This window comes from Schistocerca serialis, chromosome 2, assembly GCF_023864345.2.
Source record: "Schistocerca serialis cubense isolate TAMUIC-IGC-003099 chromosome 2, iqSchSeri2.2, whole genome shotgun sequence".
NCBI lineage: Eukaryota > Metazoa > Arthropoda > Insecta > Orthoptera > Acrididae > Schistocerca > Schistocerca serialis.
This window is the reverse complement of record NC_064639.1, coordinates 391,936,632-392,513,347: the sequence shown is the minus strand read 5'-3', so window position 1 is coordinate 392,513,347 and position 576,716 is coordinate 391,936,632. Positions and strand designations below refer to the sequence as shown.

Genomic DNA, 576,716 nt, shown 5'->3' with positions numbered 1-576,716 from the left:
CCTAGACTTACACACTACTTAAACTAACCTATGCTACGAACAACACAAACACCCATGCCCGAGGGAGGATTCGAACCTCCGACGGGAGTGGCCGCGCAGTAAGTTACATGGCGCCTAGTGAGAACTAGCTAGGCACACAGTTTCTAGGATGTGGAGAGCGACTGAAAGCGAATAGTGTAAATAATTTAGATATAGACTTGCCCCATACGTCTGATGAGGAGCAGCTACTGTAAAGAGACTAAAATGACCGACACTAGTTTTAAATACTATGCGATGTATTAATATTGGAAATTGACAGTTTAAGACTGCATTCTAAATGGATACCTATTGAAACAGTGTTGTGAAACTGCAAATGCATTGTTCTGTTGTCCATGCTCTCTGTTTGGTGGGAACCCTCGTGGACGAAAGTGAGAGTTACGGACATAAATGTTCTTAGCACCAAAGTAAAGAAGCATGAACCTTCAGCTGTTCACATACAAAATAGTTTAAGATTTTCACTTTGAACTGGCTGAACAACTGGATAGTGTGTAAAGAGGGAAAACTGAGGAGTATAATGAAAAAGTTTGGAGTAATAGGTATGTGTCAAATATTTTTGTATGTGTTTCTGTGATTCCTTTAACTAGCGTTAAGGACTCAAAATCTTTATCAAACAGCGGGGTTTTCACACAACTGATTATCATTAGCAGTGAATTGAACGCAGCACTGAATCATCATTTAGAAAAGGCAAATATTTTGAAAACAATATTCAAAATAATCTTTTGCAAATTATGTTGAACGTAAGAAATTTCAAAGCAGATAACGGAAACAGAATTTTTAGTTGTTATAGCAGATGAAATTAGCTCAAATGCATTCCAGGTGGCTGTTGTACACTGTTACATATTAAGCGGAAAACCAATGGAAAGGTTCTCGAGTTCCCTGTTTTTAAACTTTCCTGTCTCCTCCCAAACATGACGTAAAGGTGTTAGCTGCGAGTTTGCTAGAAAAATTTGACAAGTAAAATGTGAATGAGACTCCCCAAAAATTAATGGCACAGACCTACGACGGAGTGTCCTCTGAGGCTGGTTCCTCTGGCGAGGTACAAGCTGCTGTGAAAACAATCAACTTGAATGTGAATATATATGTAGAGTTTGCTGGGAATTCGTGCTCTCTTTTCAGACAGCGCACAGCATTGCGCAATTCATGATGAGGTGACGAGGAAGCGTTCGAATTTACAGTCTCTATACGTAAACACAGTTCATGACTGCAGAAAAAACATTAATGAGTGTATGAGTCGCATACTTGAGGGTGACTCTAAAATGTATGAAATTGCAATTTGCCTGGTTCTTAGTCATAAGAAAGTTATTTTCAGTTGTAGATCTAATTATTGGTATTAATTCTTTGGCATAAGTTATGCCATTAGTCGAAGTTCTCTTCAGCTTCAGCACAGAGATACCAATCCGTGCTCTGCACATAAGGGCATGGCTGCATTTGAAATAAATATTAGGGAGATCCGAGAAGAAACTGGCATCATCAGTGCGAATGAATATAGGGATACCTCCGCGAAGAAAAGGAAGTCGGACACACTGAGCAGAAAAGAGAAGGAAATGAGGTGTGCAATGTAATGCTGAGGCTAAAGGCCTTTTTCGTTTCCCTAGTCACCTTGTAACTTCGTCATGATTCCTTCCGGAAAAGTTCACGTTGTTCTGTTCTAAACTTTCTGAAGATACCTTAAGGGAACTGTGTTCTGTGTATACGTTTTTGCGTAAGCTGAAACTACAGTCATGACCTATCTTCTGTCTATCCACCACAAGAATTTAGGTGATGCTAGTTCTGTTGACGTGGTATCGATAGCTACGATTCCACGGTGTAGGTAAAAGTTCTTAGGTTGTCACTACGACACCGATACCGACGACAGCGCCGTCTAGCCGGCGCTGTGCAGCTCTACGAGTGCTGCTCCAGATTCTGTCCATTTGATTCCGAGTACACGACCAAGCAACATCGTTTCTATTTCATAGTGGGCGAGCCACTACCGATTTGCCCTCGTAGCTTCTAGTAGCTGTTAGCTTTGTTACATGAACGTCTCCGAACCTATGTGCTTATCTGTATGCAAAGTTAAGTAACATTATCATTTGTATGTGTTCATACACCAGTAAAAGAGCTATAACCTATACGCAGTACCGAAGCATTTAACCTTTTCCTGCTCCTACTCACTTCCTACATTCGGCCTACCGTTCAGTTTACAGGAGCCTAACTGGCGTTCTACGGATCGGAGCGTGGAATGTCAGATCCCTTAATCGGGCAGGTAGGTTAGAAAATTTAAAAAGGGAAATGGATAGGTTAAAATTAGATATTGTGGGAAATAGTGATGTTCGGTGGCAGGAGGAACAAGACTTCTGGTCAGGTGACTACAGGGTTATAAACACAAAGTCAAATAGGGGTAATGCAGGAGTAGGTTTAATAATGAATAGGAAAATAGGAATGCGGGTAAGCTACTACAAACAGCATAGTGAACGCATTATTGTGGCCAAGATAGATACGAAGCCCACACCTACTACAGTAGTACAAGTTTATATGCCAACTAGCTCTGCAGATGACGAAGAAATTGAAGAAATGTGTGATGAAATAAAAGAAATTATTCAGATAGTGAAGGGAGACGAAAATTTAATAGTCATGGGTGACTGGAATTCGAGTGTAGGAAAAGGGAGAGAAGGAAACGTAGTAGGTGAATATAGATTGGGGCTAAGAAATGAAAGAGGAAGCCGCCTGATAGAATTTTGCACAGAGCACAACTTAATCATAGCTAACACTTGGTTTAAGAATCATGATAGAAAGTTGTATACATGGAAGAACCCTGGAGATACTAAAAGGTATCAGATAGATTATATAATGGTAAGACAGAGATTTAGGAAACAGGTTTTAAATTGTAAGACATTTCCAGGGGCAGATGTGGACTCTGACCACAATCTATTGGTTATGACCTGCAGATTAAAACTGAAGAAACTGCAAAAAGGTGGGAATTTAAGGAGATGGGACCTGGATAAACTGAAAGAACCAGAGGTTGTACAGAGTTTCAGGGAGAGCATAAGGAAACAATTGAAAGGAATGGGGGAAAGGAATACAGTAGAAGAAGAATGGGTAGCTCTGAGGGATGAAGTAGTGAAGGCAGCAGACGATCAAGTAGGTAAAAAGAAGAGGGTTAGTAGAAATCCTTGGGTAACAGAAGAAATATTGAATTTAATTGATGAAAGGAGAAAATATAAAAATGCAGTAAATGAAGCAGGCAAAAAGGAGTACAAACGTCTCAAAAATGAGACCGACAGGAAGTGCAAAATGGCTAAGCAGGGATGACTAGAGGACAAATGTAAGGATGTAGAGGCTTATCTCACTAGGGGTAAGATAGATACTGCCTACAGGAAAATTAAAGAGGCCTTTGGAGATAAGAGAACCACATGTATGAACATCAAGAGCTTAGATGGAAACCCAGTTCTAAGCAAAGAAGGGAAAGCAGAAAGGTGGAAGGAGTATATAGAGGGTCTATACAAGGGCGACACACTTGAGGACAATATTATGGAAATGGAAGAGGATGTAGATGAAGATGAAATGGGAGATACGATACTGCGTGAAGAGTTTGACAGAGCACTGAAGGACCTGAGTCGAAACAAGGCCCCCGGAGTAGACAACATTCCATTGGAACTACTGACGGCCTTGGGAGAGCCAGTCCTGACAAAACTCTACCATCTGGTGAGCAAGATGTATGAAACAGGCGAAATACCCTCAGACTTCAAGAAGAATATAATAATTCCAATCCCAAAGAAAGCAGGTGTTGACAGATGTGAAAATTACCGAACAATCAGTTTAATAAGCCACAGCTGCAAAATACTAACACGAATTCTTTACAGACGAATGGAAAAACTAGTAGAAGCCGACCTCGGGGAAGATCAGTTTGGATTCCGTAGAAATACTGGAACACGTGAGGCAATACTGACCTTACGACTTATCTTAGAAGAAAGATTAAGGAAAGGCAAACCTACGTTTCTAGCATTTGTAGACTTAGAGAAAGCTTTTGACAATGTTGACTGGAATACTCTCTTTCAAAAGATGGGAGGGGTAAAATACAGCGAGCGAAAGGCTATTTACAACTTGTAGAGAAACCAGATGGCAGTTATAAGAGTTGAGGGACATGAAAGGGAAGCAGTGGTTGGGAAGGGAGTAAGACAGGGTTGTAGCCTCTCCCCGATGTTATTCAATCTCTATATTGAGCAAGCAGTAAAGGAAACAAAAGAAAAATTTGGAGTAGGTATTAAAATCCATGGAGAAGAAATAAAAACTTTGAGGTTCGCCGATGACATTGTAATTCTGTCAGAGACAGCAAAGGACTTGGAAGAGCAGGTGAACGGAATGGATAGTGTCTTGAAGGGAGGATGTAAGATGAACATCAACAAAAGCAAAACGAGGATAATGGAATGTAGTCGAGTTAAGTCGGGTGATGCTGAGGGTATTAAATTAGGAAATGAGACACTTAAAGTAGTAAAGGAGTTTTGCTATATGGGGAGCAAAATAACTGATGATGGACGAAGTAGAGAGGGTATAAAATGTATACTGGCAATGGCAAGGAATGCGTTTCTGAAGAAGAGAAATTTGTTAACATCGAGTATAGATTTAAGTGTCAGGAAGTTATTTCTGAAAGTATTTGTATGGAGTGTAGCCATGTGTGGAAGTGAAACATGGACGGTAAATAGTTTGGACAAGAAGAGAATAGAAGCTTTTGAAATGTGGTGCTACAGAAGAATGCTGAAGATTAGATGAGTAGATCACATAACTAATGAGGAAGTATTGAATAGGATTGGGGAGAAGAGAAGTTTGTGGCACAACTTGTCCAGAAGAAGGGATCGGTTGGTAGGACATGTTCTGAGGCATCAAGGGATCACCAATTTAGTATTGGAGGGCAGCGTGGAGGGTAAAAATCATAGGGGGAGACCAAGAGATGAATACACTAAGCAGATTCAGAAGGATGTAGGTTGCAGTAGGTATTGGGAGATGAAGAAGCTTGCACAGGATAGAGTATCATGAAGAGCTGCATCAAACCAGTCTCAGGACTGAAGACCACAACAACAACAATTAGCAGAAAAATCCTCAAAAGTGGAATTGTGAACATCAGTGTCTCTTTTTCCCAACAAAACTGTAGGCCGTATCCGTGGTTTTCCCCCGGCTTTGCCTCAGATCGAGACCCAATGGTGAGGCACGATAAAAAATTTCACCAGGGGACAGTAAGGAAATCCAACACCACGAGCGTTAAATAAAATAATACCGCAATCATCTGAAAATGTACACTGTCAGAAGAATATGATGAATGTACTCGTGAGAACATATTTTTTAAAGAAAAAAATCTTTATTACTTCAAGTTTTTGTGTTGGAATTTAAGCTGACGTTTACTGCTGACATGTCTGTAAATCAAATAACAACCACAATTGTACCCAAAGAAGTTCCTATATCGACATTCCGATGGAGGTGTAATGAGGGGAGGTGGCGCTACAGACTTAGGCTGTACATTGCTTTGAAGCCGGCACCGACATGTTAGAACAGCTTCTCGTTTTTAATTTCTTTCGTGTCCACACAGCAGCTGTTTCAAATAGTGTATTTAACCTGGTGCTCTCCTGGCTTTTTTTATTGATGGTCATATTAAAAGTTCGATGGATTTACGCGGCTTTTTCTTCTTAAGTTCTAGCAGCAGAGTTTATTATGTGGCATACATTGATGTATCTCAGTGACATGGAAGAAGACAAAACTATTAAGGTTCCAGATGAAACAGAGTTTAATTTTATCCTGAACTTAAACTCGTTGATTTAGTTCTGTGATATAAATTAATCACAGGTAGACAATGTTATCTAGTTTTATAGTCTTGGGCGTAGCAAACTGAAATGTTCTTTGGTTATATTTTAAAACTATGTTTTCGTAGCAAAAATGATTTAAATGCTTCCTTTCTACACCAACCAGAGATGCTAGGCTAAATAGTTAATATTGGCCGATTACTGAACAGTGTACTACCCCTTATCGTGATGTTCGCCACGTCAAAATTTCAAAAAATCGAATATCAAGTACTATCACTTCAGTGCTGTTCGCTGTCCATATTCTTTATTTGTTAATAATTTCAGTCTCTTTAACTGTCTCCGAAAATAAGGCTTCCTGTATCTTTAACAGATTTATGACGCTTGAAGAAAACTCGTGATCTTTGGAATCACAGTTGACGATACTGACAATACACTTATTGTAATAAAATAGGTGAAACACAGTTTTAATAATACTGATACATTGTTTCAATTTTCAGTTCACACCTAAACATCACATCCAAGCGATTAGTGATAACGGACCAGATTCTCACAGAACAGATCTGAACTTAGTGAGTGCGAGGGTTACACTGTATTTCTTTTTCATAACTAGTACTTAAATATTTCAGTCAAACTAATTAAAGTTTATTTTATATTAAAATAGCGGCTTGAGATAGTCAAAGCGTGGCTACAGTACCAAATATCTCAATGCCTTTGTTAGTAGCGAGGTGACAGGAAGGCATTTTCTATCGTATCTCTGGTCTTAAAGACGTATTTCATTAACTAATTTAATGAATTTGGCCTCGTTAAAATAATTTTCTTTTTGTTACATGTTCCGAATAATCCAGAAGCGAAATATGTAACGTGAGCAGGCTGCTTTCGTAGTTCAGCATTTTCCTTAATGCTGAATGACGAAACTGTTGTCTATGTTCTCTACGCGGAAATGTTGAGAACATATTTTGCTAAGTATGGACGGTTCGTAATTTTCCTTTCTCACAGCGTTCAACCAGAGGACTCTTAGGGCTGTACTGTCAGGAACTCTGAAGTCAAATTGCAAGAATAAATCCTTAACAGCGAAAGTATCTAGCGCAATTAAAATTCATATGTGTAAAAGAATATATCTCTTGAACGGGATCGCTTAAGAATGAAATTTGTTTCCTGTATGTGTTAGACTGCAATCACAACTAATAGTACACCTGTAAATGATGCAAGCTGGCATTTTTTTCTTTTTTATCAAAACACTTCCATCACAAACTAACGTTAGGGACTACTAACGTGGTGGACGTCGGCTTCAGGTCTGTGACGTCGTGACAACACCTCTTATTACACTTCCATGAACCAAAGTTCCGAATGAACAGGAATTTAAGTAATTTGCTGAACGTCACAAAAGAAAATGAAAGAAAAAATAAATAAACATTAAAAGTAATAAAGTGAATAGAATAAGAATGGTGACATACTTTTTTATTTTGCAAATCAAACCTGTCAGCGACTATAGAGCCTTTCAGCGGCAATATTCCACGGAAATTCAAACATAAGTTGACTTGTAATTGTAATCGCTGGTTGATTAATATTATAAAATGAATTGTAATCCATTACAGACCCTCATATTGTTCTTGTTCCTTTCCTGATGGAGAAGAGATAGAATGCAGGCTACTTGTGTTGCGCTATGACCATAAAATAGTTTATAATTTTAAATTCTTAATACTTCGTTATTAATTACTATCAGAGATAGTTTCACTAAAAAGTTATCATTCAGATTATAAATGTTACTTGAGAATTCCAAGTCTGGACAAAAAATAAATGTTGATAATTATTATGTGTAAAGTATCTCCGTTCCTATCTGGAGAGGCTATAAATTTATGCGGCATACGATCTAACTTATGTTGGCGATAAATAGAATCTAATCATTTCAAAGAAAACTTCATGTAATAGTTTACGATCAAAATTAATTTATTTACACCAAGCGGCCAGATAGCATGAGCGGAAATTATCGTTTATCTCTGAATTTCAATACATGACACATTGTAGATGGTTGGATGTAATTAATGAAGAGGATCCTGTATTGAACTGAGTAGGAAATACATTTATGGCACACCTTGACAAAATAAGAGACTGACTGACTGAACACATCAGGCGATGATTCATTTGGTAATGGCGGGAAGTATGGCGGTAGTAAGTAGATTCAAGTGCAAGTAAGTTGCGGTTACTAACAAGGGAACCTCCCCATCGCACCCCCCTCAGATTTAGTTATAACTTGGCACAGTGGATAGGCCTTGATAAACTGAACACAAATCAATTGAGAAAACAGGAAGAAGTTGTGTGGAACTGTGAAAAAATAAGCAAAATATACAAACTGAGTAGTCTATGGGCTACATAGGCAACATCAAGGAAGACGTGAGCTCAGAAGTGCCGTGGTCCCGTGGAAGCGTGAGCAGCTGCAGAAGGAGAGGTCCTGGGTTCAAGTCTTCCCACGAGTGAAAATTTTACTTTCTTTATTTTAGCATAGTTACTATCTGTCCGCTCGTTCATTGACGTCTCTGTACACTGTAATAAGTTTAGTGTCTGTGTTTTGCGACCGCATCGCAAAACCGTGCGATTAGTAGACGAAAGGACGTGCCTCTCCAATCGGAACCGAAAACATTTTATCGCAAGGTCATAGGTCAACCGATTCCTCCACAGGAAAACACATCTGATATACAGTATACTATACGACACTGGTGACGGCATGTGCGTCACATGACAGGAATATGTTGTCGACTCACCTAACTTGTACACTTGGCGAATGGGTAAAACGATTCTTCTACCTTGCCGATTTAGGTTTTCTTGTGGATGTCATAATCACTCCCAAAGAAGTTATGAAAACAAAAGAGTTTGTCACATAAACTGAAAATAAAAAATTAAAGTTTTCACTCGATGGAAGATTTGAACCAAGGACCATTCGTCTTGCAGCTGCTCACTTTACCACGAGACCACGGCGCTCCTGGGCTCCCAGTGTCCTTGATGTTGCTTATCTATCCATGAACTACTCAGTTTGTATATTTTGCTTATTTTTTCACGGTTCCACACAACATCTTCCTGTTTTCTCAATTGATCTGTGTTCAGTTTTTCAAGGCCTATCCACTGTGCCAACTTATAACTAAATCTGAGGGGGGTGAGATGGGGAGGTTCCCTTGTAAGGAGATGAAGAGATTTTCAAAGGACAGACTACCTGCTGGGAGGACTAGACGTAACAGATACATTTCCCTCATCATTTGGCTTTTATAGCTGATTGAATGAAAGTACTGATAGCTTGTAATGAGGCACTGCCGTACCCTTCGTGAGTACCTATTGGTCGGGCCCTGAAGGGCACAAAACTTCATCTGAAAATGAGGGAAACCAGAAATTTATTTACTTGAGGAATCAAAAATGTATATTACCCATTAACCGTACGTGGCTCTAATGGCTCTAAGCACTATGGGACTTAACATGTGAGGTTGTCAGTCCCGTAGACTTAGAACTACTTACACCTAACTAACCTAAGGACATGACACACATCCATACCCGAGGCAGAATTCGAACCTGCGACTGTAGCAGCCGCGATCGGTTCCGGACTGAAGCGCCTAGAACCGCATGGTCACAGCGGTCGGCTCAACCGTACGAACCAGGTACAATTTATCACGTGTATAATTATAGGAGTTTGTGGCTGCTGGGCTGACTTGTTACTGGATTCACTGCGAGGCACTTGGCTCATGCCAAATACTGTAGGTTACTGTCGTACGCAATGTTACGCTTGCAGAAGCAGCAGCCATCAGTGTGGTTTGTTGGCTAACCCCCTCAGCGCGAGTACGTCAGACTTCACCCGTTCTATATTCTTTTTGAAATTTAAAGGAATTCATTTATTTGAGCCACATCTGGCATTGAAATATATCAATGTTAACAGGCGGAAACTGCCAGACTTGGACTCGAACCGGACCTCCACTTAACGCTAGTGGGTGCCTTAATCTCTTCGGCTATCTGAGCATGCATCCCCTCCCACCAAAATGCCCAGCCTGTTACACATGACTAGCATATCGTCACCTACCGGACAACTCCTCAATGGCCATGTCGGATCGGCACTGGAAGAAAAATCTTACGTCTTTGTAACTTTTAAATTTTCTCGTAATCTGCTCCTTAAAGGGCTGAAAATGAGAATTTTTCACACGAACAGAAATATTTAGCTTATGTTTCGCTGCCTTAAGAGAGCTACATACTCAGAAAAGTGTATGGAAGACTGATACAACCATGTGAAACTATTGTATACGCCACAAAGAAAAACACGTAACCGGTCACGTACATCAAGCAATGTACCTGCCTACCTTTCCATTCTTAAGACCAGAGTACACGTTCTGCCCTCCATCGCGCGAGTTCGAACCACTGTCTATGGCAAGAAACGAACATTAATGTTTCGTATGAATCGTACTGGCGGGTCAGTGTAACTTGCACTAATGTTCCACTTATGTGAACTCTACAAATACACACGGGAAGAAAAATCTACCAGAACGAGAAAGAGATTACAACATCGTTCTTAGATGCCTTGCGGGTGATTTCTTTAGTTTGTCAGTGAGCTCAAATGTGTATCGGATCCGCTAGTTCAACAGCTCAAATGCTTGTCAACATAGTTTTTAGCGACTGCATTACCCGAGTTTCCGTGAAGTTTTTATCTTTATTTCTTCTTTCTGCGTTATTACTACATATCGATTACTAAATGCGGCTTTTTAACGTAAATTCTACAACAAATCAGAGATTCAATCCCGTCCATGTGCTTATCACAAAATTAGTATTATTGTCAAAGAATACTCCATGAGCTGACTACTTAGTATATCTCTGTTATACGTTCCATTAAGGCTACTCCAACAATTTACTTAAAAATAGTTTTTAAATGCCCACATCCCCAGAAAAGAGCTTGACATGCTTCTAAATTTTAAAGGTCACTTGCGGCGTCAGTGGATAGAAACCATTCACATACAGCGTTTCATTTGAAAACAAAAGAAAAATTTGACAAAACAGATGATTTACGTTAGTGTTATTGATTGGCATATCGTTTGATTCAACTACACGAATAACTCCAAACTCTTTTCCCCAAATCACTGTACAGTATATTGCTCTTCTCTTCTTCAGACACATACGTTCCTTCAGCAGAAAATACAGAGCAGCTAGAAAAAGTAGTAATAATTAAAGAAATGTACGAAATTCATCAGTTGCATAAAGTGTACACCGCACCTTTAACTCCAATTTGTTTTCTTCTGAAAAATTATTTGTATATCTGTACTCTTCAAAGCATTATTCCATGAAAGCCAGTAGTAATTACAAAACACACAAATACGTATCAGCAGGGTGAAATATTGCAACTTAACGTCTCCTTTAAACCAAAATCAACATATGCAACAGCACGTTAAGCACACTTTGTCAAGTTGTTTGTGCGGTGCTCCTCCCAGCGTGAAACATTAAGTATTTCAGAAATTAACGAATGGACGTCCGTTTTGCTAACGTAAATTGCGTTGCTGGTGAGCTCGTTGAAACAACAGCACGCATCACGTCGCAGGCAGAGCGTTTTAATGTACTCCGTCGTGCTATCTCACGCTAAGCGCTTCTCTCTCAAAACTGGCAACTACAGTAAAATAAAGGTAGTTGTTGTTTCGCTGGAGGTAAATTTCTGTCCTCCTGGAGGCAGCGGAGTGAAAACTATCATATAGACGATGCTTTATCAGGAAGCATATAACTGATTATTATCAGTATGACACAGTCTCAATCCGTTTCATTACTGTATATGTTAGTTATATCTTTTTCTTGTTAGTTACAAGTAGACAAAAGTTGTATATTTTTTATTTTCATCAGTTTCTGTCGGACAAGGTGAGTGAAACATAGTCTGTCACGGAAAGAGCTATTACATAATGTATAACATGCAGATAAGGAAATTAAAAATAAAACGAGATGACTATAAAAATTAGAGTAAAACCAGATTATCACAGCGTGTACAATAAGCACTACATTATAGTATAAGGCTCTAGATACTATTAGAAAGACACTTACAGATGAATGTGCTACAACGAATCCTTTCAACTTCTTTTCTCCTTCTCCTTGGCTGTCCAAATTATGAATCCTGCCCTAATGAATCTTCGTCCTTCGGCCAATACAAACTTGTGAATATCGCTCTGCCAGTTCGTGGTATTTTTGTATCCTCCACTCATGTGACTGGGGGCCCTTTTATGGCCACGTGCTTTCCTCAGTATCGTCGTCACGAAAACTAACTATTTTTGTTCGTCCACTGTCCTTGACGTTAATGTTTCAGACCAGTATAAAGCTACCGGGGACGTCACACGCCTACATAGTCTGGTTTTAAAATTTCTCGAAACGGCTGTCCTGCACAACACGTGACGCAAGCCAGTCTTTGGTCTATTTACCGTTGAGGGACTTTGCTCGATTTCCATTCTATTGTGTTCGCCAAAGACGCTTCCCAACGTCACAAATATTTAATATGTCAAATCTTTGAGAAGTGAATTTGTCAACTCTCAGTGCGGTACCATGATAAAGTGCATTGCCCACGACCATGTATTCGGTCTTCTCCTCGTTCATTTGTAGCACTGCTTTCCCTTGGTTATTTCTGTAAGAAGCTGTCGTGAGCTGCAAGTCCTCTTTGCTATCAGTTGTTAGAATAATTTCGTCCGGATATGTGTACCGATTTATTATGTTATTGGACAGTCTTATTCCAGACGAACTTACATTTCTGTGTTCTCTTTCCTTTCTAAAAATTAAATTAAAAAGTTTCAGAGATAATGCGTCTCCTTGTCTAAGACTAGTTCTGACTTTTCAAAATGATCTGACATTCTTGTTCTGATGTTCGCTCTGCAGAATGTTTGCTCCAATCACATCTGTACCACAGGTATTAACTTTTGTCAGAACTGAAACTCTTTCAAAACATTAGTGATTGTACCCTGTGTTTTCTGCAGTTAGCTCTTTTGAAGTCAACCAAAACTATGTAAATGTCAACGTTATGTCGTGAACCTCTCTCGGTTACCTGTCACAGCGAAAAAAACTGAAGTGGTAGTTGATCTATTCCATCTAAAACTGCTCCTGTGAGCGCTTCTGCAGTTACGAGCATTCTCATCAGTAAAAAAAGAGGTAGAATTAAGCAGCTTACATTAAGGAGTGTAATCAGTCTATAATTATCACAGACAATAGCTTCCAGTATAGCTCAGTTAACGACCATTTTCCAGCCGTTAGGCAATTTCTCATATTCCCAGAATCTTTCAGCTTCACGTCTACAAACTGGGGGTCATATTTAAAACTGTTCATTGTGTCTGGAAACCTGCTGAATATGAAACTTGTACAATTTTGTAGACTATCCTGTTCAAAATTCAAAGAAGTGTCACGTTTTTACTCAAGTGCTCATTCCTAAATGTGGTAGTTCGTTTTGAATGAATCTCTCGATCTTCTTTACGCTGTGCCATGAAACCCATGATGGAGTACGTGTATAAGGACGAAAAATTTAGATTTTCGAGACACTTGAACACTGCTGAAACCGAGGTTGCCGTCGCAGCTCCTTTCTGGATTATTAATATAATCTGTGATTCACAGCGTGAACTCAAAATATAATATCATATGAAATGTACGGTGAATGTATGCAAAGAGATATGTTTCACATTTCAGTGTCAGGGACACTGGAGATTATTCTAATCGCACCTTGTAACACCGAACATGCAGTTAAAATATCTTCTGCGCCATTCAAAATTTTTCGCTTTTTAATATCCGTTGTATAACTTGTACTGTACTTACGATTCCTAATCTGTAAGCTTTATTACAGAAACTATATTTAACATAAAATCGATATAATAGTGTATTTATTTCTGACTGTATATTTTGTATTGTGTGGTAACCGGGGACCTAGAAACGACGGAGAGGCTCCGTCCCCATCGCAGCCGCAGTGATCCACAACCCCACGACGACTACCGCAGTCCACTTCACCCCTCCGCCGCCCCAAACCGAACCCAGGTTTATTGTGCGGTTCGGCCCCCGGTGGAACCCACAGGGAACATCTCACAACAGACGAGTATAACCCCTATGTTTGCGTGGTAGAGTAATGATGGTGTACGCGTACGTGGAGAACTTGTTTGCGCAGCAATCGCCGACATAATGTAACTGAGGCGGAATAAGGGGAACCAGCCCGCATTCGCCGAGGCAGATGGAAACCCGCCTAAAAACCTCCCACAGACTGGCCTGTGCACCGGACCTCGACAGAAATCCGCCGGGCGGATTCGTGCCGGGGACAAGGCGCTCCTTCCCCCCCACAAAGCCGTGCGTGAGACCGCACGGCCAACCGGGCAGGCGACTGTATATAACTGAATGCAAATACGAGGATCACTCCAAAAGAAATGCACACTATTTTTTTTTAACACATCTTTTATTCTACATGTTTGAAAGTTTTACAGTGTGTAGATATATCCTTTAGGAACAATATTTTCATTTCTCCACATAATTTTCATCCCTCTCAACTGCCTTACGCCATCATGGAACCAGCGCCTGTGTACCCGCACGGTAAAATTCTGAACCAACCTGTTGGGGCCACTGTTTGGCAACGTGCACTAGGGAGCCATCATTTTCAAACCTTGTTCCACGAAGAGCGTCTTTCACCAAAGAGATGGTAGTCATATAGAGCCAGAGGACTGTAAGGCGGGTGCTTGAGTGTTGCCCATCCGAGTTTTGTGATCGCTTCCACGATTTTTTGACTGACATGTGGCCGTGCGTTGTCATGCAACAGGAAAACATACTGCTTTTGCCGATGTGGTCGGACTCAGTCGAGCTTGAAGTTTCTTCAGTGTCGTCACATATGCATTAGAATTTATGGTGGCTCCCCTGGGCATAATGTCCACAAGCAAGAGTCCTTCGGAATCGAGGAACACCGTAGCCATAACTTTTCCAGCAGAAGACGTGGTTTCGAATATTTTCCCTTTCGTGAATTTGCATGATGCCACTCCCTTGATTGCCTCTTCATCTCTGGTGAAAAGTGATGGAGCTATGTTCCATTACCTGTCACAATTCTTTCAAGAAATTCATCTCCACCATTCTCGTACTGTTCGAAAAGTTCGCTGCATACCGTTTTTCTTGTTTCTTTGTGAGCCACTGTCAACATCCTGGGAACCCACCTGGCACAAACCTTTTTTAACACCAACACTTTCAGTATTCTGCGAACAGTTCCTTCCCCTATCCCAACGTAGCATGACAGTTCGTTCACTGTGATGTGTCTGTCAGCAGTCACCAATTCGTTAACTCTCTGCACACTGTCTAGAGTGTGTGCAGTACGAGGCCTGCCGCTGCGAGGACAATCCTCAATATTGCTGTGCCCGCTTTCATCACGTAACCTGCTTGCCCACCGACTCACTGTACTGCGATCGACAGCAGCATCTCCATACATCTTTTTCAACCTCTTGTGGATGTTTCCCACTGTCTCGTTTTCACAGCACAGGAATTCTATGAGAGCACGTTGCTTCTGGCGAACTTCAAGTGTAGCAGCCATCTTGAGGACATGCTGTGATTGCGCCACTGACGGGAACAGGTTGAACTAAGTTTGAAAACAAGCAGGAAGGATGTATCTACACACTGTAAAACTTTCACACATGCAGAATCGAAACTGCATTTTCACAAAAATAGTGTGCATTTCTTTTGGAGGGCCCCCCGTATAATGAAAATATTGTTAAGTTCTGGGTAATAGCCAAGAGAACTTTATTTATACGTACCGACAGCAACGACGAAATGGCAGTAGCTGTGCCGTTGTTTATCTTTGCGTATGGAGAGTCTCTGTCGCGTTGCGAGCAGAGAGAAAGCAGAGGAGCTGGAGTCATGAAAGAGTGCGGAAGTGTTCAAAAAATGGTTCAAATGGCTCTGAGCACTATGGGACTTAACATCTGAGGTCATCAGTCCCCTAGAACTTAGAACTACTTAAACCTAACTCACCTAAAGACATCACACACATCCATGCCCGAGGCAGGATTCGAACCTACGACCGTAGCAGCCGCGCGGGTCCGGACTGAAGCGCCTAGAACCGCTGAGCCACGGAGGGCGCGGCAGAAGTGTTTATTGGGCGCTCCCGCAGATGCCGGATGCAGCTATGATCGCGCCAGTGTAGGCGTCCCTAGTTTATTAACCCTCGAGTATTAAGAGCACGGTAGGAGTGGACAGGCGAAGGAAGCTGCCATTCTATTGCCTGTCCCATAATTATCCGTGGCTCTGGAGGCGACTCGGGGCTCTCACCCATCAGCAACAACAGTAGCGAGAGCTGCAGCTCAGCATTGTCGTCGGCTACATTCCTCCTCTTCCGCACAGCTGCAACATAGTAAGACTGTTAAGTGAAAAATTATGAACTTACGTAGGCATTACCCAGTGAAATTTCTGTCACAAAGTATGTGTGACTTAAATAATAACATGCAGTAGTTAAAGCTTGTAGGGCACCTGTGTTGTCAGACGTTATTACCAGGTAGGTTCCCTTTCCTTTCCATGCAATTATTCAATCGTACTTAAGCAATATGGTACAATTAGTAAAAACAAACTATCAAAAGTCAACACCCATGAAAGTAAAGAGAGGAATTCCACAAGGCTCAGCGCATGGCCCTTTCCTGTTCATTGTTTACATCAATGACTTCTCAAATTATATGCAATGCAAAAATGTACTGTATGCTGATGATATGACACTAACAACAGATGGAGAAAATATGCAAGATGTCATAGAATACATAAAGTAGTAACTAAAATGAGCAGTCACTGGTGCAGAGCCTACCTTTTATCAATAAACAAATTGAAAACTGAAGTAATTTACTTCACCCTGAAACCAATTGAACAGAATACAAAAAATGTCAGGTTACTAGGCTTACAAATAGATCAAAAACCTACATTGGACAGACTCACAAATTATCTATGTGGCAAACTTGCTCGAACTCTCATTCTATTACACAAGGCGAGACAAGTTATCAGTAAAAATCTGCTAATCTCCACATAGTTTTTTTTTTCATTCAGAACTGCAATACGGGGTACTTCTTTGGGGTAACTCAGTGGGTTCAAGTACCATTTTCAAGTGGCAGAAGAAAGCAGTCAGGTGCATTTTAGGACTAGCACCAAGACAAAGTTGCAAAAATCATTTTAAAGAACTAAAGATAATGACACTACATAGTATATACATGTATAATTGTTATTATATGCTAAAGAGAATGTAAAGAACTTTAATTTAAGATCTGAAGTGCATGTTCGTAATACTCGAAATAATAGTAACATAGACCTACCATACACAACGCTGACATTAACACAAAAGATCCATAAGCACCTTAGCTTGAAATTTTATAACAAGCTCCCAAAGGCTGTGAGCGAACTACCGATGAATAACTTTAAGAAAACAATAGAAGTGTGGCTCAAATGTACGCCATATTACTCACTTGATGAGTTTTTAAACAGTGACACAAAAGAGATATGCTACATGAAACAAAAAAACTGCCATATGAATTATACCTATATGTTTGTGACAGTAATGTACCAATGAAGACTTTTTACATGTATACATAAGATGTACCATATATTTATCTTGATACAATTGTATATTTAACTATTATGATTTATTATGATTATGATTATTATTAGTAGTAGTATTATTATTATTACTATAATTATTATTACTATTGTGAATGAATAATTGTTGTACTATTAATATTACTTAAGCATGCATATCTGCTTGTCCTGCACAGGCACAATTATGTACAATAATAATTATTGTAATTAAAAAAATGTATTGAACACACTGACGATGCCAATTGTATGGAAAACATACTGTAAGGCAAATAAAGATTCTATTCTATTCTATTACCGAGTGTCGTAAGAATATGAAGATTGATTGACTATTTACCGCTAGTTTAGTGTGTTCGCTAATGACTAGTTTCAATGGAAATTATCTGCCCCAGCAACTGTTCATTCTTGTACTGCATTACAGAGGCTTAACTAGTTTATAATTTTTTAGTATTAACTTCATTCACTTAAATTAATGTAAAATTACGCTGACAAAACTAATAACTAAAGATAGAGCACAAATTAAGATTGCGCAATTTCATTTATTCTGTATTTAGGTAAGCAAGTGACTTCTGGTGGCTTGGTATGCATTTTATTGTTGTTGTATTAGAAATTAAATCAGTTGCTGATTTGCTTAAAGGGAATTCAATCCATTCTTTCTATAATGAAAGGTAAATTGCTTAACCTTTTCTAAATTTTGCATTACGTTACACTGAAGTTAATGAATGTAATTTATTTTACATAACTCAGTTTTAGTTACATTTATTTAACCTGTAACTTCATACAATTTTACTTTCAGAATTTAGTACACTATTTCAAAATAAGTAACTGCAAACTCAGTGCTTTCCGTTTCATTTATTTTCTCGTGAACTGTTGTGCTGTGGAAAAGCGTGACCACCTTCTGTTGTCACACCAGTGATTATTGCTTACATTTCTTTCCCATTACCTTTCTTAAAATTCTGCAGATTAGTTGCCCTAGCGGGCTGGCGACCAGTTAATTACCCCCTTCTTATGTAATCAGTGTTTTCTTTGTATTGTCGGTAATTTTTGTAGGAAATACTACGTGGTGCTCTTTTCCCCCTGTATGGTTCGTGAGCGACTGCAGTGTATTCCACTCATTTCAGAATTATCGTCAGTATTTAGATTATGTTTAGAATATATTCTTCCTTCAGAAGGGTCTGTTGTACACTGTCCTCCAACTAACCGGTGTTATTTTCCTTCGGTAAAGATAGCCTTACTCATTGTAAAATTTCATTAGGCATATACGATAACGGTCAGTTACATCGCAATCCAGTAGGCCGATTAGGAAGGAGGATGTTACAACACCTTTTACTTTTTGTGCGATGTGTTAATCGAAAGAACTTAAAATGTTGTAATTCGCTGGTAACATGACAAGATCGTGGTGGCAAAATTTCACCTCTACATGACTATAGTAGCGGGAGCTGCTACAAACAGGGTGTACAGATTAATAGTTACTGTTACTGTGTATGGATTTAGTATGACCCGTTATCTGACTGGGACAGTACTGGTTATTCCACTGGTTAGAAGCTCCCTAGTAGTATTGTAGGTAGGTAGTTTGGTAGGTAAGTACTACAGGTCGTCAAATGTAGGCATCGGACTGCTTGAATAGTAGCGGGGCTCACATTTTCAGATCGCATTTGTTCCTAACAAATAATATAAAGAAATAATAGAAGAAATTTAACATCTTGAGGCGTCTTAGGATGCAGTCTGGTTTGAACTAACTCAGAAAATAATCTTCTCCTAATTTCTAGTTTTGCGCAAAGGATAAACACGAATGTATTTTGAAAAGTTCCAGTACGTGTGTATTGCCTTATGTATGGATTGCATTATTATGTAATTGCCTTTAGAATTGTGGCGACTGTCTATAGATACTGGCTGAAACGGTCTGGCCAGGTTTCTCAGGTTCTGTACTACGCATATCTCTTTTATGCTGCTTAGGTGTATAATTCGTGTTCTGACAAAAATCACATAATTTTAGTACAGCGCCAATTTTTTTTGCCATGTTACTAAATACAGGACTATTCAAAAAGACGAAACAGATTTCAAACATTTTTCCTTCCAAGCTACAAAAGATAGAAACACAACTCCAACGTTCCTGGACAGAGAAAAATTTAAATTTTTATGCATTCAATGAGACCACCATTTGGTACACGACAAATATCAAAATTGTGTGTCATTTCCTATCACACACGAAGCAGCTGGTTTCTCATTATCGAATTTACAGCTTTAACAGTGCGATGTCTCAGACTTTGAAGAGTGTCAGGCACAGCGGGAATGAAAACGCTGTCCTTTACGTAACCCGGAAGATAAAAGTCACAAGGTGTGAGGTACGGAGTTCGGGAAGCTAACTGACGATGAAGTTCATCTTCTGCTCTACCTCTCCCAATCCATCTTCTTGGAATGGAGTCTTTCAGATAACGTCTGTCGTGCTTAGAGAACATAGAGATTCAGAAAAACTAATATAAGCATGAAGTGGTAAACCAAATAGTTGTCACTGATAAAACAAATGATATGCGCAGCAGATTAAAACTACGTTCACACTGATAAAAAAAATGTCAAAGATGAGCTTATCTTATTGTATGAAAAGTGAAGCTTAGAGAAAAGGCTCTTCTCACGTGCAGTAGAACTTTTATTATCACCACATCCCATACTTCGGTAAGATTTCGGAGAAAGCTGGGTCACAGTTGCGAGAGAACAACATGCAACAAGCCTGTTTTACTGCGCAGAACGTCGGCATGAAATACTGGCACAAAGGATATTCTTTTTTTTGTCGTATTCTGAGTGGTTTGATGAGGTCCACTACGAATTCTTCTTTTGTGCCAACCTCTTCATCTGGCAGTAGCACTTACAATCTATGTCCTCAATTATTTGCTAGATGTTCTCCAATCTCTGTCTTACCCTGAAGTTCTTACCCTCTACAGTTCCCTCTACTACCATCGAAGTTATTCCTTGATGTTTCAACAGATGTCCTACAATCCTGTTTGTTTTTCTTGTCAATGTATTCAACATAGTCCTTTCCTCGCCAACCCTGCGGACAACCTCCTCCTTTCTTACCAGATCACCCAATGTTCAACATTCTTCTATAGCACCGTATCTCACATCCTTCGATTCTCTTATTTTCTGGTTTCCCCACAGTACATGTTTCATTACCATACAGCGCTGTGATCCAAAAATCCTTTTCCAGAAATTTCTTCGTCAAATTAAGGTCTATGTTTGATAGTAGTAGATTTCTCTTGGCCACCAATCTCATTTTTACTGTTGATATCCGCTTTTTATGTGCTGCTTGCTCTGTCGGTCATGGTTTATATTTCTGCCTATCTGGTAGAATTCCTTAACTTCGTCTACTTCCCGATCACAATTCCCTGATGTTGATTTTCGCTGTACTTATTTTTGCTACTTCTCATTACTTTTGTCTTTCTTCGATTTACTCGCAGTCCATATTTTGTACTTAGTAGACTGACTGCTCATTCCATTCGAGAGGTCCTGTAATTCTTATTTATTTGACCTGAGGATAGCAATGTCGTCAGCCATACAAATCATTGATATACACTCCTGGAAATTGAAATAAGAACACCGTGAATTCATTGTCCCAGGAAGGGGAAACTTTATTGACACATTCCTGGGGTCAGATACATCACATGATCATACTGACAGAACCACAGGCACATAGACACAGGCAACAGAGCATGCACAATGTCGGCACTAGTACAGTGTATATCCACCTTTCGCAGCAATGCAGGCGGCTATTCTCCCATGGAGACGATCGTAGAGATGCTGGATGTAGTCCTGTGGATCGACTTGCCATGCCATTTCCACCTGGCGCCTCAGTTGGACCAGCGTTCGTGCTGGACGTGCAGACCGCGTGAGACGACGCTTCATCCAGTCCCAAACATGCTCAATGGGGGACAGATCCGGAGATCTTTCTGGCCAGGGTAGTTGACTTACACCTTCTAGAGCACGTTGGGTGGCACGGGATACATGCGGACGTGCATTGTCCTGTTGGAACAGCAAGTTCCCTTGCCGGTCTAGGAATGGTAGAACGATGGGTTCGATGACGGTTTGGATGTACCGTGCACTATTCAGTGTCCCCTCGACGATCACCAGTGGTGTACGGCCAGTGTAGGAGATCGCTCCCCACACCATGATGCCGGGTGTTGGCCCTGTGTGCCTCGGTCGTATGCAGTCCTGATTGTGGCGCTCACCTGCACGGCGCCAAACACGCATACGACCATCATTGGCATCAAGGCAGAAGCGACTCTCATCGCTGAAGACGACACGTCTCCATTCGTCCCTCCATTCACGCCTGTCGCGACACCACTGGAGGCGGGCTGCACGATGTTGGGGCGTGAGCGGAAGACGGCCTAACGGTGTGCGGGACCGTAGCCCAGCTTCATGGAGACGGTTGCGAATGGTCCTCGCCGATACCCCAAGAGCAACAGTGTCCCTAATTTGCTGGGAAGTGGCGGTGCGGTCCCCTACGGCACTGCGTAGGATCCTACGGTCTTGGCGTGCATCCGTGCGTCGCTGCGGTCCGGTCCCAGGTCGACGGGCACGTGCACCTTCCGCCGACCACTGGCGACTACATCGATGTACTGTGGAGACCTCACGCCCCACGTGTTGAGCAATTCGGCGGTACGTCCACCCGGCCTCCCACATGCCCACTATACGCCCTCGCTCAAAGTCCGTCAACTGCACATACGGTTCACGTCCACGCTGTCGCGGCATGTTACCAGTGTTATAGACTGCGATGGAGCTCCGTATGCCACGGCAAACTGGCTGACACTGACGGCGGCGGTGCACAAATGCTGCGCAGCTAGCGCCATTCGACGGCCAACACCGCGGTTCCTGGTGTGTCCGCTGTGCCGTGCGTGTGATCACTGCTTGTACAGCCCTCTCGCAGTGTCCGGAGCAAGTATGGTGGGTCTGACACACCGGTGTCAATGTGTTCTCTTTTCCATTTCCAGGAGTGTATTTCCGCCCTGACATTTAATTCCACTACTGAACCTTTCTTTTATTGCCGTCACTGCTTCTTAAATGTCTTGCACAGTAGGGGCGGAAGACTACGTCTCGTCTTACACTCTTTTTAATCTGAGCACTTCAATCTTGGTCTCCCACTCATATTGTTCCATCTTCGTTCACGTTCATATTGTATGTCACCCGCATTTCACTATAGCTTACCACTATTATTCCTAGAGTTACGGATGTCTTGCACCATTTGATAATGTCGAACTTCGACATGTCTGTATCTTTGTTTTTTTTGTGTGTCTTGTCTTGTTTCCATTATCAACCGCAACATTGGAATTGCCACTCTGATGCCTTTCTCTTTCAGAAAGCTAAACTGATCGTCATCTAACACAGCCTCAGTTTTCATTTCCATTCTTCTGTATATTATTCTTGTCTGCAACTTGGATTCGTGAGCTGTTAAGCTATTGTGCGATAACTCTCGCACTTGTCGGCTCTTGCTGTCTTCTGAATTGTGTGGATGAAGTTTTTCCGATAATCATTAGGTATATCGCCCAACTCATACATTCCACGCAGCAACGTGAATATCTTCTTTGTATCCATGTTTTTGTTTCCAACATCTACGACTGCTCTCTTCAGAGATGTCAATTCCTCTGCAACTAAACTGCCTGTTGAGCTATTCCTTCGTATCTAGAGCCTCCGAGAACTTCAAGCGTTTCTCTTTAGTACTTTAGTATCCCAGTTCCTTGCGCCTTGATTCTTCATGAATAGACTCTAAGACTTCTGACTGCTTTTAATCACCACTGAAGTGTGATTTGAATCTACATCTGCTTCTTGAAACGCTTTACAATCCAGTATTTGATTTCAGAATCTGATTCTGACCATGGTGTAATTTAATTGAAATCATCCCGTATTTCTCAGACATGTATTCTTCCTCTTCTTGTATTCGCTATTACTAGCTGAAAATTATTGCGAACTCAATTTGTCTATCTCCTCTCTCATTCCTGGTGCCAAGCCAACTTTCTCTCGTAGATCTTTCTTCTACTCCTTCACATACAGCCGCTTTCCCATCCGATATGAATATTAGATTTTCATCTCCATTTACGTTTTGAATTACCCGTTCTGTATCCTCATACACTTTCTCTATATCCTCATCCTCTGCTTGCGATGTCAGCATATATGTTTGTACTATCGTTTTCGGTGATGGTTTCCTGTTAACGCCGATGAGAATAGTTTACTGACGTCCACTATATTTGGACTGAGCCTTAGCATTTCCTTAGTCAGATTTTCTAGTTTCCCCACCACATTCAAGCTTTTGACATTACACCCCCACCCTCCAAAAACGGTGAACGTTATCCTTTCTTAGGTTATTCAGTCATTTTCTCATGGTCACCTCCACCTTGGCAGTCCTCTCCCGAAGGTCGGGAAGGGGGACTAATACGGAAACTTTTGCCAGTGGAGAGATCATCAAGCCACTTTTTCAATTACAGCTTCGTGCCCTGTGGATACGCATTATGTGTTTTCATCGCAGTGATTTCCATTATCTTCTGCACCCTCGTCCCGTTTACCATTGCTAATTCTTCCAAGTTTAGGAAAACTTTCCTACCCCAACGGCAAGAGAATGCCCTGAACGTCTGTTCGTTCCTCCGCCCTCTTTGAGGAGGCCGTCGGCAGTACGAGGGCAACATCCTATGCCAGAAGTATTCGGGCGACCTTGCTGATGATTTTTATTTTAAATCTAGGCAGTGGTGATTATTAACGAAAGACGCAACCCCTAGGCCACAGGTAACTTTATCCACTATCTTATTTGCTTCCTTCACGATTTCCTTTGTGTAATCTACTAATAGCCTTTTATTGTTTAATCATCTACTATGTGTAGTGCCAGATATATATATATATATATATATATATATATATATATATATATATATATATATATATTAACAAAATCAATGGATCCGGAACAGGGGATACCAAAGTACTAACGATTGAAGAGACACGTTTGAAGTTCTCGGACGCCATAGATTCTGAGATAAGGAATAGCTCTATAACCAGTTCAGTTGCAAACGAATGTATATCTCTGAATATTGGCAGGTGGCATACCACTTTCTCACTTTAACAACACTGTAAGTCAGATTAACGTTCATATTTTAGGTCATGATCTGGGTATTCCCAAATACTACACAGGGTCCTTCTTTTGTAGTCTGACGACGAGTTCCGTGCCAATTTAGAGCAGCGAGGTGTCCATTTCGTCTGGCGCGTCCACCGGCGTCCAAGGGATAATCATGTTGGCACCGGTGCCTTCATCTTGGCCTTCAAAGGTGACACATCAACCATAAAGTTCAAGGTGATGGTCTACTGCTGTGATGTAAAATCATTTATCCCTCCCCTAATACAGTGCTTTAAGTGCTAGAAGTTCAGCCATATGTCTTCCCGCTGTACTTCCAGCATCACCTGTTGAGATTGTGGATGTACTTCACATACCAATACTCTTTGTGCCTCTGCCTCCCATCTGCGTCAGCTGCAGAGAGTATCTTTCGCTTTGCTCACCAGATTGCAGGATTCTTCAGAAAGAAAGGGATATAATGGAGTACAAGACCCTGGACCAACTGACCTATACTGAGGCTATGAGAAAATATGGGAGGCTGCATTCTGTGCATATGATGTCAACCTACGCCACTGCTACAAGTACGGTTCTACAATCTTCCATTCTGCCTTGTACAGTTGGCTCTCAGAGCTGTCAAACTCCACCTGCCTCCTTGATGATGAGGGACACTTCCCTCTCTGTTGCTCCCGCTCAACCTACCTCAGGAGCAACACCTCCCCAACCTTTGGGGACGTCAGTCCACACTTCCCAGATGGAGAAGTGTAAGTCTTCTTTGGCTGCTCTAGCGACGAACGGATTCCTTGGATCACTCCCTTTCCAGGTTACTACCAGTGGCAAAGCTGACACTCGCCAGCGGTTGAAGCAACCACAGGTGACTGGATGCAGGGCTTCATGGTCTTCCTCAGTCCCTGAGACTGAATCAGTGAAACCCTCACAGTTGGACCAAGTTAGCGAGCAGTGAGAGGAACGTAAAATGAAAAAGACCCCCAAGAACCAAGCACTGCGGTGGCATGCACACCACCACTACCTACAAGCTCTGTGTCTGAGGATGAGGAGGAGATTCAGGCATCTGCTGAGGATCTAGATCTCATTGGCCCCTCAGACACAATGGATGTCACTCTCACAGGTACTTATCAGGTGGCAGCAGGTGACCCTTAGGCGTAGACTGCCTCATTGAATGTTTCATGCCTTCCCAGTCTCACAATCACGTAATCCTTCAGTGGAATTGCGGCGGTTTTTCCCACCATCTGGCTGATCTACAGCTGCTTTTGAGCTTCACACCTGCTTTCTGCATTTCCTTCCAGGAAACCTGCTTCCTGGCAATGCGGACACCTGCCCTCTGCAGCTATATAGGATATTACAGGAACCATAGCGACTATAATAGAGTGTCAGGTTGAGTTTGCGTCTATGTCTTGAACTCAGTATGTAGTGACCTGTGCCCCTTCAAATCCTTCTCGAAGCTCTGGCTGTTAGGATAAGGACGACATGGGAAAGAACTGTCTTCAATGTATATCTTCCTCCAGATGGTGCAGTGCCCCTGAACGTATTGGTTGCACTAATTGATCAACTTCCTAAGCCCGTCCTACTTTTGAGAGATTTTAACGGGCATAAACCCTTGTGGGGTGGCGCCATAATTACTGGCCAAGGTAGGGAGGTCGAAACTTTACTGTCACAACTCGATCTCTGCCTCTTAAATACAGTTTCCCCCATACATTTCAGTAGGGCACATGGCACATATTCATCATTGATCTCTCGGTTTTGCAATCCTGGCCTTCTCCCACCTATCCACTGGAGAGCACATGACAATCTGTGTGGTAGTGACCACTTCCCCATCTTCCTGTCACTCCCCAGGCGCTATGCCCATGGACGCTTACCCAGATGGGATTTTTAACAAGGCAGATGTCACCGCTGAATTTCCCCCACATGGTGCCATCAATGTTGTCGTTGAGCAGGTCACTACACGATCGTTTCTGCGGCGGAAAGCGCGATCCTTCGTTCTTTATGGTGTCCCCAGCTAGCGACAGTCCCTTGGAGGTACCAACAGTCGCTGAGGCAATTAAAGAGTATCGGCGAGCTCTACAACGTCATATGCGGCATAATTCCCTAGAGCACCTATTATCCTTTAAGTGGCTCTGTGCCCACGTTCGCCAGCTTATAAAACGAGGGAGTTTTGGGGGAGGTACATGTTGGCCATTGGGTACCATATGTCACCTTCCCAAGTCTGAACGAAGATCACGAAGATTACAGAGTGGGAGCTCCTCAGCGCCCTGGCCCATTGCCCTGACAGAGCTCCTGGGCTGGATCAGATCCACAGTCAGATGATTATACAGCTCTGGTCTGTTTATAAGTGACATCTCGTCTACTTCAAACGGGCCTGTGCGACGGCGTCTTGGTGCCAAACCCGATCAAAACCCACTTAATATGGATAGCTACTGGTCCATCAACCTCACCAACTTACTTTGTAACCTGCTGGAATGTATGGTGTGCCAGTATTTGGGTTGGGTCCTGGGGTCACGTGGCCTACTGGCTCCATGTCAGGGCGGCTCCCACCAGGGTCGCTGTAGCACTGATAAACTTGGGCCTTCGAGTCTGCCATCCAAATATCCTTCTCCAGACGCCAACATCTGGTTGCTATCTTTTTTGATTTACATAAAGCATACAACATGACCTCGCGACATCATATCCTTGCCACATTATATGAGTGGGGTCTCTAGGGCCCACTCCCAATTTTTATCGAAAACTTCCTGTCGCTCCATATTTTCCATGTGCAACATGGTGCCTCCCATAGTTCCCGCCGTATTCAGGAGAAGGGCGTTCTGCAAGGCTCTGTATAGAGTGTCTCTCTATTTTTAGTCTCTATTAACGGTCTAGCAGCAGCTGTACGACCGTCGGTCTCACCTTCTCTGTATGTGGATAACTCCTGCATTTCGTATTGCTTCTCCAGTACTGGTGTTGTTGAGCAGCGCCTACAGGGAGCCTTTCACAAGGAATAGCCATGGGTTCTAACCCACAGCTTCCAGTCTTCAGCCACAAAGTCGTGTTTCACGTATTTCTGTCGGCATCGTACTGTTCATCCAGAACCAGAAGTTTACCTTAATTACGATCCATTCACTGTACTGGAGACATATCGATTGTTAGGAATGGTCTTAGACGCCCAGTTGACTTGGGCATCTCACCTTCGTCAGCTTAAGCGGAAGTGCTGGCAGCAGCTCAATACCCTCCACTGCCTGAGTTACACCAACTGGAGTGCAGATCGTTCTACGCTGCTGCAGATCTACAGAGCCCTTGTTCAATCCCACTTTGACTATGGGAGTCTGGTCTACGGTTTGGCGGCGCCCTCAGAATTGCGTTTACTTGACCCAGTGCACCACTGTGGCATTCACCTAGCGACGGGAGCTTTAACAACGAGTCTGGTGACCAGTGTCCTGATGCAGGGTGGAGTCCTTCCATTGAAGGTTGGACGTGTACAACTGCTCGCCAGTTAAGTTGCACACGTTTGTAGTTCTCCTGCGCATCTGAACTACCATTTCCTTTCCCCAACCACTACGGTTCATCTCCAACATCGGCAGCCCAGGTCGGGGCTTATGATTACAGTTTGTGCCTGGCCCCTTCTATCTCAACTGGCGTCCTTCCCTTTACCACATCTCCTCGAGATCCATTCACGTACACCTCCACAGTGTACACATAGGCCACAGATTTTTCTGGGTCTTTCACATGGTCATAAGAACCCCGTTAATCCTACAGTTCTCCACTATCAATTCCTCCCGATTCCCGACATGTACCAGGGCCATGAAGTTGTTTACACCGACGGCTCGGTGGTTGATGGTCATGTAGGCTTTGCGTATGTTCATGGAGAACATATTGAACGGCACTCCTTGACAGATTGCTGCTGTGTTTTCACTGCAGAACTGGCGGCCATATCTCATGCTCTTGAGCACATCCACTCATACCCTGGCGAGTGATTTCTCCTGTGTACTGACTGCTTGAGCAGCCTACTAGTTATCGACCAGTGCTGCCCTTGCCATCCTTTGGTAACGTGTGTTCAGGAGTCCATCTATGCCCTGGAATGATCCCATCTTTTAGTGGTGTGTGGACCCCAGGACATGTTGGAATCCCAGGTAACGAACCTGAAGACAGGCTGGCCAAACAGGCTACACTGAAACCGCTTCTGGAATGGGTATCTCCGAAAGTGACTTGCGTTCTGTCTAACGCCGCAAGGTTTTTCGGTTTAAATTTTATTTGTGAGGGTGGGTTTTATCAGTTGATCTAAGTTTTAGCACATGTTCTTTGTCCCTCTGTGGCCTCCACTCTAGCGCTCTTAGGGAGGAGGTTTTAATGTGTTGTAGAGCGGATGGCTTCTCCTTTTTATTCTCATGGTCAGCCGTCAGCCATCCATGGTAGTCTGCTCTCTTGTTCTCACCTCTTCTACACGTTTCTTGGGTCTCTCTGTAGTTCTCTTGTGTGGTTTTGTCCATTTTAGTGTTTGATGCCCTTCTGTAATTCTTGTGCTTTCTCCTTTCTTCCAGCTAAGTTTTGTATGTCTCGATTATTTAACTCCCACCCTTGTGGAATTATTTTAATCGGAACGAGGGACCGATGACCTAGCAGTTTGGTCCCTCCCGACCTCTTTTAAACCAACCAACCAACCATCATACCACATATTGTCAGACAGAAGTAGGCCGGTTCACAAAACACTTTTGTTTACCTGAGACAGGTAGCAGTCCATCACAAAGGCAGTCAGTTGGCGGAAAGTGGCTGGAGGAAGCCATTTAAGAGAGACTGCTGTAAACTGAGCCTTTGTGGAAATGGTGGGATGGCCACAGGACTCCATTCATATTGAGACCATATGCATAGAGCGGCTGGTGCATGTGTTTAGTGTAGGCAAGACTGTAACTCACCTGATGTCAGGAAATCGCCAGGTTCTTTTACCGAGCTACGAAAACATACATATTTCATGGGCACGACTGTCTGGGAAACTTAACAGCCTTCTTTCAGAAACTGTAAATGGCTGGCCTGGAAAGATTATATCTCTCCATAAATGAGTGACTGTGGCACGGTCTATGTAGATTTTTTTTTGCCGAAACAAGACCACGTTTACTATGAGGACGACCTCTCTCTAGCCTAAAATCTTCTTTTTTCAGACAAAGGAGGTTTAGAGTCGCTGGTGGCTCCTCAGGGTATGTAAAGTAAAGGCTTGCTTCTCCAGCGTAGGTGCCTCGTTGCTGAGTCTTGATTGGCTACCAGGCCAACAAAACATTCAAGAGGGGAGATTCAATAGATAGAGGATAGTTTGAATGGTTTATGCAATGTGGTGACAGTCTCGTATTTGCTTATTCGGCTCCCATACTGAGGCTTAGTGGGAAGTGGTGGTCATTCTTAGCTTTCTTCCCTAGTGGGCAAGAACCGTGGTGGACTAAGAGCCAGTGGCAATTTCCAAGTGTACTGACAGTGGAACAGCTTATCATCTCGGAGACATCGTGCCTCATGAGGCTCAAATATTCGTCCTGAGTCGGCCGCCTTACGTTTGACAATTCCAGCACGCGCTATCGTGGCTGTGAGTCAAATTGGTTTGACCAGACCAGCGAACAGGTGTACCTCACACTGAAATCTGCCGGGATTGTAGGGCTCTGATAGGGACGTTCCCCTTGTTCCGATAATCAGAGCACCATACCGTGTAATTTGCAAATTTTCGTTTACACCGACAGCGCTTCATTTTCTGTTGCAGCTTGAATGAAGGTGAAAAGGTAAAATACTGCTGCATACCGCTATCTACCTTCAACAACATTTCAGTCAGATCGACATTCATATTTTAGGTCATGATCTTTCCCAGTACTCTACTTGGTATATTTGGCTTATGACTGTTTTACATGAGGATATTGTGGGCAGAATTTTGTTATGACGGCATGTGTAATCCGTAGAGAACTTGCTCCTGAGGGGCCATAGTGGAGGCGACAGAGAACAGGACGAAAGATGGATTCGCCCCCCCCCCCCTTTTTGTGATTGCTTCAGCTACTAGGTCTTGAAGGACTCTCAACAGGACATTCCCGCAACAAATGATCACTGGATTCCCAACGAAAGCATCGCCTCCGCGAGCGCTTCCCAGATAAATAAGGACAAGTGTCATTAAGCAAGGGAAGACTTGAAGCCTTCCCTCCCCGATCTGGACAACACTCTTCATCAGCAGACCTTAAGCCCTCAATCGAACCGAGTAACTGTTTTAATTCCGAAAAGGTGGTAGTTTTACTGTCAGAAATTGTGAATGTCCGGTCATCGGGCCTCATCCCTTATAATACGGTAGAAACGATCTCCGGTTCCCCAACGGTCATTTGCAGGGCTGCAACTGCGGTGCGAACACGCTCAATGTAGAGAAGCAAAATTACATTTGGCGCCTGAACACGCCAAAAAAGGGGCCCGTCCTAATTTATTGCGCACACGTGGTGGCAGCTCCCCTTCGATATTACCCTTCGCTGAAGTAGCCTGAACTTGGAGACCTTGCCCAGAAAATCATTCAGCGAATCGCAGGCTAGCGGGTACAGCTACCTAAGGATAACGGTACGAGATACCTGAAGAGCGTCGCTACGACGTTCGAACTGGACACTTAACCATGATACACGTTCCGCGTGAGCTAATTGATCGACTAAAAACTCAGATACAGCCTTCAGCAGACACATAATTGGGTTGGGCAATTTGGAAATGGTGGAGGTAACATGAGCTTTGGTTTCCTAGGGATCCCGAGGTCGAGTCCCCTGATCTAAGTTGGCCGGAACTGAAACTGCTGCTCCCTTATCAAAGACTTACTCTTCCAACCCTAAGGTACTAGTTGAAACTAACAATTTCTGAACCTGAACCTGTAACTATCAACCGTCTCCCGCCTCGTCTGACTAAGCTGGAGACCCCCAAATAGGCAAACGATTATTCGAGTGGCAAAGTTGAGCTGGTATTTTTAATAATTGTTCGGGGGTGGGTTTACTGTCTCTAAGGAAACAAAGATTTCAGTCGAGTTCCTGTAAGACAGGAGAACTGGTAGAAACTGCGACACTTACTTCGCCAATGGTGCCCGTGGTAATTTCGACTAGACTGGGGCAGACGGTGTGTAATCGTGATCGAGCCACGAGTTCAGGAATTCCCCCGCCGTCATGTTGAGGCCCAAGTCAGAACTCATACCAACAAAAGCCCTGTTCGCCATCACAGAACTGAAACCATTATAATACATTATATTGTCACCGCGCACGGACGTATACGGCAACAGTCGGCAATCTAACATTGCCTGGAGGAAGCTTCTCGCTCCATGATACCGGCGACGTTACAACTCGGCTGCACCACGTTTAGAAGGTGCATTACGTTATGTGCAGTGTGTGTGGTATCTGCCCCTGAAACTTGGAAGGGTTGTAGCTCCCAAACTAAAAGTGATAGGAATGTAATTTAACTTGATGTATGGACAGCTGGTGTTACGGATTCCAGTGCATGATAGAAATAACTATTGTTGCATTTGAAAAAAAAATTGTATCTTTTTGCTGTAACTCTTTGGAAAATAACACAATAAACTATGTTCGTAGCTCCGCAGACAGTGTAAAGTTTCTTATGGTGACCTACCGCAATAAATATTTCATTCACCTATTACTTCGTAACTTAAAGAGGCAAACACGTTTAGTGAAACACCCTATAGAGGTAAAGGTGGATAAATGGGCCCCCATTCTGTTTTTTTTATATAACACCTTTTATTTTTAGTATAATCACCTGAAATTAGCATAAAACATTTCTCTAGTATGTCCTGCAATAGTGACGACATGTTTTGGTCCAACTTTTTAATATTTAAAACAAAATTTAATTTTTTTCCTGATACTCTGCATTTTGTTGCGTCAAGAATTTGTGCTGGTAATATGGGCCCCAAGGTAGTTTGAAATAAAAAGAAACAAAAATTTGAAAAAAATAATTTTATTTTATTTTTTGTATAGTGAAAGAAAGATTCACTCTGAACATTGTTAATTAGTCTACTGGTGGGATGATTTTCACAGCCTACGCCTAGCCTATCTATAATAGTCACACACATAAGCATCTTTTTCGCATCCAGCGCATTCGTTGTGAGCCCACATCTCACAGGCTATACACTGGACCCAAGGTTCACCTTTTGTGTCCGTTGAAAAGTCCCTTCACAAAATAGACATACAGCGTCGTCAACATCAGGGACAGAAACACCAATTTTTTATTTCTTGTGCAAAGCTGGTAGGCCATGCGCCTGACGTCATTTCTGGTAAGGCCGTAGAATTTGGATTCCATTATGAGAAGATATTTAACCAGTTCGTCCTCAAGTCCCTTTGGTAAAACCGGTGGAAAGCCTTTGGAGCGTAGAACGAGGGACATAGTACACTTTAACCGCTTTTCTCAACCCCATTTTTTCTCTTTAATAGCTACAATAGCATTTGCCATATTTGCTTTTTCCCACGATTGCCGTTTCGATTTTTTTGGGGGTACAAGATGTGTTCGAGGTATCTGAAACATAAAGAGTAGCAATATTTGTAAGCGGTCCCATAAAATCTGATTGATTTTACGGGGCCCATAATACCAGCAGCAAAAGGGGCCCATATATCCACCCTCGCCATCTTGAGAAAAACGATTTTGCCTACGGTTAGTTTGGTTCGCAACCGACGTTAATTAACGTAAAACAGTATCCCAACAGCAAGCTAAATACGTACCTTACCTTAGTTTTACTAATAACTTGTTAGAAATTTGAGTTTTATTCAAGTAAACACTAACCTTTCAAACTTTTGATGACAGCGAAAAAATTCACAGCACAACTACTCACAAACCATGACAGCTACTACGTCTGCGCAATGTACAGTGAAGTTTGGCAACTAGTTTTAGTAGTTCATGTGCTCTCCGCTAGAATTCGTGGCCTGTACTTCCAAATATGTAGGGGGCCCATAATACCAGCAGGGGCCCATTTTTCCACCTTTGTCTCTATATGATGCCCTGGAACATACTACAACCAAACTAATTTCACACCCAAGCACTAATGACAAAGATCAACGAAACGCAGAACAAATTTCAATAAAATGGGAAACACCGTTCAAATACACTCAAATATATCATCCGCAAAGATAGTTCACACAGAGAGGGGGTGAACTTATTAGCTCGAGTACAGAGTGACGGAAAATCGCGGACAAACCAGTCTAACGGGAGCAAGTCGAGTACCGGACCACCTGCGCCAAAATCCCTAAACAGAAGTGTCTACGCCAAAAATAAGGTAGGACGGGCAGTTACCATAGGAAACTAACGCGATCACGACAGTCGTATGAGCAGGCGCTCACTCCCAAATCCAGTCAATCTGGCGGAACAGCGTTGAGCCCAACACTCCACACCAACACGGCCCTGTACAAGTGACCGTTCACTTGGACGAGCAACCGCCTGTCAGATCCGTAATGGCACGCTCAGCTTTCGTCACAAGTTCCTCTCACTGTCACACCGTCCGTCAACAAGCAGCCTCCAACTCTCTCTAACTAAAGAGCCGACTACAAGAAGACCGAAGCACCCCCCGGTGGCGCCACAAGAAAAGCGACTACACCAGTAAGCTAAGGTATAACAGCTCGGAAAATGAGCCTACACGGCTCAGAAGCAAGCGACAGCTTGCAATTGGCGACCCTTGGCCAAAATCTCGAATCATGGCACTTTTGTTGGATAGCGAATTATCTTGCGCAACGGGCGAATAGGCGCGTTTGTTTTGTTTTTTATTTCTCTCTCTCTCTCTTAAACTGAGACTGTTGTGCATGAGAACATTTAGACTCGGGTTTAGCGCTATGTATTGTAATTGTATCGCAGCATTTTGTAGTATGTTGTAGTCATTTTATTTCAGTGCATATATTGTTTGTGTCATTTATTTATTTATTTATTTTTGTCTGTTTCTCTCTGTCTTTTCAGAGACTTCTGCGTCACTTCTTGTCTGATGTTGTGTCGTTGCTAACAGCGCTGTGTAAGCTTTTGTGAAACAATTTGACTATGGGGATATGTACAATATTTTAGACTAGGTTTTGTTTCATGGGGTTAGGGATAAATGTGTGGAATATTTAGAAGAAGATCAGAGTAGCGTTCTGGCGCGTGATGCATTATAGACGGAAACTTGCAGAAGTATCAGTCGATTTGAATGCTTACTATGTAGTATCTTACGGCAAACAGTTTGTCGTTTCACTGCAGGAAAATGCTTTTATTTGAAACTACGTCTGCATCTGCGCAAGCACTCTGCTACTCACACTCGAGCGTTTGTCAGAGGGAGCAGGCAACCAGTTTCCAAGCAAATCTCAAACGTTTCACTGAACTACGTGTAGGAAACATCTTTCGGTATACTATGTAGGAACTACAACTTGGTTTGCGGATTTCCTAGTTCAGATCTGTAGCAATCGGCAGATGTTCGTTGCCAACTAGCCAGTGTGGACCGCACTCTCTCTGGTTTGTTTCTGAACTGTGATGTCGCTGTGTATTGTGAGCCATTTTCTAAAACGAGTGATGACACGGTTGCTGGCCCAAGGGGTTATCTCCTACTCCAATTCGTAAGAAGAAAGCCGTTTATCAGGTGGTCGTGGAACTCAATGGAGGAGGAGGAGATTAGTGTTTAACGTCCCGTCGACAACGAGTTCATTAGAGACGGAGCGCAAGCTCGGGGTGAGGGAAGGATGGTGAAGGAAATCGGCCGTGCCCTTTCAAAGGAACCATCCCGGCATTTGCCTGAAGCGATTTAGGGAAATCACGGAAAACCTAAATCAGGATGGCCGGAGACGGGATTGAACCGTCGTCCTCCCTAATGCGAGTCCAGTGTGCTAACCACTGCGCCACCTCGCTCGGTCGTGGAACTCAAAACACAGGTTTCTGTTCGCTGCACAGATTACTTACATAATGTGGAGGACGTGTGCTGGCGCAAGCTGCCGCCAACACACCGATTGGAAAGAGGTTGCGAGAAGATGAACAATATGCGCTGGATAAAGCACGCCTATCAGGAGCGTGGCCAAAGACAAAGTCGCAAGTAACGCTCCACCAACGCCGCCACGGACTGGAGGGACTAGTCAGTCACAGACAGTCAGCCCGGTCGCAGACAGTCAGTCGCAGTGGCAATTAGTTGTATTACCAACTCAGTTGCAGTTGGCATCTGTCAGTTCATGTCACCAGCTACGAGAGTGCAGTGTTTATAGCAGGACTTGTACTTCACAAGCAGTGAGGCTAATGTAGACTATTACGGAAGAGCTTGTACCACAAGAACTTGCTTGAGGATAATTATATTTTTTTAAATTTTATCCAAATTCGCAGCTTGTAACTGACTTACGACATTCGTAACCTTACATCAAACCTTTTTATGACGGGAATATGCATTTCATCTCATTCAAGAGAACAAATAACTCATGTATTAAGACGAATTACATCTGAAGATGAACCTTGCTCAAGGTCAATCCCTCCAAAACCCAGGCGATCATTGTAGGCAAAACAACCCCTTCCTTCCGCCTCCTTGATTTCTATCTCACCATCTATGGCCGTCCTATCGTCCTCACTCCCACCCGTAAGTACCTTGGCGTCACCCTCGACCGTCGCCTCTCCTGGACTCCCCATCTCCGGACAATCCAAGCCAAGGCACACTCCCGACTCCGTCTCCTCAAGCTCCTTTCCGGCTGTACGTGCGGTCTGGACCCCTCCACCATCCTCCACACCTATAAATCCCTCATCCGCCCTATCCTTTGTTACGCCCACATGGCCTGGGTCTCCGGCCCCCCTACCTTTTATAAATCCCTACAAATCCTTGAACGCCATGCTCTCCGCCTCGCCTATCGCATCCGTCTCCCCTCCTCCACGTGGATCCTGTATGATCTCATCCCCTTTCCACACCTCCTCCTTTTCCTTGAGAGGATACGGATCCTGTACACCTCCCGCAAACTCGATCCTCCTCATCTGCTTGTCTCACCCATCCTCTCCCACCCCCGCCCGCTGCTGCGCCTGTATTCCCACGTCCCACCCGGTCTCCATCTCTCCACCCTCCTTACCCTCTCCCAAGGTGGCTTCCGCCGGCTCCCTCTCCGTGATGATGTCCTCCTCCCCTCTGTCTACCCCTCCTATCAACTTTGATCCTGCCACCCCCCACTTCCGGTGTCCTTTCCATTAGGCACCCTCCCTTTCTCTTCCCTTCCCTTCTCTTTCCTTTTCCCCCGTCCCCTCCCTCCACCCCTCTTTCCCTGGGCTTCCCCTCCCCCTTCCTCCATCCCCCCATCTCCCCTGCCCATGGCATCCCTGCTCTCCCCTCCCCCTCTCCCACCCCCTGTTCCTGCTCCTCCTCTCTTGGCAGGTCCCTGGACTCGCACACGCTCACTGAACATTCGCGCGCCAGAGATCGTCGCCATCAGTGTCTCGTGTGTGTGCCTTCGTTTGTGTTTAGTGTTTGTTCGCTGTCATGCCACCACTGTTCACGTGTACCGTCACCTTCATCCGTGCTATGTACGCCGTGTCAACTGGTGTTAGTGATGTTTTTCGTCCAGCGTGAACGGCTCCATGTTTTTTGTTTTTTAGTGTCTACATTTTTTGCCCGCCGTTTTTGTCTTCTCTGTGCCACCGCTATGTTTTATTATTGTACAACTAAAGACTGAAGAGCGGCGTACTCTGCTGCTGACAGCCCGCCTTGTGTAAGGTGATCAAAATCACAATACAGGAAAAAAAAGGAGATGAACCCACAGGGTCCGAAAAGCATCGTGTACTGAATAAAACACGAAAAATTTAGACTGAAGGCGTTTTTTAATTCATACCTCGAGTGTAAAGATAAATAACTTCTTGTTTTTGTAAATGAAGGACCCTGTTGGTACATACGTGCAGTTTTGTTGCAGAAAGACGATACCCCACACCAAATAACATCCTGTCCTTGCTTCCAATGGTACAAGACTCTACAGTGGCAACGAGACGACACAAAAGTGGTGACGAGAATAAGTCAATGCAGATCCAAGTTCATCAACATGGGTGAAGATTTTGTTTGCTTCTCTTGTGGTTTAGCTTGCAGGGGTGATCATTTTGCTGATTTGTTGTTGTGCTCTTGCATGTATTTTAGAAGGGGAACTAATAAAACTTCTCTTTTCAGAGGCTTTGCTTGCTTTCTTGCTATAACGTGTTTGTGTAAACCATGGATAGCTCGCCCCCTCCACCCCCTGCAAATCCCCCTCAGCCACAGACAGCCAATATGACGTATCTAACAGGTTTTTTCCAGTTTCAGAACCAACAAACTGCTACCTTGCTGACGGCGGTACAACAACTTCTGACTACACAAGCTTCGTCGGCCGCACAATAATCGACCGACCGACCAACCAGCTAGCCAATTGCCACCGACCAGCATACCACATTTCTGGTAATTTAACGACACCGCATGGCTCGAATACCTGACACAGTTCGAAGCACATTACCAAGTTCATTGTGTTGAAGGTACTGTAAAACTACAGTACCTTTCGATTGTGGGGTCCCAAGTGTTTTTACGACTATGGGGTTTCCAGTCTTCAGGATAATACAAAAACTATTCCCAACCGCATCTCCAGACGAACTCAACTATGACCAAATAATCGCTGCATTGACCAAGTACCATGACCAGCAAGTACAAATAGCTGCTGACAGATATGTTTTTTCGCTTGCAGAAAAAGCCGAAACAGACGTACCGCCAGTGATACACAGAATGAACAGGCATGATTAGGAAGCGTAAATTTATGTGTAGTTGTGGCAACCTTTACAGTGATTTGATGGTTTGGGACGCAATACCATTCATCGTCCCAGATAGTAGAAAACGGGAACAGATCCTAAAGTACTCCGGTCAACCACTCCCCCAAGTACTGGAGGTTGAAATGGCTCTGAGCACTATGGGACTTAACATCCGAGGTCATCAGTCCCCAGTACTGGAGGTCTTAGAGCAATATGATTCGGGCGCCGTAGCAACCGATAAGTCTGACCAGGCCCCGATTTGTCGGGTCGAGTCATCCCTTGCTCGCGATCAGCCCAAGCAGCCACAACAACGAGCTCGTACACAGCCGCGCAGACAGCCACGTGGATATGCGATCAGACCTGTGAATTTAATGAAGTCAGGGCCTAGATGTTTCGCTCGCCATAAAAGACAGGACTGCCCATCACGTAAAGCAACGTGTTACACGTGTGGAAAAAACGGCCATGTCCAAACAGTTTGTATGCAACGGTACAGAAACGCCAACGTTGCCCGCTCTCAGAAATAACTGGCGTGTGCACATGCAGTGATCGCCGTGTTTTCTGAAGCTACAACAGTTTCTAACAAATGTGAGATTAAGGTTGTGCTTCCTTCTCGCCCTAGTGCTGTGCAACGACGTTTTAACAAACTATTTGTCACGTTACCAACTGCTGGCCGTTGCGTGAACTTTCAGGTAGACACAGATGCCTGTGACTTTGCTTATTCTTGACACATACGAACAGTTAGGCTCACCACATCTTTCTTAATCTAGCAAACATCTCACTGCTTACAACGGACAGGAAATACCAGCTCTTGGACAGTGTAGTTTGCCTGCCACGTACGAATCTAACGCTAGTAAGGCGAATTTTAATGTGCTGAAATCAACAGACAGTGAGAAAATACTCGGTTTAGATGCCTTTGATTTGTTTGGACTAGCATCCACGAGAACGTACTTTCCATATCGGCTTGTGATTCAAACAACAGTGTCGCTAGCTTGCTTAAAGAATTTCATGAACTAATTTCAGAAGGAACGGGAGAAGCTGATAACGTTGCAGTGCATGTTACATTGAAAGACAATGCTCAGCGTAGGTTTTTTCGGGTCCACGCCGTTATAACTTCTTTAAAAAACGAAGTAGCTAGTCAATTGAAAGAACTGTAAGATAACGGTGTAACTGCTCCCATTCAAGCTAGTCGATAAGCAGGTACTCTCATTTTGTTGCCTAAGCCTTCTGGTCGCATCCACATTTGTGTTGACTTCAAGTCTACAGCCGACCCATACACAGTAGTTGACGCATATACATTACCTTGCCCTGAGGAACTCATGGACAGGCTTGTTGCAGGACGCTACTTTCTAAGATCGATATGCGTGGTGCCTACTTGCAAATTCCGTTGGATGAAGAATCACAGAAAGTGTTTGTTGTTAATACTCACTTAGGAGTGTTCAAGTATTTGCGTTTGCCCTTCGGCAGTACTTTTGAACCCGCCATTTTTCAACGTTGCTTGGAACAGCTGACTGCAAAAGAGCCATTTTGTTCAAACTACCTTTACGATATCGTCGTCTCAAGCAGTACACCAAAGGAACACATTGCCAATTTGCTTGCTCTTTTTCGAGTGTTGTCAGGAGCAGGACTCCAGTGTCATCTCGAAAAGTGTCACTTTTTCAAACTGAACTGTAGTACTTAGGTCACGTGATAAATAGTCAGGTGTGCACCACCTTCAATATCAATTGCTTGCAATCCTGGACCTGCCTGTTCCTCGCAGTGTGTCAGAACTGCAGTCAGTAGTAGGCAAGGCGACATATTACATTCGGTTCATACCGAATGCCGCTCAGACTGCGCTCCATTGCATCGCTTGAATCGCTAAAATGTGCCTTTTGTGTGGACTAAAGAGTGTCAAAACGCATATCAAAAACTCAAAAATTGCCGTGCTTAGTGACAGATGTTCAGTGCTTTTTAACCCTGCCAAGCCGATAGTTTTGCAAGTCAACGCTTTTTCCTACGGAATCAGCACTGTGCTTTCGCACAAAATTAGTGCACAAGATCGACCTTTTGCTTTTGCCTCAGAGTTGTTAACGCAAACGCAGTGCAGATATTCTCAGACGGAGAAAGAAGCTCTCGCTATTGTGTATGGTGTGATAAAATTCCGTCACTATTTTTATGTTAGGAAGTTCTACTTAGTGATAGATCACAAGCCTTGGCAGTCCTTGTTTCAACCGTCAAAGCCGGTTTTTAGACGCATTGCTCATAAATTGCAACGATGGGCTTTGTTGCTTTCGCAGTATCAGTATAGAATTGTGTACAGACCTACAGCAAAGTGTGGCAATGCAGACGCCCGATCTCGCCTTCCGATTGGCCTAGACTCTGATTTTTGATGCATCTGCTGCATCTTGTTGCTAGACCGATGCAAAGTACTCTGAATTGGTGGAATCTTTTTCCTGGCACAACAGAAAAATTGAAAAATTGCGCAGGCCACGGAAACACACACAGATCTCAAATAATGTTGCATTACATTCGTACGTCTTGGCCTCGTTCGTTGAACAGTATCCAGAACTCAGTTGTACTCCGATATTTTGCACGTCAGCATAACCTTTCAGTTCAACAGGGTGAGATTGTAGTTCAAAATGACAGTGGACAATCGCGTGTGCTAAAGGATGTGTTGCCATTGCTCCACCAAGGGTACTGGGGAATTGTTCACACTAAAAGAGTTAGTGCGGCGGCACTGTACTTGGCAGGCCGTGGACGCCCACATTGAACAGATGACGTCACAGGATCGCTCGTGCGCAGAAATCCAATCAGCTCCGCCACAAACATTCGCAGCTTAGCCTAAGACTCAATCGCCATAGCAACTAGTGCACATACACTTTGCAGGACCATTTTGGAACACTCGTTGACTCATACTGGTCGACTCGTTTAGTAAGTTTCCACTTGTTGTGCCTATGAACTACAACACATCACATAGCACCACTCAAGCGTTGTCTTCCATATTTTGTATAGGTTTTCCAGAAGTACTTGTGTCAGGCGGCAGACCACAGTTCACTTGAAGTGAATTTGAACAGTTCTGTGAACGAAATGGCATTCTTCATCTAATAACTGCTCGTTTCAGCGTTTCCAACAGAGAAGCTGAACACTTCATACACACTTTTAAGCAACAGATGGACAAGCTTCGAACCATCCCCATGTGGGAACAGGCACTCAACTCTTTCTCGCCTCCTATCGCTCCCACCCACCAGGTGGACCATCACCGGTGGAACTTCTGCATGGCCACCGCCATCGGACGCTGCTACACTTGCTACAGCCACCACAGCCTCTGGCTAAGCCAATGGTTGGCGAGTATCGGTCTGCGCTGCGTGATCTTGTTCTTTTCAGGGTTTATGGCAGCCGTGGGCTCTGGGAAACAGACGTGATGCTGGAACGCATTGGCTCATTTACGTTTTAGATTGCAGGTGTCGATGGTTTGCACCGCCGCGAACAGAACCAACTTCACGCGTGATTCTGATGCTTTTCTTCCCCCAGATTCATGGCCACACGGGACCTCACAGCCTTTGCAGCCACCCACTGGTGCCACCAGGGCATCGTAGGAGGAGCGAATGGACGATGCGCCATCGCCCTCGCCTTCCTTCCTCGGCGACCCGATGGAGCTGTATTCACCATCGCCGTGGTCGACGTCGCCGCAGGACACGCCCTCAGGGCTGAATGTGTGCCCTGGCAGCAGTTTTCTGGAGGATGTTCCTGTTCCCTCGCAAGCCAGATGGCATGATACAGTCGGGAGTACACCGTCCTCCATGGTCACGGCTCCTGGGTCATTTTAACATCGAGCTTCCTGCCTCCCTCCCCGTTGTCGTCTGCAGCCTTCCTACACAACAACGGTGTGGCATTTTGGGAGGGGTGGAGGAATGTGCTGCCATAAGGTGTCGCCAGCACACCGGTAGGCAAAGAAGTGGCGAGAAGATCGAAAATAGGCACTGGATAAAGTGCGCCTATCAGGAGAGAGGCCAAAGACAAACTCGCAAGCAATGCGCCGCTAACGCCCTCTCCACCGCCAGTATTTAGATTGCTGCACGGACCTCAGGGCCTAATCGGTCACAGACAGTCAGCCCAGTCGCAAACACAGTCAATAGCAGTCGTAGCAGTAGGCTCCGCTACCAGCTCAGTTGCTATTCAAGTGTTGGCATCTGTTAGTTCATGTCTCCGGTTACGAGAGTGTAGTGTTTATAGTGGGACTTGTACTTCACCAACAGTGAGGTTAACATGGACTTTTTGTAGAAGAGCTTGTACCACAACAACTTGCTTAAAGATAAGTATCTTCTAGTTTTTTATGAACAAAGGACCCTGTTGGTAGATATGTGCAATATTGTTGCAGAAAGAGGATACTGGCCACTGAACAACATCCTCTCCTTGCGTCCCATGGTATAAGACTCTACGGTGGCAACGAGACGACAAAAAGGGCGTAGTTTGTTAACCTCCCCCCTCCCTTCATCCTACCTCTTCCTGCAGCATACACTATCCGCTATTCCAGATCGTTAGTCCCCACTCCAGTGATGCTTAGTTCGCCAGTAGTAAGTAAGAACCAACAAAATATTCAAAACATTGTGTCACTCGGAGGAGAAAACTATTGACGAAAATGTGGAAATATTCCATCACAGTAAATTATTCCTTATTTAACTGCCGAGCAACTTAGTGTCATCTTCTATGTATAAAAGGCAATGTCCTGACTGACTGACTGATTTATCATTGCCCACCCCAAACTGCTAAGAATAGAAACCTGAAATTTGGAGGTGTGGGTCTTTTCTGCAGGCGTCATGTAAGATGCAATTTTTCGAAATTTCAGCTCTGAGGGGGTGACATGGGAAATGTGTGTTTTTTGAAAAATGTTGCTATTAAGGGAATTTTCAAGCTAGACCAAGGATAATATGTTATTTGTTTTCCCAGTAATAAATGAGGCATTACGTGTTTAAGTATTTTTGGAAATTTAACCCTTTGGAGCTCCAATAGCTTTTTTGAAAATACATCATTATTAAATAACTATAAAGATATTTTTAAAGCTACATCTATGAACACTGGTGCTTGACTTCTCGGTTAAAAATTAAAAAAAAGTGTTTCATTGATTTCGGTAATTGGTCTCCTAAGGAGATGAACTAGGGGATGAGATGTTTTTATGAAAATATTTTATCATGAAAGCATTTTTAAAGCTAAATCTAAGAAATTTTAAATTTGGTTTCTTTGACAGAAATAAAAAACTGTATTTTACTGTTTTTGGAAATTCAACGCCTGTTGGGGTGAAACGTTAGTTGGATGTTTTCATTGGAATATTTCACTGTAGGAGCATTTTTGATGCTAAATTATCAAAGTCTGTGCCTGGCTTCCCTCTTAGAAATAAAATATACGCATATCACTGTTTATGGAAATTAAGAGGTGAAACGTTTTCGAAAATATTTTGTTGAGAAAGCGTTTTTGAAGCTAAATCTTCGAGAATCGGTTTTTGGTATCTCGGTTGGAGATGAAAAATATGTTCCTCTGTTTTTAGAAATTCGTCCCCTACGGGACTGAAAAAGGTTCAGACTAATTCATCGCCCAGCCCAAACAGCAAAGTATATAAGGTTTGAAGAGGATATGGATCTTACTTTAGGCGTTGATTAAGAAGGGACTGTTCGCAGTTCAACTACTAACGGGGTGAAATGGGGGACAAAAGGCTTTTCAAAAGTCCTGCGCCATTATGGAAATTTTGGAGCTACAACTACTAATACTGGCATTCGGTTTCTCAATCAGAAAATAAAAAATACGTCTTTCAGCATTTTCGGGAATTCAGCTACTAAGTGGGTAAAATAGTGGATGGAAATTTTTAAAAAATAATTACTAAAGAACTACTAAGGGATGTCAAGACTACGTCTGTGGCAATTGGTATTTGACTTCTCGGTTAGAAGGTTAAAAAAAAAAAAAACTTCTTTCAGTATTTCTGGAAATTCAACCCCTAAGCGAGTGCAATACGAAACGGAAATTTTTAAGAAAGTATTTCATTATATTAAAAAAATTTAAAGCTAAATTTTGAAAATTGGTTATTCACTTCTAGGTCAGAGATAAATATTTGTTAGGGGATGAAAGTTGTTATGCAAATATCTCGACAACGAATCAAGAGGCATGATTAACAAAAAATTTCGCTTCCATCTATCAGAATCGCTTTTCGGTCCGACTTACGTTCGGAAAAGACCATGATTATAGTGCCGTAATTAGCGTGAAAGACTTATAAAGTGTTGCAGTCTGTGAACAACGTACAAATTCGATTAAATAAAAAAAAAAATCTTTGGAGACCATACCGTCTACGCGTGCGAAGCGGTGGGCGCTGAGCTGGTTGTTAAGGTAATACTGGAGTGCATGCACTGCTAAATATGTCTTAAAATGGGTTATTCCACGTTGTAGCCCACAGAAAACAGATCCATGTTTAACTGGAGAAGGCCACTGTTTACGGGGAACTACAAGTAGATGACTACTCTTCCATTCACAATGATGTGTTCGTCAGAGCGCGTAAGACACTTAATTCCTCAAATGTAACAATGACTCTTATTTCGAAATGTAAGAGTTTTGGGGGGGGGGGGGGTGCATACAGGCTTCTCCCTTCTTCCACCCACAGAAATTGTAGAATTTTGGTTCTGAAATCCCGTATTGAGGTTTTTCCTTTTTTAAGTTTCTGAAATGAAAATGTTTACTAAGTAGTTCACCTTTCATAGTAAGTGACTATAAGCTGAATTCTGTGACGTAGGACGTGTGAAAATAAAAATCTTTTTCAAACATGAAAAATTAGGATTTAGTGCAATAACCATCGATTCTACAGCAAAGATACAGTTTTCAAACCACTAACATGTAACTTCGTATAATTTACCTGATGACGAAATGGGAATACAGAGTTATTTCTGGCGTTATATCCTACAAACTGTGACCATGCTTTGTAGATCGAAGTTTCACTGCCGCCTACCTCATTTGATGCAGGCGTGCTAATTTCATTTCGTTAATGTAGTTTCAGACTTTATTTGACTCAGGCTGTTACACAGCAGAGGAGAAACAAACTAACCACTGGTTTACTACTGAAATCTGCTGCGACTTTTCACCACGACGTAATTTAATTTCCGTTTCTCGATACAGTAGAAAACATTAATAAGTTTATACTGTTTTCAGAGTTTTAATTGTGTCTGCCAAGTAGGGAGTAGGCTTTCGAATTCAATTTCGTTTGTGACGATAATTAGCGCTCTATTGTAAAGCGTCCGAAAGTTTACTGCCGCATTCATTGTTAAAGAGAAAAATGCAGTCCATGGTGTCTCGGTGTAGTACATGAAAGCGAAGATTTTTGCCTGAGTATTGTTCATAAATTAACAGTTTCGTTTTTCTTTAATCTGACGTTCCGATATGCGTCGAAATACGCAATTTTGTAACACATGAATCAATATATTCCGGGTGTTCAGTGAAGGAGACCCTGATTCCTGAATTAAAACTCTCGACTCCTAAGATCGATAGACGAGCAGAACAAAAGGCACAACAATTGCGAAAGCCAAGATTTTTGCACAGAAGCTACACTAGTACTTCGAAAGGCTGCTAACAGCTGGCACTGTAATCGCTATACACAGTACCCATAAATAGTTCGCTGCATATCAGAGCGATCAGTTCCACCGTTGAAACGTGAAAGGAGGCTATTCTACTGAGAGAAGAGGTTGAAATCGTGTATTCTATTGAACAGCATGTTTCTCAGGTACTGGTGTACCGCGGATTAGAACAAAGTCCAACGGCAACAAGGCACAATTTACAAATACCAGTTAATGACCCTGAAGGGGTCCTATGCGAAAACCACAGGCAAACTTTTCGTCAAATTTTAACGGACTGTCAGCGTGGCTGATGATCTAGTGGGAATGTCGACCCCAGGCAAACTATAGCTACTCCTGAGAATGTCGCCACTGTTTCTGGAATTATTCAGCAAAATCTAAGGAGTTCCATCCGAACTGCTGCAGAGACTGGTTTGGAGCATTCTAGCACATAGAAAATACCGAGAGAGAGCCTACACATGCTTCAGTTCAAAATCCAGTGCCACCAGGCCCTAGTACGAGCTGTGCGACGGATTTTCACAATGGCTGACAGTGAAGATTTTCATGTTGGCGGCATCTGGCAGACAGATGAAAGATTATTCCATCTGAAAGGAGTCGTGATTGAGGTTCAGAACACCACAATTCGTGTGGAGCGAAACCAGTGTATTCTTCCAAAGTTACTATTTGGGCTGCGGTATGCAGCAGAGGTGTTACTGGCACTTTTTTTCACTCTAGGAACGTTACGTTTCAATCTTGGAACAAGTTCTTACCACACAGCTACAGTTAGAGGGTCGACCAGGCACTCAGTGGTTCATGCCAAACGACATCGCACCTAACAGATGTTTCGCGTTCTTCATGACTGTTTCTAGAATAGAGTAATTGCGTTGGACTACCGAAAATTTACTAGCATAGGGGTGAACTGGCCTCCATATTCGCTCAGTCTGACTCCTTGTGACTACTTACTGTGGGACACATCGAATGATATCATTGCACCGCACTGGACGAACTTCGATCTGCAATCTATGTGGCATCTGAATCAATTGCCGTGGAGACACGACGAGATGTGATGGATAGAACTGTTCGTTTGTGCCACCTGCGTGCTGCCAGTGGTTGACATTTCTAAAATACTGTGATGTGTTTGCGAAAACTGCTTGTAGAAGACGAGTTCAGTTACGCAATCTGATGCTGTACGAACTGCACAGCATACAGTGTCATCTTTTATCAGCTTTTCGAACTATTTCGAAACGTCTCTATAACTTCTGCGTAAAATTCTTACAGCATTCGCAGTAAACATGCCTTTTGTTGCACTCCTCTACAGATCGTAATTTTCGAGGTATTTATTATGAAATCGGGGACTCCTTCACTGGATACTCTTTATGTACCACATATACTCTCAAAAAACACAGACATTGCGAGAATCATGTCTATTAAAATTATGACATAGTGCTTCACAATATTCTGTAAACAGCCAGAATACAGTAGTACACACAATCATGTATACAGACTCTACGAACTAATTCATACCACATAATTTCAATAAGTACGATAAATCGTATTATGCAAATGTTCTACGAGATACGTAACTATTTGGCGAACGAATTAGCTGCTACCGTGGTGCAAACAATGTTAAGAGTATTTTAGTTCTGTATTGTTTAGACATGGGTTCCATGGATCAGTCATACGATAGTCTTTTCGCGCACGGGCCATCAATCGATACAAATTTCTTACAATAAACCGTTTTCCTGAGTACCCTTATTTTATTTTAAATATTCATGACTAGTAAATTTCACGCTCTTAGGCATTTTAGAGATACAGCACATCAAAATTTATGTAATGCTTACATAATGCTACGATCCACACAGGAATGTGAAAATGACGTGTGATGGGCCCCTAATAAAAGTTCAGCCACACGACGTGAAATTCATATAAAAGCAGATTCTAATTTTAAATTTTAATCTGTGATAACTGTGGCCGAGACTTCTACGGTTATGGTGCGCTGTTATTTTGGCCATCATCACACGCTGTTTTTCGCAGACCGCTATGTTGATCTTACTATGCTGAAAACATTAAACAATTTTTGGCTTATGTACCTCGGTTAAGCACAAGGAAGTAAAATTAGCTAATAGATAATGATGGAATAAAATGTTCGTTTGAAGTAAAAAGCAAATTGTAATCTTTGCGATGAATTTAGAAGCAGTTTAAGGTTATTTAACACACTTATTATTTAAATATGGAAGCATGCTATTAACTTAAATAATAAAAATTACATAAGACTAATCATTTTTATTTATTAGATAAAATGAAGTATGAATTTCTATGGCACTACATATATATGGGAGAATTTACGGAGCTGAAAAAACTGAAAAGAAAAAAATGGGCGCTGGGTGCAGCGTTGTTGAAATTACAAGGGAGCCGTTCGCGAAGATGCAAATCAAAATGGTGTTTGGAGATCTTGAGGTAAAATCCGAAAGATTTCTTGAATATTTATGTGACATGGAAACAATTTGAAAGTACAAAGAAAAAACTGTCGAAACAATGGGTGGCAGAGATACAGAAAGCATAAAAAGTGATGAAGACTGTGCTTTGGGCGTCACTAAATGTCATTTAGATTGACTGTTGGGAAAAGGTTAACACGATGACAGACTATTAGTACAGTGTTGATGACCTCGTTCTATAAATGTCACACTGTGTGACTTCTTGCTGCTGTTAATTTTCAAGTTAATGTCATCGATTGAAGACGTTGCCTGGACTGTGCGAAAGTACTGCACAGAGTTTGGAAGAGTTTAGTGTTCTGCGGAAGTAAGAAACCTAGAGTGGCCGCTGTACCAAATACAGCTGCATCTCTGGGGACTACGTGCAGGATTATTTAATTCATAATGCTTATACCAGCCGAGCAGGCAAAGGAACGCTCTATTTTTTCCACAATACGACATAAAGTACAGCATTCGCAAAAACAGGCAGAGATATAAGACCAAATAACATTCTTCCATCGTAAATTTACTTTTTCGGATCAAGGTAAAAAAGTTAGATACAAGGAAAAAAGCTGTGGTATGATATACTGAAGTGAATGTGTACCGAATCCATGCAATGATTACCATAAGAAATATGTAGGGCAACTGGTAGGTCATTTAGAAACAGATTTCAGTAACACCTTAACTTAAACAATGCCCCATCCGCTTTAAAAGCGCACTTAGGAGAAGAGCGCAACACCATCACAAGGCCATAAGAAAATTTAAAATTACTACCTAAAACAGAAATACGACATATTATGAATACGTTAGACGAATTCGAAATTCTTAGACATAAAAAAGAAAATACATAGTTCACGTTGAATAAGCAATTAGAATCAAAGCATCATAGAATTCTGGCTAATTTTGATTGTTTATATGATTGGGTATTAATACCTGATAATATTCTTTACTATTCTCGAAAATTCTGTACTATTCCCGCCCCTAGTTATGAGTATATGACGTCACACTGTCCTCATGGATAGCCTCCGTTCTGCCAACCAGCTAGTCTCTCTTAGTCGTCCGTGCGGGCCGCTTCTATGTCGCCCAACACCATGTCACCGTGTCGTCACACTGGCAAGACACTTCTACACTTTACCTGGTGTATTCCACACAGTAATTTGCATAGTGCCGCGACTAATCATGTTAGCAGCCGGCCGTAGTGACCGAGTGGTTCGAGACGCTACAGTCTGCAACCACACGACCGCTACGGTCGCACGTTCGAATCCTGCCTCGGGCATGGATGTGTGTGATGTCCTTAGGTTAGTTAGGTTTCAGTATTTCTAAGTTCTAGGGGACTGATGACTTAAGAAGTTAAGTCCCGTAGTGTTCAGAGCCATTTAATCCATTTTTTTGTTAGCAGCTTCAACATAGGATTAAACCGGTTGCAGATAACGTAGGTTTCGACACCCACTAAGGGCGTCTTCATCAGAATGAATTGTTGCTAAATCCTATAAAATAATACACAGAAAATCAAGTATGACAAAGAACACATTAACCATTATAACAATTTGCACAACACACCAAGGTTACTTACGTAAAATTAGATGTCTAAAAAGCAGTAGTTAGAACTGGGAGTAGCTATGCTCAAGTCAAACGAAAAACAAAACTTTATAGCCTTCACGACGTGTTAAAAAAAAATGTTCAAATGTGTGTGAAATCTTATGGGACTTAACTGCTAAGGTCATCAGTCCCTAAGCTTACGTACTACTTAACCTAAATTATCCTAAGGACAAACACACGCACCCATGCCCGAGGGAGGACTCGAGCCTCCGCCAGGATCAGCCGCACAGTCCATGACTGCAGTGCCTTTTTTTTTTTATTGGAAGACTTGAACCTAGGACCTCTCGTTCCTTAGCTGCTTTTTTTATTTTATTTTATTTTTTTATTTTTCATTTTTTGTTTTTTATTTTTTATTTTTTTTTAGGCAGGATTTTTTTTAAAAAAAGAAGGTGGGGGAGGGCGCGGAAGGCAGAGCGATCAGGGGTCACAGTGTCCCCCTCGTCCATCAAGGAATCAGGGACTGGAAGGGGAAATCTTTTGTGGGAATTATTATTTATTTATTTATTTTTATTTACTGTCTTTAATACATTCTTAATGTGGTTTTACTTTATACCACAACAAAAATAAATGTATCTAGCACCGCATCGTGCTCTGAGAAAAAGAGAACAATATCTCGGCACGTTCCTACACCGAGGCAATGTATATGGGGAAAACGAAAAAAAAGTGCTTCATACAGGATGCAAAAGGGTGTGTCGCTACTCTCCTTACGCTTCATCATCCAGGTACGTCTTCACGTATATCATGTTGTTCCACCGAGAATCGAACTTAGTCATGTCAGCTCACTCAATGGGTATCTTCTCCTACCTGTTGATGATCCAGCTGCCTGGAGGGTCGCGTAAGGCACTCCCTAAGTAATTACAAAAATACTGTCTGTATTTTGGGTTCCGTACGATCTTGCAATGACGTTCCAAAAGTCTAATACATCTTTAGGTCTATCGTAAAGTAAGTAGTGTACCGCATGCGCACGGATCCACGTGACAGCGTTGGTCTTGGCGCGCGGCAAATACTGTTGATCCGGAAATAGTAGAAACCGAGGTGTAATGTGTTCCGGAGTCACTCGTAGAAAATACGACAAAATTTGTCGCACCAAGCGCCATACGTCTTCTGCCGCGCCACATGTGAGACGGTGTTCGTCGGTGTCTGGTATCCCGCAGTCTACGCAGAGAGGCGATTCCGCCATGTTTATCTTGTGGAGGCGTGATCGGGTGATCTGTTTACCATTGACTGTGACGTACCATGTGGATCGGACGGCTGTGTCCAGTGGAATCGCGTGAATCGTCTTCCACACCACCTTCCAATTAACCTGAGGGGTTTTGGTCCCCACGAAGTATGGTGGGCGCCTCTGCTGTAGGACATGATATATATCCCGCGCCGACGCCTGTTTCGTCGGTAGTACTGCGATACGGAAATAGCTGTGTTCAATGTAAAAGTTCCCGAAGTAGTAGAAGGGTGGGGGTATGTCTTGCGTCGTCAGTGGGGGCATAATGGACGGCGGAGCTAAGGACTCCAACAGCAAACCTGTCAAACTTTCCGGGTGGTGGCGCCACAGCTTGATGTGTGAGCTGACATACAGGGCCACAGCTCTGCCGTGGACATGGACTAGACCAAGACCTCCCCTTTCTGGGGGAGGAGTCTGTGACTCATAACTGACTTTGAAGAGCATGCCTGTACTGACGTAGGCTCCGAATGCCGCTAATAGACGTCGAGCCATCAGTAACGGTACTGGGAGAACAAGCTCTATGTGTGGAAGGCGCGATGCGAGGTAAACATTAATGAAGTGTGTCCTTTGGAGAATGTCGAGGGTCCGCAGACGAAAGTTGTTGACGGAGACCACAGAGGAGCGGTTCCAGTGTCAAAGCATATAGTAACGTCGACAAGGGGCAGCCTTGACGGACGGAGCGGAAAATCGGGAGGGACTGCGAGAGACGCCCGTTAACGAGGACTTCGGATGTCGCCCCTCGGAGTAGGCGCATCACGACGGCTGTGAATTGCTGTGGGTACTGCATGTGCTGGAGAACGGACGTTAGGTACGCGTGATCCACTCGATCAAAAGCTTGGCTAAAATCTAGTGATGCCAGCGCTCCCGGGATGCGGCGTGCCCCGGCTATGGCTATTAAGTCACGGTATCGACACAGTGCTGTGTGGATGTTGTTGATATCCCCTAGGGAAGTCTGATCTGGCGAGATGACGTAAGGTGGGGTCGGTCGTAGACGGTTTGCTAATAGTCTGGGGAATATCTTCATGTCGCAGTTGACGAGTGTTAGCGGGCGGTAATCTTGTATTCTTGCCCCACCTTATGGCTTGTGAACCGGTATAATGATTCCTACTACGAAGGTCGCAGGGAGCGGCACCGCGGGAGACGTAAGCTCCCGACAGATGTATGTTAACTTGGGAGCCAGTAAATACTGGAAAGTTCTATAAAACTCCACAGGGGGCCCGTCGGGGCCAGGAGACTTATTCGCCGCTCCTTTACCGATGGCGTCGATAACTTCGTCTTCCGTAATGTCGTTCAATAATTCAGTTTGTACATCCTGTGGGACAATGCCGTAAACCAGTTGTGAGACTGCTGTCACCGTCGTCGGGTCGGAATATTGAGCAGAAGAAAGTCGTGCGTAATGGTCGAAGAAGGCTGCAGCAATATCGCGTTGTGTGGTGTGATGAAGGCCGTCCTCAGTGGTGATGGCATGTATCAGCGCCCGTCTTCGCAGTGTACGTTCTCGGATGACGTGGTACATGGTGGGTCGTTCCGTTGCGAGTCTGTCTTGTGTCCGCGCTCGGACGATCGTCCCTTCGAGGTTTCGGTGCATATGGGCTACGATCTGTGCTTTCGCACGCTGAACTCTCAGCTGTCGTTCCGGTGTGGGTGGCAAGGAGGCGCAATCGCGAAGGACGGTGAAATAAAAATCAAGGGTCTGCCGCCTCCAAGCAGCAGTCTCACGACCATACGTAATAAAGGTTCGCCGTAGGGCCGGCTTGGCGCAGGTTAACCACCAACTTATCGACGTAGGATACGTTGGGAGGCGGCGGACGCACAAACTCCACGTGTCTTCGATGGCGCGTCGACAATCCGGAGAAGCGAGATGAGCAAGGGTTAATTTCCAGGGATGTCGGCTGCGCCACACCCGTTGGCGACGAAGGGTGACGGCACATATATAGGCCTCGTGATCAGAAAAGGCTACTGGCCACACCTCCGCGTCACTCAGCGTTGCCGCGAGAGAACGGGAGACGTAAATCTTATCGATGCGACTAGACGAGTGACTCGTGAAATGGGTGTATCCCGGTCTATTTCCTCGGACATGTTCCCATGTATCTACTAGCTGCAGATAGACGATGAGTGTCCCAAGTTCGGGGCACGGTGAATGGCGTGGCATCTGATCTTTAGGTGCTTGGGTGCAATTGAAATCGCCCCCTAGTATCAAATCATCGTGCCTGCCCTGAAAAAGCGGTGCTGTTCCTTCTGCGAATAACAGCGATCGGTCACGACGGCGATTCGTTCCGGAAGGGGCGTACACATTGATAAACCGGACGCCTTGCACCGTTACGGCCATTCCTCTAGCGTCGGGGAGATATCGGACTTCGTCCGCCTCGAGGCCCTCTCTGAGGAGAATGGCGACTCCACTGCTAGTTGGCGAGGCGTGGGACACATGAGTCGTATAACCATACATACCCGGGAAATCGGCGACGAAGACTTCTTGGAGAAAGACAGTGTCAACGTCTGCTGCATTGAGCTTGTCTTGGAGCAGCGACAACTTCGTACGTGTCCGAATAGTGTTAATGTTGATGGTCGTTAAGCGATAGGTTTGTAGGTCGTCTCCTGCGGTGGGGGCTGCCGTCAGTGTCGCCGTAAATGGTGGGGCCTGTGATCTGCTGGCCGCGTCCGCGCCGGCATCTGTTGCTACTCGGGAGGGGCCGAGGTGTGGGAGGAGAGACCCCTCTCCTCATCCACCACAGCGGCCGTAGAATCGTCTTCAATGTCATCCGCCCAAGGTCCGCAAGTTAACGGTGGCTGCGGTAGAACACTTGTGGGCTGAGTGACTAAGGGTGAATCCGCAGTTGTTTCCGGTTGTGTACCAACGGCGGGCGCTGTGCTGGCCATCCGTTTGTCCGAGGGACAGGTGAGGGCGATCTTCAGTCATCCATTCTCCTCGTCGTTTCGTCGGCCGTCCGGTCGTCAACTGGAGAAGACGTCCGCTGGAGGCAATCGTCTGAGGGTGTGCGACGCCGCTTTTTATGTTTTCTCGGTGACCTTTGTTTGCGGACGTGGGTTTCTGAGTCCGAAAGAGTTTCTAGTTCCCGTATAGCATCCCTCTCAGGGAGAAAGGCAGAGGTAGGTATAACCCTAGCGTCGAGTTCCATTCTCTCGTCCAAATCTTCATGTGGAGTCGATGGGCGGCGTTCTTCAACCCCTGCGGACACCGTAATGGTGTTTCTCAATCCAGGACCGGCGACAGGTGCGCATTCTAACGCTTCCTGTCTTCCGGGGGGTTGTCGTCTGTCATGACGGTCGATCGTGTCACCTCTGCGTAATTGAGGGGGAGAGCCGTGAGCGTAGGAGGTGGTATCGTGTCATGCAATGGAAGTTGTGTAACTCGACGTTGAATACACGCCGAGCGCACATGACCCTCCTGGCCGCAACCAGAACAAGTACGAGGTTGGCCGTCGTACATTTTTCAAACAGCTCTACAATCCAGAAAATATTTTCATGAAGCCAACTTCAGCAGCACATATCTACGACATTAGATGGAAATAATCTTTCGAAACGATAAAGTGGGAATATATAATGAAAAACAAAGGAATCAAAATTCCGCGAGAAATGGATGGAAACCATCGAAAAAATTTTGTTTAGTAATTGTAATTGTTCACTGAGGATGAGGCCATCGTCCTTAGAAATATACTTTAAAATCACCAGCTATTCGAGTACATCGAACCTATGACCTTTCGTTTCTCTATATGAAATGAAAATTTCTTTGACGCGCTTCGGTTTATGTCCATGAACCATGGACCTTGGCGTTGGTGGGGAGGCTTGCGTGCCTCAGCGATACAGATAGCCGTACCGTAGGTACAACCACAACGGAGGGGTATCTGTTGAGAGGCCAGACAAACGTGTGGTTCCTGAAGAGGGGCAGCAGCCTTTTCAGTAGTTTCAGGGGCAACAGTCTGGATGATTGACTGATCTGGCCTTGTAACAATAACCAAAACGGCCTTTCTGTGCTTGTACTGCGAACGGCTGAAAGCAAGGGGAAACTACAGCCGTAATTTTTCCCGAGGGCATACAGCTTTACTGTATGATTAAATGATGATGGCGTCCTCTTGGGTAAAATATTCCGGAGGTAAAATAGTCCCCCATTCGGATCTCCGGGCGGGAACTACTCAAGAGGATGTCGTTATCAGGAGAAAGAAAACTGGCGTTCTACGGATCGGAGCGTGGAATGTCAGATCCCTTAATCGGGCAGGTAGGTTAGAAAATTTAAAAAGGGAAATGGATAGGTTAAAGTTAGATATAGTGGGAATTAGTGAAGTTCGGTGGCAGGAGGAACAAGACTTCTGGTCAGGTGGCTTCTGGTCAGGTTGCTACAGGGTTATAAACACAAAGTCAATTAGGGGTATTGCAGGAGTAGGTTTAATAATAAATAGGAAAATTGGAATGCGGGTGAGCTACTACAAACAGCACAGCGAATGCATTATTGTGGCCAAGATAGATACGAAGCCCACACCTACTACAGTAGTACAAGTTTATATGACAACTAGCTCTGCAGATGACGAAGAAATTGAAGAAATGTATGATGAAATAAAAAAAATTATTCAGATAGTGGAGGGAGACGAAAATTTAATAGTCATGGGTGACTGGAATTCGAGTGTAGGAAAATGGAGGGAAGGAAACGTAGTAAGTGAATATGGATTGGGGCTAAGAAATGAAAGAGGAAGCCGCCTGGTAAAATTTTGAACAGAGCACAACATAATCATAGCTAACACTTGGTTTAAGAATCATGAAAGAAGGTTGTATACATGAAAGAACCATGGAGATACTAAAAGGTATCAGATACATTATATAATGGAAAGACAGAGATTTAGGAACCAGTAGAAGAAGAATGGGTAGCTCTGAGGGATGAAGTAGTGAAGGCAGCAGAGGATCAAGTAGGTAAAAAGACGAGGGCTAGTAGAAATCCTTGGGTAACAGAAGAAATATTGAATTTAATTGATGAAAAGAGAAAATATAAAAATGCAGTAAATGAAGCAGGCGAAAAGGAATACAAACGTCTGAAAAATGAGATCGACAGGAAGTGCAAAATGGCTAAGCAAGGAAGGCTAGAGGACAAATGTAAGGATGTAGAGGCTTATCTCACTAGGGATAAGATAGATACTGCCTACAGGAAAATTAAAGAGACCTTTGGAGATAAGAGAACCACTTGTATGAACATCAAGAGCTCAGATGGAAACCCAGTTCTAAGCAAAGAAGGGAAAGCAGAAAGGTGGAAGGAGTATATAGAGGGTATATACAAGGGCGATGTACTTGAGGACAATATTATGGAAATGGGAGAGGATGTAGATGAAGATGAAATGGGAGATATGATACTGCGTGAAGAGTTTGACAGAGCACTGAAAGACCTGAGTTGGAACAAGGCTCCCGGTGTAGCCAAAATTCCATTAGAACTACTGACGGAGAGCCAGTCACGACAAAACTCTACCATCTGGTGAGCAAGATATATGAAATAGGTAAAATACCCTCAGACTTCAAGAAGAATATAATTCCAATCCCAAAGAAAGCAGGTTTTGACAGATGTGAAAATTACCGAACAATCAGTTTAATAAGCCACAGCTGCAAAATACTAACACGAATTCCATACAGACGAATGGAAATAGTAGTAGAAGCCGACCTGGGGGAATATCAGTTTGGATTCCGTTGAAACACTGGAACACGTGAGACAATACTGACCTTACGACTTATCTTAGAAGAAAGATTAAGGAAAGGCAAACCTACGTTTCTAGCATTTGTAGACTTAGGGTAAGCTTTTGACAATGTTGACTGGAATACTCTCTTTCACATTCTAAAGGTGGGAAGGGTAAAATACAGGGAGCGAAAGGCTATTGACAATTTGTACAGGAACCAGATGGCAGTTACAAGAGTCGAGGGACATAAAAGGGAAGCAGTGGTTGGAAAGGGAGTAAGGCAGGGTTGTAGCCTCTCCCCGATGTTATTCAATCTGTATATTGAGCAAGCAGTAAAGGAAACAGAAGAAATATTCGGAGTAGGTATTAAAATCCATGGAGACATTGTAATTCTGTCAGAGACAGCAAAGGACTTGGAAGAGCAGTTGAAGGGAATGGACAATGTCTTGAAAGGAGGACGTAAGATGAACATCAACAAAAGCAAAACGAGGATAATGGAATGTGGTCGAATTAAGTCGGATGATGCTGAGGGAATTAGGTTAGGAAATGAGACACTTAAAGTAGTAAAGGAGTTTTGCTATTTGGGGAGCAAAATAACTGATGATGGTCGAAGTAGAGAGGGTATAAAATGTAGACTGGCAATGGCACGGAAAGTGTTTCTGAAGAAGAGAAATTTGTTAACATCGAGTATAGATTTAAGAGTCAGGAAGTTGTTTCTGAAAGTATTTGTATGGAGTGTAGCCATGTATGGAAGTGAAACATGGACGATAAATAGTTTGGACAAGAAGAGAATAGAAGCTTTCGAAATGTGGTGCTACAGAAGAATGCTGAAGAATTGATGGGTAGATCACATAACTAATGAGGAAGTACTGAATAGGATTGGGGAGAAGAGAAGTTTGAGGCACAACTTGACCAGAGGAAGGGATCGGTTGGTAGGACATGTTCTGAGGCATCAAGGGATCACTAATTTAGTATTGGAGGGCAGCGTGGAGGGTAAAAATCGTAGAGGGAGACCAAGAGATGAATACACTAAGCAGATTCAGAAGGATGTAGGTTGCAGTAGGTACTGGGAGATGAAGAAGCTTGCACAGGATAGAGTAGCATGGAGAGCTGCATCAAACCAGTCTCAGGACTGAAGACCACAACAACAACAATTAGCAGAAAAATCCTCAAAAGTGGAATTGTGAACATGAGTGTCTCTTTTTCCCAACAAATATTCCTTGTATATGACACTAAAAGACTTTCCAGTTTTTCCTATATAACAAACGGGACAAGTAACTAGTATCACAGGTGATTTTATTCACGAATTGTGTGTCGGAGCATCTGTGGACTTCAGAGTCGTAATGAGAATTTTTTTGCAAGTTATTGTTCGTGGAAAAACCAATTTTGAATCAGAAGATGACGAATTTTATAAGAATAGGGCCTACAAATGGAATCTATAAAACATTTTTGAACTCGTTAATGTCAGGAATAGTATTGTAGTATTGTAGTAGTGGTTACTTTAGCGTCCTTTTTAACTTTGAAGATCTTGTCAACTAACGTGGGATCATAGCCGTTATTAACCGCAATAGTTTTTATTTTGTTCATCTCTTGATTAAGCTTGTCAGGTGACAAAGGTACACAGACTGCACAATGAATAGCTGAATGGGAAAATTCTCTCTTATGGTAATGAGGATGCACTGAACTAGCGGGCACAATTTGTTCTGTATTAGTGGCTTTTCGAAAAATATCGAAAGTAAGTCTGTCGTTATCGATAGCAATATTAAGGTCCAAGTAGCGGCTTTTCGAAAAATATCGAAAGTAAGTCTGTCGTTGTCGATAGCAATATTAAGGTCCAAGTAATTAATCTGATGGTGGTTACTTTCTAATTTACAAGTGAAGCTAATTTCTTCACGAAGACTATTAAAAGTTTCAAGCTAATGCTGAATCGCATCCCGGGAACCAGTCTATATGATCAAAATGTCATCTACGTACCAAGTGTAAGACAAAATACCAAGAACAGCAGCTGAAAAATTATTGAAGAATTTCTCTTCCAACTAGATAATGAAAAATCGGCCAAGATGCCTGCCAGTTGGTTATCCACTGCCATGTCGTCAGGCTGATGGTGTAATTTGCCACTGAAAACAAAATACGTGTATTTTACTACTATTCTTAGCAAACGAATTAGGTCAGTGATTTGCTCATTAAAAATATCTTTTTTGAACGTACGTTTTTTCAGCGATTTCAGTGGTTGTCTGAACAGGTACGTTAGTATATAGGTTCATAATGTCTAATGAAAACAATTTAGTACCTTGGTCACACTGCAGATATTTGATTTTACTGGATAGATTTTGACTATTGACTACAGAGTAATTATCTCAAAGAATATTTTTATTTCTTCGTGAAGAAACCTTGCTAACTCATGATATGCACTGTTCATACTGTTCACAGTCGGATGTACTGGAGTGTGACGTTTATGTACTTCAAACTGGGAACGCAATTCTAGGGTCGGTTGATTCATATCAATAAGTTGTTTTTTATGAAATGGTTTGAGCCAATGCGTAGCGTTGTTAACGGCTATCCTAATTTTTTTTCGTGGGGGTAGGATCCTTATCTAGCTCCGAAACATTTTTCTCCTCAAAAAATTGTGAAGTTTAAGACACATATTCCTTCTGAGTACCAATGGTCACAGCACTCCCGTTTAAGACTTCGTTATAAGCACAGTTTTCTTTCAGCTTGACATTTATATTTTTAATCCCTGTCTTATCACAATCAATTTAAAAGGAGAGTTTAACCGCATGTTTCTAAAAAATACTGCACACATCATGGGCTACTCTCGTTGGTCGAGAAGAGCGCACTTTGCTACTATCAAGGCCTATTTTAAGATTTACAATCGTATTTTCTACAACATTTTTATTTGACAGGTTACGCGTTACCGTGTATTTTAGCTATTTTTCCAACAATCAGTTTCTTCTGGCGTAATGTCTATTTTAGTTTTATTCAGAATTTTGTTCAAAAATTTATGCTCGGACCTTTGAAAACTACTACCAACAGGCTTTTTTAAAGGTAAAAAGCTCTTAAGGATAGCTAGTTCTTTCTCGTGTCTTTTTGAGATACAATTCTTCTGTAAATCTAATGCCTCGTTAACAAAATCCCAAATACCATCAATTTGAAAATTAAAATGTAACTGAAAACTCTTAATGAGCTAAAGATACAAAACCTATTTTTTTTAACTAGGCACTGAAAATTTTTGGATCCTTCATGCACCATCTGATATTAATGTATCATTTATCGTAATTTGGCAAAAGTCCATTTTCTTCACTGTGCTTTTAAAATTAATAGCCATGCCTGTGTTTAACAACTTTTTGCTCGTGTCTTTGTACTTTGACACAGCATTAGACACCTCGGCCGGTAAAATCTTACAGTTTTGAAAACGGCTGTTACTCAGCAACTGTCTACTAGTTTCAACATTGGACTAAACAGGCAACCGGTTGCACTAAGCGGAGGTACATTGAGACAGGATTCGACACATACTAGGGGTGTCTTCATTCAGAATGAAATGTTGCAAGATCGTATAAAATAATACATTGAAATTCAGGTGTGACATAAAACACGTTTACCAAGATGACAATTTTCATGACGCACAAAGCCTGCTTACACAAAATTACACTGTCAAAACCCAATAGTCAGAATTTGGAGCGGCTATACTCAAGTCAAAAGTAAAATGAAACGTTCCAGTCTTTGCCAAGTGTGCCCAGCTCCATGAAAAAATTAGCTTCACTTGTGAGTTAGAAAATAACGACCGTCACCTTAATGTGCTTTTTGTCATAGGTGGTTTTCTGTGTAGCATTTTATAGGGTTTAGCAACCGGACACCCCTAGCAAGTGTTGAAACCTAGATTAATGTACCTACCGTTTTTGTGGAACCGGTTGGCTGTTTAACCCTACGTTGAAACTAGTATATGGTTCCTGAGTGACAGCCATGTTCAAAACTGCATGTTAATAGTGACAATTTTTTTCCTCAGTCTGGTCATTCTAAAAACTTTTTTGCGTTCTCCCACTATAAAATTCGTTTTTCTTTTTAAATGCGATAAAATATTATAGTATGGCATTGTAGTCGCAAGTTTCACCTCTCAGGAATTTTTCATGAATGAATGAAGCACGTCTTTGTTACCTTTGGCTCGTCATAGTGTTGACAATATATCCTGAATTATAAATTTTCACTAGGGGCGATGTGTACGTTTATGACCTTGAGCGCTGTGAGTACATTTTAGACATTCCTTTATTAATTTTTATATCGACAAAATGTGGTGACTCTATATTTTGCTCTGTACCACGTAGGTTGCACCTCATGATGTGGACTTAGGCCGGGAATCCGCTTGTTTTTCAATACAGAACAATTTTACCACATGTTACTGGCAATAATCCTAACATCATTCTTTAAAATTTGTATGTAACATTTATCAATTCATCATCATCATACTGAAGCGCCTTTATACATCATTCTTTAGCAAACGCTGACATCATACGCTGGGAACACGGTGACATTTAGGTGTTAATATGCAGACAAACCACTGTAGGTAACTCACTGTTAGCTTTTCCACTAATCTCTGGTTTGACGATATTACTGAGCATAGCATAAAGTTTTCACGTGTTGTCTGCAGGGCGATGAATATCTGGAGATGCCCTAGTCTGTTTTGTTAAAATAGTAAAAGAATAAAATTTAATAGTAATCAAGGTTTAGCGGTTTGTCTGGACATTAGCATTTTATTAATAGGAAGATACGCAACTGAGGGTAGCAGAGACCCCTACGGACCAGACCCTGCTCTCTACGTCTCCTTCCCCACTCCTCCCGTCTTCCCCCGCAGTGACCGTAGCCCCCCCTCCTCGCAACCACTTTCCAGCCGTCCGCCTTTTCCGGCTGCTCCACCCATCGTAACAACTTCTAATCCACAGAGCCACCAGCTTGAAACACAAACAGAGCCCCGCAGTCGGCAAACACTCTAAATTACACTTCCTCCTCCGCCACTTTTCGTAATCTCTTCCGATAACCGCAGGCTCTCTGGCGCAGGCCTACCCGCGGTAATTGCGGACCACGTGTATCTTTCTCGACCGCCGTCTCGCTTAATTGCTCTTGTCCACGTTGTGGTTGTAAGAGCTTCCTCCCCCCAATACCAAACTAACAGCACATTTAGGTGCACATCGTCAGCATTATTGGACAGAGTGGCATTCTGAAAGTGTAATCCCTCCGCAGTCGGAATCTACTAATTTCAGAGCATCGTTACTGTGATATATTGGGCAAAATAATAAGGGCTGTCATTAGAACAGGTGAATTATGGGTGCTTAGAAACTTTCGGCGACCTACACTAGAACAGCTTCTATTTTCGTGATACAGCTGTCGACGTTTCTCGCTTCCCATTCTCCATTGCCTGTGGTCCATCCAGTTTCCATATCGCAGATCTCTACTCTGCATTGCTTTATCTACATCATGTTTCCGTATTCTTCTTGGTCTATCTCTTGTTCTTGTTCCAGGGGTTATCCGTGGCCTTACGCCTTTCTGCCATCTTGTATAATCCACCCTTTTAATAGCTTTATAACAAAGTTTCAGTTGTTTACATATTAGTATTTCCAACTTACAGTTTCCTCGGCATTTCTGTAATACAATCTTGATATTCCACTCCTCCTCCTCCAGCAGTCCATTTCCATTGCAAGTAGCCTCGGTTATTTTCTTTTTTCTATTTTAGAAATTTCCTAAATTTTTGAACTAGTCATTTCACTACTTTCCGCAGTTGTATGGCTATCTTTTTTTCCACAAGTCAGATTTTAACTGTCGGGTCGCCTTCCTGCACATTCCAACTTTATTTTTTTTATTCATTCTGTGCTATTTCCACAAACAGATAAGATCCCAAGATGCTGGGTGATCTTTATTAAACTCGCTATTTGATCGTAGGACAATGAAAGTGTGTGGAGACATTTGTAAGGAGGAGAAATGCTGAATAATCTACTGAAAAATACACATTTTAAGCTACACGTGGGAAGGTAACATTTGCTAATAGCTTTCCTAGTTTACTTTTCAGCTCACAGACATTGCTCATTGTCATTACCACCAGCATCCAAGACAGCTTGGAGCCGCACTAGAAATACCGTTTCACAATTGTTCGCAGCATTTTTCGAATGCTGGGGCGTGGAATGTTCAGCTGACCTGGGATAGATCATACTTTGCTTGAAGATCGCACATAGCGTCGAGCATTCTATACCATAACAACAGAAACTCCTTCAACAACTGATGGCGCAACTGGCCATCGCCCTCTCGCACGACCAATTCCCAAATCTTCAGTTAATTCGAACTTCCATATCATGTACTTCAATCCTCGTACGGAAAGATAACATCCCTGTTTTCCTTTAAAGCGTTGATATTTGCAGAGAGCAGTATCACTATTGCGGTGGCTTTCATTAAACGTTTAACGAGTAAAGCCCTGCTCACCTTGTCCAGTCCTATGTTAACTGCCTGCAACTGTAATGCACACTGGTGCTTGCGCTTCACCCCTATTTCACCATACCAATATCGGCGTATAACAGCAAGTCATAACACTACTAACAACGCAAATCCTCCAGCGCGCAGTCTCAAAATAATTCCTGTAAAATTGACTACCCATGCGATAAATAGTTTTCCGCTTACAATAGCTCAAGAAACCAAACTTCAGTTATAACCACACTGTATTTTAAAGCTTTACTTCCTTTTATCTTGCTTTTATATTCACTGAATTTTCATCCACTGCAAGATATTTCGTTTCGGCAAGAATTATTGAAAGGCCACATAGCTCACATTGTTCTCTGAGTCTATGGAACATATATTCAAAATTTTCAACATCTGTTGCAGTGATCCACACAGTCGTCCACAAAAAGTAATAAATTATACGTTCCTGTTCAACCTGAATTTCCCATTCCGCAGCATTTACGTTTCCTTTCTCGTAAAGTTTCTTGTAGACAGATTGTGAACAGAGTAGCAGCTAAAGACATCCTTATAAGAATCATTTTACGATTCTAATTTCAGCTGGAACTTGTTTACCCATCTTTGCTGAAGGAAAGCGTCCAGTATAAAATTCTATCATAGATGACATGTAAGTCTTCCAGATACCATTTTTCAACCATCAGCTTAGCTCGACCATGTCTTACGCTTCATTTCGAGCACATATGGTGGCTCTAAGCGCTATGGGACCTAAAATCTAAGGTTATCAGTCCCCTAGACTTAGAGCTACTTAAACCTAACTAACCTAAGGACATCACACACATCCATGCCCGAGGCAGGATTCGAAAGGAAAATATTTCATCAATATAGTAGCGTCCAGGTCGAAATCCAATTTGCTCATCTGTCTCTACTATCTCCTCCTCTATCCGCTTTTTAGGGCTTTACCATTTAATCTGACTACTGAAGGCACCACGTTCATCCCTCAGTAATTTTTACTTTCTCTTCAGTGACCCTCGTTATTAGTGGTAGTAAAATAATATTATGCTTCTTTCTATTTCTAATTGATTTGATCGCTTTTCTAACTGTATGAAAAACCCTTGCCATAAAATCACAAAGAAATGTGGGTGCAGCTTTTGTAAGTTGAACACTCATATTGCCTGGTCCTGAGATTTAGCAGTCTTGTCTTGTTTGACTGCACGTACTACTTCATCACGACTTATTGCTGTTACCTCGTTAGATGTCTGAAACAGCTCTCATGTTCAACTATATCTTCCCTCAAAAATTCCTCTTAATACTGCACCCAAGCATCCGCAGGTATTGTGCTGATGCCAGTCTGTTCTCCAGTCTACTTCCTCAATCCCTTGAATATTTTCCCGGCTTCGTTGCCCCTTGCATAGTCTCTAAAATTTTCTACTTCAATAAAAAATTCTTTTCGATACTCATTCTTTATTTTTTTATCTTTTGATGGGAACTGTTCCTCTTTTCGCACCATGTTCTAAGATCCTCATCCAATTTTGTGCTCACCCATTTCTGATACACTTTCTTTTTCCCCCTCAACGATCTATTAGATCGTGGCATCCCTCTCCATGAATGAAATTCTTGTCATGTACATTGTGCTGTTAATACTCTAAGACCACCTTAGCGGCCTGGTCAATAGCTTTCCTCATATTACATGCTTAGTGTTGCACAGCTTACTTGCGAATCTGAGCTTACAATGGAACACGCCAGAAATATTATCACTTTCCTAAATGGGAGAGTGATATTTGAGATCGTAAGGCAGTGACGCATTTCACATTCTGCACCTCTTATAACTCTTACATCATTTACTTTTAGACATGTATCTCGTTTATTATATCTGTGGTGTCTGTTCTGGTGTCCGAATGAACCGACAACATTTTGTTCTACAGTCGTAATGAATCAAGACACCAAAATTAAAGACATTGGTTTTCAGTTAGTATTGATTTATATCAATGGGGCAAGTCTAAAATTTATGGCAGAGCAAGATTCGAACCCAGGTCTTTTACTGTTTTTAATACATTCTTAATGTGGTGTTACTTTATACCACAACAAAAATAAATCTATCTAGCACCGCATGGTGCTCTGAGAAAAAGAAAACAATATCTCGGCACGTTCCTACACCGAGGTAATGTGTATGGGGAAAACAAAAAAAAACAAAAAAAAATGTGCTTCATACAGGATGCAGAATGGTGTGTCGCTACTCTCCTTACGCTTCATCATCCAGGTACGTCTTCACGTATATCATGTTGATCCACCGAGAATCGAACTTAGTCATGTCAGCTCACTCAATGGGTATCTTCTCCTACCTGTTGATGATCCAGCTGCCTGGAGTGTCGCGTAGGGCACCCCCTAAGTAATTAGAAAAATACTGTCTATATTTTGGGTTCCGTACGATCTTGCAATGACGTTCTTGTAGGTAGTTCCAAAAGTCTAATACATCTTTAGGTCCATCGTGAAATAAGTAGTGTACCGCATGCGCGCGGATCCACGTGACAGCGCTGGTCTTGGCGCCCGGCAAATACTGTTGATCCGGAAATAGTAGAAACCGAGGTGTAATGTGTTCCGGAGTCACTCGTAGAAAATACGACAAAATTTGTCGCATCAAGCGCCATATGTCATCTGCTGCGCCACATGTGAGACGGTGTTCGTCCGTGTCTGGTATCCCGCAGCCTACGCAGAGAGGCGATTCTGTCATATTTATCTTGTGGAGGCGTGATCGGGTGATCTGTTTACCATTGACTTTGATGTACCATGTGGATCAGACGGCTGTGTCCAGTGGAACCGCCTGAATCGTCTTCCACACCACCATCCAATTAACCTGAGGGCTTTTGGTCCCCACGATGTTTGGTGGGCGCCTCTGCTGTAGGACATGATATATATCCCGCGCCGACGCCTGTTTCGTCGGTGGTACTGCGATACGGACATAGCTGTGTTCAATGTAAAAGTTCCCGAAGTAGTAGAAGGGTGGGGGTATGTCTTGCGTCATCAGTGGGGGCATAATGGACGGCGGAGCTGAGGACTCCAACAGCAAACCTGTCAAACTTTCCGGGTGGTGGCGCCACAGCTTGATGTGTGAGCTGACATACAGGGCCACAGCTCTGCCGTGGACATGGACTAGACCAAGACCTCCCCTTTCTGGGGGAAGGGTCACTGACTCATAACTGACTTTGAAGAGCATGCCTGTACTGACGTAGGCTCCGAATGCCACAAATAGACGTCGAGCCATCAGTAACGGTATTGGGAGAACACGCGCTATGTGTGGAAGGCGCGATGCGAGGTAAACATTGACGAAGTGCGTCCTTTGGAGAATGTCGAGGGTCCGCAGACGAAGGTTGAAGATCTGGACCCGAATTTGTTGTAATAAGCAGCGGTAGTTAAGAGCCGCGGTGCGCCGTATGTCGTCGTGAAACTCTATTCCGAGACATTTGATAGTGCCACGAAGCTGTAGGGGTTCGACACACGCTGGGTCAATCCGTCTCCTATGGCCATGGCGACCGATTTGGCGACGTTGAGACAACTGCCGGAAGCCACACCGTACGTGGTAATCCATTCTAGTGCTCTGTTGACATCGTCGCGATTGCAGAACACGAGAACCAGGTCGTCTGCATATGCTGTACAGCGGAATGTGACGTCACGTGGGGTAACACCGGCGAGGCGTTGACGGAGACCACAGAGGAGCGGTTCCAGTGCCAGAGCATATAGTAACGTCGACAAGGGGCGGCCTTGACGCACGGAGCGGAAAATCGGGAGGGACTGCGAGAGACGCCCGTTAACGAGCAGTTTGGAAGTCGCCCCTCAGAGGAGGCGCATCACGACGGCTGGGAATTGCTGTGGGTACTGCATGTGCTGGAGAACGGACGTTAGGTACGCGTGATCCACTCGATCAAAAGCTTGGCTAAAATCTAGTGATGCCAGCGCTCCCGGGATGCGACGTGCCCTGGCTAGGGCTATTAAGTCACGGGATCGACACAGTGCTGTGTGGATGTTGTTGATACCCCCTGGGGAAGTCTGATCTGGCGAGATGACGTAAGGTAGGGTCGGTCGTAGACGGTTTGGTAATAGTCTGGTGAATATCTTCATGTCGCAGTTGACGAGTGTTAGCGGGCGGTAATCTTGTATTCGGGTCCCACCTTTAGGCTTGTGAACCGGTATAATGATTCCTTCTACGAAGGTCTCAGGGAGCGGCACCGCGGGGGACATAAGCTCTCGACAGATGTCTGTTAACTTGGGAGCCAGTAAATACTGGAAAGTTCTATAAAACTCCGCAGGGAGCCCGTCGGGGCCAGGAGACTTATTCGCCGCTCCTTTACCGATGGCGTCGATAACTTCGTCTTCCGTAATGTCGTTCAATAATTCAGTTTGTAAATCCTGTGAGACAATGCCGTAAACCAGTTGTGAGACTGCTGTCACCGTCATCGGGTCGGAACATTTAGCAGAATAAAGTCGTGCGTAATGGTCGAAGAAGGCTGCAGCAATATCGCGTTGTGTGGTGTGATGATGGCCGTCCTCAGTGGTGATGGCATGTATCAGCGCCCGTCTTTGCAGTGTACGTTCTCGGATGACGTGGTACATGGTGGGTCGTTCCGTTGCGAGTCTGTCTTGTGTCCGCGCTCGGACGATCGTCCCTTCGCCCGCATCTCGTGGTCGTGCGGTAGCGTTCTCGCTTCCCACGCCCGGGTTCCCGGGTTCGATTCCCGGCGGGGTCAGGGATTTTCTCTGTCTCGTGATGGCTGGGTGTTGTGTGCTGTCCTTAGGTTAGTTAGGTTTAAGTAGTTCTAAGTTCTAGGGGACTGATGACCATAGATGATAAGTCCCATAGTGCTCAGAGCCATTTGAACCATTTTGATCGTCCCTTCGAGGTGTCGGCGCATATGTGCTACTATCTGTGCTTTCGCACGCTGACCTGTCAGCTGTCGTTCCAGTGTGGGTGGCAAGAAGGCGCAGTCGCGAAGGACGGTGAAATAAAAATCAAGGGTCTGCCGCCTCCAGGCAGCAGTCTCACGACCATACATAATAAAGGTTCGCCGTAGGGCCGGCTTGGCGCAGGTTAACCAGCAACTAATCGACGTAGGATACGTTGGGAGGCGGCGGACGCACAAACTCCACGTGTCTTCGATGGCGCGTCGACAATCCGGAGAAGCGAGATGAGCAAGGTTTAATTTCCAGGGATGTCGGCTGCGCCACACCCGTTGGCGACGAAAGGTGACGGCACATATATAGGCCTCGTGATCAGAAAAGGCTACTGGCCGCACCACCGCGTCACTCAGCTTTGCCGCGAGAGAACGGGAGACGTAAATCCTGTCGACGCGACTAGACGAGTGACTCGTGAAATGGGTGTATCCCGGTCTATTTCCTCGGACATGTTCACACGTATCTACCAGTTGGAGATCGCCGATGAGTGTCCCAAGTTCGGGGTACTGTGAATGGCCGTATAATCATACATACCCGGGAAATCGGCGACGAAGACTTCTTGGAGAAAGACAATGTCAACGCCTGCTGCATTGAGCATGTCTTGGAGCAGCGACAACTTCGTACGTGTCCGAATGGTGTTAATGTTGATGGTCGTTAAGCGATAGGTCTGTAGATCGCCTCCTGCGGTGGGGGCTGCCGTCAGTGTCGCCGTAAAAGGTGGGGCCTGTGATCTCCTGGCCGCGTTCGCGCCGTCTTCTGTTGCTACTCGAGAGGGGCCAAGGTGTGGGAGGAGAGACCCCTCTCCTCATCCACCACAGCGGCCGTAGAATCGTCTTCAATGTCATCCGCCCAAGGTCCGTAAGTTAACGGTGGCTGCGGTGGAACACATGTGGGCTGAGTGACTAAGGGTGAAACCGCAGTTGTTTCCGGTTGTGTACCAACGGCGGGCGCTGTGCTGGCCATCCGTTTGTCCGAGAGAGCTGAATCGGGTTTGTCAAAATCAGACAAAGTGACAGGTGAGGGCGATCTCGTGTCATCCATTTTCCTCGTCGTTTCGTCGGCCGTCCGGTCGTCAACTGGAGAAGACGTCCGCTGGAGGCAATCGTCTGAGGGTGTGCGACGTCGCTTTTTATGGTTTCTCGGTGACCTTTGTTTGCGGACGTGGGTTTCTGAGTCCGAAAGAGTTTGTGGTTCCCGTATAGCATCCCTCTCAGGGAGAAAGGCAGAGGTCGGTACAACCCTAGCGTCGAGTTCCATTCTCTCGTCCGAATCTTCATGTGGAGTCGATGGGCGGCGTTCTTCAACCCCTACAGACACCGTAATGGTGTTAGTCAATCCAGGACCGGCGACAGGTGCGCATTCTAACGCTTCCTGTCTTCCGGGGGGGTTGTCGTCTGTCATGACGGTCGATCGTGTCACCTCTGCGTAATTGAGGGGGAGGGCTGTGAGCGTAGGAGGTGGTGTCGTGTCATGCAATGGTAGTTTTGTAACCCGACGTTGAATACACGCCGAGCGCACATGACCCTCCTGGCCGCAACCAGAACAAGTACGAGGTTGGCCGTCGTACATTATTATTGCTCGACAGCCACCTATGACTAAGTAGGACGGCACATGTTTCTTTAATTCAATTTTCATTTGTCGGACGCCGTTGAGGACTTGGTACGTCTCGAAGGTGTTCCATTTTTCAGCCACGTGGCTAATTACCGTCCCATAAGGGCGGAAAGCTGAGGTAACGACGTCCGGTGGTACTTCGAAAGGGAGTTCGAAGACTCTTAGTGTGCGTAATCCTAGTCCAGCATGGTCAACAGTAACCTCTCCGATGTGACCATCGGAGTGTTTGAACTTGAGAGTGTTCGCGCATCTGTTCAAAACTGCGTGACATAACTCGTCATCGACCATCTTGACGTAAACGACGCTACTTGTGATGGATAGGTGGATGCCGATGATGTGCTGTGTTGGTATTTGAACTTCGTCACGGATGAATCGTTCGACTTCAAAGGCTCGTGGTCGTGCGTAGTCTGGCTGGAAGCTGATCTTGATGGTAGCTTTTCTGTACGAATGAGCCATGGCGACTCAGTGTTCACGGACGCGAGTATTAGTTGCGGCGATGAAGTAAACAAACTACGCGCGCTCGCGACTCTGAGGACGGGACCGCGACTCTGCGGACGGGACGTAAACAAGACGCCCTCGCCACTCACCGGCCGAAAGCAGACTGCTGACTAGTATACCAGCCGGACACAGTACTCACCATAACCACACAGGCACTCTAAGGCGCTTCCTATGGTGTAAGTTGAGAATTTGGGTCCGACTGAAGGGGTGCTACGATAAGGCCGACCACTTTGACCAGATGGCATAGTGCTCAGCGCATCTCTTTAATAAGCAGAAGACCCGGCGCGAATCCTAGTACAGCTCAAATTTTCAACTTGCGCTATTGATATAAATCAGTGACCACTGGCAGCTAATGTCTTTAATTTCTTTGTGCCTTGAAATACCTTTGTTTCATAATTATGCAATCAAATGTAGATTTTAATCCACATTTTCACTGAATAAGTGTATATTTGTGGATGTTTCTGTATTTGAGCCATCCGCGCCCGCTTTTGAGGCATTACATGTTCACTATTTCGTCCAACAGTGAGATCATTTACTTTGGATCCTGCACGAGCATTTAGGTCACAATTGTTATCATTTCCTCAAGGCTTCTACAGCCTTTATCTACTCATCATAAAATAAAACCTTTTCTGCCACAATTGCGTCTTCACTGGAGGAGTAAACAACACATATAACAATATGGTGGTCTTTTATTTCCAGTTGGTCTTGAAGTATTCGATAATTCACTTGTTCCCTTGAAATTATTAATTGAATACAGCTCTTTTTAACGACTACTGATCACTACGAGCTCTTTCTTCTTTATTCACTCATTCCTTAATCTTACTTTTTTTTATTTCTGTTAGTTCACCAATATGTACATTTGGCTGCTTAAGTTCTTTCAACATGCCGTTTATTTTAGTCAAGATAACTTGTACATTCCATGTGCCTATGTGTTTTGTCTTTCTCCGTGCCAGATTTCGACTTCTTTTTATTCAGTCCAGTTCTGAGACTCGTTTAGAAAATCGTGCGGTTTTTAATTTTTTTCCAGATATCGGACTGCAGATCCGAAGTTCCATCCCCGAAGCTTGAGGATTAGGGCTTTTTTAAATCGTTGTTTGGATCCTCTAGACTGATTGTGTTTGTGGACTCAATGATTCAATCTGTGTTGTTTTTGCCATCCAAAAAGACCCTTCCACCAATGACACCATATCGGTGTCAATTTTCTTCGACAATGCTACCGGCATCCCTTTAGCCGCCATCTTTTTCAGCTTTCTGCAGAGCCTTCTCACCTACCGCAGCGGTATTGGGGCCCAAGAAGTTCCCGCTCTACTTCACCTCCACAGCATATTTATGATATTGTCCGTATCCCGCGAATAGTGAAGAGGATTTAGACTTTGGGAGACGTTTCGTCCGTCATACTTGCCATAAACGTAAGTTATGAACACATACTAACGAAATGATACGTGTACCTCTACCGAGAACGGCTCATCCTCAATGTAAGTTTAACAACGCGACAGGTATAGTTAGTTGTGCAAAGAAGCCAGATCCCTGTACACGCGATACAGCATGAGGTTAACCAACCACATAGTAAGAATAAACTAGTTAACTTTACTGTTTATAAAAAATGTGTGTGAATTGCTAAGGCACCAAACTGCTGTGGTCATCTGTCCCTAGACTTACACCCTACTTAAACTAACTTATGTTAAGAACAACACACACATATGCCCGAGGGAGGATTCGAAATTCCGGTGGGAGGGGCCGCGCAATCCGTGACATGACGCCTCAAACCGCCTGGCCTCTTAGCGCGATCACTGTTCATATCCATCTACTTATCTGCTTTCGTCAGTTAATTATTCTTCAGTGTTACCAAGCTGCATTTGTTCCTTATGTACTCGTTTTCTTTGTCCGGGAAGGAAAGTAATATCAATTTTTCATTCGCACTGCATACCTAATTTCCTCTTTCCCACACCGTATCGAAACATCACTATCCTAATCGTCAGGTCCACAATGCTTGGCTGCATTACGTGCTACTACATGTTCACAATTTGCTTATATGTAACTCAGAATTTAGCTTGTGTCAGGACATTTTTATAACGCCAAATGCAAGTGTTAAATAGTATTTTATATGGCAAATTCATATGGTGAATGAAAGATATTTTTATGTTATAAAAACCTGCTGTGAAATAATAGCAACAATAATTTCCTCTGCTAATTGTTTCAGTGTAGCGTCATCGTCTGCGTTACTTTGAAGCTCGAAGTGTTACATACCATTTGTCCATGACTATCATGTACCTGAAATGTTCAATTAACACAGTGCAAGGAAATACTCTACTTGGAGTATGAACCGGTATCGTCCGGCTAACTATCATAGATTTCAAATATGTATTACAGGCACACTTCAATCATAGATATGTGGGCTGTGCAAGTTTGAGCAGCAAAATCTGATAGATCGTGACGCTGCGTCTAAACAAGTCGCAGAAGAATAAACTGTAATTCAAAACGATATGGTGTTGCAGAAATGTCTTTCGTCTAACATATTGTATCTGTCAAGCATAATTTAAAGATGAGTACTTATCTTTACTAAAAAAAAGTTTACACAGTGTTGCCTACCAAACAATATTGTTCGCAGCACGTTTTTATATTTAAGGCACCACAAACAAGTTTATCTGACGTACTTCGTTGCTTAACTGCGAATTGCCGATATCAGCTTGTAGCCTTAGCGGCCTGTGTAACAACTTATTTCCCCTCATAGTTTATAGAACACTGTTGTAGGATTGTTCTTCTCCCTTCATGATTAGTCAATGTTTGTTTCCCTAACGTTCGATATTATATACTTTAATGTTTTCTGGTGTTTCACTGATGTTCTGAAATAGAGGGAAATTTTACAAAATCTCGTACAACAGATAATGCATTGAGACTGTTGACAATATCATCAGATAATTTTTTCTGAGTCGTCAGTATTCTGCCTGGTTTGATGCGGCCCGACACGAATTCCTCTCTTCATCTCAGAGTATCACTTACCAAATGTAGAGGTATTAGAAGTATGAAACCGGAATTTCGTTGCAATAATTACACGTCTGTTGTTTGAAACTGATAAGAAATATTTAATTCAAAATAATCTCCATTGCTATTTATACATTTCTCCCACCTCTTCGGCGGGCTATAAATGCCACGAAAAAAAAAGCAGTTCTTCTTTTGAAACGAAGCAGTCAGCGCCCCATTTTCGTACATCATTTCACCACGATTTGAAGCGTTGTTCAGCGAAAGCGTGTCCCAGTGTTGCAAATAGATGATAATCGGACAGAGCCAAATCTGAAGAATAAGCCCCATGCCCTAGTAATTCCCAACAGAGTGCCTCGCTCGTTTGCCTGACCTGTTTTGCTGTGTGTGACGGGGCGTTATCGTGGAGCAATATGACTCTGTATTGCCTTTTGCCGTATTCCGGTCGTTTTTCACGTAATACTCGATTTAAATCGATCGTTTGCTGTTAGTATCGATCAGTGTTAACTGTTTCACCATGTGTTAGCAGCTCATAATAGATGACACTCTTCTTATTCCACCAAGCAAAGAGGATGGTCCTCTTTCCAAGGCGATTAGGTCTTGTGGTGGATATCGATGGTTTGCCTGGATTCCCACCCTATTTACGGGCTTAGGATCCATTTTTCATTATCTGCCACTATTCGATGGAGAAACGACTTTATTTTGTATCTGGCGAGCAGCATTTCACAAGCGGTCTTTCGAGTGGATTATCGCCTTTCATCCAGTTCACTTGAAACCCGTTTTCCCACTTTCTGCACGTTTCCCATAGCTTTCAACCGGACAGAAACGGCTCTCTGCATCACATTCAATTGTTCCGCGAGTTCCTGTTGAGTTTGAGTATCATCTTCATCCAATAAAGCCTGCAATTCCTTGTCTTCGAGCTTTTTCGGTGGTTTCTTGCTCTCGTCACTTCTCACTTCAAAATCACCAACTTTGAATTTTTTGAACAACTCGAAACACTGTGTTTCCCCAAGCGCATGTTCGCTTAGAAGCTCCGACAAGTATTCGGTTCGATTCTACAACAGATTTTTTCAAATGAGAACAGAAAACCAGTGCTGTCTGCAAATCGCAGTTCGTAGGCACAGAACTCGATATGTTTACTGATTTAAAACAGATACCGGTGTTTGGAATTTGGGTTACTGTGTGTTTACAATCGTCGTCGGCCGTTACAGGAAGCAGATGGTGCTGCAAACGAGGTCTCACGAGTCCTACACCGACGGCTGGCAACATCTACAGGGAAATTCCGGTTTGATACTTCTACACCTGGTAATCCTATGTCCTCAGTTATTTGCTGGATGTATTCTAATCTCTGTCTTCCTTTAATGTTTTTGCCGTCTTCAGCTCTCTCTCTCTCACCTTGGAAGTCATTCTCTGCTTTCTTGTCCTATCATCTTGTCCCTTCGCCTTGTCATTGTTATCCATTTATTCCTTTCCTCCCCGATTTTGCACAGAACCTCCTCCTTACCTAATCAGTCCCCCTAATTTTCAATATTCGGCCGTAGCAACACAGATCCTTCGATTCTCGTCTGTTCCGGTTCTCCTAAACCCATAATTTCACTACCATACAAATATGTGCTCCAAACGTAGATTCTCAGCAAAATGGTTCAAATGGCTCTGAGCACTATGGGACTTAACATCTATGGTCATCAGTCCCCTAGAACTTAGAACTACCTAAACCTAACTAACCTAAGGACATCACACAACACCCAGTCATCACGAGGCAGAGAAAATCCCTGACCCCGCCGGGAATCGAACCCGGGAACCCGGGCGTGGGAAGCGAGAACGCTACCGCACGACCACGAGCTGCGGACAGGTTCTCAGCAATTTATTCCTCAAATTAAGGGCTATGTTTGATACCAGTAAACTTCTCTTGGCAAGAATGCCTTTTTTCCGGTGCTAATCTGCTTTTGATGTCGTCATTGCTCCGCCCGTCATTGGTTGTTATGCTACCTAGGTAGAAAAATTCTGTAACTTCAGCTACTTCGTGAGCATCAGTTCCAATGTTGTTTCTCACTGTTCTCATTTCTGTTACTACTCATTACTTTCGTCTTTCTTCGATTTACTTTCAAGACATATTATTTTCTAATTAGACTACTCATTTCATTCAACAGATCATGTAACTCTTCTTCACTTTCACTCAGGATAGCAGTGTCATTAGCGATTCGTATCATTGATATCTTCTCACCTTACGTTTTAATTCGACTCATGAACCTCTATTTTTATACCGTGATTGTTTTTTCGATGTACAGATTGAAATGTAAGGGTTGAAGGTTACACTCCTGTCTTACACTCTTTTTAATGCGAGCACTTGGTTCTTGGTCGTCCATTATTATTATTCCCTTTTGGTTCTTGTACGTATTATATATTACACGTATCTCTCTACAGCTTGCCCCTATTTTTCTCAGAATTTCGAACATCTTGCACTACTTTACATTGTCGAACGCTTTTTTCAGGTCAACAAATCCTATTACCGTGTCTTTTCTTTAGTCTTGCTTCCATTATCAACTGCAACGTCAGAATTGTCTCTATGGTGCTTTTGCCTTTCCTAAAGCCAAACCAATCATCTAATACTTCCTCAATTTTATTTTTTGTTCTTCTGTATATTATTCTAGTCAGCAACTTGGATTATGAGCTGTTAAGCTGATTGTACGATAATTCTCGCTCTTGTCATCTTTTGAAGGCTTCCGAACTGTGTGGATAATGTTATTGCGAAAATCAGATGGTACGTCGCCAGACTCATACATTATACATACATACGTGAATAGTCGTTTTGTTGCCACATCCCTCTATGATTTTAAAAGTTCTGATGGAATGTTATCTATCCCTTCTGCCTTATTTGATCTTAAGTCCTCTAAAGCTCTCATAAATTTTGATTCTAACACTGGATCTCCTATCTCGTCTAAATTGACTCGTGTTTCTTATTCTATCACATCAGACGAGAATCTTGCTCCTCGTAGGGGCCTTCAATTTACTCTTTCTATCTATCCTTTATGTCCTCTGCATTTAACAGTTTAATTAATTCCCATTGCACTGTTAAAGTTACCACTCTTGCTTTCAGTTTCACCAAAGTTGTTTTGACTTTCGTACATGATGAGTCAGTTCTTCCGACAATCATTTCTTTTTCGATTCTTGTCATTTTTGATGCAGCCACATCGTCTTAACTTTCCTGCACTTACTACTTGTTTCATTCCTCAGCGACTTGTAATTCTGTATCCTTGAATGTCCCTGATCATTTTTATACTTCTTTCTTTTATCGATTAGCTGAAATATCTCTTGTGTTACCCGTGGTTTCTTCACGGTTACTTTCTTTGTACCTATGTTTTACTTTCCAACGTCTGTGATTGTCCTTTTTAGAGATGTCCGTTGTTCTTGAACTGTACTGCTTACTGAGATATTCTTATTGCTTTATCTACAGCCTTAGAGAACTTCAAGCGTATCTCGTCATTTCTTACTACTTCTGTATCCCACTTCTTTGCTTAATGGTTTTTCCTGACTAGTCTCTTAAACTTTAGCCTACTCTTCGTCGTTGTGATCTAAGTCTGTACCTGCTCTTAAAAACCAGTATCTGGCTTCGGAATCTCTGTTAGGGCGTGATGTAATATAACTGAATGACTGAAATCTTTCCTTTTCCAAATATATCTACCCGTCTTGTGATTCTTGAAGAGAGTATTCGCTATTACTAGCTGAAATTTGTTACAGGGCTCAATTAGTCTTTCTCCTCTTTCATTCCCAAGCTCATATTTTTCGGCAACCTTTTCTTCTTCTTCTACAATTGCACTCCACTCCCCCATGACTATTAGACTTCCATCTCTCTTTAGGTACTGTATTACCCATTCAATATCTTTGCATACTTCCTCTATCTCTTCATCTGCAGCTTGCGATGTCGGCATATATACCTTAACTATCATTGTCTGTATTGGTGTGCTCTCGATTCTGATAACAGCAACCCTATCTCTGAACAGTTCACAGTAACACACTCTCTGCCCTACCTTCCTATTCGTAACGAATCTTACTCCCGTTATACCATTTCCTGCTGCTGTTGATATTACCTTATACTCATCTGACCAGAAATCCTTATCCCCTTTCACTTCGATTCACTGACCCCTATTATATCAGACTGAGACTTTGCTTTTCCATTTTCAGATCTTCCAGCTTCTGACATTCCACGTCCCGTTTCGTAGAACGTTATCCTTTGGTTGGCGATTCAGTCTTTTTTCTCATGGTAACCTCCTCATTGGCAGTTCACTCCCGGAGATCTGAAGGGGGGACTATTCTGGAATCTTTTCCCTATGAAGAGGTCATCATGAGACGTTTACAGTCACATGCCTCATGTTGTGTGTATACACGTTATGTGTCTATAAAGCATCGGTTTCCATTGCATTTTGCATTCTCTTGCCGTTGATTATTGCTGGTTCTTCCGTCGTAAGGGCAGTTTACCGCCCCAAGGACAAGAGAAAGCCCTGAACCTCTGTCCGTTCCTCCGCCCTCTTTGACAAGGCGATTGGCAGAATGAGGATCACTTCTGATGCAGGAAGTCTTCGCCGCCAATGCCGATTACTAACCAAAATCCATGCGGTGGCGTATTTCTAGCCAGGGGCCGAGAACCTCGTGAGCCAGGGTTGCATGCCTAACAACAGTCTTTATATGATAAACGTAAACAAACTCTAACCATTATAAATGATACGTTTATCTTAATTTTAAGAATGCTTTTATTTGTTAAGCAGTGTTGTTTTTGGTATTTCAGTAAATGAAAGCTAAGAAAAATAATAATCTGTAGGCTAGTGTTTTCTGTACGCAAAACTGGAAGCTAAGTTTATTAAAAAAATAGCTGGAGTGAAACGTTTTCCTAGATGCAAAACCTTATTCTTGGCAGAGTTTCAACTGCACTCAGCCTTCTAAATTTTTGAAACCCTATATCCTGCTTGTTTCTTCCAATTGAAAGTACTATTCATCTTTTTAGATGATGCATGTATGTATCAGGAAAAGAGACTGAACTTCCATCTTTAAGGGGTATCCACACACCATAATTGTCACATCTTAAAACAGCAGCAACAACAAGCTGAAAAGTGCAGTAAATATGTGAACTAACTTTCATGATGTAGGTGACACTTGGATTGACGTAATTTTTAAACATATTTTATTTCACTAAACGTGAGTTTATATGAGCGCGAACATTCAAAGTCCTTGGAGTACCGGCTTGACACAAATGGTCGATGGTGAAATACCGATGATCAACTCTGCTGAATCGTAAGAGTTCACACTCAATTATCCGATGCTCAGGATAAGCTTGGAATTTTTAATAAAACTGATAAATATCGAAGACTAACAACGATCTTACCGCACACTTGTGAATCGCTGTAAAAACTATTGTTCGACACTGACACGCCCCTACCGCATCCACAAAATCACCTGGGGCTGAGCCCGTGTAGTTTCCTGCTTTATCAGCGCCCTGGTTTCTGACATCACGAATCTGCGTCAGAATGCGTATTAACCGTACAATACAAATTGTTAAATAAAGTATCACTAGAGTTACCGGGTGCTTTGAATGCCTTCTATTAGACCTAAAAAGTAGAAGTATATGGTTAATCCTCTGTTAACTGACACATGCAACTGACTAATTTTTAATATTGTTCACCATTAAGAAAATTAAAAGTATCATATTGAAATCGCTTGGTTTCTATGTATGTATGGTGTTGTCTGTAACGCAACGAACCTAGACCGGCACTTTAAACCTCGGAATACGAAATTGTGGGGTCGCGAGGGACCTAAGAAATAAGTAAACTCCAGATAATTAAAAGTCGGTATAAATCATTTGCAGATTTTGGATCCATTTTTAGTATCTGGCTCACCGATGTACTTATTGTAGGGTTATCAGTTTTATTTTGAGGTTTTCCCCAAGCAGTAAATGGAAATTTACTACTGATTAATAATTCAGAGATAATGTACATCGCAATAGACCGATCTGTGACACTCTAAAGAACATTATTTCAGAATCTTCATTCAGATGCTTTCACATCGAGAGACCTAATTGTTTGCTGTCAGATTTAGATAGAAACTGTAACAGATTGTTCTTCTTCCTCGATGTGTAGTAAATGTAAATGAGCGTTTGGCGTCACTGACCGGGAGGCTCCTTACGGGGCAGGTCCGCCCGCCTTGGTGCAGGTCTTATTACAGTCGACGCCACATTGGGTGACCTGCGCGACGGATGGGGATGAAATGATGATGAAGACAACACAAGTCCCTGAGCGGAGAAAGTCTCCGACCCATCCGGGAATCGAACCCCGGCCCGTAGGACGGTAATCCGTCACCCTGACCACTCAGCTATCGGGGTGGACTCGAGGTGTAGTGAAACAGAGACCGTATTTCGATGGATGGAGTGAAGAAAGAAGGTGAAGCCTCCGCGGACAGAAAACATTGTCGATTCTCTCTCAGAAGGCAGTTCTTGCTTGGCTACAGTCACCCCACTCCTCAGCAGCTGCTCCTAGTCTTATATTTTGAGGTCGGAAGCTCACAAGATTTGAGGCATTCGGAAGTCATAAAACTTTCAGTTGCAGTTTGCCAACTTATTTTCAGACCAATGGCTACTTCGACGCGAATGCGACATATGTTTGGTTTTTGAGGCCTGGAGCCAGACTACAGTTCGCCTGTTCATTACTTTGAGCGGAAGATAGTTCTGTTGCTCGCATAAAAGCGTCAACTTTTTCAGTCGGCGTTTGCGACTACGTCGCGCTACAGCTATTAAACGGCAGTTCCGCCATGTGGTAAGCAGTCATCACAACCACCCCATTTCTCACCTTGATCTCTCTCTCTCTCTCTCTCTCTCTGTTTCTCTCCGCACCCGGTAGCTAAGTGGTCAGCGCGACAGAATGGCAGTCCTAAGGGCCCGGGTTCGATTCCCGGGTGGGTCGGAGATTTTCTCTGTTCAGGGACTGGGTGTTGTGTTGTCATAATCATCATTTCATCCCCATCGACGCGCAAGTCGCCGAAGTGGCGCCAAATCGAAAGACTTGCACCCTGCGAATGGTCTACCCGATGTGAGGCCCTAGTCACATGACCTCTCTCTCTGTCACTGATTAGCATGTTGGAATTCTCCCATAAGTTCCACTCTCAGCGGAATGTTATAATACAGTTGTCGTTTGAATTCGTTTGATTCCAACATTTATTAACCGGAATCTCTACATGTACATAGTGTAGTCGCTAGTGAAGGCTGCTGCATGTTTATGAATTCTATTTGAATATATCCCACGGCTAGACTTTAATCTTTTTTTATTAGTGCTAAATCCCCTGTCCGCCTTCGTCAGACATCCAATTAATGGAATCCCCTGCGGGTAGGAACGATGTGGATTGCCTTCTACTGTTGAGACTGAGTTACATCTAAATTAAATTCCTGGAAGTTTGAAAATTTTCGCCCTAAAGCGCGGAGCCAGTGCTACGACCTGGAAATTCTGTAGCCAGCAGTCTTAGGACTGGCTGCCTGGCGTGTAGACTCGTCAGTGGGGGTTCTCGTGAACTTCTACGCCAACATTCAGAGTGATGATCTCTGTCTGCATTGCCTTGTAATTTACATACTTAACTTCAGTTTTATTATCTAAAACTTTTTCTACATGAGTGTGAATATATTACAGCTTTAGAAACTGTACTACAATGCTATAGTGCTTTTAGCTTGTCAATCTGTTATGCTACACTGCTTTCAGCTTGACATTCTGTTGGGTGTCAATACATTTCTTATCGCAGCATGAATGAAAACTAATTGGATACATATACTCGTAGTATTTTGCACTTTTGCGCCTCTCTTGTGTATCGTATTGCAGGTCTGAGTAGCTGAATTATTAGCGTACACCAACAGGTATCGAACGTTTCTTTAACTGTTAAAGTCAGGACGAAAGGTACTTGCCCTGAGGGGTCATACTATTGGTGATTCTGAACAAAAAACTCCTAATAAACATTTGCCCTTTTCTTAACCGTTTCCGGGTAAACCAATGAAAACAACTAGGAATGGGAAACATGTAGCGTCGTCCCTCCTAACCATGTCAGTACGCAGTTCACTTGCGCATAGTGCAGTTGTTTCCCTCAAGTCTCAGTCCGACAGTGTTTATCGTAGTACACGGTACCACAGTGTTGTTACGTGAAAAACGAATTGTGTCTCAGTCCGACAGTGTTTATCGTAGTACACGGTACCACAGTGTTGTTACGTGAAAAACGAATTGTATTGATATATCTCTTCTCGTAGTATCTTTGCTCGAATGCTATTACTTCCCGGTGGTTGTCTGTCACAAGGGTGTTCGGGTTGCGAGTTCGGGTCGCGAGTCAGTTGGAACGCGTCTGGAGCGCAGTCCGAATCTGCCAGTCGGGGAGTTGCAATGCGGAACTAGTGCAGTCGGGTTGGAGCAGCAGTGAGGTCTGCGTCGACATGGCTCACCCGACCATTGCCGCCATGCATCACTTGAGACGGGCCCACGGTCTTGATGGATCGTTGGTCGGTCGTCCTACCGGACGACGAGTTTTGGATCGCCGATCGTTCATGAGTCGACTGTGTGTGTGTCCATCGACTCCAGATTTGTCTTCGTGTGTGTTACTGTTGGATATTGTTCAGGTCTTCGTGCAAGTGTTTGTCAGGTTGTGTGTGTGTGTAGTTGGCGTTATTTCAACTGACGACTATTTTAGATGTTCTCGTTATTCTGAGTGAATCGGGCGATTGCTGCGGACCAGGGAAATTATCTCCGTGCGGTGCAGTCAGCTGGGTCCGCTGGCTGTCCCTGCTCAGTGCCGGAGCGTGTGTGGAGCTGTCCGATCGCTACGAGCTTCGTGGTTCACCGACCCAGGACGTCAAAGTTGAGTAGTTGTTTCTACTACCCAAGCCACATCCATTCATGTTGTGTGGTGTGTTTTGGTGGTTCGCTGTTAGGGAGGTTTTCCTGTGAGCAACACCGAGTGTTTCTATTGCTGAAATTTAGCCACCATGCGGTGCAATTAACTATATTGGTTGACTAAAAATCAAGTGCACCAACAGATTCAGACAGTGTTCCGTTTGGGTGAAGTTAAGTATATTACTGTATTTGAAATTCAAGTGTACCAGTGGAATTTTATGCCTTGTGGCCGTTAGTGTTCCGGTTACCTGCCCTGGCCACTAACATAATTTCAGGCAGCGTCCTTTCTTCACCTGCTGTCGCTTTCCTACATTAGTTTTGACACCGTAATACATATTTCATCGTGATAACCACGTTCGTAACCTTTTGTGTTTGAGTTCTCATGCACCGATTGCTGGCAAGCAAGTCGTTTGGTCGGTCAGTCCGTGGATGTCCCCTGGTTGGGTTCCGACAGATCAAGTGTAGTTGGGCTCACCACCTGTCTCATCCAAGTGAACGAGGGCAGACCGACCTCCCTGGAGGCTTCTGAGTGCTGATTTCTTTATTGTCGTTCTCACCGGAGTTTAATTGTCTGTTTATAATCTATCATAGTCAATGATTTAAAAAATTCTTGCTTTTACTGGATTTTATGTATTTTTGAATTTTGGAAAATCAATTGTGGGCCTTCAGCCACTTAAACCCTTATTCTAAAAAGAACAAACATTGCGGCCTTCTGCCTTTGAAAGGTTATGGAAATTTATTTTAAAATCTCGAAAATTTTTGTGTGGGCCTTCAGCCGTCTGTCTTGTATCTTGTTTATGTTTGTCTATTCACCCTTGCCTTCAGGCTCTCAGCCTCGCTGTATATATATATATATATATATATATATATATATATATATATATATATATATATTAGTAACCTGACGTATATGCACAATTACCACATCTGAGGGCGAGAGGATCAGTGTCTTTCTGAGTCACTCCTTCCTGGACAGTATCGGTGGTGGCGTTCTATAAATTTTGTATCTTCTTAATACACAAACTTTTTTGAAGTACTTCCATCTTGTAACATTTTTAAACTACAGTACAAGAAGAAGAAATTAAATGAGCTTCATATCCTGTATATGTACAGCTTAAGACTGCGAAAACAGAACTTGTCTTAGTAACTAGGTTGCAAGTTGTTTGTAAATGGCAAGAAATAAAATAAAGTAATATAAAATACCTAAAAAAGAAAGTAATTGTCCGTTCATTTCACTGCCTCACTTTGCAAAGAAAAGCCATTGGGTACCTTAAAGTTAATTTAAATGATTTTGGTGAAACTCATCCACTAACTTAAATTTAAGATTGGAGTAAATATGAATAAAACGATTTGAGGCGTCAAAAAGACTCAGTAGAGATCGCAAGACTGTGTTACTCAACTATCACACTCATTTAAATGAGCTGGTAGAAAAAGTCAACATGTTTGGAGCTTGTAAAAGCACTCAAAGCTTAGCGTGAAAGCAAACCAGTAAGTCTGCAACAGACACTTATTAGTTCCTTCACAGGAGAACTCCATCTTCAATGAGAAACGGTTAATTGAAATTCAGCCCTATATCCCGTCCTTCCTTTGAAAGTAAAACTTCGAACTGCTCGGTAATCACGTCCCTCACAGGATTAATAGAGCTTTTATATTATGTTTTTCGTGTTTCCAAATGCGAAAAGATTGCGAAATTTAATTCACCTGTAAACTGTAACTTTAACCCCTATCTGTTAATCACTCGGAACTTTTTTATTTATTGGACTTTTCTGTACAGACCTTGCAGTAATATATGATAAAATGCTTTTCGAGTGATAGGAATTTTTTATTTTAATTCCGACTAGGTACTGTTACAAACCATCAACAAGTTATAAACAGTGGTCAACGTACCGAGCCGATAAGTGAGGCTGAAATTCTCCTTCGAACATCCAGCTTAAACCACACAGTTCTCGCTCTCACAGCCTGTACTTGAATGATCAGCAGGAATATCATGACCACGTACCTAATAGCATAGAAGCAACGAATCTGTGGCAGGTCGCTGGAGGGAGGTGGAGTCACATCTCCGTACAAAAGTCACCTATTCACGTAAATTCCGAATAGGGGACGATGAGCTCTAACACGACGTTCAGTCATATCCCAGATGTGTTTGATCGGGTTCAGGTCTGGCGAGCCGGGGGCTAGCACACCGATAATAATAATGGGCGTATGGCATTGGTGGCGGTTCGGCCGCCGCTCCACAAGTTCCTTAACGCCACTACGGCGGCTTGCGAGCGAATGAGGATGAAATGATGATGAAAGACACACAACACCCAGTCGTCTCGATGTAGAGAAAATCCCTGACCCTTCGAGAACGCTACTGCAAGACCACGAGCCGCGGATAGCACACCGACTGGAACTCACAACTCTCTTCCTCGAAAAATTCCATCGCACCCTTGGCCTTGTGACTTGGCGCTTTATCCTGACTAGAAATGCACTGCCACCTGGAAACATGATCGCCATGAGGGAGTGTACGTGGTCTACAACGAGTGTATGATACTCCTTGGTCATCCTGGTACCTTACACGAGCTCCACTGGACCCATGAATGTTCCCGCAGTACAGGAGTCAAGTAGCTGTTCCGCTGGACGACGACGAAATCGCGCCCTCCCATCCCAACGCTCTGCCATTGCGTCCAATGTCTATGGTCACGCATCCATTTAAATCGCAGTTGCCGATGTCATGGTGTTTACATTGGCACATACATGGGTCGTCGACTGCTGAGACCCATCGTTAGGAGTGTTCTTCGGTGCTCTGTGTGTTCGGACACACTTGTACTCTTGCCCTATATCAAAGTCTGAACCTAGTTCCGCCACACTTCAACATCTATTATATTTTAATTTAATTAATTTATTTATTTAAGAAATTTGTTTAAGAAAATTCTCTGATTCGTATTTATTTTTGTTATTTTTAGTTATGATTTACAGTGGTTCTATTTAGGTTTTAGCTTCAGTCTTTTAAAAGCTACCGAATATAAGCCTTTGGTTTTAAATACCACACGAGAGCTAGATATGTCCCGCAGCGTCGATCTCATTGATAATCCTCCTCGGAGCTGCTCCACGTGAAATCTCTAAAATGTTTATTTCGCTACGAAGATCGTTCGGCACAACTAGATGCTATGTTGTATGATGCGTGTGGATCGATGTGTCTAACCCTTTTACCAACGAAAAGTTTACTGCTTCTGAGATATTCTCTCGAAGAATATTGACCGTGAAAAGATGCAGACTCGCACCATCATTCCACACTGGACCTCCGATCGATCTACGTCTCGTGATATCTGAAGAATGTTTGTCAAATCTTCTATAAATTGATGAACACAGACCTTGAATGAGTATTATTTCCTTGAATTTGTTTATTGTGCCATCGACTAACTAAACATTCACAATGGAGCTTAATAGTGTCGCACAACAATAGCAAAATCTCTCCAACATAAAACATATCCGATCTCTGTAATCGTTTCACACAGAGTCTTCAAATATACATCATTCCAGAGAGATGCGTCGGTAGCTCGGAACGTCCAATTTTCGCAGGCCGTTTATACTACTCTCGGCATTAATAATTCGCCGTACTTGAGTCAAAGTTTTTCACCATTTACGATCCATTACAAACGTCTGTCTTGTTTTAGCAGTCTGCCCAGCTTACGTCGTCGCCCAAGCCCACAACGTCTAAACGTGGTTTGTGCTTGATTTTGCCACGTGTTAAGGACTCTTACCACAGCACTCCTCGAACTTCCGACAAGTTGTGCAGTTTCCGAAATGCTCTGGGCCATCGGCATCTCCCCACGATCAAATTCAGATAGACCGCACGCCTTCCGCATTTTCTGGCTGACCAGTGTATATACTTTGTTAATCTTGTTACGTAGGCGTCTGGCCGTGGTTTGAGGCATGATTCTATGTCTAATATTTAGCCTCTTCAAATACTACAAAGACGTCTTAAGTATACTTGAGAACTTAAACAAATTTGGAAAACTGAAACTACAATCGGAAATACACTGCCTGTCAAAAATGGCGAAACGCCTTGAAAGGAAGGAGGAAAAATGGTTCAAATGGCTCTGAGCACTATGGGACTTAACATCTATGGTCATCAGTCCCCTATAACTTAGAACTACTTAAACCTAACTAACCTAAGGACAGCACACAACACCCAGCCATCACGAGGCAGAGAAAATCCCTGACCCCGCCGGGAATCGAACCCGGGAACCCGGGCGTGGGAAGCGAGAACGCTACCGCAAGGAAGGAGGAAATGAAATGATACTTCACTAGGGAATATGTGAAGTTATATCAGTGATTACAATAACGGATATCGAGTCAGATTTGCAAAGAACCTAGTGGTGTCAACCCGCTCCGCCCTTGATTCATGCACTCACAGGGGAGGCTGTCGTAAGGCCATTCTATCCTTTCCTGCCCACAACTTATCAAATAAGTCCCAGTGCTCAAGACATTCCGTGTGACACGCATAAATTTAAAAATTTAAGCTACATCCCACAGCTTTTCTGACTAGTCCTTGATATCCTGGATATTGCCTCTCGGATGGAGTGACGTCCGAGCTCGTCCACACATGTTTTGTCGGTGACAGATCTGCGGATCTTGCTGTCTATGAGAGTACCTCAGCATCACTCAGAAAGTTTGTAGAGACACTTGACGTTTGCGGACGAGCATTGTCTTGTTGCAAAATGGCACCATGATACAGTCGCATGGCAGATAATTCGTGACGACACAGGATGTCCATGACTTACTGTTGTGCCATCGCATTTACCTCAATAACTACGAGCCGGGCCTGAAGTCAAATCCGATTGCTCATAACAACAAGACGCCAGTTGTAACGTCACTGTGCCGCTCTGAAACAGTGTCGCCACTATACGGCTTAGTGCAGAACCGCAATTTGGCACTGAACACAAGGCGACGCAATTCAACAGCATTCCACGCTTTCAGGCTACGATACCACAATGGAAGCCGTTTGTGTTGTGCTGTAGGTCGCACATACCAATGCATCTCTAGGTGCCCTTCCTCACTCCCTCAGGCAGTCCTGTTCATTGGCATTATCTCTTTGTGCCTTTCTGTCATTGTCTCCTTTGTCACAGCTGCAGTCCCCTTAGTTCGATCCTACTACTTTTCTCCTCTGTCACTGTCTCCCTCTTGCTCTCTCTTACTGCTAATCTACTAATTTCTCCTTCCTTCCTTGCTACTGCTGCTGTGTCTTCTCACTGTCACTCTCTCTCTGTCTTCCTCATTGTCATTGCCACATAATCCGTCTCACATTATCACCACCTCTCAGCCACTTCCATTTCCTGTTTCTCTTTATTCCCCCCTCCCTGGGACTGTCTCCTTCTCTCGTTTTTTAACACTGTTCTGCCACTGTGAACTATGTTACACTGCCACTGAGTACCTATTTTCTCACACACTGTCATTGTTTCCTTCGTTCATTTTACAACGAAACTACTGTCTACTATCGTCCAGTATTTATTAACTTTCCGTCTCCTTGCCACTTCTACAGTCCTCTCTCAGCATAAAAGAGCGCCAACATGTTTGCATACTAAATTTCTTCGGAAAACTTTTGAAGGTGAAGAGGAAGGTAGAATGAAGCAGATGGTACCGCATTTTTTAGTCAGTCTTTTAAACAGGGACACATTCACATATTTTGTTCTCCGATAGGAGGATTTTTCCGTTGGATTCCTTTTTCCCCCTGCTATAGCAGGTCATGTAACTCAAACTAAAATGAATGTATGGATCTGTAAAATTTGGTTAGTCTATTTATGTGAAATTGAAAAAACGCGAAAGTGATGTTACATTTCAGACCGGATTTCACGCGCAAAAGAATTTCCCATGTGCTTCAGTTCTACACCATAGTGTTACCAAATTATCACAGACACACTTTACAGCATAGTTCTCCGTGCTAAGTCACTTTATAGACTATATATTCTCCTCACACCGTATTTTATTGCATATTTTACATGTACAAGTAGGGTAACTTGGAAGCTCTGTATCTCAGAAACAAATTAATATATCAAAAGAATTTCTATGTTATTCTAAATCGGGATCTTAGGAATATATTGTAAAAATTTCAGCCATTAGCTGCTAATAGCCCTGTTGGAAGCTTAGGCTGGGTTTTAGTCCGCTGGTGACGGCGAAAATTTAGTAAAAACAGAAACAGTTTTCTTGGGATTTTCCGAGCGACCGCCCATGAACTGATAGTGCCTCCATAAGTTCCTTGATGGAACTTATAACCACGTCAGACGCAAAAAGAACCCACTGATTTGCTCCAGTTGCCTAAGCAGGACATGGTGTGCAATATTCTTACTTTGAACCTGCACTGTGAGATAATGACACTAAGATTATACGAATGGCCCATAGCCCTAAGACTATTCAAAACACTTGACCACACCTTCTTTATCACGGATAGAACGCGAGATATGGGCACTGGAGAACGCTGTTTATATGCCCGGCGTTTTGGAATAATTAAGTACGCATGCTGTCGCATGCATACCAATTACACCCTGTCTGAACCAAGTTTTCTTTCTTAAATCGTATTGTGGCAGTGGACCCCAATAAAAAATATTCCAAAAACAGTTATTTATGTTCTGTATTTATAAAAATATTGCAGTTACCGGTTTCCAACCGGTTCTTCTTCAGACGGTAGTTCACTTTTATTTTACATTTATTGTTGTTTAGGTTAGTTGTTGATAAAAAAACCATTGACTAATGTAAACAAATACAAAGATAAAATAAAAGTACTTTCTGAAGATGAACCTGTCGTTAGGCAACCGATACCGGCTTCATTTGTGTAAATAAAGAGCATTACTAACAGACAATGCTTTTTATTTCCTTCTTTGCAAGAATCAACTTGTAGAAACTATATTACTGTAATCTGGAACCAGTCAGTATCTTGGTATGGCACTCACGAAGGCGCGCTAAAAGGTGATGCCTCCGAATTATTAATTTGAAAATTCAGAATTTTTTAAAATAAAACTAATGTTATTAAAAGTCGTTATCATTCTTTGTCTACATATTTGTAACCCCCGTCATTAAAGGTATCCGAATTGTAGCGTATAATTTGGAGGTGGGTAGCGTAATTATGTCGGTGCGTGGGAAAAAGGATGTCGTAGTCGAGTTTCGAATTCGAAGAATTCGTCCACGTGTCGGGGACCCTCTCCTTGAGCGTGACATTGCCAGACCACACACAAGCCATGCCACATCTGCAACAATCCAACACCTCGGATTTACTGTCATCGATCAGCCGACGTACAGTCCCGACTTGGCGTCGTCCGATCATCTGTTCCCAAAGCTTAAAGAACACCTTCGATGACTTCATTTTCATAGTGGTGAAGTGGTGCAAACAGAGATGACGTTGTGGCTCCGTCAGCGAAGACAAACAGACAGTGACGGTATCAATGAACTGGTCTCTCGTTGGAAGAACTGTGTTCGTCGCCAGGGTGACTACGATGAGAAATAAGTAGACATGAAGAATAAAGATTCAGAATGTTAGTAATGTTTCTTTTATTTAAAAAAAAAACGCTTTAAGAGTTTTCCCATAAAACATTCGTAGGAATGGCTTTTCAACACGCCCTCATAGGACTCTCTTAATGAAGTATTCATTTTCTAATTTGTCTCATTATTGATGAGGTGCACAGCATAATTCTGTGATTTCAAAATAAGTTCTCAATTTCTTGCGGATACAAATCAGTTGGGTTGTCGTTTGTACTCTCCTGAAAAATTCGATGTTTGGCACATTTTAATTCCACTCTTCAGTTAGCAGCAAGTATTTAGACAGATGGTCTCCCTTTGATTTTGTGGGCTAAGTCATCACTTAGAAGGAAAGTACTGATTAAGCAAAAGCGAGCAGCAAGAAGAAAATGTCGTGTTCACCTACGGGTGACATGCAGGTACCTCTTCAAGATATGCCGTCACAGTACACATTTTCCGTGACGGAATTCGTCATAAATAATCCATCACGCTCTGAGAACAGCTGTGATACCCATACCTACAGCACTATATGGAAAAAAATGACCTTTACTACCCATTATGAAAGCTGTCATTGGCTGAGAGAGGAGTTCAGTATTCACCAGTGAAAATTATTGATATTTGCCCAATACCATAAAATGTTCTGACGGGTGTCGAAACAAGTTTTTAATACGTTTTAAAATCATTTCTCTTGGACAACTCCTTGTATTCCATTGACAAATTTATAATTAAAAATGGTAGCCAGTAAAAAAAATTAATTAAAGAACTCGTTTCGAATATTATTGCATGAATATGAATAATTCATTAACGTTAAGAGTAACCATGTATAAATATATTTATCTGCATCTACATGTTTACTCCTCAGATAACACTTAAGTGCCTGGCAAAGAGTTCGGCGAAACACCCTAACAATAATTCTTTGTTATTCCACTCTTGTACAGCGAACGGGAAAAACGAACATCTGTACCTTTCTGTGTGAACTCTAATTTCCCTTATTTTATTACGAAGTTCCTCTTTCCCATGCAGGTTGCGTCAGCAAAATATTTTCACATTCGGAGGAAAAAATTGGTGATTGAAATTTCATGATAAGATCCCACCGGAATTAGAAACGCCTTTGTTTTAATGTTTTCCACCTCAGATCCCCATCATGTCCGTTACACTCTTTCCCATATTTCTCGATAATACAAAAGGTGCTGCCGGCCGAAGTGGCCGTGCGGTTAAAGGCGCTGCAGTCTGGAACCGCAAGACCGCTACGGTCGCAGGTTCGAATCCTGCCTCGGGCATGGATGTTTGTGATGTCCTAAGGTTAGTTAGGTTTAGCTAGTTCTAAGTTCTAGGGGACTAATGACCTCAGCAGTTGAGTCCCATAGTGCTCAGAGCCATTTTTTTGAACAAAACGTGCTGCCCTTCTTAGATCTGTATGGATCCCACACGGCGCAGCATTACTCCAAAATAGCACGGACAAGCGTAGTGGAGGCAGTCTCTTTAGTTCATTTGATGCATCTTCTAGGTGTTCTGTCAGTAAAACTCAGTCTTTGGTTCGCCTTGAGCACAATATTTTCTACGTGTTCTTTCCAGTTTGTTTGTAATTGTAATTCCTACGTATTTACTTAAAATTACGGCCTTTAGGTTTGATTGATTTATCGTGTAGCAGAAGTTCAATGGATTCAGTTTAGCTCTCATGTGGATGACCTCACATTTTGGATTACTTAGGGTCAGTTACCAAATTTCGCACTATACAGATGTCTTATCTATATCGTTTTGCAGTTGGTTTTGATCTTCTGGTGACTTTACTGGATGATAAGGTACACACAAACAACCTAAGAGGGCCGCTCAGGTAGTCACCTAAATTGTTTATGTAGAGAATGAACAACAGAAGACGTATAACACTACCTTGAGGAACGCCAGAAAACGCTTCTGTTTTACTCGATGTAACCGACCTGTTCCCCTTCATTTCGGCAGAAGAATCGTTCATGTGATCTACCTAACATGTAACTATCTAACGTCAGAGTTAGTGTGCCCGGACTCTAAAGCGGAAGAGGAGGCCAGTGCCTTGCAGTGCTCTGCCTCGTGGCCCGCTCGGGCGCGCACAGTATTCCGGCGGCGGATCTTATTACGGCCGGGCCAGCGCAAGGCATCCATTCCAATGGCGCGCTAAACACCGGACCAGGCCGGCCCAGAACCCCACCTCCTTCCTCCTGCTACCCCTCCCCCAAGATGCGCAGTCCTCGGGCCGCACCCTAGACACAATCCACTGCAAGCCGCTCATCACAGGGAAAGAGAGAGAGAGCTCGTAACTGAAGAAAGCACCAGAAGCACCTCTTCCTGCCTCGTCTGTACGACAGGCGAGCCGCCTCGCAAGGAGAAATCTGGTTTCATTTACTCGCATCCCAGGCAGGTCGGCCGGCCTTTCTCCAAACGAGCTCAGTTAGTGGGTGAGAGGCGACTTGCCAATGTCCTGCTAAATGGCCGGCCACTCTGGCGCATTCCTTTCGCTCCATTCGGCTTTCTTTGAGGAGTGCCTCGTCGATGGGGAAAAAAGGGTACCTTTTTCGAACAATAAATAGTGCCTGTGATACTGCGATAGGAAGCTTTCACTGCGTTACTCATTCCCGAACGAGAAAATTAGATCACTCTTTTTACTTGGCGCCGGCCGCGGTGGTCTCGCGGTTCTAGGCGCGCAGTCAGGAACCGTGCGACTGCTACGGTCGCAGGTTCGAATCCTGCCTCGGGCATGGATGTGTGTGATGTCCTTAGGTTAGTTAGGTTTAAGTAGTTCTAAGTTCTAGGGGACTGATGACCACAGCAGTTGAGTCCCATAGTGCTCAGAGCCATTTGAACCATTTTTTACTTGGCTTTGCACAAAGTGCAGCGTAGCCTAAGTCAGTCACACATCTCTTCAGTCTTTCCCATCTATTCAGTCTTTGCTATCATAGTCTGTCCTGAGCATCACTTGGGAATCGGTGGCTTGTTATTCTTCTCCTTTAATTCGTGTGTTCGCCGTCTTTTAGTTCTATTAGGTGTACTGTACATTTAATAGAATGCAGTCCGTTTCATGGAATCATAGCAACATTTGTTGTGCAAGTCGACTGTCGCATTTTCATTTCAACATTATTCGACGTGTTCCTACCGAGGATTCAATTTTTCGCTTTCCCCTTATCTGCTCTCCAGACAACTTACTCTTATAATGATCCCGACTATACTATTTTTCTTCTCTACTAAAATCTACTGTTATCTTACCTCATTAAGCTTGCTAGAACTAAATGCCTCATATTCTTACCGCAATTTTAGCGCTATCTTCATTGAAAGATGCATTTAATAGTTTCTACAACGAAACTCTGGCTAGAAACCTGGCAGATTCTAGTCTTACGTAAGTACTCCAGCGACAAGACGCAATGAATACTCTCACTGCTTGATAAGAATGATAATTTTACTGACTACTATGGCTTCCCTAAATTCATTCATGAAAGGAGACGAAGCAGATATTCTAGAATTCGAATCAAGATCAGCCGCCCACACTTCGAAGTAGATATCGTTCATCTTGCGAAGTGGCTTAAATCGCTTAATAAAGGCGAGTCTTCCAGTCCAGTTGGAATATCAGTTAGGTTCCTTTCGGAGTATGCTGATACAATATCCCCGTACTTGGCAAGTACATACAACCGCTTGTTCGTTGAAAGATCCATGCCTAAGGACTGGAATGTTGCAGTGGTTACACCAATAGCAATGAAATAGATCTACCGACTTTTGGAATATAAATTATGAGTCACTTCGAAGAGAACGTTTCATTGACAAATAGTCAACACGGATTCAGAAAATATCGTTCTTGTCAAACACAACTAGCTCTTTATTCTCACGAAGTAATGAGTACTATCGACAGTGACCTTCAAGTTGATTCCATACTTTTACATTTCCTGAAAGCTTTGATGCAGTTCCTCACAAGCGACTTCTGGTCAAATTGTGTGACTACAGAATGTCGTCTCAGTTGCGCGAGTAGATTCGTGATTTCCTGTAAGAAAGTTCACAGTTAGTAGTAATCAACGGAAAGCCATCAGGTAAAACAGAAGTGATATCTAGCGTTCCCCAAGGAAGTGTTATCGGCCTTCTGCTGTTCCTGATGTGCAAAAATCATTTAGGAGGCCATCTGAGCAGCCCTTTTAGAATGTTTGCAGATTATTCTGTCGCTTACCGTCTTTTAAGTTCACCCGATGATCAAAACCAACTGAAAAATGATTTAGACAAAATGTCGGTATGGTCGAAAGTTGGCAAACGACTCTAAATTATGAAGAACGTGAAGTCATCCACATGAGCAGTAAAAGAAATTGGCTAAACTTTGGTTACGCAATAATCACACAGTTCTGAAGGTTCTGAATTTAACTAAATAGTTAGGGATAACAATTATGAATAACTCAAATTGGAATGATGGCATAGATGTTGTAGGGAAAGAGTGCTATGTATGGGCAGAATAGAAAATGCGACAGTTGTACTAAAGAGACTGCCCACACTACACTTGTCCGTCCCCTTTGGGAATATTGCTGTGCAGTGTGGAATCACATCCGATAGGACTGACAGAGGACATCGAAAAAGTTCAAAGAACAGCAGCTCAGTTTCTATTATCGCGAAATTGGGGAGAGAGTGCCACGAATATGACACGCGAATTGGTGCGTTTCTTTAGTTGCGACAGGATCTTCTCACGAAATTTCAATCAGCAACTCTCCTCTGAATGCGAAAGTATTTTTTTGGCGCCCTCCTACACAGGAATAAATCATCACCGTAATAAAATAAGAGGAATCAGAGATCGCACGGAATGATTTAAGTATACGTTTTCCCGCGTGTTTATCGAGAGTGCAAGGTGATTCGATGAATCCTCTACCAGGCACTTAATTGTAAGCTGCAGAGTAATAATGTAGATGTAGATTTTGATGTGGTATGTAGATTGCTGGGGAACGCATTTCGTAAGTTCCAAGTACGCAAAAAATCTGAAAAGAATGTAATGTTATCAGCTGCAATGCATGAATCGATATCTTATAATTCTGAAACTACTAGAGTTGTAGCAGATCATATAACATTCAGGAACTCTCATCTCTTAGGCCAGAATTTCACTTTATGCTCTATTCATTGCTCGTAGAACAACAAAGCGATATCCCAGTTCGTCAACATTTCTGACCATTTCACTGAAAGGGTAGCAGTGTCACTGACTGATGTTGTATTCACACAATCCTCGACTTAACATTACAAAAAGAAATCTGATGGCTTGACCTTAGGGAGCGGGAGCCATGTGATGAGACCGTCATGATCCACCCGCCTCGTAGGAAATGTGTCACTAAGCACATCCCACACAACTCCCATGTCTGAGTGTACCATGATGATGTAAGAAGCAGTTTTTCGATATTTTGCAGCGGGAACTGTTCAGTCACGTCCAAGTAAACATTTCTCGTTGCGGTTTTCTCCGCGAAGAAAAATCGGCCTACCACTCTACAGTGCATTAAGCCAGGCCAAAATCTGAGCTGTGTGGTATTACGGGTGCACTCGCGTATGTTTTACAGATTTTCGAGGCCTCAAATCCTACTGCTGTAACGATTCACAAGTCAATAGATGTTGCTTCGTCTAAAAACAGGAATTTTTTCTGGCGGTAATTGTCACCATCTGTGGAGGCCAACATGGAACAGCGGAATGTATACCGTGGAGGACGAGCGTTTGACTGCAGTACTGGGGCCATTTGCACTTTGTAGGAGCAAAGGGCGTAGCCGCTTGTGAACATGCTTCCTGCAATTCGCGTGACACATGGCGGATTGACTTCCCGTGGCTGCACTGAAATGTTACATACACGTTGGCAACAAGTGCTTCAAACGTAAGGGGATGTCCATTTCCAATGATGTTTTCGTCACCGCCTGTGTATAAAATCTTCGAACCACCTCATTGTGTTTGTTTTTGTCGATGGTGCCCTCTCACATTGACGTCAATAATTCCAGAGTACCGTTGTCACACACTTGGATTCTGCATTTTAGACCATGCATTGCACCTTCTCTTAAAGCTTAAGCGCCCAGCGACATTACTCCTTCCTTAAAATGTGTTCTTTGACTCTGTATAATAGCAAACTGAATAGGCCAGTGTTTTTACTACATCATAAATACAATACTTCTTTTCAATTTGTTCAGTTTAATTAATTCTTTGACTTTTGAAACTTGCTGGCAAATTAAAACTGTGTGCCGGACCGAGACTCGAACTCGGGTCCTTTGCCTTTCGCGGGTTAGTGCTCTACCGTCTGAGCTACCCAAGCTCGACTCACGGCGCGTCATCACAACTTTACTTCTGTCAGTATCTCGTCTCCTACCTTCTGACCTTTACAGAAGTTCTCCTGCGAACCTTGCAGAAATAACAGTCCTGAAAGGAAGGACACTGCGGAGACATGGCTTAGCCACAGTTGGGGGAATGTTTCCAGAATGAGATTTTCACTCTGCAGCGGAGTGTGCGCTGATATGAAACTTCCTGGCAGATTAAAACTGTGTTCCCGACCGAGACTCGAACTCGGGACCTTTGCCCCGTGAGGACGGGGTGTGAGTCGTGCTTGGGTAGCTCAGATGGTAGAGCATTTGCCCGCGAAAGGCAAAGGTCCCGAGTTCGAGTCTCGGTCCGGCGCACAATGTTAATCTTCCAGGAAGTTTCATGTCAGCGCACACTCCGCTGCAGAGTGAAAATCACATTCTTTGACTTTTACTTATAAGACAACGTTTATAAAATAATGAAAGGTGCATATGACAGATATTACTTCACAGTTAAATTATGGTTACAGGGTTAATCATACCAAAACCTATTAGGGACTGTGTTGTTGTGTTTCCTACGCTTCAAACGAAGGTTGTGTCCGTTACGGATTCGTCGAGGCAATTACATATTTTACAAGACACTTCTAATTCGATGTCCCGTCAGTCGCCCGTTAGTAATGGAGGAAATTATGCATGTTCGCTTGTGCCAAAGATTTTTCAACATGTCGCATACGAAGCGCTCAAGATGTTTCATGTAAGTGACACTTCGCAAATCGAGGATAATTCTAGACATACTCATTTTCCGACAGAAAATACTTTTTCGCGACCTTAGAACATGTTTACAGGAATTATAAATGAAACCAGTGGTTTTCAACTATAGTTTCTCACGTTTGTTAATTTACCCTATTTAGTAATCTATGAATATGCATTTTTTCCCGTATTCTAGTACTGTACACTGCGCAGGAATTTCTCGACATACGCACGCCATGAAACAGGTCTATACCACAGTGCGCGTAACGTTAAACGATAAGGAACCCGTTAAGGGATAGAATCCTTCCCGTCTGCAGCATATTTCGTTATTTTTCAATCCAGGTCTCATTATGTTAATATCGCAAGTCTGAGTGGCCGTCATCGGTGGCTGTGAAAAATTAGCAGCCTGCGCGAATCCAGTTTGAACGTGAAATTTAAGGTAACTGTTTACCTTCTTAAATAGACAGGTGACTTAACGTATGACCATACGACCTATTTGATTCTGTTGGAATTTTTACACTTCAAAACTTTTCTCGAAGATATATTCGCGAACTACAACTAATTTGTGTCACTAATGTACAACCTCGTGTCTCCTGTTTTCTAAAAACAATTGTGTTTTCATGTGCGGACATCTACGTACCGCATCATTTTCCTCTTTTCGGCCTGTTTTCATTTCGTTTCTTAGGTGAGACTAGTGGTGGCACTCTATGGAACGTAGTTTTCTGTAGGTTCTTGATAATGTTTTCCCCATCATCAGCGATTTAACATCACGGTCTCTGGCTCCTGTTTCTTTGACAGTGATGACACAAAGTTCGAATCTAGCGTTTACCGGATGATCAGAAACAGTGGGTGCCCTGTGGATGGTTGGCCGAATTATTGGATAGAGTATTCCGTATTGCTCCGTAGTCAATGTCTTCATGTGCGCACTGCCGTTTTCGTCGTTGTCATGGATGTTAGAAACTGAAACCCAACTGGCAAATGTGCATACGGAGTCAGCCTTGTAATTGGAGAAACTGTTAACACTTTGTCGTGTCGTTCGAATTAACGCCGTATTGAACGCGTGATTCCCCTAATAGATACCCGTCATATTAAAGACATAATCAAGTTTTATTATACGGCCAGGCAATTTTCCTACCTTCGTATGCCCCACTCAGTCCTTATGTAGCATGTATGGGATGCCTGATTGTAGCATATACTTTACACACGTGCTTTCAGTGGGTCACTTGCTTTCGTTTTTGCACGTTCCTATGTATGTGTCAGCATCGCTTAAAGAAAGTTGTTTATCGCAGAGTCAGCAGGTCTTCTAGAAATAAAGGTACCTGCTGTCTGTTGTTAATCATTTTGGACTAGAATGTGTTTAGAACATTCTCCAATGTCTTAATACACGGCACAGTTTTTCACTGAAGCGCAGATTCCGAGTTGAGTGGGGTTCGGTCTGCGGGTTTGTAACACTTGCATCAGTTATCGATACTACCTCTATTATATAACTTCCTTGACTCTAAATGTAGTAAATATACTTCCACATTAAATAATATGATGTAACCTGGAGTAATTTTCTATCTTTATGTACTATGTGCTTTTATGTACTAAATTGTTATAGGTAACTAATTGATGCTTAGGGAATGTAGGTTTGTATACGATACAAATGCTGGAGGGATGTCCCTTCGCAACGGAAATTAATTAAAATTATTGTTTACACACTAAAGTAAGCATGGCACGTTGTTGTGGAGTAATTTGTTGGCACTGTACTTAAACCGATACCAGATGTGCTCATGAGTAGTTATTTTTCTAATACATGCTAGAGTGCACTGTTGTTTTCGTGTTCATTTCCTGAACATATTTCTAATCGAAGTGAAGTTCAATACAGCGGTTAGATTGATTTGAAATTACTGCTGCGTAGCTAGGCTGGCAACGGTCATAGCTATTACTTTTCCAACAACGTAGCACACGTTCGGTTTCCACTCGAATAAAATTGTATCCTCTCAACACGTAAACCTTCAGGTGACGAATTATAATCCGATTAGTTTCCATTAACACAGGATCACAGTCAACCTTAAATTCTGTCAGAGGGGTACCATTACAGGGTGGATCTGCTAAGTTAGAAAACCCCATAGAGGTTCTGCAGGCTTTGGCTTATTTGACACTCAGTACTTTTAAACACCGTCTGTTTTTTTACAGTAACCAAACTAAAACTTCAACAAACCGAATTAAAAATGTGACCTTAAGTATTGAGCTCTGTAATAGTACAATAAATGAACTAAAATTTCTTGAGAACAATAATAAAACCATTTGAAATTCGCACCTCCACAGAAACACTAAAGTTTGGGATAATAACAAGATCATAACACAATATTTGCTATATTTACCCCAAAACACGATAAGCACAAAATGAAAAATAAACTTTAATCACAATGCACTTAATACTAACAATAAAGTCGGAATTCTAGCCATCAGACTTTATTGTCGATTGCAAATTTGAAAATTTGTGGTAAGTTCCTATGGGACCAAACTGCTGAGATCATCGATCCCTAGGGTTACACACAACTAAATCTAACTTAAACTAACATACGCTAAGGACAAGACACACACCCATGTCCGAGGGAGGGCTCGAAGCTTCTACGGGGCACGCCGCGCGAACCGTGGTAAGGTGCCCAATAAGCTTTATTGTACATGGTCATACATTTATAGTAAAACTAAATACCGTGTCTTCTATGTGCTTCCTCCGACAGCTGCTCACTACCAGCCACACTACTTCCAAGCTGCTGGAATACTATCTGCGCGGAATACTACCTGCGCAAAATCAGCAAATATAGTTCTCTGTACAAATATATGAACAATGTTGGTTACTCTCACACCGTGTTGATAACAGAAAGGGACTTACAAAACTCTCCTTTCGAAAAAAATACACTTCCACCGTGCACACAAACACATTAAATCTCCTCACACAATACTGTGAATGTGATCTTTCCATGTGGAATACGACCGGCGAAATCCTTAGAGCCAGTGTACACCGGCTTGTACTCTTTACTGTATAGTGTGCACAGCTCTCAGTCAAATGAACCTACCAACCTCCAATGTCGGTCAGCAAAGCACACAGTCAGTGCTGCTCTTTGAATACGGGAGCCTTTCTATGCCTATCTTCTGGAAAAGCCGTCCTCTCGTCTGGGAACAAAGATAACGGACCTCCTGGCCTGTTGTACCAACACTCTACGGCCACGCCTTGCGTTGACATTAGCAGAGTCAAAGTCCTGGCTAATCGACACACCAACTCTGCCGCAAACTTATAAGGGAAACTCTCCGTCGGGCTCCACTGGTATATAATGGTAAGATGGCTAACTGGATAGCCCGTCAAAAACTGAACATACATAAAACATGAAAACCGAAAGAAGGTGCACGTAACTGTGAAAAAAGAAGCAAAATAGTGAACGGTTCAAGCTCAAGATGTGCAACGCTTAGCGAATTACAAGAAAACTGGCGTCATGGGTGTGTGGTCACGGAGTTGAAAGAAAAGGGAGAGGTTTTATGTTCAAATCTCCCTCGTGAACCATTTTCCCCCCAATATTATGAAGAGTCCGTCCGCCCCCGGTAGCTGAGTGGCAGCGTGACAGAAAGTGAATCCTCAGGGTCTGGGTTCGATTCGCGGCTGGGTCGGAGATTTTCTTCACTCAGGGACTGAGTTGTCCTAATCATCATTATTTCATCTCCCTCGACGCGCAAGTCGCCGAAATGGCGGCAAATGGTTCGAATGGCTCTGAGCACTATGGGACTTAACATCTGAGGTCATCAGTCCCCTAGAACTTAGAACTACTTAAACCTAACTAACCTAAGGACATTACACACATCCATGCCCGATGCAGGACTCGAACCTGCGGTCGTAGCAGTCGCACCGTTCCAGACTGAAGCTTCTGTAACGGCCACCACGGCCGGCAAGTGGCGTCAAATCGAAAGACTTGCACCCGGCCAATGGTCTACCCGACTAGACGCCATAGTCACACGACATTTATTTATGAACAGTCCATCCGATCATAATGCGTCTGTAGGCTGAATTCAGATTTCTGTCTCTGTCGTAGTGTAACTTCTGTTTGCAACAACGAGGTGTAAGGAACGGATCTCCAGACGTACGTACCTCCTTTTTGTTCTACACATGTACCTCACACATGCTCTAACTCCTGCGTTCCGTTTCGAAAGTGTTGACTCGAATTCCTTTCTTGTAGTTCAAACCCGTTAATTTGAAGTTGTTATTACTGTGAGAGGTCTCATCATAGTCATTTACTCGTTGACGAGTATGAAACGGCTTTTGGCAGCGTTATCTGTGGGTTCTTTGGTGGCTAAATAGTCCTATTCGGGAGCCGAGATTCCCGCTGTGATGGCATACGCAGTTGGTGTTGACTCTCAAGAGCTCCTGCCTTTAAAAAGTTACGCCCGAGTTTCCGGGTTCGATTCCCGGCGGGGTCAGGGATTTTCTCTGCCTCGTGATGACTGGGTGTTGTGTGATGTCCTTAGGTTAGTTAGGTTTAAGTAGTTCTAAGTTCTAGGGGACTGATGGCCATAGATGTTAAGTCCCATAGTGTTCAGAGCCATTTGAACCATTTTTTTTTTTTAAAGTTAAGTGTTCCTTGGTGAACAATTTGTCACCATTTCGATCTATCTAGGGCTGCAGTTTCCCAATCATTTGTGTTTGTTTGACATTTTGCCATTTTGACTTGGGGACGTCATTATATCGTTTTGTTTGCCCTCCCTGATTGTGTTGGCCGTTCTTCAATGGGGAGAACATGATTTGCTTAGAGAGAGGGATGATATGACCAGCCCAGCGAAGTTGGCGTTTGACTGTTTTGGCTTCAGTGCTGGTGGAGTTGGTCTAATCTCAAATGCTGCTGTTTGTTCGCAGATTCTGCCACTTTACTTTCAGTATTCTCCTTAGGCAGCGTTGGTGGTATTTTTCTAAGGACTTTAAGTGACACCTGTGAGTGGTCCTGGTTTCACTCCTTTATAGAAGTATAGGCATGATAATGGCATTGTAGGCTATAAGCTTAGTTTTAACACTCAAATCATGGTTATCAAATGCTCTTTTCAAAAGAAAACCATATGCAGTACTTATTTTAGTCGGTGCTGAATTTCTGCATATCTGAATTTGGGGAAAGATGGCTTCCCAGGTATGGAAAATTCTCTACAATCTCTAGAGGTGTTCCTTCAACTGAGATAACTGGAGTTACTGCAGTGGAATTTGAGGCTTGCTAAATAAAATGTAAATGTCGTGTGACTAGGGCCTGCCGTCGGGTAGACCATTCGCCAGGTGCAAATCTCTCGATTAGACGCCATTTGGCCGATTTGGGCTCCGATGGGAATGAAATGATGATGATTAGGACAACACAACACCCGGTCCCTGAGGGAAGAAAATCTCCGACCCAGCCGGGAAGCGAATCCGAGCCCTTTGAATTGATAGTCTGTCATGCTAACCACTCAGCTACCGGGGGCGGACTGAGGCTTGCTGATAGAGGACTTTCTCTGTGTTATGCTCTAGACGATTTGTGTGCCAGACTGAACGCGTTTTGGGTAGTTTGTAGATCCTCCTCTGTGTTTGTCAAGATAACGTTATCATCAGCGTACTGAAGTTCGATGACAGCTGTTGTGGTTATTTTGCTTTTGGCTCGGAGTCTGCTAAGGTTGAAAAGCTTACCATCAGTCCTATGAGCTATTTCAACACCCAACGGTGGGTTTCCATAACGAGGTAAAGTATGATTCCCACAAATAACGAGAATAGTCTAGGTGCAATAACAAATCCCTGCTTCACTTCTGTGGTAATCTTAAGCGTTTTTCCGGGTCCATTGCTGGCAGGGACAGCGGCATTCATGTTGCCATGTAGAAGCCGAAGTATTTTGGCCGCGTCTAGTGGCGACGTGGTTTAAGGCGTCATGTCACGGATTGCGCTGCCCCTCCCGCCGGAAGTTCGAATCCTCCCTCGGGCATGGGTGTTGTTCTTAGCGTAAGTTAGCTTAAGTTAGTTTAAGCAGGCCGGCCGCAGTGGCCGAGCGGTTCTAGGCGCTACAGTCTGGAACCGCGCGACCGCTACGGTCGCAGGTTCGAATCCTGCCTCGGGCATGGATGTGTGTAATGTCCTTAGATTAGTTAGGTTTAAGTAGTTCTAAGTTCTAGGGGACTGATGACCTCAGAAGTTAAGTCCCATAGTGCTCAGAGCCATTTGAACCATTAGTTTAAGTAATGTGTAAGTCTAGGGACCGATGACCTCAGCAGTTTGGTCCCTTAGGAATTTACCCACATTTGAACATTTGGAGTATTTTGATGTGTTTTCCAGGACATACATTTGATGCCAGATTTTTCACGGGTGCTCCTCGTTTAACTGAGTCAAAGGCTTTACAAAGTCTATGAATACCATTCACAGGGGTTGGTTCTGTTCTTTAAATTTTTCTTGTGTTTGCCTTGCACTGAAAATCGTATCCACCCCGCGTCGATTAGGTCTAAAGCCACACTGATTCTCAAGTAGTGACCTGACAGACAGTTCACAATTTCGTGGTTCAAATGGCTCTGAACACTATGGGACTTAACATCTATGGTCATCAGTCCCCTAGAACTTAGAACTACTTAAACCTAACTAACCTAAGGACATCACACATCACCCAGTCATCACGAGGCAGAGAAAATCCCTGACCCCGCAGGGAATCGAACCCGGGAACCCGGGCGTGGGAGGCGAGAACGCTACCGCACGACCACGAGCTGCGGACACACAATTTCGTGAAAAGAATAGGGCACCAATGGAGATTTTAACACGGATCTCCAGCTTCAGAGTGCAACACCGTGACCACACAACAATGGCGCCACGGTTCTGGCAGCTCCTCCGATGTTACACATGTTGAGTTTGGACCGTTCACTTTTATTTCTTTGCTTTTTTTCTCTCAGTTCAGTATACGTTCTTCCTGTTTTTATTCTTGATCTGTGTTCAGTTTTTGATGAAAAGTACACTGGGCCATTTTACCACTAAATCTGTGGGGAGAGGGAGGAGGGGGGGGGGTACGTTGGGGAGTTCCACTTCTTAGTATCCATTCGCTGTCCACAGCCCGTCGGCTCGCTCCAGAGGCGCTGGCGTAGCTGCTGCAGACAGCGAACCTTCTGGAGTCGCACGGCATCGAAAATCTGACAAAATGTCTCTCCGCCCGAGGGCGAAACAAACGTGCCGGTTCACGCTGCCCATCTCCCCCTAAAACTCTTACTTCTCCCGTTAGCTGGCTTGAGAAGGCACGTACACAGATACACGAACAGGAGACAACATTATAAAGTTAATATATATGATTTATGCGATTGCTTAAATTCATTGCAGCTATATTAATTGAGATACTCTCACAAATAGCAACACTCGTACAGAAAGCACTCAAACAGGTTTTTGCTGTTGTAGTCGAACTTCAGATTTCCTCCACGAGGACTCTGTGGTTAGCAAATATGATGTTGTGCTTCAGATGCATTCACGTAGGTGATAACAGTATAACTACACTTCAGAACGAAGATCAACAAAGATACCAACTGCCATTTCCACTCGCCGATGGTGCACGCAGTCGCAGAATGCCTCTACAAGGGGAAACCAACGGATCGGTCGGCAACACGTGAAGAAAATGTTGACTGAGTACAGCGCATATAAGCCGATGAACAGAGCAAGCAGAGAGCTAAACATACCACAACCGATTTTAAGGAAATGACTTAAGAATGAGATTTTCACTCTGCAGCGGAGTGTTCGCTGATATGAAACTTCCTGGCAGATTAAAACTGTGTGCCGGACCGAGACTCCAACTCGAGACCTTTGCCTTTCTCGGGCAAGTGCTCTACGCAGGAGAGCTTCTGTAAAGTTTGGAAGGTAGGAGACGAGATACTGACAGAACAAAGCTGTGAGGACGAGGCCTGCGTCGTACGTGGGTTGCTCAGATATTAGAGCACTTGCCCGCGTAAGGCAAATTCCACAAAATACGATATACCCCTATCACTGACACTAATATAGACTTTTCTTTCATAAAATCTAAGCTCAAGACTGCACAAGTTATAGGTTAACTCTAAATAACTTTGCTAATATATATCACCATGGTGTTTATAAAGTGATTAATTTTTGTCCTTTGTTTCAACAGATATGTTCGAAGTTTTATTTATTTTCAACCTTCCTGCGTTTAAGTATCCTCCCTGTTCACTCCTTGCATTTCAGAATTTCAGATAAGATTTCAATTCCTAGTTTCAAATTAGGAAGAGTGATTTTCCTGACAGAAGAGAGTTACTGAAGTCTGTTGAGAAACAATCAATATACGTTTGAGGAAACGACGGTATTTAATCTATTAACTGAATCTCCATGTCGACATCACACTACGTCAAACATTCGGTTGGTCTTCTCCAATATACAATCCTCGCCTGATGCACTCAAATTGCCGTCTATACACGACAGTTCGAGAAATCTGTAAACGTCAAAGAATTATGAGTGATTCGCCAACAAGTACAGGCGAGAAGATCCCAAATACATGGAAACAACGTTATTGGTCGACAGTAGTGCTGAAATCATACGTTTTCAGTGTATCTGATCGTCATCCGAAACTAACGGAAGAACCAATGTGTATCTAAGCCCTTTTCCTAGTTCTGCTTTCCCTAGAGATCCCAGCCCACACAAATCCTACTGTACTTAAGAACGTATAAAGGTATTTAGCTGTCTATAGGTCAGTGCTAATGTTTCAAAGACTTTTTATGTCTATGAAGCTTGTGCTCCGTCTCAAATTACCTCATTGTCGATGGCGTATTATACTTTCTCCCTATGGAGTTTTTATCAAAACAATCTTTTCGCTCTTTCCTTTGCTCATTTGTAATAGTAGTACGGCATAAAACGGTGTCTGTACAAAATTTGGAAGGAGTTAGGAAGAAACTATGACGTGTTGAAAACCGAAGTCCATCAGTGAAGCTATTTAGGATGGATCATCTGGAAGAGAAATTCTTGAAGTTAGATCGTGTTCGAATGGCACACCAGCACACAGTTCTAATTACTCGCGAAAATTCTGCGCTGTAATTGCTTCCTATTCTGATGCTTCATTACTACTATTTAAATGGAAAGGCTTAATTTTAGTCTCATTATGAAAAGTTCAGTGCGACATCGTATAATAAGACAATTACATCGAACAAAATGAATGCACTCTATAACAGCGATGGTTTTAATCTGTCACATAATACTCGAGGAAGGGCACAAACGAAAATAATAGTTTCCCATTAATGGCTACAGGATCACTTATAATTGGCTATAAATTTTCATCTACTGAACTGCAGTGGCTTGCGAATATTGCTCGTTAAAATGGCACTTGAAATACAATATATTAAGGCCACGTGTCATTTTGTAATTTTGCAAACTCTGCTTATTTCCAGTAAATTACCCAGTTGTAGTTAGCGTATTATTTATGAAAGTCATGGGCCGAGCAGGCAGCGTAATCAGTGCTAGTTATTTTGTGAAAGCGGTGCGATGCGATGCACTGACACATACCGTGTCTGCAGGTGTAGAGGCGTTTACACGCATTTCTGACATTTAGAGGAATCTTTCGATTACCATTAAGCGCCACAACACATTTTGTGTAAATAAGTATACTTGTACTTTCACAAACCACGAGACAAGGCAGGTTGATGAACCTTCATATCGTGGGCAGATGATGACACTGACAGGAAGGACAGTGGGAAAAAAACCAGAAGAATAAAACGCTTCGAGTCCTTCTTGTTTTCGAAATAAAGATATCTATGTTTGAGAATGTAAATGTTTGTAGTATTTGTTTCATCAGTAGTGTCTTATGGCAGTGGGAGGTGGACTTTAATTGCTGAGAACAGCTCAGTCAGCGAAGGACAGCTGCAGTTGAAAGCACAGGAAGAATAGGGATTAGACAAAGGTAGAAGACTAATCTACGTAAAAGTGAAGCGTAGAATATTGGGAAATCTAGCTAGGTTAATTAATGATAGACGGAGAGGGAAAGAATCTTCTTTGACTTCCGAGAGATAGAGAATGAGCAACGCCTCGACGTAATGAAAGGTTGGCAATGCATTTCAGATAACATGCAACGTCAAAATTGTTGGTTATAAATGAAGCGAGTAATGCATGGAATGGTCTAAGTGAGGTCTGTACGTACCATCGATGCAAACGGCTGACGATGAAGGTAATGATTATGATATCATCTCACCGACGTAATAATCTGTTTCGTGATATATCTGTGCTAAACAACATTAAGTTTGTAGCCAAGTAGATCAATGGAGTTCTCGTTGTTATTCGACTAATAGCAGTCCCACAAAACTAGTTTTTATCTTAACATAATACAAGTAAGAAATAATTCTGTTCTGAAATTGAAATAAAATAATTCTGAATTAAAGATTAAAGAAACGTCATGCTAATTCAGTAAGAAAAACTATGCTTCAGTGCTTAATAGATATATCACAATATAATTGTCGTACACTTTATAAGAGCTCCATTACTTTTCGGAGCCGATATCTTTAATGACTGTGAAGTGATAAAAGGTCACTACCTACTTGACTTCCTTTATATCTAACCTGTGCGTCGCTACAGATGGATACTGCTCCTTTGTAACATTTGACTACGCTATCTGAGGTAGTCACCTCTTTCACCGTTCGGTTGGACTGTTCCTCTTATATTGCCACCCACTCTACGCGCTAGATCGTACTGAACCAACATTTGAATGATAGATTAAGCACTAGCTGAACTGGTGATTAAAAAATTAAACCTCGCATTGGAAAAGAACGCTTGGAATTCTGTCCAACCATACAGTTTATGGATTCTTTACTATATCAAGACTCAAAACACCTCTCGGATGTTTTTGTTGTAAAAAATGCCTCTCTAGGTGGTGTAACTTCTTACTTATTTAACACATATGAAATACTTACATAGTGACGGTAGAGAACGGCAAATCGACTAGAGATAACCTTCAATAAAACTGAAATTTTACTGCAAAGAATTACCTTTACACACCGAAAGCAATCAACCCATTACGAACAAATGTTGGCTTACTAATTTCCTTTAGGAAAAGGCAATGTTTATGTAATGAACTAAGTTTATAAGCAGGAATCATCTACAGTGGTAAAATACGGAATTCCTTGCTTTGGAATCAATAAAAAAATATAAAACTGGATGGTAAAAAATTATCAATCACACAAGACGACGAGAAAACCTAATTTCGGCACAACTGGTAATTATTTGGATGAAACCTGAATCGGATAAAGATTATCATGTATGTGGGATTCTTATACTCAGGATTGAAGAGGGAGAACACAGACAGATAAAGGAAGACACTGATGCAACATGAAAACAAACCACATTATTTCGCACAAAATTGGCTATAGAAAATTGTTGCTATGGATGTAGAGGTTTATTATAGTCACTGATTTGTGCTCTCTCTAACAGAAAGCATCTCTGATGGTAAGGCACAGATCCGAAACCATGTGATAGTCAGTCCCATCTAAATAAGAGGTTCAAATGGTTGAACGTATAACATGGAACAACAGAAAGTACGACGGATAATGTTGAAAAAATTATAGGAAAACTCGTTGAAGGCGATTAAACGAATAGATTATTAACCACAAAGAAATAAATCACGAAATTATCATTCATGAACGCAAAATTCAGCTCTAGTTTATTCACGTGGAATACACGCAAAATCAACACTCCACGCAGCAAAGGATATTAAACAACTTTCTTTTTCAGACATCAGTTATCTGGTTTGACGCAGCCCACCAAGAATTCATCTTCTGTATCAACCTTTCCATTTAAGAGTAGCAGTTCTAACCTGCGTCAAAACTTATTTGCTAGACGTACTCCAGTCTCTGTTTTCGTCTACAGTTTACCCTCCACTGCTCCCTCTACAACCACGGAAGTTATTCCATGATGTCTTAGCAGATGTCTTCATCATCCTGTCCCTTCTTCTTGTCAGTGTTTCCCGTAAGTTCCATTCCTCGATAATTCTGCGGAGATCCTCCTTATTCCTTACGTTATCAGTCTACTTAGTTTTCAACATACGGAAGATGGACAGCTTTGCTAAAAATACTTAGAAAGGCATAAGACGAAATGAACTCTTTGATTAGAACCAAACCGTGGTTCTAATGAAATATGTGATGAGGTATTCACTATTTCTATTGCAGTAATATGTATAGGCGATATAACTGAGAATCCACTTACATAATGACAAATGGTAAGTAAGGAAATTACAGTGAGTTGACATAAGTCACAGGATACCTCCCAATATCGTGTCGGATCTCCTTTTGATGTGTGTAGTGCAGCAACTCGACTTTTCATGGACTCAACCAGTCATTGGAGGTCCTCCGCAGACATAACGAGTCATTCTGCCTCTAACAGCCGTCCGTAACTTCGAAAGAGTTGCCGGTGCAGGAGCTTGTGCACGAACTGATCTCCAGATTATATCCCATAAATGTTCGATCAGATTCGTATCGGGCAAGCCGGAGGACAAATCATTCGCTCAAGTTGACCAGAATGTTCTTCAAGCCTTTTGTGAACTATTGTTGCCCGATGACATGGCGCATTTTCATAGATAAAAGATTCATCGTTGCTTGGGAACATGAAGCTCATGACCAAAGATAAAAATTTCCAGTCAAAGGAACCACTCCATTCCATGTAAACACAGTACTCACTACTATGGAGCCACTAGTAGCTTGCAGTGCCTTATTGACAACTTGGGCTGTGCGGCTGGTCCCGGCTGATGTTCGAGTCCTCCCTCGGGCACGGGTGTGTGTGTGTGTGTGTGTGTTTGTCCTTAGGATAATTTAGGTTAAGTAGTGTGTAAGCTTAGGGACTGATGACCTTAGCAGTTGAGTCCCATAAGATTTCACACACATTTGAACATTTTGACAACTTGGGTCCATGCATGCGTCGGGTCTGCGCCACACTCGAAGCCTACCGTTAGCTCTTACCAACTGAACCCGGGACTCATCTGTCCTAGCAAAGGCACCGGCGTCTGTCGTCTGCTTCCACAGTCCATTAACGCCAAATTTCGCTAGACTGTCCTAACGGATACGTTCATAGTACTTCCTACGTTGATTTCTGCGGTTATTTCATACAGTGTTGATGTCCGTTACAACTAGCAACTCTACGCAAATGTCCCTGCTCTCGGTCGTTACGTGAAGTCCGTCGGCCACTGCGTTGACCGTGGTGAGAGGTAATGCCTGAAATTCGGTACTCTCGGCACATACTTGACATTTTGGATCTCGGAATATTGAATTATGTAAAGATTTTCGAACTGCTATGTCCCATGCGTTCAGAGTTCAAAGTTCGTTAATTTCCATCTGGCGGCCATATTCAAGTCGGAGACCTTTTCACATGGATCACCTTAATACAAATGAATGCTCCGCCACTGCCCTGTCCTTTTATGGCTTGAGTAGTTGATATTCCCGTCATCCGTGTATGCGCATATGGCTAAACTTTTTCTTACCTCAATGTTAAATCAAATGCCATTCCTTCACATCTAGTAGCGACATTTAATGCACCAAAAGACAAAGCGCTTGAAATGAAAATGAAACGAAAAATCAGAATAAAAAAAGAAAAAGAAGCTGTAAGATAACCGGTACATTAAAACCTCCCAGACCAACTGTTTAAAGTTCTACATCTCCATCTACAAGACTACTCTGCAATTCAAAGTGTCTGGCAGAACAAGTTTCATACTATTTCTCTACCGTTCCTCACAGTAATAGCGCACGGGAAAACGGACAATTAAATCTTGCCGTGCGAGTTCTGTTTTCGCTTATTTTATTACAATATTTTTTGACATTCGGAGGAGAACCTTGGACACCGAAATTCTTGAAAAGTTCTCGCTGCAGTGATAAAACGTCTTTGTCTTGATCATTGCCACCTTAACTCCAGCATTATATCCGTGACACTTTCTCCCTTATTTCACGACGATAGAAAACGAGCTGCCCTTCTTTGAACTTTTTCGATATCTCCCAACAGTCTTGTATGGTAAGGACCTCACTCCTTCTAACACTCACTTGGATGACCTTACACTTCTCATTATTTAGGGTCAGTCGCCATTTATCGTATCATACATGTATCATGTCAGAATGGTTTTCCATTTGTTTCTGATGATGTGGTGGCTTTACTGCAAAGTAAATGACAGCATAATCTGAGGACAGTCCAAGTTACAGACCAGCAGCCCTGCTAACTATGACCTACAAGAGACGAGAACGCCCTTTCCTTGTCATCATTCTTCTGCCTGGTTTGATGCGACCCGTAGCGAAATCCTCTCCGCTGCTAACGTCTTCATCTCACAGTAGCGCTTGCCACCTACGTCTTCTATTATTTGCTGGATGTATTCCAATCTCTGTCTTCATCTATAGTTTTTGCCCTCTACAGCTCCCTCTAATACCCTGGAAGTCAATGGTCATGAATTAACAGATGTGCTACCATCCTGTCCCTTCTCCTTGTCAGTTCTTTCCATATATTCCTTTCCTCTCCGATTCTGCGCAGAACCTCCCCATTCCTTACCTTATCAGTCCACCAAATTTTTGTCTGTAGCACCACATCTCAAAAGCTTCGATTCTCTTCTGTTCTGGTTTTCCCACAGCCCATGTTTCACTACCATACAATGCTGTACACCAGACATATGTTCTCAGAAATTTATTCCTCAAACTAAGGCCAATATTTGATAATAGTAGATTTGTCTTGGCCAGGAATGCCCTTTTTGTCGTATCTAGTGTGCTTTAAGTGTCCTCCTTGCTCCGTCCGTCATTGGTTATTTTACTGCCTACGTAGCAGAATTCCCTTACTTCATTTACTTCGTGACCATCAATCCTCATGTTAAGTTTCTAGCTGTTGTCATTTCTACTACTTCTCATTACTTTCGTCTTTCTTCGATTTACTCTCAATCCATACCGTACCCATCAGACTGTTCATTCCGTTCAGCAGATCATGTAATTCTTCTTCACTTTCACTCAGGATAGGAATGTCATAAGCGAATCGTATCATTGAGATCCTTTTACCTTGCATTATAATTCCACTCCTGATCCTTTGTTTTAATTTCCATCGTTGCTTCCTCGATGTACAGATTGAACATTAGGGGCGAAAGGCTATATCTTGTCTTACACCCTTTTTAATAAGAGCATTTCTTTCTTGGTCGTCCACTCTTATTATTCCCTCTTGGCTATTGTACATATTGTAAATGACCTTTCACACCCTACAGCTTACCCCTACTTTTCTCAGAATTTCGAACATCTTGCACCATTTTACATTGTCGAACGCTTTTTCCAGGTCGACAAATCCTATGAACGTTTCTTTATTTTTCTTTTGTCTTGCTTCCATTGTTAACTGCAACGTCAGAATTGCTTCTCTCGTGCCTTTACCTTTCCTAAAGTCAGACTGATCGTCATCTAGCACATCCTCAACTTTATTTTCCATTCGTCTGCATATTATTCTGGTAAGAAACTTGGATGCATGAGATGTTAAGCTTATTGTGCGATAATTCTCGCACTTGTCAGCTCTTGCGTCTTCGGAATTGGGTGGATGATGCTTTTCCAAAAGTCAGATGGTATATCGCCAGACTCATATATTCTACACACCAACGTGAATAGTCGTTTTGTTGCCACTTCACCCAATGATTTTAGAAATTCTGATGGAATGTTATCTATCCCTTCTGCCTTATTTGACCGTAAGTCCTCCAAAGCTCTTTTAAATTATGATTCTAGTACTGGAACCCCTATCACATCAGGCAAATCTTCCCACTCATGGAGGCATTCAATGTATTCTTTCCGCCTGTCCGTTCTCACCTCTGCATTTAACAGTGGAATTCCAGTTGCTATGTTATCGCCCTTGCTTTTAATGTCACCGAATGCTGTTTTGACTTTCCCATATGCTGAGTCTGTCCTTCTGGCAATCATTTCTTTTTCGTTGTCTTCACATTTTTCCTGCAGCCGTTTCGTCTTAGCTTCCCCGCACTTCCTATTTATTTCATTCTTCACCGACTTGTATTTCTCTATTCCTAAGTTTTCCAGTTCATTTTTGTACTCTTTCCTTTCACCAATCAATTTAAGTACTTCTTCTGTTATCCGTGGTTTCTTCCCAGTTACCTTCTTTGTACCTATGTTTTCCTTCCCAACTTCTGTGATGGCCCTTTTTAGAGATTTCCATTCCTCTTCAACTGTACTGCCTACTGAGCTATTCCTTATTGCTGTATTTATAGCCTTAGAGAACTTCAGCCGTATCTCGTCATTTCTTAGTACTTCTTTGTCCCATTTCCTTACGTATTGATGCTTCCTGACTAATGTCGTAAACTTCTCAGAATGACTTCCCGATAACACAACTAGTACGAGGTTACTAGAAGCGATCCCGATCGAACAAACAGGCTTCCAGCTGAATGACGCTGCCCAGCTCTATTTCTGTCACTCACCGCCTACATGAAGCTGGTCTTTCAAAGGAAAAAAAATTGCAAGGACATTCATTGAGCTGTTAGCGGCCTACGATATAGTGTGGATAGAAGTTATGATATACAATTCCTTGCAAACCATTTGTTCGGCTGATCGACACAGTATGCTAAACGATCGTGTATTCCAAGTAGTCATGGAATCCGCCAGCAGCTCCCCAAGAAAATTAATGAATGGTTTACCTCAGGAACCAGTCGCTTCTCCATTTCTCTTCAGCTTTTACATTACAGACATGCCAGAAATAAAATCAAGGATATTCTCTTATTTAATTGCCTGTAAAAAAATTCCTAAAGGCCGACCTACATCTAGTGGAAAGGTACTCAATAGAAGACTTCAAGCAAACTCCTCCAAAACTAAGGCTTCCTACCTCCATCTAAATAGTAAACCTCCCAGAAGAAAACTCAGCATACGGTTTGGAAACACTACAGAAAAAAAACATTATCTCGAGGTAACGTTTGGTAGAACCGGAGATTGTCATTCAAAAACAGCCGTTAACATGGAAACAAGTAAAAACACAACACCAATCAAAACCTATGTGGTACAACCTGCGCAATGTCAGCACCCCCTTCCTCCCTTCTGATGCGTGTGTTGTATTGTCAACCGCTGAATATTGTGCCCAATGTGTCTAAACAGCGCAGATGCACAAAACATAGACGTCCAGCCAGATAACACATGAAAACTATTGCTTTTGTTATGAGATCAACACTTACGTATTGGCTACGAATAGTATGTAGCATTACACCTCTTCAGCTACCAGTCCATTACGAAATCGATAATGCAAACAAGAACTTACTCTGCTCTAGGCGACCAACAACAAAAACAGTAAGGCTCGAGGTGGAAGATAGTCTAGCCTTACCAACATGTGGGCTTAAGAATGCACTGAACAAAAAAATAATAGTATACCATGTATAGCCCACAAAAATACCGGAATTTGACATGCTGAACAATACATATCCAATGCTGAGCACGATTTCAACATAAAATGCCAGATTTTGCATTTGCTTTACACAAATAGGTTAAGCAACTATTACCACTTTGTAATTACGGAAAAGCACACAATATCAAACATATCACAGTAAAATAACCCATAGGATTATATGAAGGCTAAATACATCAATCTGAGGTAAGGGACGTTGGTCCAGAGTCAAACGAGTGGAATATTATAAGTAAATAACGTTCTGATACCTTTGACAGTGGAACACGTGTACTGGTATAGTTGTTGCTGAGACTGTAAGACAGGCAGTCCCGACGATCAGTTAGGTCTAGAGGTTGGGATAATTAATCCAACGTAGTTGGTGTACTGCGTACTGAGACAAGCAGTCCTAATGAACAATGGCTGTACTGTAGGAGACTACAGTTGTGTTTACAAATTTGAAAGGTGGCAAGTACTTCAACTCGCCTCCTTTCATTTATTCAACTTTAATTATGCCCCAGGAGAGGAAGTGAATTAGTTTAAAGGGGGTTATGATATCACAGTGATCGTAAGATCTGATTTCATTTCCTATTCTTAATCTTCTTTAACCTCACATGACACTACCAACTTGTTTTCTGAGGAGCTTTGGAAGTGAGGTTCTGTGAATAGAAGACAGACTACTTGTAGGAAGGTCTGCTGATGTGAACCACGGGGAGCTTTGCACACGCCGGCTTCCACAAAATCACAGAGAGAAGAAGTGCACATGTAGCGTCCTCACCATGGCATGGGGTGAGAGTCGCTTTGCCGAATGGTGAGCAGGTGGAGAGGACTCTGTCCAGTTTAAAGCACGGTTTTTGGGATGGCCGCGAGATAAAAGTCTCCATTTCAAAAGATGGAACTCAGTGGGTGAAGCCGCTAGGAGATTGTTAAAAGAAATACTTGAACAGATAAGCCTCTTCTGCCTTTCCTAAAAATGAATAAACGGCTCTAACCTACTTAATATTCATCAGTTCAATCAAAGTTGGCGGCTAGCCTCGTGGGCACTTTTTTAACATTTTTACAGGAGTCGTGGTGCAAGGCTAGTTGGTGACTGAACGACCACCGACTTGTTTGTTGGAAGTGACGTCAAGAGGAGGTAACACTTAGCAAGAAGTATTTTTGGAAAAGAGAGGAAGAAAATCGGTTCATTGGCTTCTTGTCATTTCGTTGTTTCTTGGCGCGATGTTTTATCACAGAAACAATAAAATCATAGAAACTGTGGATGCGTTTTGTTTAAGGGGAAGAAAGCTTTTTGGAGACTTAGAAAATATCATATGCAAAGAAGTCGCAGTGAAGACAAGGTGGTAAGACAAGCAGCTGCGCTCTCAAGTGGCAGTCTCACCTAGGCTACAATGGCTCTGAGCACTATGGGACTCAACTGCTGTGGTCATAAGTCCCCTAGAACTTAGAACTACTTAAACCTAACTAACCTAAGGACAGCACACAACACCCAGCCATCACGAGGCAGAGAAAATCCCTGACCCCGCCGGGAATCGAACCCGGGAACCCGGGCGTGGGAAGCGAGAACGCTACCGCACGACCACGAGATGCGGGCTAGGCTACAATATTTGCCCAATTATATCGCTGAAGTTTAGACCAGGGAGCCACGGTGTCACCTCTCAGTTTACGTTACACTGAAGATTACGCTAAGTGTCGCTTACAGCTCCGGAAAATTAGAACAATTGCGAGTACTGTAGGTCAAATTCAGGATAGGTTTCACTGTCTCATATTTTGTCAGTTATTCCTCGGATCTTCGAGATTCTTATATTCTTGTTTCAGACAAATGCTCACTGTAATAGCCATAGCTTGAAGAACAGTTGATACAGTCAGATGCGTTATTATTAAGTAACTCCGCCTCATTTAGCAACTTTACCAAATCAGCGTCTTAGTTTGCAGTTCTCATCAGCATTATGTCATTGTAAAGTTGAAATTCATATAATTTTTTTCTGATGCTTCATAACTCCAGTTGTAAGGTCTAAATAAATGGTAGGGTTATTAAATCCATTGCGTACATTAAATTATCACTGAATTACAAAAGCGTGCCTGATTCACGATTAATTTAGATTCAATTAAACTTCAATTTCACATAAGTGGAGTTCTGAAAGTTGAAATACTAACGCTGGTCAGGCTTAACCAAATGGAGTTCTGTCTGGTGACAGCACTTGCAGGCGTGATTATCGACTACGGGCAAGTAAATGAAAGCAGGAGGGAAGTGGAAAGTTTGTACAGGATCAGTTCCCACGAAGAAGACATACGGCTCACACGGTAAAATGCAACAGGACAACTGATATCGCACTAGGACGATCTAGGACGACGAACTACTCGAACTCCCGACATGGAATACACGATGCTTGCTTGAGCGAATGAGGCAACTACAATCTGCACTCGGTCAGTTGCACCTGACATAAAAGTTTTGCAGAGTGTCGAGTATTACGGGAAATGTAGCTACATCCCTACCACCCACAGAAAGTGCAAGCTTTCACTCTTGCTAATTTCGGACTTTGTGTCGTGTTCAGCCAGTGGTTCTTGTAGCCCTTTACAGTCGATCCTCAGTTTCCTGCGCCTACTTCTCACCGATGAAGAGTGTTTCACCAGAGATTGAACGCTAAATATCCGCTATAGTCATGACAGAGCTGATGAGAATCCCAAGCTATATTCCTGAAGTGTCATCAGCGCAGATTTTTATTAGCCAGCGTGTGGCCAGGCATGCTCTATGAAGGCGTGCTAGGTCCGTTCCTTCTTCCGAATCACGACATGAGTTTCATTCTCGTATATGCAAGTCAGAAACATGTGTATTAGGAGGTGAGCTTCTGGATGATGAAGCCGTATGGCTTTACCAGCGTTGATACTGTACTTAGATGAAAAAGATTCAATTTGCTAAATAACGGTTTCTATACTTGGTAAAGTAATAGAGGGTTTTCCATTATTTTACAGCTTTCACACACGTTGAAGGTTTATTGGCTGCATGATTAGCCTGTTTGTTCGTTGTGAAAATAACTCCAGATTAAGATGGTGAGAAAAAGCCTATCGTGGAAAGCTTTCGTGCACGTTTAGTGCTGTCGGAGCGGTAGAAAGTCGCACGTAGGGCTTAAATTCAGGCTCATTTAATTCTATGGTTTCCTTTCTTTTGCTTCCCTTTTAGCTTCATTCCGGCTGACATTAACTTTCTCTCCTGAGTACCACGCTAAATAATTTTCACAAGCCGGTTTGCGGCTGACTCGTAAAGGGGCGTTGGGAAGGTGGATGTCCGACACAATCGTCTTCCGTGGGTTCTCGTATTTCGCGTGTCTGTGTTTGTAATTACTATATTATCGATGCACGTTTTCTATAAGTAAACGCCTCGCCAATAAAACCACCGTACCAGGCGGTAGCCACAAAGCTTGAAGTTTACAATCGAGATGCTTCCAAGAAACCCTCTCTGCATCTTGACCCTTCGGAGCGATATATTCTTCCCAACCATGGACGACTTTTTGGAGATCTTAAAGTCTGCCCTTTCGGTGGTCCACCTAGATAATCACCACATTGTCCTTCCGAAAATGCTTTCCATTCTACGACTTACTCACACGAGAAAAGGGGATGGAGCAACTGAGTGCATTCTCCGGTGAATAATCCTGAGAGGCATTTTTTTCTTTTTTTAAAGTCATCAGACATCTGGTTTCTTGCTGCCCACCACGAATTCCTCTCATATACAAAGCGTTTCATACTAGCGTAGCAATTGCAACTACGTCCTCACTTATCTGCTGGATGTATTACAACCTTTGTCTTCCTCTACATTTTTTACCCTTTACAGCTCCCTCTTGTACCATGTAATTCCCTGCTGTTCTTATCAGTGTTATTCCTTTCCTCGTCAATTCTTCGTAGCTCCTCCTCATTCCTTACCTTATCAGTCCGCTTAATTTTCAACATTCGTCTGGAGCACCACACTTCAAATGCTTCTTTTCCCTTCTGTTGTAGATTTCCCACAGATCATGTTTCACTTCCATATAATGATGTGCTGCAAACGTACAGCCTTCTAAATTCATACCTCCTTAGATATTAGGACATTTCTCTTGTCCAGGAATTCCATTTTTGTCAGTGCTAGTCTGCTTTCAATGTCTCTTTTGCTGGCTATGTAGCAGAATTCCTTAACTTCGTCCACCTCGTGGTCTTCAATTCTGACGCTTTCTCTCTATTCTCATCTCTCCTGTTTCTCGTAACTTTCAACCGGTTGCTGTGGCCGAGCGGTTCTAGGCGCTTCAGTCCGGAACCGCGCTGCTGCTACGGTCGCAGGTTCGAATTCTGCCTCGGGCATGGATGTGTGTGATGTCCTTAGGTTAGTTAGGTTTAAGTAGTTCTAACTCCAGGGGACTGATGACCTCAGATGTTAAGTCCCATAGTGCTTAGAGCCATTTGAACCATTTACTTTCTCATAACTTTCGACTTACTCTCTTTTCATATTCTGAACTCATTGTTGTTGTTGTGGTCTTCAGTCCTGAGACTGGTTTGATGCAGCTCTCCATGCTACTCTCTCCTGTGCAAGCTTCTTCATCTCCCAGAAACTACTGCAACCTACATCCTTCTGAATCTGCTTGGTGTATTCATCTCTTGGTCTCCCTCTACGATTTTTACCCTCCACGCTGCCCTCCAATACTAAATTGGTGATCCTTTGATGCCTCAGAACATGTCCTACGAACCGATCCCTTCTTCCAGTCAATTCTGAACTCATTATACTGTTCATTCCATTCGACAGATCCAGTTATTCTTCCTCAATTTCACTGAGGGTAGCAGCGTTATCAGAGAATTTTGTCATTGATATCTATGCATCCTGAATTTTAACCCTACTCTTGAACCTTTTCCTTATTTCTGCATTGCTACTTCCATGTATAGATTGAACATTCGGGGCGAAATAGCATATCCAAGCCTTACACCCTTTTTTTATCCCGAGCACTTCGTTCTTAGTCTCCCATTCCTATTGTTACCTCTTGGTTCTTGTACATATTATAAGTTACTCGACTTTTCCTATAGGTTACCCCTGTTTTTCTCAGAATGTCGAACATCTTGCGCCATTTGATTACTCTTCTGTCTTGCTTCCATTATGAGTGCATGTGAGATAGATTTATAGCGTGGTCGATTCGAATGTATGAGAGTGGAACAATTTTCGAGATTTTAGCCACATTCGCTTGTTTTAATGAGTGTAAGGGCGCTGATAACTAAGTCATTGAGCACCTATAAGCTCCAAACAGAAACACACACACACTCCCTCTCTCTCTCTCTCTCTCTCTCTCTCTCTACCTCTCTGTTTCAACACGCACACATACACTACACATTCACACACACACACACACACACACAGACACACACGCGCGCGCGCGCGCGCGCGCCCACAAACGCCTGATTCCATTATGATCTGCATTCTCAGAATTTCCTCTCTGTCGCCTTTACCTTTCCTAAAGCCAAACATATTATTCTTCTCATCAACTTGGATGAATAAGGTGTTAAACTAATTATGAGTAGATCCATCACTTACCGGCCCTTGCAATATTTGGAACTGTGTGGATGAGGTTTCTCCGCAAGTCTGATAGCATATCGCCAGCCTCACGTATCAACACACCAACGTGAATACATTTTTTTCTTTTTTTTTTTGGCGCTTCCGACAATGTGTAAGGCAGCAGATTTTGCACCTTACATGATGCTAAATCAGTACTAATACACCGAATAATAATCGATAATTGGCCCACCGGTAGTAGAGAATGGACACAGAAAAGAAAGTTGTGTGTGTCGTGTCAGACTTACGAGCTGGGCTCAGAGACTGGACACGGCCGGAACCCCTAAGGAAAGTGTTTATGTCATGTCAAACTAACGGGATGGCCGCGGCCCGGACCCCTTTGTCGGCTGGCACTTCTGATCACCAAAGACGTTCGGAGAGGCTGGGACATCACAACAAGAAGCGAGAAGGAACTATATGCGAAAGAGGGAAAGACGATTTCGCGCCACAGTGGAAAATTTGCGGAAGACTGTGACGGGATGGGCGCAGAGCGCTTAGAGATACGTGTTAAAAGTTTGGCGGCAACAGTAACCTCGGGAGAATTCTGTGTCGTGTTTGGGTACAAACGCGCACGGATACATTGAAGTCTGTGTCGTGATTGGCTACCAACGCGCACGGATCCATGCGGCGAAGAACGGCCAGGCTTGCAAAATCTCTGAACGAAGACTCTGGGGTCGGCTGTGTAGGAGAGCAGTCGCGGTGTCTGGCTGCCTTGCTTGGAGAGCGTGGAGAGAAGTAGGTAAGAGAAGTTACCGGCATTGAGTCCAGTGGTCACTCTCCAAGTCTGAGTAGTTTAGATCATACGACTCCACACACGTAGCATTATCTGTTCCTCTGAGGAGAGAAACTCATTTGTACTAACTTGTGGTGTTCATATGCAATCTGAAGTGTACCTTTGCTGCCGCACACTTGAGTCGACCAACTACTCTTGGTTTATGTGCAAGTAGCTTGAGTATTGACTAGTGACGGACTTCGCAATTGAACACTTACGTTCAGTAGTTTACAGGCGCAAACCACGTCCACGTTGGAGATAGAAGCCAAGCTCGCTCACGGGAAAGGCGGCATCACGACGTTGGCTGGGCTGACCGTCGTAACCATCACGGAGAATTACGGCGATATTAGCAATCATCAGCCAAAGCAGGGCACTGTAATTCTAAATGAGTTCCTATTCCGATAGCTCTTTGACTGGCGCTCTCTGAGTCTGTGTCCGTTCAGGAAGAACTGCAATAGAGTCACTTGCTGGTTCAGTGTTGACTTAAGTAGTTAGGAAAAGACGACACATTGTGCAATGATAGGCTAGTTAGGTTAGCGAGTGTATTGTATTGTCATGTTATGCTAGAAATATTGCTCATCCTGTTCTGAATAAATCTTTATTTGGTATCATATGCTAATCACCGCATTATTGATTTCGTAGCTAGCAATCAACATATTTTACTTTAATAATTAGAGTGTAATGATAATTTCGATGCAAATGATACTGGGGGCATAACGACGCGTTTAAACAGAGCCAACTTAGGTCAGATAGCAACTCAAGGTCGACTAAGACTACTAATAGATATTTTTCAATATATCGATAATTTTACAATGAACTCTCCGTACGTTGCAAATGATTTTAGAATTTCCTGTGGAATGTTATCAGTCCCGTCTGCCTTATTTGATCTTGAGTCTTCCAAAGCTCTTTCGAGTTCTGATTCTGATACTGAATCCCCTATATCTTCCCTATCGATGTCTGTTTCTTCTTCTAACAAGACATCGGACAAATCCTCGTCTTTGTAGAGGCCCTCGTTGTACTATTTCCACCTACCCGCTCTCTCCTCTGCGTTTAACAGTGGAATTCCCGCTGCATTCTTACTGTTACCGCCCTTGCTTTTAATTTCAGCCGCACGGGATTAGCCGAGCGGTCTATGGAGCTGCAGTCATAGAGTGTGCTGCTGGTCCCGGCGGAGGTTCGAGTCCTCCCTCGGGCATGGGTGTGTGTGTTTGTCGTTAGGATAATTTAGGTTAAGTAGTGTGTAAGCTTAGAGACAGATGACCTTAGCAGTTAAGTCCCATAAGATTTCACACACATTTGAACATTTTTTAATTTCATCGAAGTATGTATTGACTTTTCTGTATGCTGACCCAGTCCTTTCGAAGATCATTTCCTTTTTGATTTCTTCGCATTTTTCATGCAGTCACTTTGCCTTATCTTCCCTTTATTTCCTATTTATTTCATTCCTAAGTGGCTCGTATTTCTGCATTCCCGAATTTCCCTGAATATTTTTGAACTTCCTTCTTTCATCGATTATCTAAAATTTTTTAGCAATTACCTTCGCTGTAGCTATGATTTTCGTTCCAACTTATGTGATTACCCTGATTAGAGATGTTCAATCATCTTCAATGGAACTGCCTGCTGATCTACACATTATCGCAGTATCTAAAGTCTCACAGAACCTCAATAGTATTTCTTCATTCCTTAATACTATCGTGTCCCACTTCCTAGTGGATTGATTCTTCCTGAATAATCTCTTAAACTTCAGCCTCCTTTCATAATTACTAACTTGTGGTATGTGTCTGTATCTCTTCCTGGGACGCTTTACAGTGTCATATCTGATTTTAGAATCTCTGTCTACCACAATGTAATCTAACTGGAATCTTCACGCATCTTAGGCCTTTTCCAGGCAATATGATAGCCCAAATAAGCAGGTTGTTGGCTGCTTTCTGTGGACAGTGAACTTGGGCGTTGTCGTTGACGACAAACATGTAGCTTCCCACGACGCCTTGACTTTATAGCCTCCAGCAGCCTCGTCAGGAGATTTCTGCTACATACTGCCGTCACAGTTTCCCAGTTACAAGCGTAATCACTTAGCACCACGCGATGGCAGTCCCAAAAATACTCAATACCACGTTGGTCGAGATTGGTTTGGACATACCCTCTTTCGGCACTGGTAAATCCATATGTTTCCAGTAATTCCTTTGTTCCTTTGTTTTGGTGTCATTAGGGACAATTTTTTTCGGCGGTGGTGAATCCACATCTATCAGCTGCTGTTAGGCAGCTGAAGATCTGAAGTGGAATAACTGAGTTGCAAGATTCCGCTGCCGCCTGGGTTCTGCAGCGTATTTGAATGAGTGTCATTAGTCGAAGAACCCACAGATGGAGAACTTTGTTGTATTAGAAATGTGCAGGACACTGAAAACAATTTAATCGCTTATTTTTTACTCTTTTCCGCTATTGCGTCGGTTGTGGCTGGTATTCGAACACTCCCACTTTACTATCGATTCCCGGTTCTTAATTTCGTTCTTCGTCATTCAGTCTTCTTTGAGCGTACCACAGCGTCATGTGGTAATGCACTGTTGGTGCACATTTCCTTTCGCTTAGAATGGATCATTGTGAAAAGATCAGAAAACGATTTACTCCACGGTACTCTACATTATCTGTGGGTGGCGCTACTTTATTTGGCTTTCTCCAGAGGTGTGTTTTGGTACTGTGGCGCATGGAATGTGTAACGTTCCCTCGCAAACCCACACATTAACAAACTGAAATTTATTTGTACCATATACGCCACTCTGAGCAATTTGTATATAATGTAATTATTTAACAAAAAATATTATTGAATTTTGTGTAAAAGACATTTGTTATTATTGTAATATTTTTTTGTAGTAATATTCTCTCTGTATTTAGGATGGTAATATTTCTATATTAAATATGTAATTGCGAAATGTGTCAATATCTGAGATAACAGAGATAAATTCAGCCAGAGGGAAATAATGTCGTGAAATTACAAAGAAATGTTAATAGTCAGCAATACTATAAAAGCACAATGCACTATGTATTCTTTGGTCTTCCTCGTTTAGAGGTGAAAGCGGTAGGAAGCTGTATCGATGTATTTGGTGAATGGGTAGACTTCTTTTGTCTCTGTCTAGATTTAGCCGCCATTAGAGGAGGCGTTACAAATTAATGTGAGTTCAATTATTGTTTGATCTAAATATATCAGAATTTATCAAAAGTGTGTATTATTAATGTAAATTAGCTTGCCCATGTCATCTATAATATTTCTTTAAAGAGTTTTCAGCATTTTTTTAGCGATGTTGCTGGGCTGTGCCGCGACCGATCGATTTGCAGCGGCGGCACATTTAAAAAATTGTTCCGCTAAAGGAAAAATCAACCAAACCCGTAAATCGGGAACAGATAGATAAACATTAACAGTGAACTAAGAGAATGTTCTTCTTTTACAGCGATCCAGAGACTGACTGAGATTTAAAAAAAAAAAATAGTTACACATTTGTGCATTCTTAGACGGATAGTTAACATTGAAATTTAACAATTTTGGTTCTTTCAAATAACTTTAATGTATAGCGAAGTAGGTTTGATCAGTGATAATTAAATGTCGGCTTGGTAATAATTAACCATTTTCTGCTAATAGTGATAATCTTGTGTTCAAAAGCTAACGCCGGGAAAGAATTCAGTAAAAATATTTAACAAAAAATCCACTGCATTTAGAAAATGTGTGCCAAGGCCGAATGATGTGAAAAAAATTTAATTTTCAACCAAATATTCTTAATCAGTTAATATGAGTTCACGTAATTTTTAAATGTACGTAATTCTTTGAAAGTGAATATTTTTATTACCACACGTAAATAAGAGAGAGGTTCTACAACAAAGTTCGCACGCAAAGAAAGTAAGGTAAACAAAATTAACTTAAAAGCAAATAAAATTCTTTAACGAAATTTACACAGCAATTACAGCGATTTCGTTAAAAATGGAATGTGTAGAAGGGCTGCAAACGAGAACTTGCAAAAATAGAAAAAATATTTATCTTCACATTTTCGAGGCGCATTGATTGTTCCATAACATTTCGGGCGTGCAGCCGTATAAATTTCACTTCTTCTTCCGTCCAGCCATCTTCAGAATGAGCCGGGGTGACTGACGCTCCAGCAGCTGCTCCACCCATTGAACCCGCGAACCGTACCTCTGCGCATGTGGACACACATACACAAGGCACCAGAGACGTTAATCGGCAATGCATGAAATTACATCTATGGCTACACGGTCGATCCACACGGTGAGAAATAGAACGGATCCTCGCCAAACACAAAGCGGAAGTGATTTTTCGGCAGACAGCGACACTCTGGGTTCCGTTAAAACTGATTTGGTGCTTCAGAAGCGTGCGGTTTACAATATTCACTGCAATTGTGGCCGTTCATACATCCGACTATCAACACATACAGACCATGAGAGATGCACGAATCACTGACGGTACACCCGGCTCTTACAGCGTGAAAGGTCGGCGGTGGCTGACCATTATATTGACACTGGGCACTCTATGGTATACGATAACGTCAAAATCTTAACTCTGACTTCATCTTACTGGGACTCAGTAGTGAAAGAAGAAATTGAAGTTCGGTTGGCGACAAATTTCATTTGTCCATAGTGTATCAAGAATTAGTTTTAATCTCTGTATGACGATTGCCATCCAAAAAATGCACAACTTGTAACGAAAAGCGTATTTCTGATCCGATGTATTGTCAATATAAACAGATTATTTCATCTCGTCTGTTTTTAACAGATGGATCGGAATTTTCGAGGATCTAAAGATTATGATAGATAAATGAAAATAATAAAATTCAATGTAGGTAGAGTCCAAAAGGAAAAAAGAACGAAAGCAAGAATTACATACACGCAGATTCCAGATGGAGAAAGATGAAAGGATAGGAAAAGGAGAGCAAATCGAAAGATTAAAATGATGATTAAAATGACGTGGTAGACGATTAGAAACAAATAATCTACAACTACACAAATTAGCTACACAAGAAAATGATGAAAGTCATTTCGATAAATATTTAAAAATAAGACTTGAAGGTCCCTGAGAAGGTTCGAACCCCTCAACTTCCACATGCGAAGAATGAAGCTAAACCATTTCGCTGCCACCCTACTTTTATTAATGTTGCTATTTTTTAGGCGTGGAGCATCATTCGAGTTTACGAAAGTTTTTTCGTCAAATAATCGCAAACGAGGGCCCACCAGTGAGAATGCCTGCAGGATCCTGTACATGGGACTCTAACCAACGTCATGGTATACATGGTTTCAAAAAATGATGGCACTCTTTGGGACATCTCCTTTTGCGCAAAAATCAGTTCCAGTCATGCTAATAGTTGTGTAAGGAAAATTAGCGTGATTGTACTAACAGCAATAGTTTAGCTTATGGAAAGATACGATATTGCAATGCCTCTTTTGTTCAAAGGTATGACGGAATGTTCTTTGTGAGATTCATGCATGCTCGCGTAAAGCGGGATGTCCGGTTTGAGTTCTAGTTCGACACAAACTTTCATCGAGGTCAATCCATTATATAGCTGATGGTTGACAATATTCGCAACTGCAACGCATTTTATATACTCATGAAGAGAGTCGAAAAAGGACGGAAACTGGCCAGAACTGTGCGGTAAAAATTTGCGGTGGTCTAAACCGGTGTTCCTGTACAAGCTGACAGCTGCTGACGAATTTGCTTAGGCCATCCATCTGAGGGCGCCCACGCTTCCTAGGGAGGATAACAACTATTGGTAGATCATTAATGATGAATGATAACAGCATAAAGCTTAAGTCCTCGTCGGTGTAAGACATTACAGGAGTTCCTTAGTCACTCGGTTGGATTTAGTGAGTTAAATTCTTGATATATTTCTAACACATTATAACTTTGTTGTTTGTGATTCAGTGTTCACTAATCACATCTATTGTTCCTGAGTGTTTATTGATGAATAAAAATAATACTTTGTTCATGACCATTTGCTGACATTTAAAAAGAGTATTTTCAGCTTCAGGAAACAAAAGGTTCGTAATAATGAGAATGATTTCATTCGATTGCAAGATAAGAAATTTTTTTACCTTCAAAATTAATATGTTGAAATTAGAGAAAAGTGATGTACTTTTATTCTAATATAGATAATCTTTATTATTGATTAGTGTTCTTTTGTCGGATGGTACATGTCCCTATGAAAAATTTCAATTCGACTTAGTGTTCTGATATTATCATGTTGTCTTGACTTATGTCGTCCTTTTGTGTTTCACTTATTTAATTTTCGTCGTGGCAAAACAGTAGCGTAATTTTTTAAACACTTTAGTTAATCTCTAGATCTGTAATGTGTTACAGTACAATATTTCATTTAAATTTTTGCTGCAAGCGCCAACAGCATGCCACAAACAGGCACGGAGATTTTAATGAAGCTGCACTGACAAAATATAAGGTTTTTAATTGAATTTATTTCGGACATTTAGTTAAGCAAATAAGTCCTTCGTTAACAGATTCTTAAATCAGCATGATGTTTTTGTATATGTCTGGGACACGTGACAAATAAGGAAAATGAATAAAGTTTTCTGGGGTGTTAAGGTATTTTTCAGTGCTTTTAATGTTGAAGACACTTCTCTCGATTTACATGTTTAATTTTTGCAAAGATAGCTGTTATCATTAACTGGTTCTTTCGTATGAAGTAGGACGATAGTGCGCAAGAATACGAGAGGTAGTGGGTCTCAGAACGCATCAGGTAATGCCAACCTAACAGGTCTGTAGAGTTCCCTCATAACAGTTTCTTTACTTTTTCTGCACCTACATCTACATGTATTTTCTGGAAGCCACCGTGAAGCGAATTTCTGATTCCTCAACCATCCTTTCCTAATCAGGCATTTAGTCCGTCGCTGATGGCCTCGATGTGGACGGGACGTCCAACAATAATCTCCTTTTCTTTTCAGTAACGAATCGTGTGCGGGGGGGGAAGTGACTGTTTAATTGTCTCTGTCTTCCTACGAGAGTAATATGTGGGTAGCTGATGAGAATCTCTGGGTTATTCAGTTAACGCTGATTCTTCAATCTATGTAACTAGGCCGCCACAGAATAACTCGCGATTATTTTGGAACGTGTGCCAAATCAAGATTTTCAACGTCTACGTACCAGCCTCACATGAGGCAAAACAATCTTTGTCCATTCGTGTCATGCTTCTTTTTATATGTTCAATATACCATGTTATTCTTTTTTGTTTCGGTCCCATGCACTAGAGCAGCATTATAAGATGACCCCAGGAAGTGAATTGCAAGCAGTGTCCTTTACAGAATACAATTTCGCTTCAGCCGCCAGTAAACTTCAGTCTTTCACCTGCCTAACCGACGAGTGAACCTATGTGATCATTTCATTTCCCATCAGTGCACAGTATTTGTTCCGATGGAGTAATTCAATGGTGGCTCATTGTAGTCATAGGATACTACTTTTATTTTCTGTGTAACACTCGGAATTGTATTTCTGTACAAATAAAGCTACAGCAGAATGCTGAAGATTAGATGGGTAGATCACATAACTAATGAGGAAGTATTGAATGGGATTGGGGAGAAGAGAAGTTTGTGGCACAACTTGACCAGAAGAAGGGATCGGTTGGTAGGACATGTTCTGAGGCATCAAGGGATCACCAATTTAGTATTGGAGGGCAGCGTGGAGGGTAAAAATCGTAGAGGGAGACCAAGAGATGAATACACTAAGCAGATTCAAAAGGATGTAGGTTGCAGTAGGTATTGGGAGATGAAGTAGCTTGCACAGGATAGAGTAGCATGGAGAGCTGCATCAAACCAGTCTCAGGACTGAAGACCACAACAACAACAACAACAACATATAAAGCAAATTTCCAATATTTACAAGACTTTCAAATCTTATCAACACCTAATTGGAAACTTGTGCAGCTCGTTTAGAATAATTCTTACAGTTCTTAGGTTGTTGTTGTTGTTGTGGTCTTCAGTCCTGAGACTGGTTTGATGCAGCTGTCCATCCTACTCTATCCTTTGCAAGCTTCTTCATCTCCCAGTACCTACTGCAACTTACATCCTTCTGAATCTGCTTAGTGTATTGATCTCTTGGTCTCCCTCTACGATTTTTACCCTCCACGGTGCCCTCCAACGCTAAATTTGTGATCCCTTGATGCCTCAAAACATGTCCTACCAACCGATCCCTTCTTCTAGTCAAGTTGTGCCACAAACTTCTCTTCTCCCCAATCCTATTCAATACCTCCTCATTAGTTACGTGATCTACCCACCTTATCTTCAGCATTCTTCTGTAGCACCACATTTCGAAAGCTTCTATTCTCTTCTTATCCAAACTAGTTATCGTCCATGTTTCACTTCCATACATGGCTACACTCCATACAAATACTTTCAGAAACGACTTCCTGACACTTAAATCTATACTCGATGTTAACAAATTTCTCTTCTTCAGAAACGCTTTCCTTGCCATTGCCAGTCTACATTTTATATCCTCTCTACTTCGACCATCATCAGCTATTTTACTCCCTAAATAGCAAAACTCCTTTACTACTTTAAGTGTCTCATTTCCTAATCTAATTCCCTCAGCATCACCCGACTTAATTTGACTACATTCCATTATCCTCGTTTTGCTTTTGTTGATGTTCATCTTATATCCTCCTTTCAAGACACTGTCCATTCCGTTCAACTGCTCTTTCAAGTCCTTTGCTGTCTCTGACAGAATTACAATGTCATCGGCGAACCTCAAAGTTTTTACTTCTTGTCCATGAATTTTAATACCTACTCCGAATCTTTCTTTTGTTTCCTTTACTGCTTGCTCAATATACAGATTGAATAACATCGGGGAGAGGCTACAATCCTGTCTCACTCCCTTCCCAACCACTGCTTCCCTTTCATGCCCCTCGACTCTTATAACTGCCATCTGGTTTCTGTACAAATTGTAAATAGCTTTTCGCTCTCTGTATTTTACCCCTACCACCTTTAGAATTTGAAAGAGAGTATTCCAGTTAACATTGTCAAAAGCTTTCTCTAAGTCTACAAATGCTAGAAACGTAGGTTTGCATTTTCTTAATCTTTCTTCTAAGATAAGTCGTAAGGTCAGTATTGCCTCACGTGTTCCAACATTTCTACGGAATCCAAACTGATCTTCCCCGAGGTCCGCTTCTACCAGTTTTTCCATTCGTCTGTAAAGAATTCGCGTTAGTATTTTGCAGCTGTGACTTATTAAACTGATAGTTCGGTAATTTTCACATCTGTCAACACCTGCTTTCTTTGGGATTGGAATTATTATATTCTTCTTGAAGTCTGAGGGTATGTGGCCTGTCTCATACATCGTGCTCACCAGATGGTAGAGTTCTGTCGTAACTGGCTCTCCCGAGGCCATCAGTAGTTCTAATGGAATGTTGTCTACTCCCGGGGCCTTGTTTCGACTCAGGTCTGTCAGTGCTCTGTCAAACTCTTCACGCAGTATCTTATCTCCCATTTCGTCTTCATCTACATCCTCTTCCGTTTCCATAATATTGTCCTCAAGTACATCGCCCTTGTATAAACCCCCTATATACTCCTTCCACCTTTCTGCCTTCCCTTCTTTGCTTAGAACTGGGTTGCCATCTGAGCTCTTGATATTCATACAAGTGGTTCTCTTCTTTCCAAAGGTATTTTTAATTTTCCTGTACGCAGTATCTATCTTACCCCTAGTGAGACAAGCCTCTACATCCTTACATTTGTCCTCTAGCCATCCCTGCTTAGACATTTTGCACTTCCTGTCGATGTTCTTAGGTACGGAATGTAAAATGTCTGAGGTTATTATTATTATGGTCTACCAACTCGTTAATACGCAGCATGACCAGAAAGCTTCCTAACTTCCCTGGGCCACGCATGAAGTTGCTTCTACTTCTGTGAATTGCCCTCCATCCAAGTTAACTGGCAATAATTCCTGTCTTACCAACGTCCACTTAGGGCACCTATTAGAAATAATATTCGTCGAACAAGCTGTGTAGGAAACCGAGAAGATACTTAGAAAGGAAACTGAAGTTCGGGGAGATGATACAAAAAACTGTGGTTTCTCTAACACTGCTGAGAATTTGGAGAATCAGTCTTGAGTGTCTTGAAAAGAGTTTAGAAATGGTTCAAATGGCTCTGAACACTATGCGACTTAACTGCTGAGGTCATCAGTCGCCTAGAACTTAGACCTAATTAAACCTAACTAACCTAAGGACATCACACACATCCATGCCCGAGGCAGGATTCGAACCTGCGACCGCAGCGGTCGCCCGGCTCCAGACTGTAGCGCCCAGAACCGCACGGCCTCTCCGGCCGGCAGAAGTTTAGAAGATGAAGGTAAATAACGTAAAATATGGGCAATGGAAATACTCAAATGCAATCAACCGATGCGGAGGGAATTACATTAGGACAAAATGTTCAAATTGTGTGGACTCCTTTGGACCAAACTGCTGAGGTCATTGGTCATTAGACTTACGCATTACTTCAACTGCCGGCCGGAGTGGCCGTGCGGTTCTAGGCGTTACATTCTGGAACCGAGCGACCGCTACAGTCGCAGGTTCGAATCCTGCCTCGGGCATGGATGTGTGTGATGTCCTTAGGTTAGTTAAGTTTCAGTAGTTCTAAGTTCTAGGGGAATGATGACCTCAGATGTTAATTCCCATAGTGCTCAGAGCCATTGTACCATTTGAACTACTTCAAATAACTTATGCTAAGAACAACACACACGCACCCATGCCCGAGGGAGGACTAGAACCTCCGACGGGAGGGGCCGCGCAATCCGTGACATGGTGCCTGCAACCACGCGGCCACTCCGCGCAGCTATATTTGTACATAAGCCACTAAAGATAGTTGAGAAGTTTTGATATTTGGGTAGCAAAATGAATGATTTTGGCCAAATTAGAGACATTATAAAATAAAGACTGCCAACTGCAAGAAAAGCATTGCTAAAAACAAAGGAGGAAAAATTAATACTGTCCCGTCGACAACTAGATCGACTGAGACGGAGTATAAGCTCAGTTTAGGGAAGGATAGGTCTACCAAAGGAGGGATTTAGGGCTATCGCAAAATATATATATATAGGAGGACGGTGATTTGAATCGCCATTCTTCAAATGCGAGTCTGTTACGCTAACCACTCTATCGGTAAAATCCCTAAAAAGAGAGGAAATTGTTAACATCTATTATAAATTAAAATGTTTAGAAGTATTTTCTGAAGGTGTTTATCTCAAGTGTAGCCTTGCATGAAGGCGAAACGTAGAGAATTGACGGTTCAGACAAGAAGAACTAAGGTTCCAAGTAAGAATGATGAAGGTTACATGGGCACATTGAGTAATGAATGAGGAAACAGTGAATTGTCACAACCTGACTAGAAGAGACGATTGGTCGATAGAAGACATACTGATGCATAAATCAATTGTCACCTTGGTAACTGAAGGAAGTGTTGGGGGTAAAAATCGTAGAGGTGCGAACCAATGCTTGCATACAGTAATAGGATTCAAAGGAAAGTAGTTTGCAGTGGCGTAGGAGAGACTAACATGCAGGGAAGTATCGAATCTGTCTTCAGAATGAAGACTGAGACAATAACAAAATATGGTTGGCTGGGGACGAATTTCATTCGCGATTCCTTCAGGAAATTATGGAAGCAGGAATGAAGACAATATACACAAATCAAAAAAAGGTTTGCATCACCTCGGTTCCGAGAGTTCCGGAACATATACATAAACATCATTTCCGCCCTTTTTATTGCTCATGAAAGCCACACATTGCATGTTGTACCACCATACAGCGAGACATTCAGAGGTGGTGGTCCAGACTGCTGTACACACCTCTACTACCCAGTAGCACGTGCTCTTGCATTGATGCATACTATCCACAAGCTCATCAAGCCACTGCTAGTCCAGATTGTCCAATTCCTCAACGGCGATTCGGCGTAGATCATTCAGAGTGGTTGGTGGGTCACGTCGTCCATAAACAACCCTTTTCAATCTATCTCAGGCATGTTCGATGGGGTTCATGTCTGGAGAACGCGCTGGATACTCTTGTCGAGCGCCGGCTGGGGTGGCCGAGCGGTTCTAGGCGCTACAGTCTGGACCGCGTTACCGCTACGGTCGCAGGTTCGAATCCTGCCTCGGGCATGGATGTGTGTGATGTACTTAGTTAAGTTTAAGTAGTTCTAAGTTCTAGGGGACTGATGATCTCAGAATTTAAGGCCCATAGTGCTCAGAGCCATTTGAGCCTTGTCGAGCGATGTCGTTATCCTCAAGGAAGTCATTCACAATATGTGCACGATGGGGGCGCTAATTGTCGTCCATGAAGACGTCTCGCCAATATGTTGCCGATGTGGTTGCACTATCGGTTGGAGGACGGCATTCGCATATCATACAGCCGTTACGACTCTTTCCAGGACGACCAGCGGCGTACGTCGGCCCCACATAATGCCACCCCAAAACAGCACGGCCTGTGCGGCCCGTTTGGCATGTTGTTGGTCCCATCTGCACCGCGCTGCATGGTGTAGTGTTTGCACGGACGTCGGGTGTGAAGTTACGCATCATGCAGCCTATTGCGCACAGTTTGAGTCGTATCACGACGTCATGTGGCTACACGAAAAGCATTAATCAACACGGTGGCGTCGCTGTCAGTGTTCCTCCGAATCGTAATCCGTAGATAACGGTCATCCACTGCAGTACTAGCACTTGGGCGGCCTGAACAAGGCATGTCATCGACAGTTCCTGTCTCTCTGTATCTCCTCCATTTCCTCCAAGACCGCTCTGGTTCACTCCGAGACGCCTGGACACTGTCCTTGTTGAGAGCCCTTGCTTGCACAAAGTACCAGTACGGACGCAGTCGAACCGCGGTATTGACCGTCTAGACATGATTGAACTACTGACAACACTAGCCGTGTACCTCCTTCCTGGTCTAATGACTGGAACTGATCGGATTTCGGAGCCCCTCCATCTAGTAATCGCTGCTTATGCATGGTTGTTTACATTTTTGGGCGGTTTTAGTGACAGCTCTGGACAGTCAAAGGAACTGTGTCTGTGATACAATATCCACAGTAAAAGTAAATCTTCAGGAGTTCTGGGAACCGGGGTGATGCAAAACTTTTTTTGATGTGTGTAAAGAGACTCAGCTATATTCGCCCATTACTAGTGCATATCACTTGCAATAAACAATGGTTCAAATGGCTCTGAGCACTATGCGACTTAGCTTCCGAGGTCATCAGTCGCCTAGAACTTAGAACTAATTAAACCTAACTAACCTAAGGACATCACACTCATCCATGCCCTAGGCAGGATTCGAACCTGCGACCGTGGCGGTCGCTCGGTTCAAGACTGTAGCGCCCAGAAACGCACGGCCACTTCGGCCGGCTCACTTGCAATGGTTGCATAAACTTCAGTACAGCATTTTACAACACAACTGTCTATTTTTCAGAGAAAGCTTACTGAAATTCACTCCGGTCGTGAAAGTCTACGAACTTCTAATTTGAGGTGTGTTTTGATGACTCAAAAGGCGGTGACCTGGTTTTAGATCCGTTTACCTTATTACCTGCTATCGAAACAAGGTATCTTCCGCCAAGAGCAGAAGATGGTGCCAGTCACACAATAATACTCTGGGCCAGCGTGTATAATACGAACACGTCTGAAACGAGGTTGATTAGTGAGCGTCCTGCTCAAGCGCGCTTCTAATTACGGAGCAAGGCGCTTTATGGTCTAGCACGCGCGGCAGAGGCCTTTCTACTCGACGCCTCCCTGGCTGTTCCGCTCGGCTGCCTTCTGCACCCGCGGGAGTCTCGTATAGAAGCAGTGCGTTCACGGCGGCGTCATATTTATCCCCCATTTCGCCTCCACAGACGGCGGCAATAATTACGCGAGCAGGGCGCACTTGGCAGGCCGGCTGAGTGAGCAGTTTTTTTGCCAGGCAGTGGTCGTCAGCCGGTAACGAGCGGTAGGGTTGCGCTGGCTAGCGTACGAGACTGGCGACGTTGCGGTGGCCGCCCATACGTTAATGAGTCGCCGCCGTCGCTCAAAAGCAGCTTGCCAAGCAGCTGCCCAACTCTTACGTCACAAGGTGCGGTTGTGCTCAGTTTCCAACCACGGGGCTGCTCTCCGCAAATTATGGGGCGCTTTTCACTGTGACGGGCAGTCACTAAAATGGCCGCCAACGTCCCGGAGAAGCTCCAATTACGTGTCAGAGGTTTGGCGACGTTGCTTACGTAGCTAAATACCTGATGGGAACATGGTGGTGACAACTTTGATGCTGCGCTGAAAGAATCTGAAATAGTAGATGATTAAAACCTGCTGGTAGCAATGTTTCCCAAGAGGACATCTGGTCTGAAACTTTTTCGTATACTCGTATTACTGTACCCCTTTTCAATGGTCATACGAACAGCGAAATGGCAGATATTGAGATAACCAATCGTGGAACTGAAAATCAGCTACAATCGCTTAGTAGAGGAAAGACGTCAGGACCAGATGAGATACCCAAAACATTCTATAAATATTATGCGAAAGAACTTGCTCCCCTTCTAGCAATAATTTATCGCAGATCGCTTCACCAACGAAAGGTACCTAATGACTGGAAAAAGCACAGGTCATCCCAGTTTTTAAGAAAGGCCGTAAGACAGATCCACACAAATATAGAGCTATATCGTTGAAGTCAATCTGTTGTATAATTATAGAACATGTTTTATGCTCAAGAATGTTCTTGGGAAATGAACAGCTCCTCTATAAAAGCTGTCCGGAGTGGCCGTGCGGTTCTGTGCGCTACAGTATGGAACCGAGCGACCGCTGCGGTCGCAGGTTCGAATCCTGCCTCGGGCATGGATGTGTGTGATGTCCTTAGGTTAGTTAGGCTTAAGTAGTTCTAAGTTCTAGGCGACTGATGACGTCAGCAGTTAAGTCGCATGGTACTGAGAGCCATTTGAACCATTTTTTTTTCTCTATAAAAATCAACATGGTTTCGCGAAACAGGAATCCTGCGAAACTCAGCTCTCTCTGTTCCTTCATGAGATCCACAGCGCAGTGGACAACGGTGGTAGGGCTGATGCCGTGTTCCTTGATTTCAGTAAGGCATTTGACACCGTTCCGCATTGCCGTTTAATGAAAAAAATTAGAGCGTACGGAGTATCGGAGCAGACCATCGATTGGATTCAAGACTTTCTTCGAGATAGAACACAACACGTCGCTCTTAACGGAACTAAACCGACAGATGTAAAAGTAATATCCGGGATACCATAGGGATGTGTGATACGACCGTTGCTGTTAAAAAAAAATGCTTCAAATGGCTCTGAGCAGTATGGGACTTAACATCACCGGTCATCAGTCCCGTAGAACTTAGAACTACTAAAACCTAACTAACCTAAGGACATCACACACATCCATGCCCGAGGCAGGATTCGAACCTGCGACCGTTGCGGTCGCGCGGTTTCAGACTGAAGCGCCTAGAACCGCTCTGCCACCAGCGGCCGGCGTTGCTGTTCACAATATATGTAAATGATCCAGTAGAAAGCGTCGGATGCTCTTTAAGGCTATTTGCAGATGATGCACTTTATACCAAAGTAGCAATGCCAGAAGACTGTAAGAATTTGCAGAACGACCTGCAGAGAATTGATGAATGGTGCATACTCTGACAGTTGACCCTGAACGTAAATAAATGTAACATACTGCGCATACGTAGGAAAAGAAATCCACTACTGTACAGCTACACTATTGATGACAAACAGCTGGAGACACCGTTTGCCGTAAAATATATAGGCGTAACTATACAGAGCGACCTTAAGTGGCACGAACATATAAAACAGATAGTGGAAAAAGCAGACACCAGACTCAGATTCATCGGAAGTATCTTAAGGAAATGTAACTCATTCACGAAAGAAGTGGCTTATAAGGCGCTTGTTCACCAGGTTCCTGAGTATTGTTCAAAAAATTGTTCAAATGGCTCTGAGGGCTATGGGACTTAACAGCTGAGGTCATCAGTCCCCTAGAACTTAGAACTACTTAAACCTAACTAACCTAAGGACATCACACACATCCATGCCCGAGGCAGGATTCGAACCTGCGACCGTAGCAGCAGCGCGGTTCCGGACTGAAGCGCCTAGAACCGCTCGACCACACCGGCCGGCTGAGTATTGTTCATCTATCTGGGATCCCCATCAAGTAGGACTGATAGAGACGATCCAACGACGAGCGGCGCGATTCGTCACGGGATCGTTTAGATGGCGAGAGAGCGTTACGGATATGCTGAACAAACTCCACTGGCAGACGTTACAAGAGAGGCGTTGTGCACCACGGAGAGATTTACTACTGAAATTTCGGGACAGCACTTTTCAGGAGGAGTCGGACAACATATTACTTCACCCCACATACATCTCGCGTATCGAGCACGAGGAGAACATTCGAGAATTTAGAGCCAATACAGAGGCTTACCGACAATCATTCTTCCCACGCATTGTTCACGAGTGGAACAGAGTTGGAGGGATTAGATAGTGGTACCGAAAGTACCCACCGTCACACACCATTAGGTGGCTTGCGGAGAATGATGTAGATGTAGAGCCGGCCGGGCTGGCCGAGCGGTTCTATGCGCTACAGTTTGGAACCGCGCGACCGCTACGGTCGCAGGTTCGAATCCTGCCTCGGGCATGGATGTGTGTGATGTCCTTAGGTTAGTTAGGTTTACGTAGTTCCAAGTTCTAGGGGGTCGATGTCCTCAGATGTTAAGTCCTATAGTGCTCAGAGCCATTTGAACCATTTTTTTGTAGATGTAGATGAAAGTGTGTGCTGGATTAGAAACGGAATGTACCTTTGCCTTTCCCTGGCAATGTTCTTAGCGTCGAGCTATCCAGTTACGAAATTTCCACGTAGAATGAAACTGTGTGGCGAATTGGGACCCGGACAGCAGACCATTTCCTCTTGAGAAAAAATTCATTATCATCCGAGCTGCCCACAAGCGACCTGCCCCCCCCCCCCCCCCCCCCCCCCCCACAGCTTTACTTCGGCCTGTACTCATCTCCTGGCATTCAAACCACACAGAAGCTCCTTTTCATGCCTTGCAGTAATACTAGCGTTCCCTGAAGAAACAATGTAACAGAGAATTGTGAAGTCGCAACTTAGGGACTTATTTACGGAATGGGCTGCGTTATACGCAGGGGAACGGGTGTGTAGCTTGTAAAATAGAAGAAGAGTACTGTTGGAAATAGAGGTTTGAAGGCAGATCGTGGGATGTGTCTGGATAACAGCAGTCTGTCTGTGGCAGCTAAGATGTGAGGATGTCCGGTGGTTTGTGGACAGTTGCAGTGCATTACCTCAATGTTACTGGAACAAGTGCCATTATCTTAAAGCGCTCCTACTTTCAAAAATATGCATCGATCACCAAATGGAGGCAGCAGCAAGATGTAATACCACCCAATTTGTGTATCTGGATATGAAACACCAAGATTAAAAATGTTAGTAAGCGGTGAGACTTGTTAGGCTCACGTTGATGCTTTTCATAGCTTGGCATCTTGTAATAGCGATAGTAGCGTCTAGGTTTCTTAGTGTGTTTGTGGCGCCACTACGGTGGCTCGCCTTGTCTGTCCGTGAGTGGCAGCACTAGCGCTTATCGATAGCGCGTACTGTGGTACTATCTTTGGAGCGGCCTCTAGTATTTCCGAGTCGTCGTGTGTCCAGGGAGCGGAGTTGGGACGGAGCAGCAGTGAGGTCCGGACAACCAGTACTTGCCCGATCCCTGGCGACGCACACATGCTCTGTCCGACGGAAGGATGTGGTCGCGAGAGTTCACGACCACGTCAAGGACCGGATTCAGCGAGTTTTAGTTGAATGGACCGTGATATTCGAGCGTGCAACTTTCACTCGTGTGTGTGTGCGTGTCCGCCCGTCGAAGTGACCTTATGGCAAAAAGTTGTCAGGAGACGATTTATACTGGGATCCTTCCCTTGCCTGACTAGAGTGAGGACCACCATTGGTTGGTCGTTCTGTCGGTCGTCGCAGCGGACGACGTGCATTTAGTCTTCCAACCTCTTCTGGCTTCTCTATGTTTGTGCCGATTTATAACTCGCCCGTGTTGTTTCACAGCGACTGGTTTTAGTACTGTGAGTTGGTGGTTGAATTGTTTTGCCGGATGCGTGTGTATCTTGTGGTTTTGAATGAGCAGTTATTTTAATTGTACCGGTGATCGGTTTAGGCAGATTGGTTAGTCAGTCGGTCGGCACTTAAGCTGCCCCTACTTTGAGTTGCCATCCTGTTACGTGAGTTCAACTGTCTTTGCTGCCTGTCTCACCTTACCTTATGTTTGAGTTACCTTTCCAGGCCGACCCTTGGAACACTTGCCGTGAACCGCTTGTCCTGATTGCATAGATTGTGATGTTTGTTTAAAGGATATTTGTAATTTTCTAACTATTACTGATGTGGCCTTCAGCCGTGTTACAGTAAGATTTTTTTTTAAGCAAACGTGTTAGAAAAGCAAGGGATTTATTTTAAAAGTGCTTTAGAAAGTATTTTCCTGACTTCTAATTCAGGCCTTCAGCCGTTTGTTATTTGAAATTGTTTGTGACCTTCAGCCGAGTAATAATTTCACTTCCTTTATAATAAGGCCTTCAGCTGTGATACAGTTTGTTTTAAAACGAAGTACTTATCTTAATATGTGCTATTTGGATTTGTTCTTCTGACTTCTAATTCAGGCCTTCAGCCGTTTGTTGTTTGAGGTTATTGTTGGTGGCCTTCGGCCCTAAACTAGTGGAATTTTTTCTGGTGATAAGGCCATCAGCCGTCATACAGCCAATTGTGTTTTTAAGAGATTGTTTAAAAATTGTAATTTCCCTTAAATAAAGTTTACGTATTTGTTGTGCAACCGAGAGTAACTGATTACGGCCCAGTCCACAGACGTAACCTTATCCTGCCCCATCCTGAGAAACCAGCTCTCAAGTGGTTTTTGGCGAAGATATGTTTCCATGACAAAGAAATACTCACTTTTCAGTACAATTTTCTGGCCTATGGGAACTTTGTTGAAATGGAAAATATGATATTTATCCAAGAATTGAGTCTCAGTGCAATGGCAAAGTGGATTTTGCAATATGTTCAGGAAAAACCTGTAAAGCTTAAGACACGCGTGATGGTTTAAGACTACGTGCTGGTAAGGATTAAGGTGTTGCCACTGAGGTGGCAAAATGGTAAATTCAGGATTCATTAGTCAACTATAGAAAAGTGTATCAGATACACCAGGAGCTGTGGCATAATTTGTATCATTGTTATGTTGCTAATAAGTACTAAATTTTTCGGTGGATTTGTTGAATTGTGTCCCCTCATACATAAATGTGCAATGGTTCTGATTTTCAGCAACATACTTCGATCAGCCCATTTTATGAGGCATTTGCGAAGCAACATGTCTTTTAGAGTACAATGTTCAAAAGTGGGAGCCTAGAGGAAGGAAGTTCCACGACAAACGTTGCGGCTGGAAAATAGGAATTTATGGACACATATGTGGCAAGGGCGGATAATGCTAGAACCTGTTCTTCCGGTCAACACAATGCTTCCAACACGGAGACGCCATCTCCTCTATCAAATTTACATACATCTGAAGACACTTTAATATGGTTAAAATAGGGAATAAATATTGCATTTATGAAAGTGAATGACATTACTGTGTGCCCAAATAACACTATTGCTAAAGAATATGAATATAGTTCACCTAAACGAGACTGAAATACAACTGAATCACAATTAAATGCATTTTCTACCGCTGTCACTGTCGAGCGAAAAAACAAAACAATACAAATAAAAATATGATAATAATATAATAACACGATTTACTGCTACTTCGCAATATTGATTTGATACTTTGAATACCTTCGATATTTGCTAGAATGAGTTCCTGCAACAACTTCCTACAGCAATCACTCTTCATACCTTCATCTATACGCTCTCTACAGTCACACTAAATTTGATGAACATAAGACAAATGTTTCTATTGAACCTGTAATCGGCTAGATTCAGATCTGCTTTTGTGTATGACAGACGACGTAAGACACAGACAGACACGTGCACACAAAAATTTACATGAAAACAAGTACAAATATAAAATCAAAATGATACATGTATAAGTAATTATTTGGAGCAATTTCTCAACGTTCTTCTGAACGGTGGTGTCTTGATATATGTAGCACGTCTTTTTCTGTGTGGAAGCAGTGCATATAAACCAGAGTGACTTATTAACGTTTATTGAGCAATCTGTATTATACGTCAGTCTGAATGAACTAAGTTGTGTACTAATATACGTGGACTTTCTTGAGTAAAACCAAAGACTGAGAAATTTTTATGAATTACTGAATTACTGAGTCAATTTCTTGTAAAATTAAAGATTGGAAGGAAAAGGCTAAAATGTAGTACCTATTATCGAGCTTCGATTTATGGTATGCGATAGTATCAACTAAACAATGTTTCCATTAAATACTTATGGCTCTGAAATGTTGAAAATTGATGTGTTTGGAAAACTATTTCGAAATTATAATATTATGCTCCTCTGTAAAACAAATAATTGGTGCTCCACTCAGTATCTTATCTTCTTCATAATATTAGACATAAAGTGTCAGTGCAGACCTCTTCTTTTGGCTCCGAAATGATGAAGAAACGACAATATTGTAACAAATTATCGTGTGAACAGAGTCTCCTTAAAAACCAAATGCATACAGAACACCATGGCGAGGTTAAGGCAGCCGGCCAGGGTGGCCGTGCGGCTCTAGGCGCTACAGTCTGGAACCGCGTGACCGCTACGGTCGCAGGTTCGAATCCTGCCTCGGGCATGGATGTTTGTGATGTCCTTAGGTTAGTTAGGTTCAAGTAGTTCTAAGTTCTACAGGACTTATGACCTCACTAGTTGAGTCCCATAGTTATCAGAGCCATTTTAACCATTTTTGAGGTTAAGGCGAGCTAAAAATGGAGGCCACAAAAGTAATGAAAAAGTAGCTCAGGCCGTATAATATTTGCTTCAGGAAGGTGAAGGTTCCAGGCTGAAGTTCGTCTGGCACACATTTTTAATTTACCAGGAAGTACAAGAAAAGGAGTGAATCTTAGAACTGGACCTCATGATAATTTTGAGGGGTTGCTCTCATTCACTGTGGCATCAGTGACATTGAGCGACTGTTCCAATTAGTCAATTTGTTACAGTGCACACCTGAGCGTCATAATAGTAATTATGCAGAAAAACATGATTTGATGCTAGAATGAGATTTTCACTCTGCAGCGGAGTGTGCGCTGATATGAAACTTCCTGGCAGATTAAAACTGTACCGGGACCTTTGCCTTTCGCGGGCAAGTGCTCTACCAACTGAGCTACCCAAGCACGAGGTCCCGAGTTCGAGTCTCGGTCCGGCACACAGTTTTAATCTGCCAGGAAGTTTCGTGATTTGATGCTGTTTACAAAAATGGCTCTGAGCACAATGGGACTTAACTTCTGAGGTCATCAGTCCCCTAGAACTTAGAACTACTTAAACCTAACTTAACATAAGGACATCACACACATCCATGCCCGAAGCAGGATTCGAACCTGCGACCGTAGCGGTCCCGCTGTTCCAGACTGTAGCGCCTAGAAAACCGCTCGGCCACGCCGGTCGGCTGCTATTTACATCTATTACAAATTAAGTTAGAATTATTTCTATTATTTCTATTAAAATGGTACCTGATCTATCAGCACATTACGCAAGACTGAAAAATATTTCAGGAAAAATCCTATTGAAATCTGATTGTGTTAACATTTGGTTACACCGTTTCTATCACCAAAACTTCTCACGACCGCATACGCTAGGTATTTAGCTTTCTCATTGAATAACCATACACTGACCGGCCAAAACATTATGATTAGTGCCAACCGCGAAACCAAACGCTGCAACGGACTCGTGACGCACTAACGAAAGTACAAAGTGCGTATGAAAATTCGGTGAATGTTTTTATAAAATAGAGAAAATAAGAGATGCAAAGTAAACATTATTACTGATCTGTAAAATAATCATTATTAGCTACAACACATTTTTGACACTGGCTGTAAAGCTGTTGGAAACTGTCAGCAAACGCTTCTTGTGGAATCGCTGAAAGCACCGTAGTCACGCGCTGTCTGATATTCACGTGATTAGAGGCTACGAGACGTGGCGATAACAGTACGATCGAGAGACCAAGCGACAGTCAGTGACATGGTGTTCGTCTTCCCCGCCTCCCAAAAGTAGTCGACTGACAAAATCCTGCGAGGGCTTCATGCATCATGAATTTCCTCTCGAGGTAGGCGGGGAGGACCACGAACATCATGCCACTGACTGTTGCTTCGTCTCCGTATAGTACCAGTAGAACCCTGCCACATTTCCTGTAATGATGCGAACATTGAACGACGTGTGACTGCCGTGCATCGAGCGATTTCGCAAGAAACGTTTGTTGATAGTTTCCGATATCTTTACATCCGGTGTCGGAAGTGTCTATGCCTAATGGTGATTTTTCTAACCCCAGTGAAGGTATTTTTTAGTAAGTCTTGTTTCCTTTATTTTCCGAGACCATTCACCGATCTTCACAGACGCATATTGTACATAATTGAGCAAAGACGAATGGTGAATCATTCTAGTGATGCTTCATCACCATTTTTAACGTACAGACGTTGCAATTTCACAAGTTTGGACACTGAATCAACATCAGAATCGTATTAATATGACATCAATTCACCGTAGGTCATCAAAAATTACTATGTACAAAAGTACCGTGGACTAGTAGCATACGGGTATTTTTGACGACTTACAATGTACTGCCGTTCTCTGAATATGATTAAAGTTAAAAGCGTATCCTTGTAAAGTTTATACACTAATAATAAGAAAAAGAAGCATTACAATGTTTAGGTCTGTTATGATCGTGAACGCGTTTTAAAATGTTTTCATTCGGTCGGTTTCTTGTCTCTTTATTGGATACAAATTTTTCAACTGATTTTAAACGTATTTCCCGATGAGTTAGTAACTTTAGACCCAAATAAGAATTACCTTTATCCTTTATTAAATTTGGTAGGGGAAAAACTGATTTCCAATTTCTAATTTTCAGCGTAGTTAAGAACTCGATGATTCAGTATTAAAGCGCTTTCGTGTCTGGTGAGTGGCAGAGGATACTTTGTGTGCCACTGCCATTTCCCCCTCCCCTGTTCCACTTGCCAATGTTTCGTGGTCAGAACGGTTGGTGGTAAGTCGTATTGTGAGCACGATCCTCTCTATTTTTTACCTTTAAGATTTTTCCGTGAGATAACCACACGAGAAAACAATGTAGTGGTTGATTCAGGTGAAGAGGAACTGAAATAATCATGCAATGTATCACGTGTCTCTGTAGTAACCTTACCTAAATATTAGAAATCGTTTGAAAAATTTAGACACGAGACTAAGAAGCAGAAATTAATTGTCTGAATAAAAATCTCAGTAATGTAACATGTTTTTAAAACGGACAAAAAAAGTATAAAGTAATTTATATCCGGAGTATAACAATCGTATTGCGACAAAATTTGAGCCATTCTAGAGGGCGTCTAGAGCAAAAAATTAAGTTGAGGAATCCATACCCTATAATATTATCCAACAACACTACATACTGTCGAAATTACAGGGAAAAGCCTGACGTTTCGACATCCCTTCGAAAAAATGCCTTAGCTGCAACTATGACGGACCTGGATCGAACCCATCGGAACTGTAACTTGGGCATTTTGTTCTCTCGCTGTAAGACGTTTCCGGACATGTTTCCTGGCCTCAATTTCTGCTGAAGACACAATCTTCAACCTCTCAAAGTTTGGGAGCATACCTTGGTTACACCATGTGTATAAAAATAGATTTACGTGTACTTGCATGTACTTACACATGTGTATAAGCGTGTAAGTGTATGTGTATGTTCCACGATGACTCTAATTGTCTAGAGAAATTGTGATGTAACTTTGCACTTACTTTGCGTAAAAATACAGCTTACAGTATTTTACCATTAAGCCGTCCTCTCACGGTTTTGAAAATGCACGTGGAGGAGGAGTTGGCGACGTCAGAGAGTGGACTTCCTCGCTCTCCTTTACCACGAAGCATGAAAGCTACGGTCCGACATGTCAGATTTTTTCCTCACGGAGAGTAACGTGGCTCATGAGATGGCACATCATTTTTACCTGACAATCGGAACTGAGGAGCCGCCATATTGTATTGAGTCAAAGTACGTATTTGGTGGATTTGCTTTATGTTGTGACTTGGCAAGATAGCCAAGCCACTAGGAGAGGATGCCGAAAGGCACGCGTTTAAGCTCACGCAGGCTGGCGTGAGGTCTGGAACAGGTAAAGTAATTATACTAGCAAAAGAAGGTACGTACGTTCTGAAATACTTAACTTTAATCCATAACTGGTGAACATCAGTCTGACGGTACATGCATCACAAGATAAATAGCAAATGATAATGGCGCCTTGCTAGGTCGTAGCAAATGACGTAGCTGAAGGCTATGCTAACTATCGTCTCGGCAAATGAGAGCGTAATTTGTCAGTGAACCATCGCTAGCAAAGTCGGCTGTACAACTGGGGCGAGTGCTAGGAAGTCTCTCTAGACCTGCCGTGTGGCGGCGCTCGGTCTGCAATCACTGATAGTGGCGACACGCGGGTCCGACGTATGCTAAAGGACCGCGGCCGATTTAAAGGCTACCACCTAGCAAGTGTGGTGTTTGGCGGTGACACCACACTTTACCATAGAGTAAAAGGTATAAATATAAGCTTTCTCAAAACACCAGTTAATTTAGTATACCTCGAAAACACTTCATTTTAGATGCGATTTGTTATAATAAAGTGGCGTGTAACTGCACATCGGTAGACAAAGGCCTTTTTTATTTAATGTTTTCTGTGTTGTAACGTGTGCGCTATGAAAGTACACCGTTCCAGTTCTACGGAACAATAATGATTTGTCAAAAGCGCCTCGTTTTGTAACAACGGGTAGGAAATTCAGTCTGCTTTGCTCCATTTTTTATTTCAGTATTTCTTTTCTAACTGATTCTAGGTCTTTCTTATTACATTAATAGAAGTGCTACCTGCAGTAGTCTATTTTATTTCTGATAAGTAATGTATTTGCTGCAATTCTTGTTGCAAAAGCCGACGACTATAATGTTTCCAAAGTGGCCAGATAACGAACTGCTAGTCTATCTCAGGAAGTAAACACAAATTACACACTAGAAATTTTTGCTGTTATGTAACTACTCGTCGTAAAATAATACCTACTTCTGTGTTTTATACGCTGCCTAATGTTTATGTCTTTCCAGTTAGTAACTTATTCAACTACGGCGAGCAGCTTAGAAAAAAACTTCTCTACCATTGAAATGAAATAACGAAACAAGTCTCGATGCTGAAGCAGTCTTGACGTACTTTGGTTCAGAGTGATGATAGTCAATGCAACACTGACAATATGGATATTATGGGTGTGAAACAAATATTAACACTACAGCTACATTCAGTTTAAAGGGTCGGCAGCTGACATTATAAATTTTTACGTCACAACATTTATATATATATATTACTTACTTTGATCGGTGTTATGTTCCTTTCTTATATTTGTTCCATGCACTTGTGTATCGCGACATTCAAGGCATAATTTTGAGAATTTTCGAAACCGAAACTTCTGTTTACATTGGGAAACCACCGGTGAACTTCTTCGTGTTGTTACAAACATTAAAAATGCAATTCATCAGCTCCCGTCAGACAAGTTGGTGGATGTAGGGGAAAGGTACCAGCTGATATGAAGGATGGAAAATCAGATTTGGCTATTGTCCATTGTTTCAGGCTGACCGTATGATCTCGACATTCACTTCTAACTGGAGAGGTGCAGCGATAAGCCGTTTCCATTCACTGACTCATTGAATAATGCTTGTCAACTCAACAAGACTGACAATGTAATCGGAACTTAACAGAGTGCATTGGACGTGGCTCTGATAATTCTCTTGTCATTCTGCCAGGGGTCGTCACAAAGCTCACCAGATTGAGCTGGTCTGTCCATTAACTAACAGACTGAAGAGAAAGGCACGTGGCTTATGGAAGAGAAGTTGAGGGCCATTGTGGCCGACGTGTCCGGAAGGATAGTGATATACAACGGCACATTGCTTCAGGTCAGCATTGTTCCATAGACTTCAGGTACGTTGGCATATGGGGTACTGCCTCTTATTGCTAGATCTCCCATAGAATGCGATAGTTATATCATAAACGCTAAAAACTAAAAATCGCATTTACCAGGCTGTATGTGTATTTAATATTTTTGGACCGAAACTTCAAGTGATTGGTGCAGTATTCACTGATGTTCATAATTTCATCCGGGAAGTGTTCGTCCCTAAATTAGTTAGATCATTTACGCGACTTCTATTGGTGAGCTGTGGAACGACTCAGTTCAAATCCTTATTCTGTCGTAACACACACATTGAACCTGTCCCTTATATAAATTTGAACTATTTTTATGATTTGATCAAACATTCTGAATTATAGTGAGGCAATGTACTGACATACATTCGCCGACCTGTGATACAATTTTATAGGAAGAATTTTAGAGCTTTATTTGGATTTTCTGATTTAGATACAGTAGAAAATTGTCTGATTCAAGTTGGTGGCATAATACAGAGGTTTCGTCGTGTAAAAGTAGTGAAAAGTGTAATGGTCAACGTGGTGATCCTTGAATTCCTGATACGTATTATCAGGTTTATTTTTATAGTTTTTGGTGTATAGATACACATTAAGACAAAGTTACAATGAAGGGAGAAGGAGACCAAAGTACACTACTCTGCTCCGAAGAGTGCAAATTAGATTGAAGTAGAAAATTTAATGTGCCTAGCTAGTACTAAAACAGGGTGTCAGGCGAATGGTGCCACCTCCCCTGGTATTATTTCTGTATCGTTAATCGATTAACGAAGCAAAATAGACTGAGACACCTAGGTTTATTTTACATGCATCCCATTTATTCATATGAGTAAGACATATTTACAATAAGAGCACATCATTGTTGATTCCTATAAGAAACTCGGATTTCTAATGTTAAAACCAGTTAAATTCAGCACCCCATATTTAGGTACCGTGATTTGAGGATTTAAAACAACGAAAGAGCATAACAAGGTAAGATATTTCAATGGGGACGTATTCATTTGGCTAATTCCAAAACTATGCAAACGAAACAAGCTGCTGTGCAACATAAGGATTTATTTAAACGATTGTTTTGAAAGTAAAATTTATTCAACGCACGCTGGAGAACAACAGATCGTGTTGTACACATACCACTGAAACAGAAATGAGTTAGCAAAATTAATATTAGTAAACTATATCTCATTATATTGAATCATACGAATCTAAAACAGTTCTGAAATCAGCACGGAAATCCCATTAAGGTGAAACGCTTTACACATCAATTCTCAAAAGTGATGTTAAATTTCCTAAAAAATTTGAATTATTTTATTTTGAAAAGATACCAGACAGGGATGTGGGACTAGTAATGCACTCAAATACAGCTGCTATAACAAGTTCAATATTCAAAGGAAAACTGTTTTAAGGTGATATTAATGTGAATTAAAACAGCACTACACTTCAAAGAGCTTAATTTGGCCTTTAACGTGATGTTTGTACTTTGTTTTCGTGACTACAGATTTTAAAGAGACTACAAAAGGCATTTCAGACTGACCTTGTGCTGTGATATGTCGAGTAGAGCAGCACCAGTTTTAATTTCTGCGAATGATTTCCATATGTAGGTAGGGAACGTCGAGGACATGTCCGAGCTCAATGGTTCCTCTGAAAGTCTTTTGTGAGTCGATTGGCTTAATTAATATTGTGATATGATGATATGGTTCGACTTATCAGCATTTACATGAGACATATCTCAAGAAACGTTATAGCACCATGCAACTCTAGGACAGGAAACCCGAAATTGACCACAACGAGATTAATTCATCACATGATATCGGCGAAATAGACAAGTTGGATTTATGGTATCATTAAATGGGAGTTCACAGTTTAATATTCACCGACTCCAGGCACAGAAAACGTCACACTCGCTCTCCAGTGCGCCGGGACATCAACCCGGCCTGGGGCCACGGCGTTTCCAATGGCCGCGCCTTCCTCGCTTCGCTCGGCAATTAGGCGCCTGTGTTGTGGTCTCGGCGCTGCAGAATGTTCCTTGCTCTTTTGAACACAAAAGGCGGCACTGCGCGGTCGTTTGCTGCGGCGAGCCGGCGCGTTCCGCTGCGCACGGTTGCCAGTGAAGGGCTGCGGCCACCGCCGCCAGATGAATCCACAAACTGGTTCCTAGCGGCGCTGTCTGTTCTGCAGTGCAAGCTGAATTACACTCTCACAAATGATAGGGGTTTGGCATGAAGTTAGAGAAAAAGTTTTTCTGAATGTTATTTTCTTTTAGGAAAAGCACACTTCATAAAGCACTCTCATGCCGAAGACGTCTGGATTTGATTAGATTAGATTAGATTTCCTTTCATTCCAATTGATCCGTAGTGAGGAGGTCGTCCAGGATGTAGAACATGTGAGAAAAACAACAATACATGACAAATATTTACAACTAAAACAAATAAGCTAATGTACCATTCCACAGGTCCCAAGCGGAATGATAGTCATTTTTTAATGAACACTATATGAAAGAGTCATTTTACAAATACTGATGCACTGAATCTAAAATAAAAAAGTTTTTATTTATTTATAAGGTATTAAACGTGTAATACAACTATTATAGTACTTATTTACAATGAACACATTACTGCACTGAAACTGTGCAGAACTTATATTGTACTTATATACACACACAAATCAGTTGGTTTTACTGAGAAATTCATCAAAGGAGTAAACGGAGTTGGCCACCAATAAATCCTTTAGGCTTCTCTTAAACTGAATTTCATTGGTTGTTAAGCTTTTTATGGCTGCTGGGAAGTTATTGAAAATGTGTATTCCTGAATAATGCACACTTTTTTGTACAAGACTAAGTGACTTTACATCCTTGTGAAGATTATTCTTATTTCTAGTATTGATTCTATGAATTGGTTTGAAAAAGCGATATGTTTTTAATGACAAATTTCATTAAGGTATAAATATATTGTGGAGCAGTAGTTAGTATCCCTAGTTCCCTAAACAGACTTCTGCAGGATGTTCTTGAGTTCACACCACATATAACTCATACTGCACGTTTTTGTGCCCAGAAAACTGTAGCTTGGCTTGATGAATTACCCCAAAAAATAATCCCATATGACACTATGGAATGAAAGTAAGCATACTATGCCAGCTTTTTCATATTTATATCCCCTATGTCTGACACAATTCGCATTGCCAATAGAGATTGTTAAGACGCTTCAGCAGTTCTGTGGGGTGCTCCTCCCAGTTGAATTTACTCTCAAGCTGCAATCCCAAGAATTTATCACTGTCCACTTCTTCTGTCTGCTTGTCATAGTATGTTGGGCATATACTATTGGGACACCCCTTACAAGTTCTGAACTGCATGTAGCATGTTTTCTCAAAGTTTAGTGACAAAGAATTGACTGGGAACCAGTGATTAATGTCCACAAATATTTCATTAGCTGATCTTTCTGAGACTATACTTGATTTGCTATTTATTGCAATGTTTGTATCTTCCGCAAACAAAACGAACTTGGCATCTGGTAATGTTACTGATGAAAGGTCATTGATACGCACAAGAAAAGTAAGGGCCCCAAAATGGAACCTTGTTGGACCCCACATGTAATTAGTTTCCAGTTGGATGATGCCTGATAGCTTGATACATGTCTCTTTCCTAATAACACCCTTTTTTTCCTGCCAGAGATATACGATTGGAACCATTTTGCAGCATTTCCTGTTACACTATAATATTCTAATTTAATTAAAAGGATATTGTGATTTACACAGTCAAATGCCTTTGACAGATCACAAAATATACCAGTTAACTGCAATTTTTTGTCTAATGAATTAAGCACATTTTCACTGTAATTAGATATCCTTCTCAATATCAGAAACCCTTAGAAATCCAAACTGTGACTTTGGGCGTATGTTATTTGAGATAAGATGGTTATAAAGCCGATTGTACATTACTTTTGTAAAATTTTTGAGAATACTGGCAACATTGAAATTGGATGGAAATTTGATGCTATTTCTTTATCTCCCTTCTTAAACAGTGGCTTAACTTCAGCATATTTCAACCATTTAGGAAATATTCCACTGATAAACGACTGGTTACACAGATAGCTTAATATATTAATTAGCTCAGAATCACATTCTTTAATTAACATAGCCACTAGATGTTTTTGATTTTACAGATTATTTCTGCTGGGGTAGTGAGGGTCAAATTTACACTATGGAAGTTACTTGAAATGTCTGGTCTGAGATATTCCATAGCAGCATCTACCGAACCTGAGAACCCCATCTTTTCAGTAACAGTTATAAAATGTTTGTTACAAAGTTCTGCAACAATATACACATCTGCCACCAATGTATAATTTACTCTTAATACTATTTGTTCCTCTTCATGTCTGGTTCTACCGGTCTTCTCCTTCACTATATCCCATATTGTCTTTATTTTGTTATCTGATATGACTATCTTTCCCTTGTAATATATTTGCTTTGATGTCCATATTACAGTCTTTAATATTTTGCAGTATTTCTTGTAATGTGTTACAGCATCAACATCGGACCTCTTTCGGATTGACAGATACAGTTTTCTTTTTGTTTTACAAGATACCCCTATTCCTTGAGTAATCCATGGCTTCTCTGTAGACTTTGCTCTAACCTTGGTAAGTTTTGGGGGGAAAACAGTGTTCGAATAAGATAAGCACTTTCTTAACAAAAGTGTTATATTTTTTATTCATGCCATGAGCACTGTAAACATCAGTACAGTGAATAGGAGTGTCCTAAAATAACCAATTTTTAGCTTATTGATTGCCCTCTCGATCTCAGATTTAAAAGATTTTATATCCTGTTCAGTATTAACACTTAACAGAAGGAACTGCATGTCATGGTCTGAGAGACCATTGACTATTGGTTTTGTAATATAATTTTGTTCATAGTAATTTTGTATAAAGATGTTATCAATGGCTGTTTGTGAGCAATTGGCTACATTAGTGGGGAACTTTACAGTGGGAATTAAGTTGAATGATAGTGTTACTAACTCAAATAAGTTCTTATTGGGAGAGTCTTTAAGGAAATCTACATTGAAATCACCAGCAACCACTATTTCTTTGTTTTTGGTTGTTAAATGGGCCAGTACAGCTTCAAGGTGGTTTACAAACAGGTTAAAGTTACCTGCAGGTGCTCGATATACACTTAATATTATGAAGGATTTTTAGTGAAATTCTACTTGTGTTGCACATGCTTCAATATGCTGTTCTAGGCAAAATTTATGAATGTCTATGTTCTTAATGTTCGATCAGTTGTTTTAAGCAAGAAAAACAGAAGATTTAGATATAACACCTACACTCGCTTTGCAAGTCCCCATTGACCGAAACAAACCATTAGCAACATTCCTAAAGTTAAAAATGACATCGTTGCCAACAGGCTGTTAGATTCAATGAGTATTTTATTAAGTGCACCTATAAACAATAGAGCATGATTATGAGAGCGGGTACACTCTAAAATAGCAAGTATATGTTCATATATTCAATTCTCTATCCGCAGTTATTGGACTATTTCTTGAAGAACCTACAAAACAACATTTTGCTGTCAATTTTGATATAGAATGATCTTCACTCTGTAGTGGAGTTTGCGCTGATAGGAAACTTTCTGGCAAATTAAAACTGTGTGTCGGGCCGAGACTCGAACTCGGGATCTTTGGCTTTCGCGGGAAAGTGCTCTACACTTTTTTTTTCATTTTCTTTATTGTGTTCCGTGTTTTTCAATGCGTTTGGTCTCGGCGGACGTCACATAACATACGTTCAAGTTGATCGTTGATTCTTTTCCTCAGTTTATTATAGAGGGCTACCGCCTCTTTGACCGAACACGCTGAGCTACCGTGCCGGCACCGGCTGAGCTACCCAAGCACGACTGACGCCTGCTCCACACAGCCTTACGTCTACCAGTTCCTCGTCTCCTACCTTCCAAACTTCACAAAGCTCTCCTGCAAACCTTGCAGAACTAGCACTCCTGAAGGAAAGGTTATTGCGCAGACATGGCTTAGCCACAGCCAAGGGGTGTTTCCAGAATGAGATATTCACTCCACAGCGGATTGTGCGTTGATGTGAAACTTTCAGGCAGATTAAAACTGTGTGCCGGACCGATACTCGAACCCGGGACTTTCACCTTTCGCGGGCAAGTGCTCTATCGTCTGAGTTACCCATGCATGATTCACGCCCCGTCCACACATCCTTACGTCCGCCAGTACCTCGTCTCCTACCTTCCAAACTTCGCAGAAGCTCTCCTGCGAACATTGCAGCACTAGCACTCCTGGAAGACGGAGGCTGTGTGGACACAGCATGAGTCGTGCTTCGGCAGCTCAGACGATAGAACACTTGCCCCAGAAAGGTAAAAGTCCCGAGTTCGAAACTCTGTCCAGTACACAGTTTTAATCTGCAAGAAAGTTTCATAACTTTGATGTACATTAATGTGCACTAACGGCGATTTATCAGTTCTTACTCTGTTATCATTAGGGTTTCTACAGAACACTACTTCCGCGTATCCTATGTTATATCTTCTTGTATACTCTTTTCAGCGTACTGGTGTAATAAAATTTGTTTTATGCCGGGACTCTGTTGCTTGTAAATCTACGTAATATCAATTGTCCACACTAACTGTAGCGTAACATTTTCAGTGCTGAAATGGCTGTACGGAAACGTACCGAAAGCAATTTAAAAACATCTAGCAAATAGTGCTTAATAAAGCACTTAGTTACCTAACACCTTGTTTAATTTTATCGAGGCTGTGCTGCCATCCGCAAGATGGCAGTTCGTATACCTACTGGAAAGCTGATAGACCTCTTTTACAACTCCCCAGAAGCTTTGGATGTCAGTCGAAACATTGCCATTTGTCCACTACAATAGTGATAGTTCCTTATCTTACTCCAGGCCTAACTTGCAGCGTCAGGTTTCCATCTGTGTTGTAACATTCAACGAACAATGTGTGCTTCGCAAATGGCGAGGATATCTTCACTTAGCACAATCTTTGAGGACGATGACGTGGGTATCGACCTTGCTAATTTCCGAATTTTCCAGCATCAAATTATTAAAGACTGTAACCAGTAACGTACCAGCATATTTCGCATTTCTCACCTATGGTATATTCTTTGGTTACCTCGAATGTGGCTTAACGTCAACAGTTTGCTAATAATCCCAAAAGTAGTAAACTAACTGCCTACTCACTACCTCCGTTTTGTTTACCTACACAAAAATCGTACGCCTCTAATCTACCGTTTCTTGTAACAAAAATATAAAGTGATTCACTATGATGGAAAGGGGGCCCAGAAACATTTCAGTTGACGTTAAAGAGGATTGTGTACTCCCTTCGCCTTTATGGCAGCTTGAACTCTGCTGCAGAAACTTTTATTGAGGTATTTACTTGAATGTATGTGGAGGAATGGAAGCTCATTCTTCCTCGACAGCTCAAACCAGAGAAAAAATTTACTCGGGACTCATTACAGGCCTGTCCACTTCAGGCACGTTCTTGGCTCAAAACATTGCCTCAGAGATGCTGCTTTATAACAGGTTGCACTGTCACGCTCATGGAATCATCGTCCCCGGAATATACTTCTCCTGTACCCAGTAAACAATGCTGTGTGTTCATTTCGCCGGCCGCTGTGGCCGAGCGGTTCTAGGCCCTTCAGTCTGGACCCACGCGACCGCTACGGTCGCAGGTTCGATTCCTGCCTCGGGCATGTATGTGTGTGATGTCCTTAGGGTAGTTAGGTTTAAGTAATTCTAAGTTCTAGGGGACTCATGACCTCAGGTGTTAAGTCCCATAGTGCTCAGAGCTATTTGAACCATTTTTTGTGTTCATTTCCTTCCGAATTTACAGTTTTCTTGATCTCAATAAGGAGAACAGTCTATAATTACAGAAAACACTCCTATACTGTGACTCCACCGCCTCCGTATTTCTCCACCTTCTCCGTATTTCGCTTTTGGCACTACACGTGATGACCAGAAATGCTCTCTCTGAATTCGCCAAATCCAAACCCCACCTTCGCATTCCCACACGGCATAGCGTGGTTCATCACACTAAATCACCAGTTTGCAGTCATCAATTGTCGAGTAGCGACTCAACTTCAAACATCACTTAGCATCGATTACAGAAATTTGTGGCTCACGAGGTGCTGCTCATCCATTATACCCCATTGTTTTTAAGTTGCTGCGCATAGTCGTTTTGCTAGGTGTACTGCTGGTAGGACTCTGGAACTACCGATTGATATCTTCCGCCAATTTCACGTGAGTTTTTACAACCAGGCTCCGCAGTATTCACTAGGTAAGGTCTGCCTTCTCTTAGTTCAGCTGTAGTTGTTCACGTTTCCACACCACAGTCACATCACCAATAATAGACCTGGACAGCTGAAATGGGCCAGGTGGATTTTTTTAGTCAGGTGACATCCACGTTCGAAATGTAGGTGAGTTGCCGTACACGTGCACTAACTCGGCGCGCGTAGTTTCAACGTACCTCCATTTGAAATAGAGAAAAATGCTTTTCGCATGATACTTCGCCTTGAAATGGAATGCGACATTTGGTTCTCACTCCTCTAGCGGGGCACTGTGGTACTGGACATTTCACGTCTACCATCAGTAAAGATATGTGCCACAATGTTTTCTTTTCGTAAATTTATTTTAATGAAAGGCTTTTTAAAACTTCATGACAACCCCTCGTAGATATCGGTCCATTCACTAAAGTCTTGTGTGTGTCATCCAGCTGCTGAACGTACACTACTGCCCATTAAAATTGCTACACCACGAAGATGACGTGCTACAGGCGTGAAATTTAACCAACACGAAGAAGATGCTGGGATATACAAATGATTAGCTTTTCAGAGCATTCACCCAAGGTTGGCGCCGGTGGCGACACCTACAACGTGCTGACATGAGGAAAGTTTCCAACCCATTTCTCATACACAAACAGCAGTTGACCGGCGTTGCCCGGTGAAACGTTGTTGTGATGCCTCATGTAAGGAGGAGAAATGCGTACCATCACGTTTACGACTTTGATAAACGTCGGACTGTAGACTATCACGATTGCCGTTTATCGTATCACGATATTGCTGTTCGATTTGGTCGAGATATAATGACTGTTAGCAGAATATGGAATCTGTGGGTTCAGGAGGGTAATACGGAACGCCGTGCTGGATCTCAACGGCCGCGTATCACTAGCAGTCGAGATGACAGGCATCTTATTCGCATGGCTGTAACGGATCATGCAGCCACATCTCGATCCCTGAGTCAACAGATGGGGACGTTTGCAAGACAACAACCATCTGCACGAACAGTTCGACGACGTTTGCAGCAGCATGGGCTATCAGCTCGGAGCCCATGGCTGCGGTTACCCTTGTCGCTGTATCACAGACAGGAGCGCCTGCGATGGTGTACTAAACGACGAACCTGGGTGCACGAATGCCAAAACGGCGTTTTTCCGGATGAATCCAAGTTCTGTTTACAGCATCATGATGGTCGCACCCGTGTTCGGCGACATCGCGGTGAACGCACATTGGAAGCGTGTATTCGTCATCGCCATACTGGCGTATCACCCGGCGTGATAGTATGGGGTGCCATTGGTTACACGTCGCATTGACAGCATTTTGAACTGTGGACCTTACATTTCAAATGTGTTATGACCCGTGGCTTAACCCTTCATTCGGTCCCTGCGAATCCCTACATTTCAGCAGGATAATGCACGACCGCGTGTTGCAGGTCCCGTACGGGCCTTTCTGGATACAGAAAATGTTCGACTGCTGCCCTGGCCAGCACATTCTCCAAATGTCTCACCAATTGAAAACGTCTGGTCAATGGCGGCCGAGCAACTGGCTCGTCACAATACGCGAGTCACTACTCATGTTGAACTGTGGTATCGTGTTGAAGCTGCATGGGCAGCTGTATCTGTACACCCCATCCAAGCTCTGTTTGTAATGGCCAGTGGTGTAAAAACTGCCCATAAATTTTTGTGCCATGGAAGAGAATTATAACTCTCTACCATACCTTTTCTTCCGCCTATTCTGATCCCATATCTATATCATTTGGAAAGATTGGAAAGGAGGCAGAGGCACGGAACCTTCAAGTTGTTCGATGTGTAGAATACTGTCTTTCAGAGTAAGGTTGGGCACTATACAAGAAACTGACACAGTTTCAGAATAGATAATAATTTATTTTATTCTGTTTTCACTAAAGGCCAAGACCACCTACATTAATGTGTGTATGATAGTGTTAGTTGAGTTCCGCTAGTAGGAATTAAATTACTTGCAGACATACGTAAACTAACTTTTAACATTATTTATGTCATGGAATTTTTCAGTTTTTTACCTATCTGAAATGAGTGCAATACGATCTTATTTTTACTGCTATTAAGTTGATGTCGACTGGATTTTGAGCGCTGCTACAGCCTTCTACAAATTAACGATTTATATAACTGCTGAGTTTCATGAGAAGTACGTTTACGTTTAATGCACAGTCAGGTGTATTTGCTTTCATCCTGTATTCTGTAATGTTTGCTCCGTGATGGACAAGCCATCTTTGAATTCAGCTACATTTATTCAGTGACGATGCCAAACAAATGCTCTTGGTTCAAATGGCTCTGATCACTATGGGACTTAACTTCTAAGGTCTTCAGTCCCCTAGAACTTAGAACTACTTAAACCTAACTAACCTAAGGACATCACACACATCCATGCCCGAGGCAGGATTCGAACCTGCGACCGTAGCGGTCGCGCGGTTCCAGACTGCAGCGCCTAGAACCGCTCGGCCACGCCGGCCGGTGAGTGCTCTTGCTGGGGCGCACAAATTCTCGCCACGCGGAACGAAGCTTCGACGGGAGTTCAGCTAGATATCATCCAGCAAGTCTGTGCACACAAGCTGGCGTGATTTAGTTGGTGCGACGGGCACAGTCTAATTTGGCACTGTCGGCGTTGATGTGTCAGTGGTGCTTCCACAAGAATTGGGATTCTTCCGTGGCAGTTACATTTATTTTGTGTAATAATATAGGTACAGGCGTTCTCGACCACATCAACCGACCTTGAATCCTGGTAACGTCATATGTGGTTATTGACCTGGATCATATGACGTCGCAAAGACCTGGACGCATGCTCACATGATGTCATCAATTATCTTGAATATATGAAGTCATTAGGATGGCAGATGGTGGGACATTTAGAAATTAAAGGGGGCCGATGGTCGGAAATTTTAAAATGAAAGATGGGGGATGGATAGCAAATTCTAAACTTAAAGATGATGGTGGACAGGAAATTTTTAAATCCTAAGTGGCACTGTGTGGAAAATTTAAAAGTCGAAGATAAAATTGATGGGAAATAAAAATGCAATCTGGCAGAAAATTAAAAAAAAAAAAAGAAAACGTGAATGCACTATGGCAGAATAAGCACAGTCGTGGTTTGTAACACTTGCCTCTCCTCTCCCCTCTCGTGCAATCAGAGCTCAGTCCTCGCAAAAATTACGTAAAGGATATAAGTTCAAAAATTTGCGCATCTGAAAATGTAACGCAATGGTCTACGAACAATGTGATTGCTCTTCATGTAAAAAGGCATTTAACAAAAAAATTAACTACATTGTGTATCTTGCAGCAATTTCCACATCTGAAAGTGCTTCATAGGACACCAAAACGAAACAGCCAATCACAGTTTAACTCTCTTGCCTATGCTCAAGAGTATCCGAATGCGCTGAAATGTTTTCTATGCCGTTTTCGAAATGTTATCAAAAATTTACGTAAATGGTGTAAGTTACGTACATGCAAAGTTCAAAGTCCTATTTCTGTACCGTAGATTGTGTAAGGCACAAGAAGCCCTCAAATGAAATATTTACCACGTCTAAATTGTTCTTGTCAAGTATCACAAGGCAGGCAGGCAGGCAACTCCAGGAATGAACTTGCAATTTGCTTGTTCCCACAATTGTCTTGTTTACGTCCACTGCACTTGACTCTCAGCTCAGTGTAATATGAGACACAAGCTACGTTGCAAAACACATATGGTCTCAACAGCTCTCCTGACTTACAGCTTAAAATACATTTGTTGACAACTACTACAAAACTACGTTATCCCCACATTTAAAAACGTCAATAACACGTCTCTAAAACCTATATCAAATTCAGCGATACATTGTAGTGACCCCATCATAGGGCATCTTGCAGATGAAAACGATTTGTCATCGTAAGTTGCCACGCAGTGGGGCTATATGACACTTTTACGGTATACCATGCTGAAGTATAGTGGTGTACATGTGTATAGGTGAGAAACAAGTGTTGCTATGCTCTCAAAGACAGCCTAATACTAAAGCGACTCCATGCTAAATTATCAACTCTTTCTTGTACTAAAAAGCGTTTGTCATCATATGTTGATGATGTCAAACATTACGGTGGAGTGGTAAAACACATTCAGACAGGTATGCTTTCAACTACCCCTTTCAAAATCAATGCACCATCGTAGTGACCCCATGCTATGGTATTAATCCTTATAATACCAAAAAATTTTCATCTTGTGCTTCTGATACTAAATCATGCTATCAAACAGCTGAAACTACATGCAGTTTCGATGAATAGCATACAGATTGTCATTAAACCAGTCATGTTAACTACCATTGCCACATACTCATGGTGGACGGTATTGCTGGGGATAATACAAGTCAGTTTAAATTGTGATTTCCTTTACCAAATTCATGGTGACCACCACCGCCGTGAACGAACGCGGTGACTGCCATTACCCCAAATGATGACTGGCGTTTCCTGATCGTGATGACAATCATTGCCTCAAACACACATGGTGACTAATATTATCCCAGATAGCATCCACCGTTTTTCTAATCACGGTGAGTATGAAAAATGATCGTGTGGCATTGTTGACTGGGAGGCACCATTCGAGGAAGATTGTCCGCCACCTTGCAAGTCGACGTCACACTGGGCGACTTTTGTGACGGTGACGATGATGAAATATGATGAGGACAACACAACACCCAGTCCACGGGAAGAGAAAGTCTCCAATAAGGCCGGTAATCGAACGCTGACCTGCTGCATGATAGGCAAGTGCGTTAGCACTTAGCTAATCGGGCGGAAATAGTGACTCTAATAACACCACATGGTGGATAGTACTGAATGGGTCAATTACCTCACTGCAATTACCTTAATCATGGTAATTACAATTAACTCTAACACACATGGCGACTGGCATTAAGCCACTTGGTGATTACTGTTGTGCTGAACAGTGACTCCCGTTACCCCAACCATGATGATTGCCATCACCACAAATTCTAACTTCCATTAACCCATATATTAACTATAATTACTCAGATCATAGTGAAGTACCCATTATCCATTTACTGCTTACCATTACGAGTCATTTATTAATCTTTTACTATTTACTGTCTATCGTTTACCATTACTTTTTAACTGTAACCAATTATCCATTATGGAGTACCCATTTGCCATTTCCTGGTTACACTGGAAAATTACCCCAACAGCTGACACTCCCAATACTTATGACAGGCCCTCCAGTAAACTCACACCCCAAATATCTGACACTGATGTATAACATTACTGAAAAAGATCCAGCGCAAAGACAGCGCTTTCCACTAACACCCTGGTATAACATTACCTGCATAAGATCACAAACGTTTTGTACTCCAAGATAAAGTTAATACCTTACCATGAGTCACTACAATGTCTGACTACTAAGTTTCAGAACGGGTGGTTGAATGTTTATCGCTACTATACGGTAATGTTTGGCATTATCAACAGAAAATAGTAAGCGTTTTGTATTGCAAGGTAAAGTTAATAACCTATCATGGAATGGCTGTTATGTGCGGGTGACTTTGAAAGCATAGCAACTTTACTTTCTTACAATGCACATTGCTTCTGTTCAGTATGCTATGCTGTAAAAGTGTCACGCCATTTCCACAGTGTGGCAGTTGAAAATGACAAACGTTTTGAATTACAAAATAATGTTAGTACCGTAACTTGAGGTCATTATAATGTTTGGCGGACCCTGACATAGGTTTTAGAGACAAGTTTTCTACGTGCGAATAATACTGTTTACTTAGCTAATTCCCGTCAATAAGTGCTTTTAAGCCGTAAGATAGATCATGAGTAGCGCCTATTTATGTTTTGCAATGGTGCATTTGTGTTATATTATACTGAGCTGAGAGTCAAATGCATTGGATGTCACGCAGGAACAAGGCTCGTTGGAAGTATCAAACTGCTCTGTCAGGAAGTTCAGTATTGCTCTTACCTTCCTGTCTACCTTTTGACACCCAATAAGCATCATAGAACAATTTAGATACGGAAAGTAATTCATTTAAAGCGTTTTTTTGACAAACATAATTTATGGTACAGTACCCTTTACATAAACATTTGGATAATCTTTTGAACATGACAGATACTTTTGAGTATGGCCTGAGATATTGAAAGCTACATAATTTTTAGGACACGATGCAAATATATTCAAGTTCTTCTGATAATTCTGAGGATAGCAAAAGCACTGGAAGTTAAAATATTTCGGTAATTTCTTGGATAAACGATTTTGAAAATCGAACTTGTGAACAAAGTGTGCCTTCATCCTCATAGGTATACACCCAGAAGTTGGTTGTTGCTCGAAGTAATCAAATTGATCTAGTCAGTTCCGTTCTGCTACCAGTCAGAATGCAACCTCAAGTGCAGTTTACTAGCTTTAATTTCTGTATATGGATTCGTGCTCATGTCGTTATCGATAGTCACTGTAATATCTATAATTAAATGAAAAGTACAGAAAATCTGTCACAGAATCCGTAACTGATTGTAGATCTAGATTTCGACTATATCAGCCGCGCGTAGTGGCCGCGCGGTTTGAGGCGTCGTGTCACGGATCGCACAGCCTTAGCATAAGTTAGTTTAAGATAGTGTAAGTGGTGTGTAAGTCTAGGGACCGATGACCTTAGCAGTTTGGTCCCTTAGGAATTCACAAAAATTTGAATATTTGAGTGTAACATAGTCATAAACGGTCGAAGGACTCTTCTGGTAACGCACCAATGATGACTACGTTATCATCGAAATCAAGATGTGTAACAAATTACGAATTCTGCAATTGTCTGCTGTTCTTTAGATTTGAATAGTGAAGCGTATCTGTGCACAACCGATATCCATTGGGTTCCGGTATAGATAATATGAAGTAATTTAGCTTTTTTCTCTAGCTGTTCCCTTGCATTAGCTTATTAGTTGCTACGAAAGGGAACTTCTAATCAGTTAGGCTGTATTGTTACTCTATATTTGTTGTTTTAGATCTTGTTAAGTGGATCTCTATCTTTAAATTTGTTATAGTGTCATAGTTCATAGCTATTACAAAGAGTTTTGCTTTCGTAGGCTTATGTATTTCGGTTTGTCAGCATGTTGAATTCTAATTTGGAGGAATTAAATCTCTGTGACTTTTCACTTGACCACGCAAAACTGGAGTTGTGCAGAAAGAAAATTTCTTCTATCGCTGGCTTAGAACGAAAACTTCGTATCTAAAATCAAGGAAAAATTAAATTTATTTCTATTGCATTATTAGATAGGAAACCACTTTTCTCAACTGTTCCTAAGCCAGTGAGAGTTGATACCTTATGTGCTGCACTCCAGTGAGATAAGAAAGAAGACACGTATGTTGTTAGGCAACCATATCAAGCGAAGAAATCTCCTTAACGTTTCTGAGACATGAGGTTTTCATTTTGAGCCGACTATATAAGAAGCAAACGTGAAGTACGCTGTGACTGACATAGGGCCACCCCTCTTCCTCCCCTCAGCGCTCTACCAGCCTTTATCCGGAATGAACTACGGGGTTATGACTCTCTCTTTCAAAAGTTATGACGTAACAAGCAGACCAGAGGTGCACTAGGTATATCACAAAGATGTCATTCCCTTTCCTCATACGATTAGCGGACTGCAGTTTAGTAGGAATGTGTCTTTTTCTATGAAACTGTTGCTTGCGACGGAAAACAGAAAAATATAAAACTGTGCCCCTTCTCCTTGTGGCAAGGTAACTGCAGCACTAGTGAAGTTTAATCCATAAAAAATGTGTAGTGGCAATGTTTTACGTCTCCATATTATCCAGAAAGTGTGTGATGCTACAAAATAAAAGGGCGCGCCACCATTGCCGATCTTATACAGATATTTACTGCATGTACTTACTGACCAACAAGAGACAGTATTCAGTTATTTACGAAGTACTTCAAGATAAGCGATTTGGATACTTGTTTAAACGAAACAAGGTTGCATGGATTACCCAGCACATTCCAACCTGCGAAAATTCCATTGTTTTTTAACAAGGTTGTGGAACGCGGAGCGCTTATAGACGTTGCGGAACGTGCTGCTTTTGTCTGGTGTAATAACTCTCTGCGCGACAACCGTGGAACTCTCACTTATCATTCCAACGCTCTTAGAAGCAACATGTGTAGATTATTAACCAGCTACGCTTTACAGCATTGCAGATATTTGAGGAAACAATTTTACTAAATTCAATTTAGATAACAGGTTCACTTAGCCATCAGACGAGACGGAGAACTAAAAATTTTAAAAGTCGGACCCTACGACTTTCAGTGTTAAGGCTATAGTCATACTGAATCTGACTTGGAAGTTAATGTTCAGCTACAGCGGGTGTTGTCAGTATAGATTGTAATCATTACTTCCACCGAGTGATTTGGGTGAATGAAGGATCAAATTCCGGCCCGAACAGTTGGGTGTTGTGATCCCTGTGTTTCCCTTTAGTCACTTTAAGTATATTCCCGGATATTTTCTCTGAGAAAGCCATAAAAGATTTCTTTCCCCATTTTTTGCTATTTTAATTTTGTGCTCCGTTTCTTACGAGTTTGTCGACAGGACAAACTCTTATGTTACTTCTTTGGCGGAGCTGTGTATTGTGACGTGGTCCGGCATCAGGTCTACAGTTTTTCGTTTACCTCTAATTATCCATTCCTTACATCAAGACAGCGATCTGCATTACTGAGGCAGCAAGCGCCAGCCACAATACACCTTAACGTTATACTTTCCTGGGCAGTGACCAGATATCTCAAAGCTTCAACTAAGTATCACTAACAGTTTCCTTTTGTCATAATTACGAAACGTAGTTCACATAAACATACTTACACTGTGTTGTATAAACAACATCAAAAAATGTCGATGCTAAGTCCATGACACACTAAGTAATCAAAAGTATCCGGACTCCCATAAAAATATACGTTTGTCATATTAGGTGTATTTTTCTGCCACCTTCTGCCAGGTGCTCCATATCAGCGACCTCAGTAGTCATTAGACGTCGTGAGAGAGCGGAATGCAGCGTTCCGCGTAACTCTCGAACTTCGAACGTGGCCAGGTGATTGGGTGCCACTTGTGTCATACGCCTGTAGGCGAGATTTCCAAACTCCTAAACATCCCTAGATCCAATGTTCCCTGTGTGTTAGTGAAGTGGAAACGTGAAGGGACACGTGCAGCACAAAAGCGTACAGTACTATGAAAGTTAGGCGGGAGGTGAGAAAACTTGGATTTCATGGTCGAGCAGCTGCTAATAAGCAACACATCACGCCCGTAAATGCGAAACGACGCCTCCCTTGGTGTAAGGAGCGTAAACACTGGAAGACTGAACTGTGTAAAAACGAAGTGTGGAGTGACGAATCACGTTGCACAATGTGGTGATCCGATGGCAGGGTGTGATTGGCGAATGCCTGTTGAACATAATCTGCCGGCGTGTATAGTGCCCACAGTAAAATTCGGAGGCGGTGGTGTTATGGTGTGGTATTGTTTTTCATTGAGGGGGTTTGAACCCCTTGTTGTTTTGCCTGGCACTATCACAGCACAGGCCTACATTGCTGTTTTAAGGACCTTCTTGCTTCCCACTGTCGAAGAGCTATTCGGGGATGGCGATTGCATCTTTCAACACGATCGAGCACCTGTTCATAATGCACTGTCTGTGGCGGAGTGGTTACACGACAATAACGTCCTTGTAATGGACTGGCCTGCGCAGAGTCCTGACCTGAATCCTATGAAACATCTTTGAGATGTTTTGGAACGCCGACTTCGTGCCAGGCCTCACCTATCGACATCGATACATGTCCTCAGTGCAGCTCTCCGTGAAGAATGGGCTGCCATTCCCCAAGGCTTCCAGCACCTGACTGAACGTATGCCTGCGGGAGTGGAAGCTGTTTCAAGGCTAAGGGTAGGCCAACACCATAGTGAATTCCAGAATTACCGATACAGGGTGCTACGAACTTATAAGTCATTTTTAGTCAGGTGTCCGGAGACTTTTGGTCACCTAGTGTAGATATACACTCCTGGAAATTGAAATAAGAACACCGTGAATTCATTGTCCCAGGAAGGGAAAACTTTATTGACACATTCCTGGGGTCAGATACATCACATGATCACACTGACAGAACCACAGGCACATAGACACAGGCAACAGAGCATGCACAATGTCGGCACTAGTACAGTGTATATCCACCTTTCGCAGCAATGCAGGCTGCTATTCTCCCATGGAGACGATCGTAGAGATGCTGGATGTAGTCCTGTGGAACGGCTTGCCATGCCATTTCCACCTGGCGCCTCAGTTGGACCAGCGTTCGTGCTGGACGTGCAGACCGCGTGAGACGACGCTTCATCCAGTCCCAAACATGCTCAATGGGGGACAGATCCGGAGATCTTGCTGGCCAGGGTAGTTGACTTACACCTTCTAGAGCACGTTGGGTGGCACGGGATACATGCGGACGTGCATTGTCCTGTTGGAACAGCAAGTTCCCTTGCCGGTCTAGGAATGGTAGAACGATGGGTTCGATGACGGTTTGGATGTACCGTGCACTATTCAGTGTCCCCTCTACGATCACCAGTGGTGTACGGCCAGTGTAGGAGATCGCTCCCCACACCATGATGCCGGGTGTTGGCCCTGTGTGCCTCGGTCGTATGCAGTCCTGATTGTGGCGCTCACCTGCACGGCGCCAAACACGCATACGACCATCATTGGCACCAAGGCAGAAGCGACTCTCATCGCTGAAGACGACACGTCTCCATTCGTCCCTCCATTCACGCCTGTCGCGACACCACTGGAGGCGGGCTGCACGATGTTGGGGCGTGAGCGGAAGACGGCCTAACGGTGTGCGGGACCGTAGCCCAGCTTCATGGAGACGGTTGCGAATGGTCCTCGCCGATACCCCAGGAGCAACAGTGTCCCTAATTTGCTGGGAAGTGGCGGTGCGGTCCCCTACGGCACTGCGTAGGATCCTACGGTCTTGGCGTGCATCCGTGCGTCGCTGCGGTCCGGTCCCAGGTCGACGGGCACGTGCACCTTCCGCCGACCACTGGCGACAACATCGATGTACTGTGGAGACCTCACGCCCCACGTGTTGAGCAATTCGGCGGTACGTCCACCCGGCCTCCCGCATGCCCACTATACGCCCTCGCTCAAAGTCCGTCAACTGCACATACCGTTCACGTCCACGCTGTCGCGGCATGCTACCAATGTTAAAGACTGCGATGGAGCTCCGTATGCTACGGCAAACTGGCTCACACTGACGGCGGCGGTGCACAAATGCTGCGCAGCTAGCGCCATTCGACGGCCAACGCCGCGGTTCATGGTGTGTCCGCTGTGCCGTGCGTGTGATCATTGCTTGTACAGCCCTCTCGCAGTGTCCGGAGCAAGTATGGTGGGTCTGACACACCGGTGTCAATGTGTTCTTTTTTCCATTTCCAGGAGTGTAGTATGTTGGTAAGACTAACTCGGAGATGATTCATGTTAATAAACAGGAGAACTGTCTAACACAGAAAATGCTAGAAACCTTGATTTCGATGCATCAATCGTCTGCTGTTACATGTCTGCACATGCGCATCTCCCTATGGCCTTTCCTTTGTACTTCGTTGTGTCGTTACGTTTGAATGAGCGAAAGAATCAAAATACGCTTAGTAACCAGCTCAATACAACGCAATGATGCGAGAAAATAGCCCGTGTTCAATGTCGAGTGTTAAGCAACGCATAATTTCTGGAAAAAGTGTGCCGGACTGTTTGCATAAGAGTTTAAGGCTGAACATGTTTTGGCAAAAGCTACAGCAACGACTGCCACACAAAGCTTACTTGAGAAACTGTGACGAATGAGCTCTGTAGCGAATAAAAATCTTAACTATACGAAAGGAATTCTAACACTAGAGGAGAATTCTCCAGTGGAGGAGAACCTAGAACGAATCCGAGCAAATATCAACGTCATTTAACTGTGGAAGTGGGGTCGTCGTGTTGGAACTGACCCGTTGCGGTGTTTCGCCTGTATGGCCGGCAACCCATTCGACACAACCACTTCACGGATTGCCTGGATTTCACGCAACCGTTGCGCACCAGGAAACAGTTTTGCAACAGTTCCATTAGACGACCCTAGAAGCACCAACAGAGGTCACGGACCGGGACGGGGGGAAGGGGGGGGGGAGTGGGACTTATTTGCATCCGCAACGATCGTGACCTAAAATAATTACTGCGATATCCTGCTGCGCGACAGTATTCAGGCCCGCGTACCGCTGAGCAGAGTCGGCTCAAGTCAGGCCACATAGACATTCGGTCCGCTATGACACCGCTACCTGCTACCGACCAGTGACCTCCTACCTTCTCGACAGACACCGCCCGGCCTCAGAAGGTCCGTGTCACGGTCCAGTCTCCGTGGTTGGATGTCGTAACCTGGTTCACAAACTGGCAGAACATTGACTGCACACTCTTTTTACAGCGTTCAGTATCAGTGTGCACGTACTAAAAGGAAACACTTGCGGAACTTGGTTTCCACGTGGAGCAGTAGGACTCTGTAAATATTAGTTTGTGGAAAACTTAACCATGTGCAAGACTTCGTGTCGTTGAACAAAGGCCTTCAGCCTGTCAGCCATTTTTGGGTGTTAATTGTGTTTGGTTCGTCGGAGCGGACGAGCTTATTATTTTTTCCAATAAACTATTTGTGGATGATCAATAACTTTACTTCCGCCTACTCAATATCCTTTAGGAACTTCAGCAGAAAAAAGCAGCGTATGTATCGGTACAAATGTACTAATGTGTTTGAGTTAAAGTATCCATATGAACTTTCGTTTGTAGAGTTTTGCCGGGGGTTTCAGGTGCACTGAAGTCAGTGCTTTTGGATACTCAGTCTATTTCTGAAGATGAATCATGCTGAAGCCCTTCAGATATGTGAACCCACAGAACGTGATCGATTATGTATCAGAAAATAAGTTCTTTGACCTTTCGTTGCATAATCTCTAAATTCGTGTTCGATGTGTAAAGTCTTATGTTTGCATCGCAAGGCGATTCTTTCACCAAATTACTACTGCTAAGCGGTAAGTTCAGGAACTGCTTGGTCTGTATGTGGAGCAGTTCACCGAAGGTGAAATACTATTTGTATATTTTCAGCAAGACAGAACAACAGCACACACCACCTGGATGATCTCGCGAAGAGTGTGAGGATAGGACAATCAGCAGAGGCAGTGCAATCTCCTGGCCACCTCCATCGCCTGATCTCTTTTCCTGTCATTCTCATTTGTGAGGCAGTTAGAAGGGTCAAGTGTACACAAGTAATCCTTACGGCCGGCCGAAGTGGCCGTGCGGTTAAAGGCGCTGCAGTCTGGAACCGCAAGACCGCTACGGTCGCAGGTTCGAATCCTGCCTCGGGCATGGATGTTTGTGATGTCCTTAGGTTAGTTAGGTTTAAGTAGTTCTAAGTTCTAGGGGACTAATGACCTCGGCAGTTGAGTCCCATAGTGCTCAGAGCCATTTGAACCATTTAATCCTTACACACTCTAATATCTACAGCAGAATACTGAAAACACTATTTGTGCTAGAAATGAGGCAGAGCTACTAGACGTATGTCAGTTTGATAATACGGCACGACGCTTCACCAACGTCAGGAGCGGCCACTTACAGCAACTTTTCTGATGTTGAATAGTAAGGGTCAGTCCCATGTCGGACATACTGTAAATATTTTCCAGTTTCATTTTGTCCTATCTAGGTTCTTGGTCATATTACATATTACTCAGTTTACTGATCATTTCCGACATCTTGATCTAGTCTCATTGTGGATCATTTTTCTAGTTCGTCATATCCTATGAAGGTTTCTTGACACTTCTCTAAACGCTTGTCTCCATTAGCAAGCGCAACGTCCAAAGTACCTATTTTTTGCCCTTACCTTTTCTAAATCTAAACTGATCTTCATGTAACGGATCAGTTTTCTTTGCTGTTCTTTCGTATACAGGGTGTTAGGGATAAAAGTGTGGATATTGAGGACAGTGTACGGAATAATTTTACATCAGTATTTACTTTATCTGCAGACTTATGGTTCAAATTGTTCAAATGGCTCTGAGCACTATGGGACTCAACTTCTGAGGTCATTATTCCCCTAGAACTTAGAACTAGTTAAACCTAACTAACCTAAGGACATCACACACATCCATGCCCGAGGCATGATTCGAACCTGCGACCGTAGCGGTCTCGCGGTTCCAGACTGCAGCGCCTAGAACCGCACGGCCACTTCGGCCAGCCAGACTTATGTTTATAGCTATTACTAGAAGTATGTTTTCAGCCTGGATAATACCTCCAAATGCGCATGGCACAACCAAGCCATTAATCTATATATTCCCCTGGGTAGCAGGTCAGATATTGATGCATGGACGTAAAACGGGAAGTCTGCACTACGGGGAAAGTCCACTTCATGATGCAGTTACGACCATGCTGAAAAAAACAGTTGGTAAAATATGATGTGTTTATGTAAAGCCTGGTAGAAAAAAGAAGTATCTGTATCTAGACACCTAACACCCTGTTTCATTACTTCGACAATTTAGCTGCAAGAGCTGTTAAACTCATCGTGCGATTGTACTCGGATTTTCTAGCTTAGCTATCTTCGAACCTCTGGGGGTGATAATGAGTTTTATTAATATTAAATCGCATAGTATGTACTCGAAAGTCAGATTCATATACTAATGAGACAAAACATTATGGCCAATGCGCACCGCGACGCTGAATGATCGTTGGTGGTCTGCGGGCACATGATGCAGAGAAATAAATTAAGTAAGTGGGACATAGATGAATGACATGGTGTTGTAGCGACGTTACGAACTGCAACTGGGAAAACGACGGACATAAACTACTTTCAAAAGAGATACGTCTTGGTTAAAGCTCAAAGAACTTGGACAGTGTTTGCAGGACGGTGAAAACACGAGCAGAGGACAAGGAGTGGAATGTCCACGGATGATCACACAACGGGATGCTAAGGGATTTGACTACTCTGTAAAATAGGTTAGGAAGATATTTGTGCCAATTCTGATGACAGAGTGCAATTTTGTTGCTAGTGCAAGTATTTTGGAGCACATTATACAGCGAGTATTTTTGAGTGAGGGTTCCGCAGCACAAGATCCGTATGTGTTCTCATGTTCTTCATCTACATTGCATCCACATAAATACCCGCAAGCCCTTTATGACCCGTGGCAGAGGATGCATTCTACCACTACCGGTCATTTCCCCTCCTATTCCACTAGCATACACAGCCAGTGAGAGACGACTGTCTGTGTGGCTCCGTAACAGCCAAAATTTGTCTGATCTTAAGTTAGTGATTCATCCTTAGGCGAAATGTACACTGGCGGCAAATAGAATAGGATTGTTCTGCAGTTTGCGTCAAGTGCCGGTCCTCTAAACAGTCTCAACAGCGTTCCGCCTTTCTTCCAGGAATTCCAGTTTGAGTCTCCGAAGCATCCCCATACTACTTGCGTGTTGATTGACCGGACTGGTAACAAATCTAGCTGCCCCCGTTTGAATTGCCTCTATGTCTTCCTTTAATCCGACTTGGTGTGGATCCTAGACAAGTACTCAAGACTGGGTCACACTAATGTTCTGTATGCTGTCTCCTTTGCAGATGAGTCACACGTCCCTAAAATTCTCCCAATAAACCGAAGTCAACCGTTCGCCTTCTCCGCTACAGTCCTTAAATGATCGTTCCATTTCATATTGCTTTTCAATGTTACGACTAGATATGTAATCGGCGTGATAGTGTCAAGCAGTACACCACTATTGCTGATCCAAACATTACGATTTGTTTCTCCTATTCCTCACCACTGCCTTACATTTTTCTACATTCAAAGCTATCTGCCATTCATCACACAAACTAGGAATTTTGTCTAAATTATCTGCTACCGTCCCATAGTCACTCAACAACGACACCTTCCCGCACACCCCAGCAATAATCTTATCTCTTATGAACACTTGCCGTCGAGGGCAACGTACCCGGTTCTGCTGCTTAAGAAGTCTTCGAGCCACTCGCGTATCCGGGAACCTATTCCGTATGCTGGTAGCTTTTTAGTGCACCGCCTCGAACGATTTCCTGAAATCTGTTTCCCTTCAGCCTTAGTTCGTAGAATATCATCTGAAGATAGGACAGGCTGAGTTTCGCACGAGCTATGCTTTCTAAAACCATGGTGATTTGTTGTCAGAAGGAAGTTCGTTATACTGACGCAACTAGATCGTCTGTTATGACTGCAGTGGGAACTGGATCGTCGAGATTCCAGCGTGAATCATTGCAAACGTGTCGCTGCCTCGTCGAATGAATCACGTTTCGTGTGACACCATGTCGACGTTCGTGTACGGATACGTCGTCTTCCAGGTGACACCTGCTCGAAATACGCACCGCACCAGGGACGCGGGTCAGTGACAGCAGTAATATACAACGGAGCACATTCACAAGGGCTTCCATCAGACTTGTGGCAGTAACAGAATGCACTATAATAGTTGCGGAGTACTTGAGCATCATTGCAGACCACCTACATCTCTTCATGGTTTATGCGTTTACCGACGGCGCTGGCATCTAAGAACAGGATTACTTTTTGTGTCTGGAGATTAGACTGGTGCTACAGTGGATTGAGGAGCATGACAGTGAATTCACGTTTATGACTTGGTCATCAATTAGCGCGATCTGAAACCAATGAAAAACATATGGGTCGCTATCCGATAGCGGTTCCACGCTCGCAAAACAGCGGTCCGTAGTTTATGAGAAATTCGTGACGAAAGACGGCGGTGGTGTGTTCGTCCCTGTTAGAAGTAGTTTATCTTGTAGCGAAATTGAAGGAGAGAGTCCTACGAGTTCATACAGGTAGAGGTCATTCTTGGCAACCGGGTTAAAATGATAACTGACTCCTTTTACCGACCTCCCACCTCACTTAATAGAATTGCTGAAAGGTTCAAAGAAAATTTGAGTATAATTTCAAACATATACCCGCCTCATACAATCGTACTTCACGGCGACTTCAATTTACCTCCGATATATAAGCGAAAACACATGTTTAAATCCGGAGATAAGTATTAAACATTATCCGAAATTGAGCTAAACATGTTCTCTGAAATTTATTTCGAGCAGTTGGTTCACTAGCCGACTCGAATAGTAAACGGTTATGAGAACACACTTGACCTATTAGCAAAAAACAATCGTAAGCTAAGAACGAGCATCAAAATGGATTCAGGAATTAGTGAACACCGGGCAGTCATAAAGACACCGATTACCGTAGCTTCCAAATCATCCAAAAGTAAATGGAAAAATAAATCTATTCAAAAAAGCAGATAAAAATTCTCTTGACGGCTTCCTGAGAAAATATCTCCAAATTAACGCTGTAAATGTCGAGCAGATGTGACTTGAATTCAAGAAAGAGTCTCGACAGCAATTGAGAAATTTATGCAAATAAATTAACAAACGACAGAGCTGATCCTCCTTGGTGCACAAAACAGGTCACAACACTGTTGCAGAAACAACGAAAAAAGCGTGTCAAATTTAAACGAAAGCAAAATCCCCAAGATGGGCGATCTTTTACCGAAGCTCGAAATTTAATGCGGACTCTAGTGCGAGATGCCTGTAATAGATTTCACAACGAAACTTGTGTCGAAGGCTGTCAGAAAATCTAAAGAGATCGAGAGAGTGCGTTTCTGGATGAGGTATCGAATATATTGCTTCCCCCTACTTATACCTCCCGAGGAGATCACGAATGTAAAATTAGAGAGATTCGAGCGCGCACGGAGGCTTTGAGACAGTCGTTCTTCCCGCGAACCATACGCGACTGGAACAGAAAAGGGAGGTAATGACAGTGGCACGTAAAGTGCCCTCCGCCACACACCGTTGGGTGGCTTGCGGAGTGTAAATGTAAATGTAGACTGGGATGTTGCACAGATCACACCAATATTAAAGAAAAGCAATAGTATTAATCCACTAAATTACAGACCCATATCATTAACGAGAAATGCAGCAGGATCTCGGAATATATATTGTATTGAAACATTGTGAATTACCTAAAAGAGAACGGTCTATTGACCCAGAGTCAACACGGATTTAAAAACATCGTGCTTATGAAACAGCTAGATATTTACACACAGCAAGTGTTGAGTGCTACTGACATAGGATTTCAAAATGATTCAGTATTTATAGCTTGTAATCAAAATGCGTGCTTATGGATTATCTTCTCAGTTGCACGACGGGATTCGTGATTTCATGTCAAAAGGGCCAGAGTTCATAGTAACTGACGGTAAGTCATAGAGCAAAACAAAAGTGACCTCTGGCGTTCACCAAGGTAGTGTTATACGCCTTCTGCTTTTATCGATGTAACCGATGTAGGAGACAATGTGAGCAGTCGTCTTAGGATGTTTACAGATGATAGTGTCGTTTATCGTCTAGTAATGTCATCAGAAGATCAGTACCAGCTGCAAAACGATTTAGAAAAGATATATGTTTCGTGCAAAAATTGACCCTAAGTAACGAAAAGTGTGAGGTCATTCATATGTGTGCTAAAAGCAATCCGTTAAACTTAGATTATGAGATAAATCGATCAGATGCAAATGTCAAAAATTCAAGTAAATGCCTAGGAATAACAATCACAAAAACTTAATTTGGAAAGAACACATAGAAAATGTTGCGGATAAGGCGAACCGAAGACTCTGATTTATTGACAGAACGCTTAGAAGATGCAACATGTTTACTAAAGAGACTGTCTACACTACACATGTCCATCCTCTTTTAGAGTACTGCTGAGCGGTGTGGGATCGTTACCAGTAGGGTTAACAGAGTAGACCGTAAAAGTTGAAAAAAGAGCTCACGTTTTGTATTATCGAAGAATAGCAGCTAGAGTATCACAGACATGGCACAGGTTTGAAACATAGGCCTTTCTCCTTGCGACGGGATCTTCTCACGAAGTTTCAATCAGCAACTATCTATTCCGAATACGCTAAGATTTTGGTGACGCCGACCTAGATGGACAGAAACGATTATCATTATAAATTCAGGGAAATCAGAGCTCGCACAGAAAGATATAGATGTTCGTTTCTTCCGCGCCCTGTTAGAAAGTGGAATAACGAAGAATTATTGTAAAGGTGGTTCGATAAACCCTCTGACAGACACTTAAGTGTGATCTGCAGAGTACCCATGTAGTTGATTTACATGAAGTATGCGTAGACGTCTGTTGCTGCACACCTCCAGGAACCTACCAATCACTAGTCGAATGCATTCGGGGCAGAATCGCTGCAGCAGTACGTTCCAAAGCCGAACGTTTGCGTTATTAAGCCGGTGATCATCAGTGTGTTGCGCTTCAGTAGCACCGATCCGTCGGCATGAATTAATTTAGTTCTGCCGTAGTCTAAAACAAGTGGAATATACGGCAATACTAAAAAAATAATGTATTTAAGTCCAAACCCATCACCTAAAGATTCATAGCGGTACTGAAGTGTTTACTAAGAAAGCGTACGCTGTCTTGAAATGTGGGTGATAACTTTTTCTTCGTCTTCCTGACTTCCATCATTAAGAAACTTTCTTTGGACATACAGATAGTAATACATCGCGGTGGATCAGACTTTGGTGTAGTACCTTCCGCAGGCTGTGTCTCCTAGAGCGTTTAGTGACTGTGCTAGTGAAAGAGCGTACCAACGCTATCTACGTAGCAACCATGGCAGTATTAGATTATCAGATGTGCAACGAGAAATGTATGGAAGAAAACCTGAAAGTCCTCAAACTCGTCGCGTGAGCCACCTTTCCTGTACACAGTCAGGAACAGTGTCCAACATCTAATTTGATTCATAATTCACGAATATATGAATGTGAACCTTCAATGGTTTATCAAAAAAACACTTCGTGTAGAAGATGAGTAACCCTAAAGTAATATGTAGGCCCAATACTTAATATCTTTACGTATAGAGGGAGAACAGAATTGTACGCTATCTTTGATTCAAAATGTCATATCTTCGTTATCGTTGAGTCCCTGAAATTGCTAAGCGTGCGCACGATCAGCATAGCTGTGGCCTCACTACAAAGAAAACTGTTGGAGGTCGGTGTGGTACGGACGCACCAGTCATTTACACTTCGTCGTTCTTGGTGGGTTGTTAAGTTGATGCTATTAGGCCCGTAGAGGTATGAGTGCTTATAAATGGCTGGAGACAGTGATTGGTATCTAGCAGCACTGTTTCGGCATACCGGTCGACGGGGTAAAGCATTGTCCAAGTACGTCATGACACCTCTATGATATGGAGATGGAGCATTACCTTCTTACAGGTAAAGTTCTACTTTAGAAAAACTCGAATGGTAGGAGAAATCGATCATTGAAGCATACGGATATGTCATGTGACCAGCTGCAATACGGTCGAAGACGATAGGTTCCGTCAGCTAGTGAGATGACACGTGACTACATACACAAATCTCTAATGTATTTCCTTTCCTGATGACGTACTTGTGTAGATCTAGAGGAGCCACGTTAACAAAAACCTTGTAGTTTACAGTCCTGTTCAATTTGAACTGTGCTCCATAAAACCACATACCATTCATTAAATCTCGTTTTAAAGCTACTAGCAGCACTGAGTTTATTGATTCGAGTCGTTTTCGTTCATAGCGTATAATGTACGTGGCATGTATGTTTTCCACTTTGCGGTTTTTCAGTATTCATTATATATTTGGTCGCCTAACCCCAGTTTTGTGGCGTAGTGGTTCACAGAATTTTGTAGCCGTTGTGTAAATTGTTTCTACATTGCAGTGGTTGCAACGGTGTTACACCCTATCATTAGTTTCCAAAACTGTGAATAATATTTTTGGTTCCACGTTCATCCTGTATACTGTCGATTCCTCCGTCTGTTATTGGCTGTTAGGAAATCTTCCTCTCATCGTCGTTGTTCTTTTTTAATGTTTGTATGATCGTAGCATTATTTCAATACAGCCTTAAGTTTTCACCGCGATACGTCGTAAAGCCATTCTAGCACTAATCTGTTCTCCTCATCGCTCGCAAGAAACCTGTGTCATCGGTTATGGCGATATTACGTTACACTACAGAACGGTCTGTACTACTATATAAAGACAAGCGGTTGTTTAACATTGTTATCAAAAATCTCGAATAGAGCTCGATCGATTTACTTCAGATTTTTAAACGAAACTCTAACGAGCATTTGGACGGTATAGGCCATACATATTGTTTGTATGCATAATATATAAACATATATGTCCTATCTAAAAGGGAAACGTTGTTGCCAAACATCTCCGAACGTTCTTCGATTTACTTCAAAATTTACAGAATACTCTAAGAACATTCAGATCGACATTAGCTATTTTTTATGATATATACAGTGTGCAAACATGTAACGTTGTTACGAAAAACCTCCAAAAGTTCTTGTCAAACTTCTACTCGGTCCCATTGTAAGCATCCAGACAAAATACTCTGTATATTTTTTAAACGACAATATGCAGTTTTTTAGTTCAAACCGGATTCGAAAAAGAGAGTGCTGTGCTGTGAAAATGTTCGGTTTCGTTTTCTTTCTTGCAGTCGCTTTCGACTACGATAGCAAGATATGTAAACCATTAGGCTTATATATTCTCATGCATATCCCCCTTATACATAATTTCGCACCAAAATGGTATGCACAAGAATGTGATCCTTTGCTTTCTCCCTTGCCGTCAGTTTTATGGAAAACTGGAAAGGTGTATACATGGCTTATCGTCTTATGATTGGAATACTGCTGTGGTATCTGAATCGTCGGAAACTCCGAAATACTCGTCATTCGCAGAAAGACATGCGAAATACTGCCAATGAAGCTAGTATCCTCACAGATACAGCAGCTGGAGGGGTGTCCCTCATACTCCATATATCAATCATTCCAATCGATTTGCCCATTCATTTCAGGCGACTTCAGTTCCCAATGAAGGTCTCGTTTGCGATAGTGATAAATAAGGCTGAAGATCAGAGAGAGATAAGAGGATCATGAAGGGGTGGTACGTGTAAGAAATTGACATAGAGATGGGAGTAGAGGATATGGGAAGGCGGAGGAGGACATGGGGAGAGGAAGGAGGAGATTGCAAGAGGGAGGAGATGGGAATGAGTGTAGCACCTACATCCAGTTCCCATAGAAATGGTTCAAATGACTCTGAGCACTATGGGACTCAACTTCAGAGGTCATCAGTCCCCTATAACTTAGAACTACTTTAACCTAACTATCCTAAGGACATCACACATATCCATGCCCGAGGCAGGATTCGAGCCTGCGACCGTAGCGGTCGCGCGGTTCCAGACTGTAGAGCCTAGAACCGCTCTGCCACCTTGGCCAACCAGTTCCCATAGATAATATAGTACGAATTATTGCCTGGATCTCTGTTAATTACATGTTTTAATAAAATATTTTTGATAATTATCGGATTATTACTTGATCGCATCAGTTAAAAACACTGAATACATCTATAATACAAAACAGAGGTCTCTGGTAACTTTCCTGATAAGGTGTAATGTCTCTACTTTCTGGCATATAATCGAGCGCACATATGTAGACAATAAAATATACAACTCCTTTGGATATACTTAGCTCATCCGTCGTCGTTTTATCCATTTGCAGGTCCTTGGTTCCATATGTCTTATGTGACATTAAGTAAGTAACAGACAAACAGAAGGATGCATAATGTTTCACTACTATTAATCTGTCTTTCAACATGGCCGGCATACTATTACCCAGAAAAAATGCAGTGTCATATTAACTCATGCACAGCTACAATTTCCTAGCAACCATTACTGGTTGCTGCTGTCAGTCTTTTCGTAACTGACTGCTATCTCATCTGGGGCCACATCTGACGGTCTCTGGTGATAGCATTCTTAGGTCTTTCGTCAGAATTAAAAAATATAATTTGAAACAAATTACTTTTAATTCTGTTTCAGATTATGCTGAAGGCAAATTTTAAACAACACAGTTCATTAAAACTGAATTCGAGACACGTCAAAGAATGCTGGTTCTGTGTGTATGTAAATACTGTTTTTAACATATTGATTGAATTGGCTTATGTTGTGGCAGAAGGGCTGAAAAATAAAAAAGAGATACCACTATAAAAACGTCAGAATTAAAGCTGAATTGAGTGTGGCTGATACGTACGTCAAAAGATTACATTTGATTGACAGAGTAAAAGATCCCACTATCGAAGTATTTCAACCTCGTACTTTAAGTGAGAGACATGAATTAATTCAAAATGCGTTTTAAAGAACTTGTCAAAAATTAGAAGTTGCGCTATAATATCGTATCAGGCTTGATGTAGTTGATTCGGGGAAGCTGTCGCCCTCAAAAAGTATTACGTTGTTGCGAGTAAGACGTACTACTCACTTTGAATGCTGGATATAATTTCAAAAAGATAACCAGAAACCAAAACTTGAATCACACGATCAGAGCTCGTAAAGTAGACTTATATGGAAGGAAATGGATTCTTTAGCTGAAAGTGTCTGTTATGTTACATCATACCAAATTTTTTCATGTGAACATTTACGTTATAGTGAATAGGGAGTCATCCGTCTCAAGCTGTGTGTTAGATGTGGGTAGAGTGCTCACAACTGATCTTAGATTCAATAGAATCATATCACAGAATACGGAAAAAGGATTTTTACGATTAATGTTGTCTGGACCACTTAATATGCGGGGGTTGGGCAAAAAAACACCGCGAGGAATACACTTTTGAACATAAATGGAGATGCTAGCCAAACCTGCAGGTTGCATTGTTATTTTTGACCACGAGCGGCACCTGTGCAATGCCCTCAATAGGCTTAAGTGTCAGTAGTGGTCTGAACAGCGCTCTGCCTTGTTGTGAGTGCAGTACGTCGGAACTAAGTGTTGACTACTGCATGCAGGGAAAGCGAAGAAACATCTTCTGCTTAGTGACAACGCTGACGAAAGTGTGTGAAGAGCAACGGCGACAGACGGTCATTGAATAGGTTTATGACAAATATTATGAGAAGGACAACTGCGAAACTCACTGCAGCAACTGAACCCTGTCAGAACCAAAGCGACACAAGAGAGCTCCATAAGCAGGGAGTTGCAGGGTCTGCTGCAGTCCCAAAACCACTCGTCAGTGATGCAAACGCCCGTAACAGGAAACTTTACTGCCGAAGCCATAAAACGTGATCTGTGGAACAATGGAGAAAAGTCATACGGTCGGATGAATCTCGTTTCACACTATTCCAATATCTGGCCGAGTTTACGTCCCAAGAATGCTACATGTTGGGGGTTCGGTGACGATTGCGGTGTCCGTATCTTGTTATTCCAGGGGTGCCATTGTTATCTGCAAGAACCCAATGCTGCTAAGGAAACTGTAACCACTTTGACTGATGAGGTCCATCCCATGGTCCAGTTTGGTTCTTGAATAGTGATACTGTTTTCCAAGACGACAGGTGCCCAGTTCGCACAGCCCGGATCGTCCCTTGTTCATCTCAGTCACCAGATCCCAATATTACTGAGCCTTTGTGGACTGCGTTGGAGAGAAACGTGGGTAATCGCTATCCACTGATACCTGAATCTGCCACTATTTTGCAGGAAGAATTGTATAAGATTCCCTTGAAACTCATACAGGACCTGTATTGACGTATTTCCCAGACCATAGGAAGCTTGATTGAGTGTCAGCAAATTAGGCACGTTATTGTATGCTCTTTCTCGTGTTTCCTAAACATTTGTCCAACTTTCCAATTTATTCACTTACACGAGTAACCATGTTCCAGCTACTGCTATCATGAGACAAAACTTAGCACTTGTAAAACAACGTTCGGTGGCAGTTTCAATAAAAACAAGTAGGATTAAGCATAGGTTTTACTGAAAATGTCAACGTAAGTAGTTCCACAAGCTCCAGCATTTTACTTGATGCTGTCGGTAGCCGAAACGTCGTCGTAAATAAAGAAACACATAAAGCAGTCTAAAAGGCTTTATTCATAAAAATCCACAGTGACCTCAGATATTTGACAAACTGCAGTGGCAGGCTCTCAGGAGAGGCGTCGTTGATCACAGAGTGGTTTCAAATGTTTCAAATGGCTCTGAGCACTATGGGACTTTAACGTCTGAGGTAATCAGTCCCCTAGAACTTAGAACTACTTAAACCTAACCACCCTAAGGACATCATACACATCCATGCCCGAGGCAGGATTCGAACCAGCGACCGTAGCTGTCCCGCGGTAAACTCAGTCAGGAAATTTATTTTCCTAACACTTAGCCGTCCGCACGTCTCGTACAAATGCATTCGCTTGGCGCCGGCAGCGCTAATTCGGATACTTGGCCTGTCACCAGCCGTTCTTGATATTATCTGGAGCTTATGAAGTGTTAAGTTTTACTAATCTCTTCGTTAGTTCTCATAGCTTCACAACCCTGTTCCCTTCCTTTCATAAAATTTCGAAGATTTACACATGTAAATAAATACAAAATTTGTTTATTTCATATATTTGTTTATTTGCATTGTCTTTGGTACTTGTATTTCTCTTTCGTATGATATGCAGCAAAACAGTCTCTAAGATGTAACGCAACTCCACAAGACTTGCACATTAAGATTGTTGTTCTCCTTCTTTTGTTTCTGAACATACATGGCAGTTCCTTCATTTTCATTTACTCGTTTCGGAAATAAGTATTAGCTGGTGTTGCTTTATGTGACCGGAAAGTCTGTCAGCCGGATCGTGATGAGACGTGCACGATGTAGTGGCATCCCCCAAGTTTTGCTCAGAAGCAGGTACATGGTCTTTTATCCACGAATCAGACACTTTCCATAAAAAATCGTAAAATCGGAGACTCTTGTGGTCTATATTGAAATATTGCCATGTACGCAACGCATTAAATAATGCGCAATTAAGGAGGAATATTCTTTTCAAGTAACTTCTCTACAAGTTCTATGCTGTAATAATAATTATCCAGGTAGAGGTGATGCCATTGACCATAAGAAAGTGTCAGTAGTTCCATCACTGTTTTTGCTAAAGTCTTTCCAGCGCCGGAATATAACCTGAATGAGGTAATGTAGCCCGTCTTGAATCACACAGGATCCGAATGAGTATGTCACATTTTGTAATTTTCGACGGATTGTAGCTTTATAATTTAACTGTCCATGCCACGGTATCATTCCTTCATCAACTGAGATGTTTTGACTTGGATTAAAGGTTTCTTTAAACATTTTGGAAAAATAATCAATTAGGAATTGCACTTTGAAAAGCCGGTCGGCATTATCTGTTTGTTTTTTTTTTTTTTTTTTTTTTTTTTTACTGTCGGAAAAATATAAAAATGATAAATTTGTCTGAATTAATTGCGGGACATCGTTTTGCAAAATATCGGTGCATCTATCAACGGATTCGTTGACCGATAAGTTCCCATAAGAATAGCAAGCCCAAACCAAATTTCTATGTTCAGGTCCCGTAACGTCAACAAATTTGGCATTGTTTTCATCCACTTTCCTTCTATTGCAATTTGGACTGTAGTACTTGTTGCTTTCGTTGCTAATATATTCAAATAGATCGTTCCCAATACATAATTCTACGTTAACCTCGACGCTCTGTTTATCATTGGGAAATATGTTTGAACCCGGAGATCCTTCAAATTTATTATTGGTCGTCGGTAAATCAAAGTCTGGCCACTGTTCACTGGCTTCTCCTGCTGATTCATCCGAATCAGTTGGCAACAATAGCGTTCACCGAATTCTTCTTGGACGTAATTCACTATCTTCCGACGATTCTGCTTCACTTTCATTTTTTTTATATTCAGTGTCGTCTTCCCAATCGGTCAAGTCGTCCGGAACGTAAGACAAGATGTCCGCTCATTCGTCGTTAATAATCGTATCGCCTCTTTCGTCTGCTATGATGAAAGGGCACAAGTACTTATAAAAACAAGAAACTTGTTGACGTGTTAACTTATTATTACCTAAACAAAACACCAACGGAGGGCAAAAGATACAAAGTGCTCTGGTGGGAACTGCGCGATACTGTGCTCACGACACCATCGTACTGTCGTCGGCCACTGAGCGATACTATGCACACGACACCACTGTGGTGTCGCCGTCTGTTGACCGCTATTTCGCGCACTGTGGTGTCGCCGGACGGCACAGTGTTAACAAAACGATTCTAGTAAAACTGACATTGGGCAGGCATCGTTTGTATTGTCCATATAGAGAAAATACAGCTCTGTTCGCAGCAGAATCGTCAGGTGAGTGCCATAGCAGCGGTGAGCCAGTAGCTAGCGCTCGGCAATGGCGCGTCGCGGCGGGCGGCATGCTGGCCAGATGAGGGATGGCCGGAAATGGCTGCAGTGTCGCCCCCAGCTGCGCCACCACGAGGCACCAGGCACTGGGCACCAAGCACCGAGCGCCAGCACCAGGCGCCAGTGGCAGCTCGGGCGACAGCGGACATCTCTCAGCTCTCTTGGCCGCCCGTGGCGAAACTGCGGCAGCAGCCGCGGGGAGTCGCTTCCAGTCTCTTCCAGTCGTTTCCATTCACTTCCTGTCACTGCTTCTTGCAGTGCGATTACTCACCGGCAGCACTGGGCACCCGTGACTTCAGCAACGCTGAACCACTGCAGTGTAAACCGAGCACAGCACGATCTACTCGTGTTAGTGACACAATTAACTTCTGACCGATCTCATACGGTGGTAGGTTCTGCTGGAACTGACAACATAGTCATTTTAATACTGGGAGAAGAGAGAGACTGGTTACATTCCTACTGCAGTGCAGTTTATATGGCATCTACGAAATTAAACTAACAGGGAAACAATGTAGAACATTTAAAAAAGTTATATCAAATCAAAAGGCATTTACTGGAAAACGTCCTTCACATCCAAGCCATCTTCATAGTTTTTCAATCTCTTTTTCTGCAGCTGCCGAAATAAGATACCGTCTTTTGCAATTGTAAAGGAAGTCTTATTAAGACCAAAGGTATTTCGATTTGTTCTAAGGCACTTCGGTCGTCACTGTAACAATATTTAATTTCTCTTAAAAGTTTTGTTCGTTAGGCTCATGAAGAGTTAGCATGTTTTACTTACTACCTCTATACGATGCTTAGTCAAGAATTTCCTGGAGGCCTTCACCTGAAGTACCAAAACATCCATCTCAAGCTTCATCAGACGATTCAACTCGTCAGTTTTAATAAATACTGCAAATTAGTAACCCATTACCTAAGTGTGTCAATGTTCACACGCAGCTCAAAAAGAATTATCTCAAAAATGCAGGCTTGAAATTGAAGTTAGAGGCTATACACGAAAAAACGTGAATAACAACAAGAATTAATACTATTCGTAGAAGTAAGTAAAGCATGGAACTGTTCACTATCGTAGCAAAAGTGAGTTGGAAGATAAAAGTGGCCATATTGTTACAGTGACCATCGAGGACACTTTAAAGTAAAGAGAAATGCGTTTGGTCTTGATCTACATCTACCTAGATATTTCGAAAGCCACCATACGGTACGCCATATCACCACTAGTCATTCTGTTTCCTGTTCCACTGGAAAATAGAGCGAGGGAAAAACGACTATCTACTTGCCTCTATGCGAGCCCTAATTTCTCGTATCTTTATCTTGGTGGTCGTTACTCGCAATGTATGTTGGCGGCAGTGGAATCGTTCGGCAGACAGTTACAAACGCCGGTTCCCCAAATTTTCTCAATAGTGTATCTCGAAAAGATCGTCACCTTCCCTCCAGAGATTCCCATTTGAGTTCCAGAAGCATTCCGTAACACTTACGTGTTGTTCGAACCCACCGTAACAAATCTAGCAGCCCGCTCTGGGCTGCTTCGATGACTTCCTTGAATCAGACCTGGTAAGGATCCCAAACACTCGAGAAAAGGTCACACCAGCGTCCCATGTGCAGTTTTCTTTACAGGTATGCCACTCTTTAGACCGAAGTGGACTATTCGTCTTCGCTACCAAAGTTCTCGCATGCTCCTTCCACCTCATATCGCTTCGCAATGTTACGCATAAATATGCAAGTGACCGGACTGTGTAAAACAGGGCCCTAGCATTAGTGCATCCAAACATTACGGGTTTGATCTTCCCACTCATCCGCATTAACTTACGTTTTTCCACATTTGGGGCTAGCTGCCATTCACCACACCAACTAGAAATCTGGTCTAAGTCGTCTTGTATGTTGCTACAGTCACTCAACTTCGACACCTTACCCTAAAACACGGCATCATCAGCAAACAAACGCAGATTTCTGCCCACCCCGTCCGCCAAATTATTTATGCATATAGAGAACAACAACGGTCCTATCACGCTTCCATGGGGCACTCCTGACGATACCCTTGTCTCTGATGAACTCTCGCCATCGAGGACAACATAGTGGGTCCTATTATTTAAGAAGTCTTCCATCCACTCACATATTTGCGAACTTATTCCATCTGCTCATACGTTCGTTAAGAGCGTGCGATGGGGCACCGTGTCAAATCCTTTCTGGAAATCTAGAAGTACGTAATCTGCCTGTTGCCCTTCTTCCATAGTTCAATGTATATCATTTGAGAAGAGGGCAAGCTAAGTTTCGTAGGAGCGATGCTTTCTAAAACCATGCTGTTTCGTGATTTATTGTATTCGAACTGAGAATACGTTGAAAGATTCTGCGGCAAACAGAAGTTGGGATATTGGTCTTGAATTTTGCGGTTCCGTTGTTTTACCCTAGAGTGACTTGTGCCTTTTTCCAGGTGCTTAGGGCTTTGTGCTGGGCGAGAGATTCACGATAAATGCAAGCTAGGTAAGGAGCCACTGCCGTAGAGAATTCTTTATAAAACTTCTAAGATGGTATTTAACCTATGCAACTTGTCCTTCATATCGTTTATATTTATGCTAGTTGTAATCAGTTAAGAGGTGCAAAGACACGCCACGCACGAGATTCCTCTTCTATAAATGCCACAGCCGTTGCTGCATAGCGCCAGTTCATCTATACGATATACTTTCGAGGTGGTATCTAACTAACCAGCCTTGAGTCTGGGCGGTTGAGACACGTGCTAGCGTGCACCTGTAGATGGCGTGACGTAGGTGTTTTTCCTGGATAGCTGTGGCTAGACGCTTCGCTTGGATGCTGCCTGCCCTTCAATGATTCTGTTGATTAAAGATCAACTTTGTCTGACGTTTCATTTTGATGGTGACTTACACACTGAGACCCAAAAATCTATGCTGATACCGTTGCCTGCAAGAGCAACTTGTGAACATGACTAAATCTATTTTTCAGTGTGCCGTGAGACAGTGTTCCGTGTAGAGATATCAATCACTGTCTTTCATGGACTCGTCCAATCAGTATCCGTCTTTCATTAACTCGCCCGTTAATATAAATCATGGCTCACGTTACTGTCCCCACTTATTTGGTATTACCACAGTGATCCGAAATTACATTGAGTTCGTTTGTTCTAATTTTGATGATTTTCGGTCATTGTATTACACGTGATCCCATGGAGGAAGCCTCTAATGTGATTTCTGAGCTATCGCGTTGTTTTTTCTGAATGATACTCTACCATTAGTAGAATTTCTCTTTAATTAATTCTCACCCCCAAAAACAACATATAATGTATCATGCCCTTTTGACAGCTCATTCACTCTTGGTCTTTAGTCATAGCCCACATGAGCAACCTTAACTGAACACGTTCTTCCTACTGACGATAGTTATTTACGAGCAGCGTGGGCTAAGTAATACAACACATTATTTTTGTCGGCCGATTTCGATTGAAAAAAAATGCGTAATTTGTTGTAGGACATCGCGGAAATGGCATCTGCAACGTAGGTAACTTCCAAGTACAGAGCTGTAACTGAATTGCGTTTCACGGGAAACCAGAGCAACACTGATATCCATAGGCGCTTGTAGACCTAGCAATGAACAAAAGCACGGTGAGTAGTGGGGCGAGACGTCTGTCAACATCAAACAAGGTGGCCCAAATCTGTCCGATCTATGCGTGCGGACGGCCTCACACAGCTGTGATTCCTGCAATGTTGGAACGTGCAAACACTCTCATTCGAGATGATCACCGGATCACAATCAAATACCTCGCTGCTCAGCTGGTCATCTCTGCTGGTAGTGATGATACACTCGTCCAACAGTCGGGGCACTCAAAACCGCGTATCCGCTAGGTTCCTCGCAGCCAGACAGAACAACAGAAACAGCAACGAAGGGGCACCTGTGCGGAGTTCCTTGTACGTTACGAGGAATGCTAGTTATGCAGGAGACCTTAGCTCCAACGTCGACCAGGAGGACTGAACCATACGACAGTATAGGCCTTCCCAGTAAGTTGGTGTAAAGTCGTCACATTGAACGAATGTTGTCTTGAAAAATAGGATTTTATCTACTTCTATATCTACACCTACATGGATGCTCTGCAAATCACACCTAATTGCCTGGCAAAAGGTTCATCGAACCACCTTCACCTTCACAATTCTCGATTATTCCAATCTCGTACAGCGCGCGGAAAGAATGTACACCTATATCTTTCCGTACGAGCTCTGATTTCCCTTACTTTATCTTGGTGATCGTTCCTCCCTATGTACGTCGGTGTCAACAAAATATTTTCGCATTCGGAGGAGAAAGTTGGTGATTGGAATCTCGTGAGAAGATTCCGTCGCAACCAAAAACGCCTTTCTTTTAATGATGTCTATGCGAAATCGTGTATCATTTCTGTGACACTCTCTCCCATATTTCGCGATAATGTAAAACGTGCTGCCTTTCTTTGAACTTTTTCGATGTACTCCGTCAGTCCTATCTGGTAAGGATCCCACACCGTTTAGCAGTATTCTAAAAGAGGACGGACAAGCATAGTGTAGGCAGTCTCCTTAGTAGGCCTGTAACATTTTCTAAGTGTCCTGCCAATGAAACACAATCTCTGGTTAGCCTCCGCCACAACATTTTATATGTGTTCCTTCCAATTTAAGTTGTTCATAATCGTAATACCTAGGTATTTAGTTGAATTTACGTCTTTTAGATTAGACTGATTTATCGTGTAACCGAAGTTTAACAAGTTCCTTTTAGCACCTCACACATTTCGTCATTTAGGGTCAACTGCCACTTTTTGCACCAGTCAGATATTTCTTCTAAATCGTTTTTCAGTTTGTTTAGATCTTCTGATGACTTTATTAGTCGATAAACAACAGCGTCATCTGCAAACAACCGAAGACGGCTGCTCAGATTGTCTCCCAAATAGTTTATATAGATAAGGAACTGCAAAGGGCCTGTAACCCTACCTAGGGGAACGCCAGAAATCACTTCTTTTTTACTCGATGACTTTCCATCAATTGCTACGAACTGTGAGTTCTCTGACAGGAAATCACAAATCCAGTCACATTACGGAGACGATATTCCATAAGCACGCAGTTTCACTACGAGCCACTTGTGTGGTACGGTGTCAAAAGCCTTGCGGAAATCCAGAAATACATAATCGATCTGAAATCCCTTGACAATAGCACTCAGCACTTCATGTGAATAATGAGCTAGCTGTGCTTCACAAGAACGATGTTTTCTAAACCCATGTTGAGTGTGTGTCAATAGACCGTTTTCTTCGAGGTAATTCATTATGTTCAAACACAGTACATGTTCTAAAATCCTGGTGCATATCGACGTTAACGCTATGGGCCTGTAATTTAGTGGATTACTCCTAGTACCTTTCTCGAATATTGGTGTGACCTGTGCGACGTTCCAGTGGGTACGGATCTTTCGTCGAGCGAACGGGTTCTATGTGATTGTTAAGTATGAAGCTAATTTATCAGCGTATTCCAAAAGGAACCTAATTGGTATACAGTCTGGACCAGAACACTTCCTTTTATTAAGTGATTTAAGTTGCTTCACTAACCCAAGTATATTTACTTCTACGTTACTCATGTTGGCAGCTGTTCTCGATCCGAATTCTGGAATATTTACTTCGTCTTCTTTTATAGCCAAAAGAGTGAGAAATAGTATGATGTATAGGAATCTCGAATAAATCCAACGTTCTTTCAGAAAAACTGTAGCATTACGTATTGAACGCTCCTCTTATACAAGCCGTCATAGGCAGATTGCGTAGCTTTTTTCTTTGCATGCGTCTTACAGCAAACATACGGTAGTGTGAGCTGCAAAGAGCTTCGAGACACTTGCTGATTCTGGATTTGTTGAAAACGACTTACTGTGAGTATTGCTTCTTCTACTAGGTGTTAGTTTACAAAACGTGGATTCTGTGGCGTGTCGAGTGTTACGGTTCTTTTCCCCATGTATAGAGTGTCGTGGTGTGGCCACAAGAGAGGAGACGGCACTGGCGCGTGATTGCCTTCAGGCCTACCATAGCCAAGACGGGGGCAAGGGCGGTCGGCGGTGTGGTCAGTCGCTGCACGGAGATGAACGGGCGAGTTCTCGGGAGTGCTGAGAGCGAAAGCATCGAGGAGCTGGTGTTCCGCAATTCCATCAGCCGTATTTGACAACGGTCTGCGGGGGACGTGACCGCTGTGTGGCTGCAACTGTCCGGTGGAGAGGCTCGTACCTTCTTCGGCCAGATGGACAGCGATTCGAATGGACGTACAGAAAGGATGTTCTGTGTGACAAACTGCCTATTGGCTTCTGTCTCGGGTTCTTCGACCGACGTTTATCTAATGATTTTTCTGACGTTTCGCCAGCACGAGTGGCTGGCATTGTCAAAGCTTCACCCTCCATTGCCGGTGGTGAACTGGAGCCGAGCTCGCGGGCGCAGACTATATGTACCTGGCGCGCCAGCGTCCGAGGGCTTCTCCGCGGTCATTTCCGGTGCGGTTCTCCTCTTGCTACCTGCGACGGTCGTTCGCTGCAGTACGGGAACCCAGGATCCGTTTACCTTAAGGCTTTCCTCTTTCTTGTTCAAACTATTCGCGTGTTTTTACACATACTCGCAGTAAGGACGGCTACAATATATTTTCATATCATTTTAGAAAGCTTTGAATACGTTTGGCATAATTTTGAATTGCTTAAACATATTTTCAAGATTTCGTATATTGAAAGTTGCTCAATAAAAGTCTACTGCACATACTCCTAAACATTTCGCAAAAAGAGGTAAGATCGCATTAATATTCATTTATGGGATGAACTCTTGTTTACGAGGGGAGTATATTCAGGGCCAGCTGTATACTCAGATTAAATTTAAAAAGAAACAGAAGACTCTCAAGAGTCAGTAACCAAGGGAAAACTAGTGCTACTAACCTAAAAGTAGTAGTGGTGGTGGTGATGGTGGTAATAGTAGTAGTTGTTGTTGTTATTACAGTACAAAAGTTTGTCCTTGCAACAATGAATCTTCTAAGTGAGTGAAGATAAAATATTATGTTGAATTTTAATTTATGCATTGAAACGCATAGTTTATCATGGCACCACTTCTACATTTCGGCTGGGGATTACTCTGGTGCAACCAACTTGCTCGCTCGACCATTATGCTGCACGTTTGGCTTTTTCCAGAATTGCGAGAGGACGCCAAAAATTTCATTTTTCAAAAGGACTAAACATTGCAGTACCGCCACTTGCACATAAGGGATTTTTTTTTAATGGTGAGCTGCCTGAACGATAGATCGGCCGTAAGGGACGTACGGATTGGCATACAAGGTCACCCCATCTGACGATACTCACTCCATGTGCCTTTCCAAGAACTTTAGGTGAACTGAAACGCCACACGTCAACAGCAGTGAATCCAGTAACTCAGGACATAACCGCAAGGGTACCACAAGGGACTGACTACCGTTTGAATGTTTGTCTTGTGCGGGGTGGAGGTGTGTTCATCATTTTGAAACGTTCCACCTCGCTCTTCGTCTCGAAGCTTCTGTAGTGTCTGGTGAAGGGCTGCCGCGGTCGCGGCCACTATCCGGAAGCTCTTAGTGCCATGAAGTGCATCAGATATATCAGGCGACTTATTGTTCCGTAGACTTCCGAAACGTTTGTTGGCGGGCCTGAATAATTCCTAGGCCCTGCTACATCGGCGCTATGAAGCCTAGTAAGGGCCGCTAGCCTCTCTTAGACCAGCGAGACAAGGATACAACAGTCCCTTCCGCTACACCACTACTTCGTACCTTGCAGCAGTTCGACTGCTCTCAAATGACTCCAAAGTCAGACTACTGGATCGGACTACAAACACCGCAATCTGTCAGAATACTGCCACCAGCCGAGGAACTCAGTCTAAAGTCAAAGATGGTAATGACATATACGAGAGCTCCAAATTTCTACTGGGCGACACTCAATTTATTCTTCTTCTAATAACTCTCACCAAGTCTGCTTACACAACGCTTCCAGCTAGTTAGTTGCTCCATGCTCTGTTAGGCGGCCTCTTACTTAAGAGTCAGTCTATAGTCTCTAATATTAAGTTCATACTCGAAAACCAGCAGCCGGCCGCGGTGGCCACGTGGTCCGAGGCGCTTCAGTCCGGAACCGCGCGACTGCTACAGTCACAGGTTCGAATCCTGCCTCGGGCATAGATGTGTGTGATGCCCTTAGGTTAATTAGGTTTAAATAGCTCTAAGTTCTAGGGGACTAATGACCTCAGATGTTAACTCCCATAGTGCTCAGAGCAATTTGAGCCATTTTTGCTTTTGAAAACCAGCAATAGATTATTACGTTTCTCATGCGTGCGTAAAGAATGAACTTTCGAATGCTCTCTTAACATTCCGTACAGGAAAACAGCCTTACTGGTTCCTTACTACAAACTTCTGAAATATATCTCTACAACTCCTCCGCTACAGAGGGCTCCACTCGCCTCCTGCACCTTGTCAGTATCACCGAGCGACTCCTCGATTCCGCGAGCAGCCGACAGCTCCACGACAATATTTTCACATGCCAACATTTCGGCCAATCGGCATTCATTGCATCCAATGCCACTGAGCATTTCCTGCTAAGACTCAGTGTAAATCTGTAAAACGCTACTGCCTGCCGCCGCTTTCAGGTGATTGTTCCTCAAAAGATACCAGGAAATGTCAACCGTTCTGTGGGAAAACCACTCGTCTTTGCAGACCACCCTGTCGGACCAGGCCGCCAACCTTTAGCAACATTAGCAGAAACCAGCCTGTTACATTCAGGATTCAAAATAGCCGCGCAGTCACTCAGACACTGGCAAACCGGCGCTGCCACTAACAGTAGCGATCTGAAAAAAAAAAAAAAAAATAAAGTTCAAAAGGCTCTGAGCACTATGGGAATTAACAGCTATGGTCATCAGTCTCCTAGAACTTAGAACTACTTAAACCTAACTAACCTAAGGACAGCACACAACACCCAGTCATCACGAGGCAGAGAAAATCCCTGACCCCGCCGGGAATCGAACCGGGAATCTGAGGTCATCAGTCCCCTAGAACTTAGAACTACTTAAACCTAACTAACCTAAGAACATCACACACATCCATGCCCGAGGCAGGATTCGAACCTGCGACCGTAGCAATCGCGCGGTTCCGGACTGAAGCGCCTAGAACCGCTCGGCCACCACGGCCGGCTGCGACCTGCACTTGATGATGTTCGCGGCTCGTAAATGATGCTCGTACAGTTTTTGAAAGGTAATGAAAATCTTAGTCGTAAGCGTAGTTGCAAAATGTACCAGAAGTTTGTATATACATGCATGTAGAATGCGTGTTCTTATAAAATCGGATGTTTCTTCTGGGAAAAAACTTTGTAGTGCTGTGTGTAACTTGAAATTCATCCTAAGTTTCTGTCTTCATCCATGTAGAAAATCTGTTCTTATGAAATCAGATGAATTTTTTTGAAGACCTGTAATAGCGTTAGTAGAAGTGCAAATACTAACAGGATGAAAGAAGTATTAGTACACTAAGTGGTACTCTGAACGTAATAGAAACAATGTTATGTACATTGAAGTACTGTTCGAAAGAAATTGCATAAATATTCAGTCGGATCTTGACAAGATTTCAGAGTGGTGCAAAAGATTGTCAATTTGCTTTAAATGTTCAGAGATGTAAGACTGTGCACTTCGCAAATCTAAAACTGTAGTAGCCTTCAACTACACAGACAGAAAAAAAATCCCAAAAGTTGGTAGGCGCGTTTCTATAGCTGAAAGATGTCGTCCGTTCAGAATTGACGCTGTCGCGTAACTGGCTATAGAAGCGCCAACATTAAGGTCCAACCATGTTTGCCTTAAATAATCGCTGCAAGGCTCATGAGGGTTACTTACCTTTGAGATTGGACATAGTGAGGCTACGTTAGTCAAGAATGCTTTTAAGACGACGAAGACGCCATTATCAACAGTTCACTGACAAGGAATCCCTTCATTACGACGACGATTCAAAAGGCCAATGATGTTTGCTTCATTCTATGCCTCACACATTTTCTACCATGCAGACGCAATATTGGTTGCTAACGACAACAGGGGGAGTGACTGGAGGTACACAATTGTGTGCACAGCATGAAGCTATGGAGCTTAGTTGAAATTCTTAGGCGACAAGTAGCTCACGACAGTGCTACAGTGCTAGTGGTGTTGACACGAAGCAGAGCAATGGCAACAATAAAAAATTAAACTTAGCGTTATATCTACAACAGCTACCAAAGTTGACATTTCATCAAAAAGCAACCCAAGGAATTTCGCAGAGACAGATAGAAGTGGTACATGACATATTAAGGTTTCTGCAACATGCGTCAGCGGAATGTGTGGTGTCGTATACACTCAACTCTGCAGACAATGTACATGAGGAGAACAGTGATGACGATATGGACTTATCAATAAAAAGTGATATTGAAACAGGTGTCAAGCCATTTAGTTCGTCATCCTTGTCAGATAGCAGCCACAAATCTCGCCTCCAGTAAAACGTAATGCAGCGTATCGACCGTTTCCGGTAAAAAGTGTTCTGGCGTAACCACAAACGCCGGACGAAGATGAAGAACGCAAGAGCAGAGAAGGCGGTGAGACGCCGTCAGCCAATAGCCCGCTGACGAAGACCGCACCACGACAGGAGCGTCCTCTAAAAGAACAGAATATAGGCGCCGCTCCTGCCGGCCTCGGGCGGACAGTATCGGCACAGTGGACAATACTAGACCGGGACTTGCAGACCAGGACAGTATGCGTATAGTACTAGGACAGCACTACAATAGCAGCGACGTCTGATCCACATCAATTGATTACATGGACCTTGTATACAGCGAAGAACTTTGATTGTTTGCATGTCGCCCATCGCTTGCGATACCATTGTAAATTCAGAGTTAAGTATTGTCAATCTTCTTATTTGTAATAAAAACTGTTAATGTGATTTGCTTGAACTGTTGTATAGCATTCCGAGAACGCCGCATCCTTTGGGCACACTATACGAGACGACCGGGCAGGACCCCAGAGTGGAAGTGAGTTGCAACAGAGGCAGCCGCTGGCAGGCAACCATGTTACGTATTACGAAGCAATACACGGACAACAGGCATAGCGAAGCAGAGCCACTTAGATGCAGTGTGACAACATCCAATGCTGCAATGTGCTAGTGGAAGGATGGAAGTGTTTCTTCACTTGCCACCATAGAAGTACATGCCTTAAGTCCTAGACAAGTATAGTATGGAACATATAAGTACTCAGCCACTTGTTGAGTAATATATTCTCGTATCTGTTTCACAGCCTACACCGTGGACAATATCCCACAATAAAGTACAGGGTCTGCTGTTCAACCAAGGGACAGGCAGCCTGCCCTGAGTTATTAGTGCAGCCACCAATGGAACAGAGAGCCACCTGCTATGCGGAAGAATGTTACAGCCGCCTTCACGGTATCGTCAGCTGCGCTGCTGCGGTGGTGCTGACAGCATCATTCGAGTGATGCCACGCTCGGCCCTGTTCTGTGCACTGTCAGCAGTGTCGGAGAGAGACAACTGGAGGTCTCCACCAAGCTGTTCTGGATGTACTACTGCCGGGAACCAGAATAAAGAAGTTAATTAAATCGACTGTTGTCATGATGTCTCGTTTCACTCTCCCGTAGGTCATCTAACACTGGTGTCAGATTATTGACGTCGCCTTCTTAGAGCAATGTCTCAACCTACATCCAATGGTACAATGAGTACAAGGAATTTTGATTGTATTCTGTTCATGGAAAAAGGGTTTGATATTTGTGTGTTTTGTAAAGTAGATTTTACTGTGAGTAGAGAACCAGTGGATCTGTCCAGTTTTAGATGTAATGGAAGTGGCGATTGGTCAGGGTCGTCAAATGTGCACGTTGTAACCTTGAGAGCTACTCAGTGCCATGTACGTAATTGGTTCATGTAAAATGTTTTACACGTAGTCATTAGAGTCATATGACTAGGCAATGCTGGGAGTCGAGATGGGTCACGATTAGACGTAAGAATTACGTTAGTACATTTCTTGTTCTTGTCTTGTGCATCTTAGTTGTCAAAAAGAGCGTTCTCAAGGCCAGAACTTCGACAGAACCAGGGATGCATGGTGTGTCAGAACTGGAAGGAGTATACATATTATTAGAAAAGGTAGCAAAATGAACAGTGGAAGGCACAGAACTGCGTGTGTTGGTAGAATCGCAATCGTCACAGCAGGGTGTAGATTTAATGTATTTAGGATTCGAATGGTTAACAGTAAAGTTATAGCAACTGCTAGAACAGGAAGTGAAAGAAGGAGAAAAAGAGTTGTAATTGCAACAGATCAAACAAGTAATTATGCCTGATCTAGAGTTGTTGTTTCTCCCCTTCTTTAAATTTGGTAAATTAATTGTGTTTGTTAAATAGAATTATGTCTTGATATTCTTGCAGATATTTAGTCTACATTTTTTTATCTTGTTTAGAGCCATTTATATTTTATATTTGTATTCTTATTCGCAGAACTAGCAAGTTTAATTGCTCCTTTTCTGGTAAAAATACTGAAGATGTGCAAGCCTTTGTGGAAGACCTTGGAAATCTGACTGAAATGGAAGTTTGGCCTGATAAGGAATCATTGAATGTTACAAAACTGATACTAACAGGGGACGTTAAAACATGTGTTCAGTATAGCGAAGCTCTTAAGTGAGCCACAAAATTCAAAGAATTCAAAGAAGGGTTAATTCAGAGTTGCATGAAACGAAATAGTGGCAGACACTATAGGGAAAAATTAAGGGTAATACCTAAGAGAAATACGAAAATTATGGAACAATTTGCAAATAGGATAAGGATGTACCTCTGAAGCAGGACAGGATGCTGCAGTCAATGAAATTATTTTGCCGGAAACTGATCAGCGGGCGCTGAATGCATTTTTAAGAGTGTTGCACGCGGAAATATCAAGATGTGTAAGGTAGCGGATCTGACCGATGTGCGCACAGAAGTGTGGTTAGCTATAGAGAGTGAGAGGATCGATTTGTCAACTGTAATGCAGAGGAAATGGACAGCGTTTGCAGTAAATATAAAATGTTTCAGGTGTGGACGAACAGGGCACGTGAGGAGGAAGTGCCGCCAGCTTCAGGGTGATGTGACTGAAGTTAGTGTAAGTAATAGTTTCACAAGCAGAGGACTGGGGAAGAACAGGTTTTGAACACCAACGGGAAGGGCAAGTAAAACTTGGATAATTCTCAGTAAGATTCGAAAAGACGAAATCGTGTGCAGAGGTGGACTGTGCTATAAGAGGAATAGTAGGAAAAAGGGTTGGAGGATATTATTGGACAAAGTGGTGCATGTGTCGGTGGCCAAGAGTGATCTGGTGAAACGAAACCAATGGGAGCCACCACAGTACATATTGCGTGGAATGGGAGGTAAAGACATACCATTTTGGTCGGCGGACATAGACCTTTACGTGGATAGAGTTCAATTTAAAAAATGTGTAGAGATCGTGCCACATTTGTGTGGGGGCTACCACATGGTAGTAGGATTAGATTTTTTATATCAGCAATGTGCCATGATAGGTCTTCTGCAACATAGGATCGAACATGACGGAAAAACATCTGAGTTATGACGAACTGATTGAACTGTGAAAGATCACACTAAGATGTGATATGCACGATTGTTTACCTAAGCGTACTGGGAAGTCACTTTAGACCAGTGTTGAACCTAGCTTGCCAGCAGAAATCCTGTTCGTGGTGGAACCGTTAGAAGAGAATGAAGTATTAGACCATGTGGGCTGCTTAGTTAAAAGTGGTGCTGTTTTCATAACGAAGAAAAAAAAGAGATCTGTTTTATGGATAATTTTAGCGCAGAGGACAAAGGATTAGCAGAGGGATTGTTAATCTTTAATATGGTTATCCTGGAGGAAAGAGAATGGGACCTGATGGGTGTCAGCCATGGACAATCACCAAACGGCATTGAATCTGTATTATGAGAAAAAGTGAAGGATCTAGAGGGAAGCAATAGGGAATGGATGGAAAAATTACTTCTGGATTTTAAGGATTTATTTTCTGTCAGCTACGCGTATTACACAGCGTCACATACCAACAGGAAATGAATCACTGTTGTACCACAAACCGTACATAATACCTAATTACTTACAAATTTGGAGGTCTTTATCGATCAGCAGCTGAGAGATGGAATAACTGAAGAAAGCAGGCCGGAGTGCCCGAGCGGTTCTAGGTGCTACAGTCAGGAACCGCGAGACCGCTACGGTCGCAGGTTCGAATCCTGCCTCGGGCATGGATGTGTGTGATGTACTTAGGTTAGTTAGGTTTAAGTAGTTCTAAGTTCTAGGGGACTGATGATCTCAGAAGTTAAGTCCCATTGTGGTCAGAGCCATTGAATTGAACTGAAGAAATTAATAGCCCACGGGGTCACGAATAGTCATCGCTCCAAAAAAATCAATAGGTGGAACACTAAAATTTAAGTTTTATTGTGATTACAGACACCTACATGCAAAAACCACAACGGACTCCTACCATTTAGCAAACAGCACAGAAATCTTGGATCATTCAGGGCAATGCAAATATTTTTCTACAATGGATTTAAAAAGTGGTTATCACCAGATAGAGATTACAGAGTTTTCGGGCCCTAGGAGCAATTCCAGTTCATAGGGGTGCCATTCGGATTAAAAAATGCACCTGCAAAGTTTCAGAGTTGTTGGGTGTAATAGTCAGTGGTTTGAAACCATGGGAGCGCTTAGTGTATCTCGATGACATAATCGCTTACGGGAGTGATATGGAACAGCATATGCAACAACTAAGGGAACTGTTCCTAAGGCTAAAGGCAGCGATGTTTACACTGAGTACGGAAAAGTGTAATTTGTGATGGAAGAGGTAGGATGTCATGCCGCGCGGGATTAGCCGAGCGGCCTCGGGCGCTGCAGTCATTGACTGTGCGGCTGGTCCCGGTGGAGGTTCGAGTCCTCCCTCGGGCATGGGTGTGTGTGTTTGTCCTTAGGATAATTTAGGTCAAGTAGTGTGTAAGCTTAGGGACTGATGACCTTAGCAGTTAAGTCCCATAAGATTTCACACACATTTGAACATTTAGGATGTCATAAATATAGATGGGGTTAAGACAGACCCAAGATTAAATAGAGATGTAAGTGGATTTCCTGTACCAGTATCTGCAAAGGAGTTGCAAAAAAGAAGCTTCAATATCGATTCCGGTATTGGAATTTACGGATTTCAATAGGGAATTCGTTTTATCTCGTGATGCATCAAACCATGCACTTGGCTGTGTGTTGCCACAAGAGCTAGAAGACATACAACATCTGATAGCTTACGCATCAAGGTAACTAAATTCTGCAGAAATAAATTATTCCATAATGGAAAAAATGATGTTAAGCTTTATTTATGAAATCACATACTTCAAATATTATCTGTACGGTAAAAAGTTTGGAGTAATAAAGATCATACGGCATTAAAATGGTTATTGAGGTTAAAGGACCCTTCAGGACATTGACACGATGGGCAATAAAACTAAATGAATTTGATTCACACATAAACCTGGGAAGAAGCACAGAGATGCTGATGAGTTAAGTAGAAAAGGAGCAATATTACGTATTGGTGGTAATGAGCATAAAGAATGGGAAACTGCACAGAGAGCGGATGACGAATGTAAGCAGTATTTTAAGCTGTCGCAGTTTTGTACGTAGGATGGGCTGATATAGAGAGAAACCAAGTTGGGACCAGAGGTAGCGGTACCAGCGAAGCTAACGAATAGAGTGCCACAAGAATCTCATGACCACATATTAGCGGGTCATGGAGGTTGCAGATCTACCAACAGAAGAGTAGCAGAATGGTATTGTTGGAGGAATAGGCTGACGATCATAGCATTATGTGCGGAATAGCTCATGGAGTTCACTGAGAGCGGACTTGTGTCGAATAAGAGAACCACTGCAAAGATTACCTGAAGCATTCGTATTAATCGATTTGAGTTTCTGTAGACTGATGTTTTAGATCCATTCAGTAAAACACTTGCGGGGAATAAGTTCGTACTCATAATCATAGATCGTTTTTCAACATATGTAGAACTGGTCACGATGCCAAACCAGCAGGCAGCAACAATGACGCAAGCACTTGTGAATAATTCGATATGGAAGTTTGGAGTGCCTGAATCAATAGTAACAGACCTGCGAACGAACTTTGTCAGATCTCTTCAATGTAAAATCTCTTCAAGAAATTATGTATGTTATTGAGTGTGGAGAATTTAAGGTATAGTTTCCATATAGTATAAAGAAGGAAAGGAAGTAGGTAATCTGTTGACTAAGTTTAAATGTGACAGTAGAAATAGCTGAAAATTAGGTGGACTGATAAGATGAAAATTGAGGTAGTGTTTTCGCAGAGTCGGAGAGAAAAGGAACATTTGGAGAACATTGGAAAGAACAAGGTACAAGATCATAAGAGAAGTGTTAAGACCTCAAGGAAGAACTTCCATGTTTCTGGACGGAGCTATAGAGGATGCTGAAAACTGTAGGGGAAGACAAAGTTGTGAATAGATACAACAAATACTTGAGGACGTATATAGCAAGTGCACATGAAGAGGACGACAGGGAATAGGAAGTTGAGGCGTGCTGCATAAAACCAGTAAGAAGAGCGACGATAACCAAGATAAAATTATTTAATTTTGTGGCAGCCTGCTGTAACGTAAGGCAGTAAAGTCATGTGCGTCGTCTGTGTGTGTATCGCGTAAACTATTTTCAGTGTGTGAGTGTTTGTTGACTGTATGCGTGTTATATTTTCTGAAGGGGAAACTGGGGACCAGTCCAGCATATCCCTAAACGAAAGTAAGAAATCGGCTGAAAACTTTACTCAGTCGTTAATCAACTGTGCGTCTTCAAACTGTATCTGGTTCACCTCTCAGGCTCACGTTACGCTCTATGAACATCTCTGCTTGCGCAAGTGTACCAGTGTGTCAGTCACTATTCAAGCAATCGTGGATTTCACGAGTTAATTGATGGGTCCTTTTTTGATGGCTCTCTACCCGTACCATTAAACTCTTTGAACGGTTGCTATGTGCTCGAAAGTATCCTTTCCTGTTTCTGACGGAGAAACGACTTGAGACTTCACCTGTACTCAGCATTGCGTAGACTCAGACTCCGTCCTGTGGAAGAAGTACTTCGGTGTTTCATGGTCATCACATTACCTTGGCCTCTGGCATGAGGCCGCTTGGTACGCCAAGCCACTTCCACCACCACTGCTGTACTTACCTTGCTTCCGCAGTTACGGGGCAACTCACCGTGTAACAATGTCAACTGCTTACATTGAGTCGCAATCGTTGTTAGACATTTCTAAAGAGACTAGCTGAAAACTTGGCATTGGTCGGGTATTTATTTATTGCAGAGCCCGAGAATTCATCCATGGAGAATTTATTTTTGACTTCTAAAGCTTCTTTGCATACGATATTTTAATTAACGTGGTTGGGGACAAGAACGAAGAAACTGTTTTCTTCAAGAAACGGGAGAAAGCTACGTAGAGCTGGAGGTGAGAAAAGCAAATGAGACTAAGGTGCTCGCCCATAGCATGCAACGTCTGGCATTTTGCTTTGTTTATGGTCACGGCATAACACAAGCTCACGGGAAATTGTACACACTTAAAGCGAAATGGTAAATTGTTAGAAATGAGAGGGATTAGTGGTTTAAATACTCATTTGCCTGCGCCACTTCCCGTCAAAGTTTCTGCTTGTATGACGTTACGTTGCAGAGCAGTAACTTTAAGCCTCTGTGACTGCAGGGTTGTAAGAATTGAGATAATTCATGACGCACTCGATCAGAGTTACGTCTCGCCGCGTTTTCAGAAACAGATTCGAAACAGCGAGATAAGACCTGATGTTGTCGAGCTGCAGCAAATTTCGCCTCACAACCTTCATTGTATTTATTCTTAAGACCATCAGAAATGACGGCCGAAGATTTCCACCATAAGAATTCACTCTCATTGCACCAACGACCCAGTCAAAGAGGGCGGAAGAATGAACAGAGGTTCAAGGTATTCTCTTGCTCTTGAAGCAGGAAACTGCTCCCAAAAGGCGGAAGAGCCATCAATGATTAACGACATGAGTACACTGAAGGCAATGAAAACCACTGAATAAAAGACACAATGTGTATCCACAGGATACGTGCCCTGTAATCCTTTCCGTATCTCCGGAAAGGGAATGTCAAAGGAGAGGTGACCGTGGGGAAAAGACTGAATAACCAACGAATGGATAACATTCTACGAGACGAGACGTGGAATGTCACATGTCTGATCGTGGTAGGGGACCTAGAAAACCTGAGAAGGGAAACGCCAAGGCAAAATCGGAAATGCTAATGCTCAGTCTAAGTGTATTGGATGGCAGTGAAGTGAAATGTAAAGTGGACAAGGATTTCTGGTCAGACAGGTGTATGCCAATATCGACAGTAGCAGAAAATGATATAACTGGAGTAGGTTTCGTTAAGAATGAGAAGGTATGGGAGAGAGTGAGTTTCTGCGAACAGTTCTGCGACAGGTTTGCTCTTATCTCAATCGACAGCAAACCAGCAACGACAATAATAATTCAAATATACACGCCGACGTCCCAAGCAAAAGGTGAAGAGACAGAGAAAGTATGTGAGGATATCGAATGGGTAATTCGGTACGTAAAGGGGGATAATGATATAATATTCATGGAGGATTGGAATGCGGTTGTAGGGGAACGAGTAAAGGGAAGGGTTATGTGGCAATATGAGCTTTGTAATAGAAATGAGAGGATCGAGAAAGACTGAGTTTTGCAAGAAATTTCAGCTAGTAATAGCGAATACTTTGTTCGAGTCAGATTACATCATGGTCAGCCAAAGATTCCGAAATCAGAAAGTGGATTGCAAGGTGTACCCAGGAGCAGATCATAATTTGCTAATGATGAAGAGTAGGCTGAAGTTTTTGAGACTAATCGGGAAGAAATGGGTTATCCAAGTACTAGGGAACGAAGAGATATGCTTGAAGTTCTCTGACGCTATAGATACCACGACAATGAATGGATCAGTAGGTATTTCAGTTAAAGAGGAATGGACATTTCCAACATGGGAAATCGCAGAAGTTGGAAAGAAAAATATAGATGCAAGAAAGGTAACTTCGATGAAACCGTGGGTAACAGAGGAGATACTACCTCTGATCAAAGAAAGAAAGAAGTACAAAAATTCAGGGAAATTCAGGAATACAGAGATACAAGTCACGTAGGAATGAAATAAATAGGAGGTGCAGGAAGCTAAGGCGAAATTTCTGCGTGAAAACTGTAAAGAAATCGAAAAAGAAATGATTGTCGGAATTACTGACTCAGCATAGAGGGAAGTCAGAACAACGTTCGATGAAATTAAAAGCAACGGCGATAACATTAAGAGTGCAATGGGGGTTCCGCCGTTAAATGCAGAGGATAGAGCGGATGGTTTCAAAGAGTACACTGAAAGCCTCTATGAGGGAAAGGACTTGTCTGATTACTTGATGAAAGAAGAAGCAGTAGTCAACAGGAAGAGAGAGGGGATCCAGTATAAGTGTCAGAATTTAAGAGATTTCGACGACATCAGAATAATTAAAGCAGAAGGGATGGACACCATTCCATCGGAATTTCTAAAATCGTTGGGAGAGTGGTCACAAAACGATTTCGGTAGTCACGTTGGTGTATAGAATGTGTGAGACTGGTGATATACCATCAGACTTTCGGAAAAACGTCATCCACACAATTCCTAAGATCGTAAGAGCCGACAAGTGCGAAAGTTATTCCATAATCGGCTTACCAGCTCACTCAGACAGCATACACAGAAGAATATAAAAGGAAATTGAGGACCTGTTAGAAGACGATCAGTTTAGCTTTAAGAAAGGTGAAGGCACAAGAACGCAGTTCTGACGTTGTAGTTCATAATGCAAGCAAATCTTAAGAAAAATCTGCACTTTCATATTATCTGGAAAAAGTGTTCTACAATGTAAAATGTCGAAAGATATCCGAAATACCAAGAAAAATAGGGGAATGCTACAAGAAAAAACGGGTGATATACAATATGTACAGAAACTAAGAGGAAACAAATAAAGTGGAAGAGTAAGAATCTTTCATCCCTGCAGTTTCTTCTACACATCGAAGAAGCAATGACGGAAATGAAAGAAACGTTTAAGACTGGGATTAAAATTCATTGTGAAAGGACAGCAATGTTACGTTTCACTGAAAACATTACTATCCTCTGTGAAAGTGAAGAACAATTACAAGATCTGTTGAATGGAATGATCAATCTACAGAATATAGATTGTGGACTGAGAGTAAATCGAAGAAAGAGGAAATTAACGAGAAGCAGCAGAAATGAAAATAGCGAGAGACTTAGCAACGTAATTGGAGATCGTAAAATACCTGCAACGTAGGCAACGAAATAACCCATGATGGATGGAGCAAGGGAGACATACAAAGCAGACTACCGCTGAAAAAAGGACATTCATGGCCAAGAAAAGTCCACTACTATCAAACACAGGCCTTCATTTGAGGAGGAAATTTATTCGAATATAAGTCTGGAGCATTCCGTTGTATGGCAGTGAGACATGGACTTTGGAAAAACCGAAACAGAAGGGAATATAAGCAAGAACGTAGAAAATTTGGTGTACTGATAAGGTAAGGAATGAGTTGGTTCTCCGCAGAATCGGCGAGGAAAGGAATATATGGAAAACACTGAAAAGAAGAATGAATGGAATGGTAGGACATCTATTAAAACATCAGGGCTTAAATTCCATGGTACTAAAGGGAGCTACAGAGGATAAAAACTGTAGAGGAAACCGGACATTTTGGATACATCCAGCAACTAACTTAAGTCGCAAATGCTATTCTGAGATGAAAAGATTGACACAGGAGAGGAATTCATGGCGGGCCGCATCAAACCAATCAGAAGTCGAGTCAAAATTAATAAATAAAACAAAGACCACATGGTCTTCAGTCCTTAGACATTCCTGTATAGTCAGAAATAATCAAGCGCTTCCTAGCTATTTTTATTCGTAAACAAAAAAGAAAACTCAAAATTTAGTGATTACCAAACGTAATCATTTCCTGTATATCGCCCCAAGCTACGCTCAAGTTACCTGTGAAAATATTATGACAATTCGCCTGGTAGTTTATGGAGCTTACAGTGTTTATAGAGACAAACGGTCACTGTTTTATTATAAATATTGAAATCAGCGCTTTTGCATCAGTAACAAATATGAAGCTCAATGGCATGATAAACTAAAGTGAACTAATGATCAACAAATTCTCAATTAAAACTATGCCTTGAATTAGATTCTCTTTCCTCACAGCACAGTTTAAGCCCCCTCCCCCCATCAGTTCGACAGTTCGCCCCAGTGTTTATACGCAGTCCCCGTTGCGCCAGAGACCCTGCAATAGTGCGAGGCAGCCGAGCGCAGCGTCACTACGAGGCAACCAGTGGCCATCGCAGTGGAATGCAGTCTGCTAAGGGTCAACGTAGTGGGCACAACTTGAAGCCAGCGTCGGGGACCGTGAGTGGTAGCAGTAGGGCAACACTTGAGGGCGTCGGCGATGTACGGAGGGCGCGCCGTTTGGTGTTGTTTACGTCCCAGAGTGGCTGGTCCCTGGAGTTGGCTGGAGAGCAGTGGCACCGAGCAGCCTCGGAGCAGATGCCTGGGGAGACGAGTCTCAGTAACAAGTTGTAAACACAAGCGCATGGAGCGTGGGCAGGCCAGTATTTGGCTGTCTGAAAGCAGAGGAGCCGCCGGGTCTGGTAGTGGACACCTGGACAGACATCAGTGAGTGATGTGGATATCCTGTTTTCCTCATAATGCTCCACAGTTTCTCTCTGTCAACGTTATCGTAAGCCTTAATAAAATCAATGAACGCTCTTTTGGACAGCTGAGAGATAGGGAGATAAGCAGAACAAGGCAGCAATGCAATCTGATAGACGACGAAGAAGTCTTGAACATTGCACCCCTCATGCGATGTGGCCATCGGCAAGCTCCGACGGTATGGGAGGACAACAGGCTCCCACACTTTAAGAGCTGTTACGCTGGCTGTTTAGTGTACCGGCAGTGCGTACTTGAGAGCTGCGGGAGTGCAACAGAATAGCGCCGCAAACCATAATACCGGATGCAGGTCCAGATGGCGATGTATAAGGCAACAGTTCAACAGTCTCTCTCTATGGTGTCTCCTGACTCGAATCCGACCATCGTGGTGGTGCAAACAGAATCGAGATTCGTCGGCTAAAACAATGTCATTCTATTCGGTTGTCCATGTCCGTCGTTCATTTCACCATTGCCAGCGCAAACGCCTGTGGTATTGACTCAGTGGTAAAAGCAGCTGTGGGTGCCTCATCAGTCCCCTAGAACTTCGAACTACTTAAACCTAACTAACCTAAGGACATCACACACATCCATGCCCGAGGCAGGATTCGAACCTGCGACCGCAGCAGTCGCGCGGTTCCAGACCGTAGCGCCTAGAACCGCTCGTCCACTCCGGCCGGCCCTTGCGGACAGTCCGCTCTGCTGCACACGACGTCGAATGGTATGCGCGGGCATTGCTTTTTGCGCAACAGACCGAATTTATTATGATCTAGTTCTTGATGAGACAAAGCTATCCGTCACTCCCGTGCGCAACGAGGTGGGTGCAGTCGGTCCCATCGGTCCATCGTTCCCTCCTGCATCCAACAATTACAGATCAGCACCACAGTAACGTGACGTGTACTTGTGCTGAAATGCTAATCACGTTCATCCCTCGTCGCCGCAAAGGCATGCTGCAAATTTTACCTTTTTTGCATGGTTGCTTCTGGGTGCTGCATTTTGGGTGGCGAGCAGTGTATAATTTTCCATTCCTTTACTATTTCTTCAGCTTGCACTTTCTGCTCCCGTTCTTGATAAAGAGTACTATGCAACAGGTCTCGTATGCTGTGTTCATTTAGTAAGTATGCTTTATAGGTTTATTACTTTATCTTTTCTTCTTTCAACTTCCTGTTCTTTCAAATGGTTCAAATGGCTCTGAGCACTATGGGACTTAACATCTATGGTCATCAGTCCCCTAGAACTTAGAACTACTTAAACCTAACTAACCTAAGGACAGCACACAACACCCAGTCATCACGAGGCAGAGAAAATCCCTGACCCCACCGGGAGTCGAACCCGGGAACCTGTTCTTTCTCTGTTTGGTGTACTTCAGTTATCTTCAAGAAATGGTCACAACCGACGTCGTATGTCTTGCACACTCTAGTGTCTCTTACTTTGCATCCAGTGTTTCGTCAATAAAAGACTTAAATACTGGAGCTGTCCACATGTATTTATTGATATACTTTTAGCGAAAGAAAATACTGGCTACTTTTAGTTTGTTAAAAGAAACAAAATCACTAGGCAATATTCCATTGTTACTTACGCTGTTTCCTCTCGTGGTCTCTGCAGTCTTTGTGATAGGTTTATTCCCTACTCTTGCGTTTAAATCTCGTGTCAATATTATTCAATGTCTGTTTTTATAGTCGTCCGGAACTGACTGCAGTTTATTATAGAAATTTATAGATTCCTCTTTTTTCCCATCTTCAGGTACGTAAACTCATTGACAGACAAATTTTTTTCTCTCCTCATTGACAGTGAAAGTATAGTTATTTCATTTATGTAGCTTTACCCTACAACTCTCTTTTCCCTTCTCTAATGCATGTAAATGGCAACTCGTTTGCGTACTCTATCCTGTCATCCTGTTCTACAACGGAACATCAAATATACCTAGTCCAACGTACTTGTTACCTACTAGCTTTTTCTTTGTTTCTGATATTGAAGCTGTATCTACCTTGATCTTGCAATATTCTGCCAACTCCTCTTGTTTTCTGGTACTTCCTTAACGTACCATGTTGCTCCTCAATTGTATTAGCATATCATTTATTCTTAACCTTTGTCATTTGTAGGTTCTTCATCAGTATTAAGTTAAAAGAAAGTTTGGTAGTTAGGAGATGAGGTACTGGCGGAATTAAAGCTGTGACGACGGGGCGTGAGACGTGCTTGGGTAGCTCAGATGGTAGAGCACTTGCCCGCGAAAGGAAAAGGTCTCGAGTTCGACTCTGGGTCAGGCACACAGTTTTAATCTGCCAGGAAGTTTCATATCTGACCTTGATCCGAGGCTATTTTGGGTCCTATTAGTAATTGGGAAAATTCACCTGGCCGCTTTACGAGGACTGTAGAAGTACATATGGATGGTGGGACTACCACTTCGTGGCTTTGTAACCTGCTCGATTTTATTTTAAGGGTTTAATCCCATAGGGAGGCTGGCTATCCTATGCCTGAGAGTCCTCCCTTTTCTTTACTTACGACAGGGGATGACAGCTTTTTCCAAAGCTGTTTCACAGAGGAAGACCGCACTGCAGTTCCTTCTCTAAATCCTCGCACAAACGAAAAAATGGCTGACAACGAAATAAGTGTCCAAGGAATAGAAAAGCAACTGGAATCACTCAACAGAGGAAAGTCCACTGGACCTGACGGGATACCAATTCGATTCTACACAGAGTACGCGAAAGAACTTGCCCCCCTTCTAACAGCCGTGTACCGCAAGTCTCTAGAGTAACGGAAGGTTCCAAATGATTGGAAAAGAGCACAGGTAGTCGCGTCTTCAAGAAGGGTCGTCGAGCAGATGCGCAAATCTATAGACCTATATCTCTGACGTCGATCTGTTGTAGAATTTTAGAACATGTTTTTTGCTCGAGTATCATGTCGTTTTTGGAAACCCAGAATCTACTATGTAGGAATCAACATGGATTCCGGAAACAGCGATCGTGTGAGACCCAACTCGCTTTATTTGTTCATGAGACCCAGAAAATATTAGGTACAGGCTCCCAGGTAGATGCTATTTTTCTTGACTTCCGGAATGCGTTCGATACAGTTCCGCACTGTCGCCTGATAAACAAAGTAAGAGCCTACGGAACATCAGACCAGTTGTGTGGCTGGATTGAAGAGTTTTTAGTAAACAGAACACAGCATGTTGTTATCAATAGAGAGACGTCTACAGACGTTAAAGTAACCTCTGGCGTGCCACAGGGGAGTGTTATGGGACCATTGCTTTTCACAATATATATAAATGACCTACTAGATAGTGTCGGAAGTCCTATGCGGCTTTTCGCGGATGATGCTGTAGTATACAGAGAAGTTGCAGCATTAGAAAATTGTAGCGAAATGCAGAAAGATCTGCAGCGGATAGGCACTTGGTGCAGGGAGTGGCAACTGACCCTTAACATAGACAAATGTAATGTATTGCGAATACATAGAAAGAAGGATCCTTTATAGTATGATTATATGATAGCGGAACAAACACTGGTAGCAGTTACTTCTGTAAAATATCTGGGAGTATGCGTGCGGAACGATTTGAAATGGAATGATCATATAAAATTAATTGTTGGTAAGGCGGGTACCAGGTTGAGATTCATTGGGAGAGTCCTTAGAAAATGTAGTCCATCAACAAGGGAGGTGGCTTACAAAACACTCGTTCGACCTATACTTGAGTATTGCTCATCAGTGTGGGATCCGTACCAGATCGGGTTGACGAAGGAGATAGAGAAGATCCAAAGAAGAGCGGCGCGTTTCGCCACAGGGTTATTTGGTAACCGTGATAGCGTTACGGAGATGTTTAACGAACTCAAGTGGCAGACTTTGCAAGAGAGGCGCTCTGCATCGCGGTGTAGCTTGCTCGCCAGGTTTCGAGAGGGTGCGTTTCTGGATGAGGTATCGAATATATTGCTTCCCCCTACTTATACCTCCCGAGGAGATCACGAATGTAAAATTAGAGAGATTAGTGCGCGCACGGAGGCTTTCAGACAGTCGTTCTTCCCGCGAACCATACGCGACTGGAACAGGAAAGGGAGGTAATGACGGTGGCACGTAAAGTGCCCTCCGCCACACACCGTTGGGTGGCTTGCGGAGTATAAATGTAGATGTAGATGTAAGATAAAGGACGTAGTAAGGAGAAGGTTGGGATAGGAGGAAGGGACCAATACCCCGTTATGAGACACCCCTAGTCTGGCTCCTCCTCTTCGGACGATCCGGCTCGGGTGCCCCTTCTGGTAGCTAAGTTACCGCCGGCATAGCCCTCTGGATCCAAAACACCCTAGCCCGCACGGACAGTGCTACGTGAAGGCAGTGTTCCCCTCACACCTAACAAACGTTTTAAACAGTGTGTGCAAAAACAATTAATTCTAGATGAAAGTGGTACTCTAACACATTCTATAACCACAAACAAAGGGATTACCTAAGAGTGCAGCATTTCACCCTCACCTTTTAACATATTTTTAGGTGATGCAGTCCGGATATGGAAGGAGTATTTTAGCGGGAAAATTAAGATTATCAGATTTGCAGATGACGCTGTCGTTTATTGACTAATAAAATCGTCAGAAGATCAAAACAAATTGCAAAACGATTTAGAAAAGATATCTGTGGTGCAAAAATAGGCAGTAGACCCTAAATAACGAAAAGTGTGAGGTCATCCACAAGAGTGCTGAAAGGAACTCGTTAAACTTCGGTTACACAATAAATCAGTCAGATCTAACGGTCGTAAGTTCAACTAAGCACCTAATAATTACAATTAAAAAATTGAAAGGAACACAGATAGTCTAGTGGGGAAGGCTAACCAAAGAGTGTGTTTTATTAGCCGGTCACTTCGAAAATGTAACAGATCTATTAAGGAGTCTGCCTGCACTACGCTTGTCTGTCATCTTTTAGAATACTGCTGCGCGGTGTGGGATACTTACCAGATAGGATTGACGGAGTACATCTAAAAAGCTCAAAGAAGGGCAGCACGTTTTGTATTATCGCGAAATAGGGGAGAGAGAGTCACTGAAATGATACAGGATTTGTGGTGGACATCATTAAAAAAACAAGGTGTTTTTCGTTCCGACGGAATCTCCTCATGAGATTCCAATCATCAACTTTCTCCTCCGAATGCGAAAATATTTTGTTGACACCGACGTACATAGGGAGGAACGATCACCATGATAAAATAAGTGAAATCAGAGCTCCTAGGGAAAGACATAGGTGTTCGTCCTTCCGCGCGCTATACGAGATTGGAATAATACAGAATTTTGAAAGTGATTCGATGAAACCCCTGCCAGGCACTTAAATGTGATTTTCGGAGTATCGATGTAGACGTAGACGTAGATGAATTATCGCTTAAATTACCTTTTATCAGCAGACGACGCCAGACTGATGGCGGAAAATGGAGATGACCTACAAATGAAAGATTTGTGAAGAGTACCGTTTGACGATTTCAGAAAGTAAGACATAATCAATGGCGTTTAGAGGAAAATGCCCTGTAATGACAAAAAATGTGATTAACAGTAGAATAACAGAACAGGTCAAACAGTTCAACTACTTAGGTTCCGAAGTCATATATGAGTATGTGGAAGACATAGAGGATAAATTATCTAAGTTTGGGAATAAATGTCGAGAATAAAAAGATATCTATAAAGTAAAACGAGGAAAGAAACAAGATTCTAGTTTTATAAGAAATGAGTCGTGGATTACATATTAAAGCCAAGAAAATAGCATTACAAGTAACAGATAGAAAATTTCTAAAAGTAGTGAGAGGATGCAAAAGAGCTGACCGATTTCGAAATTCAGAAATTGGACAACAAATGAACTTATTTAATCACCTCAGTAAAATGCAAGAAAACAGGAGAAACTGGAACGAGCATCTGAAATAATAAGAGAAGAAAGAGTACCTATCCAGATAAGAACAATTAAGCCAGCTACGAGAAGTCAAGGACGACCGAGGAAGTGGTGGGTACCGTAACAGACAAAACAAACAGGGGCCTAATGCTTGAAGTGAAGATTATGTTGATGAAGTCAGTGTGTGTGGAGAGCTAAGGAGAAGAGTCAACAAGGGAGCAGCAGAGATGAGCGCGAGCATTTTTAATGGAGCTGCTAGTTCGTTTGGCTGCTGGAGGGCAGCATGGGCCAAGGAGCTATGAGCCCACACCAGCAGGTAGTAGCAGCTTGTAACAAATATACAAACCCAAGTTCCTGTGTTGGGTGGGCGGACACTGCCCGGCGTCTTGGCTCGTGCGAAGCTTGTGCTGGTCAGAAACGAGTACAGTAGCTATTACCCATTTTGTCGGTCTTGAACGACGGTGTGCGTTAAGAGTCTCGTTCCGGTAGTGGTTGTCGAAGACACCTGTTGTCAGTCTGCCTACGTCCTGGTTGTGATTCCCCTCAAACTATGCTATAGGTTACCGGATTCAGTGTTTTACTCCTTACTATCGCCCTGAAAGCGGAGATGCTGCAAGGCCTAGGTGTTTAGCTGCAATACGTGTCAGTTGTGGAGAATGCTTTGTCATTTCGATGGTGGACATGTGCTCATTTTTTATTGCTAAACGACGTTAACTGGTAAACATATTTTACTGGACTAGTATTTTTAACGGCAGAACCTGTATATCTTGCTCATTTTCCAGCATCGAATAGGCATTTTCGTGTAGTTTGAATTGTCTATTTCTTGCTACCCATTGTTGACTGGTAGTCTTATCTTCTGGGTATCGTACGTCTGATATCGTTGTATTTTATTTGGAAATTGTGTCCCTAGCTTGGGGCTGGCTACTGTAATCCATTATTGTTTCTTCCAGCTTGTATATGTAATTAGTTATGGGCTTGTTGATTTGCCTTGCGCTCTCATATTTTTGTTGTACAGCCTTATTCATTTGTCAAGAATTTTGTCGAATTACCGTGTGATGAAATACGCAAGGTTCATATTTATTTGTCAATATAAGGGCAAGTAATACTTTTTTGATTGCTGGTAATCTCAATCGCTCTCATTAACTGGATTATATTATTGATAAATGACATATACGTTGACATGTGTTAATGCCCCCATGGCCTCCAATAACTTGCCACTGCCTCTGTGTTCCTTCGGGACAGAATGACATTCACATGAATCATAGGTCTTACACCAAGATTATTTAGTAGCCGGAAGATAGCATTTATGAATACATCAGTGTTACATAGTGTGACTTTTCTAGGCAGTGTCCCACATCGTAAATGTCTTCGTTAAAAGGACGATACAAACTGTAAACGTCATTACGGAGATGAAGAGGCTTCCTCAGAGCCGAATAGAGAGCTTAACACTGAAGAAAAGTATCAATACCACCACCTACACCACCACCATCAACAGCAACAACAATCTGTCTCAGATGTCATCATAAAAAAGTGATCAACCAAGACCACATGGTGCATGAGTCATTCAGCATTTTACTATTTCAAAAGTCAACAGCCATTTCTCGCAAACATCCGAATCCAAGGAGTTGCAACGGATCGCTCAGGACCAGAGGAGAGGGATGCTTAATAGAGATATTGGACAGTTTGTTTCAGGCGCATTCGCCATGAATATAACCATTACCGAAGTACTCACACAGGGTTGAGAATACAACAGAGCAAGAATAGACATATTGTTTTTTCTTTAAAGGAGTGGATACTGTTCCAGCATTCTTGAAAACCAAATCCTTGTTTGTTTTATGGGTCCTGACAAATGTAATGACAACATTCCTGGAAAGTTGAGTCTTGAAGCAGTTTTCGCAACAGTGTGGAGGAGAACACATTTATTGCCGATACTATGATAACGACGTTGTTACCACGAATTTATAACCTTAAAAATATTGTACTTACAAGTTATTGGTTTGTTCTCCTCAGATGATAAGTGGTATGAATTGCATCTAAATCCAGTGCACAAAAGTAGAAAGAATATTGTCGTTTAGGCTTAGAAGTTCGTCTTTTATAAACAATTTTTTCATGACTGTGTCCATTGTAATTAATTTACTCTGCACGTACAACAGTCCACTTCTTTTGAATAGAAACATAACACAGATGTGACACATTTCTATACCAATTGTGCAACACTTACCAATTTAACAAAATCAATTTCACTGCTAACAATTGCATCTGTGGGTCAGACCGATAAATTTCTCTTTGTACGTACTGGTTGGCCACAATCTGTGCAGAGACTATTTGAATGCCCTGACGTGTAGAGTTTCATAGCTACGACAGCTTCTACAGCCTCCGCAGTGGAGCTTCTGTTTCGGCACGTTATGGAATATAAAACGATGCCCGGATGCCGCCGCCTTGCCCTGCTTTTTGTAATTCAGCCAGGCCGCGAAGGCTCCTGGCACGACGTCCTATCGAAGGGCCATGTTTTTATTCATAAGCGAAACACAAGCTGGTCCAGCTCCCTGGCAGGCCCTGAAGACTCTTTCTCCGTGATGAGTGCCTCTCCAGAGCATGACTCCCTGAAATAAATCCACATTTACCCAAAGTACCTGAGTAACAGTATGGGTGTGTTGCGCTTTACTACGAATTGGGTCAGAATCATCCCACAAATTATTTCCATGTTTGTCATGGAGTATTATAGCAGCAGATTCCTAAGACGATTCTCAGGATGGATTTAGATTAGGACACTGAAAAAAAAGATCATGAGCACATACATCTAGGAGCAGGTGGATTATTTACTTAATAATGACATTTCAACTAAACGTATCATTATTATGTGAAAAGATTCATCTCTATACGGAAACGAATGGGATACTTGTCTCCTGAAACATACACATTTGAAGGTACTGTTGAATGATTTAGCAATTACATGTAACTGGTACCAGTCACTATGGTATAGCACCTGGAGCCCTTAACTTGGGCAACAGTTTCATGGGGCACTGTTTTGTGACGTGCGAGAAATATGAGGAAAGGTAAAAGAAAAGGGGAAGAGGGAGACAGGAAGAATCAGGGTCTGGAGGAAGAAGGAGGAGGATGGAAAGAACTGGATGGCACTGAAATGACAATGGGATGAAGATGAATGAAATGAAATCATGCTGAGGTCCGGCAAGACTGTGTTGAGAAACAGTCAACAGTTCAGTAAGACCTAGAACTACTGTGCCGGGAGTTTCTTCTGAGAGATTTTTTTGTCACTACACCTTACGCCAAATAAGCCATCTCAGCAAAGGTGTTGAAAGTATATTTTGCCTCTGTGGTCTTATATGTCACGGCAATGTAACTGATAGATAATTAAGCAAAGGGACAGGCATTGTTGGAAATAAAGTGACTTCTCCATATTTAGAATTGTGTCATGAATAAGAAAATGAGATGAGCACCCTCTACTGGGTCGCATATTCCTATTGATCTCATTAAAGGAATAAAATACCATGAGGAGCAAACAAAAGTGGATGATGTCAGCAGGGCATGAGGGGGATGGAGGAAATGGCTGCTCAGTACCTTCGTTATGCCTCTGATTGGCAGGTTGCGCAGTGTACGTATATGACCCAGACACACCTGATCACGGGCCGTTAGGAGCCAATTTCGCCTTCATATCGGCGCCGATAGATCAAGGCATGAACTGCGCGGGACAGCAAAAGATGTGGACGGGACACTTCTTGGTCCATGGCAGCTCAATCGCCTCCAGTAACTCAAGGATATTGCTCAGTTCGATGGCGATCAGCAGTGAAGAGTGAGATGGGTAAGGGACAAACAGTACATATCACTAGTGATGTGGAACATTTCTTCTCTGCAGTACCGTAGGCGACCTACAGGATGGGCTTCATCTACACATTCCTAAACTGTGTACCTATTAAAGGCGATGAACAACATACGGAACTTAGTTATCGGAGAACATTACAGACCCTTGCTTGCTTAATTATTTCATTAACAACAATAGTGTCTTTTCTCCCAAACAGCAGTAACGTCTAATTTAGTTGCCATTGACTATACGTGATGAAAGCATCCCTCCGAGCATTAAAATCTTCGTCCAACCAAGTTTAGTTAGAGCTTGGGCTACACGTTAAAGTTTAAGGATTGTGTTACGTATAACAAAACAGTAATTCAGCATTGCGATCTAGACTAATTGCTTTTTTACGCTGCTAAAGTACAGCGACTGGCAAGCCAGTATAAACTATTGATTGTATTTCAGTCTTTGCAAAGGCACAAAACCCGAAGGTGAGTCAACTACCCTAAAGCTTTCATCAGTTTATAAGTTTCCTGCTATCTTTCAAAGACGTATTGCCCGTGAAGGTAATTCTAAATATGCCCAGAATCAAGAAAAATGCGCCAGCAAATATAATATTTAGATCTATGAACCCAAACAGTTATGCAATCAGACACCAAAGAGTTTGCAGAAAATAACCTAAAGAGAGTGCATATATCTCTCCGCGTGACGACGTGAAATGGACATGCACAAGGTACTTGAATTTAAGTCATAATGACCAATCGGATCAAACATCTCGTAAAGCGTAAAGATGTTAAAGCAACGTGGATTGTAGGTCGTTCAGTGCAGTGGCCATCTGGATCCAGCCTGTTACACACGGACCAGCCATAGTAACGTGACCACCACATATGTTCGACATCAATGTACAATAACCACTCAAGTGGCAGCACTGTCTGTCAAGAGTTTATAGAGGGAATCCGGTGGGTTGGAGGGATAGGGGGAGGGTGGAGAAAGCGGGTAACCATGCAGTCGTTGTCGTAATGTGCACACGGGATTATTTATCTCATGTCCAAGAGGGTATGATCATTGGCTTTTGGGTCAAGAGTAGAAGCACTTCCAAAAAAGGCTAATTCTGTGCGCCATTCGTGCGCCACCATGGTTCGAGTATACTGTGTATGGGAAAATAGTGTTATCCATAACCCACCGAGCGGGGTGGCGCAGTGGTTAGACACTGGACTCGCATTCGGGAGGACGATGGTTCAATCCCGCGTCCGGCCATCCTGACTTAGGTTTTCCGTGATTTCCCTAAATCACTTCAGGCAAATGCCGGGATGGTTCCTCTGAAAGGGCACGGCCGCCTTCCTTCCCCATCCTTCCCTAATCCGATGAGACCGATGACCACGCTGTCTGGTCTCCTTCCCCAAACCAACCAACCAACCAACCAACCAACCAACCATAACCCACGCCGAGGAAACCATGGTGCACTACAGGACATTGTTGATAGGCGTGAAAGACGAATGCGGAGATATGTTTGGGCGAACAGACATGCAACTGCTGAGCATCTGACCGCACAGATGAACCGAAGAACTACCACAGTGTCTCCTCAACGATTGGCAGTGAATGTTGCTGCCTGTGAGCTTCTGCAGCAGACGCCTGGTTCATGCACCTATGCTAACTACTCATCTGCGACGAAGGCTGAAATTAGCAAGAATCTCCACTAACCTAACCCTCCAGAAAAAAATTGGTGGGAGATTCAAATTCCGGCCGGATAATGTGTCACACCACGAAAATGGCGGGAAAATAGACCAATTGGGCTATGTCCACTAACCTAAACCCCAACCCCCTAGAAAATGCCGACAAGTTCAAATTCCAAGATGACAATGCACCACACAGCTCTTATCTCTACAAAGCTAAGAAAATCGCAGGAAAATAGCTCACTTGGCCTACCTCCACTAACCTAAGTCACCCGTCCGCCACCTCTTCCCACGAACTGGCACCAACTTTTAATTTTTGCGGTAAACAAAATTCAGTTCCCGTATGCCTACTAAACTAATAAAATGGTGCGAATGGAAATACACTTCACTAACCTCAGTCGACAGACTGCCACCAACTCCTAAGGATTTGTGAGAAAAGTACTGAAGATTTTATTTAAACAGTTCCATGCAGATGTGTTCACCACAAGGTCAGGACTCCAACTGACTTAGTACACATCGCCACCACCAGGGGGAGCTCTCATCTGTGACATGATTCAAGATGGCGACACCCAGTGTATTCACCACAGGGTATGGACTCCAACTGACTTAGTACACAGCACTTCCACCATAGGACGCTACCGTTGCGACAGATCTTGACGCAAGTAGCATTATTCAAGATGGCTGCACCCGATGCTTCCACCAGGAGCTCCAGAGCTCAAGTGGCTTAGTTCATATCGTGACCGCTGGAGGACACTACCGTGACATTGCATTATGACACAAGATCGTCTGCTGTCTTTTGCACATTGCGCATTGTAACCGGACACGTGCCACGCCACCGGCTCATGGGTGTCCGACCGCTTACGTCACACACTCTCGGCTGCCACCTCTATACATGCACTGGACATAGTCTTCTGTAAGTATGCTAACACCCACATCTTGCATCTAACCTACCAATTATCTAAGTACAAACTGCAGCTGCCTATGTGGAGACGATATATGAAATATAGAAACACTGCATAGACCACTTTAAACTTTCATCACCTACGCTCTAAGTGAATTATCCTATGAGATGCTCCCCTTGCTCCTGTTTCAAACACTGTTTTCTAACACGCTTTTTTACAACACCGAACATTTCGTTTTCTGTCACGACTTCGAGGTCTGTGTCAGATTCTAAACTGAAATTAAGACGCTCTAATCCACGATCTCTCACAGAAAACTAGGCATCACATGATGTAAATCATATTCTTACGGCAGATAGCATAACACCGAATCATTTTTAAATAAAACACACTTACAACCTAAGGAATCTAGAAGAGTTTGACAGCCTTGTCAAGATTTTCCAAACTACCGTCTGAAAGTGATTCAGGACCTCTACATTTAAACTAATATGTCACCATGACGGAACAGATGATGGCTCAGCGTTCCATTTCCACTCATTCATCATACTGCATTCATCTACACGATCACTGTTCCAATGCTAACCACCCCACAAGGTATAGCCCAGCTACCAAAACTCTCCCTCCAACTGAAACAAGCTATTTCACTCAATCATTATCTGGTAACCAACGTGCGGATGTGATGGAAAAGACACCGTCAATGTACTGTAATATTAAGCAACAGACTTGATAGTGCAAAGAATTTTACACTAAGTTCAGCACCGATCACTGATGTGACAGCTTGGCCCCCAAATTCTGTATCACAGTTAAACCACCCCCTTTTACATCACTTTGCGAGTATGATTGAGAATGTGGATAGATTACTGTGCAGTGCGTCCATTAACTTTTAATTCTCGAACACATACATGATCAAAGTATACGAGTCAGCGCTCTACATATTTCTATCACCTCGAGCATAGTCTTTAATTCACGATCCAATTCTCAGTGTATGGGAGTCACAGAGCATTCTCACCATCTTAGGGCAAAAGACCAACCTCACACAGTCATTGACCAACACACCCTGCAGCACCGTTAGAGAATTAATCTCCAAGTGATCAGGAGAAGAGCCCTACACTCCACGTTTCGTGAATGAATATAGGTTTCAAAGCGCCCTAATGTAATAGCATACAGTTAAGAAGAACAAGAAAAGAGTTATTTTTATATGCGATGGAGTTCGAGACGAACTGAACTGGACACATTTCTACCTAAATCAATGAAGCTATCAACTCTAAATTATCGTTCTAGAGTCTAGGATCTGTACCTGGAAGGAATTGGTAAGATAGAGAACATAAACACACACACTCCTAAGACTACAACGTTCTGCACTTAAAAACAGGCTATAATGAAAGATGGAATACCTTTCCAGCCTATCAGACATACATCCTTCTTCGCAGTTCCTCTACGCTGAACTATCTTATTGAATCATAAAACATTTGCTTTGTATGACAGGAGCGCAATATAGCTTTAAGGAGCCATATAGTGTCCACTGTTTACATCAGCCGACGGTTCAGAAATTACACGATGCCTGCATAAGGCCTACATAAAATGATAGTTAGTAGTGGGGATACATCCTACAAAGAAACAGATAAACGCATAGCAGCAGCTTCCGACATGCGAAAATTGCAAGTCATTCAATTACTAACTATGTAATCAGCGCATCAGTCGGGCAAATGTGTACACAGGGATTGCAGTACATCACAAGCTCTTACCGCTAAGTTAGTTATGACCCTGAAGTCCCGATTTTAAACCCAAGATGCGACAGGGGCGATCAAAGCTCCTTTAGAGGAGTGTGTCAAGTTTCTTCGCACATGAGACTCTAATTATTGATACGTTTACCCTTAAAGATCGCAAGTAGACAGTGCTTTAAAATACATACAGAACACGTAGCTGTATACGAGTAGAGCGCAGGCTATGTCACGTGACTGATGCATCTGGAATCACTGGTAGGTCAACAGACATACACTATAATGCAACCACAATGGGAAACAATTGACTGTCCCCCGTATTCCCTTTGCTTCGATGTCCACGTTTTCTGGGATTCGTCCTGTTGCAGCATACTTGGTCCCATATACAAATTGTCTGGTGCGAACCAGAAGATAGCAAAGTACTTCCTCAATTTCACATCAGGCACTATATTCTGTCAATATATACCTATTCCCTCGTCACTTTTCGCAATTCTATCGATATGAGATCAGATCTATGTAAGCGATCATGACATAACATCTCGTTCTGTGTTCTAAAATTGGTTGTAAATGTAGCACAGCTCCCACCATCTATCCCAAATGCATTGACCAGACCTTGTAATATTGCACTGCACTCAACTGTATCCAGCCACCTCCACATTTGGAGAGCGTTTGCTCTGCTCTCTGTATGTCTGTGTATATGCATGCCTTGTGGACGATTCCCAGGACCCGCAGTAGACCAGAGTTAGCATTCGACTGTGGATCCACTCCATGTTATATCCAGATGGGTGTTGAGGTGCAGATCCACAATATGCTGCGCAAAGAATAGGGTTTGGAGGCTGATCTGTCAAGTGCAATGTACGAAGCGTTCTTGAGATGCAGATCCACAATATATCATATCCAAGGTAGCGTTCAGGTGTGGATCCACCAAGGACTATACAGGGTGATCCATTGATCGTGACCGGACCAAATATCTCACAAAATAAACGTCAAACAAGAAACCTACAAAGAATGAAACTTGTCCAGCTTGAAGGGGGAAACCAGATGGCGCTATGGTTGGCCCGCTAGATGGCGCTGCCATAGGTCAAACGGATATCAACTGTGTTTTTTAAATAGGAACCCCCATTTTTTATTACATATTCGTGTAGTATGTAAAGAAATATGAATGTGTTAGTTGGCCCACTTTTTTCGCTTGGTAATAGATGACGCTGTAATAGTCACAAGCATATGGCTCAAAATTTTAGACGAATAATTGGTAACAACTAGGTTTTTAAATTAAAATACAGAATGTAGGTACGTTTGAACGTTTCATTTCGGTTGTTCCAATGTCATACACTTACTTTTGTGAACCTATCATTTCTGAGAACGCATGCTGTTACAGCATGATTACCTATAAATACCACATTAATTATGTCCGTCAGCCTCAATGCACTTGGCAATACGTGTAACGACATTCCTCTCAACAGCAAGTAGTTCGCCTTCCGTAATGTTCGCACATGCATTGAGAATGCGCTGACGCATGTTGTCAGGCGTTGTCGGTGGATCACGATTGCAAATATCCTTCAACTTTCCCCACAGAAAGAAATCTGGGGACGTCAGATCTGGTGAACATGTGGGGCATAGTATGGTGCTTCGACAACCAATCCACCTGTCATGAAATATGCTATTCAATACCGCTTCAACTGTATGTGAGCTATGTGCCGGACATCCATCATGTTGGAAGTACATTGCCATTCTGTCATGCAGTGAAACATCTTGTAGTAACATCAATAGGACATTACGTAGGAAATCAGCATACATTGCACCATTTAAATTGCCATCGATAAAATGGGGGCCATTTATCCTTCCTCCCATAATGCTGCACCATACATTAACTCACAAAGGTCGCTGATGTTCCACTTGTCGCAGCCATTGTGGAATTTCCGTTGCCCAATAGTGCATATTATGCCAGTTTACATTACCACTGTTGGTGAATGATGCTTTGTCGTTAAATAGAATGCATGCAAAAAATCTGTCATTGTCCCATAATTTCTCTTGTGCCCAGTGACAGAACTGTACACGATGTTCAATGTCGTCGCCATGCAATTCCTGGTGCATATGAATATGGTATGGGTGCAATCGATGTTGTTGATGTAGCATTCTCAACGCCAACGTTTTTGAGATTGCCGATTCACATAAAATTTATCTGCTACTGATGTGCGGATTAGCCATGACAGTAGCTAAAACACCTATTTGGGCATCATCATTTGTTGCAGGTCATGACTGACGTTTCGCATGTGGCTGAACACTTCCTGTTTCCTTAAATAACGTAACTATCCAGCGAATGGTCCTGACACTTCCGTGATGTCGTCCAGGATACCGAGCAGCATACATAGCACATGCCTGTTGGGCATTTTGGTCACAATAGCAATACATCAACACGATATGGACCTTTTCCGCAATTGGTAAACAGTCCATTTTAACACGGGTAATGTACCATGAATCAAATACCGTCCACCCCGGCGGAATGTTACGTGATACCACATCCTTATACATTTGTTACTATTACAGCGCTATCTATCACAAAGCAAAAAAGTGGTCCAACTAAAACAATATTTCTTTACATACTACACGAATATGTAACAAAAAATGGGGGTTCCTATTTTAAAAAACGCAGTTGATATCCGTTTGACCTATGACAGCGCCATCCTTCGGGCCAACCATAGCGCCACCTGGTTTCCCCCTTCAAGATAGACGAGTTTCGTTCTTTGTAGTTTTTCATTTTGATGCTTATTTCGTGAAATATTTGGCCCAATCACTATCAATGGACCATCCTGTATATATGGAGCTATATTCGGAGATGGATCCACCATGAGCCACATCTACAACAGGGTTGGCCGTTGGACCTACGATGCATTACGTCCAGACACGTATTCTATGTGTGAAGTTTGGTCCACAAGTGGATGGGTCTGGGTCCTAAGAGCCGTCCACGAGGTGTGCATGTACACAGACCTACAGAGAGCAGCGCAAATGCTCTCCAAATGTGGAGGTGACTGGATACAGTCAAGTGCAGTGCTATATTACATGTTCCGATCAATGCATTTGGGCTAGGTGGTAATAGCTGTGCTACATTTAAAATCAATTTTATAACACAGAACAGGCGAAGGTGTGTGGCGTAAGCGGTCGGACCCGTGTGTCCGGTTATAACGCACACATGCGAGAGAGAGCAGATAATCTTGTGTCATCACGTGACATCACAGTAGCATCCTCTGGTGGTTATGGTATGAACTAAGCCACTTGAGATACGGAGGTCGTGGTGGATACATTGGGTACAGCCATCTTGAATAACGGTACTTGCATCATTATCTGATGTAATGGTAGCATCCCTGTGGCGGTGGCACTGTGTACAGTTGGAGTCCAGACCTTGTGGTGAATACACTAGGTGTCGCTATCTTGAATTACGTCACAGATGAGAGTGCACTCTGGCGGTGGCGATGTGTACTAAGTCAGCTGGAGTCCAGACCATGTGGTGAACACACCTGCATGGGATTGATTAAATAAAGTCTTATGTCCAAGTCCTTTCCCCACGAACCCTTAGGAGGCTGTGGCAGTCGGGCGACTGAGGATGGTAAAGCGTCTTTCCTTTCTCGCCATTTTGTTAGTTTAGTATACATATGGGAATTACATTTTATTTACCCCAAAAATTAAAAGCTGGTGCTAGTTTGGAGGAAGAGGTGGCGGTTGGGCGGCTTAGGTTATGGGAGGTAGGCCAAGTGAGCTATTTTCAGGCGATTTTCTTTCCTTTGTCGAAATAAGAGCTGTGTGGTGCATTATCATGTTGGAATTGGAACTTGCCTCCATTTTCTAGGGGGTTGGGGTTTAGGTTAGTGGACATAGCCTAAGTGGTCTATTTTCCCGCCATTTTCGTGGTGTGACACATTATCCTGCTGGAATTTGAATTGCCCGTCAATTTTTTTCTGGAGGATTAGGTTAGTGGAAGTAGCCCAGTTCCCATATCTTCCGGCAAAGTTCAAACTTCCTGCCAGAATCCGCCATCTTGGATGATATCATGCGCTGTTGCCAGGTGTACAGGCCGCCATCTTGGCTGACATCATTGCCGACACCTTGAATAAATTTGGCAACAATGGAATGTGGGTCAGAACATACTTTGTCCTACTACTTACGTGTGTGATTCGAACAGCACCAGGATGAATTTACCATACTCCCCTGGCCACCAAACTCTCCGGATTTAAGCCCAGTCAAGAATCTAGACTGCTCGCGCCATCGATTCTCAGCCGAGAAATGTGGGACTGTTGGCCACCGCAGTGGAGTCGATATGGCTCCAAATCCCTCTCGGTATGGTCCAGAACCTCAGTGACTTTCTTTGTGCATTTCCTGAAACAATTGATTCTTCATGCTTTTGACTGGTGGTTACATTACTGTGGCTAGACCATGTAATACCTCAGAGACACAACCTTCAAATAAGTACATTTTCTGTAGAATAAATTATTCCATCTCAACCAGCTGTGTGAACCCAAAAACCTACCCTTTCTGCTGAATTGTTAAATCTGATATTTGTGGAGATTACTAGTGTTGTGGTTATTAAGTGCTGTAATAAATACGATTCTACCAACTGCTGAAGGAAAACTGTATGTTTCACACCAAGTTACAGTATTGTAACAGCTGAGAGCAATTTGGGTTGATTGGTCCAAGCAGGAACGTGAGTGATACGGAAAAATGGTTTGTGAGAATATTTGAAGGAAAATCGATATAACTTACTCTCAGAAAGTAATACAATCACATTAATGCATTCAGTATAAGTGCTCAAAGAACACGCGGCACACAGACTTCCAATACATAAGAAAATAAAACGAATTATAATTCTTACAAATTGCAAAGTACAGACAAAAGTTCATTGACTGGAAGTGGTACAAAAATGAATGTAACACCAGATGAATTGATCGCAAGCAGATTCATTACGAAGCTAAGAGACGTACTCTTCTCAAAAGGACACTAAGCTCAAATCTCCGCATGTGTGACTGCCCGCAACCAATAAAAGTACAGTAACTTTGCTATACGAGTCTAGAATGTACTTACTCATTAACCAGGCGTTTACTGCCAGTTATCATGAAAATCGTATTGCAAGAGTTCTCAGCTTGCGCACAATGAAACCAAGTATGACTACTTAACTGTACAGGAAAACAGCAACCAGTCACATCAGATTCCAAAGTACAACAGAATTCCAGCTCGGCAGAACACCAGAGAACGTTCTTCAAACCTCGTACCCCGGCATTTTCAGCTACACGCGCTGTGAGCTGATTGGTCACCACACCCGGAACTCAAAGAATACTTTCTGAAAACATCACAGATCCAAAGATAACTAAGTTGTCGGAATCGCTGCTAGTATAGAACTACACAACTGGCCATTAAAATTGTTACACCAAGAAGAAATGCAGATGATAAACGGGTATTCATTGAACAAATATATTACACTAGAACTGACATGTGATCACATTTTCATGCAATTTGGGTGCATAGATCCTGCGAAATCAGTACCCAGAACAACCACCTCTGGTCGCTCAAAAATGGTTAAAATGGCTCTGAGCACTGTTGGACTTAACAGCTATGGTCATCAGTCCCCTAGAACTTAGAACTACTTAAACCAAACTAACCTAAGGACATCACACAACACCCAGTCATCACGAGGCAGATAAAATCCCTGACCCCGCCGGGAACCCGGGCGTGGGAAGCGAGAACGCTACCGCACAACCAAGAGCTGCGGACTCTCTGGCCGTAATAAAGGCCTTGATACGCCTGGGCTTTGAGTCAAACAGAGCTTGGATGGCATGTACAGGCACAGCTGCCCATGCAGCTTCAACACGATACCACAGTTCATCAAGAGTAGTGACTGGCGTATTGTGACGAGCCAGTTACTCGGCCACCATTGACCATACTTTTTCAATTGTTGAGAGATCTGGTGAATGCGCTGGCCAGGGCAGCAGTCGAACATTTTCTGTATCCAGAAAGTCCTGTACAGGACCTGCAACGTGCGGTCGCGCATTATCCTGCCGAAATGTAGGGTTTCGCAGGGATCGAATGAAGGTTAGAGACACGGGTCGTAACATATCTGAAATGTAATGTCCACTGTTCAAAGTGCCGTCAATGCGAACAAAAGGTGACAGAGACGTGTAACCAATGGCACCCCACACCATCACGCTGGGTGATACACCAGTACGGCGATGACGAATACACGCTTCCAATGTGCGTTCACCGCGATGTCGGCAAAGACGGATACGACCATCATGATGCTGTAAACAGAACCTGGATTCATTCGGAAAAATGACTTTTTGCCATTCGTGCACCCAGGTTCGTCGTTGATTACACCATCGCAGGCACATCTGTCTGCGATGCAGCGTCAAGGGTAACCGCAGCCATGGTCTCCGAGCTGATAGTCCATGCTGCTGCAAACGTCGTCGAACTTTTCGTGCAGATGGTTGTTGACTTGCAAGGGATCGAGACGTGGCTGCACTATCCGTTACAGCTATGCAGATAAGATGCCTGTCATCCTGACTGCTAGTGATACGAGGTCGTTGGGATCCAGCACGTCGTTCCGTATTACCCTCCTGAACCCACCGATTCCATATTCTGCTAACAGTCGTTGGGTATCGACCAACGCGGAAAGCAGTGTCACGATACGATAAACCGCAATCGCGATAGGCTACAATCCGACCTTTATCAATGTCAGAAATGTGCTGGTACGCATTTCTCCTCCTTACACGAGCCATCAAGACAACTTTTCACCAGGCAACGCCGGTCAACTGTGTTTGTGTATGAGAAATTGGTTGGAAACTTTCCTGATGTCAGCATGTTGTAAGTGTCGCCACCGGCGCCAGCCTTGTGTGAATGCTCTGGAAAGCTAATCATTTGCATAACACAGCATCTTTTTCCTGTCAGTTAAATTTCGCGTCTGTACCACGTCATCTTCGTGGTGTAGCAGTTTTAATGGCCTGTAGTGTATATATTTGCAGTTATCCTGAGTAACTACTACATAGCCGTAATGTAAAAATAGCAAGTCAAGTATTGAAAGTTGCAATGTGAAGGTCAGTTTTCAAGCTGTGGCTCACCGTAATATTTAATACATACGCACTGCTTTCTAATGGGCCGTCTCATCATGATGTAATAATTGGTCAGAGGGTCCTGCCCGGTGCGAAGGAAAGTAATAACGGCTTAGGTTTTGGTATTAGAGTTTTAAGAAGTTAGACAGAGTCAGGTTGTCGTTTTCAGTGACAAAACGTTATCGCCAGTTGTTGCTGCTTCTCTTCCTGTCAAACATTCGCCAGCGTTACGCCTTGACCAACAACCTGCACGGTGACTTGCCAGTGAGCAGCAGTCTTTCCTGGTTGGTTGCTGTACCTGTCTTGTCGATTATCTCGATCTCTTCTCAGAGAAGTCTTGATACGCAGCAGATTCACCGCTTTGTGTCCAAAGTTCGTAAGAGCAGAGGGATGTTCTACAAAAATGCATTTGTAGGATTGACCCTATGGCCTTGTGGGGTCGTATACTACAATGCTCTTTCGACTACTTCATGACATCAGCTGTTCCGATGCTTTCTAGATCGTTCTTAGGTGAGCTTAGTGCACAGGCTTAGAATGTGGAAAAGCCAAGAGACACTCCTGAGACCCATTGATTAACACCAAGGTGTTCTAGTGATAGGTGACAACTTTTTTAAAATCTCTCTGCAGCATACGTCTCACTTAGCTTATGCTGTCCATAGAGGGAACTGTAAGTATTCTTCATCCGAAATGGGCATGAAACTCGCATTATTGCGTTTGGAATTCGGACTTATATAATTATGGGGTGTTAAATATAATAAAATTTTTTAGTAAAAGACGTTACCTAGGAGTGTTTTTATTCTTCTATGTCCGATGGAGGAGACCCCACTCATTCATATAATTATATTAGTTCATTTCCTTCTTTCCTCCTCTCTCTGTTCTCTCCCATTTTCATTCCATCTCCTCCTCCCCTTGTCTTCACCTCACACCCTATACATCCTCCTCCCCCTCTCTTTGTCCATTACCTGCTCCTCTCCCTCTCGCTCTCCACCTCCTCCTCTCTTCTCTCTGTCACTCTCCTACTTTTCTCTTTCTCTGTCCATATCCTCCTCCCACTCTCTCTGTCCACTCCTCCTTCCCCTCTCTTTCCATCTCTTCCTCCTCGCTGTCTCAATCCATTTTCTCCTTCTTCCTTTCTTTGTCCATTTCTCCCTCCTCCACCTCTATGTCAGCTCTTCCTCCCCTTTTCTCAGTCAGTCTCCTCCTTCTCCATCTCTATGACCATCTCTTCTTCCCCCTCTCTCCACCCATCACCTCCTTTCCGACCACCTCCCTCTATTTCGTATCTGTCCGTTTCTCTCACTATCTCCGTTCTCCTATCTGTTTCTCTCCCCTTATTGCTACTCTCTGTCCATCTCCTACTCCCCCTTTCTCTCTCCACGTTATCACACGAAGATATAAGTTTTGCTGATACAGCCGGTGGTACATTTGGATATTCACTGCGAAATTTGTGGGAAAAGACATTGTAGTAAAGGGGTAATAAATTATAAGGTCATGTATGTTGCAGCAGTTTTTCTCACTGTCCAAACGTCATATCTCCTGGACACGGGTCGTGCAATGATATATTTCTGCAAGCACATTCGGTGGTATATGCGAATACTGTCCGAAAAGCTTGTTGCAAATAGATTTAGTAGTAAGAAAGTAATAAATTAAAAGGCCATGCCTGAGGCGGAAGTATTACTGCATTTCTCTTTCGTCGTTTTGTGGAGAGTGTCAGAGAGAAAAGTCTCAAAAAAGTTTTAAACTACGTCTAAAGTTAGTTGCTAGTCACTTAGTGCTCTAACTATCAAACACTGGCTGAATAAAGTCTGACTGTTGACACGTCGTGGCCTACGCTTTTCTTTTCACCCCTGCGTCCAACCATTTATGAGGTAGGTGGTTATAACCCCCACAGTGATTTTGTCCAAACAGCAAGTGGTGTGTGTACCAAGTTTGGCTGAACTTTTTTATAATATGTACGGATACTGCAGAATGTTAATCAATAATACTTTATGTGGGGTTATTCCAATACAAGATTGAAACTGAATACCACACTGACGTCCGATAAACGCCAGTTCATCATCAGAGCCATCCGGTATAGACAAGCAGAAACAACATCTGAGTACTAAGAACTTGGAAATATAGATGGAGAAAATGAAAGAAATACTTTAGAGACTGACCTGCAATAGTTATTAGCTCGTACTACTAAATCTGACTTCATAATGAAGGTGAAGAAATCGCTGTTCATTGCCATTTATGAGATGTATCAATTTCAGCTTAAGTTGAAGAATCAGTGTTGCTAGAATCACATATAGGCATCTGCTGAGAACCATTGCGGTATCAACGTAGAGCTATTCAATCACTGGGAAGAATTCTTGGAGAAATGATGGATTATCGGGTTGCACCGTATGTCAATTTACCGTTGTGTACCTTGTGTCTAATTTACTCTCAATTTACCGTTGTTTACGCCGGCCGCTGGTGGCCGAGCGGTTCTGGCGCTACAGTCTGGAACCGCGCAACCGCTACGGTCGCAGGTTCGAATCCTGCCTCGGGCATGGATGTGTGTGTTGTCCTTAGGTTAGTTAGGTTTAAGTAGTTCTAAGTTCTAGGGGACTTATGACCTCAGCAGTTGAGTCCCATAGTGCTCAGAGCCATTTTTTTACCGTTGTTTACCTTTTGTCTAATTTAGTATTGGGAATTTTTTTCTAAGCATTAGTTCGCATTCAGTGATTACGTGATAGGAAAAATAGTGACATCTTTTCTTACTTTCGAGCTTGAGCATCAGCGTAAATTTCATCATTTGTAAAACGCGAAGGTTTCTTAGTGACATGCTTACAACTTGCTGTTAAGTCAGATTAGTGTTTTATTTTCATTAGTAACAAAGTGGCAGGGCGCATATATCTTTTTGTGAAGTGTAGGTACAAAACGTCCAGTTGCTGTACCGTTATTGGAAATAAACTATGAAATGGCTACACCATACAAAATATGAACAAAACAGGTATAAAATGTCCAGCTGCCGTCACTGGAAATAAATTACAAAATGGTTTACACCGTAAAAAATTAGACTACACGTTCACATTAGTTGTAATCACAACGCCGACAAAAGACAACGTATAATCAAATGTTGTGCAACGGGAAGGAACGATAACAAATAAAATATTACAAATCAGACCTTACGGAGTCATATACTTCCAATTTCAAAAATGAAGTAAATCAAAAGCATGTAACATAACACAATATTTCAATCTATGAAATAAGTGCCAGTAAAAATAAGGAAAACGACTGACAATTGCTTGCTGAGAAGCCAATGGAAATTCACACTTTTAATAAACAAGGAAAATTACCAATGAATGAATGTTTGCATTTCAAGATGGTATTCGTCCTTATTTGAGAACAGTCTGAAGAACCCAAAAACAATAGACAGAAACTGTACTACTAACGTTAGTTAGAACTTTGATACTGACTGTTTATAACAGTATAACTAATAGTGCGTACAGAAATCTAGCTAGTAATACAATACCATACCTCTCTGTTTCTTTAGTGCTTAATCCTGAGGTTGGTTTGCAGCAGTACGCCATGCCCCCTCCTGTGTTTGCTCTTCGTTTCTGCGTATCTAGTGTATCCCACATCATTCATAAGCTGCTGCATGTACGACATCCTCAGTCGTTCCCGGTGAGTCCTCCTCTCAGTGGCTCCTTTTACTATTGTTACATTGATGTTGCTATGTCTTAGTATGTCTCGTACCAGTTTATCTCTCCTTGTCTGGATGTGCCTCCATAGAGATGTGATTTCCTGTACTCTTCTCAGCACGTCTTTGTAGCTAAGCCTGTCTCTCCAGCTGATCATCACCCTTCTGTATCACCGATCTCCTGGCGTTCTAGCCGTCTTCTCTCTTATGGTACTTATAGGACCATACTCCAAATACTTTTATGACCCATTCGCTTATTTCCAGACTGTTTGCTCTTCGATAAGAAGCGTTGTTCCTAATCAGCTCCTTAATCCAAACTGATGAGTAAGTTTTTCCTCGAATTCAATGTAGTTTTGGTCTGTTGTATTTTGCTCACAATTTCTTTCAAGCTTCTACATCCTATGTGATCCTGCTTCTCAAATAGGTTAATTCCTCTATCACTTCTAGGTCCTCTCTTCCAATTCTTATTCTTAAACGTTCATATTCTTCTTCATTACCGCATAACCATCATTTTGGTCTTTCACTTGTCTAATTTTGTATCATACTGGTCACATGAAATCGTTTCCTTTACGCTGAGGACGTTCTCTAGACCTCTTTTCGTCTCCGTGACTAAAGCAATATTATCTGCGTAACGCTCCATGTCTGTTTTCTGTACATTAATTCTGATCCCCACATCAGTAATTGCGCGAAGCGTGCATATACTATTTGATCAAAAGTATCCGGACACCCCTAAAAACATATGTTTTTCATATTAGCTGCATTTTGCTGCAATTTACTGCCAGGTACTCCATATCAGTGACCTCAGTAGTCATTAAACATCGTGAGAGAGCAGAATGGGGCGCTCTGTGGAACTCACGGACTTCGAACGTGGTCGGGTAATTGGGCGTCACTTGTGTCACACGTCTGTACGCGAGATTTCCACACTCCTAAACATCCCTAGGTCCACTGTGTCCGATGTGATAGTGAAGTGGAAACGTGAAGGGACACGTAAAGCACAAAAGCGTACAGCCCGACCTTGTCTGTTGACTGACAGAGACCGCCGACAGTTGCTGAGGGTCGTAATGTGTAATAGGCAAACATCTATCCAGAGTATCATACAAGAATTCCAAACTGCACCAGGATCCACTGCAAGTACTATGATTGTCCGTGTTTCACTTTAAAGCTGTGCTCCAAACGTACATTATCAAAAATTTATTCTTAAAATTAAGGCCTATGTTTCATACTAGTAGACTTGTTTCGACCAGGAATGCCCTTTTTGCCAGGGCCTTTAATGTCCTCCTTGCTCTGTCCATCATTGGTTATTTTGCCGGCTCGGCAGTAGAATTCCTTAACTTCATCGAATTCGTGACGATCAATCCTGATGTTAAGCAGCTCGCTGTTCTCATATCTGCTACGTCTCATTACTTTCGTCTTTTTTCGATTTACTCTCAGTCAATATTCTGCACTTATTAGACCATTCCATTTAGCAGATCACGTAATTCTTCTTCACTTTCACACAGAATAGTAATGTCATCTGCGAATCGTATCATTGATATCCTCTCTTTAATTTTAATTACACTCCTGAGTCTTTCTTTTATTTGCATCGTTGCTTCTTCGATGTGCAGATTGAAAAGTAGGGGTGAAAGACTACACCCCCGTCTTTCATCCCTTTTAATCCGAGCACTTCGTTCTTGGTCTTCCACTCTTATTATTCCCTCTTGGCTCTTGGCGGTGGTGTCACGTACACAAGGTCATTTGTACTCAGATGATTCATGTGAAAAGTTTTCTGACGTGATTACGGCCGCACGATGGGAATTAAGAGACTTTGAACACGGAAGTGGGAGCTACAAGCATGGGACATTCAATTTCAGAAATAGTTAAGGAATTCAATGTTCCGAGATCCACATTGTCAGGAGAGTGTCGAGAATATCAAATTTCAGGAATTACCTGTCACCACGGACAACGCAGCGGCGGACGGCTTTCACTTAACGACCGACAGCAGCGTCGTTTGCGTATAGTTGTCAGTGTTCACAGACAAGCAGCACTGCGTGAAGTAACCGTAGAAATCAATATGGGACTATAGACAAAGTGTCCGCTAGAACAGAGTAGCAAATTTTGCCGTTAAGGGCTATGGCAGTAGAAGACCGACGCAAGTGCTTTTATTAACAGCACGATATCGCTTGCAGTGCCTCTAGTGGGCTGGTGACCATATTGATGGACCCTAGACGACCGGTAAACCGTGGCCTGATCGAATGAGTCCCGATTTAAGTTGGTAAGTGCTGATAGTAGCGCTCGAGCGTGGCGCAAACCCCACGAAGCCATGGATCCAAATGGTCAGCAAGGCAGTGCGCAAGCTGTTGCTGGCTCCATAATGTTGTGGACTGTGTTTACAGAGAAGTTACTGCGTCCTCTCGTTCAACTGAAGCGAACATTGACCGGAAATACACTCCTGGAAATTGAAATAAGAACACCGTGAATTCATTGTCCCAGGAAGGGGAAACTTTATCGACACATTCCTGGGGTCAGATACATCACATGATCACACTGACAGAACCACAGGCACATAGACACAGGCAACAGAGCATGCACAATGTCGGCACTAGTACAGTGTATATCCACCTTTCGCAGCAATGAGGCTGCTATTCTCCCATGGAGACGATCGTAGAGATGCTGGATGTAGTCCTGTGGAACGGCTTGCCATGCCATTTCCACCTGGCGCCTCAGTTGGACCAGCGTTCGTGCTGGACGTGCAGACCGCGTGAGACGACGCTTCATCCAGTCCCAAACATGCTCAATGGGGGACAGATCCGGAGATCTTGCTGGCCAGGGTAGTTGACTTACACCTTCTAGAGCACGTTGGGTGGCACGGGATACATGCGGACGTGCATTGTCCTGTTGGAACAGTAAGTTCCCTTGCCGGTCTAGGAATGGTAGAACGATGGGTTCGATGACGGTTTGGATGCACCGTGCACTATTCAGTGTCCCCTCGACGATCACCAGTGGTGTACGGCCAGTGTAGGAGATCGCTCCCCACACCATGATGCCGGGTGTTGGCCCTGTGTGCCTCGGTCGTATGCAGTCCTGATTGTGGCGCTCACCTGCACGGCGCCAAACACGCATACGGCCATCATTGGCACCAAGGCAGAAGCGACTCTCATCGCTGAAGACGACACGTCTCCATTCGTCCCTCCGTTCACGCCTGTCGCGACACCACTGGAGGCGGGCTGCACGATGTTGGGGCGTGAGCGGAAGACGGCCTAACGGTGTGCGGGACCGTAGCTCAGCTTCATGGAGACGGTTGCGAATGGTCCTCGCCGATACCCCAGGAGCAACAGCGTCCCTAATTTGCTGGGAAGTGGCGGTGCGGTCCCCTACGGCACTGCGTAGGATCCTACGGTCTTGGCGTGCATCCGTGCGTCGCTGCGGTCCGGTCCCAGGTCGACGGGCACGTGCACCTTCCGCCGACCACTGGCGACAACATCGATGTACTGTGGAGACCTCATGCCCCACGTGTTGAGCAATTCGGCGGTACGTCCACCCGGCCTCCCGCATGCCCACTATACGCCCTCGCTCAAAGTCCGTCAGCTGCACATACGGTTCGCGTCCACGCTGTCGCGGCATGCTACCAGTGTTAAAGACTGCGATGGAGCTCTGTATGCCACGGCAAACTGGCTGACACTGACGGCGGCGGTGCACAAATGCTGCGCAGCTAGCGCCATTTGACGGCCAACACCGCGGTTCCTGGTGTGTCCGCTGTGCCGTGCGTGTGATCATTGCTTGTACAGCCCTCTCGCAGTGTCTGGAGCAAGTATGGTGGGTCTGACACACCGGTGTCAATGTGTTCTTTTTTCCATTTCCAGGAGTGTAATTATGTCTGACTATTTGAAGACCATTGCAGCCACACATGTTTCCAAATAACGATGGAACTTTTATGGATGATAATGCGCCATGTTACCGGCTCACAATTTTTCACTAAGGTCACCCGACATGAATCTCATCGAACATCTGTGGTAGGTAATCGAGTGGTCAGGTCGTGCACTAAATCCTGCACCGGCAACTCTTTCGTAATCATGGACGGCTATAGTGTGGGCATGGCTAATGGTTTTTTGCACTGGACTTCCAACGACGTGTTGCACTACGCCGAGCAGAAGGAAGAGCAGCACAATATTAGGAGGTTTCCATCACTTTCGTCTCGTCAATGTATATAACATCGTGAGTATCTCGAGACATACAGAACTGCAAAAACATATCGTACGTTACACACAGATTACTTACCATACACTATCAGCGCTTCATAATGAAGTCAAAGCAATCATCCCACACGGTGTTTGGCACGTAATGAAGTTTAACGTGGCAGTCTCATGTCGTTGATCCAATAGTCTTGGTGCAAGTGACTGCGATATGGCGCATTTCCCAGCAATTGTTAATAAGATAAACTTTCGTGACTAATTACACACATGTTGCGTTGACCCAATATGCCTTCGTCAAAAACTCATGTGCTTCATACAAATTAGTCTCGCGATGCTAATACATCTCTCAAGTATTCCCACTACATCTGAAATAACGTAATATTGATATAAGTTAATGAAAATCATATATAAATTGTACAGAGCAACGGTGCGGTTTAAGTTGACCAGGTGCACAGAAAAAGGAAATTCAAGTGCAATTTTCAGATATGCATGGGTAGTTATTTCATCCACAAATCTATACCTTAATGACATATCTTAACATGAAGAAAAGAAATTCTGAGATAAATAGGAGTGAAGTACCATAATAAACGGTCTGGGTGAAAACACATCTATAGACCTATATCTCCACTCTGCCTGATGCAATAGGATTGTGAGCGTGAGAGAAACTACCAAATCTCTGAACTACTGTTTCAACCACGTAGCGAGTAAACTGCACACGATTCACGATAAGAAAACTAAAACTTGCGAGAAAATGAATCATGTTACAGATTTGCCTCGGAACTGTGATTACACGATGTGGTTGACACTTGAGTGTCGTTAGAAATGCACGATTCAAGACGAGTCAGACAGTCGTACTGTTATCACGTAAATTCGCGGAAGCGCGGAAGATGTTTTTGAACCTGTACGTGTCTTACACGGAATTGTGTGAAAATAAGAAAATTTGGAAATAGTGCAAAATTTATACTAGTCGAATAGGCACACGAATCACCCGTACATGTAGGACTGCATCCCAGAATAACAGAGATTGGAAGACGCCTAGAGGAAAGCGACTGTGAGAGACATATGGGAACAAGATTATTGAAAACAGATTTCGGATAAATGTGGTGGGGCCGTATGCAGAGATGAAAATCTGAGTGGTATACTCTCAGAGTTATGTGATGCCATTAAATCAGTTTAAAGGAAGAATGAAAGAATTTCCTGTATGTACATCCTCAGAACTAAATTCGTCAAAAGTTAAGAAGTATGTCGTAGCACTGTTGAAATTTTTATGACACAAAAAGAATGCTGTGAACGCATGTGCGCTACTATCTTTCTCAGAAATATCTCGTCAACATCATGGAGATCATATTTAACTCATTTCTTTCAGCAAAAATAAATCGGAATCCGGAAAAATATTCCCCAGAGGACCGGTATATAGCTTTGATGGCTGCAACGTCCTTTTTCCATCCCATCCGTGGAACCTCGTTCAGCAGAATACTCATTTTCACGCAGGCGATATCTCCCGTTCGGCTAGGAACACAAAACCTCAAACGGCAGCTGAACGGTCAAATTTATCGCATCCGAAAGCGTAAATCGATCTCGCCACTGCGAGCGATACCTCGCCCCGCGATTTTCAATCTCACGAGAAAGGCCTTCATTTACGAAACGTCAGCGAAAGAAGAGTTAGCATTTTATAAAAGTGCTAGTGCATTTTACAGAGACGTGTGGCAATATTTCACCTAGCGGCGGCAACCGACGATAAAAAGCAAGAGTTGATGACATCGTCGTTCTCGTCTCTGTCCACAACGCCTCGCTCAACCGGCGCGTCACATCGTCACCGACTGATGAAACAATTGAAAGCCCAGTAGTGAATCATCTCTGGACTACGACGGACACTTTATTGGAAGTATCAACCAGAGAAATGAGAGAGAGAAATACGGTTGGAAGTAGCTACCACGAAACTAGTCGAGAAATCAGTGGTCGTTTCATCGAAGTGGTAAGTTAAACTAATGAAGAGACCATCATCGGTCTGTTCTGTGCGTCCAGTTCAAGCAGAACTACCAAACTGAGGGCAATGTTACAAGTATTCCATCAGTTTGGTGCAGCAGGTACACATTTTAAAATACGAGGGGCGTTCAATAAGTAAAGCAACAAATTTACTCCTCTGCCAGTTTCCGTTGAAAAAATGTGGAATTTGTTGTGGGACTTCGTGGAATATTCCTGCTTGAGCCCCTATATAGTTTCATGAAGTTCCGATACTTGACGGCGCTATACGTACCTTTCGGAATGGCGTTTGTAACTGAGGTGCGTTCCAAGCGGACAGTTGTCACTGAGTTTCCTTTGGCGAAGAACCAGAGCATCACAGGTATTAATAAGCGCTTGCAGAATGTTTACTGAGACGTGGAAGAGAACAAAAGCACGGTTAATCGTTGGGCGAGGTGCCTGTCATCACCGCAACAGACCTTCGGCCTGCTGGCTGGTCGCACACAGCTGTGGCCCCTGCAATGTCGGACAGTGCGGACACTCTCATTCGTGGTGACCGACGTATCTCAGTGACACACCTCGCTGCTCAACTGAACGTCTTTGTTGGCCTTGCTGACACACTAGTACACGAGTTGGGATACTCAAAGATGTCAGCCCACTGGGCTCCTCGCCACCTCACAGAAGATCATAAAGAACAACGACGGACAATTTGCGCGGAATTGCTTGGGCATTACGAAGCTGATGGTGACAATTTTATGTCGAACATCGTCATAGACGATTAAATACGGGTTCATTACTTCGAATCGGAAACAAAACGGCCGTCCATTCATTGGCCCCACATCTCCTCTGAAAAGAATGTTCAAAGCCAAGCCCTCGGCCGGTAGTCACGGCGACGGTCTTCCGGGACTGAATGGGTTATTCCGTTTGATTTCTTCCGTCATGGTGCAACGATAAACTCTTATGTGTATTACGCTACCTTCAGGAAACTGAATAAATCACTCAGCATGTTCGTAGCCACAAAAATACAAACGAACTTCTCTTCCTAGGTGACAACGCAAGGCCTAACACAACACTGCTTTCCATAGAGCAATTCACGAAACGCCAGCAGACCGTTTTCCTCATCCATCTTACAGCCAGGATCTCGCACCTTCCGACTTCCCTCTATTTGGCCCAATGAAGGACGGACTCCCAGGAAGCAGTACGTGAATGATGGGGAGATAAATGATACAACAAGAGGTTGGCACCGACGCCGGCCGGTAGAGTGATACCATGAGGGCATACTGACACTCCCACTAAGGTGACACAAGGCCGTCGCACTGAACGGAGATTCTGTTGCGAAATGGGGTTTCATACCTAGAAGGGTGGAGAGTTGTTTGGTGTATTGGAATACTGAGTAAAACCAACTAGTTTTCAGAAAAAAATGATTTGCATTACCTATTGTACCCCCTCGTATTTAGAATTCTGTAATTTCTGGTTTTGTTGACGCTAACTCATGAAACCAGAATTACAAATCAAATACGCAGAATTCTATCCAATGATACCCTGCAATCAGTGTAATCCTCATCTGAGGATGACACGGCGGTCGGATGGTCCCGATGGGCCACTTGTGGCCTGAAGAAGGAGTGATAAATGTAAAACGAATTAACTGTACTGAAATAGGGACAAAGATCAACGAAGATGCAAAGACAAGTAATGGTATCATTTGCAGATATGCTGAATCATCTGTGTAAAGACTATGGCAACGGTAAATCCTCTGGTGGTAGTTTTCGGACATCATAAGTGGAAAAATCAGTTACAATGAAAGAATAAGACGTGGAAGCGCGCTCAAACAGCCTATGGGTAAGGCGAATGTAGGAATGGGAGAAGAGAGGGACAAATTGAGTTCTGCGATAAATTTCAGCTACTTACAGCGAATACACTTTACAGACGTCACAAGAGGAGGAGGTATACTTGGAAAAGGCCAGGAGATATAGAAAATTCCAGTTGAATTACATCACGGTCAGGCTGAGATTTCGAAATCAGAAACTGAACTATAAGGCATACTCAATAGCAAATATACACACCAGTCACAGGTTTGGTAGTGATGAAGAGTAAGCTGAAATTTAAAAGGCTAGTCCGGAAGAATCATTGTGCAAAGATGTGGGATACTGAAGTACTGCAGTACGAGGGCACATTTAAGGATCTCAAAGACTGTAGATAATACTATATGAATATCAGAGTAGGTAATTAAATACAAGTGAAAGGATACGTTTGAAAAGCAATTGCAGGAATTGGGCAGAGTCACATACGTACAAGGAGGGTAAATGCATAGAAACCGTAGCTAACAGAACAAATATTTCAGTTGATCGACGAAAGAGGGAAGTAAAATATCTTCAAAAAAGTTCAGGAATACAGAAGTACAAGTCAATTAGGAGTGAGATAAATACCCTGCACAATACAATTAAAGGATAACTTTATCGAAACCCCTCAGTTATCTCCCATTGCAGCGAGAAAGTTTGAAATTTGGGTCAAAGATGCCTACGAGCTTACTTTGCAATCGTGCAACATCGCCCTCGAGCTCCACACACTTAGACTGCTACGTGTCAACACTCGCAAAAAAAGGTCACAGCTCAGAAGTTTGTGTGAGATATAAGGCGACTTAATGATGTAACATTGGCATCAAATTTCCCCACAATTCTGTCCAGCGCTATCGTCGACATATCAGACGATGGGAAGGTCGTCACACCCTCATCATCTGCGTTTCACCCCTTCTCTTGACACATCTGCGGTGGAGGTCAGAAGCGCGATGCCCGGCGTTGAAATCACGTGGTTTTCTTATGGGTGGCCGAGGAAAGCATTTCAGACACACCGCCGCTCAGAATCTACACGAAAAGGCATCGGAAGGTTGTATAAATGGTGTTAATGGGACGACGCACACATTTCGCAATTGTAAACGACATTTCTCCGTGTGATGAGCAACAGGACGATTTTCTTGACAATATTCGACTCTGCTGACAACCCGGTACAATTCAATCCTTCTCTAAGGATACCATGGGTCAGCAACATAATCGAATGTGAACTGACCCACTTGGAGTTTAGAGTTAATGCAATTTTTGCTCTGAGCCACTAGGAACCGTCCAAACCCATACCACAAAATACTCCTCGACCGCCTGAAGGCACGCAACGCCTTCAACAAACCCTCCTACTCAATATGCAAGGTGCTAGTGCAGCAGTGGAGACCCAATAAGTTGAATGGGTGCCAAACTGTCTTTACAGGTACAATCTTAATATGTTCAAAAAAGGTGCGTTGGTAGCAACGAAGGTCTTGCCGAAGTGCGTTGGTGTAGAGGGACCTTTACTGTTCTATTCCTACACTTATCAGTGTTGAACCCCATGTGATAGATGACGGGCAAAGAGATTATAACACCAGAAATGGCTCGATTCAAAACCATGCTTCCCTAAAAGACCATAGTGACTTCCAATTTAGACGTTCCTTCAGACAGAAGGCCTCGCCACAACCGACACACAAAGAGAAAAATCCCACTGCGGGCTACAGCCCGTATAGCGGAAGCACACCGAGAAACGTTGACAGAATGTTACGTCGACACAAGAGTACCACCTGCCGACCAAGATTAGGGTCAGTAAATCATTATCGGAGACTCTGACAACCTCGTGTTTGTTACGTGCTGGGCGAGTGCGGAAAAAAGATTACGTCGGAAACCATTCGCAAGGGTAAAGAAGCGTTACTGTCCATAGACGCCACACCACATCTCCAGCAGTTGCTTAACAATGCCTGGAGCCAAAAAGCTTCCCACTTTTGGGACTCTCTGGACAATAGATTTCAGCAAAAACAGGTTCGGAAAGTGTTACAAAAGCAGCGGAAGAAGTCATTAACACACAATCTTAAACTAAAAATACACACCAAATCTGCAACCACCTGTCATCGCAATACCCATACAACGACTCTTGCAGAATCTATGTTGTTTTATACTCGCTTTAGTTAATTATTTTATTTTTTTATTTTTTATGACTGTATTCCTCTTCCATTTCCACACTCACATTGTTTTATTTTGTTCAAAAGTGTTTCAGTGAAACCAAACAACGTTACGTTGTTCATTCATTTATTTTTAAACCAAATATTTTTGCAACGAAACTTAATGTATCAAACCCAAAAAGATGATATTTACTTGTCGAACAAACGCCTCTAACAAACAAAACTAAATGTAGACTCCCTTCGCTGCAAAGCGTAAACTGTACACCTTCTAACTGTATAGCTGCTTTCCCACGAGACGCAAGAAAAGTAACGTTGTCATGTCAGCTAGTTTAACTCAAAGCTCATGGAGTTTTACGCAGTGGAAAATTCTTTCTGCAGCTACTAATCAATCAAGATGCATGACCAACAGATTTTGACGCAGCCAGCAGGACAACCATACTAACACATTTAGCAGAATCACCAGAACTGGAAACAAGTCCAAAATCTGTGATATTGTTAGCCCCAGGATAGTATCCCTGGCGGACCCTAAAAATTTGTTCTACCATGGAAGCTCGTGGAAGGCAAACCGCCTGTATCAGTGACCAGCAGACTACTAGTTAGGGAGAAATGCTGATCGAATTATGGACGAACACGGAAGCTATCGTAACACGGAAAGACTGAGCGCAATCGTAGCAGAATGACGTTATGGCAGCCGAGAGATACCGTTATACTAGTGACAAAGCAGAGTTTCGTATGGAAGGCTAGGCACATCGCAACAATAAATATTCAGACGCAAAGACATGAGAAAAAAGCCTCTGAAAGATGAAGTTCCAAAAACTTGAAGTCACCAGGAGAGCTGAGAGAGAGGTAAAACCAAAACACATGATATCAAGCCATCCTCACCACCGCAGAGCGCTCTGGAAACTCCAACATAAGTATCCCGCCCCTCTTAACAAATGTCTCATGGCTGATTGCTGAGTGCTGATTGCCGACTGCGTAGTGCGTAGTCTCAGGTAGCTGTGTCAAATCGTCTATGGAATCACGTGCCCAGCTGGAAGGACACAGCTCCTGCCAGCTGCATATCAACTTGTAAGGCCATACTGATGGAACACAGAGGCCACCAACACTCTGCAGGTCTGCTGGATGCTTGATCTGCTGTCCGTCGTGTGCCTTGGAGAGTGTGGGCATCATTGCTGCTCATCTCGTTCTTGTATCAGACACAGATGCTGCTGACTCTTGTATCTTAAATGTGGACTGTGAGCCAATCCCTGCATGACAGCGAGAACTTCATTGGTAACAGAAAGTTATAATTTGCAATAATAATAATAACAATAATAATAAAATAATGGAGGCATTAAGAATGATATTGACTAATTTAGCACGTTTGTGACTTTGTTAGTATAAGAAGAAGTGGAAGGGACATTACAAGAGGGGTTGCTTAAAATGAAAGTAACAATGAGACGTCTGTACACAAGGATAGTTAAGAACGGTGTGGGGTGTAGGGTCGAATGGAGTCGGCAGGAAGAAGAGATAGGTGTTTTGATAGAAGGTGGGCCGTTATCTGTCTTTTGAGTTTTTAAATGGTTGTAATTTCTCTTATATTTTGAATAATATTGTCCGAAGTCGGTTTCCTGAATCAGAAAATGATTTAGTGAGCATGGTGGTGTATTGTAAAGGATTTATGAGGCTTTAATGTTATATTGGTATATTGGCAATGTATCACCCTCAGGATTAGGTTCAGATCAAGTTGCATGTGTCACAGTTTCGACATAATGATAGAATATCACAGTAATCAAAGACGGACAAAAAAAAATTCCCCTTGAACTCTTATGCTTTTAATGTGCCAGGAAGAAAGTATGTTATATTTTGGAAAAATACTTGACACACAGCCCTATGATTGCCTTCGTCAAATACTACAGCAAGCTATCTGAGGAAGTGCAAGGTACTTCTGCGTTGTTTGAATATAAATTAATCGGTCGTTAATGGTCCAATTTTTTCTCCGGTTTCCCCCTGTGCATGATTCACTACCATACAGTACCGTGCTCCAAAGGTGTATTCTCCGGAATATCTTGAACTTGGGTCGAGACTCCTGAGTGCAAAACTTCGACGTCCATGAGCGTACTTTGCAGATCGATATACAGAGCTGGGGGCCACTATATTCCGCTGTTGACGGACGCTTGGAACATGGCAGCCACCACCCAACGCCTCACTACGCAGGACGACTACAGACTGGCCATCTGCTGCAGACGAGGTGCTAATCCACAGGCCCAGCTGAGTTGTGGCGCTTTGGAAGTCAATCTTGTATTACTGCTTAGTAAATATGTTATTGTCAATAATGTTTTCTTGGCACTCTTAAGCATAACTAGGTCCTCATCACCACATCCTGACGACTGTAAGGAGTCTAACATCTGGTGTCAGCAAGTGGATGCCAGTGGAAGAGACGTCTATGCCTGGTGCTACACTCACACTTTTAGGACAACACCAGCTGACTGTCTACGCAGCTTCGACGAGAGGTCAACAGCTATGAGGTGAAGTTCCTAACAGTGCTGTGTGGTGAGTGACTTATAATGGTTTGCTTTCTTGTTCTGTATTTTCTATGTTGAAACATAGGGACCTTCACAGAGTCGTTTGATAGACCACATTAACCTACAGATTTGTCTCAGTTCCTTGGGAAAACTAGGGACGTTAACCTTCAGCTAGTGACGTGTCTGTACTGCAATTCATCTGGGTGTGACTAGTTGTGTCACAACGTGTGGTACCTGTAGATGGGTTGATCACGAAGCACATCAATTCAAAAAATATCGTTGGGCTATGATACAACATAAAAATTAAGTTTCGTTTAATTCCTTCCTTGCCTGTTGTGTGTGCATACAACGGCAGATGGATTTTATACGAGTTCCACAAACAGGAATAGCGACTCTGAATGAAACGGTGAAAGCTTTGAAGGAGCAGTAGCCGCTTTGTTACAAACTACAGCGCAGCAGGGGCAAGAAGCCTTGCGTGGTAGAACATATCAACGGGAAGCCGGCTGGTACCAAGGACTACTTAATTCAGGGAAAATAAAAATGTGTTGAGTTTTTCTGTCCAGTCCATTGATCCCAGAGCAACCAACCTCATATCGCCATTGTCGTGGAAAGCAACCGAGGATGTACCTATTTTTATTAGTGATCTCAAGGTTGCCAGCAAACTGAGAAAATGATTGGAAGAAACGTCCTTGAAGATGGCTTCATTAAGATTAGCGGGTGACGCTAAAAAGTACATTACGTGCCACAAGAACATCAGTAAGGCCCAAACGTTTGTTGAAATAAATAGCTAGCGGCCTAATCCATTGCCACCAGAAACAAAACAGTGAGAGGTTCTTTAGGGAAAAACACAATGGACTATTGCAGAAGCACGGCAAATCGGTGCAAGCCTTCTCAGACGGGATTACGAGACTGAACTCAATACCATATGAACTAACGCAGAATGCGGAGGGCGGGAGAGTGATTCTGCGTGAGACAGAGAATAGCGCTCTGGATGTTTTTCTAAAAGTTATTCCTGCTGATATGTCAAGGAGGGGATATGTCAAGGAGGGTCAGAGTGGAGAACCCAAGTGCTGCCAAAAGGATTGCGTCAGTGCAAATGTTATGAATGTGGGAAGATGGGCAATAAGGCGCGTGATTCTCGGGAAGAAAGCGCGGGATAAGTAACTTCCTAACAATCGGTCATTAAAAGGGAATGGGGGGCTCACCTGTCGGACGGCATTCCCAGCAATACATGAGACTTTTGAAACGTATGCAAGGATAAAGTGCATCTGCATTACGTCAGAAAGTGAAACATTTACAGGGAAATAATAGAGAAGCAATGGAAGCTTTGTTACTGCAGTTAATGGATTTTTTCAGCCTGATTGTATGCAATCGATAATGGAAATATTTATCGACTATTAGTTAGCTGACAGTCTGACGGTATTACTGAATATAGTGATAGTCCCTGGGGGTATTATATACTTCTTCTGTTATGTATACGACCAAAAGACAAAGGTCATGATGCTCTCAAATGATTGCTAGGATTGAGGGACACTTGCTGCAGATTAACAAGATTGTCAATAAGTTAGAGTGAATTTGATTACACGGTGATTCACAAACTGGGAAAGAGGCATGCTAGCGCTGACAGTTTAAACAGAAAGAATGCAGTTCGGCAATCACTGGGCAGGAGCCTTGCTAACTGGCAAGAGGCCTGTAACAGACCTACACTTTTGGATACCTGAAATAACTGATGACACTTGATAATAACGTCCCTATTGTCTGGGAAAAAGCGTCGGTTCCAAAGAAGAATTTAAATTCAAAAAAATTGTAGAATCGGTAATAACCGAATCATTATTACGCAACTACTTCTAGTCAACAGTGATCGAAAGAAATTTGGCAAATAATAAAAAGTGCAAAGTAGACGGTGAAATTTCACTTTAGATTACATTTATAGGAAACGGTCCACAACTTACGGTGTGAGCGAGTAATATTATATAGCTGTCAATCCATTTGGAAAAGTGTTTATAACAATTAATGCAGGGAAATCAAGCTGCAACGGGAACAATAACACTGACTCGGCCTCAGATTAAAAATCACGGGTAGCAAAATGAAATAAATCTAATCGTGAAACCAGTAAAGCAAATTGCATTAAGCTTATTCACTTCACTGCTAATTGTTTGGCACTCATGCTGCGTATTGAATAGCTTCCCGCAACCTACCATCATGCCAGCTCTTAATATATCTGCTGCTGAAACTGTTCTTAAATAAACACACTGAAGGGCCAAAGAAACTGGCATAGGTATGCGTATTCAGATACAGAGATATGTAAACGGGCACAATATGGCGTTGCGGTCGGCAACGCCTGTACAGGACAAGTGTCTGGCGCAGTTGTTACATCTGTTACTGCTGCTACAATGGCAAGTTATCAACATTTAAGTAAGTTTGAGCGTGGTGTTGTAGTCGGCGCACTAGCGATGGGACACAGCGATATGTAGCGATTTTCACTTTCACGAGCGTACCGTGAACATCGGGAATCCAATAAAACACCAAATCCCCGACATCGTTGCGGTCGGAAAAAGATCCTGCAAGAACGGGACCAACGACGGCTGAAGAGAATCGTTCAGCATGACAGAAGTGCAAACCTTCCGCAAATTGCTGCAGATTCCAATGCTGGGCCATTAACAAGTGTTTACGTGCGAACCATTCAACGGAACATCATCGATCTGGGCTTTGGAGGCGAAGGCCCACTCGTGTGCCCTTTGTGACTGCACGACACAAAGCTTTACGCCTCGCCTGGGCCCGTTAACACCGACATTGGACTGTCGATGACTGGAAACATGTTGCCTGGTCGGACGAGTCTCGTTTCAAATTATATCTAAGGGATAGACGTGTACGGGTATGGGGACAATCTCATGGATCCATGGAACCGCACAGTGACCATGGGTTCGGGGTGGGATGGCGATGGGGTGGGTGGACTGCTGCGGCTTGTTGTGGGGTTGTGAACCACTGAGGGCTACGGCGGGATGAAGCCTCTCCGTCGTTTATAGGTCCACGGTTTTGCACAAGCATACGAGCAATGTTATCAGGCCATGGTGGGTGAAGAGTAGCTGACAGGTGAACAGCCCGGAGTGGCCGAGCGGTTCTAGGCGCTTCAGTCTGCAACCGCGCTACCGCTGCGGTCGCAGGTTCGAATCCAGCCTCGCCCATGGATGTGTGTGATGTCCTTAGGTTAGTTAGGTTTAAGTAGTTCTAAGTTCTAGGGGACTGATGACCTCAAAAGTTAAGTCCCATAGTGCTCAGAACCATTTGAACCAGGTGAACAGCCGAAAAATATTGATGGAGGACTAGGAAACGAAATGTTGAGCAATATGTCACGAACTGCGTACCTTTCGCGCTACGAGCGATCATAGCTACCGATTGATTCCATTACAATCTGTATCAGAAGCGTCTAAGCTGTTAGAAATGCTTGGACTGAATATTTTATATCCATTAAATAAAACACAAGCAGTAAATAAATATATATTGACCATAATTAACCATTTATCTAGTTATATACTAATGATTTAAATTCCTGACCAAAAAGCGAATACAGTTGCTCAAGCGATAGTAAATAATTGCATACTCACACCTGGTATTCCGGACACTCTCACTACGGACCAGGTACCAATTTCAAGTTCGATCTTATGAAGCAGTTTTGTCGATTTCTGCGAATTTGCAAGCTGCGAACAAGCACCTTCCACCCTCAAGCAAATGGAAGAGCAGAGAATGTCCATCGAGCGATTTCGGAGATGATGAGCCATTACATTAGAAACAGTCATGAAAATTAAAATTCATTTAAATTTTGTAGTGTACGTATCCAATTCTAAAGTCCATACGGCTACAAGATGAGGTAACACTTCGCGTTTCGAAGTAATTAAGTCGATCCGACGTCGAATAAGTAAAAAAGTGTGCTAAGAAATTGCGAGAAAGTTGGCGACAAGTAAAACGCGAAAATATGAAAGCCTTAGAACTACAAGAGCTTACAGGACAACGCGTAGGGAAGTGACTGCAATCCAGGATTTGCCAGTAGGTACTAGTTACTACTGTATGCATAACAAAAAGCAAAACAATTCCTGACCCGACACCATGTACCATACCAAGCAGCGCAAATGACGTCAGTTATCGATATTAAAGTGCAGATGCAGACGAAGACTTCGATGATTCACATGGGACATATTAAGCCTTTTAAGTGAGCAGTTGATGCATTGCCACAGACACCAGCAACATCTGCAGTACAGAATATGTGGAACAAAGAAAAAAACAGACGATTGATGACGAGAGTAGACCTCCGTCTAAAATGCCTAACGCTTTTGGGCCGCGTCGATAGGTAAGATTTGAGATTGTTGTTTCCCTACATTGCACTTCGTTTGTTCCCGAGTAGATTATTAAGTAGTCATCTGGTTTCATTTTGTACTATTTATAGTACGTTTTAAAATGTTTTATTTTTATTTTGCAGTGTCAAGGGATTGAAACAATGTTACTTTTGTATACGGGAGGGAACGATAAAGGTTCCTTTCCTCAGGTCACGTACCAAAACATGTACAGGTACGGACGAAAGGTATATTAATAATTTCTGAGCAAAGAGCTCTAAAGTCGTTGGAAGACGTACAGAGACCTCATAGGAAAAGTGTTACGATCTTCCGAAGTAGAATGACACTGGTATGTAGGCATATGAGGTCTATTTATTTCTGGGAAAAACCGATGCAAGTGAATGTCAAAGGGAAGTGTTAATGCCATATCCACATTTTCAGAGAACAGGCACCACTGGGCCTGGCCAGTTTTTTCACCAGAAGTAGTCGCAATAAACTGTTACCATCACGGGAAACCAACAGGTCTGAATAGAGTGGAATGTCGGGATAGCGGAATAATAAGAAACTACACGACTTGTGACTTAGCAGGTGCGACATTTCATCTACCAGCTACTATCACTGGAACGACTACACTTAAAGTGGGAGCAACCTGTGTTGCACCGGTTCGAGAAGCCTCCATAGTTGCTGCCTACAAAACCCTTAACCTGTCTAAATAATATTCGAATCCCAGCATTCTATGCTCACTAGACAGGCTAGTAGCAACGCAAAAAGGGAGAATTACAGTCGAGCAAATGTTTCAGCAAATACAAAAATACCGTGAGAGAAAACATCATAGTAAGACTGCTATTAGCGTGGAATATAGAAGCGCTGTTGTGGTTCTGAATGCTATTTGAGAGTTCTGCTTCTGTTTTAGACGAAAGTCAGTGCACTGCTCACATTTACCTGTACACTAGACGCCCTTTGATTGGTTTGTAAACAAAGCTCAGACCTAGAAAGGGAATTAACGTGTAAATTAATAGATGAAACTATAAGTATCCGAATAATTGTGTTGGTGTGTAAGAAATGACTTCTGCAAAGACATTCATACCGCTTCGACGTATCAATGGTTGAAAATCATTTAAATTAGCTGTATGGTAACGGAAGAATAACTAACGTTATATAATATGTAACTACTGGTACGAAAAATGTAGGATGAAGTTATTACGGGTACTCCAAACTGAAAAATTCGAGACATAGTTTCTCAAGGAAGGGGAAGAAGTTACGATCCAGGATAACGTCCGCGGCGGACACTAAAAATTCTACCTTCGCAGCTCCCGGATGGCGAACTGCCTGTGTCAATGACCGGCAGACTGTCAGCTAGGGGGAAATGCTGAGCGAGTTGCGGCAACCACGGAAGCTATCGTAACATGGGGGAACAACTGAGTGCCTAAGTCTGCAAGCGAAGCGTAATGACACCATAAACACCGAGAGATACCGTCATATTAGTGACAAAACAGAGTTTTGTAAGGAAGGCTAGGCTCAACGCAACAATAAATACTCAGGTGCAAAGACAGCAGAAAAGAGTCTCTGAAAGGTGAGGCTGCGAAAGTCTCTAGGAGAGTTAACGGCGAGGTGAAACGAGGATACATGATGCCACAGCTATCCCCGCCGCCGTTGAACACACTGGAAGCACCGACATAAATATGCCACCTGTCTTAATAAAAAACTGATTGATGGCTGCTTAGTGCTGTCCACTGCAGAGTCTCAGGTCTTGTTTCAGTTAAAACTATCCAGAGTGAGGCGTGGCTATCGAGATCGATCCCTGGCTCGCCTAGCTGTCTTCGATCGTGTATGGTACCATGAGTCCAACTGGAAGGACGCTGCTGATGTCAGCTACACTGTCAGTTACCGAGGCCACACTGATGGGAGGCGGAGGCCGTCATCTGCTGCCGGTCTACTGGGCGCTTGACCAGCATGACCTGTGGATGCTGTACGTCATCCGCTTTCGAGAGTGTGGGCACCGTTGCTGTTCATCCCATTCCTGCGGCAGACACCGACGCTGTAGGCTCCTGTTTACTGAATGGGGGCTGAGAGCTGACCCCTACCTACCAGCGAGTACCTTACGCGGACCAGGGTCGAGACACCTGAGTGCAAATCCTTGACGTCCACTAGGGCACTTTGGAGGCCGATACGCAGAGCTGGAGGATGCCAGTTTACGCTGACAACGGTCGCCTGTGACGTAGCGCTGTGCTGCCGTTACTGCAAGACAAGCTCAAGCTAGCCTCCAGCCGCTGACGAGACACTGATCCACCGGCCTGGCTGAGGTGCGGCCCTCTGGAAGACAGTCCTGTATTACTGCCTAGTAAACCTGTTATTTTCAGTAATGTTTTCTTGGCGCTGTCTGGCGCTACTAGGTGCTCACCATCGCATCCCGCTCAGCTCTTTCCTGATGACTGTAGGAGTCAGAGACCAGACTCCTACAATACTGTACAGTTTATTGTTGTAAGTGTACACAGAATATTCATTCCATGAATGTAAGGAGTCGGTTAGGATACAAACTTTCATCTGCTGTGAATTAACTTGCGGTTATTTTAAAACAGACTTCAAAGCCAAATGACAGTATACGACCTTCTTCGAACACTATTTTAGAATGTACTCCCCATCCAAAGATTATTCCTGTGCTTTGAGTTCTCTGCATGGTCACTGCTGTACCGTTTAAATTTGTGCATCTAGTGAACCATATGTTTCATAATCAGCTGTGCTTACTGCTTCCCAAATAAAAATCTATTTGAATTTTGTCAGTTAATCCATCCAATGACTAGCTTTTTTTGGCAGTGCGTTGTCCTCCAACTTCAACCACACGCAATCAAAACATGCAAAGTAAACAGATATCAGTGTGTCGCTACATTTAGCCTCTGCAGCAGGTTGTTGACTATGTGCGACTCACGAGAATTTTTCACTTTCTTATACATTTCCTTTTCCTTTTCTTTGAGTACATAGTATTTCTGCTGGTTTGATGCTGTCTTCGTTTCTTTCCTACCTTAGGCTAAGCTTATGATCTTCGCTTAACTGCTTCGTTACTACGTGTATTACGAGGGCTATCCAGAAAGTAAGTTCCGATCAGTCGCGAAATGGAAACCACTGTAAAAATCCGATGAAAATTTTGCACAGATGTGTTGGGCAGTGTCTGTAGAACGCTCGTCGATCGCGCCACAACGCTCTTTTCAGTTATGAGGGCACAGTGAGCACTTAAATGTACCTAGAAAATAGTGTCTCCAAGTAAGAGGGCCTGGTGAGAAATTTCGCCTGAGTTATGCAGCCGACGTAACATAACTGTCACGCCGCTCCTTCTTCATGACAGTTCTCAGCTGCACTCTGCAGGGGCAGTGAAGATCCTCCTACAGAGTCTTCAGTGGGAAGTGTTTGATGACCCACAATACAGATCGCAATTGACCTCCTGAGTTTCATCTCTGCTCGCACGAAGCGCTGATTATGAAGACAACATATTGGCACAGACAACAAGCTGTAGACCTGCGTAGAGAATTAGCGGAAAGCACCGGTGGCTGCTTTCTATAACAAGTCTATTGAAAATTTATACAACGCCACGACAAACGTCTAAGTCGGAGAAGCGATTATTTAGATATTAGCTGGGAGTTGTGGCTAACTGTTGCAAATAAAAGATTTTTTATTTTTACAGTATTGCCCATTTCGCGGACGATCGGAACTTACTTTCTGGATAGCCCTGGTATATGACAATAACACCGCTGCCATATTTGAAGGGAAGTCATTAATCAACATCAACGTAAAAATATTCACAAGACGAACGGATAGCCATGCGTGTTAAAACGCCGGGTCCGGAACGTGGAGGTGCACCGGCTCCGGATGCAGATTAACGCCGAGGATCGGTTTGCAGACCAGGCTGGATGTGGGTTTCAGGAGATTTTCCCCATCCCACTAAGTGAATACTGGCCTGGTACCCAAGTGCCGCTTCAGTAACACGATTCGCAAACATCAGACAAAATTTCTTTGACTTTCACATGATTAAAAGTACGCGGGGACAGTTGGTGTACACTTGTTCCGTCCCAGAGAGTAACGGGATGGCAACAGGAAGAACATCCAGCCATCCCTTTAATTTCCCGTGCCAAATTCGTTATTAACCAGGCCGACCCTGCGCCGATGCGAGACAAAGTTGCAAGAAAAAGAAGAAGAAGAGAAGAAAATACCTTAATACAGGTCTCTGGGAAATCTCCACGTTAATGAAATCAAGTGGTTTAAGCTATAATCGAGAGGCGCTGTTTTAAATTAGAGTAATAGGCTGCTACGACCACTGACAGTAAAAAAAATGAGACTCTTGTGACAATGAGGTGTGATTTGAATGTTTTAAAGAGAGATCTGTTGCTGTGTTAGAGCCACTGAATTTATTTTTCCGATGAACTGTAATTAAAATGTGCTGATTTGGTTTTGTGATTCCGTTTATGGGTCCAACTAGCCGATCGTACTCTGAAAATACGGTGCAGCGAACGCGCAGTTGTAATGTTTACAACGCCGATCAAATTTTATGATGTGTGAAACGAATGCGAGTGCCAACAATTTTTAGAGTCCATAAGAGGTCCCAGAAGACTCTGAGTCACATTTTTTTTTTTTAAATTTACTTTATCTGCCACAGAGATGCTATTCCCCAGCTGAAGTACAGTTGTTCCGCGGACTAGCAAATGTAGCAGCGGCAATTACGCGATGTCTCGTGGAAATGACACGGGCTGCCGGCAGTATCTGCGCGCATGCGCAGTGCAATCATAGGGGCAGCGCATGTCTCTGCGGCGTGTTATCCGTCCCATAAAAAATCCCCCACCGCTGGCTGTCCGCGATTTAATTCAGAGGAAGGCTGTGAAACCGAAAATGTGCTGGTGCGGAATCAAATGTAACGGCGCGCGTTATGACGCCATTTGGCAGGTCTGCTGCCACTGCCGACACAGAGTTGCTTGCGGGGGCTGTCTAGGAACGCTTTCGCCTCTTTGTAGGCCAGGGATGGCCAAAGGATTTGTGCGGAAGTACTTTCTGCGACATGAACGTGACGCAGCGTGTGTGCCGTGGATGCTTCTCGTCCGGACCGTTCTATGTGCTGTGGGGAGCTGCAATTCAGGTAATTGTTTCAAATAATAAGAAAGCTTTCTCACCTCATCCCATCAATATTTGCACTAGTTAAAGGCTGTACTCCAATTACCTCAATTCTTTTTCTTTTTTGCATATGTATTTCCTGAACAAAGTGAACTGCTAGCTAACGGTGTCAATTACAAGACCTTTGGTATACGATACCGTCCAAAACATGTGCCTAAAAAGCTATGTATCTGGTTGCAGCCACACATATTTAAAAAATCAAGGACACCAGAAAACCGCTTCCACACAACAAAAAATAATGAATATGAGGGGCACCCTTTAAAATTTTACACAAACAATGAAAGAGAATCTTTTTCTGATACAGTTTTACAGTTTTTCAGAATATGTGCCCTCAAAATTTTGACAGTTTTGGACGTACAAGCCAGTTCTGGAATTTCTTTTTCCACTCTAATGCTGGTGCCTTAGAAACATGGTTTCATTAGCATTCATAACCTTCTTGATGGGAACCGCAATCCATGCAATTTTAGTCTGACAAAACATATAAAAAGTAAGTTGTTAGGAACTGAAACAAACTACATGAGATATTAACTATATGTTTTTGTGCATCAAGTAATCAAGCATCTTACCTATTATGTGAAAGCTAGCATTATCTTGATGAAGAATGATGTGACTGGTGATTGAGCCGTGGCTGGGTTGCTGGCGTCGCCTTTCGAATTCCTTGCGCCACTAGCTTGATCCATCGTATGAAGTCCCTCTGGTTTGAGGCCGCTAAGATCTTTCCTCGAGGTTGTTGATGCGGCCGGGGCGCGTTATAATGGTTCAAATGGCTCTGAGCACTATGGGACTTAACATCTGAGGTCATCAGTCCCCTAGACTTAGAACTACTTAAACCTAACTAGCTTAAGGACATCACACACATCCATGCCCGAGGCAGGATTCGAACCTGCGACAGTAGCGGTCGCGCGGTTCCAGACTGAAGCGCCTAGAACCGCACGGCCACACCGGCCGGCAGGCGCGTTATAGTGTTGCGAGCTGAGGAGTGCTAACGGAGCGAGGACGACGGTACGAAAGGTCCGCCCGGCGAGTGAGGTGAGCACTTGCGCCAGCGTCTTGGGTACGGAGTCCGGCGAGTGGTTGCTGCACTTATTTGTGGACCGATTTGAATCCGTGGCTGGATTCGAGGGCCGTCTTCGGGCGTAGCCTGGCCAGCCAGCTGTGGGACGTGGCACACCGATGAGAGAGAAGAGGCCCATTTCGCTGTGCTGAATTCTAAACCACCTTTGGAACGGGCAAGCTTCAGCTTCGATTCGTGAACTTCAGTTAAGATTTGGATTATGAGGTCTTAACTGTTATTTCCATAGTGATGCCTAATGTTCTACTGCGATCATTGCGATTTCTTAGCTGTCCTGTTTCACCACCAGTTAGTTCCTCGAATTGTGGCTGCTGTTTGCTTTTTCTGAGTTGATACTGGCCTTGCTTGTTTCATCACAGGATATCTTAAACTGTGTGAGCCGATGGTGTTTCCTGAGCCGGAGCGGTAACGTCGTTTCTCCTACGCTGTGGCCGGAGCCCCCCGTCGTCACGCAGTACCTAGATGATTGTATTTAGCCGACCTCCGCCGGCCGGGGTGGCCGAGCGGTTCTAGGCGCTACAGTCTGGAACCGCGCGACCGTTATGGTCGCAGGTTCGAATCCTGCCTCAGGCATGGATGTGTGTGATGTCCTTAGGTTAGTTAGGTTTAAGTAGTTCTAAGTTCTATGGGACTGATGACCTCAGATGTTAAGTCCCATTGTGTGCTCAGAGCCATTTGAACCATTTTTTAGCCGACCTCCCTGCCAAACGTCTTCGAACAAGAGATAAGTAAAATGATATTTCTACTCTGCAGCGGAGTGTGCGCTGATACGAAACTTCCTGGTAGATTAAAACTGTGTGCCGGACAGAGACTCGAACTCGGGACCTTTGCCTTTGGCGGGCAAGTGCTCTACCAACTGAGCTACCCAAGCACGACTCACGCCCCGTCCTCACAGCTTTAATTCCGCCAGTACCTCGTCTCCTACCTTCCAAACTTTATAGAAGCTATGGAAAAGGTTCGCAGGAGAACTTCTGTAAAGAGGTACTGGCAGAAGCAAAGCTGTGAGGGCGGGGCGTGAGTCGTGCTTGGGTAGCCCAGTTGGTAGATCACTTGCCCGCGAAAGACAAAGGTCCCGAGTTCGAGTCTCGCTCCGGCACACAGTTTTAATCTGCCAGGAAGTTTCAACAGATATGTAACTTTCTCTTGCAATACGGCCAGGTGCCGTTTCCACGATACCTTCAGTCAATGTAGACGTCATCGTTATGTTAATTATATTGGAACTTTTGAGGTTATGTTATTGGGTTTGGCAGCCTAGCATTCTTTCGGGCGTTTCGCCGTCGTTGTAGAGGCGGTATCTTGCAATAATGCGGGTATATAGTTTCGCTACTTTTTATTGCTTTCACGTGATTGACCTTGCTGTGTTAATATTTCTTTTGCCGGTCTATACCCAACGAAATGGCCTGCCGGAGTGGCCGTGCGATTCTAGGCGCTACAGTTTGGAATCGAGCGACCGCTACGGTCGCAGGTTCGAATCCTGCCTCGGGCATGGATGTGTGTGATGTCCTTAGGTTAGTTAGGTTTAATTAGTTCTAAGTTCTAGGCGACTGATGACCTCAGAAGTTAAGTCGCATAGTGCTCAGAGCCATTTGACCCAACGAAATGGGCCATGCAAGGCCGGTTCTCTCCTTGTAACCTTTCTTGGCCTTCCTGTTTGGTGTAGTCTTGTGCTCCTTGCGAATAAGTCTTCTGATGCACCCCTTGTGAGGAGGCAATTGAAACTCTTGGTCACTTAAATGAAGCAGTTGTTCAAGTAGGCCTACCTGTTTTTTACTTGGTAATCTTAATTAAAGAAACTAAAGCTGTTATTAAGGGAGGCGTACCTATTCCGTATTTGGTAATTTTACTTAACTGAAGCTATTATTAATGAAAGCCTGTCTGTTTCTATTTGGTAATTTTGCTTAACTGAATTATCGAAGGCCGTTTGTTTCCTATTTGGTAATTTTACTCAACTTAAGCTGTTATTAAAGAAGGTCTGGCTGTTTTCTATTTGGTAGTTTTACTTAATTGAAGTTGTTATTAAAAATAGTGTGCCGTTTTCTATTTTGGAAATTTTACTTAACTGAAGCTGTTGTCATTGAAGGCCTGCCTGTTTTCTATTTGGTAATTTTACTCAACTGAAGCTGTTGTTATTGAAGCCCTACCTGTTTTCTATTTGGTAATTTTACGTAACTGAAGCTGTTTTTTAAAGGCGCGCCTGTTCCCTTTCATTAAACCCAGATATATTTCATAATTTGTATTAGCTGAAACTCTTATTAAACTGTTTTAAGTTTCTCGATTATTGAGATCTAGTATCTTACTCAATGTCCGCTTCTCGTGGTCTCGCGGAAGCGTTCTCGCTTCCCGAGCACGGGGTCCTGGGTTCGATTCCCGGCGGGGTCAGGGATTTTCCCTACCTCGAGATAACTGGGTGTTGTTGGGTTGTTGTGTCGTCTTCATCATCATCATTCATCCCCAATACGGTCGGAGGAAGGCAATGGCGAACCACCTCCACTAGGACTTTGCCTCGTTAGGCGGTGCGGGTCTCCCGCATCGTTCCTCTACGCTCTGTAAAGAAGCATGGGACTTCATTCATTCCATCTTACTCAATACGTGTTGCAATTAACTGAAATTGTGATTACCAAAGGCTTACCTGTTTCGGAGGTGTTTATGTCAATAATGTAGTAACAAGAAATGATACATGATGGTACATGGGCCCAAACCTTTCGTCCTATATCCCATATCCATATCTGTTTGTGTCAGTGATGTATTATTTGTTTTTTATCTGATTTCGTTGATGTGTCAAAATCTGTTGTCATCATTCACTGCTCTCCACTCACCTGCAGTGAGCTTGAGTTCTGTAATGCTTTGGAATTAGTCTCATACCAGTGAAATAAAAGGTAACTGATACAGTCTCTGACACTGTTACCGACTATAATATGTACTCTACGTCGCAGTTGCCCCCAGTAGATGACTGCATCTTTCAAGGAAAAGTGTCCTTACTCTAACGAAAAAAATGTCCAGGGCGGGTCGAGCAACTAGATGATGAAACAATCAATACACAGCCCTTGAGCTATGCAATAACAATAACCGGTATTAGTGAGACTCTAAGACATATTTGGAAGGCTACGACGTTGTTTTCCTTTAGTATCTCGCAGGGACTAGTATCTTTGAGGGGAATGACGTGAAATATGAGCACGGAGGTAACGAGAAGTCGTTCTGGCATTAATACTCTTAGTCTTCTTGGTGTATAAGCATTTGTTAAAAGATCCTCGGACTTTCTCCAGGAGTAACTCCTTGCCTTTAGCTGTCTTTACTTCCGTCAATCGGCTTAACGTGTGGTTGCTTGTTAACTACTTTTTCGTCTTAGTGTTCTAAGGTTCTGAAATGGGCGAGAAGGACCTTACTTGTTTTAGCACCCTAAAACAAAATAAACAAACAAACCTGAAAGGTTATTTAGTGACAAAATATAAACAAATCATTCGAAAACGGTAGTAATACTCATGCATTAAAAGTCTCGTACTCAAAAAAATATAGCGCTACAGTGTTGTAACACGCTTATGTAGGTGCCTAAATATAATGACCAAACCTGTTAATAAAGTGGTGCATCGTAAGGTAATTTGTTCTGAGCAATTACAGGTAAACAACGTTGGAACAATCCATACCGAATTGATGGAAGTGCAAGGCAATAATGCACCATCAAATGGCACAGTGGTGGCGTGGAACGGACGATCTCAGAGTGTTCAAAGAAGTATGTATGCCGAAGAATGAGGAGACAGATAATAGCACTGTGAAAAGCCGGAAATCGCTGCAGAGGTATTCCTGGTACTCGAAAGCCGGTGTATTACAATCAAGGCGGTAGTGGAAAAAATAGGACATCTTGCACGACATTTTGAACTGGAGAAATGTCACCGCCTCGTGTTGGTTCTGCCAAGAAATGTTGCTGCTGTGAAAGGTCAATGCATAACCAGTTTCACAATGACTCCGAACAAAGAATTGATGCAAGCAGTGGAAACATGTAGATTCTTCACTGCCTGAAAAGGGAGATCCCCAACAATGATCCAGCAACATCGTTGTTTGCAGCAACCAAGGTGTAGTGCTAACATATTGTGAACATAGAGAACAAATCCTCACAGGAACATATACTGTAATCTCTTCAATAGGTTACGAAAGGCTGTCAGGACAAAGCGCAGCGGGGATCCGTCCAAGGTGTGCTTCTGCTTGACAACACTTCAGCTCATCCTGCACAGAAAACAGTCACAAATGCTGCTTCAATGGCTATCTAATTTTGCCTCTTACTCTTCCCGCCAGAGTAACCTTCTGAGATGACACTTGATAACTTGTTCCTCTTTCCTTTGGTAGATTGCATTTCGTGATTGACGATGTGGTGATTACCGGGTGCAAACTTACCTGAACAGCAGAAATGCATTCTACAGCGTGGGCCAGATGTCATGATCGAAAAGCATTCAAGTATCTTGACATATGGCCAATCGAGTCATATTAATGTGATCACCGGTTATATTCGACGTCAACGTGCTGCAGGTGGCAGCATTAGCAGGGGCGAGGGTGCACAAAACGAATCGCTGGGACGTGGAAATCAGTGCAGCCGTTGTTGTAATGTAGAAACGAAGCGATTGATCTCACATCCAAAACGGCGTGGTCATTCGTTTTCGGAAACGGCTAAATTTTTAAACTGTTCGCGAGCAGCCGTTGTTAAAATACAGCGTGCATGGCAAAATTGCCGGCACTTGGAACCCTATATGAAATAACATTGTGCAACAATCGTCGGAAGGGTTGTGGCCGGAGGAGGAAGCGTTATCGTGTGGGAAATGGTTTCGTGGCAACCCTGGGTGATCTCGTCATTCTACAAGGCACAATGAATCGAGACAAGTTTGCATATCCCTTGGGGACCATTTTCAACCCTGTACGCAGCTTGGTTTTCTTCGGCTGGATGGCATCTGCCATCAGGACAACATTTAGTGTCACAGATGTGGCAGTGTAGCTGTGTGGTTCGAATGGCATCAGGATGAGTTTACCGTCCTCCCATGGACTTGCAATGCAAGACTCAAGAGATATGGGAAAGATAATGAAGTCACTGAACACTTAAATGCATCGTTGCTTCAGCAAAATCGACAATGAAGCGGTCGGCGGAGATAAACATTCCCAGAATCTCCAACGCGTCTTAGGCCGAAGAAACAACCGTTCGTTCTGACACGGGAAAACTTTAATTATGTGGTCACGATGTGAATACGCTAGGTGATTCATACGAAGAGTTACTGGCAACGTTTCCAACATTAGCGGCTCACCGTACGGTTATGATGACAGGTGAATGTGCCGAGTATCTTATCTCCCGGTCTCGAAATGTTTGTGTCTGGGTGAAAGACAACTCTAATTATTACGAAGAAATTGATTGGCGTCATCCTCATGTTAAGCAATGGGAACGGCGTTACCGGTGATACGATAAGGATTCACTTCTTCGATGAGTCTGTGACAGGTGCAGTTACCTAAACTCAACAAAGTAAGCTTGCTGAACGACGTTGGTACCGTGGACACTACTGGTTTTAGTTGCAGACTCACCTGGAAGTCCTCTTGTATGGCCATCAGAAGACTGGGCTTGACAACATGCGATTATTGGCTGTGGTCCTTCTCCAAGGAAACGATTTCCGCAACTCGATGACTTCCGGGATAGCTGAAAGAAGAGATTACCTGTACTGCTGAAATGTTGGACAGGGAAACCAGTCGCTTATGGCAGCGAAACCAACTGTAAGCGGAGAATGGTGGTTAGACAGAGTTCGAAACATGTAAGAAGTATGTAATAGCTTTAGTTTCTCTATTAATCCTTTCTTGGATATTTCCGTTAAATTTAGTTTCTGTTAGAGCTAGAGAGTCGTTTCATGCTCATGTCTGTTTTGTATGTTGCATTAAACATTTCCGACTGTGAATTCGGTCCACCTAGGCCTTCACGAAGTCATCCATCGTAGGGGGAATTTGAATATGTTGAAGGGGGCTAACATCAAGTTTCAGTGCGGCACCTTGATTTTCGTGATGTGATAATCAGAACTCCACCGCCACAATTAATTTTTTGTGAGGAATCAACGAATAAAGACAATTCTCATGTTTTTCATCAAGTCACCTCTTCTTGCTATCGATTTTTATGCTGCACGTACTTAGTTCACGCGCAGTAGCCCCACTGCCAATGTTTCATATCACCATATGTCTTTGCCGCTCATTAAAGCCAGCATACTATGATGTGGTTCTTGCACCACAGTTTACAGCACGAATAAGCGACACAATTTCCGTAAGTTACACTGTAAGAAGAATAAAATACACTACTGGCCATTAAAATTGCTACACCAAGAAGAAATGCAAATGATACACAGGTATTCATTGGACAAATATATTATACTAGAACTGATATGTGATTACATTTTCACGCAATTTGGGTGCATATATCCTGAGAAATCAGTACCCGTAACAACCACCTCTGGCCGTAATAACGGCCTTGGTACGCCTGGGCATTGAGTCGAACAGAGCTTGGATGGCGTGTACAGATACAGCTGCCCATGCAACACGATACCACAGTTCATCAAGAGTAGTGACTCGCGTATTGTGACGAGCCAGTTGCTCGCCCACCATTGACCAGACGTTTACAATTGGTGAGAGATCCCGAGAATGTGCTGACCAGGGTAGCAGTCGAACATTTTCTGTATCCACAAAGGCCCGTACAGGACCTGCAACATGCGGTCGTGCATTATCCTGCCGAAATGTAGGGTTTCGCAGGGATCGAATGAAGGGTAGAGCCACGGGTCGTAACACATCTGAAATGTAACGTCCACTGTTCAAAGTGCCGTCAATGCCAACAAGAGGTGACCGAGACGTGTAACCAATCGCACCCTATACCATCACGCCGGGTGATACACCAGTATGGCGTTAACAAATACAGGCTTCCAATGTGTGTTCACCGCGACGTCGCCAAACACAGATGCGACCATCATGATGCTGTAAACAGAACCTGGATTCATCCGAAAAAATGACATTTTGCCGTTCGAGCACCCAGGGTCGTCGTTGAGTACACCATCACATGCGTTCCTCTCTGTGATGCAGCGTCAGGGGTAACCGCAGCAATGGTCTCCGAGCTGATAGTGCATGCTGCTGCAAACTTCGTCGAATTGTTCGAGCAGATGGTTGTTGTCTTGCAAACGTCCCTATCTGTTGACTCACGGATCGAGACGTGGCTGCACGATCCATTACAACCATGCGGATAAGATGCTTGTCATCTCGACTGCTAGTGATACGAGGCCGTTGGGATCCAGCACGGCGCTCCATATTACGTTCCTGAATCCACCGATTCCATATTCTGCTAACAGTCCTAGGATCTCGTCCAACGCGAGCAGCAATGTCGCGATACGAAAAACCAAAATCGCGATAGGCTGCAATCCGACCTGTATCAAAGTCAGAAACGAGATGGTACGCATTTCTCCTCCTTATACGAGGCATCACATCAACGTCTCACCAGGCAATGCCGGTCAACTGCTGTTTGTGTATGAGAAATCGGTTGGAAATTTTCCTCATGTCAGCACGTTAGAGGTGTCGCCACCGGCGCCAACCTTGTGTGAATGCTCTGAAAAGCTAATCATTTGCATATCACAGCATCTTCTTCCTGTCGGTTAAATTTCGCGTCTGTAGCACATCTTCGTGGTGTAGCAATTTTAATGGCCAATACTGTGACAAAACAAAACCGACGTATCACGAAGGTATTATCGGGATGGGACGAAATCGCTAGATGATATGTACGTGTACGAGTACGTACAAACAAAAGTTTACAGTTTCATTAAGCTGTATGATTTATTCAGAATAACGAGCTTCACATATTCAAAATGAATATAAGGCGTTAGTGCATCTCTGGCCCCTGTACAAGTATCGGCTTTGCATTGATTGATGAGTTGTTACATGTCTTCCACAGGGATAACGTGAAAATTTCTGTCCAATTGACGCCATAGACTGTCAAATTCCCGAACTGTTTGGAGGGAACTGCCCATAATGCTTCTAACGTTCTCCATTGGGAAGATATCCGGCGATATTGCTGACCTGCACGAAGACGCACAGTAGAAACCCTAGCAGTGTGAGGGCGAGCATTATCTTGTTAAAATGTAAGTCCAGGATGGTTTGCCTTGAAGGGCAGCAAAACGGGGTAGAATGTCCTCGATACACCGTTCTGCCGTAAGGGTGCCGTGGATGACAACCAAAGGGCTCCAGCTATGAAACAAAATGAGACGCCAGACCATCGCTTTGGATGTGGAGCCGTACGGTCGACGAAAGTCAGCTTGGTATCCCACCAGTGTCTCGGGGGTCACTACACAGATTTTCACGGGCCATTGGGGCTCAATACGAAGCACGCTCATTGTTGAAGACAATGATACTCTAGTCAGTGGGATTCCAGCCCGAAGACTCCCCGGACAGTGGTGAGCTACCAACCTGGCTGTCAACCACCGGCCGGACTGGTAACAGAGAGTCTAGGATGCAATTTCTTCTCCTAGCAGGAAATCTTTGCTTGTCATCCCCGACACACTTAACAGCACAGCGGTACGTCGACAATATTCTGCGCCGGATTTGGTTGCCCTTCTGGGCAAGCCTTCCTGGGCTTACATTTAAGCAAAACAATTTCCGCCCGCAAACGGAGATAGTTTGTGCTACTTGCCTTTGTGCTTGCGGAACCCTACCTGGGGCAGCCAGGTCGTAGGATCTCTCCCCGATTAACATTTGGAGAATGATGAGCATGGCCCTCTACGCACTATTGTGACAGAATCTTGCACGATTTCCTTCAACACGATATCCAACAACTCTATCAATGTAACGCTGAATACCTGCTTGCGTAAGTGCCAGAGGTTGACCAACGCGTTATTAACTTGCTCAATTTGTGTAGCTCTTTCTCTTGAATAAACCATCCACTTTTCTGACATTGTAATAATTTGTTTGTTTGCAAATGTACATCACACTTACCATCTTTTTTTTTAGTTTATTATTTACTTCGTGCATCAGTATATCTTCAGTTACAATTGAAATTATCAATACTTTACGTTAAGCTACTTCGCCTGGGTGCCAGTTCAGCGATTCGTTGATAACAAAGGCATACATAAGTGTACACGTTTTGATTAATGTGCTTATCTGCTGTACCATTCATCTGTAGCGATCAACAGGAACGTAACAGAAGCACATCTGGACCTCTGCTTGTACAACAGTGTAACAGAGAGTAGGTATCCGTAATTCATCAGTCGACCATGTATCGCACAGTGTCGGAACGCTCGTAGGTGGAGCTGGCTGATTGCAGCTTACGTGCTATTCGTACATAATACAGACACATCGATTAGAAACACAATGGCTCACAGAGGAGAACACTACGTACACAAATTTGGCTTTGCTTTTGAAATGAGCGCAAAGTTTCCCGTGTTTCTGGTAAAGAGCGTTCTCAAGCGATTATCAAGATAAAAAAATATGTTTCTTCCAGTATTTTGAGCATAGTGATGTTATTATGACTTGCTGTTGACTGTATACGACAATTCGGCTTAGTCAAAGCTGAAAGTATAAAGATTACGTTTGAATATTTGTGGAAGCGAAAACTGTGGCGTATATTATCTCTTGTTCCGCTGTTACAGAAATGAATGCCTTCGTAACAACTGAAAATAAAATTTAAAATCCACCCAGGACAGTTGATGACTAGGACAACACAACACCCAGTCCCTGAGCGGAAAAATCTCTGACCCAGGCTGGACTCGAAACTGGAACCCTTAGGACTGACATTCTGTGGCACTGAGCACTTCCTTTTTTTTTTTTTTTTTTTTTTTTTTGTTCATCTCATTTTCTCATTTTGTTCTATATTGCAGAGAGCAGTTAACCCTCTGACCGAACACGCTAAGCTACCGAGCCGGCAACCACTCAGTTACTGGGGGAGGACGTCCTTACCCATCACCGAACTATACTAGATGGTAACACGTTTCACGCATATTGCAGCAGCAGTTAACAGCGCCCAGGATTCATTCAACATTTATTTTCACGCACAGGAGAAATTCTGATTTCTACAGCCAGCGCATTAAAGATTCGTTAAGTAAAAAAACTGGTTTTTCGTAGCTTCTGCACGTTGAAATCAGTAACATACATTTTCGCTGGGTGGTCGTTTCAATACTACGCCACAATACGAAAGGGAAACATGTCTACCTTGTAATTTGCTACCCTTTGGCTTCTTTTCACTTGTCAACAAAAAGCTTCGAGACGTTAGAAGGTTGCGATGTGAAAGTAATTTGAGAATGGCAGGGAAAAGCTACCGAAGTGAATCGATGGGTGCTGCATTTTGTGCTGTACGATATTCAGGAGCTCGTAAGACTGGCTTCTCCTCGTCTCCCGCCGTTTCGCCGTTCTTCGTCAGTCCTGAGAGAGTGTGGTGACGAACGGCTCGTGCTCCTGGAATCACTTTGCTATGCCTAAAATGGTTCATTTACGGTTAATCTAATTACTTACCTTCGTTTCACCAGATAACTAGATAAACGGCCTATAATAGTGTACCCCCTCCTCGCAGTGTCTCACAGCTACGATGGCAATTGCTCTTTATTACTGATCTCACGCACACACACGACTCTGCTGTTAACTGTCCTTAAGTCTGTTTAGTTGGCACCTATCTGCACTGAAAAAAACTTTACTGTTACAGCGCTGTCTGCTTGCTAATACGACCAGTATAGCCCGGTGCTCCCCTCCCCCCCCCCCCCCCTCACAAGACACATAAACACAAGGGCTAGCTCACTCAAATTCATACCGTACAGTGGAATATAATTAGAGAATAATAAAGGACAATAATAATAATTAGTCGCGTGGTGTAGCTGCGCGGTCTAGGCCCCTTGCCCCACGGTTCGCGCGGCACCCCCCCCCCGCCCCCTCCCCCCGTCGGACATTGGGTGTGTGTGTGTTGTTGTCCTTAGTGTAAGATTAAGTACTGTGTAGGCCCAGGGACTAATGGCCTCAGCAGTCTGGCCCCATACGAAATTACCACAAAAAAGTAATAATAATAATTACTTCCGGAAATGAATAGCATGTCTTAATTGGTGGTCGGTGTTTGTGTTTAGGACATAGAACACAAAGGATGTTTATTTGAATTCAATGATTCAAGTAGACCAGTTTTTGCAACTAATTTTTCTGTGAACCAAATACCTGTGGGACAAAAGGCTATAACTTCATACACATAATTAGACTGAATGAGATATCCCGAAACTGTTATTCAAACGTTTTAAATACAAGGATTTTGACTTTTAATACTATTAATTTTCGAGATTGTTCAGTTAGATATTCTAAGGCAAAGAGGAAAGGCGCACCGCAAAGAAACCAACCAATTAAATAACAAATTGGTATTTATGCAGGTATCGACCCAAAATCGAAAATTATAAACTTTGCTGCCCGATGGATGAATGTCTGACGCTGCAGCGCAATATCACCTTGCATCTGCGTAGGATGGTAAACAGGGAAGGTCTCGATATCAGTGCAAAAAAGCTTTGCGAATTTCATCCCGTTTTCTCAGTAGAGCAGTAACTATGCCTTGCAGGCAGGCACTGAACAATATACACAGATGTCAGCATTTGAGAGAGGAAGGGCAGTTGAGTCTATTGGAGTAATCGGCGAACTGATCGACATGTGGACAGGAGCAATGCCACTATTCGCTGATGTTGGTTGTAATGGATGACCTATGGACGAACACAGCGTCTACAAGGAAGCGTTCGACCTATAGATATGGCAGAACTAGGCAGCTGAACAGTCTTCAGCTGAAGACGGACGCATCATTATCATCGGCCTGAAGTGCCATTGGTGCTCCAGCGATCACAACTTCTATTAATAGACGGCTCCCACAAAGAGGGATGAGTTCACGGGGCCCCTTACGCCGACTGAAGTTAGTACATCAACAAGCCCATTTGCAGTGGTGTTTTGCACATTTGGTGTGGAATCTCATTGATGGTAATAGAATTGTCTTCAGTGATGAGTCTCGCTTCGAAAAGAGCCTGCCTTGAACAGCGGTATGGTACCGCCATACGACCCGCCATACGGCCCAACAATCAAGAGTGATGCTCTTGGGTGCCATTTCATTTCACAATAGGAACCCTTTGGTTGTCGTCCGCGGCGACCTTACAGCGGGGCCGTACGTCGACGATATTCTACGCCCCATTTTGCTGCCCTGAACGTACATTTCTGTAAGATAATACCAGCCTGCACACGGCGAGAGGTTTTAATGCTGGCCAAACCACATTTGCCAGCAAGGTCGCCGGATGTCTCCTCATTTTAAAGAGTTTGGATCATTATCAGCAGGGGCCTCCAACCAGCTCGAGATTTTGACGATCTAAAGCGCCAGTTAGACGCAATATGGTGCTAAATCCTTCAGAAGGAGATCCAAAAACTTCGTCAGTAAATTCCAGGTCGAATAATTGTCTCTATAAGAGCCAGAGGTCTACTACTTGGTTACTGATTTGCTCCAGGACTTGTCGTCCAGGATACCGAGCAGCATACATAGCACACGCCCGTTGGGCGTTTTGATCACAATAGACATACATCAACATGGTATCGACCTTTTTCGCAATTGGTATATGGTCCATTTTAACACGGGTAATGTATCACGAAGCAAAAACCGTCCGCACTGGTGGAATGTTACGTGATACCACGTACTTATACGTTTGTGACTATTACAGTGCCATCTATCACAAAGCGAAAAAAGTGGTCCAACTAAAACATTCATATTTCTTTACGTACTGAACGAATATGTAATAAAAATGGCGGTTCCCATTTTTAAAAAACCCAGTTGATATCCGTTTGACCTATGGCAGCGCCATCTAGCGAGCCAACCATAGCACCATCTGGTTTCCTACTTCAAGCTAGACAAGTTTCGTTCTTTGTAGTTTTTTCGTTTGGCGCTTATTTCGTGAGATATTTCGCCCGGTCACGATCAATGGACCACCCTGTATGCTAAGATGGTATCTGTTCTTTGGAACATGTCCGAAAGAACAGATACCATCGGTAACCAAGCAGCTCGTTTCTATCTTAGTATATGGAAGACTCTCACTCTTACCGCCATAGGCTTGAAGGTGTTTCACACTTGAACAAAATGCCAGGACAGGATCTGCGAAGAACCTTCACCTATGCACACTGTATCTGAAAATGCCGACAAAGACAAAGAAAATTGGTAGACCCTTTGAATATCCGAGATGGAAGCAGGGTGATGACTCAGGCAGACATCATAATGCATTCGTCGACCATTTCCACTGACTCTGTCAGGAGGTGCACAATGATGATGCAACTTTGTTACATTCCCCCAGATCCTCACTGGCACACTTGATGATACAGCTTTGGCATCTGTATTGGAGGAGATCACGAGTGATAACGTTGAGGATTTCCTTCCCAAGGGGGAAATTATCAAATCACCAGGACCAGATGGTTTTCCGTTGGAGTTCTATCTGTCTGAGTGTCTGAGGGCCGTGCAGTGGAAGGAGATGTACCAAGAACTGCTGTCATTAGTGGTCCCCATTCCGCCAGATTTCCTGGAAGGTCTCGTCATTTCGGAGCCCAAACCCGCTGCAGGCTCATGGATTGAACATTACCGCCCATTCACCCTCCTCAACTATGGTTGAAATATATTCATCAGAGCGTTGGCGGAACGTCTTAAGCGAGTATTGTACCAAGTTATCTCAGAATAACAAACACATTTGGTGGGGGGAGGGGGGGCGGGAACAATTATGGCCAAACAGCCCTTAGCTCCTATCGAGATGTCATTTCCCTGGGGTCAGCCTGGTGTTTGTATGGTCCTCTATGCAATAGGCACGGATGAACATCGCATTGAATGTAGACCTTCTGCAGATATGTGCCTTCAAATTCAGAAGACGCTTGCCTTCTATCTGTGAGTGCGACCCCACATGATCGAGCCCACAATGCTCCTTCCCCCGATTAAGACCAGCTTTCCCCAATAAAAGACACATCCGATTAACTGGACGAGAGGACTTTCTATGTACTACCTTTTTCGGGACGGTCTCAAAGAGGCGCTTGACTTTTGGGCTTTCTTACAGGAACGACACGATCAATTGCAATGCATTTCCAGGTATCGTCGGACTGCTTCTGACTCCACCACCCCCTGCAGAAGGGTAGTGCCGGGTAAGAGATGTTGATTCTGGTGGACACTGAAATGAATCTCGAAATGGACAGTTGCACAAGGCTGTATTCCGAGAAGACATTCTTGAGTCTAGTGATAAATCTTTCTTTTCTTACTTTCATTTAAACTGTATATTTTTGTCAAATGGATATTATACTAAAAAGGAAGGTCGTAGAGCATTGGACAATAATAAGTTGGCAGAGCAATTGCAAGAAAAGGCTAAGTCATAGTGTAATGGATAATGATGAGTTCAATGGTATCAAAAGATGTTGGTTTATATGCTACTATATGTTAATATTTTTTTATTTCATCTTATTAATACATTTTGCGACTTCCTTATGAATGTGATACAGATATGTCCTGTAATATTGGATGTTATTTAACATTTGCGGTACCAAAGGAAGAAGTAAATAAATAGTTAAAGGATTATTTCCAAATATTTGGCGATTTCTAAATGGTATTATTATGAAGGAACCCAAGAGGACAGCATTAATTACTGCGATAGAAACGAGGAACAATAAAATTCATACTCTTCCTTCTCATAAATGTTTGGATCTTTATTTCCTAATATGTGGTGATTTACGAGTTTGTGGTTAATCAGGAACCTGAGAGGACAGCTTAAATTGGCGCGAGTTAACCGAGTAGCGCTAAGTTTCACATTATTTCTACTCACAAATATTTCACTGTTAATTTTAGATTACGTGCGCTTTACGAATGTGTGGTTAGGCGGGAACCTAAGAGGACAACTTAAAATGCTGCTTGTGAAACAGTTTGTTATAAGATTCGTATTCTTCCATACCACAAATACAGGGTGTTCAAAAAGTTTCTCCACAGTGCCGTATAATTGTTAGCCGCGCGTGCCGTATGCCGCAGTGAATATACCGAAACGAAACTCAGTGAAATACAAGTTATTAATTATTGAATATTCAATTTTACTTACAAATTTTCACATTAAGTGTTGAAAGTGGCTCCCCCCCCCCCCCCCCCCCCTGCTGTTGAATACACAATTCAATTCGTCTAATCATGTTTCCAAACAAAAGCTGTAACATCTCTTCCGTAACAGAACCAATAAAACTGGATATTGCAGTTTTCAATTCGTCGATGGATTTTGGACGGTTTTTATAGGCAGTTGCTTTCGGTGCACCCCACAAAAAAATTCAGGTGGTCTTAGGTCAGGCGATCGTGGAATCCAAAGTCCCTGTGAAATTATGCGATCGCCAAAACAGCAAGCAGTGACATTGAAACGCGAGCTGTATGCACCGTTGCACCATCTTGTTGAAAATAGAAGTTCAGTATTTCACTTAACACAAGTTCTCCCATGAATGGGTACAGAATATCACTGCAGTATAGTTGTGCGTTTATTGTTTCGTTGAAAAATATGGGACCCACAATCCGACGTCCAGAAGTTGCAATCCAAACTCCTATTTTCACAAAAAAATGTGTGTGAAATTTTAAGGGACTTAACTGCTAAGGTCATCAGGCCCTAAGGTTACACACTACTTAACCTAAGTTATCCTAAGGACAAACACACACACCCATGCCCGGGGGAGGACTCGAACCTCCTCAGGGACCAGCCGCACAGTCCATGACTGCAGCGTCTTCGTCCGCTGGGCTAAACCCGCATGGCTCGTATTTTCACAGAATGAAGTGGTTCCTCACGAATACACAATGGATTTGCAGTACTCTACATACGAGGATTTTGCGAGTTCATGTATCCGGCTAGATGAAACCACGCCTCATCAGTGAAAAAGGTTTCATTAAGAATATCCCTTCCATTCTGTTGAACGAAATTTTTGAACTGTTGACAATAATGCAGTCTCTTGCCATGATCAGTATTTTTCAGTTCTTGCACGACTGTCACTTTGTATGGGAAAAGTTCTAATTTTTTCCTTACAGCTGTGTGGACCGTTCCGACACTAACATCGATTTCCTGGGCGAGTATTCTTACTGACTTTTTCGGGTTCATGGACATTTCATCGAAAATATCGAGTGTTTATCCTCCGACAAAACGCAAGAACGACCACTTCTCGGTGCATCTGTCACCGAACCCGTATTTCGAAATTTATTAATCAAATCTCTCACAGTATCGTGATGTGGGAGTGATGTCTCCGGGAAAACTGAATTAAATGTTTGACGAACTGGAACTGTGAATTTACCGCCAGCTTTGAACATCTGTTCGACCAAAAACACACCTTCTTCAATGCTTAGCATTTTAACAGTGACAAAAACGAAACAAACGAACAAGGGAACTAAACTTAAACGTTCACGTCAACAAGTAACGACACACACCAGCGATACAACTCACGCTGGCTGAGATAAACGAAACAGTGGAATTTTGGGATAGTCTACTTGAAGGGAAGTAGCCCAGGCAGGCGAACCATCATTACGGTACTCGCGGCTAACAATCATACGGCAATGCGGAGAGACTTTTTGAACACCCCGTATTTCACGGATGAACACTTATCTAGAAAACTTCCTACGAACGAGTGGCACTTCCAATTGGTACATTTCTACAGCTAATGACATGTGTGAGCTGTTACTCATGCGAGAAAGGCCAGCATGGAACGGTAACGAAAGTCGATAGCTGTTCCTGCGATTGTTGGTATTGCGTGTGTCGTCAAAATAAAGTCATGTTTGCAGGAAGTGCCGTGAAATGAGTGTTACCCGTGTCTTTTTGGTGACAGAGATAATCAATTCTGCCCTCATGAGCATAATACTTCATTTACAGAAATTTGAAATAAATACATGTATTAGAAGTACATAACAGATACAGTGAGTGTTTACATTTATAGACAGTATTACGTACATTGAAATATAAGATCCGTTTTTAACATTTAAATAAATAAGAAAACATGAAATGAGCATTAGAACTACAGTGAGCCAAACGAGACAAAGAATACAGTTTGAATTGATCCACATTAAGTCCAGAGCAGAAAATCGTCACTTTATCTCTCACAAGGTCTGAAGTGTCGTTTACACTGCAAGGCATTAAAACTGCAGCACCTTGAAGGCGGCATGCAACAAACGTCAAATTTGCATAAAGTACACTACAAGGTTGGATAAACGATCAATATTTCCTTTTAACGGCACGCTTAACTACCTGCCTCAGAAACCGCTCTGAATGGTGTTTGAGAGGTAGTCGATTATTATGATAGCGAAACATCTACAGGCACGTGGCGCAGTTAAACTCTGGCAATATCTTGACATATTGAGGGTGCAGTTAATCACTCTGTGTTGTTGATGCTTGAGTTACTTGATATTCGCAAGACTATCGCGAGGAGTGAGGGTGGGAGGGGTGGAGGGTGGAGGATGGTCGCCGCATCAGTTTGATTTAGTAAGCTACGTGCGTCTCCTGGGTGAGCATCCCAGTTAGTGGGTACTGGTTTGGCGAAGTCGGTTTTCCTGGTAAACGCCACCACTCCTCTGTAAGCGTAAGATGTGGACGTGTTCCAGCGACGACCGTAGGGCGCGGCGCTGGAACGTTGTGTGTCACAGTGAGTGGGAATCTTGACCTAGCCGTCCAAACTGCGGAGGTTGTACAAACATCTATGAAAAAAATCTCAGTTTCAATATATGTTCTGCTTGTGATGGATGTCTGTTGAGGCGGAACATTCAATGAGAAATCAACATCACCGTTTTGTAAGATTTTAGATAGGAACCATGATTTTGAAACAGTGCATACAGATGCCGCAGATGAAGGGGACACCCTTGGCTGTCCAGTGGCGTTCTCCATGTCTTCAGGATTTGCCTTCCCAATCACTACACCGTATTTACCATAGAACTCCATGTAGTCTTGGAAGCACTAATTGAAATGAAGCCTTTTCAGAGCAAATAATTTCTCATCAGCTCCTACTCCCTTGGTGACCTATAAACAGTTGCAGCAAATGCACCCAACAGAGGAAATCATCCAGTCGATACAAAATGCTCTTTCTTCTACAGCAGTGAAAGGCAGACATTACCCTCCTGGGTACCAGAACGTATGGTAATTAGGCGAAACGAGTAAGCGGATAAATACTCCAAAGAAACTTGCAGAGAAACAATGTGCTATTCTTCAGCAGGGTTTAATTTCCGTGTCCACTGGAGCTGTCATAGCAGGAGTTGCTGGCAGTGGGTTTGGTGAACCTGTCTGTTCCAGCCGTGTCGTTCCTCACAAAAGTCACTCCGCAGGAAAAAGTATAACTCTTACCTTTCTCCAAATAGAGGTCTTTGCCCTCAAACATGGATTGATGCTTTGGAGAGAAGATCTTCGAGCCTGTGATGCTGTTGCTTAGAACTCACTACAAGGCACATTTTAATAGAGTGCCTTTTATACTGCGATGAGAAGGCAGAATCACATTTTGTGGGGGACCTGCCCTGTATTTTGACAGAAGCCGAAACGATTGTGTGCTGCAGAGGGAGTGGATCATCCTTTTTATTCGAACGATCAACCAGCCATAGCTGTGTGCAGTACAATTTTTTATTCATTCCGTTGATTTTTTTCTTCCAGGGGGGCTTCTCTCAACGCTTTGCAAGTTCTTAACTGTCCAAAGGAACACAAGCTAAAGAGGAAAGGCATATGCTATATACCGCATTTGGAAATGGCCATTTAGGGCCAATATTGGCCAGTCGTGGAAGATGTAATGAAGGGAATACTTGTGAACAATAACCGTGATGGAAACATTTAGTGAGTGTTTTGAAAAGACATACTGAAATATGTCTTCCCTTCAGTTCATTTTCTCTCTCTCTTAATGTTCCTTGCAGGGTAAATTTCAATTCCCGCCAAGCGTCATCTTTTGTTTATTAGCGATTCCAAAGTTGCGCTGTGCGCTGTGCGCGGAGCGGTTCCTCGTTGCACGTGCAGCAGGGGGTGACGGGAAGGCCGCCAGTGTGTAGTCGCGAGTAGCGCGGCCGTTGTCGACGCTCTCTGGCTAGTGTGGACGTGACCTCGATAAGGCTACTGGCGTCGGGACGTAATAGTGGTATCTGATTCAAGACGTTATGGAAATTTTATCTATTTTGTTTCCTCTATGTTGCCAGTGTGGAAGTAAGACTGTGTCCTGGTACCTGTAGCTATTCGTCGGAGTGTGCATCAGTCATAGTAAGACCTATCATACACCTTTGTTTAGCGGCGTTTGACATTGACATTCTGCTAAAACGGTGATTCAGAAGTTGAGTTGACTGTTCCTATCAGATGCTTTAGTATTCTCTTCCTTTTCTTCCGGTGTGTGCTGTTGGGATCATTTCAGTGTTACAGTGTGTAACATGTTTGTCCAGTTTTCTATGAGATTAATTAGTTAATTTAGTATTTTATACTTTAAATTATGTAAAACTTGTTCCGTCCGTGAAATGAGGTTTAGACATGCGATGTTCTCTTTTTTTGGGTTCTGGTCATGTCCTCGTTATGTCATATTAATGGTCTGTTAAGTGTTTCAGCACTGGCAACAGTCATATGGGGTATATCTAATTTTTTACTTATATTAATTAATAGTAATTTTATTCGGTTCATTCCAGTCATCTCATTTCTTGAGTCGATACAGGGTCTTCTGTTTTCTACTCTTATTCTGGAAGTGTGAATGCCCGTAATCTGCAAAGATTTATTGGCAGGTCTTCTCCTACATGCCGTTACAGTTGCCCGGCTCCTGGTGGCCGCTACGATTTCTATCGTGACTTGCTCGTTCTTCAGGAAATCGCTTTCATTAATGAGTTTTGCATCTCGTGGAGGTCAATCTTACCCATTCTTTACCTGCCTCAGCCTTAGGGAGGGCTTTAAATCCTCAAGCTATATTTAGGCCAGTGCTGGTCCATTAGGATTCCTTTCATCTTATCATAGTTTTATATAGCTCTAGAGAGTAAGTTATTGTGGTCGATGGTTTTAAGAATAATATGTAACCTCTTTTATATGCTGAATTGTTCAGGGTGAAACAGAGTTGTGTCAGAAGCCTGTTTATATAGATTTATGATATCTCTAACTTTATTGTGCTATTTCCATGATTTAATGTACATGCCCCTTTTAATGGGTGCTAGATTTATTCTGTCTTATTTAGTGTTTAAGTAACCCCACTGAAATATCTCTCAAATTAAACTAGCTGACCCAGTTTCCTGTAACACGTGAATTTGCTTATTTCTCCGTGTTCTACGATTTATCTCGACGAAAAGTAATTCAGTGCTATGGTGAATACCTGTCAAATCTTAACCAAGTTGTTCTCCAGTTTAACTTTTTATTCTCTAATTTTCGTGGAATTTAAAATATATAAATTAGCGAGCCTTAATCTGTTTTGTGTAAATTGTTTTCAGTATAGCTGTGACCTACCCGAAGCACGTAATTGTTAGTGTTTTAACTGGTTGTGTTGCAATTAATGCAAACTTAAAGTGAAGCTTGTGAGTGATTCATATTCCCCGGTTCGTCATCCTCAGTAATCTTGGAATTAAATTTTTTTATTAAAGCTTGTGTTACGATATTTCGGTGGGTGACTGGGAGAAAAGAAAAGGAGGCGCTACACATACAATTGATCAGCCGTGCGGGATCGTGCAGTCACCTCATGTAGCTAGGGTTGGGAAACAGGCTTGCCTGCGGAAAGTGTTCATAGGGTCATAGCAACGACGTGTGTAGCACGGGAGACTGTTGGCATGAAACCATTATCGCGCCTTCTGTTGACGCCACAGCAGAGACAGAAAGAGAGAGAGAGAGAGAGAGAGAGAGAGAGAGAGATGCACAGAGCGGAGTGCCGAACGTTAGCAACGGAAATCGGACTGCCAGAGTGCACTGTGTCATCTTTTCAGATGAGTTCCTGTTCTTCGTACCGTACCAGATGGATGTACGCAGGCAGTGAGGAGAGCAAACGTTGCCAGACAGCATTGATCATCACTAAAGAGACGATTTTAAGGTGCAGCACCTCTCCTAAAATATAGCTATCCTCATACATGTTGGTCAATATATGCATTTGGGGACATGAAATGAAGCAAAATAAACATTTTGTTGCCCTTTTTGTAATGTTACTATATTTTGCTCCTTTCCCTTCTATTTCAAGCTTCAGCAACTTTCATTTTTATCTGCATATTTAATAGATTAGACAGAATATTTTTCTCTTTTTGAACAGGATTTTAAGATTGTGTGTAATCAGAAGTCAACAATGATAAACGAATAATAAAATATAATTTATGTAAAGCAACAGTAATTATTCATACACCCTGCAACAATAGCCAACCTCAGCAACAACAGTCAGTGACAGTACGAATGGACAACTTGCTGCTGTGAAACCAAATAAAGTTTAAACAATGACGCTGCAACAGTTGAAACCTGAATTCAGTTAGTGCTGGCGTGAATTTAGTGGTTCCTGTCTGTTGACTGTGTACTATCTTGTTGGCCATGTTAGTGTTTCACCAGAACTGATTTTAACAACAAAATCGTGCTGAGGGTTAAGAAGAAGAAAAACTCTAGACTCACCTTATCGAAACTGATTGCATCATTCCACGATGTGTCATCTGTTTTGTAAATATTGCAATCAAAGACAAGCACCAAAGAAATACAATAAACCAGCACGTCCACAGCAACAAACATTTAAAGAACATTGAACTTCCCAAGTCGAAACCTAATTACATTACTCTGATACACACCTTCGCATCAGGATCTGAAAAGCAGCGGTCATTGAAAGAGTTTAGTGCGGAGCTTGCCATGGCATCAGCCCAGCGAGCAATTAAGATCGACAGTGTAGACAGTACTGCAGTCAAATCATTTGTTGAGAACACACAAAGGCCAATATCGTATGACAGCACACTCAGAAAAAGTTACGCACAGACAGTTTATAACAACGTTTTAGGGAGAATAAAAGAAGCGCTCGGCAAGTGTGAAATGGGACTCATTTTAGATGAAACTGTTGATGAGCTACAAAGACATGTTTCGAATGTGTTGGTTTTTACATTACCTGGTGAATGGGTAAGGCTAATACTTTTTGAAATGTACTAACTCTTTAGATAAAATTATTGATGAGCTGCCAAGACATGTTTTGAATGTGTTGATTTTTCCACTATCTTGTGAATGAGTAAGACCTACTCTTTTTAAAATGTACCAACTCGTGAAGACAAACGCCTGCACAATAATGCAATCACTCTATGACTCACGATTGAATCTGTGGCCAGGGGGCACACAATACGAAAATGTCAGGATTGTGGTAACTAATTAAGCACACTACATGCTTTCGGCTTTCCAACAACTGAAGGTAAGGCCAACAACCTCAGCGATGTGACATACATTGCATGTGACCTACACCGTAGTTGTGAAAGTATCAGGTAGAATTACAGCAGGGTAAAAGACTTCAAAGCAGTTCTGAAAAAGAAAGGTTCTGATAAAGTCTGCCAGCTGTCATGTTTTGTTTCAAGAAACGACAGGGTTCCTCCTACGGTTACCTGTTATGACAAGATGTTCTATTTGGATAAGAGGGATAACTTCACAAAAACCAAGACTTCGTATGTGCTCTAGGCCCAATGGACGTAGGAGCTATCAAGCAACAAATACTTACAGTTTTAACTTCTTTGCAGTGTATGCCTACAGGTGTTTGTCTGAAGTGATTCAGAGGTTGGAAATTTTTTGGAACTTTGTGTCAAGGTTTTATGGAACCAACTGCTGAGGTCATCGGTCACTAATCCTACACCCTACTTAATCTAACTTAAACTAACTTACGCAAAGGACAACACACACACCCATGCCATAGGCAGGACTCGAACCTCCGACGGGGGCAGCCGCACGGACCGTGACGGGGAAGCTCAGACCGCGCGGCAGAGTTCGGAAGAAGAAGGTCAAGAGAAGGAGGAGCAGTAGGAGGAGAAGTTGATGAATGTTAGGAACGTCCTTGATGAATTTGCTAATGACTACCTCGAATTAAATTGGAAGGAAATCCGCATGCAGAGAACTTTGCGACCTTGACTCAACCTCCTTTACGGGTGCTTAGATGCTCTGTTGGTCTCTGTAGGTATCGAGCGTGTTACTCCGTACATACAGAGCCACAGACGTCAAAGCTCCAGCGACTTAGTGTCAACATGATATGTGTTATTGAGCCGTGCGTGGCTCATGTTCGTGCCTTTTCTTATTTTACACCCTGCGTCTAGCGTACTGCCACCTCGTTATGTTAATTTTCAATTACTGGTGTCATTGAGTTGCTGCCTTGCCTGCCCGTTTGCGGCAGCAACAGCGCTAATCGATATAGGCCCTGCCGTATTATCTTTGCTAGACTGCTATTACTTCCCGGTCATCAGCTGGAACATGCCGGCAGTTAGTTCGGACGTGGCAGTGTTTGAGTCGGCGCGCTGCACAAGTTCAGTCGGGGCGCGGAAGCAGTGAGGTACGGGCGCCATGACTCGCCCGATGGTTGCCTACACACATGATTGGAGTGGCGACGACTTTGGCTGGTCGTCGGTCGGTCGTGTTGCCGGACGACGTGTATTTAGCCAGCGATCGCTTATGGGTTGGCTGTGTGTGCCAACTAGTGATTCGTCACTGTTATTGTTGTTATTGTACAGTCAATGCCGTTGGCATTGTCTAGTTCTTGGTGCAAGTGTTGATGAAAATGTGTGTAGTTTGTGTGATTTTGGCTGACAAGTTATTTTAAATGTTGCAGGCGTACTGGCTCTGAGCAGTCGTTCGGTTGGCGAGGAGTAGGGAGGAATTCTCTGGGGGGGGGGGGGGGGCGTAGATTGGCCAGGGCCCGCTGGAGGTCTCTACGCGGTGTCGCAGAGTGTGGCGCTGTCCCCATTGCTCCGAGGTCCGTGGCTCACTGACCCTCGACAAGAAAGACGAGTTTTGATTTAACCTAACAGCAAGTCAAGACTGCTCACATTGTGTCGTTTGGAGTTCGTTGTCGGTTGTTGGGATATTCCCACGAGCAACAACGTGATTTTCAAGTTGGAAAATTTTAGTCACCCTCTGGTGGAGTTTCTCTGTATTTGGTTATTTGAATTGAAGTGCACCAGCGGAATCTTCTGCCTTATGGCCGTTGACGTTCCGGTTGCCTGCCCTGGCCAATGACATAAATTTCAGGCAGTGTAGTTTCCGCATTGTGTTGTTGCTGTCCAGCACAGTGTGTAGTTTGACTGCTCCGTGTATGATTGGTTGTGGGCGCCAATATCTTCTACGTTGTTCATCTACATCTACATCTACATTGATATTCCGCAAGCCACCCAACGGTGTGTGGCGGAGGGCACTTTACGTGCCACTGTCATTACCTCCCTTTCCTGTTCCAGTCGCGTATGGTTCGCGGGAAGAACGACTGTCTGAAAGCCTCCGTGCGCGCTCTAATCTCTCTAATTTTACATTCGTGATCTCCTCGGGAAGTATAAGTAGGGGGAAGCAATATATTCGATACCTCATCCAGAAACGCACCCTCTCGAAACCTGGCGAGCAAGCTACACCGCGATGCAGAGCGCCTCTCTTGCAGAGTCTGCCACTTTAGTTTATTAAACATCTCCTGTTGTGCCGTGGTCGGGTGAAGTGGAAGTTATTTTGTCGGTGGGTCCACTGACTGTCGGTCGGTTGGGTTGTCGTTGGATCGTGAATGGATGGCCCGACTGCCTGTCTCACCTAAGTGAGCGTTAGTGCTTGAATTAAAGGTCTACCCTCGAACATCTGGGCGACCTTGAGTGTACTGCCTTTTTTTAAAAAATATTGTTCTCGCTGTCGGTACTTGTATGGCTTCTAGCTGGTTTTGTGTTTTAAATTAAAGTTGTTTTAATGATTGGAAAAGCGCCCACGTAGTTCCAGTTTTCAAGAAGGGTCTTTGAGCAGATACGGAAAACTATAGGCCTATATCTCTGACATCGATCTGTTGTAGAATTTTAGAACATGTGTTTTGCTCGTGTATCATGTCATTTCTGGAAATCCAGAATCTACTGTGTAGGAATCAACATGGATTCTGGAAACAGCGATCGTGTGAGACCCAACTCTCCTTATTTGTTCATGAGACCCAGAAAATATTAGATACAGGCTCCCAGGTAGATGCCATTTTCCTTGACTTCTGGAAGGCGTTCGATACAGTTCCGCACTTACACCTGATAAACAAAGTAAGAGCCTACGGAACATCAGACCAGCTGTGTGGCTGGATTGAAGAGTTTTTAGCAAACAGAACACACCATGTTGTTCTCAATGGATAGACGTCTACAGACGTTATAGTAATCTCTGGCGTGCCACAGGGGAGTGTTATGGGACCATTGCTTTTCACAATATATATAAATGACTCAGTAGAAATTGTCGGAAGTTCCATGCGGCTTTTCACGGAGCATGCTGTAGTATAGAGAGAAGTTGCAGCATTCGAAAACTGCAGCGAAAAGCGTGAAGATCTGCAGTGGATATGCAATTGGTGCAAGGAGTGGCAACTGACCCTTAACATAGACAAATGTAATGTATTGCGAATACATAAAAAGAAGGATCCTTTATTGTATGATTATATGATAGCGGAACAAACACTGGTTGCAGTTACTTCTGTAAAATATCTGGGAGTATGCGTACGGAACGATTTGAAGTGGAATGATCATATAAAATTAATTGTTGGTTAGGCGGGTGCCAGGTTGAGAATCGTTGGGAGTGTCCTTAGGAAATGTAGTCCATCAACAAAGGAGGTGGCTTACAAAACACTCGATCGACCTATACTTGAGTATTGCTCATCAGTGTGGCATCCGTACCAGGTCGGGCTGACACAGGAAATACAGAAGTTCCAAAGAAGAGCGGCGCGTTTCGTCACAGGATTATTTGGTAAGCGTAATAGCGTTACGGAGATGTTTAGGAATCTCAAGTGGCAGACTCTGCAAGAGAGGCACTCTGCATCGCAGTGTAGCTTGCTGTCCAGGTTTCGAGAGGGTGCGTTTCTGGATGAGGTACCGAATATATTGCCTCCCCCTACTTTTACCTACCGAGGAGATCACAAATGTAAAATTAGAGAGATTCGAGCGCGCACAGAGACTTTCTGGTAGTCGTTCTTCCTGCGAACAATACGCGACTGGAACATGAAAGGGAGGTAATGCAGTGGCACGTAAAGTGCCCTCTGACACGCACTTTTGGGTGGCTTGCGGAGAATAACTGTAGATGTGGGTGTAGAAGGCCCTATCCTTGAGCCGATTTCAATTTAACTTGTTTACTTCAACCTATTCAGCTGGTTTGAGTTTCAGATTGTTGTTCTTAAGCCCTTCAGTCTAAATTAAAGAACTGCTTCATAAATTAATGTTTGGAGTTTTAAGTGTTCGGCCTTCAGCTGATTTCAATTTAACTTGTTTACTTTATTCTAACTAAAGAACTCTTTTAAGATAAGGCTTGCCTATTAAAATTCTGTTCATGATTGGGTTTTAAGTTATTGGCCTTCAGCCGTTTTTACTTTAAAGCGGCTTTCAGCCGGTAATTAAGTCCGAAAGATTAAAGTTATGTGTTTAAAAAAATATTTTGTGCTCGTGTAATTTTTGATCAAATAAGGAAGTTGTATGTTCATGTGTAACTGACTGCCTTTTATTTTGGCCCCTTTCCACAATTTATTCTATCGGTCCTATCCTGCGGGTTAAGCAGGGCATTTCAGTAATCCATTATAATAGAACCCTGTGTAAGTGACTAAGGAAGTAAATGCAGCTGTTTTAAACCCAAATAAAGTGCTCTCATTAGTACCTTTTTCGCACCATTTTGTGTGTATTTTGAAAATTTTTTCATTGATTTCTGACCATAATTTGCACCCTACAGGGGGGGGGGGGGGGGGGTAAGACGTCAAACGGGTATGAGCAGTAGATGCACCACAGGACATTTTAATTTCCACTGTCTATACTTTTACAAGTAAATTCATAAAACTTAGTCAGCATGAACAGGAAGGATTCAGGATTCACACTCGTAGCAGCAGAAGTGGAAAACATTTACATGTGAAATTTTATGATTTTTTTCACTTACTTTTGGGTGCATTTGTTGCTATAGGTACACTTTTCTTCATAAGTAAGTGAGGTTGTTCTATGAATTTTGCACAGCATACAAACCATACTTACAGGTGTCTGAAACTCTAGAATCTATTTAATTTTTGAACAAATGAATGAGCTGTTACGTTTTAGAAAAAAATCAAATTTTATGGTTAATAATCTTAACTTTTACCACAGTTTTTAATAGATTTGGAAAATTCTAGAGTTTCATACAGTAAAATGTCCTGTGTTGCCTCTCCTGCTCAAAGTCGACCCGTTTGATGATCTACTCCCTTTAAAGGTTACTGATCTCTAACGCATTAAAACCACTGTTCATGTGCTGCTTACAGTCTGGCAATCTACCAGTTGCTGGCCACAATTGATGAACCTTGGCTCTGAGATAAGGCAGCTTGGAATGACATACTCGAATCTCAATGGGACAGTATACACTGCATGGTTAGACCCATTGTTGATGGCAGCTTTGTTAGTGAAATTTGCACCTCGAAATATAGTCATGTATTCTCTTTACCCCAGTTATACGCACAATAAGCAAACTTTTTTTATTTGCTACCCTTCCTGGTGTTGCAGTTTCAGCCGCCAACATGTGTATTTTACTTCTCGAACTGATGGTGTTTTACAGCCGTTTCTTGCGCATCCCCTCAGTCGAGACAAAGTGCGGCGTCGGGCGGCAGATGCTGCCGGAGCTGCGCGGCGGTGTCCAGGGTGGGCGGCAGGGTTTCGCACGCGGACACGCGCAGGTAGGCGAGGCGCGGCGCGGCGCGGCACGCGGCCTGCAGCGGTTGCAGGCGCAGCTCAGGCGCGCGGCACGCGCTCAGCACGCGCAGCTGCGGCCAGCCGCCGGCGCGGCGCAGCAGCCGCGACAGCCGTTCGACTGGCAGCCGCGGCGACTCCAGGAACACGCCCTCCACGCGGCTCTGCGAACCACCGTCGCCCGCGGCGCTGTCCGGACCTGCAGCACAGCACATACAAAAACGCGTGTGCATTGTAAAGTATGGTGGTCTGTTCACAAACAGGAATAATTAACGCCACAATGGAACGAAAGCCGTAAAATACATTACTGGTCATTAAAACTGCTACACCAAGAAAAAATGCAGATGATAACCAGTATTCATTGGACAAATATATTATACTAGAACTGACATGTGATTACATTCTCACACAATTCGGGTGCACATATCCTGAGAAATCGCTACCCAGAACAACCACTTTTGGCAGTAATAACGGCCTTGCTATGCCTGGGCATTGCGTCAAACAGAGCTTGGATGGTGTGTACAGGAACAGCTGCCCGTGCAGCTTCAGCACGATACCACAGTTCATCAAGAGTAGTGACTGGCGTGTTGTGATGAGCCAGTTGCTCGGCCAGCATTGACCAGGCGTTTTCAATTGGTGAAAGATCTGGAGAATGTGCTGGCCAGGGCAGCAGTCAAACATTTTCTGCATCGAGAAAGGCCCATACAGAACCTGAAACATGCGGTAGTGCATTATCCTGCTGAAATGTAGGGTTTTGCAAGGAGCGAATGAAGGGTAGAGCCACAGGTCGCAACACATCTGAAACGTAACGTCCACTGTTCAATGTGCCATCAATGCAAACAAGAGGTGACCAAGACGTGTAACCAATGGCACCCATACCATCACGCTGGGTGATACGCCACTATGGCAATGACGGATACACGCTTCCAATGTGCATTCACGGATGCGACCATCATGATGCTGTAAACAGAAACTGGATTCATCCGAAAAAAAAATGACGTTTTGCCATTCGTCGTTGAGTACACCATCACAGGCGCTCCTGTCTGTGATGCAGCGTCAAGGGTAACCGCAGCCGTGGTCTCCGAGCTGATAGCCCATGCTGCTGCAAACGTTATCGAACTGTTCGTGCAGATGGTTGTTGTCTTGCAAATGTCTCCATCTGTTGACTCAGGGATCGAGACGCGGCTGCACGATCCGTTACAGCCATGCAGATAAGATGCCTATCAGCTCAGCTGCTAGTGATACGAGGCCGTTGGGATCCAGCACGGCGTTCCGTATTACCCTCCTGAACCCACCGTTTCCATATTCTGCTAACAGTCATTGGGTCTCGACCAACGCGAGCAGAAATGTCTCGATACGATAAACTGCAATCGCTATAGGCTACAATCCGACCTTTATCAAAGCCGGAAACGTGATATTACGCATTTCTCCTCCTTACACGAGGCATCACAACAACGTATCACCAGGCAACGCCAGTCAACTACTGCTTGGGTATGATAAATCGGTTGGAAACTTTCCTTATGTCAGCACGTTGTAGGTTTCGCCACCGGTGCCAACCTTGTGGGACTGCTCTGAAAAGCTAATCATTTGCGTATCACAGCATTTTCTTCCTGTTGCTTAAATTTCGAGTCTGTAGCACGTCATCTTCATGATGTATCAATTTTAATGTCCAGTAGCGTAATTTATCAACAAATGCTCGGGGAAATATACTCTTAAGAGAAAAAAAAGCGCACCACACTGGAATAATCTGAATGAGATGGAAATTGGTAGATGTGATGTGCTTGTACAAACAAGTTATTACAATTTCATCAAAGTAAAACGTTGGTATCCACCTCTGGACTTTAGGGCAATCAGTTACTTCGCTTTGCATCGATCGATAGAGTAGTTGGGCATCTTCTTCTCATCGCTGTCTGGGGCTTCTCCAGACACGTCTTCAGCATGAAAGCTCATTGGCGGGAGTAGAAATGTCTTCAGAGATGAGTCCATCTTCGAAATAAGCGTCGATGACCAGCGAATACGTGTGTGGAAGCTCCCCAGCCACCGATGGGATACAAACCTGACTGTCGTCTGCCATACAGCCTGACATCCAGGAGTATTGGTCAGGGTGCCATTTCTTTTCATAGGATGACCCCTTTGTTTGTCATCCACGGCACCCTTACCGTATAGTGGGATGACAGCAATACTGTGCCCCGCTCTGTTGCCCTTCATCGCAAGAAGTTTCTGCAGCTTGTCTTCGTGCTTGCCAAATCCCACCTGGGCCAGCAAGGCCGCTAGACCTCTCCTCAAATGAGAACGTTTGGAGCACTATGGGCAGGGCCTTCCACCTGTCTCAGGATTCTGACGATTTAACGCGCCAATTGGATAGAATCCAATTATCCCTCAGGAGAATAATCAACTACTCTGTCAACTCGAAGCTGAATATCTGCTTGTATAAGAGCTAGAGGTGAACAAACACGTTATTGGTTTGCTCAATTTGTGAAGCTCTTTCTCTTGTGTAAACCATCCTAGTTTCTGAAATTGTAATCATCGATTTGTCTGTACATGTACATCACATCTTCCGATTTCCGTCCCAATGGGCTAATTCCTTGGTAGTGCGTCGTTCTTTTTTTTTTTGTCTGTGTATATAATATTATCGTACCATGGATACATACACAGCATTAATAATAATTTTTGCTTATTTGTTGAGATTACTTTTCTTCTCCATGACAATATTATGCTTCACTACCTGTTATATACTGACATCTTCATGTTTGAACAGCACTTACACATTACGTCTGCAATTATTCCTTGTACATCTCCTAATCTCAAACTATCCCTACGATATTTGTCCTGTACTACTCCCTATACCTCTGCGGAATTGACCAATTCTGGTTGATACTCTTGTAAGTTTCCAGTAATCTATGTCTTTCCAAATATTTGCTTTCCATCTCACTGGTGATATAAGCAGAGGCCCTGATCATTATTAGACCCCTTAGTACGCAATAAAATCCTACCTAGGACAGAAAAAGTCTGATAATTTTGCATCTTTCCCAATCTCACTAACGCCAGTGAGAAATAGTTTCTTTCAGATAGTTTGTATCAGTTGTCATCAGTGATTGTAAACATGTACCTCTACTCATCTAATAAACCATCATCACTGAAAGATAATGTCCTGCAAATAGTGCTTGTTGAACACAGTTCGAGCTGTGATACAGGAATGAGACCGAACAATTGGAAACCTCATGCTCCGCAACAATTCTCGTTGTTTATTCCCTCACTCCCTATTAGCTGGTCTGTCTAAACTGTTACACAGCTGCAGAATGGCTACAATTATTGCATCTGTGAAGAATGGCAGCCTTCACTTTTTAGAAATTATGCTAGCAGAGACACGGGCCATTGGCTAACTGATAATAGTTGTCCGAGGAGGGGAGTTATAGAAGCTTTTCCACAAAATTTTGGTTGGAAAGAATCTAACAGAGTCTTGGCGTTACCAAAGAGAGTTTCATATAAACTTCCGAGAGAGCAGGGAGGAGACAGCCGTGCCGAGGGCACTCTGTTTAGAAGGTCTGGTGAGGTACGTCTGTTTCAATATCTCTGAGAGAGAGACACGGTGTTCCACCGTTAATCTCTCAACGGCCGGTCACATCTATCTTGTTTTCAGATTACACCACGGTGAGAATCAGCAGCACAGGACACCGGGTATGAGAGTTAACAGATGTTGGGTTGGCGCAATTTGGACTGTGCTAGATTCCGGAATCTTGTTGCTTTTGGTTAGATATCCATGGCTCATTAAGGTCTCAGCTATGGTAACTGCATGTGGCGTCCCAGGCCTTGTGGCAACTTCGAAGCAATCACTGTTGAGACACCACACTCGTTTCTCTTAAAGGTGATGTGTAAGCTGATGATTATTCCTTTCTTCTTCTTTCCTGTAGTATTTGGCAGGTGAGGCATGTATTACCTTAAATTGCCCTTTACATACAGCATAAAGATATTTCTTTCACCGCCGCGTGGGACTAGCCAAGCGGTCCATGGCGCTGAAGTCATGGACTGCACGGCTGGTCCCGGCGGAGGTTCGAGTCCTCCCTCGGGCTTGGGTGTGTGTGTTTGTCCTTAGGATAATTTAGGTTAAGTAGTGTGTAAGCTTAGGGACTGATGACCTTAGCAGTTAAGTACCATAAGATTTCACACACACCCACACACATTAATTCTTTCACTTGCTATGTATGTTATTCCTTTCATGTTGTGTATTTATCAATGTAGTGTAATAAATAGGGGTAAAAGTGGGCCAACACTTTATTTAAGTAGATAGATGAACCGCCTTTGAAAGTATTCATTAATACTTTTTGGAAGAACTAACAACCCAGACTCGTTTCTCAGGGCCACCCTTACCATTAGGTTACACCGTTCTGTGACGGTTTTGATTTCTTCATCTGAGTTCGAGGGCAACGATCTGTTGCTCAGTAGGTCCAGTCGATGCAGATGACTGTGGTTTCCAGAAGGCATACCAAGCTCGGTTGGCGTCTTTACACCTGATATACTATTTTTCGGAATGCTCCTTCTGACATAAGCAGTGAACTTCGGGAAGCTATTGTGCTTCTTGTTAAGAGTGCGCAATTCTTCTCAACGTCACAATTCCACCATGTGAAATGGCGTGTGAAGAATTTACTTATGTTTGATCCAATAAATTATTCTAAAATCCCATCGGGAACTAATATTGTGACTTCAACACAATGATCCAGAGTTTGGGAAGACAGTCCACTGAAAATTTCCATAATTCTGCTGATCGGTTTCTTGTCCAATTGGAAGATATTTCCTCCAGCCCCATAAGGACACAAGTTACGTTTGGAAACAGAAGTTAACGGAAAGTTCCAAAGCCTCTCCAAGGAGATATAACCACCCTTATAAGTTCTGGTTCATATGTACATGCTCACGTTGCAGAGCTTATTGATTGCGGGGTATATGGAAAAAAGTAAGAGAGTTTGCGGATACGAAACACAAAAGAAAATTCGATAGACGTATAGATCTCTATATAACCCTTCTCCTAGCTATGAATATATATAAAATATAGGGGAAGTTTAGTTTCCACAGATAATAATATCATGAAAGAAGGTTGAGACAGGCTCGTCTCAAGCATATTTTTCTGACAGTTTTACAGTATCATATACACTAGTAGTTCTGACAGTTGTTTTTGACCATCCTCAATACAGCGCCTCACCTCCACATCCAAATTCCTACCCGCCGTCACCAACTCAGATCTAACTAATTCAAACGAAGTTACAGCTCACTTTATACACAAACTACCGTCTCCAAAAATTATTTCCATCACCACAGCTAAAAAGATGCGTAAATTGTTATACATAATAGCTTTACATCAGCTTAAAGGCCGGCCGGTGTGGCCGTGCGGTTCTAAGTGCGTCAGTTTGGAACCGCGTGACCGCAACGGTCGCAGGTTCGAATCCTGCCTCGGGCATGGATGTGTGTGATGTCCTTAGGTTAGTTAGGTTTAAGTAGTTCTAAGTTCTAGGAGACTGATGACCTCAGTAGTTAAGTCCCATAGTGCTCAGAGCCATTTGAACCATTTGAACCATCAGCTTAAACTCAACTTACTTATGCTCAAAAATATTTCACTGGTTGATTCACTAGTAATATTTTTTAAAGAAATGAATCACAGATGCCATATTACTCTACAAATTTTTGCAAAATTTGATATTTTTTACAAATTAACATTGATTGCGAAAAGGTCAATAGATATCTTAATCATCTGAATATCAGAAAATAGATGAACAGAAGTCATAGTAACACACAAATTCTGATGGAGTCGATTTGATGAAATAAATAATACAAGTTTCCGTTACTATGTGATATGAACAGAGAACTCAGTAAGACTGTAGAAGGTACACAAAAGCTCTAATGGCCATAAGAGTAATGTAAAAAGTACAATGAAATTCTAATAAAGACAACAATAATAATAATGTTTGCTATAATATCCAGATCGATTCGTGTGATTAGTCGTTGTCTTATACCTGGCCAGCTGATGGCAATTTCGCTACATTTAGACTGAAATTGCCTTGTTCGAATATCTGCATTTTGAAACTCGAATTAGGAATCTGAGTTCGTCCCGAGTTCGAAAATCGCATTCTACTTGCATTTCGCTAGGAAGTGCCACAACACGCCGAAGACCTTCTCCACTAAGGTTTTGGCTAGAAATCTGTAAAGAAATTGATCACTTTCATGGACTTTAATAACATATTGTTGAAAGAGTCTTTTAACTTCGTGGCCATATTCCAAGTCAGTAACCTGTTCTTGGAACGTCCGATGGAATTCTCTGGCGTCTACTGAAAACGGAATGAGTATGGTCGTTGATATTACTGAGATACGCATATTATATCTTTATGTCTTATTGAGGTGCGAGCAAAGGCTAAGTTTTAGCTGATCAAGTAACCTAGGAAGGTCTATCAAGAACATAAAAGTTTAGAACAGGATCATGCAATGTCTCAAACAAATTTTGAGCAACGGCATGCACACTTCCGTTTCGGTGGTCACAATTCCTCCATTACATTGCCACAGTAAGACCACGTTTCATTGGCTATATCTATCTATTTACAGGTTTGCCATACAGATTTTATGTTCTTCAAGACATGTTAAACCTTTCCTGTCATATCAAAGGCGGTCGAGTTAGTTATTCTAGAGACTGTATCTTTAGTCAAAGAAACAAATTTAATCATAGCACATGACTCAGCTCCCGGCATTGCACTCACCACTCTTTTAAAAATGAGCAGTACAAATGTGTGCCCAATGGCAAATGATTTCCTGCATTTCACTATTAATGAGACATAGTAGAAAACAAAGACAATTTTCAGACCTGGATTTTAAGGCTTGGGAAAATGTAAGGGAGTTACCATAATTGGCAGGATGCAACTTTTCGAAGTGATCTCTTTACTCTGCAAGGCTTCATACTTTCAGGTGAAAATATTCTAACAAATTAGGTATAATGGCAATTGCCAATTTTTGGCCGAGAGAATGCATCTATTTTTCCAATTACTATTCGAATATTGACGGTGTGGATAACGGTTGTGTCTCCTCCTTTCCTAGAGTTTGTCCCGTCGTATGGGGGCGCTATTTTCATGATTTGGCGCTTTCTACTTTATTTTAACTTTGTGGCTGGGTGTTCTTCCTGCCGTAACAGTCATTAGGAAGAGACGACATGTGCATCATCCTGTGTGTCATCGTACTGTAACTATGCCTAAACACCAGACCCACTTTCGCCTATGTGTATGCTCCCTCATCCCATGGTGGTCCACCGAATATTCGTACGAAGTACACAAGCAGTAGTCTCAACAACGATGCTTCAGTGCTTCTAAATTGGTGGTCCATGCCGAATCACTTTGGGGAATTTCCTTGTCAGATCTTTCGCTGAGCGGTTAAAAGAGGCTATATTAAAGTCAGTAAGACACTAGCAGCTGTGTAAAATCTTCGGTTATTCAGGTCATTGAGTACACTGCCAGTGATGATTAGAAGCTCATGTCCTGTTAGCTTGGCACGCAGTCTACATGCATAGAAGTTCCGGCGTGTCGCGCAGTAGCGCAGTAAAGGCTGGCATGGGTGGCACTACGAAAAGCGCACCTGCTGCCGTCTTCACTGCAAAAGCTACCTGTCACGGCGATGCAGCTAGTCTTCCGCATGGCTTTGCAAACGCGGTGCTGGGGCAATGGCGAATTGGGTCAGCATGAGCGGCACGGGACACTGTATCTCAATGTACGCGTGACGACCAAGGAACGGTGAAAGGCTGTGCAGTGGAAGCTGCATGAATGTAAAATCACGCAGTATCGAGCCGAATGGCTCGACCGAATGAAGCATGTGCTGTACCTGTAAAGGTACGCGTAAACTGTGCCTTCTTAAGTGTTTTCCTCCTGTTGGCGGTGGTGTCACGTCGCAGTAGATACCTCAGCGCTGATACAGTGCAATACATGTCCGCTCGCTACAACACAGTTGTCACAGCGATTGTTATGTCGTCATCTCTGGACAAATTCCTGTAATAAACAATGAAAGTAACTTTACATCAGCTTTGCTGTGGTTTTCGTCACTGTGCACTGCACGCAAAAGTTGATGTCTCAGACTGTAGCTAGAGCTACACAGCTATGGAGTGACAGAAACAAATCAGTCACCATCTTTAAACAAATGCTGTATATGCATTTGTTACTCGTATTAAGAGGATATAAACATACAATTACACTTATCATAACTTACGCACAAAATCCTAAACAAAACCCTGTGCCCCAGATTATAAGTTCGTTCCAAGGGCGCTGGCAGGCAGGGCTTCGTTCAGGCAGTAAACACTCTTAATGTCCGCAGCTCGTGGTCGTGCGGTGGCGTTCTCGCCCGGGTTCCCGGGTTCGATTCCCGGCGGGGTCAGGGATTTTCTCTGCTTCGTGATGACTGGGTGTTGTGTGCTGTCCTTAGGTTAGTTTGGTTTAAGTAGTTCTACGTTCTAGGGGACTGATGACCATAGCTGTTAAGTCCCATAGTGTTCAGAGCCACTTGAACCATTTGAACCACTTTTAAAGTATACATCGCAAACCACGGTAGACAACTCGGAGGCAATTCAAAATCAACTCGGACGCATCGCGACGCCGATTCGAAAGCAGCTCGCTGTCGCAGGGTCGTTCAGCTCACTAAATACCCCACGAGCAGGATACACGTCATGCCCTAGCGTAGAAAAGTAGTGTGGCTACGTTGTATATTACGATTACGCTGTTTACTTCTACCGAGTAGGCAGCTCTGCAGGAAGGGGCAGTGTCCGTAAGGTTCAGCAGGCTTCAACATTAACTCTTTAAAAAAATGAATTAGAAAGCGTTTTCGTAGCTGAATGCCCCTTTTTAAGTCTCTGGTCTCATTTTTACAATAAGGTTATCAAAATGTATTTTAGTCAGTATTTGGTATCTTAATGATATCTGTTACCACACCGGTATGTAGGAAAGTAAATTAATTTACATTTGTGGCAACTAGTAAATAAAACAATATTCAACAAAATAAGCATACAATGCCTGCCCCGACTCCTCTATAGCTAATGGCCACTACTGCCCCTCCCAACGCCTCAAACTCACCAGTGGGCGATATCACCCGCGTTGTTCGAGGTAGTGGTTCTTCACTGCTCTAGAGTACAAAGTAAGAAGGCCGTTACCGAACGCGGCGTCCCAGAAGCAAGGCGGCAGCGCATGGTCCCAGCTGAAGTCATCGCCGTCCGCGAAGAAGAGCGTGCGCAGGCGCGGCAGCATCCACCGTGGCCGCGTCAGACAGCCGTGCTGTGCGCACGCGTGCGGAAAGGCCGTGCCGCAACCGCTCAGGAGCAGCCGCTCCAGCCGCGGGCAGCGCGCCGTGATCTCGTGCGTGTCTACGTTCTCCATCACCTGCCGCAGCCACCGCCCACACTCAGGACGACACTTAACACAACCAGCAAACTTGTATGTACGTCCACAGGGTCACTGTCTCTGAGATCTGTGAAACAAAATGCTCCACATTTATGGATATATATGATTATCGATACTAGGGAATCGAATCTTACCGATCTCTGGACCCTGTATCACAAGTGGTATGCGGATGCCCTTGGCTAGTGAGTGGGGTTAGTATTTGGCGCCTGTAGAAAGGGCTTTAGCCAGATAGTCTGCTGGTTTGGCTCAGGCAGTGAACAAGTACAAATAGGAACGCTGAAATGGAGCAAATAGGGGCAAGGAGTAAGGAATGCTATACTTTTTTCTTTAAGGCGATCGAGTGAAATCATACGTGACAACGGCTGAAACAAATGAAAATCAGATAAACGTTAGATTGACAAAGGAAATTTTCACTAACTCAAGATATAATAAACTCAGTAATAATGACAAACTGTTTAATCTCCAGAACTCTTTTTGATAGTATGTTCATCGAATTAGTTATGTTGAAGGGTGGCAGTAGAGGTTGAGGGAAAACGTAACCCACAGTCACATAGTTGTGGCAAAGTGGAACGTATGGCTTTTGAGTCATTTTCTTGCAGTGCTGTCTATAAATAGTCCAATTCCGAATCAATATGAATAGGACGACAACCAACAATTTGAAAAACTTTGAAACAGAAGGAATACAAACACAAGACATAAAAGTTCCGACATCCCTATCAGTAACTGTTCACCTGATGTGTAGGGTCATTAGCCATCATCCTCGCGTGACAAGCCACACCCGCTCCTACCGCACCTTAAATCAACCTCTGAATTGTACTAAGAATGTTACCCACCAGTTGTCAGATGTGTGACATATTTATTTTGTAGTACATGGATCACACATTTGGAAACAGGCCCGTAACATTCTCAGTACTGACTCATGAGACGGTAGTACGATGACGTCACAAGAGATAACCAGAGAGTAGTACTAAAAAGAGGAGTTAGTTACCTGAAATTTTTAAAAATGGCTTCAAAATCAAAGATATCAGAGATATTCAGCATTTCTGAAAAAATGCTCAGGTTTAATTAGGAAGAATGGTCTCAAATTCCGAGAATTTACGGAAAATAGCGTCAACTTTAAAATATTTGGCTCTGAACTGACTACACAGAAAAACGGCACACACACACTCCTTGCACTTGTTAAAAAAAGTTGCCAAATATCTTTTCATTCCTCCCTACAAAAACTGTTCATGTCAAAAACTGGACTGTCTCGTCAGTAACTTCTATCTCACACCTTTAAATTTCATTGTAAACTACAGTATATAGCATTTAATATGAGAAAAATATACAAAATACTCGCTGTAAATAGTTAAAACCCCGCCTACATAATGCAATTAAAAATTAAGAATATGTAATTGCCGAACATTAATTCAGTTTTAAATATTTTTCTGCAAAGCTCCAAAATGCAAAATAAAACTTTCTTCTTTCTACTCCCGTCGCTTGTCACCACCATCAGACGGCAGCATTTGTAGTTCAGTGATTGTAACATACATCGTGTAAGACATAATGGACCCCCAACTTAATTAGCTTTCATATTGGCAAGTGACAAAACGTTCTCTCTAAGTCTAAGATATCTGCTAAAATTCGCCAGCACAAAAATGCAAAGTTTACGTCTTCGCAGTGTTATTTAAAGACACACACACATGTTGTTTATATCATGGAATTAAAGATTAAGCTGCATTAGTGAACATTCGAAGAGGGGTCTGTGCACCAGACTTGGTGTAGGCGCAATAGAGACTCAAATACACTACTTTCCACAAATAAATTGTTTTGTAACACTTGTCAACTGTGATAATGTTAATTGTTTGCAATGTCAGCAAAGACACGTCAGGATTACAAAAAATGCAATGATAACGTCTTTATTTTTTTTATTTATTTTTTTTTACAGCCCTTTTTCTGAAGTCGCAGTTGTACGAAGTACACAAAATGGCAAAATGGAAGTGGGTATACAGAACATGAAAAGCGAAATGTATTTTGTGTGAGTGAAAGTACTGTGTGCAAAAGCCTAACACACATATAACGAAGAACGTCAGGAATGACGTAAGAAACAGAAACTTTACCACTGAAGATGATTTAAAATAAAGAAAAATATTTTTGGTCTTAAAAAGACTTTTATTAGAGTCACAAAAAAGCTATTAATGTATATAACTTGAAAAAAAGTGAAATGTTTCCGACAAATGTCATAATAATATTTTTCATACATGTATCCATCAAGCGTACGTGTAAAACATGACAGTGAACCCTAAGGTAAATGGCGCAGTGATATTTCCAGCCTAAATAGTCACAGTTAACATAGTATTATTAACATTATTAATTAGATGTCAATTAAATATTAATATTACGTATTAAAAGTAACCTGATTAGGCTTATCATTACAGAAGTCACATATTAGTTAAAATACTATGTTAAGCAGGAAAATACATAAACAAACGAGCAGTCTGAATCACTGCCAGCTACTAGAAGAATGTAATTAATTCCGGTTTTTAGGCCCACTCTTTGTGTGTGGCGCAATGTAAATTTAATACTTCGACATTTAAATTGTAATGTGTTGATCGTCAGTGTTACAAAGGTATCTCCACGTACGAAATACATAAACATGGTTGTTATTTCTGTCCGTGGATATGTTATTGGTGGTTCATAGAACGTATTGACGTTATCTGACGTTTTTGCAAGCTTTTCGGTATGTTTCACATTAACAAGTTTTAGGGTGATGAATATAATGCATCATACTCTGAATTAAAGTGGCGCAGCAACCTTTCAATGAAATCTTCTTGTAGAAATAGTGAACAGCCAATCAGTTGCAAAGTGGAAGGATTATTAAAACCCCTTTAACATGGTTTAAACTTTTATAAAAAAGGCTTTTTCAGAAGGAAATATTGACAGCCTAAGCAAGTTAACAGCTATTTTATTTGTCTGAATAATTCGAAAAACATGTCTGGCTACCGACTTTATTAGTATCAATAACATTTAGTACTCAGAAGGATATATATATTTTGTTTCGACTACAACAAATTTTTCAGACTAGTAAAATCGATAGCCACACCTGCTTCGAGGATTTCCAACGAAAAGTCTGTATATGTGTATATAGAAACTGCCTTTCAGACCAGGGCATGTAATTTTTTTTTAGTTTTGTACATGGCTGGAGCAGCAGCTGTAGAATGGGAGCTTCTTGTAGAAACAGTGAAGTTTAATTAAAAGCCCTTTACTACGGTTGCAAAATTTAGAGAATTTACCTGCCCAGGTCTCAAAGGCTTTTCTACATTTATGGACATGTCGTCGAAAATTCTCAAAAGAGGTATGGCCACCGATCTTAAAATTTTTTTAAACGCTGGAAACATGGTAAAGAGGTTTTAATAAAACTTCCATTTTGCAACTGATGGGCTGTTCATTATTTCTAGAACAACAACAACGCATCACGGAACATTTTAGACGAGGAAATGTTTAATTTGAGGGTGTATTATGCCTTACACCAAGAGTAGGCCTAAGAAAGTGAATTAGTTGTATCTGTGCTGTAGCTGGCTGTTATTCAGACTGCCTATTCGTTTGTGTATTTGTCTGCTTTGCGTAGTATTTTAGCTAACGTTTGAACCCTGTAGTTAGGGATCTGCTCTAGGTAGTTTTACTGCCGCACTCCTTTAGGCCTATTTGAAATGTCAACTGTCTGCTTAGAATGTTATTTGTAATTATTTAAACATGGAAAAATAACTTTTACTTTAGAGTTCGCAATCATGTCTTAGGCATCTGTCTGATGCATATCTGGGTGGAGAGTAGGATTATGACTTTTGACTGAGACAGTGCGTTTTTTGTATCGCTGACTTATTTCTGCAGAGATTTTAAAAGTTAAGCTTGATTACGACACTTGACAAGAATCATAGAACAATTTAGATGCGGTAAATAATGAACTTGTTGCGCTGTTGTGCCTTACACCATGTATGGTACATCGGTCTAAATTTGAATGTTCCACTAGCACAGCTTATCTTCCGTAAGGTCGTTGTATTAAACATGGTGTGTGTGCGTGTGTGTGTGTGTGTGTGTGTGTGTGTGTGTGTTCTACTACCGCTCTGTCAATGCAACCTTTTACTTAGTAATACTAGTGTGCTAGCTACCACTCATTTTAATGAACTATAGCAGTAAAAACAATAGCAGGAAACGAGTTTTCTGCTACTATGGACTGCATTAATAGTAACATTCAGTTGTAACATACCAACATACACTTTGCTAACAAAGACTACTTGAGTCACATACTGGACTGTATTGTTAGTATATTACATCTCCCATTTGCCAATTGTATTCGCAAGTATAAGACATGTGCTATGGAATACCTGAACTAGTATAAAATGCACTTTCCATAAATAGTTAAAAACAGGCTTTGCTTACATAATATAATTATGAATTACATATATGAAGTTGCTGATTATGGGTTTAATTTTAAATACTGTTCCCCAAAGTTTTAAAATGTGAAATGAAATCGACTGCTGCTATATACGTGTATTGCTTGTCGTTGTCAACAGAGGACACTGTTCATAGATCAATTATTGTGCTACACATGGCACAAGACACAACAGACCCTCAAATCGCTTATTTTCCACCCATAATTAGTTCTGTGATATTTGCCGAGTGTCACAATGTTCTTTCAAAAAGTCTTCATAAGGGCATCAACAACAGAGAAAATGTAATGTTTCCATCAATGTGTCACAATTTTACTTTCAACGCGGACACACACACACACACACACACACACACACACACACACACGCGCGCGCGCGCGCGCGCGCGCGCGCGCGCCCAATGAACGCAATGGAACACCGTAATTTGACAGTAGAAGGAATTCAGAAGAATGGAAGGAGAGATCTGAAAGGCACTTCGACAATGTAGTCAATAGAGGCTGTAGACAGGATGGGATTGAGGAAGGATAGCGAAGGAAGCAGGGCTCTGCTCTTTTTAAGAAACCATCCTGGCTAGAGTTATGAATTTTACACAGCCTTCGGTAACAGTCAGATGCGAGGATATTGATGTCCTGTATTTAAAAGAAATCTAAATAACCTCGCTTTCTCTTGGTAGTCTATCATATTGTGACTATGCCGTAAATAATTATGTACTCATTTGACTGTCCTAGACCTCGATACTCAGCAACTGCTAGGTGGTATTGTAGACTTCGGAATGGAACTCATGAAACTGTGCTCCGTAGTGTAAGTGCAGGAACTGCACTGAGGTTGTTGTTTGCACTAAACTGCGTCGTCAAAATGTAGGAACGGAACCGTGCAAGCGGCTGCGCATGTCGTCTTTCCTGCCTGTCAGTGAAGGGGTTTCCATATCTGCCAGTACCAAGCGGATATAGCGCAGTCCACGGCTGACAGCCCGCTCTTGGAAGCTGGCACCGCTACTGGCGGACGAGTATGACGTGCTGACTGACATGACGTGGAAGCTTAGGGTGATCTTGATTTGTGAGCGCCATCTATTGGATGCTGCTCGGAACTAGAGACGCCAAACCAGTGGTTGTGCTTGTGTGGTGGCGGCCTCTGCAGTACTGCTGTGTGCCTCTTGAGCCATGTACACAATAGTATCAAAGCACATCAACTATAGCAACTACTTTTCCGAACATGGTACAATTTTACGCATTTCTGGCGGAGGTTATGTATTTGTGTGTGTGTGTGTTTTTGTGTATGTATATGGAGAGAGTGAAGGGGGGAGAGAGAGAGAGAGAGAGAGAGAGAGAGAGAGAGAGAGAGAGAGACAGAGAGAGAAAGAGAGAGAGAGAGAGAGAGAGACTACACGGTTCAGAGCAAACATCTTTGAACATATCGTCATTTTGCGAAAATATCTTTTAGCATGACGCCAATTCTAGGAAAACAAGTATTTTTTCGGCAATACTGCGTATATTCGAGCCTGGCGCCATTTGCGCAATTCAAGTAGTAGACTCCTTGTCTCAGTACTAAACTGACATGGACTGAGAAACGAGGCTGGGGACTGGAGCAGGGAGTGGGTGGCGTAGAGAGGAAGTGTGGCTTGTCACGTGATTATGTTGACGATGATGATGATGATGATGATGATGATGATGATGTAGTGATATGGGTGATGCCGTCACTGACAACATTGGTGACACCACTTGTTAGACTGAATATCACTCTCAAGGTTGGCAGGCCTTACTGCTTCATACGATTGCATTCCTTCTATTAGAAAGTATTTCAATGAGTTGGTAGCCATACTACTAACACGACAACAAGAAAGAAAACAAAAGGCGAAACTGGACCTATTACAAGTTTATAAAATCGGGAAACGAGTGGGTAATTTACACGATGCGCTAATGTGTGCTAACGTTTGTTTTTGTCATCAGACCTCTGTCTGGTTTGATGGGGCTCGCCGAGAATTCCTCTGCGTGCCCCTCCCTTCATGGAATACAACCAATGCCCTCAATTGTTTACAGGATGTATTCCAATCTCTGTCTGCCTCTACAGTTTTTACTCTCTTTACGTCCCTCTAGTAACATGGAAGCTATTTCTTAATGTCTTAACGGGTGTTCTGTCATTCTGTCCCTTCTTATAGTCAATGTTTTCCGTAAATTCCCTTCCTCGCCGATACCGCCGAGACCCTCTTCATTCCATACCTTACGACTCTACTTAACTTTCAAAATTCTTTTGTCGCACTACATCTCAAATGCTTCGATTCTCTTCTGTTTTGGTTTTCCCATAATCCATGTCTACCATACAATTCTGTGCTCCAAACGTACATTCTCAGAAATTTCTTCCCGAATTTAAGGCTAATGTTTGATACAAGTGCACTTCTCTTGGCCAGGAATGGCTTTCTTGCCAATGCTAGTCTGTTTCTGATGTCTTCCTTCCTCTGTCCGTCAGGGGTTACTTTGGTGCCCAGGTAGAAGAATTTCTTAACTTCATCTACTTCGTCATCACTAATCATGATCTTAAGCTTCTGCTCTCCTCATTTCTGCTATTTATCATTACTTTCGTCTTTCTTCTATTTCCTCTCTCCATTTCTATACTTATTATACTTCCAGAGACTGTATTTCTTCTTCACATTCACTGAGAAAAGCAATGTCGTCAGGGAATTTTACCATCGATAACCTCCCACCTGAAATTTTAATTCCACTCTTAAATCTTTATTTCATCATTATTTCTTCGACGTAATGACTGAAGAGAAGGGGCGAGAAACTATTACCCTGCCTTACACTCTTTTTATTGCGAGCAATTAGTCCTTGATCTTCCACTCTGATCGTTCCCTCTTAGTTCATCTACATTTGTATATTATCCGTCTTTCAATTTAGGTTCGTCCTATTTTTCTCAGTTCGAACACGTTACACCTTTTGACATTGTCGAACGGTTTTTGCAGGTCGACGAATCCTATGAACGTCCCTTCATTTTTCTTTAGTGTTGCTTCCATTATCAATCGCAACGTCAGAATTGCCTCTCTGGTGCCTTTACCTTCCCTGAAGCCACTAATCGCCATCTAACACAATTTTCTTTTCCATTCTTCTGTATGTTATTCTTGTCAGCAAATTGGATGCATGGGCTGTTAAGCTGATCATGCGACAGATCTTGCACTTATTTGTACAGGAGCAAAGGAAAACTCAAAAGTTTACTTCACATATGTCTAAGTTACGAAAGTCAGTTCCATTTCACGACATAGTAATGCATTACATATTGTTTTGTGTCCTCTATCTAACAAGAAGTTTGATTTTTATTTTCGCGTCACATACGACTATCCCTACATATGTGTTAATTTCCCCTCCTAGTGGTTACGTTAACCACTTCCCATGCTCACTTCTGTTGAATCAGTATGAAAAATGTGTCGCGGATTCAAAGGAGATGAATGAGAAAGAGTTCCCTTACTCCTGAAAAATCATGTTGCACATAGCTGCAGTAATTAATTTATTATACGACCTGTTTCAGTCATAAACAGACCTTTTTCGGAATAAACAGACCTTTTTCGGATGTGATATAGCAGCCAGGTCCCTTTACTACTAAAACTGGGTGTGCAACCTGAAAATAATTTGAATCCCCTTAGCATACATCTGTTGGCGGTATGGGACAATCGTCAGTGCCAGATCGAAAATGGATCTGCACTCTAAGCTCTTAGTGTCCATTGCCTAACACAGATCATCACACAATTTTACATGTCTACATACGGAGTGTTACGAGTGCAGGAGAAATTATTCCCAGCAAAAACCTCAAAACTTTGTGTTAGTCTTAAATTCTGACATATCTACAGCAAAATCTGTGAGGCCTCGTTAACTTTGATTTGGAATGGAAGAAAACATAAAGTTTGAATTAGTCAACGAGAAGCGTTCAAATATAGTGCCATGAAATGGAACAGAGACAGAGATTTGGGCAGGCGTCTTGATCAAAATCCTTACAACTGGTACCCACAAACAAAGAAGATTGTTGGGAGCTGAGACCAAAACGTGAACGTTTTGGCCAAAGGTTCCCTGGACGTGTTCAGCGGTATTAAGGACAAGTAACATAGTTGTGGATGGGGCTAGTGAATGGAGTGCACAAACACACTTACATCGGTAGACTGTTCTTCAAACCATTGTAACACAGATCCAGTGCGATGGAATGGTGCAGCCTTTTTTTTACGATATAAATTATTTGCGAAGTTCTGTGGGTGAACGAAAGAGTGCTTATCGTTGGACATCAGAATGTAGTACGTCCGTAGACGGAAGACGATAGCAGAAAAGCAAATGACATTTCATCCTATGTAAACATCGCCGAATGAGACAGCCTCTATCGATTGTTTGAACGGAGTCCTGCTGGTAATCGGAATATAACGCCATGGGTGGTTATCACGAGATTCGTAGCATGTCGTCAGCCTGTACAAACGTATCCCGGAAAACTTCATTCAGCGTGACCTTTCTCGACGTCTCTAGGACACAAGTCGGACAAGGTGGCGCAATGCTGACACGTTTTGGGCGAACAACTCATCAAATTCTCGTCCGCCAATATAAATTTATGTTTCCCCGATTAATTAAATCGCTTAAGAGAAATGCCACGATGGTTTCTTAAAATGAACACAGCCCTGTTTCCTTCGCTATCCTTTCTCAATCCCATCCTGCCGGCAGGATGGGGTTGTGTGTGTGTCTGTGTGTGTGTGTGTGTGTGTGTGTATGTGTGTGTAAGTGTTTGTGGTTTAGGCTCTGAGCGCCCACGAAATGGGTCTGATCAAATATAGAAAACCGGATAAAATGAATGAAAAGTGGTCTGAGAAAAAATCGCGTTCACCCTTTCCCAGTCTCATTAATTGCCAACCGCATAGTTACATTAACTCACACAATGTAAGAAAGCGTTAAGAATGGTGAGAGGTTCGAAAACTGTTGCTTAAACCGTAAGTAAGACTAAAGGAAAACTGAAATACATTCGCAGGAGTATGTGACTGGTCGACCACTTACAAAAAACACGGATGGTCAAGCCATCCGAGAATTACATTTAAATTGTCACCCTGAAATTTGCAAAAAACCCTTAGGTCGTCTACACTCTGCTTCAAGACAGCGATGGCTGACGGGGACCCTTCATCGGTACGTAGACTTTTACGATGGCGGCAGTTTTCCGAAAATAGAAGTCTTTTGTCACAAAATCCAGCTATGTTGCAAGCAAGGTATATATTTTAACGTGTGAAATAACTATACTGTGTACGGGAATGACAGAAGAGAAATACTGTTAATAATGTGATGAGAGTCCTGTGAATTACATGCAGTACGACAAGTTGTCGTCACTCAACCACATCCTTGGACCGTTCCCTTGTTTCCAAAGATCATCACGAACTGTAAGATTGTTTGCCTGACATCCTAAGATGACTTTTGTAACTAATGCGTCCTAATAGATCGGTATCGATGAAAGATGAGGCAGGGAATACGTGAGGAGGCTATTGTCTCAAGGTAAGTAAACCCATTTAATAATCGAATACCTGTCTTCCGATACACCGTCACTTCGTGTACCTTAACGTCAGCAGTTCTCAATCAATTGTAACAAAACGCTGTAAGATGATGTGTACAGTTGAACCAATGTCATTCATAGAGGTATTTTACCGTTGTTCTGTTCAAATAACAATGCTGAATAAGCCATTAATAAATTACCCTTAGTCCTACTATATAAATTTGTTATCGGTGAAATCCGATATCCGGTTAAGTTCGGTCGGCCACCCCCAGAGAGAATTAATGGAGTACGTGACGCTGATTTAGAGCGACATTTATATAGTGCGTTGCCAGGAACAGAAAAATTGAAACACAGTGTGGTCGTGCGTTTAATGAAATGACCCTCCGGAATAGGATCCTGTTATCTGTCCTCCCGATCCATTTCAGTACATGGAATAATGGGAAACCGCTTTTAAATGCACAATGACCGCGCCAGTTACGCGTATTCAAGCATAATTTGACCGAGGCTTAGATATTGTCCTCTCTTTGCAACCAGCGAACTGGAGTTACTATGCTGTAATTTATCTAGAGTTAGTGATAGACATGACGTGGTATGAATTTCATTTAGGTGTGTTCGGTACAGTAAAGACACGTGAACATATAGGGACTAGTATGGCTCTGTATCTGTCCCCACTAATACTACACTCATCTTTTCTATTTCCAAGTTATTTTCGGTTAGAAAAATACTATATCATTAGATAGCCTACAATTTCTAGGTTACAGAAACTATAGCGGCAGATTTTCACAGAATCGCTCATCTTACTCAATCACACTCATCATTTATAGAATTTGCTTAGCCAATCTTACGACGAAGGTAGTTCAATGTTTACAAAAATTTGTTTCTGTATAGTGAGGTAACTGATTCCAGCATTAGGTGGCATAAATTAGGTCGTGTAGGGAAAGTCAGAGCGTAGCGTTTCCTGCGTCTGAATTAGACAGAATATTTAGTGGATTTTATAAAAAACGCCTATGGTTATATTCTTTCGTCCGCTGGAAACTTTTCAGCGAAATACAGTGAAAATATTGGTACACGTAATATCGCGTAAGGCTCCCGCGACCATGCAGAAGTGGCGCAGCACGACGTGCCATGGACTTGACTGATGTATGAAGTGGTGCTGAGTGGAGTTGTCACCATGAATCCTGCAGGGCTGTCCATGAATTCGTAAGAGTTCGAGGGGGTGGAGATCTCTTCTGAATAGCACGTTGCAAGGCACCACAGACACACTGAATAATGTTTATGAGTGGGGAGTTTGGTGGCCAGCGAAAATGTTTAAAATCAGAAGAGTGTTCCTGGAGCTACTCTGCAGCAACTCTAGACTTTTGAGGCGTCCTGCCGGAATTGCCCAAGTCCGTCGGAAGGCACAATCGTCATGAATGGACGGAGGTAATCAGACAAACTGCTTACTTAGGTGTCACCTGTCAGAGTCGTATGTAGAGGTATCAGGGGTTTTAGTATCGCTCTAACTGCACATGCCCCAAAGCATTACAGAGTCTCCACCAGCTTGAACAGTCCATGCTGACACTCAGAGTTCAGGGATTCACGGAGTTGTCTCCAAAGTCGTACACGTCCTTCCGCTCGATACAGTGTTAAACGAGACTCGTTGAAACACGCAGCAATGTGCGGAAGTGTTGCACTTCTGTCACGTTGAACGACTCTCTTCACTCGTCGTTGGTCCCGTTCTTGCAGGACCATTTCCCGGCCATGTCGGAGATTTGATGTTTTAACGGATTCGTGGTATTTATGGTGCATTCGTGAGATGGTCGTACGGGAAAATCCTCACTATACCCCTACCTCGGAGATGCTGTGTCCCATACCTCGTGCGCCGACTGTAACACCACGTTCAAACTCACTCAAAACTGGATAACCTACCGTTGTAGCAGCAGTAATCGATAGAACAACTGCGCCAGTCACTTGTTGCCTTTTATAGGCGTTGCCGACCGCAGCGCCGTATTCTGCCTGTTCACATATATCTGTATTTGAATGCGCATGCCTATACCATGTTCTTTTGCGCGTCTTCATAAATAAAAATAAAGGATTTCACGATCTGTCTGACGCAATTCGACACCAAATAACACAAATATACTTCACATCACTATTTGTGATACGTATCTACGTATTCCTCTCCACAAAGCCGGGTGAAGATGATTGCAGGGTACCAACGCAAGGAATTTCTGTCACAGGAAAGAGGACTTCTCGCATTAGCTCAAATACTTCACGACAAATGTCATATTTATTTCTTGTTTTGTTGTTGTTGTTGTTGCCGTTGTGGTCTGCAGTCCTGAGACTGGTTTGATACAGCTCTCCATGCTACTCTATCCTGTGCAAGCTGTTTCGCCTCCCAGTACGTATTGCATCCTACATGCTTCGGAATCTCCATAGTGTATTCATTTCTTGGTCTCCTTCCAATTAAGTTGGTGATCCCTTGATGCCAGCCGGCCTGGGTGGCCGAGCGGTTCTAGGCGCTTCAGTCAAGAACCAGGCGACCGCTACGGTGGCAGGTTCAAATCCTGCCTCGGACATGGATGTGTGTCATGTCCTTGGGTTAGTTAGGTTTAAATAGTTCTAAGTTCTAGGGGACTGATGACCTCAGATCTTATGTCCCATACTGCTCAGAGCCATTTGAACCATTTGAACCTTGATGCCTCAGAACATGGCGCGGGATTAGCCGAGCGGTCTTAGGCGCTGCAGTCATGGACTGTGCCGCTGATCCCGGCGGAGGTTCGAGTCCTCCCTCGGGCATGGGTGTGTGCGTTTGTCCTTAGGATAATTTAGGTTAAGTAGTGTGTAAACTTAGGGACTGATGACCTTACCAGTTAGGTCCCATAAGATTTCACACACATTTGAACATTTTCAGAACATGTTCTACCAACCGATCCCTTCTTCTAGTCAAGTTGTGCCACAAACTCCTCCCCAATTCTATTCAATACCTCTTCATTAGTTATGTGATCTACAAATCAAATCTTCAGCATTCTTCTGTAGAACAACATTTCGAAAGCTTCTATTCCTTTCTTGTCCAAACTATTTATCGTCCATGTTTACCGGACTATTTCCTTAAGGCCCTACCTTATGTCTGACGAGACACAATAAAAAAAAAGACAAAAAAAGAAACAAGAATTACAGAATTACATAACGATCAGAATGACAGAGAGGAAGGAGAAGAACATGAAGGTCAAAGTACGCTACACATTTTTCCGTAAAACCAATCATTTTCATGCCCTCCCCCCTCTCTCCCTTTTTACCACCAATGTCTCTACTGTTGTAATGTTAACAAGGATCTCACATAGTCAGTAACCACGACTAGTATGAAGAGTTGCAAAAGGCATTCTACTTTACAGACCTGGCACACTTCGTCTGACAGCGCGAGAGGCACGATCGATAGTAGAGGCTTATCTTTGGAGTCCTAATGGCGCAGCCTGAGTGGCGACGCAGAGGGCACTTGGTATCGGGCGGCTGACGTGAGCTGCGGCGAGGACAGAGGTCGCGATGAGGCGCGTGGAAAGCGTCAGCAGTTGGCGTGCCTGCTGGCAGTGGGGCCTTGTGTTGCGATTGATACTGTTCATTGCTTATTTGTCTCCTGAACACGCTGAACGTGTTTCCGAAAGTGATGTTTACATGGCAACTCAGCTGATAGACGCGGGCACCCTCTAAGGGAAGCAAGTGGGAGGAAGGCGTTTCCTGCACCGTCCGAGCTTCGGACAATACCGGAAGTTATTCTGAACACCTGACATCTCACAAGATCTTCCCCATGAGCACACCTGGGAACTCTCAATTTTCTCGGGGGTAGTTTTAACCGAGGAAGGGTCATTTCTGCACTGTGACCACGTCCCAAAGTTTGGTGTTCTTAGTATCCATCCAGCTGCGGTAGGAGTCAGTGTTTTGGTCGTTAATCTATGACTTAGCGAGGTTCTTCATCAAATTAAACCTATTTTTCATACCTGTAGTCTTGGGATGCTCCCTTTCCCAGTGCTGATCTGCTTTTTATGTTCTTGCTATGTTCGTCATGGGTTATTTTGCTTCTAACGTTGAATAATTCTTGAATTTCGTCTACTTCGTGAGCACCTATTTTGAAGTTTTCTCGCTATTCTCATTTCTACCATTCTCATTAATTTTGTACTTAGACCGTATTCTACACTTATTAGGCTGTTCATTTCATCCAGTAGATTATGGAGTTATTTTTCGGTTTCATTTAGGGTATCAATGTCATCAGACAATTTTATCATTGATACCCTTTCATATAGAATTACAATCCAACTCTTGAACCTTTCTTTTATTTCCACCATTGCTTGTTCGATGTATAGTTTGAATAGTATGGCCGAAATATTATACTCCTGTCTTACGCCCTTTCTAATCCGAGCACTTCTTTCTTGATCTTCCATTCTTATTGGTCCCCCTCGATCTTCGTACTTATTCTATACTACCCTCTTTCCCAATTGCCCGGCCCTATTTTTCTTGCACCATTTCGGATTGTCGAACGCTTTTTCCAATTTGACGAATCTTATGCATGTACCTTCAATTTTCTTCAATCTTGCTTCCATTATCATGCCTGTCTGGTGCCTTTACCCTTGGTAGAGGAAAGTTAATCTTACATATCTTTAATTTTCTTTTCCATTCCTTTGTATATTGTTCTTGTCAGGAAGTTAGATACATGATCTGTTAAGCTGATTGTGCGATATACTTTTTTCCCATAGATTTCGGACACATCTGCACTTCGGAACTGTATGGGCAATATTTTTCTAAAAGTCTGATGATACGTCGACACCCTCATAGGTTCTACAACCTAACTTGAACAGTCCTCTGGTTGCCATCTGCCCTAGTGATTTTAGAAATTCCGATTGCGTATTGTCTACCCATTCTGCCTTATTTGATCTCAAGTCTTCCAGAGCTTTTTTATTTTAAACATCGACTTTAACAGTGGATCCCCTATGTCTTCCATATTCATTTATCGGCTGTATCGTCTGATTTTAACAATGAAATGTTTCTAATCTCACTAAACATTGTTTTGGCTTTTCTGTATGGTGGGGCAGTCTTCCTTATCATCAGTTCCTTAACGATTTCTTCACGTGTTTCCTGCGGCCACTTCGCTTTATCTGCCCGGCACTTCCTATTTACTTCATTCCTAAGAGATTCATATTGTTGTACTCCAGTATTTCGCTTAACATGCTTGTAATTCTTCCAATTAAAGTATTTACTTTGTTACCCAATGTTTACTGGCAGTTACCTTTCTTTCACATATGTTTGTGTGTCCAGCAACTGTGGTTGCCCTTCATAGAAATGTGCACTCAACTTCAGATGAACTGCCTGCCGATATATTGCTTGTCACAATATCCGAATCCTTAGCTGACGTCAAATTTGTCTCATCGTTACTCATTATTTCAGTATTTCACATCCTTCCAAGCTGGTTCTTCTGGACAATTCTCTTAAACTACAGTCTACTTGTGACGCTACAACACAGTCCTTGCTATGAATTTTTCCGCTTACTTAACAGATGAAACCGTTTATATACGATGTATTGTCTAGTGTAAATATGTATTGTAAATACTATGTTTAAATTATGTAGTATTTAACACTGGCAAGTAAGGGCATATTTAGTTAACGTTGAAGTCAGAGAGATTGTTTTGTCGTGCCGCTGGGCGCGGGAGCGTCCAAGCGGGTAGTAGTAGTAGTGACTCCGTGCTCGGAGTGACGTACAGTGGAGTGCTGCTAGTCCTAGCTGTGTTACATCTAACGGCTAGTGCATGGATCTAAGTACGACGGGAAAGTAATGGTCGGCATATCTGGAAGCATGGCCGGGCAAGCTATTATGGATTAATGGGCATAGTGCTGAAGAAGCGAGGACTTAAATGTGAAGCGCACTGTGGGCCCAAGTCGCAACCGTAAAAGTCCGCTGCCACATTGTGTCGCTGCCGTGGACTTCCGTCGATCCACCGACAACGAGGGAAGTTAGATCTACGTAATTTTCGTAGGATAAAATTGTAGAAGGCTTGCCAGTGACTGTGCTTTTCTCTGAAGTTGAACAATTAATAACAAGCACTTTATAATCGAAGTGTTGCTGTTACATTCCACCCGACAATAACACCAAGTAGGTTCCTTCCGATCCTTACCTTATTGAACCGAGTGTGTTACGCCTTTATGAAGAGAAAATATGTTAATTATCAAATTATTTGCATAGACGGTCAAGAGTAAATTTCAGACTAGTTATCGTAGTTAATTGTTGCACTTAATAAGCTTACGCCAACCGTAGTAACTTAATAATAGACTACTACTACTACTGCTACTACTACTACGTGATCAGGCCCAGTGGACCGCACGCATCTACAAGTTTCCTCCTCCACTGTATTCTGTCCATTGCTGCTATCCACCATTCGTGCACATCTATTGACATTTGTTTTAAATCCTCATGGAGTCCATCCCTCCAGCGCTTCTTGGGTCTCCCTGGCGGTCTCTTTCCTGTAGGTGTGAAATCCAGGAGCTTCCGAGGCCATCTGTGATCCTCCACCCGGCCACATGGCCGGCCCACTGCATTCGTTTGGCTTTGACAGCTCCTGCTATGTTGGGCTGTTGGTATAGTTCCTCAAGCTCTTGGTTGTATCTGATCCTCCATTCCCCTGTATCTGCATCCAGAACCGGACCGAAGATCTTCCGAAGCAATTTTCTCTCAAGGACAAGGAGCTTATGGAAGTCCTGTTTCCGGATACTCCATGTCTCACAGCCATATAGAACAACAGGCTGGATCAGGGTTTTGTACAGTCGAATCTTGAACTGTCTGGAGAGAGATTTGGACCGAAGCAGCTGTGCTAGGCTGTGGTAAGATCGGTTTCCTGCTTGTATTCTGGCATTGATCTCTGCTTCACATGACGAGTTCTCAGTGAAAAGTGCCCCTAGGTATTTGAATTCTTGCACTCTCTTGTAGGAATGGTCCCCAACCTGCAGTGATTGTAGATGATCAGCAGTCTGACAATGACCACGCGTCATAACGAGGTACTCTGTCTTAGCTTCGTTTATGTTTAGCCCAAATTTGCTGGCAGCCTCCTTTAGTGCTTAATAATAGACTGAAGTAATAAATTTGATTATTAAGATTTATTTCAGTGCATATTCAGCTGAAGTTAGTTCAAGGATATTTCATGAAACTATAAAGCTTATTCCACCTGACAATCCCCCAATTAATGAATTATTATCATTCAAAACACAGTTAATGAATTATTGGCAATATATTTCATTATCAGTAGATTAAACTGTGCAAAGTACCTAATTTTAAAGACAGAATGACAGTCCATTATTCCAAATCTCCATAGATAATTACCTGTGTTGTCAGCAATGCACATAGCTGACAAATTATGAACAGAATAATTATCAAAATACTTATTGAAAGTTAACCATTAATGTTTAAGTGTAGTTAGATTGTTATGACATTGTTTTGTATGACTACTGAACCTGACACAGCACTCACGTAAAGTTCCCGTTCCACCAGCTGCGCTACAAACAGGTAAACATTATTCTTGACACAATTATTCACGTACTTAACAGTACTGTCGCTCATCAGTTGAGCTGGCGACCGATTTTATAACTGCTTTTACAACTTAATCATTTCTTTCGGCAAAATTTCCACTAGCAAAAATTTATTTCCAAATTATTTCCATTATTTCATTTACCGATCGTTGTTGAATGAAATTATTCATTCAATAACGATCAAGTTATAACGTCTCCTGTTTCCCGCGGAATAATCATTATTTACTTCGGATTCGAATGCCTTATCCCGACACGGGTCACAATTCATAACTCACGGTCATTGTCAACTTGTAATTTCGCAAATCCCCGTAAGCAGGGCGGTGTTATATACTCTTGATAATTACTAAATTGTGGTTTGTTCCCACTCTGCACCTGGGTAGGCATTACAACCTAATATTTGATTTCGGAATTTCTGTCTGATCATGACGTAATCCAGCTGGAATCTTCTCATGTCTCCGGGTCTTTTCCAAGTATACCTCCTCCTCATTAGATTTTTGAACAGATATTCTTTATCACCCTCTGAAGTTTATTGCGGAACGCAGTATTTTGTCTCTCTCACTCCAACTGCCAGCCCATATTCTCCAGTAACCCTTTGTTCTATTCCTTCTCCTACTACCGTGTTACAACCCTGCATGGTTATTGCATTTTCATCTGGCGTTACACACAGAATTACATCTACATCTACATTCTACATTTATACTCCGCAAGCCACCCAACGGTGTGTGGCGGAGGGCACTTTACGTGCCACTGTCATTACCTCCCTTTCCTGTTCCAGTCGCGTATGGTTCGCGGGAAGAACGATTGGCTGAAAGCCTCCGTGCGCGCTCTAATCTCTCTAATTTTACATTTGTGATCTCCTCGGGAGGTATAAGTAGGGGGAAGCAATATATTCGATACCTCATCCAGAAACGCACCCTCTCGAAACCTGGCGAGTAAGCTACACCGCGACGCAGAGCGCCTCTCTTGCAGAGTCTGCCACTTGAGTTTATTAAACATCTCCGTAATGCTATCACGGGTACCAAATAACCCTGTGACGAAACGCGCCGCTCTTCTTTGGATCTTCTCTATCTCCTCCGTCAAACCGATCTGGTACTGATCCCACACTGATGAGCAATACTCAAGTATAGGTCGAACGAGTGTCTTGTAAGCCACCTCCTTTGTTGATGGACTACATTTTCTAAGCACTCTCCCAATGAATCTCAACCTGGTACCCGCCTTACCAACAATTAATTTTATATGATCATTCCACTTCAAATCGTTCCGCATGCATACTCCCAGATATTTTACAGAAGTAACTGCTACCAGTGTTTGTTCCGCTATCATATAATCATACAATAAAGGATCCTTCTGTCTATGTATTCGCAATACATTACATTTGTCTATGTTAAGGGTCAGTTGCCACTCCCTGCACCAAGTGCCTATCCGCTGCAGATCTTCCTGCATTTCGCTACAATTTTCTAATGCTGCAACTTCTCTGTATACTACAGCATCATCCGCGAAAAGCCGCATGGAACTTCCGACACTATCTACTAGGTCATTTATATATATTGTGGAAAGCAATGGTCCCATAACACTCCCCTGTGGCACGCCAGAGGTTACTGTAACGTCTGTAGACGTCTCTCCATTGATAACAACATGCTGTGTTCTGTTTGCTAAAAACTCTTCAATCCAGCCACACAGCTGGTCTGATATTCCGTAGGCTCTTACATTGTTTATCAGGCGACAGTGCGGAACTGTATCGAACGCCTTCCGGAAGTCAAGAAAAATAGCATCTACCTGGGAGCCTGTATCTAATTTTTTCTGGGTCTCATGAACAAATAAAGCGAGTTGGGTTTCACACGATCGCTGTTTCCGGAATCCATGTTGATTCCTACATAGTAGATTCTGGGTTTCCAAAAACGACATGATACTCGAGCAAAAAACATGTTCTAAAATTCTACAACAGATCGACGTCAGAGATATAGGTCTATAGTTTTGCGCATCTGCTCGACGACCCTTCTTGAAGACTGGGACTATCTGTGCTCTTTTCCAATCATTTGGAACCGTCCGTTCCTCTAGAGACTTGCGGTACACGGCTGTTAGAAGGGGGGCAAGTTCTTTCGCGTACTCTGTGTAGAATCGAATTGGTATCCCGTCAGGTCCAGTGGACTTTCCTCTATTGAGTGATTCCAGTTGCTTTTCTAGTCCTTGGACAGTTATTTCGATGTCAGCCATTTTTTCGTTTGTGCGAGGATTTAGAGAAGGAACTGCAGTGCGGTCTTCCTCTGTGAAACAGCTTTGGAAAAAGGTGTTTAGTATTTCAGCTTTACGCGTGTCATCTTCTGTTTCAATGCCATCATCATCCCGTAGTGTCTGGATATGCTGTTTCGAGCCACTTACTGATTTAACGTAAGACCAGAACTTCCTAAGATTTTCTGTCAAGTCGGTACATAGAATTTTACTTTCAAATTCACTGAACGCTTCACGCATAGCCCTCCTTACGCTAACTTTGACATCGTTTAGCTTCTGTTTGTCTGAGAGGTTTTGGCTGCGTTTAAACTTGGTGTGGAGCTCTCTTTGCTTTCGCAGTAGTTTCCTAACTTTGTTGTTGTACCACGGTGGGTTTTTCCCGTCCCTCACAGTTTTACTCGGCACGTACCTGTCTAAAACGCATTTTACGATTGCCTTGAACTTTTTCCATAAACACTCAACATTGTCGGTGTCGGAACAGAAATTTTCGTTTTAATCTGTTAGGTAGTCTGAAATCTGCCTTCTATTACTCTTGCTAAACAGATAAACATTCCTCCCTTTTTTTATATTCCTATTAACTTCCATATTCAGGGATGCTGCAACGGCCTTATGATCACTGATTCCCTGTTCTGTACATACAGAGTCGAAAAGTTCGGGTCTGTTTGTTATCAGTAGGTCCAAGATGTTATCTCCACGAGTCGGTTCTCTGTTTAATTGCTCGAGGCAATTTTCGGATAGTGCACTCAGTATAATGTCACTCGATGCTCTGTCCCTACCACCCGTCCTAAACATCTGAGTGTCCCAGTATATATCTGGTAAATTGAAATCTCCACCTAAGACTATAACGTGCTGAGAAAATTTATGTGAAATGTATTCCTAATTTTCTCTCAGTTGTTCTGCCACTAATGCTGCTGAGTCGGGAGGTCGGTAAAAGGAGCCAATTATTAACCTAGTTCGGTTGTTGAGTGTAACCTCCACCCATAATAATTCACAGGAACTATCCACTTCTACTTCACTACAGGATAAACTACTACTAACAGCGACGAACACTCCACCACCGGTTGCATGCAATCTATCCTTTCTAAACACCGTCTGTACCTTTGTAAAAATTTCGGCAGAATTTATCTCTGGCTTAAGCCAGCTTTCTGTACCTATAACGATATCAGCTTCGGTGCTTTCTATCAGCGCTTGAAGTTCTGGTACTTTACCAACGCAGCTTCGACAGTTGACAATTACAATACCGATTGCTGCTTGGTCCCCGCATGTCCTGACTTTGCCCCACACCCGTTGAGGATGTTGCCCTTTCTGTACTTGCCCAAGGCCATCTAACCTAAAAAACCGCCCAGCCCACGCCACACAACCCCTGCTACCCATGTAGCCGCTTGTTGCGCGTAGTGGACTCCTGACCTATCCAGCGGAACCCGAAACCCACCACCCTATGGCGCAAGTCGAGGAATCTGCAGCCCACACGGTCGCAGAACCGTCTCAGCCTCTGATTCAGACCCTCCACTCGGCTCTGTACCAAAGGTCCGCAGTCAGTCCTGTCGACGATGCTGCAGATGGTGAGCTCTGCTTTCATCCCGCTAGCGAGACTGGCAATCTTCACCAAATCAGATAGCCACCGGAAGCCAGAGAGGATTTCATCCGATCCATAGCGACACACATCATTGGTGCCGACATGAGCGACCACCTGCAGATGGGTGCACCCTGTACCCTTCATGGCATCCGGAAGGACCCTTTCCACATCTGGAATGACTCCCCCCGGTATGCACACGGAGTGCACATTGGTTTTCTTCCCCTCTCTTGCTGCCATTTCCCTAAGGGGTCCCATTACGCGCCTAACGTTGGAGCTCCCAACTACCAGTAAGCCCACCCTCTGCGACTGCCCGGATCTTGCACACTGAGGGGCAACCTCTGGAACAGGACAAGCAGCCATGTCAGGCCAAAGATCAGTATCAGCCTGAGACGGAGCCTGAAACCGGTTCGTCAGACAAACTGGAGAGGCTTTCCGTTCAGCCCTCCGGAATGTCTTTCGCCCTCTGCCACACCTTGAGACGACCTCCCACTCTACCACAGGTGAGGGATCAGCCTCAATGCGGGCAGTATCCCGGGCAACCACAGTCGTAGTCCGATCAGGGGATGCGTGGGACGAGCTGGCCGTCCCCGACAAACCCCCATCCGGACCCCCACAGTGATGCCCACTGGCAACAGCCTCAAGCTGTGTGACCGAAGCCAACACTGCCTGAAGCTGAGAGCGAAGGGATGCCAACTCAGCCTGCATCCGAACACAGCAGTTGCAGTCCCTATCCATGCTAAAAACTGTTTTGCAAAGACCGTCTGAACTAATCTACAGAGAGCGCAAACAAATCGACAGAATTTAAATGGTTATTAAAATACAAGATTGCCTAGTAAATGCAGTAATGCTGCTACTTGCGCACTGCTGTCACTGCTCGGCGGCGGAAGAAGACTACGCGAATTTACACTATTCAGGTACTAAAACGCGATGCTACACTCTCAAATACTATAATACTCCCGAAATTTATGAATTAAACAACGCAAGTACCAAAAACACGCAAAGAAATTAAGAATTAAACTATGTAACAAATGAGTGAGCTAGGAGTATACGACTTGCTGCTCAGCTGCTTATCCAACGGCGGCAGGGAGCACACTGACTGTGACCAACCGACACTGGCCGTTCAAAACAAAAACAGAAGACAAACGACTACGCGAATTTACACTATTCAGGTACTAGAACGCGATGCTACAACTCTCAAATACTATAATACGCCCGAAATTTATGAATTAAACAATTACCTGAACATTATCCTCATATTCCCTCTCTATCACTTCATCTTCTGCTTGCGATATTGTCACGTATACCTTAAGTATTTTTGTCGACCTCGCTTTGCTGTCATAAAGAATCGTACTCCCTTTCTACTACTTTCTGCTGCTACTAATATTATTATATATCTGTCTGACCAAAAACCTTTATATTCTTAGCCGCGAGGGGTGGTCCCGCGGTTTGAGGTCGCCAGGTCACGGACTGCGCGGGCCCTCACTCCGGTGGTTTGAGTCTTCCCTCGGGCTTAGGTGTCCTTTGCTTAAGTCACTTTAAGTTGTGTGTAAGTCTAGGGACCGATGACCTCAACAGTTTGGCCCCTTAGAGATTCACACACACACACACACACACACACACACACACACACACACACACATACACACTTCATCTTCTTTCCACTTCACTTAACTACCCCCACTATATGTAGATGGAGCCCTTGCATTTATATTTTAAAATTTTCTACCCTCCCTACCACTTTCGAACTTCTGACATTCCATCCTCCAGTTCATATAATGGTATCCCGCGTTGGCTATTCCATCTTTTTCGCATAATCATCTCCCCCTTGGCAGTCCCTTCCCGGAGATCCAAATCGAATCTTTTACCAGTGGAGCGATTACGATGATCAATTCTTACGATTACAGAACACATGTCCTGTTGACAGACCATGTATGTCTTAAATGTAATGGTTTCCATTGACTTATGCATCCTCATGACGTTGATCATTGCTGATGTTTCTGCATTTTCGGAGCACTTTCCGACCCCAAGTGCCCTTAAAATCTGTCCCCTCCACCGCCCTCTTCGATAAGATTGTTTGCGGGACAAGGGTGGCTTCTTATACCAGTTCGGCCGCCATTGCTGATGGATTTTATTCAAAATTTAAAGCGTGGGTGAGTTCGAATGAGAGAGTCGTAATGTTTTGATAACTTGTCAAAGAAGCTATATATATATATATATATATATATATATATATATATATATATATATATATACTCCTGGAAATGGAAAAAAGAACACATTGACACCGGTGTGTCAGACCCACCATACTTGCTCCGGACACTGCGAGAGGGCTGTACAAGCAATGATCACACGCACGGCACAGCGGACACACCAGGAACCGCGGTGTTGGCCGTCGAATGGCGCTAGCTGCGCAGCATTTGTGCACCGCCGCCGTCAGTGTCAGCCAGTTTGCCGTGGCATACGGAGCTCCATCGCAGTCTTTAACACTGGTAGCATGCCGCGACAGCGTGGACGTGAACCGCATGTGCAGTTGACGGACTTTGAGCGAGGGCGTATAGTGGGCATGCGGGAGGCCGGGTGGACGTACCGCCGAATTGCTCAACAGGTGGGGCGTGAGGTCTCCACAGTACATCGATGTTGTCGCCAGTGGTCGGCGGAAGGTGCACGTGCCCGTCGACCTGGGACCGGACCGCAGCGACGCACGGATGCACGCCAAGACCGTAGGATCCTACGCAGTGCCGTAGGGGACCGCACCGCCACTTCCCAGCAAATTAGGGACACTGTTGCTCCTGGGGTATCGGCGAGGACCGTTCGCAACCGTCTCCATGAAGCTGGGCTACGGTCCCGCACACCGTTAGGCCGTCTTCCGCTCACGCCCCTACATCGTGCAGCCCGCCTCCAGTGGTGTCGCGACAGGCGTGAATAGAGGGACGAATGGAGACGTGTCGTCTTCAGCGATGAGAGTCGCTTCTGCCTTGGTGCCAATGATGGTCGTATGCGTGTTTGGCGCCGTGCAGGTGAGCACCACAATCAGGACTGCATACGACCGAGGCACACAGGGCCAACACCCGGCATCATGGTGTGGGGAGCGATCTCCTACACCGGCCGTACACCACTGGTGATCGTCGAGGGGACACTGAATAGTGCACGGTACATCCAAACCGTCATCGAACCCATCGTTCTACCATTCCTAGACCGGCAAGGGAACTTGCTGTTCCAACAGGACAATGCACGTCCGCATGTATCCCGTGCCACCCAACGTGCTCTAGAAGGTGTAAGTCAACTACCCTGGCCAGCAAGATCTCCGGATCTGTCCCCCATTGAGCATGTTTGGGACTGGATGAAGCGTCGTCTCACGCGGTCTGCACGTCCAGCACGAACGCTGGTCCAACTGAGGCGCCAGGTGGAAATGGCATGGCAAGCCGTTCCACAGGACTACATCCAGCATCTCTACGATCGTCTCCATGGGAGAATAGCAGCCTGCATTGCTGCGAAAGGTGGATATACACTGTACTAGTGCCGACATTGTGCATGCTCTGTTGCCTGTGTCTATGTGCCTGTGGTTCTGTCAGTGTGATCATGTGATGTATCTGACCCCAGGAATGTGTCAATAAAGTTTCCCCTTCCTGGGACAATGAATTCACGGTGTTCTTATTTCAATTTCCAGGAGTGTATAATCAGACTTCCGGTAGTTCCGTAAACTAGACCATGGTGTCCCTTTACGTTTACGTACCCAAAGTCCTTATTTCCATACATAAAGCAGTCTCTCACAGAGACAGCCATGTTACTTACATATAGCCTCCTGATTCAGGAAAATGAAGTCGAAGCTGCCACATTTTATCTGTCGGTGCTACATCTTCACTACGCATGATCTTGAGCCGTGCGTGGCTCGCGGTCATGCCGTTTACTGTTCGTCATGTTGTTTTTATGGTTCTGTCACCTGTTTCTTATTCAGTTTTTTTGGGTGTCGCTAAGATGCTGGTTTGCTTGCCCGTGAGTGGCAGCAGCTGCGCTTATCGATAAGTGCACTGTTGTACTATCTCTGGAGCGACCGTTAGTGTTTCCGGGTCGTCGTCTGTCGGGAGTTGAGTCAGGGACGCAGCCCCAGTAAGGCGCAGACAGCCAGTACTTGCCGACCGCTGTCTACACACATGAACTGTCCGACGAAAGGGGATTGGAGCGGGAACGACCGCCGGTTGGTCTTTCGGTTGGTAGTTTCAATGGGCAACGTGTATTTGGTCTTTTGATCGGTTTTCAGATTAGGCCTTCAGCCGTGTTTTATTTAAAATTCTTGTTTGCGCTGTATTTGGGTCTTCAGCCGCGTTTGCTTTAAAACCTGTGGCTTTCAGCCCGTAATGTGTAAATTCCCGTCTGTAAGGTTTCTCCTTAATTATCTTGAAATCTTAAAATGGCCTTCAGCCGTACTGTGTAAATGCTTATCTTAAGGATTGCCTTTAATTATTCTGGATAATTGTTTGGGCCTTCAGCCGTCGAGATATTTCAAGTTTTCTTAAGATAGTTTTCTGTTGTACTGTGTAAATGATTGTCTGTAAAGGTTCCCTTTTGTTACGTTGAAATATTATTGGCCTTTCAGCCGAGGAATTAATTAAAATTTTCCTTAATATGGCTTTTAGCCGAAACTTGTAAATGCTGGCCTTTTAAGAAATTCCTTTGCTTATCTGGAATATTATTTAGGCCTTTAGCCGAGAAGATATTTTACTTTTATTTAAGTAAGGCCTTCAGCCGTTTCTCTAAATCCTTGAGTTTTTAAAGGACTTCTTTAACCTTTATTATTGAGAAGCTACTTGGGTCCTCAGCCGTGAATTGATCCTTGTTGATTTAAAGAGAAAATTGTGCATTAGCTTTCGAGGAATAAAGTTTTGTGTTCTTGTGTTACTAACAGTAACTGATTTTTTGCCCTTTCCACAAACTGATCCGCTCTGTCCTGCGAAACAAGATTTCAGGTATACGACCAAAATTTCACACGAAGAACAATAGTGATTGCAGCAGAAACTGATTTAAAGGTTTTTCCCTGATGTATTTGTACGATAACGGATGGAGGACGTACGGAGATCAACTCGTTTTAAACTTTCGCGCCAGTCAGGTCATTATTACACCGTAAAAAATCTTCGACAGATACCTTTTATTAAAGATATTTTAGAAAATGTTTGGCAGTGTATTTTTATCATATCTTTTATAAAAGTTAGAGCGTAATCGTTGTTGTATAAAAGATCTTTCAAAAAACCTTGGCACTGTAGTACTGGCGTAAGAAGTGGTTCTACTTAGGCCCAGCTCTGACAGCTAGTTAAGCGGCAGGGCGCCAGAGACAATAAACGCGTGGACGATTTCTCTGCTATCAAGACGCGTCACATCCGCAAGCGTGGGACGAAAGCGACTGCATGGTGAGAGCACCCACTGGAAATAACATATGTCTCTGACAAAACGTTTGAAATTTGGTGTCACACTATCCAGTGACGCTACATTAATTTCAAAGCCACTTAAGCGTAGCCAGGCTAACAGTAGTCACAATGTTTTTGTACGCTAAAAACTACGGGAGCTAGAGCAATATTAATAACTGTTATTTACTCTTATTCCCTTTAGCGATTAGCTGCGTGAGAATTTGATGTGCTACGCCCTCCAGTGAGGTAGAAAATGAAATATACACTTTTATATTGCATCCCATTAATGTCATGCTTCAGTACATAAAATAGTTTTAACGCAGCGAGCAATAAACAATATTGCTGTTAAAAAGTTAAGCTAGAATACACAGTTCTCAACAGTAACACGTATTATGAAGTCAGCACACTGTAGGCGTATCCAGTACTCATTTCATATCTTAGTAATTACATCGTATCCAGTACTTAATCACTGAAGTGGCAAAGAAACTGGTATAGACATGCGTATTCAAATATAGAAATATGTAAACAGGCAGAATACGGCTATGTGGTCGGCGACACCTATATAAGACAACAAGTATCTAGAGCAGTTTTTAGATTCCTTACTGCTGCTACAATGGCAAGTTATCAAGATTTAAGTGAGTTTGAACGTGGTGTTATAGTCGATGCACGAGCGATGTGATACAGCATCTCCGAGATAGCTATGAAGTAGGGATTTTCTGGTACGACCATTACACGAGTGTTCCGTAAATATCAGGAATGCGGTAAAACATCAAATCTCCGACATCGTTGCCGCCAGGAAAATATCCCGGAAGAACGGGACCAACGATGACTGAAGAGAGTCGTTCAACGTGACATAAATGCAACACTTCCGCACATTGCTGCAGATTTCAACGAGTCTCGTTTAAAACTGTATCGAGCGGATCGATGTGTGCGGGTATGGAGACAACTCTATGAATCCATGAACTCTGCGTGTCAGCAGGGACTGTTCAAGCTGGTGCAAACTCTGGAATGGTGTGGGGCGTGTGCAGTTGAAGCGATATGAGACCCCTGATATCTCTACATACGACTCTGACTGGTGACACCCACGTAAGGATCCTGTCTGATCACCTAAATCCATTCATGTCGATTGTGCATTCCGACGGACTTGGGAAATTCCAGCAGAACAGTGCGACACCCCACGCATACCGAATTTCTGCATAGTGGCCCCAGGAGCACTCTTCTGAATTTAAACACTTCCGCTGGTCATCAAACTCCCAGAAATGAACATTATTGAGTGTATCTGGAATGCTTTGCAAAGTTCTTTTCAGAAGAAATCTCCACCCCTTCGTACTCTTATGGATCTATGGACTGGCTTTTAGGATTCATGGTGTCATTTCCCTCCAGCACTACTTCAGACATTAGTCGAGTCCATGCCACGTCGTGTTGCGGCACATTTGCGTGATCACGGGGTCCTACACTATATTAGGCAGGTGTGCCAGTTTCTTTGCTTATTCAGTGTAATATTAGGCAGGTGTACCAATTTTCTTGGCTCTTCAACGTAATAGTAATATTACGATTGTTTAAATCGGTTACCAAAAATGTGTGGATGTGATGCCATTCCTGAAAATGCCGAGGGAACCAGGGGTAAGGTTTTATTTTAACTGATACACATGATATCTTCATGTATATGAATTATTTTCAAATGTCTTTTATCAAGCAAACGAAAACTGAATGACGTGGAAACCAGGGTACAATAAAATGACTTAAAGAACACGAATACCTGTAATGAACTGTCTGTGAAATTTGAAAGATGAGCATAAAACTGAAAGCAGGACGGTGACAGCTGCGAGACGCGCCAGTGTTTAGGCTCCTAAGACACACATCGGTACTGACGCTGGTGCCTGAGTCATAGTGGTGATTTATGTGAGCGTTTGGCGTAGGCAGATTTTGAGCGCCAGGAATGCTGCGAGGAGTGAGAAAGGCTATACCGCAGCGAGGTGCTGGTGTTTCATCATTTGTTGATGATAGTTGCTGGCGGTCTGCTAGAAATTTAACTGTCGATAAGTGTTAGACACTCAAATCCGTTGAAACTTTCTTTTCTGCTGAGTGTCGTGATGTGCTACAGTCTCCTAAATACTGCTGAAATGTTGTCCTACAGACTTTTAGCACTAATCAGAAACTAAGTAGATATTATCGGACAGCTTTATTTCTGCTATTGACTATAATGGTCTATAGTGAACCTTAATATCAGATTTTCTTAAAGTGAAAACGCTTTTGTTCTTTGAAATTGAGCGTCCCATTAACTTGATATGGCACTTCGCTGTGTCCGGGTCTCATGTACCGATATCATTACTGTCCTCGTTTAGGAGCCTTGCTGACAAATTGATTAGGTCGAAACCACTTTAACTTTTTTTCTTATTATGCGGTTAACCTTCCAAGCGATATCGGTTTTATTTCATGAAAGTAATTTTCTTCAGTTCTCAGTCGATCGCAAATGTTTATCGTATTCATGGTTCTATCATATTTCATGGATATTATTTACAAATGGCCCAATACTTTGCGGTTCTCACCTACTGCTAGGACACTCAGTAAAAATTCAACTATTCTAGACTCAACTTGCGCAAAGGGTGGTAAATTTTATGATTTGTAACCGCCCTTAGATATGTTTTCGGGCCACATTCTTTATCAGCATGCACTTTTAGCGTACCCTTTACTACTCCAAACACAATTTAAAACTAAGCTCCATCACAAGAAAAGTGAAGCCCCCAGATGGGGAGGAGCAAACGATATGAAACTTCATGCGTTCAGAGGGTATGAGTCGTTATTTCAGTGATTAGGTGATTGAGTCAAATTTAGAGACAATTAGGTTCTCTGATTCGGTTGGGAATGGTGTCATATTAGTGTTGCATATTCTCGTGAGGAAAGCTGGTCCACAACTATTGTAACAGGTACTTGATAGTCTGGGTACTAACATGGGCGGGAGTTGATATTAGAGCTGGTCCCACACATGTTCTACTGGGGACAGATCTGGGGGCTTGCTGACTACGGGAGTATCTCCACACCACGAGGACATTTCCTAGAGACACGTGCTATGTGTGCAAAAGCATTGTGCAGAAGTAACATCGCACCACGCTACTGTCGCAGGTGTCTTATGAGTGCTCAGGATGTCCGTGACATAATCATTGTGCCGTTAAGTCACTACCAGCCGTGACTGATTCCTCCCTACACCATGACATCAGGACTAACACCGCTGTGCATCTCCAAAACATTGGAAGAGTGCAACCTCTCCCTAGATCGTCGTCATACTCTCTGCCCATAGTCATCCGGGTAGCGCAGAACCGCGATTCATCGCTGAACACAATATGACAACGTACACATCCCGTCACGGTCACGGCATTGCTCCAAACTCAGTCGTTTGTTTTGTTGTGTTAACTGCAGCCTAAGCGTACGATGGTGCATGGAATGGCGATTCCCTTGTCCGGCTGCTAGTAGTCTCAACCAAAGGAGCACGGTAATACAAAATGTTTTTCTAGGACAGCAGACGTAGACACGAAGGAGTCGCAGTGTATTTGGTGCGCAATACGGAGACCGTCCCATTTGGTTGTCATGCGTGGGCGACCAGAACCTTAAAGACGAATATGCCTGCACTGTTTGTTTCCGACGAGTACAACATGTCGCAGCGAATGCACTATAAATCTGGATTCGACGAGCCGACCAAACGAAGACCCGCAATGAGGCTTCTTTCCAACTCTGTCAGATGCTGCTAATGCTGTCTCACCTGAGTTCCCCGCGTCTCAGAGAATGTGTCGCCGGCCGGGATAGCCGAGCGGTTCTAGGCGCTACAGTCTGGAACCGCGCGACCGCTACGGACGCCGGTTCGAATCCTCCTGTCTCGGGCATGGATGTGTGTGATGTCCTTAGGTTAGTTAGGTTTAAGTAGTTCTAAGTTCTAGGGGACTGATGACCTCAGATGTTAAGTCCCTTAGTGCTCAGCGCCATTTGAACCATTTTTTTTAGAATGTGTCCAGAAGGAAGGGATTACTAATTTGTGGTGATTATAAAGTGAATTTCTTGAAGGACTGTGACAATACAAGTGATTTTGAGTTGCTTTTAGACATTTATAATTAGCGTCTGTCATAAACTACCCATAGCTCAGAATAGTGGCAACATTATAGGCAACACAGTCATTGAAGAAGCATAAGTTAAAGAGACACATGCCAACCAGTTTTAAACGGGTTATCAGAGGACGAAGCATTTAGGCACATTACGTGGCTAACTCTATGTACTCGTACAGTTCGTTAACAATTTAAGAAATGAATAGGTCTCATGAACGACAATCTCTACTTAAGATTTTAAAGAAATCTTAAAAATCTTGACTCGGATGAAGTCTAGAATCAATTTAATGCTAGCTCTAAATTCAACACATTTATTAATATTCATACTAGTTTTCCTACACAGATAACTAAAGGTAATAACGGTACATAGTTAAAGAAACCTTAGAACACTACAGGTATCAGAGTCTCTCCACACCGAAAAAAGGAACAGTACAAAATAGCTAGAAGAAGTAATGACAAACAATACCGTCACATAAAATGGGAAGTTCTAAGAAATACTCAGGGGTATGCACATCTTGTCGCAAATACAGATCAGGTAACAAAATCAAATTAGTAAGCAACTGTTAATAGAAAGAAGGGAAAGAAGCCATAGAAGGTGACACAGTTTCTGTTAAACAGAACTTTGACGTTGTACAAAATAGGTGGGCAGATATTTTAATAATAAAGTCAATATGAAATGTTGTGAACAAGGAGACAAGGAAAGTAGCTATAGAAGGTGACTCTGTTTCGATTAAAGAGAACTGTGACATAGTAAAAAAAATGTGTGTAGCAAATATTTTTTTCTTTTTAAAAAATAGACGAGAAAATTTGAGCAAATAATTCAGAAGACAGAGCAAATCAGAACAATGAAGAAGCAATAAAGAGGTCACTCCGTGAAATAGAAAATAATTTCACATCCCAGCTGAAATAAAGAAGATCATGACGAATACAAAATGTAAACGTTGCTGTGAGATGGATACTATATCTCCAGTGTGATTGAGGAGATTTGTGGCTATTGTAAGGTTTCTACCCTATTTTTGGAATTCGATAAGAGGGATACGAGTTATCTTTTTTGTGATTAGTCATACTTCATACTTCTACGCCGTATGTTTTTTTTTCAGGTAGGAGATTCTAACAGTCAATATGTTGCGCCACAGAGGTTCTGAGAACAAGCAGTATGATTTGCCCATGTACCTTTCCTGAGTATTAAGTGGCAGAGTCTGGCGTTGATCACTCTGCTGAGTGGTCTGGAAATAACTAACAGAAAATAGGTACGGAAAGTCAGGGGATGTTGATTTTTGGAAACATGATTTGTGAAGATTGATTTTAAAAGTGTCAAGATGTTAACGAAATTTGGTGACTGCGGTTCTTGCCCGCGCACAAATTGTGTCGAGGTTCTGAAAGATAAATTTTGGTATGATTTTTCTCCACTGATTCGGATCGGTTACTTTGATTGTCTAGACATGATTAAACTAAATTATCTGCTGAGATGAATTTGACTAAGAATTATAGATTCAACAGTCCTGTAGCATTTAAGCATTTCATTAACATATTTCACGGGAAAGTAAATTTTTTTATACAGATGTAAATTTTGAAAAGACTGTTGTAAAAGAAAAAATCAATTTATTTCAATACAGTTTTTCAGTGCTTCTATATCATTCACGCTTTTCCTTGAATTGTTCTTGGGCAAGGTTTTCTTTAGCCAGTTTGCCGTTGTACTGCATTTTAACATTCACCATTTTCGAACTGTACCGAGTTGTCTTGCCAGAAGGTAAGTCACGAAAGTTTGTCACGGCAATTTAAACAACTGTTAGGCCACGATAAGATTATTTAGAGGCATCAGGATCATCTCGGTTAAAGTTTGGTTCAGATCTCATTTCTTTTCTCAGACATTCTTACTCTTACAGTGTGCTGTTACATGTTCTCCTGCGTGTCATTTAATGTTCGGAATTCTACTTAGTCAGTTTGGACTCGCAAATTCTTTCAAATTTCAGTTTGTAATTTCATGCGGGATTTCTTTACTTGTCAGTTTTGTGTGTTAGAGGTGAAAGACTCGTACAGTGACGCCATGCGTTGTAGTACTGTTCCCTGTACTGCACAATACAGAATTTCACATAATTTTTTTAGTATACAGTTTATGTTTTCTAATATTTTTTTTGAAAATGTTAATTGGAACGCAGTGACAATTTCATGTTGATTTGGTGACTCATTCCATCAGATAGCGTTTGCGTAGGCACACCACTTGCATTGTTCGGCTGAAAGAACGTTCACATTACAGGACATACACACACGGAAGTTAAGAATAGGAGACCAGTATACACTAAAAAACAAACAAACCAGTAACACTACAATATGTAATGTTATTATTCACTTACGTAATGCATGATTAATGCAGTGTTTTTTTTTTCATGAAAATATATGTATGTCATTGATAGGCATCTCTACCAAAGGGTGAGTCAACAGATGTCAATAATTACGATACAATGTCTCGTCACCTTGCATCATACCCCAAAATTTTTGAGAAAGTAGAGCTCTCCAGTGTTGTCACCCACCATGTAGTAACGCGATAGTTAGCCAGTCACAGAGTGAATTTCGAAAGGGTCAATCTGCTGAGTCAGCAATGCTCAGCTCTTACTAAAATCTTTAAGTGATGAAATATCACCATCTATGACCTTTTCTAACTTATGGAAGGCATTTTATAGTGTCAATCATAATATTCTGTTAGAGCAGTTAAGTTCTTAGAGACTTTATAGTTTAAGAAATACCTCATTTACTTCTTACTTATGAAACGGAATGCAGTAAGTATTCGTAGGCTGTTCGAGTAACAAAAAAGGGATGTCACATGTGTATGGGAAAGTTATAATGGAAATCGCACAGGGTTTCATCATTGGCTCGCTGTTGTTCTAGTTTTATGTTACCGATCTGTTACGTTATCTGAGCAGGAGGCATAATTAGTCCTGAATTCTGATGATAGAAACATTGCCCTGAAACCGAGCAAAGAAACATCAAGATAGAAAATAGTAAATTATGTTTTTCTGAAAGTCACTGAACAGTCTGCTCAAATGGGCTACCTTTAAACGCTGGTCAACCACTTTTGCACTATAAAAAATATCCCAACACCTATTAATAGAGCATACCAAGAAGAAATTTCGGCAGAGTAGAAAGTTCTGTCTTGGGTGTACATATTGATGAAAACGTAAACAGAAAAAACCATAAAGGAGACGTGCTAAAACATTTAGGTTCGGCTACTTTTTCCGTAAGTATAATTGCCAGATTTTGGCGTATAGAACTCAGCAAGATAAGGTATTCTGCATATTTTCATTCAGTGGTGTCTGGAGTACATTTGGCCAAAAAGTATTCATTGTGCAAAGGAAACTAATAAGAATTATGCGCAGAGTATGCACACGTAGATTTTGCTTGTATATCTTTAAGCAGCTAGGAATATTAACAACAGCCTCACAGTACATTTGTTCGCGCATGAACTTTGTTGTCAATTGTGGATCTAAGTTTGAGAGTAACAGATATATTCACAAGTACAGCACTGGAAGGAAAGATGATCTGCATTGCCCTTTAATAAATCTAATATTTGTACAAGAAGGGGGTGAAATATGCAGCTGTTAAACCACTTAGTCAACCAACCAATGGGAACAAAATGCGTGACATGTAGCATTAATATTTACAAATAGAGATTAAAGAAATTTCTTCTTGACTGTTCCTATCATAGCAATGAGAAATTCTTCAGCAGTAGTGGTCATTTAAAAAAACTGTAAATGGCCAACGCTTAGTCATATATTTTTTATTTTTGTTTAGCTGTACATAAACTGTTCTATGTTTATTGTGTTGAACCGTTGCACTTTATAACGTTTATCGCACATTTGATCTATGGAACAAGTAACTAACTAATAAACTTCACGGTGATCGCTCGACATCTTACACTTCCACCCCATTTACATTCCCTACCAAGCCTGCTAACAATACTAAACCGAACAACACTATTGTCCTCTGGTTGCCATCCTACATGTCATGGACAACTGCGTCTGTAATCATTTACGTACCTGCTGATGGTGTGATCGTGTGCGAAGTTACATTGACATTCAGCTATGTATTCTGGGTGCTTATCTTATTTATTAGGCAATTTTAGTAACCGAAAGGGAGAGGCGAGATCAAAGACTTCAAAATTACTTTTTGTTCTTATTAACGGTCGTTTTACAAATATACAACTATTTGTCACCATTTTCGCCTTGCTGAACGGAATACACATTTAATTCTGAAGATTTTTACAACTCACAGATACGTGGACCATGGCTGATTGCGGAGTGAACGCAGACTAGGGCAACAGATGAAATGTACTGTCTTTGAAGCACTATTTTTATTCATTTGATTATCTCACTTGTTTGTAATTTCTTTGTTTAGTCATTTAGTTTGGAATGTGGGTAATTAACATTTTCATTTCCATTTAGTGTATTTCAGTATCTATTAAATTCTACTATTAGCTCAATGTTGTATACTCTATACAATGACTGAAACCTTCCCGACGTATGCGGATTTCAGTTGCTGATATCAGATTCCTTTTTGTTGTTTTATTATGCTGGTGTAAACGATATTGCGATATCAGACATGGATTTTTCCCTATTATGTATATTTAGAAATTTCGCAAAGATCCTGTAAAAACAGAATTTTGGTGTAATAACTGAATCTGTTTTAAAGGTACCTAGACGACAACGATACAAAACTTTGGTAACACTAGTGGATGACAGTGTTCCTTTCGATGAATAAAATTATTTCCTAGAAACTGCACAGCGCAGAAATAAATAAATAATTGTTTTCATCATAAGCAGAGGGGAACTAGAGCAAGTTCATCATCGTAAGGAAGGTTCCACACATGATGACTTGTGTGATTTCCATAAATCTTCTGACTTGTTTGACGTGGACCACCACGTATTGCTCTCCTGCACCAACCTATTGATTTCAGAGTAGTACTTGTACCCTATGTCCTCAATTAATTGCTCAATGTGTTCCAATATATGTCTTCCTTCACAGTTTTACCCTGTAGTTCCCGCTACTTAATTTGAGGTTATTTCTTATGCCTTAACACACATCCGGTCATTCTGTCCGTTCGTGTCGCTGTTTTCCGTATCCTACGCCGAATCTGCAGAGAACGCCCTCGTCCCCTATATTAGCAGTCCACCTAATATTCAACATCCCTGTGTAGAAACTCATCTCAAACGTTTCCCTTCTGTCCTTTTACGATTCTCCCACTGTCTATGATTCACTGCCCTGGAGTTCCGTGCTCCAAACGTACCTTCTCAGAAATTTCTTCCTCACGGTAAGGCCTATGTCTGATGCCAGTAGATTTCTGTTTCACAGGAATACCCTTTTTGTCAGTGCTAGTCTGCTTTTTGTCCTTCTTGCTTCTTCCGTCGTGGACTGTTTTACTTTCAGGGTGTTCGCCAATTTTGATTTTCAGTTTCTCGCTATTCTCATTGCATTTGCCTTTTTTCAGTTCACTTTCAGTCCGTTGTCTGTACTCATTAGTCCGTTCATTTAATTCGAACAGATCTTGTAATTCTACTTTAGTCTCACTGAAGACAGCAATGTCGTCAGCGTATCTTATCATTGTTATCATTTCGCTTTAAATTTTAATTCCCATTATTTTATGATTGTCATTCCTTTTTTGATATATACTAACCTTTTTTCACTCTCGTTCCTACTGCCTAGACCCATTCTCCCGTAACATTTTTTTTCTATTCCCTCCCCAACAACCACCTTACAACTTCCCATCATTAATTTTCATTCCCGTATATATACTGAATTACCCATTCACTTTCTTCATATATTTTCTCTCTCTCTTCATCTTCTGCTTGTGACGTCGGCTTGTATACCTGAAGTGTCGTTGTAGGTCGCAATTTGCTGTCGTATTTCATGAGAACAACCCTATTATAGAATTGTTCAAAGTAGCTAACTCTCTGTCCTACTTTCCTACTCATATTGAATCCTACTCCCGTTATATCATTTTCTGCTGATACTAATGTTGCCCTATATTCGTCTGAAAAGGAATTCTTATCTTCTTTCCGTTACACCTCACTGACGCCCACTATATCAAGACTAAAACTTTGCTTATTTCTTTCTAGGTTTCTCACTGCGTCCAACATTCTGACATTCCATACTCCATACCGTAGCATGTTGTCTGAAAAGTACGCCAACCCACGTTTACGAAATATAATAGGGTAGTCATACGCTGGCGATGTTCTACAATCTCTGTCAGAATTAAGAAACATGTAGGTATAAACTGTGGCAGGTTGTGACATTTTGCTACAATGAACATGCTGAGCTGCTGAAAATAATGTACACATTTGGTGAGAGCAACCAAGTATTAATGTATCCTGTGGGTTTAATGCATTTCTCTGTGCCTTATGATAATAGTATAAAAAGAGAGAATTATTGTTAATTTCTGCTCTTTGTTGTTTTGTTCATTATTAAATACCACAATTAACCACGAAAATGATACCGCCTTTAAGCTGCAAAGAACTTCCACAGTCGAAGGCACATTATTGCTCCAGACTGAACAGAGTTTCTATTAAAGTTATAACAGCTGCACTCTACAGCTAGGAGGGTGACACTCAGAAATCCCACTGAGTGTAGCAATAGTAATAACTAAAAGGCTTATATGGGCGGTCACACACTTTTTATGTATTGCGATACATAGAGTCGGCAGATAAAAAACTATTGGAAGGACTTTCTGCGAGCGACAGGTATTATTATTGTGTACTGGCGGCACTTTTCAGTGCATGTCGATTTGAAACCTTATTGACTGATTTGGTTTACGTGGTATAGCGTATGTTATTTTGAACAATTAGGAACTGCTCACTTCTTTACTTAAGAATGGCATTTCAAATACGCTACCAAAAACTGCAAGGGGCACATAACCCAAGGAGATGGCGGAGGCGTGGACATTCTAGGGGTCCGGATGAATACTGAACAGTGTGAGTGATTCGCCGACTGCTCACCGCAAGAGTGACCGCGCCGTCGACTATGAACCAAGGGCTGTCTGCATCGACCCGAGATACTCCGTTATGTAAGCCAGCATAACGCCGAGAGCATTGCATTACTATATGAAAAATCTATACTATTAAACGCCTAACGCGAGGAACCACTGCAGCTTACTAACGGCTAACATGGGCCATTAAACTATAATTTTCAATATTTCATGGAGTAGTTGTCGGAATCTAGAAATCTAAAATGCTACCTTAATCTAGTCATTAAGAGCTGTAATCTTATGTTAAACCTTTAACACATTAAGAGAATAATGCAGTCATAAACTGTGTTTATTTCTTATGGAAGTGTAACACGCGATACGCAAATCACCCGTAATATATTCGTGCAATTGAAACGTCCCCTTAGAACCATTATACATGACTGTGCTTAAACTGACACATAATATTTTTGGCGCCACGCAATCTGACTTTCAAACATCCCTACAAAAGAATGGCCCTGACTAACATTAACCTATACGTTTCACAAATCACTTACCTCACAAAAATTTTCGTTACTCGAACTACTACAATACAGCGAGCGCCACTACTGCCAGCTAAATAAAAGATTCAAACTACTAAAGGCACTAACTACTGACAGGCATAGTTAGCAAATGAAAGATTTTGATAGATGACAAACTATGTATTTACCTTAATAGTGTTCAAAAGTCATATTATATATATCGGTCCATGACATCCAGTCTTACAAATGTACTGTTTCTGATGGACACACGTCCAGATCATCCGCTCTCAAAAATCCACCATCTCACTTCCCCTCATCCACCATTGCTGGCGCTATGTGTTGTTAACAGCCAACTGCCCAACACTACAATAGCAATTTCCAACAATGCCACCCAGCCACAGACTGCACACAGCACAGCCAGTGAGTTTCATACAGAGAGCTACGTGGCGTTACGTTTAAAAAAACAGCCTACTTACATAGCCCCCATGTTCCCCACAAAAAATTTTACAAATTGTTTTGGGCTGTGGCCAATAATGATTTGATAAAACTTTTCATAATTACAATAACAAAGATGTCAAATGCACGCACTTATTGATACAATGTTGGTCAAAAGCTATAATTTTCTCACAGTCCATAAAGACAGTCCTGATCATTCATCACAGTGTTAATTACAATTTTATGCATGAAGTCTGAGCAGTAAAAGGAAATGCACATGGAAGTAGTGGATTTCCATGCAGTCTTGAAGAAGTAGTGTTGTCCTTACAACAGAAAGATAATGCTGACTCTTGACATGCAGACAGGTAATGGTCCACAACAGAGCAAACCCACAGCAGAGTCAGTCGAAGTGTTGAAGAATATTGGTAGGTAGGTCATCACAGAGCAGACCCACTGTAGTCCTGGTAGAGAGTATGGTATTGGTGGGCCACCAGAGGTGCAGACCCACTGCAGTCCTTGTAGAGATAATGGTATTGGGGGGCCATCAAAAGTATAGACCCACTGCAATCCTTGTAGAGACGGCCAGCAGCAATCTGTCGTGACTCTGCAGGTGCACAATCACCATCGAAGAGTTTTGCGGATAATATAGCAAGTCCATAAACCACCACTTGTGCACTCACAAAGTTTTTGGAATTGTCCTTATAACCAGCAATGCTGTTAACCAGTCCCTTGCTAAACTATTAACACACGTGCAAACACTAACAGTCCCAACTTCTCACATATTGTGCATTACTATGACCGACAGAAACGTGTGCAGTGAAATGTAACTGTGTCGTCTGTTCACTATAACAATGCATTCGTAATTTCTGTTTACATATGTTCCCTAGGTTCTAGACTAGATAGTTAACTTCAAAACATTGTTGCATGTTAACAGTTTCTCAGTGTGACAAATTGTACTAGTAGCGTGAAGTGAAAGGTTTTATGGCAAAGACTATATTAAATAACAGATTATCTTTCAATAAACTGTTTTACATGTGAAATGTGGTGTAATCCTTTACCTTTCCTCAGTATGCAGTAAATCAACTTGAACGCAAGTATGCGGTATATGTCGGTAAAGAATGCTAAAATTTTTCTCAAGGTTAGCCCCTATGTTATTTTTCACTGAGCCAGCCGGCACACGTGGCTGCCTGCGGTGCGAGTCATTGTCTGTCTCTTTGTTGGCGCGCGTCGTTATTGGGATTTGGAGACCTAACTTCTACAAATTCACCTTGTCGAGAGGGCCCCGCCCTGTATGAATCCCGCCAGTTCTGATGCAATTCAGGTCTGTCGTTACTATAAATATCGTCTGTCGTCATGTCGTATATTCCATAATTTCTTTCTCGTCGGTCACGTGGTGGAGAATTTCTCTCTGAATCGTAACTGCGCGCTGAACTGTTGCGTCTGAACTTATTCTGTCTCCCTTGATAATAGTTATTTTGGTTCCCATATTGTCTGCTTCTCTGATTGTCTCTGTGATAGTAATTACCGCAGAGAGGTGATCTTTCCCTGTAATTATTACTACTCTGCCAACGGTTGTCATACGGGTGGTGTCTGTTTTGGTCACGATTTACGTTGTAAGAATAGCCTTGTCGTGTCCATTTATTATTTCTGTCATCGCGGAATTGTGACGGATGTGACCTGTAATTGTTGTGCTCCTGTTTTCGCGTTCTGATATTGTCAGTGTCAATTTCCAATTCTTCTAACAGTCCCTGAAAAGCTTCAATGTCGTCTTTGAAACGTCCTGCCAAAATAGTATGTCGTAAATGTTCAGGTAATTTGATTAAGCAAATGCGGATGTGTTCTGAGGGGCTGTATGGGTTTGACAGGTACTGATTCTTGTGCAACATGTCTTCAAAATATTTCACAAGACTGGAGAATTCAGATTGTTCGAAATGTTTCATCATTATGATGCTATGTTTTACTCGGTCTTGTGTAGCTTGAGACCAATATCCTGAGAGGAAAGCATGATAAAATTCTCCTTCACTGTGGCAGTCGTGAATGAACGATCGCATTCATACAGCTGGTTCATTCTCTAAATAGCCACACATAAATTCTAATCTGTGCTCTAATGACCAGTTGGGAGGAAAACAATGAGCGAATTGACGAAGCCACGCTTGTGGATGAATGTCGTTGGCGGAATTCTTAAATGTTTTGACTTTATGTGTAGTAATAAACAGCTTATAGTCAAAATCATCATGTCGGCGAGTCGCATGTCGGTCATTGTTACGTCGTTTCGGCGGTTCCATCTCAAAATTCGGTGTACCTTGCCAATTTCTTTCATAATTTCCGAAGTACCCGTGTTATTATATTGTGGCTGTTCCGTATTTCTTTGTCCCTCTTCCCATATTGGAGCGCGAGTGTCCTCTAAAATACGTAATTCTTGTATTACCTGTGTCAGCTGATCTTGTACTTCCCCGATTTCTCTTTGGTGTTGCGTATTAATTTGATTCTGATTTTGTTTGAATTTCCTAATTTGTTCGCACTCTTCTGTGTCATTAAAGACTACCGGTTTCGTGTCATTCAGATTATCTACTACCATCGTAGATAAATTATTTAGCTGATCCGAAAGTTCAACCACTTTCTCTGATAATGAACTAATTTCCTCCATGTGTCTTTCTGAACCAATTTTCAGGGTATCTACTGTGTCCTTTAAGTCTTCCTGAGTTTTTGCAAGTTGTGTAACCGAATCGGTAGATGCAACTGAGTCAATTTTAGCTTGCAAAGTCTCATGATTTTCATGAACGATAGTTTGCAGTTCTTTTATGGCTGCTTCGTGATTCTGTAATGCATTTTCATGCCGCGAAAAAATAGGTTGAAAATGCACACAAATTTGTGTTTTTACGTCATTACAGACTTTTTGACATTTCAATTCAATGTTATGTAACTCAGTAGTTAAATCTTCACGTGTTTGTTCAAGCGTGGTGTCTAACTTCCCAAGACTTTGTTCCATTGTGTCTAACTTTTGAAGCTTTTGCTGTGTTTGTCTCTGATTTTGTTCCATTGTGTCTAACTTTTGAAGCTTTTGTTCCATTGTGTTTAACTTTTGAAGCTTTTGTCCCATTTGTTGTATTAATTGTAACAACAATGCACTGGTGTCTGAAACATGTTCCTCAGTGCTTTCCGGCAGTGAATTTGCACCGGCAACATTCACATTTTGACAAGCAGAAATTGTGTCTTGGCTTATTTGAGAAAACGGTGAGGACCCAAAACCTGAATCTACAGCAATTGCGAGATTGTGTCCTGTCATTTCGGATTCCTGAGGCGAGCTGTTGCCGACCGATCGATCGATAATGCTTCCCTGTTCACTAAATGTTTCACTGTCTACGCCATTATTTGCCGCCCGCTCCATTTCCCTATACACAATTACCAAATTACTACTTCGAATGTCTGTTAATTCATTACACAGTGGTGCCGATAAGCTACGCTCGTCGTCACTATTATTTCTCAGTTTACTTTGGAGCCTAGTGTTACGTTTTTCACACGCCATAATTATCACGTATTTCACACGATAACACAGAAAAGCACACTTTGTAGAGCAAAATTAAGAGAAAACATTAACATAGCACTGAAAATAATATCTAGTTAATCGCTAGCGCAGCTGCGAAATACTTGGTGCAAATCTACATGCATGCCACAACTGTTTTACTGTACGACAATGAAAGACTGCAACTACAAAGGAGATTCTCTCTACAATTACGCGCTAGCAATAAACAAAAGCTACACTAATTACACAAACTACAAGAAAAAAATCAGAAGATTCCAGTGAAGTATCCTCGGCTAAGGGTCGACATATGAAACGTCCCCTTAAAACAATTATACATGACTGTGGTTAAACTGACACACAATATTTTTGGCGCAATGCAATCTGACTTTCAAAAATCCCTACAAAAGAATGGCCCTGACTAACATTAACCTATACGTTTCACAAATCACTTACCTCACAAAAATCTCCGTTACTCGAACTACTGCAATACAGCGAGCGCCACTACTGCCAGCTAAATAAAAGATTCAAACTACTAAAGGCACTAACTACTGATAGGCATAGTTAGCAAATGAAAGATTTTGATAGAGAACAAACTATGTATTTACCTTAATAGTGTTCAAAAGTCATATTATATATATCAGTTCATGACATCCAGTCTTACAAATGTACTGTTTCTGATGGACACACGTCCAGATCATCCGCTCTCAAAAATCCGCCATCTCACTTCCCCACATCCACCACTGCTGGCGGGTCACCTCCAACTGCCAACGCTACGTGCTGTTAACAGCCAACTGCCGAACACTACAATAACAAATTCCAACAATGCCACCCAGACCCAGACTGCACACAGCACAGCCGGTGATTTTCATACAGAGAGCTACGTGGCGTTACCTTTAAAAGAACCTAAACAGCCTACTTACACAATGTTTGAGAATGAGAACACATAGAGATGGTCAACAAAATTTACACTGTTTTCCCATCATTACGAAACATTTTCCCGCCGATATTCGTCAAAACACGACGAAAGAAATGGACTTTACCATCAAACATGACATTTTAACTTCCTGCCACTGAGCATCAAACGTGATATTTTAACTTACTACCACCCTACTATTAACTCTATTCACAGCACATATTTTTGGAAGATGATTAACAACAATCGTCATGCAATGTATAAAATGCATTTCTGACCATTAACTGCTTTTTTAAAACCCAAATATTGACTTTTCAGTCACAGACCATCTTCATAGATTAGAGTTAAAACAGTGTTGGGCACAACATCACATCTGTCACTACATAAATAATGGCCATGTCTCACATGTAGAGCACGCCATTAATTCAAGTATAACACACAGGACTTTTAAAAGCAAACATACTGAAAACATGCGTAAACAGAACAGTACTGAAGAGATCTGAGGTATAAGTACTTACATATGACACGTGGCCATTATTTACGTAATGAGCGATGTGATGTCGAGCCCAAACTGTGAACCCTAATCTGTGAAGATGGCCTGTGACTGAACCGGAAGATATTTGAATTAAAAAAAAAGAAAAAAGAACAACAGATGATGGTGAAACATGCATTTTATTTTATACAATAAGCACAGGTACTGCTTACTGTACCTGCAAAATTGTATCACTTTACTTCACATACTTCAGGACATATGAAGTCATAAATATTGAAATGCGTAGAAAACTAGCTCTTGCTTAAAACGGGGAGCAAATTACACAGACTATATTCAACGAGTGCTTCACAATAGGAGGACTTAACGACTTCCAGCAAACTTCGAACATAATATGAAACCTTTTTAGGATTTCGTACCTTAATCGCTAAAAACGGCATCCTGCTAGGATCAGTTTATTGTCCATCTGTCTGACCGTCTGTTAAGACCCTTTTTTTCTCAGGAGGTTAAAGGTATCAAGTTGAAATTTATGTCAAATACTAAGGTCTCTGGTATTTGGCGATATAAAAGCTTAAAGCTTCTGAGTTAATATAACTGAAAGATACGGCTGCTTACGTCTGATACTTTGATACTCGAAAACTTAGGTACCTAAGCTTAAAGTTTCTCGCTCACGTACTTAATGTGAAATATTAATAGATTAGCTCATTTGTGAACTAATCAGACGTTTGTCGCAGTTTTATAAGTAGGAGATCGATTCTTTAAAGAATCGAGGGTGACAGTCAACTAGTATGTGTCTAACAAAGAGACCACATGGTACTCGGCTTGTCGGATTTGTACTATCTTTTATGTCTATGCTACTGATGCATGCTTTCCGGGTATATGGCGTCCGTATCGTTATCTAGAGATTTTATGTCGCGTCTGTTAGTGGGCTCTTAATTACGATCATCTTAGCACAAGAAGTACCGGACTTCACCGGACCCTATTAATACCATGTGGGTCATTTTTGACCCACAGTAGAAAACACTCGTTCCATTCGTATCTGGGTGGTGTTTTGAGTGTCTTCATATTGACAATACGTCTCTAAAATGAATAGTACACTGTCAAACGTAAATTTTTATCTTAAATTTTACAGAAGATATTCGACAATCTTTCGTCAATTGTCGTTAAAACGAGTAAGTAAAACAATGTTATAATTTTTTCTTTATAAAAAGACTGAGACAGAATCAAGACATATTGTTTACGTGAGTATTAATAGTATTTTTACTTTTAGTGAAAAATAAAGTAAGTACCGAATATTTGTGAAAGATTCTAAAATTCTCTGCGTGTTTTCTTGCTTATTGCAATCAACGAACTAAAACATAAGAACAAATAACTAGCTAGTGTCTGAAAACCAGTGTTGCTGATATCAAACTGCATTAAAATAGGTATGGTTCAAAAATTACCCAAATGGTACTACTGGTATAACAGGTATATTTTTCATACTTCTAAGCGAGGTAGGGGGATGAAATTTTGGTGAGTTGTGTTACCCCATAAATGATGAGAAGTCACAGGAGCATTTGGTCCTGCGATGATTATAGATGGGGATACGGACCTCAAAAAACCATCGTGGGTCAAAAATGATCCACATGGTACTTCTAGTGTTAATTACGAGCCATCGCAGAGTTTTGGTCATAGTGCGAAGATGGAGCTGGTGGACAGGTGGTATTTGCGAGCGACTAACAAAGGGTGGGGCTGACTGCCGGCGATACGGTTGCGTTTACGAAACAGCAGCGGGCATCAGTGGTCGGTGTGGAGCGGCAAGCAGCTGTCAGAACGCTACGTAGGAGCAGCGGGTCGCATGGTGGAACTAGGTTTCGTCGGTTCAGTATGTTGCGTTTTACGGAATATATTGTAATGTTGAGTCCACACGCCGGTCTGCTTGCAACCACCCTCACTGATGAGCCGCTTTATTTGAACGTTAAGAGTTGTTCTTCGGTTCTCACCAGCCATGCTTACTATTACAGCTCCCTGTTTCCTTACACGACGTCGACCTAATTGTTATTTCATCTGGCTTGGGTGTGTCCCCTTGTTGTTAGTCCCCTCCTGGATGTCACGTTCTACAGAAACTTCACTGCTTATAGCAGGTCATTTTAATTCAGGAACTTTTCCCCTGAACCGAAGCCGATTGGGAAGATTTTGTGTTCACCGTTTGGGTATGGTTCAGAATAACCTTACAACTCTGAACTTTGTTTAAAATTTGCCATTTTAACCTTCCTTTAAGGGTGGCCTTACTGTTCTCAAATTGTGAATATTTGTTTAAGGTTTGAAAGTTTTAATTTCTCCTAAAATCAGGGTGCAGCGTAACTTTACATTGTGAATATTTGCTTGAGCTTTTGAAAAGCTTTTTTTAAATTTATTTTTAAAGGCACGTCAGGTGATTTTTACTGTTTTATGTTCTTGTTAGTGAATGTGTTAAACTTAAGCCTAAGTCTTGGTCACTTGATTCACATTACCTTGTTCATTAGCGGACCTAAGTATATGATGTACTAATTACTATTTGGTGAACTCAATCTGTTTGCGTAATATTATTGAAGTTATTGTATACGTAGTCCGGTGCCCAGGCGAACTAAGGGGATGAACGTGAGACCACCGTGTGGTGCATTGTTCTTAATATTGCGAGAAATTTTCCTTTTGTCTAATTATTGAGCAAATAGTTGATAACATTGGGCTCTTCTTCTACAACAATCACAGTCACGTAAATTTGGTACTGTAAATGTGCTGCACACTACGATGTGTTGTTGAATCGTAGGTAAAATTATGGCTCCTGTGTTCACGCATGTGCAATTACCGGAATTTTCTCAGTTGCATTTCAAGGAAAATGTTTTTGTAGTTTTAGATTTCAAATCAAGTGGCGTTTTGCTTTAATTAAAGTCTCTCTAGGAATTTGTTCTGACTCTCTGTTTTACGATTCAGATTGTTGAGCTTGTATGAAAGATCATATTTTGCTTAATCGTTTTATGCATGCTATAAGTATATCCTTCTTTTTAGTGCCTTGGCAAATAAAAAAAACTATATATTTTTCATATATCAACGGCTTGGGTTCAGTTCTTCCACTCCAGTGGCCAGTGTCCTGCTTAGCTACTGTATCAGGTAACGGTACGTGAAATTCAGAACTCAAATTTAACCTCGCAAAGCCCTTACATGCAACGCTCAAAAAATCTCAAGAAAATCGATTTCGAAGTGTTCCGACCACCTCAAATATGCTTAATGAAGGTTGGTATTTCCCCACAGGCAGCGTGACCGTCTGATAGACTGTTCGCCTGGAACGTAGGGGTCTTAAGATCGATTCCTGGCTGATGCAAATTTGTAAACAACGGTGCATATTCTCTTAGGATTTCCGTGAAGCACTGTGGCCTAGCGGTTCTAGGCGCTTCAGTCCGGAACCACGCACATGCTACGGTAGCAGGTTCGACTCCTGCCTCGGGCGTGGATGTATGTGATGTTCTTAGATTAGTTAGGTTTAAGTAGTTGTAAGTTCTAGGGGACTGATGACCTCAGATGTTAAATCACATGGTGCTCAGAGCCATTTGAACCGTGAAGCACGAGATACACTGAGATTGGAAAAAAATCAGTAGCTCTCGAAACTGGTGATCACTGGTTCGAGTCTTATTTCAGTCATTAAGTGCTACGTTATCTTCCGTTTCGTTCAAATACATGCTTCACTTAAATATAAAATCCATCATATACATGTTAATTAGGATATGGCTAACTATCGTTTTTATGAAAAACGCTGGTCTTCCTATTTCCAACAACGCACTGTGCACAAATATGCCATTGTCATCGCACATACAGATTCTTAATCCCTGAATTTTTGTGAAAGAGTGTTTAAATTGAAAGAGACTTAAATTTTGTTCATCCTTACGTATTACATTCATCATGGAAATGTTTATGCAAATGCAACGGTATAAAATTTCATCATAGCCATGGACGTGGTAGGCGCGTAGCACAGAAACACAAGCCTCATCAAAAAAAAAATAGGACACTGTTGCACGTCACTGGTGTCCAACCTTTTAACTACCTGGGGCTCAGCGGAAGAAGACAGGTACTTTTAAGCCGCACATAATGTAAGCTGAGGCAAAAAAAAAAAAAAGAAATAATAACAATAAACCCTCTTGGACCAATGAGAGATAGCATCGTGCGGGGGGAATTTGAAATTGAAAATATTGGCATTACGTTTTAAAGAAGTTCATTTTCTACCGATAGTGTGTTAAATGCTCACTTTATGGTCCGCTTAAACCCTGAGGGCCGCGGTTTGGAGAGTCGTGTTCTAGGGTATAAGGCTCGAGCGGAAAACTTGATTTACTCGAGAATTTCTGGGAGTTGCATCAAACTGTTTCGGGTGATTGATACGAGGGTCACTCCAAAAGAAATGCACACAATTTTTTTAAAAAATTTATCTTCTATTATACACCTTTGAAAGTTCTACAGTGTGTAGATACATCCTTTACGAACAATATTTTTATTTCTCTATATAATATCCATTCTTCTCAACTGCCTTACCCCATCTTGGAACCAGCACCTGTATACCCGCACGGTAAAATGCTGGACCAACCTGTTGGAGCCGCTGTTTGGCAGCGTACACAAAGGAGTCGTCATCATCAAACCTTGTTCCACGAAGAGAGTCTTTCAGTTTCTCAAAGAGATGATAGTCACAATTCTTCCAAGAAATTCATCTCCACCATTCTCGTACTGTTCCAAAAGTTCGTTGCATACCGTGTTTCTTGTTTCTTTGTGAGCCACTGTCAACATCCTGGGAACCCACATTGCACAAACCTTTTTCAACGCCAACACTTTCAGTATTCTGCAAACACTTCCTTCCCCTATCTCAACGTAGCACGACAATCCGTTTACTGTGATGCGTCTATCAGCGTCACCAATTCGTTAACTCTCTGCACATTGTCTGGAGTGTGTGCAGTTCGAGGCCTGCCGCTGCGAGGACAATCCTCAATATTTCCGTGCCCGCTTTCGTCACGTAATCTGCTTCCCCACCGACTAACTGTACTGCGATCGACAGCAGCATTGCCATACACCTTTTTCAACGTCTTGTGGATGTTTCCCACTGTCTCGTTTTCACAGCTCAGGAATTTTATGACAGCACGCTGCTTCTGACGAGCGTCAAGAGTAGCAGCCATCTTGAAGACATGTTGTGACGGCGCCACTGACGGGAACAGGTAGAACTAAGTTTGAAAACAAGCGGGAAGGATGTATTTACACCTGCAAAACTTTCACACACGCAGAATAAAAACTGTATTTTTTTCAAAAATAGTGTGCATTTCTTTTGGAGTGATCCTCGTATTTGAGATCTGAACCTCACGTACGATTGAAAAAAAAAAAAAAAAGTACAAATACCCGATGGCGTCGCAAGCCGAATACCGGCCACTGAGCTCAACGGCGCAGCGCGGGCGGACTACGCACCTTGAGCTCTAGCGAGACGAGGTGCCTCTGGCCGTGCGCGTCGAGCAACGGCAGCAGGTCCTGGAAGTCGAGCAGGCTGCGCTCGCCGCTGGTGACGCAGGCGACGCTGAGCTCGCGCATGCGCCGCAGCCGCACGAGCGCCTCGAGCGCGTCGTGCGGCGTGTCGCTGTCGCAGCGCACGCGCACGCTCTCCGCCTCCGGGCACAGCCGCACCGCCAGCGGCAGCGCGTCCCGCGACAGCACCGCCTCCGCCGACCACCGGCACCGCGTCTACGGCAGTCACCAGCAAACAGACTGCAAACTTAACCGACGACAATAGCATTTCCAACGTGCTGTCTACAGTGTCGACATAACATAAGCGTACACTTTGAACATCCCATACTGAAACAGCAGTAAGCAGAATGACTATTTACACTACTGGCCATTAAACTTGCTACACCAAGAAGATGACGTGCTACAGATGCGAAATTTAACCGACAGGAAGAAGATGCTGTGATATGCAAATGATTAGCTTTTCAGAGCATTCACGCAAGGTTGGCGTCGGTGGCGACTCCTACACCGTGCTGACACGAGGAAAGTTTCCATTCGATTTCTCATACACAAACAGCAGTTGACGGACGTTTTCTGGTGAAACATTGTTGTGATGCCTCGTGTATGGAGGAGAAATGCGTACCATCACGTTTCCGACTTTGATATAGGTCGGATTGTAGCCTATCGCGATTGCGGTTTATCGTATCGCGACATTGCTGCTCGCGTTGGTCGAGATCCAATGACTGTTAGCAGAATATGGAATCAGTGGGTTCAGGAGGGTAATACGGAACGCCGTGTTGCATTCCAACGGCCTCGTATACTAGCAGTCGAGATGACAGGCATCTTATTCGCATGGCTATAACGGATCGTGCAGCCACATCTCGATCCCCGGGTCAACACATGGGGACGTTTGCAAGACAACAACCATCTGCGCGAACAGTTTGACGACGTTCGCAGCAGCATTGACTATCAAATCGGAGACCATGGCTGCGGATACCCTTGACGCTGAATCACAGACAGGAGCGCCTGCGATGGTGTACTCACCGAAGAACCTGGGTGCACGAGTGGCAAAACGTCATTTTTTCGGATGAATCCAGGTTTTGTTTACAGCATCATGATGGTCGCATCCGTGTTTGGCGACATTACAGTGAACGCACACTGGATGCGTGTATTCGTCATCGTCATACTGGTGTATCACCCGGCCTGATAGTATGGGGTGCCTCTTGTTCGCATTGATGGCACTTTGAACAGTGGACGTTACATTTCAAATGTGTTACGACCCTTGGCTCTACCCTTCATTCGATCCCTGCGAAAGCCTACATTTCAGCAGGATAATGCACGACCGCCTGTTGCAGGTCCTGTATGGGCCTTTCTGGATACAGAAAATGTTCGACTGCTGCCCTGGCCAGCACATTCCCCAGATCTCTCACCAATTGAAAACGCCTGGTCAATGGGTGCCGAGCAACTGGGTCGTCACAATACGCCAGTCACAACTCTTGATGAACTGTGGTATCGTGTTGAAGCTGCATGGACAGCTGTACCTGTACCCGCCATCCGAGCTTTGTTTGACTCAATGCCCCGGCGTATCATGGCCGTTATTACGGTCAGAGGTGGTTGTTCTTGCCATTGATTTCTCAGGATCTATGCACCCAAATTGCGTGAAAATGTAATCACATGTCAGTTCTAGTATAAAACATTTGTCCACTGAATACCCGTTTATCATCTGCATTTCTTCTTGGTGTAGCAATTGTAATGGCCAGTAGTGTACATCTCGGTTCCATAGTCAACGATAGGTGAGCTGACGCATTTCCCTTCTTCTTTCAGCATGTCCACGGTCCAGAAACATTAATAGAACCACCGACCGCATCCGGTCACAACGTGTAGTAACCACTCAACAGACGGCAGGTGGTAGCACTACCAGTGGAATGGATACAGTACAGTCGCGGTTGTAGTGTGGAAACGGAGCTATCCTTCTGTCGTCCAAAAGCGCATGATCAATTACTTTTGGGCCAAGGGTGGAAATATTTTCGAAACGACTAAGTCAGTAAACAGTTCACTTGCCGCTGTGATATTGTTCATGGCAAAACGGCGCTGTACAAAACCGGCGCCAAGGTAACTGCGGAGCATCAAGGGCTATAGATGACAGGGGTGAGCGATGTACAGGCAAACAGACGCCGAATTGAGCCTCAGATGAACAAATAAGCTACCACAATGTCTCGTCAAATACCGTTCAGTGAACGTTGTTGCCTGTGGGCCGCTGCAACAGGTGCCTGGTTCATGTACACATACTCATAGGCGACGAAAGCTGGACGTCCACTGAGTGGCGACAGGTAGTCGTTGCCTTGCACGTCTGGTTTGTTTGCATGGCGTTCCCTGTAGAGCACAAAAGTTCAACACAAGTATGGCTCTATTCTCGGGGACTATGGCCACCCCTGCATGCAGTTTATTTCTACTGGCACAGTGGCATCTACCAACAGGATAATGCAACGTGTCACACACTTAACAGTGTATGCGTGTGGTTCGAAGAGCAGCCAGGAATAGTCTACTGTACTCCCCTGGCCACCATCCACCACCACCCTCCCTCCCTACCTTCCTAGGATTTAAACCCAATCGCTAATCAGTTACCCCCTTGATGGGACGGTTCGCCTCACGGTTCCTCAATCGAGAGACCTAGCGCAACCGGCCATGGACTGGAGTCGGCATGGGTCCACATTCCTGTCGGTACATTCCAGAAATTCACTCTCTACCAGGAGGTCTCGCAGCGGTCCGAGCTGCAAAAGGTGGTTACTCATGCTTTTGACATGTGACTGGACAGTGTATTAGGTATTTGCCTGTTACGCTCTCTTGGTTGAATGTCGACCATTCCCTAGTCCTAAATATCTTCTGTCCACCGGATCAACATCTATTCTGGTATTCTGTGCAGTCACGATACGACACACGACCATGGCGATTTAAAATGTCATTAAATTATGTGAAAGCCAAGTCCTGCCACTCCACTTTGAATGCAAGACGGAATATTGGGGATCAGTAGAACACGACGGACTTGAAGAGACACCAGGGCATCCTTTGCCCTGTCAGCGGCTGGTGATACGAGTCTGCTGTCCGAAAGCTGGAGATATGCCACGTTCGGTGCTATTTTGTGATGCAGCAATATATTTCTTGCAGTACCTGTAGAGCATGAATGTGAAATGTTTTGAGCTGCGTGTCTGCGTGCGAGCGCTTGTGTATGTGTGTGTGTGTGTGTGTGTGTGTGTGTGTGTGTGTGTGTGTGTGTGTTTTACACAAAGTAGTCCCGCGATTACAGTGCAAATTATTGTTAAGTCTGCCCGCTATACGACTGGGATCATATTTACAGGATAGATCAGACAATAAAACTATGTGGTGTATATGGCGTTCCGTATTACCCTCCTGAACCCACCGATTCCATATTCTGTTAACAGTCATTAGATCTCGACCAACGCGAGCAGCAATGTCGCGATGCGATAAACCGCAATCGCGATAGGCCACAATCCGACCTTTATCAAAGTCGGAAACGTGACGGTACGCATTTCTCCTCCTTACACGAGAAATCACAACAACGTTTCACCAGGCAACGCCGGTGAACTGATGTTTGTGTATGAGAAATCGGTTGCAAACTTTCCTCATGTCAGCACGTTGTAGGTGTCGCCACCGACTTTGTGTGAATGCTCTGAAAAGCTAATCATTTGCATATCACAGCATCTTCTTCCTGACGGTTAAATTTCGTCTCTGTAGCACGTCATCTTCGTGGTGTGGCAATTTTAATGGCCAGTAGTGTATTTTCACCTGTCGCAGCCGGTCATCCGCCAAAAGCACTCCAGCCTGCCATAATATCGCTACTGGCCTCCAAACATATCGATGCTGCTGGCGCATGTCACAAAAGGATCAGAAGTAATTTATAATAACATGTATAAACACATGTTTGGCATCTCATTATCCATCCCAAATAGCGGCATGTCATTTACGCCCGAGTTGCGTATGAAAAGTTCATACGGTAGGCCAAAAACTGACGGTAAGATTAGCAAAATTTTTTACTTAGCTGCAGGTTCAGAGACCGTGAATATTACAATTGAAAGAAAAACAGCCCTCGGTCACTATATTTAAACGAATTAACCGGGTTTCAACACTGCTAGGAGTGTCTTCCTCAGAATTTAAATCAAAGAATGGTCTATATTCTATAACATGGTCACAGAATTATGACTAAAAACGTATGGTAGAGTATAAGTACGCAATTATAAAATAATAAATATGCCAAAAGAACAAAGACTCCGTTTTGCAACCTGCACCACGCAACTAACGAGCAGGCCTTAGTGGCTCTCCATCACAATTTTATTTATCTTAAATATCTTTATGACTAATGCCCTTTTAGAATATTTATTATTTTATAAATGACATAAGTACGATAATTCCGTACTTATACTCTACCATACGTTTTTGGTCATAATTCTGTGACCATGTTATAGAATATAGACCATTCTTTGATTTAAATTCTGAGGAAGACACTCCTAGCAGTGTTGAAACCCGGTTAATTCGTTTAAATATAGTGACCGAGGCCTGTTTTTCTTTCAATTGTGAAGGTAAGATGTTTTTCTACCACCAAGGTGTGAAGGGAATACGGCAGGATGGAACACCTTCTCAAATGGCGTGCCTAGGCGAACCAGCCAGCAGCAACACGAGCAGTGCTACATAGCCGCTGTCAGTTACGCGCCGAGGTTCAGCTCCGTTACAGACTCCCTCCCTGGTTGAGCTACTCGAGTGCTCCATTATAAGCGGCTCAGCAGTGCCATCTATCTGCCGGCGGACGCCGCTCCGCGCCGTTGCTCAGTGTCAGGGCACGTGTTATCTATGGCCGCGCATAAGACGACGGCGCTCTCCGGGGGTGACAAGTGCCGCGGATTCCGCCCTCACCCCCGCCCCACGTCCCGGCTAAGGCCCACTCGTTTTATCTCCTTCATTGCCCTCATAAATTTCGCCTATGATGTTTGAAAGGGCTACGTTATCAGCATTTCATTTCGCCTAAGAAAAATGTATGATGGTGTTAAGACTCTAGCGGCAATTTTCCGTGACCTTACATGTAACATTGTGGTGTAACTACGACACTTGTGGAATATTAGAGATCTTGAGTCAAAGTTCAATGCTTAAAAAGTGCTTCATAACTTAAGTTGTCCGTAACTGCTTTCACTTGTTCACCTGTACTTATTCTGCATTCAACCTTGAAATGTGGCATTTAGTTTCGCTTCATTATTACTGTACAAACATTTCGAACATATGACTGATATTTCCAAAGATGCGTCGGAGAGTAGAGCTTTATACACACTGAACCGACAAATAAACAGGTACAGGCATGCATATTAAAACACAGAGATATCTAAACAGGCAGAATACGGCGCTGCGGTCGGCAAAGCCTGTATAAGACAACAAGTGTCTGCCGCAGTTGTTAGATCGGTTACTGCTGCTACAGTGGTAGGTTATCAAGATTTAAGTGAGTTTGAAAGTTGTGTTATAGTCGGCGCACGAGCGATGGGACAGAGCATCTCCGAGGTAGTGATAAAGTAAAGATTGTTCCATACGACCGTTTCACGAGTGTAACATGGATGTCACGAATCCGGTTAAACATAAAATTTCCGATATCTCTGTGGACGGAAAAAGATCCTGCAAGAACGGGACCAACAGCGACTGAAGAGAACCGTGACAGAAGTGCAATCCTTCCACATATTACTCCAGATTTCAATGCTGGACCATCGACAAGGGCCAGCGAGCGAAACATTCAAAGACACGTCATCGATATGGGCTTTCGGAACCGAATGCCCACTCATGTACACTTGATGACTATACGAAACAACTCCTCGCTCGGGCCCATGAATACCGACATTCGACTGTTAATGTTTGCATACATGTAGCTTGGTTGCACGAGTCTCGTTTCAAATTGTACCGAGCGGATGGGTGTATGCGGGTATGAACTCTGCATGTCAGCAGGGGATTGTTCAAGCTGATAGAGGCTCTGTAATGGTGTGGGGCGTGTGCAGCTTGAGTGATATGGCACCTCTGATACTTCCAGATACCACTCTGATAGGTGACACGTGCGTAAGCATCCTGTCTGATCACCTGCATCCATTCATGTCGATTGTGCATTCCGACGGACTTGGGCAAATCCAGCAGGACAAAAAGACACACCACATGTCCGGAATTGCTACAGAGTGGCTCCAGGAACACTCTCTTTAGTTTAAACACTTCCGCTGGCCACCGACCTCCCTAGACATGAACATACATTATTGGGCATATTTGGGGTGCCTTGCAACCTGCTGTTATATATGCATCCATTTTGTTGGTATACACTGTTGTGCCAGTACCTTAGGCTACTTTTGTCTCCTTATTTCATCTAGAAAAGGAAGTCCTTAGGCTCTTTAATGTGCATGGATGTTTTGTAAACCTTCCAAAGATATTGTAGGCTTACTATGAGTATCTAGAAGCAACAACGTAATCAATATTTACTTTTCATGCACGATGATGAATACGGAATTTAATGATTTTTTACTTTTGAAGACAATGTTTTTCTTCCGGCTGACCTACGAATCAGATCTCAATTTTATTCTTAGCGTTTAGTAGCACTATTAGTAGGAATTTTTGTTATTGTGAGTACCCTCCGTTATTGAGAAACTTAAGATATACCCAATATTGGACTGCGTGACGAAAAGTAATGAGTTTGAATTTTTTATTCTCTTCGTAGTCTCGGTGAGATATTTACATGTCATTCTTATTACCTGATCGACTTTCCCGCTTCAGTGACTCAAGATGAACGCTCTCCCGGTAGAGGTCTCAGAACTGTAGCTTGTAACTTGACGACGACAAACTGAACCTCGTCTGTGCATGAGAGACCCTCAAAACACTGAAACCATGAATTGGAAGAGTTCATCCGCACATGAAGCATCCTGTGCTTCAGCATGACAATGCGAGACCACAAACGAAAGCTGCGGCATCCACGACAATCCGACGCCTTCGGTTTCCTGTCTGCGATCACCCACCATACAACCCCGACCTGGACCCATTCGATTTTCATCTGTCTCCGTAACATAAACAACATCTTCGTGGACCGCAATTTCACAGTGATGAAGCAGTTCAAGCAGAGGTGAGGTTGTGGACCCGTCAACAGTGTCAAGCATTTTTTTTTTATTTTATTTTTTGGTCATCAGTCTACTGACTGGTTTGATGCGGCCCGCCAAGAATTCCTTTCCTGTGCTAACGTCTCCATCTCAGAGTAGTACTTGCAACCTACGTCCTCAATTATTTGCTTGACGTATTCCAATCTCTGTCTTCCTCTACAGTTTTTGCCCTCTACCGCCCCCTCTAGTACCATGGAAGTCATTCCCTCATATCTTAGCAGATGTCCTATCATCCTGTCTCGTCTCCTTATCAGTATTTTCCACATATTCCTTTCCTCTCCGATTCTGCGTAGTACCTCCTCATTCCTTACCTTATCAGTCCACCTAATTTTCAACATTCGTCTACAGCACCACATCTCAAATGCTTCGATTCTCTTCTGTTCCGGTTTTCCCACAGTCCATGTTTCACTACCATACAATGCTGTACTCCAGACGTACATCCTCAGAAATTTCTTCCTCAACTTAAGGCCGGTATTTGATATTAGTAGACTTCTCGTGGCCAGAAATGCCTTTTTTGCCATAGCGAGTCTGCTTTTGATGTCCTTCCTCCGTCCGTCATTGGTTATTTTACTGCCTACGTAGCAGAATTCCTTAACTTCATTGACTTCGTGACCATCAATCCTGATGTTAAGTTTCTCGCTGTTCTCATTTCTACTGCTTCTCATTACATTCATCTTTGTCCGATTTACTCTCAAATCATACTGTGTACTCATTAGACTGTTCATTCCGTTCAGCAGATCATTTAATTCTTCTACACTTTCACTCAGGATAGCAATGTCATCAGCGATTCGTATCATTGATATCCTTTCACCTTGTACACTCCTGGAAATTGAAATAAGAACACCGTGAATTCATTGTCCCAGGAAGGGGAAACTTTATTGATACATTCCTGGGGTCAGATACATCACATGATCACACTGACAGAACCACAGGCACATAGACACAGGCAACAGAGCATGCACAATGTCGGCACTAGTACAGTGTATATCCACCTTTCGCAGCAATGCAGGCTGCTATTCTCCCATGGAGACGATCGTAGAGATGCTGGATGTAGTTCTGTGGAACGGCTTGCCATGCCATTTCCACCTGGCGCCTCAGTTGGACCAGCGTTCGTGCTGGACGTGCAGACCGCGTGAGACGACGCTTCATCCAGTCCCAAACATGCTCAATGGGGGACAGATCCGGAGATCTTGCTGGCCAGGATAGTTGACTTACACCTTCTAGAGCACGTTGGGTGGCACGGGATACATGCGGACGTGCATTGTCCTGTTGGAACAGCAAGTTCCCTTGCCGGTCTAGGAATGGTAGAACGATGGGTTCGATGACGGTTTGGATGTACCGTGCACTATTCAGTGTCCCCTCGACGATCACCAGTGGTGTACGGCCAGTGTAGGAGATCGCTCCCCACACCATGATGCCGGGTGTTGGCCCTGTGTGCCTCGGTCGTATGCAGTCCTGATTGTGGCGCTCACCTGCACGGCGCCAAACACGCATACGACCATCATTGGCACCAAGGCAGAAGCGACTCTCATCGCTGAAGACGACACGTCTCCATTCGTCCCTCCATTCACGCCTGTCGCGACACCACTGGAGGCGGGCTGCACGATGTTGGGGCGTGAGCGGAAGACGGCCTAACGGTGTGCGGGACCGTAGCCCAGCTTCATGGAGACGGTTGCGAATGGTCCTCGCCGATACCCCAGGAGCAACAGTGTCCCTAATTTGCTGGGAAGTGGCGGTGCGGTCCCCTACGGCACTGCGTAGGATCCTACGGTCTTGGCGTGCATCCGTGCGTCGCTGCGGTCCGGTCCCAGGTCGACGGGCACGTGCACCTTCCGCCGACCACTGACGACAACATCGATGTACTGTGGAGACGTCACGCCCCACGTGTTGAGCAATTCGGCGGTACGTCCACCCGGCCTCCCGCATGCCCACTATACGCCCTCGCTCAAAGTCCGTCAACTGCACATACGGTTCACGTCCACGCTGTCGTGGCATGCTACCAGTGTTAAAGACTGCGATGGAGCTCCGTATGCCACGGCAAACTGGCTGACACTGACGGCGGCGGTGCACAAATGCTGCGCAGCTAGCGCCATTCGACGGCCAACACCGCGGTTCGTGGTGTGTCCGCTGTGCCGTGCGTGTGATCATTGCTTGTACAGCCCTCTCGCAGTGTCCGGAGCAAGTATGGTGGGTCTGACACACCGGTGTCAATGTGTTCTTTTCTCCATTTCCAGGAGTGTATTTTAATTCCGCTCCTGAACCTTTCTTTTATTTCCATCATTGCTTCCTCGATGTACAGATTGAAGAGTAGGGGCGAAAGGCTACAGCCTTGTCTTACACCCTTCTTAATACGAGCACTTCGTTCTTAATCGTCCACTCTTATTATTCCCTCTTGGTTGTTGTGCATATTGTGTATGACCCGTCTCTCCCTATAGCTTACCCCTACTTTTTTGAGAATCTCGAACAGCTTGCACCATTTTATATTGTCGAACGCTTTTTCCAGGTCGACAAATCCTATGAAAGTGTCTTGATTTTTCTTTAGCCTTGCTTCCATTATTAGCCGTAACGTCAGAATTGCCTCTCTCGTCCCTTTACTTTTCCTAAAGCCAAACTGATCGATGCATGAGCTGTTAAGCTGATTGTGCGATAATTCTCGCACTTGTCAACTCTTGCCGTCTTCGGAATTGTGTGGATGATGCTTTTCCGAAAGTCAGATGGTATATCGCCAGACTCATATATTCTACACACCAACGTGAATAGTCGTTTTGTTGCCACTTCCCCCAACGATTTTAGAAATTCTGATGGAATATTATTTATCCCTTCTGCCTTATTTGACCGTAAGTCCTCCAAAGCTCTTTTGTATTCCGATTCTAATACTGGATCCCCTATCTCTTCTAAATCGACTCCTGGTTTTTCTTCTATCGTATCAGACAAATCTTCACCCTCATAGAGGCTTTCAATGTATTCTTTCCACCTTTCTGCTCTTTCCTCTGCATTTAACAGTGGAATTCCCGTTGCACTCTTAATGTTACCACCGTTGCTTTTAATGTCACCAAAAGTTGTTTTGACTTTCCTGTATGCTGAGTCTGTCCTTCCGACAATCATATCTTCTTCGATGTCTTCACATTTTTCCTGCAGCCATTTCGTCTTCTCTTCCCTGCACTTCCTATTTATTTCATTCCTCAGCGACTTGTGTTTCTGTATCCCTGATTTTTCCGGAACATGGTTGTACTTCCTCCTTTCATCAATCAACTGAAGTATTTCTTCTGTTACCCATGGTTTCTTCGCAGCTACCTTCTTTGTATCTATGTTTTCCTTCCCAACTTCTGTGATGGCCCTTTTTAGAGATGTCCATTCCTCTTCAACTGTACTGTCTACTGCGCTATTCCTTATTGCTGTATCTACAGCGTTAAAGAACTTCAAACGTATCTCGCCATTCCTTAGTACTTCCGTATCCCACTTCTTTGTGTATTGATTCTTCCTGACTAATGTCTTGAACTTCAGCCTACTCTTCGTCACTACTATATTGTGATCTGAGTCTATATCTGCTCCTGGGTACGCCTTACAATCCAGTATCTGATTTCGGAATCTGTGTCTGACCATGATGTAATCTAATTGAAATCTTCCCGTATTTTCCGGCCTTTTCCAAGTATACCTCCTCCTCTTGTGATTCTTGAACAGGGTATTCGCTATTACTAGCTGAAACTTGTTACAGAACTCAATTAGTCTTTCTCCTCTTTCATTCCTTGTCCCAAGCCCATATTCTCCTGTAACCTTTTCTTCTACTCCTTCCCCTACAAGTGCATTCCAGTCGCCCATGACTATTAGATTTTCGTCCCCCTTTACATACTGCATTGCCCTTTTAATATCCTCTTACACTTTCTCTATCTGTTCATCTTCAGCTGGCGACGTCGGCATGTATACCTGAACTATCGTTGTCGGTGTTGGTCTGCTGTCGATTCTGATTAGAACAACCCGGCCACTGAACTGTTCACAGTAACACGCCCTCTGCCCTACCTTCCTATTCATAACGAATCCTACACCTGTTATATCATTTTCTGCTGCTGTTGATGTTACCCGATACTCATCTGACCAAAATCCTTGTCTTCTTTCCACTTCACTTCACTGACCCCTACTATATCTAGATTGAGCCTTTGCATTTTCTAGTTTCCCCACCACGTTCAAGCTTCTGACATTCCACGCCCCGACTCGTAGAACGTTATCCTTTCGTTGATTATTCAATCTTTTTCTCATGGTAACCTCCCCCTTGGCAGTCCCCTCCCGGAGATCCGAATGGGGGACTATTCCGGAATCTTTTGCCAATGGAGAGATCATCATGACACTTCTTCAATTACAGGCCACATGTCCTGTGGATACACGTTACGTGTCTTTAATGCAGAGGTTTCCATTGCCCTCTGCATCCTCATGTCGTTGATCATTGCTGATTCTTCCGCCTTTTGGTTCAACTTCCCACCCCTAGGACAAGAGAATGCCCTGAACCTTTATCCGCTCCTCCGCCCTCTTTGACAAGGCCGTTGGCGGAACGAGGCTGACTTCTTATGCCGGAAGTCTTCGGCCGCCAATGCTGATTATTTATCAAAATTTAGGCACTGGCGGGGATCGAACCCGGGACCGAAGGCGTTTTGATTATGAATCAAAGACGCTACCCCTAGACCACGGATTCTAAAGTGACGTTAACAACAAACTTGTCTCTCCTTTGGAGAGAGAAGTGTTCGTCACGAAGGTGTCTAAATTGAGAAATAATAAGTAGATGGTGAATAAAGATGTAGAATGTTAATAAAGGTTGCTTTATTTAAAACGCTTTAAGGGTTTTCACATAAAATACTTAAAGGAATTACATTTCAAGATGCCTTCGTATCTTTTCGGAATAATCGAAGGTACTTGGGGTGATAAAATGAGCTTGTACGCGACATTTCTTTATTACTTTACAATTGTTTTGTGCGCACGTCTACTGGCTGTCGGCATCTACAAAGGTGCTCACGACAGTCTATCGTAGCCTGTGCTCTTTGAGTCGACTTGCGGACAGGCGACAGTAGTAACTTCGGGAGTTCTTGGGGCGAACACAGAGGAAGCGCGAAGGACAAACACGTTGAGCACCAAAGTTCTGTCCCCTTGTCTGGGGAGAAGGAATGCAGACATGAACGGCGTCGTATGGAATTTTATTTGACGTGACAGATGTTTTGTGTGTGAAATGATAAGCTGCAGATAATTTCTGATAATATTACTAACTGCCCTCTTTATTCCAGTGGTTCTGAGCGAATTCACTTTATATATTATTTTTCGAATCAATTGGAAATTTGGTTGGAATGATGCAGTGTAGATTCTATAAACGGTTTCTCACAAGATTGCCATACAGACTAGTGTATCCACTCGATACTTTCCCTCCGCATCCGTGTAGTGTTCAGAGGCCACTAGAATTTAAATTTGTTTCTGTTTGTGTATTACAAGAAGTATTAGCTTGAAAAAGTTAAAAGGAACTAATAGATGAAATAAAGTTTCTTAACTTTTTTCGCTTCTCTTTGACAGACGGTACTTTGATCATAGTGTGAAGTTTAAACAGTGAACTCCCATACAGTTGATGGCATTTCCATTGCTGATTAGCTCGAGCGCCATCACTGTTCCCTCAGCTAACTTCTGGTTGAAATAAAAAACTGTTAGAAAATTAAATTTTGGCCCGCGAGTGACTCCATCGGAATCACAGAGACACCTCCTCATTATCCTTTCTCACAGGTCAGGCCTTGTATATTCTAAGGAACATAGTTTATTATGCTACCCTTTTTTTGTCACAACTGTTGGCGACCGCCAGGTGACGCTTCTTTTTTTTTTTTTGGTACGCTTCGTTAAAGCGAGTTCAGCGATCTGGAACCGAATGCACCACAAATGCTTGTGGGAGGTAAAGGTTGGAATTCAGTCAAGGCCTGTAAGAGTAGCCAATAGCGAATTAATACTTGTAGACAAACCAGTGGAGATACATTTATTATCGCTGTCAGATGCGTTTATGTTGTTTCGATTATATTGCAGTTTTCGATCTAATAAAGACAGCATAAACGTGTGCTTACCACGGGTTGTCCCTACAAGGAAAATCCCTCTTACACTAAAGAGTTTTCTTTTAATCTTTCTTGTGCTTCAGTCTTCTGACCTCTCCGGTTGAAATCTCTTCATTACATTGTAGCGCTAGTACCCAACATTCTGTTGGATAGATTCCAGTCCGTAGTAGCTAAATTCTATCCTTTTATCAGCTTTGTGGTCATCAGTTTTGATGATAAGATTATCACTAGTATTATTTCTGCTACTTCAAGGTACATTCTTCGAACTCGGATTACCTTTAATCCATATTCTATGATTGGAAAGCTCTTAATTCCATTTTGTATGTGCTGTAATTCTTTCACCGACGATAGCAATGTCATCAGCCAATATTATGATAGATATACTCACCCTGAATTTTAATCCCACTCTTGAAACATTCTTTCATTTCCGCTATTATTCCTATTTTTCTCAGGATTCTGAACGTCTTGCAGCATATTACACTGTCGAACACTTTTTCCAGGTCCATAAATCATAGGAAAGAGTCTTGATTTTGGTTAAATCTTATTTCCAATATCAATCGCAAAGTCAAATTTGTCTCTCTGGTGTCGTTAACTTTCCTAAAATCAAATAAATCGCCATCTAACAGACCCTCAATTTTGTTTTCCACGTGAGGTGTTAAGCTGATTGTGCGATAGTTCTCGCACTTACGTTCCCTTGTTATGTTCAGGATTGTGTGGTTGATTTTTTTCCAAAAGTCTTCTGGTACGTTTGCAGTCTCCAAATACTACACCCCAACTTGGTCGTTTCATTACAGCTACCATAAATGATTTTAGAAATTCCGAAGAACTGTTGTTTATGGCTTCCTACTTGTCTGATCACAAGTTCTGCAAATCTCTGTTAAACTCTGACTCTAATACTAGATCTTCTACGTCTTCCACATCAATCCCCATTTCTTCTCCCGTCACGTCGTTACGCAGCACCTGCCCTCGTAAAGGCTTTCAATACACTCTTTCCACCTATCCGCGCTTTCCTCTGCCTTTAAGAATGAAATTCATCTTGCATTCTTCATTTTATCGCCTTTGGTTTCAGTTCCACCGAATGTTACTTTGACCTTTCCATGTTCTGAATCTGCCCTGCCGACAACCATTTAGAGAGTATAATCACGTATTACATGCTTCTAAGGCTCAGCCTTTTGAATTAATTAATTTGTTACATTTACACTCTGACCACCACAAGGTCAGTTCCATTATTAAACCAGAGAGATAGCAAGAGAAACAGTTGGGTTTCATTTGAGAACTCTAACTAGTATTTTAAATTAATTAAGAATTTTCACATTCGTAGGAGAACCTTGAGGTAGAAATTTCGTGAAAAGAACTCACCATAACGAGAAAAGTCTTTGTTTTAGTAATTGCCTCCCCAGATCTTCTATCATACACGTGGAACTCCCCTATTTCACAATAACACAAAATGAGCTACAGTTAATTGGATTCTTTCGATATCGTCCTGAGTCCTATCTGGCAAGACCCCCATACAGCACATCGATACTCTATCAGATTACGGACAAAAGTGTTGTAGACAGTATAATAGATTTGTTGCATCCTCCACGTGTCCTTCCGACAAAGCGCAGTCTTTGATTATCTTTCCACACTACATTCCCGTGCGATGGTTGTAATTCAGGTTTATCTTAAATGAAATCCATAGTGGCTGGTATTTACTTGAATCAATAACCTTCAAATCAGCTTGACTTATCGTGTGGCCGAAATTTATCAGATGAAGACAAAGTCCTTAAACGACGTGGCGATAATGTTCGCAACTTTATTCAAAAATTCCCATCTTGATCGCACATTACTACTCATTTGACAACGACTGGTTCCGGCTTGAATCCATCGTCCAGTCTGTTAAAAATTTAAAAAAAAAACATTACTGTAACAATAAACGGTTCAATTGGGTGAAAGCCAAGTATAGAGAAAAAAATCTAGAAATAGATAAAAAGGATAACGTGGCTGAGAGTCACACCCTAGCATTAAGTTTATTCTTGCACAATCATCTACGACACATATTTTGTACACGCAGGTACATGAGCATGTACTAGCAGTTGCCTGAGGGCGTCCTGTACTGACGCAAATACGAACTGTAGGTGGAAGAGGGAGCTAGTTGTGTGGTAACGCAAGTGTCTAGAATCACAGATTCAATAGCTGAAAATACGATATTCATAGTCATTAATTAAAATGGTTTCACAGTGTTACGTGTGTCTATCAGTATACTGTTAGCTTAGTGCTTGAACAAGAAGAGGACGCCCTCAGGACACAGCAACCAATTACTCATCTACCTGCGATTACAAATGATTTGATGTTTATACTGATGTCAGAATGTTCACACGCTATGTTATGCTAGGCAGCCATATTACCCTCTTTATGCACTCTTAGATTTTTTCTGCAGACTTGGCGTCCAGTCAATTGAACCTATTAATTTAAAGTAGCGGTTTTTCTATTTTGCACCAGACATTATAATAATAGTAAACTGGAACTGGTCACTGTGTAGTCATTTGCGATGTAGACGGACATTTGTGAATAAGATAATAGAAATTTATAGTAACTTTTTGTTACTCTTGTGGATGACCTCACACTTTTTATTCTTCATTAGTTGACACAATTCGCACCTTAAATACCTCTTATGTAAATCATGTGGCAATTAGTTATGAACTTCTGATGACTTCACTGAACTGGAAATTACAGTATTATATGCGTGGAAGTCTCCGAATTCATTTATATAAAGAACAGCAAACAGATTGTAATACGCCCTTGGGAAACAACTGATTTCACGTCGTTCCTGTTAGATTAGTTCCGGTCATTTACTACGGAAGTCACGATGCCAGTGGCGCAACTGGAACGATACTGCATAGGCGTGCAATTTGATTAGAAGTCGCTTGCGAAGAGAGGTGTCAGAAGCCTTCTGCCAATCTAGAAATTTGAAATCCCTTGTTGACATCACTAACTACTTCATGTGAACAAAGGGTCAGTTGTGTTTCACACAACTATATTTTCAGACTCCGTGCTGATTAAGCGTCGACAGTTCGTTTCCTTTTAGGTACATCATAATGTTATGAAACAGTATACAGCGTGATTCAGCTGCCTTCTACTGCCGGGATTTGTGACACCCACGGTGGTTTCAAAATCCATGTGAAAGAGTTTCATATTTTCACACTTGCTATGTGAAAATTATTAGGCCTCAGACAAAGTGAACTGGGCAGTTTTGTAAGAAATTCAATACATATGTATTTGCTGGAGGCCACGGCTTTAGAATTATTCAATAAAAGCTTTGTACATTTTCATTGAATAATTCGAAAACTATAACCTGTAGCAAAAGCATATCCTAGATCAAAAATTTCCTGTAATTTTTTCTTTAGGACTAATTCAAGATGGGGTGAATACAAGTGGTCAACACGAGTGGTTATGATTGGATGTGAAGGTATGCCCGCCACACGATGCACACCGCATGAGAGCGTAGTGGAGGCTGTATCAGTGTGAATGGAGCAGTGCAAAGGAGACTGTGTTACAGTGGAGCAGCGCTTTCAAATAAACGGTTCAAATGGCTCAGAGCAATATGGGACTTAACATATGAGGTCATCAGTGCCCTATACTTAGAACTACGTAAACCTAAATAACGTAAGGACATCACACACATCCATGCCCGAGGCAGGATTCGAACCTGCGGCCGTAGCAGCCGTGGAGCAGTGGGTGTTCGTTGTAGAAACTTACGTGACAAGAAAGACGTGGGAACGGCGTGGTCAGCTGTTTTCTGAGAAGTGTAATGGTGTCAAAGTGACAGCAAAGAGTACCACGCAACGCTTAGTCCGAAAGTGGCGTTAGAAGGGATGTGTTTCTAACATGAAAATACTCTAAAACGTACCTGAACACTTGAAAATGTGGCTGCAGTTCACCGGTAAACGTTTCAGTGTCCTACCAAATCAATATGATGCCTGTCGCAAGACACAGACATGAAGACGAATGCTCAATCTGGACCTGCACATTCGTCCCTACCGAGTGTCTGTGGTTCATGCATTAAAACCAGCGGATGCTCCTCAGTTTTGGCTGTCCACTGAGATAACAATGAACGCCTTCAACATAGATCTATTCGTTATGTCTTACGAGGTCTGGTGTCAACTGAATGGTTATGTCAACTCACTGAATCACAGGCTCTGGGCAGCGGAGAATCCTCGTAACTTCCACCAAATGTCATTGAATAATGTATGGCGTTTGGTGTGCACTGTCTGCACGCCACATTATTGGTCCCATCTTCTTTAATCAGATGCTGATTTCGGATCGTTAAATTGTCAACATTTTGAAAACATTTGCGACAGCATTAACGGAGGAGGAACACACAGTTACTTTCAATAGTGTGGAGCAACTGCCTATACAGCCAGCCAAACCTTGGTGTACATTTACACACACTTCACGTCTGACAGAGTCCTTAGTAGAGGTGAGTCTGGTTGCTGCCCTAGATGGCCATCCAGGTCACATGATCTGTTAGTGTGCCAAAAGTGCTAAGAGATTAAATATGTTCACTTTCAACTACAGTAAGGTCAGTATTGATTGCCTTTCTCTGCTGCCGATTGGTAGGCAGAGCTGAATAATCCAGTATATTCCAGGATCATACAACAAATCGAGGTCAGTGGCATGAATCCATAATTCTACAGATTAATTTTTTTTTCCTTTCTTGTTTACTGGTATGACTCTAGCACTTTCCAGACTTTCGGTATGGAGTTTTCGTCGACTGTGAAGTTGTATATGAACTGTGAAATTTGTTGCTGGTTCAACAGGATACTCGTTACGGAAGCTAATTTAGTAACAGTCTGCACCGGAAGATTTGTCTTTAACAAGTGACTGAATATACTTCCAAAAAGCCTGTGAATATGGTGGAGTGACACAGAAAGAGATGAGATATACATAGTGATAGGCTGTGGCAACTTATTTAACGCTCACCACAGTGCTACGCTGTAGTGTTACCAGCCTTGTCTTGTGCAGGCATTCTCCACTAGGCAGACCAAGTACATAAACTGTTTGTGAGCTATACTCAGAAGTAATGTGGTTTCTGATTATAGCTGCTAGACTCTAACAGTTGAATGTTATCTCGTAACGTCCTTACGTGTTGTCATTAAGGCGCCAATTTATTTTGCTTACACAAACATGATGTAGGCCTGTTCAGTTTTCTTCACCATAGTCGCGGTGTTAATTCTCTTATGGTATTCAGTCCCCTAGGTGACACATAAAAGATTAGTAGCCGGCATGGAAAAGACATCGTCTCGCGTGGCAGGCGCTTTTTACGTAACTGTAGCATCACAATTGATACCATGTCGTAGGAATCCTGAACCTTTTGTTACAAGAAACACACCAACACCGTTTGCGCCACAACTTTTTGTTTACTGACAGCCGGATTCAATATGCGCTGCAGATCATCTTCAGGTCTAGGTTTCAACAAAAAGGCAGTAACAGTAATGATTTCACAGAAATCTTACATTACGAACGCTAATATCATGCATACTAGAAGCAATAATAAAATGTTATGGACTCACGCATACCTCGCACCGAAAATGTAGTTTGTCAACGTTGTCCGAAAATAACAAAAAAGGATGCGGCGGGGAGAACATACGTGATATGTGTGTAAGTCATAGATGAGCACATTAGAACAACGTGAAATTTTTTCTCCGTTTATAACTAACTCTCGTGCGGTCGCGTCGTTTTAAATATCACGAGCGGGAGCGTGGCGCACTTTGTACCCATGAAAAGAATAGGTTTCCTTATGTTAGCTAGGTAAGTCAAGTACGATCAAAATCACAGATTAATCTTAGTTTATTTAAACAAGGAGGAAATAAACTTACGTAATATGAGCTAAACTACTGTTTTACAAAACAATATTGAAATTTTCACTATAACTCTATGTTGCCAAGGACAGCTGTTAAAGGGACAGTAATGACGCATTCAAAGCATTAAGCAGTGCAGTTGCATCAGATCTCGGTCAGCTACTTATTCGATCACGAATTATCTCGAAGACAACTGCCTCAATGTTGGATTATGTTGCTAGTTCCGTCATTTTTTTTTAATTGATCGTAAATTATATCTCGCCTAGCTATCTTCGTATTGTATATTACTGCCGCTCACTTGGACGTACGACAACACAATTTATCGCTGTGTTACGTGAAGAAATACTGAAGGAATCGATACAGGTTTGCAGTTATGAAACAAAAATGGAACCGCACAAAATCATTTTATTTTTGGTTGTGGCACTTTATACACAGGGGCGCCCACTCGATGGTTAAATACAAAAATTATAAAAATTCAGACTGAAAGGACGCGTTAATGTAGTGCATTTCTGCATGGACGGTGCGTTACACCATAATAGATAATAATAATACTCACATAATACTGTGGACAGTAAATATTGGTTTTTTGTTTAATTTCTTAAATTTTTTTCAAAGGCTAACGCAAATATACGGAACATATCTGAGATTTTAACAAATTTGTCTTCATGTTAACGACGGCATCTCCTTTAAGCAAGATGAAGTATAGTGTTGTGAATACTGGCCAGAGGTGTCTCGTGACGTGTGGCTTGCAGTGCTCAAGTTCATATGAAGGAATGACCTTTTGATTGGATGTTTATCATCAGTACTCCTGGAGCGTTTACTACTAAAATTTTTCAGTAAACCAACTATGAGAGTCCACAATCATGCCCCTCACGTACTCAAGCATTTCGCTCCATTGCCTCGTTCTGAAATATAACACGTCTTTGACAACACGGATAATGACTCCAGATTCAACCAACTTTCAGATATACATCAGGATTTTTTGAGAGTTCTGATGTGAGGAGCACGTTGTCTCCAGTGGCTCATTAGAAAGTCGCTATTTCATTTTGTCACTGCTGCTACTTTTTTCCGCGTACTGTGCAAAAAACTTATGCACATCAGTAAAAATCCGTGCTGCACGTTAAACTGACGTGAAATTAGTCGTGTGATAGCGATATACACATAGACAGATGGTGGTAGAACCGTATACACAAGCTATAAAAGGGCAATGCATTGGTGGACCTGCCGTTTGTACTCGGGTGATTCATGTGATCAGGTTTACTACATGATTATGGCTGCACGACGGTAATTAACAGACATTGTAAGCGGAATGGTAGTTGGAGCTAGACGCATGGGTTATTCCATTTCGAAGATCGCGAGGGAGTTCAATACTCCGAGATTCACAGTACCAAGAGTGCGGCGAAAATAAGAAATTTCGGGAATTACCACGGACAATGCAATGGCTGACGGACGTAACGATCGACAGCAGTAGCGTTTGGGTAGAATTTTCAGTGCTAACAGAAAGCAATAATGCGTGAAATAACCACAGGAATCAATGTGGGGCGTACGACGAACTTATCCATTAAGACAATGAGGCGAAATTTGGCTTTAATAGGTTATGGCAGCTGGCGACCGACGCCACTGCCTCTATTAACAGCTCGATATCGCCTACAACGGCTCTTCTGGGGTCGTGACCATATCGATTGGGTCTTAGACGACTAAAAGACCATGTCCTAGTCTGATAGTCGCAATTTCAGGGGGTGAGAGCTGACTGTAGGTTTCGAGTGTGGTGCAGACTCCACAGACTCCAGTGGTACGTGGCCCCTTTAATACGACCTTGCACAATCCATACCACCAGTATTATCAGGACGGGAAACGGGATGGCCAATCACGGCTGGTAGTCATACTTTGATTTACACATACTCAATTTATTAACATCAGGTTCCTTCAGATAAGTCCCCACAATCTTCAGCACAATACAGCGGTCAAGTAGTATAAGTTCTTGTTGAAACAAGACAGTTATCAGAACCCGACAAGTATAACCATAAAATGCATATGAAATCAGTTAAGAAACAACCGGCAAACACTGTATTGCCGTAGCTTCGCCACACTTAACAAAAGCTTACAACTGACAGTACAGTTCTTATCAAAGTGGGCCAGCCACTTAACTGCATTTGATTACTACACGGCCCAAACAACACTTAAAACTCACCTGGTTAACCAAAACAATAATTCACTAGAACATGGATATGTAATACCAGCAAGAAAGATTGTAATGGAACAAACCCAGATTACACTTTACGTGATTACACGATGTAAATTTAATAGAAATTTGACACCGACACAACAGGCACTGTGGACTGTGTATTTCTACAGAAACAGATCACTGCAATTAGCTCAAAATTACATGACAGTCGATAGAGAGAATTTAATTACTTTACACCTGCTGTATTTGCTAACGTTTACTTAGTTGCAGGTCTATCTTTATGTAACCCCCCCCCCCCCCCTCAAAAAAAAAAACATTTGTTTAAACATCAGAAAATCATAATCAAATCACAAAACGCGTTTTACCCGCCTTGGCGGAAAGGAAACATATGCTACACTTTGGATATGGGGCCTTCGCCCAAAACAATCCAGCCGTTGGAGGGATGCATAAACACAGCAGGACCTAGGCTGCGGGTTACACCTCACTCCCCGCCAAGGCGTTGGCACTTACAGCAGCTTTCACAAACACAGGACAATTGCGACTCTCTGAAACACACACAAAAATACGGGACAGAATCCTAGCACCAGACATACGTGCATCAGTCTACAAAATGTTCCGTCGACAGCAATCACTGACCTTTAAATTGAAACCATTTAAGGACGATTCACTGATAATAGTAATATCACTTAGGTGCAGTTTTCAATCGCTTAATACCCTTAATAATCAATTATAGAACAACCAGTACAGTTATAACTAAGACTTCACTGCGAAGCCAACACTTAACCAGCTCACACGGAGCTCATCCACATACTTTTCGATTAACGGCTGTTCCACAATCATCTAGCGAGTGAAACGCCTTTTAACACGTCGCTCAGTCACATACCCTAAAAGCCAACTTACTTGATGTTTGCACACAGCACAACTCAGCGGCTCAAGCAGCTTAACCACTTTACTTCAGGGACCTTTCCCTTGATATAAATCACGAAACTTGGATCTCGGAGCTGCCCCAAAATACAGACTTGCCGACCAATACAACTCCGCGGCACATCACGCTGATAGGGCACACCCGGTCGCAGTCGACACTGCTTTCTGCGGCGACGTCCCGAGTCTTTCAATGTTTTCTTTTCGAAACCTGACGGCCAATTCTTGAAGTCCGCCACACGGAAGAAAGCCACACGATATCCAAAGATCACATATAATCTCCAAAATCGATCGCAACGATGTAACGAGCGTACCCGGTGCTGGCGCCAGTCCGCCACGACTCATCCACAAAGCCATGGGCCCTGGTCGCCAACAAGGCACTGTGCAAGCTGTTGGCGGCTCCGTAATAGGGTGGTCTGCATGTAAATGGATTACTGACTGGCAATGTTAATGTTCGGCTACTTAGCAGAGAATTTGCAGTCATTCATGGAGTTCATATTCCGAACAACGATGGAATTTGAATAGATGAGAATGCGCCATGTCACCAGGCTACAGTTGTTCGCGATTGGTTTGAAGGACATTGTGGACAATTAGAGCGAATAATTTGGCCACCCAGATGGTACGACATGAATCCCATCGAACCTTTATGGCACATAATCGAGACGTCAGTTCGTGCACGAAATCCTGCACCAGCAACACTTTTTCAGTTATGGACGGCTGTAGAGGCAGCATGACTTTCAAGGACTTGTCGAGGCCACGCCACGCCGAGTTGCTGCATTACGCCATCCAAAAGGAGGTCCGACACGATATTAGGGGGTATTACGTGACTTTTGCCACCTCAGTGTATGTATGGTGTGTCTGTGGAGAAAAATTTTCTATTCGATAACATTAGCGCCCTTCACTCTTTATCCACAAGGCTGGTTTCTTTCAATGAGAAGACGTAGGGTTGAAATGAAAAATAATGGAATGATATTGCTCTCAAGAATTTTACACAATTCAAAATTTGTTTTTAAGGTGCGATTGAAATTAATCATAAAAAATGAAAAGCAAGACGGCACTCTCAACGGTAGCAGGACGCGAAAAATTCTATTCGTACTTTATCACTAGTAACATAGTACTAACGTCACTAGAAATAATACCCGAAACAGACATGAGCACTACACAAAGCGGGCAGACGGAAAACGACGTTTTGCTAGAGTCAACGGACCATTGTCAAGCAACTACACTTTCGTCTATCGAAGGCTATGGTAATACGTGAGTATTTGACACTTCGACAGTGGAAGTCATGAGACTGACGAATTGCGAACTGACTGAATGGCGCGCTTAATAAACAAACGCCGGCCGCGGTGGTCTCGCGGTTAAGGCGCTCAGTCCGGCACCGCGCGACTGCTACGCTCGCAGGTTCGAATCCTGCCTCGGGCATGGATGTGTGTGATGTCCTTAGGTTAGTTAGGTTTAAGTAGTTCTAAGTTCTAGGGGACTGATGACCACAGCAGTTAAATCCCATAGTGCTCAGAGCCATTTGAACCATTTTTGAATAAACAAACCGGAAAGAAGATATGTGTTTAGCGTCCTGACAGCACTGAAGTCTTTAGAAACGGAGCTCAAACTCAAATTTAGGAGGCAAGGAAAAGAAATTTGCCGTATCCTTCAAGAGGAACCATATCGGCATTTACCTGGGGCAATTTAGAGAAATCCCCGGAAACCTAAATCGAGGTGTCTAGACGGGGATTTGAACCGTCGTCCGCCAAAGTCAGAGTCCACTGTGCTAACCACTGCGCCATCTCGCTCGGTGGTTAATGGACAGAGCTATAGACTTCGGTATAAGATAACCTGACAAATAGGACATAGATGCCTAATTACGCTGGTATGAAGAAACTCAAGACGCAATGTAAGTGCATTTGTCTCCAGGTGACTAACTGAGTTCATTTAGAGCACCAGAAGACGAAGTGGTCCATTTATAGAAATTCTCGAAGGATCATTCCAATCAATTTTGGAGAATATGTTGTAATGGTACCAAAGTACGATATTCTTTCAGTTTCATCACAACTGACCGAATCACTGGTGTACTGGTTACCACTAGTGTAACGTCTTAGCAGCAAACTGTCACACAAGGTCCGAGCCAGTTTTGCGGCAACCACTGCTATGTCGCATCGCAGCCAGCAGTAGAACACAAAATATTCACCTAGGCCCTATTTACACGTACCCCTTAGGTCAGCGTGAAGGCCCTTTTTGAGCAATTAGACTGTCGCGCGGCCAAATCATACTTTCGTTTATTATCTGCTGAAGAGCCACAATTGATTCATTAATCACCTCTCAGATGTCGACGTCCGAGTTCGGAGCCTCTTGTGCCTCTTAAACTCTCCACAGTTCTATAGTCACAGACGGGAGCGTCGCGCAAGAGTCTCGCAGCGTGACCTTGACAACGATCTGCAGCCGTGTCAGCATTCACTGACACTGACATAGCGCTTGTGCAAGGCACCGACAGCTTAACGCCGCTGTCACGGCCGGGCGTTCGGGCCTCCTTCCACGACCGACGTGCTGCCATTGCTTGTCTCTCCGTGGCCTATAGATGATTACGCAAAGGAACTTGGACACTATCAATTTCCGTCAACGTACTGAGTGTCCTGTTGTTAAGAAAGTTTTCGACAAAGCTGATTACTTTTTGCTTACCCCAAAAATGCCAATTCAAAGTTCAAGACCTGGCGCGGGGGGGGGGGGGGGGGGGGAGAGGCGGAGGAGGAAAGCAACTACACTATCCTGACCGGACAGTCGGTGTGTTCTGGTTTGTTGTGAGTGCATTATGTTGGAGATAAGCGAATTCAAACATGGACAAATTGTTGGTGCTAGTATGATGCGTGATTCCGTAACCAAAGGAGCCAAAGTGGTGTTTCAAGAGACATTGTGTCGAAGACTTATACCGCTTACTGCAAAAGCAGGAAAAACTGAATTCCCTTCAAATGGCTCTGAGCACTATGGGACTTAACATCTGTGGTCATCAGTCCCCTAGAACTTAGAACTACCTAAACCTAACTAACCTAAGGACATCACACACATCCATGCCCGAGGCAGGATTCGAACCTGAGACCGTAGCAGTCCCGCGGTTCCGGACTGAGCGCCTGAACCGCTAGACCACCGCGGCCGGCTGAATTCCCTAAGTCACAATGCTAAGGAAAGTTTATGATGAGTCATCTTGAAGAGGATTTTGACAAAAAATAAGGAGCCGATAGCTACGAAATCCACTGCAGAATTGAATGTCACGCTCACGAAGGGCGTGAGTAAGGAACTAAAGGGCTATCTGGAATTCCAAAATGACTTACCGGCGATACGAATGCCCTGATAGAAAACCGCACTGCCAAAGCCATAAAACCTGGAATTAGGAGCAATGGATTTGGTCGGATGATTCTTCTTTCACACTGCAACTTCTGATCGCGTTTACGTCCCAAGAGTGAAACATGGTTCGGTGATATGTGCTGGCGTATTACATGGGCCTCAAGCTTTCTCTGTAAGGACGTATTATGCAACCATTTCGGCTGATCACGTCCATGCGAAGGTACAAAGTTTGTTCACCAGTTGCGATGCTGTTTTGTGAGACGACAGGTCCCCTGCTGACACAGCTCGCATTATTACAGACTGGTTTCTTGAACTTACCACTACTTCTCAGGAAAAATGGTACAAGATTCCCATGACAGCCAAGCAGGACCCTTATTTATCCATTCCGAGACGACTGCAAGCTGTTGTGAATGCCAAAGTGTTTCACTCACTATATTAGGCATTGTAAAGTGTTGCGTTTTAGTTTTTCCATATTTCCAGCCACCAATCTGAATATTACAGAGTCAGTCCGCGTGGCCTACTTTCGACAGAGAGACGTGTGATCTCTATATCCGCTTTCATCGTCGTTACCTGAACGTAATACTACACTCCTGGAAATTGAAATAAGAACACCGTGAATTCATTGTCCCAGGAAGGGGAAACTTTACTGACACATTCCTGGGGTCAGATACATCACATGATCACACTGACAGAACCACAGGCACATAGACACAGGCAACAGAGCATGCAAAATGTCGGCACTAGTACAGTGTATATCCACCTTTCGCAGCAATGCAGGCTGCTATTCTCCCATGGAGACGATCGTAGAGATGCTGGATGTAGTCCTGTGGAACGGCTTGCCATGCCATTTCCACCTGGCGCCTCAGTTGGACCAGCGTTCGTGCTGGACGCGCAGACCGCGTGAGACGACGCTTCATCCAGTCCCAAACATGCTCAATGGGGGACAGATTCGGAGATCTTGCTGGCCAGGGTAGTTGACTTACACCTTCTAGAGCACGTTGGGTGGCACGGGATACATGCGGACGTGCATTGTCCCGTTGGAACAGCAAGTTACCTTGCCGGTCTAGGAATGGTAGAACGATGGGTTCGATGACGGTTTGGATGTACCGTGCACTATTCAGTGTCCCCTCGACGATCACCAGTGGTGTACGGCCAGTGTAGGAGATCGCTCCCCACACCATGATGCCGGGTGTTGGCCCTGTGTTCCTCGGTCGTATGCAGTCCTGATTGTGGCGCTCACCTGCACGGCGCCAAACACGCATACGACCATCATTGGCACCAAGGCAGAAGCGACTCTCATCGCTGAAGACGACACGTCTCCATTCGTCCCTCCATTCACGCCTGTCGCGACACCACTGGAGGCGGGCTGCACGATGTTGGGGCGTGAGCGGAAGACGGCCTAACGGTGTGCGGGACCGTAGCCCAGCTTCATGGAGACGGTTGCGAATGGTCCTCGCCGATACCCCAGGAGCAACAGTGTCCCTAATTTGCTGGGAAGTGGCGGTGCGGTCCCCTACGGCACTGCGTAGGATCCTACGGTCTTGGCGTGCATCCGTGCGTCGCTGCGGTCCGGTCCCAGGTCGACGGGCACGTGCACCTTCCGCCGACCACTGGCGACAACATCGATGTACTGTGGAGACCTCACGCCCCACGTGTTGAGCAATTCGGCGGTACGTCCACCCGGCCTCCCGCATGCCCACTATACGCCCTCGCTCAAAGTCCGTCAACTGCACATACGGTTCACGTCCACGCTGTCGCGGCATGCTACCAGTGTTAAAGACTGCGATGGAGCTCCGTATGCCACGGCAAACTGGCTGACACTGACGGCGGCGGTGCACAAATGCTGCGCAGCTAGCGCCATTTGACGGCCAACACCGCGGTTCCTGGTGTGTCCGCTGTGCCGTGCGTGTGATCATTGCTTGTACAGCCCTCTCGCAGTTGTCGGAGCAAGTATGGTGGGTCTGACACACCGGTGTCAATGTGTTCTTTTTTCCATTTCCAGGAGTGTATTTTTCAAGAAAAATAGTACAAAGATTCCTTGACAGCGATGCAGTATACGTATTTATCCATTTAGAGACAACTGGAAGCTGTTGTGAATGCCAAAGGGTTTCATTCGCTATATTGGTCGTGGTAAGGTGTTGCGTTTTAGTCTTTCCAAATTTTAGTCCACCTCCTGTATGTTTGCAGGGCTTTTTTCTAGAAAGTTTTGCTGTACATAAACGACATTTTTCTCCAGAATATCGATATCGAAATGGCAATATCGTGTACCTACATTTTTATTTTATATATTTTTTTTCGTATTATTCTGTTAATATTGAAAGTGTTCTTTCGGAATTGTAGTAGAATATAATTTTATTTGCACTGTATGAAGGAGCCCAACTACTTTTTGAACTGTCACCACGTCCAGTCTTTCTTTGACTGTGTGAAGCAAGTATAGGGCAAAGTCCGAGTGCGCTGGGGGGAAGGCTGTGGGAATGGAATAACAAGATTTCCGATGTAGAGAAATAGCACACCAGTTGAGTTAAAAATCAATTTTTAACGCAACTAGCGTGCTATATCTTCACATCGGCATTCTTCAAAAACAGTTGCTGAAAATGATGAACAAAAATCTAAATGACAACATAGGCCTTTGCGGTGGGCGGAGACGTCTTTGGGAAAATGTTGACGTAATCGGCGCTCAGAGCTACTAACAGAAACTGCAACGTTTAACTTAATACTTTCCTTCTATATACCGACAGCTGATAATGATATTTTCTTTAATATCGATGTATCGGATTCCCGATATTTTTAAAAATATCAACAGTCCTAGTTAGGACTCGCCCATCATACAACCATTTGGGACACAATAATTCAGAAGACCGCGTGAGGTAGTGAGACTTGGGTAGCAGTGGTGTTCCGTCGCGGGGCCTTACCACATGAGAGAAGTCGACGTCCAGGTTGGTGAGGCGGTACTGCGGCAGGCGGTCCCCGCGGCGCGCCTGCTCGGCGTGCAGCGCGTCAAGGGCGCGCACCAGCTGGTAGTGGCGCAGCAGGCGCAGCGCGGGCAGGCCCTGCAGCAGCGCCTGCAAGTCCTCCAGCGTCGCACTGGCCGCCCCCAGGTGCAGCTCGCTCAACGTAGCGCCGCCCGCCTGCGGTCGCGGCTCTGGCGGCGGCGGGCGCCGTCTCCACACGTGCAGGCCCCTGTAGCGTCATTCAGAGCGACAGGTGGATGTAATACAGCCACCAGAAACCACCATTAGGCACAATACTGTGTTTTATGTTCACGTCCCTTAAAGTATATATTCATATATTATATCCTCTCGAAGGTGACACTGGAGGACAAAGAAACAATCGCTCGGACAAAAAGTGGTGTAAGTCAGGGGTGCAGTCTTTTCTCCCTGCAGTGCAAATCTCCACATATAATTGATTCGCCTCGATGGGCAGCGAATCCACCGTCTTCAGTAGGGACGCTCGATTACGTCTGACCTCCTGTGCGATACTCCAAGTAGCGAGCAGGGGCTGTGGGCTGTGGTCAGAGGCTGTGGGTAGGTAACGCTAGATGGCAGTGTGGGGCAGTCGAGAGACCTCCTGGGATAGTCCGCGTGGCTGCGATAAACACTGTGTCCGGATGAGGCAATGGTTAACGCAGCTGCCTAGTATGCACGTTTGAATCTCGGTCTGGCATATAGTTTCACTCGCCGCCGCTGGTTCCGCAACATGTCGCGATGCAGCTGACATCAATAGTCCCTTCCTTTCTTTTCTCTCTCCCCCTCCACCTTCAATTTACATGTAATAGTATACACAGAATAATCAATGACAGAAATGAAAGAAAATGGAAGAAAGGTTTAACAGTGGGGTTAAAATTCATGGTGAAAGGAAATCAGTCGTAAGATTCGTTGACGACATTGCTATCTGCAGTGAAGGTGAAGAAGAATTGCAGAATCTGTAGAACGAGACGAACAGTCTAATGATAACACAATACGGAATACTTCACCGGGGTCAGCGACGACTTCAAGCAGCCGGCTGATTGGAAACATTCGTGTCAGAAGACCGCTCGTGGCCTGGCTGCCCTCTTCTACCTGGCTTTAATCGGCACCACTCAGTAGCAGCTGCGACGCACCGTGGACCCATGGAACTGCTTGCTGATAAAGGGGAGTAACAGTCTGTAATCCTCGTGGTGATTTATTGCATTGTCTACCTGTCTCCTTATTATTCTCTGGTTTGTATCTGACCCTCAGAGTTTTACTCGGTCGGCTCTTTGGTCGTAAATATAGGCAGTGTGGAACAAATTTGCAAAATTCTTCTGATCTTAAACCTTAATTTGAATACGCTTTTAATTTTTGCAAAAGAAATCTGAAGTGCTGTACTGCAAAACAGCAAACAATATGACGATGACTAGAAGACGGTCGGACCAGAGGCCCACCCGTTATCCGGTAAAACAACGATGTTTACTACCGCGCTGGACAAAGTCTGTCTTATCAAATTCTCTTCTGAAACGCTAAAAAACGACATAAGCACCATTGATGGTAAGAGTCATTCAATAATTCAAAACAGATAATTTGAAAGCTGTACGTCGAAAGGTTTGGGGTTAAGATGCGCAACTGTGCTTAAAGACTAAAAAGTGAATCAAACAATATGACAATGATAAGGCTTCCTTCAACGCAACCAATCGACAATCTAGGTGCGACTGGATCCCAACACATCCCTTTTTACAATTGTATTTTGACTACAGCCCTGGTGACAGTACGCTGTTAATATTTCCGAAGTTAAACTCATTGTCAGCTATTAAGACCGCTCTGAAGGAACATCTTAAAACATTGCTTATGAGCACTTATTGAGAACTCACTCCGCGAAACCACAAAAGCCAGCTAAAATGCATGAATAATGATCCGGTCTTTCAAACACAGAAACGAACAGTTTACTACAGCAGGTTGTTCAGATTAAAACTAATGACTGAGAAATGAAATTACAATCAAAGAACTGAACCAGTTAGCGTCTAAATCTGACAACAAGACCCCTGTTTTGTTTAACGGCAACCTGTGCCATAGTTCGGTACTGCGGGTTGTCCTGACAGGCGCCTGCAGCTCTACCACAGCCCAACGTTCCAGTGGCAGCCGCTGCAATATCTGGAGGCGCCACATGTGCCGGATACATTCTCGAACCACGTGACACTGGAATCACTTCCTAGTATTTCTTCGCCGCCGGACGACCTTAACGAGTGTCAGCGCCGCAACTCGCCAGTCAGTGCGAATTCCATTGTCGACATACACTTTTCGACTCAATATCGGAAGTACGGTCAGAGCGCAGCGCTCGGAAGTGGAACCATTGTCTTCGCCAGTGCAGGCTATACCGTCAGCGCCTTCGGCAGTGCTTCCCGACATTTACAGAATCAATGCCCAGTGTGTAGCTTCATTAATTGTGACAGACTTTAATCATATCGGGACGATGTTTGTGTTGCCTTTACTCATAAGTTGCTTCTTTTGCTAACGTTATTGTATACTTTTTGTATTAGTTATAAGGTTCTATTGCTTTTCTGTACCTGTGCACTTTTCTTTTATAGAGTGTGTGTCACCCACAACGGAAGGCTACCCCCCCTGACCCACAGATCGCAACATTCAGTTTTACTTTGAAAAATGGCCACCAGATTATGTTTGTCTGCTTCAGGTCTTTGGTTCCTACGCTTAGACACTACTTACTCTAACTTAATTTAACGCTAAGGACAACACACACACACCTATGCCCGAGGGAGGACTCGAATCTCCGACGGGGCAGCGGCACGAACCGTGACAAGGCAACTCAAACTGCACTGCTACCCAGCGTGGTTTGTATTAAGAACTCACCTATTTATTCAGAGGTAAAGTTACAACTGAGAAAATAGTGTAGTGTCGTTGAAATTTATACATCATCCAATAACATTAATGCAACCACCGAATATGTTCGAAGTGAATATGCAATAACCACTCAGCGATAGCAAGTGGAAGTACTAGCAGTGGACGATGCAAAACACTTGTCCGGGGACGCGGAAAACAGTACAGTCGTTATGGTAATGTGGAAACGGAGCGATTTATGCGACGTCCAAAAAGATGTGCTCATTGGCTTTTGGGCCAAAAGCGGAAGCATTTCCTAAATTCCTAACTTTGTAAACTGTTCGCGTGCCGCTGTACTTTAAATGCATCGTGTATGATAGATCGGCGCTATCCAATACCAGCGTTGAGGCAACCATGGTGCATCACGAGCCATAGATGTCAGTGGTGAACGACGGCTGCAGACAGTTGTCGAGTCCAGGTGGTCCCATAGATTCTCGACAGGGTTTAAATCTGGGGAGTCTGGTGGCAAGAGGAGTACGGTAAAGCCGGCCGCGGTGGCCGAGCAGTTTTAGGCACTTCATTCCGGAACGGGGCGACCGCTACGGTCGCAGGTTCGAATCCTGCCTTGGGCGTGGGTGAGTGTGACGTCCTTAGGTTAGTTAGGTTCAAGTAGTTCTAAGGTCTAGAGGACTGGTGACCTCAGATGTTACGTTCTATAGTGCTCAGAGACATTTGAACCATTTTTCGAATACGGTAAGCTCATCTTGCTGCTCTTCGAAACACGGACGAACCATGTGCTCTATGTGACACGTTACAGTGTCCTGTTAGAAGCTGCCATGTGTGCCGAGGAAAAATCTAAACGCATGTAAGGGTAAACATGTCCCCCAAGGGTTGATTCATACATGTGGTGGTTCATTACGCCTTTTAGAATGACTGTGTCACTAAGGTAATGCCATGGAAACCTCCTCCAACCATAATACTCCCTCCTCCACCATGAACCCTTCTCTTTCCTTCCAGACGTTTCACGCCGACAGAGCATAAAATGTGGAATTCCTTGAAAAGACCATCTGTCGTCATCACTGTTCTTTCAGTTGCGGTACTGCAGTGAAAATGCCGGCCTTAGTCGCCGATGAGCAGCAGTCAGCGTGGGAGCATGAAGCAGGCTGAGGTCCATAAGCAGCAACGTGCTATGAACGGTCGTCGAGGAGACATTCTTGGTAGCCCCTTTGTTTTATCTTGGCGGTCAGTTGCTCAATAGTTGCCTGTCTATCTGCCGTCACACCTGTCTGCAGCCGTCGTTCACCACTGAGACTATGACTCGTGATGCACCCATAGTTGCCCCACCGCAAGTTTTGGATAGCGCCGTTTTGCAGTGCACGATACATTTTAAATACAGCGGCACGCAAACAGTTTACAATCTTTGGTATTTTGGAAATACTTCCGCCCTTGGTTCAAAATCCAATGAGCACATCTTTTTGGACGTCAGATAAATCGCTCCGTTTCCACATTACAATAACGACTGCATTGTTTTCCGCGTCCCCGGACAAGTGTTTTGCATCATCCACTTCTAGTCCAGCCACTTGCTATCGCTGAGTGGTTATTGCATATTCACGTCGAACATAGGCGGTGGTTACGTTAATTTTACTGCACGGCGTATAAATTTCAGCACCATTACACCATATTCTCAGTTGTAATTTTACCTCTAAATAAATAGGTCAGTTGTTAATACGAGCCGCGCGGGGTAGCCGTACGGTCTAGGGCGCCTTGTCATGGTTCGTCCGGCTGTCCCCGTCATAGATTCGAGTCCTCCTTCTGGCCAGGGTGTGTGTGTTGTCCTTAGCGATGAATTATTTTAAGTTAGATTAAGTAGTGTGTAAGCCTAGGGACCGATGAACGTAGGAGTTTGGTCCCATAGGAAATTACGACAAATTTTCGTAATACAATTACCGCTTTAGGGCTCGTTATTTGTGTTAATCAAATCTCGCATATTTTATTGTTATAGAAAAAACCACAGGTAAATATTTAGCACTTGTCTGACGATGCCACCACTTTCCTGAAGCAGACTAACATAATCTGGCGGCCAATTTTCCATGTAAAACGGAATGTTGCGATCTGAGGGACAGGGAAACGTTGCCTTCCGTTGTGGGTGACACACACTCTATAAAAGAAAAGTGCACAGGTACAGAAAAACAATAGAACCTCATAACTAACACAAAAAGCACATAATAACGTTAGCAAAAGAAGCAGCTTCCGTCTAAAGGCAACATATACATCGTCCCGTTCTGATGAAAGTCTGTCACAAGTAATGAAGGTAAAATATGTAAATGTCGGGAAACACTACCGAAGGCGCGGTTGGTGTAGGCTGCACTGGCGCAGACAATGGTTCTACTACCGAGCGCTGCGCTATGACCGTACTTCCGATGTTGAGTCGAAAAGTCGATGTCGAAACTGGAATTCGCACTGACTGGCGAGGAAGTGATTCCTGTGTCACGGGGCTCCAGACGGTATCCGGCACATGTGGCGCATCCAGATATTGCAGCGGCTGTCATCGGCACATTTGTTTTTCTTTTTTTTTTATTAATCTCATTTTGTTCGTTTTTGTTCGTTGTGTCGTCGCAAGACACCAGTTTCAGTTCGGTGTTGATCTATTAACTCAGATTTTTATTACAGAGGGCAGCTAACCCTCTGACCGAACACGCTGAGTTACCGTGTCGGCATATTGGGCTGCGGCAGAGCGGCAGGCGCCTAGTTGGAACAACCCACAGTACCGGGCTGTACGGCGTGAGGCTGCCTCGTAGGCGCCAGCCAGAATGCCACAGGACGACAAAAGATATATGTAAGTAGTGGCAGATAAGTAATTAGAGGTATTACATTAGTTTCGACCTTTTCGTCATCATTGAGCAGGCTCAACAGCTCGAAATGGCTCATAGCACATCCCCTTTATTGTAAAATATAGAAATATGGCTGTGGAAGGAAATGAGCCTAGCGCTAAGCAAGAGATCTTTCAGTTTCTCCGTCTTCCCACCGCCAAAACTATTCTCTGGTTCTAGTTTCCAGTTCACTTTCAGAAGAACACCATCCACACGACCGCAGAGATTGCAATGGCGGACAAGTGCGAGAATACGCACGATCAGCTAAACCGCTCATGCATGACAGTTGCTGATAAGAATAATATGGAGAATAATAGAAAAAAATAGAAGATGTGCTAGATGACGATCAGTTTGGCTTTGGGGAATGTGGGGGCACCAGAGAGGTAATTCTGACGTTGCGGTTGGTAATGGAAGCAAGAATAAAAAAAAATCAAGACATGTTCATAGGATTTGAAGATCTGGAAAGAGCATTCGACAGTTTGAAATGGCGCAAAATGTTATAAATTCTTAGAAAAACGCGAGTAAGCGATATGGAAAGACGAGTAATATACAATATGTACAAAAGCCAAGAGGGAACATTAAGAGTGGAAGACAAAGAACGAAGTGCTCGGATTAAAAAGGGTGCAAGACAGGGATGCAGTCTCTCGCCCCTGCTGTTCAATCTATACATCGAAGAAGCAGTGACGGAAATACAACCAAGGTTCAAGAATAGGATTAAAATTTAAGGTGAAAGGAAATCAATAATCAGAATCGCTGATGACATTCCTATTGTTAGTGAAAGTGAAGAACGGATACAGGATTTGCTGAATCGAACGAACAGTATAATGAGTGCAGAATAGAGACTGTGAGAAAATCGAAGAAACACGAAAGTAATGAGAAGTAGCAGAAATGAGAACAGCGAAAAGTTTATCAGGGTTGGTAAACACGAAATAGATAAGTTAAGGAATTCTGCTGCCTATGTAGCTAAATAACACACGACGGACAGAGCAAAGAGAACATCAAAATAGAGAAGCTCTGGCGACAACGTCAGTCCTGGTCAAGAGAAGTCTACTTAAGCAGACACAGGCTTATACAAGCTTAATCAGAAGAAGAAATTTCTGACAATGCACGTTTGGAGCACAGCATTGTACGGTAATGAAATACGGTCATTGGGAAACCGCAAAGGAAGAGAATCGAAGCCTTTGAGATGTAGTGCTACAGAACAATGTTAAAAATCAAGTGGACTGATAAGGTAAGGAATGAGGAGGTTTCCTGGAGAATCGTCGGGGAAAGAAATATTTGGAAAACACTAACAAGATGAAGGGACAGGATGGTAGGATATCTGTTATGGCAATAACTAACTTAACTTCCGTTACTAGAGGGAGGTGCGGAGGGTAAACGTGGTACAGGAAAACCAATGTTGAATACATCCTGAAAATAATTGAGGGAGTATGTTGCAAGAGCTACTTTGAGAGGCAGAGATTGGCAGAGGAGAATAATACGTACCGGGCCAGATCAATCCGTTCACAAGACTGATGACTCAAAATAAAAGTGCAATCGTAAACATGGGACATTACATGAAGCAGCTAAAATTAAGTTATCTTAAAATACTAAAATCGTGAAATTATGGAAGTATAACAAGCTATTGAAAGCAAGGAGGAACATTTCCAACATCTTATGATCTTTTACTATCGTTAGCAGAAAATCGACTCACGATGTCGGCTCATGATTTGTGCTCTATACGGGGACAACTCAGTAAGGCTCGAGCATGTCAAAAGTGGTTTGATTTCGAGCCGGGAATTTCGCCCTAACAGAAAAAAGGCGATCTGGACGGCCAGCTGGTACAGACGTGGAACGGCTGAGGAAATTGTAGTCAACAGTCCAAGAATGAGAACGTGGGCGTTGGCATTGTGTCTCAATGTCGCCGTGCTACTGCAGCTGGGCTTTCTCGATATATGTCTACCTGATGAACTGGGTGAGACGAATTTGATTCAGCCCGAATCCACCTGTGACTCTTTATTGAGATGCAGTCAGAATGCTCGGTTTCTGGAACGGCTGTAACTGTAGATCGTCTACAACGTCCGGAAGAGTAAATCGGGCGCAATGCAGGGCAGCCACCACTGTGGTCCCTAAACCAGGATTGCATCCCAGAAATTTTCTGCTAAGCATCTGGTGGGATTCCAAAGACGTCCTGTATTACGAACTTCTTCCGAATGAGACCATCATTTCCGAGAAATACTGTTCGCGCTTGGAACGTCTCAAGGCAGCCACTGATGAGAAATGACCGGATTTGGGGCACGATGTGGTCTTCACCACTACAGCGCCATACCACGTACCTCTATGGTCACTCAACAAAAGCTACGGAGTGGGAAATGCTACCCTCAATGTCGTATTCGTATACTTTGCCTCTTCCATCTATTCCATTCCCTCCAGAATTTTTCCATTGGAGGACTGCCGATTGAACCTTGAAGAGTTCATCAACCTGAAAACCATCACAGTTTGGAAGAATAGCATTTATAAGCGACGAGTGGCAATATAGTGTGCATACTACAGGAAAAAAAGAAAAACGTTTGTTCACAGAACCGATCGTCCTTATCAATAGTGCACGACCTTGTGTTTGAAGTGTGTAAGCAGACAGGCCGGCAACCCCTCTGTCGTAGCTGTGCTGCCGGGAGGTGTGTTCCCAGGCGTTCTTTGTGATTGCACTGTAATGAAAAGCGAGCGAACTAATGTGACAACCCAGTACCATAAAAGGTATAGAACTGTTATATGATTTTAGTTTTATTCAACTCTTCAGAGAACTCTTTAGTGTTAGCGATATTTACAGTGACCTTCTCAAAACATTCCGATGGGTTCACGGTGTGGAAATTCAGGGTACGTGCGATTATCGAACACCTAGCAGTTGTCGGAACGTGTTAAATTCGAAGCTCCGCTCGACGCAACGGGGCATTTTTTCCATCTAAAGTTATTTAGGTGTGTTTTGGCCACTGGATTGCTCTTTCATCCACAGAATGCCGTGCGCGGTAGCCGCGCGGTCTAAGGTGGAGGCAACTTTCACGGGTCATGGTCAGCGCTGTTCTCCCAAACATCCACCTCCTCCCCCCCCCCCCCGCACCCCCCCCCCCCTCCCTCACGTGTGTTGTCCTAAGTTTAAGTTAGATTAAGTAGTGCGCAATCTTAGGGACCGATGACGTCAGCAGTTTCGTCCCATAAGACCTTACCACCAATTTCTAGAAATTTCCATCCACAGAACGTAACGATTATATGAATGTCTGACGAATTCTTCTTCGGATTAGTAAATAACTTCATGACAGGCTGATAAACATGGAAAAAAATTATGGTGTTCCTCTCCACTCAAAGATGTTGAGTAGCTTATACGCTCGAGACGACCTGCTGGAAGAACAATATGAGAAATAACATTAGATTGTAGGCAGTGGTAAAATGCTGATCTTTTCCATGGAAGAAAAACATGATGATAACAAACTTCCTCCTTGCGACAACAACATAAATGTATACACGACAGAAACACGTTTAAATTCATTTACATGACACGTAACAAATTTCCTCCTCGCAACAACAGCATAAATGTATAAACAACAGAATCATGTTTGACTTCTTTTACATGACAATTATAATACCGGGACGTTAAGGACGTCGTATTGAAATTAACGCACCTTTCGTGGACACTGTAACTCAAACAATAATAAGAGTAATATGCGGTAGCGTCAGATAATGAAGTGGATTTCGTCTTAGATACCTCAACAGCGTTCTGTTACACAGAAACCATATAATCATATGTATAAAACGTTAATAAACAGGCTCCGTCAAACATTGTGCAACGATCACGGAGGATGTTCCTAATATTGAAATTAATTCCTCCCTTTCCAAGATCCGTAGCAACATGGATATCACAAAGATTTATTTCACGCTTCTTTTCAATCTACACTCGACAGTCTGCGCTAGAATTAAATTATTTCGTCGCAGCTCGCAAGCTCGCGGAAGGACATAGCGATGGCTATCTGATATATAGACTACGTGAGAAGAGAATTGGTAATTTTGGAGCCGCGTCCCAGCGTGGCCGCATGGCCCTGGTTAGGCGCCACTTGCAGGCAAGAAGCGTTATAAATTAAAAGATAAGGCGCTCCGGGGATGATTTGTTCCGCCAGATTACCAGGCTGGCCTGGGTTGGTTTGGGCTGTCTGCTCAGAAGACCTGTTGAGCGCACGGCTACACACACACACACACACACACACACACACACACACACATCTCCTACACCCTTGTCCCACGCACCGCTTCATCTGGATTACTGAGGTTCTCCGACTGCCTGGTGGCAACAACTTATACGGCCGTAGAAGGTGTGAGTCTCGTGTTTCCTACTGATCCAATGAAGAAAACATAAAAGTCTTCCCGTGTACAGCATGTGTACTTGGATCGAGACACGTAGTTTGATAGGAAAAGAGGGATAGCTGCGAGACGAAACATTGGTATCCAGACTGTTAGAATTTACGAATACAAATTATCTTGTTCCCTCGCAAGAAAATAATCAAACTTGTAGTGTGTAACACGCATCGCTAAATGTACGTTACCACCTCAGCTGCTGTTTGTAAAATAATTTTATTTTCGAAAAACGCTGAGTTCACGTACTTCTCACGTGACAAGCGTCTATGACCTCATGAAGTAATATGTGGCACATATAAAATCAGTTCCAGTATCAGTAAACAAATCAACCCCAAGACGCTTGTGATCTTCTCGTGACATTTTCACCAGAGCACAACCAATAAGGCAAATTACTGTATTTTCTTGACAAGCGCTGACGGTAACTACATTTAATAAACTTCTTGACGCTATAATTTACCAACAGCCGTATGTGTTGTAGAAATTTATTTTATGAACTTCTATGTGCTATCAGTTTCGGCATTACATTGATGCCATCTTCAGGCCCCACTCGTCATAGTCGTAAAATCGCTATATACGGAAGGAGCCATATAACTTGATTCGTGAATCAATCGTCATGCAACAGTTCTTGGTGGCCAGGCGACGCAGACTGATTGATTCACGGTTCCAGTTATATGGCTCCTTCCGTATATAGCGATTTTACGACTATGACGAGTGGGGCCTGAAGATGACATCAATGTAATGCCGAAACTGGTAGCACACAGAAGTTCATAAAATACAATAAATTTCTACAATAGATACGGCTGTTAGTAAATTATTGCATCAAGAAGTTCATATCAGCTGTCGTCTCACGATCCATAATGGATCAACGAAGACATTTTATAAAGTACGCCGCCTACTTATTCTGAGTGAATAATCTCGAAAAGAACTGTAGACTGTGCTCATTAATATAGACTGTTTCACAGGGAAGTTTTATGTATATAATCTATTAACGTTTCGCGCACATTTGCTGAACAGTGATTAGTTAAATCCCGTCACGTCGTTTTTTTGTCCGTATGTGAGAACTAAAATCAGAAACTACTGTCGAGATTTTGATACTGTTTTCAGTAGTACATAGATTGATTCATGACTAAGGTCTATATAATTACAAATATTTAGAGCAAATTAGATAAACTATGACAAAATAATTCCCGTCACGTAGTGGTTTTCTTTCTATGCGAAAGGCAAACTCAGGAACATCTGTACAGAGTGGGAAACGGTTTACAGCAATACTTAGGCTAATTCACGTGGAATGTTTTTGTATGTAATTTATTACCACATGTCATCCGCCTGAAGATACTCCGTGATACCTGCGCAAAGCAGGGGTGGATCGATAGTTTACTTGTACTCGTACGTTTAGGTACCAACAGGTGTTGCAACACGAACGTATGAAACTTTTAAAAATTTATTTTGCTGCCGCCAATCTAGCATACAGCTTATAGAGGTTGTGTGATTGAATGTCAGTCTGACCTCTGTCTAGACTTTACAACTCGTAAATAATTCTAGCAAGGAAACAGACTCTTTCGGAAATAGACGGTAAACACGATATACTGTACTTCCTTGCACGTTATAGCGGACTGCGACAATAATTAATGTCGAATCCAGAAACTATAAACATTATAAAAACATATTTATGCATGTAAGTTCCATATCTCCTCGTAAACCGCAGGACTATTCTCAATAAAACGTGGTACACATATAACTTCCCATCTCGAAAGAAATTCTGTGGCAGAGGAACCACTTACTTCCTACTGGGATGGGGATGATTGACCGAGAAGGGTGTGGAATGGAGATCTGGAGAGAAAGAGATGGGGCAGGAGGGGATTGACTCAGACAGGGGAGGGTGAGGAAGGAGGAGATTCAGAAAAGAGGAGATTGAAAGAATCATGGGAGCGGAGAATCCAGAAGAGAGAGAGAGAGAGAGAGAGAGAGAGATAGATAGAGATGGACAGAGGGAGGGGCAGGAGGAGACGAAAAGAGAGAGGGTGTGGAGGAGATGGAAAGAGAATGAGGTGGAGAAGGTGGAGGATGATGGGGAGGGGGGGTGGGAAGTTACTGTTCAAAGGTTAGTGGACATAAGAGTACGATACGCATGCTGGAAAACGTCGGTATTGTTCTCAGTGTAAAGAGGTTAGAGATCGTAAACTATGCCGTTCACCAGTAAATTATATCCTTTTCTCTCGACTGTTTAGACGAGAGGAAAAATACCCGCCTGATCGTTGACTGTACTTCTCTGCTTTCAGCCAAATTACTTTTTTAAAGTTAAACCACTGTATTCTTGTATGTATAACTTCTTTACGTCAACCACACGATTGTGACCTGATCACGGAGCTGTTGCAAAAATCCACACACAGTGATTATTTCGTCTGCATGATATACCTGCGATAATCAAGACAATACACGAAATTTCATCTGAACAGTAGAGGGTACAGTACACAACTGACAGCTATCCACCCGGTTCGTTACGCAAATAGTGGCGGCATTTTCTTTTCGCAAGATTTTTACTTTCTTTTACTTTCATGGTTATGTAATACCCTTGTGGTGCTTCTCGTGTTCTACACGTTTACCCACTTTTTTAAAATCGCTACAAGACTTGCGAGTGTATAATGGCTGCCACGTGGTAGAATACTTGCGTAGACACCCTGCTTGTGGGAGCCACAAATTGAAGCGTGTCGCTACAGAGTCACTTTCCGCTGAGATTCTTCAACCTGTTTGTATATGATAATGCCCTAAACGAGAATTCACGAAATGTTGTCGAATCCAGAAGAACCTACTCCGAAGACTGTGATACACACTTTGGAAAGGAAAATTGTCTCTTTCCTCCTGATACCGGATTCCTGCTCGGTGACTGAATCCACTCGGCTTCTTAAGTCAGTTCCGAAGACATCACTTTCTCCTGTACACTAGGGTTCTTCTTAGACTCACAAAATTGGTTCAGACATTAAGAACGGCAACTGATACACACACAAGAAAATTGGTAATGCGTAATAAACAGCTGCAACAGCAGATTGAAAGAACTGCTTCTATTAGCGGGAGTGCGGGCTCTTATTACAATTACTTTACATCAGGTTTAAGTCGACGAATAAGCCCAAGTACTGTATTTATGTGAAATAATAAAGGTAATAGCAATCGATCGCAAATAATGTTTATTGCATATGCAGATTTCTGTCACTGTAAGGCCATATTCAGTGCTGTAAATGTAAGTCAGAACATTAAAGCCACTTACATAGGCACATAGAACTGGACTATTCATGTGAAGGTTCAGTTTACACTGAGGCCTCCGTTTATAGTTAACTACTGTGACTGTAAAGAGGGTCCTCGGTGTATTCTCAGGCTTTTGCATGAACCTCCAGTTGGGACTATGTGCATATGTAAGTAGCTGTAAAGTGTTATCTTACATTTACCGTTCTGAAGATGGCCACACAGTGATCGAAATCTGCATGTGCAAAAACTGTATTTGTTACTGATCACTGCACCTTTTACTACTTGAGTTTTTATAAAGTTCGATGCTCAGTTATCATGGATAGATTACATACATCCGCTCTCTCTCAACAATATAGATGTTGGTCAGAAAGTGTAAAAAGCTTGTAGGTGTGATACAGGGTAAGTTGTGTTGAGTAACAACTGTTAAGAAAAATTTGATTCCTTGCGCCGTGTCCGATTTAATTAACATTGACGTTAGCCGATCACTTCCCTGTGCGCACAAATTCAAGTAGCCTGCCAGGTATAGCTAGTGTCAGCTGCTCTCATAGCGTAGATGCTAGTGCATGAGACTGCTCAGATGTTGGCTCCGGTTTAATCCTTGCTTCCTTTCTATGTTCAGTTTCTGTAGCGATTTCTTGTTTGGTTTGAGGAAACCAAATGAAGAACACATTTGGCACCATTGTATCTCGCAGGCTGCTTAAATTTGCGCGCGCGAGGAACTGATTGGCTACCTTCAATGACGCAACATGTCGACTTTTTTTATTAAAAGTTGCTTCTCAGCACAACCAAGTGTGCAACTCCCTTACAAGCTTTTTAGACTGTTTCTGGCTGCCCAACACTGTGTACGATGGATAAGTTAGCACAGCTTCATTCGAATACTAATTCCCTAAGAGGAGCCAATTATAACTGAACATCCTTGCGGTAAGGTGAGGTTCATAGTATCAAATTACCCTAAGCACTATGGGACTTAAAATCTGCGGTCATCAGTCCCCTAAACTTAGAACTACTTAAACGTAACTAACCTAAGGAAATCACACACATCCATGCCCGAGGCATGATTCGAACATACGACCGTAGCAGCAGCGCGGTTCCGGGCTGAAACGCCTAGAGCCGCTAGGTCACAGCGGACGGCTTCACAGTATCAAATGCACGTATTTCACTCTGCACTCAGTTAGACTGGAGGATACTTCGTAGAAGTCTTAGTTGTTGTTAGTCGAAACCCGACCAAATAGGAGTAGTGTAACACTGGTCTAAATCTCCCGAGTGTCTGATAGATTGCTGGAGATTCTTAGAGTTCGTAAGTATTCTCACATTTACACAGATAGTTGTAATAATGTTTGCTATGTGCGTTCTGTCTGTTGGTTAATTGTAATAGTCAATGTTCAAAATTAATTGACTGGATTACATATAACTGGATTAACATTAAATTATCTGAAACAAGAAAATACTAAGAGTGGCAAAATATAGTTCCTGTACTTTTGAGTCCAGAAAAGCAGATATTTCTAGAGGCGTGATCTATAATACGATGCGAGTCGTACTTCTATCTTTTGCTTACATCGTCAGTTGTTATTCCGCAACTCTTGGCGTGAGCTGTTAGCCACTTGTGCTATACTGACTGAACATAGCGTTCAAAGCTTGTTTCATAAGATTCTATTTCTTAAAGCGGTTCATCTGAAGTGTGCTATAAATGGCTCTGAGCACTATGCGACTTATGAGGTCATTAGTCGCCTAGAACTTAGATCGAATTAAACCTAACAAACCTAAGGACATCACACTCATCCATGCCCGACGCAGGATTTGAACCTGCGACCGTAGCTATCGCTCGGTTCCAAACTGTAGCGCCTAGAACCGCACGGTCACTCCGGCCGGCGAAGTGTGCTACATTTTTTGGATACTGAACCTACGTTCACAGTCACCATTTGTTTTACTGAGATGCTCTTGGTTCATTCATAAACAAATAGAAATTAATTTTTTTTTTCACTTCATCACAGAACATAATTTAACCGCTATTCATATCTCGCCACATCACTTCATGACCAAAATGTATCTATGTTTTCGCTGTGCAGGGGCTACTGGCCTATAATCGTTAATAGTTAATAATTGCTCCTCGGCTCGTTCCTCCATGAACTTTTACACGTTAAGCTAAACTTTTTTAACCACTTTTACTGTACTTCATGTCCACTCGTGTACAGATTAGCTAAAATTTGTCAGAAAAGTTGTTTCGACACTTAAAGAGAATTCAATATAAGCAACGTAATGGTTGGTTCATCAACTATTGGAAGATGAACGACTACATGAAGATGATCAGTAAGATAGAATGATAATACCCATTGCACACGTAACGTGATCAAAAGTTCATGAGGTCTTCTGTGAGGAAAATACAGTCAACAATGGCCCTAAAATCTCCTAGATTCAAAGACCGACTAATATCTCTCCACCTGATTCTCACCTGTGAAACAATTTAAAAGGTCTGGTGTACTCATAAAATCCCCTCACACTGAATGTCGTACAGCGAAACACTGCAAATCTTATTCCAACCGCCCTTCAGGCCGAGATGCTATGCATGTCATAGTGAGATAAATCGCGCACAACACTTCGTCGTTGTTAATGCCATTTCCAAAATCTTCTATAAAGAGTACTTCTGCTGCTCGTTAACTACAGTAAATTACTTCAACTCAGACTTCTGCGGGCCGGTTCAACTTAAATGTGGCCGACCACCCTATATGTCTTAAAGTTCCTGTTGGTGTAGCGATGCTGCATACACCTCGGTACCTAGAACGCACATTACCTCATTACAATCAATTTCTTTTAGTTCCATTTTCAATCACTAACACTGACGTTACTGCTATAAAACGTTTTGGCAACTTTACAATAGTATTTGCCTTGTTCATTATTCTTTTTAACATTGGCAGTGGCAAGTCATAAAGAGCTAAAAAGGCGTTTTACATAAAGCATGTATTAGTACGGTACGGTGCCTAGAAGTTGAGGAGTACTCTTTAGCTAAAGCGAAAAACTGAGTGACTAAACTCATCCGCAATCGGTGCTCAAACATCTTACTTAGTTTACGTACTAGCGGTTCCACCTGCCGTACCGCCCTGCACTCTTTATTTTACTCACTTCAATATCATCCTAAAACTAACAGTTGGTATCCAGCATGCCTGGCCACAAACCTCGAGAACCAGCGGTTTAGTTTTCTGTTACTCTGCAGCCAAGTATGCATGTCCAGTAGTGCACAGATCATGACATTTTAAACGGATATAGACTTCAATGAGACCTGCCGTTTATCCACCGACTGCCTAAGACAAATGTCGTTAGAAAAGGTATACGTCCTATTGACCTTATAACTCCCCTAACATCCGGCGTGATATTGTGACCCTTAAGGAAAAGCTACAACATCTCCTCTTAGCTATGTGACCACCAACTCAGCCACAAGTCGAGGAAAAGCTTGATGACCTATGCCAGAGATCTGACTGAGTCAGCAGGTAGATCGAGGTAGAACTGTAGCGACCACGCAACAACCATCTGCTGCGCTGGGAAGCACCATCCAGAGAAATCGAAACTGACGCAAAGTGGCATTTTCAAAATGGCAGTTACATGTGAACGTTGAGAAGAATAGACAATAGTGCCTTCCATGAAATGTCCATTATGTCCGGCAGCATGCTTTTTAAAGACCTGTTGGTAGCTACGCCACATGTGAGTGACAAAGTCAGATTCTGACTGACGATATTATACAAGAGATTTAGTTATGTCTTTGTATTATTGTTTGCCTTCTATGCAGTACGTTTTATTTTTATAAATATATAGCACAGAAAGTTTCATTTCATCTCAACATTGTCATATTCACCATCATCTTCACTTTGAGGAATCAGACGAGAAGCCTGTTCCTCTTTGTGTGTCAGCCTTGGGATTTCCAAGACTTCTTTTTCCATGTGGGACTTGCAGTGGTAATCACCGCTCTGCCATACTTTCCATATGGTCGTCTCATTTCAAATTATTTCTCTACCTTAAAATGTTCAGGGCGCACTGCGGTAGAGAGGCACAGGAACTGCTATAGTTTGATAAAATTTGATTTCAGTTTCCTTCTTCACCTTATTTTGTAAAGAACATTTACAGCGACACACATTAACGGGAACTTCCAAGATTTTATCGACAACTTGATAGTCTGTCTAAATTATTTCATTTCCCGAATAGCTGTAACTATTTACTTGTACTATTATTTTGCCATAAATAATAAATTGTTATCTTGTATGACCGATTGTTATAAATGACATTACTATTTCTTGTCAGTTGAGGTCTTCATGTTATAGAATTGGAAAACTTAGGACGTAGATAGTGGTTTGTAGTTTATCGTAATCTTTTTTCTGATTGTTTTGTTGGAACTCGTCAGCCCTCCGTATTTCAGTATTCCACTTTTTTCGACGTTGTTTCTTCTGGACTATTTTCTTCAGTTTTCTCTTTATCACTCTTAAATTGTGTTCTTAGTCTATACCTACCCTGAGTGCACGTTGTAATCCAATATATGGTTTTGGAATCTCTAACTATGTCGTAATCCAACTGGAATATTTTCAACCGCAAGCCTTTTCCAAGTGTACCTCCTTCTCGTGCGATTTTTGAACAATGTTTTCAGTATTAACAGCAGAAATTGATTGCAAAAATAATTCTTACTCCTACTAGCTAGCCCATATTCGCCTGTGACACTGTTTCCGAGGCATACCACTACCAAGCGTCTCAATTAGCCATGCTTCTTAGATTTACGGCTTCCTTTAGCTACTGATTTGCGTATTCAATATCTACATACAGATCTCCAAACTTTCCCTCTTCTGCCTAAGATGTCGGCCAATACAGGGCGAATAACAATAAAAAAAAAAAACGCTCACCACTCAGTAACCACTCAAATTATCAAAAATGGCTCTGAGCACTGTTGGACTTAACTTCTGAGGTCATCAGTCCCCTAGAACTTAGAACTACTTAAACCTGACTAACCTAAGGACATCACACACATCCATGCCCGAGGCAGGATTCGAACGTGCGACCGTAGCGGTCGCGCGGTTCCAGACTGTAGCGCCTAGAACCGCTCGGCCACCCCAGCCGGCCTCAAATTATCATCGGTCTGTTAGCAATAGGGAAGAAGTACACACAGGACTTTTAAGTTTTACTTATATCGGTTTTATACAGCTGGTGTCTACCAATCCTGGAATATATCCTACGGGATATTGTCTAATAAGCTGTTTTTCAGATTTCTTCATTCTCGACGATTCGGTTCCGTAATGTAATATTGCTTTTTTGGATAATATTTCCCGTGTGCTTACGTTACTTTCCCTAGACTTAATTAATTTCTATGCAAATTTTCCCCGTTCACATTAATTAAATTAGTTCTGCAAGGTTCGCAGGAGAGCTTCTGTAAAGTTTGGAAGGTAGGAGACGAGGTACTGGCGGAAGTAAAGCTGTGAGTACCGGCCGTGAGTCGTGCTTCGGTAGCTCAGTTGGTAGAGCACTTGCCCGCGAAAGGCAAAATTCCCGATTTCGAGTCTCGATCGGGCACACAGTTTTAATCTGCTAGGAAGTTTCATATCAGCGCACACTCCGCTGCAGAGTGAAAATCTCATTCTGGAATGTGAATTAGCTTTGCTCTGCTTTTTTCTAGGCCTGGCTCATTCACCAATTATGATTTGCACAATTTCACAAGCGTCTTTTTGGTGTACTCAATTTTATTGTAACAGCCCACCACGTGTTGGTTTGACTCTTAACGTTGATAATTTACCGAATGCTGGGACTCTGCGATTATCCATCTACATTACGAAAATACGATTGTGCGAACTTATCAATTTTTTTGGTGCTGTTGAATTCCTACACTATCTGTATTTCTGTGTATCTACCGCTACAAAAGAAGTTCTTTGTATTCTTGAAGTGAAGCCGGAAGTTGCGAATAAAGCGCCTTGTAACAATTATATGGTTTTTGGAAGCATCTCATCATTTTTGAATATTTTAACTGTCGTAATTTTTATGATTTGAATTGTTATTAAGTGCTTTTATTTTTATTCACAATGCCTGAGCTGTGGTTTCCATCTCCATAAAGTTCTTTGTATATATAGGGTGTTGCTTTTAAGTTGTGACAACTAAATATCTCGCAAAAAACGGCGTTCTGGGTGAAAAGTTAATACTATTATAAGTTTCCGCAACTGTCCACCTCATAACGTTCCTCCTGAATGGGCTGGGCCAGCTTTTATATTTTCAAATAGGACCCCCATTTTTGTTGCATGTTCGGGTTCTACGCCAAAATACGTCTCGTTTGCTCAAGCGATTGTTTTTAATTCGTGGTAGGTGTTGCCATTCGACCAATATCAAATGAGTTTGATTTTGAAATTAAAAACCGACGTATTTCATTTCACATTTCATTTACTATGTTATTGCTAACCTTTGTGTTATAACGGTTGATATTCAAGTTCTAAATTTACTTTAGTGTTGCAAATTTCATTGTATATTACAATATTGTTATCCGCTTCAATGCCCGATTAGAGTGTACGTTTGGAGTGATCCAGGAACAGCTACGTGAATGTAATAGGTCTCTGCTTCCCTCGGAATTGTTGATATTGGTGAGTCCTCTTGCCTCTAACCATTGGGGTGCTCGATTTCGGTGAGTACCTTTGCCTCTCATACGCGCATACTGAAATACACGGTAGATATCACGAGAAATATGCAATAGCGGGCTGACGTTAGTGTAAACTCAAGTTGCGCTCAGTAGCACCTACTTGCTATAACATATTGTGTTGTAATGGCGTTTCCGGGTGAAAAAGAGGTTTTTTGGAGCAGTGTGAGTTTTTATTTGTGATTGGTGACTGCGTACAGAGTTATGCCACAATATTCAGTTTCTTCAGGGACTTTTTTAGAGTAAGTCTTAAGCGAGAAACAATGGTTTGCCGCGCAGTCTCCAGGTGTAGCCTATTAACCACAGAAGACAAATAACTGCATTTGGAATTAAGTTTCCTAAATTTCCTAAAAACACAGATGCAAAACGAAAAAGGGCGAACGTTCGTAAACATGCAGATTCCTTTTCAGTTGAAAATAATCATTTCTTCTCAATACGTTTTGCTGATTTGTATTATAAAAGGGGTTTGAAAAATGATTTTGAATATTCCTTCGAAACGCAAGTTGAAGACTGACGCTGCTCGAACACTAAATCTACCATTCTCGGTACTGATTTAGGGCATAGTAATGAGCCTAATAATGAGAGAAATATTTGGACACAAAAACGAAGCTATCGTAAAGAAATGGAAAACCAACTAATGAAAAAATTAGTACTATACAAAACTTTTGTTCTGAAAACAAACATTACCGTGAATGCGACGGTACGTGCTTATGCCAACAATTATAAATTATGGAAACTTGAGCTTGATAATAATGTACTAAAGCCTGGAAAATCTCTGTTGAATTCAAACTTTGGTATGATTTATACATGTGGGCCTTGTGCCTATTAGCTTCAATGCAGTGCACGTGGCTGAAGGTTCTCGGTGACGTCAGACTCGTCATCACACTTAAGCGTGAGCGCTACCGTGCATGCTGGTATCCGTGGTCTCACCACTGGTGTGCTTGACTTGGGTGATCCCCTTTGCCTCTCACCATTGGAGTGTTCTGTTTCGGTGAGTACCCCTAGTAGGTGCTGTCATCAGCACTTCATGGACATTTTACCTTATTACTATGGTTGTGGTTTACAATCGGCTGGCGGCCGCGTAGCCACAAGCGCGAGATTTATGGCTGTTTGACGGAAATACACACCGAAATCATTCACCACGATGGTAGGGTCCGAGGGCGCCCAAGGAATTCAAGTGTTCATAAGGTTTGGGGACACGTAAGAATCCTCTCCATAGGGAATAAAGAACTACTTACGATGTAAGCTCATTTGCTAGAAATTTCGTGTTTGCGCATATTATTTGTACTGTTAAAAAACATTTGCAACGCCCGACTAATGTTTAAACACCAGTATCAACGACTAGAACACAAAGAGTTAAGTGTACATCGTAAATGTAATGTAGAACCAAATGCGTTGGTTCTTAATTCAGTCTGGAACCGCGTGACCGCTACGGTCACAGGTTCGAATCCTGCCTCGGGCGTGGATGTGTGTGATGTCCTTAGGTTAGTTAGGTTTCAGTAGTTCTAAGTTCTAGGGGACTGATGACTACAGATGTTAAGTTCCATAGCGCTCAGAGCCATTTGAACCATTTTGAATCTTAATTCTAAAAACAGATTTATTTAATATTTCTTGATTACAGCACCATCTACCACGATTGGAACAAAAATGGTTTCAGCTAACCTCACGTATTTTTGCCTTAGAATCCGAATTTACAATAACAGCGGATGGTTTCCTTTTCAGAACACAAAGTTGACGCCGCCCACGCATAATTAGAGGTTAGGAATTACCCAGTTGTATCACAAACAAATTGTAACGCAGCAACTGTGATGTGGAGCAATTTATAAACGGATTCTCCTTTGTTTTCTTTTTACTTATATTTGGTAATAATAGGAAAAATAGAATGTTTCACTTAAATTTAAAGAGAAGGATTTCACCCCACCCATAAGGCGATTTGAGATAAGTGATTTACTTTGTACTCAAAGTAGGAGGGAGCATTTGAAGTGGCCCTAAGTAGGCGGACGTCGAAGTTACGCAGGGAAGGTTATAAATGGCGCATAGCGGGAAGGTGAGAGTCAAGTAACAAACAAAATGTTATGTGATAGAAAATTGTTTTGTATGCTGAGAAGTGTCTTAGTAACGCGTAGGAAAACGGCTGAGTAAGCAGGCAAGCATTAGAGCGGGAATACAGAAAACGTCTAGATTGTTCTACAAGGATCTTCGCATGGGTAGACCTTACAGTCAGCTTAAGAGCGCGCGCAGCCGCTATGTGGAAAGAGAATCTCCGTACTAGTTTGCTATGCAATAGATCGAGGTTTCGCACAAATACATAGAAGAGTCTCTGGAGTTCTTAATATTTCAGACTTATAACTACATATTTTAGTTCTGATTTGAACACGGTAACAGAGGACAATACCGAATGGATCAGATTAGTTTCGCTCAAGTAACGTGTTTCCACTTATTTTCAAAAGCTTATGATCTACCGGTTCTGATACCTGATATCTGAAACCAAGCAAGATACTCGAACACGGTATCAACTCACCATACTGGTAACGGAAAGCCTATCATAGTGGACGCCGAAGAAACGGCACCAATCAAGTGGTGGGAGTAAGGTACCTCGTAGCTGTGACAAACTACAGCTCGACAAAATTCGAGCTTACCGTATGTCTTTAACTCCGTTATTTGCTAAACTGCTCCATGAAGTTAGATTTGCAATGGTTCTATACTACTCATGTACCTGTGTTAGCTCTGCATAACCATTCAAACTTGCGATATACTCATTTTCGTACATTGAGGAGCACAGAAGGGAAATTCGAGGATCGGAAAGACTACATAAACTGAATAAATGAAGAGGTCAGTTCATTATCTCTCCATAACGATTCATTGTCTAATTCAATATGCAGCAGGAAAGTCAGCGTTACACTTATGCAACTTGTGTCAAAAGGATGATAATGAAATGGTACATGTGGTCCCATTTCACACAGTCCACTGACCTGTACTTAATAGCGGCTACTTTTTTTTCATAGTAATCAGCCACATCAATTTAAAAGGGAAAAACATATAACTGAGTCTACATTTATGTTTTGCAAGCCACATTATGGTGTGTGGTGGGGAGTACTATCCATACTGTTGTAATTTCTTTCCCTTCCTCCTGTCGCAGTCGGAAATGGCCGAGGGAAAAGAGATTGTTAGTAAGCCTCCATCTGAGCTTAAGTCTCTCTAATTTTACCTTCGTGATCTTTTCGCCAGATATGCAGAGGAGCTCATATATTGATTGACCCTTGTAGGAAAGCACGCGCTCTGAATTTTAACAGTAAATCAAAGCGTGGTTCATAACACCTCTCTTGCAGCATCTTTCATTGGAGTTCAAAGAGTACCTCCGTGGCGCTTTCGAGTTCATTAACCAAACACGCTTCTCTGTTTCCTCTATCAATCATACACGGTACGGATACAAAACTGACAATCAATATTCAAGAATTTTTAGAATGAACATTTTGTAAGCTACCCCCTTCATGGGTAGACTACACATCCTGACTATTCTACCAGTAACTCTACCAGTAAGTGTGGTATTTGCCTGATATGCTATCAGCTATTGTAAGAGTCGCACTTTAAATCACTCCTTGAAGTAATGCACTGGTGCAGATTGAATCCTCTTCAGTATGGACAAGTATGCGGTCCTCTAAATGGAGTTGTTTGGAGAAAATAAGTACTTTATTGCTGATTAGAATCACAATGGAGGAAATCTCCAGGGTGGTTATAGATATTCCATATGTGCGTCCCATGGACGAAAGGGGTGGTTCAGGGGTGGTCCTCCAGAAAGAAATAATGATATTTTGTGGGCGATGGCTTAATAGTACAGCAAAGGGCAGATACATATCTCAAGAGAGGCAAAAAATGGTTCAAATGGCTCTGAGCACTATGGGACTTAACTACTCAGGTCATCAGTCCCCTAGAACTTAGAACTACTTAAACCTAACCAACCTAAGGACATGACACACATCCATGCCCGAGGCAGGATTCGAACCTGCGAACGTAGCGGTCACGCGGTTCCAAACTGAAGCGCTTAGAACCGCACGGACACCAAGAGAGGCAAAGAAATAAGCTGTAGCAGAGCTGAAATGGGCTTAAATCGTCTGCCCTGGAGGAAATCCAGAACTCAGTAGAGACAGGGGCGGCGCACGGCATAAAGTGTTTACTCTGTAAAAGGTCCACATCACAAAACAGCGAGGACCAGAAGCAACTTTCTACAGGCAGACGGGAGAGGCATTCTCTTCTCTCCCAAGTTAATGATTAAAGAAAACTTTCTCAGCTCTATTATTACACATTTATTGTTTTACGACATGGATTATTCATAGAACATCTTCAGGTTGGCAAGTTGCGCTAAACACGTGGCTCAAATTGTCTGCTTATCTTATGTAATGTTAATGACCAAATCCAAAAATACTGACCATAAACATTCTTTCGACCACCTCGCGAAAGTGTGGCAGGAAGCTACAGCATGGAGCTTGTAGTAAAATCGTCTCATGACTTTGGCATAACTCGGCAAGCTGAAGAAATTCTACAAATGAAACTGATTGTAACACCATAAATGTGTAATAATAAAGCTGAGCTGGATTTCATTAACCATTGATTTTAGTATCAGCTTCAGCTGTACTGGTGAACACGATCAAGATCAATTTCTCTCCCAAGGATCCTGGTTGGTTACTCAAAGTACGTTGGATTATGTAACGTCTTAGACCTTGATCTGTCAATTCAGTATGGATATAGTGGCGTGCGTAGCTGATTGGAACTACTGGGTACTGAATGCAAAAACCTAAGCGAGATATAAAGATAAGAAAAATTATTAATGTACTAGCCGTTTCACGCCTTCGTCTGCATACGCATTCGACACATGTATTGAACACATCTCCTCTTCTTCCTCTTCCTCCTGCTCTCTATGCCGACTACTCCGTCCCTCTGTGTGACCACCTCATCTTGCCACCTATGTCTCTCTATTTCCCCCTCGTTACTCTTCATCTCTTTCTCCATCTCTCTCTCTCTCTCTCTCTGTACATTTCTGCCACCCCCTGACCATATCTTCCCTCCCTTTCACTCTGACTATATCCTCCTATGCTTCCAATTCCCTTTCCACATGTCCACTATCCCTCTAAGTTTTCCACCTGCCTCATGCCTTTTTCATCCTCCCCATTTCTCGGTCCATTTCCTCCTCCCCCTCGTTCTGCCCATCTCCTTCTCTGTCTCAACCTGTCTCCAGCCATTATCATTAGCTTGTGTAGCCCCTGCAATACCGTTCAATAAACCAGGCCAGTACTACTCCCACAACTCACGCATGGCACATAGGTTTCTATGCAAAGCATGTTGATACAACTTGAACACAGGAACCATGTAGGGCAGCCAACACGTTGCGGCCAATATGGAGGCTGCTGAGCAAAGTTGGTTGATTTGGCACGCTGATACTGTTCCCACACGACAGTCCCTTCGTGCACGTGAGCCTACAAGCCATTTGCTGGGAAAATACGTTTTTGGCCATCTCCGCTGCTATTGGAAGTTATAAAGAACACAGTGATGATATTCGTGAGGCCTGCTGTTTCTACGACTGATTTAGTTAAGCTCGATCCAAGTATTTTCGGAGAAGATCCCAGACATTGACATATACACACGATGCACATAGTGTCCAGAGTTGCAACTGAAAGATGGGGTGCAATTACAACAACTGACACCATACAGAAATATGGAATAGCGATTCGCTACCAAATGGATATTTAACAGACATTTGTTTCGTGTTCCGGATTGGTAAAAAAAGCAGTTGACAGCTGGTCACGCGGCGGTGGTGCTGCCACGGCGTGTCGTACCTGAAGAGCGCCTCAGCCTGCGGCAGCCAGGGCGGCTCCTGGGGTTGGCGGCGGCCCTGCGGCTGCCTCCGGCCGACCTTGGTCCGCTGCGCCTGCGCCTGCAGGTGGTCCAGCAGCAGCGGCCGACGGCCGCGCATCGCCAGCTCGCCGTCCAGGTCCACCGTGCTCACCGATGGCGGCGTCCACTGCAGCAGCGTCTCCAGCGCCGTCCCAGGTTTCCACTGGCTCACCAGCAGCTGCCGCACTGACTGCGCCGACAAAGGGTGCCGTTAGCTGCTAGTCACACTGAACGCGGGACAAATGCAGCTTGAAATATCCATTCACTCATTCACAAATCGTGTTCTGTAAATCACACCATCTTCAGGGGCATTGGACGAGGCAAAAAATGTATTGACAGACAAAAGAAATTTCCGGTCGCTTCGTCTGTACATTACCAACAAATTATTGACTATTTATTTATCGTACAACAGCTATTTGTGTATCAATGTCCGATCTGTCGCGAAATGGAAGCCACAATGACAATCCGATGAAGCTTTGCACAGCTATGTTGGGCGGAGTTTCTTGTATTCCCTTAGATCGCAACACGGTTCTCTTGGAAACATAAGGAATTAGGAAAGGAGATAAGGAAATTGTACTGTCTATAATAAAACATACAGTCACAAAAGGAATTAGGAAAGGATATAAGGAATTTTTATTGTCTGTAATACAACTTACAGTCACCAGTAATCCTTATTTTACAATTGATATTGCCTACTTGGCCCCATATAAACAGGTATTCGTCAGCATTCAGTTTCTTCTTTCTTCTTGTAGACAAAGGGCTTGTGTGGAAGCAATGTACGATAGGGAACCATAGATAATAGGCCTGTACTCTCCCCTATACTCTACGTTTTCCACGTGTTAACGAGCCACTGCAATGCCTGTGCGACGAGGTCAACTTCGCCGTTGGCGGCGCAGTGTTCCTTTGAAAGCAAGAGACGTTGACCTCGATGGCCAATTCAATAAGCAGCGTCTTATTGGTGGTCCAAATGTCTTTCGTGGACTGAGAATGCAGTTCACATATGATGTTAGTGCTGTTTTTGGGGGCAGTGCATCTTTGACCTTGGCTGTGTTATGGGGGAAGCATGCAGATTATGGAGGTCTTGAAGCTTTACCTGAAGCAAACATTTTGGCCTGAAAGACGTCGAGTATAGCGGAGAGTGCAGGCATACTAGCTAAGGTTCCCTATGGCATACTGGTTCCAGACAAGCCGTTAACTTTGTTTACGAGAAGCCAGTGAGCACTTAAAGATGCCTAGAAAGCAGTACCTCCGGCCAAATATGAGGGCCTGCTGAGGGATTTCGCCAATTTCATGCATTTCCATATTCACGACAAGTAGCGGTGGCACACTGTAGGGACAATGAAGATGCTCCTGCAGCATTTCCGATAGGAAGTGTTTCATCACCCACCTTACAGCCCGGACTCAGCTCTTCCTGACTTTCATTTCTGCTCAAGTGAACCGCTGGCTGTGAAAAGAATGTTTTATCAAAGACAACTCGCGGCAAATTAGCGTAGAGAATTGGTGGAAAACACAGGCAGTTACCTTCTATGACGAGGGTACTGGGAAGCTGGTACAGTGCTACGAAAGTGTCTAAGTCAGAGCGGCGACTTTGTAGAGAGCAGCTAGAGGGTGTAGCTAACTGTTGCAAATAAAACAGCTTTGCTTTTCACTGTCGCTACCATTTCGCGACCGAATGGAACTTTATTAGCCAAATATCCCTCGTATATGATTCAATGGGCACTGAAACTACTCCAGCAGAGGAACGTAGTAAAAAGTAGGTGACGTTTTATGCGTATTAGCTATAATACAGATATAAAACGTGCACTACAATGAGCAGCAAACGGTAAAACCATAAAATCGACAATAAATTACCGTAATTTTGAAATCTGGAATACAGGTGGTAATTACACTACCGGCCATTAAAATTGCTACACCACGAAGATGACATGCTACAGAAGCGAAACTTAACCGATAGGAAGAAGATGCTATGATATGCAAATGATTAGCTTTTCAGAGCATTCACACAAGGTTGGCGCCGGTGGCAACACCTACAACGCGCTGACATGAGGAAAGTTTCCAACCGATTTCTCATACACAAACAGCAGTTGACGGCGTTGCCTGGTGAAACGTTGTTGTCATGCCTCGTGAGAGGAGGAGAAATGCGTACCACCACGTTTCCGACTTTGATAAAGGTCGGATTGTGGCCTATCGCGATTGCGGTTTATCGTATCGCGACACTGCTGCTCGCGTTGGTCGAGATCCAATGACTGTTAGCAGAATATGGAATCGGTCGGTTAAGGAGGGTAATACGGAACGCCGTGCTGAATCCCAACAGCCTCGTATCACTAGCAGTAGAGATGACACGCATCTTATCCGCATGGCTGTAACGGATCGTGCAGCCACGACTCGATCCTCGAGTAAACAGATGGGGACGTTTGCAAGACAACAACCATCTGCACGAACAGTTCGATAACGTTTGCAGCAGCATGGGCTATCAGCTAGGAGACCATGGCTGCAGTTACCCTTGACGCTGCATCACAGACAGGAGCGCCTGCGATAGTGTACTCAACGACGAACCTGTGTGCACGAATGGCAAGACGTCATTTTTTCGAAGGAATCCAAGTTCTGTTTACAGCATCATGATGGTCGCATCCGTGTTTGGCGACATCGCGGTGAACGCACATTGGAAGCGTGTATTCGTCATCGCCATACTGGCGTATCACCCGGCGTGATGGTATGGGGTGCCATTGGTTACACGTCGCATTGACAGCATTTTCAACAATGGACGTTACATTTCAAATGTGTTACGACCCGTGGCTTTACCCTTCATTCGGTCCCAGCGAAACCCTACTTTTCAGCGGGATAGCGCACGACCGCATGTTGCAGGTCCTGTAAGGGCATTTCTGGATACAGAAAATTTTCGACTGCTGCCCTGGCCAGCACATTCTCCAGATCTCTCACCAATTGAAAACGTCTGGTCAATGGTAGCCGATCAACTGGCTCGTCACAATACTCCAGCCACTGCTCTTGATGAACTGTGGTATCGTGCTGAAGTTGCATGGGCACCTGTACCTGTACACGCCATTCAAGCTCTGTTTGACTCAATGCCCAGGCGTATCAAGGCCGTTATTACGGCCAGAGGTGGTTGTTCTGGGTACTGATTCCTCAGGACCTATGCATCCAAACTGCGTGAAAATGTAATCACATGTGAGTTCTAGTGTAAGATATTTGTCCAATGAATGCCTGCTTATCATCTGCATTTCTTCTTGGTGTAGCAATTTTAATGGACAGTTGTGTAAAATAATTTTAAAAACAGATCTCTACAGAATACTTCAAAATTTAAACGTGTAAAATACAGTCATCTGACAACATCTGAAGGGAATAGTAGCTTACAGAGAAGTACTTTGAAGAATCTACGCTGTCAACCGAATGGAATGACTGGCGTCATGTATATAGAGGCCAGTCCCCTGCTGGGCGTATAACTAACTTTCCTTTAATTTACGTCTATGGTCACAAATTTTTGTTACCATATTACCGGTTTCGGTCGATAATGACCATCATCAGATCTGTTTTATAAAAACAAAATCCTAATGTTCTGCAGCCATAGTGGCATCGTCAAATGATAAATGCAGGATCAGCACCAGCATGACTGTTGGTTAGAAGGTTTTAAATTGACCCCACTTTTAATGAGTCCTTTTAGTGCTATTGCTGCTAGCTATTAATTAGCATCTTAATTTCTGACAGTATAGACCGTAAGGCTTCGATGCTTTCCCTGTTTACCAGTAAGGAGAGCATGTAAATAGGAGTGGCACATGTGTATGTTCTTTTAACTGATGACTATGGCTCGTTGTTCCATGTTGCCCCTTGTATTTCCCCACTACATTTGAAAGTTGTTTGCCTCTCATTTAAAATTAAACTTTCATTGCGCTTTACAGTTTATATGATAATTTTATGTCGCATCTTCCACTCAGTTTTACAGCAGTTCTATACCGACCTTTTCAATACTCTCCTTTACTACGCACAATGCACTTTTATCTTATTTCGTGTATTTTTATGTAATTTATAGGTCTGTTCTTATTAAATGTAAACCACTAATTCGGCCTGGCTAGTGTCCCCGCTTTCTTCTCTCCGTCAGTAGATGGCAGCAGTTTTGCCACCCAGGTTTGGCAGTTTGCCTCCTCGTTCGCATCCGCTTCTTCCTGTTGTGCGCTCATAGGTAGCACACCTCGCCTGGTACACGTCCACCGCGGCGCTCAGGGGCCACAGCACAGTGTAAGTGTCCTGGTATTATATTTGCATCTCTCGCGACCCAGGCAGTCGCCCGTAGTGCTGTCTGGTGTCACTTTCGCATTGACGTAGGTTTCACAGCACCTAGCCCGACCGGCGGTTTCTAAATTTTTTTGAAAAGTTTTTAAAACTTTTCTATGAAATGTTTTTGTTTTTGTGTGTATTGCGGCGTGTGAAAACTACGTCTCGTCTCTTGTTATTTCCAGTACGACACCTGAAGGTGGACTTACAAGAACCCGAAACCGACCGTGTAATAATAAAAGAAATTTACAACTGAAGCGGTATTTTCAACCTCTGGTATCTCGTGTTTATAAATGTTACTATTAAGAGGAAAAATGGGACAGATGCGGGGTCTGCTGTAGTGCAGAAGGTGGGGTTCTAGCTCGCTGCACTGTGTGCTCGGCTGGTTGTTGACAGCGCTCTGCGGGCCTCTCGCCCTGACCACACAGGCAGCCAGCAGGCAGCCAGTGCACTCGTGGTGTTCACTAGCAGCTGCAAATGTCAAGTGGAGTGGAATGCGTTTCTAAAATGTCAAAAGTATTTAAATATACAACCCGTGAAAACTCACTGCGGTCTGTTAACTGTTTATAATGACCTTCCGTTTAACATATATCTGTAATTCATCGTAGATGTCAGTGTTTTTCTTGCTGTTGTTGTTGTTGTTGTGGTCTTCAGTCCTGAGACTGGTTTGATGCAGCTCTCCATGCTACTCTATCCTGTGCAAGCTTCTTCAGCTCCCAGTACCTACTGCAACCTACATCCTTCTGAATCTGCTTACTGTATTCATCTCTTGGTCTCCCCCTACGATTTTTACCCTCCACACTGCCTTCCAGTACTAAATTGGTGATCCTTGATGCCTCAGAACATGTCCTACCAACCGATCCCTTCTTCTGGTCAAGTTGTGCCACAAACTTCTCTTCTCCCCAATCCTATTCAATACTTCCACATTAGTTATGTGACCTACCCATCTAATCTTCAGCATTCTTCTGTAGCACCACATTTCGAAAGCTTCTATTCTCTTCTTGTCCAAACTATTTACCGTCCATGTTTCACTTCCATACATGGCTACACTCCATACGAATACTTTCAGAAATGACTTCCTGAAACTTAAATCTATACTCGATGTTAACAAATTTCTCTTCTTCAGAAACGCTTTCTTTGCCATTGCCAGTCTACATTTAATATCCTCTCTACTTCGACCATCATCAGTTATTTTGCTCCCCAAATAGCAAAACTCCTTTACTATTTTAAGTGTCTCATTTCCTAATCTAATACCCTCAACATCACCCGATTTAATTCGACTACATTCCATTATCCTCGTTTTGCTTTTGTTGATGTTCATCTTATATCCTCCCTTCAAGACACTGTCCATTCCGTTCAACTGCTCTTCCAAGTCCTTTGCTGTCTCTGACAGAATTACAATGTCATCGGCGAACCTCAAAGTTTTTATTTCTTCTCCATGGAATTTAATACCTACTCCGAATTTTTCTTTTGTTTCCTTTACTGCTTGCTCAATATATAGATTGAATAACACCGGGGAGAGGCTACAACCCTGTCTTACTCCCTTCCCAACCACTGCTTCCCTTTCATGTCCCTCGACTCTTATAACTGCCATCTGGTTTCTGTACAAATTGTAAATAGCCTTTCGCTCCCTGTATTTTACCCCTGCCACCTTTAGAATTTGAAAGAGAGTATTCCAGTCAACATTGTCAAAAGCTTTCTCTAAGTCTACAAATGCTAGAAACGTAGGTTTGCCTTTCCTTAATCTTTCTTCTAATATAAGTCGTAAGGTCAGTATTGCCTCACGTGTTCCAGTATGTCTACGGAATCCAAACTGATCTTCCCCGAGGTCAGCTTCTACTACTTTTTCCATTCGTCTGTAAAGAATTCGTGTTAGTATTTTGCAGCTGTGGCTTATTAAACTGATTGTTCGGTAGTTTTCACATCTGTCAACACCTGCTTTCTTTGGGATTGGAATTATTATATTCTTCTTGATGTCTGAGGGTATTTCGCCTGTTTCATACATCTTGCTCACCAGTGTTTGGACTTAAGATCACATTAATAAAATGATTATGTTTCGTTTGTGCGGCGCTCAACTGCGCCGCCATCAGCACCCGTACAGAGTCCCAATTTTTTCTTAATAGCAATATTAATAAAATGTCATGCACTAATATCCGTTTGTATAATATCGTCTTACTTTAATGATCATACTACTGGAGTGAAAAGATTCTTTTTATTCAGCTTATATATTCTCCGCTGATAGTGCTGCCACAAGCCGTTCGTGAATGGTTACTGCTCGTGGAACGGAATATGAATAGCTGCTCGTAGATGCATGACTGATAGGCGATCAGTGTTTATATGGACGACGCCTCTCATTCACATCCATTACCAATGTGTGACCTGAAGCATCCTCACAGGCTAATACTGTATGCTGGAATGGGTTCGTATCTGGGACATTTAATCTGGCGGAAGTCTCAAACCAGCGCACAACCCGCTACAAAGTAGAAATTCATTCTGGAAGTTAGGATTTTCTCCAAGTACTTGCGGGTAAAGTGCTGATTTTTTCATCTGGTAAGAGATCGCGAACTATAAACGTTTTGATTTTGACGTAATCTGTGTCACTTTTAACTTTTAAACTTACTTTTATAGATGTCTGTCTTGTAGATGGAACTTGCCGTTGGTGGGGAGGCTTGCGTGCCTCAACGATACAGGTAGCCGTGCCGTAGGTGCAACCACAACGGAGGGGTATGTGTTGAGAGGCCAGACAAACGTGTGGTTCCTCAAGAGCGGCAGCAGCCTTTTCAGTAGTTGCAGGGGCAACAGTCTGGCCTTGTAACACTAACCAAAACGGTCTTGCTGTGCTGGTACTGCGAACGGCTGAAAGCAAGGGGAAACTACAGACGTAATTTTTCCCGAGGGCATGCAGCTTTACTGTATGATTAAATGATGATGGCATCCTCTTGGGTAAAATATTCCGGAGGTAAAGTAGTCCCCCATTCGGATCTCCGGGTGGGGACTACTCAAGAGGACGTCGTTATCAGGAGAAAGAAAACGCGTTCTACGGATCGGAGCGTGGAATGTCACATCCCTTAATCAGGCAGCTAGGTTAGAAAATTTAAATACGGAAATGGATAGGTGAAGTTAGATATTCTGGGAATTAGTGAAGTTCGGTGGCAGGAGGAACAAGACTTAGTTTAAAATTAGGATAATTTTTCCGTCTCTACAGTTTCTCTGTGTAGTATTACCATTTACTTACAGTTTCATCATCCATTAGGGCTATGGCTATTTGACATCAGTATGTCAGACAAATATTTAAAAGACATACTAATTAATTATTCATGAAAACTGTCTGACCATAGTCAATTTTTTCAATAATAGAAAGCATCATGAAAAACAAACGCTATACTGCTTTAAGAACATGCAAAGTCCAGTCCAACGCAGTTCTAGCGAAATTATAATAAATAAGCAGATAAAAGAATAAAAATATAAATCTGTAGTTTCCATTTTGTACTCTCATGAAACCATAACTTATAAATGGCTAACACAAGTGCTGTACTTCGAAAAGTTTGTCTCCCGTTCCGTCAATCCTTTTAAAAGTCTTGTCTAGCCGCTACCAGGCAGTAGATGCAAGCTAGGCCGACACGATGACATATCCAGTAAGCCGCTGGGCGGTATTGTTTACATTTCGTTAAAACATTCCTGACAGACGGGGATTGCGACATACATCAAGGCCGAGGCCCGATAGAACCGCTAGCGCTGCAACACAGTAAGACCAAGAGTGGGGCATCAACTCTGAGCACTTGTGTGCTGCCGACAAAGTCACACGTTGCAAATTTTACCGTGCCTAACAACCCGTGCTGCGTGAAGAGCGAGCTAGGGAAGCTGATAGGGTAAGTATATGACAAACCGACTCGTCATCCCCGTCCCTCCCCAGGAGGACTACTTCAGTATCGTAGCTATACGTATGTGCTGCTATAGAAGAAAACTGAAGATTAGGTAGGTAGATCAGGTAACTAACGAGGAGGTGGTGAACAGAATAGGAGAGAAAAGAAATTTGTGGCGCAACCTAACTAGAAGAAGGAATCAGTTGATGGGGCACAGTCTGTGACATGAAGGGATCATCAATATAGTATTGGAAGTTTGGGCGGTATAAATAGCAGAGGGAGACCAAGAGATGAATACAGTAAGCAGATCCGGAAAGATGTGAGTTACAGTAGTTTTTTGGAGATGAAGATGCTTGCACAGCATAGAGGAGCATGGAGAGGTGCACCAAACCAGTCTTTGGACTGAAGATCACATTAATAAAATGATTATGTTTCGTTTGTGCGGCGCTCAACTGCGCCGCCATCAGCACCCGTACAAAGTCCCAATTTTTACCCAGTCGAATTTTTGACACAGTCCCCGGACAGAGAAAATCCCCAATCCCACCGGGAATCGAACCCGGACTCCGTGACCCATAGCCACTAGAGCACGAGATGCGGTCACAACAACAATAAAAACGTAAATAATCTAGCTTGGGGATCAAGGCATTCAGCCGTGCAGCCTTTCTATCTGAGTCTTGAACCGGAGACAGTGACAGGCTTTTGAGTTTGAGGGTAACCACCGCAAATCGTTGGTGATCATCTGCTGACTGACTGGCAGCTGGTTAACTCGTCAGGTTTCGGCACGGGGCTCACCATACCTACGAGTGTGTGTGATTGCCCGACTGTAACGTACGACGGGAGGAGAATGTGAATATTGCGCTTTCGGTTCTATTGTTGTTGGTTGGTGCTCACTTATACGTCACAGAGAGTGAAACACATTTATATTGTGTTTGAACTGTAGTGTATAGGAAATGTTTTCTTTATTGTTTCATGATATTGTTGCCACTTTCAGAGAAGCATCTGTTCTGTAGAAAATGCTCTTGATTTGTAATTAATTGTTTATGATTCTATTGATGAGACTGTGTTTTTATGAAAATACTTAAGATTTTATTGAATGCTTGTAGAAAATTAGCTCACACCTGCACAGCTGCCAACCTACAGTTCCCTACACTGAAATTTTGTAGTACAGCATTCTACTATGTTTCCTCCCCAGAACCGTCCAGCCTCCAAGGAGACACAAGAGCGATACGTAACTGGACAGCGGGCCGCGACGATCTTGAGGAGGCCGCGCTGCCAGGCGACGACGGCGGTCTCGGAGCGCGGCGTGAGGAAGATGAGCCAGGCGTCCCTCCAGCAGGTGGCTGCGCCGTCGCCCGTGCCCGGCAGCAGTCCGCCGCTCGCCACGCCCAGGGCGCGCAGCTGCAGCTCCTCGCACAGCCGCGCCCCTGCGCAGGCCACGCTCTAAGCCTCTCGCTGTCCAAACGGAGTAGCCAGCTGAATACTGAAATACATGTCAGTATGGACACTTTGACAATAGTAATTAACAAAATTTCTCAAATTATTGTGTATTTCAAAGTCTACGATGAATCGTACCACTGACTCATACACTCCTGGAAATTGAAATAAGAACACCGTGAATTCATTGTCCCAGGAAGGGGAAACTTTATTGACACATTCCTGGGGTCACATACATCACATGATCACACTGACAGAACCACAGGCACACAGACACAGGCAACAGAGCGTGCACAATGTCGGCACTAGTACAGTGTATATCCACCTTTCGCAGCAATGCAGGCTGCTATTCTCCCATGGAGACGATCGTAGAGATGCTGGATGTAGTCCTGTGGAACGGCTTGCCATGCCATTTCCACCTGGTGCCTCAGTTGGACCAGCGTTCGTGCTGGACGTGCAGACCGCGTGAGACGACGCTTCATCCAGTCCCAAACATGCTCAATGGGGGACAGATCCGGAGATCTTGCTGGCCAGGGTAGTTGACTTACACCTTCTAGAGCACGTTGGGTGGCACGGGATACATGCAGACGTGCATTGTCCTGTTGGAACAGCAAGTTCCCTTGCCGGTCTAGGAATGGTAGAACGATGGGTTCGATGACGGTTTGGATGTACCGTGCACTATTCAGTGTCCCCTCGACGATCACCAGTGGTGTACGGCCAGTGTAGGAGATCGCTCCCCACACCATGATGCCGGGTGTTGGCCCTGTGTGCCTCGGTCGTATGCAGTCCTGATTGTGGCGCTCACCTGCACGGCGCCAAACACGCATACGACCATCATTGGCACCAAGGCAGAAGCGACTCTCATCGCTGAAGACGACACGTCTCCATTCGTCCCTCCATTCACGCCTGTCGCGACACCACTGGAGGCGGGCTGCACGATGTTGGGGCGTGAGCGGAAGACGGCCTAACGGTGTGCGGGACCGTAGCCCAGCTTCATAGAGACGGTTGCGAATGGTCCTCGCCGATAGCCCAGGAGCAACAGTGTCCCTAATTTGCTGGGAAGTGGCGGTGCGGTCCCCTACGGCACTGCGTAGGATCCTACGGTCTTGGCGTGCATCCGTGCGTCGCTGCGGTCCGGTCCCATGTCGACGGGCACGTGCACCTTCCGCCGACCACTGGCGACAACATCGATGTACTGTGGAGACCTCACGCCCCACGTGTTGAGCAATTCGGCGGTACGTCCACCCGGCCTCCCGCATGCCCACTATACGCCCTCGCTCAAAGTCCGTCAACTGCACATACGGTTCACGTCCACGCTGTCGCGGCATGCTACCAGTGTTAAAGACTGCGATGGAGCTCCGTATGCCACGGCAAACTGGCTGACACTGACGGCGGCGGTGCACAAATGCTGCGCAGCTAGCGCCATTCGACGGCCAACACCGCGGTTCGTGGTGTGTCCGCTGTGCCGTGCGTGTGATCATTGCTTGTACAGCCCTCTCGCAGTGTCCGGAGCAAGTATGGTGGGTCTGACACACCGGTGTCAATGTGTTCTTTTTTCCATTTCCAGGAGTGTAGTAGTTTCACCGATGAGTTTGAAAAAATCAGCACGAAATTATCTGTGTCATCTTCTGTTAGTAAACATGTGCCCTCACGATCAAGACATAGGAAAAGGGTTCACAATCAAATTTGGACCACGCATAAAGGGTGCTCGGAAAATCCAGTAACAAACTTCCAGGACTTCTAGAGGGGAGTGCGTAGGTAATATTTTGAATAATGATCCATATCCGGAAACGTACCGTTCCCTACTATAGCCGTTTGAAAACATGTTTGCTAGGTAGTATAACACCCCAAAGACCCCTTAAAGTCAATTAAGACAGAATATCATAATATGAAGTAGGGAAGAGTTATCTTGGAAAATACGACATCTCTGCCGATAAGCTAACACCAAGAAGTTTTGATAACAACAACATTATAAATCACTGAGAGTTTTTGTAATGAAAATAGGAGGAAGAAACCTCAGATTTAATTAATGGACAAATATCCAAGTGATAATTGCAATTAATATCTTGAAAGCTAAGCCCAAGGTGATGTTAGTCAGAGATAACTGTTATGTGGAAGAGAGTCGTAAGCGCAATGAAGAAATTCAATACGCCTACAATACTATTTCACAGAAGAAGTCGCTTGCTGACTCTCGTCCTGTAAGGACGTGCGAGAACAACTCGTGTCTTAGTTATTGAGAGTACGGAACGCGACGAGATTGTTTTGCGTTCCGAAGTGTTTCTTGCGTGACGTGATTCACGAACTTCGAAAACTGATTTTCTAAGCACAGACAGGAACTGATAGACGCTTATAACCGTGCATAACGGGTTAATTGAACTTTATTGACGAAACTAGTGAATATTGGACATGACTTTCAAATAGTTGGAACTAAAAGAAGAGTGAATCGTATATCAAAGGACTACACTCAATTAGTCTCGAGTAGGACACAATTACACGACTTCACGAAGATAATACAATTGCGCTGAAAACTCAAGTTGTCGTAATTGTCAAGAAACTTAATTTTAATAGAACTGACTTTAACAACCAATTGCGTGTGCGTGTAATGCGAAATTTATAAAGTATTTAGTGGTCAAGGAACAATAAACCGTTCGTTCCAAGTGAAATATCAAGCGTGGACTACAATATTAAGTGATTTAATCAATGATAGCTAACCAACGACTGTTCAGCAAGGACAATTTAATCTGAATATCAAAATGCCTACTTCATTAACTGAAAAGAGAACTTTTGATCATTTTTTTAACATTACGGCGTAGGTTCACTCAGACGTGATCAAAGAGTATCTGTGGATCTCGCTTCATACAGGTTCAACAACTCCATAGCAACGAGCCAACAACGTACGAGAAGACTGATAATAACAATGCTTCCTCGCAATTGGTGGTGTGTACGACGCGGATAAGACAAGATTTAACAACTACTGCATATCCGGGCAATGAATCATTCAATCTTAAATCAGAAGAAGCATCCATCGTACGAGTTCGCATTTCTGTCTCCCGTTCACCAACGGGGACCTACGTCATCGCGCATCGTATCTGAACTCCACTGCGAGAGCTGTGACAGTAGCAGCTCTACGGCGTCGACAATATCAGCACGCGGTTGCAGTGCGGGGCGCCACACAGTAGGTGCGCAACAGGGTAGTCATAGTGGCGGGTGGATTCGTCCGATCGGCTGATTTAATTTGACGCCTATAACTGGTTCGAACCACGCTCAGGTGTCTGTAAGTGTTAGAGTAACATGGTTGAGCACTCGTTTGCATGACGAAGCTCACGGTAATGGAAGAGCTGCTCGTCGCATTTATCAAGATGTTCTCCAGAGCGTTTGCCTCTACCGCATACCCTTTTCGCCACAATTACGCAACGGCTTCGAGAAAGTGTACCTTCTCCGTCAGCAGACGTGACCGCGGTGCTCCAAGGAGACGTCGGACACCCAAATTGCAAGAAGTAATACTGCACCACGTTGAATAACACCCGTCGACGAATACACAAGTTTCTTCGACTATTAATGAGTGGAACTGTAAAACAAGTGATGGATTGCCAAGCCTAACCAATTACTTCCAAAAGTGGTTGCTTTACCGACACGTTTTCAAGCGGTTGTAGCACGAAAACGGTACGTTTCCCGACATAGGATCGAATTCAGAATATTATTTACCCATTCTCCACTACAAGTCGTAGAAGCTTGTACCGTGAATTTCCAATCACCCTGTATAAAGATAAGATATAAAAAGCATCTCTTACGAAAGAAAGGAGTGACTGTACACATTTATACGTTTGCCGAATATGTACTGATTGATAACCATACCCTCCTACCCCCATGAACCACGGACCTTCCCGTTGGTGGGGAGGCTTGCGTGCCTCAGCGATACAGATGGCCGTACAGTAGGTGCAACCACAACGGAGGGGTATCTGTTGAGAGGCCAGACAAACTTGTGGTTCCTGAGGCGGGGCAGCAGCCTTTTCAGTAGTTGCAGGGGCAACAGTCTGGATGATTGACTGATCTGGCCTTGCAACGCTAACCAAAACGGCCTTGCTGTGCTGGTACTGCGAACGGCTGAAAGCAAGAGGCCACTACAGCCGTAATTTTTCCCAAGGGCATGCACCTCTACTGTATGGTTAAATGATGATGGCGTCCTCTTGGGTAAAATATTCCGGAGGTAAAATAATCTCCTACTCGGATCTCCGGGCGGGGACTACTCAAGAGGATGTCGTTATCAGGAGAAAGAAAACTGGGGTCCTACGGATCGGAGCGTGGAATGTCAGATCCCTTAATCGGGCAGGTAGATTAGAAAATTTAGAAAGGGAAATGGATCGGTTGAAGTTAGATATAGTGGGAATTAGTGAAGTTCGGTGGCAGGAGGAACAAGACTTTTGGTCAGGTGAATACAGGGTTATAAATACAAAATCAAATAGGGGTAATGCAGGAGTAGGTTCAATAATGAATAAAAAAATAAAAGTGCGGGTAAGCCACTACAAACATCATAGTGAACGCGTTATTGTGACCAAGATAGACACGAAGCCCACGCCTACTACAGTAGTACAAGTTTATATGCCAACTATCTTTGCAGATGATGAAGAAATTGATGAAATGTATGATGAGATAAAAGAAATTATTCAGGTAGTGAAGGGAGACGAAAATTTAATAGTCATGGGTGACTGGAATCCAACAGTAGGAAAAGGAAGAGAAGGAAACGTAGTAGGAGAATATGGATTAGGGCTAAGAAATGAAAGAGGAAGCCGTCTGGTAGAACTTTGCACAGAGCGTAACTTAATCATAGCTGACACTTGGTTCAAGAATCATGAAAGAAAGTTGTATACATGGAAGAAGCCTGGAGATACTAGAATGTTTCAGATAGATTATGTAATGGTAAGACAGATATTTAGGAACCAGGTTTAAAATTGTAAGACATTTCCAGGGGCAAATGTGGACTCTGACCACAATCTATTGTTTATGAACTGTAGATTAAAACTGAAGAAACTGCAAACAGGTAGGAATTTAAGGAGATGGGACCTGGATAAACTGAAAGAACCAGAGGTTGTACAGAGTTTCAGTGAGAGCATAATGAAACAATTGACAGGAATGGGGGAAAGAAACACAGTAGAAGAAGAATGGGTTGCTTTGAGGAATGAAATAGTGAAGGCAGCAGAGGATCAAGTAGGGAAAAAGACGAGGGCTAGTAGAAATCCTTGGGTAACTGAAGAGATACTGAATTTAATTGATGAAAGGAGAAAATATAAAAATGCAGTTAATGAAGCAGGCAAAAAGGAATACAAACGTCTCAAAAATGAGATCGACAGGAAGTGCAAAATGGCTAAGCACGGATGGCTAGAGGACAAATGTAAGGAAGTAGAGGCTTATCTCGCTAGGGGTAAGATAGATACTGCCCACAGGAAAATTAAAGTGACCTTTGGAGAAAAGAGAGCCACTTGTATGAATATCAAGAGCTCAGATGGAAACCCAGTTCTAAGCAAAGAAGGGAAAGCAGAATGGTGGAAGGAGTATATAGAGGGTCTATATAGGGGCGATCTTCTTGAGGACAATATTATGGAAATGGAAGAGAATGTAGATGAAGATGAAATGGGAGATACGATAATGCGTGAAGAGTTTGACAGAGCACTGAAAGACTCAGTCGAAACAAGGCCCCGGGAGTAGACAACATTCGATTAGAACTACTGACGGCCTTGGGAGAGACAGTTCTGACAAAACTCTACCATCTGGTGAGCAAGATTTACGAGATAGGCCAAGATCCACGAGACGGGCGAAATACCCTCATATTTCAAGAACAATATAATAATTCCGATCCCAAAGAAAGCAGGTGTTGACAGATGTGAAAATTATCGGACTATCAGTTTAATAAGTCACAGCTGCAAACTACTAACGCAAATTCTATACAGACGAATGGAAAAACTGGTAGAAGCCGACCTTGGCGAAGATCAGTTTGGATTCCGCGGAAATGTTGGAGCACGTGAGGCAATAGTGACCCTACGACTTATCTTAGAAAATAGATTAAGGAAAGGCAAACCTACATTTCTGGCACTTGTAGACTTAGAGAAAGCTTTTGACAATGTTGACTGAATACTCTCTTTCAAATTCTAAAGTGGGCAGGGGTAAAATACAGGGAGCGAAAGGCTATTTACAATTTGTACAGAAACCAGATGGCAGTTATAAGAGTCGAGGGGCATGAAAGGGAAGCACCAGTTGGGAAGGGAGTGAGACAGGGTTGTAGCCTCTCCCCGATGTTATTCAATCTGTATATTGAGCAAACAGTAAAGGAAACAAAAGAAAAATTCGGAGTAGGTATTAAAGCCCATAGAGAAGAAATAAAAACGTTGAGGTTCGCCGATGACATTGTAATTCTGTCAGAGACAGCAAAGGACTTGGAAGAGCAGTTGAACGGGATGGACAGGACAGTGTATTGAAAGGAGGATATAAGATGAACATCAACAAAAGCAAAACGAGTATAATGGAATGTAGTCGAATTAAGTCGTGTGATGCTGAGGGAATTAGATTAGGAAATGAGACACTTAAAGTAGTAAAGGAGTTTTGCTATTTGGGGAGCAAAATAACTGCTGATGGTCGAAGTAGAGAGGATACAAAATGTAGACTGGCAAAGGCAAGGAAAGCGTTTCTGAAGAAGAGAAATTTGTTAACATCGGGTATAGATTTAAATGTCAGGAAGTCGTTTCTGAAAGTATCTGTATGGAGTGTAGCCATGTATGGAAGTGAAACATGGACTATAAATAGTTTGGACAAGAAGAGAATAGAAGCTTTCGAAATGTGGTGCTACAGAAGAATGCTGAAGATTAGATGGGTAGATCACATAACTAATGAGGAGGTATTGAACAGAATTGGGGAGAAGAGGAGTTTGTGGCACAACTTGACAAAAAGAAGAGATCGGTTGGTAGTACAGCAGTGGACAAAACCAGCGAGGCCCCTCGCCTTTTCGTGACGCTGATCTGCACAGCTTTAAAGTCTGCTACACAGCATAACAGGCAAGGTGAAGAAGTGCTACCAACTTACTACGGAAGTTCGCTCAGCTGATGTGCTGAGATAGCTATCACTGAAGAAACTCGCGCTTGTAATACGCCACAGCATCGTCTGGCACCACTTCGTGGGAAACGAAATAACTCAAGTATATGCCAATGTGTTGTACTCGCGTATCTGTGACTATGACTTTGATCTAAAGTGTGGTTATGGAAAGTATGTATGCTCAGATTGCGAATCTAACATCATGAATAAAGACAAGGGGAAATGAATTAGGCGTCCTTTCTCTTCCGTAACATCAAATATATTTTAGTTATTCTTTCTTAAATGGACAGCGCAGAAAATCATTCAGCAGAAGTCAATAACTTTTTAGCAACACCAGATGATAATAACAACTTGCAGGCGCGGTTTAGCCCTACGCTCAATGGCGTTATATCGCTGACCACGTGGTTCCTAGCGCCGTCAGTTCGAATCCTTCCCCGGGCATGGATGTGTGTTAGGTTAGGCACGTTTAAGTAGTTCTAGATCTGGGGGACTGATGACCTAAGCAGTTTGGTGGCATAGTTCTTGGAGCTATTTATTGACCTTTCGCGTAAATTTTCTTGACATAGCTCACTTTTTTACACCACCAAGGGACCGTATACCGCAGGAAGTGCGATACATTTCCGCTTATTATGTCCACCCGTACTCGAGGTAAACGGGTTTTAAGGGTTGGGTAGGCAGATAGACGGTCAAGAACGTGAGACTAGTAGGGTTCCATTTTTACCTATTTACGTGACGAAATCCTAACAACGTAAATAGCTACCACTGTTACTGAAGATGAGGGCCGCATAATGATTTCCCCTACACTTTATTCGAAATGTTGCAGTTGTAGTCAATACATCGGCATATTAATAGTAGCTACGCTGTAGACCCAAATCACCTTTACAGGAATGCAAATAAAATCCATTTGCCTATACACGTGGTAATTCAGATCCCACTATTAATGCCACCGCGTTTTAGATGTGCGAGCATTCCCATTGCTAGCTACCTTACGGAACACTTCGGCTAATGAACGTTTTCTGGCTGTGGCACGTCTAATGGAGAATTCGAAACATTGTAGAATACGTTTGGCAGCTACGTCGCCGTTTATTTCCTGAAGTGATGCAGAATTATCCTACTAAATTTACTCACTAATAACAGTTTTTTGTTATTTCGATAAACATCCCGAATGATTGTCACATAAGCGGTTACATAAAGGTAGACAATTCATGTTTTTGAGTCCAGAAAGTTCTATGCCACAGAAACTGCTGAGCATTTTGACATTTTCATTGCGAAATTTGCCGGCTTATTCATGTCTGGAGTAATAATAGAGGGCCATTTGCCTGGGTTGTCTGCTAGCCTAGTGAAAGGTGTTTGCTACTGCAAGGGAGGTCTGGTTTGTTTTCGGTTCTAATCTCGATGGAGACAGATAGACTATCAGTAAAGGAATTTTAAGAAGTTCTCGCGCCCCCAATACGTTTTATTGCTACCTTTATTCTGTGCTGGCGCCCTGTGGATGTCGATATGAAACTCTTGTAGAATTTCATACTTGTTACGGCCTACTTTTTCCGCTTCTGTCACTAATTGAATTGACTTAAGTGTGGCACTGAATGATTTTTAACTGAATTTCGTTATGAATCTTCACGCATTGCTAAATTTGCACACTTTCATGGTAGGTCAGCAACGGTAATCCAGTATGACTGGTCTGAACGTTGACACAGACCATTTCGCTGCCGAGTGCGCATAATATTTTCCTAATTCGTAACTATCTGGGGTACTTTGTCTTATTGGTTCAAATGGCTCTGAGCACTATGGGACTCAACTGCTGAGGTTATTAGTCCCCTAGAACTTAGAACTAGTTAAACCTAACTAACCTAAGGACAACACAAACATCCATGCCCGAGGCAGGATTCGAACCTGCGACCGTAGCGGTCTTGCGGTTCCAGACTGCAGCGCCTTTAGCCGCACGGCCACTTCGGCCGGCTACTTTGTCTTACTAAAACAGTTATGTTATCTCGATAAACTGAAATTCGTTTCTATTAGTACAGTTCATACTAATTAGCGTTTCTTATTTCGTTTATATCTTATATTTAGGTGTTGTGGTTAACACACTAATCAGCATTAATATAGTTTTACACATGATTGAAAACACTGTGACAAATTTCGGATAGTTTTTCAATTTCACGCCTGTGCATAGTATGTTGGTAGCACTTCGTCGCCTTGCCTGTTATGCTGTGTAGCAGACTTTAAAGCCTTGCGGATCAGGATAACGAAAAGGCGAGGGGTCTCGCTCGTTTTGTCCACGACTGTACATGTTCTGGGGCATCAAGGGATCACAAATTTGGCATTGGAGGGCAGCGTGGAGGGTAAAAATCGTAGAGGGAGACCAAGAGATGAATACACTAAGCATATTCCGAAGGATGTGGGTTGCAGTAAGTACTGGGAGATGAAGAAGCTTGCACAGGATAGAGTAGCATGGAGAGCTGCATCAAACCAGTCTCAGGACAAGACAACACAACAACAACCATACCCTGAAAAATGTGGAAGACCCTGTTATTTTGCATAGAGAAGGCATAGGGCGCAAGTTGGATCTACCGGTAGAACTTTACACATCTGGAACTCAGGGACGGAAATTTACTGAATGACCAACTACCTCCATGATGTCATTCGTATATATCTAAAAGAAATATTCACGAATGTCTATACAATCCCTCAATAAGTGAAAACCAACCAATGAGGACTAAAAGCACTTCTACCACAATTAACTGTGTACATAAACCGTTTTTCCGTTTTTTATCATGTTACACATTTTCACTAATTATCCTACAAGCGCGCTCTCATGAGCAATAGTTTACATTATTTCAGTGGATAACATTTTCGAGATAATCCGTGAAACAGTATTATCTGCTATGTTCATCCTTCTGAAGCAACATTTCACAGCATATAATCAGTAAACAACAAACAGGAACAAAGTTCAAAATTCACTACAATTTGCTTGCGTCTATGGACGGCGTGAAAGTATGCATATAGCGACCCCCATATTGATTTTGGACTTCATAACGTAAGAAGTGGTCCTGTGGATTACACATACCGTGAAGAGTGAACCTGTAGGCTAGCTGAACACAAAACTAACTCTAAAGACTGAACCTTCTAAGATTCATACCCTTACTCAATTGTTCGCTGATGCCTCAAGCTTGCCGTCTTACAAAGATATTGATGGTATTCGCTCCAATCAAAGAAACCATTGTGATTATATTAACATTTTGCTGCATGGTCCGAAGGTCCGAAAGAACAGATATCATCTTAGTATATTTATATTAACACCAATAAAACTCTGCTTTCAAATCGTCCGCCAACAGTCAGTGTAGTGACATAGTTACCAGAGCGCCATCTGTGTCTACCATTTAATAGGGAATGCTCACAGCCAGAAGCTCAGTGCAAATGTCTCAAATTACCACTAACTGTGAAGCACTATGCGTGAAACTCTCGTCGTGACAGCCCAAGGGTAGAGCAACTAAAGGTCCTTGACGAACCACTGGGGGCAATTACCGTCGACCCTGATGATCTGACACAGGTTCCACATAACAGAACCCATCGCCATGAAGTTCTCGATGTGGTGAAGCCAAAGAACCTCCACCTCCAAGTCACCACCGTAGTGGACCTAACCTCGGAGTGTAACACAGTCATTGGTGCAATCAGGAACGCCCACATCTGTGGTCACTAACTGCAATCAGTACGCTGAATGACTCAACAACAATGTTCGCCCAATGGTAGACGTCTCCACCCCTCATAGGACTAATGAGGCCACGTGAGCTGTAACAGGGAAAACCAAACGAGCATTCTGACAAGCGTCAGTTCACACTACATACTCACCGCGGCACATGAGACTTCCTTTCCCTTACTGCAAGACGTCAAAACGCCCAAGAACAAGGCCCGATAGCGATGGCAACAGTTATGCAACTGTTCTGATCACAGGGAGGTGAACAGACTGCAACGGGAGCTTCACAGCAGAGCTACTGAACACTGGCTAGAAGTATGGGAGGACATCCTGCTGTCTAGGAGCAAGTGGAGCCTCATCAGTCCCTCCTATATCTGCGACCTCCAGGGGCCAGCAGGCCAGATCTACGATCCTTTAAGCAAAGCCGAAATCTTCGAGGCCCAAAATACAGTAGATCATAATGGTGTCGATGAAACATGGCACAGGAGTGACAATTGGTACAGGAGATCAGCGACGCAGCTCTTCCAATGCTGCCAGCGCTGACAACACCTGCTGAAATCAAGACCCTGATCCATAGGTTGGGTAACCATCCAGCGCAAGGCACAAACAGGGTGAGTAACAAGCAGATCAAACATGGACCAAGAAAGCAGTTGGTACTTGTCACCCAGATCTTCAGCCAGTGCCTGCTCTAAGTTACTTCCCATCGCACTGGAGGAGCGCCCACACAGTCCCGGTATAGGCCAATCGACATGCTATCCACGTTATCAAAACCTCGAACGGCTCATCGTTGTGAGACTGAAAACAACCAATTCTGGACAATACTTTATCAGTACCCATCAGTTTGCTTTCCAGCTGAAACTGTCCGCAGAGCTCTAGTTCTATGAGTGACAGAATATATTGATTTCAACCTTAATATGTCAAACTACACCTCCGCTGCTTTTCTTGACGTCGAGGAGGCTTATGTTCATGTATGGAAGGAAAATTTACTGGTCAAAATTCATAACTTGGGAAAAATGTCACCCATGGTCCATAGAACTGTTCTATCCCTAACGTTTCGTCCAAAGTTCGTTGGACATCTTCGGAGGTCTCCTGGTTTTGCTGAGTCTTGCTGAATAGCTGAAACATCTGGTCATGAAAGCCTTCATTGTATGACTGTCACCCATGCCTCCGTCTCATTGACAGCTATCTTGAGCATCTGCAACTCTTAGTTAAGGTCGAAGGGCTTCGCTCCAGCTTGAAACACCTCATGGACTCAGGGACTTGTACTGTCACCATTACTGTTCATCGTCTATGTGAACTGCTTCAATTGTGGTCCAATTCGGTGATGATACCGCCTACTAACAAGCAGTCGACTAGTGACTGTAGTTATTTGGCGTCTCCTGCAGCAGTACCCTGTTACCGAACGACGGGCTGCAGACACCGCAATGACCCTTGACGCTGTCAAGAGCGGCGCTGTAATGTGTATACGCCGGCGCACTAACCTGAGTGACAGGTCCCCCTTCCACCATAGAGAACTAGAATGGGCTGCCCATATCAAATATTTGGGGATCATCCTGATACCGAACTCCTCTTTAAACAACACGTCCAGGAGGAGAGGGTGCTGACCATTCACCTCACCATACAACTGTACCCACTGTTTGGCACCACTGTTTGGCACCACTGTTTGCAAGTCCACCCGAAACTTGGCTTCTTCTGAGCTACACTCCTCCCAGCGATCTTGTACAGCTGTTGTTCATGGTGAGCAACATTTCCTTCCAATCACCAACGCATTCACCGACTTCAGAATCGGTGCTTGTGTCTCATCCTGGGGGGTACAGAGGTGGGCATGAATCCTGGATCAACCAGCCGACTGTCCAAGAGTTGACCATACGTACCTCACGGAAGTTGCTGGATGAGGTCCAACTGCTGTATCCGCACTCGGGACATCTGGAATACACGACTGTCATGCCTCGGCGCTGGCACCTCGTGCCGTCACTGAATTCCCTCAATAACGTCAACACCAGTAACCAAGATAAAGCCTTAAGGACCATGAGCCCGCAATCTTTATAATGTACAAATAAAGATATTGTTACCTTTCTACCTGCCACATAGAAGTCCAGCACTTCAGTTTCACCACAACATAGAGCAAACGTGTGAAACAGGAAACCATACAATGGAAACGCACTCGTGTTTGCTACAGAGAACTGAGCAAGTTTGAAAGAGGTTAAACTATCGTCTTCCAAGTGATAAGATGGTCTTTACATGTAATTTCCACGCAAGGTGAGTTGCACGAGTTCTGCAACGATGCTGGTATCAGTGCTCGCATGAACATTCTCGCTCCCGTATGCGAGTTTCTGGAGGTCCATGCAGCACAGACGTCCACCAGGATAGTCGTATTGTAATGGTAGCAGCAAGAGATCGTACATCAGCACAGGTAAGACGGCTTGTGAGCCCAAACGTGTTGTGGGATCAAGACGAAGCACACTTCTAGGCAGTCTTCCACTCAAGCAACGGTATCGACGTGCACGGCTAGACTGGTGACATCAGAGGATGACTTAGAAGATGGAATGGCGCACCATGGTCTTATGCGATGAAAGTAGATTCCACCTGCATGAAGGTGATGTTCGTTTGCGCTTATGACGTCATGTAGACCTGGTGAGATCTGCCTCGTTAGACCTGGTGAGTGCTGCCTCAAAGAGTGCATTCATCCAAGACACTCCTCCCAGCGATCTTGTACAGCTGTTCTTCATGGTGAGCAACATTTCCTTCCATCCAAGACACACTGACCACATCCAAGGCCTTCTGCTCTGGAGTGCTATAACCTACAACTCTCGTTCACCTTTTGTATTTCTGGAGCGGACGCTAACAAGTGCACAGTACGTACAGTATGTTGTTAGACCCGCTTTTTTTGCCATACTTGCATCAGGAAGGTGATGTTCCAACAGGATAATGCTCCCTCATACACTGCATGAAACTCAATATGCCCTGCACGCAACTTCCCTTACCAGCACAATATCCAGATTTGTCTCCAGTCGATCACGTGTGCGACTCGTCAACCAGCAGCTGTTACAGAACTACGAGAGCAGGCCGAACAGGCGTGGCATTGCGTGTCCCAGGAGAGTATTCCCATCTGTACAAGCGACTGGATGCCAGAGTCACCGCCTGCGTCGGCCCCCATGAAGGATACACCACATACTAATAAGGGAGTTTCATTGTTTCGTTCGGTGGGCGGTACCTCAGAACCGCTCGTGCTATTAACCTAAAAATGTAATCGTTTCATGTATTCTATATGCACTGTTGCAACAATAAATCTTGAGTGAGTTTTCTTTTTTTCTTTCTCTCGCAGTGTATAAATGTACCTCGTAGTAAAGTCACACAGTAAGACTGCGTCCATATTGCTCAACTGCCGAATAGCCTGGCAGATTAACTGGTCGTGAGTCGTGCGTGGATAGCTCAGATGGTAGAGCACCTGCCCGCGAAAGGCAAAGGTCCCGTGTTCGATTATCGGTCCGGCACACAGTTTTAATCTGCCAGGAAGTTTGATCCTCAGATTGTCTGCAAAACAGACATACATAGCCAATAACAAAAGTTTAACTATACAAAACATACAACAATTGCATTTTCTGTTATTTGCTGTGTATTTCTCGTTCTTGGACAATCCGAAGATGGATTCTATGACAAACGTGGCAAATAAAGTAATTGGTTTTTCAGCTGATGGCTTTTTATTTGGTGGCCAATACAGCAATTGTGCAATACTGCTGTTGATTATATGTTTACCGGTGACACGGAAAGGGTTAAGAAGGCTGGGCCGCACCAGTGGTCGCAGACGACACGGGTTAGGACAGAGAAGCACAAGCAAAATTACGCTACACATAATTACCGCGTATTAGGAGTCAGTTTCTTTAGAGAATTACACGCAGTATTTTTTTGTGAAGCAATGCCAAGACTGATGTACGTTAGTTGAGAGTGAGGGTTATGATGGGAAAATACTCATGGCAATGTCATTAAGAGTATCGCTTCAGAACCGAAGACATTAGAACGGAAGAGCGGTTACCTCATGGTAAATTCGCATTGATGCTTGAGTTTTTTAGTAAACAGTTCGAACCAATTCCACTAGGTCAACGAGCTTGTCCGGATATTGTCTTTCTGAAGACTGTAATGCAAAAATAGAACTGAAAGTGAAGAAAAACTGGCTGTGTTCTTGCGATAAATTTTATGTAAATTTTTACAGCAGTAATTTAAACGTAAATTTAATTACTTAAATATAACAGGAACTACGATAAGGAAAATAATAACATAAGCAAATTTCAAAAATTATTAACAATTTTTGTGAATTAAGCGTGAGCGCAGTTTTAAAACTACCGTAGACCACCATAAGTAAGTATAGAGTACTGTAGTTTTCCTAGTAGTTTTGGTCAGCTAAGGTCGTACCTGTGTTACCTGTAAATTGGGCGTGTTGCATACATAACGGATGATAGCTTATAGCGATCACTTACTGTGAATTTACGATTGGTGTCTTACTAGATTCCCCAAAAAACCGGAAGCAGTGAACCGCCTAGCCGGCCGGAGTAGCCGAGCGGTTCTAGGCGCTACAGTCTGGAACCGCAGGACCGTTACTGTCGCAGGTTCGAATCCTGCCTCGGGCGTGGATGTGTGTGATGTCCTTAGGTTAGTTAGGTTTAAGTAGTTCTAAGTTTTAGGGGACTGATGACCTCCGAAGTTAAGTCCCATAGTGCTCAGAGCCATTTTTGACCCAGTGAACCGCCTAGAAAATAAGAGGAGATATAAAGGGGCGAGGAACCTACGGAACATTTTTGTTCTATGTAGTTATCCTCCCGTCTGTTACTTAAGAATAAACAGTATGTATAGCAAAACTGAATTTTTCAGTGTTTAATACAGGTTTCATTCAAAAATTGTTAACGTGACGTGAAACGGAAGAGTGTTGTAGTAATAATAAATAAAATAACACATATTTGTCATATAGCGCGAGGAAACAGAATTTCCCCAACAAGAAGGTAAAATTAAAAGGAAAAAATAAACACAAAAAATATAATACAGTTGTCAATAATACCAGGGAACTTTTGCTTTTTTTCATGGTAAAGAACGTTCTGTTAGCTACAAAATGAGTTTTTTATGTTTGTGCATGTAAACTGTACTTGCATCAAAATAAATTGTTTTGGTTACATAAAAGCGCTGAAGTTACGGGATCATAAATACAAAATGCAATCTATATTCTGTAAGGATATGAAATACACAATGGACTTTTTCTCTTACACGTTCATTTATCTTTCTTTCCCTACCAATTCTACGAGCACAACCGGTAATCCTACGATTCAAATGGTTTAAATGGCTTTGAACACTATGGGACTTAACATCTGTGGTCATCAGTCCCCTAGAGCTTAGAACTACTTAAACCTAACTAACCTAAGGAAATCACACACATCCATGCCCGAGGCAGGATTCGAACCTGCGACCGTAGCAGTCGCGCGGTTCCGGGCTGCTCGCCTAGAACCGCTAGATCACCGCAGCTGGCCCTACGATTCACTTCGACATTTATACAGTGCACAAAAACTACCAAACCATAGTTTTGGTAGAGCGCAACTAAAAGTGTGAGGGCTAACAGTTTAATTTGAAGAGAAGTTTTCGATTTATTAAGAAGGGTCATGAATCAATTACTGTCTTCTGGACAGCAACAATGGACTGGAGTATCTTAAGAAGGAGGTATTCCGTAGTCTTGAAATTGTTGGACTCTGAATGCACAGGAGATATTTTTCAGCTTGCGGAATTCCGTGACACGCGCGCAGTAAACTGTGTTCCCAACACTACGTGGCGCAGGCGGAAGAAGGAGCGGAACTGCGGCTGTCCTGTCTTGATCCTTTGTTCGCCACGTTGTAAAGAAATAAACCCGTGAATCAGAAAACACGCCTGTACTGGACTGACAACTTTGCGTCGCCTGCACTACAATGTGCAATTTGCTTAAAACTCGATCTGTGGATCACGTAACGCTCTTTGACGGTATCGAAGTGGTGCACCTGTTACACTTACTTCACTAAAATTACTGTACTAAAGCACTTTTACAAGTGTAAAATGTAAGGAACGCTTAAACGGCAGAGCAGTTACATCAAATAAACTGTCTGAGAAGTAGCATCCGGTGCCCCAGTCTAATGCGGAATTGACCACTAAATGGTAAGGGTGGCTGACCCACCAGTATAAAAAAGCGCATCGAGTGTTGTCAGTTGTTCCCTAGAAGCAGTAACGGCAAAACGGAACACACTATACCCTTGGGATATCTGACGGAAGGGTCTGAGCTAGCCGAATGCATGCAGAACGTTAACTAATAGTGCTTACAGCGAAGTGTGGAGGAGGTGGTGTTACGATACGGCAGTGTGTTCCCCTTATTACGCTTAAGGAACCGCTAAATGCGGAAAATTACGAACGTATTTTACGTGACTGTGTCCTGCATTCAGTTCAGAGACGATCGGGTTAGAATGACAATGCACTCTGTCTTAAAGCAACATCTGTGAAGCAATGGTTTACAGACAATAACTTCCATGAAATAGTCTGGCCTGTCAAGAGTACTGACCTCAATCCTATGGAGTCCTTTTTGGAGGAGAAAAAGTCAATTTCACTGCAAAATCCAGCATCCAATACCACTGGTTTCGGCTCTTGGGGAATAATGGTCTGCTTTTCCTCCACGGACAGTCAGATATATCACTGAAAGCGTTTGCACCAGAGTTCAGGACATTACTATGGCGAAGGCTGGCGACACCTCTATAAATGTTCACTAATAGTTGTCCGAATACTTTCGATCGGATACTGTATACCAAGGTGACGCATATGTCATGTTCAACAGCAGTAATTTTGTAATCTAGCAACAGCGCTTCTCTGAGTTACAGTTATGCATGTCACTAAAGCCACTAAATCGCGGAAAGTGGTAGTGGCTAGTTTCAATAACTGAATTTAAACAACTTTGCGACTGAGAGTGGCATATTTTACTTGGCACTTACAGAAATATTCACATTTACGGATCTTAACTAATATGCCTCATATTGCACCAGGTGAACCAGACCCGAACTGCCACGAAAGTTCGAAGGCTATTTAGGGATGTTTTCTGAGTATTTTGGCACAGGAAACCCATGGTCTCCGATGTTCCGTCACAGAATAATAATGAAACTAAGATTTATTCGGTTTCTTACCCGAATTACATTCATTTCCATGAAAATAGCTTTACAACAATGGAAAACCACTAATATCCAATTACCAAATGTACAATACAAAATACAAAGTAATGTAACAGCCCTCAAACGAAATATCAACGCTTTTATCTTAGTGTCTTCAATATGTTATAACAGTATATGTTACAGATGAAACAAGTTCAGATCTGTTCCGTGGAGGTATCGTTCAAAATGCCGACTACCGTGACCATAGTGGAGTGTACAACTGTCAACCATCGACTGTCTTGCACGTTCAATGGTTCTAGGAGTTTGGATACTACTTCTGCAGTTTTCACAGGCTATGAAAACCATAGCAATCAGAACAAGTGACTATAGACCAGAGTATGGCGAACTAGGCTCCTCAAATACCCCAGGGAAATACACCGAAATGTAATTAATGTGTAGTAATGAAATTTTGGAAATACACTTCTCTGGGTGCAATATTTAAGTTGGGTTTGGGGTTCTTTGGGGAAGGAGACCAGACATCGAGGTCATCGGTCTCATCGGATTAGGAAAGGACGGGGAAGGAAGTCGGCCGTGCCCTTTCAAAGGAACCATCCCGGCATTGGCCTGGAGCGATTTAGGGAAATCATGGAAAACCTAAATCAGGATTGCCGGACCCGGGATTGAATCGTCGTCCTCCCGAATGCGAGTCCAATATTTAAGTGATTAACATTGTGACTTTACAGGTTAACGTAAGCACGAGATAAACCATTGCAAACGTGAAATGCTGGTACGTTAATAACACATGTAACTGCCATAATTTTGAGCGCAAGAGTGCAAATGTGCATGCATGGTGTTGTACAGGTACCAGATATGAGTTTGTGGGATGGAGTTCCATGTCTGTTGAACTCGGTCGGTCAATACATGGAGTGTTAGTGCTGTTTGTAAATGACGCTGGAGTGTTGTTCGATTAAGTCCCGTATGTTCTCGACTGGAGATAGATCCAGTAATCGAGCAAGCCTAGGCAACACGTTTACTCTCTGTAGAGCGTGTTGGGTCACAACAGCAGTATGTGGGTGAGCGTTATCCTGTTGGAAAACACCCCCTAGTGTGCAGTACATTAATGACAGCACAACTTGTCGAATCACCAAATTGGTGTTCAAATTTGCAGTGAGGATGCGCGAGATAACCAAGCCCAACACTTTAACTCCAGGTATAGGTCCAGTGTGCCTAGGACACAGATAAGTTGGTTGCAGGCGCATACCTGGCCTCCTTCTAACCAACACACGTACATCACTGGTTTCAAGGCAGAACCAGCTGGTTTCGGGTCAGTGGAATGCACTCGACGGTGCGTCTGGTCCGTTGCCGTCCTTGTAGTGAACAATGTTTAAGAGTTCATTGTCCGCCCCCGGTAGCTGAATGGTCAGTGCTGCAGAATGTCAATCCTAAGGGCCCGGGTTCGATTCCCGGCTGGGTCGGAGATTTTCTCCGCTCAGGGGCTCCGTGTTGTGTTATCCTATTCATCCTCACTTCATCCCCCTCGACACGCAAGTCACCGCCCCAGTCACATGCCCCTGGTAGCTGCGTTGTCAGCGCAATGGAATGTCATAGCTAACGGCCTGGATTCGATTCTCGGCTAGGTCGGAGATTTTCTCCACTCAGGGACTCGGTTTTGTGTTGTCCTTATCTTCATCATTTCATCCCATCGACACGCAAGTCGCCGAAGTGGCGTCAACTCGAAAGTCTTGCACCCAGCGAACGGTCTGTCCGATGGAAGGCCCTAGCCACACTGTGGTGCCAACTGCTGCTCAAACTGCTACTGCAGATGCAGTACAATGCGGTAGAGCCCCATGCTGAACATGATGGTCGTCCCTCTTGGTACTGCCACATGGCGGTACGGCGCCTGGTCTTTCTGCAATCGTACATTCTTATGGCCACTGCTGTCAAAAATCTTGTACAGTGGCTACTTTCTTGCCAGTCCTCCTGAAATATCGTGGAAGATATTACAGCTTCTTGTAGCCCAGTTACAAGATTTCATCAACCCAGTGAGGTGTTGATAATAGCCTCTTTGTTGCCATGACTAATTTCAGTCCACACGTTCAATCTCAAAGGTAACTAAACCTCATGATCGTTACTGCGCGTATTTAAAACAAATCTGATTGGCAACCTCGTAGCGGCGCAAATAGAACCATTCTTATGCGAGTGGCGCGAAATTTTAATGGCCAGTATGTTTCAGATGTAGAAACACTTTAGTTTATGTCGCACAGCTCCTTCTTGGTGTTGCGATTTTTTTCCGTAAGTGTGTACGGGTGTCATGTATAGGCAGATCATGTAAAAGACCACTGCGGCGAATAGTATGCACAAGAGCGCTCCGCTACCGACGGGTCATTTCTGTGATGGAATTTGTCTCTCAGTCCTACCAGGATCACTGGACTTATCCACATGAGGACGCCACTTGGATCTGTCTGTAGAAGTCACCGTTTCGAGGCCTTAGCAGGGCAACTGGTCTATGCTCCAAGCCCTTTCCCTGAGTTACTACCAAGACACAACTGACCATCCCAGGACATCTCCAGCAGCACGGCCGATTCTTACCCAGGGGAACCTGGTGCACATCAGTCATGGTCCACCACTAGCATTATCTGAGCATTGTGGGTAGTCATTGACCGCACAGCTCTCAAGTGGTTGTTGGTAGGGGAGAACACGTCTGGGAAACTGACAACATGGGTGAGTTCGACTACTCAGAAGTATACAAACCATGGAAGAAGCATGGGAATGCAGAAACATTAAGCAGGAATGTAACTTTGTTGAAGACTCTTGGTCATGGGCTTGTGAAGTGGCAGGCAGTAACATTATTGTAGCAGTACAGGACGCAATCGCAGTTTAGGAAGTGTGATGGACTGTTTTGCAAGCAAACGAGACTAGAGCCGCAGTTAGTAGAACCAATGAAGTTTAAGTAGGATATTTTATGGGAAACAGATGATCACCCCTTATCTGGTCACGGAGAATGCACGAAAACAAACAGAACAGTGTCCAAAGATACTGGTGAAGAGGAAGGAAAGAGGTTGTGGGCCAATACATGAGAAACTGCTTAACGTCTGCACAGTGAGCTAGGTTGAAACGTAAACAAGTACCGCTGCAAAGTCTAGCAGAAGTCTCAAAACCGTTTTTAGCGTTTGGGAATGACATATTAGGACCGTTCATTGTCAGCGAGAAAGCGACTCTTGATAACAATAATACATAATCAACGTTTCGAAGCCTTTGCTGGGATCTCCTTCACAATGTTTCGGTGTCCACTATTGCTAGACACCATCCTGAGGAAGATCCCAGCAGAGGGGTTGAAACGTTGATTATTTTAGAAGCATCCTCATGAAGATTCCAACAGAAGGGTAGAAACATTGATTATTTTAGAAGGAAATACAACGTGGACTAATAACCCAGAATATTTTATTTTAAGTGACAACGGCCATGAAAGCCTGCAGACTTACATAATAATACATAACATTTCTCAGTACAAGCTGCCAAACAGGCATGTACTGACAGTTGCACAAGCAATGATTAACAACAGAATGATAGTCCGGAGTGTCAGGTACTACAATTATGCACCAGGGTACAAATTTCATGTCAGGCTTATTGAAGGAGTTGTGTCGGTTATTCCAGATACAGAAGTTCAAAACTAGTCCTCTTCATCCACAGGCCAATATTAGAACGCAACAGATTTATAGAACAATTCGGAAACTGTTAAGCTACTACGTGAACAAACATCATATAGAGTGGGATTCACATCTAAGGTATATCGTGTCAGCGTATAATTCTAAAGTACCCACAAATACTGTGTTGTCCCCACACGAGTTGGTGCATGGTTGAAAAATGCATCATTCTTCGAATTGAAGAAGACAAAGAAAGGGCGCACTTCAACTGAGTAGTTAAGCAGCAAGCAGCGTAGTACAGTATGCGAGAAATATGGAAACGAGTGCAGAAGGAGGATGTGAAGGCGTTAGAGAAGAACGAGAAATCAGTGAGCGTGTGGCAGTGTAAGGTAGGACAATGGGTGATGCTATCCAGTCCGTTCCAGTCCGTACACCCCACAATGGGAGACGAAGAAGTTCATCACAAAGTGTCTATACCTGCATCAGGTGGTGGAGATTACTTCGCCAATCAAAGTGAAGCTTTAGTTCCCAACAGTAGCACATGTTCGGCATATAAGACCTTGTCGAGGCAGTCCAGAGTCGATTCCAGGGGATTCAAGGATGGAGATGGAAGAGAAAGTGAGAAGAAGGAATCAGACGAAGAGACAGGAAGATGTGGTTCAGCCTGTACACGAAGCACCTTATACGTTAAGATCAACAAGATGAGGGGTGTTGTCAGGCATTTCTTTAGTTTATATGTTTGCGTTATCTGTAGAACTGTAGTGAATATATTTTGTTAGTGTAGTTACTTTCCTATTATTTTGTTGTTGCGGAATGGACTTTGTTCTGTCTTAGTAGCAACCATCCGAGGAGAGAGAATGGGTGATATGTGGCCCTGTGCTCAGGTTGTAATACATCAAGAGCAAGAATGCGAGTCGTAGCATTATTCCATTTTGTCGACTGAACAGTACTTGTCGGAGTTCCAGAAAGCACACGGTCTCAGTTAAGCCTAATTACTGAATCCAGCAGACCAACCTACTCTTCACTTACTACGTAGCATCAGTAAAAATGAAAACTGACCGAGGACTATTGTATACTATAATACGACTCCCGGCTTCAAGACGATAAGCACAATTGAAGTCACTCACACACACCCATTGAAGTGGGGAGTTTTTGGAAAATTCGTGCAGGTGAGAATTCACGGGATATTTTTAATTTAGGATGATAGTAGCAAACATGGAGTAATGACGGATGAGAAGCTACAAAGAGGGAAGATCAAGCTGCGTCCGACGATGGTAATACGAACCAGCCAGAGCACATGTGCAGTGCCTGTGTTCTTAACTAGACCGGAGGGAGTAGATTGTTCTAAGATATCGTGGAATACAGGTCGCATTCCCAGTAAACAGGTTTTCATTGGTTTTACTGCACTGATGACGATATGGTAGTAGCAGCGAGATGTTACGAGCATAGGAAATCTATGGAGCCCATACGGATTAAACTTTGGGAAGGGGACTATTAGTGGGACCGTATGCGACGTAACTGAGACAACCTCCAATCTACCAGCCACGATTACGGAAATCATGCAAGTGAAGATCCCGCAACCACAGTTGTGCCGGTCAGATATACCTCTGGAGCTACTGCCAGCACCAAATACAGCATTTCTGAATCAATCTCTAGTACCTGAACTAATCCTCTTCAAAGATCGACTTATGGCCGTGCAGGCACGGTTTAACACCGTTCACATGACGTGGCATAGAAGCAATGTAGCCTTGGTAGGTCGCATCAAATCAGTACCCACAAGTCACCTAATTCCCGTAAAGTTGACCTCTGACGCGACGTTTACCCACATCCAAAATGTGTTCAATCGGATTAAGATCTGGCTAGTTTGGGTGCCAGCATATCAACTGGAACTCGCTACTGTGTTCCTCGAACCACGCGATCACACTGCTGGCTTTCTGACATGGCACATTATCTTGTTAAAAAATGCCACTGCCTTCAGGAAACACGGTCTTCATGAAGGCCTGTACGCGGTCTGCGACCAGTTCAAAAATGACTCTGAGCACTATGGGACTTAACTTCTGAGGTCATCAGTCCCCTAGAACTTAGAACTACTTAAACCTAACTAACCTAAGGACATCACACACATCCATGCCCGAGGGGGATTCGAACCTGCGACCGTAGCGGTCGCGCGGTTCCAGAGTGTAGCGCCTAGAACCGCTCAGCCACACCGGCCGGCCTGTGACCAGTGCGTGACACTCCTTGGCCGTTGTGGTGCCTTGAAAGAGCTCCACTAGGCCTGTAAACGCAAACGTCAATGTTCTTCAGATTATAACGGAGCCGCCACCATCTTGTCTCCGTACCACAGTACAGGTGTCAAGGAGCTTTTCCGTCGGTGGACGACGTATTCGTGCCCGGTGACCACAAACGGATACAGCAGGCACTTTGTGCGTGAGTGTGTGGCAAGCGTTCATTCCTCGCCAGGTGACGCCGCTGTCGTCTGGACGGGTTTATATTGATAGTAGGTCGCTGGTCATAATGTTCTGGCTAAACAGTGTGTGCACAACAAGCGTATGATGTCGACTCTGAGTAGTGGACATTTTTGTGATGGAAATATTCTTTAGCTTGCAGCTCTGCTAAGACGACAGTGATACGCCAGACAAGAACGCCACATAGGCCTGCCAGTAAAAGACAGAAGTTTGAGGCCGTGGTGAGGCGACAGCCACTGCGCAATTGGACCAGGTCATCTCCATCAGCATGGCTAAATCTTGCAAAGGGCACAGCAGACCGCATCCCACAAATACCAGGCGTCGTTAGTCATCGCCGGATGGGCGTCTCAGCATGCGGGCGTCTACCACAACGACGCAGCCGAGCCTCACCCGGGGCTGTAGCAGATACACCATAGCTGACTATACGCCGGTTCTACAGGGGCCGCTCGACCGGTTCACGTAACATGGGTCACCGCGCTCGGAGGTGCATTTGCGTCAACATTATGCGGCATGCAGGCGACCAGGCCAGCATAACTCAACGGATAGCCAGACACTGATATGGCGTATCAAGCAGCGCAGATGGATCAATGAAGAACTTTGTAATATTTTCAGATGCCTTTCTCTGGACCCACTTGCACTATCATGGCTCATAGCCGCCCAGTCCTACAGTGGTCCCGCTGTAGATTGATAAACCGTTTACTTACTTTCCATGTGTCTCGGTTTAGTTTTACTGCCTCTTATAGAACTAACTTTCATACCGGAATCACGTACTCACTGCAAGTGAGTTTTTTATGTTATTCTAAGTAAATGAAAGAATGTCAGCAGCCCGTGTTCCTGTGACTGGCGTTGCTGTCTATCACATGTAGCCTGGGCTGGATTTCCGCCCGGGCCTGGGATTTTCTCCGCTCGGGACTGGTTGTATGTGTGTATTGTCCTCAACATTATTTCATCATCATCAACGCGCAAGCCGCCAAAGCTGAGTCAACTAAAAACACATGCACCGGGCGGCGGAATTCCCCAGAGAGGGGACCCCGGCCCTAAATGTCACATGCACATTCCACTTTTAGTGAAGGTATTAGCTAGCCTTAGAAAACGTTTGAGGCAGCCTTGGAGTAATTTTCGAAGAGGCAGCACACATTGTATTTCAACGTAAAAGTGGATTAGTAGTTAACACTGTCTCGGGAAACCTTTCTATGTGATCTCGCGTATGTACGATTTAGTAGTTGCTGAAGTCGAGTGGGGTAATTTCGTGAACTTACAGTGGTGCTTGCTAAGTGAGATAACACTACGTGCACATAGAGTTAAATATTGCCATTAGCTTGGCTCAACACTATTTTTTTTCTAGTATCTTACGAGTAATATCGAGAGGTTAATAAAAAATCAGGTCGCATCCTATAATTTCGAATCCTTCATTGTGGTTGCGTTGAAACCTTCCCACCTGTGATTCCAGCATTCACTGTTAATTCTACGATTGCTACAACCTGCGGTCGATGAAGAAGAAATCCAGTGGAGGCAACAAGATAACTATACAAGATACGAGGTAAACAAACCTGTCCCAGCTCACGCTAGGAGACGATCTGGGGAAAATTCTCTACCTTTTGTAGCAAATTACTCAACGTAGCCCCCGCGTGCAAAAAATAAAGTAGTTTTCGCTCTTAGCAAGTTGAGTGCATTAACATGCTATGGCAGAAGAATTCCGTATCTCATGCTACTTATTTGATTACAGCCAGTCAGGTGCAGAATTAAAGTTTTATCAACCCATTTGCTTGGTCTGGTTGGTATTTTGTTTCGGAGGAGGGGACCGAACAACCAGGTCATCGGTCTCGCCGGATTAGGAAAGCATGGGGAAGGAAGTCGGCGGTGCCCTTTCAAAGAAAGCATTCTGCCATTTGCCTGAAGCGATTTAGGGAAATCACGGAAAATCTTCAGAAGGGAAAGTATTCGTGAAGTCACATGTTGACATAAAAGGATGTTGATGCTGTAAGGCTCTTTTCCTACTGCCTCAACATCCATTTACGTCAATAAGTGGTTTTACGATTCTATTTTTCTTCTGAAGAAGGCAAATTTATATTTGTCAAAATCGTGGTAAAAGGTCAATAAACCCTTAATACTACAATTGGCTGGCTGTTATTTTTCAATCCTATCAAGCAATAAGTGGACCATTGCTGAAGCAGAGCCACATTTAAGACTTTAAAAATTTTAAAATTTGTTATTTAGTTAGAAAAAAGTAGGAACTGGTACAACAGTGTTGACAACTGATTTTAAAACGCCTGTACTCAAAAATAGCTTATGTTGCTTGCGGACGTTATGGGATAGTCTTGTTACCAGCGTACCTCTAGTCGGAAACATTTTTAAAACTATAGCCGGTTTGCTATGAGTGTGCATCACTGTACGTCTCTGTGAAATACTCGTATTTCTCTTATGGTGAGAACCCTCTTTGTTTCCATCTATGCTTTCTTTCTTCAGTTTCTTAAACATTATCCCGATGAGGCTCTCCTTATATCCATTAGCTGACGCTACCGTAACTGTACTAAACGCTCTCTGTATTCTTTCAGTGGAAGCTTTAGGGTCGTCACACAAGCCGATGGATGAAAAAGCCACAGAAAGTGAGTCCAGTCCAGAGATTAAAAACAATAAAATCTCACAAGACCTAGGACTCTCCCTCCTCCCTAGAGACAAAAACAAAGAAAAAGAGAAACAAAAGAGAAAAGCTCGAAATAGACACATTCAGGGAGTCTCACTGAACCAGATTCCCCCTTTCCTCCATTACACACGCAAAAACTTACGGATTTGGATGTAACCCAACCCCGTCAGGAGGCGCAAAGCCAATCAACTACCGAAATAGCATTTGCTTTCTTCATCCTACGCTGCCCTTCTCTTTGGTGTTATTATAATTGAATTGTAATGGTTTCTACCGCCACCTGTCAGAGCTTTGCTTTGTGTTGCAACAAAGGAACCGCTTTCTTAGACGGCCATCTGCCTAAAGTTAGAAGTTATGCACTCGTTGCAGTAACAGTATCAACGCAGAGAGGGCGTATGGAGCCATGGGCACTTTAACATCTGCAGCGAACATCATACTAGAAGCAATATCTATCCATACCAACATACGGGGAAAATAACAATACGGAGTATTTATCACGTTATGAAGACATCTCTTATCAGGAGACAATTATATCGCTTATGATCCTTGATGGAGTGACAGTGCTAAGACTGATAGAGAATAGCTGTTAAAACGACTTCATTCAGAATTTGATCAGTGATTGCTATAAACAGTAGAGCCCCAGTGCAATTTAGTGCCGCCTACGATATCTACTCTGTCTTTTTAATAAAATGGAGATACGCAACAACCTAATGTGAAACCACGGCTTCTGCTAGGAAAACACTATTCTGATTGTGGACAATGACATGACAGTTGGGATTGACTGTTTAATATGGATGAGCTCCAATCCAATCGTAGAATAAAGGTATATAATAAATTCATACGGCAAATCACAAACGCAGGCGTGAACTAAGTTATCAGTAACCACCTAGTATATTTTATAACGTGTTCAGACATCGTGTACGAGAAACTTTTATATCCATCTTGAGTAAAGAACGTGGCCTTAGCCGGCTGGATCTACAATTTACATCCACTAAATGGGTCTTGATTTTGATGTTTTGCAAGATTAGGTTTTTTAAAATCTAACGAACATTATTTACAATGTGCTCGACTGTACTCTTTGCCAATCCCGTCCGTGTGATGTCAATTAACGAATAACTCACAGAACAGCTACTGTGTGATTTTTAACAACGTTCTGCAGTTTTTATACTGTGGTAATAAGAAAACACGAAAATATACTGGGTGCAAATAACCCTTTCGTTTACTGTTAATAGTACTGATAACTGGCCATATGTTGGAGTCCTGGCACGAAAAATCTGTTTATAAATCTCCAATCCCACGTGAAACAGCTTTCAAGTGATGGCTGTATTGTATCAAAATGTGCTGGACTGGATATTGAGCACATACTAGCCGCTTGGAGAGCTTAAAGCCAAGGGAATTACAGCATTAAATGGCGGCTCATTTCCGGAAGTTGAAAACATAATGTGCTGCAGAAGAGATGGTAGCGTACACCAAAGAAGATGCCAGTTATGTTATACAAGAAATAAAAGGTAAAATTAAAACCCCCGAAAGCTTTCACCTAGAAGAACTGCTCGAAGGAAGAGAGCTAATTGTCAAAGCTATAAAGGAGATAGTTTACAGGAAAAAACTTAGATATGCATTGAAATTCATACCAGTAAAATTACTGGTTGGAAAAAGTATTGGAAGAGCCCAATGTAGATTTCAATTATAAGCTAAAAATTGAACTAGACATTATTAAAATTACACCACATGAAAATAAAGAAAGATTTGTTTTCTGTGTATGAATGCACATGCAAGAATTAATAAAGTTTGAGAACATACTATGCTTCCTTATTCGCTGCCATGCCAAAAATCTTAAACAGGCTGCCATTTACGATGATCTATATGTGTGGGATGTGGGTAGTTATATGACCTTTGAAAGTAATTGGAACTAGGTAGCTTGTTCTTCGCAATAGCGACAGTAGCACAGTCCATTTGTAGCGGTTTGGTACTCTGTCACACACAAAAAAATGGCTCTGAGCACTATGGAACTTAACTTCTAAGGTCATCAGTCCCCTAGAACTTAGGACTACTTAAACCTAACTAACCTAAGGACATCACACACATCCATGCCCGAGGCAGGATTCGAACCTGCGACCGTAGCGCTCGCTCGGCTCCAGAATGTAGCTCCTAGAACCGCACGGCCACTCCGACCTGCGAGGAAGTAAGGAATGAGGATGTTTTCCACAGAATCGGCAAAGAAAAGAACATATGGAGAACACTGACAATAAAAACTGAGTACAGGTGCTTCCTCCATGGGACCCTATGGACGGGTTCGAGTGTCAAGCCGATGAAAAACTCACTTCGACAGACAGTTACTGGCTGTAAAAGAGCGTTCTATCGTGAGAATTCGAAATGTCTATCTCCTAATCATACGACATTGTTCATCAGTGCATTGAAGATCTTGGGAGTATTAGCTCATTCATTCGGCATTAGATCAATTTTATCTTAGGTAGTCCTTAACAGATTCCCAGCAATGTAACAATTAATAAAATTTCGTATTTTATCCCACAAGACACCAGTACACATAAACGGATGTTTAGTATTTATATGTACACATGTGTAGACACTTCAACGCAAAAATGTTCCATCGAAGAATTTTTGTAAATTAAGTTGTATTAATAGTAGCTGATCTTACGACCTATGTTTAAATTTAAGTGGTAATAAAATGAAGATATGGTGCCTCCGTTTTATAGGAGACCAATGATCTACGAAATTGCGTAATCGTACAGCGAGTAAAGAAAAATTGACAACTGGAGTCGGAATTAAAACATTTAAACAAAAATATGTAGTATTTTCATTCATTTGCGTGAGAATATCCGGTGCCGAATGATGAAGCTGGAGTTTCACTCGTGCTAGTTTCACTCGTGCTAGTTTCACTCGTGCTTTATATGCTATGGTTTATAAGGTGGACGAAGTACAGCAGAATTTCAAATACCAAATTTTCTTCTACTTCTTATAAGATAGACTTTCCAACGAAATATTGGTCTATTTTGGAATAGCAACATATTTGGATATCTCCAGACAACACCACATAGTGTTAGACAAGACATTCAAATTCAGACATGTAGTGTGATACAACAATGATCTGTTAGGATACAAGTGACGACATCAGTTCATTGTGTTGCGCTATGTTCCGTGCCTGGTTCCTTGCAAATGGAGGACTGGGAAAGGGTGGGTCTGAACATCACCCGCAACACTGACAAGCCGTCATTTTATGGGATATGCTATGTCATTAATTTACACACAGTGCACGTTAGATTCACATACTATCCCCACGAAACTAGGAATCCATATGAGCGGAACTAGCATGCTACGGTATTTGTGTAACGTTTTTCTTAGGTGGAGATGACATCTCGCGTATAGAGCGACAACTACGGCTACATGATACGAGAAGACAGTGGAGGTTAACTGTTTAACGTAGGTGGCCTCCAGTTGCAGAGTTGGCTGATTAATTTACGGAAGGAGACCAAAAATCGATGTCATTGGTCTCATCGGATTATGGACGGATGGGAAAGGAAGTCGGCCGTGCCTTTCGAAGGAGCCATCCCAGCATTTGCCTGAAGTGATGTAGGGAAATCGCGGAGAACCTAAAATAAGGTGGCCGGACGCGGAATTGAACCGTTGTCCTCCCGAATGCGAGTCCAGTGTGCTAACCACTGCGCCAGCTCCCTCAGTAATTGCACATTAAAACTTATATAATATGTTATGCATGTCAAATCACACGCCCAGGAGTATTAAACGTATTGATAACCACCTTACAGATTTTATATAGTATCCAGATATGTACCTACACGAAATTTTTTGCGTCTTCTTTCGCAAAAGAACATGGTAGTACCAGGCAGGATACCATTACCGATTGGATCTTGTGTTTGATCCCTGTGCAAGACTTTTTCGATAAGCACGCAACTACCCGGTAGTTACTGGTAATTACTCACCACCATTGCTGCCGTAATCACACTATTTTGTTTCCGTTTTCCGTGTATGAACATATCGATATCTTTGTTTCTGCAAACCGGCATTGTCATGGTTGACACAGCGATGTTGAGGTACAATACGTAGTTATATTTACTGCCATTTTGTTTAAGCTTCACTTATAGAAATTTCCAACATGAAAGATGTCGTTGAAGACTTGATGTGAAGCCTATATTTCAGTTGAGGCAGTATCGTGGGTTGGCAGAATCTCTAACGTCATTTCCGGCTGTGACACACTAAAATTTAGATCACGACAGTTTAAACATAATTAAATTACTTCAATACGTGTTATGGCATCTGTTCAGCCCAAAAAGCTTTGGCAAGTTTCCATGGCTCATTGCACTTGAAAGGCGTTCGAAATCTAATTCTCGTAGCAATTTCGCTTACATAAAGATGTGTTTTAATGAGTTACACAGACAATTTAGATGCGGAAATACTTAATTTGTGCTTGCAAAGTGAGAATGGCCTCGCAATATAAGTAGTTTTTACGAGAAAATGACTCTGACATTATCTTTCAGAAAGTCTCATGTTTCACTGTTACCATCTTTGGTCATGTGTTTACAAGCTGTCCTGGTTCTTCTGCGGTTTAAATGATGATTAAGTGACAATAGCACCTTATTCTACTCTTCCATAATATAACAACTGTGTTGCGTGGAGGCCGGGCAGCGTAACCACGCGGTCTCTGGGCGTCTTGCCACGGTATGTGCGCCTACCCCCCCCCCCCCCCCCCAACCATCGAAGGTTCGAGTCCTCCTTCGGGCATGGTTGTGCATGTCGTCCTTAGAGTAAGTTAGTTTAAGTTGGATTAAGTAGTGTGTAAGCTTAGGTATCGATGACCTCAGTAGTTTGGTCCCGTAAGACCTTACCACAAATTTCCAAATTTGTTGCGTGTGGTATTTTTGGAGGTGTATTTGGTTACAGCACTTCACGTATTAAGAAGCCACTGCAATGTGAGCATCACACTGGCTATTAAAATTGCTACACCACGAAGATGACGTGCTACAGACGCGAAATTTAACCGACAGGAAGAAGATGCTGTGATATGCAAATGATTAGCTTTTCAGAGCATTCACACAAAGATGGCTCCGGTGGCGACACCTACAACGTGCTGACATGAGGAAGGTTTCCAAACGATTTCTCATTCACAAACAGCAGTTGACCGGCGTTGCCTCGTGGAACTTTGTTGTGATGCCTCGTGTATGGGGGAGAAATGCGTACCATCACGTGTCCGACTTTCATAAAGGTCGGATTGTAGCCTATCGCGATTGCGGTGTATCTTGTCACGACATTGCTCCTCGCGTTGGTCGAGATCCAATGACTGTTAGCAGAATATGGAATCGGTGGGTTCGGGGGGGTCATACGGAACGCCGTGCTGGATTCCAACGGCCTCGTATCACTAGCAGTCGAGATGACAGGCATCTTAGCCGCATGGCTGTAACGGATCGTGCAGCCACGACTCTATCCCTGAGTCAACAGATGGGGACGTTTGCAAGACAACAACCATCTGCACGAACAGTTCGACGACGTTTGCAGCAGCATGGACTATCAGGTCGGAGACCATGGCTGCGATTACCCTTGACGCTGCATCACAGACAGGAGCGCCTGCGATGGTGTACTCAACGACGAACCTGGGTGCACGAATGGCAAAACGCAATTTTTTCGGATGAATCCAGGTTCTGTTTACAGCATCATGATGGTCGCATCCGTGTTTGGCGACATCGCGGTGAACGCACATTGGAAGCGTGTATTCGTCATCGCCATACTGGCATATCACCCGGCGTGATAGTATGAAGTGCCATTGGTTACACGTCTCGGTCACCTCTTGTGACTCTACCCTTCATTTGATCCTTGCGAAACCCTACATTTCAGCAGGATAATGCACTACCGTATGTTGCAGGTCCTGTACGGGCCTTTCTAGATACAGAAAATGTTCGACTGCTGCCCTGGCCAGCACATTCTCTTGATCTCTCACCAATTGTAAACGTCTGGTCAATAGTGGCCGAGCAACTGGGTCGTCACAATATGCCAGTCACTACTCTTGATGAACTGTGGTATCGTGTTGAAGCTGCATGGGCAGCTGTACCTGTACACGCAATCTAAGCTCTGTTTGACTCAATGCCCAGGCGTATTAAGGCCGTTATTAAGGCGAGAGGTGGTTGTTCTGGGTATTGATTTCTCAGGATCTATGGACCCAGATGGCTTGAAAATGTAATCACATGTCAGTTCTAGTATCATATATTTGTGAATGAATACTTGCTTATCATCTGCATTTCTCCTTGGTGTAGGAATTTTAATGGCCAGTAGTGTAGAATATCGTGGGCAATAACATAGGGCAAATACAGTCTATAAATCTTTCAAAGAGCACCCTGATTGCAAACTGCTATTATTTACATGGCTTCCATTTGGCCTGTGCCATTTGTAATAATAGCAGTAACTTTCAGTCGATATCATCGATTATATTTTTTGTGAATAATATAACGCACTATCTCTGTCCCTCCTAAAATGGTGGGTTAGAACCAGTTAAATGTTGGAATATATACTTCTAGTATGTGCTGTAACTTAAATCAAGAGTGGGCCTAGTTAGTTACATTCATTCTGTGTATTTGCCTGGTTTGGGCAGCGTTTCTTAATTAACGCCAACTTTTAAGCAGTTGTAAGCCTGGTCAGGTTAGTTTCACGACATCGACTTATTGGGCCTAGTTTCCGAAATTTCAGATGTTAAGAGATGTGGAAATTTAGTAGTTGTGTACACAATTTAGTATTTTGGGCACTAATTTGGTGAATAAGTGTGTATGTGGAAAGTAATTTGCGCTCTTTTACGCTGCAGTATTGTGATATCACATTAACTGGTTTGAGTCTTTCCATTTTAGGTATGAACTACAACACCGCACTTTCCGAGCTGCAGACGTATTTTACATGCTTGTCCATGAGAGTAACGGAAGATTTGTTTTGTTTACACTTATCCACAAAAGAGCAACAGGATAACTGTTGTTCATGAATTTCTCCTGTATGCAATAGAATTCTAGAACGTGATCTACGTGAAACACATTGACCCTATGCATGGAAACCAGCCATGACTCCAAAGACGTCAACCATGCAAAACCCAGCACCTGTTCATTATAAATGACAGCCATAATGCAATGGACAAAAATATCCAACGGCTTTCAATTGAGTATCATATCGACACCCACTGAAAGTTGCCACACGTTTGTTTGTATTGGTGATCTAACCAGGTTATCACTACGGAAAATTCTGGACATGAAAAATTTAAGAATTTACCATATTACAGTGGATCTAAGGTCAACCACGCTCATATGTAATATTGCCTTTTGTCCCAGAATACTGTATTGGGTCTAGTACAATGTTATGTATTAATCAGCTTTGGATACTAAATGTTATGTTTTCACTTATGCAGACGATGCTGTTACCTACGACGAAGCGTCTTCTGACCGCGGAAGTTTACAGTTACATCTCTAGAAAACAGGAGTTTGGTGGAACTGTTGGAAACTCTCTCTTAATGTCGGTAAATTAGAAGGTGTGCACTGAGCGAAATGCGAAATTGTAATTATATCTGAACACAATCTTTATAACTCACAAGTCAATAACTGATCCATGCTTAGGGACAAGTGAGCTGCAACGGTCAAGAACAGCGGCAAGATTAATCATAGAATTTCTTGACTCACGAATGTGTGTAGACGGAATGTTGCTAAAATGTAACTAGACGATAACGAAGAAGTGACATTTATATCACAAGCGTCGAAATTATGCAGCTCCTCAAGTACCGTACCAGTAGAGGCCATACAGAGAAAATTAAGGAACGACAGCTCCCCTCGATCTGTAACGGAAACTTAATAGATGGCGCTACAAATAGAAGCCCCTACTAAACTATTATCCACAGGGGTAAGGTTTAGACATACGGACGTGTGGTGGGCGCGGCTGGTTTCCGTGCTACGGTAGCGGCTGCGTAAGCTCCGGGCCCGGCCCCGTACGACCTGCCCTGCCTGCAGGCTGCAGATCGTTAGCGACTCGCAGCGTGTGCAAAATTACGAGTGCTGAACGCGCTTAATGATCTCAGACGCGAGCGCGGAGCGTATATGGAACTTGCAACCATCAAACAGAGCCGAGTCGAAAAAGAAAGAAAATGATGTGGAAACGAGAAGAAAAGGGAGTGTACCAGTGTTACACCTGCAGCTTTTCCTCATGGTGGAAGCGCGATGTATGTGACCATTCATACTTCGTGTTTGATACCCAAAAACTGACCCGTACTACTAGCGCTTTATTTAACAATACGTTAACATTAAACATCTTACCATGAGTTCTTTAATCAGTCGAACTCCCACATATACATCGGCTTCAAATGTATGACTGATCTACAAATGACTTGATGTGTTAAATATTTCACGTTAAGCTTGTGTGTGTGTGTGTGTGTGTGTGTGTGTGTGTGTGTGTGTGTGTGTGTGTGTGAATTCCTAAGGGACCAAACTGCTGAGGTCATCGGTCCCTAGACTTACACTCAAAATGACTTAGGCTAAGAAAAACACACACACTCATGCCCGAGGGAGGACTCGAACTTCCGGCGGGAGGGGCCTCGCAATCCGTCACATGTCGCCTCAAACAGCGCAGCCATTACGCGCGGCTCACGTTAAGCACGTAAGTGAGAGAACGTTTACAAAAAGTTTGAAATAATGTTTAAAATTTGTTGGAAGTCACTAAGAGCTTTCGTTATCAAATAATGGGTGCGCATACCCGGGTAATTTACAGTCTGTTTTAAGTAAAATGTAGTTTCCAACGCGTGTCATTGTTTATGACTGGATATCTCCTGATACGTGTGCCGTGTAGTAATATAATTTTGCCAGTACGTTCAGTAATTCATGTGGATACTTTCTGAAAAGTGTAACGAATAGACTTAGCAATAAAGAAGTAGTTGTTTAAAACGTCATGCCAGATGTACAAGTTTTACTCCGTGACGTAATAAGTGCTAATCTTTTTTCTTTTCATTATTTTGTGATGGACGTCAGCGATAAAGATCTTCGTGAAGGTTTGAAATTACATATAAGGATTTTTAGACGTCTTTAAGTGCTGTACTTCTCAAATACTTGATGAATGTAGTCTGGGTAATTTAAGCCTCATGAGTTAGGCTGCCTCTAGTCATGAACACGGCTTCTGACTATAATACTTATTAAACCTGTAATATGAGATTACACCGTTTAATGAGTAGATTATCTCAGAATTTCAACTTTGTAATTCGGTCAATAGTTATATGGAGTACTGAAAATAAAAAATTGTCGTGAAAAGTTATAAGAATCATTCCCCTTACGTTACCCTTTGTGTAATGCGTTGATCTCTGTATGACATCATCCGAATGGTAAGCTACCGTTTACGTCGCAAATATGGCGTTCGGGCATCTGCATCGAACTCATTGGTTAACTCGATTATTGTGTCACACGAGAGGATCGTACACAACACTAACAATTCTGAATGTGCGGAGAAGAAAGAAGAGTCTAGCACAATTGGAAAAAAAAACATTAATTACAAAGTCTATGTTAATTAACAATTAAAGGCGAAACAATCTCACCAACGGAATAAAAATTGTTTATGAATTCAGTCAAACACATAGAGAAAAGTCAGACAACGGTATAATCTCCTTCAGAAATTGTAAAACCGTATTTTGCATTTCAGTGTACAATTTCTCATCTTCCACTTCGCTGCAGCAGTGGTCAACAACGAGTTAGAGAGATATCTTTGTTCCATTGACGTAGGACGCTAACTTCAGGTTTTTTTGTGCTAATGCCTCAGAAGGCGTATACAAGGAGAAGAAAATGTTCCACCGGAATACATCGAACGCTTCCCGTTTATCGAGATTTACGCTAGATTTAATTTCGTTCGTTCTTGTTTTTTGGCGGGGATTCGTGTTCGTCTGAATCTGATATGTAGCTTTCTCTGCATTCGTACTTTATTCTGACGCTGCGAAAACACTTTGTTGTGTCCTTGCTATTTAATATTTAACTAAAATTTAATTCTTATATTTTAACATTTGTTTGTAATTAAATTAATTAACTTCTCTGCGTTCAGTCTGGTTTTCGCTGTCTCGTTTTATCGTATTTTAGGTTAGTATGACCATACTGCTTGGTTACATCATGTTAATGATATACACAAACACACACACACACACACACACACACACACACACACACACACACACATCTCAGCAAAAACGTTATGACCACTGCCCACCGCGACGTGCATGCCGCAGACACGGATGAGGGATCATTCTAGCGAAGATAAATAGGAAAATCCATTGGGATAAGCTACTTTGAGAAAGGGTAGATTATTATTACGCAGAAACGGTGAGCGAGTATCTCAAAAACAGCGAAGTTGGTCAAATGTTCATGTGCTACTGTCATTAGCATGTATGAAAAGAGATAGTGGGACAGTGAAACTACCATTAGGCGCTAAATGGTTGGACGCATACGACTCTTCGCAGAACGTGGGGTGCAGAGGCTTGTGTGTTCTGTAAAGCAGGATAAGTGGTGATCTGTGGCATATCTGCCGAAAGAGCACAGTGCTGGTGAATATACAAGTGTTTCGGAGAACACCGTTCATCGTACGTTGTTGATCCTGGAGCTCCACAGCTGACCACTCTTACATGTTCACATGTCGACCCAACGACGTCGTCAGTTACGATAGCAGTGGTCACGGGACCATCGGTATTCGACTGTTGATCAATGGAAACGTGTCCGCTCCTTAGGTGAATCACGTTTTTGCTACACTGGGTTGCTAGTCGTCTGCACAATCGCCCTCATCAACGTGAACGGTAACTCGAAACGTAGAGCGCGCCACCGGCGAAGGTTGGTAGTGTAACACTACGCTACTGCGCACGATACTTATTAAAGCCTGTACTATGGTAAGTTGACGGGCTTCACCTTATAAGAAAGGATTTTGGTATATATGTGGACCGCGTGTACCTGAATGGAGGCAAAATCAGACTTCCATCCACTCAGTAACAACAATGATACGTCAAGCAAGTCCGAAGTGCAACTACACGTTAGGACGGACAAGAAACGACACAGCAGATGCTACCAAATTGTTAATAATACGGTCGCCAGCCTAATTAGGCATTAATTGAGTTTCTTCCCTGTACAAGTTGAAGTACGTGTGTGCAAAACAACACGTAATAACACTGCATAATATGGTAAATTTTAGAACCATAAAATCTACTGAACTAATAATTTCAATTTCTGTACTAATATGAACAAGCCATAAATACACAACAATACACTATAATGTTTACTACGAACTTCGTACTGTCTATTGATCTGATTAAAATCGGGCATAGGTTACCCTAGAAATAGCACTTTCGAAACACACATACAATGTCAATTTTGAAAAAGGTAAAACACTAATAAATTTTGGTTTTATATTGACTTTAACTTTGCTGGTCAAATCAGTTCAGTACACTTCAGAATTTAAATGAATAGAAAAGAAAAAAGGGGGGGGGGGACCCTGAAACTGTTATGATCACTGCACTGAAATTTTTGATTATCGAAATCGTTAAGTACTCAAGATTTCCAATACATGAGTTACTACTCTTTTTGTCTTATTTCTTGTTCATTTAACTATCATTAATTTTGTATCAAATTAATTAAACTTTATTACTAAACCAATTTCAACATTATCTTCCAACTTTGTCAGACCTATATTATTTGCCTATATATTCATTAACAACAAAGTTCTTTAAATATCATTCTAACATAGATAGGTCTGCAGGTAATTATTATTAACATAAACTTTAAATCTTCATCTCGGGACACTCGGATTGCACAACATGTGGAAAGGACCCTGTCTAGGTTAGTGATTAGGATAATTAAATGATAGGACTGTTCTGGTAAAAGTTAAGTTGTTATTGAACAGTAAGGAACAAACGTAACTCTGGTCCACACGAATACAGTATTAATAGTTTCAACCTGTTCGTATCGATGTGGCGGTTGGCAGGCGGCGAGATGGCGAGGCGCAGAGCACACATACAATCACAGCTATGGCTCTTGATGTGTCGGCACTTTACTTCTTCATAGCGTCGCAATATTTTTCCATTTAGTGCCTATGGAATTTTGCCATGCTGTATAGTCGTCGGAAACGGCACATCCGAGGCTCAACGAAATCACGTTTTCCAGGAGAGCCTCCTCGATCCAGAACGTGTTGCTCAGATCAAAGCCCAACTCCGACTACTACTGCTGAGCCCGTAATGCCGTGCAGTGCCCGTGTGCATTTTCCCGCGCTCGCCTGCCATCCACCTTTTACCGCTCCCCTACAGACAGGGTATTCACCCGAGGTTTTGCATTCTACATATCCTAATACATTGCCTACGTATGGACCAGGCGCACAATTACAACTTTAACATCTTACAACAGTTTCAACATTTCTTACATTTCCATTTTGTTATAATATTGCTTGCAATTTGACATAATATTCACATCGAAAATTGTTTACAGTTTCTTTAACATAATGACATGAAAAGAAAAAGAAATCAGAACATCGATTACACTAATTTATCGAAAATCAGAAGAAAAAAATTATTATATATACAATAGTATAACGTTGTTGTTGTTACAGTAGGAGTAGTGTTACGCTATGTGACACATTCTCCTGCACTTGAATGGGATCTGTGGTAGCAATCCAAGACACTATAACACCTGCGAACCATCTGCATCCCTTCATGCTTGATGTCTTCCACGACGGCGATGTCATCTTTCAGCAGTATAAGTGTCCGTATCCCGGAACCAGAACTGTGTTACAGTGATTTAAGGGGCGTTGTAGTCAACTTACGTTGATGTCCCGGCGACCAAATTCGCCTGACGTAAACCCTACGGAACCCATCTGGTCGCTGTAGGGCGCCATCACTGTTTACGCAAATCAGCGCCCCGTTTTTTACGCAAATTACATGACCTGTGCTTTCACCTCAAATGCCACGTGCCTCCACAAAGCTACCAACAAACTGTCGGATACCTGATACGTAGAATCAGCGATATATTTCGTTCCATGAAATGACAAACAAGCTATTAAGCAGGTGGTCGTAATGTTTTGGCGCGTGAGTATTTATAAGCAGCGGGCACAGGAAACGGGACTTGCCATGTTTAATGCAGAAGGTCAGCGCGCAGCACATTCACTTTGTTTACGCCATCCTGTTTTATACTAAATTAAATATCCTTCTACAACACGTTGAAAGTAATTTCCACCGGTGAGTGATTTTTCATAATGTGTTGGACCTCATATTTCTAGTGCACCTGTTGCATCTGAGTCAACGTAAAAACAACCTCGTTAGGTTCACAAAAGCGTTCTGCTTTGTGGATTACCGAGCGTGGAAGTCATATCAAATTTAATTTACTTCTTGTTAAACTAATTTCCGGAGTGGTCTTTTTGCATGCCTTTGATTGCATTTTGTTTCTTTGTCTCTCTCCTTCTCTATCTCTCTCTCTCCAGTTATTTATTTTTAAATTCCTATAATTCATTGTACGGAGGTGTGGTGATTGTAAATACTCAGATAACGTGCTGTACACTTTAACACGCTGGTCAACTATCTCTGCAAGGAAACCGCTAACTTTTCCGGTACGTCATCAAAGTCATAAGCTGTCAGTTCTAATATCCAGTAGATCTCACACAGCTGCTGTCGGATGAACATCCTGTTGCTCTTCTGTATTATGCAACAACACTTTATCGCCTTTTTTAAGCGTTCCTCCACCCTGTAAGTAAAAACAGAGCCCTTTAAGGATAACTTTGTCGTCTGTCTGTCTGTCTGTCTGCCCTTCGTAATAATCCTTCTTAGGAACGGATAGACGTATGAGGTTGAAATTTATCTCACATACTAAAATCTGTAGTCCTTGGCGATGTAAGAAATGTAAGCTTCTACTTCAGTGCAGTCAAAATATGCAACCATTTATATCACATGTTTTGATGCTCGCAAACTCACTCATCAAAACCGGTAGGCATTTCCCGTTCACCTAAAATCATGAAATTTTGAAAGAAGCGGGATGTGTAAAGTGAAAAATCCTAAAGTTGTTGATATGTAATTATATCACAAGAAAAAAATATTTATTTTTTCATTTATTATTCGACCGTCTGTCTGTCCGTCTGTTAAGACTTCTTTTTCTCAAGAACGGCTGGACATATCAAGTTGACATTCATTTCACATACTAAGGTCCATAGTCCAATTAAGGTGTAAAACATTTAAGCATCCAAGTCAATTCAATCAGAAGATACGACCATTTATGTTAGAAATTTTGATACTTGTACACTCATTCACCAAAACCTACAAGGCAGTTTCTGTTGATTCAGGATCATAGAATTTGGCATTAGGCAATGTTTCTTGCTACAGGTATCGAAAAAATTCTAAAACCGTTAAATTGTAACTACATCACATGAAAACAATTTCTCATTTGTTATTCGACTTGGCGTTAGTCCATCTCTTAAGCCTCCTTTTCCTCAGGTACTGGTGGATGTATCAAGTTGATATTTATTTCACATACTAACGTCTATAGTACCTTGTCAGTGCAAAAACTTTAAGCTACCAAGCTGATGTAACCAGAAGGTACGGCTATGGATGTCACATATTTTGGTGCTCGCAAACTCACTCATCAAAACCTAAAGTGTACTTCAGTTGAACTTAGAAATTAGGCAACAAGCAAAGTTTCACAATATAAGTAAAAGAAGAATTTTGAAAATTCTTACTTTTCAACTATATTGTTGTCATTTGTTATCCGTATATCCGTCACTCCATCTGTTAAAATTCCTTTTCCTCACGAATGATAGACGTAACAAGATGAAATTTATATCACATTCTGAAGTCTACGCTGCGTTGACGGTGTAAAATATTTAACATTCTACGTCAATGCATTCAAAAGTCGGATTTTGACGTCTAGCCAGTATCGTCATCGATAACAGGGGCGAAAATCGTCGAAATTCTCGATTCCCGGGACAGAAGAACCACCTATATACTTAGGTTTGTATGGAACTCTCTTTGTGCGAGTCGTTTCACTTATTCGGATATTTTACATCATTAATTTTTTTCCAGTGATTGAGGACTTCTCTGTTTCTTCAATATATATCTCCAGCTTCATCCTGCACACTTTTTAAACAACTGTATTAGGCTTGCTCCGTATCCTTGCTCTGTATTTTTCGCTGTTTTGCTCCCTATTCTACTTAGCAGCACAGACGAAGCCCCTCCGATCGGAAGTAAAGCCAACAGAATGCCTTTCAAAAGGAGCGCACTGTCCACTTAGAACTGAATGTAACTTAATCTAGGCAATAGTACGTCGGATGCAAGTCAGTTTTCATCTCCGTCCAGCCCTTCTGATATAAGCTTTCCGTTGTTTCCCAATATCACTTTGGTCGAATGCTGGGCTGGCGCAATTGGAGATGTCCGATATCCTTCCTTACCATCCCCAATCAAGTTCCAGATCCTTCTCTAAAGGACATTCCATTAGAATGTGGCTGAAAGGAAAGAGATGTTGGTAAAGAGTAGTATAGACGAGAATAACGAACTGCCTGACGTTAAAAATGAGAACTGTAGGAGGAAGAAATAAAAAACAAAATCTCATTTAGGAAGCCATATGACACAAGATTTCCGAAGCAATGAATGTATCAGAAAAAAGTGGAGTGACACAGGCGAAAGAGCCTTCGTCTGTAAAGATCTTCACGGCCATTAAATATTTATACGGAAATGGGGAAAAGTTCCATTTATTTCAGACATGATTCTACTGTCATTTTTCACAGCCTATTTGAATGCTACACGTGAACTGAATAGATTGCTATCGCGAGCGGTGATACAGATCGCTGCTGCAACGCACAGGGATGTAGTTACCACTGTTGGGAAACAGACAGTGAATATGGCCACACCGTACGTCGCTACAGATACGCTGGCTGGATCAGGGGCTGAACGGGGTAGTAGATGTGGCATATCATCCAACATTGAGAAGCGATACGACTGCTTTTTATGTATCAAATATTCGTTATTAAATCAACTTTTACCGTAATTAATACTAGAGGCTGTCGTTAAAGATTCCTTACTATTGTTACATAAAATACAGTAAAATAACAGTAATAATGATGGTGCATGCGCTACGAAAAAATACGGATCCTTCCGAAGTCGTACGAAGTTTTTTGGTACTCTTGTTTGGCACAAAAGAATTCAGTAGGCATTAGGAGATACTCTCGGTTTGAACTCCGTGTCAGATTTGCTCTCTGTTTTCATTATTCTAGAAAATCAAGTCTATTGAACTGAGTAATTCTGTTCAGCGTGTTTATTGATAAACGCACCATAATGGCATCCCGGAATATTATTTAAAGCAGATTTTCTAATTGCACGTTCAGTCATATCCACATAATTAGTGTCGTTGCTGCTTCGAACATTTTCTATGGGCCACTGTACCTGCTACTTGGAACCGCATCAATGAAGGCACTGCACGACGAAGGCATCCCCCCGATTCACAAAGGTAATTCAAAGAAGGTTGGTCTTTCACCCTGCAATATCGGGTTCAAAGGAAAGATCAGATTATCAGTTTTACTTTGACATCTTCTACGAACTCGCGGTTACTTTGAGAGAAATGTATGGTGATTTATTGCACCAGAGTAACTTACACGTTTCTGGAAGTATATGTGAAGCACAGCACTGTAAGGAGTGAAACGTGGACCAGCATAAATGAAGACAAGAAACTGAAAACTTATGAACTGTGATGCGATAGAAGAATGTTAATAATTATGTGGACAGATAAAGAATGATGCTGGTAGTTGGTGAAAGAAATCTGTGGAAGACTATTTCCAGTAGAAGGCACAGGGTAGTAGGATATTTGCTGCACTATCCAGTTGTAGTTAACCTATCTCTGGAAGAAGCAGTAGAGATGGATTGTGGCAGTGTCAGCCAAAGAGGAGGATGCGGAAAACAGTTCGTGCAGGAATTGCCTGCAATATTTAAGTGCAGATGAAGAGTTTAGCACATGATAGTAAAAGTTAGATGACAGCGTCAGACCAATCGGAAGGCTGACGACAGAAAGGAAGAAAAAGGAAAAGCAAGTCCTACTTAGAGCTAAATCATCTCTGTCGCCTTCGGTGGTGAGACTGATATGAATACAATTTCGTTTAACGAATCTGGTTTTGCCAATTCTCCAGGGTCACATTTACAGCTAGATCCGCCTCCTGTTCCCTTCTGGTAAGTGTAGTAAGACTCCAGTTCTTTAAGAATGTGTATAATACCCCGTGAGACGAAAATGACGATTACTTGAATTATTTCCCTTGAATTGGGAAATAGATACTGATACATTCGAAAAAAATTAATTCAGCGCTCTGCAGGTAGACACGAGTTCATTTTGGATTATTCTTCCGTCATAAAAAATTCCCATTCTAGCTGTGTGATGATAGTAACTGCTTTTACTGTGGATTCAGCTGTGAAAATTGAAACTAATAAGAAGAACTAACACAATGTGTCACTTAGACCATTGCCGTTCATAATCCGATGATTCTGTTAACACTTGATGACTGACGCTGACAAAGTACGATTCAACAGCGGCGTCTGGGCGTCACCTATGGTTTTCCCGTATTCCATCGTAACAGCATAAATTCTGTGACGAAGATTAATACACTATGTGATTAAAAGTATCCGGACACCAGCTAAAGCATACTTTTATCATATTAGGTGCATTGTACTGCCACCTGCTGCCAGATACTCCATATCAGCGACCTCAGTAGTCATTAGTCACCGTGAGAGAGCAGAATGGGACGCTCAGCGGAACTCACGGACCTCGAACGTGGTCGTATGATTGGGTGTCATTTGTGTCATTCGTCTGTACGCGAGATTTCCACACTCCTAAACACCCCTAGGTCCACTGTTTCCGATGTGATAGTGAAACAGAAACGTGAATGGACACGTACAGCTCAAATCGCACAGGCTTACCTCGTCTGTTGACTGAGCGATACCGCCGACATTGAAGAGGGTCGTAATGTGTAATAGGCAGACTCTAACCAGACCATCACACAGGACTTGCAAACTGCATCAGGATCCACTGCAAGTACTATGACAGATAGGCGGAAAGTGAGAAAACTAGGATTTCATAGTCAGGGGGGCTGCTCATAAGCCGCACATCACGCCGTAAATGCCAAACGACGCCTCGTTTGTGTATGGAGCATAAACACATTAAGATTGAACAGTGGAAAAACGTTGTTAGAGTGACGAATCACGGTAAACATTGTGGCGATCCGGAGTGGGACGTCGAATGCCCGGTAAACGTCATCTGCCAGCGAGTGTAGTGTCAACAGTAAAATTCGGAGGCTGTCGTGTTATGGTGTGGTCGTGTTTCCCATGGAGGGCCCTTGCACCCCTTGTTATTTTGCGTGGCACTATCACAGCACAGGCCTACATTGATGGCTCTAACCACCTTAGTGCTACCAACTGTTGAAGAGCAATCCGGGGCTGGCGACTGCACCTTTCAACACGATCGAGCACCTGTTCATAACGCACGGCCTGTCTCGGAATGGTTACACAACAATAACATCACTGTATTGGACTGGCCTGCAAAGAATCCTGACGTGAATGCTACCTTTGGGATGTTTTGGAACGCCGAATTCCTGCCAGGTCTCACCGACGGACAACGGTACCTCTCCTCAGTGCAGCACTCCGTGAAAATTGGGCTGCCATTCTCCTTCCAGCAGCTGAGTGAACGTATGCCTGCAAGATTGGAAGCTGTCATCAAGGCCAAGGGTGGGTCAACACCATATTGAATTCCAGCATTACCGATGGAGGGCGCTATGAACTTGTAAATATTTTCAGCGAAGTGTCCGGATACTTTTGATCATATATTGTATGCGTATAATTGACACAGTTGAGAGTTATTACAGCAGAAACAAAAACGATAGCGATTGTGTCGTTCAGATTTACCATTCACTTCAGTAAATTGCGTTAGTAAGTAAAAATGTTCGGATTAAGTCCCCATCTAATCTGTCCCAAATTTCGCCCATGGCCAACCGTAACAAGACATGCAGTACTGCTGCAGCACGTTGTGTGTCACAGTTTACTGTACACTCGTAGGCATTAAAGCAGATGTTTCCTGTGTCGTCCTTCCATATGGATTCAATTCTTCATTCGATTCTGCATTGAGCTAAGCGTCATCTCATAAAATGTTGACGATAGTGTAGTATTGCTGCTCTAGCTCTTCAACCGTATCACCACAAATGCTAGACAATTCTCTTTTAAGATGATCCCTGAAAGAAAAATCCTCAGGACCGAGGTGAAGTTATATTAGGGGCCAAGGTGGTACATCTTGTATATGTTGTATTAGCGCTTCAAGTGTGGTCTTACATCAGAAGACAGATGTGCCGGTCCCCATCATTTATGTACCACATTTCCAACAATGTTCAATGGGTAAAATTCGCGTCCAGTCAGATGGAACCTTAATCGAACAACTGAAATTACAGATAACTTCGAACTTGGGCAACATTTCACAATGAAGTAGTGGTTCGTAAACGCACTCACAATTATTCTGCAAACGCCTAGTTGGTAAGCCCTTGATTGCTGATACATAAGCAATTGTTTCTAATCGATACCAACAACAAATCTGTAAACCTGTCGTTTCTGCCTGTTTGAACACGCTTGTCCAAAACCACTTGACGAATTTTCACGAGTCCTTCGCAGGTAACTTGAGCATATCTTGCGCCAACTCACAGGCTTTATTTCATCGAATTCGGATCATAGAATAAAACCGTAATTCAAAGTTTCATCCGTACTTATATCATAAATGCGAAAGTATATCTGTCTGTTACGTCTTCACAAACAACGCACCGGACCGATTTCGTTGATATTTGGTATGGACGTAGTTTGAATCATGAGGAGTAACACAGGCTATGTTAGTATGTGCCTAGTACAAGATACTTACTGATTTGAAGGAAGTAAGCAAATTTGGATATAAATAATGAATCTTTCAAACTGCTATTCACTCTTTGACTTTTGATCTTTATCATATTACTGAAAATTAGCAGTCATGAATATAATGCTTACACAATCTTCAGTGTATTTAATCCATACTTAGACATTTTTTCGCGTAATGTACACTTCGTATAATCTATAGCTGCCTCATGATGCACAGAGGTGCGCTCCAGCCCAGAAAGCACTGCTCAGCAGCGACGCTGCTCATACTGAAGTGCCACGCGGAGTGGCCGCGCGGTTTGAGGCGCCATGTCACGGATTGCGCGGCCCCTCCCATCGGAGGTTCGAGTCCTACCTAGGGCGTGAGTGGGTGTGTTTTTCTTAGCGTAAGTTAATTTACGTTAACTTAAGTAGTATGGAAGTCTAGAGACCGATGAGCTCAACTGTTTGGTACCTTAGGAATTCACACACACACATACTGACGCATCGTGCGTTGGTATAGCCTGGGAGGGGGAGAGAGGGGCGTACATCACGAAGAGGCAGACAAGTGAAGGCAGCTGGTGTTATACCACCAACAACGCTTCCTCCCCAGGCCGTCTACTTTGGAGGTTTTGGGATGGCCTTAGCCCCATTTTCTATACGTCGATTTTCATACATTTGCGGGTTAGAAATTTTAAATTGCTTGATTAGAATGTTGGGTAATGTGTTTCTTCCGGCTTTTAAACAGATAGCTTCTCTGAATTGACTATGAACACATGATGATGCAAATACAGTTTGGGTAATCGCTCGTGTCTTCCAATTACGATTTTTAACAGTCACAGCGATCCTTCTTATTCAGCATGCAATATTTCGGCAGTGGATGTACTACATACAAGGTGTTATACTTCTACAATTAACAGTAAGATACAAAACAATTCTCAGACTTAAGATAATCTACACATATCACCCCAGTTCCCAGAACTCCTGAAGATAGATGTTGACTGAGGATATTGGATCACAGACACAGTCCTTTTGACTATTCAGAGATGTCACTAAACCCGTCCAAAGATGTAAACAGCCATGCTTGAGCAGCGCCTATTAGACGGAGGGGGTCCCACAGCCGAACAGTTCGAGTCATTCGACCAGGAAGGAGGTACACGCCTCGTGTTGTCTTTAGTTCAACGATGCCTAGACGTTCAATATCGCGGTTCGATCGCGTCCGCATTGTTACTTTGTGTCAGGGAGATCACTCAAAATGGGAAGTGTCCAGGCCTCTCGGAGTGAACCAAAGCGATGTTGTTCGGACATGGGGGAGATACAGAGAGACAGGAACTGTCGATGACATGCCTCGTTCTGGCCGTCCAAGCGCTACTACTGCAGTGGGTGACCGCTGCCTATGGACTGTCGCTCGGAGGAAGCCTGGCAGCAACGCCACCATGTTGAATAATGCTTTTCGTGTAGCCACAGGACGTCGTGTTACGACTGAAACTGTGCGCAATAGGCTGCACGATGCGCAACTTCACTCCCGACGTCTATGACGAGATCTAGCTTGCAACCACGACAGCATGCAGTGCGGTACACATGAGCCCAACAACATGCCGAATAGCCCGCTCAGGATTGGCATCACGTTCTCTTCACCGATGAGTGTCGCATATACCTTCAACCTGACAATCGTCGGATACGTGTGCGGAGACAACCCAGTCAGTCTGAACACCTTAAACAGCCGGCCTCGGTGGCCGAGTGACTCTAGGCGTTCCAGTCTGGAACCGCGCGACTGATACGGTCGCAGGTTCGAATCCTGCCTCGGGCATGGATGTGTGTGATGCCCTTAGGTTACTTAGGTTTAATTAGTTCAAAGTTCTAGGGGACTGATCACCTCAGATGTTAAGTCCCATAGTGCTCAGAACCATTTGAACCATTTGAACATCTTAGACACACGGTCCAGCGAGTGCAGCAAGGTGGAGGTTTCCTGCTGTTTTGGGGTGGCGTTATATGGGGCCGACGTACGCCGCTGGTGGTCATGGAAGTCACCGTAACGGCTGTACGATACGTGAATGCCATCCTCCGACCGATAGTGCAACCATATCGGCAGAATATTGGCGAGGCATTCGTCTTCATGGACGTGCCCCCATCGTGTTCATCTTGTGAATGACTTTTTCCAGGATAACGACATCGCTCGGCAAGAGTGGCCAGCATGTTCTCCAGACATGAATCCTATCGAACATGCCTTTGAGGAATCTACGCCGAATCACCGTTCAGGAGTGGGACAATATGGAGCAACAGTGCCTTGATGAGGTAGTGGATAGTATGCCACTACGAATACAGGCATGCATCAATGCAAGAGGACGTGCTACTGGGTATTAGAGGTACCGGTGTGTACAGAAATCTGGACCAGCACCTCTGAAGGTCTCGCTGTATGGTGGTAGAACATGCAATGTGTGGTTTTCATGAGCAATAAAAAGGGCGGAAATGCTGTTTATATTGATCTCTATTCCAATTTTTTGTATAGGTTCCAGAACTCTCGGAACCGAGGTGATACAAAACATTTTTTGATGTGTGGACATAGTGCGTAGCTTGGTAATGGTCTACTACTACTGCTACTACAACAAGCTACCACCTACGACTGTATCCTGTGCAATAAAACATAGAAACTATTCATAAATCAGTCACAGCATAATTCAAACAAGATCACTTTCTGTTTAATACAAGCAGCGATCAAAAGGTTTCCCTCTGAGGGCGTTGCTGCAGTGTATATGGAACATACCGTGACTTCGAGGAGGGTGTATGAGCACGAACATGTAAACGATGGATTAGAGTAGCTTCCGTGTCTTTTCGATGTGAGTGTGGTAAAAAGGTAAACTGCGATGACGTTTTCGCCAATGCGTCTAAACTGGACCAAAGTGTTGCTATTCTTTAGTTGCCCCCCAAAGGACAGATACCGCTAGACATACTTCGGAGAGTGAAGAATGTGAATGAGGCAGAATATCTCTCGAAACCCAGCGTAGTTTAATGGTGCCCCCAGGGATGCTGCCGCTTCATGATAACTCAAATGTCATAACGTAGACATTACGCCCGCTCAACTGGGAGACGTTCGAGTCTTGATCAGACCCAAGCGATTATCATGCATTCGGTCCTTTAAAAAAGCCCCCCAGGGTCGACGATTCCTGTCGGATGATGATGTGATGATGTGAGCTGCCAGTTAAGGACTCATTCACGCAGCAGGACAAGGTGGTTTGCTAGATGGGTATCTTCAACCTGGTGCGTTGATGGAAGGACTGCCTCTGCGCTCACGTGGATTTTGCCTGATTGGCACACAGGCTGTGGATTTTACAACTTTCGAACGGAAACTTTTTGTTCACCCCTTATACAAATCTGTCAGGGTCACGGCATATAATTTAGCAAAATTCTCGATTTCATAAAGCACACTCGCATGCTCAGAATGCCATCAAACAATGGCCACTATTTTTCACACGTTAACGGCGGATATCGCTGCGTAATATTGCTTGCTATCCAATACACTGAATGCATCGCCTGTACTCAGTTTTGCAAATTTTACTGAATCACTGGACGACAGGAGTCGCACCCTAAGCGTCGCCGTGGCTAGGATGGACGGAGGGACCGACAGTGTGGGCAGACAGTTGCAGAATGGCCAGGAACGACGGAGTGCCGGCAGAGATAATTAAAACCTTGCGACTGTCGTTCTTAGTGACACTCATATCAGCTATCGCTATTAATTATGAACAGTATACATTAAACAATGACTGTGGGAAAACTGGAAAAGAAGAAAATCGAAGTATTTGTAATGTGATGCTACAGACGAATGTCGAAAATTAGGTCGACTGATAAGGTAAGGAATAAGGAGGTTCTACGCAGAATCTGAGTGGAAAGGAATATGCGGAAAACACTGACAAGAAGAAGGGACAGGATGATAGGACATCTGTTAAGACATCAGGGAATGATTCCCATGGTACTACAGAGAGCTGTAGAGGACAAAAACTCTAGAGGACGACACAGACTGGAATATGTTCAGATAATAATTGAGGACATTGGTTGCAAGTGTTACTCGGAGATGAACAGAGTGGCACAGAAGAGGAATTCATGGCTGACCGCATCAAACCAGTCAGAAGACTGATGGCTCAAAAAAGAAAAAAAAATAGTAAGAAGGATAGTCATAAGGTTTTAGCTATCTCCTCGAAGAAATGCGCCATCCTTAGGGATCAGTTAAGTAGCTTTATGTCATTCACATAGTGTGCAAGACTCGCCACTTATCGTAAATGTTTGATTTATTCAACACAGTTGAATCGGGAGTACCTTACCCCACTACCAGTTTCTTCAAATTAGTATGTAATTATAAACAGTCCAAATTAATAAGGAAGCAACAAGCGTCCATGCATATAAGAATTTTCCTTGTACATCTCATAGTGACGCACAATACTCCATCGAATTATTCATTTTTTATAACTGATGCTTAATAATCCACTTAATGGTTCGTGGTATGGTTGTACTATGGGTCCTAAACAGATAACCTGAGTGAGAAACAGCAACGCTTCATTGGTAAGAGTTCGCAGCGTCAGAAATCGTGTCAGTACACACACGGCGACATCGCAGCGAAAAGCATAACAGCTGGTACTGGACTGGAGGGTAATCAGTACCAGCGTAGCTAGAAATAAACAGGTAGTGATTTTCCTTGGTGTTGAACTTGCTAAAATAATGTAATACATTTCGAACTGTTATTATTGAGTGAAGATTTGCACAGTCAGAGGCAAGGGTTGATAGTTACGGCTACTTCATGTTTGGAATGGCATCATTCGAGTAGAAACGTCACCATTAGAACACAAACACGGTATAAGTATTTTGTGTAGGCAGTGTTGGTTAGCTCTCTTAAATATCAAATCCAGACCAGAACAAGAAATAGTGATACTTGCCTCTACAGGGTATCGCAGAAGGAATGGTAATTATTCAGAGATATGACAGGGCCGATCATTAGAAGTAGAAAGTCTGGTAAACATCGTCTGTAATGTGGAGACCTAAAGCTATGAGCATTGAGAGACACGTCTTTTCTTCTAAACCAGTGCTCACAGCTCTTAAGTTATGAATTTTACAGCCCATGTTACTTTGTGATTTTTTTCTTGTTTTAGCCTGTACTATTAACACGGAAAAACTAGAAACCATAGAACTTGCAGTAAAAAAAACGTTACTGGCCATTTGTTGTTTCGAATTAAGGCTGCTGCCGTATCCCTCAATAAGTTGCGAAAGTGTATAGCCTATACTTTCAGACATATCAGAGACAGCAGACACCTCATCCGAGCCAGCAGCCATAAAAATACTTATTTAATGATGTTCAATATCATCATCCGCATTTGGGCATTAAAATGAATCAGTAGTAACAGGTGAAAATTCGTGCCGGACTAGAGTCGAACCTGAGACTCCCACTCAACGAGAGCGGTTGCTTTAACTGCGTCGGCCATCTGCGAAAGAACAAACAACATATATATGGTGACGAGGAGAAAGACCCATTCATTCAGTGCAGATTCACGCCAAGCCGAACTCTGGTGGGAATCCGAGGGGGTTGATGGGTAGGTGACGCTACGTTAGTAGTGTGTAACAGGGTAATGCTCGCATGTTGAGCACGTTTCCTGGGGCACCTCCTATAATTTTCGTCCGGATCCTGTTTCGTAGCAAAACTTTCACTAAAGTTTTCACATGTTTGAAACTATGTATCCCATCTCCAAATCGGCTTCTCCAAGGCAGGCTGACAGCAGCTTCCAGCCGATATAGCCGATCGGTTCTAGGCGCTACAGTCTGGAACTGCGCAACCGCTATGGTCACAGGTTCGAATCCTGCTTCCGACATGGACGTGTGTGATGTTCTTAGGTTAGTTGGGTTTAAGTAGTTCTAGGTTCTAGGGGACTGATGACCTCAGAAGTTAAGTCCCATAGTGCTTAGAACCATTTGAACCTTGTTGACGGCAGCTGTTGCTAGGTTTGAGATCATTTGTACTGCCCAATTCTCTCACGAATGCTGCCTCACGGCGATCGACGAGAAACAGCCGTGATTAGCGAGCGGAATTCCCTCACCACGTCTTCACACCGAGCCTCAGTATGTGTGTGTCTACTGTTTCAAAGTGAATTTCTGAAAATTTCTAGTAAAAGACGGTGCTAGCCTGCGACACACTCTCTCGTGTGTCCGACTCAGCTGTTATCAGAAGGCTCAGTAAAGACAGAAGCTGCCTCGTGCTGTCGACAGCGCCATTCGGCGGCTGTGTCGGCGGGCCTCTGCTTATTGTCCGGCGGACCGCAGCGTCAGTAGCGGCGCGTCGCGGCGCGGCGCGGACCGGCGTGCGCCCGGGGCTGATTGCGGGATTCCGGCGGCCACGTCGCTAACAACATCACCTGGCGGGATTCCATTTGATCTTGCCGCTAATTAGAGGCCGGGACAGGCCGGCTCAATCCGAGGCCGCCGGCGGCCCTGGCGTGCAGTGCGCCGGCCTCCGGCTCTCTGCCCTGCCCTGCCCAGCTGCTCTGTTCCACTGTGCGTGCTCTCCCGACAGCTGAAACCGTTTGAGCGGCACGATCGCTTTCACCCCCAGCACTGGACGCGCGCCGACTTCACCGGTCAATACCGGCTGATAACTGCGAGTCGCTTTAGGTTCCCAACCAGACAGCACATAAAGTTCACCGGTCAAGTGATATGATACCGAACGCCGAATTCAGGGCGTAATAACCCAGATTGGTGCGCAGAGAGAAGCTTAGATAGCAGTCCTGCACAGCTTTGAAAGAGTAGCAGCGGGGTGCAGCGCATACTTTGTTACTCATATATGTATTTCATGAGTTGTATTTCAAGGGAAAACCTACGTTTATAGCATTTGTAGACTTAGAGAAAGCTTTTGATAACATTGAATGGAATACTCTCTTTCAAATTCTGAAGGTGGTGGGAGTAAAATACAGGAAGCGAAAGGCTTTTTACAATTTGTAAAGAAACCAGATGGCAGTTATAAGAGTCGAGGGACATGAAAGGGAAGCAGTGGTTGGAAAGGGAGTGAGACAGGGTTGTAGCCTCTCCCCGATGCTATTCAATCTGTATATTGAGCAAGCAGTAAAGAAAACAAATGTTCGGAGTAGGTATTAAAATCCTTGGAGAAGAAATAAAAACTTTGAGGTTTGCCGATGACATTGTAATTCTGTCAGAGACATCAAAGGACTTGGAAGAGCAGTTGAACGGAATGGACAGTGTCTTGAAAGGACGGTATAAGATGAACATCAACAAAAGCAAAACGAGGATAATGGAATGTAGTCGAATTAAGTCGGGTGATGCTGAGGGAATTAGATTAGGAAATGAGACACTTAAAGTAGTAGAGGAGTTTTGCTATTTGGGGAGCAAAATAACTGATGATGGTCAATGTAGAGTGGATATAAAATGTAGACTGGCAATGGCAAGGAAAGCGTTTCTGAAGAAGAGAAATTTGTTAACATCGAGTATAGATTTAAATGTCAGGAAGTCGTTTCTGAAAGTATTTGTATGGAGTGTAGCCATGTATGGAAGTGAAACATGGACGATAAATAGTTTGCACAAGAAGAGAATAGAAGCTTTCGAAATGTGGCGCTACAGAAGAATGCTGAAGATTAGATGGGTATATCACATAACTAATGAGGAAGTATTGAATAGAATTGGGGAGATGAGCAGTTTGTGGCACAACTTGACTAGAAGAAGGGATCGGTTAGTAGGACATGTTCTGAGGTATCAAGCGGTAACCAATTTAATATTGGAGGGCAGCGTGGAGGGTAAAAATCGTAGAGGGAGATCAAGAGATGAATACACTAAGCAGATTCAGAAGGATGTAGGCTGCAGTAGGTACTGCGAGATGAAGAAGCTTGCATAGGGTAGAGTAGCATGGAGAGCTGAATCAAACCAGTCTCAGGACTGAAGTCAACAACAACAACAACATTTCAAGGGCCTTAAATGCTGCCCGGAAAAAATACATTACCACCTCTCTTTTAAGCATACAACACCACATCTTCAGCCGCAAATTTTTAACTATTTATGATGCAACCCCTTCCGATGACACAATATATCGTCATCAGACGCCTTGACGAAAGTAGACTGGATGAAATCCAATTGCATGTAGTAATTCTAGCAGCCATAATAAGTTACCGGTGTCCGCAGATCTCTGATACAAACGACGTGATCGGACCGTGCATGTACCGATAACTCAATGCACGAAATGATCACTTCCGCCGGCCGTTGGTGGCCGAGCGGTTCTAGGCGCTTCAGTCTGGAACAGCGTGACCGCTACGGTCGCAGGTTCGAATCCTGCCTCGGGTATGGATGTGTATGATGTCCTTAAGTTAGTTAGGTTTAAGTAGTTCTAAGTTCTACGGGACTGATGACTTGAGATGCCATTTGAACCATTTGATCACTTTGTATCAGTGATTTGCGTACACGGGCTATTTTATTGTGCCTTCTGCAATAATTACGCTCAATTGGGTTTTATCCAGTCTACTTTTGTCAAGGGGCCTGATGACGATGTGACGTAACATCAAAACCGGTAGCGTAACAATGAGTTACAAAATGGCTCTCAGCACTATGGGACTTAACATCTATGGTCATCACTCCCCCAGAACTTAGAACTACTTAAACATAACTGACCTAAGGACAGCACACAACACCCAGTCATCACGAGGCAGAGAAAATCCCTGACCCCGCCGGGAATCGAACCCGGGAACCCGGGCGTGGGAAGCGAGAACGCTACCGCACGACCACGAGCTGCGGACAATGAGTTACAAATTTACGTTTGAAGGAGTACTGACGATACTTAAAACTGACCAACCTACCCATCAAGCCACCGTCTGCTTCAAAAATTGTCGTACAAAGACCTCTTTCTTTATTTACCCAGTACGTTTCTTTGTGGCTATTACAATATAGCAGTTCTTTTCACAGGCTTCCAGAAAGAATGTTGAAAACAGTAAATTTATCTCTTACTGGTAACTTGGTGGTACTACTCTTTGGTCCCTCCTAATTTGAGGAAGTAGTTTCTGAGAATCTACGTTTGGAGCACAGCGTTGTACGGCAGTGAAACATGGACTGTGGGAAAACAGGAATAGAAACGAATCAAAGCATTTGAGATTGCTACAGGTGAATGTTGAAAATTAGATGAACTGACAAGGGAAGGAATGCGGAGGTTCTGCGAAGAATCGGAGATGAAAGGATTATGTGGAAAACACTGATAAGGAGAAGGGACAGGGTGACAGGACATCTGTTAAGACATCGGTTAATGCGTCAGGGAATGACTCCCATGGTACTAGAGGGAGCTGTAGAGAGCAAAGTAAGACAGAGATTGGAGTACATCCAGCAAATAATTGAGGACGTAAGATGCAAGTGCTACTCTGAGATGAAGAGCTTGGCACAGGAGAGGAATTCGTGGCGAGCCGCATCAAACCAGTCAGAAGACTCAAAAAAGAAAAAATCTGCTGCAATTTTTAAGAGATATGTTTCGTTCTATTTGATATTCTCATAAAACTGAATGTACACACACGCTGAATATAAATACAGATTTACTGCAAGAATCTCAACAAGTAATTTTTTTTAGGGGGGGGGGGGCCTTCACTGGCATGGACAATAGTAGAATCAAAACCTCAGAATGACGATTTCTCCAATCTGTTGCAGTGTGACGGAGACACAGGAAGATAACCGAAGACGTGCGACAGACACTCAATGTTTATAATTTAAATGAAAAAATCTTAAAATATCGGCGGAAACGGAGATCTCGTTATAACGAATGAGCGGTGAACGTTTGTCAAAATCGATCACTGTCCTACAGGATTCCGCAGAGCCAGCAGACCAAAAAGAAGTAAAGAAAGAAGTTTATAGCTTGCAACAGTCAGAATTTATTAAGATCTTTTAATGATGTTCATAACAACTTTTTTGGTATCTTCACGTATGCACTGAGCTCCATACGACATACTAAGAGATGTACCAGGGAGCAAACTCTTCTTCTAGAGCGCCCTCCACATCGTTTTATGATATACACTCCTGGAAATTGAAATAAGAACACCGTGAATTCATTGTCCCAGGAAGGGGAAACTTTATTGACACATTCCTGGGGTCAGATACATCACATGATCACACTGACAGAACCACAGGCACATAGACACAGGCAACAGAGCATACACAATGTCGGCACTAGTACAGTGTATATCCACCTTTCGCAGCAATGCAGGCTGCTATTCTCCCATGGAGACGATCGTAGAGATGCTGAATGTAGTCCTGTGAACGGCTTGCCATGCCATTTCCACCTGGCGCCTCAGTTGGACCAGCGTTCGTGCTGGACGTGCAGACCGCTTGAGACGACGGTTCATCCACTCCCAAACATGCTCAATGGGGGACAGATCCGGAGATCTTGCTGGCCAGGGTAGTTGACTTACACCTTCTAGAGCACGTTGGGTGGCACGGGATACATGCGGACGTGCATTGTCCTGTTGGAACAGCAAGTTCCCTTGCCGGTCTAGGAATGGTAGAACGATGGGTTCGATGACGGTTTGGATGTACCGTGCACTATTCAGTGTCCCCTCGACGATCACCAGTGGTGTACGGCCAGTGTAGGAGATCGCTCCCCACACCATGATGCCGGGTGTTGGCCCTGTGTGCCTCGGTCGTATGCAGTCCTGATTGTGGCGCTCACCTGCACGGCGCCAAACACGCATACGACCATCATTGGCACCAAGGCAGAAGCGACTCTCATCGCTGAAGAGGACACGTCTCCATTCGTCCCTCCATTCACGCCTGTCGCGACACCACTGGAGGCGGGCTGCACGATGTTGGGGCGTGAGCGGAAGACGGTCTAACGGTGTGCGAGACCGTAGCCCAGCTTCATGGAGACGGTTGCGAATGGTCCTCGCCGATACCCCAGGAGCAACAGTGTCCCTAATTTGCTGGGAAGTGGCGGTGCGGTCCCCTACGGCACTGCGTAGGATCCTACGGTCTTGGCGTGCATCCGTGCGTCGCTGCGGTCCGGTCCCAGGTCGACGGGCACGTGCACCTTCCGCCGACCACTGGCGACAACATCGATGTACTGTGGAGACCTCACGCCTCACGTGTTGAGCAATTCGGCGGTACGTCCACCCGGCCTCACGCATGCCCACTCTACGCCCTCGCTCAAAGTCCGTCAACTGCACATACGGTTCACGTCCACGCTGTCGCGGCATGCTACCAGTGTTAAAGACTGCGATGGAGCTCCGTATGCCACGGCAAACTGGCTGACACTGACGGCGGCGGTGCACAAATGCTGCGCAGCTAGCGCCATTCGACGGCCAACACCGCGGTTCCTGGTGTGTCCGCTGTGCCGTGCGTGTGATCATTGCTTGTACAGCCCTCTCGCAGTGTCCGGAGCAAGTATGGTGGGTCTGACACACCGGTGTCAATGTGTTCTTTTTTCCATGTCCAGGAGTGTATTTTCTGTTATTGTTCCAGTTATGAACTGGTGCCTCACGAGTAGCATAGACTTCCGAGAACTGTCTAAGTATATACCGCACTACAATTCTGTATGCAGTCAAACACATGGCGGAAACTAGTAGACGACGAAGTTTGCATGTTTTTCAACATCACCTTACTGCACATGCTTTTATAAAAACCATATGATTATTTTGGAATTGATTGAGATAGAGCTACAGAACTGTCATAGCTTAAGAAACAAAATTCGTGGTCTAGAAGCAATCCAGAACTTAACAGTACTCATAGTTGCAATATTTAAAACTTTGGTAGAAGTCACTAAGAAACTTTAAACTCGAAAGAGAGGGCACGGACTTAACTAAAATGATTTTTACTGTTCTGGCAGTTCAGTAAAATTTATGGGAAGAAATTTTAGCCACCGGCCGGCGTGGCCGAGTGGTTTTAGGTACTTCAGTCTGGAACCGCGCGACCGCTACGGTCGCAGGTTCGAATCCTGCCTCCGGCATGGATGTGTGTGATATCCTTAGGTTAGTTAGGTTTAAGTAGTTCTAAGGAACTGATTACCTCAGATGTTAAGTCCCATAGTGCTCAGAGCCATTTGAATCATTTGAAATTTTAGCCGGAAAGTGTCAAACAGTTCACTTGTTTGGAATATAAATTGGAAAAGTGTTAAGGACACAGTATCAATATATTACCAGTGTGTCAAAAAAAGGAGAAGAATACAAACTTTTGACGCGGTCTGGCAGGTCACCTTTCATGAATCAGACGAAGGAGATTCAGAAGAAGCTGGAGCTCGTAGAACTTCAGACTGATTTCTTGTTGAAGTATGCACTCTCCACTCTCTATGTAACTGGTCCTTCGTGTCCAGAGAAAGTATCTTTATTCTACACAACACTACGACCGAAATCACTGTTCTGTTCTACCTGTTTGTGGGGGATCTGTCCACCATGAATGCAACTGAAAAGGAAACAAGATATGCAAATATGAACATCAGCACAAATGTGTTCGAGTGGTTATACATAATTAAATTATGGATCCAACAGAAATAACGCATTGACTGAAAGTGAATGTCATTCCCGCAACATAATACACTGTCCAGCCAAGTTAACGTGACAACTTGTCGGAACAATTAATAACCACCTTTTGCAGTACGGACCGCTGCGGGATGGCAGGAAGGGAGTCAGTGAGATAATGGAAGGTACGGACAGGGAAGCATGGCGATGCCGATGACTCCAGTGCCGTGGTGAGTATCCATCATGCCACGAATAGCCCGATCAAGGTGGTCACACAGATTCTGGAGTGGCTTATAATTAGGTGAGTTTGGTGACCAGGAGGTACGGTAAGCGAGGTACGGTAAACCCTACACTGCAAGATGTGTGACAAGTTGCATTGTCCTGCTGGTAGATGCCATCGAGGCGAGGAAAAACAAACCGCGTCTAGAGATGGACTTGGTCCCCAACAATAGATGCATACTTGTGTTGACCCACTGTGCCTTCTAGAACAACGAGATCGCCCAGGGAATGTCACAATAAATATTCCCCAGATCATAACGCTCCCTCCATGGGTCACGAACCCCCGACGACTGTCGCAGTCTGTTTAATGTCAGACGCGTCAACGGTTGTCTGTCACAACATAAAACGTTGTTCATCTGGAAAGGCCGCCGTTGCCATTTACTGGGCGTCCAGTTGCGGTACTGCCGTGCAAATTCCAGCCTTTGTCGCCGATGAACAGCAGTCAGGATGAGTGATGAACGAGGCGCCTGCTGCGGAGGCGCACTAACATTCGTTGATCGGTCGTTGAGGAGACTGGACTGTCAGTTACTCGACAGTTGCATGTCTCTGCGCCTCTATACGTCTCCGCAGCCGTCGTTCACTCGAGCCATCAACAGCCCGTGGTGCACCACAGTTGACTAGACAATGGTTTTGGGTGACGCTATTTTGCCACGTGCGGTATATTTTAACCACAGTTGTAAGCTAACAGTTTACAGACTTAGCCGTTTGGGAAATGCTTCCACCTTTGGCCCGAAAGTGCACAACCATGCCCCATTGGACGTCAGAAAAACATCCCCGTTTCCGCATTACAGCAACGACTGCGCTGTTTCCCGCGTCAATCCGACGCGCTTTATACAGGGTGGTGCATTGATTGTCACCAGGCCAAATATCTCACGAAATAAGCAACAAACGAAAAACTGCAAAGAACGAAAATCGTCTAGCTTGAAAGGGGAAACCAGATGGCGCTATGATTGGCCCGCTAGATGGCACTGCCATAGGTCAAACGGATATCAATTGCGTTTTTTTTTTTTTTTAAATAGGAACCCCCATTTTTTATTACATATTCGTGTAGTATGTAAAGAAATACGAATGTTTTAGTTGGACCACTTTTTTCGCTGCAATAGTCACAAACGTATAAGTACGTGGTATAAAAGTCTGTCGGTAAACTGAAGAGCGAGCGAGCGAGTCCCCACTCTGCCAACCCTGCTACGTCACAGGGCGCTTCTACAGGCTGTTCCACAACGTAGTACCGGCCCTGCCGCGGCGCGCGCTTTAAATCTGTGACGACGCCGTGTACAGATACGTCCCGGCTGCGTTTGTTTTTAGACATTTGCGTTAAGAGTATAAGGAAAACAAAAGACGATAGCTTCTTCGAAACAAAGCATTATAGAGTAAATAATATTAACGGAAGTCAGGATTCTACTACAAACATAGAACCGAATCCCTATTCATATGAATGTATGTTCCTCTATTCGTAAGACGAACCAGATATAGTGCAATCAGTGTGTAGAATTTAAGGCTTGTTCTTACTTTGTGTTTCTACTAAAAGGTAGAAGTTTTCTTTGAAGGGCTGCATTAAAACTTAACAATTCTTGCAACATGAGGAGTGTTTAAAAAGTAACCAGAAATTTATAATTACGTGTGTTGTATTAGTTCGATTCGCACTGTTTTTTTTTTTTTTTTGTCACTGTCTTCGTAAACATGTCTGAAAAGCATTACCAGGTAAATCCCATTTCACGCAATATCTTGTGTAAAACATCTTTCTGCAACGAAAATGTATTTTTTATTTCACGCCAGTGAGTAATTTCCGTAATGTGGGCATTATATTTTGGTTTATGTAAAATTCCTCCATCGTTTGTCGAATGACCGATTTTGTGAAACTGTCTATAACGATGAGCTTCCTCCCTAAATTATTAGTAAATAATGCGCCATGCGCCTTGTTTTCGCGTTCCTTCCTTATGCGTCCTATTTTGGCGAGGCTGACGTTTGCATATACTGCTGCCCTTTGATTGGGACTGGTAATATTAGCCAACAGTTCTTTCTGTGTCGCCTCCTTAACACAAGCTGTAATAACGTTAGAGACGATCGAACGCTCGTTCTGCGCAAATATCTCCTTCGTATTCTGCACATTTTCTTGCAATGCAGGGCGATTATCCATCACTTCCGGATACTGAAGTTTATCCGTGAGTACACAAAGTCAACTGACTGAGACTGGCAACTAAGATCCCACGAACAGAAACGACGTATATCACTGCACGCCGAACTACACCGCTAGACAGGTAACGGGCAACTGATTTTGGGTTGCCCTGTAGGCTAGTGGCAGGGATCTTCCGGAAAAGGCCACTTCCCCCACCAAAAGCGCTGCTCGCTCTTGAGTTTACAGACAGACTATATCACGTAACATTCCGCCAGTGCGGACTGTATTTGTTTCGTGATACATTACCCGTGTTGAAATGGACCGTTTAACAACTGCGGAAAAGGTCGATATCATGTTGATGTATGGCTATTGTGATCAAAATGCACAACGGGCGAGTGCTATGTATGTTGCTCGGTATCCTGGACGACATCATCCAAGTGTCCGGACAGTTCGCCGAATAGTTACGTTATTTAAGGAAACAGGAAGTGTTCAGATCAAATCGTTCAAATGGCTCTGAGCACTATGGGACGTAACATCTATGGTCAGCAGTCCCATAGAACTTAGAACTACTTAAACCTAACTAACCTAAGGACATCAAACAACACCCAGTCATCACGAGGCAGAGAAAATCCCTGACCCCGCCGGTAATCGAACGCGGAAACCCGGGCGCGGGAAGCGAGAAGGCTACCGCGCGACCACGAGCTGCGGACAGGAAGTGTTCAGCCACATGTGAAACGTCAACCACGACGTACAACAAATGATGATGCCCAAGTAGGTGTTTTAGCTGCTGTCGTGGCTGATCTTCACATCAGTAGCAGACAAATTGCGCAAGAATCGGGAATTTCAAAAACGTCGGTGCTGAGAATGCTACATCAACATCGATTGCACCCGTACCATATTTCTATGCACCAGGAATTGCATGGCGACGACTTTGAGCGTCGTGTACAGTTCTGCCACTGGGCACAAGAGAAATTACGGGACGATGACAGATTTTTTGCGCGCGACTATTTAGTAACGGAGCGTCATTCACCAACAGCGGTAAAGTAAACCGGCATAATATGCACTATTGGGCAACGGAAAATCCACAATGGCTGCGACAAGTGGAACATAAGCGACTTTGGCGGGTTAATGTATGGTGCGGCGTTATGGGAGGAAGGATAATTAACCCCCATTTCATCGATGGCAATCTAAATGGTGCAATGTATGCTGATTTTCTACGTAATGTTCTACCGATGATACTACAAGTGGTTTCACTGCATTACAGAATGGCGATGTACTTCCAACATGATGGATATCCGGCACATAGCTCGCCTGCGGTTGAAGCGTTATTGAATAGCATATTTCATGACAGGTGGATTGGTCGTCGAAGCACCACGTTCACCGAATCTGACGTCCCCGGATTTCTTTCTGTAGGGAAATTGAAGGATATTTTCTATCGTGATCCACCGACAATGCCTGACAATATGCGTGAACGCATTGTCAATGAATGTGCGAACATTACAGAGGCGAAATACTCGCTGTTGAGAGGAATGTCGATACACGTATTGCCAAATGCATTGAGGTTGACGAATATCATTTTGAGCATTTATTGCATTAATGTGGTATTTACAGGTATTCACGCTGTAACAGCATGCGTTCTCAGAAATGACAAGTTCACAAAGGTACAGGTATCACATTGGAACCGCAATAAAATTTTCAAACGTACCTACAATCTGTATTTTAATTTTAAAAAACCTACCTGTTACCAACCGTTCGTCTAAAATTGTGAGCCATGTGTAGTGACTATTACAGCGCCATCTATCACAAAGCGAAAAAAGTGGTCCAACAAAAACATTCATATTTCTTTACGTACTACATGACTATATAATAAGAAATGGGGGTTCCTATTTTAAAAAACGCAGTTGATATCCGTTTGACCTATGGCAGTGCCATCTAGCGGGCCAACCATAGCGCCGTCTGGTTTCCTCCTTCAAGCTAAACAAGTTTCGTTCTTTGTATTTTTTTTCATTTGACACTTATTTCGTGAGACATTTGGGCCGGTCACGATCAATGGACCACCCTGTATACCCTCCACATGTCTTTTTCTCATCCCCCAATGTTTATACTTACATGGAGTAACGTAGGATAATTTGCAAAAACGGATGTATTTTATATTCGATCTACGATTCTGTAATAGATAGAAACAATATCTCTTTCAAAGTAGTGACCCAGGCCGTGTCACCCGCACAGTGGTGATAAAGTATATGAAAATAGAAATACGTCTGACTTATACAGTGAACGCACCCCTTAAGTTTCAGAATACCCCTCCCCCCCACCCACCCACCCTTCCCTCCAGTACCGTGGAACTTTCTGCTTCAAGAAACCACTGGTTACAAGTACAATAACGAACCATGTATTTTCGAATTTGGGAGGCAGCATCCATGGTCAAGGAATTTGGTAGTTGCTGTTTCACAAGCATACGTATTTCAGTCTTTTACACCATTTACGTTTAAAACAAATGACTCACCGCACAACTCCCTTAAATGGTGCCTGGTAAAAAAGGCTCGCTTCAGGTAAAAAACCACACAACTTCAGTTTATCAGTATTTGTTATGTAAGGCTCCGCACGCAACATACGACGGTGGTTCACTAAGTAAGATAATAATAGCTGCCATAGGTACGCAAATACTTCGGGCGAAGTAATTACAATGTCCAGTTAGTAAAGATGGGCAAAGCTTTCAAAACGCATCGGCTGATGGAGGTAGCTATGCCGTAGTGTTTCAAAATACACGCAGCTCCATTTTATCATCAGCTAGTGAGATATCTCGGAACTATTGCAATGCCACGAAACTCAAGTGCATTTTCATACCCAGATATTTGGCGAGGCAGATAGGCGCGCAAGGTGAGCATAGGCCAGAACGTCTCGGCAAGTAAGCCGTCTCGAAGGTGGCAGATGCACACTAAATTGTCGTCTCCACTGACAGTGTAGTGGATATCATGAACAACACAATGGACTACAAAAAGATGTGTTCTCGCTAGGTACTGCGGAAACTATAGTGCGAGAATAAAGCCGAACTTATGGGATTGTCTCTCCAGCACTTCCTGCTGTGTCCGGTGGACGGTGTTCCATTGCTGCAAAGTATACACATAGAGAAGGAAACGTGGGTGAAAGATATGACACCAGAGATGTTATGAAGCTACCTCACAGACGATTCAACACCCTTTCTTATAAGATGTCTAAGTAGAGGTATCCGCGGAGGAAGTTAATGCCTAAATGTTCTGATATCCACGGGGTGTTCCATTTGGCCTGCAGACACGGTGGACTTGTGAGCGAAACCAGTTATTGCGTCATGCTGCAGAAGACGATTCAGAGGAAGTGACGAGGGTTGCTTTCGAAAGGTGTCCACAACGCCCAAGAGCCTACGCCCTTGGCTACTAGAGATTTGATCCGGCGTTTCCCATGGGCTGCATTGGAACAGACAGCCTGGCTACTGCATCAAGAGATTTTCATCTCGTTGGAGTGTTAAAGAACCTCCTGGCCGGTGCTACTTCAGAACAGCGTATTATTAATGAATATTTTTTGAACTTTTATTCCTCAGAAGCTCCAATTTATTCTTCTTTATGTTATTTTATTTTTCCGCTATCAGTTTCGAGCATAACTCGTTTCCAAGCGGTTAGTTTACAAAATGCAGCCATTATTTATTTGCATATAAGTAAATATATATTTGTTGGTTATAGTGAGGCTATTTAATTACATTTATGGGCTCCATAACTTCGTTTATGAACTATGTCACTACTTTCCTTCGTCATATTTATCAAGTAACTGCGTAGTTGTTATGTTATCTTTTTTAAAAGTTGACATACTGCCGACTTGAGACATGCACCCTTTATAAATATGTACACCAATATTTATTACGTCACGACTACTTTAATATATAAAAATGTTCTCGTTACCAGTTTCGGAAAATAGTTGCCATATTCAGATGTGATTAATCCACCAACAGCTACGTGAAAATATATAACAAGTACAGTTACAAATTCTGAATTTTATGAAGTCCTCTAAAATATATCAATGTATGTAAAGGCAGCTACTTGATGAAAGCGATTGTGTGTGTGTATTTTCACGTAAGACGTAACACCCAATTTAATTCGTCAACAATTCGAGATATCGAATTAGGTTTCCGGCAAATGGTTGAACGCTAAGGGGCACGTACTTCGGTGTGTAATAGATACTCGTAACTCTTGCACCGATCGAGGTACTGAAGCAAGTACTATTTCTTAAAATATCATTATGTACTTTTTCCAATGGCACCCGAAAGCGCTTAAAAAGACGAATATAGAGATACAATCTTTGTTAAATTTGAGGCTGAAACTCATCACAAAAGAATACGAGAAATACTGTAAAATTTTATGACGGGTTGGCTGGAACAGGCTATTACCTCGTGAACTCGCTCATGATAGCCAAGCCCTTCGACAGTTTACTTGTTTGCACTGCACTATTATGAACTCTGTTGTCTATAGGCAAGTCACTTCTGGTTGTTAAGCCTTCTTTGCGTGTAGATATGCACACGAGTGTGGAGAAGTTATAAATGCGGTCTTTATGTGACGAAAGTCAAGGAAATGCTGTCGAATCGATACAGCGGTATAGAGATGTCTATTTTGACTTTTGCTATCCGTCGCACAAGAAGCTTGCACGAATCATTAGGTGAATAATGCGAATAGGAACCTTCAACGTCAAACAGAGGTCGAGGATGAAGACTGCAACTGACAAAGCATATGAAGAAGCTGTTCTGGCAACGACGCTTGCCAGTCCCCATTCTGGCACAAGACGTACTGCCAAGGAATGCGGAATCAGCCACACGTGTCATTCGAATCTTGTATTGACATAAATTTCGTCCTTATCTGACACTACATCAGGCACTCGGAGAACGTGATATCGAACGTTGTACCGAACTTCATCGGTTTGCTCTGCACTACGTTTTGCTCTGCATTACATTTTTGTTGTTGTTGTTGTTGTTGTTGTGGTCTTCAGTTCTGAGACTGGTTTATTGCAGCTCTCCATGCTACTCTATCCTGTGCAAGTTTCTTCATCTCCCAGTACCTACTGCAACCTACATCCTTCTGAATCTGCTTAGTGTATTCATCTCTTGGTCTTCCTCTACGATTTTTACCCTCCACGCTGCCCTCCAATGCTAAATTTGTGATCCCTTGATGCCTCAGAACATGTCCTACCAACCGGTCCCTTCTTCTCGTCAAGTTGTGCCTCAAACTCCTCTTCTCCCCAATTCTGTTCAATACCTCCTCATTAGTTATGTGATCTACGCATCTAACCTTCAATATTCTTCTGTAGCACCACATTTCGAAGGCTTCTATTCTCTTCTTGTCTAAACTATTTATCGTCCATATTTCACTTCCATATATGGCTACTCTCCATACAAATACTTTCAGAAACGACTTCCTTGTGCAACCCGTCAGGTGCTTTAAACGTAAATGGTGTAAAAGACTGAAATACGTATTCCTGTAAAACAGTTATCGTTTACAAACTACGGTAATGTAAATCAACACAACATGTGCTACTGGTAAGCTGGAAATCAATGCTGGCTTCGTTAGGTACAACACCAGTGAACATGGAGCATAAAAATGTGATACAGCATCATGGGAAATTCCATTTAGAACCTCACATTTTCCCAGGGTTGTTAAATGGAACTACGTACGCACAGTTTCTTACGAGAATTCTATCTGTTCCTCTACAAGAGATGCAGTCTATCATGGTGCCCCCATAACTTCAGACAATAAGCGCTGTCGAATGACCACGGAGGCAGTGAGTATCAGCCAACATACTACATATCTGTTCATCTCTCTCTCGAACTGCTGCAGCAAGTCTGCCTTTCAGTCGATGGTAAACTGTTTAAGCACATGGTGAAGTAAAGTTTAAAACTACATTTCGTTAAAAAAAGTATTTATTTCATGACAAACAATCCTGTCGGAGGAACATCCGAAAGTGAGCGTTACAGCAGGGGTTGAAGGTACCGCTTCAGTTGTAAAGTTCTTTTTAATTAGAACAAGGGCGTTTCGGCATATAAGAGCCCGAAACTGTCGTGTTCAAATTGAAGCACTGTGTGTATTGCGTATTAAATCGGGGACTAGAAACGACCGAGAGGCTTCGTCCCGGCGTAGCCCTCAGTGGTTCACAACCCCAAAAAAGGCCACAGAAGTACACCCACCCCACTGCCGCCCCACACCGAACCCAGGGTTATGGTGGGGTTCGGCCCCCAGTGGACCTCCCCCGGAACGTCTCATATCAGACGAGTGTAGCCCCAAATGTTTCCGTGGTAGAGTAATTATGGAGTACACGCACGTGGAAACTGTTTGTGCAGCAATCACCGACACAGTATAACTGAGGGGAAATAAGGGTAACAAGCCCGCATTCGCCGATGTAGACGGAAAACCGCCTTAAAAACCGTCCACAGGCTGGCCGGCACACCGGACCTCTACACTAATCCACTGGGCGGATTTGTGCCTGGGACCGGTACACCTTCCTGCTCGAGAAGCAGCGCGTTAGACCGCGCGGCTAGCCGAGCGGGCATATTGAAGCGGTACTTTCAACCTCTGCTATTTATTTTACGGGTGACATGTCGTCAGTCATTCTGAATAAAATATTTATTTACAGCGTATTCTGTCTGAAGAACGATTTCGCATAGTATCTGTAGACACTTTAGTCACAAAGCAGTTTTTTTTTCTTCTAAGAAGAATTGTGGCGTCTCCTGTCAATGACAATAGTTTATTTTTTTCGTGAATAGGGCTATTTACTACTGTGAAATATGTAAGACTGACATCTCTGTTACGGTTTTGAGAAGTAAGGAGCAATGCAGAGGGTTTAAATGGAAAACTGCGTGACGAGACTACAGCTGTTTCCACAAAAATCTGGAAACGTGCACAAATTTGAAGTAGTCTTCCTAAGCCCCACCTGATGCGCCAGAAGCTAGCGTATGCTGCAGTTCCATTTACAGACCATGTCTTAGTGTCGTAAAGGAAATGAGGTTCCATCTTAGTAGCGCGACCTGACTTGCTGCACATAACGAGAGCCACGAGAGCTCTGCTTGGCGGGATTTAGTCCGCATTACCGTCTCCGGCCACACTGATTTCCAATATTAGTATATTTCTTGGATTCTTTTGTTAAAGATTTCACGGTCAAGATTAACAAGTGCTATATGATTGTGATTGTCTTTCCAAGAGCTGTTGAATGCAGTTAAGAAAATTATTCGGTTCCATTAATAAAACCATACTTGTTTTAATATTTGTTTGATACTAGAGTTAAGAGAAACATTCAAACAAAGTCATATGTGCCTCTCAGCATGCTATCAACCTCGTTTTGATATTTGGAACCATTAACGAAACTGTCTTACGAAGCTCACCTTTTATAAGCGATCATGACATAATAAATTGTTATGCAAATGTTGTGTTATCGGTCTATTTTTATGTCAAGAGAAATGCATTTGATTTTATATTTTGAAACTCCATAATAAAAGGCAATTCTAAATATTACATTCACTAATAATTGGCTTTCAACAAAGACAGTGAACACTCTGACATGAAAATAGTGAATAGTACGACGGCCGTGTTTTTATCACAAATATGACCCAACAGAATAATGTCAGAGTTCATAAATGACTTAAGGATGGAGAAGAGATAAAAAGACGCACGTCTAATGTGAGAAAACTGTCACAGGTCTAACGTTTCCTCTGTACGGGTCATGAAGTTTTCGACGCTAGTGATATTCAGGGATTGTGTTCAAACTGCCATGTAATGGACACTGTTTTAGAAATAATGGCGAAAATGTCGTCCGTTTACATTAAAGCACAGATGACACCTGCGTGCTAATGTCTGTCTAACGCGCTCAAAACGACCACGTGTTACACGAATAATGGCTCCATTTTCAGCCAAAAAGACAACTCATACTTCTGGAGTGTATAGTAGTGTCTCGTACAACAAAAGCTTCATTTTCTCTAACACAGAAACAATTTAAAAAAGGGCCTTACTCGAAACTGATAACAGGGCACTAATATGTTTATAGGCACTGCAGCGCACTTCGACATTCAAACGTCTGCTGAAGTACATGAAGGACAGCATGTTTCCATTACATGCATACATGACGTCATCTATGACCTTAACCACATGACAACATCAGCATGGCGGTGGGTAAGAAATTTAAAAACTGGAAGATGGCACAGAAGAAAATTAAAAAAAGAACGCAAGATGGCAATAGCACGAAATTTGAAAAAACTTTATAATGGTGCTGACAGGAAACTTTTAAAATTTTACAGCAAATCACACACCTTAAAATAAGTGCGAATGGCGCTGGTGGAAACCTTTTTGGTCAGTTACAGCACTTAAAAATGCAAGATGGTGGTGGTGGCAAAATTTTCATTAAAATAAAACAATCTATGACAGTGAGATATTTTATCTAAAATGAAATATGTTTGTTTAAGACTTTCTGATTTTTTTTTTACATCAATTTCAAAAGCATCCAGTTTCCACATAAACATAAGTACATTAGCTTCTCAACTGAATTAGCATCATGTTTAACAGTATTCGATTATTTATTAAAATTACATAACCGACTTCACACACACACACACACACACACACACACACACACAATGTCAAAAGTACTCTTATAATTTTTCCAACATTAAAACCCTAGCCATCCAAAATTCTACCTCACCTGTAAATTTCATATCGCTCTCTTTCATGCCCTACTATAAAACTGTTTACATGAAATAGTGTCACAAACATCTATATTATTTATCGAAATTCCGTCAGCACCTGAAATACTGCAGCATCAGTGTACTGCATCACCAGCAGTAACAGCAACAGAAATGTATTCTGATGTAACTTAAAGTGTTCCGAACATCAAAGATACACAGGCAATCAGAATTCTACCTCATAAATACATTCATCTCTGTTATGTACTGCACTAAAAACGTTTATGAGAAACATAAAGGGCGATCAAAAGTTGTCCGTTTGGGGGCCGAACAGTCCAGAATCGGTTTGCTGATCAGGCAAAAGCGCCGTGAGCACTGAGGCAACCGTCCCACCGACCCACCAGCTTGAAGATACCCATTTGGTAAAACATCGTGCCATCATGCGTGAAAAAGTTCACAACTACATATCCGTGTCCGATAGGAATCGTCGACCCCAGAAGCTCTTGTTTAAGGGAACGAAGACGTGATAATCGCATGGCGAGATTTCAGGACTACGGTGCATAAACAACTGAGCAAACTGGGTTCCGCACAGGAGTTAGCACAATTGACCATATCCTCACTCTATGTGGAAAAATTAGTAGAACAACTGACAAGGAGTACAATACACCGCTTTGCCTTGCCTTTATAGGTTTTGAGAAGGGATTCAAAAGAACCACTGAATTTCTAATTGAAAAATGTGTAAACGAAGGTGCCTCTAAATCTCCAAATCGATTTTCAGCTATCCTAGATGAAGCAGTGTCTAACCTGAGTTAGAAACAAACGGAATACAAGTCGTGGGAATTTGAGTTTTGCTGACGATATTCTTCTGTTTAGAAATAACGTACAGGAACTCAAAATACTAGTTACTGACTTTCTACTAGTCTGCTATGAAGTTGGTTTAAAAGTGAACTATGATAAAACCAAGGTCATAATAAGTAAACTGACATCGGGCGTAATGTATATGTTGGACGTTTACCTTTTTGAGTCATCAGTCTTGTTTGACGCAACCTCTCACGAATTGCTCTCCTGCGGTAACTTCTAAATCTCAGAGCAGCATTTGCGCCCTAGGTCCTCAATTATTTGTTTGATGTATTACGATCTCTGTCTTCACCTATCCCACCAATTTTTACCCTCTACAGCAACTTCTCGACCTATGTGAGATTCTCCCTGAAGCCTTAACACATGTTTTATCATCCTATCTCTTGTTTTTGGCGGTGTTTTCCACATGTATTCCTTCGCTGATTCTATTGAGAATCTCCTCATTCTTTACCTTATCAGGCCACCTAATTTTCAACGTTATTTTGTAGCAATAAATCTCAAACGCTAAGATTCTGTTCTGTTCCAGTTTCGCCACTGTCTGTGATTCACTGCTATACAATGCTGTGCTCAAAACGTACGCTCTAAGAAATTTATTCCTCGGATTTAGGGCTATGTTTGATACTCTTAGACTTCTTTTGTTCAGGAGTGCCCTCTTTCTCTTTGTTAGTCTGCTTTTTTGTGCCATTCTTGCTTCATCGGTCATGTGTTATTAAGGCATAAGAGTTCTCTAACTTGGTGTACTTCATTATCAATAATTTTGATGTTACCATTTCTACCACATCTCATTACCTTGGTCGTTTTCATGTTTATTCTCAATCCTTATTCTGTACTCATCAGATTGTTCATTCCATTCAACAGATCCTGTAATTCTTCCTCGTTTTCACGGAGGATAGCAATGTCATTAGCGAATCTTATCACTGATATTCTTTCACCCTGAATTTTAGTCCCAATATTGAACCTTCCCTTTAATTCCGTCATTGCTACTTCGTGTATGGACTTAATGGGGCAAAAGACTGAATCCCAGTCTTACAACTTTTCCAATCTGAGAACTTCGTTCTCGGCGTTTCCATCATGCCGGCCGATGTAAGCGAGCGGTTCTAGGCGCTTCAGTACGGAGCTGCGCTGCTGCTACGGTCACAGGTTCAAATCCTGCCTCGGGGATGGGTGTGTGTGATGTCTTTAGGTTAGTTAGGTTTAACTAGTTCTAAGTTCTAAGGGACTAATGACCTCAGATGTTAAGTCCCATTGTGCTCAGAGCCGTTTGAACCATTTTTAGAATAAATACCATAATAAAAAGTGTAGCATTTCAATAAAAGAGGTAAAGTTCTTTCTTGAAAGTAACTTCAAAATTTACAATCCAAATTAGAAGTATATTCCACGAATAAGCATCATATAAGTAAATTACTATACTGCTGGACAGCGGAGGTGGGCAGGGCATGCAAGAGAAATAAGATGACAAAATTAATTTTCAGCATTGGGTCCTAAATGGTACAAATACTCAGTGAGAACCTTCATGAAAGCCACAAATCTTAAATCTCCTAGTGTTTGGCCAGCTGAAAAACCGACAGTGCACGCAAGGAGTAAGATTAATAAACACTGAGTTGATTGAGCGAAATTTGTATAAACACAATTAAGTAAATAACTCTAGTAATAGCTCAATTGATTAATTAGCTGGTTAACAATTCAGGAATTTACATGCCCCAGAAATAAAACAAAATATAAAGGAGATCTGCAGTAGGCGCGCAGTGATTAACATACAAATAAATACGTCGACGGGCTACACAACTCTGTCTGGGCAGGTCTCGGAAAGATCAAGTGGTGGAGGACCACCTGCTCCTGGTTAGCTGTGCGGTTGGGTGCGGACGGGGTCCGCATCCGGACGCTGCACCTGCTGTACTAACCAGGCAGTTTTCGAGCAAGTCCCACCAAAAAAACATAAAAGGTAGCCTAGTTAACAGAGTTTCGTACAGCAACTTGGTCGTGCCTCTACTACAGGCCAAATCCCGGCGCACGACAGTCAAAATTACAGCCACAAGAAAAACAAGTAAATAATAAGTTAACTGAGTCAAATCAACGAAACTTGTAAGGCGGCCAAAACCTATTCGCAGGTGCTAATACAATTAACGACAGGGAAGCTCGACCGCGAACCACAAATTGTAAGAAAGCCGCACCATGTGGGCGAGGGGTAAACAAGTAACCGCCCAGTCAATTTATAAATGCGCGCCGCCACAAATTAGACGCCTTACAGTAAATAATACTCAGACTGGAATTTTAAATAAAGAAACAATTTCAGTAGTTTTATAGGTGCGCACGCACAACTTTCCTGCCTCGAGACAGAAGCGGCATTAATAACCAGACGTCTGATATGGAACCGGGTGTGAACCTCGAACAAACAACCAGAGAACTACTGAACTAAAGAGTCCAATAGCCGTACAGGAAATCGCAATTGTAGCTATGCTTACTGCCGACGTTGGCTCACTCGCTTCTGTAAACCAAATCGGAACTCGTCAGACAAATCTGCACAACGATCCAGGAAGGACAGTGTGGAGGCGATAAACAACTTCACCACAGCGGCGGTCCGCATCTACCCTCGGTAGGCGCCCCAGACGTCCAAGTCCAAAGTTTTGCAGCCGACGCCAACTGAGGTGATAATGCTTCATGATCCAGGAAACCAACTTAGTGTGTCTTCCTGATACCGCTGCTACGCTTGTACCGGCCGTCAACTTCCGGAACACAACTCGCCTCACCGCCAGGTTCCAACTCGGCCGTGAATTGTTTCACCTTCCCGGTCTGTCTCCCTCGGGTTTCCGATCTCCGCACGAACTATTCTTTCCTTATGGAAGGGATCTTCTATTAGAGACCGTTGCCTGACCTATCAGTAGCGTAACGTTTCACATAGGTCGTATACACTAACTTGAATATTCAAATGGATTTAAAAATTCCGATGGTATTTTACCCATCCCTTCCGCCTCATTTGATCCCAGATCTCCCGAGCTATTTTAAATTCTCACTCTAATTCTGGTTCCCCTATGTCTTCAATGTCGACGCTCACTTCTTCTTTCACGTCATCAGACAAGTTACCCGCCCCCTCGTAGTTGGTTGGTTGGTTGATTGATTTGGGGAATGGGACCAAACAGCGAGCTCATCGGTCCCATCATGTCAGGGAAGGATGGGGAAGGAAGTCGTCCACAATCTTTCAAAGGAAACATGGCCTGAAGCGAATTATGAATTCGCGGAAAACCTAAATCAGGATATCTGGACGCAGGTTTGAACCGTCGTCCTCCCGAATGCGGGTCCAGCGTGCTAACCAATGCGCCACCTTACTCGGTAGCCCCTCTCATAGATGCCTTCTATTTACTCTTTTCACCTATCCGTTCTCTCCTCTGCGTCCAGCAGAATCCAAGGTTTCTTTGCACTTCACTTAACCTTTGTTTGTCTGTCCAAAATTCGTGACTGACCTTTGTTTTAATGTCTACTTATCTTCAACTGAAATGCCTACTCTGGTATTCCTTACTTCAGTATTCACATCGTTAGTGAACTTTAATCGCCTATCGTCATTCCTCAGTACTTCAGGATCTCACTTCCTTCGACACAGTTCCTTCAGGACTACTCTCTTACACTTAAATCTGCTCTCTAGCGTTAGTAAATTGTGATCTGAGTCTACATCTGCACCAATTACGCCTTAAGATGCAATATCTGATATCGGAGTCTCTGTCTGACAATGCTGTAATTAAGCCGGAGTCTTCCCATGTCTCTGGGTGTTTTCTGAGTATAGTTTCTCCTCTTGTGGTTCTTGAACGCAGTGTTCGCTATTACCACTGCAATTTCTTGCAAGGTCAGTCAGTCTTTTTCCTCTCTCATTTCTGTCGCCACGCCCATACGTTCCCATAACCCATTCCTCTATTTCTTACCCTACTACCGTGTTGCAGTCGCCAGTGGCTACTAGAGTTTCATCTCCCTTTACATACCTGAATTACTCCTTGAATACCTTCATATACTTTCTCTATCTATTCGTCTTCTGCTTGTACGTTGGCATGATTACCTTAACTTCGTCAACGTTGGTTTGTTATCGAATGTGATAAGAAATCACTATCTCCGAACTGTTGACATTAGCTCACTCTCTGCTTTACTTCACAATCACAAAAAATCCTAACCGCATCACTATTTTCTGGTATGGTTGATATTACCTTATCATCTTCTGATCAGAAATCCATATCGTCTCTCTATTTCACTTCACTGATCCTGACCCTTTGCGTTTCCATTTCCAAATTATTTGGATTTCCCACTTCGTTCAAACTCGTGACATTCAACGCTACGATTCGTAGCACATTTGCCTTTCGTTGGCTATTCAATCTTTTTCTCATGGTCACCTCATCCTTGGCAATTCCCTACCGAAGATCCGAATGGGGAACTAGTTCGAAATCTTTTGCCAATGGAGAGGTCACCATGACACTTTCCAAGTACAGGCATGTTGTATACGTTCACAATATGTCTTTCATGCAGTGGTTTCCACTGCCTTCTGCATCTTCATGCCGTTGATAATTGCTGATTCATCCTGATTCATCCGCCTTTTAGGGGCAGTTTCCCACCAAAAGGACAAGGGAGTGCCCTAAATCTATGTCGCTCGTCCACCCTCTTCGACAAAGTCATTGCCAGAGCGAGGGTGACTTCTTATGCCGGAAGTCTTCGGTCGCCATCGCTGATGATGTTTATTTAAAAGTTGAACAGTTGTTGGGCTTAAACCCCGGACCCATGACGTTTCTATTACTAATAAGGGACTCTACCCCTAGACGATGGGTGAGTTGGAAGTACAGAGCTTCAAAGGGTCGCTGAATATATCGATTAGGGTCAACTTGTAAGTATGAAAAAAAGTTAATACCAGAAATATTTCCATGCATTTAAATTTTAGTGGCAAGCTTACAGAAGATACTCTTCAGTTTTCAAGTGTAAAATGTCGGCTGAGCTGGAGAAAGTTTGTGAGCAATGTATAATAGCAGGAATAACTTACAGCTATGAGGCATAAACACTGAGTAGCTCAGAGAGGAATAGAAAGACCAATGTCCAACTACACAAAGAAAGGCAGAAAGAAAGCTATAGATATCAGACGTCACTGGCAAGAGTAAATACTTTCAAATGACAAGGCCTGCAATCATTATGGATAAAGGGATGTAAGGCGAAAGCTTAGGGCCCATACACCATCGTGTCATTTTCTGTTACTCCCATACTGCCTTAAATACCTCTAAACAGGTGGGCGTTTGGCAATCACGATGTCAGTGAATTACAACACAGACTGAGTAAGACATCTGATCTCAACAATAGGCTAATAAAAGAAGTAAGCCTTGGTTGTTTCGTCTAACCAGATTGAGAAATAGCTATTAATTTAATTAAAAGGGAACAGGCAGTCCTTCAATAACAACTGCTTCAGTTAAGTAAAATTACCAAATGCCAACAGGCACGCCCTCTTTAAGAATAGCTTCAGTAAGTTAGACAACCAAGTAGAGAACAAAATAGAAAACGCAAGGAGCACAAGACTACACCAAACGGTAAGAACAAGAGAGGACCGTCCTTATAAGACCCCTTTCATTGGGTACAGACGGGCAAAACAAATATTAACACAGCAAGGTTAATCACGTGAAGGTAACAATAAGTAGCCAAACGGTGTACCGGCTTCACTGCAATATACTGCCTCTACAACGACGGCAAAACGCCTGAGAGAAAACTAGGCCGCCAAACCCAATTACATAGCCTCAGCAATTGCAAATTTTGAGAAGCAGACACCTCCTCAGCCAATATGATTAACAGAGCGATGACGTCTGCAATTCCCGAAGGTATCTCGAAACTTGCACCCGGCCTTATTTCTAGAGAAAGGTAGTTATCTGGTGTTCGAAGACGTTTGTCAGGGAGGTCGGCTGAAGCCCAACCATCAAGGTATTGCGTGACGAAGGGAGAAGAGGGGGCGGTCCAGCAACAACATAGAAGAAACAACATCGGCTCACACAGTTTAAGATATCCTGTTAAAAAGCAACCAAGGACAGTATCAAGAACAGCAAACAACAGCCACAATTCAGGGTGAAATAGATCAGCTAACAAGTCGTAAAGATCGCAACAGACCTATGGCTATCAATAAGAAAAGACCTCAAATTTCAAAACTTAACTGAAGTCCACGAATCGAATCCGAAGCTTCCCAGTTCCAAATTCGGACCAGAATTCATCAGAGTGAAACTGGTTTCAACTCTCATCGGTGTGCCACGTCCCAGAGCTGACTGGCCAGGCTACGCACAAAGACGGCAATCGAAGTCGGCCACGGATTCAAATCTGCTCACAAACATGCTCAGGAACTACTCTCCGGATTACGTTCCCAAGACACTTGTGCAAGTGCTTGCCATCGTCGTCGGGCGGTCTTCTCAAACCGTTCCTCGTTCCGTTACTATTCCACAACTCGGTACGCCACAACAAAACCTCGAGCAAAGATCGTAGTGGCCTCAAACTAGATGAACATCACAAACAGATCGAGATAGTGGCGTTAGAAATTCGAAAGGTGACGCCACGGCTCAGGTGGATACGTCATATGACGAAAGCGACACAATTGCCCAAACTAAAACTAGATTGGAGTCCAGTGCATGAAAACTGACCGATAGGAAGTTCACAATGAAGTGGGACACAGACTTAAGAAGGGCAGATTGATTCAACTGGCAGCAGAAAGCTCAGATAATCAGAAACAGAGAAATCTGTCTGGATCCATATTCACACTATTACGTTTTCAGACATACACCAGCACCACACTTAGCTTCCGCTTACTACACAAATCGCCTTGCATCTTATGCTGTCATGCAATGGAAATATACGAATTTAATGCACATTCTTATTCATCTTCAACACCGTTTTAAATACTATCTACAGCAATAGGGTAATAAAACTTGAGTAAATAAGTGAGATACAACAATAAGCCAGAACATTATGATCACCTGATTAGCAACAAGCTGGTCCACTGTTCAAACACAGTACAGCAGCGATTACGCTTGGCATCGATTCTACAAGTCCTTGACAGGTTTCCAGAAGTATGTAGCACCAAATGTCTGCGCACAGGTCACTAAATTCACCCAAATTACGGGACGGTTGTTCGTGGGCATGCAGCTGGCGCCCGATGTGTGTTCCAGTTGGTACAATCAGGGGTATTTGCTGACCAAGACACCAATGTGAATGATACGCCCTGCTAAAGCCGCAGAAAATGACAGATGGAATAAACTGTGGAAAGGGGCCAAAATAAGGGGCTGTCAGTTACACTCCAACATACAATTTTATTATTTGATTACAAGAGCCCAAAAACACACAGCTTTTTAAACACACAGCTTTATCTTTGGGATTTAATTGAAAAACGGCTGAAGGCCAATAACTTGAAATGCAAGCATAATCAGAAATTTAAAAGGAAAGCCTTATCTTAAAACAGTTCTTTAGTTAGGCTGAAGTAAACAAGTTAAATTCAAATCGGCAGACGGCCGAACACTTAAAACACAAAAATATTAATCTTTTTAAATACCAAAGTGCTTACGTGAAACAGTTCCTTAATTTAGGCTGAAGGCCTTAAGAACAAACAAATGAAACACAAAACCGGCCGGACGCCATACAAGTACCAACAACAAGAACAAATTTATAGAAAATAAGGCAGTACACACAAGGGCGCCCAGATGTTAGAGGGTCGGCCTGTAAATCAAACACTAACGCTCGCTTAGGCGAGACAAGCAGTCGGGCCAACTATTCATCATCCGACGACAACCCAACTGACTGACAGTCAGCGTACCCACAAGTTATCTTGTTAGATAGCTTCCACTTCAGCCGACCAGGACACAACGAGGAGTTCAACGGAACAACGTTGAAGATATTGGTGCCCACAAACAATCATACACTGAGCTATCAAACTACACACCGTGCTGGACAGCAACAACACAATGAGGAAAGTACACTGCCTGAAATTTACGTCAACGTCCAGGGCAGGTAACCGGAACGTTAACGGCAGGAGATTCTTCTGGGGCACTTCAATTCAAATAAACAAAAAGTGAAACTCCACCGGAGGGTGGCTAGAATTTTCCAACTTGAAAACCACGTTGTTGCTCCCGGGAATGTGCCAACAACTGACAATGAACTCCAAACGACACAATGTGAACAACCTTGACTTGCTGGTAGGTTAAATCAAAACTCAAATTTCGTGTCCAGGGTCGGTGAGCCACGGACCTCGTAGCAGTGCCACACTTTCCGACACCACGTAGAGACAGCCAGTGGGCCCCGGCCAAATTACGCCCCGCCGAGAATTCCTCACTGCTCCACGCCAACTGACCGACTCCCCAGAGCCATTACGCCGACAACATTTGAAATAACTTGTCAGTCAAAATCACACCAACTACACACAGTTTCCTGAACACCTGCACGAAGAAGTAGACAATGCTAATGGCAGTGACTGTACTGTAACAGGAATGAATCATGAGTCGGCACACACAGTCAACCCATAAGCGATTGCCAGCCAAATACACGTCGTCCGGCAAGACGACCAACCGACAACCAACTAAAGTTGTCCCCACTCCCCACGGCAGGGGCTATACGAGGTGCATTCAAATTATAAGGCCTCCGATTTTTTTTCTCCGGACTGGAAAGAGATAGAAACATGCGCATTGTTTTAAAATGAGGCCGCGTTCATTGTTAATACGTCCCAGAGATGGCAGCACCGTACGGCAGATGGAATTTTACCGACAGCGGCGAGAATGAGAATAAATACTTAAAATAGCGACGTTTTCCTTACTTGAACAGCGTGAAATCATTCGTTTTCTGAATTTGCGTGGTGTGAAACCAATTGAAATTCATCGACAGTTGAAGGAGACATGTGGTGATTGAGTTATGGATGTGTCCAAAGTGCGTTCGTGGGTGCAACACTTTAATGAAGGCAGAACATCCTGGGACAACAAACCGAAACAACCTCGGGCTCGCACAAGCCGGTCTGACGACATGATCGAGAAAGTGGAGAGAATTGTTTTGGGGGATCGCCAAATGACTGTTGAACAGATCGCCTCCAGAGTTGGCATTTCTGTGTGTTCTGTGCACACAATCCTGCATGACGACCTGAAAATGCGAAAAGTGTCATCCAGGTGGGTGCCACGAATGCTGACGGTCGACCACATGGCTGCCCATGTGGCATGTTGCCAAGCAATGTTGACGCGTCACGACAGCATGAATGAGACTTTCTTTTCGTCGGTTGTGACAATGGATGAGACGTGGATGCCATTTTTAAATCCAGAAACAAAGCGCCAGTCAGCTCAATGGAAGCACACAGATTCACCGCCACCAAAAAAATTTCGGGTAACCGCCAGTGCTGAAAAAATGATGGTGTCCATGTTCTGGGACAGCGAGGGCGTAATCCTTACCCATTGCGTTCCAAAGGGCACTGCGGTAACAGGTGCATCCTAGGAAAATGTTTTGAAGAACAAATTCCTTCCTGCACTGCAACAAAAACGTCCGGGAAGGCTGCACGTGTGCTGTTTCACCAAGACAACGCACCAGCACATCGAGCTAACATTACGCAACAGTTTCTTCATGATAACAACTTTGAAGTGATTCCTCATGCCCCCTACTCACCTGACCTGGCTCCTAGTGACTTTTGGCTTTTTCCAACAAAGACACTCTCCATGGCCGCACATTCACCAGCCATGCTCCTATTGCCTCAGCGATTTTCCAGTGGTCAAAACAGACTCCTAAAGAAGCCTTCGCCGCTGCCATGGAATCATGGCGTCAGCGTTGAGAAAAACGTGTACGTCTGCAGGGCGATTACGTCGAGAAGTAACGCCAGTTTCATCGATTTCGGGTGAGTAGTTAATTAGAAAAAAAATCGGAGGCATTAGAACTTGAATGCACCTCGTATGGAAAGTCCTGCTACTGCCGCTCACAGGTAGGGAGGGCAACTCAATGACACCAGTAACTGAAAATTAACATAACGAGGCGCCAGAACGGTAAAAACAGGATGTTAAATAAGAGATGGCACGATCACGACTCACGCACGGCTCAGTGAGTTTACTATCATGCTCCTCAAACCACTGCAGCACAATTCTGGCCTTACGTCGCGGGGAGCTATCCTGCTGGAAGATGCCATTACTATCAGAGAAGACTTCAACTTCGAAGGGATGCACATGGCTCACAATAATGTTCACGTAGGTTACTGCCGTCGTGGTGTCTTGGAGTACAACATAAGTTCCTTAAAAGCCCAACTCAATATTCACCATAGCGAAATTCTACTCTCACCGGCCTGCACTTGTGGCGCGGTGAACGCTCCAAGGAGCTATTCGCCTGGATAAAGGCGTGTACGGACCAAACCGTCGACCTGGTGTAACAAAAAATGCGATAAATTTGACAGGTGGCACCTATCTATTGATCTACGGTGAAAACTCGGTTATGCTGTGGCCACTGCAAACGTAACTGACGATGTCGTTCCGTCAACACAGAAACGAGTAGGGGTCGTGTGATGTGGAGCTCCATGTTCAACAATGGTCGTTGAACAGTGTGCTCCGAAACACTTGTGCCTGCACAAGCATTATACTCTGTCGTCGTATCTGCCACAGATCGCTGCCTAAACTGGGTTACACAATTGGGGATCCTCCAACCACTACGTTGTGTGATGAGACGTCAACATCCATATGGCCGACGCGTTATTTCACCATCCTTCAATCACTTCCCGTAGGTGCTCGCGACAGTAGTACGCAAACAGCCGTTTCAGTGACTCTCGTTTCCAGCCGCAGCGCCACAACAGTGTGCCCTTTGTCGAAACCGCTTGTATCAGTGGATTTCCGCATTTGCGGCCCGTATCTTCGCTATAATGATTGCCCATCCGTCCCTCTTCCGCTTACATTCTTTCCTTACTGCGTCACGTGTCCACAGCACCACCAGAAGGGATTCAACCTCGCTGTTGGTAGTGGTCATAATGTTTTGGTTCATCAGCGTATCTCCAGCTGCTAACCAAGTTTTAACATTACATCTGCCTTAATAAATTTGAACTGACACGTAACTGCATTTTGTGGGCATCTGTAGCTTCAGGTGTTTTAACATGGTCAGCTAGAGCCTTTTTGTTTTTAGGAGTAGGAAAATCTCATTTCCTTCCTAAGCTCAGGTACAATGCTTTTCCACTTAGTAATCTGATTTGCAGTGTGCTAAATTTTCAGTAATTTTTCTAGTCAATAATCTTCTGCTACAGCTTGCTTCGCTTTTTTCCAAAACCCTGTGACTTCCATTTTGCTTTATCTGTCTATCTTATATATTTCATAACCAACAAAACAATAAAAAGTAATTATAATTGGATATTACTGGAGTAATGTTGGTCAGTTTACAGGGTTCACCCATTCTTCCTAGTGTTATCCTAAATGCAGGGGTTTATTCATGAACAGTCAAAAGCATACTATGCTCAAAACCGTTAATAAGTAACTATGTGATACAAAAGTAGGGCTTACCTTGATGTTGTGTAGTTATTAGTACGTCAGCAGAAGCAGTGAAACTCTGAATTAACTGTGATCTCTACTACAGCTTTACTAACAGCAAACACACTCTCATATGGTACATGCTGCCTCCCGGAGTCATTTTCTCTGGATGTCTTTGCAAAGACAATTCTGTGCACTTCTTGCCACCTTGTGAAATGGTGGGAAAACTGTATACACTTATGAACACACATGTATCTGCTAAGCTCTCACCTCCTGTGACCACCACCTTGTAATACTAATACTGTAATTTTGCCTGTTCGATCAATTACCCTTTCAAATCGCAATCTGTCCCCAAGATGCAATATCTCCTGTTTCATATTTGAAATCTTATGTAATAATTATGCGAACTGTCTACTTATCTTTCGAATGGTTATCATTCAACTGAGAGGATACTCTCATACGAATCTTCTCCTACTACAATCATGTATTTCACAATATTAGTTTTGACGGCTAATTTACACTGGAAGCCTGTTGGCAATATGTTGTAACAAAATGAAAAAAATTACGAGTACATTCCAACTTTATATTTAGTTATAAATCATCGAAGGAAATTGTGGCAAACTGGCCACATATTTCGACACTATTACATAGAAATTGTAACAAACAACCTATTTTACAATTAATTTGTAACAAATTAGCTGATGTTACATCAAAATGTGGGGTGAGTCCACCCTTCGCGTTCATGAATGTTTGAACTCTGGTGGTGACACTTTCTATGGTATGTCTGGATGTCCGAGGAGGAATGGAAGTCAATTCTTCTTCAGTAGCTGAAGCCGAAGAAGGTAGTGATGAAGGATATAGGGGGCTGGAGAAACGTCAACATTATAACTCACTCAAGAGCTCAGTAATTCAACTTCCGGGCTAAGAAGCCGTGGTCCAATAGTAGAAATACTTCTCCCTGACGTTTCGTTGCCAGCTGCGGGCTACATCATCTACGACTGGCTGCTAGGCCGTGGAGGTCCTGTTTATATAGAGCGCGTAGAGGGCGCCACCACTCGTCACGTGCTGTCAACAGTAAAACTATCTCTGGCTGGCGTCATTACTCTCGATCGAAGGTAATGGATTGTCACATCTTTGGTACAGAGTCGATCGCCATATCTTATCTAACTTCAAGCCTTCTTCTTTCCTGTTAAAATTATTGTGGTGTTTAAAAATCTCTACAGCCTCTCTACACATACATGCATAATAATGCGATGTCGAGAGTAATGACGCCAGGCAGAGATAGTTTTACTGTTGACAACACGTGACGAGTGGTGGCGCCCTCTACGCGCTCTATATAAACAGGACCTCCACGGCCTAGCAGCCAGTCGTAGACTCACCTGAGATGATGTTGCCCGCAGCTGGCAACGAAACGTCAGGGAGAAGTATTTCTACTATTGGACCACGGCCTCTTAACCTGAAAGTTTCAATTACTGAAGACGCCGGCCGTGAAAGCCTACACGCTATGATCACTCAAGAGCTGTTCCATTGGATTCATATCAGGACTCTGGGTGGGCCAGTCAGTTTCTAGAATGTTACTGCCCACAAACTATTGCATCGTAGACACTACTTTATAACAGTGTGCATTGTCACACTAATACACACGTTCTTCATCTGCAGGCTGTTTCTCTACTGTAACCTGTGCACAATGCAGCTCATACCTTCGCACATTTAATGTTTTTTCGAGTGCAGTAAGGGGACCAGGTAACTATGGCACAACAACGCCGTCAAATAACAACAACCACTCCATACTTCACTGTTGTCACTACCCGCGATGGCAGGCAACATTCTCCATCAGACTGTCGAGGGGTAGAGCTTGGCCAACCACACCAAATCACTTATTTCCAGTCACTGATTCTGCAGTGGCATCACTGTTTACACCACTTCATGCATCACTTAGCAGTGAGGTCACTGAAATCTCCTGATCAACAAAGTTTGCTGCTACCATTTCTCTTCTGACAGCACAACACTCACAGCCTTCGTTTGGTCTGGTCTGTTCACATCCTATGACATCCGCTGCTCAATTCTACATTACTTGGAGATGTCTGGATACCTATATACTTTTTATCAGATAGTGGATGTTACAGCTAAACTGTAACAAATTTCTCTCCACGTTACAGGAATAGTGTAACTACTTGTGTATGTTACAAAACAGTACCCAAATTCCCGCCATACTGCAGCAAAACTGTAGCAGATTGATCCCTGTTGCAACAAAACTGTAATAAATTCCCTTCCATGTTTCAACAACGCTGTTACAAATTACTCTCCATGTTACAACAATACTGTATCAAATCTCTGCCTGTGTTACAGCAAAGCTCTAAGAAATTGTCCACATTACAGTAAAACTGTAATGAATTGTCCATGTTACAGCAAAAGTATAAAAAACTGCCCTGCGGCTTGCAGCAGAACTGTAACAAATTACTTTCCACATTGTAGCAGAACTGTAAGAATTTCCCACGCTATAACAAAATGATAAGAAATTACCCTCCATGTTACAGCAAAACTGGGACAGATTAATTCACATTCCTGCAAAACTGTAACAAATGTTAGCCTCCTGCAATTCACAGACTGGAACTTATACGCAGATTCCTGAGACGTCCACAGTTGAGAAGTGTGTTATCACCGTACTCATCCACACTGAAAGAAAATGATATATTGCTTCTGGAAAAAAGAAAACATTGCATTTTAAGTCTATACATTCACTTACATTTCTTAGTAGACGGACTGTTTAGGCTATAAATGAAGTAAAAACGAAATCATATAAATGTGACGGATGTAGCGGTGACTGCTGGCAATATCCGTTCAGCAACTTTACCACACTCTTCATTCTGCCATCATTAAACTAGAATTCAAACATAACCTTCATACAATGGTGTTTTCTTACGTAAGTGCTAAACTTATAGTTACATGTGTTTATTTACTGGCATTAGGAATGATGAAATTCGATTTCCGTCAAATGAGAAAAGTGCTACCTCTAGTAAGTGTTTCCTATCTATTTATTTGCGGGAATGATCAGAAGTGTTACGTACCAATCCTGTATCAGGCAGCTGGCCACACAATTTCATAATTGCGAGACCTCGTTCACTTTCTGTTGCTTGCAGGAGTGTCAACAAGCGCGAAACGAAACATCAGCGTTTCATCACATCAGCAGGTCAGGTGGAAAGCAGGACATAACTTCTTTGCGCGAACTGGGTAGCTAGTATCAGCAGGAGTTTAGTAAAGCAATACGACTGAGAAGTATCACGTAACCTTGTTACTTGAAGTAAGAAGCCGCATCAATAATTCAAGAAGCCGCACTGAATGTTGTCACGGACCCGTCTGTTGGTATAACAAATGTGTTAAGCAAATAGAGAGCCTTTGCAGTTATTACAAGTGACGCTGGATCAACACCAGCCGATATTCACACTATAAAAACTCCAGCATTTGAGTTCCAAGGGTAGTTGGTCATGACACGGCATTAACGCGGTATTAAGTCTGTAGTACATTTCCTGCTCGTATTCAATACCGCCAACAGCCGTCGTACAGATGTCCTTCTCTCCGTAAAAACAGGTCAGGAGTTCGGCGCTGCTAACAGCTTCCAACTCAGATGAGAATGCCTTGGCGGGGGGGGGGGGGGGGGCTGTCTTCCGTGTCGACTTAGGCCAGGGCACCAGCGTTCCAGACACTTCAGCGGAGCCATGGGGCCTACCTGCACGCCAGGCTAAGGTCGGAGCACTTCTCGACCCCACGGCAACCGTCATAGCGGTTCAGAGAGTAGAGATGAGCCACAGTTGCGGAAGGGGATCGAGGACCTCCTAGGCCGTCGTGTGTAAGCCACATACGCACGCGCCCCCTTCTTCGAGTTCGGAGGGTGGGGACGCGGCATCTACTTCCTGAGTAGCTGCAGGGCGGTTGCGGCGCACGCGGACAAGCGGCGGCAGAGGACCGCCGTAGCACCGATAGAAGAGAGATGTATTTTGCAGAAATAAATGGTTAAAAGTCACTCTTCTTTCACTGCGACGACCGGCGAACACATGTTACAACCACTTCCTCTTCCCGGAGGAACTAGCAACTGACGAACTGGGAGAGTGCCTCCTGACACACCATCCATCTGCCACGACTCCCAATAGTCGCCGCCTGCAGAAGATTAACCACTGTTAGCTTTGGTTGTCACCTTTATATCACGGTCGAGGCGCAGTTTGCTTACTGTCAGTGTTGTGTGTTGGAAAACACGTTTATAAATGTTGACGTACAGATTTGGTGATAAAGACGTGCCTCTCGCTGTCGCATCAAAAGCGTTGTCCAAAGCTCAGTGTAACTGTTAACAAACAGAGAAAGAGGCAATGGCTATTGTGTGTGGTGTCACCAAATTCCACCACTATTTGTACGGCAAAAAATTCTGCTCAGCCGGATTAAAAGCCGTTGTAGTCCTTGTTTTACCCGATGAAGCCGGTTCCTGTACGAACTGCCCAAAAATTGCAAACACGTGCTTTACTGTTGTCTCAATACCAGTACGGGATTGTGTATCGTCCGACGGCTAAACATGGTAATGCGGACGCACTTTCACGTCTTCCGATTGGCTCTTATAGAGACTTTGACGCTTCTGCTGCATCTTGTTGTCACATCGATGCTCGCTGTTCTGAATTACTTCAATCCTTTCGTCGTAACTATAGGGAAATTACACAGGCCACGTAAGCTGATTCAGATTTGAACACTTTGCTAAAATACATTTGTACGACGTTGGCCTCGCTCATTGCGTAGCACAAAGAACTCTGTCTTGCGTCGATACTTTGCACGCCGGCATAGCCTCACTATACAGCAAGGTGTGATTCTTGTTCAGAATAACAGTGGACAGTCACGTGTGTTGATCCCCAAAGATTTCAAAAATAAGCGTTGCAGTTACTTCACCAAGGACACTGGGGGATTGTTCGTACGAAGCAGTTAGCGCGTCAACACTGTACTTGGCAGCGTATGGACACCCAAATAGAACAGACGACGTCATAGTGTCACGCAAGTGCGGAAAATCAGTCGGCTCCACCACGAAAATTCTCCGCTTGGCCTAAGTCGCAATCACCAATCGTTGGTTGATTGTGGGATTTAGCACAGTTCCGGCGTTGTCCTCTATTTTTCGCCCCTTAGGTTTGCCTGAAATCATAGTGTCGGTCAACGGCCCTCAGTTCACATATAATGAATTTGAAACATTCTATGAACGCAATGACATACGGCATCTAACTAGAGTAACGTTCCATCCACAGTCCAAAGTACTGACTAACTGAGAAAGTGAGAAGATGGTTATAATGTGAGGCAGCGATTAGTTGCACATTGTTGATGTTGAGACATCTTAGTAATCGTTCAATACCTTCCTTTTTGACGTGCACACTACTCGCCAAAAAATGTAGGTCTGACGTACTATTCACAACCTTACATTTCGTCTAATGATGACTTGCTGAAATGTATGCAGTATCAGCTGTCTCCGAAAAATCCCTGACGAAATTAGGAGCAACAGTCTGTTGTTGGGCGGGATTAGCCGAGCGCTCTGGGGCGCTGCAGTCATGGACTGTGCGTCTGGTCCCGGCGGAGGTTCGACTCCTTCTTCGGGCATGAGTGTGTGTGTTTGTCCTTAGGATAATTTAGGTTAAGAAGTGTGTAAACTTAGGGACTGATGACCTTAGCAGTTAAGTCCCATAAGATTTCACACATTTTTTATTTAAAAAAAAGAAAGTCTGTTGTTTTCACTGTCGTTGTCATCGTCTATCTGAAGGAGGGCAAAGACCGAAGTCCAGCTTGAGGTTTAGACCAGTTACTGTAGGTTAAACAGCATGGAAAGTAAGGATACATGAGTTACACTTCTAAAATGGAGCCTGTATAAGAATCACCTGGTGTGATCTCACATTACAAATTCTCACGGCATGCTGAAGAAAACATATTTGTTCTGTGTCCATAAGTAGTTTCAGTTTTAAATTAGCAATTTTCAGACATGCTCCCATGCCAAGCCAGGTGCGATTATATAATGATCTCAGCCTAGTTCGTGCGATTTAAGCCAGAGCGTCTGCACATTTTCTAACACTGGCCAGAAGCAAGAAGTCACAGTACTGCTCTATTCTCCGTTTTGTAATCCAGCTATTTGATTTTCCTTAGACCTAATATAATTACATTTTTCTTGACATGTTTGGGTTCATCACTGTCTAGGATAATGATAGGAGTCGCTGCCATGGTACAAATTTTAACTGACTTCTTCAGCTCCTATCATTATCTGATTTTTGTTTAACACTCAGCAAGCTTTTATATGTTTCAACTATCGGAAACAAAAAGAAGTTGTTACTCTCGTACTTACACGCCTTTCTTATAGATCAGATTAAATGCTTCCCTGCCGAGGGGTGTTATAATGTAAAGTCAGTGCCGGCACGCAAGTCGTGAACGACAGAGAAGACAGTTCTGAGAAGAGGTCAGCCAATCGCACGCTGACCGACCTGCCTCCAGGACGACAATGCGACTGCAGCGGCCCCTATGCGAAGATGACATAAGAGCCGCGCCCGATTGGTGGCACCCACTTCGATAAAGGCTTCAACGTTAGCCACTTCGTTAGCCGACACATCACAGCCTCTTCTTTAGCAATTTCTATGTAGCACAGTTAGCGATCAGCAGTCACTGCAGTACAGTTGACAGGCTTTTGTTAGAAGCGGTCGCTAGGACCAGAAGTGTTACTTGTGTTTGTCTATTCTGGAGATGACTCATTATTTTGTAAGACGCCCTTTGGTTGCGATACGTCTGTGTAGTTGTTCAGTTATAAAGGACTACAAGAATTCTCAGTTCGAAGTTAAGTAATTACTTGCCTTGTTGTAATAAAACTCATTAATACGAGTTGTTTGATTGTGTGTCTAGCGAACCGAGTATGCAGGATTCCTAGACACAACATGGGGAATAATCTTGTTGTTTCCAACTTGTCTAGTTTTAAATATGAGATACATTTTTTCTGAAGATCAAGCCAGAGAGTCTAAGGAATCTGGAAGCCTAAATTGTATGTCGCCCACTGCAAAAGATTTAATGAATATTTTATATTTCTCGATCACAGAAACATAGGATGGATTTATTTTAGTTCCTTCTTCCTCACATTTCAGTAGTTTCATAACTATTAAATGCGCATCGTAATTCACTAGACTGTGAAACATAAGAGATACCATAATATTACATCTGTAATTTAAATTAAATATATCATTTTCATCTCAACCAAATCTGCTCTTAAAATGGCAGTGATATCTATGTTTCACATCGTCAGCTTCAAAGGTAAATTTATGATGTCTCTTCCTTTTTTGGTAACAAGAATAATTTGCTTGTTTAACTGGAAGAGGTTTTTTGCGCTCTGCAATCAAATACAACTGTTTGCTAAGCCATTCGGTGCAGGAAGCAGTCGGTATCTGCATAAACGACAAATGGCAGCTTTAATTGTTTGTTGTATACGTCGAATTTTATATTTTATGTAGCAGAGGATTTAGATGGAGTAGAATTTGAATTCTGGACTGTGCAAACGTGGGGATAAAACTAACAATATTGGCAACAGAAAAGAAACACACTTTCGATGAAACAAAACATTAATGCTTCTTGTAAACGACCTTACGCAAGGCTCCACGCAACTATCAAAACAAAACTATTACACTGAATCAAAGAATTAAATCCAACCTTTGCCCTAATATACACATAACTGGCCAACAACATTAACAATTTACAATCGTAACCAAAAGTAATCTATGAGGCTACTGAAACAGTAAAACCTGAGATGACAGACAACTCTTAAATTGAACTAGGATCATAACACCCATTTACATACTGGTCTACTACTACTACTGTCACCAGATAGGTACCACAACAAGCTACGCACAAGTCACTACCAAACCAGGTTTGGACACCTCTTATTAAATCCATATGCATACAAACAATTGTTCGTTCCCATAGTCAAGTAACAAGATACTGTCATCATCAATGTGTAGTTTAAATAAAACATTTTGGATTAATGCCATTAATAACGCCCTGAGAGTATAGTTACACACTGAACTGCTCTCTCTCACAGCACACAGGCAGAACTCCTGTGTGCCATTAATAGCCAACCACGTCTTGAAACGTGACCACATGAACTTCCGTGAAAGATTTGTGACTAGCAAACACACCCATTGCACTACTAGTAAACTAAACAGTGCGTAGTACTGTATTAACCACAAAACCATCAGTGTGCAACTGTCAGCTGCAAAATCACTCAGATAATATTTGTCTTGATGTGTAGAAGCCCCTTTCTGCACCTGGACTGGGAACACTGTCTGTGCGTTGACGAAAAGACATCAACTGCTCCACCAGTCTGCTCTGTCCACACAGCGGCCATGTCCCACAATGCCTACAATAGTATGCAGCTTCTCGAGGCCCTCACTCGTGGCTCTCCCCGTAATTTCTTCGTTCCTCTGCGAGTAGTGATTCAGACACTTCATGGCCATGTATGCCATTATGGACGCCTTGGACGCCGCTCCTGTCTAGCCGCTGGTGACACATCATAGGCTCGTCCATCGATACTGCTGGCCTACAGAAGATGTTTCTCGTTCCATTTCCTGCAGTTCACTGCCCTTACCTTCATCCATGCTTGATATCAGCTTAGCTCAATGGCAGTCACGGCTCTCACATGATCGTACGATGTGTTCCTGTGGCTCCAGCATAACCTTCCACTCCAGATGATTCTCTCGCAGCGCGGAAAGCAACCGTGTCGATAGCTGTCATGCAAGTTTGATCCCCATACATTTCATTTCATTCAAAACGGGACAACCGTTTCTCTAGCAGATATAGAAATGCACTTCTCAATAAATAGTAGTTTTGATTAATGAAAGATGAGCTAATTGGTGTGATCTTATTACTAAATTTATTAGTCTACAAGCTGAAAATTATGCACTCGAGGCTGAGTCCGGATTCATAATGTATAGAGCAAGGAATATGAAACAGTCTACTGTTAATGGGTTAACCACTGATGATTATAGACAACTGTGACGAACACACTGAACCGCCAAATAGTTTTCGTTGCTGATCCGCACAAAATGATAAATGTTTCGTATTTCCAGATATATGGATACCTCAGCTTTGGATCACTACATCCTTGTGAATGTATGAACACGTAAAATATGATGTATACATCAAGATTGAGTTAGATAGCTTCATGTTCCATGAATCATTTGTGTGATAAATCGTAATGGTGTGGACCGAGTTATTTTATATTCCTAACACATATTCACTTTTAAATATGCGTACATGTTGATCAGTTACAGGTTCTTTATTTAGTAAAAAATACAAGGAGACTTACAAATGGGAGTTAGTAGCTGCTATCCAGCATGTTTTACACATTACAATAACAGAAATTATTCTGTGAAATAGGAGATGTCAAGAGGGAAGTTTTTCAGTTAGGTTCAAGTCTTGCTTTCCTATCAAACATTTTATACAACTGTGAAAGTAATCAAAAATATTGATTGGAACATCATGCACCCTTTTCTGTGCCCTGCATAATCTTAATATGGCGTAATGAATGTCATTTTTTCTTCTGGTGTTGTATTTATGTGTATCATTGCTCCTTTTGAACTGCAGTGCAGTGGAAAGAGGAAGTTAAATGCGATTTTTGTGTACATGTGAAAGTGTAGAAAACACTAAATGTGACTTTTGGTTAACTAAATACGTTACAAATTCAAAAAGTGACTTATAATGTTTATTTCAACTGAAAGTTCCTTCAGTTTAATAGGAGGGAGAACATTAGTCTCATACGTTATAGTGTTGATCGTTCTGAAATACTTAAGCTAATTTGTGCAAAATGATACTACACCCACATTCAGTTTTTCACTCAAAGTGTATGCATAATAGCAATGAATTTTGTCGGATAAGCCAATATATATATATATATATATATATATATATATATGAGCGTGTGCTCCTCTCTCTCTCTCTCTCTCTCTCTCTCTCTCTCTCTCTGTGTGTGTGTGTGTGTGTGTGTGTGTGTGGATGCTTACCTAATTTTGATGAGTTTTCGAATTCTTTTTAACATGTTGCCACATTAAATGCAGACACTAACGTAATCTTTTTTTTATATATACGGAAATTTTGCAGCATAACTGAATACTTTTCAGTAGGGTGCAAAAAGAATTTCAGGTAGCTTTGAACACGTCATTCTATACATACTGACTGGCTTGTTACATTTTTGATAAAAAAAATATTACACTGTCTTTGGTTGTCTCATTTTAATGAAAATTTTCCTGCTACCACCATCTTGCATTTTTAATCACTATGATTCGACGAAAAAAATTTGGCAATTGCACAATCTGGTGTTCTTTTGAGCGCTGTGCCTGACTGAAAAATTTAAATATGTTCCCACCAGAGCTCTCTTGCATTGTTTTAAATATCCTGACGGTTTATCTAGCGTTACTTAAATCTCCCATCATTGCCATCTTGCATCTTTTCAACTCCCCGGAATCCGCCATCTAGCAGTTTATAAGTTTATCACCATCCACCGCCGTGTACCTTTAAATTCACCAGCATCCTCTATCTTGCATACTTTTATCCTACCGCCACCTCTGTCTTGAATTTTTTAATTTTCCGCCCACTACCGTTTTGATATGTCATGTAAACATCTTCATTGGCGATGTCATGCCTATACCGGGTGGTTATAATTAAAATTTCCTATTTAACACGTTATAACACCGAAACCAATTACTGGACGGGTACCAAACTTGGTAGCATTAGTGTCCAGAGTATGGGATGCATGATTCCCATGTGTCACAACGCCACCGTCCAGTTCCAACTATGGCCACCAGGTGCCGTGATCAGTCATCGTGATTCATAGTCCCACACACCTGACCAGTCGCAGTGTACTTGTTGAAGTGTCAACATGAGCTTGGACAAATTCAGTAGGTGGAGCTCAATAATCAAAACAACAGTAATGCTGCAGCTGCACTTCGAGAATGTCGCTGGCTGAAAGGAGTACAGAAGGGTCCTCTTTCTCCACCTGCTGTGCGGAGCTTAATGAAGTACGAATCAACTGGACGACCTGGGCGTCGCTCTGGGAAGAGAGCGACGACCGGTTGCAGCAAAGATCGTTGACGGAATCGCTGTTGCTATGGCAACAACGCTGCGCGCAATTCCCGATCGTCAGGCAGTGCGCGTGCTGTGCCACGATAGTTGAACATCCCTTGGTCCACAGTACGGAAGGTATTTCGAACCATTCTCAAATGGTATCCATACAAGATCCATATCGCACAACAGCTTGCACCACAGGACGCACAACGATGTGTTGACTTGTCTGTCCACTTTCTTGCTCTCGCTCTCACTTTATCTGAAGCGCAGCATATCAAGAGAGGTAGCCAGCATACCTACGGACATTATTCATTCCCCTGTGCAGAATGCAATCCCGCCCTTTCAGACTCCTCTGAGCACTGTTGGGAACCATATTGAGCCCCCTTTGTAGCAGCAATGGTACTGATACGTAAAGGTATGATGTACCACAGCAGCACGTGAAAAATGTTTCAGTAGAATTGATTCTCCCTCATTTATTTCGCAATGTACTTGACATTAATGCTACTAAGTTTTGTACTCGTACCGTAATTAGTTTAAATAAGTTTAATTATAACGCCGGGTATGTGATGGACGTGTGATGACCTTCAGCGACTTCAGCCGACGTTTGAAATCTAAGAGTGCTGGAATGAGCAGTGACACACGACTTAGGAAAAAAAATAATACAAGAAACTAATAAATTGCAGAATGTAAAAGTAGATTTCATGCAGTTTTTGAAGCTGTGGAAAAGCAAATAAAAAACTCAGGTTGTGAAGGACGTTAAGTGGCTCCAGGGCCTGGTCTCTGACAACTTTTATGCCGGTTTAGACAGACTGGTTTACCGATGCAATAAAAGTTTAAACCTCAGCAAGTACTTCCTTAACACTCGAGCAGGCACGCCTAAGTACAAATAACGCTGTCTTGTACCGTTACATTGCTGTTTTACGACTTCAACCTCGTGCCCATTCCTTCACTATTGCTTCACCTAACACTGTGCTGTCATACGTACAAGTAAGCAGGAGTAACATAAAACAAACAGCGTGTGTGTCACATTGGTGTACAAAATATTTTTATTTCGTTACCTATTATGTGCAATGTGGTATAAAACGTAACAAGAGGGTTCTTGTCACCGTGCGGGGTGAGATCAAAACTGAGCGACAACGAGCTTGACTGGTTACTCACCGAGGATGCAGGATTCACAACACCGTACCACAGAACGATAGTGATGACGACTCTTACAAAGATGATGAACGTATGACACAAACTGACCACGATTTAGATGCTGAACGAGAATACCATTCAAATGATGACCGTGAACAAAATCTCTCCACTAGTGATACTTTTATTGGGAAGGATAAAACATGCAAACGGCATAAAATATGAGTTAATGCGATCACTCAAACAAAAAGGAAGAAATTATAAATATACACTACCGGCCATTAAACGTGCGACACCACGAAGATGACGTGCTACAGACGCGAAATTTAACCAACAGGAAGAAGATGCTGTGATATGCAAATGATTAGCTTTTCAGAGCATTCACACAAGGTTGGCACCGATGGCGACACCTACAACGTGCTGACATGAGGAAGGTTTCCAAACGATTTCTCACACACAAACAGCAGTTGACCGGCGTTGCCTGGTGAAACGCTGTTGTAATGCCTCTTGTAAGGAGGAGAAATGCGTACCATCACGTTTCCGACTTTGATAAAGGTCGGATTGCAGCCTATCACGATTGCGGTTTATTGTATCGCAACATTGCTGCTCGCGTAGGTCGAGATCCAATGACTGTTAGCAGAATATGGAATCGGTGGGTTCAGGAGGGAAATATGGAACATCGTGCTGGATCCCGACGGCCCCGTATCACTAACAGTCGAGATGACAGGCATCTTATCCGCATGGCTGTAACGGATAGTGCAGCCACGTCTCGATCCCTGAGTCAACAGATGGGGACGTTTGCAAGACAAAAATCATCTGCACGGACGGTTCGACGACGTTTGCAGCATCATGGACTATCAGCTCGGAGACCATGGCTGCGGTTACCCTTGGCGCTGCATCACAGACAGGAGCGCCTGCGATGGTGTACTCAACGACGAACCTGGGTGCACGAATGGCAAAACGTCATTTTTTCGGATGAATCCAGGATCTATTTACAGCATCATGACGGTCGCATCCGTGTTTGGCGACATCGCGGTGAACGCACATTGGAAGCGCAATACTGGCGTATCACCCGGCGTGATGGTATGGGGTGCCATTGGTTACACGTCTCTGTCTTCTCTTGTTCGCATTGACGACAATCTGAACAGTCGACGTTAGAATTATGTTTGACGACCCATGGCTCTGCCCCCTGTGAAACTCTACATTTCAGCAGGATAATGCGCGACCGCACGTTGCGGGTCCTGTACGGGCCTTTCTCGATACAGAAAATTCGACTGCTGCCCTGGCCAGCACATTCTCCAGATCTGTCACCAACTGAAAACGTCTAGTTCAAAAATGATCAAATGTGTGTGAAATCTTATGGGACTTAACTGCTAAGGTCATCAGTCCCTAAGCTTACACACTACTTAACCTAAATTTTCCTAAGGAGAAACACACACATCCATGCCCGAGGGAGGACTCGAACCTCCACCGGGACCAGCCGAAACGTCTGGTCAATGGTGGCCGAGCAACTGGCTCAGCACAATATGCCAGTCTTGATGAACTGGTGGTATCGTGTTGAAGCTGCATGGGCAGTTGTACCTCTACACGTCATCAAAGCTCTGTTTGTGTCAATGCCTAGGCGTATCAAGGCCGTTAATACAACCAGAGGTGGTTGTTCTGGGTGCTGATTTTTCAGGATCTATGCACCCAAATTGCGTGAAAATGTAATCACATGTCAGTTCTAGTATAATATATTTGTCCAATGAATACCCGTTTGTCATCTGCAATTCTTCTTGGTGTAGCAATTTTAATGGCCAGTAGTGTATTTCCTGGCCCCAAACGTACTGCCAGAGTGGTCGCAGGTGTAACACAAGCTTTATGGACAGTACTGAGCATGGAAATGATACACAAACTTACATAATCAGTCGAAGAAAGGAAGCGTACAATATTCCAGAGGAAGAAATAATGGCACTGTCGTGACTGCCGTATGTAGGTCCAGGAGTAATCGTCCCTTAAATAAACTAAAATTAAATTGTATTTTAGCTCATGGATGTTACCTCTGAAACATAAAGGCAGCTATTCATTAAACGTGTAGAAAGTACGCCGTGCACCCACTAGTGTTACATAAAATGGCGCCCCTGCTCAAGAGTTAATGCACTTTTTCTCGCAAAGGCCCTGCTGCGTTACTTTTGGAACGGCCCTCGTGTGTGGTATGTTGCGATACCGTGAGTAGAGGAGAGGTTTGTACCGAGCGAGAGTCCGGGCAGCAGCGCGGCGCAGCGCAACCACTCACTGAGGCCGCGCAGGGCGTGGCCGGCCGCGTCCGCCGCCGCCGGCGCGTCCCAGTCCCAGTCCACGGAGTCTCCAGCGCGCTCCAGCAGCCGCACCACCGCCTCCACACACAGCCGGTACAGCCGCGGCACGTACATCTGCTGCCGCTGTTCTGGAACACACCGTAAAAAGTAGCAGTAAGCCACCAAGGAGGAGGAGGAGGAGATTAGTGTTTAACGTCCCGGCGACAACGAGGTCATTAGAGACGGAGCACAAGATCGGATTAGGGAAGGATGGGGAAAGAAATCGGCCGTGCCCTTTCTGAGGAACCATCCCGGCATTTTCCTGAAGTGATCTAGGGAAATCACGGAAAACCTAAATCAGGATGGCCGGACGCGGGATTGAATCGTCGTCCTCCCGAATGAAGCCACCAAGGTTCTGAAAGTTGCTGGCGGGTTAAATTTGTGTGCCAGTCAGGCACGAACTCCGGACATATACCTTTCGCCGGTAAGAGCTCTATCGACTGAGCTACCCAAGCAAGACTCACTACCCGTCCTCTTCTGCGGAGTTCGGAAGTTAGGAGACGAGATCCTGGCAGAATTAAAGCTGTGAGGACGGGTAGTGCGTAGTGCTTGGGTAGTTCAGTCTGCAGAACACTTGCCCGCGAAAGGCAAACGTCCCGAGTTCGAATCTCAGTCCGGCACACAGATTTAATCTGCCAGGAAGTTTCATATTAGCGCACACTCCGCTACACCAAGGTTTGTCAACATTCAGTCGACTACAGGTTGCACAAGAACTTTAACCAAAATATGCCTCATGTACAAAGGGATTCTGTAGTACAGTAGCACTATTCATAGAAAAGTCCCAGAAACAAATATATGTTGAGGCGTAGGCAGTTCTACACTGTCTATACAGTGGCGTCGCATCGGACCTCCTTTGGTCTGCCCTAGTGCAGCAACTCGACGAGCCATTGACTCAAGTTGTTGGAAATCTCCTGCAGAAATATCGAGTCATGCCGCCTCTATAGCCGTCCATAATTGCGAAAGTGTTGCCGGTGTATGATTTTTTGCACGGACTGTCCTCTCGATTATGTCCCGTAAATGTTCGATGCGATTCATGTCGGGAGGTCTGTGTGGCCAAATCATTAACTCGAATTGTGCAGAATGAACTTCAAACCAATAACGGATGACTGTGGGCAGATGACGGGCGGTTTGGGTGGCCAAATAATTCGCTCGAACTGTCCAGAATGTACTTCAAATCAATCACGAACAACTGTGGGCGGATGACGCAGCGAATTATGTCATCCATAAAAATTCCATCCTTGTATCGGGACATGAAGTCCTTGAATGACTGTAAATGGTTACCAAGCAGCCAAACATAACGATTTACAGTCAATGATCGGTGCAGTTGGACCAGAGGATGCAGTCCATTTTATGTAAACACAACCTATACCTTTATGAATGCACCACGAGCTTGCACAGTACCTTGTTTACAATTTGGGTCCATTACAACGTGGGGGCCTGCGCCGCACCATCAGCTCTTACCAACTGACCCTTGGGGGATTTGGCGAGGAAACGGTTTTCCAGTCGTGTAGTTTCCAACCGATATGGTCACCAACCCAGGAAAGGTGCTGCAGGCGATGTCGTGTTGTTGGCAAAGGCAGTCGTGTCGGTCGTCTGCTGCCACAGCCCATTAACTCCAAATTTCGCAGCACTGTCTTAACGAATATGCTTATCGTACATCCCGCACTGATTTCCGCTGTTATTTCACGCAGTATTTCTTGTCTGTTATCACTGACAACTCTACGCAAACGCCACTGCTTTCGGTAGTTAAGCAAAAGCAGTCGGCCACTGCGTTGTCCGTGGTGAGAGGTAGCGCCTGACGTTTGGTAATCCCGGCATTCTTGACACTGTGAACCTCAGAATACTGAATTCCCTAATATTTCCGAAATGGAATGTCCCATGCGTCAGAAGAAGTCTGTTAATTCCCGTCGAGAGTCCATAATCACGTTGGATGTGTTTTCACATGGATCGCCTGAGTTCAAATGACAGCTCCGCCAATGCACTCCGCTTTTATAACGAACGTACGCGATACTACCACCATTTTTATAAGTGCGTATCGCTATCCCATTACTTTGAAACCTCAATGTATATCTACATCATATTTAGCAATTCCCACTTAAATGTTTGGCAAAGTGTTCAAAAAACCAATTTCATAGTATATCTCTATAAGCACTTTCAGAGTATTTCTCTACCGTTTCAGTTCCGAATAGTACACGGATCAAATGAACTCCTGAACCTCAAATACAATTTCCGTTTTACTAGGTGAATATCCGTCATTCAGTACGAACTGTGACCTTTCTGACAGAAAATTACTAACCTAGTCGCACAGCTGAGACGATATTTCATAGGCACGAAATTTCGTTAGAAGCCGCTTGGGAAGAACGGTGTCAAAAACCTTCAGTAAATCTAAGTCTGTAACCAATAGCATTCCTTACCACGTGTAAACAGAGCCTATTACAAGAACAATATTTCCTAAATCCGTGCATATTATGTTCTGATGGATCTTTTTTCTCCAGAAATTTCGCAATATTCCAATACGGAAGGGCTATATTTTCCCAAACCCTAAAATAAATCTGTTATAATGAAAATGTGATGAGACTATAGTTGGGTGCTGTTACCACTCATTATTAAAATCCTTTAGCTCTCCTTAACGAATCAGGAACACGTGCCTACCCTCGTATTTTGTTGTGGGTCCAATGTTTTTCTTGATGTACTTCAATGATCTACCACTAAACACGACAAATGATACAAAACTTTAGTTCCTTGCAGATGACACAAATGTTTTGTGAAAAACTTGAAGACCTTGATCGGAGAGCACTCGCGTGTGCGTGTGTGTGTCTAATGGAATAAAGTTAACAACGCTATCACACTCGAAAATTGTTTCCTAAGCAACAGCACGCTACATACTTTCGTCCTACTCTGCAGCTGAATGGCGGTTAATTAGAGCAACTGTGACAATCGCATTTGTTTTTCGTAGCGCGGCAAGACGGCAACTCACCATGGTGATGTATTTAAATACATAGGGTGTAAGGATTTAATATGATATTTGTAAATGAGTTCGTAATAGGTAAGTTAACCGAAGAATGCATTTACCTTCCGTGCAACAGGAAAACTTTACAACTCCGTACAGATAATGGAGTCTCCACTCATCTTCACAAATCAAGACAACGTCGTCGGACTGCGTAATCTAGAATCATCAACACAAAATTAATTGTACACAGCACGAATAGTTAACATCGACGAATTTATAACAGCGCAGAATTGAAAAAGGTAATCAGTGATGCAATAGTCAGCATCCAAGTATTTAATTATTGCAACTTTTCAACGATTATTTCTCCTATGGAATCATAAGATTGGTTACCTAAACGCAGGGCAATATACGCAAGCATTTCCAAACTAATTTCGCTACGAATACTAACCTGTCTTACAGAAGAATAATTGGAGTTGGTCTCACCCAATCCTCCTGCACTGATGTATGTGCTCTATACTGTGGACCTCTGACAGACAGAAACTGCTTTCTTCTCAAATAAGAAATAAAACACGAAAAGCTTCAACGCAATACCAAGGCCAGGCAAGAAATGACGACGAGTAAGAGTAATGGCGAATTACTTTCAGGCCGAGAGAGATCACACGTTTCACACCGCGAATGAATACTACTGGTCGAGAGCAAAACCCATTCGCCAAAGACTAAAAGCTGATACAGTGACTTAGCAAAGAGGTCTCCAGAGAGCTAGAATAAACATATGGAAACAGGTTGGAGGAAGAGCTCATAACTTATAATAAATAAGTATTAACATTCATAAAGGAAGGTAATTGAGTGTGCCGAGAAACAGACATCTTTCAACCCACTGATGCTACTGTACTGCCTAACCGATAGCACCCGCATTACAGATTAACGCCTAACTGCAACAAAACACAGTCTATACAGGTTGTGACACTGAGCTCTTGTGAAATTGGTGCTTTTATGTCCCAAAGTGGTCAAACTGTCAGTGAAGTCGACAATCTGTGCATACAAAACATAATGTCCTGACTGACTGACGTCACTGCGCAGCGCACATGGCTAAGGACAGAAACTTGAAATTTAGAGAGGGTGTTGATCTGATCACGTAGGCGTCGTTTAACAGGGGACATTTCTAAATTCCACCCTAACGGGGTGAAACAATGGACGTTTTCTTCAAAAATACGTCGTTATTAAGGCAGTTTTGAATCTACATCTACGAAAATTAGTATTTGCTTTTTCGGTTGCAAATAAAGTAAAAATAAAAAATCCGTGTTTCTACATTTTTGGAAATTTAACCCTTACGAGGGGGGGGGGGGGGGGGGGGCATAGTGAGTAAATTTCTTTAAAATAAATTATTAAAGAACAACTGATGTATTTTTAAAGCCACCTCTATGAAAACTGGTACTGGACTTCTCAGTTACAAATAAAACGAAATACTGTTTCTGTGCTTTGGCAAATTCAGTCACTGAGAGCGTGAGATAGAGGATGAAACGTTTCACCAAATTTTTTAAAGCTAAATCATTGATGATTGGAATTTGGCTTTTCAGTTGGAAATAAAAAAAACGTGTTTCACTGTTTCTGGAATTTAAACCCCTATAGGGATAAAATAGGGATGGATGATTCTATAGAAATATTTCATTGTGCAAGTGTTTTTGAAGCTAAACCTATGAAAACTTGTACTTCACTTCTATGGTAGAAATGAAAAGATACGTACTTTCAGTCCCTGAGGTGGTGAAATTGGGAGAGAAATCTTTTATGAAAATATTTTGTTTTGAAAGCATTTTAATCTTAGAAAATTAATATTTGGTTTCTCAGTTAGAAATAAAGAAATAAATGTTTCAGCATTTTTGAAAATTTAATCCCTATAGTGTGTGGAAGCTTTTTCTTGAAAATAAATTAATAAGAAACTGCTAAAGCATTTTTAATGCTACACTTACGGAAACTGGTATTTCATTTCTCGGGTCGAACTAAGATAAATACGTGTTTCACTGTGCTTGGAAATCTAGTCCCTAAGGGGGCGAAGTAGAGGTTGGAAATTTTTAAGGTAATATTTCGCTATATTAATAGATGTTAAGCTAAATCTATGAAAATTGGTGTTTCAGTTCTTGGTTAGATATACAAAAGTATGTTCTGGGGAATGAAAAGTTTATATGGAAATACGACTGCAAGAACGCAAAAGGCCTGATTAACATAAAACTTGGATTCAAGGTACCAGAATGGCTTTGTAGCGACATGTACATGCGGAAAAGACCATGCTTCTAAGGACCTAATTAGCGTGAAAAGTTTAGAAGGTGTAGTAAATTTTGAACAAAATAAAAATCTATCAAAACAAAAATCTATAAAAACAAAAATCTGTACAGACTGTATAATCTAAGGGAGCAGCGGGCTCCAAGCTAGTTTTAAAGTTAGCATAGATGAGAAGTTTTGCTTAGAGCCCCGGGTAGGGAAGACGTACTTTCGGGAAGACGATACAATCTGTTGACAAAATGTGGCCGAACTATTTTAAGAACTCTTCAGAGAGCAAGAGTCGAAGTTATTGCCCTAGGTTTCCAGATGACTGTCCTACGGGACATATACGTGGCTCATCGAGGCAAATGGATGCATCATGGACAAATCGACCGAATCGGTGAGTTGTGTATCTACGATAGCCCAGCTGCGTTAGCTGTTGGTCGTGTCACAATCTCTTACCATCGTCTTTGGCCACATACGTCGCTACACTATTGTAAATAGGTCCCCCTATAATGTGACTCATAGTGAAGGAAAGAATAATAAATTCGAGCTATTCTTCTTACCCGTACGCATAGCCACGCATGTTAATGCGCCTCTTCCGGGACGGAGTGGTGCACAGGATCTAGATGGAATCTATTCTGCACATTTACGGCGAGGATCGGTGCGTCGGCCAGCGTGGATGTGGTTTTCTGGCGGTTTACCAAAACCCCACAAGGTGAGCACCGCGCTGTTATCCCAATCCTGCCTCATTTACACGATTCGCAAATATTTCAAAAAATTTCGCTGATTTTTCATGTGAATAACACAACACGTAGAAAGTGGGGGTACGTGTATTCCGTCACGGGGGGTAACGAGGTGGAGACCGAGAAGGCATACGGCCACCCCTAAAATTAACTGTGCCAAATCCGTAAATAGCCATTCAGAAGCATCTCCGATGGAGGATAAACGCACAAGAAAATGAAGAAGAAGTTGTTCTTTCTGTCTCTTAATCCCCTTGGATTTCTGTTGGAGGGAGTCAGTTGGTAAGAGCTGATGGTGCGGCGAAGGCCCCCACTTTGTAATGGACTCAAATTGTAAACAAGGTACTGTGCAAGCTCGTGGTGCATTCATAATGGTGTAGGTTGTGTTTACATAAAATGGACTGTATCCTCTGGTCCAACTGCACCGATCATTGACTGTAAATCGTTATGTTTGGCTACTTGGAAACCATTTACAGTCATTCAAGGACTTCATGTCCCGATACAAGGATGGAATTTTTATGGATGACATAATTCGCTGCGTCATCCGCCCACAGTTGTTCGTGATTGATTTGAAGTACATTCTGGACAGTTCGAGCGAATTATTTGGCCACCCAAACCGCCCGTCATGTGCCCACAGTCATCTGTCATTGGTTTGAAGTTCATTCTGCACAATTCGAGTTAATGATGTGGCCGCACAGACCTCCCGGCATGAATCCCATCGAACATTTATGGGACATAATCGAGAGGACAGTCCGTGCAAAAAATCATACACCGGCAACACTTTCGCAATTGTGGACGGCTATAGAGGCGGCATGACTCGGTATTTCTGCAGGAGATTTCCAACAACTTGAGTCAACAAGTGCTTCTTATAAGGGAAATTCCCCATCGCAACCCCCCCCCCCTCCCCCTCAGATTTAGCGGTAAGAGTCCAGTGGACAGCCCGTCAAAAACTGAACACACATCAAATATGAAAACAGGAAGAAGATATACTGGTCTGTGAAAAAGCAGCAAAATAGAAACAGTAAACGGTGCAAGAGCAAGAAGTGCAATGTAGACAACCTGGAATAAAAATGGCGTCGTGGTTGAGTGGATATGGTGTTGCACTGCCACGCGGGCGAGCCGTGCTCTGAACTCCCACGTGCCAAATTTTTCTTTTTTTCGAATTTGTATTTGTGTCGTAGTGTGATGTCCGTTTACAACAGCGAGGTGTAAGGTACGGTCCTATAATGATCGTTGATTCTGCACAACTTCTCTATTAGCAGCCGAAAGGAAGTGGCTTTCGAATGGGAACCGCAAACGTTTGATGACAAGACGAAAAGTCTACGGGATCCTTCACGAGAAAACTCGTCTATTGTACCGTACACGGAATTAGCGATAGTACGTGTGTCATACGATAGGAATCTCTTATCGACAAACCTAATTTGTACGTCTGGTGAGTGAGTGAGTTATGCATCCTTGTCCGATATAGGTGCTCGTAAGAATGTGAATGTGATCACTCCCAAGGAAATGATGAAAACGTAATAGTTTGTCACTTAAGTAGCAACAAATGAACGCAACAGTTTCACAATAAAACAATTTCTCTGTGCTGCGTCAAAAAATACGTTTTTTAGCGTTTTTGATGTTGCGTTCCGTTTTGTAAGTCTTGACTCTTTAATTCCTTTGTCGTAACATAGTTCGCACATGTTTATTTGTTGTTTTCATTTCTGAGGATCGCCTGTATGGTTTGTCGTCTGCTCTCACTATTCATTACATTTACTTGAGATGGTAACATATTCTTACCGCATGACTCATATTCTGTAACCAATGTATAGTATGACAACTGCGAAGACTACAGAAAGAGAACAAACAATTCAATGACCCGACAGTCGGTTCATAATGTTGTGTAAAAGAAAAACATTGGAGGAGTTTTAAACACGCAAAAAAAAGGATTGGAAGAGTCCTGAACACGACCCGCCCTCTTACCCACGACGCCGTTGCTGTTTCACCCAGCTCTTTATTACACGTCTGTTCTTGGACCATTTACTGTTCCTATTTTGCTTTTTTTTCACAATTCAGTACACCTTCCTCCTGTTTCTATGCTTGATCTGTGTTCAGTTTTTCATGGGGTATCCACCGGATCATCTTACCACTAAATCCGAAGGGAGGGGTGGGAGAGGGGGGGGGGGGAGTTGCGATGTGGAGTTTCCCTTGTTAGAGATATCTATAGAATAATTACAGTCAAATGACTGATAGTTACAAGTGTGTTGTTGCGGCACAACCATAACAGTTTCTTACGTAATATAATATAATTTTAAACCTTTAAAATTTTAGCTCGTGTTGAATTATTCTTCCACAAAACTTTAAGATGATTAATAACTAACTCAGATGCCGTAGTTTCAAATTAAGAATCTAAAATACTGAATGGAAACAGCTGCAATTATTATGTGAATATGAGGTTACACAAATACTTATTCGAATGACCTGTTTATGTAGAAAATCAGAGTTAAATTTTACAGCAAAGGTTTTTATAAAGTATCTGTAACGATCAAAAGTCCATCGTAGTATAATTTCGACTACGTTTTTGAATACAGTGTTATCTGTTTTAAGCAAAGGAAGCTACATCAAAATATTCCCATAATTTCAGGAATTCCTTAGTTCATATTTTATAATGTGATTCCGCTTTCAGACAAGTAAAATATTTGTTGTTTTTAATTCCGATTACGACGATAGTGAAACCAAATTTCCTGATAAGTAATATTTTGGTAAAATATGATATAGGACAGCAAAGAATGAACATAGTCTACTCCTAGATTTAAGTTTGATATCTCGAGTTTTCAATAGGTGTATCTGCATTACACAGTTAAATTGGTTCTTCTCCACTATGAACACTAAATGCCGCTGATCATTGTGTCGTAAGTTTGATAGTAACTTTATCTTTCTAAACATACTAGGGAACGGCACTGTTATTATGAAATAGCCCATTCAATATGCAAGCGTATAGTAACACCGCTTTATAACTTCTTTGCAATGTTTCATTACAGAGGATATGCAAACTGTTTAACAGCCACAGTCGCAGGAAATTGCGAAGTCATGTATCAGCACGTAACATGTACAACGTTTCAAGTCGGATATGCTTTTATCCTGGGCAGCGCACTGTGTTATAGATAATATGCTATCTGAGTCGAAAAGGTAGTTCGTCACATTTTTTTTTTTAAGTAGGTCGTCGATGCAGCGATAAATTTCCCTGGGGATTAACAGCCCATATAGCCCGCCTCCCATTTCCGTCTGCGGCACAATTTTCGGCCGTATTTTTCCAAAGCCGACGGGCATTACAAGAGATCGTTTCCCGTTAGATATGGCGCACCGCTAAATTACGGCGCGAGCCGCGGCGGCAGCGGCCGCGCCGCTGTCTTATCGCAGCACATCTGTCCGCCGCGGACGACCAGCCGATAGCTGTCGCCATTCGAAAAACCATGAATTCCGCCCTCTGCGGGTCGAGACGAGCTCATTTTGGATCGTTCTTCCGTCATAAAATATTCCCATGCTAACTGTGTGATGATAGTAACTGCTTTTACTGTGGATTCAACAGTGAAAATTGGAACTAATAGAAACAACTAACACAATGTATCAAATGGTTCAAATGGCTCTGAGCACTATGGGACTCAACTGCTGAGGTCATTAGTCCCCTAGAACTTAGAACTAGTTAAACCTAACTAACCTAAGCACATCACAAACATCCATGCCCGAGGCAGGATTCGAACCTGCGACCGTAGCGGTCTTGCGGTTCCAGACTGCAGCGCCTTTAACCGCACGGCCACAATGTATCCCTCAGACCATTGGCATTCATAAGCCAAAGACGCTGCTAACACTTGATGACTCACGTTGACGAAGTACGACTCAACAGCGGCGTCTACGCACCAGCTATGTTTTTTCGTTCTCCATCGTAACCACATAAATTCTGTGACGAAGGTTAATATAAATGGTCCACTACTAGTTTCCATTTCGTGCACATATATCTCCTGGTTTTAACATCCAACGGCAAAAGGAGAATACTAATGAATTCTCAGACTCACTTCACGTGGTCAAAACGTTCTGACAATTCACATTTTAAGCAAAATTGAAAGAAAAATAGAACATGATGTTTGTTTCTGAAGAGCAGTTTTTAGGAGAAAGACTGAATATTGGATTTTAGCTTGGCGTCGCCAACGAGGTGATTAAAATAAGGAACACAAACCATATCCAGGGAAGGGCGTTCATTTGAAAATAATTATCATGGCATTTGCCTTAACCGATTTAGGGAAATCGTGTAAAATCTGTGGATGGCTGTATCAGACGGGCAGTAACGTGCACACGATATTTAACTATGGCCTCCAACGGGGGCAAAATGGGAACTTCATATAACAAGTGTATTTGACAAAATCTGTTGCCATTATTTGTCATGATATTTAGAGAAATGCAGCTTTAAATACAGGGATTACATCCATCACGGTGTAACGATAAGAAGTATGAATACTGGGCACGAGCAAAGGCAAGTAAAGAAAAACGCTAAAATAAGATTACTGACTCTCGCCCGCTTTATTTGTAATATTGTAAGTAGTCTATTATTAACGAATATGGGGATATCCTGGCAGCGTAAACTAGCATACCTATGGGAGCCAGGTTGTGTGTGTGTGTGTGTGTGTGTGTGTGTGTGTGTGTGTATGTGTGTGCGTGTGTGTATGTCATGTGTATGAGGGGAGGAAGGGCTACGTGAACATCCAGCAGGGTGCAAGCTAAATAAGAGAAGCATATTCTGTGGGGGAACTAAATATCCTGTCACGACGAGTTAAATGAAAATAATCTACTACTACGTGGGGAGGAACTAAAAGAAAGTGATTACTATCGGCTCTACTAATCATTATTAATACAAAAATAAAGAATTGTGTCCTATGACTTGTAGGCTGATTGGCAGCTGATTTAAAGTAAAACTAGCTCAAGGGAACTGTCATGAAATACCATGTTTCTCACATTTAAGTATGGCTCATGAGCTTGGTGAATCTATATTCAAGTGACATGGATATAACCAATTACCGAAATGATACCCAGAGGAATTCGATTACGGCACATTTATATTACCAAGATTTAAGTACATGAAAGAAAATTAAACATGCGAAAGTCTTCGTTCTTAAATACCAAGGAATACCTGACATTGCACTGTAGGTAATACTGCAAACAGCCACCTGTTTTTGAAATGACTTATGGTTCAAATGGCTCTGAGCACTATGGGACTTAGCTTCTGTGGTCATCAATCCCCTAGAACTTAGAACTACTTAAACCTAACTAACCTAAGGACATCACACACACACCCATGCCCGAGGCAGGATTCGAACCTGCTACCGTAGCGGTCGCGCGGTTCCATACTGTAGCGCCTACAACCGCACGGCCACCCCGACCGGCGAAATAACTTATATCCTGAGCCCATCTTCAGATGGTAGCAACGACTTCTTTGCAAGTTTTACATTTCTGAACTAAAATATAACGAAGTTTCTGTGACTGCATAATTTGCAAAAGATTTTACATTCGCATCCTAAAATATAACAGAGTCGTTGTGGTTAAATTGTTTTACATTTTATATGCTCCTCACGCAAAAAGTCAGCAGCTGATATAAACAAATGTATTTAGCTGAATCCATTAATCGACATGGAATGTACAAGAAAATCAAACATCTGCCTTATAATGTGTAAAGAGGAGTTTTTTTTTTTTTAAGCAAGCATAATGTATAGAGCATATGTAAGTGTAAAACTACTTAATCACAAAAATTTGGTTGTATTTTAAGACACAAATGTAAAACTTGCAAAGAAGTCAACGCTACCACCTGAAGATGAGCTCATTAACGAAACTAATAATGGTACAATAATATCACTAAAAATTTAAAAAAATTAAATGGAAGCCTTGTGGCTGGTTGCAGTAATTCCTACAGTGTGATTTAGGAAAACGGCTATGATGTTCTCTAACCAAACTGAATAAAATAATACGTGAAATATTAGACTGTCTCAGTTACAAACAATGCACATAATGGTGGATCAACGAAAAACAGGGAAATACAGTGTAAAATACACGTTACTTCCAGGGATGGCGTGTGACTCGACTTTGAATGATGTGGCAGCAATAACTGCGTTATCCCTGGCATTGGGAGAAGGTCAGACAAGCATCTAATATGAAGGGCCTTTTTCGATAGTGGTACAAGTCCATGTTTGTGCAGTGTGAGTCCTAAAGTTAAATGAGCGCTGAAAAATCTGAAGTTGAGATACCAGAAATATTCAAGCATATGGCTTCTTCCTAGAGATGAACCTTTTTTTCTGTCTGTTTGGATCATTAATTGCAGAAGCATTACAGGCAGATAAGTGGAGTTAATGGACTTGTACCACTATTGAAATAAGTCCTTCGTATGTGCACCTGGAAAATTAATGAGCAAGTCAGCAGTAACTAAAGATTCGCGTGTTGAATCCAGAATTGTGAAAGAATTAAAGTGAAAAGTTAAAACTCATGTCCATGGCTGTGAAACAACAATAACTTGAGCATAAGGTTCCCAACATTCACATGCCGCTGATGACAGTTATGTCCCAATACTGCACAGTGAATACTCACCATTCTCCCCCGCCGTCTTGGATTTCGAATGAGGACCGACAAGTCCCCATGGATGTCAGTAACAGAAAGCTGCTGTTCGCTGCCACTCACCGACTCAGAATTTTCTATTTACTGCCCTCCTAGAACAGAATGCTTTCTGCTGGTCTGATAACCGAATATTCTTTGTCCTGTTCATTTCTCTAACGCTTATCTCAACAAAAGCAAATCAGCCATAAACTCCTGTAAGTCAACCAGGCCTCATATTTACTTCGTTCACCTATTGGAAGAGGGAAAATTTTCCACACAACTCCCTCCTCTCGCCTTACGACCTCAGAAAAATCCGCGCCACATATTAGTAGCCAATGACATTTCCAGTCTTGGTGTTATCTTATGTAACATGAGCAAATTCTCTTTTCTTCCCTTACGATGCTGAACATTTTCCGAAACTGTCTTAACTCTTCCCACAGTTTTGATAATCATCACTGGCCTGTCGAATTTCGGCTGGCGCCAGTATGTCGCGTGGGGCCATAAAACGATCATTAGTTTATAGGCTGTCTTTTGGGGCTGGAGTTAGCGAGTCTGCAAGAGGCATGTCTCCACCGTTCATCAATGAAGTGTTGTCGGCGATTCGTACAGCTGGGAACGAACTTAGACGATCCGCTGTGATACTTGAAAAGCGACCGCGCCAGGGGGCGGCTCTGCTGAATACCTTACGTGAGCCTCCATTGTCCACAAAGGACAACGCGGTAGTCTTGCTAGTAAGAGTGTGCAGCTCAAGTGTGAATTGCTGCCATCGCAACCGTAACAGGACAAGTGACAGGAAGGGCTAGGAGGAAGTGGGTGTGACATTCTTTTGAACAACTTCTGCTTATCACAATTTTAAACACAGCAAACAGGATCACCAGTAAGAGAAATAGTTAATATTATCTTTGACACAATAAGTGATAATGATACTAATAATGACGCGCCATTTCAAACGGTTGATTCCTGTGACTTAAATAAGTTGGAACTATAACTGAACGAGTTCAACGCCCCAACTAGTACACAGATAAATGATTTTGAGAATGCACCACTTTAAATCACGAAATATTTGACACTCCATTTATGAACAAGACAGCCACGAAAGTTTTATACCCAAGACAGCTACACTACGTGTCTGTTTAACGAAAGAACGAATTTGCTTGTATGAAATGGCACCACTACAAAAACTAAACTCAGCTCCCGCTAAAATACATCGGCTAAGTCCATCAGCAGCGCCCGACATTATCCAATACCAACGGGAACTGTTTGTTAACCACTTATAAAATCATAACAAAGATCACTGACAGCGGCACTGACAACGATACCGACCAGAAGGTTAACGCGCCGATGCGGCAAGAGGCGTGCTGCAGGAAGGTGAGCCGACTCACCGCCCCTTGCAGACGGACGGCTGAATCACCAGAGGAGCGATGTGGCCGGCAAGAACCGGTTGCAAGTAGACGGGGCCACACTCGCACCGCCACAGCAAGTGCTGACGAGGTGCTGTCGGAATTCCAGTAGCCGCAACTCGTGACGACTTAATGTCGGCACACGAACGTACTTCATACAAACGATAAACTATTGTGTCATTTGGATCTTACTTCCTTATTCGTTGATCTGTTAAGAATAATATCAAGTTGTCTGTCAAAAGTCTGTAAAATTGAGCTCCTTATGCCGGTAAAAGCAATTGTTTCTGCTCTGTTAACTCTGAAATTACTGCTGAAAAGCAGTTTTAACGACTTTGAATCACAACAGGTGGATGTCTCGTTTAAAGTGCAAGCAGTGAGACAGACGACAGCACCTTCTGATATTCCGATTGTTAATGTATCGTTTGTCCTCTATTGTCAGGTTGTTCTTTCGCGTTAATTGAATTAGGAAGGAAATGAGGAGTACAGACCCAAATTATCATTTAGCAAACGATTATCATTTTATGAACATGTAAACTAATACAACAATGTCTCACTGCTATCTGAGAAGTTGTTTATATTTAGAAACATTTAGCAAGAGGCAAAAATCAGTGGACAGTTCAGAAAAGCGTAATGACATGAGAGGGTTCTGACAGACCTCTCTCATAATCCTCTGTAGAATAATCTCCAAACTAAGAGGTAATCTGTCTGATTATGTTGTTAGTGATTATATGGAACACAGGAACAGGAACGTTACGTTATATTTCGAAGAAAAAAGTAACATAAATTGTTGCTGGTGGGATATCCACAAGTGTTACATGTGATGTTCCGCATTAAAAGATCAGATATACAATTATTTATTGACCTAAGTTATTACTCTACCATGTTTCAGATACTGAGTTTCATCTTCAGCCGTAAGTTAAAATAAAGGAATATCTCTAAACAGCAAGACTATGAACAAGCTAACAGTACTAGAGGAAAAATATAATTGGGATCACATAAATCCACTCCACTTAGTATACCTATGAATAGTACATCGAAGTGTCATGCCAAAACTGACTTACCAAACAATACATCCGCTATACATGACTCGTCAGGTCTACTAAAGAGACTGCTTACACCGCGCTTGTCCGCCCTATTCTGGAGTATTGCTGTACGGTGTGGGATCCGCATCAGGTGGGACTGACGGATAACATCGAAAAAGTACAAAGAAGGGCAGCTCGTTTTGTATTATCGCGAAATAGGGGAGATAGTGTCACAGACATGATACGTGAATTGGAGTGGCAATCATTAAAACAAAGGCGTTTTTCGTTGCGATGGGGTCTGTTCATGAAATTTAAATCACCTGTTTTCTCCTCCGATTGCGAAAACATTCTGTTGGAACCAACCTACACAGGGAGAAATGATCATCACGATAAAATAAGAGAAATCTGGGCTCGCACAGAAAAACTGAAGTGCTCGTTTTTCCCGCGTGCTGTTCGAGAGTGGTACGGTACAGAGACAGCTTGAAGGTGGTTCATCGAGCCCTCTGCCAGACACTTTATTGTGAATAGTAGAGTAATCATGTAGATGTAGAAGTAGATGTAAACTGAATACCCAATTGTATCGACGCAACAACAACCTTTCATCTGTAACTGGCGTACGTCATCCTCTTCCTGAAAGTGCAGGTGAGAGAGCAGAGTGTTTAAATAGCCAAATAAAGCCACATTTGACACTGTGTGGGAGGCAGGAAGCTGAAAACAGAAGGCTAAAAACTATGCACCGTTCAGCTGCGCTTACGGAAGGACCAACCGATCAAATGTCATGTAGCGCTGCCACTGGAACGCAACACACAGATAACATACAACTGTAACAGTCAAAACCCTGGTGAAGTATCATTAACTGAGGAGTAAAACAGCTGAAACACATCGCTACGTCGCTGCAGCTAACACTTAAAGATGAGTAAGTGCTAAATACAGAGATAGTGCACGTTCTGGTTTATTAACATTGCAGTGTTCATTGAATCGAGTGAGGCAGTTTCTACCTGTACGTCCAACAGATCTTGCAATCACACTGCGGGTACATAATGACATAAGCACTTGTTTTATTATATGGCTGGCATTCCCATATTCATTCCGTATAAAACTTTTTCCATTATTATTAAGAATAAATAGTTCAGGTACAATATTTAGATCCCTCGCACAGTTATCAACTTTATCATACTGTTTTCAGCTTTCTGCCTCCGGCTTAGTGTATAATATAACTTTATTTGATCATTTAGACTCTGTGCTCTCTCGCCGGCACTTTCAGTACAAGGATTACGTCAGTTACAGGTGAAAGGTGCTCGTTGCGCTGGCACATTCGGTTATTCAATCTGATGAGCCATCTACGGCAGATATGTTACCTTGTAAGTTAGCACTAACATGGACACTTCGATCTACTGTTCCTATGTATTACCAATGGAGTGGATTTATGTGTCTTAAATTATGGTTTTTTCTCTGGTACTGTCGGCTTGTTTACGGTCTTTCAGTTTAGAGATATTGTTTCATTCTAACTTATCAGAAACATGTTAGCGTATAGACTTCAGACAATAAATAACAGTACAACTGCAGAGGATGGTTTAATCATCAACATTAAATAAACTAGTAAGTGGATCCACGTTGCACGTATTGTGGTACAGTTTCGTATGGAAAGTATTAGGAAATTTGGAGGACTCGACCCAATTTGTATTCAGGATAACAACGGATATCAGCAGATTTTTTAGAGACTGTAAGAGAACTAAGTGCGATTAGGACCAAACTCTTTGCTGACAAATTCATTTTTGCTTGTATACCTCAATGGTTGAAACAGTTGTGAAAATTTAGCTGAGGCATTTGTCTGGTTTGTGTGAGATTGTGAGTAACAGACAGGAAAATGAGGAGTGTTCAAAAGAAAAGGTACGAAACAACGCTGTTGGTACAACTGAAGTCTCTGTTCAAAAATAATCATCGGAGGCCTGAACACATTTACCCCACTACTTCATGAGCGGAAAGATTACCTACTCCCATAATTCCTGTGACTGTGACGGGCGCCAGGCCTCCACTCTGTCCTTCAGTTCGTTGCCCAAGTTGAAGCGCTTCCCTCGGAGATCATTATTTTTTTTTTTCCTTAGCCCACCAAACGCGTGGAAGTCGCAGGACGAAATGTCCTGACTGTCGGGCTGATGGTCAAGCTGCTCCCACTTGAAACTGGTCATTACCCTTTGCGTGACCTTAGAAACCTGACACGCTTTATCGTGGATCAGAATCACTCAGTCCGTGAGCAGCCCAGGCAATTTTAGTGTGTGTAAAGGTCTATTAAATATGTTATACTATTGTTGTGAAACGAAGTGCTTCTCACTTACTTACGAAAGGTGACTATTAACATCCATCACATACTGTGACGTGCGTGACATTTACGAGTATACCCTACATTTTACAAGCGAATTTTATTACAAGTAACTCAGTTAATTATTTCTCAAAGATGTTCCATAATAAATATCAATAATAGCTTGAAAAACCACCCGTGGCAGAAAACTGTATTCAACCACTCGCAATCCACGACGAAATGAACTAAAGGACTTTGGAGGAATAACTGATATTGCTATTTACAGCAACGCGAAATACAACTGGGTTATTTGTTACACTTAATATGAATAACTTCTATGTCATCTGGTGTACCTCACGACTTGCTAAAACGTTACACAACACCAAAAAGATCTGTTACTACTACTAGCATTACTAAATACTAGAAAGAAGAAAGACATCCATGCACATTTAATTTGTAAAAACTGAGCACTGAAAAAATCTATGCTACTGTAACGAAAAATTCGCTGTCAACAACTTTTTCATGTCATTATTCATGCTGTAAATACAGCCAAGCAAAAGTGTGGCTCAAATAAGATGAAGTATTAGTTTTGATATACAGTAACCATCCGATATCTACACACAATGAAAGTTCACACATTATTTTTGAAAAATTTAACATTTAGTTCCGTGGCGGACATTTGCTAGTGTTTTACATACACATACACCAAGAATGTGTTAAAATTAACACATCACTTCATTGTTCATAGCTGTATAATGTAGACCGACCAATCAGATGGCCAACCTAAGACAGCCGCGTGAACTTGATTTAATACCTTAGAAATAAAACAAATTGAAGTTTTTCAATGAAGTCCTGGTAGCCATCTCACCCACTTACGACGATAATAAATGACATTTTCTAAAGCTCATAGGTACTTTAGTTAAGCAGCTTCTGTGAAACAAATATTACACAGAACAAAAATAATATGCTGACGAAGGACTCATGCGATTCTTAAAATGATCCGACCAAAGTAATTAACTGCGACGGCATAGACTTCCGAAGTCATTCTCGTCATCAGTACAATGTGATCGGCAATGCGACCACATCGTCATGTTGTCATGTTGTTTATAGAACAAATGTTACGGCCACTCTTGCAACTGGCCTTAATCATATTGATATATTTACTGACAAATTATTTAGGTCGTTCAATAAATACGGCAGCATATTTTTTTTTCTCGAAATTGGGTGGATTTATTCAGGATTCCAGTATACGATATTATTCCCCACTCTTTTGGCAACAAAATCTTATTTGTCCACCCAACCTCCGTTCAGTGTGACGGCCTTACGCCTACTTACTAGGAGGGCCTGTATGTCCGCATGGTATCACTCTACTGCTCGAAGACGGAGCCAACATCTTACTATATCAATTATCTCCCCATCATCCACGTACTAGTTCCTGCGGCGAGCATCCTGCAATGGACCAAACAGGTGGAGGTCAGGAGGCGAGGGACCCACCGGGTGCACACCTTTGAGAACCCTAAAAGGTGAAGGAGTGTGTCAACACTACCAACAGAGACGTCCACTTGAGCAGCAAGGGGTTTGACTGTGATCAGTCACCTCGAATAAGTGTCCGCACCCGACCAGCACACGGGAGATGGACAAGTTGGCGCGGCGTTGCTGCGATAATTACAGATGGCTCGCCCAACCACTCACCGTGCTTTTGTTCACTGCAAGGTCTCGGTAGATAATCTGCAAGCACCTAAAAATATCTGCAGTGCTATGATTTTCCGCCAAAAGAAAATCAATGACAGCTCTCTGCTTGTTACGTAACTCCGTTACAGACGCCATTTAGCAGTTTACGTGTAGCACCCCTACCTACAGGAACTTCATGAAAATGGAGGGGCTGAAACGGGAATATTCCACGATGTCCAGGAGAAATTCCGCATTTTTTCAACCAAAATTGTCTGAGAGAAAAGATGTGTTGCATTACTTATTGAAATTCGTCGTTAAGTACGTCATCTTTGATGAGGAACTGCAAGAGTAGCCCAAATGTTGGTTTTTGTAAAGAAAATGACGATGTTGTGACACAGCCGGACTATTTTTGCTGCAGACGTTTAATATTTATTTGAATTTGTGAAAATCATCCATGACAATATTGTGCAGCTATCAGCTGGGCTAACAACACCACTAACGAACTCGTCATCTCCTCCGAGAACTTCATTTTCCACACAGAATGTACAGCTGACGACTCTAGACACACGAACGGAACTGCAGGGGAGGCAGTGCGCCTGGAAACGGGATAGCGAGCGGAACAGTTTTAAATTCCAAGGGACGGGCGCTCTCAGAAATCAACTTCTCATTTTCTGTGGCGGGCTCATGGGAACGCGGCAGCCAGCATCCTATCGAATATATGTATTTCCCCCTTTTTATTCGCGTGAGTGGCGGCGTCGATCCGCATAAAATGGCGGATGCCCCCTCCCACCGACTCAACCCCCCACAACCGTCCCCTCTCCCCTTCGTGGCAGACGTAAGTCGCTCACGTCAGGGCTGATGCGTTCGCGAGGCGCGCCCACAGTAACTCGCGAACCCTTCCCCCCCCCCCCCCCCCCCATAGCTGCTGCCACAGCAGTGACGCTGCACGAGTATCAGACCGTCTACCCACTCCATGTCGGCCCATTTTTATTCCGGCGCCCATATAAAAAATTAGAAAGTATTTTTCGATGGCGCGCACTGTTTTTGCCGTCGGTTCTCGCCTGTCGGCTCAAAGTATTTACAAGGGCGGGTAATTGAAACCTGCCGTGGGACGGCGCTTGTTGGAATTCCATTAGGCGGCCCGCTCTGCGCCGAGCCGCGCCACACTGCGCCGTTTGGACGCCCGCCAGCGTCCATGTTGCAGGAGGGGGGGGGGGGGGGGGGCGGTTGCGTTTCTGCCTCTACCGACTTCCGACTGCTGGTATCCTTAATTCCAGGCTACAACTACGCGGGTCGTACTGCTTCTCTCAGAAATACATTTACCAACTTTGCAGATGGAGCTTCACGCACCATCACATAAAAAATAAATCAGTATTAACACATTTTCGAAAATCCTAGGTTTTTCAGTGACTAGCAAAGTAACATTCCAACAATGTTTTAAACTGATAAGCTCATATACAGGGGCTGGACAAAAATTTGGATTTAGTAAAGGGGGCAGCAGTCAGACACAGCCGGCGACGTGGCCGAGCGGTTGTAGGCGCTACGGTCTGGAACCGCGCGACTGCTACGGTCGCAGGTTCGAATCCTGCCTCGGGCATGGATGTGTTTGATGTCCTTAGGTTAGTTAGGTTTAAGTAGTTCTAAGTTCTAGGGGACAGATGACCTCAGAAGTTAAGTCCCATAGCGCTCAGAGCTGTTTTTTTGAGTCAGTCAGAAACACTGGTTATTCCGTACATAGATTCCTGTCACTTTCCGGCCAGGTTCAGTGCTAAAAGACATGAAGAACCAGTTGCAATAAAGTAACATGCATGCCTTCTCAAACCTATAGTTGAATAAAATTTAAATGTGATTAAATATCAGCTAAGACATTAAAACAATACGTGCAAATGTCCCAACTACACGCCGGCCGGGGTGGCCGAGTGGTTCTAGGCGCTACAGTCTCGAACCACGCGGCCGCTACGGTTTCAGGTTCGAATCCTGCCTCGGGCACGGATGTGTGTGATGTCCTTAGGTTAGTTAGGTTTAAGTAGTTCTAACTTCTAGGGGACTGATGACCTCAGAAGTCCCATAGTGCTCAGAGCCATTTTTAGCCCAACTACACTCTTCATGTGAAAGGTTGTGCTCAAATGAGGACACTGTTTAGTTACAACGTAGGTGACTTTAATGTACGTCATGCCAATTTGTTGCGCCCTCTTCACATGTGTTATGCCCTGACAACATGTACTAACATTATTTTACAGTTCGCATGTTTTGTCATTTTATTTATTATTTCGTACTTTTTAAAAACTTTTGTACATAAATAAATACACTGATCAGCCAGAAAGTTATGACCACCAAACTGCTATCGATATAAATCGGTCCAGGCGATAGCAGTGTCACCTGGCGAAGAATGACTCCTAGTGCGACAACGCACGGCGCACGTAGTATCAGTAAGCGTGCTGCCGTGTGCAGAATGGGGAAGGCGCGCGATCTGTCCGAGTTTGTGATGACCAGAGGCTCAGCACGAGCATTTCGGAAACTGCACCATTTGTCGGGTGGTTGTTCTAGGAGTTCTCTAAAAAATGGTTCAAATGGCTCTGAGCACTATGGGACTTAACATCTGTGGTCATCAGTCCCCTAGAACTTAGAACTACTTAAACCTAACTAACCTAAGGACATCACACACATCCATGCCCGAGGCAGGATTCGAACCTGCGACCGCAGCAGTCGCGCGGTTCCGGACTGAGCGCCTAGAACCGCTAGATCACCGCGGCCGGTTAGGAGTTCTCTGCTGAGTGTTTTCAACACGTCCACACGTCCAGATGTTGTGGGTTGAGCGGTTACCCCTCGCTGGAAATGTGGGGCCTCGTGGGTGGGGCCTCGTGGGCTGCGCAGACAGGTCAAACATGACGGGTGGCAAACTGTTGCGGAACTAACATCAGCCTTTAGTGCTGGACATAGTACAAGTGTGTCTGTAAACACAGCGCTCCGAACACTCCTAACGATGAACCTCCGCAGCCGACAACGACGCATGTGCCAATGCTAACACCACGAGACCGTCAACTGCAACTGAAGTGGGCATGTGGCCATCGGCACTGAACTTTGAGGCAGTCACAGAGCATGCATGATCTAATGAATCCCGATACCTTCTTCCTTATGCCAACGGGAGGGCACGAATCCGTCGTCTTCCAGGGAACAACTCTTTGATACTAGTACTGCTTGACGCAGACAAGCTGGCGCCGGCTCCTTATGCTCTGGAAAACATTCACATGGTCATCCGTTGGTCCTGTGGAGCTCGTGCAAGGCACCATGATGGCCAAGAAATATCATACACTGGTTACAGACCATGTTATCCGACGGCAGTGATATTTTTTAACAAGATAATGCCGCATGTTACAAGGCCTGGAATTTGACGGAGAGGTTCGATTAAAACAGTCGCCTCCCAACTCGTCAGACCCGAACCCATGGAACACATCTGGGATGTGACTGAATTAGGTGTCAGATCTCATCGGCATCCTCCCCTAAATTTGCCGAGATGAAGTGATTTTTGTGTGCAGATGTGGTGCCAACTCCCTCTAGCAACCCACGAAGCCCCACTGCTTCCACGATACGACGGGCCTCCCTGTTGTCTTTGCCAAAGATGGACGTACGGGCTATAAGGTAAGTGGTCATAATGTTCTCGCTGATCAGTGTAAGTTGTTAGTAACTAAAAACAGTGCAAAATGTTTTACAGTTGCACATGGAGGAGCTTTACATTCATATTCAGAAAAAAACAGAACACCTACAATGACTGAAGATAGGACTTTCATGTTCACGGGACATGTACATTAGTATGTTTTGCTGAAATGATTAGCATTTGATTCATGTCGGCCCGCGGATTCTTGGTCAACATTGATATTGCTGTGCAACACCACATACCGGCAAAATGCGCCTTCGTCTCTCGTTGTCGCTATAAACCGAAGCTAGTGGATCATTGTTGATTGACTAGATGTAGAGGATGCCTTGCAGACGTATGCGCAAATGGTAACGTCAAATCAGTGAGTATGAAAGCGTGCATATTATTGGCGTGAGAGAATGTCATGCATCCATCCAGGAAATTGCTGCTCGTGTGCAACTGGTGCGTGCAGAACGGTTCATGGAAGGCCATAGAAGAGAACGAGATGGGTCAGGTTGTACCACACAACGCCACCTCCCCCACCCCCTTCCGCTAGAAGATATACCCCTCATTCGAATGGCAATGCAGAACAGATCTGGGTCGCTCTCGTCTCTGGGGCAACAGATACCTCGTACACAATCAAGTGTGACAGTCTGTCCCCGTTTACTACGGCACGGGTAACGTGCGCATCGTCCACTTCTCTGCCTACCTTTGTTGAATGTGCAGGAACAAGCTAGACGGCAGTGGTGTATGGAACGACGTCACTATGGACAGGAATGGTATCAGATAGTGTTTTCGGACGAAATCAGGTTCTGTTTGTTTGAAAATGGTGGCCGCATTATGGTCCGTCTCAGACAGGGGCAGCGGCATCACAGTGACTACATGCGCACAAGACATGCAGCACCAACTCAAGGCCTTATGAAGTTGGGTGCTATTTGATACAATCACAAATCACAGTCGGTTAGTGTCCAGGTTACTGTAACCAGCGTGACCTACGTGAATTCCCTCCTGCGAGCCGTAGCATTCTTCACAACACCCCAGACGCCATCTTTCAAGAAGAGAATGCACGACAACATTTTGCTGCAATAACACGTGGCTTCATGGTGTCACAGGACGTCTGCTTTTTGCCCTGGCCCGCCAGATCACCAGACTTGTCGCAAATCGAAAATGTGCGTGTTAAGGTTAAAAGATGAGTGCAGATGTGTGGTCCAATGTCATCCACCACTGATGAGCTTCGGGACCGGGTGAATGCAGCATGGATGGCTGTACCACAACACGCCACTTGCGCCTTATACGCTTCGATGCCGTCACGCATGGAAAAAGTCATCAGGGCCTGGCGGATGCTAGGCAACAAGATACATTCTGAACCAAAGTGACTGAAATGCTAATCATCTCTCCAGAACATACTAGTTTATCCTGTTAATATGAGCGTCCCATTTCTTGTCGTTCAAGGTTTTTTTTCTGAATAAGAGTTTATAAAATAACCAATGTCATCGGTTATTGCTGCACATTTTAAAATTAAGTGTGGCTAAAAAAATACAAAACATGTGGCTCGAAATTAGCGAAATTTTTTATTATAACCATGTTACTTGCTAAGCACAGTTTGTTTCACATAAAGGGACATTGTAATTTACACATTCCGGTGTTAAAACTGCGGCAGAAAGATTTCTGGTCCTTTTGATATACTGCTGCTGGCACTAAAACTTATAATACCACTCTTACCTGTTCCTACAGTTATCCTTAGTATTTAATAATGTTTTAATAAAAAAATTAATAAGATTAGTATTTTGAACAAGGTATTTTGTATCTTTTACACTGTGTTCGGTTGCAAAGTATACAGCAATAACTGACGCCAGTGGTTCGTTCACTCACGTACCTCCACGTGTGACTGCAGAGTATTAGTCTTTGTATTTGTTTAAAACCACCTTATTAGTTGTATGTACATAAGTTTTTAAAAAACACACTGTCAGGGCATCATAGATGTAAAGAAGGCGATGTAGATTGGTATGACATATACTGTAGCTAGCTCAATGTCAACTGTAAACAGTGGTCTCAGTGAGAACTCAGCCTCTAAAAACAGTGCAGTTGGGACTATCTGCATATATAAGTGGCTTTAAAGTTTTAACTTTCATTAACTGGTATGTACAGGGTGTACATAATGTCCGGGAACACTTTCAATTATGTATTGCACAAGAACTAAACATTGTACAGATGTCATACATATTGCATTTTGAAGAGAAACTGAAAGTTTTTTTTTTTTTTACAAACATTCGATATGCGAACCATGAGTGACAAGGCAGATGTCAGTACGGTAACCGAATTCTTATCGTACCCGTCCCAGCATGGCATCGTCAACTGTGGGAGTCGCTTCCCGTATTCTCTCCTGGAGTTCTGCTACAACACTTGGTAGAGGCGGTGCATACGTGTCCCCACAGAACAAAGTCACATGGAGTGAGATCTGGTGATCATGGAGGCCATTTCATGAAACAGCTGTCCCCTTCTGTAGCACGGCCGATCCATCGATGCGACAGCTCCGTGTTCAGGTACCATCGAAATTAACGATGAAAATGGGATGGAGAGCCATCCTGCTGAAAGATGAACCGAGAGTCCGATGGCACTTGAAGCATCAGCCATTGTTGCAACATATCCAAGTAGGAATATCTAGAGACAAACTGTCGGCGCAGAAGAATGACCCGTACAATTGACGACGTGAGAAGCCACAAAAAACATTTACCTTTGGGGAATCACGCTCAAATTCAGTGCATTCGTGTGGATTCTTTGTACCCCAGAATCGGCAGTTATGCCTGTTCACTTTGCCATTAGTGTGAAAAGTGGCTTCATCATCAAAAATTAAGGGATCAACAATGCAATCCCCATCCTCATTCAGTTGTTGCAACTGCGAACAAAACTGAAAACGCTTGTCTTTGTCGTCGTCATTGAGCTTCTGCACTAGCTCCAATTTGAATGGTTTCATAGACAGCTTCTGTCGCAGGACTTTCCACAGTGTCATTGGAGCCGTTTCGAATTCAGGTGATACACGACGCACCGATTTCTTTTGATTACATATGAATGTCTGTCGTACGCGCTCCACATTCACTTCACTCACAATGTCCGCTTCTCTTTGCCGGGCACAAAACACCCGTCGTAAAGAATTAGTTGTGCCAGTGGTAAATGGCGTTCCTTGAATGTGGCTTCCTACCGTACTTTGTTCTATACATCCGTTGAACAGCTGTAGCACACCTGTTTTTGTCGAACTCCAACACAGAAAATTCGCTCCGCACCCGAACTCACCACGTTTGCCACTAGCGCTGACTATCGGCAAAATAACAAACTACGCTGTGGCGATATACATGAAAAAAAAAAAAAAAAGACTTTCAGGGTTTCCCTTCTAAATGACATATATGTGATACCTGTACAATGTTTGATTCTTGTGCAATAAATAATTGAATGTGTTCCCGGACTTTATGTAAATCCTGTATTTTGTGACTGACTCACGTTTAAAGCTTATACAACTATATATTTATTCAGGCATACTCCTTATCTTATTGTAACTGATTATTTGATTTAGCATTGAAGATGGTCACGCAGTGCCCGAAACACAGATATGCAAGGCACATAATTTCTGACCGATTGCTGTACCGTGTACTGCCCGAAGCACAGACACTGGCACAATTAAGCCTTGACAAAAATATGGAAACACAAGAAACGCAACACGTTATCATGCGTGATACGGTGCAGGAAAGCCGTTGACATTCAAAACAGCTGCCAATGGTCCCTGAATGGATAAATACAGGCCCTGTATGGTTTTCAAGGGAATCTTATACCACACCGCCTGCAAAACACTGGCACGTACAGGTAAAGATGATGGAGGTGGATAGCTATCATGATCTCGAAAGTACAACAAAAAAGGTTAAATCATTATGAGATTGGTAACTTTTATGGGCAAGAAAAATGCGATGATTCATCCTCGTGCTCACGAAATCAGTCCTGGGTGATGCGAGCTATTTGAACTGGGGCCCTCTCGTCTTGGACGCAGCATCGCCACTGGTGGACGAACATAGTACCATGAGACAGTCATGATCAACCAAAACTGTCACATAGCCTTGTAGAATCGAGGATCTGATGGAATAGTACGACATGGCTGTCCAGATCATCACTGACCCAGCGCCTTATTTCACTCTTGGGATGTAAACTCTGCCAGAAATTGGAAACAGTGGGGAACAAGACTCATCTGAACAAATGACATTCTCCCATTGCTGCAAGTCCAGGATTTGACACCTGGTTTGTATGTTAAGGCATTTGTGTCACTGATGCGTTGTTTTAGAATTCCATGTTGCCCTGCTATTCTCTGCTTGTGGAGTTCCTTTCATGTGGAGTTGGTGTTGACAGGGTTCACGTTAGTGCAAGTTAGTGTACATTAGCCCTACAACATATGGAGACTTTAACTATTTCCTTTCAACTCCAGATGGGCATGGCGTTCGCGAAAATTCATTACAAGTCAACAGTAGTGCTCTCTGGTGGTGTCAATATGTACTAGTACTCATGGTGAACACAATGTACACCGCCATCTTGAATAACGGTAGTCGCGTCATCACCTGCCGTCACGGTAGATCACTCTGGTGCCGGTACTGTCTACTAAGTCAGTTGGAGTCTGGACCTCGTGGTGAGCACACTGGATGGCCGTACTGCATGGAAGTGTTTAAATAAAAACTTATGTCCAAGTCCTTTTTCCACAAATCTTTACGATGAGGTGGCGGTGGGATGACTGAGGATAGTCGAAGTGTCCTTTCTTTTACCCCATTTTCTTAGCTTAGTAGAGATACGCGAATTGACTTTGTTTACTGCCAGAATTCAAACTTGGCGCCAGTTCATAGTAAGAAGTGGCGGTCGGGTGAGTTAGATTAGTGGAGGTAGGCCAAGTGAGGACTTTGCATCTATTACTACTGATGGAACATCTGGTATGGTAGACAAACGCAAAGGATTTGTTATTTGTACGCGAACTGCGAACTTTCTCCGTCTTTCTTTGACTATCACTGTATCCTGCATGAGCAAGTGCACTGAGTCTGACTCTTTAGAACTCATTGGTTCCATATTTACGTTATAGGAATGGAGAACGCTTAACGCGAATGAGCAGTATTACAGACCCGCAGTCTCGATCTTGTCATTCTCAAATTGCGACAAGTTCTGCAAGATGTTTCTCTCTCTTACACAAACAACCAAAATTCAAATTGAAAGCTACCCGTCCTTCTGTTAAATCCGGATTACATGCAAATATAATCACAAAGAAAAGTTTCACAAATTGAAGAAGTCAATAACACATTGGTCCAGCTCCAGTCCTCATGCAAGCAGTTATTCGGCTTGGCATTATTGATAGAGATCTTGGATGTCTTCGTGAGCGGTATCGGGCTAAATTCTGTCCAATTGGCGCATTAGATCATCAAAATACCGAGCTCATTGGGGGGTCCTGTTCATAATGCTCCAAACGTTCTCAAGCGGGGAGAAATGCGGCGACCTTGCTGGCCAAGGTAAGGTTTCGCGAGCACGACGACCAGCAGGAGAAACTCTCGCCGCGTGCTGGTGGGCATTATCCTGCTGAACTGTAAGGCCAGCAAGGGGTGTCATGAAAGGCAACAGAATTGGGTGTAGAATATCGTCGACGTTCCGCTTGCAGTAAGTGTGTTGCGGGTGACAACCAAGAATGGCTGCTGCTGTGAAAGAAAATGGTACCCCAGACCATCACTCTCGATTGTCGGGACGTACGGCGGGCGCAGTCAAGCTTGTCCCACCGCTGTCTGGGGCGTCTCCATACACGTCTTCGATGGTCGCTGGGGCTCAGTTTGAAATGGGAGTCTCACTGAAACAATTCTATTCCAGTGTATTCGGAATTCAGTTTCTTAAGGTTAACGCCGCTTTTAATTTCGCAGGAGGTTGTTTTGATTTCTCTATACGCTGAGTCATTAATACCGACAGTCATTTCTTTTTCGATTTCTTCGCATTTTTCATATAGTTACCCTGTCTTACCTTCCATGCACTTCCTGTTTATTTCATTCCTAAGTTACATGTATTTCTGTGATCCTGAATGTCTTAGAGCATTTTTGTACTTTCTTCTTTTGCGACCAACTGATGTATTTCTTCTGTTTGTTCGCAGTTATCTTCCTTAAATCTATGTTATGATGTCCACCCCTCTTCAACTAAAGTGACTGCCGAGGTACTTATCACCGCAGTAACTTTAGAACTCTGTATTCCACTTCTTTGCCCTTTGACTCTTCCTGTCTAATCTCTTACATTTCACCCTACTGTTCATCGCTGTTAAATTGTGACCTGAGTCTATATATGCTCCTGGGTAAGCCTTACAATCCGGTGTCTGATATCGCAATCTTTTCTCATAATACTTGTACAGGCTCAAAAGTCTCAAGAAAAATTTAATTGCGTCAGACCTATAGAGTATTTGTTATTATCAGCTTAATGTTGTTGCAGAACGCAATTAGTCTTTCTATTACCAAGCTCACATTGTCCGCTAATCATTACTTCTTCTCCTTCCCCCAAAAGAGCCTTCCAATCTCACATGACTATTATGCTTTCGTCTCCCTTTACGTACTGAATTACCCATTCAGTATCCTCATATACTTTCTCTAGGTCTTCATCTTCGGCTTGCAACGTCGGCATGTATAACCGAACTGTTGTTGTTGTTGCTGTAACTCTGTCTGTGCCTACCTTTCTATTCACACCGAACCTTACTCCCCTTGTACCATTTTTTGCAGCTGCTGATGTTTTAATCACCTGACCAGAAATCCTTGTCTTCCTCCCATTTCACTTCACTGATCCGCCACCTAGGCTTTTCAGGTTTTCTAGCGTCACTATCACATTCAAACTTCTGACATTCCATGGCGCGACACGTAGGGCGTGACCGTTCCGTTGAATATTCAGTTTTCTTTGCTCATAGTCATCTCTCCCCCTCGGCAGTCCCCTTCCTAAGATCGGAATGGATGGCTAGTCCGAAATCTTTGGAACTAGAGAGGTCGTCATGACACATCTTCAATCACACGCCACACATCCTGTGGTTACACGTTACGTGCCTTTAATGCAGTGGTTTCCATTGCCTTTTGATCCTCATGACGTTGATCATTGCTGCTTCCTTCGCCTTTAGGGGCAGCTTCCCACCGCAAGAAAAAGAAGCTGTCCTGACCCTCTGTCTGTTCCTCCGCCTCTTCGACAAAACCGTTGGCAGAATGATGGTGACTCTTCTCATCCCGGAAGTCTACGGCCGCCATTGCCGATGATTTTTATTCAAAATTTTAAGCGGTGGTTGGATTTAGAACCTTGGGTCAATGACGTTTTGATTTCTAATCAAAGACGCTACCCCCTTTTCTTCATACTTCTACCACATCAGTTTAGGTGCCTCGAAAGTGTTGTCTCATCTGCAAGTTCGCGAGTGTTCTAGTGCATGTAACAGAGCCGTAGAACCATCAAATTGGTGATTTCACAAGACAATCGTTAGGTGCAACATGTTGTTTTCGATTTCTTGGTTGTGGAAAATGAACAATGGTCAACATCCATAAAAGTTTGTATGATGTGTTTTTTAATGATAAATTTGACAAAAGTACTGTTGGCGATGGGTAATAGGAGGTAAAGCGTTAGAAAGTACAGAAACTGCCCTCTATGATACCCATGTTCGGGACGCCCAATCACAGCCAATGCTCCCGACATGGTGTATCTCGTGGATGCCATAACTCATGTAGACTGGCTCATCACAACTCGACAACTCGGCCAACAGCTCTCAGTGAACATTGTGTTTGTGCAATGACTAACACTCATGGAAATTCAAAAGTGTGCTCAAGATGGGTTCGACGTATGCTGCCAATACATCACGAGATTCTAAGAAAAACCATTTTGTCTGGACTGCTGTAACTGCTAGAGACGAATGGAGAGGAGTTTCTGCATGGTTAGAGGAGTTTTTGCAGGGATAGTTTCAGTTCAGGAAAAGGTAGTCACTGCAGTGTGGTGGAGTCGTCCCCGGGGGCATGTTGCTAAAAACGTCACCTCTTAATTCATAGGCATATGAGAAGACTCTGACAAAAATCCAACAGAGTCTTCAAGACGAAATGCACGACCATACTTAAGTCTCTGGATCCGGGACCACATCGCCAAACTTTGTTGGACATCACTGCGTCATCTTTGCCCAGGCCGGTGGCTCCGGATTTCCATCTCGTTTGACCAGGTTTCTCCGCTGGGACAAAATTTGGAGATGATCAGACCCTAATTCATGCAATGAAAACATGGCCATGAACATAGTATAAGAGCTGTTACCAACAGGGGATACATGCTCTTACACAAGGCTGACGTAAGACCTTAGATCGTGGTGGAGAATGTGTGCAAAAACAGCGCATGAAAAAGAAGTGTTGATACTGTCTCCAAATTTTAACTCTTAAGAAAAAATACATATGCTGGGGGGAAAAAATCTGGGTCATTATTTATTGAATAAATCTCGTAGATTGAGGCTGCTAATCTATCTATTACTATGTAAGTAGCGCAATCGAAGTAACTAGAGGTGCATAAATCAGCCAAAATATAAAGGAACGTAATTTGCTATGATACTCCAGTTAAGAAGTAGAAATACTTCGGTTAACGTGCAAAACGGATCAAAAATGGTACAAATGGTTCTAAGCACTATGGGACTTAACATCTGAGGTCATCAGTTCTCTAGACTTGGAACTACTTAAACTAACAGAATGACATCACACACATCCATACCTGAGGCAGGATTTGAACCTACGACCGTAGCAGCAGCGCGATTAAGGACTGAAGCGCCTAGAACCGCTCTGCCACAGTGGCCGGCTAAAAGGGATCGATTACTCCCGTGTGGAGATTGTCCGAATGTAGGACCATGACTAACACTTGCATGTAATCAGTCGTATGACTGGTCGCACACTGTCACTTTCATGTCATGCGGCTACGCTACCTGAGTCTATATATGTTATCTATCCGTCAACGTAAAACACAAATAAATAGATTGGTATCCCAACAAAAAGTATGTAGATACAGCACCAAGGAAGATTATAACTTTACATTTTCAGTAAAGTTTATGTATGTGTGATTCAAGTGCAGAAAGAATCGCCCAGTCCACTAATCATAGGAAATGCGCGTAATATGAGGTCTCATAGTGAATTAAATGTTAGTAAACCAATTTAAGTTCAACAGCTCATGGATAAAATAAGAAATTTCCTTGAACAATAACGAAGTACTTTGGGTTCACAAGAAGCAATTGTCAAAAGCAGCGAGTCACCACAGACGTTGAAGCACTCAGCAGCCAACATGTCGCCTAGTTTTTTATCACATGACACGTGCACTGGCTACTTTCTCACCGTTTCAGAACAGAACGATTCTCAGTACGCCTGATCACCGACTTCTATGCTCTCCCGAGTCCGCCACGCTACAATGAATTTAAAAAAAATGGTACATAATTCAAATTATGAGTATGTTACACTATGAAAAACACATTGAGAAGACTGCCTGTCTTTGCTAATCTTTTCCAACCTCACAAGATAATGTAATACTATTTGTTCATTTATAAGTAATGTATCATGTGCATAAAAACTTAACATTTATTACAAAGAAAACATATTTAACTGTACGAACATAAATTAACGTGCTATATTCATAAGGAGCGCTTTGCATGCTCTCTGCTATGGTGGTTTCAGATAAAGCACACGTTGCATAATTTTAAATGGCTTGTGTCTTTATTAATGGCCAACTGCACAATTACTTAAATAATAAATCAAACAGGGAACTACCCATTTCAGATAAAAATACAGTCTTGGTTGTGAATTTTTTATTTATTTATTTATTTTTTTTATTTCAAAGTCGCGTTTCACCTGTGGTACGCGTCTTCAGGTTATAGAAACTGGTCAAGATGCTTGCCCTCCACAAAAATGATTACACGGTGTGAATATATCGGCAAAATGTGATTGGGGTATCAAAAAGTTAAAGATCCCCAATTTCTGTCAAGTCTCCACCAGAGCAAAATCCTGGCATCGACTCTGAATCCTCTGGACTTCCCATATTGTCAAATTCCTAAGCAGCCCAACATTAAAACTAAATACTGTCTGCCTGAGAAATAAATACCTTCTCCCCAAGTACCGGTAATGTTGCAAAGTACAGAAAAAATTATTTTTAAATTATTGTTCCTACAACTTAAAACATTACAGTTTGAAGATATTAGTATATCTGAGAAAAGCTACAGTTATTACTTATTACATTATTACAAGGGCCGGCCGCGGTGGTCTCGCGGTTCTAGGCGCTCAGTCCGGAACCGCGTGACTGCTACGGTCGCAGGTTCGAATCCTGCCTCGGGTATGGATGTGCGTGATGTCCTTAGGTTAGTTAGGTTTAAGTAGTTCTAAGTTCTAGGGGACTGATGACCACAGATGTTAAGTCCCGTAGTGCTCAGAGCCATTATTACAAGAGCGTAAATAGATTCTGTACGGAAGGCGGGATGCAGAGCGTCATCGGCTAGGACAAATTAAAGCAGTTTTCGGAAAAAATCTAGAGACGAACGAACTATAGAATACCCCTCTCCCTCTCCACAAACCTTTCCCCATTATTTCGTATCGGAGCTGGTTATTATAACTGAGTACCATCCAGGTGACTAGATCGGGCTACATGTTGCCATTTGAGCTACTAATGATAGAATTTTGGGTACATTTTTTAAAGAAATGCCGCTTGCGCCTCTTGGGCGATGTTTTTCTTGATAACGCGACTTTTGGGCGACATATGAAAATCCAAATGTATCTTTGTGCACTGAGTTTAATTTAATATTATATCTAATGACGTTTACTGCTCCGCTGCCTTGTGAAATACTGAAATATTACAACCCTGAAGTTCTCCCAGTCTCCAAATAACGCCTCCAATGCTAACATTAACCTGCTATACATAGCTAAGTAGGCTATTTTATCAGTGCGTACTCACCTTTTACGTAACATAATGCGGCTCCACAAATCAAAAACACGCTACAATGCTTACATTAAATTCAACTGCAAGTAAGAACGGATTTGATTAACAAAACAACAAGTGTTATCAAGTAAGGCTCACAATGAATAGTAGTTGGTCTTGGCTAAAGTATGGATGGGCGATAGCCGATACTGCTATTTATAGGTAATATAAGGCCTTGTTGATTATCGACAGTACGTATCCCTTTCTCATCGTATGACTGAAAATCAAAAATCTCTCAATTTCACAACGTGGCAACTGGAACGTATGTAAATTTTATTTAGGTGATAGGGACGGGGGATTACGGACCCCTTGGAACCACTTTTAGCTACGTTTGTGCCTGACTGATTTTCGACCGATGCGCTTACTGGTTGTTATCTTATCTAGTACTGTACTCACGACTATGCTGACGTTAACTTGTGTAATTTTTATTCTGCAAATATCAGTGAAGCGTCATTGCACGTGCATCCCTGTTGTGTTCATCCAGGTGTATTTGAATTTCTTTGTTGCGTTCGTATGATTTAGTACTCAAGATCTAAATTATTGACAAGAGTTGGCCAGAGTCTTGTAACTTAAAGGTGTGAAGTAAGCCATCTTTGTCACGTTAATATCCGACTATCTTCTAATTCTCATATTTCCCTTTCTTATGTATACTTAAGAAAAATTAGATTAGTAAGGACGCTGGTGACTTCGCGGTCGAGTGTGCTAGAAAGCTTACATACGACGATCTCCCATTCTGCGTAGGAGCCACCCTAATCAAACCTTTCGTTACATTAGCCAGCTGGTGACAACTCCAACTGTTGGCAGATTGTCTCTCGTGACTACGAAATACACCGTCTGACAGCTCACCAACGAGAGTCGTCTTACAACGTATTAAGAACAAATCATTGATTTTTTTGCTGCATACAAGGTTACACCATCCATGACTCCACTAATGTCATTTACTTTTGGTTTTGCAGTATGGTGTTACTCAATATCTAAGTAAGAAAAGCTCTCTTGCAGGTTTTCCTCTACTCCTATCCTCTGTCTTTAAAATAGAGAAAGAATTAACGAATTGCCTATGGACTTATACATATTCAGGTGAGTAACATTTATGTTTTAAGTGCCGAAACAAAAAGATATCTTTCTAAATTGGTCTGTTAAAGAAAACTTGGATAGTTATACGTGAAACAGTACGTTTTAGTAGAATCCTACCTTTCTTGGCTCAAATGGCTCTAAGCGCTATGGGACTTAACATCTGAGGTCATCAGTCCCTCAACCTTTCTTGTAAGCAAAGACCAGCGTACGGTATAAATATCGTAATGCTCAGAAAAAAGTCACTGTAGAAAATAGGCATGCGGTCGAGAAAAATAAGTAATAATAGCGTGGGTCTGAGAGAATGCCCGTGCGACACAGCGTACCGCCGCCGAGTCTGGGACATATTATCACGAGCAATATACTGGTGGTGACGGATGCGAAACAGTTGATAATATTGTGAATAACAAGGTGACAAAACGTTTTGAGCAAGTGAATCTGGCTCAGCATCAACAATGACTCTAACAGTAGCTGGGAAAAAAGTTACTGCAAGAACTGTGGGTTTCCTGCTGTACATATGGAGAGAAAAGATACACAATTGTAATGCACCACTGCATGTGTCCCTTATTGTCATCTACAGTAACGAACGCAGACACTGAGATACGTGTAATGAAATAGATCTGCTGTATTCTTGTAAGACTATTTATTTATATTTTTATTTTTTCTACACAATTACCTTGTTGAGTAACTCATATCTTTCTTCTAATGCCTACCTTTAAATATTTTTTGCGTTTACATGAGGAATATAATAACATGTGAATAGCGTTTTGCTCTAATACTGTTTTAGGCATCTTGATATAAGAGTGAAATTAAAGCAAATACATATTTCGTTGATTAGTTGTGGAAGACAACAAACAATAAACACTAGGCACAATCCCGACAGTGAAGTGCGTTAGACCCTGTAGCTGATAATTTTTCTTTGTAATTGTGTTCTCATGTTATACATTTAAAATTATACATACGTTTTGTATGTGCAGCTAAGGTTACGTAGGAAAGTGCTAAGCTCCGTTGGCATGCACTATAACTGGTCGCCTTCCTTGAAATCGCTCCTCCCTGTACTCGCCTTGCTGTGGTAAGTCGATTAAAAAGGAGATCGCCCTCCGCCAAACGTCGCCGAAGGAGGAGGAAAAAGCACCGAACGCCGGCTACACAATGGCCGCAGATAGACCGCCGAGAACGACACGAGGGCGACCTTGTTAAACCTCCTAGCGGGACGCAAGAGCGGAAAAAGAATCCGTGCGACGAGAATTGTCCGATGGGAACCGACGGCGCTTTGTTCGCAGCAGCAGCTACAATCACAGGACATCAGAGATCAGCGCACTCACAGAGATCGTGTATGTGTGTGTGTGTGTGTGTGTTTGCTTTCATGTGAGATAGCGACAGAATTATGAACCATACCGAAAGCATTGTTCGGCGCAGCTATTCGTAGTACCCTCTAAGTCTTTTCGGGTATATCCCACGTACGTTTTTATTGATTTTCTTGAGCTGCTCATGTGTTTTCAATTAGTCACAGCTCTACATATGAGTACTATGCAAATTCTTACTTATGGATACGTTTCATTATATTTCCACATTTACATAACACTGAACTGACTGATATTCAATGCTCTATTTAGAATTCCGTCTCTATTTCATTAAGCGATACGAGTCTATGTCTTCAGAATAGAAGGATGTGAGGTATTTAAAGATTTATTACGCTGGATGCTAACTGACTAGATGACACTCGGTTGCTAACTCACGTTCCATGTGATCATGGAGAAAACAACGATCAACTATACAAAGAAAGTGAAACCTGGTCCAGTGAGTGTCAAAGAATGCGGTTCGACTTTGACGTCAACATGGTTCCACAGCGATGCAAATCCCCAAGCGATTTTGCATTCGCACATTGGAGGAGATATCATTCAATCATCATTCACTCCATTTTCTGGAATCATCTCAATGGATTAAGAGGGGTGTTCACTTAATAATGCAACTCATTTTTTCTGAAAGCAGGTTGGTTTGATTCAGGATTCCTATACGCCAGATTATTTCCCACTCTTTGGGCTACAAAACCCTATTTCTCAACATAACCTCCGTTCGACTCGACGATCTTTTGCCACCTTACTGGGATGGTCTTTATGCCCACATTGTACGACTCTAATAGTCGACATGGAAGCCAACATTCTCCTGCATCAATAACCTCCCCGTCATTCACGTACTGCTTCCAGCGGATTGCATTATTAATTGGGCCAGACAGATAATCGAAACTGATAAAAATTCATTTTTCAACAAAAATTCTAAACCCTTTCAAACATTGTTACTTTACGCTAAGTGAGACAGTAGTAAGCATGTCTCTGATGTGATCGGACTTATTTTTGTATTGTGTCGAACAATATAATTTCGGCCTCGTTTATGTGAAAAATCAAAAGACTGTATGATATACTAAAATGTGACGAAATATGTTAATGTAACAACAAAAGTCGTGCGACAGCAATGTTGAAATTTATTTAGATCAATTCAGCCAATAGGATCCAAAATGTAAGAATTTCAGTTTCAAAAATCAGACCCCTAGGCAAAACTAATCGGAGCCAACTCTACGTGAAAAGATAACTAAACTGGTAAGGTTTACTGTTATCTTCGCTCCTTTCAAATCTTCATAGAAGACTAATGTGGACAATAGCTGCAAGTAGGAAGGGAGGGGTGGATTACAACATATTCTCGATTACATTATCGAAATATGTTTTGACTACCGTGAATGAATCTTCGCAGCGTAACGCCCGCTGTTTTCAAGCTTCCTGACAGGTGAAGGCTATGCTTCGTATCAAGAGTTCAAAACCGGAATCTTTCATATCGCAAACAATGCTCTTAATGACTGAGGTATCCAAGCAACAACTCGCGTTCTAAGCTTCTACAAGTACTCCATCCGTACCTAGGCAAGGATCGGGATTCGAGTCTCAGTCTGGCAGTTTTAATCAGGTAATTTCCAATTTAGGCTCTTTGCCTCGTTACGCACAGATCATTACATTATCTGAGAGGATCATTAATGAATTCCGTAAAGATATTGTGGTTCAACGTTAACAGATTTTAGTTCCACTAACAACTACACATTTTCAATTTTTTCTATTCACCAGGGGACATGTGCTCGAAGAGCAAAGCATCGGTAAAAGCCACGAAATACTGTGCAGGGGTAACAAATAAATATTACTAATGTGACTGAAATATCATCGCGGCCGGACTCCTTTACAATAAAATCCTTGTGTCAAAATTTTTGCGGTCTTGATCGCAGTAAAATATAATTACAAGTTGCCGATTACCGTTTCCAGTTCACTAGCAACCATCGTCAGATCTGTGGAAAACAACTTGCGTTTCGGTCAATATGGACAGTTCAGAGTGTTTAAAAAACATACATTACATATAACAGTAGTATAACAAAGAAGTAGTAAAAAAATACTTATCATTCTTAGTAAAGGATCTGTGCCTAAGTAACATTTTAGCCACAACATAATCGTTACTAAGGGTAACTTGTCAGTACTAAAAGTTTTGGCATAGCATGTATGTTAATGAACAAAAGTAAGACAAACCGTCGCGAGTGCTCGTCCGTGACCGCTGTGGTTTGGCTGTTCTCGGAGTTGGCGCGCAGATACAAAAGTGGTTCAAATGGCTCTGACCAATATGGTACTTAACATCTGAGGTCATCAGTCCCCTAGAACTTAGAACTGCTTAAGCCTAACTAACCTAAGGACATCACACACATCCATGCCCGAGGCAGGATTCGAACCTGCGACCGTAGCGGTCACGAGTGCGAGACTGAAGCGCCTAGAACCACTCGGTCACAAAGGATGGCGCGCTCAGATACATACAATTTTAAGAAAGAGTTAGAAGTAATTGTTAACACTGGTTCCGATGGAATCCAACTTCGTTGACTACTAATGTTATAAACGAATAAAATAACTTAGATAAGTACAAAAACGTATATCAAAATGCTAATCGAAATACAAATATAAAATTCACAATAACAGCGTTTGTTTTTTGTAGGTTGTTAAATGTTCACTTTAACTGAAATGCAGTTCTCTGTTTATTTCATACATATGAGGCTGCATGCTAGTTCAAAATGGCTCTGAGCACTATGGGACTTAACTTCTAAGGTCATCAGTCCCCTAGAACTTAGAACTGCTTAAACCTAACTAACCTAAGGACATCAAACACATCCATGCCCGAGGCAGGATTCGAACCTGCGACCGTAGCGTCACGCGGTTCCAGACTGTAGCGCCTAGAACCGCTCGGCCACTCCGGCCGGCCTGCATGCTAGTGAACCGAAATCAGTAATCAACAATGTACAATAATATTATGCTTTGTTCAAACCACTAATTTTTAAAGGAATAATACACGTCACTGTATCTCATTCGCCAGATGATCTTAGGTCTCACAATAACCGTTGTGGGTGTATGACAGCGCTATACGTGAGAAAGAAACAGCATTTCGGTTGTTATTAGAGCCAGCATTCGTCAGGGTGAGTGACGATGGCTGCTTGCCTGCAATAGCAGCCGAGGCGTTGGTATCATTATTATTTTTATTTTTTATCACATAGGGTGGTGTCACACACCCAGAAGTATTTTTTTGAAACGAAAATGCTAACTGATGATGCATTTATGAAGCAACAGAAAAGGCAAAACGTATCATTACCTAGTAGTCAAAGAGACTTCCAGTTCTTGGAAAAATTGACAGTTTCAGTCAGTGGAGAAGTTTGCGGCAGAGTACGTGAACAGCAACGTGGCTGGTGTTATTCGAGCGTATGCCATTGTAACGCGCGACAAGCTCTAGGTGCGGGAATACCGGCTACCGCAGGTACCTGTCAGGTGTCGGCGCTGCTGCTGGAGAAGAGTGCGGAGCGGCGCGGTGCTGGGGGCGTGTCGCGACTCGGGCCCGCACTGACCGCGCTGCACGCCCCGCGGTGCCGTAGGTGGCGTGGGCGGCTGGCGGCGGGCGGCGGGCGGCGGAGGCTGCCGGCCGTACCTGGCGGTGCCGCCTCCGGCGAGGCGCATCGATAGCACTGCCGACCTCGGCGCTCACCTCCTGATTAACCTGCGTCACCTCACAGCTACCGACAGCGAGCTGTCTTGGAAACACACGAAGGAATCCAAGTGGGCGTTAAATTACAGGTTTCCTGTTATATTCGCACATATACTCTGACGGTGGCATGGGTAAAATACAGGGAGCGAAAGGCTATTTACAATTTGTACAGAAACCAGATGGCAGTTATAAGAGTCGAGGGACATGAAAGGGAAGCAGTGGTTGGGAAGGGAATGAGACAGGGTTGTAGCCTCTCCCCAGTGTTATTCAATCTGCATATTGAGCAAGCAGTAAAGGAAACAAAACAAAAATTCAGAGTGGGTATTAAATTCCACGGAGAAGAAATAAAAACTTTAATGTTCGCCGATGACATTGTAATTCTGTCAGAGACAGCAAAAAAATGGTGCAAATGGCTCTGAGCACTATGGGACTTAACTTCTGAGGTCATCAGTCCCCTAGAATTTAGAACTACTTAAACCTAACTAACCTAAGGACATCACATACATCCATGCCCGAGGCAGGATTCGAATCTGCGACTCTAGCGCCTAGAACCGCTCGGCCACCCCGGCCGGCTTAGAGGCAGCAAAGGACTTGGAAGAGCAGTTGAACGGAATGGACAGTGTCTTGAAAGGAAGATATAAGATGAATATCAACAAAGCAAAACGAAGATAATGGAATGTAGTCGAGTTAACTCGGGTGATGCTGAGGGAATTAGATAAGGGAATGAGACACTTAAAGTAGTAAAGTAATTTTGCTATTTGGGGAGCAAAATAACTGATGATGGTCGAAGTAGAGAGGATATGAAATGTAGACTGGCAATGGCAAGGAAAGCGTTTCTGAAGTAGAGAACTTTGTTAACATGGAGTGTTGATTTAAGTGTCAGGAAGTCGTTTCTGAGAGTATTTGTATGAAGTGTAGCCATGTATGGAAGTGAAACATGGACGATAAATAGTTCGGACAAGAAGAGAATAGAAGCTTTCGAAACGTGTTGCTACAGAAGAATGCTGAATATTAGATGCGTAGATTACATAACTTATGAGGGGGTGTTGAATAGAATTGGGGAGAAGAGGAGTTTTTGGCACAACTTGACTAGAACAAGGAATAGATTGGTAGGACATGTTCTGAGGCATCAAGGGATCACCAATTTAGTATTGGAGGGCAGCGTGGAGGGTAAAAATCGTAGACAGAGACCAAGAGATGAATACACTATGCAGATTCAGAAGGATGTAGGCTGCAGTAGGTACTGGGAGATGAAGCAGCTTGCACAGGATACAGTTGCATGGAGAGCTGCTTCAAACCAGTCTGAGGATTGAAGACCACAACAACAATATACTCCATCTGAAGGAACAGTAAACAGACGTTTAAGAAAATGGAAGCAGCTTTAAATGTCAACAACTCAGGTGGTAAGCCAGTACTAATCGAAAATAATGAAAGTTGAAGGCTAGATGGAACAGAAAGAAGTATTATTCAGTGGAAATGAGATCGAATACAATATCATAACAGCGTAGTTTCGAAGGTCTCGCTGTTCAGTTTCTAACTGATCTAGGAACATGGAGTGCAACGCTTCTGGTTTAACACGGACCAGCGGCCATTTGTAGACATTCAGACGTACAGTGGAGAGCCAAAGAAACTGGTACACGATGAAACGGTACAGTAGTTACATCTCCATAAGCAGCAGGTTTCGCTGCTCGCTCGCACCTGGAATACAAACTGAGGCAACTCCGCCGTCAGTTTATTGGACGACGCGGCTGCCCGCGGATGCAGCGGAACCGCATGTGGACGGATGGAGAATGTGTAAGGCTTCATTAGACACATTTATATATGTCATGTATCATGTATTACTTGTACCTGAATGCGAATCATGTTAGTGAACGTTGTAAGTAGGCTGTTTAGGTTTTTATGTTGGTAACGCCATGTAGCACTCTTAATGAAAATCACTGACTGCGCTCTGTGCAGTCTGTGGCGGGTTGGACTCATTGTTGAAATATTCACTAGTGTAGTGTTGGGCTGTTGTATGTAAACAGCGTGTAGCGTTGTGCAATTGGTTGGTTGGTTGTTTTGGGGGAAGAGACCAAACTGCGAGGTCATCGGTCTCATCGGATTAGGGAAGGATGGGCAAGGAAGTCGGCCGTGCCCTTTCAAAGGAACCATCCCGGCATTTGCCTGGAGTGATTTAGGGAAATCATGGAAAACCCAAATCAGGATGGCCGGACGCGGGATTGAACCGTCGTCCTCCCGAATGCGAGACCAGTGTGCTAACCACTGCGCCACCTCTCTCGGTTTGTGCAATTGGAGGTGGGCCGCCAGCAGTGGTGCATGTGGAGAGAGAGAAGCCAGAGTTTTGAGAGGTTACTATAAGCGGACGATCTGGACCTGTGTCCGCCAGAAAAAGGAAATTTGTAAGGATGGATGTCATGAATTGATATATATATAAATTCTTTAGCACAAATCGAGTGCAACGTAATATATTCAAACGCGAGTGATTTATTTTCGACGAAAAATTGAACCGTAAAAATGTTTCTTTGTGCGAAGAGGATCTTAGAACACGTGGTATGCCCCACACTAGAAATAGTGAACGTGGTTGATCATTGGGGGAGCTAAATTATAACATCGAACGGTCACATCGTAATTCGCCGCCTCACGGCATAGTTAAACTGATAGTCGTTTCCACTCCCTTTGTAGTTGGATGAACTGTAATTCCACGTGGTCAATCGTTCGTTGCCAGAGGGTGCGAGTTTCAAATAGCGACAAAACAGATATCGCTCCGCTAAACCGCTTTGACCCCCTGTGTTAACGCGTCTGGTCCCCAGCCTGTCCGTTATCCTCCTCTCACATAGTGGATGTTCTATGTAAAAGTAATTGTAGAATTTGGTAATAACCATTTTGGCCAAACGCAGTTCCGTCTTGTCCGTGAAACAATAATGTGCGTGCAGATCAGCATACAAGACAGCCAAGCTATACGTTGAAAAACTGTTTTTCTCTGTAAGGTGGAATAATAACTGTAATTATTATGTTTCAAATAAATAGGCTATGAATGGTCATCAATCTTTGACATACCCTGAAATCACTATGAAGTCAATCTAAAGAGAATTCATTTATATAAGGAAAAGAGTTATAAAATAAAAAAATAAAAAAATAGAACGCAGGGACCCACACATCAGAGTGCGAGCCCTTCAACCCCTTGCTTAGTAACGTGCAAAATAGGACACGCTCCATTCTATAGGCAGCGCTCTAAAGTACCCCTCCCCCAATTATCCGTTGCGCCATTTCCATTCAGGTCTAGTTGCAATGACTACCTCTTTAATTAATGCCGATGTCAGGTGTCCGTTCTCGCCTGTTTGTGGACCAGTATAGAAACAAGAAAATCCACAAAAATAACGGGGGCTGCGTAAAGCAGAAATACGAGCGTTGCTAGAGGGTTTTAAGAAAGTACAGGCAAAAGCATACTTTTCTCTCTTCCCTAATAATACGGTTATCTTTCAACCTGCCTGATATCGTGGAAGGCGACCGAGAATGCGAAGAAGTACAGCAACACGACGTGACATGAACTCTACCACTGCCTGAAGCAATGTTGGAGATAACTGACACCATGAATCCTTCAGGTCTGTCCAGAAATCCGTTAGCTTACGAGGGTGTGGAGATCTGAACAGCAAGCCGCAAGACATCCCAGATATACTCAATAATGCACATGACTAAAAAGTTTAGTGGCCAGCAGAAGTGTTCCTGGGGCCACTTTGTAGCAATTCTGGACGTGTGAGTGGTCGCATCGTCTGCTGGAATTGCCCAAGTTCGTTGGATTGCACAAGGAACATGAATAGATGCAGGTGATCAGACAGGACGCTTACATACGTGTCATTTGCCAGAGCCGTATCTAGACGTATCAGGGCTCAAAATTGCACGCGCCCCACACCATTACAGAGTCTCCACCAGCTTGCAGGTGGAGACTGACATGCAGGGTCAACGGATTCATCAGGTTGTCTCCACACCCGCACACGTCCATCCGCTCGATACAATTTGAAACGAGACTCGTCCGATCAGCCAATATGTTTCCAGTCATCAACAGTCCATCGTCGGTGTTGACTTGCCTAGGCAAGGGTTAAAGCTTTGTATCGTGCTGTCATCAAGCGCAATCGAGTAGGACATCGGCTCCGAATCCCATATCGATGATGTTTCGCTGAATGGTTCGCACGCTGACACTTGTCGATGGCCCAGCATTGAAATATGGGGCAATTTGCGGAAGTATCGCACTTCCGTCACGTTGAACGATTCTCTTGAGTCGCCGTTGCTCCTGTTCTTGCAAGATCTTTTTCTGTCCTCAGCGATGTCGGAGATTTGATGTTTTACCGGATTCCTGATATTCACAGTACACTCGAGAAATCATCGTACGGGAAAATCCCCACTTCATCGCTACCTCGGAGATTCTGTGTCACATCGCTCGTGCGGCAACTACAACACCACGTTGAAACTTACTTAAACCTTGATAACCTGCCATTCTAACAGCAATAACCGATCTAACAATTGCGCCAGACACTTATATTGGCGTTGCCGACGGCAGCGCTGTATTCTGCCTGATTTCATATCTCTGTTTTAGAATACGCATGCCTATGCCAGTTTCTTTGGCACTTAGGTGTGCGTGTTATCGTAGCTATGATGCAGTGGATTACGCAAGATTTGAACGACGAACTGGAGCCGGCGCCCAGGCAAATTGTGGGAATCGATTAATTCGTCTACAGAAGATTTTAACTTGCGTGAAATTAAAGCTGATCTAATGGCGCTCTTCGTTTGTTCACCGTTCGTATTTTACGTGCAAAAGCAGTAACCCTACTTCAGATTCTAAATGGAAAAACAGTCACCCTTAAAATACTCCAGACTGAAGCGTGACTTATGGTTCAAATTAGGTCCACCGGTGTATCAGACTTTGATATAAGAAAGGGTTTAACCAACAGGAAAAAATCTCTCTTCATTTTGAATTTACGTGCAAAACTACGTTTCTCTTGGTGGTTTCTGAAGCCACAGTTAATTGAATACTAGTATTCAATGAATTGTGGATAAAGTCCGACCAGCACGCATTACATGGATTAATCAAAAATGATAGTGCACTGAGAATGGCTAGTTTCTAATTGAAATCTAGATCTGCCAATAAAATTTGGAAAGGACGACTGATAGCTAAAATCAATTATTTACAAGTCGATATAAATTTTTATGAGGATTAACGTGATTACAGTAGTTGTATCCGCTGATCTCCTTTCTTTAATGTACTTCGGTTTAACCTGGTGCTGGATATTTCTATTGCTTTTCTGGGTGAGCTTTAGCACTGGTATGTACAGAGAATACGGGCAGGAGAACGGCAAGTGTGGCACGCTGAGGGCCGAGGGAAAGCAACTTTCGCAAAACTGCTAGCAGGGGATAGAAAGCTAGAAAGTCCCCTCATATGGTCTTGTGGAAGGTCTGGAAGTTCACTCCGGCTGGAGTCATACTGCCATCCCCTGTACGGGAACTTATATAATGGGTGTACGAGTACAGGTTTTAGACAGTTGACGACATGTGGAAGTTTGGGTCTTCCCGTAAGTCGTGCTCGGCTAGTCAAACTGTAAGGCGACTGCTCGCCATAAGCGGGAAACCTGGGTTCGGTTCCCGGTCCAGCACAAATTTTCGTTGTCGTCGTTCCATTATACAGCTGATGGTGTCGCAAATGCAGTTAGTATTAAAGTGGTAATAAATTAAACCGTCGTGGTTCACGTGATAGTTGAATGAACAGTGTAAAAATAGGAAGCGATAAACTTTTTTCCTTTCTTCAATTTGTAGGGGGTTGTCAGAGAGGAAATGTTTCTTAAAAGTTGCGTGTCCTCGACTACATTGCTATTTCTAACCCACCCGAACCCCTTTGATAGGTAGGTGGTTCTTACCTACATAGCCATTATCTTCAGACAGTAAGAGATCTGTGTACTAAGTCGGTTTGATATTGGTCCAGTGATTTGGAAGGAGACGAAGAAAATACACATATACGTACATGGAGTTGTATAGTACGCATGGATTTCAGCAAAACCGGATACAGATAGGGATAAAGCCATCCTCATACCGTATATAAAACTATGCGGGCGGTTTCCCATTCTGGAAGTTTTCCTGTTTACCTGTGAGAAGACCGTGGTGCATCGAGTAATAAGGAGGAATGGCCTCCAACAGAAGTCGGAATTCAACAGCGTCAGGACCGTGACTTCATATTTTACTGTTCAGGATGGTCAGAACCTCATGACTCTCACTCATCTGGTCTTAAACCGGCAAGAGACCGGCTTGACAAAACTCGACAATCACTACGATTAAATAAATAAAAGCGCATTGCTGAAGCCGGCCGCTGTGGCAGAGCGGCTTTAGGAGCTTCAGTGCGGAAACGCGCCGCTGCTGCGGTTGCAAGTTCGAATCCTGCCTCGGGCATGGAAGTGTGTGATGTCCTTAGGTTAGTTAGTTTTAGGTAGTTCTAAGTCGAGGGGACTGATGAACTCAGATATTAAGTTCCATTGTGCTTAGAGCCATTTGAACCATTTGAGCATTGCTGAAGCTATCACCCTGTCATCCGAACTCAGTACGAGCAGGTGATCAGTAGGGTTAAAGTCGTTATTTCAGTCACAGGTGGCAGTTCTCTGAAATTAACTTCGCATCATATGTCTCCCCCCCCCCCCCCCCTTATCACCTACAAATTTCATCACTTAGTCTTGTAACTGTACTGTGTAAGTACGTAAAAGGAATTTTGTTTATTGCTATCCTTGTTAGAGGCATACGAGGAGTCTTAATGACATGCAGTGCATAAGTAAATACTTTGCGTATCACTGTACATTACATGGGGTTGAGCAGTAAGTAACAGCATCACTTTCAGTTCGTAAATTAAAGAGAGAAAAATGGCTGAGTACAGGGACAATAATCTAGAATTGATCACACAGAGACTCGCATGCCGCTTCCTTAGTAGATGTGATGCGCTCTTCAACATTTCACTCGATTGTACCATTTCACGTATTTTTGTATTATCATCCCTTGGTATTTGGTTCAAATGGCTCTGAGCACTATGGGACTTAACTTCTGAGGTCGTCAGTCCCCTAGAACTTAGAACTACTTAAACCTAACTGACCTAAGGACATCACAAACATCCATGCCCGAGGCAGGATTCGAACCATCGACCGTAGCGGTAGCGCGGTTCCAGACTGTAGCGCCTAGAACCGCTCGGCCATCTCGGCCGGTCCTTGGTATTTAGACGTCATGGCAGTACCTCATAGATCATCACTTATGTCGTTATAGCGTACTATGAATTTCTTTCTCATTGTTGTGGGCATTAATTGGCAGTCATCCACTTTTAAATAGGGAAACGTCATTCACAATCAAGTGGATATCCTAATCCATTCAGCTTAATTTGGAAATTTGTGGTAAGATCTTGTGGGACCAAACTGCTGAGGAGATCAGTCCATAAGCTTACACACTACTTAATCTAACTTGAACTAAATTACTCTAAGGACAATGCACACACCCATGGCCGAGGGAGGACTCGAGCCTTCGGTGGGGCAGGGAGCCGTACGGACCGTGGCAAGATTCCCTAGAACGCGGGGCCACCCCGCGCGGCTACCCCGCGCGGCACTGAACTTTACCTTACGATTGTTGAGTAAGGATGCCCTTATGCAGAGAATAGCATCGTCAGTAATTTTAGAGTGCCCTGTCCGTACCTGATACACGTGTGATGTATTGTGAGTACATTAGTGGTGCTTCTTGAAAGACATCATGTTTACATCAGTGACTGTTAAACTTTTTACTTCCACTACTGCAATTTCGGCCTTAGGCCATTATCAAGTGCAGATGTTTTGAATGTCTACTTTATAGAAGCTGAGACAGTTATATGTCGTTGTCATTTGCTGTTGTATACATTTGTAACGTTGCTAAATAGTGAGAGCATCGCGAAATGCTGAGGTTTAGTGCAAAAATTACTTTTTTTTTTTTGATCATCAGTCTACTGACTGGTTTGATGCGGCCCGCCACGAAGTCCTTTCCTGTGCTAACCTCTTCATCTCAGAGTAGCACTTGCAACCTACGTCCTCAATTATTTGCTTGACGTATTCCAATCTCTGTCTTCCTCTACAGTTTTTGCCCTCTACAGCTCCCTCTAGTACCATGGATATCATTCCCTCATGTCTTAGCAGATGTCCTATCATCCTGTCCCTTCTCCTTATCAGTGTTTTCCACATATTCCTTCCCCTCCGATTCTGCGTAGAACTTCCTCATTCCTTACCTTATCAGTCCACCTTATCACCTTATCAGTCTATAGCACCACATCTCAAATGCTTCGATTCTCTTCTGTTCCGGTTTTCCCACAGTCCATGTTTCACTACCATACAATGCTGTACTCCAGACGTACATCCTCAGAAATTTCTTCCTCAAATTAAGGCCGGTATTTGATATTAGTAGACTTCTCTTGGCCAGAAATACCTTTTTTGCCATAGCGAGTCTGCTTTTGATGTCCTCCTTGCTCCGTCCGTCATTGGTTATTTTACTGCCTAGGTAGCAGAATTCCTTAACTTCATTGACTTCGTGACCATCAAACCTGATGTTAAGTTTCTCGCTGTTCTCATTTCTACTACTTCTCATTACCTTCGTCTCTCTCCGATTTACTCTCAAACCATACTCTGTACTCATTAGACTGTTCATTCCATTCAGCAGATCATTTAATTCTTCTTCACTTTCACTCAGGATAGCAATGTCATCAGCGAATCGTATCATTGATTTCCTTTCACCTTGTATTTTAAATCCACTCCTGAACCTTTCTTTTATTTCCATCATTGCTTCCTCGATGTACAGATTGAAGAGTAGGGGCGAAAGGCTACAGCCTTGTCTTACAACCTTCTTAATACGAGCACTTCGTTCTTGATCGTCCACTCTTATTATTCCCTCTTGGTTGTTGTACATATTGTATATGACCCGTCTCTCCCTATAGCTTACCCCTACTTTTTTGAGAATCTCGAACAGCTTGCACCATTTTATATTGTCGAACGCTTTTTCCAGGTCGACAAATCCTATGAAAGTGTCTTGATTTTTCTTTAGCCTTGCTTCCATTATTAGCCGTAACGTCAGAATTGCCTCTCTCGTCCCTTTACTTTTCCTAAAGCCAAACTGATCGTCCCTAGCGCATTCTCAATTTTCTTTTCCATTCTTCTGTATATTATTCTTGTAAGCAGCTTCGATGCATGAGCTGTTAAGCTGATTGTGCGATAATTCTCGCCCTTGTCAGCTCTTGCCGTCTTCGGAATTGTGTGATGATGCTTTTCCGAAAGTCAAATGGTATGTCGCCAGACTCATATATTCTACACACCAACGCGAATAGTCGTTTTGTTGCCACTTCCCCCAATGATTTCAGAAATTCTGATGGAATGTTACCTATCCCTTCTGCCTTATTTGACCGTAAGTCCTCCAAAGCTCTTTTAAATTCCGATTCTAATACTGGATCCCCTATCTCTTCCAAATCGACTCCTGTTTCTTCTTCTATCACATCAGACAAATCTTCACCCTCATAGAGGCTTTCATTGTATTCTTTCCACCTATCTGCTCTCTCCTCTGCATTTAACAGTGGAATTCCCGTTGCACTCTTAATGTTACCACCGTTGCTTTTAATGTCACCAAAGGTTGTTTTGACTTTCGTGTATGCTGAGTCTGTCCTTCCGACAAACATATCTTTTTCGATGTCTTCACATTTTTGCTGCAGCCATTTCGTCTTAGCTTCCCTGCACTTCCTATTTATTTCATTCCTCAGCGACTTGTATTTCCGTATTCCTGATTTTCCCGGAACATGTTTGTACTTCCTCCTTTCAGCAATCAACGGAAGTATTTCTTCTGTTACCCATGGTTTCTTCGCAGCTACCTTCTTTGTACCTATGTTTTCCTTCCAAACTTCTGTGATGGCCTTTTTTAGAGATGTCCATTCCTCTGCAACTGTACTGCCTACTGCGCTATTCCTTATTGCTGTATCTATAGCGTTAGAGAACTTCAAACGTATCTCGTCATCCCTTAGTACTTCCGTATCCCACTTCTTTGCGTATTGATTCTTCCTGACTAATGTCTTGAACTTCAGCCTACTCTTCATCACTACTATATTGTGATCTGAGTCTATATCTGCTCCTGGGTACGCCTTACAATCCAGTATCTGATTTCGGAATCTCTGTCTGACCATATCTCCCGGCCTTTTCCAAGTATACCTCCTCCTCTTGTGATTCTTGAACGGGGTATTCGCTATTACTAGCTGAAACTTGTTACAGAACTCAATTAGTCTTTCTCCTCTTTCATTCCTAGTCCCAAGCCCATATCCTCCTGTAACCTTTTCTTCTACTCCTTCCCCTACAACTGCATTCCAGTCGCCCATGACTATTAGATTTTTGTGCCCCTTTACATACTGCATTACCCTTTCAATATCCTCTTACACTTTCTCTATCTGTTCATCTTCAGCTTGCGACGTCGGCATGTATACCTGAACGATCCTTGTCGGTGTTGGTCTGCTGTCGATTCTGATTTGAACAACCCGGTCACTGAACTGTTCACAGAAACACACCCTCTGCCCTACCTTCCTATTCATAACGAATCCTACACCGGTTATACCATTTTCTGCTGCTGTTGATATTACCCGATACTCATCTGACCAGAAATCCTTGTCCTCCTTCCACTTCACTTCACTGACCCCTACTATATCTAGATTGAGCCTTTGCATTTCCCTTTTCAGATATTTTAGTTTCCCTACCATCTTCAAGCTTCTGACATTCCACGCCCCGACTCGTAGAACGTTATCCTTTCGTTGATTATTCAATCTTTTTCTCATGGTAACCTCCCCCTTGGCAGTCCCCTCCCGGAGATCCGAATGGGGGACTATTCCGGAGCCGGCCGGAGTGGCCATGCGGTTCTAGGCGCTACAGTCTGGAGCCGAGCGACCGCTACGGTCGCAAGTTCGAATCCTGCCTCGGGCATGGATGTGTGTGATGTCCTTAGGTTAGTTAGGTTTAATTAGTTCTAAGTTCTAGGCGACTGATGACCTCAGAAGTTAAGTCGCATAGTGCTCAGAGCCATTTGAGCCAACTATTCCGGAATCTTTTGCCAATGGAGAGATCATCATGACACTTCTTCAATTACAGGCCACATGTCCTGTGGATACACGTTACGTGTCTTTAATGCAGTGGTTTCCATTGCCTTCTGCATCCTCATGTCGTTGATCATTGCTGATTCTTCCGCCTTCAGGGGCAATTTCCCACCCCTAGGACAAGAGAGTGCCCTGAACCTCTATCCGCTCCTTCGCCCTCTTTGACAAGGCCGTTGGCAGAATGAGGCTGACTTCTTATACCGGAAGCGTTCGGCCGCCAATGCTGATTATTTATCAAAATGTAGGCAGTGGCGGGGATCGAACCCGGGACCAAAGACTTTCTGATTATTAATAAAAAAACCCTACCCCTAGACCACGGGTAGAAACTTCAAAAATTGCTAGTGCTGGGAAAACGAACATATGATTGTGCAGACTGTGCTGTTTTACGATATATGGACACGTGTGCTCGCACTACTTACAAGGGAACCTCCCCATCGCACCCCCCTCAGATTTAGCTATAAGTTGGCACAGTGGATAGGCCTTGAAAAACTGAACACAGATCAATCGAGAAAACAGGAAGAAGTTGTGTGGAACTACGAAAAAACTAAGCAGAATATACAAACTAAGTAGTCCATGTGCAAGATAGGCATCATCTTGGAGCATTCGAGTTCAGGAGCGCCGTGGTCCCGTGGTTAGCGTGAGCAACTGCGCAGCGAGATGTTCTTGGTTCAAATATTCCCTAGAGTGAAGAGTTTACTTTCTTTATTTTTGCAAAGTTACGATCCGTCCGTTCGTTCATTGACGTCTCTGTTCAGTGTAATAAGTTTAGTGTCTGTGTTTTGCGGCCGGACCGCAAAACCGTGCGATTAGTAGCCGAAAGGACGTGCCTGTCCAATGGAAACCGAAAACATTTGATCGCATGGTCATAGGTCAACCGATTCCTCCACAGGAAAACACGTCTGATATATTCTATCCGACACTGGTGACGGCATGTGCGTCACATGACAGGAATATGTTGTCGACCCACCTAACTTGTACACTTGGTGAATGGGTAAAAAGATTCTTCTACCTTGCCCAATTTAGGTTTTCTTGTGAATGTGATAATCACTCCCAAAAAAGTGTGAAAACATAAGAGTTTGTCACATAAACTGCAACAAATGAATGCAACAGTTTCACAATCGCACAGTTTTGTCTGTGCTCTGTCAAAACATGTTTTTAACACTTTCAAATTTTTCCGTGTATAGACCGTCAAATCCTGCATATGTCCAAGCAAATCTGAACATGTCCTGGAATTTTGGAGAGCTAAGTTGATTATATGTGAGTGCCTGAACTTTGATAATTGTCTGAAAATAAAAAATTAAAATTTTCTCCTGAGGGAAGACTTGAACCAAGGACTTATCGTTCTGCAGCTGCACACGCTAACCACGGGACCACGGCGCTCGTGAGTTTACAGTAACGTGTATGTTGCTTATCTTACACATGGACTACTCAGTTTGCATATTTTGCTTATTTTTTCATAGTTCCACACAACTTCTTCCTGTTTTCTCGATTGATCTGTGTTCAGTTTTTCAAGGCCTATCCACTGTACCAACTTATAACTACACTCCTGGAAATTGAAATAAGAACACCGTGAATTCATTGTCCCACGAAGGGGAAACTTTATTGACACATTCCTGGGGTCAGATACATCACATGATCACACTGACAGAACCACAGGCACATAGACACAGGCAACAGAGCATGCACAATGTCGGCACTAGTACAGTGTATATCCACCTTTCGCAGCAATGCAGGCTGCTATTCTCACATGGAGACGATCGTAGAGATGCTGGATGTAGTCCTGTGGAACGGCTTGCTATGCCATTTCCACCTGGCGCCTCAGTTGGACCAGCGTTCGTGCTGGACGTGCAGACCGCGTGAGACGACGCTTCATCCAGTCCCAAACATGCTCAATGGGGGACAGATCCGGAGATCTTGCTGGCCAGGGTAGTTGACTTACACCTTCTAGAGCACGTTGGGTGGCACGGGATACATGCGGACGTGCATTGTCCTGTTGGAACAGCAAGTTCCCTTGCCGGTCTAGGAATGGTGGAACGATGGGTTCGATGACGGTTTGGATGTACCGTGCACTATTCAGTGTCCCCTCGACGATCACCAGTGGTGTACGGCCAGTGTAGGAGATCGCTCCCCACACCATGATGCCGGGTGTTGGCCCTGTGTGCCTCGGTCGTATGCAGTCCTGATTGTGGCGCTCACCTGCACGGCGCCAAACACGCATACGACCATCATTGGCACCAAGGCAGAAGCGACTCTCATCGCTGAAGACGACACGTCTCCATTCGTCCCTCCATTCACGCCTGTCGCGACACCACTGGAGGCGGGCTGCACGATGTTGGGGCGTGAGCGGAAGACGGCCTAACGGTGTGCGGGACCGTAGCCCAGCTTCATGGAGACGGTTGTGAATGGTCCTCGCCGATACCCCAGGAGCAACAGTGTCCCTAATTTGCTGGGAAGTGGCGGTGCGGTCCCCTACGGCACTGCATAGGATCCTACGGTCTTGGCGTGCATCCGTGCGTCGCTGCGGTCCGGTCCCAGGTCGACGGGCACGTGCACCTTCCGCCGACCACTGGCGACAACATCGATGTACTGTGGAGACCTCACGCCCCACGTGTTGAGCAATTCGGCGGTACGTCCACCCGGCCTCCCGCATGCCCACTATACGCCCTCGCTCAAAGTCCGTCAACTGCACATACGGTTCACGTCCACGCTGTCGCGGCATGCTACCAGTGTTAAAGACTGCGATGGAGCTCTGTATGCCACGGCAAACTGGCTGACACTGACGGCGGCGGTGCACAAATGCTGCGCAGCTAGCGCCATTCGACGGCCAACACCGTGGTTCCTGGTGTGTCCGCTGTGCCGTGCGTGTGATCATTGCTTGTACAGCCCTGTCGCAGTGTCCGAAGCAAGTATGGTGGGTCTGACACACCGGTGTCAATGTGTTCTTTTTTCTATTTCCAGGAGTGTATTTCTGAGGGGGGTGCGATGGGGAGGTTCCCTTGTTAGCAGCGTTACGAATATATAAAACAGCAAATGACAAAGACATATAATCCCCGACGCGGAACCTCTACGACCTGATTCCTTTCAGCCATCTGCTCCTTTTCCTCGAACGTATCCATGTCCTCTACACCTCCCACCGCCTTGATCCCCCTCATCCTCTGGTTATTCCTCTCCTCTCCAACCCCTGCCATCTGCCACGCCGTCACTGTTGTTTCCCCCCTACCCTCCAACTCTACACCGTTCACCTCCTTTCCAAAGGTGGCTTCCGTCGACTCCCCCTCCCGGATGATTCTCTCTCTCCCTCCGTTTATCCCTCCTATCAACTCTGATCCTCACCTGCCCCCCCCCCCTTACTCTGTCCTTTTCCTGGGCTTTCTCTCCCCCCTTTACATCCTGTTTTTCCCCCACCTACCTGCCCTCTGCCTCCCTTCTCTCCACCGAGTCCTTTTGCATTCCCGTCCTCTGTTTTCCCCACTCCTTCTCGTGTCTGCCCTGCCCCACCCCCCTTATGAATCCTCTCCCTCCATCGTCTCCTCCGCTCCCACTTCGTTTTTCCTCTCCTTCCTCCTTTATTTCCCCTCATCTGTTCAGGTTACCCCCATCTGCCCTTGGCTGTGGTGTCTCATCTTCATGCCAATTTTTTAGTGCAGTGTTTTAAGTGTGTGTTAAGTGTTGTACATCTTTTCCAAAATGTTGCAAACAGAAATCATACTGTCGCTGGGTGTGATTTCTATATTTCTTGTGAACAAAAACCAGACTGTCGCCATGTTTTTTAAATTGTCTGTCTACAATTTTACCTGTCTGCTTTCTTTGTATTTTATTAGCATCGCCAACCCTTTGTTTTATGTTTTTAACTTCCACAATTTTCCGCCATTTTATAATTTAAGTCAGCGTTTTTATCGCCTGCTTTTATTATTTAGTATCTCCTTTGTGTTTTAAAAATTCTGTAGGCTGAATTGCGGCGCACTAAGCTGCTGCCAGCCTTTCCCCCTCGGGGGGTTCAAATGGTTCAAATGGCTCTGAGCACTATGGGATTTAACATCTATGGTCATCAGTCCCCTAGAACTTAGAACTACTTAAACCTAACTAACCTAAGGACATCACACACATCCATGCCTGAGGCAGGATTCGAACCTGCGACCGTAGCAGTCGCGCGGCTCCGGACTGAGCGCCTAGAACCACAAGACCACCACGGCCGGCCCCTCAGGGGGGAATCAAAACTCGATAAAGGAAAAAAAACTACGCATAAATGTGTCAGATGTGTAAAGTAGACACGGCTTAAAGCCAAAACATCTGCACTTAATAATGGCCTAAGGCCCGAAATTGCAATAGTGGAAATATATTGTTGAACAGTCACTGGCGTAAACATGATGTCTTTCAAGAAATTTCACATGACTGTGAATCCAAGTTATGAAAAGGTAATTAATTACTGGTGCTGTTGCACTCCATTTCGTTCTCGTGCAGTGTTCTCCGTATATAATGTGTGATGTTATGTTATGAACAAATCATGGATTTCAATAGGCATGTCATATGATACCGAGCTTTGTATCAGATACTATTATTATATCCTCAAAATGCCGAATTTTATCTTGTAAAATCGTGTTCAGTCCTTTTCCTGGGAAGCCTAATTTCTGGATTGTACGTTATTCACAGAATTATAATGTCGCATTTGAGAGAGATACGTTGCCATTACCCTAGGCGCTGACATTAGAATGTGACAGACATGCCCATTATTGTCTCATAGCAACTAAATTTATCATCCTTACGTAATTCTTATCAACGATTTTGAAGCATGGTTTGATAAGTTTGTTAAGTTGACTGTGCAGTAATTCTCGGACCCTACCCTACTCTTACTCACTTAGTTACATGTTCTGTAGATTATCTGCAAGATAACTTTATCGAAATGATATGGAAAAAGTCATTACACAATATGTTTATACATAAGCGGTGTCAACATTAATGCTGGAATCTGCCTTACTTATGATTATTTTCATGAGTTCGTTTCACTTCAAATCGCTCCTTAAGTATATTGCTAGTCTAATTTGGGTGTGACTTCTTCCAGTGTTAGTTGTGTAATCGTCTAATCATGCACTAACAGGTCTTTCTCCTTATTTATGCACAATATGTTACATTTCTTTATGTTAAAGATGAGCTGCTACTTCATGCTCTCATATTTTGTTCGTATTGAATAACTGTGTGGAACACCTTCCGGAGCTTAAGTAACATGGCATCAGCCGGACCGCCATTGTTCGCTGCATTCAGGATTTCGTGGACGACCAGAGAGAGCTGAATTCACGTGACTTGTTTCCGGAAGCCATTTCGATTCCTGCAGGGGAAATTTTTGGTCTTCCCCACATCGTAATACGTGAGTATAAAACGTAATCCACAAGAGACTGGCGTCAGAGTTAAAGACCTGCCCTTTTGTGAGTTTATTCGAAGACCTATCTTGACGTGTGCTATTTGCCAATATGTGAGAATCATATGGTTCACTTTTATTTTGTTTAATAGAAACTATTTCTTGTGTATTTTGTTAAGATATAGATAACTTGAAGCTGATCGCTTGACCGAAACTAGTTCTCTAAACTAAGACACATTAGGATAGCGCCCTCTCCTTTGTTCGCCCAGACTATGTGGTCTGCACGGACTTTTCCCCTTCTTTAATCGAATTTGTATGTTTTTATACCCATTGTAGATTACATACTAATCAAACTCCTTGTGGTGATATTTCGATAGAAATTTTCATTTCCTAACACGTATTTCTTCAGTTCTAATCGGGAATCCAAATACCAATTTTCATGCAGTTAGCTTTAAAAATGTTTGTATGTAACGAAATAATTTCATAAAAATTTTCATCCCCTTTTCACCCCATTGGGTGCTGAATTTCCGAAAATACTGAAACATGAATTTTCTTATTTCTAAACCTGAAGCCAAATAGAAATATTCGTAGACTTAGCTTTTACAATGCTTTTATGATGAAACACTTTCAAAAACTTTTCATGCCCTGTTTTATTCCCTTGTGAGGCTGAATTTCCATGAAAACTCAATCAATTTCATTTGTTCTCACTTCAGACCGAGAAGCCAAACACCAATTTTCACACATGTAGCTTAATTACGGTTTAGTAGCTCTCTGATAATAATTTAACCCACTATTCCATCCGCATAGAGGCAGAATTTACAAAAATGTTGAAAATTGTGTTTTTTATTTCTCATCGAGAAACCAAATACAATTTTTGTAGGTCTAGTTTCAAGATTGCCTTTGTAGTGATACATTTTTAAAAAGCACCGCCTATTTCACTCCCTTAGGGGTGATGGTTCAAATGGCTCTGAGCACTGTGGGACTTAACATCTGACGTCATCAGTCCCCTAGAACTTGGACTACTTAAACCTAACTAACCTAAGGACATCACACACATCCATGCCCAAGGCAGGATTCGAACCTGCGACCGTAGTGGTCGCGCGGTTTCAGACTGAAGCGCCTAGAACCGCTCGGTCTCATCGGCCGGCCCTTAGGGGTGAAATTTCGATAAATCCCTTCTTAAACGACCCCTACAAAATAAGATCGACACCCTTCCCAAATTTTAAGTAGTAACCTTAGCGGTTTGGATTTGGTGATGGTGAGTGAGTCAGGACGTATCCTTTTATATAGAGAGATTAAATTAGTTTTTGGTAACATCGTGATGACAATCCACTTTTGAGCTTTGGTACGACCGAAGAGCCGCCAGGTTCCACTTTCGAGCTGCCAGATCACACATACATACTAAGTAATGGAAATGTGCGGATGTCCAGTGTGGCGATGCTAGAGTGGCCGCCGGCAAGGTGTCGGCAGATGGACTGGCGATGGAGTGTCGGCGGCAGCGGCGGCGGCTGCGTCAGCGGCAGCGGCAGCGGCGCCCAAGGCGGGCAGCGAACAGGCAGGCCGGCCGCACCGCAGCAATCGATACGCCGCGCCCGCCCGCCACCGCCACCGCCGCCGCGACGCGACACGTGCGTCGGAATTGCATTGCATTGCATTCCACACCCTGGCCGCCGCCGGCGTGCTCCCCAAGCTACACGAGTCCCTGCGAGTCTGCGACTGATCACACCCTGTGCCGCCGTCAACCTGGAAACATTTAAAAACGACATCGTTTCCACTAAGCGGTTAGTATAAATGGATATTTTTTATTATGCACGATAGGGAAATTTCAGCATCTAACACTCAAGTGACCAGTAGGAGTCGACATGCAATCCTCGCAAACAATATGTAACAGGAATCACACACTATGAGCTATTGTGCATGGCAAGTCATCACTTTATCTGAATATTAACAACAAAACACCGTAGTCTGTAACCTTCCTGCTTGTTTCTGAAAATGAATTACCAATAAAAGTAGGTCCGGAAATTGGCCTGGATTGCAAACAGCTGTCTCATATATACTAGCGACCAAAACGCTACGACGGAAGACGCTTTGGGGGACGCGTCTGCGCCAAGTAATACAGCTCGATGAATCGTGACCATACACATGAAGATTTATTACAGTACAGAACAGAAGGTGACTGAAATAAACACGCCCTGACACGAACAAAAATCACACTTATTCAAAGACAATTGTTGCAATGAGGTCACCGCAATTGATGATGGTCTCCGGGACATTACAAAAGTCCCGACATGCTAGTTAATAGCGTACGTGATCACCATGAACGCCAGTGCAAGATGTGAAGGACTCTTATTTTGGCCACGTGGTTGCTAACGTGCTTTTGTAGTCGGCCGTTCTATTGCTTCACGAGCGCGGTAGACAGCTGCTGGATGGTCGCTGGTGCAGGTGGACGTGCTGTAATACGCCTGCCCAACGTAACCCACAAGTGCTCCATGGGATTTCAGTCGGGGCTAAGGGCAGGTCAGTCAATTCACCGAATATACTCTCGTCCCAAGAGCTCCTCCACCTAAGTTGTTCGACGCGATCGAGCATTGGTATCCATAGAAATGAAGTCAGGGTCGAACGCACCGTTGACAAGACGCGCATGGGGTAGAAGTGCAGTTTCACACTAACTTTGACAAGTGAGTGTATAAGTAGGCTGTTTAGGTTTTTATGTTGGCAACGCCACTTAGCTCTCTGTATGAAAATCACTGACTATGCTGTGTGCAGTCTGTGGCTGGTTGGTATTGATGGAATATCTGCTATTGTAGTGTTTGGCAGTTGGATGTGAACAGCGCGTAGCGCTGCGCAGTTGGAGGTGAGCCGCCAGCAGTGGTGGATATGGGAAGAGAGATGGCAGAGTTTTGAGAGCGGACGATCTGGACGTGTGTCTGTCAGAAAAAGGATATTTGTAACACTGGATGTCATGAACTGATATATGTATATTATGACTTTTGAACACTTTTAAGGCAAATACATGATTTGTTCTCTATCATAATCTTTCATTTGCTATGCCTGTCAGTAGTTAGTGCCTTCAGTAGTTAGAATCTTTTATTTAGCAGGCAGTATTGGCGCTCGCTGTCTTGCATTAGTTCGAGTAACGAAGATTTTTGTGAGGTGAGTGATTCATGAAAGGTATAGGTTATTGTTAGTCAGGGCCATTCTTTTGTAGGGATTATTGAAAGTCACATTGCGCTGCGTTAAAAATATTGTGTGTCAGTTTAGTGATGACCAGAATAAGTAAAGAGAGAAATATCTGAGTACGTTCAGTTTTTCTCAGGTCCTTGAAAATCAAATAACGTAGAGTTTTTCCAGCACAGTAATATGTAATTGTCCAAAGGGGATATTTCAAGAGGAACGTTCAAGGATTTGGACGTTTATACGTCTATGCAACATCGTGCCTCCTCATACTGTATTTTTTCTTTTTCTTGATTCATCAGTCTTCTGATTCACTTGTTGCGACCCACCACGAATGCCTCCCCCGTGCCAACTTCTTCATCTTACAGTAGCACTTGCGCAAAACCTACGTCCTCAGTTATTTGCCGGATATATTCCAGTCTCTGTTTCTAAATTTTTTACTTTCTACAGCTCCCTCTAGTACCATGTAAGTTAATCTCTGATGTTTTAAAATATGTCCTACCATTCCGTCCGTTCCTCCTGTTAGTGTTTTCCGTATAGTCCTTCCCCGTCGATTCTACGGAGAACCTCCTCATTCCTTATCTTATCAGCCCACCTAATTTTCATCATTCTTCTTTAAAATCAGATATCAAATGCTTCGATTCCCTTGTTGTTGTTGTGGTCTTCAGTCCTGAGACTGGTTTGATGCAGCTCTCCATGCTACTCTATCCTGTGCAAGCGTTTTCATCTCCCAGTACTTACTGCAACCTACATCCTTCTGAATCTGCTTAGTGTATTCATCTCTTGGTCTCCCCCTACGATTTTTACCCTCCACGCTGCCCTCCAATACTAAATTGGTGATCCCTTGGTGCCTCAGAACATGTCCTACCAACCGATCCCTTCTTCTGGTCAAGTTGTGCCACAAACTTCTCTTCTCCCCAATCCTATTCAATACTTCCTCATTAGTTATGTGATCTACCCGTCTAATCTTCAGCATTCTTCTGTAGCACCACATTTCGAAAGCTTCTATTCTCTTCTTGTCCAAACTATTTATCGTCCATGTTTCACTTCCATACATGGCTACACTCCATACGAATACTTTCAGAAATGACTTCCTGACACTTAAATCAATACTGGATGTTAACAAATTTCTCTTCTTCAGAAACGCTTTCCTCGCCATTGCCAGCCTACATTTTATATCCTCTCTACTTCGACCATCATCAGTTATTTTACTCCCCAAATAGCAAAACTCCTTTACTACTTTAAGTGCCTCGTTTCCTAATCTAATTCCCTCAGGATCACCCGACTTAATTAGACTACATTCCATTATCCTTGTTTTGCTTTTGTTGATGTTCATCTTATATCCTCCTTTCAAGACACTGTCCATTCCATTCAACTGCTCTTCCAAGTCCTTTGCTGTCTCTGACAGAATTACAATGTCATCGGCGAACCTCAAAGTTTTTATTTCTTCTCCATGAATTTTAATAACCACTCCGAATTTTTCTTTTGTTTCCTTTACTGCTTGCTCAATATACAGATTGAACAACATCGGGGACAGGCTACAACCCTGTCTTACTCCCTTCCCAACCACTGCTTCCCTTTCATGTCCCTCGACTCTTATAACTGCCATCTGGTTTCTGTACAAATTGTAAATAGCCTTTCGCTCCCTGTATTTTATCCCTGCCACCTTCAGAATTTGAAAGAGAGTATTCCAGTCAACATTGTCAAAAGCTTTCTCTAAGTCTACAAATGCTAGACTTCTTCTAAGATAAGTCGTAAGGTCAGTATTGCCTCACGTGTTCCAGTGTTTCTACGGAATCCAAACTGATCTTCACCGAGGTTGGCTTCTACTAGTTTTTCCATTCGTCTGTAAAGAATTTGTGTTAGTATTTTGCAGCTGTGACTTATTAAGCTGATAGTTCGGTAATTTTCACATCTGTCAACACCTGCTTTCTTTGGGATTGGAATTATTATATTCTTCTTGAAGTCTGAGGGTATTTCGCCTGTTTCATACTTCTTGCTCACCAGATGGTAGAGTTTTGTCAGGACTGACTCTCCCACGGCCGTCAGTAGTTCCAATGGAATATTGTCTACTCCGGGGGCCTTGTTTCGACTCAGGTCTTTCAGTGCTCTGTCAAACTCTTCACGCAGTATCGTATCTCCCATTTCATCTTCATCTACATCCTCTTCCATTTCCATAATATTGTCCTCAAGTACATCGCCCTTGTATAGACCCTCTATATACTCCTTCCACCTTTCTGCTTTCCATTCTTTGCTTAGAACTGGGTTTCCATCTGAGCTCTTGATATTCATACAAGTCGTTCTCTTATCTCCAAAGGTCTCTTTAATTTTCCTGTAGGCGGTATCTATCTTACCCCTAGTGAGATAGGCCTCTACATCCTTACATTTGTCCTCTAGCCATCCCTGCTTAGCCATTTTGCACTTCCTGTCGATCTCATTTTTGAGACGTTTGTATTCCTTTTTGCCTGTTTCACATACTGCATTTTTATATTTTCTCCTTTCATCAATTAAATTCAATATTTCTTCTGTTACCCAAGGATATCTACTAGCCCTCGTCTTTTTACCTACTTGATCCTCTGCTGCCTTCACTACTTCATCCCTCAAAGCTACCCATTCTTCTTCTACTTTATTTATTTCCCCAATTCCTGTCAATTGCTCCCTTATGCTCTCCCTGAATCTCTGTACAACCTCTGGTTCTTTTAGTTTATCCAGGTCCCATCTCCTTAAATTCCCACCTTTTTGCAGTTTCTTCAGTTTTAATCTACAGGTCATAACCAATAGATTGTGGTCAGAGTCCACATCTGCCCCTGGAAATGTCTTACAATTTAAAACCTGGTTCCTAAATCTCTGTCTTACCATTATATAATGTATTTGATACCTCCCAGTATCTCCAGGGTTCTTCCATGTATACAACCTTCTTTCATGATTCTTAAACCAAGTGTTAGTTATGATTATGTTGTGCTCTGTGCAAAATTCTACCAGGCGGCTTCCTCTTTCATTTCTGTCCCCCAATCCATATTCACGTACTATGTTTCCTTCTCTACCTTTTCCTACACTCGAATTCCAATCACCCATGACTATTAAATTTTCATCTCCCTTCACAATCTGAATAATTTCTTTTATTTCATCATACATTTCTTCAATTTCTTCGTCATCTGCAGAGCTAGTTGGCATATAAACTTGTACTACTGTAGTAGGTGTGGGCTTCGTATCTGTTTTGGCCACAATAATGCGTTCACTATGCTGTTTGTAGTAGCTTACCCGCATTCCTATTTTCCTATTCATTATTAAACCTACTCCTGCATTACCCCTATTTGATTTTGTGTTTATAACCCTGTAGTCACCTGACGAGAAGTCTTGTTCCTCCTGCCACCGAACTTCACTAATTCCCACTATATCTAACTTCAACCTATCCATTTCCCTTTTTTAAATTTTCTAACCTACCTGCCCGATTAAGGGATCTCACATTCAACGCTCCGATACGTAGAACGCCAGTTTTCTTTCTCCTGATAACGACATCCTCTTGAGTAGTCCCCGCCCGGAGATCCGAATGGGGGACTATTTTACCTCCGGAATATTTTACCCAAGAGGACGCCATCATCATGTAATCATACAGTACAGCTGCATGCCCTTGGGAAAAATTACGGCTGTAGTTTCCCCTTGCATTCAGCCGTTCGCAGTACCAGCACAGCAAGGCCGGTTTGGATATTGTTACAAGGCCAGATCAGTCAATCATCCAGACTGTTGCCCTTGCAACTACTGAAAAGGCTGCTGCCCCTCTTCAGGAACCACACGTTTGTCTGGCCTCTCAACAGATACCCCTCCGTTGTGGTTGCACCTACGGTACGGCTATCTGTATCGCTGAGGCACGCAAGCCTCCCCACCAACGCCAAGGTCCATGGTTCATGGGGGGGGGGGGGGGGGTCGATTCCCTTACAATCCGGTTTTCCCACAGTCCATGATTCACTTGCTGTGCTCAAAACCTGCGTTCCCAGAACATTCTTTCTCAGTTTAAGGGCTATGTTTGACAGTAGCAGATTTCTCTTTGCCAGGAATGCCTGTTTTCCCACTTACGACATCCGCCTTGCTTCGTTTGTCATGGGTTATTTTGCTGCCCAGGTATCAGAAACCCTTAGCTTCATCTTCTTGGCGATTGACATTCCTGGTGCTAATTTTCTCGCTGTTCTCATTTCTACTATTTCTCTTTACTTTCGTCATTCTTCAATTCACTATAAATCCTTATTCTGTACTCATTAGACAGCTCTTTCCATGAAGCACATCCTTTAATTCTTCGCTTTCACTGACGATAGCAACGTTATCAGTGAATCGTATCACTGAAATCCTTTCCTCAATCGTGAACCACTCTTTCATTTCTGTCATTGCTTCTTCGATGTAGAGACTGAACAGTAGCAGCGAAAGACTGCATCTCTGTCTTACACCATTTTTAATCCTCGCACTTCCTTCTTGGCCTTCCACTCTTAGTGTTCCCTCTTGGTTCTTCTACTTATTCCATACTCCTCGTCTTTTCCTATATCTTATCTCTATTCTTCTAAGAATTTCGAACACATTGCACCAATTGACACTACGAATACTTTACCAAATCGATAAACCCGTATGTGTTTTGATTTTTCTTCAGTCTTCCTTCCATTATCAACTTCAATGTAAATATTGCCTCTGTGGTGCCTTCGCCTTTCCAAAAGCAAAACTGATAGTCATCTAACAGCGCCTCAGTTTTCTTTTCCATCCTTCTGTACAGTACTATTGTCAACTACTTGTAAGCTGGAGCTGTTAAGTTGACTGTGCGATAATTCTCCCGCCAGTCGGCTCTTGCAGTATTCGGAATTGTGTGGATGTTTTTCCAAAAGGCAGATGGCTTATCGCGAGTCCCGCACATTCTAAACACCACCGTGGATAGACATTTTGTTGCAACTTCCCCCAGTGATTGTAGAAATTCTGATGGAATGTTATCCATCCCTTCTGCATTATGTAAGCTTAATACTCCCAAAGCTCTTTTAAATTATAATTCTAATACTGGATACCCATTTTTTTCTATATCGACTCCTGTTTCTTCGTCTATCAAGACATCAGACAGGTCTTCCCTCACAGAGGCCTGTAATGCACCCTTTCCACCTGTCCCCTCCCTCTGTAGCATTTAACAATGGAATTGTCACTGCACTCTTATTGGTACCACCCTTACTTTTAATTTCACCGGACGTTATTTTGATTTCTCAGTATACTGAGCCGGTCCTTCCGACAATCATTCTTTTTTCGATTTTTTCAAATTTTTCATGCAGCCATTTTGTCTTACCTTCCCTACACTTATTATTTATTTCAGACCCAAATGACTTATATTTCTGTATTCGTAAAATTCCCTGAACATTTTTGTACTTCCTTCTTTCATCAATCAACTGAAGTATTTCTCCGTCACCCGTGGTTTCTTCGCAGTTATCTCCTTTGTATTCATGTTTTTCCTTTCTAGCCTCTATGATTGCCCTTCTCAGAGATATTCATTTCTCTTGAAATGAAATGCCTTCTGATCTAGTCCTTAGTGCAGTTTGTATAGCCCCAGAGAGCTTCAGATCGTATCTCTTCTTTCCTTAGTAATTCCGTAACTCAGTTCTTGACCCATTGATTCAGGTGATTAGTCTCTTAAACGTCTGCCTACTCTTCATCACTACTAAATAGTAATCTATGTATGTCTGCTTCTGGGTACGCCGTACAGTTAGTATAAGGTATCGGAATCTCTGCCCGACCATGATGTAGTCCAACGGAAATCATCCCGTGTCTCCCGGTTGTATCCAAGTATACATCCTCTGCTTGTGATTCTCGAGCACAGTATTCGCTTTTAAAAACTGAAATTTATTGCAGAACTCAATTACTGTTTCTCCTCTCTCTTTCCTTCTACCAAGCTCATGTTTTCTCGAAATTCTTCTTCTACTCCTCCACGTATAACTGCTTTCCAATCCCTCATGACTACTGGCTTTCATCTTCCTTCCCAAATTGTTCTACCCGTTCAGTATCATCATACACTTTCCGTATCTCTTCATCTTCGGCTTGGGACGTCGGTATGTGGGCCTGAACTATATTTGACGCTGTTGGTTTGCTTCGACTCTGATGAGAACTGTTCACATTAACTCACTCTCTGCCTACCTTCCTATTCATAAAGAAATCTACTCCTGTTACACTATTTTCTGCTGCTGTTGACATTACTGATCTGAGCAGAAATGCTTGTCCTCTTTCCATTTCACTTCACTGAAGCCGGCCGCTGTGGCCGAGCTGTTCTAAACGCTTCAGTTCGGAAACGCGCTGCTGCTACGGTCGCAGATTCGTATCCTGCCTCGGGCATGGCTGTGTATGATGTCCTTAGGTTAGTTAGCTTTAAGTAGTTCTAAGTCTTAGGAACTGATGACCTCAGATCTCACGTCCCATAGTGCCTACAGCCATTGGAACCATTTTGAACTTCACTAACGCCCACTACATCTAAAATGAGACTCTGCATTTCCTTTTCAAATTTTCTTGCTATGGACCACCAAAACTATCATGTTCTACAATAATGGACGCACCTAGATATACGGAGAGGTGTTGATGTTGTGGTCTTCAGTCCTGAGACAGGTTTCATGCAGCTCTCTATGCTAATCTATCCTGTGCAAGCTCTTTCATCTCCCAGTACCTACTGCAGCCTACATCCTTCTGAATCTGCATAGTGTATTCATCTCTTGGTCTCCCTCTACGGTTTTTACCCTCCACGCTGCCCTCCAATGATAAATAAGTGTTCCCTTTATGACTCAGAACACGTCCTATCAAAGACGTCCCTTCTTCTTGTCAAGCTGTGCCACAAACTCCTCTTCTTCCCAATTCTGTTCAACACCTCCCCATTAGTTATGTGATCTACCTATCTAATATTCAGCATTCTTCTGTAGCACCACATTTCGAAAGCTTCTATTCTGTTCTTATCCAAACTATTTATCGTCCATGTTTCACTTCCATACATGGCTACACTCCATACTAATACTTGCAGTAACGACTTCCTGACACTTAAATCTATACTCGATATTAACAAATTTCTCTTCTTCAGAAACGCTAACCTTGCCATTGCCAGTCTACATTGCATATCCTCTCTACTTCGACCATCAACAGTTACTTTGCTCCCCAAATAGCAAAACTCATTTACTACTTTAAGTGTTTCATTTCCTAATCTAATACCCTCTGCATTCTTCTATTTAATTCCACTACATTCCATTATCCTCGTTTTGCTTTTGTTGATGTTCATCTTATATCCTCCTTTCAAGACACTGTCCATACTGTACAATTGCTCTTCCAAGTCCTTTGCTGTCTCTAACAAAATCATAATGTCATCGGCGAAGCTCAAAGTTTTAATTTATTCTCCATAGATTTTAATACCTACTCCGAATTTTGCTTTTGTTTCCTTTACTGCTTGCTCAATATACAGATTGAATAACATTGGGGAGGGGCTACAACCCTCCCTTCCCAACTACTGCTTCCTTTTCATGTCCCTCGACTCTTATAACAGCCATCTGGATTCTGTACAAATTGTAAATAGCCTTTCGCTCCCTGTATTTTACCCCTGCCACATTTAGAATTTGAAAGAGAGTATTCCAGTCAACATCGTCAAAAGCTTTCTCTAAGTCTACAAATGCTAGAAACGTAGGTTTGCTTTTCCTTAATCTTTCTTCTAAGATAAGTCGTAGAGTCAGTATTGCCTCACTTGTTCCAATATTTCTACGGAATCCAAAATGATCTTCCCCGAGGTCGGCTTCTACCAGTTTTTCCATTCGTCTGTAAAGAATTAGCGTTAGTATTATGCAGCTGTGACTTCTAAACTGATAGTTCGGAAATTTTCACAACTGTCAACACCTGCTTTCTTTGGGATTGGAATTATTATATTCTTCTAGAAGTCTGAGGGAATTTCGCCTGTCCCATACATCTTGCTCACCAGATGGTAGAGTGTTGTCAAGACTGGCTTTCCCAGGCCGTCAGTAGTTCTAATGGAATGTTATCTACTCCCGGGTTCTTATTTCGATTAAGGGACTCCGGAAAGGCTCCAAATCATGAAAAGTTCAATTTTTACTTTTTTGCGGTTTCTGAATCTGCAGACTATTACCTTTTAATAGATATATAATTTATTCAATTCCGCAGACTACAACTATTTTTAAATTTTTTTGAAATGTGTTCTACATGGGCGTGACCCACTGTGGCGCTGTTAAACTGCTGTCAAATGGTGTTATTATTAACGTCCGTGTTCATCAGGTACATTTTAGTGATGTGAGATAAAGTATGTGCTGTGGCTAACCTGTGATGGTTCAATATATATCGCTGGTGTGATTGTCGATTGTTTCATGTTTATTTACTCTGTCGTTATCTCGAAAATATTCGTAATTAATTCTGTTTCTTGAGTCTCTGTTTTGTTGAAGTATAATAATGAGAAAAGGAAAGTTATTAGAAATCCTCTGAAGGCTTTTAAGAAAAGGAGAAATGTTGGAAAGCCAAAGGTATGTGTTATTACTGTAAACAATAAAGACGATAACCAAGTGAGTGAACCTAAACTCTCAAGTACACCTGCCCATAGCAGTCAAAGTGGGAAAGAAAATACTTCACAGAAGAAGCTTGGTTCAATGAGTGAAAACTATGAAAGTTTTGTGGGCGAATCGGATGTGAATGAAATATTTGATATGTCGGTTCTCAAAGGAATTTTTTCAAACTGTGTAAGATGTATTCATTGTAGTGAAGTTGGTCTGGAACTCTCCATAATAAAGCACGTAGGACTTGCTAGTGAAATACAACTGAAATGTGATAAGTGTTCATACATGACCACCTTTTGGAACAGTGTTGCAGTAACTGCAACTGAAGAAAATGGTAGCAAAATCTACGAACACAACAACGAGCGATGCTTGCTTTAGACAAGGAACGCCTTTGGGCTGCAGACAGGGCTGTAAAGAGTCTAGAAATACAAGCAAGAGTAAACAGGAGGAGGAACAAGAGGAAGCTGGAGGAGGAGTTTGCAGAGGATGAAGATAATCCATCCTATGGACCTGGAATGCACTAAAAAGTTAATCCAATCTTTGTCGCTCGATTCCCAAAACTTTTATTTTCTCATACTAATTACATGTTTTCTAAGGATCTTCCAAACATATTTGTTTCAAACTTTCAGTAAATGTTACACAGTACCTTCTGCATAATTTAACACAGCCTTTTTTCAAAAAACTATATTTTTGAATATATAAATAAGAAATTGCAAAAAATGTTGTGAATTTTCATTACAAATGAAAAAAAATCATCTTTAATAACTGAACTAAACTTTTGTAAAATCCCTGTGTTAAGTTGTAGCCCATATTCCAATAAATAATCTGTAAAATGTTCAACTTCCTACCTCAAATACTTTGTGAGGAAAGATGTAATTTATAAGCGTTATTTTAACATTGCAAGTATAAGGCGTTCCGGAGCCCCTTAAGTCTTTCAGCGCTCTGTCAAACTCTTCACGCAGTATCGTGTCTCCCATTTCATCTTCATCTACATCCTCTTCCATTTCCATAATATTGTCAAGTACATCGCCCTTGTATAGACCCTGTTCATACAGCTTCCACCTTTCTGCTTTACCTTCTTTGCTTAGAACTGGGTTTCCATCTAAGCTCTAGATATTCATACAAGTGGTTCTCTTATCTCCTAAGGTCTCTTTGATTTTCCTGTAGGCAACATCTATCTTAACCCTAGTGGGATAAGTCTCTACAGCCTTACATTTTTCCTCTAGGCATCCCTGCTTAGCCATTTTGCACTCCCTGTCGATCTCATTTTTGAGACGTTTGTAGTCCTTTTTGCTTGCTTCATTCACTGCAGTTTTGTATTTTCTCCTTTCATCAATTAATTTCAGTATCTCCTCTGTTACCCAAGGATTTCTACTAGCCCTCGTCTTTTTACCTACTTGCTCCTCTGCTACCTTCACTATTTCATCTCTCAAAGTTACCCATTCTTCTTCTACTGTATTTTTCCCCCATTCCTGTCAATTGTTCCCTTATACTCTCCCTGAAACTCTGTACAAATTCTGTATTTTTCAGTTTATCCAGGTCCCATCTCCTTAAATTCCCACCTTTTTGCAGTTTCTTCAGTTTTAATCTACAGTTCATAACCAATTGACTATGGTCAGAGTCCATATCTGCCATTGGAAATGTCTTACAATTTAAAACCTGGTTCCTAAATCTCTTTCTTACCATTATATAATGTATTTGACACCTCCCAGTATCTCCAGGATTCTTCCGTATATACAACCTTCTTTTATGATTCTTGAACAAAGCGTTAGCTATGATTAAGTTATGCTCTGTCCAAAATTCTACCAGACGGGTTCCTCTTTCATTTCTTACGCCCAGTCTATATTCACGTACTATGTTTCCTTCTCTCCCTTTTCCTACTGTCGAATTCCAGTCACCCATGACTATTAAATTTTCGTCTCCCTTCACTACCTGAATAATTTCTTTTATCTCATCATACATTTCATCAGTTTCTCCATCATCTGCAGAGCTAGTTGGCATATAAACTTGTACTACTGTAGTAGGCGTGGGCTTCGTGTCTATCTTGGCCAAAATAATGCGTTCACTATGGTGTTTGTAGTAGCTTACCCGCACTCCTATTTTTTATTCATTATTAAACTTACTCCTGCATTACCCCTATTTGATTTTGTATTTACAACCCTGTATTCACCTGATCAAAAGTCTTGTTCCTCCTGCCACCGAACTACACTAATTCCCACTATATCTAACTTTAACCTATACATTTCCCTTTTTAAATTTTGTAACCTACCTGCCCGATTATGGGATCTGACATTCCACTCTCCGATCCGTAGAACGCCAGTTTTCTTTTTCCTGATAACGACGTCCTCTTGAGTAGTGCTCGCCCGGAGAACCGAGTGGGGGACTATTTTACCTCCGGAATATTTCACCCAAGAGGACGCCATCATCATTTAACCATAAAGTAAAGCTGAATGCCCTCAGTAAAAATTACGGCTGTAGTTTCCCCTTGCTTTCAGCCGTTCGCAGTACCAGCACAGCAAGGCCGTTTTGGGTAGTGTTACAAGGCCAGATTAGTCAATCATCCAGAATGTTGCCCCTGAAACTACTGAAGGTGGGAGGCGAGAACACATAATACCCAGGAACACTGTCGAATATGATTGTTTTGTTGGTGCAGTTGTTATGCTGTAGCATGAGCGTACCAGGTCTCCGAATTTTCAAGCCGAGTGTACTCACCAGTCAACGTTATTGTGACACTATAATCCTTCTCCACATGTGTCCTTTCAGGGCTGCATTCGAACTGACTTCATTTTTATGGATGACATTGAGTGATAACTTCGAAGAGTGCAGGTGGAATAGCTCTGGGAATGAGAGGATATTGGGCGAATGGAGTGCCCGGGCCGTTCCCATGACTTGAAACACATAGACCGTGTATGTAGTAAGTTGACATGCACCAACGGCCATCCAGCAGATGTCAACCGCGGTGGTGAAGAACTGGAACACCCCACCTCAAGAACTCCCTACCAACCTCGTGAACACCATGGGAGATTGTTGCAGAGTAAGCATTTCCTTCCGTGGTTATCACATAGCCTGGTAAGAACGATGCCCCGCCTTTTTTAATGTCCAGAGGCTGATTACGAATAGCAGTGATTTCTGTGCAAAAGTGTAATTTCTGTTTCTTCTCATTGCGTTTTTCTCCAGTTACCTTCTGTACTAGACTGTAGCAGTTCTTTCTATGTGTGGTCCTAGTTGAAGCTATGTAACAAATACATGGTCGTGACATATCATCGAAAGTTATTTTCAACCTTAGCTTTCGCACACTAGTGTCCAATGATACAATGTTTAGACCTATGAATCAAACTAGCAACGCAATCTACCTGCAAAATTTATTTCGCGCCACTGAGGCAGGGTTAGGCTCAATTTTTGCAGTACTTTATGTTGGGAATAGCAAAAGGAAATTTATTTTACTTAAAACTGTATAGTCTTAACAAACGTCTCACTTCACATGAAAACGTACAAAGCAACGGCTCTTTGTAGACGTCTGCAATGTGATGGACAACTGGTCCCACACTATTCTGACAGTTATCAAATACAAGACATCAAATAACCACACTTTCTGTAGACTGAGGGCTACGGATCTACTACCAGTTGCGTCAAACATAAAGTATGATGTTCTCAGTGACTGGTTCTAGTTTTGAGATTAATCGTGATAAGAACTCTAGAAGGTTACTACCATTCCTGAATGCAAGTTGTGCACTCGGCATCGAACGATCATGTGTTAACTATTAAGTTTAAATGGGAAAGTGGTGTCAAAGAAAGATAACTGATCACAACATGTTTGAATACAAACCATATAATTATCAGCAATAACCGTAAGGTCACGACAGCAATTTCATCACCAGTACTCAGCAACACGTAATACACAGGCTTCCAACACGAGAGCAAATCAAACAAAGGTAAATATACACATTTAGATAATCATCGAATAAAGCTCTCTGGCAAGAATTGCGACGAATTTAAACGTTGTACTAGTCGGGTGGATTAATAGCAAACATATTCTGTAAACTGAATCGAAAGATACTAGCGTCACGAAGGTACAAAGGCCGTGCCTACACTTGGAAGACTCACTTCAAAGCCACAAAAGTTTCAGTGAAATCCTCTACCTTGAACTACGCAATGCGAGCCAAGAAAGATAATCACAGAGAAGTTGTGTATTATTACAAGCTTAGTATATGAAACGTGCTCAGATTGCACACAGCAAGACTGCAGCTTACTATACCGCAGACCTGCAAGCAGACAACTGCTCAATCAGACTACCAAATAAAACCTGTCGCTAAGATTGCGAGCTGTGTGTCCTCATCCCACTACCAGAGTTTGCCACGAGGCGGCCTATAATCCGGTTGATTCGATAAGCGTCAACTCAGAAAAATCCTTTTGAGCACCTTAGACTGACTCAAACATTGGTAGCAATTAATAACCACAAAATTCTGTCTTTGCAGAAAACCTGTGTTTATTAGTATGGAAAATAATTTGAGTAATGGAAGTTGAAAATTAAGCAAACCACTTTCAAGCTTTCTGTCTACCATTTGTCGATATCCATTCTAGGGTCGTGTCCATTAACGACTGAGTCACGCATAACGGTGTGAGGAAAGTGATTTCCGTTAAGTACAGGGGGATTAAAGAGACTCATCCGCTTTCACAAGACTGTACTTTGATGAGCGAAAAACAGTGAGGACAAGCTTAACAGCGTGCTGGTCAACAACTGGAACACAGTTCAGCAATGATACAGAGCAGCATGGATTTCAGAAATTGTCGGAGGGTTTCCAGCTTTCTCTGCGCAGATCACGCAGTTCTCGTAAATTACAAACCGATGGTTTATCGGTGCGGAGCTGGTCGCCGATATCGCCCGAATTGTATTCCATCTGATTTATATCAGGTGAAATCTGGTGGTGAAGACATCAACATCAGCAAACTATTTGTCTCCTTAAAGGGCTGCAGTACTATTCTAGTCTTGTGGCACGGACAGTTTTCCAGCTGGCAGATGCCGTCGGGGAAGACATCAAGTGTCCGGGATGCAGTGATACGCAATAGTTTTAACTTAGTCCACACCTGTTGTGTTATCCAGTATTGCTACCACAGAGCAGAGTGAAGTCATGGTGCCCTATAGCACAATATTGCCCCCACCGGCCTGTACCTGTGGCGCAGTGCATGTTATGAAAAGTTTTTCACCTGAACGACAGCTTATTCGTACAGGACCATCGACATGGTGTGCAGGAAAGGCGATATATCCGACTAGGCGACAAGTTCACACCGATCCTCGGTCTAGCCTCGATGATCCCCTGCTAGCTGCAATATTTCAGTCCACATGGGAATGTACCCATAATATGGTCGTCTGATGCGGAACCGCATAGTCAACAGTTTTCGACAACCTTTGGCTCCGAAACGCTTGTGCTTTTACCAACAACGTCTGCCGTCATCTCATCTGCTACAGATCGGCGATTATTCTGCTTAACAGAGAAGGCAAGCCTACGATGTTCGGGTTCTCTGATGAGGCGTGAGCCACAAAAGTCTTGCCGGTTTCTAGGAGCTCGTTTGCAGGCAAGGGGCTGTAACTATCTGCCCCCTGACAAAGTCGCTTGTGTCAAGGAATTTCCCATTTGCAGCACGTATTTCCTCTAGAAGATACCCCATTCGTCTCTGCTTCGCTTGTACAAGGTGAGAGATTTCTTTTTTCTTTTTTCTGATGTCTGGGAAACTACACGTCCGGTTAACATATGGTTATACTAAAAGTTGTTCATATCGATCAGGGACGTCCAATGAGGGGGGATCAACTTAGAAACCTTAAAGAAGAACAGTAATTTTATTGTAAATTCGGGTTCTCCATTAAAAAATTCGTATCTTTTGTGTTTTACATTGTTTTTATTGTAAGATAGGTGCCGCTATAATCGACAAAAATCAAAATGGGTTAGAAACCGTAGGATAATGATATTATCGCAAGAAACATACTGCATGGCTGGAGGTTAGAAAGGCGGTTATTCTAAATTCTTTAATAATGAATCTGTTTTTATAGCAAAAAATACATTAGTTCTCCGAAAATCGCTTGAGGTTCCGGAATTCCACAAGGAAGTGTATATTGCGTGTACTGCATGAAAAATACCACCCACACTACCTACCGTTGCATCAAGAAGTACAAGGGGACGACTTTCACAACCGCTTGAACTTTTGAAATTTGATACAACAACAACTAGTAGCCTATGATCATTTTATTTCACAGATACTTTTCATTGGAGAATAAACTTTTAGGAATCATGGTCAACTGAATATGGATAACATGCATTACTCTCAGTGTGGGGAGCCCATTGGTTAAGGTAAGTTCATCTCTGAAAGAAACAGCACAAAAAATGTGGCCAAGGTAATGTGTTATCTTCTGGTGAATCGGTTTTCTTCTTATAAAAAGTCGGTTTCTCAATGGTGATTTTAGAATAATTGCCTTTCTAGCCTCCTAAGACCCTAATCTGATGTGTATTTCTCCACATATTATTATTCTTTAACGGATTTTAACTAATTTTATTTTTAAAAAAATCATATTTGAAAAGTTATTTTATTTAAAAATAACGTTCTTCGTCATGGTTAGACATCATCATATTACGTAAACTGTCAAATGAAGCTCATTGCGCCGGCTAGCAAAACACTACCTAAACTAAATACACATAAAACCGTATGGATGAAAATCTGGTCGTCAGAATAACTACAGGAAATTGTGGGAAACTTTTAACTGTTATAGCATCGAGCAGAGCACAAGGGAGAGTTGCAATCAGATGTTGGTCTGGATGTCAAACAGCTGAGAGGTCTAGGAACTCTAGTGCTGCTGCCTGTTATACCGCCAACCTGTTTGGCATCCAGGCCAACAATTGATTGCAACTCTCCTTTGTGCTCTGCTCGATGCTATTACAGTTAAAAGGTTCCCACCATTTCTTATAGTTATTCTGTCGACCAGATTTTCATCCATACGGTTTTATGTGCATGTGGATGACTTAGAGCTTTGGTTGCCGGCTTCATTTGACAGTTCTACATAATTTGATGATGCCTAACAAAGGCGAAATGTGTTATTTTTAACTTCGCAACCGTGACTGTTTTATTTTTAATGTAACCGTGAAAGCCGATAGCTGTAACAATCAGCCAACGATAGAAAGGAATGAATACTACAATGTAACCAATTTTTATTTTCATCGATACAGCGCCGTTCGTCACGCAACGAAAAATATATTAAATGCAAAAGCTACGTATTTCTTCCAGGAGGATCAGAATCCGCCACAAGAAGGGGGCTTCGTGCTTGAGATTTCAAAGTTGACCCCTCTCTCTCCCACGGGATGTAGAGTAGCGGGGCCGAGCTTAAAGTCGATGGATGTGTCCCGTCGAGACAAACACCTTCTGCTATAATTATTTCTTAATCCGATTTGTGGTTTTCCAAATATTTCTAAAAACAATTTTAAATGCCTCAACTTCCATCAGCACGTCACGTGCTCGCAGTGTCATCAGGTGGCATTGAATCTCGCGGTGGGCCGTGACCATAATGTATACCTTCTACAGGAATGAAATAAAAACCTTGGTACGTGACTCCGCTAATCCAGCGGAATACGTAATAACGAGTAACCGGAGAATAAACGCAGGGTAACCAAACTGGTGATTCTGCCAGGGTTAGTGAAGTTAACTGGAGACTAAATTTTGACAATGGGAGAAATAGTTACAGAATTGGTGATGACAATATTGTTTTTTAGAACGTCGAAATAGAAGAAACGGGGACATCACACAAATTATATGGAAGAATATGACGATGCCAAATTTATATAAAGGTTTCGTACTACGACTTTTCGATCTCATACTTGAGAAACTGGAGCGTTTGAACGAGATGTGAAACTACTTCCTAACATCAATCTTTTTGCTTGTAGTAGGCCTAATAGGCATTTGTTATTCCTACTTCGTGAATTTTTGGCATATTTACCCTTTTGTTGTTGTCTGTTAAGAGATAGTCTAATCATTGTTGTGCTTAATAGTATTTGTTGTTATCTGATTAAATTTAATCAAACGACAAATGACATTACTAATCTGGATTCTCTCCTCACGTTTCCTTATCCGTCCATCCTCTGAAAAGTGGTCATCAGTGGTAGCAGAGCATAGTTGCCTTCTTAGTTAATAAGGGGACCAGAACCGTCTATCCTTTGTGTCATTTGTCGTTCTAAACCTAGAGTACTCTTGTTGTAATAGATTTTGTTTATTGTCTCAGTAGGCCACTCATCATCATGGTGACCAGAGGCTGTTTGGGCGTGTCATATCTCAAGAGGGAGCACCTCGAATGTGAATTGCGGGTGCGTCTTGCTCTGGTAGAAAGTAGTGTTTCGTGCAGTATTGGAAACGACTCTTCACATTTCTACGGACACCGTTGAGGAGATTGGTGACGTTATTTCTGCTGCCTCTATGACTTTGGAGGACGTGTCTCGTAATCTGCAGTTTTTGAAGAGCAATCAACCTGCGTGTAGGGTCGAAGCGAATCTGGCTCATTGGAGTAATCATCCTAATGACATAAGCTGCTTCAAACTCAGCGATCATCAGAGGGAAGTCATTCAGCAACAGGTCCACAGAGTTAAGGACTTACTGATTACAGCTGGGTCATTGTGATGGGATAGTGATGTGTCTACTATAGAACAAAGTGGTGTGACCCGGAGCCCGGCGCCAAATCTAAATCAGGACGGTGATCGAAGTTTTGGCTGTGGTGTCGCTGACACCTTTCCTAAGTTACCGAAACCAATAATGTGTCTATTTCACGGTATTTCTGAGTTCTGTATTGACCACTTGGATCAAGTTCAACAGGCACTGTGGTTACTTGATTGGCATGGAACCCATGCAGGGGTTCTGCACGATCCGCATTTTGCGATACCTTGCATTCTATATCCTTTTTCAAAGGGGTTATTAAGAGATTTATTGTCTTAAGTATTTAAAGATCAAGGTACCCTGAGTCTGCTTAGGACACGAATTGAAGAAAAAAGATTGTCACAGTATAAACATAATGAGCTTGAGCGGAGGCATTATTGGCGAGTATAAGCTGCCACGGAGACCTTGTGTTACTATATTGAACGAGATCGTGTCACGATCTTGGCTTTGAACATGAGGGTTACTGAGCGAGACGGTATTTCTAATATTTTAGAAGCTATGAGACCGGAAGATCGGTCACGTTTGGTTTTTTGCCCGCAAACCTACTACGTTACTGTGTTGGAGACTTACTCGGTACTTATGAGGCACTTAGACTTACTGATGAGCAACGGGATCGGGGTAGGGATTTTCAACTCGAATCTCCCGCCCAAGACGGTACTCATCGGAAGTTGCCTTCTTACTCAATGGCCAATAAGCGTTGTTTCCGATGTGGTGCGCATAGTCACCACGTGCGCGAGTGTCCGATTAGTCGTGGTCCTTGGTCTAACAGCTGACGCGTGGTTAAAGAGCGTGCTCGATTTATCCAGGAATCAGTTTGTACGCTTTTGGATTCTGGAGGGCCTGTTTCCTTACTATCGTTGGTATCTTTAGTTTGCTAATTTGTTTAAGAAGCTTTCATTACGCCCCTCTTACTAGAGATGTTGTGTGGCTAATGGGCAAGAGCTCCTCTGGTGGGGATGTGTGGGGATGTTGACCTATTTTGTGATTTTTCTTGGCCTGTCGCTTGTTGTTAGAAACTTGTCTGTTACCTTGTTGTTTGGGTGTGATTTCTTCCAGCGATCAGGCTTAGTTCTAGATTTTGGTAGTAAAACATTTTCTTCAACTTTGGTCCATCCGAGAAAACAGCCTTATGTTCTTACTGTCCCAATAATAATATCGTTTCCTTCAAATCTGGACACTCGGAATTTGAGGTCATCTTAGGCACGATTAGACTAAACTCTTAACCATCTTCCTCTCGTTTTGACCGATGGGGGTCACCATCTCACTGAGTACAAGATTTGGTTAACTGATGACATCCCAGTATTCCATTCCCCATATCGTCTCTTACACCCCAATATGAGGATGCTTAAAAGAAAAATTGATGTGATGCTACGTAATACTGTAATTAGATCGTCTACTTCTCCGTATGCCTCGCCCTTATTTCTGGTGCAGAAGGCACAAAGCGAAGATTGTAGGCCAGTTATTGACTATAGGGCACTTAATGA

At 43.0% G+C, this 576,716-nt stretch overlaps 1 protein-coding gene across 1 annotated transcript; it reads right to left on the bottom strand.

The window, feature by feature from the left end:
• Positions 1 to 279,156: 279,156 nt before the first annotated feature.
• On the bottom strand, positions 279,157 to 538,300 carry LOC126456014 (uncharacterized). The gene is made up of 9 exons (XM_050091770.1): positions 538,108 to 538,300; positions 498,527 to 498,721; positions 401,479 to 401,669; positions 392,038 to 392,285; positions 366,197 to 366,464; positions 337,730 to 337,999; positions 288,434 to 288,654; positions 284,365 to 284,367; positions 279,157 to 279,457 (listed from the first exon to the last, which is right to left on the bottom strand). The coding sequence occupies exons 1-9, from the start codon at positions 538,298 to 538,300 to the stop codon at positions 279,157 to 279,159; spliced, it is 1,890 nt and encodes a 629-aa protein (XP_049947727.1).
• Between the last annotated feature and the right edge of the window lie 38,416 nt (positions 538,301 to 576,716).

Excerpts from the sequence above, each read along its gene's own strand:
- LOC126456014 (XM_050091770.1), bottom strand. The coding sequence starts at position 538,300 with ATGCGCCTCGCCGGAGGCGGCACCGCCAGGTACGGCCGGCAGCCTCCG. Across the intron at positions 498,722-538,107 it reads GCAGCGCCGACACCTGACAG|AACAGCGGCAGCAGATGTAC; the intron begins GTACCTGCGGTA and ends GGTGTGTTCCAG. Across the intron at positions 392,286-401,478 it reads TCGTCGCGGCCCGCTGTCCA|TCAGTGCGGCAGCTGCTGGT; the intron begins GTTACGTATCGC and ends TTGTCGGCGCAG.